This window comes from Apis mellifera, linkage group LG8, assembly GCF_003254395.2.
Source record: "Apis mellifera strain DH4 linkage group LG8, Amel_HAv3.1, whole genome shotgun sequence".
Taxonomy (NCBI): domain Eukaryota; kingdom Metazoa; phylum Arthropoda; class Insecta; order Hymenoptera; family Apidae; genus Apis; species Apis mellifera.
In genome coordinates, this window is record NC_037645.1 from 3540918 (window position 1) to 3949818 (window position 408901).

At 30.8% G+C, this 408901-nt stretch overlaps 25 protein-coding genes, 8 long non-coding RNA genes and 1 other non-coding gene across 73 annotated transcripts; 15 read left to right on the plus strand and 19 right to left on the minus strand.

The window, feature by feature from the left end:
* Positions 1 to 377: 377 nt before the first annotated feature.
* On the plus strand, positions 378 to 8016 carry LOC100576096 (myosin heavy chain, non-muscle). Of its 2 annotated transcripts, none has more exons than XM_026442179.1 (13): positions 378 to 777; positions 1264 to 1515; positions 2498 to 2619; positions 2812 to 3027; positions 3219 to 3719; positions 3997 to 4343; positions 4432 to 4551; positions 4686 to 4798; positions 4934 to 5073; positions 5224 to 5342; positions 5575 to 5923; positions 6302 to 6504; positions 6733 to 8016. In XM_026442179.1, exons 2-13 carry the CDS (start codon positions 1482 to 1484, stop codon positions 7142 to 7144), a joined length of 2676 nt encoding a protein of 891 aa, XP_026297964.1. In that variant the 5' UTR covers positions 378 to 777; positions 1264 to 1481; the 3' UTR covers positions 7145 to 8016. The 2 variants fall into 2 exon arrangements, with proteins under 2 accessions (XP_026297964.1, XP_026297965.1); XM_026442180.1 differs by having other exon boundaries at positions 380 to 777; positions 7652 to 7854.
* LOC413184 (YJU2 splicing factor homolog) lies at positions 7253 to 9444 on the minus strand. Its single transcript, XM_396635.6, has 3 exons — positions 9285 to 9444; positions 8455 to 9165; positions 7253 to 8352 (listed from the first exon to the last, which is right to left on the minus strand). The coding sequence occupies exons 1-3, from the start codon at positions 9306 to 9308 to the stop codon at positions 8038 to 8040; spliced, it is 1050 nt and encodes a 349-aa protein (XP_396635.2). The 5' UTR covers positions 9309 to 9444; the 3' UTR covers positions 7253 to 8037.
* A 21767-nt stretch (positions 9445 to 31211) lies between these two features.
* LOC102654896 lies at positions 31212 to 60585 on the minus strand. 2 transcript variants are annotated; one of them, XR_001704008.2, is made up of 5 exons: positions 60222 to 60585; positions 59872 to 60124; positions 59079 to 59484; positions 31457 to 33363; positions 31212 to 31241 (listed from the first exon to the last, which is right to left on the minus strand). It is a non-coding gene; the product is annotated as an uncharacterized LOC102654896 (long non-coding RNA). The 2 variants fall into 2 exon arrangements; XR_408453.3 differs by lacking the exons at positions 31212 to 31241; positions 31457 to 33363 and having other exon boundaries at positions 58428 to 59484; positions 60222 to 60439.
* A 180-nt stretch (positions 60586 to 60765) lies between these two features.
* On the plus strand, positions 60766 to 67884 carry LOC100576478. 6 transcript variants are annotated; one of them, XR_003305101.1, is made up of 5 exons: positions 60776 to 61056; positions 61160 to 61562; positions 62299 to 66551; positions 66637 to 66706; positions 66836 to 67884. It is a non-coding gene; the product is annotated as an uncharacterized LOC100576478 (long non-coding RNA). The 6 variants fall into 6 exon arrangements; XR_003305098.1 differs by having other exon boundaries at positions 60766 to 60882; positions 60962 to 61056; positions 62299 to 66919; XR_003305100.1 differs by having other exon boundaries at positions 60775 to 61056; positions 62299 to 66706.
* A 120-nt stretch (positions 67885 to 68004) lies between these two features.
* Positions 68005 to 102428, minus strand: LOC102654732. Its single transcript, XR_408448.3, has 3 exons — positions 102338 to 102428; positions 102124 to 102259; positions 68005 to 68414 (listed from the first exon to the last, which is right to left on the minus strand). It is a non-coding gene; the product is annotated as an uncharacterized LOC102654732 (long non-coding RNA).
* A 193-nt stretch (positions 102429 to 102621) lies between these two features.
* On the plus strand, positions 102622 to 103796 carry LOC107964864. Its single transcript, XM_026442120.1, has 2 exons — positions 102622 to 102869; positions 103000 to 103796. The coding sequence occupies exons 1-2, from the start codon at positions 102634 to 102636 to the stop codon at positions 103070 to 103072; spliced, it is 309 nt and encodes a 102-aa protein (XP_026297905.1). The 5' UTR covers positions 102622 to 102633; the 3' UTR covers positions 103073 to 103796.
* Positions 103512 to 106163, minus strand: LOC102655053. 2 transcript variants are annotated; one of them, XR_001704007.2, is made up of 5 exons: positions 105874 to 106159; positions 105677 to 105804; positions 105486 to 105591; positions 104368 to 104477; positions 103512 to 103801 (listed from the first exon to the last, which is right to left on the minus strand). It is a non-coding gene; the product is annotated as an uncharacterized LOC102655053 (long non-coding RNA). The 2 variants fall into 2 exon arrangements; XR_001704006.2 differs by having other exon boundaries at positions 105486 to 105804; positions 105874 to 106163.
* A 499-nt stretch (positions 106164 to 106662) lies between these two features.
* On the plus strand, positions 106663 to 153329 carry LOC413183 (G1/S-specific cyclin-D2). Its single transcript, XM_396634.6, has 5 exons — positions 106663 to 108362; positions 119292 to 119507; positions 145592 to 145754; positions 151130 to 151275; positions 152482 to 153329. The coding sequence occupies exons 1-5, from the start codon at positions 108165 to 108167 to the stop codon at positions 152686 to 152688; spliced, it is 930 nt and encodes a 309-aa protein (XP_396634.2). The 5' UTR covers positions 106663 to 108164; the 3' UTR covers positions 152689 to 153329.
* Positions 153330 to 154411: 1082 nt separating this feature from the next.
* LOC107964899 lies at positions 154412 to 159709 on the minus strand. Its single transcript, XR_001704061.2, has 2 exons — positions 159217 to 159709; positions 154412 to 155055 (listed from the first exon to the last, which is right to left on the minus strand). It is a non-coding gene; the product is annotated as an uncharacterized LOC107964899 (long non-coding RNA).
* Positions 159710 to 163014: 3305 nt separating this feature from the next.
* LOC412128 (DENN domain-containing protein 5B) lies at positions 163015 to 185474 on the minus strand. 7 transcript variants are annotated; one of them, XM_016913745.2, is made up of 22 exons: positions 185173 to 185474; positions 172005 to 172114; positions 171027 to 171247; positions 169946 to 170140; positions 169071 to 169542; positions 168664 to 168800; positions 168403 to 168590; positions 167977 to 168152; positions 167688 to 167899; positions 167416 to 167622; positions 167309 to 167317; positions 166982 to 167156; positions 166635 to 166905; positions 166497 to 166532; positions 165716 to 165823; positions 165015 to 165264; positions 164544 to 164811; positions 164163 to 164469; positions 163823 to 163999; positions 163487 to 163697; positions 163199 to 163414; positions 163015 to 163064 (listed from the first exon to the last, which is right to left on the minus strand). In XM_016913745.2, the coding sequence occupies exons 1-21, from the start codon at positions 185288 to 185290 to the stop codon at positions 163225 to 163227; spliced, it is 4038 nt and encodes a 1345-aa protein (XP_016769234.2). In that variant the 5' UTR covers positions 185291 to 185474; the 3' UTR covers positions 163015 to 163064; positions 163199 to 163224. The 7 variants fall into 7 exon arrangements, with proteins under 7 accessions (XP_016769234.2, XP_016769236.2, XP_016769235.2 ...); XM_016913747.2 differs by lacking the exon at positions 185173 to 185474 and adding an exon at positions 175435 to 175566; XM_016913746.2 differs by lacking the exon at positions 167309 to 167317 and having other exon boundaries at positions 185173 to 185473.
* A 526-nt stretch (positions 185475 to 186000) lies between these two features.
* Positions 186001 to 189438, plus strand: LOC412249 (coiled-coil domain-containing protein 22 homolog). Of its 2 annotated transcripts, XM_006559643.3 has the most exons (9): positions 186007 to 186186; positions 186340 to 186462; positions 186669 to 186840; positions 186924 to 187233; positions 187311 to 187555; positions 187677 to 188093; positions 188180 to 188620; positions 188745 to 188914; positions 189031 to 189438. In XM_006559643.3, exons 3-8 carry the CDS (start codon positions 186793 to 186795, stop codon positions 188862 to 188864), a joined length of 1581 nt encoding a protein of 526 aa, XP_006559706.2. In that variant the 5' UTR covers positions 186007 to 186186; positions 186340 to 186462; positions 186669 to 186792; the 3' UTR covers positions 188865 to 188914; positions 189031 to 189438. The 2 variants fall into 2 exon arrangements, with proteins under 2 accessions (XP_395711.5, XP_006559706.2); XM_395711.7 differs by lacking the exon at positions 186340 to 186462 and having other exon boundaries at positions 186001 to 186186.
* Positions 189439 to 189476: 38 nt separating this feature from the next.
* Positions 189477 to 191271, minus strand: LOC726673 (28S ribosomal protein S27, mitochondrial). The gene is made up of 2 exons (XM_006559675.3): positions 189958 to 191271; positions 189477 to 189829 (listed from the first exon to the last, which is right to left on the minus strand). The coding sequence occupies exons 1-2, from the start codon at positions 191038 to 191040 to the stop codon at positions 189545 to 189547; spliced, it is 1368 nt and encodes a 455-aa protein (XP_006559738.2). The 5' UTR covers positions 191041 to 191271; the 3' UTR covers positions 189477 to 189544.
* A 228-nt stretch (positions 191272 to 191499) lies between these two features.
* On the plus strand, positions 191500 to 193299 carry LOC551226 (WD repeat-containing protein 61). The gene is made up of 8 exons (XM_623621.6): positions 191500 to 191621; positions 191719 to 191828; positions 191896 to 192065; positions 192156 to 192394; positions 192468 to 192561; positions 192632 to 192725; positions 192816 to 192987; positions 193119 to 193299. Exons 1-8 carry the CDS (start codon positions 191619 to 191621, stop codon positions 193218 to 193220), a joined length of 984 nt encoding a protein of 327 aa, XP_623624.3. The 5' UTR covers positions 191500 to 191618; the 3' UTR covers positions 193221 to 193299.
* Positions 193300 to 194005: 706 nt separating this feature from the next.
* Positions 194006 to 238104, minus strand: LOC552177. Of its 9 annotated transcripts, XM_026442508.1 has the most exons (14): positions 237966 to 238104; positions 236292 to 236655; positions 231931 to 232111; positions 226595 to 226833; positions 222657 to 222741; positions 221544 to 221667; positions 206340 to 206759; positions 204469 to 204660; positions 200974 to 203570; positions 200702 to 200793; positions 200396 to 200524; positions 200242 to 200317; positions 199863 to 200130; positions 194006 to 199688 (listed from the first exon to the last, which is right to left on the minus strand). In XM_026442508.1, the coding sequence occupies exons 4-14, from the start codon at positions 226758 to 226760 to the stop codon at positions 195333 to 195335; spliced, it is 8505 nt and encodes a 2834-aa protein (XP_026298293.1). In that variant the 5' UTR covers positions 226761 to 226833; positions 231931 to 232111; positions 236292 to 236655; positions 237966 to 238104; the 3' UTR covers positions 194006 to 195332. The 9 variants fall into 9 exon arrangements, with proteins under 9 accessions (XP_026298293.1, XP_026298286.1, XP_026298287.1 ...); XM_026442501.1 differs by having other exon boundaries at positions 200242 to 200524; positions 204469 to 204663; XM_026442502.1 differs by lacking the exon at positions 237966 to 238104 and having other exon boundaries at positions 200242 to 200524; positions 204469 to 204663; positions 236292 to 236460; positions 236544 to 236660.
* LOC102655426 lies at positions 208832 to 211856 on the plus strand. Of its 3 annotated transcripts, none has more exons than XR_408459.3 (3): positions 208832 to 209681; positions 209739 to 210161; positions 211079 to 211856. It is a non-coding gene; the product is annotated as an uncharacterized LOC102655426 (long non-coding RNA). The 3 variants fall into 3 exon arrangements; XR_408461.3 differs by having other exon boundaries at positions 208833 to 209681; positions 211156 to 211856; XR_408460.3 differs by having other exon boundaries at positions 208835 to 209612.
* An 895-nt stretch (positions 238105 to 238999) lies between the features above and the next one.
* LOC102655603 (transmembrane emp24 domain-containing protein 7) lies at positions 239000 to 240565 on the plus strand. The gene is made up of 3 exons (XM_006559647.1): positions 239000 to 239380; positions 239559 to 239795; positions 239875 to 240565. The coding sequence occupies exons 1-3, from the start codon at positions 239225 to 239227 to the stop codon at positions 240088 to 240090; spliced, it is 609 nt and encodes a 202-aa protein (XP_006559710.1). The 5' UTR covers positions 239000 to 239224; the 3' UTR covers positions 240091 to 240565.
* A 684-nt stretch (positions 240566 to 241249) lies between these two features.
* LOC727480 (CDK5 regulatory subunit-associated protein 3) lies at positions 241250 to 243727 on the plus strand. The gene is made up of 9 exons (XM_006559646.3): positions 241250 to 241411; positions 241585 to 241759; positions 241852 to 242090; positions 242212 to 242482; positions 242552 to 242682; positions 242756 to 243022; positions 243100 to 243311; positions 243387 to 243558; positions 243652 to 243727. The coding sequence occupies exons 1-9, from the start codon at positions 241406 to 241408 to the stop codon at positions 243721 to 243723; spliced, it is 1545 nt and encodes a 514-aa protein (XP_006559709.1). The 5' UTR covers positions 241250 to 241405; the 3' UTR covers positions 243724 to 243727.
* A 105-nt stretch (positions 243728 to 243832) lies between these two features.
* Positions 243833 to 246399, minus strand: LOC552242. The gene is given in 6 exon segments (XM_006559645.3): positions 243833 to 244211; positions 244287 to 244396; positions 244522 to 244686; positions 244883 to 245114; positions 246000 to 246085; positions 246087 to 246399. Coding segments are annotated over 6 exon segments (807 nt in total). The 5' UTR covers positions 246134 to 246399; the 3' UTR covers positions 243833 to 244044.
* A 947-nt stretch (positions 246400 to 247346) lies between these two features.
* LOC102655682 lies at positions 247347 to 249512 on the minus strand. Of its 3 annotated transcripts, XR_408464.3 has the most exons (5): positions 249428 to 249512; positions 248957 to 249057; positions 248804 to 248890; positions 248553 to 248735; positions 247347 to 248117 (listed from the first exon to the last, which is right to left on the minus strand). It is a non-coding gene; the product is annotated as an uncharacterized LOC102655682 (long non-coding RNA). The 3 variants fall into 3 exon arrangements; XR_003305186.1 differs by lacking the exon at positions 249428 to 249512 and having other exon boundaries at positions 248957 to 249283; XR_408465.3 differs by lacking the exons at positions 248804 to 248890; positions 249428 to 249512 and having other exon boundaries at positions 248957 to 249277.
* Positions 249513 to 254115: 4603 nt separating this feature from the next.
* On the minus strand, positions 254116 to 302833 carry LOC413620. Of its 3 annotated transcripts, XM_006559648.3 has the most exons (4): positions 302697 to 302833; positions 302228 to 302354; positions 255717 to 257249; positions 254116 to 255013 (listed from the first exon to the last, which is right to left on the minus strand). In XM_006559648.3, exons 3-4 carry the CDS (start codon positions 257162 to 257164, stop codon positions 254680 to 254682), a joined length of 1782 nt encoding a protein of 593 aa, XP_006559711.2. In that variant the 5' UTR covers positions 257165 to 257249; positions 302228 to 302354; positions 302697 to 302833; the 3' UTR covers positions 254116 to 254679. The 3 variants fall into 3 exon arrangements, with proteins under 3 accessions (XP_006559711.2, XP_006559712.2, XP_397062.3); XM_006559649.3 differs by lacking the exons at positions 302228 to 302354; positions 302697 to 302833 and adding an exon at positions 294314 to 294610; XM_397062.7 differs by lacking the exons at positions 302228 to 302354; positions 302697 to 302833 and adding an exon at positions 270768 to 272155.
* Positions 302834 to 302846: 13 nt separating this feature from the next.
* LOC413619 (RNA polymerase II subunit A C-terminal domain phosphatase SSU72) lies at positions 302847 to 304499 on the plus strand. The gene is made up of 4 exons (XM_397061.7): positions 302847 to 303291; positions 303384 to 303527; positions 303733 to 303991; positions 304070 to 304499. The coding sequence occupies exons 1-4, from the start codon at positions 303209 to 303211 to the stop codon at positions 304169 to 304171; spliced, it is 588 nt and encodes a 195-aa protein (XP_397061.1). The 5' UTR covers positions 302847 to 303208; the 3' UTR covers positions 304172 to 304499.
* An 81-nt stretch (positions 304500 to 304580) lies between these two features.
* On the minus strand, positions 304581 to 307065 carry LOC551834 (large subunit GTPase 1 homolog). The gene is made up of 4 exons (XM_006559650.3): positions 306864 to 307065; positions 305387 to 306764; positions 304993 to 305314; positions 304581 to 304861 (listed from the first exon to the last, which is right to left on the minus strand). The coding sequence occupies exons 1-4, from the start codon at positions 306963 to 306965 to the stop codon at positions 304726 to 304728; spliced, it is 1938 nt and encodes a 645-aa protein (XP_006559713.1). The 5' UTR covers positions 306966 to 307065; the 3' UTR covers positions 304581 to 304725.
* A 221-nt stretch (positions 307066 to 307286) lies between these two features.
* Positions 307287 to 315059, minus strand: LOC413618. Its single transcript, XM_397060.5, has 9 exons — positions 314846 to 315059; positions 313797 to 314261; positions 313450 to 313719; positions 313053 to 313204; positions 310742 to 310839; positions 310223 to 310583; positions 309942 to 310153; positions 309517 to 309852; positions 307287 to 309430 (listed from the first exon to the last, which is right to left on the minus strand). The coding sequence occupies exons 2-9, from the start codon at positions 314118 to 314120 to the stop codon at positions 308016 to 308018; spliced, it is 3168 nt and encodes a 1055-aa protein (XP_397060.3). The 5' UTR covers positions 314121 to 314261; positions 314846 to 315059; the 3' UTR covers positions 307287 to 308015.
* A 1269-nt stretch (positions 315060 to 316328) lies between these two features.
* Positions 316329 to 318314, plus strand: LOC724176. 2 transcript variants are annotated; one of them, XM_001119929.5, is made up of 5 exons: positions 316329 to 316820; positions 317082 to 317272; positions 317393 to 317581; positions 317646 to 318131; positions 318193 to 318314. In XM_001119929.5, exons 1-5 carry the CDS (start codon positions 316716 to 316718, stop codon positions 318296 to 318298), a joined length of 1077 nt encoding a protein of 358 aa, XP_001119929.2. In that variant the 5' UTR covers positions 316329 to 316715; the 3' UTR covers positions 318299 to 318314. The 2 variants fall into 2 exon arrangements, with proteins under 2 accessions (XP_001119929.2, XP_006559715.1); XM_006559652.3 differs by having other exon boundaries at positions 316337 to 316836.
* Positions 318315 to 318410: 96 nt separating this feature from the next.
* Positions 318411 to 320361, minus strand: LOC100576863. Of its 2 annotated transcripts, none has more exons than XM_026442363.1 (5): positions 320091 to 320361; positions 319843 to 319998; positions 319293 to 319713; positions 318774 to 319180; positions 318411 to 318693 (listed from the first exon to the last, which is right to left on the minus strand). In XM_026442363.1, exons 1-5 carry the CDS (start codon positions 320289 to 320291, stop codon positions 318496 to 318498), a joined length of 1383 nt encoding a protein of 460 aa, XP_026298148.1. In that variant the 5' UTR covers positions 320292 to 320361; the 3' UTR covers positions 318411 to 318495. The 2 variants fall into 2 exon arrangements, with proteins under 2 accessions (XP_026298148.1, XP_003249525.1); XM_003249477.4 differs by having other exon boundaries at positions 318412 to 318693; positions 318774 to 319183.
* A 748-nt stretch (positions 320362 to 321109) lies between these two features.
* LOC100578559 (zinc finger protein 724-like) lies at positions 321110 to 324182 on the plus strand (the record flags this gene model as incomplete). Its single annotated transcript, XM_026442360.1, has 6 exons — positions 321110 to 321626; positions 321703 to 321872; positions 321940 to 322089; positions 322155 to 322283; positions 322360 to 323670; positions 323744 to 324182. Coding segments are annotated over 6 exons (2472 nt in total), but the record flags the coding sequence as incomplete, so codon positions are not given.
* A 75-nt stretch (positions 324183 to 324257) lies between these two features.
* On the plus strand, positions 324258 to 327866 carry LOC412200 (threonine--tRNA ligase, cytoplasmic). Of its 3 annotated transcripts, none has more exons than XM_006559657.3 (5): positions 324258 to 324392; positions 324856 to 324936; positions 325120 to 326675; positions 326751 to 327040; positions 327130 to 327866. In XM_006559657.3, the coding sequence occupies exons 1-5, from the start codon at positions 324330 to 324332 to the stop codon at positions 327276 to 327278; spliced, it is 2139 nt and encodes a 712-aa protein (XP_006559720.1). In that variant the 5' UTR covers positions 324258 to 324329; the 3' UTR covers positions 327279 to 327866. The 3 variants fall into 3 exon arrangements, with proteins under 3 accessions (XP_006559720.1, XP_006559719.1, XP_026298059.1); XM_006559656.3 differs by having other exon boundaries at positions 324309 to 324519; XM_026442274.1 differs by having other exon boundaries at positions 324324 to 324531.
* Positions 327867 to 329005: 1139 nt separating this feature from the next.
* On the plus strand, positions 329006 to 341974 carry LOC411629 (zinc finger protein ubi-d4 A). Of its 2 annotated transcripts, XM_395098.7 has the most exons (9): positions 329006 to 329162; positions 329247 to 329356; positions 329646 to 329882; positions 329972 to 330177; positions 330358 to 330427; positions 332105 to 332260; positions 334493 to 334972; positions 339865 to 339977; positions 340559 to 341974. In XM_395098.7, the coding sequence occupies exons 1-9, from the start codon at positions 329065 to 329067 to the stop codon at positions 340688 to 340690; spliced, it is 1602 nt and encodes a 533-aa protein (XP_395098.4). In that variant the 5' UTR covers positions 329006 to 329064; the 3' UTR covers positions 340691 to 341974. The 2 variants fall into 2 exon arrangements, with proteins under 2 accessions (XP_395098.4, XP_026298162.1); XM_026442377.1 differs by lacking the exon at positions 332105 to 332260.
* Positions 341975 to 342257: 283 nt separating this feature from the next.
* Positions 342258 to 344133, minus strand: LOC413740 (iodotyrosine deiodinase 1). 2 transcript variants are annotated; one of them, XM_397179.7, is made up of 4 exons: positions 343451 to 344120; positions 343051 to 343260; positions 342677 to 342993; positions 342258 to 342593 (listed from the first exon to the last, which is right to left on the minus strand). In XM_397179.7, the coding sequence occupies exons 1-4, from the start codon at positions 343620 to 343622 to the stop codon at positions 342408 to 342410; spliced, it is 885 nt and encodes a 294-aa protein (XP_397179.2). In that variant the 5' UTR covers positions 343623 to 344120; the 3' UTR covers positions 342258 to 342407. The 2 variants fall into 2 exon arrangements, with proteins under 2 accessions (XP_397179.2, XP_006559721.1); XM_006559658.3 differs by having other exon boundaries at positions 342677 to 343260; positions 343451 to 344133.
* Positions 344134 to 344258: 125 nt separating this feature from the next.
* On the plus strand, positions 344259 to 387031 carry LOC411630 (ribosomal protein S6 kinase alpha-5). Of its 5 annotated transcripts, XM_016913506.2 has the most exons (9): positions 347466 to 347632; positions 347700 to 348268; positions 354075 to 354816; positions 379383 to 379412; positions 380430 to 380504; positions 381173 to 381391; positions 382932 to 383047; positions 383908 to 384108; positions 384633 to 387031. In XM_016913506.2, exons 3-9 carry the CDS (start codon positions 354597 to 354599, stop codon positions 386607 to 386609), a joined length of 2838 nt encoding a protein of 945 aa, XP_016768995.1. In that variant the 5' UTR covers positions 347466 to 347632; positions 347700 to 348268; positions 354075 to 354596; the 3' UTR covers positions 386610 to 387031. The 5 variants fall into 5 exon arrangements, with proteins under 5 accessions (XP_006559723.1, XP_006559725.1, XP_016768995.1 ...); XM_006559660.3 differs by lacking the exons at positions 347466 to 347632; positions 347700 to 348268 and adding an exon at positions 344259 to 344882; XM_006559661.3 differs by lacking the exon at positions 379383 to 379412 and having other exon boundaries at positions 347468 to 348268; positions 384633 to 387030.
* LOC113218949 lies at positions 372573 to 376434 on the minus strand. The gene is made up of 2 exons (XR_003305205.1): positions 375917 to 376434; positions 372573 to 374852 (listed from the first exon to the last, which is right to left on the minus strand). It is a non-coding gene; the product is annotated as an uncharacterized LOC113218949 (long non-coding RNA).
* Positions 387032 to 390995: 3964 nt separating the features above from the next.
* TRNAR-ACG lies at positions 390996 to 391068 on the minus strand. Its single transcript has one exon. It is a non-coding gene; the product is annotated as a tRNA-Arg (tRNA).
* Positions 391069 to 391367: 299 nt separating this feature from the next.
* On the minus strand, positions 391368 to 392222 carry LOC102656579 (UPF0488 protein CG14286). The gene is made up of 2 exons (XM_006559664.3): positions 392056 to 392222; positions 391368 to 391913 (listed from the first exon to the last, which is right to left on the minus strand). The coding sequence occupies exons 1-2, from the start codon at positions 392074 to 392076 to the stop codon at positions 391395 to 391397; spliced, it is 540 nt and encodes a 179-aa protein (XP_006559727.1). The 5' UTR covers positions 392077 to 392222; the 3' UTR covers positions 391368 to 391394.
* Positions 392223 to 394284: 2062 nt separating this feature from the next.
* Positions 394285 to 408618, minus strand: LOC551571 (pyrokinin-like receptor 1). The gene is given in 3 exon segments (NM_001164008.1): positions 394285 to 395217; positions 395823 to 396049; positions 407566 to 408618. Coding segments are annotated over 3 exon segments (1566 nt in total). The 5' UTR covers positions 408383 to 408618; the 3' UTR covers positions 394285 to 394695.
* Between the last annotated feature and the right edge of the window lie 283 nt (positions 408619 to 408901).

The window sequence follows — 408901 nt, forward strand, 5'->3', positions numbered from 1 at the left end:
CAAAATGAACGAATCATTCATAAAATATCAAAGAATTAAAAAAATTTGAATTTGAATGATTGTAGTTATCGAAAATATATAAATCTAATATATTAATCTAAAATAAGAAATTTTTAGCTGATATGTGTAAATAATAAATGAATTCAACCATTAGTGAAGTATAAATTATCATTTATTATTCTCGTACATTTATAACAATTAAAATTAATCACCGATGTTTCTCATATAATAATAAAAAAAATTAAGTTTTCTATTTCGAAATATAATTCACAAATATTTTTAATATATAATATTTTAATATATTTTTTAAAATATGTGACATAAATACTTGTTCTTATATGTTTTATTTTTGAAGCAAATTGTATACCTCAAATTTTTTTATAGGTTATATTGTTTTACATTCAATTTATAATACTTTCATAAAATTTTTTTTCAGCTATTAAGTAACATCGAGATCAGAAAATCAACAAAAATGAACTTATCATGTTTTTCTCTTATGGTTGTCACTATAACAAAAAATAGGCCACGATAATTATCAAATAAAAAACTTATACGAACTTCTCACAACGAAACGAACGAAATAGATTAACTGGATGAAGGCTAATATACAATTCTTTAAAAAAGTTCTTTCAGAAATATTCTGAATCATCTCTTCAACTTTTTCTTTCCATTTTATCCAACATTATTTAATCGATTATAATAAATTTAGTAAATCGTACTAAAAAGGAGGAATATTTCAGATAATTCTACATGTTGATTTATTACGTATGGCTACAGGTAAATATAAATATTTTAATCTGTTGTTGTATTTTACGTAAATGCAATCCAGAACAACTAAATATTATTAAATTGACGGATTATCGATAATTTACGAAATTTGTAAAAGTTCACTTAACTGATCACTATTATATAGTCAAATATTATATATATCAATAATTTGCAAAATTTCATAAGAGCGTTATACATATATTCAATACTCCGCGAAACTAACAAAGTATCGAACGATTTTGCCGACAATTGCCTGCCACTAACTCGCTCGTCATTCCTCTCTCCACTTTTTGACGTTTCAAAATATCGGTTAAAATCATCGTGTTGCGTATCTCCAACGAAATTCTCAAGCTTTGTACATTATAACCCGAACCATCTACTAACGTACCCTATGTAATCACGTCGAACGATGGTCTAGAAGAAAAGAAATTCAAAATTCTTTTTTCCGCAAGTCTCGTTCAAAATCAATTATTTTTTTTTTCTTTTTTGCCAAAGGCGACAAAAACGGTGGCATCGTTCAATGTCGCGAAGTCGTCGACTGTCTTGAACGAGTGGACGGTCGTGCGAACTCGCTGCCTTTCGACCGGTAGGAACATGAAATCGAAACCCGACCACTTCTCCGGGAACGCCGCAAATTTCTCCACGTGTCGCAGACGTCGAAATCTGGATCCAGTTCACTGTATAACCGCGACGACGAGCCATCGACCACGATAATGAATCAATTAACGACATCGCACCAACCATCAGGTGCGATTCCTTTTACACAATTTTATTTTTATCCTAATTTTATTTATGGATTATGATTATTCTCTTGTAATATTTCTTGTAATTTTTATTCCTTTGGTCGAAAAAGAGAAAGGTTGACAAGAATTGGAAGAGGTTTGAGAAAGAGAGAAAGGGAGAAAGAGAGAAAGAAAAAGAGAAAGAGAGAGAGAGAAAGAGAGAGTTTTGAGGTTTGGAAATTATATTGAGAAATTTGGGCATGAAAAAAGAAATGGAAATTCGAGTTTTATGGGAATATGGAATGTTGATTTTAAAGTAATGAGCGGTAATTATATATATATATATTTAAGTGATTATTGAATCAAATTATTATTTTAATTGATATATGATAAGATTATATATTAATCAATTTAATTGTGTGTTTATAGAGTTTGGAAACGATTGAATTTACTAAGTTATAATTATTAGGATATGCAATTAAGATTGACTGGTTGTAATTATTAAACCAATTCTTGATTAATCATTAATGATTTCATTCAAATATTAATAGTTATATTTTAATATAATATATATAATATTTTGATAATGGAAATAATAATGTGTATAATTAAATAACAATAGAGAAACATAAACTTGTCCATTCACTCTGATCAACAGTGACATCTTTTAATTATTTCATTTGTGTATCTGGCTACATTTGGTATCACATTAAAATTAATGAATCGTTGCATTTTGGAAATATTTTAATTTTTTTAGACTTTTTAAATTATTTATTGAACATAAACGTACACACATTCGATACTTTTTTATAAGTATGAAATACCTTTATCGCTTTCCAATATCGTGGGCAAAATATGAAATAGAAACGCAAATATTTATATTATTGATGAAATTTAAAATCGTAAAGATATTTTTTTATAAAAAGAAAAAAAAAATCTATATTAATTTGTAACCAATGTATGTAATAGAACAAATAAAAATGTGAAATATTTGTTTGAAAATCTAGAAAACGAAGATACTATCAACGTTATAGAAAAAAGTGCGATGTCAGGTGCAGGGATCAAGGGTGCTTCCGCGAGTCAAAAACTTAAAAATCTGAACAGCCATTCAGGACGCAACTCAGTTCATGTTTGTATCATGTGTTACATATACTTTGCTGAAAAAGATTTCTCCATTAATTTGATAATCAAAGATTATTACAATTAATTTAATGTAAAATTTATTAATCAAAAAAAGAAATTATACAAAATTTCATTAATTTTAATACATAAAAAAAATCGAAACGATTAAAATTAATAAAAAGGAAGGTATCTATTTCAGGGAGAGACCACGAGCAATACCACGGAAGATGCTTCTATTAATAATAAATCGCAGACCAATACCGTTCGACGTCCAGGAAAATCATCAATTAGTCCAACTATGCACAAGAGGCCTACGACTAATCTGCCTGCCGGATCTACGCTTAGGCCTGAAAATCAATACGCGATGAAGAAGAAACGTTATTTATTGTTGAAGAAGGAATTGACGGATAAGCAGGTGATAACTCAATTTTTGAATAACTTCAAAAAAATAATATATATATCTACTATTAGATTCTTAATAATTTGAAAGATAATTAAAGTCAAGGATCTTCAAGAGTGTTCTTTTGCTATTTTATTACATTATGAAATAATTCATCGTTAATGTAATTAATCAAAAGATCACCAAACGAATGTAAATTCCATCAGAAAGCAGCGCAAGAACTCTACACCGAGTTGTCTCAACTACGCGAGAAGCTACTCACCACTGGAGCAAGAGATCCAGGAAAACCGGAAGTTCTAAAGCTCGAGATTGGACCTCCTAAGGCCGCCTTTCCGCCAGAACAGATTTGTAATGAATCAGTGGAAACCCACATAGAAAAACTTTCTGCTGGAAACGAGCTGTTAGAATGCTTGGAAGATCGGCTGCGTGAGATCCCGCAGAGATTGAGGAACATTTGTAAAGAGTTATTGGATAAACAGTCGAATTTCACCAGTTTCATCACCTCTCATCTGATCGAAGCCAGCGAGAATACAGAGGCGAATCCCGAAGAAGTGACAATACAATTGGAGGTACACCAGAGAGATTACGATAATATTAGGTCACGTTTAAACGAGATTCAAGAGTTGGAGGAGAAATCGATCGCAGAGCTCAGGAACAACGTGCAGAGTATGATCGACGAATATGAGCATTCCAGAACGAAGTTAAAGGTATAGGCGTACTATTGTGAAATCATTCAAATTTGTATAAAAAGAATATCTGTCAATATTTATTGTGATATTTGTATTTATTATAACATTTGCATTTTGAGTTCATATGATATAATTATAATATATATTTAAATATGTTATAAACGATTAACTAGAATTAAGATAATAATATGGAAATAATTGAAAAAAAATGTAAATTTAAAAAGTAGTTGCGCAATTTTACTTTAATTTCAAAAACAATCCAATTTAACTATTTTAATTTGTGTTTCTTTAAAAGGAATTAAACACGATAGAAGCTCAGAAAGAGTTGCAGATACATTTGAATGCGGCAATGGAGGAGCTTCAAGCGGAAAAAGACAAGAATAATCAAGGGAAGGATCGTCTTCGACAAACTGAGACACATTTGCAGAAGGCGCGTACGAAAATCAGAGATTTGGAAACAAGTATGGCTGCGGATAAGGATAAGATACAACAACTTCAATGCAATATAAAGAGTTTAGAAGGCCAGATGAAGCAGAAGGATATGGCAATAGATGCTAGATTAAAGGATATGCAAAAGACGATGAAAAACAGTGAAGATCTGGTTTCCAAGGTGGAAAAACAGAGGGACAGTTTTGAAGCAAGGTTTCTTTTCTTCAAACATTTGATAATTGTCTTTTTATACTTGAATAGAATATCATAGAATAAGATTTTTGTTTTTGACTTGATTTAGATTAGTGGAACTGAAAGAGAAAATGAACAGTAAGGAAAACGAGTCGATGAGTACCATCAAGGAGATGTCTGAGAGATTGAAAGCGATCACTGCTGATCTTGGCGTTGAAAAAGAGAAAAGGTATGAGAGAATTTTTAAATTCTTTGTTTTCATTAAATGAAGAATCCACAAATAATGGATATTATTTAAAATATTGCATAAATATTTACAATGTTACATATTTTAATATTAAAAATTTTTTTATGAAAATATAGGCAGCAAGTAGAAGATGCATTCGTTGAATTAGATGAAAGGTATAGAAATCTCGAAGAGAAGAGCAAACAACTATGTGAGCTTGCAGAGAAAAACAAAGATATTACTATCACAGGTATAAAAAATAAAAATTATAATATTAAGAAATAATTGAAAAAAAAGTTAATGATATCAACACTTAATAAGTTATTAATAGATATCTTTTTGCTAAAATAAAAATTTAATTAACGTTTCATTTTACTTATTATAGAAGGTAATCATACAGAGAACGAAGTACGCTTGTTCAACGAATTGCAGCAAACCAGGAACGAACTAGAAGCTGAGAGACAAACAAAATTGCAGCTGCAACAGGAGAAAGAGGAGATCATTGCAGTGATGCATCAAGCGGCCGTTAGTTTGCACTACTTTCGGGACATGTCCTCGTATAAGTCCTAAAAACTGCTCAATTTATTTCTTCGTTTGTTAGATACTCTTTTATCTTCAATTGATGGAGTGATAATAATTTATAATTATTATTTTTTTTTTGTTTTTGTGACCTAGTGTCGCGAGGAAGATGAAGACTCGAGGGAAAAGTTGGCTGCCGAATTGGTGTTCAAATCCAACGAATTACAAAAGCTGATGATGCAGTACACAGGACTGAAAAAGGTTGCAAAAAATGCGTAAGTTACTCTATTGTTAGTGTAACATGATATTGGATTGGTGAATTGCGCAATTTTTTTCAAAATAATACCTCTAAAAAAAAACAATTTTTGTTTAAATTTAAAATTATTATAACATTTTTCAATATAAACAAATTTTCTTTTCATATATTGGAATATTCTTGCATTTAAATGCAATATAAAAAAACATTTCAAATAACTTACTTTTTTTCTTTTTAATTCGATAATATAGCCAAGAAAAAAATGGGATGTTAGAAAGACAATTGATGGAAATTCAAGAGCGGCTGCATTCTCAGTCCATGGAGGGTGGAAAAGCTGGGTTGAGCGCTCACGCGATTGAGCTTCAACAACAGGTCTCTGATCTTCGCAATAATTTAGCAGAAATAATTCGACAAAAGGAAGAGTTAGAAACTGCGCTCACTCAAAAGCAATTAGAATTGGAACAACGCGATCGTGTGATGCGTGAACAGAGCAAGTTCCTTAAAGTCAGAGATGAGTTGCTTGATATTTTGAAAGGAAAAGTACAACAAGAAAACGGAGAGTTGTCGAATAGCGATGAAAACAATGAATATCTCGAACAGGTAATTCGGGATATTCCTTTATATTTTTTTATTTAAATTATTTAATTTTTATTAATAATTAAGAGTGAAATTGAAACTCAGATTAACAAAAAAAAAATTAAATATAATTAAATATTTATTTAAATATTTTTTTTTGTTGAATAATTAAAAAAAAAATATTAAGAAAAAGCTAGTATCAAATTATTTTTTACAATCAAAATTTTAATAATTAAATTCTAAAAAAATTGAAAAATTTAGATTTTTCTCTCCTTAGCTTTTAACAATTAATTCGACTAATTCACCGCTAGATAATAAATATATATATATATGAAAAAATATAATTATCATCTTAATTGATAGAACTTTTCAAAGTATTAGAAAATATTTCTAATCGTCCAGATCCACAAACAGATAGCTGCCAAGACTGAAGCAATCCAAGAGTTATATACAACTTTAGAGAATAAGCAATTGCAAATCATGCGTTTAGAGAAGATGGTGAAGTTAATGGAGGATCATCAAGATCGAGCCCAAGCTCAACGCACGCGTTTAGAAAATCGTATTGCTCAACTTGAGCTAGCCCTACAAAGGAATAAGGAACAGCGGTACGTTAGGGAACAATCATTATCTTCTTTAAAATTTCAGGAGGATAGTGAACCAGATAAATTATCGCAAAATTATCTTAGTGATTCTGATCAAATTTATTCACAAGATTCCTTCAAATTACAGTCTTTCCCACATGAAAATCAGCACGATTCAGGTGCTAACAGGGTAGAATTTTTATCTCATAAGAGCGTTCCACAAACTGATCATCGACACTTACATGATTACAGAGACTATATACAGCGACAGACATCCTCTGATGAGGAGCAACCTTATATTTGTGAACGTTGCCGCCAAGAAACATCTGTAGAGAAAGACAAAGATGAATGGTCAAATAAAAATGATTCCACTGACAATACTAACGAATCTTTGTCTAATTGGTTAACAAACATGTCTAGTGTGGAAATAACCCAGGATGCATTGAATAATCAGGATTCACAAAACAATAATTATTTTTACGACTTACCTGTGACAGATAGAAATAGAAGGTATACTTACGGGGTGCACAATCCATACAGAGAATTCAATATGGAAGATAGTAGCAGGGAGTCGCTAAATCCTTATCAGAGAGAATATCACCAACATTACCGTGTTCGATCGCCACTCGCACATAAGACCATGCCTTATAGTGTCGCTTTATAAACACTGTATATAGTTTCTTCTAGTGAAGTCATTGTTAATATACAACATACCTTATATCTTGTTATTATTTTTAAAGGATTTATATTATCTACATAGGAATGAATGATCATTATTAAATTTTAATTTTCTCAGTAATACAATAAACACGTGTCGCAAATAATACATGAGATATGATTCAATTAAATTTTCTAGAAATATTACCATAAGTCTGTTACTGATTATACACATTATTTACAATCATTATTAATATAATTGACCATAGATTAAAACTTCAATAATAAAAATTCATATATCATTTGTAAGAACAATTAGTGATATACATTGTAAATAAATTTAAATATTGTATTAATATGGTCTGATTTAATAGGCTAGGTACTCCCTGCTACCGAGTTTTCAATGTAATATCGTTGATACCAAGTTCCTTACAGAGTGCCTAGCCTTTGAAACAGACCGATTTTTAATTTATTCATTTCTTTTTGTTTTTCTGATTTGGTTTTTCTGTTTTAGGGGTAAGGGCTTCGGCATCCTGTAAGGAACTTTCTAATCACCGACGCGGTAAATGTCTCCATGAATTTCGATCACAAACAAAGAGATTATTTTGTGTTATTAAGCCTTTGGTAAGCGGTATTCTACGTCTTCGCAAGATATTGTTAATTCAATATTCAATACAATAATCGAATCGCAAATTGTTAGCAATGTTTTAAAAAAAAGTGTAAATTGAGTGGTAATTTTATATTTTGAATTTGTTAAAAAAGTTAAAAAATTATTGATATATTGATTTACACCATTATATCCGATGAGGCTTATTTATATCCTTGTATGTTTTGTATGCATACTTTATTTTATAATAAATGTTATAAAATTAAATTATATATACAATATTGAACACAATATTAATTACTATCATTATCACTGCTACCAGAATATGTTCCCAGTAAAGAAAGCCCATTGTTGCTATTGTTTGTTGAATTATGTGTGTTTTCAGATGTTTTGTGTTCTTCTATAGAAATACCTGTCTCTTTGCTTGTCACAGTTTGAATTTCTTTCTTATCTGTATTAGTAACTGAAGAATTCATATTTACTTTAACTAAGTTTGTTGTTGTTTTTCTCTTCACTATACCTAACAAGTTTTTTCTATTTGATGAAGATGATATACTTTCAGACCATAATGATGCTTCAGATGGTTTTATCCTTTGATTCTCCTTAGTCTTCAAGGAAAAAATAGGAAAATGTTTTATAATTTTCATAAATGCTCATAGTTTAATACTTCATTCTAAACGGAATTGAAAATAAAGAAATAAAATACTTACTTTTTCTTGTTCTATCGTAGATATATTGTTCTCATTTTTATTTTTATTTTTTTTCATTATTTTTTTTGGTGGTTCATTAGTTTCATTTTCATCTAATTCTACAATTTCTTCTTCTACAACAATTTTTTTACCAAATATTGCTTTAACACATTCTTCATCATATTCTTCTTGTTCTTTTTCGGTTCTTTGTTTAGCTGTTTCTGTATCAAATTGTTCTAACATTTGATCATAATCAATAGTTTGCTGTCTACGATTCAAATCTTTTAATTCTTCTAAAGATTCTAACAATTCTAATTCCTGTTTTGATTGTAATGTTCTTTTTTCTAAAAGTTTCATTGGATTAGTAGCCTCTTCTTCTTTTTCTTCATCTTCTTCTCTTTGTGCTTGTTCTTCAGCTAATTTGAGAGCCATAAAATTCCTAGTGGCACCTGCTTCAATCTCATAATCTGTATTCTTAGGATCTGTTTTGAAACTTATTTCTTGAAGGCACCGAGTACATTTTATATAAAATCTGTAAATTCGTATTCCTAAATAATCATCACCTTCAACATCTTCTTTACGGGCATTAAATTTTTTTCCTTTATAAATATATTCTCCACAAGTTTTGCATCTCATATTAAAAGGAGCCATTAAACGTACCGTATATTGTCTATTGCGGGCTAATTTCATACGAGGAATTTTTGACGGATCGAAATCCGGTGGATAATATTTCTGAAATATAAAAATATATATTATAATATATTAAATTAATATATGTTAATATATATAATCAATTTAAACATTTTTCTATTTAATGTAATTTATAATCAATTGTGTAAAATTTTACTTACATTTAAAACTTTACGTTCCGACATGTTTTTAACTTAATATAATAAAATTAATCACGAAAAGTGTTATTTATAAATAAATATAAGAAATGTACAGGTTAAGTACACTTTAGGTTAAGTATGTTGACAAGATAGCAACTGACATAGAGCGTAGAATACTCGATCAGTGTTGCCACCAACATTAAAGTTTCATCTATATATTTTTAATATTTTAATATTGGTATACATGATATTCAATTCTTTCCAAATATAAAATAAATAAAATTCACAATTATTCGTTAATTCCGCCATTGTGATTTTAGAAGTTTTTAGAAGTGTTATTAGTGTTTAAAGATATATTAGGAAAAAGTTAAATATAGATATTTAGGAAAAATATATATATAAAATATTAAAATATAATCGTTTATCGTAAGATCTTTATTAAATTGTGTTAAAATTAGTGAATTTTTAAAGAATCCTTATTCGTAATTTTTATTTATTTTAAAAATGAAAATATACATGTAATTCAAATTACAACAGCAGAATGATCCTGTTCGGTAAGTAAAATTAAAAAGTTCTTATTTTAAATAATTGATAATTATATATATTATTAGATAATAAAAAAAGGGAATTGTTATAATGAAAACTAGAAAATTAATAAAAGATTCAAGTTTTTCATTATAATTATCGTAATTTTTACATATTAATATTTATTATTTCATGTCTGAAATGAGAAAATGAGAAAATGGCGGGAATTCATATTTTTCGATATTTCAATATTCGAAATGATCAAATTACGAAATTACGATGCAAAATCTTTTTTTATTGTTCATCTTAAATATACATCTTTGTTATAAAATTAATTATGGTTCATTTTTTTTATAATTTTCAATCTATTCAGTAATTGTAAATTATTAAATTTATAATATTGAAAGATATAAAAAAATGAACCTTACAATATTAAAGTTTTATTAATTATTTGTTTTATTAATAAATTTAATGATATTTATTTATGTAGAAAGACAAAATGAATCCAATTAATAATAAAAAAATTGAAAAAATATAATTACATTACTATCTATTATATATAATAGTTAAATTTTTGTAATTATCAGTGTTCGTCATTATCGCAGTAACTAATCATTGTAAAATTTGCTAATGAAATTCGTTTCACATGAGACGAATTAAAATTGGCAACAAGACCTCCCCGGATGTTTCTCCGAGTTTCTTCTCTCTAACGTGAATTTAATATCCGTGAATATAATGCGGACATTTGACCAAACGATGAAAGCGAACGCACAGAAGAGACGAGAAGGTCCCGTCTTGCTTCGTGGAACTGGATTCAATTCGGCTTCGTACGTGTATAAAGGTTATTCAGCTAAACGCAAGGTCATGGGTACATGACTTGGGTCAGTCGAGCGCGTAAAACGGGCAAACAAGAATCTTTACGCAAAAGAAAAAGGAAAAAAGGAAAAAGAAAATGAAGAAATGGAAGAAGAGGAAGAATAACCTTAAAGACATACCACTATCCCACGTTCCTTTTGTGGAACGGCAGAGATGCCTTTATGAATACATTACTGGGACCGCGGTGTTTAAAATCTGTTACGTGTGTATATACATTTTTCCATTTCAATCCATTTCTGTTGGACTTGACTCTTCATGGCTTACCAAGATTTAAGCTACTGACATTTTGTGGTCTGTGCTCTTGAATATTGCTTTGGCTATATAATATTTTTTTAGTGTAATCCTTAAGGTATTATATACAGAAAGTTATATTTTATTAGTTCTTTTTTCTTATTTTCATTGTTTCTATTCTATTCTAAATACATAAGATGATCATAGATAATGTTTCTTGTATCATATTGATATTTTATTAATGGTTGAATTCCTAACCTGTTTAATCCCCGAGAGGTTATAATTATTTTCACTTGCAATTATTTTTATGGTAGATTTTATTCGGAGGATTTTTATAGTTATTTATTTGAATTTGATGATATATTGGTGATATTCTACTAGTAATATTTTTCATTTTTATTTTATTTCTTTATAAATATAAAAAAAATGTTCGCAGATTGATACTTTAAATTTAATAATTGTTACTTATAAGTATATTATATTTATAGTTGTGTTAAGTTAATTATAATTTAAATATACATACAGACATAAATTTTCAAACAAGTATGTGTAAATTAGAAAGGAACGTGAGGTCAAGCAACTTTTATTTTGTATAGTCACAATACAATGCAATCATTATAAATTGCATTCCAACCTTCATAGTAACGGCTTGAAATGAATAATCAAAGTTTGAATATCATTTTTTCTTTTAAAAAAGTATAGAAATAGTAAAAATTTCATTGATAATTTTAATCCACAATCATGTTAGGAAATTTGAAGATAACTATTACGACACAATATTTTTATTTTAATAATAAATAAGCGATAGTAAGCGGTAGAAAGAGTAGCAAGAAAAGTCTTAACGTGAAAGAAATCTTAATTAACGTTTTTCATATCTACGTCATGTTACTGCTTATTTCTGTATGTCGGCTACTCACATTTTTGAGTGGGCTGTACTATTCGTGGAAGCCGTTCCATTCATGGAGTGTAGATGCTGTTAGCAGTCAGCGGTGCTCATTTTATGCACGGTTTCGTACTTTCTCCTATAAAAAAACTTAAAACAAAAGTAAAAAAAAAAAAAACAAAAGAAAATGAGAGAAAAAATATGGAGAAAAATAACAACTTAAAAAATTGAGTTGAAATTGATTGAAATATTAAGAACATTTATAGATTCATTCCAAAAAAAAATATTATTAATTGTATCATTAATTATTTTTTAATACATTAATATGTTAATCTATTAAAAATATATAATGTATTAAAAAATATTTTTCAAAATTGATTGAATTAACTAAAAATTTAATGAATTAAATATTTAATTTTTAAATTATCCAATTTTTTGCTATTAAAAAATAGAATTTCATAAGAAAAAATAAATAATAATCAGATTGTACTGCCTGATAAATATGAGGGGATAATTAAAATGAATAGTTCCTTACTGACAATCCATCTAAATTCTTAATTAGTCAATTCATAATATATTCATTTTATATTCATTAATTTCAAAGATTTAATATTATAAAGATATTAATAGATAATGATTTTGTATGAAAATGATTATAAATGTTAAAAAAATTATAAAAAATTGGAATATTCAAAATAGCTTATAGATTTTGAAAGTTTAAAAATTAAAAACTAATTGAACTTGAAGACGCATAAATAACATGACTATCATCAAGGCCATCGTCTACTATTGTTACGGATTACCGCTACGCACGTTTACTACAACTCTGAATGACGTAATTCTACGTTCCTTGTTCATTGTCAGTAGAAGAAGCCAACGTATTTTTAATGTCTGATTTTATCGCAATGATGTCACGCCTGATGAAATTAAAAGTGAGAATAAGTCGCCATAAGGTTATCGCAAGACAGGAACTATATATCAATATATGACTGAGTACAATTGAGTATAATTTTTATATAAGCAAAATTATATTTTTTGAATGATATCGATTACATATTAATCACACTATTAAAATAATTAAATGAATATTTTATAACATTTTTTATAGACAATCATAAATGAATTATTTTTATTGAAAAAATATATTAAATTATAATTTTAATCTATAATTCATCACTAGTTATGTGAAATTTTATATAATTTCATATTTATTTTATCATGAGAATTTAAATTTATGAAACAAGTACGCTGTTTTATGGATTTTTAAAAAAATCTTCACACGTTTATATTAACATTCTAATTAAATTTTTATTTTCATTATAAAAAGAGTGATACATTGAATGAATTGAATAAATATGAATTTTACAAATTTTTTAAATTATTAAATTTAAATTTAAAAAATTGAATTTAAAATTTTATGTTTGGAAAATTTGAAAAAATAAAATTTTTTATTTATAATTATTTATGATTAATAAAAAAATATATTAAGTTTAAAATTAAATTTTCAAAAAAAGAAATATAATTAAATATATAATAAAATATAATTAAAATATCAAAATCTGATTAAAACGATCTGATTTAAATTTGAATTTCTTCGAATTGAATTCAATCACTATGAGCCAATCGCTTATTTTCCTTTCTCTTTATCTTTTTTTAGGTTAGGTTCTCAAGTTCAAACGCCTCACGTTCCGCGTTTCACAAAAACGTTCTCGATAAGAAAAGGAGTGGCGTTGTGCTCTCGGAGAAGCTTTGCCAGAATTTTTCTCAGAAGTATTTTGCACCACACTTTTATCCCCTCGCAACCGCAAATCGTGGTATGCCGCACATTGTTATGCGCGCCACGGAACAACGCAGCTTTCTTTCAACCGTCATTGGAAACTTTTCATCATTCAAATTTCTATTCGTTTTTCTTGCTTTCTTTTAAAATTTTATCCGATCGAAAAGAATCGATAACTATCCTTAGAATTAGTCATCGAATTGATTTAATATAATTTTTTTATAAAGAAATGTTTACAATCGTTTAGATTTTCTTCAATAAATTTTTGCATAAGAGATTGCAAAGATGCTTGCAATATTTCGTAATTATTTTGATTTGTTTAAAAATATGATTTGGATATTTTAAGGCATTTATTAAGAGAAATAAAAAATGTTTAATATAACGTATAACATTGTTTAACATACGATTTAAAATTAACTTTAAATAAAGGGTAATGTTGTATGAATTTTTGAGGTTAGATCGAATGATGGAAACTGTGGAAAAAAAAGTTTTCTTAGAGATTCGATAAATTTATCTCTTGAGAGATTCAATTAAGTAAAACATCTTATAGATTCAAACCAAATATATTTTATATAAGATTTAATATCACATTTCTTCGAAACTATATTTTAAAATATGTAGAAAAATTTTCTCGATCTTTTGAATGGTTTGTCTATCATCCCATTCGTTTCAGTAAACATTTCCCTAGGCTAGAATACAAGACACGTTTAAATAGAAATTCTATATCTATCGAGGTATTTTAAAAGACAGACGATACAATTTTTTAAAGAACATCGACAACAAATTCTTTGCGATCCTTGCAAGGCATGCACGCATCCTGCCTTTCTGCGAAAGGAACCGTCGACTACTGCCAAATTATAAAGGAACAAAAACAGTCGTCTGCGGGCGCCACCAGACGAGCTTCCCTTTCTTTCCTTCTTCTTTTTCTCTTTCCCATTCGAGACGTGATACCACGCTATCTTCAGACAGGAAAGAAACGTCCATCGTCTCACCATACTTTAAATTTTTTGTGTAATATATCGTTATTGTCCGTATTTTCTTAAATCATATCATGATTTTAAATTGTGTTACTTGTGTCGATTTACTTTAGTGATGTTAACGTATTTCATGAGATAAGATTAGGTTACTTTAACGTGATATTTATTTCTAAAGTAAATATACATTTTTCAATCAAAATTTTTTAATAAAAATCGAGAAATGTGTAAATATTGTATAAAAATAGAAGAGTTAGTGACAAATTCTTATTTAATTTCAATTATATTCACTATAATTTTTGGATTATTTTGTTTTATTAGATCGATTGTAACCATAACCTAAAATTTTTTGTGCACAAAAAATTCCAGTTTTTAACATTTCAAACACAAATCTCCTGTGTTCATTCGCAAGTTTTCTTCAACCAGAAAAATCCGCGTGTTAAATTTATTAAATTTTCACGTTGTTTTCATCAACAACTCTTAATTTATTTTTACATTTGCAATCCTCGATCCATCTAACCTTTCGTAAACCGCTAGTTTATTGTACCGTATAAAGACAATATTCACTAGACAGGTTATGAAAAGGAACAACTCGAAATACAGAAGGAGAAAAAGAGAAAGGGATGGCAAGTCTTGCGTACGTTTCTCGGAAAGCCGAAAACCGAAACACGAGCTGGCCCGGCCTCCAAGAGCGGCGGCATGTGTGACACCGGAGAATCACCGCCATTCCTCACTGGCCAATTCTCTCTTTCCTCCATCGGTTCTTTCCCTTCTTCGTGGCTGGTTTGTTCCATTGGTTCGATATATACGTTCGATATTTCGACTCGTCGTTTAGTGTACCATCTAGCTGATGGTGCGGCATCGTCTAAATGGCCATCGTGGACCATTCCTTGCTCCCTTATCGAGTTTCAGCCACGCAGGTAACGTCTTAATTGGTATTCTCTTGGATACATTGTAGCCCGGTGTCGTGAAATTTTAATCTCGCCGATGTATGCTCCGTCTCTTTCGTTACACGACCTACCGACCGTACAGAGTCTTGATTAAAGTCGAAACGAAGTAGCATGCACGAACTTCAGACTGAATCTGATATAGAATACGAGCATTTTTTTTCCTTATTTTCTACAGAATTTTTCGATTTTCTCAATAGTTGTCCATTATTTCTTTTTTTCTTCGTAGTTACACGATGTTTCCTAAGCGATCTTTCTGTTAAGAAGAAGAGAGGAAGTAAATTTTTGAAGTTTAACGCTCTTATTATAGTTAGTTAAGAATTGAGTGTATAGATGGTGTTGTAAGTAATTATTTTACGCAGAAATTGGTTTGATTGAGAAATATAGTGAGATTTTTAATAATTAAGAGTAATTAATGTTTATGTAATTGTGAATGAGAATATCTTAAGAATTTTTAAAAATTTTTTGAAAATAAAGGAGATTATAAATTTTATTTGAACGTGAGAAATATTGACTTTGAAGTATTAATTACATTCAGTTAAATTAATACCTGTATATCATTTATTATACTTATTTTAATCTTCTAATTCTAATTCTAAAAATTCTCTATTGTTAACAATTTTATATTATTGTGTTATTGACTTTTACAGTTTATATTATCGTAGACCTTATTATTGGCCATTAAATACCGTGACAAAAGTACCAGTTTCTACCGTCATAATAAGATATACGTTATCAGGTTTTTCCAGTCTACCTTACGATACCAATGTTGGCCAATGACAATTCTTTTCTTGCTATTTACTGTTCTACTACAAGTGTACTACGATCTCTCTGCTAGTACGCAGACTGATAACGCTATTTATATTAGCACAGAGAAAGACACGCGAAAATGGAGCGTGAGAAATCTTAGAATATACTAAAAGTTAGAATATTCAATTTTCAGATCATAATTTTCAATATTTTTCTTAATAATTACAACATTTCACAATATTTAACAATTATTTTACCGCACATTTCTAACTCAAATTAATATTTAAACAATTTAGCGAGAAAAAGATCCAGCATATTTAACTTTCGATTCAAGAATTTTTTAAATTCTGAATTTAAATTTGCTCCTTACTTATTTATTCCGTTCGTGTAGCATGTCGGAAGACATGTCAATTCCAAGAATATTTAATTCATAGCAGCATTTTAATATAACTTGTATAGAAATAAATATGACTAGTAAGAAAACAGGATAATATTATACCTTCCTGTTATATAAATTACTTTCTTCATGATTTTCATGACTTCTATATTCTATATCCTATATATATATATTATCCAATCAAAAATATTTCAGACAATTATTAGAATAAGTCCAGGAACGAGTAACCAAGAATAGGTTCGCAGTATCCAACGAACCGATTCCTCCACTTTACACGATGTTCGGTATAAAGTTTTGCTTAAGCTAAGCTTCGTTAAATGGATCGGTGGAATATAAGTACTTTCCACGATGGCGGCGATGGCCAATGCTCCTGCTTGGAGCAGGATCGGCCGTGTATTCGGTTACCGTAGCTTGTCGGAAATCCTGTTTGATCCCACGGTCCAGCCTCGAGGAAGGCCTCCCTGATTCGTACGTGATAAACGAAAAAACTTGCCGCGCAACTGCAGCACTTACGTGACACCCTAGTAAAGAGATTATCGAATTCCATTCGTTCGTTCTTTTAGACCCCGGCCACCGAAACCAACCGCGGGCAAAAACGGGCGGCCCCCCCTCGATTTCCCCGTACATTTTTTGGCAAAAAAACCCGAAATATACTTAGGAACGTTCTTCAACCGGAGCGCGTGCCTTTCTTAAGTTAACTGAGTTACTTCCACCTGGGCCTTGGGCCCCCAACCGATGTAATTGCCGTAAAAAGGGGAACCGATTCGAGGATATCGATTTTCAGGAATCTTTTACGCGTTCTTCGCGTTATTTTTCGTATACCATTTATTTAACCTATTTATTTAACCTATTTATTTAACCACTCGCTTGAATTAAGTGAAATTAAAAGTTAGGTTATAATATAATATTAGATTAGATTAATGAACTAAAGGGTGTCCCAAAATTAATGCAAGATTTGAATTAAATATAAAAGAGAATCTTTAGATATTTATTTTTTAAGTGAATCATAAAGTACACGTTAACTTCATTTTTACTAACCCTAAACTCTCAGCTATCAAACTGTTCTTTTTTCAGGGTTGCCAACTTAATGCAAAAATGGCGGCAAATTCAAATGCGTTAATTTTGGGATATCCTTTATATCGTGTATAATATAATTAAGAATATCAATTATTTCGCGAAAAATTAAGAAAATTTCGAAAAATCTCTCTCGTATCCTATATATACGTTTCACGAACATTCGTATCGAGATGTAGTCCATAAGAACTGGAACCGAATCGATGGAAACGCGGAAAGGTTTACCGAGCAGACGCAAGGTCGCCGAGTACCCCCACTATTAATTTAATTGCGCGATCACCGGTGAGGTGTGCTCCGAATACGACTGTGTTTTCGATTGTGGCCCCCACTCATCGCCCGTTGGAATTTAGCAATGCGGGAGGCGCAATTCTGGCCCACCCCTGCACGCCTCGGAATCCTGAATCGAACTTGAGCCGTAAAAAATGAAGAGGACCAACATCTGAGTCTGTACCAAATAAAAATTTGGTATCACGATTAACAATAACTTTGCCACGTGTGTGTTTGGAAAAATGAAAAACGGATAAAATTGAAACTTTCGAAACAAGTATTACAATCTTGAAAAATTTTCTCAAAATTTTAATACAATTAATGATAGAATATATGTATATGTATATTCATGTGAAAGTGAAAGAAGAATCCTTGCTTGTAAAATTTCTAAAACGATATGGTAGGTTTTCAAGAAAAGCGATTTTGTCACTGTTCGAAAAGAAAGTCTCTGACGCCTGGTTTATCCAGAATACGCGATAATACACCCCTTAATTTCGCGATTTTATTCATTATTTTTCCTCGACAATCGGCGAAGAACGGCCAGCCAACTGGTTTAACCAGTCTCCGATGATTTTTTCAAACGATTCTTTCGGTGGACATTCGATTTTTAGACTGGCCGAGTCCAGTTCCTATTCTAGGATCGAGCGAGATCCAATTACTATCGGAAATATCCTGCCACTTGCGCCGTGTTGGAAGCACGTACGCAGCTGGAACAGGTTGAAGGTCCATCAAAGTGTTTTTCACCTTGGTTGCTGCCGTTCTGACAGATTCTACTTAGATCCAATCCACCTGTGCGACTCTAACTCCCCTAATAATGCCTCAATATTTAATACCAACGATTATTTCCAATCTCGAAAATCATCATCGTAATTATTCCCATTAATTTTCCATACTATATGTAAAGGGACGATGGTTCGCAAAAAAAGAAAGGAAGGAAGAAAAAATCATGTATGTTTTCTTCCTCATCCTGGAAATTCTGCCGTACACGTGGGGATAACATGGAAGGCACGGATTGGAAAAATAAAGGAAATCTTTTCTAACGGTGTCGTAAACCTATCTAGGACGCTTTCCTGGACAACGGTTGAACAACAGTGTCCGGCTGAAGGGTAGCTGTTCCGCAGATCTTGAAAATTGTTGAAGATACGATTTGCTTTTCAACTTCCTTTCTGTGATTTTTGAAAGGAGTAGTTCTCAGAGATAAATAATATATTTTATTTTCTGCAACACAGAATCAGAGATCTATAATATAATAACAGTCAAGTATTCGAACATCAGTTGTAGAAAAATTATTAAACTTTCGTTAATGATACATTTAATCTTAATTTTATCTAATTTATTTCTAAACAAGTTTTTTCGCAATCGATCGATGAAACTGTGACGAAATTTGAAAACACGGAAAACGTAATACGGGTCGAGGATCAAAGGGCGATCCTCGATGAATAATACATGATACGTCGATTGTTTCGCATGTGGCACCGGATGACACGACGACGTCGACGAAGACGCGTAGCCTCGTCAGAATCTCTCGGAAGATCGTCGATGAGAGATTGGAGACGTGAATGGCAGTCGTCCCGGTATGCGATGCCTGTTGATAAAAGACCGTGGCTGCTAATCGAACAAGCGCCATTCTCTCCGCCCAGCCAGGATTCTGCTTTCGATTATGCACACCGCATCGAAGATTATACCGCGTGACACGCGTGCACACGCGTGAATTTCTGGCCGCGTTCCCGGTGATTTGCGCTCGACACGACGAGTAATTGTCCCTCTCGATCGCCATCCTCTTTGATTTCCTCCGATCTCCTCTTCCTCTTCCTCCTTTCTTCTTCCATTTTTTTTCTCTCGACTAAACGAATTGCAATCGATTTTGGAAAAGATCTGAGTTTTATTATTGATACTCGAATAACGAGGTTCACTCGACACGACAAGTAATTGTCCTTCTCGATCGCCATCCTCTTTGATTTCCTCCGTTCTCCTCTTCCTCTTCCTCCTTTCTTCTTCCATTTTTTTTCTCTCGACTAAACGAATTGCAATCGATTTTGGAAAAGATCTGAGTTTTATTGTTGATACTCGAATAACGAGGTTAAGGTTTAAGAAAAGGAATATTTGGAGCTGTGGTCGGATTTTTCTAAGAGAAGAGAAACCGATGTATGAGATTTTTCAAAATTGGCGAACAGGAGACGAGGTGGAGGGACTACCTGTCCAACAGGTAGTGGAACACACAGGTAATTAATTTTTCTAACACGTTTCAGAAAGGCGTTGTAACTACTCAAATGTACCATTTATACGAAGCTTCACGTATCGTGACATAGGACGTCATTCTATTTACTTTACGTTCTTCCTCATCGACTTACAGCGGATGCATTCTTGCAATCGGTATGCATTCTAACCTCGCTCAACACTCGTCTGCCTGTTGCTACCTACTTCGCCAGGAATAATCCCTTGCTTCCTTTCTTCCTTCTCTCGTCAACTAACTGCTTCCATTAACTAAACCAAACTAAACCAAATAATATCACTTTTTATCAATCTTTAAATCTCTCGTATTCACAATTAATTTTCCAAAATTCTTCTTCCCCGAAAAAAGAAATTCTTCTCCTCTCAAAAAGAAAGAAAGAGAGGGAAGAAAAATGATCCCACTAACTAAACTAAACCCAATAAATATCACTTTTTACCAATCTTTAAATCTCTCGTATTCACAATTAATTTTCCAAAATTCTTCTTCCCCGAAAAAAGAAATTCTTCTCCTCTCTCAAAAAGAAAGAAAGAGAGGGAAGAAAAATGATCCCACTAACTAAACTAAACCCAATAAATATCACTTTTTACCAATCTTTAAATCTCTCGTATTCACAATTTAATTTTCCAAAATTCTTCTTCCCCGAAAAAAGAAATTCTTCTTCTCTTCTCTCAAAAAGAAAGAAAGAGAGGGAAGGAAAATGATCCCACTAACTAAACTAAACCCAATAAATATTACTTTTTACCAATCTTTAAATCTCTCGTATTCACAATTAATTTTCCAAAATTCTTCTTCCTCGAAAAAAGAAATTCTTCTCCTCTCTCAAAAAGAAAGGGAAGAAAAATGATCCCACGATCCATCATCACACGACTCCGTCCCTCCGAATCCGTGCGCGCGCGCGGTCATTCAATTGGCAACGTCTTCTTCTCTCACCTGACCGTCCTCGCCGCGGTAGAAAACGGCCTCGTGTGTGGCGCACACGTGATTTACATGTGAGCTTGCGGCCTGCCAGTGGCGGCCGGCCATCCGCATAAAACCCCGCGTGTGTACACGCACGCATCATCGCGAGCCGTTGGTAGCTTTTGTACGTGGGGACGGCGAGCACGAGTGGCGTCACAGGCTTGTGCAGGATGTTTTGGCGAGGCTCGTGAAGGAATTGCGCGTTGGAAAAGACAAGAAGGAAGAGAGAGGAGAGTGGAGAAGAAGGAGAGGACGTCTTTCTTCTCTCTCTCTCTCTCCTCTTCTCCCTCCCCTCTTTTCCCTTTCCCTCCTCTCTGTTTATTCGTAGCGTCAGGCGAACAAGCTTTAGAAGTCGCGGCTTTACGTGTGACCCACGGCTATATGTTGATGCCCGGCCATGATGAATAGTTGCACGGTATTAAAAATAGCTTCGTGGAATATGCATTGGCGGCTAGTTTTTTGAGTAATCCTTCTTCTCTCTCTTCCTCTCTTTGTCTTCATACGCGTCCTCTCTAAGGTTCCTCCGACTCGAGGATTTTTCGTCTCGATTCCTCGAAGCTTCTTGTTGCTGTTTTCTTAGGTTCCTTCGTCCTGGATAGATATATTCTCTCTGTTGTTAGATAGATAGATAGATAGATTTCCTTCCCATTGTTTTCGTAGGTGGTTGAATTTTCACGAACGAGGAACATTTTCTTCTTCTCTTTTCGAACGATGGAAGGATTCGTTGGAAAACGGTCGAAATAAGCCGGAGTTGGACTTTCGCTTGGTCAAATTGAAGGAGGAGGGGGGACGTTCCTTCCTTTCCTTCTTCTCGTTTGTTGGGAAGAGCACGGGGGCCCCGGGTGGTCCTGCGCGATCACCACTGGTACCAGTTTATTATTACACACGTAGGCTGCGTGTGATACGCAAAACATGATAAACGGCGAGATAACGAAATACGCAAAGTTTATATTGTATCAGATATTTTGCGGTGTAACGTATCTCATTACCTCTCGAGGAGGTTTCGCCGGCCTTTCCTTCGAGATCCCCTGCGATTCTTCCCAATTTTTTGCCAACCGTTTATCTTCCCTAGAAATTTCACTCTATCTTGATTCGAGACGACCAGCGAATCTATTCCAGCGTTTTCTGGAAAGACATTCGTTTCCAGGAATGAAAGGGGAGGGTTAAATTGGAAAGAGCATTGTTGAATCGAATCGAATGGACTCAACTGGAAAGAGAAATTTCGTGGAATTAAAATTAATTTATTATTCGATTCTATTATTTTTTGAGAAAGGATTTGTTAGAAAAAATGTTAAAGGATTTATATCTTCAAATAATAATTTCTTGTTATTACGATGCCAACGAAACTTAACTGGAATAAAATAAATTTCTGGAAAGAAATCGAAGGGGAAAAATTGGGGGAAAAAATCGTTCGAATTACGTAACGAGTTCAACCCCAACGAATCGCTTCGTTGTTTCTTTTATTGCTTTCGGCGTTTTCCTGGAAGAAAAAAGAGGAGGAAAGAAAGAAAGAAAGAAAAAAGAAAAATCTCAGGTAAACAGGAAACTTTGAGAAAGAAATATGGCCGAGGATATTTGAGAGAGAGAAAAAAAAAAAGAAAAAGTGCCGTATTTGAGAGGCTGCACTTCGCTCTTTGTCTTTCTCTCCCTCCTCTCCCCTTTCCCTCTTTGTCCGGTGAATAGCCTTCAGGAAGTCGGCTGCAATCATTGACGTGCCAGGGTGTCCTGTACGTAGGTCGTGATGTGAAGTCACGATGAACAATCTTGTTGCTTGCGTATATATGCAAATGCCCCCGAGTTAAGGAATTCCTGAGGGTATTGAAGGCGAAAACTTGGTGGCGAGCTTGAAAAGTCACTTTTGTGTCGTCCGGCTCCTCCGTGGCGATGTTTAACGTGCCTTCGTCCGGCCGATGAAGTCGTTTCCCTCATGCAAATACGCCCTGTGTGTGTGCTGAAATAACTTGGTGAAGTTTTAATCCGTTTGCTCCCTTCCCTCTCTTTTATCTTGTACAATCAATCTATTTATCGATCTTCAGAATAATTTTTACCAATTAAAGAAATAATTGGAATAAAATAAATATTCGAAGAGAAAAGAAAGGAAATAAATTAGTATTTGGTTGCTAGTAGTTAATGTCACAGTGGCGCTAGTGTCGCGTCGACTGGTCGTCGCAATAATATGAAACTTTCTTGTAATGATAATCTAAAAATGGAAGGAAGTTTCATAGAAAAAAGAAAAAAGGAAACGGATATCCTTCAATAATTATCCGAATAACTTTCCACTATCGATTCCTTCTACACCCACCGAACTCGTCGTCGGCTAACTCACTAGCCAAGCCAATATTTAACAATCCTCTCCGTGAGTCGGATTTAAAATCCCGGGACTGGTTCCCCGGCACGGACCCACTGGCGGCCACCTGTCAGCCAATCATAAATTCGCGGTGTCTTTTCATCGGCGTCGTACTTCTCCGTGTATATACAGGCGAATCCCATACCAAGACTAAAATTTCTAGTTTTACAAGACTATAAATGTCTAACAGCGATAGAATAACTCGAAATAATACATCACATTTTACGTTCCCTTACCTTACGACACCTCGTTTCGATCGATCGATCCCGAAAAAAATGGCTTCCATCCCCGAGAAATATCACAAATATCCAATCGAATTTAATTCCAATTAACTTTCAAAATTATTAAATCCAATCTTCGAATAATCTTCAAGCTTGGATTCGAGTGATTCGAAAAGAGATTGACAATTTATATTTTTTTCCACCGGTTTCGAGAGTCGTGAATTGCTCCTTTTCCCCGCCAAACCTTGGCCACGCCAAGTTGAAGGCCATCGTCGCCCTCTCGCCGGCCCATTTCACGCTCATGAAGGTCCTTACGTGCCTCCTGCGATGCTCCCTGGCCCCCTGGCCATTAGGCTGCCAGCTTGATCCAGGGTAAAGGAGGCGTACAACGATGTACGATCCAGGCATACCGGACGTGTGCTGTGCTCAATGAACTGACCAGGAGTGGAGGATGGAGAGGAGCGCGATGGAGGAGCGGTGAAAGGAGACGGGCGGGATGATGGATCGAGGGTCCACGGGATGGCGCGAGGAAAACAAAAAGGGTAATTAGAAGGGAAATAGGGAAAAACCTTGGTTGTGCGGAGGGGAAATGGGAATTTTAGAACGATTGTATAATTTTTCTTTTCTCTCTTCTTGTGCAATTTTTTTTGAAACAGGATGTAAAATGATTTTTATCGTTGTAACGGGATCATTGAGTTAAACTTTTAAAGATTTTGGTTTTAAAACTCGAGTAATAATCTTTTTATTATTGTACATAATTTTTACTCTTAATTTAAAAATATATTACAATATTTTTAATTTACACGAGATTCAATCCCTTCGATATTTAAAGTTAACAGGCATTGAACGAAATCAAATTCGACATTTTTCCTCTCTCTCTCTCTCTTTACAACGATAAAATCTCGTGAAAGGATCATCGTGATCGAGGCGAGGGAAGGAAAGAAGAAGAAGAAGAAGGAGGGGGAATCGTCTAAAATCCCCTGTGAATGCAGATTTTGTTACAAAATGACGGCTCATTATCAGATTCTCCCGAGACCATTCCATTCTACCCTTCTGCCTTCGTACCCCATTTTGCATTCGCACTTTTTATTTACATTTTTCCCCGGAAAGAATGCTGCCCGGCCAGAGATTTCGGCCGCGATTCGATTAAAGTTCAAGGAACCTCTTGCAACGGCAACGGATGGCCACCTTTAAATCGCGTATAATTAAGCGATCGCGAAATTAATTAAAATCGTTTCGCGGCTCGGTCGCCTCGGCTCGAAAAAGCTCGAGGAGATTAAACGTGCCCGTTTCAAAAAGTTTACAATAATTACGAGGGACTGGTCCCCGAGGAGCGAAGAGGAGGAGGAGGAGGAGGAGGAGGCGTCGTTTCGAGAATAATTTGCTGTTCGTCGCTGTAAATGATGAGGATTCGTGTCGAGATAAATATTTCCCTTATTAAAAATCACCCATTGGAGACGGGTTGATCCTTTTGATTCGCGGAATTCTTTCAAACTGTATTCGAATAATCGACGAGAAATCGAAAAGCGGGGATATTTAAATTCAAAAGGATCTTCTTTTCGGATCTTTGCGACAGTTTTTCAGGTTTTTCAGGTTTATATATATAGGAAGAACTTCTTTCTTTCTTTTTTTTTTTTCTCTTAGGAATACGGGTGTTTTTTGTTTCATTCGTAATTACATTTCGATAATGCAAAATACGTTGAAACGAAACGACCTTTGAGACATTTCGATATAATAAAATAATGATAATGGAAATTTCGAATGGTAGACAAGAGTTGAAAGACAAGGAGAAAAAGGAGGAAATTTTAATTATGGGAAAAGATAAGTTTACCACGTTTAAATTTCTTTGAAAAAAAAAAAATAAATAAATAAATGTAGTTTTTAATTAATGCAGCCTGTGAGATGAATAAATTGTAATTACTTTTTGCCGTATCAAATGACGAGTTGTGTGAAAGAGTTCTTTCAATTAAATTACATTGAAAAGGAGAGATAACTTCAAAGTAACGTAAAGCATTTAGATTTCAAGGTATGAGTGCAAGCTACAAGTCACGGTATATTTGTTATCGAGGAAAAACCTGTATATTTTTTTATATATTTTCGAAATACAGTTTCAAAAATAAAAAAAGTACTCAGTTTTAACGATCACTTGATCCTACAAATTACGTTTATTCAATGGATACAAAGAGGATTACGTTTATTAAATTGATGAAATTTTAACTTACTTTTTTTTAACTGACAATTTTAATAATGATATTTAAAAAAAATATTAAAATAATAACGATAATATAAGATTAGAAAGAAGATACAATTCGAGTTGTACACGTGCCATGATTCACTCACTCGTGTTGACTCACAAAGTGGCTCGCATTCTTATTTCACAATATTATTCTCACGCAATAAAGTGTCGACCACCCTTTCAGTTCGCGGCCTCTGTCAATTACGCGGAATTCTGTCCGTTTTAACGTTCAACTGCCAGGATAAAAATAACCAACGCACGCTTTAATCCAATCTTAACAACTCGACAAACTCAGTCAGTTCTCATTTTGCATTGCGAAATTCAGCCTCGAAACGAAGACTCGAAAGAAAGATTTCAAATCTTTTCAACGTAACTTCGTGATCTTTTTGGGATAAAAATTCCTATATTTCCTATATGAAACTTTATCTAGCTTTATCAGCGACACTTTGGTCATTAACTATTAGTTAACGACCAATACACTTGTGTCTATTTATCTCTTTCTTCGCATTTGTTTAATCATTCAATATTTATTTATTTTATCGATCAATATTTCTTTCAAGAATCATAAGATGTATCGATCCGTATCTATTTCGAGGTTATGTTTATTGATCGATTCGAATATTTATCTCGATCAATTAGAGATTAATTAATAGATGCAATTTCTCGATTAAATTCAATCTTCTTCTTTCCTTTTATAATTCCTCTTCTTCGTGGAATCTCGTTTTAAAATGAACGCTTTTAATTGACTTAAAGTTGGATTAAAATTAAAATTAAAATTGTTAAGATTTATATTGAGAGGCTCGAACGAAGGGATGAAGAGAGGTGGAATGGCAAATATTTTCAACCGATTTATATTTTACAAATTACGACCCGACGTCGAACGAGCAGGGAGCACGAGTCACGTTGAAATTATGCTTAATGTGACGTGAAACCGACGAGCAGGGGAAATAATGCGGCGGCATAGGGGCCAATGGGGAATCGGGGTGGGTTTTAATTAATCGTAAGCGTTCCTTCCTAGGGAATTTCGTTCACGATCTCCCTCGAGGAGAGGCGAGTTTTTCGTTATTTGCGATCGCATGCGAGGAGAATGCAAGAATCTGGCTCTAGGGCTGCATGCATTTAATCCGACCGTTCGTGATGGGATCATAACAGCTCTCTATTCGTTTAATTTATTTATTTATCATTATTATTCTATACATCCGTGCATTTCTACGATTTTTCTAAATTCTACAATAAGAGGATGTTTAATAGTACTTTCATAAATCAAATAGTTTTGAATATCTCCTCTTTTTTTTTTTTTTTCATATTCCTTCTTTGCAACGTAAAAGGAGAACGCGTTATAGGGCACGTTATATTTGCGAAGATAGTAAAGATTATGTGCATCGAGGTGAGGAGGATAAGGTACGCTTTAACGAGCGGTAAATTTTTGTGGTACACCACATCCTCTTCTCTGGTAACTACCATGCTCCATACGTGGCGTAATTATTCGAAGGAAAATTTTTAATTATACCATCATTTCGAACGATTTAACTTGGAGACATTTTTTTTTTTAAAAATTCGTTTAAAAAAAGGAATAAATCGTACGAATATTCCGATTATTCGCGCGTTTTATTTCTTTCCACGTATTCGTTCACACATAGGCGTCGTTAAAATTCGAAGTTTCAAGGAAATTTAACTTAATTCAAAAAAATTTGGAAGAAAAGTTATAATCTAATCTCGTATAATTTATCGATAAATGAAAAAACGAACGTTCGAACGAAGGGATATTTGTTTAAAAAAAAATTTAAAGAGTAAGAAGGAGAGGAGTAGATTGGAAGCGCGCGTTTAAATTTCCGCGGGTGCAACATACACTCAAGAACGGGATTTTTACAAGGAGGAATGCTACAACTTCCTTCGCTGGCGTCATCACACTATAAGGAGAAGAATGAGAATGCCGAGCCTAAGATGTGCTTCTGCATGGCAAGCAGATGCATTCAGAGAAATCTTCACTTCCTTCGTAACTCAAATATACAGGGTGATTCTCTAACTGTGGTACGTTAGACAATAATTTTAACGTTTTTTTCTTTTCCCTTCCTCCTCAAATTTTCCGAAAACTCGATATAATTCATCAAAATTATCATTTATTTATAATTTTCAATTATTAATCCGATCAACGCGTATTTATTTTTATACGAAAAAAAAATACGACTTTAATTATATTCATTTAAATTTGGATTAGTACGTTGAATAACAAGGTTGTAAAATAACGAGGGAGTGAATTAAAGACGCAGTTTTGAATAATTAATTTAAAATGTGGTATATAATTATACCACAGTATATCGTAATTCTTTACGCTTATTGAATTAGGGATGTAGTCAAGGTTAATTCATACAACAGTCGAATGCTATATTTAAAAAATCCTCCAAGAAAGTATAGATTGAGATTTAACATACCAAATTTTCAAAAAAAAAGAATTATACATACGCGTCGAGAAAATAAAAAAAATAAATGGATTCTTTATACGAATAATTTGTGAAGACGTTGGCCTTTCTTCTGCTAAAGCGTGTCGCTTTATCGGTTAACAAAGAGGCTACCGATATCACCGGTAGAGTAATCATGAAATTAGCGGTGTATCGGGTCACGAATAAAAAGGTTGGGGTAAACCGCAAGGTGGTGAGGAAGTCGACAAAGATCAAATCCAACGCATAGGCAGTCTTGTGTGACGTTTCGTGTTTTCGACCGGCGCGACGTACATCCGTATCGTTAGATTGCTTTAAGGAAAATGGACAATCTACTCGTAGATCGTACTTCCTCCATCGTAGATTGCCACTCCACTACCGACTTCCGTCCCGTTTACGTATCCTTCCACTTTGAATACACTTGAAATATAACACGTGAGAGAACGAACAATTTTCTTTTTCTTTTTTTTTCTTATAAATTTTCATCAATTATATACGTGTATTTTATTAAGTCGGGATGTAATAAAATTAGTTTCTTATTTCTATGATTTTATATCTGGTTTATCTTTAATTTCTCTATGAAAGATAGCAATAAAAAATTATGAGATTCAAGTAATAAGAAAGATTGAAGAAATTTCGAGAAAAATTATTAATCGATAACGAATTGAGGTTATGTTCCCAGGTCCCAATCTAACCTAACCTAACCACTCTTTTTTCTTCTCCATCCAAATCGATCATTCTCAACCCTTCGAAATCTTCATCTCTAATATTAATAACCTTTAATATTCTCAAATTCTCCACCGGTCCAAAACCTTGGCAACAAAACGTTCAAAATCCATCTTCATCCCCTCGAAGACAAATTAAAGCGCATCACCGTTAACCACGTGGAAAACGACCCTCGTAACGACTCGCAATTTACCAAATGGCCGTCAAATTTCCTCCGTGAGATTCGCGTGCGATTAATTTCGCAACCGACTGTAAACAAATTCGTGAATTTGGCCGAAGACAAAGGACAACCCTTCCTCTTCGAACCTGCTTCCGCCCTTCCCCCGAAGACAATAGGTCTTCGGCGCAATAGCCCACACTTCCTTAGGTAAGAGTAGCAAGAGTAGTAACAAATAACCTTGCTTCCCTTCGTAGCTTCCTTCAGGAGGAACAAAAAAACCTGCCCATATGGTGTTCAACTACGCGAGCACGTGAAACGATAATCATCGAGGGGAGGGGAGACTCGCTTTCTTTCATCGTGCAACCTCGATCGAGGGACTTTCGCGTGATTCCAGTTGGCAATCTTGACCAAGTTGCGTCAATTAGTCACGTGATCATGTTTGCGCGCAATACGTTGATGTAGATGCTCGCCTAATTGCAGGGAATAGTATGGTTTTGCGGATGCGAAACAAGGAGCCAAGTGTAATGATGAATGTGGAGGAGGTGATGCGTTCTGTCTGTTGTCCGAGGTTAGGGGACGAACGAAGAGATTTCAGATAATTTTCTTCGTGTTTGAATCTTGTTTTATGAGATATTTATGTTTTCAATCAAATATAATATTAAATGTATTATTATATTTTCTCTTTTGATTCAAAATGATTTTGAAAAGTTATCGAGAAGAATTAAATATTCGAATATATCAAATTTTTGTTAAAATTCGTTTGCTTGTATCGAATATTTTTTTCTAAAAATCAACAAGTAGCAAGTATCTCTCCTCTTCTCTGAATACTGTCGCTATTTGCAACTAAATTCTCAAAAACGGATCGTCCATAACGATGATTCTGATGAATCTACAAGTGTTCCACATCTTTGGGACAAATAATGCCACCAAGGATCGTATTTTATGAGGCCACCTCCTCTGCATCTTTAGCCTCTGTTTGTACGGTATGAAAATAAACCGATTCCTAGAAGTTTCTTAATTTTATGCGCCTTTGCCGAGGCTCAAACCGCTACTTCAAAGTGCAACTTCTTGTATACACACTACTTTTCGCTGCCCGTATTACCGTGTAACATCTGCAGTCACGTAAAATAAAAAGAAAGAAAAAAAAAAAGACGGGCATTCGGAACATTTTTTCTTTTTTTTTTTGTTTTAATACACCCTCTATTAAAATTGTTCCTCGTACGCTTTCGGCTCATCTGGTGATATTTTTTTACGGCATGCAACGCGACCACGCTTGCAACGAGGTTTTACGAGATAATTTTGTTACAACTTTCCTTCCTTCGAAGTTTCATTGCTTACCCTCGTTTGTTTAATTTTATGCATTGCGTTATAACTTACCGTCATAAAACAAGCGTTTAGGAAATCTTTTTTCTTTTTCTTAAACAAAAAGAAGCAGATTTATATTTTCTGATCAGGATAAATTATATTAAATTAAATCTCTGTAACAACACGCGAAAATATTAAATATTATATATATTCGATTTTAAAATATAAATTTTAACTTGCAGAATATTGACAAGCGAATAAATATACATAAGATTCTATCTGCACACAAACAGATTGATAAACATATTAAGACGGTCTTTCAATACAAAAATGAAAAGAGGTATCCAGCTTCCGAAAATGAAATACGATGGAATGCGATACAGTTGTTCCTAATGGAAGTACGCCCACGCGCGACAGTGCAATGACCGTGGCACAAGTTTCGGGTACCCTAATATTCTGCCATAAATTACCGTCAAGAATGCGCGGGAAGACATTGTTTGGTTAAACCCTTAACCAATCAACCGCTCGTCGTCCTTTTAAAGTGCGGCCAACCATGGCCTTAGAATAATTCAAACGTTGATGATTATGCAATATAATTGTATTTCTACCCGATTCCTTTTCTCTCTCTCCTTCTTTTGTTCGCTGAAACTCGTTCTGTAATATTTATGCACGAGTTAAATATAAAATTTCGAGAATATATATATATAATTTATATATATATAATTTCGTGATAAGTAAAAGATAATTCTATAAGTAGGAAAATAAATCAATTTTCACAGAATTTTCAAAACTTCTCTCCCAAAAATCTCTCATCTCTTTCTTTTTAAAATTCTAAAATCAAACTGAAACAAAATGAAAAATAAGATTACCAATCAAAGCGTATTTCTTTCTCCATTTTTACACTTTGTGATCCATCAGATACGGCGCATCTTTGTGAAAATTTGAGAGGGTTGTGAGTATCGTTTCCCACGTGGTTTCTCGTGGCTTCCATGGCAAAACTTGCACGCTCGAAACTGGCGGAAAGTTGGCGGGGTCGTGTCAGGTAATAAAAATTGCCTTATACGAGTGCCATGACCTACTTACACAAAACGGCAATAGAAAAATCGTGGCCGAGTGGGGCGAGCAGATAGGAATTCCTTGGCGAACCGTGGGAGAGTCCTTCGGGGCGATCAGCCATTGAACTCTCCTCTCTCTCCTCTTCCGGCCTTTTATCTGTTTGAAGACACGGATTTTGTGATCGTGTCACGGGAACATCTCGCTTTTTCTTTTTTCTCTTTTCTCTCTTTATCAAGCCACTCGAAGAACAAAAGGGCCACGAACGGTTATCGTGTTGTTGAAAATTCGCTGGATGGATTTTTATACTTTTTCGATTTTATCGAAAATTTGGCAATCTTCGTTTCGCTTCAATTCGCGAAAAAGCGATAACGGAATTACGAGAAACGTTGTTCGGGATTATTGAAACGTTTTTGAACACGTTTTATTGCTTAGTTTCTCGGAAATCTAATGATTTATCTTAATGGAGTGGAAAGAAGTTTATCTTCTTTATGGTTCGTGCGTGTAAGAAAGAGCAAGTGTCTTCTTTCCTGAGATAAAAATTTATAATAATCCCGACGAAAAATCGGAATCTTCTTTGAAATGAATCGTTTCAAAATTTAATGGAATAAAGAAAAAAAACTCTCTCCATTCTCTTATTTTCCTTTTCTTTAACCAAATTTTCTTTATCTTTTTATCTTTCTCGAATCGAAAGACGGTTAAAATTCTTTCGAATTTTCTGCCGTTTGATTTGGCGAACAAAGGTATCCGCGTGAGTGGTATATGAATTTTTATGCTCAGCTACGATCTGCATATAATGACCAAGATGATTGGACCGGATGCGCCGCTCCCACAGCTTGCGAATCTTTATCTCAATATTCAATTAAAGGATCACTCGTTCACCTGAAACGCAAACGTTTCAAGTGATACAACTGATTCATATCTCTGACGTCACGCTTTCTTTTCCTTCGTACATGCAAAATATACGACACCCTTATCATTCTTCGATGTCAATTCGTTCAAAATAAAATATACATTTCTTTACTTTAATTTGAATTGCTTAAAATCTCTCGTGCTCTCCAACGATAATAACTTTTCACAAGTTTCGATTTTAATCCTCTATATATATATATATATATATATATATATATATATATATATATATATATATATTTATTTGTACTTGAAAAAAGACGGAATTGTGAGGTTTAAAAATTTCCTTCCTCTCCTCTCCCTTCCTCCCCGCACTCGGCGTCAAGCAATGGCGTTATAGAAAACAGAATGCGTAATTCTGAGAACGATTATCGGGTCCAATTGGTCGGCCTCCAAAAATTTTCTCCCACGGGAAATCTCTTTTTCCCTTCCCCTTCGACACTGTTCGAAAAAACAGTGTCCTCCGCCCCGGCGAAGGACACTCGAGAAAAGGGAGGGAGGGAAGAGGAAGGGGGAAGAGGGCAGGATTTATAGAATCCCCGGGGAAAACAGAGACACTTTTGCCTTTTTCGGCTCTTCCGAGAATCCCTGCGACAAGTCGAAATCTTTCCGCACTTGTTCCAGCTACTTGTAACCATTCTAATAATATTTAGGTTTTTCGAAACCTCGTGACGCCTGGGACCACCTACCGGTGCCAGACTCTTTTTCTTCCCTCCCCCTCTTCCTTGCCGAAATTCCTCTTCCTCTCCTTTCCACTGCTGCACCTCCGATTCTTCCTCCAATTCTCCATATATAACGAATTAATCCTTTGCTGAAAAATTAAAAAAAAAATATCCCTTTATCGATATATATTACATCAATTAAATTAATCGAAATTATTTTCATCAAAAAGGAAGAGAAGGAAAGAAAAGAGGATCGAATCCTGTTATTTGCCATATCTTTCTTTCTCCAATTCTCCATATATAATGAATTAATCCTTTGCTGAAAAATTAAAAAAAAAAATATCCCTTTATCGATTAATTAAATTAATTGAATCTATTTTCATGAAAAGGGGAGAGAAGGAAAGAAAAGAAGATCGAATCCTATTATTTGCCATATCTTTCTTTCTCCAATTCTCCATATATAACGAATTAATCCTTTGCTGAAAAATTAAAAAGAAAAATATCCCTTTATCGATATATATATTACACCAAATAATCGATCAATTAAATTAATCGAAATTATTTTCATCAAAAAGGAAGAGAAGGAAAGAAAAGAGGATCGAATCCTGCTATTTTCTCCATATATAACGAATTAATTCTTTGCTGAAAAATTAAAAAAAAAATATCCCTTTATCGATATATTACATCGATCCAAATAATCGATCAATTAAATTAATCGAATCTATTTTCATGAAAAAGGAGAAGGAAAGAAAAGAGGATCGAATCCTGCTATTTGCCATATCTTTCTTTCTCCAATTCTCTATATATAACGAATGGATTAATCCTTTGCTGAAAAATAATCGATCAATTAAATTAATCGAATCTATTTTCACGCATGAAAAAGGGGAAGAAGGAAAGAAAAGAAGATCAAATCCTGCCATATCTTTCTTTCTCCAATGCTCTATATATAATGAATTAATCCTTTACTGAAAAATTAAAAAAAAAAATATCTCTTTATCGATATATTACACCGATCAATTAAATTAATGGAATCTATTTTCACGCATGAAAAAGGAGGAAAGAAAAGGGGATCGAATCCTGTTATTTGCCATATGTTTGCAATCGAATATTATTAAAAAAAAAATCTCCCGTATATCGAGCCCGGATTTTCGACGTCAGAAAATTCCCACACAAGGAATATAGGCGGTGAATGGGCCCCCATCACGAAACAGAAGAATGTCCTCTTCTCCGTGGGCTTCTCCCGCTCGGGGAATCGGTGCATTGGGGTGCAATGCCAGTTTCCTCGGTAATTGCGCGTAGTGGATACGCAGCCAGATGCGTATCGGCCGTGTGTACCCTCATATTTTAATGGGATGTCCACGATACGGTGGACTTGGAAACTGCCACGAGAGAGAGAGAGAATAGCATTGACCCGAGCGATGCCAAGATAGCATGGGAATCCGAACGATCGATAACGCCGAACACGGGCCGAGTCGAAAGGAAGGGAGGGGATGTGGAGCAAACTTGTTGCTGCTTTGTGCCGCGAGTAATTGGAACGGTTCCAATCGCGTGTTATAAATCCAAGATTTATAGGGAGAGACACTTCAAATATCTTCGCTCTTCCTTCCATTTCCGTTATCCTATAGAAGAGAGAGAAATTCTCTGAAAAATCAGGCAAATTCGATCGATGAGAAATAGAAGATCCGCGCTTGAAAGAAGGAGAAAGAAGGAAAGAGATAGAGAGAGAGAGAGGCAGTCCTCATCCGCGCGACGTTTGATGAGTGCCGACCGTAACAGCTCCTCACGTACGATCTAAGTCGGGTCAAACCGGACTGACAACCGTTCTGCCTGTGAACGGAAGACGCCCTGGCATAGCCAATGAATTCGTCTGCGACCGAATGGTAATGTTACTGCGTGCGGTCCTTATGACGATGACGAGATGAGGCGAGCGCGCAAAAGAGGCCCCCGGTATACATATATATATATATACATATATACATATATATATATGTACGTACCGTGCCACGGCACAATGTTGCGCGCGCATTGTTGTAACGAACGGTACAAGGCGAACGGGGAGAAGGACTTGCGCGGTGCCCGTGTGTACACACGCACATGTGACCGTTTGCAATTTATTGTCTGGCCACCAATTTGCCAAGTGAGTGGCCGTGGGCGCTACCGCCGCTTCCGACGGATATTCGGCGTCGAAAATTGCCAATTGTCTCAATGGAACGAGATTCGTATTGTGCACCAACATAGACACGCGACCGAGTAGAGAGAGAGTAGCGTGTGTTAAGGGAGGAGGAGGGGGAGAGAAGCTTTCCTTTGAAGGGCAGGCCAAGAATTGCAGGCGTTTCGAGGAACGGATTTCTTCTCTCCAGGATTGCGAGGAATTTGTTTTTAGAATCTGGGGCGCGCGAATTTATAATCCAGAGATGAGTTTATTGTATATTGTGTTATAGGTATTCGTTTTGCCCGGTTTCTTTAAACCGAATCGTGATTTCCCTTGAGCCTCGTATTGTTTCGACTTTTCTTTTCTTCCCTTTCTTTTTTTTAAAGAGTAAAGGTGAAAGTGAGGAGTCGTAAAATCTGTGGGTGGTCGGACGTGATAAGTCTGATTTTCGTATTTGGAAGATGGAATGAATCCTTGTCCGCCACTTAGACCATTCCCACGATCAAAATACTCGACATATGGATTGAAATGAATTTTTGTTTCATCGAATCTCAATCTCTTCTATTCTTACTTTCCAAAATCATCGATCAGTCTTCATCGTCCAAATCGTCCAATTTCAATCCCAGCAAAAATCAATGAGTCGAGAGCAAATCCATCGTCGTTTCCCCGAAACCGAACGATGACATCGTTTTCCACGAGAAGAGCCTCTCGAGAGATCGACGAGATCCTTTTCGTGCTCCACGATAAATCGTATATCATTCAAAGAAACCCGAGACTCTCGCCAATGGGCCGAACAGAGAGAGGATTCTCTCTCCTCTTCCTTCCTCGGACGCCCGACCGAGGATTAAAGCCTGGAATTTTGTTTGCCGCGAACAGTGTATAATTCCCAGGGCACGATAGCGAGCCGCGGTATCGTTAATCTGTTGATGGTTAATTTAAGGACTTGGCGGGGCCAAGCGAGGTGTGCTTAAATCAGCCGGCGCAATAAAGGGAAAAGGTAAATTCCCGCCAGATTGAATCGCAGAAGGAAAATTGCGGTAACGCGATAATACGTGGTGTTCTCGAAAATGATCCCTCGATTGTCTAGGGGATTTCGTCTGGGGGAATTTTGTAGCAATAAATTCGACACAGAGTTTCTTCTATATAATCATCGTAACGAACAATCGACGATTCGATCGAATTAAAATTTCTTACAATTTTCAATGAACAATATTTATCAAATCGAGAAGAAAATTTAAATCGTTCTTTGAAATTCATCGAATCGAACGTGTGACTTGTTACAGGAATCGCAAAGAGAAGAAATAATGCTCGAAAAGATAGTGAAGTAAGAGTTCGGGTGTTACGAAACGGGCGATATTAGCGCGAGAAAAGGTTAATTTAAAGCACGGTCCATCAAGATGCTGGCCACTGGCTGCAAGGAGGGAGGAGGAGGAGACGGAGAGAGGGAGGGAGAGACACGGCGAGGGGGCAGACGGTGGGAAGGAAGCGCCGAGTAGGATGAAAGGCAAGAGAAAGAAACGAGTATTCCCGTCTGGTGGGTCTTTGTACTCTTCCTCGTCCCCGTTGGGCCGAGCGAGGCCGAGAGCCGGCGCAAGAAGAGGAACGGGCAACGCGCCGATCCTTGCCGCGCCGCGGATTGTCTTGGGGGCCCACCCTGCTTATGAAACGGTTAATCTGACGATAATGCCCGCCAGCGGGTTAGAGAGAGAGAGAACTGTCAATGGAATTCCGAACGAGAGCTCGAAAAAGGCCGCGAAGGGATATAATGATCGCATGCGAGATTCTCCCGGATCCGGCTCTCCCTGCGAAATCCTCGAAAGGGGAGGAGGAGGAGGAGGAGGAGGAGGATGGATCCTTTTTATCCGTTATCCGTCCACGAGTTTCGTCTTCTTACTTCTTCCTTCTGTTCGCTCTCCTTTTTTTCCCTCCCTTCTCGCCCTTTGTCTCCCCTTTGCTCTCTAGCCTCTTTCTCCGATTTTTATTCCTCTCTCTCTCTCTTCCTTTTCCTTTTTTCACCGATGCGCATAAGTTTGTAATAATAACGGTTGAAAGGGCGGTTTCGAAGGCCGGTTTTTTTAAGGAATTTTTCCTTCTTGTTGTTATTTAGGTATATAAGTTTGTTTCTTTTTCCTTTTCTCGTTTTATTATGATACGTACTTTATCATTAATCGGTTGATTGAGCTGTTGATTGAAAGGTTTGAGGAATTGCAAAAGTTTCTCTTAGATCATTGGTTTCGTTTCACCCTAAAAAAGAAGAGAATTTTATCTCCTATTTAGCTTCAAACAGATTTTTTTTTTCTTTTTTAAATAACTTAATAAACAGATAACTATTTCGTAGGAATGATTTCATTGATCATTTTTTTTCTAAAAATATCTGCTTCTATTAAAAAATCGAGATAACATTTTTTCTTTTTTAAACTTATCGTCCGAATAAACGCCCAACGATTTCGCTCTCAAATACGATTCCACGTGGTCCCCGCGTAACGAGCAGAAGCGCATCTCCTCCGAGGCGGCGTTGCTAATTAAAAAAAGGAAGTCTGATAAGCAGAGGAGAAAAAAAAGAGTCGATGCCCGTCATGGAAAGGAACCGAAACGCTTGGCAAAACAGCGCAATACGTACGTAATTGTAGTACTACAAAAAGTATTAGAAATTACTTCTGGTCGAGTTTTCTTCAACGAAAAAAAAAGAAAAAGGATTGAAATAAATTCGAAATTCGTTTGTTCGTCTAAATGAATTAATTCCAATTGTTGCATAAAGAAATTTCTTCAATTTGGGATAAGATTGGGAATCGATTTATGAGACGGAAAAAAATGACATAAACAAAAGAAAGGAGGAAGGAAAGTAATCTCGAAAGACGAAAGATGAAATTCCATCCTTCCTCCGATATTGCGTGTAAGAGAGTTTCATCGATCCTTCCAATTTGCACGGATCGGCTATATTTTTTATCGATGTATCCTCAACATTTCATCGCCCCTGAACCGACCACCGAAAAAAGAAAAGGGGGAAAAAATAGAGAGAAAGAAAGGAGAAGAAGAGAAGGAAAACAACCGGTCGAAACTCGCATTCCACGCTTTTGGAATTTCTTCTTCTTCTTTTCTTTTTCTTTCTTTCTTTCTTTCTTTTTTTTTTAAACAAAGAACAAAGAACAAGCCGTGATTCATATATAATAAAAATAAATCCCCCTGAACACGGCTCCCTTCATTCTCTCTTAATTTCACACTTTCGTTTTCGGTAGGTCAGGCGCCATGTGACAAGGGAGAGGAAGAGAGGAGGCCATCAATGGGAACCCCATGAACTTGCGGTTTATCGGCCGTGTTTCGTGAATCCTTGATTCCACACCGTCCATTCCGTCTTCTTCCCTTTTTATGTAAATATACAAGGATTTCGTCGAGCGTTTCTCACGCTCCGACAAATGTCGTAGGCACCGTGAAACGAATTCTTACGACGGTCGTTTGATGTTTCGCTTGTTTCGCCTCTTATATATATATATATATATATACACGTGTATATTTTTCTTATTTACGAAGATGCAACGTTTCTTTCCTTTTCTTCTTCTTCTTCTTCTTTCTCTCACTCGATGACTCTGTTCCCTTATTTTTAGGATACCAGTTCTTCTACTTTTTAATTAAACTCTCCAAGATATCCAAGTGAACCGTCTAATTTCTAAATTGTTCGAGGACACGCTTGATATATAAAATATACAAATATTTTGTCTCTTTTAATTCTTCCAATTAATGTATATATACGTTTACGAAAATGATAAATAAAACTCAAAGGATGAATTTTAGTTCGATCTAGCCGAGGATATATTTTTGAGAAAAGAAACTGTTAATTGAATATCTTTGAGAACACGAGAGGAAAGGTGGAGAGAAGAAGAAGAAGAAGAAGAAAAGAAGTCCTACGCCAGTACGAAGCTCAGTGCGGTGAGCGGGCGGCACTACATCCTGTGTGATATTTTTACGAGGACCTTCCGAGAATCGAGACACTGCGTGGGGTGGAACAGCTGAGACGGAATGATAAGACGGTCGGCGGACTATTTCGCCTTTATCGGTTGCCCTCTCCGGCCAAAACTCCGATTCCGTTGCAAACACGTCCCTGACCTTCCATTCACATCCCGTCCATCTGTATCGCGTGTTTGCATTTAAAATCGTTCGCAATCGTTTATAATCCAACGTAACGTCGGCGGAGAGAGCAGCCGTTCCTCTACGGAGGCGATAATTTTTTTTTTGTCGAACGAGATACTTTTATCGGATCGATAATATAGATTAGGGATGAACGAAAATGGTGATGTTTCGCGTACGATTCGCTTTCAGACGGTTTTGGAATTATTCAGAATTCGTTGGAAATTTAAGAAAAAGTTTGAATTTCGAAGCTCAAAAAATTTTAAATCTTTGCGAAAAAAGATCATAATTCGAAAGATTCAACAAGTTTCGAGGTTTTAATAATTCGAAAATTTAAATTTAAATAATAGCTAATTTTCATATTATAAATTCTATATTATATTTTTCCTATTTCGATTATTCACTAGCTACATCCTTCAACTTTCCCCGAAATTTAAAAAAATTCCAATGTTTATATATCTTATATTATTATTCGTATATTAAATTAATCAAAAACTAACTAAAACTTCTCTCTTTCGGCTCGCGAAAATAACCATGAAACCAGGATCGTTTCATTCAGCAACGAGGAGGCATCCGAGCTAAGTGGCCTTAATAAACGAAATTACCAATGAAATTCCGCGATAACCGTTGGGCCCGAAATTTCGTTATGGAGCCTGATTACGTGTCCAAAAGAGTATTTTGGAAGAGAATCGTCGTAACGTTTCGCCGATGCACACTAATAAGAACTAATAAGGGCACAGTCTGTGTAATAGTCGAGAAAAAAAAAAAGGAAAAAGGAAAAAGGAAAGAAGAAAAAAAGGAAGAAAAAGCGTACCATAATTATGCTGTTCGTGTCGATATGCTGCGTGACTTGTGGTTACCCGGTGGCACCACAAAACGTTCTTTGTAATGCACGTAACGTAACCCTCGAAATGCCGCCTTATCACGGAAAGGGAGAAGACCACCCTGTCGCGCGTCTCGCGTGCGAATGAATTATATTCGTGTGCCTCTTGTACTCGCGACATTTACTCGGTCGGTTTTGTTTGTGATTCCCCGCCGTACAAATTTGTATATATTTCGAATCGATCGTTCCCGTCCTATTAATCGTATACGTAATACGTGTTGATATTTGAATACAAATGTTTCGATACGATCACTCGCGTTCTATTGCTCGTACAAGTAAGACGTACGTTCCTTTAAGACGAAATTTTATAATTGTATAATTAAAATTGAAAGTTTGTTAATTTTGTAGAAGGGAGGGGAAGGTTTTTTAAGGGAAGGTTTTTTAAGGAGCGATATTGATTTCGATCGTTACTTCGAAAAATTTTTTAATTCGGTGTAATTGAATATTCTTTAAGGTTTAAGGTGAAATTAGAAATTTTGTAGTTGAATGAAATTAAGAGTTTTTTAATTTTGTGGAAGGGAAGATTTTTTAGGAAGGAGAAAATTTGAATAGCATTGATTCGATCGATATTTCGAAAAATTTTTTAATTTAGTATAATTGAATATTCCTTAAGGTTTAAGGTGAAATTAAAAATTTTGTAATTGAATGAAATTAAGAATTTTTTAATTTTGTGGAAGGGAAGATTTTTTAGGAAGGAGGAAAGTTGAATAGCATCGATTCGATCGATATTTCGAAAAAATTTTAAATTTTGTGTAATTAAATATTTTTTAAGGTTTAGGGTGAAATTAAAAATTTTGTAGTTGAATGAAATTAAGACTTTTTTAATTTTGAGGAAGGGAAGATTTTTTAGGAAAGAGGAAATTTGAATAGCATTGATTCGATCGATATTTCGAAAAAATTTTAAATTTTGTATGATTAAATATTTTTTAAGGTTTAAGGTGAAATAAAAAATTTTGTAGTTAAATGAAATTAAAAGTCTATTAATTTTGTGGAAAGAAAGATTTTTTAGGAAGGAGGAAATTTGAATAGCATCGATTCGATCGTTATTTCGAAAAATTTTTAAATTCTGTGTAATTGAATATTTTTTAAGGTTTAAGATGAAATTAAAAATTTTGTAGTTGAATGAAATTAAGAGTTTATTAAATTTTTGGAAGGGAAGATTTTTTAGGAAAGAGGAAATTTGAGTAGCATCGATTCGATCGTTATTTCGAAAAATTTTTAAATTCTGTGTAATTGAATATTTTTTAAGGTTTAAGGTGAAATTAAAAATTTTGTAATTGGATAAGATTAAAGTTTGTTAATTTTTTGGAAGGGAAGATTTTTTAGGAAGGAGGAAATTTGAGTAGCATCGATTCGATCGTTATTTCGAAAAATTTTTAAATTCTGTGTAATTGAATATTCTTTAAGGTTTAAGGTGAAATTAAAAATTTTGTAATTGGATAAGATTAAAGTTTGTTGATTTTTTGGAAGGGAAGATTTTTTAGGAAAGAGGAAATTTGAATAGCATTGATTCGATCGATATTTCGAAAAAATTTTAAATTTTGTGTAATTAAATATTCTTTAAGGTTTAAAGTGAAATAAAAAATTTTGTAGTTAAATGAAATTAAAAGTCTATTAATTTTGTGGAAGGGAAGATTTTTTAGAAAGGAGGAAATTTGAATAGCATTGATTCGATCGATATTTCGAAAAATTTTTTAATTTAGTATAATTGAATATTCTTTAAAGTTTAAGATGAAATTAAAAATTTTGTAGTTGAATGAAATTAAGAGTTTGTTAATTTTGTGGAAGGGAAGATTTTTTAAGAAGGAGGAAATTTGAATAGCATCGATTCGATCGATATTTCGAAAAATTTTTAAATTCTGTGTAATTGAATATTTTTTAAGGTGAAATTAAAAATTTTGTAATTGGATAAGATTAAAGTTTGTTAATTTTTTGGAAGGGAAGATTTTTTAGGAAGGAGGAAATTTGAATAGCATCGATTCGATCGTTATTTCGAAAAATTTTTAAATTCTGTGAAATTAAATATTCTTTAAGATTTAAGGTGAAATAAAAAATTTTGTAGTTAAATGAAATTAAAAATCTATTACTTTTGTGGAAGGGAAGATTTTTTAGGAAAGAGGAAATTTGAATAGCATCGATTCGATCGTTATTTCGAAAAAATTTTAAATTTTATGTAATTGAATATTTTTTAAGGTTTAAGGTGAAATTAAAAATTTTGTAGTTGAATGAAATTAAGAGTTTATTAAATTTTTGGAAGGGAAGATTTTTTAGGAAAGAGGAAATTTGAGTAGCATCGATTCGATCGTTATTTCGAAAAATTTTTAAATTCTGTGTAATTGAATATTCTTTAAGGTTTAAGGTAAAATTAAGAATTTTGTAATTGGATAAGATTAAAGTTTGTTAATTTTTTGGAAGGGAAGTTTTTTTAGGAAAGAGAAAATTTGAATAGCATTGATTCGATCGATATTTCGAAAAAATTTTAAATTTTGTGTAATTAAATATTCTTTAAGGTTTAAGGTGAAATAAAAAATTTTGTAATTAAATGAAATTAAAAGTCTATTAATTTTGTGGAAGGGAAGATTTTTTAGGAAGGAGGAAATTTGAATAGCATCGATTCGATCGATATTTCGAAAAATTTTTAAATTCTGTGTAATTAAATATTCTTTAAGGTTTAAGGTGAAATTAAAAATTTTGTAATTGGATAAGATTAAAAGTTTGTTAATTTTGTGGAAGGGAAGATTTTTTTAATAAAGAGGAAATTGGAATAGCATTGATTCGATCGATAGTTCGAAAAATTTTTAATTTTCGAAAACTTTCGCCTTGATCGTTGTTAATCGATATATTTCTCATTAATTTAATTTACAATTTTTAGAAAATTGGAATTCAAAGGAATTTTCAATTTCAATTGAAAATTTGAATTTTAAAATTTTACGTGCCTCCATCATTCCTTATTAGCATAAGATTAAACAAGTTGCTTAATATGAGCATGGCTTAATGAACATGTTTATTCTCTTCTTGTTTGCTTTCTTTGTTTCTATTTTCGAAGAAACAGGAATATTTCGTGTTATTTACCTTATTTCCAGACATTTCGTGATCTACGTGGCTTAAGTAGTAGATTATAGTGAAACATCGTACTAACATCAGTTGTTAGCTGATCTAGATAAAACGTAATCTACAACTGTACATCGTCAGTTAGTAAACTTCATGCATAACCTTATCAACTCCTCTAATCTCGTGGATAACGTTCCTCTCTCTCTTTCTCTCTCTCTCTCTCTCTCTTTGAAAAATAGTAGCTGCAGCATAAATTAGAAAAATTGGGAAATAGAGATACCAACAAATTTAAGAACAGTGGAATTCCGTTTTCATAATCACAGATAAAATGTAACATACGCAAAGAGAAGTGAAGTTTATCGAAATTTAATTTACGCGTATCAAGGGCTATCTCTTTAATAAATTTAAAGAGAGCTTACCAATTAAGAAAGAACAAGAAGAAGAAGAAGAAAAAAAAAGTTAAAGATAATTCCCAAGTTTGAATGAAATTTTGTATATATTATTACAAATCAACACGAAGCTTATCTAACTTTTATCTAATACATTCTATTTTTAATTAAAGTCAAATTCGAGCTACATCCTTGCGTAACAATCTTTCTTTAAAGATTTAACTAAGAATTTTATAGAATTATATCGCAAAATATATTTATACATTTTCAAAAATCCCACCAATTCACATAAATTCTCTATCTTCTCTTTCACAATTATAATTTTAAAATCCTCCATCGTTCTTCACACCTTCAAACTTAAACTCAATTTACCACCCTTGAAATATTTTCCTCTTCGTAAAAATCCTCTCCCTTCGAATATATTTCGAAATTAAAGCAAGCTTCGCGTCCAATTATTGCCCCGGTTAAAAAGGATCGAAACAGAGGGAAAATGACTGGCCAAAAGGGACGTTATTAAGGGGTGCGATAAAAATTGGGTGCCCCACCACCGTGACGGTTAATAACCGTCTCGAAAGGAGCTCGTTGGCGCAAGACAAAAGTCGGTCGGAGGAAATTTTTCGTCCGGTGATTACGATAATTCAATTAGAAGTCATCTGGATGAGGGTTGGCACGCGTGCAGCACGTGCGCCTTATGCCACCGACTTCATTGCGGCGGCATACTCAATAGGCGGGAGGCCCTAGGAAACGAGTGACCGCGTCGCCTTATGTTCAAGACGGTTGTTCCACGGAAGAAAAGCCGAATTGTTGAAGCAGCCACTCGTTACCCATTGTGACGGGGGCCCACGGCAAAATTGCAGGCGTCGCGAACCATCCCCCATGATTTTTCTTCCTCATCCCTCTCCTCTTGTTGCTCGCCTGCCTTCGAGTCGCGATTAAACGCATCGAAGCGTGAACACGTTTTTTTTTCTTCCACGTATCTTTTCCGATTTGGAAATTTTTGGATGACAATTATCGTTTCTTCATTCATTTTTCTATTCATTTATCAATTTAGAGTTTCAAGTTTCTTCTCGTTCGTGAATATAAAATTCGAGGTTAGGTTATGTGTATCTTTTCCATCGATTTTGTTATGATATTGTTACTGTCGACAGAATTTTGGACAATTGTCGTTTCTTCGTTCGTTTCTCTATTCATTTATCAATTTACGTTTCTTCTCGTTCGTGAATATAAAATTCGAGGTTAGGTTATATGTATCTTTTCCATCGATTTTGTTATCATATTGTTACTGTCGACAGAATTTTGGACAATTATCGTTTCTTCATTCGTTTCTCTATTCATTTATCAATTTACAGTTTCAAGTTTCTTCTCGTTCGTGAATATAAAATTTGAGGTTAGGTTATACGCATCTTTTCAATCGATTTTAGATTCAAGCTTCTTTCCGTCTTTTCGTTCGTGGATATAAAATTCGAGGTTAGGTTATGTGCATCTTTTCGATCTATTTTGTTATTGTTTGTCGATAAAATTTTGAATAATTATTGTTTCTCTATTCACTGATTCGTTTATTGATTCAGGTTCAAGCTTCTTTTTGTTTGTGAATATAAAATTTGAGGTTATATATATCTTTTCGATCGATTTTAGATTCAAGCTTCTTTCTGTCTTTTCGTTTGTGGATATAAAATTTGAATTAGTTATGTGCATCTTTTCGATCGATTTTGTTATTGTTTGTCGATAGAATTTTGAATAATTGTTGTTTTTTTATTCATTGATTTGTTTATCGATTCAGATTCAAATTTCTTTTCGTGGATATAAAATTCGAGGTTAGGTTATGTGTATCTTTTCGATCGATTTTAGATTCAAGCTTCTTTCTCTCTTTTTGTGGATATAAAATTTGAGGTTAGGTTATGTGTATCTTTTCGATTTAGATTCAAGCTTTCATTCGTGGATATAAAATTTGAGGTTAGATTAGAGACCTATCAAGTTACTTCGATTTCAAAATCTCTGAGATATAAAGATATATAAAGATATAATAATAGTTACGAATAAATTCAAGTATTCGAAGAAACGTATCATTCCAATCGTTCCAACGATTCAATAAACAAGTTTAAGAAAGACGAAAAAGTATCGTTCATCGAATAAATCCCATGGAAATGCACGAACGATCTTAGAGACAATGTTCGGAAAACAAATGGCGCCGATTGAAAAACATTTGGCACGTGCCTTTTGTATACGTTAATGGCACAAAAGCATATGCGCCTCGTATCAGTAGAACAATATATACAAAGGCCACCTTATGTTCAAGACGGGTGTTTAAGATGTAGTACATCGAGATCGAAAGGCTGTCATCTCGACAAAAGAATCGTTATTTCATAGCAACACTTGTGCCACCTTTTCTTCATTCAATTTTAAAACCGACCAATTATAAATAAGAAACATTCATCGATTCCCTCTTTCCAGATTTTCCTAACCGAAATCAAAAATCAACATCAATGAAATCTTTCCTCAAGTCGAAATCACATTGAGACAAAATTCCAGTTATTCCAACCACCAAAACCTCGTCAATTTCTCAACGTTCACTATATATATATATATATACCTCCTTCGAAAACCCTTCACCGTTTTCACCGATATCCTCGAACGTGAAGCACTTCTACGCTTCCAAGATGAGAGACACTCGGGAGGGAGGGAGGAGGGAAAGCACTCGATCCATCCACCCATTGCTCGTGCGTCGAGCAATCGAGCCCGTAAGTGACGTAAGTGCGTTGCACCGTTTAAGAAACATCGAAAGGCCACGCTCTCCTCCTCCTCCTCCCCCTTTCGTGCGCGCAATCGAAAAAAAGGAGGAGGGAGACGGAGAGAACGCGCGTGCCGGCACACCTGCACTGTTTCAGGGGGTAGCACGGGGTTACGTGGACACCTGGCGATCGGCCACCAGTCTATCGTCTAACGTAATACCATTTGATGAGTGAAGGAAGGTAAAAAGGAAAACGGCAGGGGTATCCCCGTGAACCGTTTCTGGGAGGGGAGCTTCTGGCGGAGTCTTCCAGAGGGGGGAGGGAGCAGACGACGATACGTTGGAATATCGGTTCCACGGAGGTGGTGACGGGCACCTGGCCTCCTTTCGCGAATAAATACCGTTAAATACGCGAAGATATATATATATATTTTATTTCGAACAATGGAAACGATGGATGGCGATTTGGGGTTTCGATTCTTTTCAGGGAATGTGTAAGATGATTGTATTGGAAAAGATAGAAGAATTTGAAGAGAATCGAAAATGTTGTTTAATTTTTTATTAAATATGCGAGTATTTTATTTCGAACAATGGATTTGGAGTTGTCGTCCAAGATTTCAATTCTTTTCAGGAGATGTGTAGGAGAATTGTATTAAGAAAGATAGAAGAATTTGAAGAGAATCGAAAATGTTGTTTAATTTTTGATTAAATATGCGAGTATTTTATTTCGAACAATGGATGGCGATTTGGAGTTATCCAAGATTTCAATTCTTTTCAGGGGATGTGTAGGAGAATTGTATTAAGAAAGATAGAAGAATTTGAAGAGAATCGAAAATGTTATTTAATTTTTGATTAAATATGCGAGTATTTTATTTCGAACAATGGATGGAAATGATGGATATTTGGGGTTTCGATTCTTTTCAGGAGATGTAAGAGGATTGTATTGGGAAAAATAGAAGAATTTGAAGAGAATCGAAAATGTTGTTTAATTTTGGATTAAATATGGGAGTAATAAGAAAGATGGAAGAGATCTTCTGAAGTTCTAAATAAATTAAATTTAAATTATATTTGATTTTAAGGAGAAGGATTAAGGTAACGGGATTCGCTTTGGCTTTTAATTAAATCGAAGGGGGTTTGAATAGAGTCATAATTTTCTAATTACAATTTTTCGAACGAGCCATCCTTAACGAAATTTAATGGAAACTAACGATCAATTATATGCATGGCTGGCTCTACGGGCTTAAGGGACTTGTTTAAAGCAAGGGAAGATTAAGCAAGAGAGTTCGTTTATAAGGAGATTATTATTATTATTATTATAATCCAGATTGTCGAAAGCTTACACGAATGACTTATGGCTTTGTTTACTGTCGTAAGCGAAAGCTGAGAGGATACGTTATGATAAAATGTATCGTGAACTTTCACTTTTTAATATATTCCTTTGCTTCGTTAAATTATAATAAGAATATAAACTATTAAGGTAATTTTATTAAAACAAGTGCACGCTTGAAATCATACCCTTCGCCTCTGGTGTTGTTGAGGAAACCTTATAATAAATTAATCTTTTCACGGAAAAATGTGGAGCACGTAATAGCAGGTGTCTCGAATATCGTGCTTCAATTTGCGTAAAAACAGCCACTAAAATGGGAAAAAATGTAGGATGGAGCACGTTTTAAAACTTAAGCGGTACCCACAATTTTGCCAAATTTCTTCCGTACAACTCTTAACACTTTCACAAAAAGCCATCAATTTTTTTTCCCCCCTTAAAATTGAAAAAACGAATCCCTCGAAACGGGTTTAACATACTTTCTGCAATCGACACCGAATATTAGATTATTCAATTATTCAAAAATATTTAGAAACACCTTAAACAAAAAATTTTCCCTTAATCCAGGATATTAAGAAACTGGACCACAACTTTCAAGAATTTTATAAATATATATTTAATTCTCAACTTTCGACGAAAAAACGAATCCCTCGAAACGGGTTTAACATACTTTCTGCAATCGACACCGAATATTAGATTATTCAATTATTCAAAAGTATTTAGAAACACCTTAAACAAAAAATTTTCCCTTAATCCAGGATATTAAGAAACTGGACCACAACTTTCAAGAATTTTATAAATATAAATATTTAATTCTCAACTTTCGACTTTTTAAAAATATCATTCCTACATAATATCATCGGCCAAGTTTGCATTATACTAAATTACGATCCCTCCCCTCGAAAATTCCTAATTTAGGGAGAAAAAGAAAACGGATAAGGGGGCTTATCTTTCCAACGATTATTTTTTCCAAACGGAGACCGGGGACCCTCGATCGAAATTGATAAGTCTCACCTCTAACTTCCGTATGCCCTGTGCCGTATCGCGGCCCACCCTGTACATCCTTTATCGATCGAAAGTCAGCGGGCCTCCTCCCGTTGGCTACGCTCACGACAAAAGGGAAAGGTAACGACAAAAGTCTAGCCCGTGCCGTGAAATACAAAGAGGAAGGCAGCTGGCAGGATTTTTATTCGAGGAGATCTTTGGATCGAGGAGGCAAGAAAGTGTTTTTCAAGTTCGAAGACCTGCAGGCGACTGCAGGACACGAGGAAGAGGGGGAGTTGAAATCAAAAGCCGAAAACCAATGCTGAATTTGCCCCGTATTCACGGCCAAAAATTTGCAGATGGAACCGTGCACACGTAACGGCTGCACAATTCTCTCTCCTCTTTTTTAAACCCATTGCGTCTAAGTTCGAGCCATCCATTTTTTTCCCCCCTTCCTTCCTTCAATCCTTTGATTCGAATTTAGATTTTCGATTTCCAAAGAAAGGATGATGTCGTTATATCAGGTGCAAATTATTAGCTCCATGATAAATTCTGCAATTGAATTTTGAATTAATCAATTGCAAGAAAAGAAAAAGATCAATGTTCGAATGGCAGGGAGGATCCTCGTACGTTATCCTCCCCCTGGCCCCTCTTTCTAGAAAAAAGAAATAATTTCGAACGAAGGAACGTGTAACGTTCCCTAAAGACACGTTACACGTTAAGGGTGATCCCTTAGCATGACAATGAGACATCTGTTTGGCACGAGCTTGCCAAGGGTGCGGAGTCGCCCAGCCAGCCACCCTTAACGAAATCGACCCCCCCCTTCTTTGATAATCTTCGACGAATGACGCAAATGAAGCAAAGGAAACGTTGGAGAGCACGGTGCCAACACCTGGTGCAACGATCCTTGCCTCGATCGGACGCGAGAGTGGAAAGAACCACGTGGAGGAGAAGATGAGGATGATGGCAGAATCGAGGGGTGAGATTTCGGATGTGGAAGAACGTACTTGTTGCTCTTCGAGAAATAAAAGTAATTTTAAGAATGGATATATATATATAAAGAGAGTTGCAAGGATTTAAAGGGATTAAGATGAATTTATTTAGATTTACGGAAATATTTTTCAAAAATTCAAAGATATATATAATAATATGATATGAACGAGCTCGTGCTCGTTTCTCAGAATGAAGGATCTGGAAACGGGAAACTTGTTTGAAGTTACGTAGTCGGATAAGGAAACTGGTCATCAGGTGTACAAAGGGGAGAATTTTTTCAACTCGAAGTTTTTCCATCTTTCGACCGATTTAAAAAAATGGGGAATCACCGACGGTTTTTCCGAGTAGAACGAAGGGCCCCCACGTCCCGGTTTATTTAAAAGTTTAAACGGCTTAAAAGGAGAAGAGGAAGGGGGCCGGAAAGAGGTGAAAAATTAGGATCGACATGCTCGAAATAAAATCGGGATGAATATGAAATAAGTTCTTCGGAAGAAGGGGCCCGTGGAATACATTTGATTTTAAACTATTCGACGGATTCGTTCGAAGTAAAGGAACTTTAAAAACCGTGGAATTTAAAACGAGTTTCCACGAACGAGAAGAAACCTTGGCCATCAGGCTTAGAACGAGTTCCACCGAGATAAGAAATCTGGAATGAGAGACACTCTCTCTCTCTCTCTCTCTCTTTCTATTCTCTCCGGTATGAAATGATACGTTTTTTAAAATTAACTCTTTTTTACTCGACCTTTCATCCTGAATCACAGTTGGATGATAAGAAAAGCGCGAAATTAAAATCCAATCTCTTAAAATTGATCGATAGAGTGAAGAATCCTGGATCACTCAGTTCCAGTGATTTAAAAGTTGAAATTAGAATTATAATGGCGAATAAATAGCAGAAAAAACAGATCAACTATTCAAGCATTTTAAGGAGCAATCGCCTTATACAGTAATTTTCCAATCAAAATTATTGTTATCGAATTAAAAAAATAATTCTTTTTCAGAAGAGACAAGAAGTTTTCAACTAACTTTTTTTTTAAATAAACAAGCAACAATATCCGAATGAACGATTAATCACCTTAACTTCGTCAATTAAAATTATCCATCCTTTAATTGGGCGAAGTGGCATTGGATCGTCTCACTCACGTTGCGAAAGGAACGTGTGTATCCCTCCTTCTCCTCCTTTTCCCTTCCTGTCTATAACGTTGCAAACGAAGAAGTTCCAACACGCAATTAATCAAATTCACGCCATATGGCTACCCCTATGAGCGCCTCCTCATTTCACCCGTTCCAACGAGACTTTCATTGTTTTCATTCCATTCCTTGTTTTTTTAACGCTCGATAATGAACGTCTTCGCGCGAAAGTGAAATCCGACGACCGAGTGGAAAAATCGACGAAGAAATTTGGTTTGGTTTCAAAGGGGAGAAAAAAAAATATATTGGCCAAGGAGGAAAGTGTATAGGCAATGTAATAACGATCGGCTGCGTGGAAACGTGTAATCTGCCCGAGTGCGAGAAATAAAGGAGAAATTTGGGGTTTCGGTAGACCGGAAGTGTTTGCCCTCCTTTTAATTTGAGCGAGCGATTAAGCGACTCCTCGTTTGTTAATAATATTTTTATTGGGATTCTTTCTTTTGTTAAATAAAATTAAAATGTTAGAGTTAAAATCGCTTAGTTATTTATAGTTATTTATTAAGTTAAAATTGCGATTCTCGAGATTTGAACGTTTCTTGTTTTTTTCTTTTTATTTATGAGAATTAAAATTGCGAGAAATGTGTCTTTTTTATTTGCAGATCGAATTGTTGATGCTCGAATTTCAATCGAATCCAAAAATTAACGTCCAATCTGGCTATTAAGAAAAAAAGGAAAAATTGGTAATGAAATGAGAATTAAAATGCTTGAAAATTACGAGAATTGCGAAAAATGTGTCTTTTTTATTTGCAAATGAAATTGTTGATGCTCGAATTTCAATCGAATCCAAAAATTGACGTTTAATCTGGCCATTGAGAAAAAAAGGAAAAATTGATAATGAAATGAGAATTAAAATACTTGAAAATTGCGAGAAATGTGTCTTTTTTATTTGCAAATCGAATTTCAATTGATACTTGTTTAAATAATGAAATACATCGATCGAAGGTTAAATTTAAAGAAAATGTTTCAATTTCAATCGAATCCAAAAATTTAATCTGGCCATTAAGGAAAAAAGGAAAAATTGATATCGTGCTACATGAAATTTTCACAATAACGAGCCCTTAAAACCATGAATGCATGAATTTTTCATGATACATATGTAATTGGAAAGTTATTCCGGCACAATACCAATTAAGGTGTTCACGCTTGGATCCCTTGCAAGCAAATCTGAAGATCGCGCGTATATATAATGGGTTGTATGAAAGGGAAAAAGAGAGAGAAAAAATCTCTCGTTGAATTTTAATTGAACGAAGTCTAAAATTTAAATCGAGGCCGGTGGTGGATTCCCTCGACCACGGTTGACCACCGTATCCGCGCTAATTACATTATCCATCTATTTATCCATCTCAACTTGACGCGGCTAAAAATAATCCCTTGAACGTTGAAGGGATCGAGAAAGGGATGTATCTTGAATTTTTAAAATTTTTTAAAATTCGCTTCACTTTTATTTTTCAAAAAAGGAATTAAAAGATGTATAATAAAATATTTGAACAACGATATCTCTCAAAGTAATGAAATCCAATATCTTTCATTGCACGATTTATTGAACAGAGAAATTCCACTCTTCAGCTTTTCACACGTCGTTCACACGGGATCGAAACGATTAAATTATCGGCGTGAAAAAAGGGAGAAAACGATACGAAACGGAACGCGAGGGAGGCGAGGAGGGAAGATGATTCTTCCCCCTCGTCGATTTCAACCAATGGAAACCGGCGGATTCCTCCCCCTCTTCGACCCCTTCTCGGCGACATTCGAACGGGACACTCGTTAATGAGATAAGCTATGGACAGACAAATCATTAGAGCTGGAAAGTCGGGCCACCCTGTCCCGCTCTGGTCATTCACTCGATCAACCGCTGATCGACGATTTATTATATTCAGAGGCGACCGCAGACGCCGCTTCGATAATTTAATCTTTCCAAGCTTAACGAGCTACGATAAGACGTCGTGAATCGTTTTTCTTTACCCGTGTGGCTATCGTTTCATCGGAACGGAAGTTGCCTGCCTCTATATCGCCTCCCACTCCCCGGATTTTCTTTAAAAATCCCTCCTCACCTACCAATAAAATATATATATATATATATATCAGAACGATACTTATATCCTTCTTTATCTATAATTCCATCCAAACGAATCACTTTCCTCTCCAGAATTCGAATATCAAACTATTTAATGAATATATATATATATATTAAAATTCTTTGTATATCGAGAATTATAGAGAAGGAAGAATCAATCGATGATGATTTCGACTTGGAGGTTGGAGGACGGGATTAAGACGGTGGGGCAGGACGCGTTAAGAATTTAAATGGGCGGAATATTATGCAACTTCACGTGTGCGCGCGAACCATCGCCACCGCTTCCGCGATTTTTCGTCTCCAGACGTGGACGTGACCGCGTGCAGAAAACGAGCCGTGGGGTATATACACGCGGCGGTGTTCAATTCACGTGACGCCGCCGTTGCACACACGCCTGTGCATATCGTCGGGGAATGCGCGATTCGTTACACATTCTTCCATCGTTCTCCTACCCGTCTCCTGTTTCTCCAGCCCGTTCCCTCGTTATGTCGTTTCGTTAATCGTTCGAGAAATAGCGCAACCGTTCGATGTGCCCGTTTCATTAAACGAAAACGATTTCTTTTCCCCCCTTTTTGTATCACTCGCTCCTCCCCCCCTCCTTCTTTCTGGATAATTAAATCGGAATGAAATTTAATTCGTCTCTTTTCTGTAGAGAAAAGGAAAGTAAAATTTACAACGTATCTTTCGAATTATTAATTAATCAATTTCTTCTTTTCTCGAAGGAATTCGTTCGAAGGAAGGAATTGGAAAATTATTTCGATTAAAGTTCATGATTTTAAATAATATGACGGCTTTTTGTAATTGATTAAAAATGCTTGTCGATTAATTTTGATGGTCCACGATTTGAGTTTCAATTTATGTATCGTTGTTTTGATTGAATTTAAGTTAGAGAAATTTTAGGAGAATAATAATTCAAATTAAAATATAGTGTATTCGAGATACAAGATGAGCTTCGATAAATTTTATTATAAGTAATTATGTGTAAATTCAAATAATAACCATGAAAATTCGGTGATTAATTTTCTTCTTTCGAAATCGATTAATCATCTTTCGTAACAGACGTAATAATTAATCACGTCTACGCGATTTTATTCGTTCACCGCGTTCCGCGGGAAATTTAAAATTCCCCTAGTTACCCGCCGAGAATCTCCAAGCGGTTTATACACGCCTGCCAACCTTCCAATTCCATCCTCGTGAATCCCTTCGTGAAAGTATGGGCTAAACGAGCTAACTTATCAATTTTTATTCATCTCTATATGATAAATCGTTAGAACTTTGTACAATAAATGTAAATCTGTTTAATAATTAGAAAACTTTAATTTTAGGAAACACGTTTTTTTATATCACGTTTTCTGCAAATCAGAAATGATTCATCGATCGTGTAACGCGTTTTGACAATTTTAACAAGTTTGATTGGAACGGAATACGATAATAGAAAATTTTAATCGATTCGAGGTTCTTCTTTGTCTCGTGGCTCGATAAAGACAAAAGAAATCGTCGTTGAAATGATTCGCAATATTTCGCCAGCATAATATATCTGTTCCCTCATCTTTATTCAATAGGATGTATACAAAGTGCAACTAACTTATAATTGAATGTAATTTTGTATCTACGATAATAATCTTTTTATGCGTGTACACACCATTATTCGTATAAAAACGTGACTCTTAACAAACAGTTTAAGAGAAATTGTAATCGTGACCGTTTATTTATTTATCAACTTTGATAATTTGGAGAGAGAGAGAGAGAGAGAGAAAAAGAAAGAAAGAAAGACAATCTCGCGAGGACGTTAACCGGGAAGGACGAGATATCGTGGCAAATGCTATTACGAAAAATAATAATCGGGAACGAAGTAACGAAGGTAGAAATCGGTAAATCGTTTTCATCGTTACTTTTCTCCTCCTATTGAATTCCATATCGAGCCGTAACAAGCCATGGCGCCGACCTCTAATCATCCGGAGGGATTTACTGCCTATGAACAGTCACGGAACCAACTAGCAGCCCCTTTTCAACGTTCCTTTCTTTCTCCTCTTTTTCTTCTTTTCCTTCCTGCTAAAGTCAAATTAAACAGAACCTATTTACTTGTACCTCATTAATGTTAGCGCCATAGGTAATAAACAAGTTTAAGTAACGGTTAAAAGACGTAGAGGAATTTATTCGACTCGATGTTTTAACTTGATGTTTGCGATAAAGAAAGTATAAGAACTTAATGTGTTGACAATTTTATTAAAAGAAAAGAAAAGAGAGAGAGAAAAAAAGCCTCGACTCCGTCGAACAATCGATCGCCGTTCGAATTTTTCAAAAAAGAAAGATTGAAAAATTCTTCGAATAATGCGATAAACTTTTAAAAATTATATCAAAGGAAATAACGCGTAGATCGAAGAGGAAATATTGAATTTTTTTCATGTGAAAATGTGAAAATGGGCGCGTTAAATATAAGGTGGATGAACCTCGAGGTGAGGTCGGTTAACCCGAACCTGAGTGAGATTTCTACCTGACTGGGTAGATCAAAGTCGATATAGAGCCCATGTTCTGCCTCATCTACCGTTTGCTGTTCGAGTGTGCGTAGAACTTGAGCGAAGTGAAGGACCTATTCTAGCCGTGCCTCCCATCTCTTTGCAGTACAGCCCAGGTCCTTAGGGAAACGTGAAAGAATGAGCGGTGTACCTGTGAAAGGTACCCAGAACTGGGTAGATGGTATTAGCTTATTTGGCGATAACGGTACCCACAACTCCCTTTGGGAGTTTAGGGAAAAAATTTTGCGCGGGTTTCAATCAACACAAAGGAAGAAATGATGGAGCGTAAAAAAGAGGTTGACGTCGTAATTTATCCCGTCCCGACGAAAGCTGTGAAATCGAGATGGATAATGTTAATTTCCAAGCTCGTGAAAAGCTTTACAATTTCGTCCTCTTTCCACAAATTGCACTCTGTATTATTAGTGCAAAAGATATTATTATTACTTTATTATCAAATTTGTTTCAAATTGTTAATCAAATTGTTTTTCAAATTTCCCGCCAAATCGTTCTTCTTCAAAAATATTAACATCACGGTTAATATCTATTTTTTCCAAATCATCTCACGTCTTCGAATCTGTTCCTTTTTTCGATACGCCTTCGAATTATATTTCCAGCTCCAGTTTATATCCAACCCCGGACGCTTAACGGTTCGAATTTCATTTAAATCTCCCGCGAAATTATCGAAGCTTTCCTTTCGATCAACCGGGATAGGAGGGAAGCGAGGTCGGCAATTTATTAAGCGAGGTTCCAAGGGCAGAATCGTGATGGGGTAATTGCCGGTTATTGATGGCGTGTAAAAGAAATGGCGGAATTCGAACGCCGAAGAAAGAGATAAAGGGAAGAGGAAGGGAGAGGAAGAGACAGACTCGTCGTTTGGGTAACAAAACAAAAGTGTAATGTAATTTTTCGTTCGTTTGTTGGCGTTTCTTTGAAAGGCTAGTAGATTTTTTCGAAATTGGCGCGAAGATGAGGTGCATGGGAGGAGGAATGGGCAAACCAATTTTGCTTGGTTGATGTATCGACGGTGTTGATGGGGCGAGTAAATGGTTAATGGTAATTTGGTTAATTCGCGGTAACTTAATACGGTTATTCGGTTTATGGTTAATTTTCGTTAACTTAATGACCGGCCTCGATTATTTATAACGGTTCGATTCGTATAATACAGATTAATTTATCAAGGAAATTGTTATAGTGTTGAAGCTTTCGATCAAATTCCCTTAAAAACATGTAATCTACATCACAAAAATATCTACAAATATGCTAGAGATCAATTTTATCATTGAATTAATTATTAAAAACCTGATGATACTCTTATTTATTATTCTAACACGTATGAATTAATTACTATTAGAATTCATATATATATAAAAATATATAAATATAAAAGAAATCACGATGGTTAAAGGAGGACGATCGAGCATGAAGAAAGGAAGAGAGAGAGAGATGGGGAAAGGAAGAGAGGTTGCACATCGGTTAACAAGAGAGGAATGAAAGGTCGAGGTTCATCCGTGTTCTCCTCTCTTATATCGCACGCACGTACGCAAGCGGCAAATCGCGGGTTACGAGCCGAAGGAATTCCACGACTACCCCCATTAAGGCCGATCCCCTTTGGCCGGCTGTGCAACAGTGAACGCCGTGCCGACAGAGAGACGAAATCGAAAGGTTGGGGTCAGAGCACAGGGCCCAGATCAGACGTGTACACCCACACGGACCCCGCGAGGAAACACGTTCCGCCCGATTGCCACGCTCTTCTGTGTGAACGTGAACAAGATTTTTCACTGTTGTGTGCATGTATGTACGATATATAGCGTACTTGCACTCCTTAAATCGGATTGTTAGTTTTCGTTTGTGTGGAAAAATGGGGTAAATCTTTTTCTGTGTTTAAAAAAGGAGGTTAAGAGTTTTGTCGTATAGGTTAAGTCAGATTGAATGAAGATTTGTTATTTTACGAACAATGAATCGATCGAGTGATTATTTAATAAATTTAATGATTTTTTGGTTAATACCAAATGCTATTGTTTATAGTTGTAGTCAAAAAATTGTCGAAATTTAAAAAATGAAAGAGTTTGAATTTGACGAACGATAAAATAAATCATATAGATAGAGATCTTTTTGCTGAAATGAACGTTATCTGAATTGGATCAATTAATAACATTGCTAGTAATTAATATCGATCTTTATCGGTAATAGTCATAACGATTTGAAGATAAAAGTGTTAAACGCATGAATCATTGATAATCGTGCACTTCGAATTATAATTATTCGTAACTATTATTCATCATCGAGGCCTTCCAATCTATAAAAGGGAATGGTGCAATTAATATTTTGATTCGCCAAGTAACGAGGCTTTAAGCTTATTAAAATTCTGTATTATGCAATAATGGAGAGCTGGAGAGATTAATCACTGTAATTGTAAATAATTAATGATCACAGCTTTGTAAAAAGAAGATACTTTTTTCGATAATTGTGTTTGATAAAGATGAATAATGTCTATACAAATAAATTATTATTTAAACTTCCCATTCTTATTCCTAAGTTTAAACGTTTTAAATTTTCTTTCTATAATTATTGTTTTCCTCCATATAATCCTCCATATAATTGGCCAATATAATTTTATTTTATTTTATTTTAATACTTTAGTACTTATTAATATTAATATAATATAGTATAGTATAGTATATTAATATAATGTAGTACTATATAATATAATTTAGTACTTATTAATACTAAAATTTCTCAATTTGATTCTCGACAAATTGTTTTTGTTATAAATGAAAGAATTTGTAAGGATAAAAATATGTACATATTATTTTAAAACTTTATTATTAATATCTAATTCAATTCCTTTCATTTCAATCATCAACCAAAAAGCTAACATCTAAAGATAGAAAAACTATCTTATTATAAACATATATAACATCCGTTAAATAATTCCAGGTAATTAACAATCTTGCGCTTGCATAATTCACCAAATCGAAAGCCAAGCTCGTTCCCACTCAAAAATCTCAACCCTTCCCATCCCAAATCTGCTCGGATCCGCGCGTGACGGTTGGACGCGCACGTTGATCCGAAAACGCGATTCCGACTTGTTTCATCATCGTCGTGGACGCAAGGTCGTCGGTACGGAGGAAAATACCAGGCCAACGACACGATTCGATTGGTAGCCGGGGCCAGGAGGGGCCGCCCGACTAGCGGAATGAATGCAACAAGAAGGCGACACCGAGAGCGAAACCGACATCGAAACGCGGCAACCGAACCCAACCGACCGATTCGAACGCCACCTCTTAGCAATAACGACAACGACAACGACGACAACAATAACAACAATAACAACAACAATAACAACAAGAGCGAGCAGCCAAGAATCTTTGGCGGCGGCAGGAGGACGGAACAACGAGCGATCACGAGGAGAGTGCGAAAGCACGAGCTGAGCTGAGCCGACAATGCGGCAGGTACCTACCCCGCAGGCATTCCATCAAGATGCTATCGAAAGTGGCCGACCGCGAGGGTCTGTCCGGCGGGAGGGGAGGCTCTGAACAGGAACACGAGCGACAAAGAGGAAACGCTGGACGAGAGGAGGCCACCGAGAGATATTAAAGGATGCTGAGCCGCCGACCGATGGAGAAGGAGGCATCCTATGGCGTGGTGGGTCCCAAGACACTGAGGATCGGGCCTGCGAACACCCGAACAGGCCCGGGCCTTTCTTTCATGCCTTCTTCTTCTTCTTCTTCTTCTTCTTCTTCTTCTTCTTCTTCTTCTTCTTCTTCTTCATCTTCCTCCTCTTCTTCTTCGTCGTCATCGTCGTCGTCGTCGTCTTTGGCTGCTCGTTTACTTCTTCCTTCATTGCAATTGCACGCATGAACATCCTTCAAAACGTAATTGGTATACATATATATTTTTTGGTTTAGTATGGAAGAGGATAGATTTGTAGAATTATTATTGCATAAATGTATATAGTTTGTTTTTTTCTAATTTTTTAATTTGTCGTTGAAGATTGGCTTGTTATTAGATTTATTATTAGAAAGAATCATTAATCAATGATTCAACCGTTTATATATTTAAATACAAGATATAAATTGTTGAGATTTTAGAATTCAAGATTGTGGATTTGTAGAATTGTAGATAAATACACATTTTCAAATTTTTATAGGCATTGTGTAGACATTGAATATAAAAAAGTTTTATTTCGTTTCTGTCTTGTTGGATTTATGCGGTTTGAGGTTATGAATTTGTAGAATTGTTACTCGGTTTACCTCTGTTTATGTAGAAGTGAGTATCTTAGTATGGAAGAGATTGCTTTTGAAAGTTTTTGTGTTTTTAGATTGTATTTGTAGATTTTCAAACATGTATATCTTTTCGTTTATTTTCGTTTATCTTAAGTGATCGTTTATCTTAAAAAGTTCGTTTGGCTTCCGTGAATTCCGTGAAAACAACTGTTTTGCGTTTTATCAGCTCGACATATGTTCTATATTTCTTCTATTTATGTAGATATTAAGCGTAGAAAATCTAAAAATTAAATTATTTTTAGGATTAGAGAGAAAATCAAAAATTATTCACACGTAGAATCATTTCCTGTAACACATTCCAAAGAAAAATTTTTCACCTGTCACGATTCTTCAAACTTCCAATATGGATACCTTTATCAATTATGACAAGTAATCTCATCTAAAAATTCTGCTCACCTAAACAACACTTCCCGCTGAAACCTATTCACCACACCTATAACCACTCCCCAAAAATTCCTCACTAACCGTGCACACCTCCAAATCCCAACCTTGCCTCACCACCATCTTCCACTTTTATTCTTACCCGAAAAGAATGCGACTAAAAAACTTCGCCAAATCCTCCCATTCGATACCCTATCGAATCGTTCGATTCTAAAACTTCGATCAATCGATAATAATCATCGTATCGAAATAATCTCGCAGAATCTTTCTTCTCGAAACTTTATAAAATTTTTTCATTATCGAAAATCTACATAATCGATTAACATTACATCGCATTGCCAACGTATTTCTTCTCAAAACTTTTTAAAATTTATTTACTATCGAAAATCTGTACAATCAAACATTGTATCATATTGCTAACGTGTTTCGTTTTTCACATACGACAGGTGGCGCTTCATGAGCGTGCCAGAGCGCATGTGTCATACCGCATCCATATTGCTTATTCGTGAATTGTTCGTGAAACATGATCGCCAGCCAGTGTGGACACTTCAGCAAATAAGTTACAACGAATTCGTCTGCGAACAACGAACAGCGTTGGTAATATATCAAACTAAATTCACATTACTGTTCGCGAATTATTCTTAACAATTCGTAAACTACGTTTCGAACACCGAAGGACACCATTTTCGAGCGAGTTCGTCAATTGTTTACGGATGAATACACACCTTCAAAGAATCTTATACGCAAATTCAGAACGTATTTGAACATCAAGTAAGTGTTTTAACGAATTTAATGCTACATTTATACTGATTAGAGCGTAATAAATATTCACGAGATACTATGAAGTTATTCATTCGACGAATAATTTTCACAGCATTATTTGCTGGCCAATCGTTGAACGCTATTGGCTGTTCGCAAGAATATCCACACTACGTAATTTACAAACTTGTGAGCAGCGATCGTACAGTCACATACACGTTCACGAACGACTCTCAAAACCAATGTAGACGTAGCATCAAAACGTGTTACATAGCAATATAGTCGGTTGCATTAAAATACACTACATTTCTACTTCGATGGAAGGAAATACGCGACCATACAACACGTATAAAACACGCTCGTGTATCCCTGGCCTAAGGGGTCGTCGCACACAGCGGGTTTCCGCGGTTTTTAAAGGGCAGCGCTTATTACACAGATTGGATTAAAGGTCTGGAGTCTCATGGACGGTGAGAGAGAGAGAAAGAAAGAAAAGCAGGATAGGAGAAAGGGAGAGAAAGGTGAGTGGTAGGCGGTGGTTGCGGGAGGCGGTTAAGCGAAAGGGGTGGGGAAGGTGGTTTAGCTTGAGACAAGAAGAAGGAGGGAAAGGTATGCGGCTGGTGGTTGTACGCTTGTGTTTGTAAATGTCTATATATGTATTGGAGTGCGTGTGCACCTGAATACACTGGCACAGAAGTAGCCGAGAGAACCGGCGGCCCACCTTCACAAGGTGATTCACTGCGATCCCAACGTGCTGTGCTCGACCATTACATATATACTCGCGATTCATCGCAGAAACGTTCGAGATGCTTCGACATTGTACACTACCGTAATCTTGTTGTTTATATACATCTTGTGCTTGTGCCTTAGTCTCCATTTGTGTATGTCTAGATGTATGTCTAGATAGACATTAGATTGATTATGAATGATGTTTCTATCTCCTTTTATATTCAATTATTTTGATATTTTTTAGTTCTTAGTGGATTTTTATCTTTGATATTTGATAAAAATTTTGATTTCTTATATTTTGAATCTTATAGAATATATATAGTAGCACTTCTTGATCATTTTTAACTGAAAATGTATATAAATTGTCGTTTAAAAGAAATTATCAATATTTCACATACATTCTATTACAAACAAACGTTATGTTTAGAATGAACTTATATAAGAATTTCAAGTCCAATAATGAAATTTAATTGCACAACAATATAAGAAGTCATCCTTCGTATTTAAATCGATAAATCAACTTTACAGGAGGTAAAATTGAAGGAGAACGTTACGTCGAGAAGAACTTGTTATTAGAGGAACGTTGGAGAGTCGAAAGAGGGAAGATGTGTGATCCTGGTTGCAAGTTTATGCTACGGAATGCATTCTATCGAATGGTTGGTAGAAAGATGATGATCGGAGATGGAATTAGAGATAATTATTACAGGTGAGGTTATGGTCAGTCATGGAAACAGGTGAATCGTTAATAGTTGAATATTACTTTTATAAGAATAGCCTTATAATCTAATAATAACAAAAATTCGTTCGTTACTTATTTATAATTCCATACACATCTTCATTTTTAGTTCCAATTTTTAAAAAGTGAATATTTGTCAAAATATTTAAGAGAAACACGAGTCATAAACAAGAATCTTTATCGATCGGAGAAGAGATACGACAAAAACAAAATGATAAAAGCTTGACACATTCAAAAAATTTACATGAAAAAATATTATCAGGAATAACTAATATTTAACCAAGATCTGTATGCATGCATCCGCGTTACGATTGAAATTTTCATTCACGATTCGATCCAGCAAAATATCCTTCTCTCCCGTCTCTGTTCCCCATTCACAAAAATCCCTTCGATCCATCCATTCCTCTCTTGGTCCCCGAATTTCATTAAATCCACCCAATTGGGCCATATTTATCGAACGATCGCGATAATTCTCATTTTCTACCTTGTTTGCCTCATCTTGCAAAACGAAAGAGGGAACTTTACCCGATATCCCTCTCGTGTCATCCTTCTCGGGTCCAGGGGAGGGGGGATCGAGAAACGGTTGGCCCGTGTTTACAGTTGACTCGTATAAGCCCTCGTTTGCCAATGTTGCACCGCGAAACGAATGAATGTGTCGGCGTCCGAAGCGACGACGCAATAGGAACCGCCCGAGGCGTGTCGGTGCACCCTTGCAAAAGGCTCTCAATCGCAAGAATGCAAAGGCCAACCGGTCCCCGCTCGATCAGAATTTTCGGCCGTGCCCGTGCCCGTGCAAACCTCGCCTTTAAAATAGTCTACTTTATTGTCGGACGCGTGAGAAAATCCGACTTTTACGAGTCGATGATGCGCCAGTCGATCTTGCCTCCTTTAATATCGCGTTGCGTGAAAATTGATCGGTGCTGCCACGTTTGCACGGGTTTTTGGGGAATGAAGTTGTTTAAGATACGTCGAGTAAAGAAGAGAGAGAGAGAGAAAGAGATTGAGCTTAATCTTCATTTGTAATTCCAGATAGAAATTGAGATTGGGGAGATCTTGATGGTTTCAAGTGGAATTATTTAGAATACATGGAATAATATAAATTGGGAATATTGGGATTTGGGAATTGATTTGATAATGCCAAGTTTGTACAGATTTGTTTGAAATGAAGTTATTTTTTTCTCTTAATAGATTTTCATGGATCAAAGAAACAATTGAACTTAATTTTCATTTGTCACTTGGGAGAATATTCTAAAAAGCTAATGACTTTCTCGAATATTCCCAATAAATATTTTATTTAAAGATTGAGCTTAATCTTCATTTGTAATTCCACGTTTCCAGATGGAAATTGAGATTTGGAAGGTTCTTGATGGTTTCAAGTGGAATTATTTAGAATACATGGAATAATATAAATTGGATTTGGGAATTGATTTGATAATGCCAAGTTTGTACAGATTTGTTTAAAATGAAGTTATTTCTTTTTAATAGATTTTCATGGATCAAAGAAACAATTGAACTTAATTTTCATTTGTCACTTAGGAGAATATTCTAAAAAGCTAACGACTTTCTTTTTTTTCTTAAATCAATAATTCTCGGCATCAATCTCGAATATTCCCCAATAAATATTTTATTTAAAGATTGAGCTTAATCTTCATTTGTAATTCCACGTTTTCAGATGGAAATTGAGATTTGGAAGGTTCTTGATGGTTTCAAGTGGAATTATTTAGAATACATGGAATAATATAAATTGGATTTGGGAATTGATTTGATAATGCCGAGTTTGTATGGATTTGTTTGAAATGAAGTTATTTCTTTTTAATAGATTTTCATGGATCAAAGAAACAATTGAACTTAATTTTCATTTGTCACTTAGGAGAATATTCTAAAAAGCTAACGACTTTCTTTTTTTTCTTAAATCAACAATTCTCAGCATCAATCTCGAATAAATCCCCAATAAATATTTTATTTCCACTCGAATAATAATCGACAGCTCTAAACAACATCGATCGGTCTTAAGCGTAATAAAGGAAACAAAAACGAGTGTACAAAAGCTTAAGAATAATCGAGGGTGGCGGAAGAGGAGATTCAAGAATTCGCATAAATTTGTCCGCATTCTGCGCGCGGTCCTCTGGGCAGCGCGAGGCAATATTTTTCCGGGGCGAAAGGTGGTGGAGGGAAAAAAAAAAAAAAATGAAGAAAAACGAAGGACTGAAACGACGACGAGTCGGAAACGTCGAGATATATATTTCGCCCCCGGATCTCAATAAAGCAACGGCCAATGCGATTCTTTCTCCTTTTTTTTTTTTCCTTTCCACCTTTTCCTCTCCCTTCCTCTTTCATCTTCCTTCTCTCTTTTTTTTCCTTCGCTCTCTCTCTCTCTCTCTCTCTCTCTCTCTCTCTCTCCTCTCGAAAAGTAATCGGTAATCCCTGCAAGAGGAGGGCACTAACGAGAATTAATACCGAGCGGAGTGTTTGTTTTGTGACTCGGCAGCCGGGCTTTTAAAGATCCGAGTCGCACATGGGAATCAGTTCGCGAAGCCACGTCTGAATAAATTAAATCCTTACCAGGAATTCACTAACGACCTGTACCTCTCTCTCTCTCCCCGGCTACACCACACATCTCTTAATGCATGTTCTATGGGCCTCCTCCTCCTCCCCCTCGGATTTTTATTTTACGCGTATTCTTTATTCATTTTTTTTTCTCTCTCTCTCTCTCTCTCCTTCTTTTTCTGTTTTTTTTTTCTTCTTTTCCAGATCGGAAGGACTGTTTTGTCTCGGCGCGTTACACACAATAAGGAGGGAACGGAGCGCACAGGAGTGAAATTGTTTTTTGCTAGTCATGACTTCTAATAAGGAACAAAAGCGGCCCTTTACCTTGCACGGCATTGATATTTGAATTTTTTGATCGATCGCCCTCCTCCCCCCTTCCCTTCCCCGCTGCCATGAATTAATCGTGAATCGATTGTTGATTCTTTTTCGCATTTCTGTTTTCCATCCGCGAAAATAGAAATATCTAACGAATTTTTTTAATAAAAATTACGATTATACGCCTTCCTCGTCCAATTTTTATCCCCTGATATGATATTCTTCTTGAATCGAGAAGAGAAATTATTTAAGAAAAGATAAATTTTAAATCCGTTTGTTCTCGAATATATCTCGAATCGTACAATTTTTCAATTAGAATTTATAAATTGGCGCGCAAGTCTCATTTTGTCATTGCACTCCACCTGGTATCGTCAATGACGAGTGTGCAAAGCGCGTTCACGCAACAATCCCTCTTTCCGTTAAAGAGTTAAATTGTAAATTTAAAAATTGAAAATTAAAATTTTTCTAATACTAATATACAATTAAAATTATTATAGTTTAAAATATAAAACATTAGATTGCAAATTTAAAGATTAATTTTTGATTATAATAATTTAGATGAAGTTTAATACAAGAAAAAATATAGATACATTAAATGATAGTAATATAAGTGCAAAATAGCTATGATATATATATATTTATTATCTTTGTCATTAAGAAAATTATTTTTATAAAAATTTATTTTTAAGAATACATATTTTAAAATTCCACTCCAAACCTGGAATGTTTGTTCGCGGCGAAAGTTCCCCCTTCCCCCCTTAATTTCGGCCCAGACTTCTTCCCTTCGATTCGATCTCCTAGCGAGAGGAGATTTTCTTGGCAAAGAAAATCTTTCCATTCCGTTCCTTGTTGAATTTATTTGCGTCAGAGGGAGAAGAAATTTTTTCAAGCTGCATGGACGATTCACTTCGACAAAGGATAACGTAAAAACGTTAGATAAGAAAGGAAGGATGCGTCGATAGAAATTTATTTGCGTCAGAGGGAGAAGAAATTTTTTCAAGTTGGAATTCGATAGACGATTCACTTTGACGGAGGATAACGTAAAAACGTATCACGTTAGATAAGAAAGGAAGGAGAGATTATGGAGGATAGAAATTTTAGGATGGATTAACGAGGGATACCGTTAATGCACGAAGGTATAACTGTGCGCCATTTTGGAGCGAGCCACTTATTTATATGACAGGTATATAATTGTACACATGTGCACGGTTTCCTCGTTTTTTGGACACGGGAATAATTAATCAGAACAAGGTGTATCATTTTTCAAGGTGATCAGCTCGGCGAGAAGCAACATTGGCGATGTTATGCCATGTGAACCGCGTTCCTTTCGAACGTACGGTATGAAAAAGCGTTCCTTTCGTTCGCGCGATTATATTCCCTCGATAATATATTTAAATCGAAAATCATCGCACCTTTCTTTGCTACAAATTTAACAACGATACAAAGTAATCATCGTTCCTTTTGCAGACGATAAAAGATAAACGTTATTAAATTATAAATCGAGCGAAGATCAATATACACAAGGGATATGAATATTTTTAATATCGATTCGAGAAAAAGAAATGTCACGAATCTCTCGACGCGCTTACGCGTAAACAAAAGAATGGATTATGAAACGTTAACGCTGAACAATAAACGGCGAATCAAAAGGAAAAGAAAAATATATTACCCGGGATAAAAATCATCCTTCCTTCTTATCGAATTAAGAGAAAGGGAAAAAAGGAAGAGAGAAATCGTCCGCCCACTCGCAATTCCCATTACAATTTCTTAATGACGCGTATTCATACGAAAGCAGACTCACTGTCTCTGGACCGGGCGCAGACGGTGATAATTATCACCGTGAGAAACGTCATGTATCACCTAAGGCGAGCCACCTTGCGAGAGATGGTGCCGATGCTGATGTTGGCCTGATGGCGGTGGTTGGTTGGGCTGTTTTCAAAAGGGCCTCCTCCATCCTCGCGAGGAACAAGGATAAAGAGAGAGAGAGAGAGAGGGAGAGAGGGAACGGTTGGATTTCGACGAAGGAAGGCACGAGGAGGAATTTGATTTACGCATCGGTTCGTTCGAGTGGATGTGTATTGTGCGAGAAAACATTGTGATGCATTGTGGGATGACTGTCGGGGGGGAGGATATATAAGGTCTTAATTACCGCGTGTGCCATATTGACGCGCCTTGTATCCTGGTATGACCGGCCGTTTTCAACGAATTGCGAAAAGTCACCGGCGGTGAATGGTCAAACAATGAGGTTGCGGAAAGTTTTTGAACCAACCACCCGTTGAAAAGATGATTGGTTAAAATTTCGTGTTAAAGTTGAAATGTGGCTTTATGTTACGATCGTTTAAAATTTTCTTTAAATTTTAGTATGATTCGGGATGAAGATGGTTTTTTATAAAATATTTCAATGATCGTTTCCTTTGTAATTGCAAAGTATTAATTGTGGAATTAGAATTGGATGCAAGGATGACATGGAAGGAATTGAAATGATTTTTAGAGAATATATTTTATGTGATTATATATTTTATGTGTATTGTATATATTTTAAATGATTTTAGAGAATTTATATCGTGATTTTATTAGTAAAATGGAACGTAGAAATGAGAAAATATACAATGTTAAGGTATTGTGAAATTAATTAATTTTTTTTTTTAAACAGGATCGAATTGGACCGGCCACTTCGCTCTCAATTCACCTTTAATTCATCGTTCGTATTTACAAGTAGGTTATAGATTTTCAATTTCAACAAGAGGTTAAACATATATAAATTGAATAAATTGAAGTTCGTTAGAATTAAATAGCTTAATATCTCGTTACAAACCTCGTGACCAATGTATATACCCACTGTTTTATTAGAATCAAATCAGTTAACGATCCTAAATTATTGTTCCTCCACTATTGACACTTATCTCGACAGGTTCATATATAACTCGAGGTTCATGGAATTCTATTATCTTAGAAATTATAGTCAGTGTAACAACTTTCCATTTAACATTTTAAAAATTTCATTCAACACATTCAACATCGTCCGTCGCATCGGTCCTTTAATTATCTGAAACAATGATTCAAACGAATAAATGAAACTTGATTATAAAATTTGAATGGAATATTCGAGATTTAATTTGTACAACTAAGAAAATATTAACACTTCAATCAAATCAAAAATCTTTCAAAAAGTATACACGATAAATTTCCTTTCTTAACTTTCTTCCAATTACAAATTCCTCCATTACATTATACTTAAACTACATTCTCCATTCTCGAAACGACTCGATTCCAGAAACGATATTAAGTTATTATATATAAATTAAATTTTTGAAACAAAATCCAAAAAACACCTCTACTTATAATAAACTTGTTCTAACATCTTACGTAATAACCTATAACCTATCCAAAAAAAGAAAGAAGAGAAAAAGAATTTCATTCTGAAATTCCACAAGGCCCCGAGAAGAAGAAAACCTGCGCTAATCTTTCCATCATTATCGATCGCAGGTAACCACCGCGCGCCCCACCAAAAATTCCCACGTGCCCGGTATTCGAATTCCATTGGACCAGGAAGACGGGCCCGGGCCCGGCCGTTCCGTTTCGGGGCCCTGGGGGAGGGGGGGTTATTTCGCGACGAAATAAGACCGCGGCGAGAGAGTCGTACACGAGAGGACCCACGGCGGAACTCATTTTAATTAGAAGGGGTCCCTTCGTTTTATCGAGTTATTCCCGGGGCCCGTGCCCCTCTCGCGCCCTTCCGCGCGGCCCGTTTCGTTCCTTCCTCCCCTCCCCTCCCCTCCCACCCAGCGCCGCGGCAACCGACTCTCTCCCCCCCTCCCTCCTTTGTAACGTTCGCGCGGGCCCCGTGCCCCGCCGATCGGGGCCCGGGCCCACGAAGCCGGCTTGGAATGCGGTCCTACGGGCCCACGGGGTTCGTAGTGGTCGTGGATACGGCGTCTACGGGGTGTCGGAGTGTGCGTACGCCGCGGTCACGTCAAATCGCAACCAGCCTCGTATTTTTTCCGATGCTTTTGCGACGGTCGCGGGTCGGCGGGGCCTTGGCGGGGCCCTTATTCTCGATTACGAAAAAGGAAAGGAGAATTTTCTTTGGATTGGGGGACGGGGAAGAGAAAGGTGGACATAGTAAATAGGATATTTTTTTTCGGGAGATTAGAAGGGGAGGGAGATTCGATATTTAAGATTCGAAGGATGGAGTAATACCTTTGGTATTCTTTTTTGAAATTTGCATTACGAAAAGTTGAGAAATTGTTGTTTCAAAGGAGATATTATTACCTCTATGGCAAATACTATTAATTTTAATTCTCTCTCCGATTTACCAACTTTTCAACTTTCGAGTTATAGCGAGGAAATTAAAATTGAGCGATTGAATCAATATTTTAACAAGTATCGATCGTCAAATTTGAAAAATTCAAACCGATTTAATTTCTCCCGAGTTTATCAGAATCTCCACGCTAAAATACGTATACATACATCGATTGCCATAAACGAATCACTTCGTTCCCCTCCTTCCTTCGATTCGCAATTATTAAAAAAATTCCAATTCGAGCCAACTCAAAAGGACGCCCCCCCACATCGAGTAGACGTTTTCTCCTCTGCGACAATCCCTCCCTCGCACCACCTCTCCTCCTCCTCTCTACAAGCTTCCCTCGGCCTTCCTCTCCACTCCGTGTCCGTTAGCCTCCTCCCGTTCACCTATGAGGGAGGGGACAGGAGCGGAGGAGGAGAGGAACGGGACCTCCAAAGCGGCGACCAAGTCCAGGGAGGTCCTTCCTTCCTTCCTTCCTTCCTTCCTTCCTTCCTTCCTTCCAGGGCCAAGCGGTGTATACACGCCAAGTATACTGCACGGCTGAAGAAGAAGAAGAAGAAGAAGAAGAAAAGAGAAGAAAGGAACGGCTCCTTGGCAGGATCAAAGGATATGGCCAGATCCTTTTTGCTCCGTGGGGATCGGCCACGAAAATGTTCGGCTCGGGTTTCGAAGGGCCGCGTTTAGAAGGGAACTCTGCTTCGAAGCAGAGAGAGAGAGAGAGAGAGAGATTGCGAGCAACGATCGCGTTCGCGGGCCTCGTCTCGGGCCTCGAGCCCCGGCTGATGGTTTCTGGAATATGGGCCGGCCCCTGATGGGTTCGTTTCGGCTCGCCGGAATTGAAAGCCCCGCTTTAATGGACCGCCGACACTTTGTACACGTCTACTGGACCCGGGCAGGGAGGGAGACGTGTACTACTCCTGACTTTTGACAAATTCGCTCGAGTATTATGTTGGATTTTCCTATGTGTATCTCCTATGTGTTTCTCCAACCAATTTGTATGCCGGGCAACACGCTTGTGTTTATCAATAACGGTATTGTGATTATCGCGCGGAGCTATTCCGGATCTCTCGCCGTATTTATCGTTCAGTTCCTCGTCGCTGTTTCTTCCGTGTTGGTCGACGGAACAGATATTATAACTGTTATTGTTTCGCAATAAAATTCGAGATTTGGATCTGAAGGAAAGATTGTTTAACGATCCAAGCATTAATTCGAGTATTCCTCTTCTAAGAGCTCAAATCTGGATATAATTCGAGACAAATTGAGATCATAGCATAACATTTTATATATATATATTAAAATTGTGGAGGATCGAAAGGAAGAATGGATGTTGGAATTCTTAAGGAATTCTCAAAGGACGATCTCGAATATTTTCGAACTGAAACCTGAAGGAAAACGTAATCTGAAGGAATCTGAAGGAAAGATTGTTTAACGATCCAAACGTTAATTCGAGTATTCCTCTTCCATTCCAATTCTAAGAGCGCAAATCTGGATATAATTCGAGACAAATTGAGACAGCATTTTCTATATATTATTCTATATATTAAAATATAAATATTTCTATATATTATTCTATATATTAAAATTGTGGAGGAAGGAAGAATGGATGTTGGAATTCTTAAGGAATTCTCAAAGGACGATCTCGAATATTTTCGAACTGAAACTTGAAGGAAAAAAACGTAATCTGAAGGAATCTGAAAGATTGTTTAACGATCCAAGCGTTAATTCGAGTATTCCTCTTCCATTTCAATTCTAAGAGCGCAAACTTGGATATAATTCGAGACAAATTGAGACAGCATTTTCTATATATATATATATATATTAAAATTGTGGAGGAAGGAAGAATGGATCTTGGAATTTTTAAGGAATTCTCAAAGGACGATCTCGAATATTTTCGAACTGAAACCTGAAGGAAAACGTAATCTGAAGGAATCTGAAGGAAAGATTGTTTAACGATCCAAGCGTTAATTCGAGTATTCCTCTTCCATTCCAATTCTAAGAGCGCAAACCTGGATATAATTCGAGACAAATTGAGACAGCATTTTCTATATATATATATTAAAATTGTGGAGGATCGAAAGGAAGAATGGATCTTGGAATTCTTAAGGAATTCTCAAAGGACGATCTCGAGAATATTTTCGAACTGAAACCTGAAGGAAAACGTAATCTGAAGGAATCTGAAGGAAAGATTGTTTAACGATCCAAGCATTAATTCGAGTATTCCTCTTCTAAGAGCGCAAACCTGGATATAATTCGAGATAAATTGAGACCATAGCATAACATTTTCTATATATATATATATATATATATATATATATATATTAAAATTGTGGAAAATCGAAAGGAAGAATGGATGTTGGAATTCTTAAGGAATTCTCAAAGGAGGATCTCGAGAATATTTTCGAACTGAAACCTGAAGGAAAACGTAATTTCCAAAATCTTTCTCGTACACTTGTTTGCAAAAATGCCTCGCCAAGAAAAGTGGAAACGAAATCCTGGAGAAATTCTCGCCTCCTAATTCACCGTGTACATAACCTCTCCTCGCGCTCCTCGGTTTAAACATCCTCCCGCTCGTCGACCTTGACCCCGAAATATTCCGACGTTTGTGCGATCGAGAGAGTGGCACAGGGTCCAAAACACAACGGCGGCGGCGGCGGCCAGACGCGCACAGTCTGCGTGCAGGTATCGGGGGGAGGAGGGGCAGGGAGGGATTTTGGCCGATAAATGAAAGGGCGGAGAGGAAACGAGGATGGGCAGGAGCACGCGATCTACGCTCGCGGAACTTCGAGGAATCCGGTGGAGGGAGATTTATCGGGATTTGCAAATAATGAGACTATGTTTCAAACCCTCCTCCTCGAACCTCCGGTTTCTTCTTTCTCTCCCCTCCTCTGGAACGACCTTGCGCTTCCAAGGAAGTAGTCGTTGGTGGGTCTCTCGGAGAAACTCCATTTTCTGGGACGGGAGGAAATTTTGGAAAAGAGGGATCCCTCCTCTTCGTCTTTTCTTTGGAAAATTGTGAAGGATCGAAAGAAAGAATGGTTCTTGGGATCTTGGAATTCGTGCGAGGTGTTTCTTAAGGAATTCTCAAAGGACGATCTCCCTAATATTTTCTTTCCTTTTTTACAGGGATCTAGAAGATGAGAATATCGAATATTGAATTAATTTCTGCAAAACGTTTGTCTAATCCTCGAACTTGAACCTGCCACTTGGAAATATATACTCTCCATAAACTTGCATCTCGAAACGAAGCGAGAATTCAACATACCTTTCTACCTTTTACTTCGGGGGAGTACAAAGGAGGCTCTCACACTCGTGGCTTGGCCACGCATACCGCGTGTACCAACCTCGAAAATCTCGAAAATCATCGTTCCGGGAATCGAAAAATTGGCTGTGTGAGAGACAAGAGGAGCGAGAAATCGGAGAAATCAGAAAAAAGGGAGAAAACCGAAGCAATAAACGAAGGTGGGTCGAGGTGGCCTTAGAAGAAAGAGAGACAGAAACAGACAGAGAGAGAGAGAGAAAGAAGGAATGTTCGCAACAAAGCGGCAGGCTGTTAATAAAGTAGCTAATTCGCCGGGAAGAAGAAGAAGAAGAAGAAGGATGAGGAGGAGGAGAGGGGGTCTTCGTCCGTTTATTTTCCTCCAGAATCTTTGCTCTTCCCATCTTCGCCATCCCCTCGTCCCTCCCAGCCCCTTCTGGGCTTCTCCCCGGTTAAAAAGACTGCCCCCTCCCCCTCTCCTCTCTTCCCTATCCTCTCCATCCTCCTCCTCCTCGCTGGATCCGGCGAGGGTGGCGTTAACGAGGCGGCGAGACTTTCACACGATCGTTTGCATCGAGACAAACAGGTCCCGTGAACCACGCGAGATCCGCACGATTCTCCTCTATATTTACACGACCGCCTTCTTCACAGATAGAGAGAGAGAGAGGGATAAGGATCTTTGTCTTTACACAGATCTATTCGCAGAGTGATTTTAATCGCAATTGGAATTGTTAATTTCCTTCGTCGCAGGGGGTGAGGCGAGTATTTTCTTTTCAATTTTATTATCAAATCTGGATCCTCAAATGCATAATCAGTTTCATTAGAAGTTAGAAAATTTAATAGATTCCTAATAATTCAATTTCCTCCGAGTAAGTAAAAGTATTTACCCAAGATGATTCACATTTGTATAATTGGAATTATTAATTTCCTACGTCGCAGGGGGTGAGGCGAGTATTTTCTTTATTACACAAATCTGGATCCTCTAATGCATACATAATCAGTTTCATTAGTTAGAAAAATTAATAGATTCCTAATAATTCGATTTCCTCCGAGTAAGTAAAAGTATTTACCTAAGATGATTCACATTTGTATAATTGGAATTGTTAATTTCCTACGTCGCAGGGGGTGAGGCGAGTATTTTCTTTTCAACTTTATTATCAAATCTGGATCCTCAAATGCATAATCAGTTTCATTAGAAGTTAGAAAATTTAATAGATTCTTAATAATTCGATTTCCTTCGAATAAGTAAAAGTATTTACCTAAGATAATTCACATTTGTATAATTGGAATTGTTAATTTTCTTTGTCGCAGGGGTGAGGCGAGTATTTTCTTTATTACACAAATCTGGATCCTCAAATGCATCCATAATCAGTTTCATTAGTTAGAAAATTTAATAGATTCCTAATAATTCAATTTCCTCCGAGTAAGTAAAAGTATTTACCTAAGATGATTCACATTTGTATAATTGGAATTGTTAATTTCCTTCGTCGCAGGGGATGAGGCGAGTATTTTCTTTATTACACAAATCTGGATCCTCTAATGCATCCATAATCAGTTTCATTAGTTAGAAAATTTAATAGATTCCTAATAATTCGATTTCCTCCAAATAAGTAAAAGAATTCATATTAATTTAATCTTCCAATAATCGTAGTGGTAAATCTGGATAAGGATTAAGATATCCATCTTCGAAGTAATAATCGTTTGAAAAGAAGTGTGGTAATTATTATCCAGATTATCCAGATTATTTGTTCCTCCACTGCAGTTGTCCAACAACGGAGACTAACAAATAATGCAATCCTCCGAGAATACACCGAAGAGCGTGGCGACAATTAGCGATTCCCTGCGCAAAAATAGCCGGTCGAATCTCCCGACGAATGAGAGGAAACGTCGCGTTTAATTGGCCAGAACGGGAGAGAGATATACGTCGGCCGTCCACGAGGAAACGAGGAAAAAGCCATGAGGAGGGGGAGGGCTACGTAAGACCACCGTGGCCCATGTGTCAGTTCCTCGATGGAGGAGAACTTAATGGAACAATGGGGGTGGTGGAGGAGGAGGAGAGCCTCCGGTGGCAACTCGAGGGCCTTGCAGTCAATGAATCTGCTGGCCTTTTCCCATGCCCGCGACACACCATGACTTCCCTCTCTCTGACCGACTCCGCTTCGGGTCCAGTCGATTTTATTAGCCTCTGACTCATTCCCCTCCTTCGCCTCGATGGATATCTTGTGTACTTTCTTCCCTTTCTCTTTTTTTCGTCCTTTGTCTTCCACCCGTGAGAGAGAGAAAGAGAGATCATACTCGAGTGTATATCTTTGTATTTGGATATAACGTATCCAATAATATTGTAAAAGGGTGAAGAAATAATCAGGCAGAGTTTTGGTTAGAGTAATTTCTTTTTTTGAGATTGGCAGATCAATTTTACTTTTCTTATCGTTTTATTCTTCGTTTGTTTCTTTCACATGGTTGGGAGAGAAAAGACAAGATACAAATAGAAATTTCAATTTCAAATTTGGTTTTTGGAACGATAAGTAAAAAGTGTGAATTGAAATTTATTTCCAAGAGAAAGAAAGCGTGGAACGTAACGTTCGATCGTTTTAGAAGGGAAGAAATTAAGTTAGCCGGCTCGTTCTAGACCTGAACGGTGTTAAACGGTACTTAAAATAAATTGTAGGGCAGTTCAAAGAACAATTGTTTCGCTAATTGGCATTATCCTAAGGGGTAACCTATAATTTTCGCAATAATGCACCTGCAGCCTGTTGCACATTTCGTCGAAGGGAGAAAAGAAATGAGCGAGCCGTTCTTTTTTTTCTTTTTTTTTTCGAGTCGTTCACGAAAAAATATTACTTTTCATTCATCCATCCCTATTCTAAACAACCGTGTAAAAAATAATACCATCGTCAAGAATTATAATCAATCCAATTATCTTAATTATTATTGTCATTCCATTCGACTCTTCATCGTTTAAAACAAAATTCTTGTAATAATAATAATAATAATAACATCGAATGTATTTCACTACGACGGACAAGAGAGGGAATGAACGTCCCTTTACGTTTTTTCCCTTCATCTCTCTCTCTCTCTCTCTCTCTCTCTCTCTCTCTCTCTCTCTCTCTCTCTCTCTCTCTCTCTCTCTCTCTCTCTCTCTCTCTCTCTCTCTCTCTCTCGAGACCACTTTATCGTCGGCCGACTTATTTCGAGCGGTTGCGTACAGCCGTGGATCGAGATGGAATCGCTTCCTCGATAACTCGAGCGCGAGGTTTTTTTGATGAAGAACGCCGCGACGAATTGGAAGTTCGCGGGAGAAAAAGGAGGGGTGGGGCGCATTCCATCCGACGAGCACACCGATCCAGGAAGGCAGCCAGATCCGGGGCCCTTTTATCTCTTTAACAAGCGGCGTATCTTTTTTTTACCAGCCTCCATCTCGCGGATACAAAATTGAGAACGAATATCGGGGGGTGAACACGCGCCCGAAATTGTGGATCCGATCGAAAATCTCCACAGATATCGTTAAACAGGGTTAATTAACTCTCGTTTATTCGCGCTTTCGTTTGGTTATTTTTAGGTTAGGTTTGAATCGTTTCGAATTTAATATGAAATATATATATATATATATATACATCGAACGTATCTTCTTCCTCCTCCCCTTCTTCGACTTATCTTGTAACGGAAGATGAGCAGCAGAGATGAGGAAGAAATTCGATTCCGTATAAAATTGCACCAAACATATTTATAATTTTAGGTTAGGTCGAACGGTAAGAATTAAACGTATAAGAAAGAGAGAGAGACAGAGAGAGAGATCTGTTCCTTCCCACGAAGTCGGTGGTCCACCGAAGGATTTTGCCAAGATAATGCGAAATGGCCGTGGAACGGAAGAGGATGGAAACGACAAGAGGAGGAAAGTGGCGCGCGTGCAAGAGGAAGAATGCTGCGAAACACGAGGGAGGTGGTGGGGAGGGCGGGCGAGAATTCGAAGAGCGGCGTATATACGAGAATCTTATTTCAATATTTTAAGCGCACTCCGGGGTATCACGCATACCCACGAGTGGACGGCCAATATTTGAAACGGACCACAAACGTGGCGTGGCTGGCTCCCCCCCTTTCCACTTCGAGAGAAAGGGAAACGAATAGTTCGAGGGCGAGCGAAAAAATTGCCGCTTAAAATTGCTAATACGCCATCGGCTTTTCCACCGATTTGCTCGGTTGGAAATGTACGCGAACGGGTTACCGACCGATATCTCGACACGTCTTCTCTCTTTGTTGTCGTCTCGCTCCATTTCTTCTCGAGTAAAAGTCGAAATGCTCATGGAGGATGGAATTCGCGATAATTCGTGTTAATTGCACACCTTTTCGTATTTCGCGTGTCAACAATTCGTGGAACGGGAAAAGTCGTCGAACTTTTACCAAAAATCTACGTAATTCTTTTCTTCGTTCGGGATGAGACGGATCTTTTTTTTCTTTTTTCAAGGCAAGTTTTCAATTATTGGTAAAATAATTTTGCGATCGACTCGATGATTCTAGAAAATTGATCGAGAAGATAAAAATTCTTTGCATTAAGAAAATTGCATTTACCTTGTCGGTGTTTTTTTTTTTTTTTTTTTTGAAAAGCGAAACGGCTTCTTCTCGAGGCTTCTTTCAATGAAACTTCTTTTCTTCGGTCTCATCCATTTCTTCAATGGAAATTCCTTTTCTTTCTCCTCTCCCTCCCTTCCCTTTTCTAGGAATCCCTCTCTCGAATTCTTGTCAAACCGAGCTTGCTCTCCTCTCCTCTTCTTCTCGTCCATCTTTCAAAAGAAAATTATTTTTCCTTTATTCCTCTATTAGATTCACATTTTAAAGATCGAACGCTTTATTCTTCTCCCTTCTCCTTCCTTCTCTCTCCTTCTCGAGAAATGTTTCTTTGCATACAACAAGGCTCCGTATAATTTCTCTGCTTAAATTCTATTTTTTCTCTCTTCTTTTTCTTTTCTTTACTCCTCGGAATATATTACTTTCTCGACTGCTTCAGAAACCTTATTCAATCTTCTTTTCTTTAACGAAATTCTTCGTTCGAATTTTTATTTACGCCATTCCTCCCTCCCTTTCAAATTATTCAAGAGACACGTCAAAACGAGGCGTCAATCTATCCAAAGATTAAAAGAAAAAAGAAACAATTTTTTATTCCAATAATAATAATACACTGTCTTCAAAAATGCTCGAATCTTCTCCAAAATTCCTTCGATTTCGCCTCTAACGTTCCTTTTTCTCTTCTTAACGCGCCTTTAAAATGAAAAAGAAACAAAAAAATAAAAAATTGTCAACGCCTCGATTATAATGCAAATAACATGGATAAATTGGATAAACGTATGATCATCGGTTCGAAACGGTTTAAAAGGAAACGTTGGCACGATCAACCCTCCACGTATCTTCATCTATTTCGCTTATCTTTCTTCCCCTTCCCCTTTCCTCTTTCTTAACACGGCCACGCCCGATTCATCACATCATTATGCAACAATTCGTGTTGTAATTATCACACTATCTGCCTGTTTTTCGGCCACAATTAACAAGGGTATATACACACGCACGTCATTTATCCTCGTGTTGACACTTTTTCACACCGTCGATCATCGTCGCTTTATTTCACGACACACGTTTTCATTCCGATTATATAACGAACGAGTATCGTAATTTGTCCGAGTAAATGGCAAATAGACACAAGTGTGTCGAATCAGTCACGATTTTCCCGATCCTATCCTATAAAATTTCGTAATCAATAAATTACGAAATGCTACGACAATGTTGTTTCATAGTTTTGTTCCTCGAATTGGATACATGTAATTAACACTCTTCAACTCCTCGCGATATTCCTGTTGAAAATTTCTCTAAACAGTCTCTAAAATTTTCTCCAATTTTATTCCAATCTTCGAAATATCTCGAAGAAAACGCTTCTTCGATTCAATTCTCGACATTATTTTCGATTTAAAGGATAGAAAAATCTTCCCAACTCGTCGCATTTCCCAATAAATATAATTCTCGTATAATCCCTCGAATTCAAATCGAATCTTCGAAATATCTCGAAGAAAACGCTTCTTCGATTCAATTCTCGACATTATTTTCGATTTAAAGGATAGAAAAATCTTCCCAACTCTTTCTCAATAAATATAATTCTCGTATAATCCCTCGAATTCAAATCGAATCTTCGAAATATCTCGAAGAAAACGCTTCTTCGATTCAATTCTCGACATTATTTTCGATTTAAAGGATAGAAAAATCTTCCCAACTCTTTCTCAATAAATATAATTCTCGTATAATCCCTCGAATTCAAATCGAATTTCCCGCCAAACCGCGGGGCGAGAAAAATGGCGGCTCCGTTTCGAAACTTACTTTGAAAATTCGGCGAGCGAGGGAAAAAAGAGAAGAAGAAAAAAAAAAGAGAAGAAAGGCGGTTGCAGTGCACGTGCCCCTTTTTCCAGACGCTGCGTTTTTTCTTTGGCGCGAGTTGCAGCGGAAACGCGGCCTCGGTTTGTTGCACGACGCTTTCGAGAGCGAAAGAGGGGGGAGGGAGGGGGGAAAAAACAGGCGGCCAAGCATTTTTGTCAGTCTGGACACGTGTTCCCCGACGACGAGGAATCGACCTTCTCTCCGCGTTGGTCCCCGTGGCCGTTTTCATGCCGCGCGAGCATGTGCTCGCTGCCTCCCCCCTCCCCCCTCCAGGGATGATCGCGCCTCATGTGCTCGATATTACACACGGGCAGCCATATTTTTCGATCCAGATATCAGATATCCCCTTTCGTTTCTTAAATTTCCTTGTTGAAATTTTCGTTCCTCTCGAAAATTGTCAGATCGATTTCATTGTTCGTTCCATTTTTTTTTTTAGGAATTATTTGAAAATTCGAATTTTAGCGAATTAGGAAAGGATTTGAAATTGTTAACGAGGTTTAATAAAAATAAAAGAAAAATTGCCATATTTTTCGATCCAGATATCAGATATCCCCTTTCGTTTCGTTTCGTTTCTTAAATTTCCTTGTTGAAATTTTCGTCCCTCTCGAAAATTGTCAGATCGATTTCATTGTTCGTTCCATTTTTTTTTAGGAATTATTTGAAAATTCGAATTTTAGCGAATTAGGAAAGGATTTGAAATTGTTAACGAGGTTTAATAAAAATAAAAGAAAAATTGTCTGCAATTTCTGCTACATGATAATAAAAAAGGTTAATCTTCAAAGTGAAATTTGTTTCTGCGAACCTTCTCGTTTGATTTTCTTTTTTATCGAAATAATCTTACGTAAATCCCATCATCTCCAACGCAAATTCGTTTACTTTCCATCGAAATTTCGATAATTTTCGCCGTCCCTTTCAATCCAATTCGCAAACCGCGATTTTACACGCAAGAACGAACTGCTCTCTGCTCGTAGAGGGTGTTCATTGCAGGATTTCGATTACATTTTTTACGAAGATTGAAAAGGGGGGAAAGCTTTCACCCGGTGTCGTAATAATCCGGTTAAAACGATTTGGATCGATTAGCCAGAAATGGAGCGTATCGTCAAATGGCGATAATAATGTTGGTCTTGCGAAACGTTACGTCACGATCAAAATTCAACATCTCACGATCACGGGATAATGATCGAATCGAGAATGTGGTAGAAAAACGGAAGCGAAAATGATTTATTGCGGTTGAAATTTCGGTAGAGCGGTTAATATCTCGTTGCTTTCTCGTGACGAAATTCATCCAAGAGTTTCAACTTTAAATTCATTCTCCGAATTACTCCAAATATTCTGTATTATTTTAATTCGTTCGACCTAACCTAAAAATATAAAACTTTCCATTTAACGTAATTATTCCGTTCGAGAACGATTATAATTTTAATTCGAAATAATCTATCATTTGGAAACTGCACACAAACCGCGTAACCGCGAATGAATATTCCATACTCCATATTCCGTGGATCGAACGGTTCATCGCCTAACCTAAAAATTCCCACTCGATCCGAAACACCGAGCGCGGTTTTAAAAAAAGAAGCAGCGAAGAAAACAACATGCGAAGAGAAACGAGAGAATCTTATTAAATTACATTAAATTATATTTCATTCGAAAGCACCGTGGACGAACCGTTCTATCCGTAATCACGAGCACTCCACTCGCACGGTGCATCGTTACACGAACGGTTCATCCCGGTATCTGCAACGAGAGCGCAACGTGTGCGCGCGCAGCTTAGGCGGCCCCGGTGGTGGGGGGAGGGACTTCATTCATAAATGCCCGGCCGAAGGCGTCAATGGATGGCCCTGTGAACGAGCGAGACAGCATCCCCCGTACACCTCCCCTCCCTCCCCTCGTTCTCGCTTGTTCCTTTTCCTTTCTTTCGTTCCCTCGTCGTCTCGCCGCCGCCATTTACTCCCACTCCGCGCCGCCACCCTCCCCACCACGGAGCGGTCTCATCATACGAGCCGACTGCATAGAGAACGCGCCAGACAGGAATTTCACGGCGCAGGTGCTTCGTTCGTACGACGTTTTTGGAAAAGAAATCTCTCTCTCTCTCTCTCTCTCTCGAGCGCGCGGGATTTCGGTTACCTCGACAGGTATCGACGCTTAAGGTGGTCGAAGGGTTGCCGAAAACGGATATTTGTCCGTTGTGAGCTTCTCTTTAGCAGCTTGAAATTCCTTGGAAGGTTTACAAGTGGTATGCAGGTTGCGTGAATGAGGGTTTTGGGTTCAAGTAGTAGAATTTCGGGTGTTGAATGGATTTGACCGTAAATCTTTTGAATTGACTCTTACCTATTATTACTGTTTCTCGTTGGAAGATTTTTTTAAAATATTAAAGAAAAATATAATTAATTAATACAATTAAACACTTCTAAAATTTCCACCTCTAAATAAATCATTTTCAAAAAATACCCGAAATCAAATAATCGAACGATCCTCGGATCAACTCCGTTAAAAAAAAAAAATCGACGTACCTTCGATAATAAAATGACGAATAGCGACCAGTTACACCTATCCATAACATTCTCCTCGCGGATCCAGCAAACACGCCTTTCCACAACATCCACATACATATATATATATCCACGAAGAGGAACGGTCAACCATTTATCTTGATCGCGCATAACTGACCATTCTGACTGTTTGGCCATAGGCGTCCATCCCTCGAACCATCCGTCGATCCTATCCTATCGTTCCACTCGATCGCGGGAGGAGGGGTCATTGCCGACGAAGGAGAGGAAGCAAGGGCATGCTCCGTGTCGCGGTAGGTGGTTTTAATCCGGTCGTGTGGCCGTATTAAACCGTAACATTTAAATAACCGATAAGGAACAGGAACGAAAGCAAAGATGGATCGGCGAGGAGAGGAACGAGTTCCCCTCTGTTGTATATTTATCGTGAAACGAAAACGGTGACGATTTTCCAAAAATCGAATGTAATAATTTTCTCATTAGAAAAATAAAAAAAAGTATCTCTGCGAGAACGATTGTTTGGATGAGAAAAAAGGAGAGAAAGTATTCTCATCGAGTATCGACGAGCTGGCCGCGTCCGATAAATTACGATGCATTCCACCGAGTCCGATGTTCCACGGTGATAAGTCGGCCGCGGCCTCCAAACGTTTCGTCCCCTTGGGGGCATTATTTCACCCGATTCCCGCCCGAAGATATCGAACACGAGGAGGGAAGAGGAGGAGGGGAGGGTTGTCGATGCATAACGAAGAGCGCGCGCCGGATATAAGGATCGACGCTGCTCTACATATATTTACGCAGACGCAACAACGCGCCCCGCCGCTTCATTCTCTCGCCAATTTGCCGCCAGATGTTATTACGCGCGCGATTACCGGACGGTAATGTGACGGTGTTTACGAGACGAATAACAACGATACGAATAGCGATTTGATAATGCGTGGATATTCGATTTTCGAATTTCTACCTTTCTCTTTCTTCTTCTTTTAGACGAGGATTTAGAGAGATGGAAAGTTTGACGATTTTTGTTTGGAATAATAAAAGTATGAAAAGGATTAATTTCGTTCCAAGTTTGTTGGAAATTTGTTGATTTATTCGAGCGGAGAAATTTTGAGTTGGTTGTTTTTTTTATATATACAAATGAAATTTGAAGAATAACTTGTCGAGGATATTTGGTATCGTGGAATTAATTTCTTGGCCGACCAGGGGTCGAGTTTCCATCTCCATTAATCAAAAAATCAAACGCTTGTTCAAATCCAATAAAGCGGGGATACCTCCAAGCCTCGTTTTCAACGAAACCTTGGTTGCAGAAACCATTATTCGGTCGTATCTTCATTAGTTATGCGTGCGATTTTTCACGTGGAACGATTACCGTGGGTCGGTATATATCATATCAATGTATAGCGCGTATACGTGTCGCCAACGCCATAACTCTCCTTGTCAAATTATTATGCGGCTCGAACGGATTGGCATTAAAGTTGCAAAGGTGCAAAGTTGCAAAGCAGCTTCTCTTTAACGCTTCTTTTTAACGCAAAGGAGCGATTCATTTTCAAGTTGCTTAACTTTAATGTTCAATGCTATTAATCGTCGGATATATGATTTAGACAAAGGATAATTAAACTTGAAATAAAATGCAACAATATCTTGGAAGTTTTTTGCTCACCGACCATGCATAATGTATTCTTCAACTTCCTTATGGGCTCCGTGCACGAAGTGTGAAAAATTATGATGTTATAGTTAAACGAAACGGTGATTGATAATATTAAAAATGTTTAACCGTGCAAAATTCGTATATTATTAATTTCAGATATATCGCATATAAATATATTTCATAATAACGGAATCCATAATATTTACATATTATATAAATATTCACGTAATTTATTTAACTCAAACATTTTTCTCTTTGGAATTTCAAATCCTAACGATCCGTGTAAAGAAAAAGAAAGACCTAACCTAAAACTGAATAACTCGAATAAAATTTCAATTCAGAATTATATATTCCATATATGTATAACAAAGAAGAAAAAGAATAATATAACGATGAAAAATTACAATTATAAAAAGCAAGAAAAGAATCAAAACCTGATATTTACATAATAAATCAAACTAACTTATTCCTAACCTCGCATAACCTCCAATTTCTCTCTCATATACATATATATAACGATTGCAAAGACGCTGATGTATAAATAACGTGGAGCAAATTCCAGGAAAGGTTCGAAAACGAGACGGCGTGGTGGGTCTCCGGTCGCAGCTAAGCTGCTGCTGGTCGGAAACCGAATTATTGCGGCGGAGTGCAATCGCGCGCGTCGCTGTGTGTACGCAAATATGCAGGGCCGCGGTGACGTCACATCCGGCGTCTCGTTTTTCGCGGTGCTCACTTATCACGCTGGCCTGGCGAGAGAGAAAGGCCGAGGGAGGAGAGAGGGAGAATCCGCGCGGGAATCGCCTTTATACGCCCACGCAACTGTATCGGCCCCGTAATACACGTACGTGTGAGTAAATATACGTACGTACGCGTCGCGCGTACGCACGTAACGTGAAATATATACGGACACGTGCCTCGATATTTTCCATCTTGTTCCTCCTTCTCCTTCCGATCGAATAAAATCGAATCTCTCGCGTTTGCACATGCGCGTATAATATTTTAATCGGAATTATATCGGATTCGTGATGAAAGTTGAAAATGTTTATCCATCGAGGGAATAAAAACTTTCTTTTTCCCTCTCTCTCTCTCGTAATATACGTTCGTGAAATTGGTAAAAAATGGCGCTCGGGATCTTTGAGGTTATGTTACGTATATAATTTAAAAGAATTATTTGAACGTGTTTTTGGATCGTTTTTTTTTTAAAACTACTATCTTTATATTTATTTAAAATTTTTTTCGTTTAATGGATAAGTATTCTATGGAGACTATAAATCAAATGGTGGAAAATAAATGATACGTGGAAAAATAGTAAAACGTATTTCGATAAATTAACAAATGTCAAAATTTCTCGTGTTATGTATATATATATATTACTTGGAAAAATCCTAATGAATTTCTTATCGTCCACGAGTGAAATAATGATTGATGTGTGAGTCGATTCAGCTATTATTGCTTTACGGCACGGCGCCATATTTGTATTGCAAATAAACTGTTGGTAGACGAAACGATTAATGGAAGTGTAATTTCGCTTCTACTTGGCTTTTGTAAGTAGATCCTTTACCCCGTTGTTGTGTAACTCTCTCAAAACAGATTTCCTTTTTTTTTTTTCTTTCTTTCTTTCTTTCTTTCTTTCTTTTGCAACAATCGTTGCAGCTCGACAGCTGCACCGTCTTAAAGCCAATATGTATGTATGTGGCAAAAATAACAAAAGGCAGCTGTCGAATCGACATACACTTTTTTAAAACGATTGTACAACTCGATCCAAATCATCGATTTTCAGATAATTCTTTCCAATTCCTCGCATAAATATATCGAGCAAAAACAGACATCAAAATTCTTCACATCTCTCCGTCAACTGCACCATAGATACCAAAAGATCTCTCAATTCTTCGAGAATATAACATCCCACATAAGATTGAATCCATTTTATAGATCGATAATTACACAATTTTTCTCGTGCAGATAGCAAAAGATCTCTCAATCCTTGGAGAACCTAACATCAGAGATACAAGATTGAATCCATTGCCATTTTATAGATCGATAATTATACAATTTTTCTTGTGCACCATAGATAGCAAAAGATCTCTCAATTCTTCGAGAATCTAACATTGTATCTAATAGATACAAGATTGAATTCACCGCCATTTTATAGATAATTACACAATTTTTCTCGTGTAGATAGCAAAAGATTTCTCAATCCTTCGAGAACCTAACATCCCACATAAGATTGAATCCACCATTTTATAGATCGATAATTACACAATTTTTCTCGTGCACCAAAAGCAAAAGATTTCTCAATTCTTCGAGAATCTAACATCTCACATAAGATTGAATCCATCGCTATTTTATAGATCGATAATTACACAATTTTTCTCGTGCAGATAGCAAAAGATTTCTCAATTCTTCGAGAACCTAACATCCCACAGATACAAGATTGAATCCATTTTATAGATCGATAATTATACAATTTTTCTCGTGCACCATAGATAGCAAAAGATTTCTCAATTCTTCGAGAATCTAACATCTCACATAAGATTGAATTCACTGCCATTTTATAGATCGATAATTACAAAATTTTTCTCGCATCAAGTGCACCATAGATAGCAAAAGATTTCTCAATTCTTCGAGAATCTAACATTGTATCTAACAGATACAAGATTGAATCCACCGCCATTTTATAGATAATTACACAATTTTTCTCATGCAGAGGAGCAAAAGGATTTTCTCAATTCTTCGAGAACCTAACATCCCACAGATACAAGATTGAATCCATTTTATAGATCGATAATTACACAATTTTTCTCGTACCATAGATAGCAAAAGATTTCGAGAACCTAACATCAGAGATACAAGATTGAATCCACCGTCATTTTATAGATAATTAATAAAACGCAATTTTAATTAATTAATAAACACAATTTTTCCCGATCAACGGTACATACACACGCGCGCATTCGCAAATATACGTGGTTCTTGGTGCGCGCACACATCCATCCATCCATCGTGGCCGCCTGGGAAGAGTAAAGAGCGCCGTGCTCGGGTTCAGGGACAGGTTTGTGCAATCGGACGACATCGTGGTTAAGGCAAATATTGTAGGTCAAATATCGCTGCCGCGGCAATTGTTGCCGCAGCCGGCGTGTTGCGGCGGGGCACGGTTGTTGTTTGAACGCACCGTTGGAATTCCGAATACAATATTTGCCCTATCCACTCGTCTTATCCTTCAGACAATTGTCAAATATTGAGCGGAATATCATCGTCCGGTGATGAATCGGGATCGAGGAATCATTGCGATGATTTCATTCATTTTCATTATCGAGATTTCTTTCTTTCTTTTTTTAAATTAGGAAATTAGCGAAGAAAAATCGAAATATGTTTTGAATTCTTTGATTATATAATTCGAAGAGTGATTTTCTGAATTTTCGAACTTGAAAGGAAAACGAGGGAAGACACGCTCTTAATTAACTTAATCAGATTATCTTTAAAAAAAGAAGTCATTTGATACAAATTTTTCCCTCAGGCCATTTCGTGTCCCACCCGTTGATTTCTCGACTTGTTCCCCCGCTCCCTTTCCGTGAGAACTTCACGATTCCTTAATGGCCGAAAAAAAGAGATAGGAAAGAATTCGAGACAAGTTGAAGGCCTCCTGGCTGGTTAAGGGCACGCCTACGTTACCTTCCCGAAGGTTCGTTCCTCCTTCTGGAAGAAAACCTGCGCAGGTTCCTCGCCAAACAACAAATATCCCTAGATCATGAAAACTTCCACCCTCGATTTCCATCCGCGAAATCGCGTTTAAGACCGATCAACGTTTCATCTAAGCTAAAAGAAAATTGCGTAAACGCCATTTTTTTCTTTTAATTATCTGTTTATTCCCGTTATCGTGCGTTGATATTAAATCGTTATCGAATATTTCCAAAGAAATATTGTTTCCTCCATTTGAAATCTACGAAATTGCATTGAAATAATTATTAATAATTACACCACTCTTCCTGTTTGAATGAATTGAAACATTCAATGATCATTCTCTCAAACATTCTCGACTATGGAAACACAATCTCCTATTATAAATTATTAAATTTCGAAAAGAAAATTTGATTAATTTTCTATTCAATGATCATTCTCTCAAACATTCTCGACCATGGAAACACAATCTCCTATTATAAATTATTAAATTTCGAAAAGAAAATTTGATTAATTTTCTATTCAATGATCATTCTCTCAAACATTCTCGACCATGAAAACACAATCTCCTATCATAAATTATTAAATTTCGAAAAGGAAATTAGATTAATTTTCCATCGACAAAAATAATTTTATTTTCTACTTCTAGTTTATTAGAACTAGAAGTAGAAAAATTTAGTATAACTCTTAGAGTTCTTTCCTAAACTAAAACTCCAAGAAGGATTAAAGTATACAAGTAAATCGACAATTGGCGGGAGAAGGGAAAAATAATTTTATCCTTTCCTAAAACTCCAAGAAGGATTAAAGTAAATCGACAATTGGGGAGAAGGGAAAAATAATTTTATCCTTTCCTAAAACTCCAAGAAGGATTAAAGTATATAACTAAATCGACAATTGGGGGGGAGAGAAGGGAAGGAGGGGGCGCGAAAAAGGAAGTTTCCTTGGTCGATGCACGAGGTGGGTGTGGGAGCGAGCGCGATATTGTGCACCCACGTGCAACCGCCTCCTAAGCCTGTAACTCACTCGCGGCGCGCGCATGCATGTACACTCGCGTACACGGGTCGCGACAAAGCGTGCACCTTGGACGAACCTTGAATTCGCACGTGTGTGCGTGCGTGCGCGACAAACGCGCCTTGCGCGCCCGGTTCTCACGCGATGCATCACCGATGCTACCGTCCCACTATTTTTCGTATTTTTACCTTTACGCAGTCGAGCAGTTCTTTTTCCTTTTTTACAGTCTCTAGATTATTAATTTATATATCTTTCTTTCCAATTCTTTCGGATAATCGAGCAGCGATGGATAATTAATTTTGGAAGGAGTTGTTCTCGAGAGTATTTGGAGAATTGGAAAGTATTTAATTATATTATTTTTAGCTTTGGAGAATGCGATCTTTGAGAGTTTGTAGTCTCTAGAAATGGATATTCTTCGAGAAGAAAATGAAAAATTTCGAAGGAAGTAGGATAAGTAAATACAGATATTTAAAAAAAAAAGGGAAAAAAAGACAGAGAGGAATGTAAGTTGAATTTATAAACATAGAGTTTGTTGAAAACCAGTTCATGAACGCACGTTCGAAACGATAAAAAAAAAGTGGTTTACATATGTAGATACCTGGTAGTAAACTAATTTGTAAATCTTTAGGAAAAAAAGGAGAAATGAAACGTGGACAAAAAAAAGCCTCGTGACAATTTTGATGATAAATTACACGCACACGATTATTATTTAAATTTAAAACAAACAACCCAAATATTTATTTTCTTTAAAATACTTCAAACTACAACAATTATCGAATCAATGGATACGCTTTGAATACGAAATATACACTTTTCCTTTTATTCCAAATATAATATCCAAGAAAGAATTCATCCTCCTTCCAAACATATTCACACCCCCTATTAAATTTTAAGATAGACAAAAGGTAGACCGAATATATATCCGATTAAACAGATCAATTAATCCAACGTATAAATTCGTAGTGGCTCCCCGTACCAGTCACATAAATTGCCCCAGTCATCATCCAATCAACTAATCGTGAGTAAAATCAATCGTTTTCCCGTTCAGCCGGGTAAATGGAGGTCTTATGAAACGTTCGTGGAATCCGTGGACGATACCAGGCCGAGAAAAATACACGCTTACGTACGTATATACGTATATACATATATATATCATACAATTGTGTGGATATATAATTTAATATAAACAAGGCGAACAGTGTGTGGAAGGTCTCGGTTGACCGCGAGCGGAGATGGATGGCTTTGTAATCGGTATAAATTCATTCGGATACTTTCCTTTCCACGGTGACCACTTCCTATAACGTTAATTACAAGTCTTATCGAGGCAGTATCGTTTACAGTATCAAAGCTATGCTTGCTACGCGGACAACCGCACAATCGTTCGTTCCACGATCCTCTCGAGAGGATTGTTGTTACGTTGTTTCCAAGAAGGGTATTTTTTATCATTTAGAGAAAAGGATGAAAATTTCGAATAAATTATCATTATTATTATACAATTTTTCTTTAGTTATTTCTTCAATTATTTCTAGGGATAACTTTCCTTTCGAAAGGAAAATTTCGATGAGAGAGATGGACGACGAGGTTTCTTTCTGGAATAAAATTCCTTCGTTATCGGGGCCGTTAAGGCGGACGCGATTGCGATTCATTCACAGGACACGGGTTTATCAGAGCGAAAAGATTAAGAGAGCGGCAAAAATACACGCTGATGCTCTAATTTATATCGGTTGGTGGCCACCGCGCATATGGCCACGAAACGGGCATGTGAATCCTGTTCAAGCGGTTTTCGAGAATCCGAGGAGGGAGGGAGAAGGGGAAGGTGGAGAACAGATGTTTTTGCCGGGAACGAGCATTTAAATATTTTGACACGGCTATCTCGAGATTCTCGAAAATCTTTACGATGCCCACCTGATGATTCTCTAACGTTTGAGAACAAGAGATTATTTTTCTCTTTAAATATCGCATTCAAATTACCATTTGAAAAATATCCAAATATATACACATACACAGTATAATATAACAATTATCTGTTTGGTTGCTTCGAGGATACATTTTCCAACTCGTTGAAAAATGTACGCTGGATATCATTTTTTTTTTCCACGAGAAACAAACATAGACGTGTCATCAACCGAGGCTAGAAAAATATATCTCGAGGAGATGATGCATCAACGACATTCCCGCGATCGAAATAAAACAAATTCTGAAAAAGGAAAAGTGACAAGTGTCTCTGCTTAAAGAAAACTGTTCCCTAAAAAAAATTTATAGAAACTTTGTCAAGGAAAGGGATAATAATCCACTTTCATTGGATTTGTGCAATTAAAACGACGAAGAAAAGAGAAGGCTCACCTTGGCAAGAATCCGTTGGAAAGAAGAGAAGCAAAGAGAAGGAGGAGGAGGAATAAGAGGAAGAAGTCCCGGTGGCCACCGTGGAACAACTGGATTCCTCTCCGGCTCTCCCCGTGTATCGGGGGTCCGAATTGTCGGCGGCCATCGAGAGAAAACACAAAAGGGGGAGTTGCCCAGACGACGAGGACGACGAGGACGACGAGGACGAAATCGAAAGGGATACGTGGCCGGCACACGGGCCAAGAAAGAGGGCCGGAGTGGCATTTAAAGTCATTTGTGCTACGTGACGTAATGCTGTTGGTCTGCTGGTACCCGCGGTTGGAAAGGGCCACGCGAGGCAACAGCGGCTGAATTCAGAAGGGAGAGCCCTGTGGAAAACATGGTGTGCTCGATGGTCGGCCCATCTAACTTGCTCACCTTGGAGTATGCTTCTAAATTGCAGGGAGGTTGCGTACGGGACGCGTGTTGTTGTTGCAAGAACGTAAGAATTTTATTATATCTGAATTTGTGAATCGATCGAGGAAAATTATTATTTCTTTGTCGAACGATTTTCTCGTGAATCGATACTCGTTCGAACAATTCCACGAATTGTAAAATGGAAAATATTTCCTTGAAACGTTTCCTCGTTAATTATCAACTCAATGACAAGTTAATTTTTCAATAATACGTTTCAATAATACGAAACTCTTATTCTTTTTTTAGAAGAAAATGTACCAATCAAAAGTACAACGATCTCGTGGAAAGTATCAAAATTGTAAATCTCCTTATTCCAATCTTTCAACATTTCTATATATCTTCCTGCAACGAGGATTTAATAAAAAAGAAATACAAATTGCACAGTCGCTTTTCGAAAAAATTTATTATCATTTTCGTTTGGAGGATTGTCTTTTTAATTAAAAAAAAAAAAGAGATGGCGGTTTCGTGATTTTTCGTTTTCTGGAGGCCCTTTCGAGGAACCCGATCGGAACATTAGACTAAGAAGGGTCATGTTGGGGTAGGCTAGAGCCGATTCCTAACCGTTCCACAGTCCTAAATCTAGTCAGATTAGGCCGGGCTAGCGCCTTTATTCTGGCCGCGTCCCAATGAAAGCCCCCGTTAGAGACAGTGCGGGCGAAATGAAAACGTATGACTTTGAAAAAGACGAGAGAGAGAGAGAAAGAGAGAGAGAGAGGGGAGGAGAGGTTTAGACATTCCAGGGATCACGTTGCGAGAAACGATTTTTCCTCTCTCGAGATTCGAATCGAACGAGATAATAATAGATTCCTCCTGGAAGTCGTGAGAGGAATACGAGATGAAGCACGAAATTTTGCGAAATTAATCGATTGATGAAACAGCAGTTCAATTGATTACGAGATTAAAGATTCGTTTATCGCGTATTTATCTGTCCGTTTAACATTTATCGCGTTGAATTAAAAAAAGATTGGAGCGGTTTTATAGAATAAAATTTTGCCGCGTACGTTATCCACACGCACACACGCACACACGCACACACGCATACATACGTAGTAAGTACATTCCGCCAGGAAGAACATCGATAGTTAGCAAAACGAGTTACAGCATCGTGGCGATGTTTCCTGAGAATCCATAAGCGGTTATTGTACAACCTGTGTTCAAAGTACTTTGGTCTACACCTCCTTCGATTTTTGCCCTATGCTAAGAAGCACATTCCATGCTGCCTAGTCACTCATCTCGAGTTAGCGCGGCACAATGCTCGGCCGCCATAGACCGGGCCCGGGGAATTGCATTCGACCGAAGTGGTGGCCGGTTATTTACAGTACGGACTCTTGAAACTGCAACTTTTGTCAAACAAACGAGGCTTTGAATCTTCTCGGGGAAACGAGAAACTCGACGGCCGGCACAGAGTGGCAAAACGAGAAACGTATATTTAGCGGCCGAGACTTCCGAGATTCTGGAAACGCTCTCGTTTTCTTAGATCTGTTATAATATTAACGTACGACGTAGCTTTGGAAAGATTTTAATTAATAAACAGGAAGGAAACAAATTTTATAATAATAATAATAATCTGTTATATTTTAAATTATAAATATAATTATTTTTACCATCTTCTTTCAATTTCAATACATTTCGATCGAATTAAGCTCGAATAAAATATCAATCAAGAAAGATATTAACAGAGGAAAATTAATTCCTAACCTCAAAATCGACGCGTGTACAATTTTCATTCAAATCGACACGTTATTAATAAACGTGAACAAGGAAGGAAACAAATTTTATAATAATAATAATAATCTGTTATATTTTAAATTATAAATACAATTTTTACCATCTTCTTTCAATTTCAATACATTTCGATCGAGCAAAATATCAATCAAGAAAGATATTAGCGAAGAAAAATTAATTCCTAATCTCAAAATCGACACGTGTACAATTTTCATTCAAACGTTATTCGTTATTAATAAACGTGAACAGGAAGGAAACAAATTTTATAATAATAATAATAATCTGTTATATTTTAAATTATAAATACAATTTTTCCCATTTTCTTTCAATTTCAATACATTTCGATCGAGCAAAATATCAATCGAGAAAGATATTAGCGAAGAAAAATTAATTCCTAACCTCAAATCGATACGTGTACAATTTTCATTCAAACGTTATTCGTTATTAATAAACGTGAACAGGAAGGAAACAAATTTTATAATAATAATAATAATCTGTTATATTTTAAATTATAAATACAATTTTTACCATCTTCTTTCAATTTCAATACATTTCGATCGAGCAAAATATCAATCGAGAAAGATATTAGCAGAGAAAAATTAATTCCTAACCTCAAAATCGACACATGTACAATTTTCATTCAAACGTTATTCGTTATTAATAAACGTGAACAAGGAAAGAAACAAATTTTATAATAATAATAATAATCTGTTATATTTTAAATTATAAATACAATTATTTTTATCATCTTCTTTCAATTTCAATACATTTCGATCGAGCAAAATATCAATCGAGAAAGATATTAGCGAAGAAAAATTAATTCCTAACCTCAAAATCGATACGCGTAAAAGTACAATTTTCATTCAAACGTTACTCGTTATTAATAAACGTGAACAAGGAAGGAAACAAATTTTATAATAATAATAATAATCTGTTATATTTTAAATTATAAATACAATTATTTTTATCATCTTCTTTCAATTTCAATACATTTCGATCGAGCAAAATATCAATCGAGAAAGATATTAGCGAAGAAAAATTAATTCCTAACCTCAAAATCAACGCGCGTAAAAGTACAATTTTCATTCAAACCGACACACGTTACTCGTTATCGGCTAACATATGGTCCTCTTCCAAAAAGGAAAAAAAAAAAGAAAAAAAGGGGGAAAAACGAGAAATCGTATTTCACCGCGCGAAAGGGTAACAACCCGTTAATAAATAAGTAAAGAGACGAAGGAAAGCGTGCAACGGGGGTTAACAAACGCTTCCCCACCACGTTACACCATTAGTACGCGTACCATCCGTGAACGGTTTCTTGGAAACGAGAGAGAGAGAAAGAGAGAGAAAGAGAGAGACAACGAGTGGCCCCAACCGAATAGAAACGGCCGAAGGAACAAGCGTCACTGACAATAAAAGAAGAATAGTCGGTTACGTTAGGATAGGTTGGACCACTCGACCCTTCGATCGACTGGCGCTAGTAGCAGCGTGCCAAGCTAACCTTTAAAGAGCCATACGTCTGTGCGTGTTTAAAGATAAATATATACGCCGAATTTGCGTGCCTTTTATGCCTGGAAAGTTTTGAATTTGAAAGATTGAAGGAGGGCCGTATTTCCTTTCTAACACGACTTCTTGTTTCTTTATATTCGACTGTATATACGGTTTCGTGATTTCTTTTATTATTATTCATTTCACGTATATTAAAAATATATAGCATAAATTTCGATCAATTAATTCGAATTTTTATTTTAAACACAGTGCTGATTGGAAATTAAGCATAAAAGTATACGATAACTTCTAAAAAAGGAAAATAAAGTAGAATTTAATTATCGATTTAATTTCGTCTTTAACCTAACCTCAAAATACGTCCAATTACATAACTGCTTGCCCGAGTAATCGCTACTCGTATCTTATAATCTTTATTGAAACAAACCAAAGAGCTGACGTTGAAATAACGTTGAAATAATAATAATCGATCTTGCAACGACTACTTCGACGTGGATTAACCTGCCCGCATCAGTGGGGCCGCAATTGTCAATTTCGGCGTCTCGATCGGAAAATAGGAAACACGACGACGGAAGAGGAGCGATGCGGGCGTGAAATCGAGCATTTAGCCGGCGACTTCCTTCTGGGTTCAGGGAGTATATCGCGGAGTATTGGGGCTTTAGGAAATTGTAATAGAGGGACGGACCCAATAAGACTTAAATAATACGATTAGATAGGGTGCATTATGATAAACCAACTTATCTTATTTAGTTATTAATACTCTGTTTCCTCTTGGAACGCATTAAGAACATTTTTGGACGACGATTGATTGTTGTTTTTAAAACATACATATACAAAAAAAAAAAAAGAAAGAATAGATTGTGATGAAAGATAAAATATTTTAAAAATATATCGTTATCCTTTTCGTATTTAAAATGTGTATATATGTATATTTCGCGTGAGATATTGATGGAAATGAGGAAATAGGTTAGGAAAAACCTAATGTGCATACACGTTGAAAGATATATTGAACAATTTCGACTTGAATAGATATTGCTATTTAAGCAGTGTTGAGGATTATGAGGCGTAACAGTTGGCCTGTGAAATAGACTTAAAAGTAGAGCATAGAATAGCTTCTAAAGGTGTTCGGTTACACGCTGTATTAAGTAGGTTTTATCGAAGAATATCGCAGAAATTGCGACGACACAACGATTTCTCATGCGTTTATATACGGAACAATAATAGAATAAATATTCGATTCGATCGATCATCGCGCCAAAATCATTCGATCATTTTCTCCAAGATATCACGAATAAGAAGTAGAAAATTTTTGTATACGTTGGAAAATTTTCTCGATCAAGAGAATTATATCGATATCTATCGCGTGTGTATCAGATATTAGATTTCTAGAACGGGATCTCTGTTTGACTTAGAAATTCGATTGAGAAAAATTATATATTACATCGATAAAATATTAATATCGTAGAGGATAAACAAGAGAATCTAATCTTCCAAATATGATGTTATATAAAAAATTGAATGTAAAGCAAGGAGCGGCCGAATCCAATCCAATTCAATATCGAATGTCCGGGAGTGAAGGTTTAAAAAAAAAGGCGTACAACTTAAAAACCACACGTCGATGATACCGGTTAAAAACCAAGATACGACGTACCGAGAGATACGTCGTGCACAAAGTTGACATTTAAAAAATATAACTTTAAATCCCAAGAAAATACTACAACTACTTCAAATACCAATATCTTCAACTTCTTCTTCCATATTTATCCATATACTTACACTCATATACTATACCTACACCCATATACTATATCCATATACCATATACCTAACACAAGAATATAATTTTCACTTCATTTCACTCAATCCTGGATTCTCAAATCATCATTTCTCCATTTAAACTTCACCTCAATTCTCTCAATTCCTTTCCAAATTTGCCAAATACCTCTCGAAACCGAAAACGTTTTCCACGTTTCCCTGTCTTTTTCCCGCCTCTTCTAAAAACGTTTCCTCGAATCTCGCCGGATTTCGTGGTCGTGCAACGCAACGCAACACAAACCGGAGGCCCCCGGGTCGTCTTTTTTATAATTTAAATGAGAGAAGAGAGAAAGGGGGGGGGGGGGGGCAGTCGCCGCATAGCGTCACGCGGCTTATTCCGGATCTCCCTCTTCTCCTTCTCCCTCCGTGCGAGGGAAAAGGGGCAGAGGAGAACCGTGAAAAAGGAGGAGGGCGGCGCGCCACGTAGGGAAAAAGATAAGGCGAGATTTTGGATTGTTTCGTTGAAACGAAACGGGAGGAAACGAGTGGATCCGCGGAGGAACAGGGACACGCCTTGCATGAAGAACACTTGTGCGTTACCGGGAAGAATGTGAAATCCAAACACAGTGAGGCACAGAGGCGGCGAGACGTTCGACGACCGGTGGCCGCCTCCGGATTTTCCATCCGTGGATCCCGTTCCATTACGTTCTTACGATTCTTACGCCACGAAAAATTTATCAATGTAACAAGGCGCTTACGAGTTTGTTTGATTACTATTTTTTTTTCTTTTTTTTGGAAATTTGAAAGTTACAGAATTCCTCTTGTTTGTGTTAATAATAAACTCGTAAGATGATGGATACGAGGGAATTAATAAAGGAAAGTGTAAGTATATTGGGTTTAAGAATCCTTGGAAATGGAAAAATAAAATGAATAATTAATGAATAATTAAAAATATTAGTATAATTTAACTTAATTTCTTAAAAATTAAATTTAATCTTAATTTTTTGTAATCTATTTATTGATATAATTATATATATTAGTATAAAAATTTAACGTAAATTTAATTGAATTATATTATTTACATTTATTTTTCAATATAAAATATTTATATATACAAATATCCAACGATTCTTGGACGATTTTTGATATTTTTTTCTTTTATGATTTCTTGGCAAAACTAACTAATTTGATTGCAAGATCGAATATCGAATACTTAACCTCCTCGAATTTTCATTTTTATCTTCCAACTTTTCAACTTTTTCCTTTCCCATCGTCAATCGTCATCTTAATCCGTTATCAATGAACGGTTCACGATCGATGGGTCGCGTCGGAAAAAAAAAAAAAAGAAGAATAAAATAAAAAAAGAAGAGAGAAGATATCGATAGAGCGGAAAAAGGAGAGAATAAACGGACAATTATTTGGCGCCGGCGCCTTCTCATTATCGTTGTTACGCGTGTTGTTACCGCGTGGCAAACACGTTGTCGATCGTGTGCAACGAAGATTGCACAAGATACACTGTCATTCGTTTCTAATTGTGCATCTGTTTAATTGTGAAACGTGCGCGCTTTATCGAACGTCGTGTCGATAAATTGCACACTTGTGTTCGCATCTTATCTCCGTGTGCAATTTATCGTACGATTACGATACGGGAGAGGAATCGATCCATCTTACGTGAATGAATTATTAAAAAAGAATTACGAGATAAATAATTTATGAATCGAAGAGGAAAATGATATATTATATATATATATATTTATTTAAAATGTTATATTGTAATTTCTTTCGATAATAAGATTTCAACAATTTAATTAATAATTAATGTAGATTAAAGTGAAAGTTGACAAATTTTTTTGTCGAGGAATCCTCGTCCAATCTTCCAGTTCATTGTTACTGATAAGGCTTGGTCATTCACTACTGTTTATCACGAAAATACCGTTGTAGATTCGATAAAACTAGAGTATATTGTGGCCGGGCCGTAATGAAAGCCCCTATTTTTTAACAAACTGCTGCTACACACCGTTGTTGTAACTCTCTCTCTGTATCGAGCGTTCCTTTATCGAAGAACAGCGGAAGCAGTTATCAACAGGGGTCACGATAAGCGGCAGTATTTGATAGATTTAGTTACGAGAGATCGTTAAAAGGGTGTGGTTATTTAATCTCGTATTATCGAACACCCTTTCGTCATCGAGTGTGAAACGTTTGTTATCCTTATTTCGATAATTTTAAATGCCTCGAAACCGAAAACAGAGGAATCGTAACACCTTACAATTACACCTTTCCCCTACGATCTGTGATTGCACGTCGTCCAACGAGAACGTTTCTTAACAATTTTCTCCTCTTTTTTGATACATCCCTCGTACATTTTTGCTTCAGATTTCATTTCTGGAACTATCCACCACAAAAAATCCTTCTTTTTTCCAAAAGACCTTCCGAGAAAAATTTCTCCAAACTTTCTCCAACAACCCCCAACCTCGAGCCAACCAAGTTTCCGTTAATTGTGAAACAAAAAATTCTGGAAAAACATCCGAAAAAGCAGGGAAACTTTTCGAAGATAAATGATCCCGAAATATCCTCCCAAGGTCCAGCCTCCCTCTCGGAGTTTCAGGTAAACCTCAGCAGGAGGATTGGCGCTAAATTCAACTGTTATACACCCGAGGTTACGTCAGACAGATAAATCGAAAGTTGGCCACCAATGTTGAATGACAGCCCGGTTTCCCCTCCCCTCCCCATTGTTCGATTCATCGTCGAGGCGCAACCCTTGTGGCTGCTCGAAGGGAGAAACAATATTGGAGCTTTTTTCGGGAACAGGTACGTGGAGGCTCATTAACGGTTCTCAGGAACGGTAACCATGGTTCCAAACCTTTGATCCTTTTATTCGTGCCGCCCTTTGTCGTGCGTATCCTCGATCCCTCGGAAGGTTCGAAAATTCGTTCAGACAATAATCGATGATTATGGTGGCGTTCGTCGAGGTGTTGGTCGTGTGGTCTCGGTTTTGGCGGATTTACGAGAGAGGATTCGTGGATTTGGTCGAGGGAACAACGAAGAGAATGGCGTTGTTGTTTGGAAGAAAGACAATTGGTGAAAATCTTATTTTGGAAACGAGTATTGTTGTTGTTATTAGATTATCATGGAAAGCTATATTTCAAAAAATAATAATTCGAAATGCAAACCCTTCCAAACAAAAATAAAACCGCAACGATTTCCAATTCCCTCCGTGATTCATTCCGCGCGAACATCCTCGCCAATCATCAATTATCCCTCAAATACCAACACGAAAAAAAGAAAGGAAAGAAAAATCCACAACGAATCGAAAACGAGCTCGAGCCAACCTGCCAATCGCTTCGAAAAATTTCGTGCCCGTCAACACAATCATCGCGACATTCAAAGCAATCAGACGCCACACCGCCAATCGTTCGTCTCTGCCCTGCCACGGTGTCGCAATCATCGCCTATCTGCGCATGCGAAAACGAGGCCGACCGAAAAAAAATCCGCGACCGAATCCGAATTAAGATAACCCTCCCCCTCCTCCTCGTCCGTCCAATTATCTCGGCTGTCAGCGTCGGTTCTTGATCACGTCCTGTTATTATCGAAGGGCCAAGGTGAGAACCACCGCGCCCCCCTCCTCCGCTCACGGTTGGTACACGTTGGTGCGCGTTTTCTATCGCGAAGCGAAGAAGCAAAGCAAACATCTTCCACCGGGTTTCGAGAGATTGGACGCGTGGAAACGCATACCGAGCCACGGTGAATGAACGCACACTCCGGAGAGGGAGCACGCGTGTGTACACGTATTACGTATACAATGGAAAGAGGCTGGCGCCACATCGAGGCTTTCAACAGTCGCGACGTTAACCCCGTAGTCACTTATGCAATCGGAAGGCTCATCGAAGGATGCGACACATTATGCGGCCGCGTATATAAATCATATAACGTGGCCGGGGCTTGCACGCTTGCTTGCTTGGGAATTATCGAGCACGCCCACTTGCGGACAGATAAGCCAAATATTGATAGTTGGGCTACTTTGGGGTGTTACGTTCAATTGAAATCGATTCGATGATTCGTTTGATAGATCCTTGGTAGATCGTGATTAGAATTATAGTTTTTCTATTTTAAAGGTATTTTTCAATGATCGGTGGAAAATGTTACTTTGGATTTGTAATTCTTTCTTGGAAAAAAGTTAATAATTATCTTGTGAATTTTGTAAAATAGCAAGGGTTATATGTTTTTTAGAAATATTGTTTTGTATCTAAACGAGTAATATTAATCTTAAAATTGAGGAAAGATCGATTCGATTCCTTGGATATAAAACGAGGAAACTCTCGAAGAAGATCGATCCCGTCAACGTTGGAACTTCCTTCCATCGATTACTGGCGGCAGACCGATCAACGAGCGAGATAAGTTTTTTGGGGAATTCTTTTTCGGAATTTTTATAAAGACCTCGATGGGATTTCGTTCTCGACTAATCGAAACAAGTTCGTGTACTGGCAGCACTCGGTGCTGGCTGAGGAATGGAATGCCACTTTTACCTTAACGGACATTTCCAACGATCCGTACGAGCAAACCAAAAGCGAGGAAACTCGCAAAGCACGATGCCTCGCCGATAAACACACTTGTGGTTCGTTCTGCACCTGTTTCCTGGACTCTTGTTTCGCTTGTAAGTGCGTAATCAGAATTCGATTGTCAATAAAGAATTCGAACGAATTTCATTAAAGATATATATGTTAAATATATACAATTTTATTTCAATCGTGTAATAATTGCGATTACTAGTAACTCTAGGAAAATCTGGTAACCCTAGAAAAATCTAGTAACCGTAGAAAAATCTAGTAACCGTAGAAAAATCTAGTAACCCTAGTAACTCTGGTTACAAAAAATTGATAAACATTTTCTAATTATATTTCAAAATAAATGAAACAAAAAGAATTAGTTTTGAAAAACTTATAAATTGTTTCCATTAAAACATTTATTTATTAATCTACAATAGAAAATTAATCTCTAAAAAAAAGTATCGTCTAATGAAATTACACTAGATTTATACTATATAATACTCTATGAATTTTTGTAAGATTTTTAGATGTTTAAAAAAATAATATTCTAAATAGTATTCTAAAATATCAAGCAATTTCGAAAAATCAAAAATTCTAAGTACATGTTTCAATCCCAATTATTAAATCTCAAAACCTAACCTAAAATTGTCACGTTAAAGAAGAATAACGATATGAAAAAAGACCTTTAAACATTCTCGAAATATTCGTCATCGTTGAAAAATTTCTCATAAAGATATATCTCGTACAAAGCACAGCTTCATCAACGATTCCAAGGAGACATTGGACTGTATCGAGGGGCGTGAACAGTTAGAAAAAAAGATTATTTCGCTAGTTAAACACTAATTAGCCCCAAGCGGCAATTCAGTCGGTCTGTGGACCCAACGTTGCCGAAATGCGGACGTTGGTCTGTCGAAGTTGCTTCTTTAAACGTAAGCAACTAATAATCGTTTAATGAGACTTGGGTTAAGCTACCGTCCTTATGTTTGTAAATAGCTTGTCCGCAAATCAATCAATTTATTATTTATTGAGGATAATGGGTCTATGGTAAAACGAAACGCCTTATATTATTATGAAAAAGTATTTTAAATATTAAAAATTAAATTATTTCGGAGAATATTTCGATGATAACCTTATTTTAGGTTATGTCAAAACGTATAGAATGTATATATGTATATATGTATATATATATGCTTTAATACGTTTAAATTTTAATAAATATATTTATACTATAAACTGTGTATGTAACGTTTTGTTTATGTAACATATTAACAATTTGAAATGAAAAGATATCCATAAGTGCATGAATGCAAATTTAACAATCGCATATCGCGGCCATTACATGGCGATAAAGGACGAACAAGTTTGGATAAAGACACCGACTCGAGTAGAAACCGGGTTCACGACTATAAATGGCTTATTTACTAGAATGGTAGAATGATTGGAAAATCTTTATTTCCAAGAAGAAACTTCTGGAAGTTTCTTCTTTGAAACAAGCCAAAGTGCAAAATAACGTATAATACGAAAAAAAAGTAAAATAATTAAAATTAAAAAAAAATATATTTCAATTCCATTCGTGTTTAATGTTAATATTATTGATAAATGAAAATTTACAAACCTCAAGTTGTAGATTATAAATTCCTGTTGCATGAATTTGTAAATTATAAAATTCGTTTCTAAAATTTAACTTTTATCAAACTTGTTACTGTTATGTGATACTTTCTTCGTATATCTTGATGATTTGTATAATTTCACTAAAAATATCAACTTAATTATGCACAGAATCTTGATTATTAATCACAAAAATTCTCAAATATACTTCAAATACATACTGTTTTGATTCTAACCTCTCAAATATATCTATATAAAGAAAACACCAAATCAAAAGGGAACATTTCTCAAATAAATTATAAACGTCACTCCAACAATAAAAGATGATAAATCCTTTTACTAATCCCCAAAAAAATATTCTCAAGAAAAAACTAAAACTTTAAAACACAAACTATCGAAAGAAGCTCCAGCAAAGTTCGAAAAGGAACCATGACTGTTTCCCACGTGATCGTAAGATTTCGCAAGCGTCGAAGATCCGATTGCACCTAAATTCATTTTCTTGACGCACATAGGATCCATGGTTAACTGGCATGAGTTTCGAGGCCAGGTTCGAAGGGGAAGACGTTGCGAGGCGTATCGTAAAAGATGGGTAAGCACAGACCGGAACATTCATGCTCTAGTGAAATTAAATACTAGCGCAGCGAGAGTGCGTATAGAGCCGCCTCGAAGCCATTTAAACCGGCTGGAGGCGAGGATATTCGCCTGGCTTTTCACTGGCATAAATCTTCGCCCGACATACCGACCACGTGTTGTGTAAGTACGATGGCCACTTTGTCGTACTTTGTCTAATAAAGGACTTGATGAGTACGCAATTCTCCAAGGAAAGTTTATAAGATTCGATAAATTGATTCCTTCGATTAATTTTAAATTATGATAATTACAGATTGACAATTGGATTGCGGGACACGGTCGTTATTTTCGATTCCAATAATACCGACCGAGACAAAAGAGTTTAGAACAAGAATTAACCCTTTAGGGGGAGCAGATGTAAAAATTTACACAACTATATTTATAAAAAATATGTTAGATCTTAAGAGGATTTTTGACATTAATTAGAAAATTATGAATGATAGAATATTAATTTTTTAGAAATTTATAATAAAAATCTTAACATATGAAAAGATAATGTATTTATTGTTTGTTAAAAATATGAATTACATCATTATTATTTTTTTGCCTTGATAATAAAAATTATCTGCAATTACTCTAATATTAGACTTAAGGCGCCGCCGCTATGATTCATAGTTATGTACATGTGTAATTAAAGAACCTATTATTGTTTATTAAATTGTTTTGTTCACATAAACATTAATTCTAACGGTTTGTGTTAGCTATCATAATTATCTATTTTATAATTTATTTTACCTATGTAAGTTTATTATGTAACAAAAACTGTTAATATTTAATTATTTATTATAATTGTTAACATTTAGTAGCAATAAATACATAGTACACTAGATAGAAACTAATAAAACACTAATTGTTAAATACAATATAAATAAAATATTTAATATTTAAATATTTAAATATATAAACTTAATATCTCATATTAAATGAAATATGCGTTGGTTCTATCAAAAAGAAGATAATGATAATATTCCATTCATTGTTAAAATTCCATTCTTCAAAGCATACAGGATACACTTCGTGTCTTGTGAAAACTGAGATTAATAAATATATGCATACTAGAAATAACATTAAACTTTAATTAATAAGTGAACAATAATGAAGAACACGGCGAAAAATTAATGAACACAAGTATCTAATTTGAATTTTAAATATCATTGATACGATCTAGGATTAAAAGTGAAGGAATAAATAGTTAATGCTTTTAATTAATTAATATAAGCAATTTTGTGTTTAATATAATTATCGTGACAGAAAACTTCAAATGTGATAAATTAATTAGGTATATACACATTTTTTTAATATAAAAATAATTTTTAGATAATTCTGATAATAAAATAATATATTATATTAACAACAACTAATAAAAAAGTGCAAATTGCTCATAACTTATACTCGCAATTTGATTACAAGTTTATTCTGACACAGTCATGAGTAATATAATACGATCGTGATTTCATCACTGTCACTATAGCTTGTCACTGTCATCGTGACCATGACCATGGCCATAAAAATGATTACTATATAATAAATATATTGCTTCTAATATTAGCACAATTTCTAATTTATCATCGTAATTATAATTAATATTTCCATTATTAATAATAATAATTACACTACGTACCAAATAATAATAAATAAATACTCGTTCATTTCTCATTTCCTTTCATTATATAACCTTTATTTAACGACTACTTATTTTTCTCTTTTCTCATATGTGAATTTTCTTAATTCCTGAAAATTAAATATTTTAAAAACAAAAACTCACATCATTTATATCAATAATAATCAATTAGATTAAAAATAATATAATTTCACATTAAAGCTACATATATAATCGTATCTGTATTATTTGCATCTAACCATCCGACCAATCGTCGAATCAACGATCAACCGAGTAACGAAACATCCGGTCATCCGGTTTTCGCCGGGCATCTAATACAAGACGAATCGTGATCGTTTCGATTTACTCGTAGTACTCCAGCGAAGCACTTATTGTTCAGTCGTTACGACGTCGTCTGGTACGCGGTGCAACATCCGGTCGCGTAAAGTTGCACGCGCGTACGACACCGTAGTAAACGCGTAGTACGCGCAGACGAATCGAGAACCCGCGAGTTTCGTGCACGAAGGACATTCCCACTCCTACACGGACCGTTTCTTTCTCCCGTTCAAATTATCCGGCGGAAGTGGCCCTTACTTTCCCTATATACGCTTCAGAAATTTCTCGACACGACCAGAGAAACCAACGAAAGAAGCCGGCCAGGCTTCGTTCGTTCGATCGCCAGACACGAAGAGAGGAGAGAAGAACCCATGGGTCTGCATGCACGTTCTCGAGTCGTTGGCGATAATGCGATTCTATGTTCTATAGCAACGATAGTAACGTAGCAACGATTTGCGAACAGTGCTCCTGCACGACGAGATCGGTGAACGAATTTTTATCGGGTTTTTAATGACGTGTCGGATCAGAAAGAACGTAGATAGAAGAGCTTGTTAAAATTTTAATTTTGTTTTCATATTTTATGAAAAAAAAATAATAATTTGTAATAAAATTGATTGTGAAGAATAAATAAATGATACTAGATGCTAAAATAATACTAGATATGCTATAATAAAATATATTTTATTACTTTTTTCTTACAGGAAAATTATTTCTTTAATCAAATTTATCAAAACTTACAAGAATAGATAATTTAAAATGCTTTAAAGATTTGTTATAATTTCAATAATTTAATGTTTTCATACCTGATTATGCCATGGACTATAGAAGTCAAATGATCTACTTTATTTGATATAGTTTCTATATTATTTGTATGTTCTAATTTACTGCAGAATTGAAGTTATTATCACACTACAAAGAAAATATGAAATGCTATTTAAAAACTTCAAGATGACTTTCATATTTCTTAATCCTTTGCAATTCCATGGTTTCTAACCTATTGTATACTTTTCCATCTTTTATTTCACGATGTTTTAACAATGATGTATTTATAATTCACTGCTTCAGTATATTCTCAACAAAAGAATGGAATTTCTCGTTTATTGTCACGTGTATAACAAATACCTGAAGAAAATTGTTCGTTATTCTCTTTGTTATAGCAGATTCATCAATATTTTCTATTAATAATTTTACCAATTTTTATGTGGTCGATAAAGTAAATGATTAACTTCAACACCAAAAAAAATATAGATGAAAAATAGAAAAATATATAAAAAGACCTGAAATTTCGATAACAAAGAATAATGCAAAGAATTTCAACGTTGTATATGAACGAATGAAAACGAATGAATCCGGACTTATCCGAATACTCTCGAGTCAATATCGGATTGTGATCACATGGAACCCTACTCCATGTTAGACGTAACGTGGCTACAACATAATCGTTTGATTTCGAAAATTTTATAATAATATATATAATAAAAAATCGTTAATATTTTAACATAAATTTTTATTATAATTAAATTAAAAATATATTTCAAAAACATTTTATTTTTATAATAACATTTACGATTATATTATTAAAATTAAATCAAAATTTAATAAAATAAAGTTAAAAAAAGTTAAAAATTAACACTTAGATAATAGTTTAAGTTGATAAACATATGTGATCTTTAAATTTTCAATAGGTTATGTTTTATTGATTTCCTTAGTGACTTGTATTATTCGTCAGAGAAGAACGTTTCTTACATAACGCCTTACATGGTATTGATAGGAAGGAAAATATAAGATTAATATAATGGCTAATTTATATCAATTACTAATTTTTTTAGAATTAAAATATTTTTCTCCTTCAAAGAATTATGGTTTATAAGGATCGCGAATTCTAGAACTTTCATCTACAGAAAATTATAAAAAAAAATCATAATCAGAAAAGAAAAAAATAAATTATATTCCATTTAAAACAAAGATATACGCTTTATTCTCAAAAATTTAAATCTCACAATAAAAATTTTAACTTGTACACAAATTCTAACGGAAATCGTGATATTATACAGTGAAATATTACACAGCACTAAAAGGATTAAATAAATCAATTAAATAAATTCACATTCAAAATCTTTTCAGGTCTGTGGACTTCGACAGCAGGTTAAAACACTACCACCTTGGTTCCGTAGATCTTATAGTCGTCCCTGAAATAACACGAGACGCCGAAGGTGGCGACCCTGTAGGTGGCAGTTGCGCTAGGTTCTTGTTACACGATGCGAATCCGGCACTGGCGCCCCAGTCATGTCAGCCAATAGTGGGGGAACAGTTACGTTTCACGTGACACGCTGGCGCTTTGGTGGTAGGGATCGATCCATGATCACGTGATCGTTTGGCGCCGAGATAGTGGGGACGCACCTACCACCCCTTCGGATAGAACGAACCGGAGGAGACCGAACCACGGTACGACGACAAGCGACATTCTGACCTGGTAAGTCGCCAGTGTCGGATCGTGAGGAAGTGAATAAGACTAAGCTTGCGTCGCAGGACATTTAAATCACCCGAAGCCAAGTTGTTTCAAAAGGGGAACAGTTTCTTCGTGCACCTATCCAACAACGTAAACCTAGGTGCAACGAACTATTCACAAGTAACTCTAACCGACGAAACACAACCAACAAGGCCGAATTACGCTTATTTATAATCCTACAACCTACGTCCTACGTCCCTTCGAACGATCTTTTTTATTCATTCGCTATTAGTGTGTGTTCGAGCTATTCATTTTATTTTTTCTCTTTTCTTGATCGAGAGGCAGCTTCGACGATACGAGGATATATATGTACATAAAGAAAATAGGAGAGCTCAATACAAGAAAAAGAGCTGTACAATTTGGTAACTACGCCAGACGAAAGAATATCAGAGACGAAAGGAGAGTGTGTTGTGCAAGGGATAATAAAACCCGGCTTTTTTTCACGTCGTCGAATTTCGACGTTGTGTTGTATATATTGTTTTCGCGTACATAGCCTCTAGGTGAGTGATATATTCGAAGTCATTGCCCGAAACCAAGGTCCTGTACGTGTATGTATACACGCGTATGACATGTGTATATATATGTTATATTTTGTGAAGTGTTGAGTGTCCTGGCAAGCGTCTTCTCGTGCGAATTCGTGTGAACTACCGTATCTTTACGATCGATTCGTGCATGCTCTGTCTGGTCGCGCCGGCGAAAAACGGTTTGGCAACGTGGCACGTGAATAAAGTGACACCGCGACGACGGCGACGGCGACGACGACGGCGGTGAGAAGGGACGGAAAAAACGAAGGAGGAGAGAAAAAAAGTCCGATCCCCGAGAATCTCTGTGCGTCGTCGAAAAGCTTGACACACCGGGATATCTTCGATCGCGAACAGTCACCGGAGAAAAAGGAGGAGGAGAGGCTGTGCCGCCGCCGCCGTTTCTCTGTTGTGCGTGTGCGTGTTCGAGAGGTTAGAAACGCCACGGGATCATGGATCTGCTTTGCTGCGAGACTACTGAGACTGAGTGCAGAGCCTACGCTGATCCAGCCCTTCTTGGTGATGACCGTGTGCTGCAAAATCTACTGAAAACCGAGGAAAGATACGCGCCCAGCAGTTCTTACTTCGAGTGCGTGCAGAGGGACATCTCGCCGCTCATGCGCAAGATTGTCGCGGAGTGGATGTTAGAGGTGAGCAACTGTTTCCGGTCCACGTGTCGCCCTTGAATTTCCCAAAATTTGCTCATTTATCATACTCTATCGCATCTTGCACTATGATATAAAAATTCCTTATATCGATTTTCAAATATTGCGATAAAATTAAAAAGATTATTTCGTTCAATTACAAGGAATAAATCGTGAAAAAGTTGAGTCTCGCGTGCATAGCTCCTTCGACTTTTTCGAGAGTCGTAAGGGTTACGTTGGTCGATACTGATATATATATATATATATATATATATATATATATATATATATATATATATATATTCTACTGTGATAATTTCACTCAGTTTTAATGAAATTGACTTCAAAATCAAATTGACAAGTATATAAACATAAGTTTTTGATAATATTAATTTTTAAATCGCTATTCACTGAAATATTTGAGAAATAATCATATATATATATATATAATTATTTATCGTTGTCATTTTTTGACGATACCAATAAATATTCACATTACGTAAGCATTCGCAATAATCTCTTTTACGCTTAAACTTTTTATCCAATTATTTATCGATATAAATTTTATTATAATATATCGATATAACATTGTATCACATTGAACAATGTCAGCAATATTCGGACAATTTCAGTTTGAACTTTCATCTGCGAATATTTAACAAGTGTCATTGTAAAGACAATGTAAGAATACATTTTGTCTGTCATCTAGAATATTAACATTCAGGGTAATCAAAGTTTCTCATTTGGAAGAGGTCACATAATGCAAAATTCATCGAATTTCGGGTATTACAGGCGAGAATTTGTCTCGGTGTATGTATTTACCGCGAATACAATTCAATTTAGGTAGCGCGTGGAAAGTCGCACAACAGAAACGTTAACTTATTTTCGGTCGCAGAGCGTGAGAGAGAAACGTCCGGTGACGTCGAACACGCGTCGGAGGTCCCTTTAAAATTTAAAAAACACGCTTGTTGCGTAGGTACGCAACGGTTTTGGTTGGCGGCATGCTTGCCGTATTTTCACCGTCATAGACGGAGGAGGCAAATCATGTCAGTGGAATCAATGTTACGTCACCGTGCATTGCCAAATGCGTAGCGATAGTACCGATGGGCAAATTCGCAATTAATTTTACATAAACGGAATTTTTCTTTCTTCTTATTAAAGTAAAAAGATAATCGTAAATATCTAGGAATTAATAGTTATTAATAGAGTCACTTTAATCTCGTGTTAATAGAAATTATATTTTATCTAGTCAAAATAAATGCTACAAAATATCTGAATAGAATATATATCCAATCAGAATAGAAAGTATAATAATATAATACGTTAAAATTTATATGTAATAAATATTTACAGATCTTTATCTTTATATTAATACAAAAAATGTTATATCGAATCGTGAGATTATTGCTTTTTTTTTTTTTTTTTTTTACAAAAACTAATTTTTCTTTTCTCTCTGCTTTCTTTCTTCATGAAAGAAACTACAAGTCTGAAAAAGTGTCGTTAAACACAGCGGGTCAAGCACTTTCACGTATTTTATTGTGCGTAGGTGCTTAAACATCGTCGTTACTTCGATATATCAAAGAAATCAAAAATTTTACTAGAATAGATACGTTCTTATTTAAGGACAAGTAAATAAAATAAAATTTTCGATGAAATTTTAAAAAAAAGATATCAGAAGAACGAAAGATTCTTGTCGTGTAATCGGCTTCGTCGCAGACTTCCTTCGACAGCTATATAGTAATGAATTCTCCGCTTCCGGATCGAATTGCACGATTCCACGATTCATTTTCCTTCCAACGTGACACCGACCCGCTGACAATGTAGTCTTCCGGACCCTTGGATACGTTTAAATGTCTGGTTTCCGAACGTGCTTCGAACAGAAATATCCGTATTCCTCGTGCGATCCTTTGTTCCATCCAGCGACAAAGTATCTTTCTTCTTTTTTTCTTCAGCTCATGACTAACGTTTGTAACGGTAATCGTTTCTTTTTTGGCATCTCGATTGATCATTTCGTTCGAATTTAAGTTGTATAAAATTAACTTAACGATTGACGATCGATGATGATTGTTCGCTTTTTTTCCCTCCTTTTTTCTTTCGATCGTCTTTACATCGTTTATCGTTTAAAAGAGAAACATTGTTACATTTTTTTTTATATATTGTTGCATTATAATTATAATGTATCAATTAATAATAATAATTAATCGACAAGTGATGGATTTTTAGGTTATAAATTTTTTGTTTAGAATTTTCGAATTTTACATGAAAATCATCGCGTGATTAAATCGTTTAATCATTATTTTTGAATCGTTCGATTTATATAATTTTGTTTATTTCATAATAAATTTATTAATATTATGCAAAAGAATTTATCGTAGAGAGTATCGATTTGTTAAATTTCGATTCGTTAAATTTCGATAGTAATATTAGTTCAATTGCGCAAGAGGGCGCTGATGCTGTTCCAGTGGCAGTTTGTCGTTTTAACGTTGCTGTGTGAAAATTTTAAATGTGCAGAAATTTTGTATATATAAGTACTTTAAGAGTTGGTTTTCTAAGAATTAACGTTTGATAAGATTAGAATGTTTCATGTGAAGTATGTGGTTGGTTGTAATATTCATGTTTAGTTATGATGTCAGTCATTGATTATTTTTGATAATCTGTATCGTAAAAAAGGTTAAGTTTTGTAAAACTGTAGAGAACACATATTTTTCATTGCTTTTTGTTTATTTTTACACAAATTCTTCCAATATTGTAAGTATAAAATAGAGTCTTTATTATATTACGGTGAAATTGAATAAATATTTTTAAAAATTTGCAATTTTTCAAATTTTCAATATGTATTTTTACATTCCTTTTATAATCTTAATTTTGATACTACAAAATGCAATTTCCTCCTTGGATAGGATAAAATTTTATTTCTCGTATGAAATTGAATCGAACTTCTAAAAATTTTTCTAAATCTATCAAGAAATTGATTTGTCGAAAGTTAGGAATTCGCATGGTCCACGCTTTCTAATGACGTAACAAAGTTAAATTAGAAATCGTTATGCGTTCAAAAATCAACGCACTTCGTTCGCAATTAACCTTTCATTATGATTATATTTTTCGCAAAATTCGAGTCGAGATATTTAAAATCAAAGTTGTATAATTCATTTTATAATATTTATAAATGTTGAGATAAGAATACTTTAGGGATTTATCTAATCTACCAGTATATAAATCTTAATTTCTTGTGCAATACGTATATTATTTTTTAGTATATTAATTTTTTATGACAAATTCATTTTAATATTTCAAAATATTTTATTTTATATATATAGAAATTAATTATTCAATTTAAGAATGTAGTTCGATAATTACAAAATTTATTTTATTTAATTTAAGAATATAAAAGATAGAAATAAGATTTAAAAAAAATATCATATTATTCTCATGATATTATAAAATAATCAAAATGGCTAGAATTCTTGATTTCGAGAATTTTTTTTTATCGAAACAGTTATATCTCCCAATTAATTTGGATACTGAATGTTCAATCGTATATCTAAAAGAATTAATTAATTTTCGTGCTCAAGGATTTGCGATTTATATTTAAAAATCAAGGTTGTCCAAAATCATTCGTTTCTGGTTTTATCTGAAGCCAATTTTTTTTAACTGTGTCAAGTACTTTTCGCGTTCTAATCTAATATTAAAACTTGCGATTTCACTTTTTATCAATTCACAAGTGCGCATATAGTAGCAACACTCACTCAAACTACTTACACTATACTTATAATCAGAACTATAAATGTCAAGTACGTATTAATTACAGAATCATTAAAGATTCTTATGTTGCTGTATAAATGTTGCAACAACATTTATTAAATTTTTTTCATTACTATCGCAAATATATAAAATAATAATATAATATTTATAAAATTATATCGCGTAATAAAATTGAAATACGTAAAATTCCTTCTAGGTTATTTTTCACGCGAACATTTTTCAAATACAAAACTTTTCAAAACATTATATTATTCGCATAACATCGAAACAATTTACAATAACTCACTCACAATATACGTATATTTGTTTCATTCACGCGAAGTATGCAAATTATATGTAATATTAAAAACAAACAATCTTCCGTACAATTATTCTTAGAATTAATATCTATTTAAGTACTTTTATGACTCATCACACGTAATATGTACAATTGTACATATTAGAACCCGCACTAATATCGTTTCATTTTCAGATTTCTATCCGTTCAAATTCCGTTTGCAAGAACAAAACGTTTTCGATCACGTTAAATAACCTCTCAAATTCTTCGAACGAGCATCTCGATCAATCCGATTTCCCGCGATTCGCGGGTTCAAGGCCTGATTTTAGTTGGGCTGTCGATTGATTTTTTTGCGTGATTAATTGCAACGATCAGAAGGTTTGTAAAGGTTTCGGCCTTGAATCACGAGAACGTGACCGGACTGGGTCGTGTATACACGCGTGTCGAAGTCCATTGCTTTGAATTCTTTGGCATTAGTGCGGCGTTCGCGAACGATTCACTTCGGTTCAAATTCATTCAACTCGATCGTTCGGTTATATTCTTATTGCTTTTTCGTTTTTTCCTATGAAAAATCACATCATTTTCGCGTATATTCGTTGAACACGTGATATCTTGTGCGTGTAATTTTGGTTACTTTATATTGCTAGGGATTTTCTAGATTTTAGGTTATTTAGTAAAAAGTTCGCAGCGTTTAGTTACTTTTTTTCCTTGACGTTTGTTCTTATTTTATTTTCATGTATATTTGTTGAAGGTCCGTTCACTTGGATTACTAGAAAAATTTACTAGAGATATTGGATTGTTTTCAAAAAAAAAAATTGGAAAGTTATTGCAAATATTTTATTTTGAATATATTATATATGAGAATATATTTAGAAAGATTAGTTTATCGTTACATTTGAAAATGAAATACATTTTAATATATATTAATAGAATTTTATATAAATTTTAAAACTTTGTTACAATGTATGGAAATTTTTTGAAAATTTTATCGATATTCTTTTCTTTTTCAATTTTTGTGTAAATCTGTTTCCGTTTATATTCTTAATATTCTTTACAATTTTAACGTGTTAATGAGGATATACTTGTTTGAATTAATTTGGGATTTCTTAGACGAAGAAACCTTCCTTTTAGAGCGAAAATGTTAATTGTTAGTAATTAAAATGAATTATCAATTTAAAAATTGCACGTTTGTTAATTTATTTTCAAATATATTGATTTTATTTTATCGATATTAATATTAATCGAAATAATTTTTAAATGCCACGCGTTAATGGAATTAGTGTTTATTAATATCGAGGTTAAATGTTGCAAATATATAAATTGCAAATGAAAAGAGAAGCTAGAAACCAGGTTCGATTTTATTTAAAAATTTCAATATATATTCCGAGATCATCCTCGACGAAAATACTTTTTTCGTGTCGACAATTCGTTACTGTTAAATCGGTAAAACATCGGTATAACCTCGAAATATTGAGATCATAGTCGAAGAATCTATCCATCAGTTAAAAATATTCCAACGTTAAATTAAAATTTGTTTCGAGTGCACGGACATCTAAGAAAATTATTGTCACAACTGGTGTTATATTTTCTTGTCAACAAAAATTAATAGAAATAACATTTTATAACGTTGTATATAAAAATAATATAAATATGAAAGTAGACAAAATAGGGTAAAGTTTAAAATTTATAGAAGAATTTATGGAAGTTTTAAAATGAAACAAGAAGCACAGTCTCATATCATCTAGGTTAGGTTTATTAGGATTTTTCAATTTTTAACTTCATCCAGTTAAAATATTTCTTAGAATATTAATAAAAATACAATAATTACGCAGTTTAATATTTTTAACATTTCATTTTTCTTTCGTGAAATAAAAAAATAAAAATCTATATTTAAATATAAATATAAATACGATAATTCAAAATTAAACATGATTCATTGGATTATTTTAAAATTGCAAAAATTATAAACAGAAATAATACAACAAATATGTATCTAACGATTATGAATAGACTCTGAATCGAACTCTGAATCAATCCATAATATGTCAAACATATTCATTTTTTTCCTTTCGTCGTTGAAGGACGGATTAAAGTTTATCGTGGCAAATAATCAATGTCGAAACTTCTATCTGGCCCTTGAAATCATAAAAATGTTTGAAAATTGGTCAACAATTAAATGCAATTACCTAAATATAATAAAGTGTTCGATCGTGAAATTTTGTTATGAAGGTTATGGCGGTAATTTTAAATAGAGAAACGAGGAATATATTAATAACTTTCTAAATAAGGATAGGATAAAAAGTTCGATTTTTGGAGTTATTTTTACTTTGAAATTTTATTTTCATTGTTAATTAGAGTTTTTTTTTTGCTAATTGTTAAATTGATTTTGAGGCCTAAAAATGAATCTATCGTGAGGATTGATGCTTCTAGAAATTCTAGGGAGAAAAGGCGAATCCTCTAATGGCAAAACATTCAATCAGAACTATTTTTATTCGATCAAAAATTCTCAAAAAAATTATTAATTCCTCCATACGTATTTTTGATATTTTATAAACATTCTAAAAACAATTTTTTCTCGTTTTGAAAAATTCTCTCAATTCGAATATCGTATCGAGGATTTCTAGGGAATTTAGGAAATGAAGGAATTCTAGGTATTAATAATAGAGAATAAAATTAAAATTCTTATTGGTCCAATTTATTCAAAACTTTTGAAGCGAAAATATATATATTCGAAGGATCAATGTGCATACAAAATTTATAAATATTTCAAAATTTAAAAGATTTGAATAAATATCGAAAATTCTATCAACGAAAGGAAAAAAAATCGAAGGATAACCTATAACGCTCTCTTGGCACGCAGCTGTTGACAGGGAGGGCGAGAGAGAAAAAAATATCAAAAGGGAGACCAATATAAGAATTTTTTTCTCGTTTCGAGGGAGGAGGGGGGGGGGGAATTTTCGCAAACGATTCGCAAAAATAATTATCCGGATGATGAAGGGTAACGGATGACCGTCTGGCAGATATATATACAGACGAGGAGTTTGTTGGCCCATGGAGTTTTTATCGGTTTTAACCTTCTCTCCCTCCCCTCCCCTCCCTCCCTCCCTCCCCCCTGTTTCTTTTTAATTCGAGCTTGAAACGTGTTCCTCATCCGAACGAGAGATATCGAGCTCCAATTCGAGCCAAACTTTCTTTAATATTTGAACAGATGCACGGATGTAATAGCTTGGGAGGATTACTCGTTTCCAACTTGTGAATTACGAAAGTGACTCGTTCTTTTTTTTTTTTTTTTTTTTTTTATTTATCTTTTCGGGGAAAAATTTGATCGGCAAATGTTTGTTGTTTTTAATTCATCCCCTCTGCGTTGCGACTTTTATTCGGCTGCGCTGATAAATCTCTCCTATATTCATACACAATTTTATTTGTGAATATAAGAAGAACGGAGAACAAACATTTCATAAGGATAAAACGAATATAAAGATACGTGTATTTGATGATGCGTATAAAAATTCTTCGTAATCTCGCGATAAAATAAATGAAGGAATAACAGGGAAGAGAAGAGGGAAAGGTACTTTTGAGGCGGGTTAAAGGAAAAAAAAATTCTCGAATTCAATTCGAATTCGTTTATTTGGATAATCGAGCCAAATATTTATTCGGTTTATTTGGAGAAGGGGGGAAAAAATCGTAACGGTAACACATAGTTGTCGAAAACGCATCTGTGCACCGCACGCTGCGCCTCAAAATGTACAAAAACGGTGCCGTAAATTGCCACTCGAGATATATATTGGCTGCCTAGGCCAATTCGTGGAAACGACCACCTTCGAAACAATGCGGCGCCTTTGAAAGAGATATCGTTCTCGTTCATTCAAAATTTACAGGAGTGGTATTTATTATTATTATTATTATTTTTTTTGTTCCTTACGAATAATTGGGGCATTGGCCGATAACGATCGATAGATTAAATTAGTTTGGAAATATATATATATCCATTGACGAAGAAGTTTAGTCGAAGGGAGGTTAAAGGGAGGTTAAATTTCTTTTTCTCCTTCCAGTTTCAACTCGATCTTTCATTCCTTAATTAATTAAGTCTAACTGTATATTTATTTATTTATTTACTTTTTTATTTTATTTTTTTTTTTTGAGAATTCGGAAGGAATGATGATAATAAAGAAATTTTGCGTTTAGATCGCAGCATAAGTTAGATCGCAGTTTGAACTCGATTTTTCATTCCTTGTCTAATTAAGTCTAACTGTATATTTATTTATTTAGTTACTTTTTTATTTTATTTTTTTTTTTTGAGAATTCGGAAGGAATGATGATAATAAAGAAATTTTGCGTTTAGATCGCAGCATAAGTTAGATCGCAGTTTGAACTCGATCTTTCATTCCTTGTCTAATTAAGTCTAACTGTATATTTATTTATTTATTTACTTTTTTATTTTTTTTTTTTTTGAGAATTCGGAAGGAATGATGATAATAAAGAAATTTTGCGTTTAGATCGCAGCATAAGTTTTGCCGGCTTTCTCGTCCCTCGATGTAAACCATTCACGAATGTTATCACTGTTGATGCAAACAGTAACATTAGAACCTAAACAGGAATAGAATGAGATGTAAAAGACGATGAATCATACGGAAAGATTATAAAAGTTTAGCGCCAATGGGTGATCTAATCGATTACCATAAATATATATAGCTCTATGTGCAATCGAATGCACGATTTTATAATACAGGATGTTTTTTTCGAAACGAGTGACGTAATTTATCAGCAAAAATAAAATTGAAGTTTCGTTTTTTCGAAAAAAATTGGAATCGTAAACTTTCCAATTCGATTTTTTCTCTTCTCTCGAAGCCTTCTCGATTCTACCACGAATGAAAATGAATGGAATATAATTTTTTTCGCTTCAAGAAAATTAAATGAAAATTTGAAGAATTTTTCAATCAAATTTTCAATTTTCTCGAAAAAAAAACAGGTTACTTTACATTTATTTTTTTTAAAATGTCATTTGCGCGCCTGGTTGGTGTATCGTCTTCGAGACTTTGCCTGTATAAACCTCGGTTTCCATTCAAGACGACGCCGATGGCCGATTTTAGACCTCGGTCTTTCAACGTGATTCAACGAGACTCTATCTCATTAAGTCGGGATAGAGAACAGTGGGGACTATAATGCGATTCATTTCTATTGAAGGGATAAGGATTCCAGGCCGCCCCACAAGGATTTCCCAGCCTGGATTATAAATTATTTGAAAAATGTCGAGAAATGATATAATTCAAACGTTGAATGGATATGCTTTAATGTATAATAATACACGTATTGAAATATAATTGAAACGTTGTAACAATATATTAACGTATCTCATCTTCAATCTCATTAATTTCTATAACGATCTTTTAACTAACTTGCCTCATTCAATAATTGAAAATTTAGATCAAAAAAAAAAAATACTCTTCGATAGGAAAAAAGTTTGTATTGATTTTCATAATTGAATATATTTAGTTATCTTGTTCCCTTTATATTTTATTATTTATTTATTTTTCCCTCAAACGCACGGATGTTTAATCGATGATAAGTCACAGATAATTATTTTTTTTAGCGTTAATTGGTCATTGTGCATGCATCGTGGAGCAGAGGGAGGGTTAGAAAAGGGTGGAATGGCAGCGACGATTCGTATGGCTGCACCCAACCCGTCGTGGAAAATTTTGGTTAATTATTATTCCACGATTCTCTTTACGTAGATTTTAATATAAGAAAAATAATTTTAATTTTCTACAAAGGAGAAAAGAAATTTCTAACGTAAGAATTCTCTTTATTTATTTATTTATTTTTTTCTTTCGTAGAAAGTAATTTTCCACTATTTAATTCACGAATCGTATCGGGATCGTATTTCTTTTTGAACGATATAATATCGAAAATTCGTTGTTTTGTAACATTTCTGTTGTTTTATAATTTTTACAATTTAAATTGGACGAGATTCGTTCGTTTATACCTATCGAATTATTATAGGCGGGTTGTTGTAGTCGTTTAACGAAAAATTATTACGACCTGTCGAACGTGCAGTTTCGTTCCACGTCAAAAGCTCGTTACACTCTTCTTCAGCATCGACTGTATCGATTGTATCTTCTCCTCGAGAATACTTTGAAAACAAAAACCCGAGGTCCCCGACCTGTGCCCCAGGGTGATCGATTAGCCAAAGCCACGATGTTAAAATACAAGGAGAGGAAATCCGGTCTCTGATTCTTGTCCTCGGCTTATTTTTATGTCGTTATTTTGTTCAATTATCATCGAGTTTCGATTAATTTACAACACGTCATCGTGCGTTTCGAAAACATTTCGACATTTTTACCTTCGAATATTTCATAAATTCTTCCGTTGCTTTTTTTACATCAAGTTAATTTTTTTTACAAAGAAAACCAATTGGAAGATCAGCTTCTATTCTGCTTTAATTTAAAATAAAATAATTATCAATTTATATCATTAATATAAAAAAATATTATTAACAAAATCATTTGCCAATAAGCAAACAAAAGTGTAGAGATACATTTGAAAGAGATAAAATCCAAAATTTCTTTTTTATTGTAAAAAAAGACTCTTCACTCTTAATCCATCCAAAAATAAAAATACTACATTAATATCTAATATACATTCTGTTTATTCATTAATCGAATAACGGGTAAAATACCCTCTCTTCCAAAGATTCCCCTCATCCCTCATCATCGTCCGCAAAACCTTTCAAAACCTTACCCACGTTCCACTTAATTCAACACCAGGTATCGACGCATCCCCGATTCCCAAGCGCCACCCTTCTCGACACCTCCTCCCGAGAGGGGGGGGACAAATTGTCGACAACAACCCCTTCACGCGTAGGCACAGATTTTAATCTGTTGGATGATGGTTGACAGGTATGCGAGGAGCAGAAGTGCCAGGACGAGGTCTTCCCCCTGTCGATGAACTATGTCGACAGGTTCCTCTCGATCTGCCCGATCAGGAAGTCGCAGCTGCAGCTGCTAGGAACTGCCTGCCTACTTCTCGCCTCGAAATTGCGAGAGCCGTCACCGCTCACCGCGGAGGTTCTCGTTTTCTACACAGACAATTCCATCACCATGGATGACTTATGGGTAAGTGAATATTTCGCCCATTTATTCCATATGAATATTTCTTCCGCTATCTCTATTATCCTCGCTCATTTCGGCGAGGAACGATTGTCTATTCTGGTCCTTGAAAAAAATTTGACTCGAATCACGTCTGGGATATTTAAAGTTCTATCACTTTCTTTCTGGCACGATATGGGTAGAGCGTAGAGAAACTGTACTCTGGGATAAAAAAACGCGACGTGTGCTCTCTTGGCTTGCTCGAGGAAAGTTTAAATATTGCACGTTGCCGTGGAAGGCAACCTGGAAAAAAAGAACGGACGCTTTAAGAGACAATGGTGGTGGTTGAATTGAATTTTATGCTTGGGCTTTGTTAAGTGGGTAATAATTGATAAACGATAGACGCTTCACCCGAACGAATTGTTATTAAAAAATTTTAAACGTAAAGTAAAGCGCCAAAGTAAAGCGTAATGCCATTTTATGAATATTATATGTATAGGTGACTTCGCGACTCTTTCAAGGTTAACGGGGTTAAAAGGTTGGAGAAAGAAGAAAAATACTGTTGGTAAACAATGTCGCAGTTGAAACATACATAGTTCGTTAACGAAACGCGACACCACAAGCTTATCGTTAATTGCACTTTTTTCCCTTACTTTGGACGATAATTCGAAAGCCAGGTATACCAGTAGCCTAGCTATAATACCAGTAGTTTTTCGGTGCAAAGTCACGCGACCGATATCTCTCTCTCTCTCTCTCACCTCCTTTCCCGTCCACGAAAGATCTCCAATAAAGATAAACTTGCCTCGGCTTTCTTTTCTCGCTTTTTCAAACGTAGTCTTCTTTCCTTCCTTTATAATATCCTTTATTTTATATTATACACGTATATTCGGTTAGAAAACAAAACAAAAATAAAATATTCCGTTAGAGTTTTCTATTTAATTATCATCGGGGAGAATAATAAAAAAATCGGGAATATCTTTTGATACAAATATAAAAGAGAAATAAAATCGACGAGAGATAATTCGACACGGGTTGTTGTCACGAAATGCACTTCCAAAACGGTACTTCCAAATTTCCCTTTCTCCCTTATATATATGTATCATAGACCACCATCGACTCGCGTGGCGGCTAACATGCTAATCGTCATGAAACTTTCATAGGAGAAATTTTACGTATTGTGCGCGTTTTTTGGTGAAAAAAAAGAAAAAAATGGGGCGCATCGTTATCTGTATCTTGTTCTATTCCACGTTGTTGTTTCCTCCTCGAGGACCGTTAAATCTCTCGAGCCTTCTGATAACCTGTCCCATGCCGATACCATGCCTCGCCTGATTATCATTCGATTCTGACGTTTTACGCGTGTTCAGCTTGTTTTTCGCCGTGCAACGTTACGACGTCTTTTAGATCGTTTGATATTCGTGGAATGTAAGGATTACAGCAGACGCAGGGGAATTTTCTTGCTTATTCCGTGTTCTCGGATTTAACGTTTATGTCGGTTTAAATCCACCGATGGTTATTCTTTTCTCTTTCCTTTTCTATCATATCGATTTTTCGTCCTTGCTTTTTCGATCTTCTGAATTCGTTGCATCGATATAATTTTTTTTTTAATAATGGAAATATGAATTTTTAAAAGAGAATGAATAATATATTTATATTTACAATTTTTATTTTTATAAAATAATTAGAATTAAAAGTTAGAAATTTGTTAATTAATAAGAGGCAGCTTTTTGGAATCTTATTATTCTTCGATTTGTTTAAAAAAAAAGAAGTCAATTAAACGTAACAAATACAAATTGAAGGAAATATGTAGGTCAGATATCGAGAAGTACGAAAAGATATTTAAAAAAAAAAAGTAATGTGAAAAAAAAGTTTCGTGAGATAAAAAAAAAATATTTAGCAAACAATCGCCAGACGGTTCTTTAATTTATTATCTAATCTGATCCCGTGGTGGTGTTGCTAATTTATTAAAAAAAAAAAAAAGGAAAAGGAATGAGAAACGTGTCGCGTGTTATCTGATAAAAATCGATGCTATCGAAAAGATTTTTGGCTTTATAATTGTTCGAGCGATAAAGACGAGCTTCTTCTAAAATTCTCAATGTCACGAGACACTTAAATTTTGCTTGTTAATAATTGTTTGAGAAAGTGGAGAACACGATGGTGAAGGAAATTAAATTATTTTTTTCATAAAAATTAACCAACCATGAATTCGTAACAATATACGTGGGATATCGATACATTGATGGAAACTTTTGTTATTTATCCATCCGTTTAATAATTTTCGATATCACAATTTTTGTCTTATCGAGTGCAATTAATTGTGATTATATTTTTTTCGATAAATTAACTAACAATTGAACATGGAACAAAACACTTTTCCAATTTAATTTAACCATCTAATCTAATATCATTAATTAATATTATCGGGAAGACTTTACGATAACATCGTTGCATGCATCAGAAAATCGAATTCCATGATTGAATAAACATATACACACACATATTGAATCGAGGAGATATAATAATTCATCGACGGTATAATTTGATCGATTCGAACGAATCAGAGATATATTGTCACGATGGTTGGAAACAGCGTTCGAGGTTGTATTCGAAAATAGTCGGCTGGAATCCGCCGTCACCTTCGATTAAAATGTCAGAACGTGTCTCCAAATCTCGAGAGATGGCAAATTTTGCGCGAAAAAAAAAAGAGAGAAAAAGAGAGAAAAAAAATTCTCGTGGGAGATCCGGAACCCGATTTACCCGGAGCTTTGTCGAAAATTTATTATCGTCGGGAAGAGATTTTGTTTAAGGTGAGAGATATACGCATCATATTACGCGCCTCCATTTTTCTTTTTCGTCGCATTATATCAATCACGTTTTATTAGTTTCTATTATTGCTCGAAGGTGGTCGATGAGTAACACTGGAAAATCTATTTTTACATTTCAAGAGAGAGGAAGATTTTTTTTTTCATTCTTGTCTCGTCCTCCTCCTTTGTTTTATCTTGTATCTCTTTTTTTTTTTTTTGCTTATTTAACAGAAAATAAATGAGATAGATTGGGAAAGTATAATAATAATCGGGTTTGCACGTTTGAATTATCCGAAATTAAAAATTATTCCTATCGGTTTCTCAAGTTTGTAGTGTTATTGGTGGTTTTTCAGTATATTGTACTTAATATTGAGATATCTTGACGCTCTTCAGCACGTCTATTAACGCCGACATTTCATTTTTAGAATGGCGGTATCGTTTATCATTTCGTTTCAGATATTACTCATTGTCAGAAAATAGCCCTGAGTACAATGGCACCAGATAAAGCGTAGAATTAATGTTGCATTCCCCCTCCCTCCTCTTTTTTTTTTACGTTTTACTTTGAACAAATCCATCTTCCTATCAAATTGACAATGTTTATATTTGTTTCGAAGCTTGAAAAATGAGCGTACATTCAACGTACATTTTTGCATATCAACCTCTTTCGAAGCCACTTTTTCAACACCCTGTATACACGAAAGATCATAAAAGAGAGATTCTTTTTTAAAAAATCAAAATATTTATGCAAAATATATAAAATAAAGATTTTTAATTTAATTCTCTGACAATAGTCACGGTTTAACCCTCGTTAAATAACTCTTGGGTTAAGTTGGCGAAATCTGATCTGACGTTTTCGGCCACTTTTCACCCCTCTCAGACGACGAAAGGCAAGGGATGCATAGGAAACGCCGCGAATTCCTCCTTCTTTTTTTTTTTTCGAGAACACGAAAGCGTAACTGCGCTTCCCGGGCAAACAAGCGATAGGCTGAGCAAGCCTAAATAGATAACGACTGATACCGGGGAGTCTTATTTAATTTTCAACCACGATCGACCGACTCGAGTGTCGAGTTGGAATGTGGAAACGATCTCGGTCGAATTTCATTTCGGTCTCTCCTCGAATTTGATTTCATCCGTTTCTTCTCCTAGGAGGAGGAAACTGGAGCGAACTGTAAAAGTATATATACTTTTTTATTTGTCTCTCTGACGATTGACACGACGTGCGTGTTTGTTTGGAAAATTTGACGGGAAAGGATTAAGATTTAGAAACTTTTGTAAACGCACGTTTCAATATTCGTCGAGAGAAATTCTTCCATTCCATTGTATTTATTCAAAAGTTTCATCAAGATTTTTACAGGTATATTTATGTATTCTGCAAATGTTTGCGCATTACATATCTTTTCTATCGTTACCGGCAACGTTGAAAGAAGCGTATTAACCAATCAATATATTGAAATATTTCATTGTGAAAACATGAACGTGCGTATCCATGTTTCTTGCGTTTATCTTGTACACGTTGTAAAATTGCATTCCTGGTCTAGAAACGACTCAGGATCATTAGAAGATTAGTAACCTAGTTCCAACTAAAATTGGTACACCATATCTCGCTATCACATTGTACACAATAAATATCTGCCTAATGGATTATTCAATTCCTCTTGGATGGAGGCGTAGACTATGGTATTTAATATTAAAATCCATTAATAAAATTAATCAGAAATATACATTATTGAAATTGATGCATCAATAAATTATGAAAGATATATAATTTATACCTTACAAGAAGTAAGAATAACAAATGCACAAGATAAATCCTCGAATCAAAACAACGATTAACTTGTGACAACTGGCAGGAAAAAACAATAAAGAACCACCCTTTATTTCCACACCTGGTTTCACGGGCGAACGACAATCGCGAGCAAAAGCAAACCAGGCGTAATAACCAAAAAGTCGAAAGCGAGGGAGGGAAGATGGCCAGATAATCGCCACATTCGAAAGGGTAATTGCCGATTTCTCCACCCTCCGTCGATAAACGTCCAGCCTGGGCTGTTGTCGTTCCTCCTCCGCTGAAACGGAACAAGAGAAAAGGCGAGGGTTGCAGGGGGAGGATTGCGGGCTAATCGTTGGAAAATAAACAAGAAAGGTGTTAGCCTTGTGGGGGCGTGTGCGTGCACCTGCAGCGCGCACACCACGCTGGAATGCACATGCACCGGCACGCGTGCAACAGGCACGGGAAAGTTTATCGATCGAGCAAACGCAACCGGGTGAAATTACGGAATCGAGTGGTGGGCCGGAAACGGGGAGGGGGTTGCCGCGAATTGCGCCACGACGTATGGAAATTAGTTCGCCGACCAACTTTCCTCTCCCGTTTCACTCCGTCGAGGGGTGTCGTTTGTCGGCCATTTTGCGACCAGTTTTACATGGAATATCTTTTTCTGATGGAAAAATTCGTGATAGGTAACAATTTTCTTTCTTTCTTTCTAGAAAAGTTTCATAGCTACAAATATCGTTTGAAAATTAATTTTTTCTCGTCTCGTTTCTCATTTTTGCCAAATTTTTAAAAATCCTTTCTCACGATCTCTCGAAGTTTTCTGAGAAAAGATTCAAGAAAAAAAAAGAAAAACAATCGCTTGACCCGGCGGAAGTTCCGGTGTCAAAGTGCCTCGCAGCCGGAAACGTTCGGAGAAGGCCTGGCAAAAAGGAAAGGAATACGACGATTCGCATTTCGGCGATGCGAAAATATACTATAGGAATACGTAGAGGAATGAATTCCGGCCGGCTGTCCTCACCACCGGCGGAGCGGAGGCACGGGAGGGAGAGAAAAAAAGGGAGGGGAGCAGGTGAGGGCCAGGTGCTTGCCGCGCCACCGCGGGTATATCCTGGGCCCCTTCGAGGGTTGCACCGGGCCCGTGCCTCTGCGCCCAAAGCCAGCTGCTTCTCTCAACGCGACGAGGATATATATATACCCCTTTCTTTTCGACCTCGACTCGGAGGAAACCCCCCCGTTTCCTATCTTCCTATCCTCTCTCTCTTTCTCTCTCTCTTCCTCTTTCGCTCGGTTGTACGGCGGATGAGGAAGAGGCGTTCGTTGGGAGGCTGCGAATGAGAGACACGGCGCACAGGATCTGGATATATTCGCGCGGATGTGGGCCAGGTGCTTGGGTAATTGTAGTGGAAAGCGTCACCTGTTGATCGGGATGTATCAGGTGCGAGCCGAGGTGATCGGATGTCGTGGTGAAAATTAAAATTGTGCTTTTTCCCCTTGATAGTGATTACGAGTTTTCTGGGTCTGGGTCTTATATTTGGGAATTTATTAGGAATTCATTTGTTGGTATAGGATGGGATGGATAGAAATTATTGGAAGAGTGTTTGTGTATGTTTCATAGAGTTAGTTTAGTAGGTTTGATTAATTCCTGATCGAATTAATCCTTATCTTTGTGGAAACTTTATGGGTTGGCAAGTGAAAATTAAAATTGTGCTTTTTCCCCTTGGTAGTGATTACGAGTTTTCTGGGTCTGGGTCTTATATTTGGGAATTTATCAGGAATTCATTTGTTGGTATAGGATGGGATAGAAATTATTGGAAGAGTGTTTGTGTGTGTTTCATAGAGTTAGTTTAGTAGGTTTGGTTAATTCTTGACCGAATTAATCCTTGTTATCTTTATGGAAACTTTATGGGTTGGCAAGTGAAAATTAAAATTGCTTTTTCCCCTTGGTAGTGATTACGAGTTTTCTGGGTCTGGATCTTATATTTGGGAATTTATCAGGAATTCATTTGTTGGTATAGGATGGGATGGATAGAAATTATTGGAAGAGTGTTTGTGTGTGTTTCATAGAGTTAGTTTAGTAGTGTGAGGTTAATTCTTGATCGAATTAATCCTTGTTATCTTTGTGGAAACTTTATGGGTTGGCAAGTGAAAATTAAAATTGTGCTTGGTAGTGATTACGAGTTTTCTGGGTCTTATATTTGGGAATTTATCAGGAATTCATTTATTGGTATAGGATGGGATGGATAGAAATTATTAGAAGAGTGTTTGTGTTTCATAGAGTTAGTTTAGTAGTGTGAGGTTAATTCTTGATCGAATTAATCCTTGTTATCTTTATGGAAACTTTATGGGTTGGCAAGTGAAAATTAAAATTGTGCTTTTTTCCCTTGGTAGTGATTACGAGTTTTCTGGGTCTTATATTTGGGAATTTATCAGGAATTCATTTGTTGGTATAGGATGGGATGGATAGAAATTATTGGAAGAGTGTTTGTGTATGTTTCATAGAGTTAGTTTAGTAGGTTTGGTTAATTCTTGATCGAATTAATTCTTATTATCTTTATGGGTTGGTAAGTGAAAATTAAAATTGTGCTTTTTCCCCTTGATTACGAGTTTTCTGGGTCTGGGTCTTATATTTGGGAATTTATCAGGAATTCATTTGTTGGTATAGAATGGGATGGATAGAAATTATTGGAAGAGTGTTTCATAGATTTAGTTTAGTAGTGTGAGGTTAATTCTTGATCTAATTAATCCTTGTTATCTTTGTGGAAACTTTATGGGTTGACAAGTGAAAATTAAAATTGTGCTTTTTTCCCTTGGTAATGATTACGAGTTTTCTGGGTCTTATATTTGAGAGTTCATTAGGAATTCATTTGTTAATATAGGATGGGATGGATAGAAATTATTGGAAGAGTGTTTGTGTGTTTCATAGAGTTAGTTTAGTAGTGTGAGGTTAATTCTTGATCGAATTAATCCTTGTTATCTTTATGGAAACTTTATGGGTTGGCAAGTTTAATATTATTTGGAAAATTGATCGACACGTTGTATTTGGCTGTAAAAAATTCGTGTGCACCGTATATATGGAGAATGAGCAGCTGTGAAGTTTTTTGACCCCTTCTTTTCGGCTTTTGTCGTATCAGGAAGACCCTTCAGACTTTTTTTCATTTAGCCTCCTGTCGATCGAAGTCCTTCAAGGCGACTCAATTTCTTGAAGCCTTAAAGTCGACTCCCCATTTGATTTGATTTATGATCCTTCTCTCTTTTTTTCTCTTGCTTCAATCTTCTCGTGTAATTGACATCGATCGATTGATTAAATTTACCAGATATGAACAAGAGAAAAATAAGAATCCTGAATTTAAGAATAAATTTTTAAAATTGAAAATTTCTGATAACAATAACGCCAAGTTTCTTGTTCGAATCCACTATCCACCTGTCCATTACGCATGCAGATCTTGTCGTATTTCCCGTATTAATAAGCAGGGATAACGAGCCAATTTTTCTCCCGCAAATTACCGCTTCGACTATTAATTATTCGATGTAATTTCCTTTCTAATTTCTGTCGATCGTTAGCCCATATCCCGCATAATTCTCGATCACGGTACCACCGACTAGCCATAACTTCGACATAGTTGGGTGCCGTTTGCGGATGTTCACCAGTCAGACGTTTCGCCTTTTCCTGATTATTCGTGCCGATAAAGGAGCCTTGAGAGCCACGGTCAGGCACGCGATAGTTCGGTTACACTTAATCATTCCGCTTAATTCCGTGTTTAATTCCGCGCAATTTCTTCTTCTTCTTTTTTTTATCTAATCGGTTCGATAATTTATATTTTCTTTCCCTTATTTTCTTTTTTGTTTTTTAATTTCTCTTCGACGTGTTCTCAGTCGGTAACGTAGTATTGAATGGGATGAAATCTGTATGCTCGTTAAAAGTGATTCGATATCATTTCGAAAATATCGAGTTAAAATAAATATGAATAAGAAAATTTTAATTTTCTTTTGCGAATAATATTTTTACCTAGCTTTGAAAACGGAAGAAATGAAAATTTCCAAATGATATCGATAATTCCCTAGAAAGATGATCGATCGGTATAGTGAGATAAAATATTTCTTCGAAATAATTTCGAAATTACAAAAAAAAAAAAAGAAGAAAACAAACGATCTTTAATCGTATTCCATATATCAAGGAAGATTCGTATGCAAATCGTGTGCCATCGGTGTAAATCCATGTACGCGCGAGTGTAAAATACGCAGTAGATGAACACGTTCGTCGTCAGACATCTGTCTTCTTCAAACTTCCCTCCCTGTCTCCCTCGAATATGATTTATGCCCGTTTCTTAATTTGTTATTCGATCGAAACGACGAAGAGAAGGCTTTTTCGAGAGAAAGGGATAAGATGTATTTCGTTTTTTCTTATTGTTAAAATTAACCTGGTAAGTAAGTAAGCTTTCGTTGCATGATCGATACTTCGTTCCATGGCCGAACATCTGTTGCTGTAATTAGAAGGAATTATCGAAAAATGAACAAGTTTTTATATATAAGGTATTGCTTTCCATCCTTTTTCATTTAAAGAGCAAGATGAAGAAGTATAAAGGAAATATATATTCTTTATCGAGGGATAGAAATATATAAAACAGAAAGATATCTCTTCGAATATTAAACTCTGCATTCAGATAAATTTGGATTCGAAAAATATGTGAAATTGGAAAACGATAGATGATATAAAAGATCGTATTATTCATACGATCAACTATAAATTGAATCTTAGAAATAACAATATCCGTGCAAAGAAATTATTATTATTTAATAACGAAGAAAGAAGAAAGAACACGTTCGTTTTTATCAACGGCTTCATATAAATATATGAAATTAATTAAGAAAAATCGTGCCGGTATCAAACGAGTAAATGAGAAGATATTATCGTTTATAAAATTTCAAACAAATGATCCCGCTGGGCTGAAATGAACCATACCAGCGTTAATTACTCCAAAGCGGAAGGAAGAACGTACGTAAAATTACACCGGAACGAAATATCGCTCGTAATGCATCGTGAGTTTTTTTTTCTTTTTTTTTTTTATTACAGGGACAACCTGTTGTATATAGGATATATGTAATACGCATATGCATTGCATCTTGACCAATCAAAGGCGTTCCTTCCTCTACGTGGCCTACCTTAAAGTGGCTGCACGACAGGTGTCCGTTCGGTGTCAGCAGGTTTCCATTTCGATGGAAGTGGGACGGAAGGATCCGTGGAAAAGGAAGCGAGGATTAAATCTTCCTTCAAATCGCTCGAAATTGACCTATCTATCGAAAGTGGCCACGGTTCCAGCTTTCTATTTTCTATTTCTCTCGTATCGTTTTGAGGTTAGGTTTCCTTTACACTACGAATGCTTTTATTCTCGCGATAATTTTTGTTTTTTTTTTTGAGGATAATTTAATATTTTCAATAACGTGTGTTTTATATATATATATACGCATTTCTATAATTCTTGAATCCTTTTTTTGTTACGTAAGTGTTATTCGTCCACAAGGTTATTACATAACCTTAAATTTTGATACTTTTTTTTTTCGCGTATACGCGCATCTTTTTACTACAAAAGTTTTCTAAAGCCAAGTTTAATCATAGGAAATAGATTTTTTTTCCTCCAATTTTATAGCTTTTAAACTTTTTAAATTTGATTTAATTGAATTGTTCTCGGATTATAGATAATCCCATTGACACTTTGGATGGATCAATTCATCTCGGTTGTTTTTTCTTTTACATCATAAAAGATCATCAATGGCGCGAGATACAGATTACAAATAAAAATTAAATTATCAAGTTACTTAATTCGGATCTAATTCAAAAACGTTACGGTCACCTATGACCCAGCTTTATCAATTTGGAGAGGGGGATTAAATTGTAGGATTTGTTTGGATAGTATTTATGATTATTTTGTGTGTTATATTGGGACTTTCTGAATGGAAAGTTTTTGCCTTTTTTATCGTTATTAGATACGGCTATATCATATTTACTGAATTGATGTGTTATAATCAGTATTATAATCTCTGTTGGCCTTTATTACTATCTTCCAGTGTTACACACGAGCTTTTCAATTACTTCTTTTTACAGATTGTTTCATTACTTGAATATATTCACGCAACTTTGCCCTATTTTGATTTATTTCCTCCAATTCGTTTAAATAATACAAGTGCTTGCTCTGCAAATCGGATTGTTTCGCATCTAGGGGAATATAGGGGAGGCGTGTAGGTAAGATAGATCACGTGGTCTATTCGATAGGTCGGTAAAGAGGGCGTTTGTTCCATCTATGTTACGTATACTCATAGGTTACCATCGTGAAATCATACGTAACATATATATAAGCTCGTAACTCTTCCTCTATTTTATTTCTCTTGCTTCTTTAAAATTCTTTACACAAAATTATACGATATTTCTCAACAAAATATTATGGAATGCAGTTAAAAAAACGATGCATCTGTTGTAACAAGCTGTTGTACATCTTGTAAATCGTCGATAAATTGGTGAAAGGAAAACCAGACAGACTTTTACACTCGAAAGGTTCTCGTTTCGAAAATCGCCGACCAATTTTTTTTTCTTTTTTTAATCTTTAATCTTTTCGTCAATCAAAATTTATTTATAAAGATTTACAAAGATTTGAATCGAAAAAATTTTCTCATTTCCCTTGTAAAATCTTCCTCGATATTATTCGAATGAATAAATGGACACACAAATCGTTTTCAAACCAACCAACCAACTTTCATTCGCCAGAAACCGTCAGAAATAGCACCGACTCGTGAAATACCACTCTCCTAGGCCTGGGTCCCTCAACTGGAACTTTCTCTAAGCCCCGTTCTAACGTTCTTCTTCAAGGTCCTCCTCTCCCTCCCTCCCTCCCGAAAAATCACACGGAGTTCCATCTTACTTTTACGTTACGTAAAAACCCCCCGGCGGGGAGAAGGAGAGAAAAGAGTGAATAGACGGGATCGGGGCACGAGTTTCGCGATATAATTTTTCACTCCTTCAAATTCAACCCGTTCGTCCGAGGCGTCGAGGAGCCGATTTCGTCGGCGCGTAGCCGGCTATTAGAAATAGTTTCGCTATGAACGAGTCGGCGGGGGCGGTGACCAGCCCGAGGCCGCGTAAACTCGCTTTTCTGCCTCGTATGTCGTCGCCGGCCATGCTTCCTCGCCGTTCCATCCTTCGATGAAGAAATTTAGGCGATCGAAACACTCTGAATGGACAGCTTTCTGGAACTGAAAATTTTTATCCCTTTCGAAAGATTAGATTTTTTTTAAGGAAGGAAGGAAGGAATTAATTTACTTGTTGATGGTTTTATTTATTCGGTTCTTTTTTTTTTTTGAATGGAATTTCTTCTTTGAATGGAAGTGAAAAGAAATGTGGGCATGGAGGGGGAGGGGGAAAGGTTACGTAAGAGAAATGTCGAAAACGGTTTTTTACCGGAAAGGAAGTGACAATATTTAAATTAGATACACATGCATTTTTTTTCCCCCCCCTTGGCGGTTGAACGCGTTACATAAAGATGAGGAAAACGGTAGATAGGCACGTTAATGTGCAATTTGAATTCATTTACTGTCACGATTGTGACAACTGTTTACAATCTTAACTTTGAATTTTAATGGGGAAATTAAATCGTTCCTCTTAAAAGAACAATCATCGTTCGCGTGTCATTATTTCAAAATGACATTTATGTTAATTTAACCTTGTCGACCTTAAATATCGTTTTAATACCAATCATTATTTTCTATGTGATTATCCTCGAGCGTAAACCGAATTCGAATTTTCTTTTTTTTTTCTTTTCTTTTCTTTTTTTTAAATCAAATACATCCTTCCCCCTTCAAAAATATCGAGCAGATATGAAGAAAAAGAATTTTTTTCCTTCTCATTTTTGCACAACAAATTTTAAATACTTTTTATACATTCCATTTTTAATTTGGTTAATTAAAATTCAATCCAATAAAAAAAATGATAATTTTAAATTTTATATATATATATATTTGATAAATATACGATGGAATATGTTAAAAATTCTTCTTCAACACCGACGAGTGTCAATGAACCAAGTTCGCCAGTTAACCAAAAGGTCAACGACTGCTCCTCCATATAAATTCACCAACTTCCTCCACCGATATCCTAAACTTCGTTCAATGGCTGACATTTAAACCAAAATCCTCCTCCTTTTCCATTTAAATCAGCGATTCCCAAACGATTCTTTTTTTTCTTTTTTTTCAAAACAAAATGATTTCCACCTCGCTTTTATCTATATAATAATTGCAATAATTTGCAACTTCCTTCCTTTCTTATAAAGAGATGCATCTTTACAATACAACAACAAAAGTGAATACATATATATATATATATTTTTTCCATCACAATAAACACACAAGTTTATCATATTCATTATTCCATATTACGTAAACTCGCCAACCTTCTTTTCTTCTCTCTTTTTTGATTTTAAAAAAATTTTCTTTCAAAAAAAAAATCTCGCGCTTCCGTTCGAATCTCGTTTGAATACGAATCTCTTTTGAATTCTCTTTCGTAAAATAAGTTGCAAAGAGAAACGCGTTTTTTTAACGATAAAAAGCAAAAGTTTAAAGAAACTTTTAAAACTTTCGATTCCTCTCGTTTGTTGAATGTTCGCAACAACATTCCATAATCCGTTCCAAGAAGCGATTCTGGAAATGACGAATGAAAAGAAAAGGAAAGAAAAAAAAAAGAAAGAAACGCGCGCGTTTTATTTCTTCAACAATGAAATAGAGAAATTTCAAGTGTGTCAACATAACTTCGTGTAACCTACCTTGGTGTAGGAGGACGAGGCGTGTGCACACAGTGTGTGTATCGGTTCAAAGCGAAAACCGATCACGTAGCTTGGGACCCAAAAACAAAATCGAGGATGAAGAAAGCGAGAGAGAGAGAGAGAGAGAGAAGCGAGAGAGAGAGAGAGGGAGAGAGAGAGGCAATTTTGCAACTCGAGGCGAGCCCGAACGTGTCCCTTAAGTTCGTTGAAACACCGTGGTTGTCGTATATACTTTGGAACAATGGGCTCGGCCGCGAAAATAATCGTTTTACGAACGAACAAAGATTGCTTCGTTAACATTTCGTAATGCATCGTAGCTTGCAGGAAGTATTTTATGCGTTTAGCTTCTTTCTTGTACGCGGGACTCTTCTTCTTTATCTTTCAAACGAGCGCGCATTGTGCTTACGATTTTTTCAAACTTTCAGAGAACAAAGGGGACGGCACGGGTCTTAAAGGTTATGCAGATGTTGTTGTAACCGCGAACGTTTCACAATTTACATTTTGGTTTTAGTGTGAAAAGGCGCGAAAGGGGGATGGGATATATTGTCCCCTCCCTCCTCCCATCCCCCATTTTGCGTCCTCGCTTTTTTTTTTTTTTAAATATCCTGATCCAAAGCATTAGAAAAAATTTATCGAAACATTTGCTGTAATTACATAGCAATTTTTATATTTATAGGAAGGAATATTATACGTACGTTCATTTTTTAACTCAAAAATCTTGCCTGACTCGATGAAAAAAAAAAAAAAGAATTCGTAAAACTTCTCGTAAATTTATCATTCATAATACAATGATAGTGAATTTCAAAAACGAAAGGAGAATATTGAATGCAAGAATTCTGGACACACTGTTCCCATTTCTTAATAAATGAATAAAAAATCTGCGTAATAAAAATCTTAAAATTGTACGATTCGTATTAATTTAAACGTGTTCGAGGAAATCGATCAATCCTCGAAAAAATCTCGAAAACAATCGTTCTTCTGGAGGGAAGGGTTCCAGAAGGAGGACACGTGGTTGTGATCCATCCAACGGGGACGAAGAAAGAAAGAAAGAAAGAAAGAATCGGGCGGCTGTCGCTTTTTAGAAGTTAGAAAGCCAATTCTCCCGGCATATCTGGCCTTGGCTCGATCAATATTTACGAACATCCGGTTTACGAAGATCAAATATCGGTTTTGATCGGGGGCTTGTATCGTATAAGGGGGGGGCCTCGTGACGTAACACGGTAGCCTGTGCAAACGGAAGTTTGCATTTTTCGAGGAACCATTCTCGAAATCGTTTCGATTTTTTTTTTTTCTTTTTCACTTACCAATTATCCATTCATCCGTGAATACTTTTACTTAAGATAGTTCTCGGGATACTCGAGGAATTTTCCGTTGACGTTTTGGAGCAATATAACGAGAGAAATATTTGGATTTTGGATTTTCAATTATTACGAACGTTGATTAAAAAAGACTATTTTTTTTTTTAGTTGAGAAAAGTATATGATGTAAATAATATTCTCAAAGCTTTTGAAAAATAGATCTTTCATTAAATTAACTAATATGTGGTTTACAATAATAATAATAATTATTATATACTTAAATCTTATACAAAGTATATTCTTCCAAATCTTCTTTGTTTATAGATATAATTTTTAATCGAATGATTAAGTTATTCGTTCACAATATTCTGTGACAAAATTTTCCTCCCAAATTGTTCTTCTCAGAAAAAAATATCTCAATAGATGCATCCGTTTACGACGGGTAGAATTCTCGTAAAAAGGGATTGCGTTAAATAATAATTGAAACGAAGGATTCGAGCACAACACCACTTCGATGAAGTCGAAGCAGGAAGCGATCGATCTTACGAAAATACGAAGAAAGTCTCGAGGAAACTCGACTCGAGGACACAAAGTGAATGTTAATTAACGTTTTCCCGGGTGTAACCCTTCGAAAAATGGGCAACCGATCGCGTATACCTTTTCAATTTCTTCGAATAATATAAAACATAATTTTGGACGACGATTGAATATGCGGGTACCCGTAGCCAGAAATATGTATATAATTTACGGTGCGTTGACACCTTTCTAGAAATTAAAAAGTTTTTTTTTCGAGCCATCATTTTCAAGCGCAATGAGAATGGGTAGATGTAAATAGTTTCAGAATTGTTTTTTTTTTTTTTTCAAATTTTGAATAATATATGTACTTTTTGAAAAATTTATAAATCTTCGAAGTCTTTCAACTTTATGAATATATTAAAAAAAATTCTTGAACGCTAAAATCATTTGAACAGTAAAGTAATAAGGAAAGAAAGAAATATTATCTCATACATCTTAGCTTCGTTTTTTTCAAAAGATTTCAAATTAAAAAAAAAAAAAAATTACGAAGATCTATATATATATATATATATTTTTTTTTACTTTTAGAAAAATAAAAATTAAAAAATCTTGGTCGAAACAGAAACGTTTCGTTTATTATAAATATCCAAAATCTACAGATTTTTGGTTTTTCCCAATTTTTGTATCAAAAGTAAAATAAAATAAAAGGACGAAAAATTTAATTGGAAGATTAGAATTAAATTATTTCCCAAACAAAGAAAAGAGGTTATGCAAAGAATAAATTGATAAAATCAATTTACAGTTTTTCATTCCTACTCGAACGAAAGACTTGTTTGGAAAGGAATAATATGGGAAATGATTAATATAGAGAAATGATGGCGAAACGAGGAAAATTCTGACAAAAAGCAGACCACGTGCGGCCGTCTCGAGGAATCAGTAGTCGTTGCCAGTACCACGTCAGACACGCACGATGAGGTCACCGCCGTTCTTCTCCAAAGTGAACGTAGAAACAAGTCGGACAAGGTTGCAACGAGTTCTTTAACAACTTCCACCATTCAATAATATCTTTCAAGATGGGTCACAAATTATTGAGACTTGCAAAAACAATCCATTTTTTTTATCTAATAATCGAGAAATCGAAATTTTGAAAATTAATTTAATCACGCGTTAAAAAAAATCACGTTTGAATATTATCTTCTTATAATTTTTTTTAATTATAATTAAAAGTATAAGAAAAATATGATTTGATTATATTTAAAAAAAAAAAAATCTGAAATTATTTGTATATGAAACATCTTTTTTCGTTTTTGTTTCTACAAATTAATATTTCATGCATTATAAATAATCAATTGATTAAATAGTTGATAGTTAAATAGTAACTGTATTCATGATAGCGAATCAATAATATTTTCTTTTGGATTTATTTAAAAGTGGAAAAATATATCTTCTACAATCATGCACAAGCACATACATAAATAAAAGTCGATATTCGAAGCAGATGTCCTACACGATTCCTGGAAAGGAATCGATAGGAGTCTTCGTAATATACACTACAGAGCCTCTTTTGACTATCCTAAATAAATATATAAATATGTGTATTGAATTTTTTTTATTCGAAATTTCAATTTTCTCGAGCAAACTCCAATATTAATTTTTTAAATAACAATCAACAGTATTGCCAAGTTTATCTTATCGCGATAAAATAAAATTTGTATGAAAAAAAAAAAATTATACACTCTAACCTATATATTCAACTATCTTATTCTCATTCGATAAATTAGGTCATCAAACTAACCGATCGATTTCTCCAAATTAAAACGAAAATAAATAATCGATTTAATCTATCTAATAATGTTATCACATGCAAATATCCATAAGTTGCATCCATAAGCTTTAATATCCACTCAAAATTACTTAAAATTAATCTTCAAAATCGAAACATGGCCAAAACTTTCCTGACACATATACGGTGTTCATATATCGCTCTGTTCGGTCGATAAAAAAGGGAGAGAGAGAGAGGCGAACGGTGGCTGACGGTGTGGATCGTGCCCGATACAAAAGGCGGGTCCCTTACGTGCGAAAAAGGACCCAAAGTATACACCGGTAATCGGAGCAGATGTCCTGGCGGAGGAGAGTAGTGGTGTGACGGTTCCTGGAAGTGGCGTTGGCCAACGTTAAGCCGGCGAAGGCCATAGATGGCTACTAGAAGGACCAGAAAACGACCCCTCGAGCACCGTTTCGTCTCCAACGAGGGTCCTTCCCCCCCCTCCACGGGGAATGCCTTTACGCCCATGGAGGGCTAAGGAATGCCGCGGAGCGGTGATTCTGCTTTTTGTTGCCAGTTACGCTTGGGGAAGAAGGAGCGCCTCTCCTATATACCCCTGGTCCCTTTTGTACTTTATTTTTGGCCGGAATGGTAAACACCTTGCTCAGAGGCGCCGCCCTTCGATCCTGCATCATTCTTTCACCCCACCTCTCCGCTCGCCCAATCGAGAAGAGGTGGTGGTGGTGGTGGTGGTGGTGGTCTTCCTCCTCTGGCTTCTACATTCCCGTCGGCTTGTTTTCTACCTTTTCTTCTCACTTTCTCTCTGGCTCTCTCTTCTCTCTGCCTTCCTTCTGCCTTCTTGCATCCACTCGGTGTCCTCACTGTTCCGCGCCATTTAAGTAGTCATTAGTGCCGCCACCTGTCGGCTTATTTTTGTTTCATTTATCAGAAGGAAAGGAAAGAAAAAAAGAAAGAAAGGAAGGAAGAGCGAGGAGGAGAAAATTTAGAATTTAGAATTTCTTTGGGATTGGATTAGATTTGAGGTTATGTTTGAAACAGATGATCATTAATAGTTTGTTATTAACATTAAAGATATATATATATAATGCGTTAATTGTAAGTCATTTGGGGGCATATTATGGGCAGAGAGGATGATTCATATATTTTCTCTGATATTTTTTTTTCCTCTTGTGTGCTTGAATTATGCGAGTCGAATAGCGAATAATAAGAGCAAGATATTTTTTGACAATCATGGTAATTTGTATGCCACAACATGGATACTAGTTTAGGTAATGGAATATACGTTATACAGAGTGTCCGATAAATCATAGAGCGGAATAAAAACAGCAAAAATAATTGGATAAAAAAAAATAAAAAAATAAAAAAAAAAGAAGAAAAGAAAAGACCGAAACATGTATAAATTTTTAATAAGAAATTCTTGCTCCGCGAGTTTATCGTTACACTCTACATAAAATTTACATTCCGTTATCTAATCTACTGTCCGTTCTACGATGTATCCACTTGCTACATTTACTGCCCATAAAATACGTGGTGTTTCGAGAAACTAGAACTACGTATCTATAACTATTTTCAAAACGTATTTTTAAATCTAGATTCTTCGAAACAACAATTCTATTTTCGTCTATTAAACTTAACACTTAAATTCGTTTTTAAAAATTATTGAAAATCCATTTAAAATTCCCCCCCTTTTTTCTTTTCAATCAATTCTTGAAAAAAAAATTATTTATCAAATTTTCCTAATTTATTAATCTTATAGACATTCTCAAAATAATTGTAATCTTAAATGTAAATTCACAGGTAAAAAGTGAAACTTTTCCATTCGGATAATTCGAAAGAGAAATTTCTCACGGGATAGTTGATTCGTGGACACCGTGTATGCAGACCGGCATCCACCTTTTCGTTGCAGGCCACCTTCTATCGATTCCTCATTGCGAACCAGATAAATCGGACCCCCGGTTTCTCGGAACCGGCCAGGTAATGGCAGGGACGTAACCCTCCGCGTTTCTCCTCTCTCAAGGAAACCTATTGTCCGTTAGTCTCGTTGCCAGTTTTCGTCCTGGTTCCTCGCGGTCTGTCTAGAATTCGACCCGCTCCTGTTGCCAAAAAATCGATTTCTCCTTCCTTCCAACCTTTCCTTTCTTTCTTTCTTCTCGATATACCGTTTGATCAAGCGATTAAGATAGTTTCGATCGATCGAAGAAAAATGAAAAATTATTCGATTCGGATTCGAAATTGGTTATAAATTTGCATAAACAAGGCACGCGAATGGAGAAATCGAAATGGAATGGTCGGTGAAGGGGAAGGAAAAAAATTGCAATCGAATTTTCAATGATAATCTCGAAGATGAATTGATGGTCACTTCCGTTACAAGACCATTCACCACCTGATCTTTCTCCACCCTCTCTTGTTCGTCATATGGACGTTTTGAAATTCGTCATTCCCGGACATGGAAACGCGATGTAACGCGTTGGATCCCGTGTAATTATGACAAATAACCGTAATTATTATGCGGCTTTATTATTATCCGATTTCACACGATGTCTTATCTGTGTGGTTGCAACATATGTCAGTAATTTATCCTGCGTTCCTTGATATATCAGTTGTTTAAATTGCATCGTGAAGCTACGGAATCTAATTTTCCCAAGTATTCTTGGAAATTAGATGTGAAAAAAAAAAAATCTTCAAATTTCTCTCGTATATTTCTCTAATTAAAATCAAAATAATTGTCTGGTTATATATATATATATATATTTTTAACACGATTGTTCACGTAAAATTAATTTAATAGAAAAATAGAAAAGAGAAAAGAATATCGTGCTTTAAAAAATTAATACAAATTAGATATTAGATTTTGACGTTGTATTATTACATAAAATAATTCGATGATAAGAAAGAGGATAAAATAAATTGTATTACATGTTACACGTTGTCAGTAAATCGGATATGCCTTCTTGGTTATGATCATATAATCGGTGACAAGCAATTTGTGATGAATGATCCAGATTGGAAGTGAAGTTGAAGTAATAAAAAACGACTGGATGGTCGTTAATACGAACAAGCGCACAGCATAACACGATGAAAGGATGATTTCTCAATAAGTATATACATACATCTAATAAATAATCTTCGTTATTTTCAAAATCCGTTATATTGATCAGCTTGAACTTAATTTTAGATCTTATCAATCTTATCAATTTTTCGAATCGGCTATTTAATGTAATCGAGTATAAATCTTAATACCTATTATTAGAAAGGAAATTATATTTTTAATTCTTATTATGAATTCCAGAAATTAGAACGTGCTAACGGTATCTTTATGATTGCTATTTCAAAAATCGCAGGATATATATTGTTAAAAAATTCTTTTTCGTTTCGAATTTTTATTAAAAATATATATAGAATGAATTTTCTATCCACAATTCGATTTAAAAGATTATAAATTAATAAAGGCAGATAAAATCTTTGTTCTACAAGACAATTAAATTTCTCTATAATTTTTCGCATATAATATTTTTGAGTACATATACCTTTTTATATCTTTTTTTCAGTAGTAGTAATAGTATATTACATTACTATTTAATCGTATTTTTTTCGTTCATTAAATTCGATCCAAAGATAATAACGAACTATGGTTTCGAATCCTGCCAGACGAGACCACAAAGGGTTAAATTGCACGTGGATCACGCATGTACACGCGTTGCGTCATTCGTGCGTGCGCATGCGTACACGTCTACGCAAAGCACGCGTACACACGATACGCACTACCGCAATACCATGAATACCCAGTAACGTATCAAGTTGTCCCCTTCGCCCCCACTCACTCACTCACTTCCTTCCTTCCTTCTTTTCCTTTTTTCCAAGTAACTTCTTTAGATCCTTGAACGTGACTTAGTTTACAATGTTTCTCACGTTACATTTACGTCGCATCGTGTTCAGTCAGAAATTAAATAACGTAACGTAAGGAGTAGATTATCGTTTCGATTATAAAAATAATTTGAATTTATCGATTTAATTATTCTATATAATGTTTTAAAAGTGTGTAACCGATTTCAATCATGTAATGTATGTATAGAAATAATTTTATAAATAATCTCTCTGAAAATGTGAATATTTGGGAAGGATTGAAATGTTAAGATTTATTCTTTTATCCGATGCCCCATTCTACCAGTTAACCATACGAAATACCGTATTATTAGAAAAACCAACTTGAAGATAAACCTCGACATACTGATTCGTATGTTAATACCATTAAGTCTTGTTCCAAGCAAATGACGATGAATATATGAATTTATATTGTTGAATAATTTATTATATACGAATTCTTGCATTTAAAAAACGTTTTATTCTATATGCTCAAGATTATTTCTTATAAATAATATATCTATGAATTCTCACATTTTTTTTTTATTCATTAAAATATATTTTAACATATGTTGTAATCATTGCATATTAAATGTTATTTTTTTAAAAAGGTTAATATCGATTGTACATATTTTGCATATTGATGACATTTTGTATCATTTTTTGATAAATTAGAATTTTTAGAACTTGGAATGCAAATAATTTTGAAAAAAGAATGAAAAAAAAAAGAATTCGCAACCAGCGATGCGATAATTTTTTTATATATCCTCTCTTATCTTCTTCATATGGAATGCGTCCATTCCGGATGTTGGCAATCAGCTTTTCTATTCTCACTTTGTCAACCGGTCCGAACCAGTCTCCGAGATTTTTGAAATGTTCATGTTCTTCTCTTCCTGGTCCCCTTTTTTTCTCATCGATCGTTGAATTATTATTCGTTGCAACTGGTATTTGATGCAAATATAGTATATGCACAAAACATATTATTTTAAATATATTTTGTACGTAACATATTATATTGTATATCAGAGTAAAAGAATATGCAGAAATATACGTGATAATCGAGATTCATAATGGATATCTTTAAAAAATAACAAATTTTATATTTTTTTTTACAAGATCTCTTTTTTATAAAAAAATATTAATATTATATATTATATATTATAAGTTATTTACAATTTAAATATCACAAAATAAGATATTTCAATCATTTTTAAAAATTATTTATATATGAGAAAGAAAAAATTAAATTGTTAATAAGTTTAGTTGATTTTTTAATTAAGTTCTTCCTTTATTCTTAAATGTTCCATCGAAGTTACGTTACGTCCCTGTTACCACTTTACACACTTATTACACATCCATAGATCTGCACCTGTGACATAGCATGTGTGTAGAACTCGAATATTCCACGTCTCGTGGTGTGTTCCTTGTTCTTTCTGTTTCAACCTCGGTATCGACTTTCTCTCTCGATTTCGTGCTCGATAACGTATATCGAGGTAAAAGCTAACAGGAAGTCCAGTTAAATGGTAATATAAAGCAATATTGACCTATTCAACAATGTTTGTCCAATGCTCCTTCTTTTTCTCCTTTCTTTTTTTTTTTTCTTTCAATATTATTTCCTGTTATTTAATTATTAGAAATTCTTTAAATAACGATATAGGTTAGGATTAGTGATAATAATAAAACTGATAATAATATAATAAATTTTAATAAATAATCCTGAAACGAATTTAACAATACATAATAAGATGTCTATTTATAAATAATAATCTCACTGACCAGTATTGTAATCGCATACTTTGATACGCAAAACATACATTCAAATTTTTGTTCTATCACTTTAAAATTCCCTATACAGTATGTGTACATATGCATAAAGATAGAAGAATGGAAAAAGAGGGTTTCTAACATTCCGACCGAGTAAACTCGTCTTTTCGTGAGAACGTTTCGTAAACCGTCACCAGATCCATCGTGGAAAAATGCAAATATACAAGTGCAATCGTTGCATCATCTAACCTAACACACTGGGGCTGATGCTCGCGCCATGACACCAGATATTCCAATAGGATATAATAAAAGTAACTAGATGCAGGCTCACCAGAGGGCAGACCGAGAGCACCGACTTGTTTTAACCTATGTGTACGAAGTTGTCTCGCCGGGTAGCCCCGATCATCGACTATCAAGACAACCGCAACAAACGAGTTACTTTATAAATAGTAAACGTCGTATCCCTGAAGTGGATCGTTGGCCTCCCGCGGAATCGTTACGTTTACGCTCGCGTACGCACCGTACCGTGGCGTGCGTAGCATTGCGTCGTTGCACCGTCACGCATTCCATGACACACAAGTATGATACGAGTATATGTGAGCATTGATGAGACATTACGTGTACATGTATAACATGTATAACTCTTTTTACCAAGCGACTTCTGATGACCACGAGTGGCTTGGGGATCGGCAAGTGACTAGGTATAGAAGGGCAATTTTTTTTTTTCTTTTTCTCCACGCCAGAAGCTACATTATAGAAACGTTGAGAAGTTACGAAGCGGTTGATTCTTAGCGATTTCAGTGACCTCGAGATGTTTTGTCGAGGTCGACAACCTGAGAATAATTTTGTCTATAGATATAAGATCATCTCTTGACTTCAGTTTTAGAGATACGTGTGTTAACTGTTATTAATATTTATTATGTTTCTAAGATTTAAGATATTCTTATTTAAAATTTAATAGCATTTAAAAAATGACAGAATTTAAAAAAATAATTTATTTAAGATTATAAATATTTATATGTAATTAATATTTAAATCTTAATTGTTATCACATTTCAGCATAATATTAATTATTTTTGTCATAAATAAATAAATTATTTTTTAAAAAATACTTGAAAAAAATTAAATGCTTGTTAAATACGAGTTATTTTTGTGTTTTCACGAATCACAGTTATCTATACGGTGCAACTTATAGAGTCTAAGACTACTTGACGATCAGTCGCGTAAAAATCACGCCTATATCACTGCGCGTCTTTGTTTCATTCACTTACAATGACGCATCATGTTACTGTATATGTTCGTATTATTTGCTCTTTATTATGAAGTTCTATCTCTTCGAAGATGAAAAATTAATGGGAGATGAATTAAGAAGAAAAATAAATGTAAATATATAAATCTTTGATATATTATTTATAAATAATTCGTCTTTTTATATCAATAATTTATGAAATGAAGAATTTGTAAATTAATTATAATTTCATTTATCTATTAATATATATTTTATAAAATATATAATTCAATAATTCCTATTCTATTTTTCAAGTAATTAAAAAAAAACGAATGATTTAAAAGATTCATGTTCATGATTTTTATTCTAACCTCTACATTATATCATAAACTCTTTGATTTTCAAGTATTTTTAAATTACTAGACAAAAAGTCCCTAGTAATCTTCGTTCTAACCTCCGCATCATTATTTCCTCGATACCGATCAAAAGAATTCAAGACTTATCCACGAAAAAAATTTCGATACTAATGGCAAATTCATTAAGAAGCGAGACTCGCGAGGCCATCGTGCTTTATTTGGCAAATGGTACGAAAGTCATGTCACGTCACGTCACGCCGTTTCGTAAGAGATACTTTACTTTCAGAGCCTTGAGTAGTAACGTGTATAGTATATCCCGCCAAATTCAATGGACTTTTAATCAAGCCGAAGGACGCGTAGTACTCCACGTAGTATAGCCGCCGTGTAATTTCACGGTCGAGAGAAAACGAGGGTACTACGACGTACTCGAGCGAGCAACGCATCCGCGGGAAGGAAAGGAAACAGTGAGCGTATGTGTACACACATTTACTACGATCGAGAACGGCGATACACAAACGGCTGAGGAAACGAGCGTAGTATGCGAACTTAAATGGGTCTTGCGTGGATAACGCAGGATATTTAATGCAGGTTGAGACCTATAACAGGAACAAATAATATACGTAATATGACGGAGGAAATATTCGATACCTGGTATTTAACCTTTGACTGGTTGTGATTGGGTCGTTTGCGACCTGAGCTGTGAATAAAAGGAAATAATGTACTTTTGGAATTTCTTGCAGTATATTTAAAAAAGTATTTTAATGATTAATATAAATAAAAATATATATATATATATAAATATAAGTGAAATTCCTTTTTAATTTTCCTCAAAATTTTATTAATAATAAATATATTTTCACCTTGAAGCAAAAACATCTTTCATTTTTATGATTCTATACATGAAAAGATTATATTTAAGGTTATATTAATATAAGTTCAGATTATTCTAATCCAAGCTTATACTTTTTAGTCACATTAATGAATATATAACAAACAATAATTTTTGTCATTTTAATAACAAATTATTAAAAACAAAAAGGAAGAAAAATAATAATACATAAGTTCTGATATAAGAACTTGATTTTAAGTTTGAAAAAAATTTCATATAATTGTATGTTTTTAATGTTTATCTTGATTACGTTTTAACGTAACGGATCCCACGGTAGCACATTTAATACTTGCGAAACACTCGATATCGTTCGTGATATGAAAAATATCCAATATGTAAATTACGCAGTGTAATAATATCAAGCTTATTAAATACGGAAAGTGAAGGATGTCCATATATTGAATGTGATATGAACAATATATATATATATAATATACATATTTACGATGTTTAACGTATATCGAACCATATAATGTGTACGATATTCACCACATTAAATACATAAGATGAAAAATTTCTTATATTCATATCACGTGTTGTGTGAAATATTTTAATATATGATTCGAATATATAATTTAAAAATAATTTTAAACGTAAAAATGCTTTTAAAATTTCAATTTTGCATTTTATAGTAATTTTAGGTTATGTCTATAACCTAAATTTTCGACATTATTCAACTTTTGATTTCAGTAATTTCTAATAAAGCTATAACGAGAAAAAACTCGGAATTAAAGTGATTTCTTAAATTAATAACTGTTCAAAAACTTATATAATAAATTTATAATGTATCCAATCTATTTATAAAAGATTAAAAATCACAAACAACGATGCAGTCTTAAAAATCACAAACAACGATGCGATAGTCTTTTATACAACAGAGAGTCATTGCCTTATCCGTTTCTATGCACTATTGGCACACCTACCCATCCACCTACGTCCAACCCCTTGAAATACATTCCCAATACGAAAATCCCGCCAACGTAACAAGATGGATAATGGCGATCGTCTAAACGGGTCCTGTTCTCTTCTGATTGTTGCAGAGGTGGGAACAGTTGGTCGTATCGAAGCTGAAATGGGAATTATCCGCCGTAACGCCTGGTGACTTTTTGATGCACATCCTGAGCAGACTGCCAGTACCACGTACTTGGGATCCAGTAATGGTCAGAAGGCACGCGCAAACTTTCATCGCTCTTAGTGCAAGAGGTGAGAAATGATCACGATTATACTGAACCGCCATATTTATTTATGTATGTGGGACGAATGTGCGTGACGCATGCGCATGCGCATGCGCTCCACCATAGAAAATTTAAGAGAACTAAGATAAATAATATGAACAGTTTCTTCTTTATTGTGGCAGCCATAGTGTGAAATAGATTTACGTTGAACAAGATTAGGTTAAATTTCAAAATTTCGGATAATTTATCTATATAAAAGATATATATCAATTTTCATTTTAAATTTTAATATATAGAATACTATCAATAAGTTATTAGTTTGAATTTTTATACATATTGTGTATTAATAAATTAATTGAGGTATGTATACAAAATAATAATTCTATTTTTTTTTTAAACGTAGATAAATTTGTATGTGTGTAAGTTATTAATGTTTTTTAAGTAAAAAAAGAATTATTCGAACGGATACTGTTTTGAATATAACAAGGTTGCTAGGCTTATTAGGTTAATAGATTTCACATCAAAAATTGCATGAGAAAATAATCACTTCTAATTTTATGTCAAGAGCATGATCTACGTTGGAAATCGGAATTTTAAGTATGAAATTATTATTAATACATTGTTATAACACAGGAAATATTTAACATTTGATTTAAATTTCTTTAATCCACATATACTTAATCTCTACTTATAATAGAATTTATTATGAAATTAATTTTAATTTAATTTTTCAATATGAGTTTATTATTATTATTTTATATATATTATATCTTATATATATTTATTACAATATATATTAATATATATTTTTAATGTACAAGTTACATAAATTTCATAATTTTCACATTTTCAAATTTTAAATTTTATCGATATTAGAAGAATTTGCCTATTAGAAATTATAAGAAATTATAATATCACGTGGAGCGTGATAAATACGATATGCTTTAAAATGCAATTTTTACACGAGTCTTCATTGTTAGTCTCATTAGAACCGTGCCACGGCATCGTAAACAATCGGGAACATGCATCGTTAATTCACGCGTTAATGAATATGCTGGTGCGTAGTATAATGCACCCGGTGGAAACCATCACGTAACTACTTTGAATCGATTGTTTCATTTTTTCTTTCTCTCTTCCTCTCTTTCTTTTTCTCTCTGTACTTCTGTATCTTCACTTCTTTTTACTTTATTTAACGGATCATACAATATGTAAAAATTGTCATAAAGATAATGTAATGAAACTATAAGAATATGATTCATATTTCGCGCGCTTTACTTGATAATTTGATAATTTGATAGATTCTTAATTTTTTAGTAAATACAGATAAATACAGATAAATACAGATAAATACAGATAAATAGTACAGATAATTTGATAATAAGATGCATAAAATAAATAATTTTACATAAATTAATAATTTAAATGGAATAACCCATCGAAGTGATGTATCATAACCTCAATCTTATAAATGTAAAAAATTTTATGACATTATTTACAATTATAAATTATATTTAATTGTTTTTAATGAGTACTTAAAGGATTAAAAAAAATAAAGAAATCAATTATATGTAGAGATACGTAAAATATGTAATATAGCATACTTAATTTTAATTAATTCTTCTGGTTAATTAAATTTTTCTTCGTTGATGATGAAATCATTGAAATTATGATATCTTTTTTTGTGGACATGATTACACATACAAATGTAGCAAAATAGATGAAAAAAAAAATAAATTTAATCTTTCTATATATCAATTTGCAAACATTTTTTAATTGAATTCTTGAAGATTGTGTTTTAACAAAGATATTAGCTCACTTATTTTGCAGCTATTTATTTTATAATGAAATTTTATATATCATAAGTCATATGATTATTCTGTTGCGACTCGTCTATGCACATTCTTTATTGTATTTAAAATGGAATTATAATTTTACTATTGTAATTCGATCATCAAAATGATTACCTAAACGATTAATATTTATGTAAAACAGAAATTACCAAATTGGAATCATCAGAATCTCGTCGGAAAATCGCAGAACCTAAAGAGAGAAGCTAAAAAAGAAAGGAAAAGAATTTGAGAAGGAAGAAAAGAAAAGGAATGAGAAGAAGAGAAAGAAGAAGGGGGCGTCGGACATGACGAGATCGCGAGACACGTTTAAATCCCCTTCTGGCCGCTTCCAGTCGGTTGTTATTACAAGCGGGGATGGCAAAAAGCAAGGACCATCGTCCTTCGCCGTCTGGCCGACTCGGTGGTCCCGTGTGGAGAAGGAGAAAAGACTAGGAGCGGGCCGGGAGACGATGATTGTTTCTCACGAGCCAAACTAGGTAGCTCGGCTGAGTCCAGTTCGAGTCGGTTGACCCTCTTTTTCAGCGACGAAAAGAGAAGCAAACGGCGCCACGAATTCCAGCCGCTTCCTTGAATCGCGGAAGGTCCGTGAACCTGCTGCCTCCCCGTCTCCTTTTTTGATTCCACGCCCTTGCGACACATGATTGACACGATTCAAAAAATTTTCGTGATCGAGATGTAACCGATTAATGCAATCGATTAATACTCTTTCTGAATTAAGTATTTTTCTTTTTTTCTTTTATTAATTTATATATATCAAATTGATAATCAAAATTTAAAATTCAACTTTATGATTTCTTGGAATTGAATTAATATGTTTGGAAGAGAATTTTAATTTCTTTATAATTTTGGAATTCATTTTTATAGTGGTAAACTTTAATTATATCAATTTTTAAAATTTAAATTTTTTATATTAAGTTATTTTCATTAAAATAAATCAATATATTTGCAGGAGTATATATTTATATTTGTATAGCAAAAAAATATAAAAATCTTTCAATTATTATATTGAAAAGAAAAATTTGATCTTATTTTCTATGCACTTCAAGAAACTGATATTTTTTTTAATGCATCAAACTTCTCACATGCTATAATCCATTATGAATTTTGAAGAGAATATAATAAAGATGTCAGATGAAAAAGTAAAGAAAAGATTTTAATTTAGTCGTCAGGAGCGAAGAAAAGAAAAGGAGAAAGACAGCAGAAATAAAAGAAATGTAGAGGCAAAAAGATATTAAAAAGGAAAGGAACTAAAAAAGCAGAATATAAGAATAGGGAACCCAAGAAAGAGGGGTATTGAGAAAGCATAACCAGAATGAAATGGTACGAGAATGAAAAGAAGCTTAAAGAAAGATGGAAAAGAGACATCCTAAAGAGAACAACAGTAAAGTACGAAGCAAAAGAGAAGGAAAGATAGAATATGCGAAATAGAACTTTAAGAAAGATTCATCAAGAAAAGAAGAGAACTAAAATCTTGAAAATAAAACAACAAAAGTTTCAACGAATATTGAATTATGTTTAAAAAAAAACTCAACTTCTGTGAGAATAATTATAAAAATATAAAAGAAAAGGAGAAAGGAAAATCAAAATGAAAGAAAATGAAAGAAAATACAAAATTTTTAGCAATGACATCAAACAAGTTGTCAAAATTGAAATTAAAATTGTAATAAGGAAAGCATAATAATCAAATATAATCAAGAAATAATTAAAAATAAAAAAAAGAAGTCGGAATCAATTGAGTAAGAATAAGAGTCTTCATATTCAGGAATGCCGTTTACCAATAATAATTCACGATCCATGAGGACAACAGAACGCACCTGCGCAGACTATAAGAATATATATATATATATAAATTTCTTTTTCTTTTTTTCGTGGTTCTGCAAATTTAAGAGCGGCTTCGTGGAATTCCATTCTTAATGTCTTTATTACGCTGTGCGCACGCGCGCACGCGCTCACATATACGTTGCCTGTTCAATTTCATCTCGTCCATCGGACATTTCGGTTGTCCAGGAACCTGTTCCCATCTTTCCATGAATGAATAGCGTTCGCGTTTGAGAAAAATCCGGACAAAACATGCGCCGGTATATTACTGATGTAAAAGGATGAATACGATCACGTCAATGATTATCACGTTTATTGTCGACCTCAAGGTGCGCTTTACGATAGTTTGCTCGTCAACCATGATGCTGAATTGCTTGTACCAAGCGTGTTTCATCAAACGGATCGATTTAATGACACATCCAATCGATCTTTCCTCGCTTATTCAAATTATATTTATTGAATATGCACGGCCATTTGTAAGTTTCCAAATACTTAATAAAATTTGTTTTTAAGTTTAAAAAAATTATTTTAATTAACAATTGATATTGGAAAAAATAATGCTATCATTTCAGGATTATTTTCATCAATATGATAAGAAATAACATTTGTTCTAACATTTGTTCATCTTCAATGCTAAAAGAAAAATAATATTCTTTTTATTCACAACATTTCTTATACTCAGTTCTTTTTTTGTCTTTTTTTTTCTCTCTCTCAGTTTGTAAATTATTCCTAAAAGAGGACATTAACCTTTTCTGACAACAAAGGCATTAGAAAGTTTCAGGTCACTGTTTTTTTGGCTAGAAGAAGATACCGTTAAGAGATGTGCCAACGATTATCATTTGGAATTCGTATCTCTAAAACATAGATACCATGACCAATCGGCTTAATTGTTCGTTAGTTTATGTCCGGTTTTCATTGGGCATTCATAGTGATGTTAAGGCTAGCACATCATGTCTAAGGTGGTAAAAGCTTTAAACTTATAGCTATGTAGTAAACTCGAAGCGGTAGAGAAACGAGTATGTGACAGAGGAGAGATTGTGCGATAGTGTTTGCTCTGTTGGAAATCTTTGGGCTTGGTCCTCCCGAAGGTCGCACTTTTCAACGTTATAAATCTCATTTCGAATGCCCTTTTCTTGGGATGGTCTACCTGCGGTTCTATTAGCAGATTTTAACCTTGAACAATTCAAAGAATCGTTAGGCGGAATTCTAGGATTTGTTTCATCATGATGTATTCTCGAAAATAATTTTTGAATTTAATAATTATGCTTCTTATTTTTTTTGGCTAAGTTTGTTTAATGTTTTCGATATTTCGGCAGGAGATGCCTCCCCCCCACCTGTTTCGGGAAATTGGATACTTCGTATGCCGTATGGGTGTTACTTGGAATGACTGAGACGTGTGTTTGGAATTTAAGGAACGATCTGAGGAATTTTGTGTGCACATGGTGAATGTTTTATATTAAACAAATGATTAGATTTTCTCACAGAAAGAATTATTTTAAAAGGTAAAAATATATATACATACAAATAAAAATGTATGTACATTATGATTAACTAATACAAAATTTGTTTTAGAAAGAATTTATTATAGATAATGAATATTTTTAAAGAAATGTTAAATTCTGTAAAGTCAACTTTATATTTTTTTTATTACCATCAAGTCAGAAGTATCATAATTTTTCACAAGAAAGGAATTGTTGAATATTATTACTAATGCAATTTATATTTCTTTTTGCAGAGTACAAATTCTCGATGTACACACCAAGCATGATAGCGGCAGCGAGCGTCGCGGCAGCCCTTCACGGACTCGATTGGACAGGGAAAAGCGGTTACGGACTGGCCGGCCTCCTCGACGAGCTAACTCGCATCACGGCTATCGAACAGGTTTGTCCTCGTGTTGATATTATTGTATGATACACGAGAATAACCTCATATAGCAGTGTCAAGGAATAGATTTAATCTCAACTTGGTTTGCACCCGGTTTACCCCAAGTGTCGGAAGTAAATGTCCTATGACAACCTTATCTTCTATATCCCCTGTCTCCTTCTGTATAAAACATGTAAGTTTATCAAACATTTTTTGTTTAATTATAAACAGATCAAATAAAATTGCAAAATTCTCTTGATTCTTTCTATTGAACTTCTAATCTTTTCTTCTTCTTTGAGGTTAAACTGATGACTTTTTTTACTGCAATTGCAAATCCTTTATTTTTATGAATATATAAAATATGAATTTATAAATGTGTGAATTTATAAATCTTAGAAAAATATATCACAGAAACAGCTACAGAAACTATAATATACTATGTGTCTAAACTAAAAAAATATACTATTGGAAATAATATAAAAATGAATTTTGAATATCTTTTAAGTTAACAGTAAGTGAATAGTCTTTTAATTTTCTAATGTAAATTTTAATTTTTCAATTGTTCATCGAAAAATCATAGTAGACACTATCATTTTACACTTTTCTTAAGAATCTGAACGATTCGAGATTATGAATGAACAGAGGGGGCAGGTGGTCAACATAGTTCTTAGTACGTTCTTCCTGTTTCTAAACACATGTGGTCGTCGAAAATATTGCGCTTACAGGGCGTAGACCCCATGCCGAGCCATTCACGCATGCACTTTATTTGCACTCGGCGCATTATGAATGTATAGTCTGCGCGTGTTTCGAATCGTCTTTTCCCTTTCTTGTCACGCTGTCGGTTTTTTCTCTGTAAACATGTGCCCGACACCTGCTACACTCCGTTCATCAGCACGTTTTTGCGCGACGTCTTCGCTGGATTCGCGAATGATCTCTCAAACTGTTTCTTGAAAATTCTTTCTATCGATCAAAGTTATATTATACAAATTTGATTAAATTAATTACATTGTCTACGTAGATTTTTGTTTCTTTTATTATATAAAAAAAAATTTGAAGAATATACATTAAATAATTGAATATAAATAAAATAGAATTAATTAAATATACATGATAAATGAACATCACATGATAAAAATAAAGTTTTAAATTTATATAAATAATAATTTCATGTATAATCTAATGTTTTTTTTATTCAATTTAAATTTATTATCCTTATTTTTACAGGATTATTTGCAAGGTTGCTTGGAACAGATCGAAGAGATGGTTTCTCAAGCAGTAGGTGCTGATGGTGCCGGCGGAAATGGTCATCAGATGACTGGATCATCGGGTGCGTCGCAAAGGCCTCTGGGGGACGAGATAACCAGCCAGGAGAAGATCCTGGAACACGAGAAGGCGGGAACACCGACCGACGTGAGGGACGTCCATTTTTGAGAGACGCCACTGAGGGAAACTCTGGCCAGGGTGACTCTCTGCTGAGCCTAGAAGCCGAGGAGGAAAGGATATTACCCAGCAGCGAAGAAGACGACGATGCTGGGAAATCCTCGGCCGAGAAGAGGATGAATGAATGAAGAATGAAGAGAAAAAATTCGAGTGAGGAAATACGCTGAAGAAGAAAATTCCTGAAGAAGATAGATATATATAAGGAAAAAGGACACACAGAATATGTTATGCTTGCTCGACCGAATCGTTTGATTTTATCTTCGTCATCACTGTGAACAAAATCGTCTTCGAAAAGAGAAAGAGAGAGAGAGATAAAGAGAGACATCTCAGAACGTGTTCGATATTATAGTGTTCTGTACGAATTTTGTACATTCGTCGATAATCGAATTAAGGAACATCGAGGGATTAGAGACAATATTTTTCTTTTTTTTTTGAATCAAATCCTCCTGTAGTGCGTTTTAATCGGAGGATTAATTCATCGCCATTTTAGCGGGCGATTGTTTGAACGATGGAAGATTATTTTTCACGTGCTCGATTCGCGAGAGCTCAATTGATGCAAACGAGTTTTAGCCGATCTGTATAGATAAAGCTAACCGATAGCTGTTATAGTTTTTACTCAAGGATCGAGCAACGATCCATACCGAGTATCGTCCCAATCGTAATTCCGCGTGCAGAATTTTATATATATATATATATATACACATACATACATATATATATGTATATGTATATGTAGAGAGTCGAATGACGAAACACGAGGGCCCAAGCTTTTAATGGACCCACTTTGTTATTTAATTATACGCGTTTTTATTTACGAAGATTTGTGCGCATTTGATCATTCGAGACATTGGGATCAGTTTTGTTCTCATTTCATTGACATAGATTATTTGTCCGTCTCGAATCATGATCTATAATTTCCTGAAACCTTTTTTTTTATTATTATTATTATTATTATTATTTCTTTTTATTCTACTTTTTTTTTTTCGTAGAAACAATACCTTATCGGCATTGTGAAAATTTATTAAGAATCGAAGATGCTAAATATCGAAAAAATCGAATTTGTTTATTTCTTTCTTCAAGTTGATGATTGGACAATTTTAATTGAACGAGTTATTACCTCTTTTAAGTTAGATCTGTAGAAGAAAAAAATATTTAAATATCAAATGATAAGCGAAATAACTAAAAAAAAAAAAAAGTAATAAAAAAATAAAAAATTGAAAAATTAAAAAAAAAAATTGAAGCATGTAACAATGTTTTTTTTCGAAACATTTATATAATTTCAACTTTTTTGATCAATTCAGTTTACATTTATACAGAGAAAATGAAAAGAAATTGATTTGCAAAGAATTAATAACTGATAACTAAATATTGTAAAAAAAATTTAAATTATATATGATTCAAAAATCAATGTTTAAATCTAAAAGAAGCAAAAGAGGAAGTAAAGTATACTTCTTAAAAAAAAAGCATTCGAATATAAGAAATGAAATAAATTATGGAAAAAAAAAAAAAAGAAGAAAAAACAAATTATTTTAAAAGCATCTTCGAAAAAACTTAAAAATAACAAAGATATATAAAAACTTGAAAAATTGATTTCGAGAAGGGTTAAGGGAAAACCTAAAAGAGATTAGAAATATAATAAAGAAAAATAAAAAAAATATAATAAAGAAAAGAAAGGAGAGATCGGTAGACATGCCGTTAAGGGAAGACAATGCAATACGCTTCATGCATCTATTTCGTAATAGAATTGTACACTTAATTTTTAGTAGCAGGACGACGAAGCTACTACGCCAATTTTATGTATCAAAAAAAAAAATAAATAAATAATTAAATAATTAAATAATTAAATAAATAATAAAAATAAAAAATAAAAAAAAATAAAAAACTAAAGAACGATGAAAAATAGGAGGAAAAGCGATTTTAATCCTCATCCGCCGGACTAAAAAAAAAAAAAAAAAGATAAGAGAAGAAAACCAGAAAATAAGGAGAAAAATGCACATAGTCATATCGAGTCACTTAGTGTTTTGTACATAGCTATACATACGAGGAAAATTATTATATATATATATGTACACATTATATATACACGAGATGTGTGCGTGCGTACGTATGTGTGGGCGATAATGAAAGAAAATGAAAAGAAAAAACACTGACTGCTTGTGCGAGTTATATTATAGAGAGATTTGAAAGGAACAGGGAAGCATTTTTACGAGATAGAAAAATAGTTCCCTTTTGTTCTTTTACATTTATGTTACGTTATATGTGTTTATATCCAAATGAATTTCCTTTCGGGGGTTATGGCGCAATCTGTCGCTTATTCCACTCGGTTCCTAAGATCGGTTGTGCCAGCCCACGATGCATCTGTGAACAACGTTTGATGCACAGTATGTGAATGTGTGAATTGTACGTCAATTGTATGTTGAATTTTTCATAGGCGAAAAAAAGTAAAAAAGCGAAGAAAAGTTTTAACAATGTACAGAGGTGGTTTTGAAATTTGAAGATTTATAGATAATTACCAAATGTTAAATTTATAAATTTGTAAATTTCACATATTTCATTTATAAGTGGCACTTTTTAAATCTGTTTTTTAATTTCTTAATGACAGAAGCATAAAATTACTTGATTCAATTGATTTAATTGATGATAATGGAATAATGTACAACTTGAATGATTTTGCATCTATAGCATTATTCAAATTTTTGTTGAACGTATTTATTAGGTTCTCAAAACTTCAGAAGTATGATTATTATTAAAACATATTTCATATTGTTTGCATTAAACTTATTAAAGTTTATAATATATATTTAGCAAACTACTAAAGATAATGAAATTCTTCATTTCAATATAATAATAATAACTATTATTATTAAATTAACATTCAGAGGATTAAATAGGATATTATTATTCATAATATCATTAAATTTAATCTTAATAAAAACTATCATCTATTAGATAAGTTTAAAATTTTTTGCAACAAGATTAATCATGAGTTTTTATTAAAGAATTTAATAAAAAGATAACTCTGATAGTCGAATTGAATCAGTTTTAATTTGTACCACTTTATGTGATCAAAACCACTGCTTTACATAGGTATTTTTCCTCTCGAACCGCGGCTGTATATATGTAGGTAAGCTATACGAGGCGTATGATTAAGAGGTAACACGTAGTCCGTGTAAGATAAAGCGGCAAGTAATGTGGCAGAATGATAGAATTGATAAAGAGAAGTTGGAGAGAAGTTTAATTATAAATAGACAGACAACAGGATATTTAGAAATTGTTTAATAATTAAACCATTTTGGTGCTGTGATTTTTATTCTGTGGGTTTGTTAGAAGTGCATGAAATCGCGAAATATGAGATTTTATAAAATTTCATTTGTATTATAATATTTCTTAAATTTTTTAAACAAGTATATTTGGATAAAACATTAAAAGTACAAAATCGGAAGATGCAACAAGTCTCAATTAATGATTAGGACAAGATAGATGAAAAAATAAAAGATAAAAATTCAATAAAATTTGATATTCATATCTGTGTATTTTATAAAATCATCAATTGTCACTTAAATACATAAAAATTCTTAAAATTAGACCAATTAAAACGAAATTTTCAAATTTAGATCTTTGTAAATAAATTATCCCTTACCATAACATAATATTTAAACCAAATTTTTAACTCCAAATCACGAAGAAAGAAAATATATATATATATATATATATATAAAATATATATAAATTATATATAAAATAAAGTATATATAAATTATATATATATTTATATATAAAACAATTTTAATCGCACAAATCCACAGCACCAGAAGAATAAAACCTCAACTACTATCGTTTATCCAACATATATAATTATTATTATCTTCCTTTATAAAACAAAACAAATATTTAAATTATCCCTATTAATCTACTATGCTATATGTACATATAGATTGCCAAGTAATTAAAGTAGAATTTTCCAATCCAACTAAAATAACAAAAATAGAAAAGTAATATAAATTCTAATCTCTGATTTCAAAAAATAATGTATGCGTTCAGACGACAGTAGTTGAGGCCAGCGTTCACTTTGAAAAAAAGTAAAAAAAATAAAAAAAATAAAAAAAGAACAAAATAAAAAATCAAAAAAATAAAAAATCCACGAATTCGTTAGTACTTAAAGTGCGTCTATTAGAGTAAAACAAGAAAGACGAAGAGTTTGAGGAATGCGAATTCTTCTTTAAATTGTTAAAATGAAACAAAGTCAAACGGAAAGAAACAAGAAAAGAGAAGAAGAATGGAAGAAGTTTTATATATATATATATATGCGATTTCGACTGCGCTCGAGAGAATAAATCCGCGCATTCCAACTAAGAAATAAGAAAAAAAAATAAATAAAAAAATAAAGAGAAAACACGATAAATGGGAGGAAAATCCCTGTGCCACGAAGCGAAACTTAGTTAGTAATATACTCTTCAAATAACCAAATCTTAGTACAACGTAGAGAGAGATCGAATAATATAAAAGTGAAAGAAAGAAGAAAACGAATGATCCAAGCTGATGTACGCATGGCTGATCTTTTTCATACTTGTACTACTAGCGTACGATAATGCGTTCTCTGTACACGCACCTATAGTATATATGTATGTATATATATATATATATATATATATATATATATATATATATATATACATATACATATATTTATATATTTGTATATATATTACAATTGTGTATCTTATATATATAAATATATGTATATATGTATATATGTGTGTGTGTTGTGTATATATGTATTTGTATATTTTAAACACGTATCATTGTGTACCTTGGAAGAATGGGAACATTGTCGAGAGACGGGGGAGGGACGCATCGGAGCTACGTCGAACAATTGTAAACCGGATATGACAGTTCCTTGATGCAGGGTCTCGAGTTTTCTTATAAGTTCGATCAAGATTAGAAAGTTGATGAAACTTTTATATTTAAAAAATATTTGCCTCTTTCTATGAGTCGTCCGTTGAAAATTTATTATTTCCATAAAAAGAAATGCTCAAAAAGTTTTTAGTAAAAGTTAATTTAATTAGTGTATTTAATGTGTAATGTGTTCATGTATATGAAACATATTATTTTAAAAATAATTTGAAATTTAAATTCAGATAGAGATAAATAATAATTATAATGATATCGTCTTTTCTCACATTATACATTAAAATTCAGTTTTATTGAAACTGAATATTATAGACCATAAGTTTACGATAAATAATTTATCTGCAATTTTTTGGTTTGCTTTATTTGTTAGAATCGTACTTAATCTTGAGATTTATGCTCTTTTAAGACCTTTAATTTTGTTAATAGATTTCAGATTTGGCTTTATGCATGGATACTGAATCTACATATATTGTTTTCTAATTCCTTTTTGTTTGTTTTAATTCAAGATTTGTAAAAATATTTATTTGCATTATAGACAGTGTTTTTTTTTTTTTTTTATAGAAAAGCTCTTTATTTAATTGTAAAGATCTCTATATATACTATTTTAATCATTTACTTTGCACTTATTTAGATTCATTTATTAAAGTTCTTATATTTTGGAATTTATATATGTTAATTTCTCAAAGTTTGCATTCCTTAATGTTTTGTATGAGTTTTTTTCAATATCCATTTTGGATTTATATTATTATTTTATTTACGTTAATTACATTCTTCATTATAATATATAATTTTTCATTTATAATAGATATGTGTATTAATTTTTAATTACTTTATACACTACTGTATACACTATTGTTATTACATGATATTATTAGAAAAATACTGCAAACAATGGACGAATCTTTTAAAAAGGCAAATCAATAATAAATAATTACAAATATGCAAAAATAATTTAACGGTATTATAAATAAAATAAAAAAAGATATATCGATGAGATAATCACAAGTTCGATGAAAGTAGAACTCGTTGGAAATTCGCGACCCTAGGTTGCGAACCTGTTCCTAAATCGCGTCTCGTTCCAATCGAACAACCCCGTTATTCCGCCTCTGTTTTAGCTTTGTAAGAACACGACGAGCTTGCGACACTCTTTTCCTTCTTTTAACACCACCGAACGAAAAAAGAATTTTATATAACTAGCATGTTACAGCAATTCTTTATTTTTTTTTTTTTTTTGTTTCTTTTTTTTTATATATATAATCCTGAAACATGCGAGGATCCGAATTTTTAACTTTTCGTTTTTTTTCGTTCGATGCGAGCATAGAGTGTTTAAATTTATTCGTGTCGTGTGATCATGCGCAGTTCATCTCAACATAACCTTAATCGTGCTCCGCGAACACTTTGTATCTTTGTATCTCAACCCGAAGGGATTGAAGCTCAATTTTTCTTTGCAATGAAGATTCACTGCCAGATTCGACGAACAAAAAAATAGTGTATGCGTTCGATGAGCTCGCATCGATTATTATCGAATATATTATTTCCCATTTTGTATATTTTATCAATTGTTTTCTTAATCTTTTCGTTCGAAGCAAAGCAACGCAATAGACATACCACTGATATACCTCAGGCACCGCATACACCGCTCGAAACAGCATGTGTAGCTTTTTTTTTTAAATCTCACTCGCAGCGAAAAAGTGTGCAGAAGAATGGAAAAAAAAAAAAAAAAGAAATGTGAAAACAGATAAATTCAGAAATCACACTTATGCGTTAATTTTTAAACCTAGCACGTAAAATATGATTTTTAATCGGTTAATTGCGCGATTAATTGTATCAGGCGAGATAAGAGCCGGTACAATAAACTTTGTACATATCTTATTGTGCGTAGTATAACGCACGGGCGATTGAAAAATAAAGTATTAGTATTTTATACAGTCGTAAGACATGTCTTCTTTATTTCTTATTTCTCTTTATCATTTTATTAAGATAGAAAAATATATGTATGTTACTTATAAAAAAAATTATTTCAGTCTATTTTTATATCAAATATTCAATATTAATCATTCTCGTTTTTAAGGATTTGCGCACAAAAAATAAGCAATAATGCAGACTCTGAAAACATTTATAATGTTAATAATAGAATTGAAATTAAATTTCAATATGAAATTATAATAATATAAAAAATAAAACCAATATTCTATATATTATATATTATTTTGTAGGTATACATTAAGTACTACATTTTACTGATATATTGTAAAACCGAGAATGTAATATCTATATTTTTTATATTAAAAATTTAAAACATATTATTATTAGAAAGAGAAATTATGAAAGTGTGTTCAAATAATATCCTATACTTCATTTGTATGATGCGCCAAAACAAATAAAGAGAGCAAATAATAAGAAAAGGACAGAAATAGAATAAAAATCCAACAATTAGCGCCATCTTCAGAGTGCCATAGATTAAACACAAATATAGATAAAGAGAGCAAATAATAAAAAAAGATAAAGATAGAATAGGAATTGATTATTATCGCCATCTCTTGAGTATCAAAAAGACTAAAAATGGTATTAATGATCAATTTTTACTTTGTCTTTGTCTTACTACATGCTCTTTATATTTGTATTTAATTTATATGTACAATTATAAAATATAAGTAAAATTCTTTCATTTTAATAATCCTTTATTCTACTGTACAATGTTATAGTATTTTGTTTACAGTTCATATATATACAATTATATTATACGATAGTTGTCTTGTAAAAGATTCTATACGTTACATCAAGCTTTGTAATCTTTCATTTATATACAAACTTGGTAAAGAACTTGATTTTTTCAATTACCCGAGAAACGATCAGGTATTATAAATCGAATAGATGGACATGACTTTTAATTTTAAATTAAGACTTATAAGCTATTTATTTGAGTATTATGAATAGATGCACACTGATGTCATGTTAAAGTGTTTATAATATTATTCCATAATTTATACTAAGCACTCTATCAACAAATTTATATAAATAAAAAATAATATATATTATAAATTTTTGTGACATGTTTAATTTTTCTAATATTTGGATAAAAGATTTATGGCATTATAATTAAAAACTTTTACTAATATAATATATAATAATATATATAAACATTATACATACAAAATAAAAATTATAAAAAGATTAAAATTATATAACTTTAACATGACAATACAGACATGCCCTAAAGCATAAAATAACATAAAATACAAAATTATTCTTCAGTCTAACAAACGATCACAATACACATTTTATGATTATTTAAAGTATAATTTTTTGTTTTATATAAAGACAAATCATTGTTAATATGACAAAATATATAATAAATCGTTTAAAAATGATATAAAACACAATTTCAATTAAAATAGAATTATAATCATTTAATTTTTTTTAAAAAATTCTAAAAAAAATAATCTAATCAGATCATTATACGAGTATTTCATTATTTTTATCAACAACATGTAATAATATATAATAATTAATTAACAAATGAATCTTAATAAATTTTCACCGATTGTGAAACAACTAATGATATATAATTAACAAATTATGTGTTTCATATGTATTTAGGTATTAATACATTGCTTTCCATTAGATATTTTTTATTAAAATATATTGCAATACAATATTCTAAGATAAATACATATAAAATTTTCGTGTAACATATATTAATAAATTTATATTTTATAATTAAAAAAATAGAAATTACAATATCTCATGTTTGAAAAAATTAAAATATAATAATAAATGAACATGAGTATAAAAATTTATCACGAGTTAAAAATAAATCAGAAGATAGTCTTATTTGATAAGCAATGTGTTAATACAAATTAGAAATCTATATCCATGAATCTATATTGTAAAGATGATATTATAAATTTTTAAATTTGGCCACAAATGCGAGAGATTCGCAGTAAGTTATTTATTAATATCATTGTCATGAATGTCATGAATGTCAAGAAAGACATGATGAACACGTGTGAATATTTTATGTCTTGAATTTGAAATGTTATATTCTTTATCATTTTAACAAAAAAATATTTAAAATTAAAGGATGTTTTTAAATCTAAAATATGAAAATAAAATTTAAAATTCTGAAATTAAAACTTATAATAAAAATATTTTTTATAAATCTAATTATTCACACGTGTCTTACAAAGAATGAACAGTCATACATTGATTAATAATATGAAAAAACGATTCTTATCTAAGATATATCATTTGACAAATTCTAGAAGTAAAATTATTTAAATTAGTACAGTAATTTGTCTATTTTGGTTATTATCTACATTAAAAATTCGAAGAACAATCAGCTGCAATGTATCTTATGCATTAAAAATTAATTGCATCACTTCGAAACTTGGAGTAAATGATTAAATCGTTTGGTCCATTTTTTTCAAATATGCTCATAAATGTTTCTCTTAGTACATTATATTTTTCATTTTCAATTTTAACTAGTTTAATTTTATAAGCAATGAAATATAAATTGTGCTAACACTAAAAATTAAATAGATAATTATTTTATTCTAAAAGAAATTTCAAAATTTTTGTTGTTTATTAATTTAAAATTTATATTGAATTAAAAATTATAAAAAATAAAAATTTTCGATGTTTTAATAATAAAATAGAATATTAAACAACTATAAAAGCGTGTCTGTCCACAAATATATATGAATAACATATTGAAAGTGGAAAAAAAATTTTAAACTGATCATTTTTCATAATATACTATTTTATGTTAAAAAGGCTATAAATAAAATAAAAGATTGTAAAAAATTTAAAACAAAAACATTCAACTATTTTTTATTCTAATATTTATTGATGAAATTATTTTTTATTAATCATTTCGATTAAAATAATAAATAACAAAATTGATAGTTATTCTATCAAATAAAATATTAGTTATTGTGATATACATTGTGTGCACGCTTTTAAATATTTTAAACATTTTGTTCACGACAAAAACTATAAAAAAAACTAAAAGAAATCTAGATCTTTAATGATGATAATACTAATAGTAATAACTAATAGGATCACATCTTTGGTACGAGATAAGTCAGTTTCAACAAACTTATTGTTATCTAGCTTCTCTACCAAGTAACTACGGCAAGATGGGCGAAATTATTAGATTATTTATCTTTGCACTGAACTCTTATTGTTATTAATATTATCAACTTTCAGAGCAGGACAAAATTTTTGTTTCCATTATCACTTATATATCAACTTTCTGTCAAACAATTTTATCATCTAAAAACGACTATTTTACATCAGCATAACAGTCTTCATTTGCATTATTAAATTTCTCTTACATTCTTAATAATAATGTTTTAGAAAGTTCCTCATTTCTTTAATATCATAACATTTATCTCTTTTTACCTCATATTATTTAGAATTTTGTAAATTGTGCCATTTCAAAGAAATATATCCTATAAAAATCATAATAATATGAATAAAAATCATAATGAATTTAAACTATTTTAATTATTTAAAAAAAGATTAATTTTTAATCTAGAATCCATAATTAAGCATAAGAATCATTAAATTAAGCATATAAACTTACCTAATTATTGGAATGTTTATGATAAATTAACATATACTAGAAATTCCATGAGTTAAACTCTTTTCAAGAACAATATGAAATTCACTTAAAGGTTCAAGAATATGAATGAGGAAATTTAATAATGTAGAATTTCTTAAAAAAGAAGTTTCTTCATACATATCCGCGGTAGAACGCGCTTCGCTCATTGGTCGAAGCATAGAATGAAGAAGCTGCTCTCTAAATAAAAAAAAGTAAAAATTAAATTCATAAAAATGTATCCGATATTAAGTTATTAAAATTATAATTTACCTCGCTGCTAAACATATAAATAATTGAAATTTTCCATCTTTACCAAGAGTTTGACTAAACATATTAATTTGATCGATTAGATGACAATAACATCTTAAAGTTGCAAATCTTTGATTATTTTCTGCATGAATTCGTCTATCTCTATTAAGCCTCTGAGAATATTCGTCCATTTGTTCCAATAAAGAAATTTCAAAATTTTCTTTTATACGTACTAAAATAGATGAAAAATTCATTTTATTCATTTTTATTTCATAATCTCATTTCATAATCAAAAGTTTTATAATACTTTTAATAAATTATTTTTAATACTTTAAGAATAAGAAAATAATAACGTACAGAGATAATCCCAAACATAAAAGTTTTTCCCAAATATCCTTTGATTTTTAAATCCAAATAAAAATATTTGTTCTAATGATGGTACAAGACCACCTTCTCCACAAAGTAGAGCAGTCAAAGAACCATCTTGACATTCCCTTCTATAATGAAATTTGACAATTGCATTTACAGATTCTCCTATAAAATTATATAAATTTTTAACATTTTCATTATAATTTATAATTTTATTATATTTATAAATTTATTGTAACATATTATGTATATATTATTAATTATATCTTAAATTGATATGAAGTAAATATTTCTATTTAAATTAGAATAGTATTTTATTGATATTTACCCAACATATGTTGTAATTCAACTTGAGATAATATGGGACGTCTAGGTATGCTAGGAGATCTACATCTTGGTGGTGTTGAACATGACTCAACCAATTCTTCAATATTACGTGGTATCAGGGCGCCTACTAATAATCTTTCGGTAGATCCATCATCAATACCTTTGCCAAGCCATCTACCACAAGGAAATTTAAATGTATGTCCTGTAACTTCATTTCTTATTACGACGTATTCTACCATCCATTTAGGCGAAAGACCGGTATTGTCATGTCCTATGCGTAATGTGGAAAGCACACCTAAATTTTTATGCTAAAATAAAAATTATAAAATTATTTATTTACAATATAGTGCTTAATAAATTATTAATGCATAAGAACACATACATGAAATACAAATTCTAATGCACCCTTTGGTATTGGAACTGGATTTGTTTCACAAAGTGTGCCAGAAATAGCAATCCAGCTATTTGCTGAAGTGGTAGCTGCGCTAGCTTTTCGACTAGGAAATATAACAACCCTGTATGGCAATTTTGTAGTCGGATAATTATTTGTAAAACAAAAATAATCAACTGCATTTAATGTTAAAAGATGATATAAGAATTGTTCCTTTTCTTCTTCACAACGTAAAAATGCCGAACGTTTATATTGACTTCTAAAAATAAAACAATAATATATATATATATTTTTTAAAAATAAGAAATATAAAATAAGTATTTAATTCCATTTATTTACAATATATTTACAATATTGCTAAAATTTTTATTTATATATAAATTAAATTAATCAATTTTAATATTATAATAAACAGATAGATTATACATATAAGTATAATATATTTTTAAGCTCACAACTTACCTTAACAATCTATTATCTGATAATAAGGTTCTCAAATGACGAGAAAGAAATTTTTTTTCAAGTGCTAATCGAACCCAAGCTCTGGCATATCCAATATGCGTTTTAATATCAGTCATTGCTTGTACATTTCGAATATCAAAAAGTAAAGAAAATTGTTCAGGACCGACTTTTTTATCTCCAGGAGACTTGTGCTTATCCGTGCCTCGTGTTGGTGAATCGATCTCCAATGCCAAATTCGGTAGATCTGTTACTGTTAACAAAATCCAATAAACAATAATTTTAGATAAATAATAAATTCATTATTATAAAAATATTTCAAACAGTACATGCATATAATTCCATGCTTTAGACGAAAACAAAACGACTGAACTTTAGGCATTTTAAATAAAAAAATTTATTTTAATCTTTGATTATTTATTATCAATTTGCAATTATAATTTCCATGCTAATTATATAAATTTTATTTTTCAATTGCATATCATTAATAAGTAAAAAAAAAAAATTACATTCATATCTATAACATTTGTATGTTATGAATATCTATTAAAAATTTTTTTATTTATATATCATTTAAAATATCAATGTCAAATCATGCGATTTATTGACATTTACAATGATTATTAAACATAAATATAAAAATAATATGTTAGAATAAAATCTAATTGGATATTATTATGGCAAGCCAACATTACGCGGCTTACCATTAAAATTCTCCTTGATATAAGAAGCAATTTCAAAAATATTTTTGCCCTTTAAGGATGAAATTAAACGCTCCGGTAATCCAAAAAATTTATTTGGTGATTTCTTGGCTATTTACAACACAGAAAAATAAAACAGAAATAAAAATTGAAGAAAAATAACTGAAAAAGAATTATTGCATATTTTAAATTGAGATTACAACTCAAAAGATAATATTTTATAATTAAATAGAATTATTTTCTATTTTATTATAATATTAAAGATAATATAATATAAAGATATGTTATTAATTTATATCAATATCAACAGTTTGGCACTTTATATTGATATTTTATATCATATTAAAATATTTTATTCATTTTTGAGTTGTATATAATATATTTAATAATTAATAAAAAAAATGTAATGAACAAGTTTTTTTGTATAAATAAAATTAAAATTGAATAAATTTAAATAAATAAACAAAAAAATAAATTAATAAATAATTTAATTTCATAATATAAAAAATTGTTTTTATAAAATGTTATATATTGTTTTAAATTATATTTTACAATAACAAAATAATATACTTCAAATGATTATTGATAGAATCAATAATTTAGAAAATAGCAGCCAACATACTCGCTGATATAATATGTGCAATATTAGCAAAAACATATAGAGTCAAATAAATAATTATTTATAAGTAATGTGTCACTTACAACTAATACAGTGCAGAGTATCTACGTATGAGAAACTATCTCTACTTTTAACACTTTATTTGAAATAAAATAAGACACGTACAATCGAATCGCTTCCGCTCCACGCACCACGATAATGCTGCATTTCCAAATGTTATGAAATTTAGTGAATATATTTTCCATAATAGAATAAGACTGTATAAAAAATCTTAATAAAATATAACAATTAATTTTAACTTACCAGGACAAAGAAAGTTAGAATCTAGAGGTTTATTCGGATCGTTACATTCTTCTACTTTTAATGCTTGATACATGGTAAGATGCGACCAAAGAGCACTTTTCCCCTGTTTGTTTTGCAATCCATGACTCCAAACTCGTTCTAAAAGATCACAGAGACTAGCGACTAATGTATTTTCTTCGACATCCGATAAAGATTCACCTCCATGACCTAATGCAACTGCTTCGGAACCCATTTTTTCAACCAACATTCTTTTTGTTTTTGATTTACAATCCTTTAAATAATAAAAAAATGTTGATATTATTTTTTAATAATAAATCTACTTTATTTTTATTTTTTCATAAATATACCTTGAGCAATTTTTCAACAAACGTCCAATTTGCTTGTGCTATTAATGCTGGACTCATATCCGCGGATAACTTAGTTTGAGGTCGAGGTGATTGAGTTTCTTGAGGTACCTGATTCTTTCCATTTGATTCTATGGATTTCATTTTATATTTCCATTGAGTTTGACCTCTTCGACTACTATTATAAATAAAAAATTAAAATCAATAATTGAAATATAAATTACAAAATATATATTTTTGAAATAAAAAATAAAATTTAATAATTAACAAAACTGGAATAACGATTTATTTTTAAAATGTAATGTTACAATTTGAGATATATATTCTTACCGAAGTATACTACGCGTGAAGCAGGAAATAAAACAATAAATGTTAATGTTTTTTTAATAACTTACAATTAAAATATTTAAAAATGTGTTTGTAAATCAAATATTTACCTTTGAGCTGGTTCTTTATTTAAAGCAACACTATCTAATAAAGGAAAACTTCGGAAATATGCTGCTCTATGAGGAAGAATTTCAGTAGGTGGATTTGTTTCAAAATCAACATTTGTTAATCTCTGTTCCAATATTTTTTGTGATTCTTCGATACTTGTACAAGATTCATAGCGTGTAGATCGTATAATACCCTCCCCAATTTTTTTTCTATAATTAAAGAAATTTAAATTGAATTATTTAGATATGAAATGATATAAAAAATATTTTTTTACCTTAAAAAAGAAATTCTTTGATCAAAAACTCGTATGTTAAAATCAAGTTCACTCCATGTTGACATAACTTTGCTATCAACAAGAGATGCAAACATTTGCGTTTCTAGAAATCTTGATAAAAATGGTAAATGCTGCGTGGGTTGATCGGATAAAAATGTAGCTTTATCAAAAACATGCATACTGTCCCTATTATTCAACCATTCATCTTTATCCTATAACAATCGATTTTCTTTTTTCAAATACAGACTTATTGCAAAAGACAAATCATATACAAAAAATTGTTTCATACTTGACTTGGCTGAATAACAAAATGCTCGTAACTAGAAAAAATCTGTACAAAACGGTTCAAAAAAATTTCCCTAATAGCATTATTAAACATAAGTGTCTCTTGATATTCTTCTTGAGGCGAAAGTACTCGTTCCTTCACGTTGTCTTCCACTGAATCAATATCTTCTACATTTACCCCTGAAAAAAATTAATAATAAATAAAAATAATAATACTATTGGTTTTCTGCGATTAAATATATTGTTTATATTATAAAAATTGTTAATTTATTATTGTTAATTTATTAATTGTTAATTTATTTAAGTCTTTTATTATTAATATATTTATTAAGAATTTTTACTTTTTTAAAAAAATATAAAATATAAATGAACATAAGAAATTTATATAAATTTAAATGAAATTTATAATTGAAAAATAAAAAATCTTTACCCGTTCTTTTAACAATATCTACTATCCTTTGTAAAGTGTCTGATTGTGCTGTTGGTTCCGGTCGATCCCAATCTAAAACATCGTGTAAAGAATGTTTTCTGCGAGGAAGATGAAATCCAGAACCAGGAAGTGTCAGACTACTAGTCATGATGTCACCATTATAATGATTTATGACCATATTATCAGTCCTGAAAAAATATTTCAATATTAAAACTTCAATGAAAACAAGTATTTAGAAAAAAAAAAACATTTTTTACTTACTTTCCCGTGAGTGGTACTTTGTACTTGTTTAAGAGAGTTCTAATCTCATCAATAAATTGCATTTTATGAGGAAATACAGGTAATTCTTCTGGAAATTGGCTACTTTGCTTATCTATATCTACATAACAAAGATTTGCCTGTAATCAAATTTAAATAAATTAAATGCTTCTTTTTTTTCTTAACTTGGATTAAAAAATGTCAAAAAGATCATATATATACAACAATTACATATAATAAAAAGAATAAAATTTTAAAAATTTCTATTTCAATTAAACATTAACAATTCCGATTTTTTTTAATGAAAGAAATTTGATTTTTTACTTAATTTTTAAAATTTTTAAAATTCATATATCAAAAAATGATGAAAATTTCGGAGTTATTAGGAAGTGTTTAAATAATATACTCACTTCGCTGGCAATTTTCAATACACCGCCCTCGCTTTGCGCGTGTAAACCCATTATAAACGGTACTGGTGCGTCCAAGAAATGATATAGACTGGCAGGCAATATCGGCACGTACACATGTTGCCAGGAAAATGGGAATAGAAGCGCCGTTATGCACTCAGATACCACCATCAGCTTGTGGAAATCCGAACTCCTGAGCAAAACTTGATTCTCTAATAGGACGCACGTGAATAATTGGATCACGCAGTCCGCGCCAAGCCATGTGAACATATCTTTCAGAGGATAATCTAACATCGGTAATTCTTGTGATGGCGTCGGTTGATGGATAACTAGCTCTAAAGGCGATTTTGCTGGTTCATCGTTGGGAACGAAGAACTTTAACGACTTTCCAGGCAATGGTACCGGCACATTGTACAACAGATTGTATACATAGGATTCTAAACTAAGACCAGGTCCTGGATGTCTAGGAACACATCTACAAAAATAAATATTTGATTAATTTTAAAGGAAAAAAAAAAAAAAGCTAAAATACTTAAAAATTTATAATTCCAAAATAGTTTAAATTTTCAATATTATGATATCTTAAAAAATATTTCAATTTAAATTTCATCTTAAAGTTATTTTAAAATAATTGACAAATGTTGATAATTGATGTTTAAAAATATTAATATATATAGAAGCAATAATATATAAATTTAAATTTTGAAAAAATTTACTAGAAAGTTAAAATTTTCAATTTAAAAATTAAAATTGAAAAGTAGATGATACTACTTTAAAATACTTCTTTCAAGAAAATCTTTTGTCAAGGATCTTTTATATTATTAAACCAGGTAAAAATGCTGGAACATTACAAGATGATAATCTAGATCTTTACTCACTTGTAGAGATTAGTGAGGAACGTTTTCGCGGCATGAAGGTAAGGTTGCTGGCATAGCAAGGATATCGATTTAGTCACTAGCAACTTGTCTTTGGTGGAGTCGTAGTAGCCTAACGCAGCACTTGGTGAATGTGCTGATAGCTTGAAATGCCGTGGCAACGATCGCGTGTTATGTCCGTCCTGGCCTTTCCTTGCCCTGCAAACGCATTTACATGTATTAAATCTTCACGCATATACTTCTTATTAATTTTCATATAATTTCAAATTAAATTTCTTTCGCTACTTTATGTTGAATTGATCATCTTGAAATAATACAAAGTACTCGAAGAAAGTTATATGGAAAAATTATAAAATTTATCTTTTAATCCTCAATTTCGATGAATATGGCGAATTTAAAATTCAAAATTTAAATTACTTTATCAAATTATACAAGTTTCCAAGATGATAAATTCTTTAGAGAATAGATAAATTCTCTGATAAATTCTCAATAGAATTATTGTTTTTCTTTTATCTGATTAATATCATTTGAATTTATCTTCTATGATAAGTTTCAGATAAATATATCATTTTATAAAGATATTATAAAGTAAAATTATTTATCGTTTGCAAAAAACTATTCAAATAGGTATTACAGAATAGAACAGAAAGGAAAAATTGAAATAGAACAACGATTATATGTATAAGAAAGATAATGCTATATAATCCAATAAATCAATAATAATAATGCCTGTTCGATTATTCGGATACAATTATTTCAATGTTTCCAATAAAAGAACTTGTAATTACATCTTATTATATGTTTAGCATTTAAAAGTTATACAAGGTATTATATATATCTGTCTAAACCTTTTATCTTAATTCCATACTAATTATAGATAAAATTTTCCAATTATCCTATCTGGCACAAAATTGCAAATTTTGTTTCAAATCTCTATCATTATTGTTATATCTGAAAATTATAATTGCTTTCATATTTTGTAAATATAAAATATGAAGAAAGAACGATTGCATGATTCTATAATTATTCTCAATCTTAATAGGATTAACTATATTCAGAAAAATAAGCAACGCAAAGAACTCACGTTGGTGGTGTACCATTTTGGCCGCTGCTAAGTTCCGTGATGTGCATCGCTTGAAGGGTTTGCATAGCTGCACATATCTTTCGATTTCTGCACTCCTCGTAGAAGACAAGGCTGAACCCGTAAGTTCTGTGTCCATCCTCTTTCGTGAGCACGAACGAATGGAACGTTGGCTCCACCGAATGTTTCTGTGTTCGAAATTTCAGGCCACTCGGTAGACAGAGCTACAAGATTGAATATCTTATGAACACCCGTTGCACACAACGCCTTTTCATTTCTGTTAGTCCGCTCTTTCCATCATTTTTTCTTTCTCTTTATTTCTCTCTCTCTCTTTTTTTTCTTTTTTTTTTTTTTTTTGCTATCCGCAACTGGGACATGCTAACCTATGTATACAACGTCGGTGATCGCGAACAGTGTGGACCCAGTTTACCGCATGTAAGTTATGTCGAGTATATTGCACTTTTAATTTTACGTCCCAGTAATTCTATTAAAACTTGTTGGAAAGTATCTCTTTCTTTTCCTGTATTCATTTGTGTGTGTTATTCAAAAGAAGCTATTTTAGGAAGCTCGATTTTAATATACGGTAAGTGCTTTTAAATTTGCCGCCTGCAAAATTTGAAATTGTCAAATAAGATGATCGAATAATAATATACAAATTTGATATATCGATAAATTGTGTTACAATATACTTTTGGCAAATTGTTTCGACAAATAATCTATATTTATAGTTATATAACAATAATAAAATTTATGCATAATGATTTATATATAGAATGTAGATTCAATATGTTAATTTCCCCCTTGTATTTATTGTTTTATTAATTTTGCTCAAATTTAAAAAGAGAAGAGAGAAAAAGAGAGAGTTAATGATAAGAAATTTAATTTGAAATTATTGTAAGATATTAAAAGGATGACAGATTAAAAAGATATATCATTAAAACAATCATAATTTATAAAAAAAAATAAAATTTGTTAGCATACCATGCAAACAGCATGTTCGTCAAAAGGATTCCATGGAACAGAATCTGGATAGTGTCCCAATACTTTACTTTTATATGCTCGGTCTAGAGGTGTACATTGTAAAGAATCACCTGAAACAGAAAAGTGAACATTTACAATTATTAACGTATAATATATGCAATTATAATTATAGTTTTTAACAAAAAAAATCTTAATTTTATCATTACTTTGATGAATATTAGAAAAAATTTTTTTATTAACTAGTATAAAAATTAAATGTCGAAAGTGTATTATCTTCGTGAACTTAGAAACGTGATATTTATAATCATAACACGCTTAGTAAATGATGTAGCTGTAATACTTGTTAACGTTAAGTGAGACCGTGACCTTTTAACCAAATACTTAAATGCGCTCTTTGTGTCATATACATATGTATAAAGGTCTTCTTAATCAATCTTCGAATCTTTTCTTAAAGCTAGATAAAAGAGGGATTTAAATTTATATTTGAATTTTTTGAACACTCTTTAAAATCTTTTCAAACAATTTTTTTCTTATTAAATTATACAATTTAGATCAATGTACGAATAATTTATGGAAAAAGGTATAAATATAAAATTAATTTTCAATCATTTTATAAAAAAAATTCCAACAATAAGTTATCATTACTTTTCTAGTCAATTGTATATTTTTAATTTATTTTTTGTTTCAATCAATATATCATCTTCTATATTTTCAATACAATATTCTTAAATTCTTTTAATATTTTTAATTCAACTACTTGAAAAAAAACCTCTTCAAGGAAATATCATTACAACGGGGTAATTAGTCCAAATTTCTTATTGTAAGAGAAACGTTCAAGTCGGTCAAAGCTTTCTTACTAGAAAAGTGACATGCATACACATTTCAAGAAAAAAAAACATACAAACATATATAGAATGAGAAAAAAAAAAAAAATTCCACGTTTAAAAAAGAGTTTTTACAGGAATTTAGTCCAGTTTGCTTGGTTTGTCTATTGTTCTTAGTTCAATATAGTCTAAGTATATCTTGAAACTTGCAACTTCTAAAACGAGAAATAGATGTAGAGGAAGAGAAAAAGAAAGAAAAGGGACAGAGCCTTTTTTCTTTCCTGAAAAAATTAAAATCTCACTACGGCAACGTCGACAAGTTGTTATTGAACGTGGTACATATTTCAGAGCAGCTCGACCTGAATGAGTCTGTTAAAAGTCTTGGCGATGTTCCAGTTGTTTCGTGTACCACGAATACAACGGCACCCTTGTGCAGGGTTAATCGTTCATGATCGAACAGTCGTCCAAAGAGATGGCAATGCGTGTGTATGTGTATATGTGTATTCGTGTATATGTGGATTCGTTAAGTAAAAATTTAATTATACAATTATACAATTCATGATCAACAGAAATATTTATATTAAATTAAATTAACAAATTAACATAAAATTTGAATATTTTTGTATCTTTATTATAATTGTATATACAATATACAATTTTTATAATTTATTAGATTGTAATATAATAAAATATCATATATCATCTATTGTTTTTAAGAATAAAATATTTGATAATTATTTACAAGATATAACATTATTAATAACAATTTAAATGATCTCTATATTTTTAAAATATTTTAATTCTGTCCACATATATATAATTGAAATAATTTTAATTTCAAAGATATATATATATATATATATATATATATATAAAATTCAAAATTTATTTTAAATTTTAAATATCTTGAATCTTGATTATAAATAACTTATTGGCAAGGAAAATTTATGTCAGTTAAACGTTCGATAAACATTGATCAAAATTATTTTAGGTTAGGAAAGAGCATTATGCATGATGATAACTTCTTTTAGTTACTGTTAATTGTTATACATATCTAAATTATTTGAAATAATCATTATTGAAAAACATTTTTTATTATTTTCAATCATTACAAATTTGGAAATTTAATATTGATAACAAAATTTAATATCCTTATATATAATTGAAGTTTATAATAGGAATTCATTAATTTTTCTCATTATTTTCTCATATAAATCTTTTTTCAAATAATAGAAATTCAAAGTTAGATGAATTATGTGAATTAAATAACAAAAGTTCAATTAATTAGGTATTAATGAAAATTAATAGTTTCGTGTTAATTACACAAGTTCTCAAAGATAAAATATGCCTCGTTTCAATTCAATTCAATGCAATAAGTAATATAGAATAGATTATTAAAAAATCACCGTTATTGGAATATATAAACATTATAAGTTTTCGACATATAATATGTGAGAGTAATTTATGACCAAATATTTATTATATATATATATACATATTGATTTCTATATTATAACTATAATAAAAGAATGGAAGATATAATTACTATTAATAATTACAGAATTTCTTAACAAGATCGTTCGATTCCAATTTATTTTTATCAAAACGATAATTTCAATTCTCTTTACAATGTAATAGAGTAATATTGCTTGGGGTAATCAGACGGTCACATTTACCGATTCGAGGAACCAGCCAAAGATTAAATCCACTCGGTGATTTTAATTGCCGTTATCAACTGTTCTACGGACTAATCTCCGCTTGGAAATTCCATGAACAAAATAACGACGATAATTCAATAGGCCGTGCAATTTGGCAATCACCATGTTCAAACTATATTTCGATGAATATTTCTTTCTTTCTTTTTTCCTTCTTTTTTGTTTCAATCGAAACATCGATGATTGATAGAATTTTTCCATTGTATTATTTTAAATATTAACATGGCATTCATGATAAATAATATGAAAGATATTCATGTATTTAAGATATATTAGATATATAAGATATATATTAATGTAAATTATTTTATTTTATTCATTTATTTTTTTATTAATTCAATAAAGTATGTATCTTTTATTGATAGAAAATTGTAATAATTATTGAAAATTTTTAATATTTTATATTTTTGTGCTTATATTATAAAATAATCTGATTTTTATGTCTTTCATTTTTGGCATATTTCGATTACGTTATAGGTTATGTATGTCACATTCTAGCAGTATGTCATATTCAAGTTGTAGCATATTTCTAATTATACTATTCTAAATTTTTTATATTATTCAGAAATATGGAAAAAGAATTTAGAAAAAAAATTTCGAAGAAAATATTAGAGAAATTGAGAAATACATGCATATCTAATAGTTATAATAATGATAACAATAAAGTTTTCTATAAGTGTATATTGTTAGGTTAAGAAAATCGTGCGAAATAAATTCGTGTTAATTATCGCGAAAATTATATTACCTAACAAATGGGAGAAAATAAAAGTAAAAAGTAAAAAGTGAAAAAAATAGGTCAGTGGTTGAACAATAGCAAAAGCGTTACACAATGCTTAGCCATCACCGATACCTTAAGAAACGTTGATGAATAAAAAGGAAATCAAATATTACCTTAAGTGGCGTTCCTTTTTTCCCAGGGCTACAGAGGGACTTTTGTCATCGTTCAAGAGGTGTTACATTACTGTGCTATCGCTTAGATTACAGTTAATACAGTTCCTGGCTGGAAGAGAAAGCACCTACGCGTTTTCTATGCGATATACACTGCACGTTATGCACTTCTGTCATCAGTGAGCTTAATTGACCGAAGAAAATTGTATAGCGATTGCTTAGTTAAACGATGGGTGCTGCCAGTGTCCTCGAACATGCACGAAATTTCTTTTGATTTTATCAGATGAACTGCTATTTTTGCATGAGAAAAATTTCTTCTTACTCATCATTCTTTTTCTGTTTTTTTTTTTTTTTTTTTTTTTTTTTACTATTATAAAAAATCCTGAAAATTTTTCCAAGATTATTTTTTAATTTTTTATATATGTGAAAATAAATAAAGAATCTTTAATTTTTATTAAATTACTAATCATTTAAAAATATAAATGAAATAAATATTTTCTTTTATTGTTCGAATGGCGAAATCCGATTTTGACTATTTATAAATATTATTTGCAAAATGTTCACAATCAAGTATGGAAAAGTGAAGAAATTTCGCTTGTGTTTCTGGCACAATCGTCATGGATGAAGTCGTATAACTTAATTATTGTCGAGAAAAAAAAGAAAATTACTTTGATTAATATTCTTGCTTTCATCTTCGACTTTAACCCCAATCAATATAATAGTTTATTATACATTTCAATAAAATTTATATAAAATTGTATATGTTTTTTTATTTTCCTTAAATTTAAGGTAGATTTAAAACTTTCTTAATAAAAATTTTTAAATAAATAATACAGAGGAATTTTATTACAACTTTTTTAAATATTCTGTTTTGATTGGGAAAAATTAATAAATATATGCTATTGATATTCAAAAATTTATATCATAAATAAATAATAGAAGTCTATTATTAAAATTAATTAAATTAATTAATTAAATACTATTATAAAATTTTATAAAAAAAAATTGTGTGATTAGCTTACATAAGGTTTTATATGTATAATAATTAAGAACGTAATATCTCATGATTGATATAATAATATTTGATATTAAACTTGTATAATACTTTATTTAAAAAAATAAATTAAATACGGATCATTAATTATTCATAATAATATGACGTAGATATCTAATTTCACTAATAAGTATAGAACCAAATGAGAAAACCAAAGATTCTGTTACAACCGTGTATAAAACCGCAATATTATTGTAAACAAGTTAAAAAATTATTATGAATTCAAAACATATTTTTATAATTATTGATTATATATATATGTATATTTTAAAATATTTAAAATTTAATTCTTTTATATTTATTCTTTTATACATGTTGATATATGATACATACTTTTTAAACAATTTAATACCAAGATTTATAATAATAGTAGAAAAAAAAACAATTAATTGAGCAGTGAAACAATTAATTAAATGGTTTGAGCAGTGAAATGTTAAGACAATTAATAATTTATTCATTTTTACTTAAAAAAATTGCAAAATGAAGAAAAAAACAAGAAGGAAAAAGGAACAAAATTCGTCTAAAAAGGGGAAAGTAAAACCACTTCACTTTGTTTAATTCTTCACTGGATGGTACATGTAACACTTTCTTAAAAAGTTTACTTATTTCACTCGTTATGCAAGTTCAAAAAGTGTTTTTCTAGTGATTGTTCAAAATCTTATTAAAACTTCTCTCGCAAATATTATGTTATTGAATAATAAAACAGCATTCTATCTTTTTTTGATTTTTTTAGATAAGTAATCTCTTTAGTATAGAATGCAAAAAAACTCATTATGCATAATGCATAATGAGCGATGCAATTAATTTTTTTTATAAATGATACATAATATTATTATAGAAATTTAATCAATCATAATAACTATTTTATATTATTAATCTTATAATAATACAAAATAATATAATATTTATTATCAATTATTGTAATATAACATATAATAATAAATTACAATAAACATGGTAACATATCATATACCATGGTGAGAAGATCAAGCTACAAAAGTATAGTTACAAATGCATGCACGATACGTCAGCAAAGATGAAAGGCAGGAAGAAAGAAAGATTATAGCCGAAGAGGGTAACGAAAAACGAGCATTAAACGTTAGATGTGCCCCTATAGTGAAGAAAGTATTGATTTGAGGGTACGTTACACGCGTGAGATCCTGTATAACAACTATTATCCATGAACACAAAGGGCACAATCTCGAATGACTTGAAATTTTGTCAAAGAAGTATTTCATCGAGTGATGGAATTTTTATGAAAATTTTTCACTTTTGTTATTCATATTTGTAAAAAAAAAAAAAACAATAATAATAATATTTGCAAAAAAATTTTTTAAAGCATTCGTACAACATTATAAAATTAAATAACGATTAAAATTCATTTCTTACAGTGTTAAAAAAATGATTATTGAAAAGTTGAATGTCATTTAGTCTTTCTTTGTTCTTTTTCACGCCATCCATTTTTTGTCACGCTCTTTTTGAACACAACAGCAATTCCATTTCCATTAACCCTGTTTCTGTTTCTTTCATCTTTTTCCTTTGAACAATTTTGCAAATATTTATATACTTCGGGCTAATGAACTTGTACAATTTATAAATATATATATATATATATATATGATTGTAATATGAAATGATAAATGATCTTTAATTTCATTTCTTATTAATTATATTAGATATCTAGTTAATTTTTTAAATATTCATTTTTAATGCAATAAAAATAATTCACTTTATTTTTATTTCTTTTTTCAATGAAGACCATGAATTAGAAGACAGCACATTTAAATATATTCATATGTTCTTGTCAATTTAATATAATAAAATCAATCATAATTGCATTGTTCTTTTTTTTTATCATTTCAGATGCTCAATATGAATGGTTGAATAGTTAAGCAACTACATGACAATCGATAAACCAATGAGTTAATCCGTTTCTCATCAATATTCTAGTTTTTTTCAAACTTTAATATTGCTAAAAATATTTTCTTTTAAGAAAAGTTACATTGCCACACAAATATAAAATATTATTTTGAGTATTACAGAATATAAAATAGGATTCCGATTTGGAATCATTTTATATGATAATTTCAATTTCAAAATAATATTTTTTAAATTTTCACTAATCTTATCTCTTAATTAAATTACTTTATTTCTTATTAAATTATTATTCTTATTACATTATTATAAAATGATTGAAGCAGAAACTTATTTTTTACATAAATAAAATAAAATAATATATTATAATTATAAATTATATAAATATGATTATTATGCAAACAAATAAATAAATAAAATTTATTTAAAAAATAAGTTTTTTGTTAAAATATTAAAATTATAATTTCATTTCATAAAGAGAAACATATGTTAAGCTATATGAGACATTTTCCCACATCATCAAAAAATAAACTATTTTAAACTTTATTATTGGATGATTCACTTTTCATAATAATGTAGTTAAAATAAAAATAAAATAACAATTTTAATCTTAATTTATCTCGAGAGATAAATCATATCTAATAACTTGATGCGTTTAATACTTCATAGACAAAATATCTTCTCTTATATCAATAAATTATAATTTGTATACATATCTTTAATCAAGAACAAATATTTTGAAACGTATAAAAATTATTGCTCGCGCAGCTCATATATAGACTACACTATTTCACTTTGCAACCATGCTTCCGCCCTTTAAATGCGTACTTAAATGATGTGGATCCCCTTTACGCACAAATGACCTCGTATATATGATGACGTCATCACTTACGCAAGTAAGAAAAGATAGGAAAATATTTGAAAAATACAAATGATTTATTTTCCGTGGTGTATTCAATATCTTAAAGACAGATATTAGATCATTAGTCATATAATTAATGTAATCCATTTTTATTGATGCTACTTATGATAATAATAATACTGTATTGTTATAAAAGTAAACATGATTGTAAAAGTTGAACAAATAACGATTGGAATGCTTTGTATATCAATAGAAAGATAATCAAATGATTACTATCATACAAATGTGTATATAAATTTCATTAATATACGTGATCTATATGTTGTATATGTGTTACAAATGTGTTTTTCCATAATTAATATCAATCATCGTTTATTTATTTGATAACTTATATCTTATACTTATATTTACCGGTAGTAAGATTTTTATAAACGAAATAATTCTTACTTTATTTCATCAAAAGTTCGAAAATAATATATTTTTATGTTTAATGTAAAGATATATATCTATATCTATAAAATAATACAACATAAAAAATGATAATAATACGATAATATATTAGAATTATTTATGATATCAATTTTAAAAGAAATAGAATAAGTAATACTTTTATTTAGTACAAAATTTCTATCTACTTTCTCTTACTTATTATCTTTTTTATTTCCAACGTTATCTTTATTTTAAATCATAGTAAATAATTTTCACTGTATCTAAATTTACCAGTGGTAATTACAATCGAAAAAAATCATAATAAAAATTTTTAAAATTGGTCCAATAACTTTCTAAATATTTGAAAAACATATGAAAATACTTGTATATAACATTATATATATATAACATATATAACATTCATTATGAATGTGTTCATTATAAAAATGTAACTAAAAATTATAATAAAATTTTTATTTATCAATAATAAAATTTATAATAACAAATTTTATAAACTATGATATATAATAAATTTTTTAAACGATTTCATTCATTTTTTATTATTTCTAAAGTGATAATTTTATTGAAAATTTTTTCTTTTTGAGCATTCATTTCTGTTTTCAATATTTATGTATTTTGTATATTTTTATCTTTCATAATAGTGCTTTATCTTCCAATATCTTCCATTATCTTCCAATAAATATTGATAATGCAAATGTTGCTAATGATTATCAATAAAATATCGCCAATTTATTATTTTAGATATTTATACGAATAATTTAATTATTATATCTTTAATAATTGTAGAATATGTAGATTTTTTTAAAAGATATAAATAATTGCAAATTAGAATTCAATTAAGAAAAGTTGTTTTTCTATCTTATCCCTTGGCAAGCATCGTTTGCTATAGTTAGTCAGACTTGTTCAATAGCTGAATTTTCCAAGGGACTGAATCGATCGAATCATCTCCCTATACCAACATATTAAATTGACGAATGGGTAAGTTCGAATATACTTGCTGCTTCTATTGAAAGATATGAGAATCTATTATAACGGAAGTCATCCAAAACCAAAAACGTAACAAACTCATAAATAATAATTGTTTTGTTCGATTCGATCCATTTTTTAAAACAAACCCAATCATTTATTATTTAAAATCATATAAAATTTTTTTATATATAAAAATATAAATGCTTTTTAATATTTATATCTTTAAAATATAATTTCAATAATATATATATATATATATATATATATATATATATATATTCTTTATATTATTATCTTCAAGCAAAAAAATAAAAATATCTTAATAAAAAATTAGAGATGTATTTGAATATATTTGATATATTTAAATTTTATCAATCAAATCGATTAACTAACTAGATAATATTCGATATCATATTGGACAAATGTCCTGATTAATTTCGTTACTTTTAAAGGTACTCATGATACATTCCAACATCTGTTGCAGCTGCTCTCAATGTGTAGTATCTTTAGAATTTCTCCCTATTTCTTTGTCGCATCGCACTTTATTCCTCATATCCTTCTTTAGAAAAATTCGAAGAAACTATTACATATATATCATACGAAAATCCGTTCTTCATATTCTCATTTTTTTAAATAAATGTGTAAAATTATTTACAAATCATTATAAATTTTTTTCTTTAAAAATTCACCAAGTTTCATAATTTGTTTTAATTAATATAATTAATTTCTCGTCATATCATTTTCAATAAAAAAAATTATTATTGTTAATAAAAAATTTACTCAATTTCGATAAGATAAGTTATCGAAAACCATTCGAAATCTGAAAATTAAATAGATATTATCAGCAATTTTTTCATAATTTATTTTACATGATTGACTAAATACATCGAATGGTCGAGATAGAAGGTTACAATTCAATGAAAGCAAGAATTATCTCCTTTTTGTTATTATTATTCACAATTATATTTTGTTCTTTGTGGAGAATGTTCTGAAATGCATCAGAATTATGTTTCAATTTATAGACTATATATATTTTGTAAGCAGACGTTAGTAAAATTGCAAATTGCTTTTCATTTTATATCATGTTTCTTTTAATTTCTTTTAATAAAACGTTGATAAAAAATTCAAACATCATTCTTTTATTTTTTTTTGGATAAAATTACAATATCTATTTCTTTTTTTATATAAAAATATTCAATGAATAAAAAAATTTGAAAAGTATATTTTAAAAAAATTAACTATTTATTAAAACAAAAGTAATTTATTTTTAATTCTTAAATTTTGAATTTTATGATATATATAATAATTAGTATAAAATTAATATTAGAAAATTTAGATTTATAAATTTTTGAATAAGAAATAAAAGTAAATTTAAGATTTTAATAAAAATCATTCTAATTAAATCTTTTTATTATTTTAATTATATATTATTAATAGCTAATTGCTCAACTATTTATTTTTAATTAAATTGTATTGAAATTATTATTTGATATTCATTAAAAAATTAAATAATAGAATACTATATAATGTTAAAAATGGTAATAAGTTACAATGTCGAGATTGCAACATTGATGCAGTAGCAATAATAATATCCTGTATTTATACAAAGTGGCAAAATATACACACGTGTTGCACTTAACAACCATAGAAATTCATAGCGAAATAAATGTGTTGTAACATAATATCAACCACTTTCATCGGCTAGTGCGTGAGTTTTCAGGATTGAGTTACGACTATCTGATCACCTTGAAAATCTAACAATATTACATAAATTCTTCGAAAAAGCTGATATAATTAAATAAGAATGATATTTGATTTTTTTTTTTGTAAAATGATTTCGAGTACGATAAAAAATTTAAAAATATTGCCATATAAATCTAAAAATAAAATAGTAAATTATTTGAGAATTATTTTATTGATTTTTAATGGAATATTTAATAAATATTTTTAAAAGAATTTAATAAACAATAAAAAATAATATAATTTAAGTTTTATTCCTGATAATTCAATGACTAAGATATAATAAATTATATAATAAATATTATTCTTATTTTCATGTTTTGTATTTTATTGATAATATATAATAACATATGTTTTTTTTTCTAATTTATTGGAATATTATATTATATTATCAGAAGCATAAAAAAAATTGTTTAAATAATTAAAAAAAAAAAATAAAAAGATTTTTAATTTTATTCTGATTTCTAATCAATTTAATCACCATTTTTCATTTGAAATATATTTTCACATACTTTATATTTATTACTATATACTGAAAACCAGTCTTTTATTTTTAAATAACCGAAATTGCACATGAAGAAAAATAAACATGGCCGTGAAACGTTAAATAAGCAAAATAAGCAGCGCACGAAGTTCGTGTAAGTTAGATAAATAAACAGAAGAAGTTGCAGCCAATTGCTAAAATCAGACAAGTGGTTGTTGTCACCATCATGTTCATCTTTTAACGTAAATTTTTTTCAATAATATGTTGCTATGTAATAAAACGATCTTTTGTATCATTTTTGGAAAAAATCGTTTGAACGAAAAAAACACCTTTCTTCTCAAGAAGATCCGTTGCTTGCTGTCCTCATTGTTCGCATTTCAAGCAGTTTTGCGCAGCCAAGTATTGCCAACTGTCAGTCGACGAATAGTCGAATAGTAATCAAATATTCAACAAAGTTTATTATACTAGTAATTGCATTTTCAATGATACTAATCCTCTTTTTATCATATTGCCACTAATAATCACTATATGTAAACAATACACAAAAGCATTCTATGGAAAATATTGAATGATACATAAATAAACAAAATTATTAATTTCAAAATTCAAATTTACGTATGATATATTGTATAGATTTAATGAAATAAGAATTTGGATAAAAATTTATTTGAAATAATATTAAAAATAAACTAATAATTTGAAATAACAAATTATTTTAATTACTTTATTATTATTATTAAAATATAATAGAAAAAAAATAGTTTGTCTCATATTTTGCGTTAAAAATTAAATAAATTATTTTGAAATAATTTTTTATATAAATTGATTAATTTAAATAAAATAATAAGTAATATTGTTGTGTAAACTTATAGTAAAACTTATAGTAAAACTATGAGAAAATCTGTATTTCTCAATTATAAGAGAATAAAATTATATTTAAAAAATTATTTCGAGAAACATTCATCTAAATAAAAAAATAAAATAAAAAATATAATTTATAGCAAAATAATAAAATAATTTTTAAAGAAATAATATTTAATCTATATTTTATGAAAATTTTTATTATTTATATTACTTGTAAAATATTTGAATTAAAAAATATTGAATTGAACATTTGAATTGGAAAATATATTTTGAACAAAATAAATTGTATGAATTAAAATATTATAAAATATTTCCATGCAAATTAGAAAAAATATTACTTCATTATTATTTTTTACAAACAAACGAGTTATTGATTATTCCATATATAATATTTATTCTAATATAAAAATATTATATTCTAATAGAATTATTTGATAAAAATTTTTATAAATAATCTGAAAAATATTTCTCTTTCTTCGTAAAGTATTTCATAAATAAATTAATAAGAAAAAAAATATTTGGCAAAAATATATAACAATTATATTATTTTAATAACAATAATTTTTGTTAATAATAATATAATAAATTATTGCATTTAATATTTTATGATTTTCATGTTCAATATATTTAATTATGAAAAGCACGACAAACATCCTTCATAGATTAAAAATAAATGATTGAAAATATCGATTTAAGTGATATTAAAAAATATAAAATTAAAAATATACACAATGAACTTAATTATTATCGAGTATTTGGAATTCTATTAAATGCGACTTCCATTTATGTTATTAACTTAATAAGATTATATGATTTATTTGACATTGATAGTTATTTATTTTTGAAAACATGTCAAGAATAAAATAATCATTCATAAAAATATTACTACAAAAAATATAATACATATAAATATTCAATGAATATCATTTTTTATATTTTATCGAGAAGAAACTCATGATATATTCGGATAATTTGTCGAGTACAAAGCGATATATTTATTTTGTAAGGGGTGCAATGGCACTTCGATTGAAATTCACGTGTCAATCACGTGCAAATAAAACAAATAACTATATAATTTATGCACTACATAAATCATTAACTATTATTATTAGAGAAATTAATCTTATAATCAGTTACAAAGAAAACTTATCTAATAAACTGATAACGAGAAAATAATAAAAAATAATATAACTTTTCAAATTTTTGAATACAACCATAAATAACTAGTACAATTTATTAGTTTGAGATATATTATCTAGCATTGCGCAACATAGTGATTTCGAAAATTGCAACAGTAGCAGTCTTCTTGTTAGAATGTGAAAACTATTTAATATATATAACAGTGATTTAATTTATTAAAAATTGAATAAATAATAAATGGTCATTTTAACGAATCTGCATATTTTATTTAAGATACACGAAAAAAAAAAAAGTAAAACTTACCGAAATACTTATCTGGCTCTAAGCCAGAATCTTTGTCCAGTCCACATATGACAAAATAATCCGCGAACCTCTGTGGATGTTGCTCTGGTCCGCGCATTATTCCCAGACTTCCGTTCATTTTATCCAGAAGAAAAGGCTCACCTCCGCGATACACGAAGCATCCTCACGAAAACGATTTCCACATTATGAACCTCCACGAAACTGTCATTTTACGCGAGAGCGAAACAACAGCTGATGTTGACGCGTACAGAACGTAACGCACAACTCCGCGGAGTGCGGACCTTTCGCCGCGAATAATTGATCTTTACTTTACAATATGAACTTGGTTACGAATCGTTATATTCGTATAGTTGGCGCTAAAAATTGGCGCGTATTTTTAAATTACAAAATTCTCTTAAACTTAAAAAAAGAATATTAAATGAATAATATTATTAATACTTAATTTATTCATAAAAATTAAGCAATAAAATAATTTAATTTTTATATAATATTTTATATTTATTATTTATCAAAACATATCGAAATTTATAAATACTGCCAAAAGAATTTATTTAACAATAGTTTTATTATATAATTATATTTATGCAATTTGAGATTACACATTTCTAATGTGTTGAAAAGTGAAATTTATATTTATTTTATATTTTTAATGCATATTCAATAATATATTATGTATAATTTATATTTTATTATATATAATTTCAATTATGATTATGAAATATTAACTTTGTTAAAGATTATAATATAAATGAAAACGAAAAAATAATAAAACGATCAATATATGAAGCATAAATATATTTTGTGTTGGTAAAACTGATAATTTTTGTTACGCCATCTATATATATTTGCATTGTGCAAATGTTTGTTCACTTATGGACAGGTTAGATTTGTGCAATTCAACTTAAATTTCTTTCAATATAACAATATAGTAGAAGAATTTAGAATTTTCACGTTTTTACGGATGATGGAGGAGGTTGACAATATAATAATTCACTCATTGCGTCAAATAGGCTGGTGAGTGTTCTTCTGAACGATTTTATACGCATCTAGAAAATTTTTGGTATCTGATGTCAACCGGTTTGTATAACTAAAAGTGGGCAGCGATATTTATCTGTTTTAAATTTTATATTTTTAAATACATAATTCATAATTTGTTTTATCAAGCAGAAACAATAAAAAAGTTACAATAAAATTTGAATAAAAAATAAATGATATTAATTATTTAAGATATTACAAGTCTTTACAATTGTTAAATAATTGCAAAAATATGTGATAATTTATAAACTAATTGTAAGTACATATGAGACATTAACGATCTCTTTTAATTATAAATATTGTTAAGTTAATTTTAATTATTAACTTATATAATATTAATTCAACATATGTATTATATATATAATATAATTATTTAAAATGTCTCTTTTAGCAATTTTAAAAACTAAATAAAATAGTATTTATCACAAAATTTGAAAGTTTTCTAATATTAATTTTTTTAGTGACATAGAAGAAAATATAACAAATCTTAGTGGTTTTAACACAGAATTAATTATAAAAGCAACAGTAAAATGTTTGGATATAATAAGACCAGGCCTTGGATTATCAACAGTTTTACCTATAAATATGGCAGCCAGATTTCGATTGGGTGCTACACTTGCTCAAGCATGTTTAGTAAGATTTTATAAATATAAAAATTTCAATTATTTATACAATTTTGGTTTTTTTTTATGCCTATTGTAACTTTATAAATTTAGGAATTAGGATACAAAGCTGATGTTGGTTATCAAACGTTTTTATATAGTTCAGAAACAGATCTACGAAAAGTTTTTATGTTTCTTATTGAAAAATTACCAAAAGAAAGTGATAAATCTTTAAGTGAACCTGTTAGTAATATTGTGTTATTAGAAAAATCTATATCAAGAGCAATAGCACAGAGTCTTTCTGCTCCGTGGTTACCACATTATTGTCATACAAAAGGATTTAGAAATAAAGGAAGAGCAAGAATTCCATATAAATCTGTAAATTTAGAAGTTTCAACAGTAAGGAAGGAAGAAAATAAAGAAGGTAATATTACTTCTATTTTTACAATGAGATTCATTATTATATTATTATTATAATATTTTTTATTTTTCTCGTTATAGAATATCAAGATTATTGTATACATTATTTGCAATCTGTGCCTGAACAAATGCAAAATGAAATGACACTTCTACCATCTTTGATATCCTACAATGCAAGAGCTCTCCATTCACATTCAATGAGTATTCTTGATCAAATAAATTGGTTAAATGAACAATATTGTGATAAAATTACTGAAGTTAATGAATCTAGTGACATTAATATTTTAAATAGAGTCTCAATACAAGACAAAACATTACCTTCTAATGTAAATTTAAGAAAAATGAATAATATTTATAATTTTATTTATATTTTTATATTTTACTTTACTTTATGTTATACTTTATTAATATATTATACTTTATTAATTTTTTATTTATTTATCATAGGAACTTCATATGGAAACTAATAGTGTTAAAGAAACTAAACTTATAAAACAAAAAATAATAGATAAAACGGAAAAACAAGACTTACAAATAGAAAAAATAAAAACAGAATGTGAAACTATTAGAAAAGATATAGAAGAATTACAAGTTGCAATCAAAAACTTAACAACCAGTGTAACACAAGCAACAATAAATTATCAAAATGAGGAAAAAAAATTAACAATCAATGAAGAACAAAAAAAGATTAAAGCAAGAATTTATGATCTCTTTCAAGATGGTGAAGAGAATATTAAAAAACTAGAAGCAGCTATTGAAATTACTACAAATAAATTAATTAATTTAGGTATTCAATGGGAAAAACATAGAATACCTCTAATTCAAAAATACAGACAAGAAAGAGAAAAGCATTCTACTAAAGCTGTAAGTATTATTCTATATATAAATATAAATAATATTAAATAGAATTTGTTAAATGAAAAATTCATGAATTTGATTATTATATATAGAATGCAAGTCAAAAGAAACTTGATGATATTAAGTTATTAAAAGAAAAGGAAAGGGAATTACAAGAAGAATGTCGCAATAAAGATCAACAATACTCACAATTGGTAACAGAAGTTCAGAAACTTTCAAAAGAAGTGAATAGGTCCGCATATACTCAACGAATTTTAGAAATAATTAACAATATTAGAAAACAAAGAGATGAAATTAGTAAAGTATTAGTTGATACACGAGAAATCCAAAAAGAAATAAATACACTTACAGGCAGATTAGAAAGATCCTTTACTGTTGCTGATGAATTAATATTTCGAGATGCAAGAACAAATGAAGCATCAAGAAAAGCTTATAAATTATTAGCTACACTTCATTCTGATTGTAGTGAACTTGTAAATTTAGTAGAAGAAACGGGTGCAACTATAAGAGAAATAAGAGATTTAGAAGAACAGGTAATTAAAATATATAAATAAAATATATAATAGTATAGTATACTAGTATAGTAATTGATTATTTACATTAATTATAAAACATTGAAACGTGATATAATAAAATTCTTTTTCTATTTCATTTTAGATTGATTCTGAAGCTACAAAAAATATTGGAGCAAATTTAGAAAGGATAACTGCTGATTTGAAACAAATGAAACAAGAAACAGCAGAATTAACAGCACAATTACAAAATAAAAATTCGTGATTTTGATATAATCTGTGATATTACAATATATTATTTATAACAACGACCAGGTAAAAATTTTATTAACATTGAAAGAAGAATCTGTAAAATCTTAATAAAAAAAATATTTTACAATACGAAACATATTGAAAAACTTACAAATTATATAAGATTATATTATTTACAGGACATTCCATATAAATATATGAATGAATATATTACAAAGACTAAATTTTATAGTTATGCAAAATTTAATATATTGCTGCTTATAAAACAGTCTTTGTAAATTTAAGAATAATTATTAAATGTGTGCCTTGGCCCAAAGTAATATAATGTTAATTTTATTTATAAAAGGGCCAAGTTTGTGACAAATTCAATATCAATATATGCTCAAATGGAACATTATTTGTTACAGAGCCTAATAATTTTTTAGTATATAAACTTTAATTGTACAGTTAACTTTCATATTTATACGAAGTAAGTAACTTAGAATTATCTATTATAAATTTATGTAATGAACATTTAAGGAAATACTTTTAAGTTATGATGTACAAAATACAAAAAATTGAGTAAAAATATATATTTTTGATTCTTATTATTATGATCCTTTTCAATATTAAATAATTTATCAAATAATATATTAATTATACATTTATTATTTATAACAATTATAGATATATCAAAAATTGCTTTCTTTAACTTTAAATCATGGGCGGTGTATATTCTTTTTCTTCTTCTAATTTCTTCAGTTTCTTCTTAGCATAAGGCATTTTAAGAACACGTTCCATATTTTTCTTTTCGCGTTCTTCTATTTTCTCTATTTTCAATTCTATATCTTCTTCATTTTCAAAGAAAGTCAAAAATCGTTCTTGTTTTTTCATTTCTTCTTTTAATTTCTCTATTTCTTCTTTTTTAGCTGTTCGATTTATTTCTTCTATTTGTTTATCTAATGCTAATTGTCTCTGTTTTTCCCATTCTACATATTTCTAAAAAATTAAATAAAAATAATTAATAAATAAAATCATAAATAATAGATTTAATTATTTAATAATATTATATATTATTAATTAATTAATATTCTTTCCTTTGTATCTTATAAAAAAATATTGATTACCTGCATTTGTTCATTTATATCAATATCATGCTGTTTTTCAATTGCAGATTTGATATTATTTTCTAATACATTAATTAAATTATCTGTACACAAATTTTTTTCTTTTATCAAATTAAGTTCTGACATTAAAATTTTAAATTCATCTGTTATTGGAAATTCATCTTGTTTTTGGAATATATTTTTGTTGTCTTTTTCAATCAAATCAAAAACTTCTTTGTAAACAATATTTCCTTTAATTTCATTTATCCATTGTTTTATTAATTTTAATGCATCTTGATATTTTTTATATAATATTAAACCTCTTAATTGACATGTTCTTCCTAACTCATTATTCATAAATTGTCCTTGAAAAGCTAATGTTTTTCCAACTAAATCATATGGATCAGTAAGATCAAAATGGTCATCAAAAAAAGGATTTCTAAGATAAGGTACACGTATTTTAATTTCTTCTTTAGTATCTTCTACAGGTTCTGGTGGTTTTTGCCATTTATTTGGATTTTCTAAATATTTGTGACAAGCATATATAGATAATGCATTGGTTATTAAATGTTCAGACTCTTCTTGTAACATAGGTAAAATAGCAACTTTTGCAGCATTGGCATAATCTTGATTTTTTATGTATGTATCCATGAGTATGTTATAAGTGACATAATCAGGAAAAATACCATAATTAAGTCTATTGTGTAATACATCCATAAGTTCTTCAGTATAATTATTATCTAATAAATATCTTATAACAGCATGATGTGTTGAATCTAATATATTCGATGTTTCTGCACTTCTCCTGAATTTTTGAAGTAGATTCAACAATTCTTCTACTTGATTTTCTTTATCTAGGCTATTTGCAAATATATCCATATCTACTGCATTAATTTTTTTATCAATATGGAATTTATTGTCCAAAATAACAAATAACTCGTTTGGTTTAAATTTTTGTAACAATGGAGATTGTAATCGATTTTTCCATGCTTCTTCACATTGATATGCTTCTGATAGAAAAAATCGCTTTTGTGTTACAATCTTTTGAAATCCATTGTACACTATTTTACCAGAGTTAAATATTTTTAATATTTTATGTTCCATTTTTTTTTGTTAATAGATCATATTCTTACAAGAATAATTTTTACATAAGTCAGAAAAGGTTATAATTATTTAAATAATTATAATGTATGAAAGAAACTTTTTTAGTTTTTAAATTCTATAAGTATAATAATAATGTTAAAATTATTAATAATTTTTTATGGTTTTCCCATTTATATTTTATATATTATTTTTTTTATTTTTAAAATTTTTAAGAGCATTCTTATCACAAACACATCTGATTCGACGAGTTTAATTGTTTACGCACGTTTTTTAAAATTGAATTAAATGATTTAAATTTTTTTAAAATATTAGAAATTTATTAAATACTGTATAAAAAAAATTTAAAAAATTAAAATTGCTAATAAAAAACGCGAATAAAACGGAAAAACTTACGATTTCTAATTTAACCTTTTTAAATCATATAGCTATTCAATCAACTTTTACTAAAGATATTATATACGAAATTACAGAAGTTATATTAATTGTTTATTCCATAACTTAAAGAAAAAATTATATATATATATATTAAGATAAAATTCTTAATAATATATTGTCTGGAAGATAATACATATTCTAGTATGGTGAGAAACATAAATAAATTTGGAAATTATTACGATATAAAGATTATATCGTTCATGATACACAACAGTTGCAAAGCCGAATTCGAAATTTTTTCAGTATTCCTTACTTAATAAAACAGAAAATGCTCACGAAGATAGTATTTGGACCTGTGCTTGGGGCTGTTTGAAGAAGAAAAAGGAATCACAGCCGGATAATGAAGATTCACGGTAATTACTTTTATATAATTTTTAATATTTTTATATTTTTTATAAAATTTTTGTTATTGTGGAATAGTGAATCAATACAATTTAATGAAGATGAAACAGTGGAATATTTAGTTACTGGTTCAGTTGATGATACTGTTAAAGTTTGGGAACAAAAAGATAAAAGTTTACAATTAAAACATAAATTAACTGGTCACTCACTTGGTGTGGTATCTGTTGCTGTAAGTTCAGATGGTTCAAGTAAGTATATTAATAATAAAAAAAAAAAAAAAAAAAAAAAAATAAAGCAAATGTTAATAAACTAAAAAAATAAAATATATTTATTTTTAGAATGTGCATCAAGTTCATTAGATTCTAGCTTAAAATTATGGGATTTGGAAACAGGAAATAAAATATCAAGTATCGAAGTAGGCCCTGTAGATATTTGGACAGTAGTATTTTCCCCAGATGATAAATTCATTGTATCTGGTAGTCATTCAGGAAAAATACATTTATATGGAACAGAAAGTGGTAAACAGGAACAAACTTTAGATACCAGAGGTGGCAAATTTACATTAAGTGTTGCCTATGTGTGTATTTTAAAAATATTATATAATTTTATTACGTAGAAATAATAACTTTTATATTATATAATTATTTTAGAGTCCTGATGGTAAATATATTGCTAGTGGTGCAATAGATGGAATTATAAATATTTTTGATGTTACATATGGAAAAGTATTACGTACATTGGAAGGTAATAAAAATTTACTTTCTTAAATATTTGTTAACAATTTATTAATAATATATAAATTTAAATATTTTAGGACATGCAATGCCTATTAGGTCTCTTTGTTTCTCACCAGATTCTCAATTACTTCTTACTGCATCAGATGATGGACATATGAAATTGTATGATGTGTAAGTTCAAAGTTCAAAGTTCAAAGTTTCAATCAAAATAAATTACACATATAATTAAAACATTTATTATATTTTTATTTTATTATATAGGAAAGATGCTAATTTAGCAGGAACTATGTCAGGTCATGCTTCATGGGTACTTGGTGTTGCCTTTGCTCCAAATGGTCAACAATTTGCATCTAGTAGTTCAGATCATACAGTTAAAGTATGGGAACTAGCCCAAAGACAATGTTTACATACATTTAATGAACATAATGATCAGGTGAGATATTGTATTATAAGCAGTATTATAGAATTTTTATTATGAATTTATAAGATGGAAAAAATAATTTGCAAAATTTTTATTATGGAATTATAAAAATTTAAATATTTTTTTTTTTTTTTTTTTTTTAGGTATGGGCTGTAAAATACAATCCACAAAGAAATAATATAATTGCATCAGTATCTGAAGATAAATCTATTAATCTTTATGAATGTCCATTATATGATAAATAAATTTTTCTTAAATAACTATGTATTTTATATATACAGGTATTTATAAAAATATGAGACATTGGCGAATGGATTCGCGAGATCAAAAGATGAATAAAATATATGCATAAAGTGCAATAAGGCTTAGTTATCAAATTATAAATATTTCAAGTTTACATTTAATAAAATAAGAGCACTAAGTTGAGTGTATGCCTGCATAATGAAACTCAAAAAAAAATATTATTTTTTTAAATATACAAATAACTATTTTTTAATTTTAATATAATATATATAAATATTATGTAATATAATTATATAACATATTTTGTTTCAAAAAAAAATTTTATCATTTTTAATTTGTTAACTAAATCTTATCGAATATATATATATATATATATATATATATACTTTTTATGAATTTTTTTTTATTATTTTAATATTTAAAATCCATTCTTAAAAAATGTCTTACATTTTTATAAAAATTAAAATTATCCTGTGTATACATATTACATGGTTTAATAAAATGTTATATTTTATTTAATAATCTAATAGTTTAATAGAACACATCTTTTTTATTATGATTGAAAATTATTTAATTTAATAATTGATTTGACATTAAACAAAATAGATATTAGTAGCTATAAATTTTATTGTACTGTAATTATTAATATACAAATTATTAAGATGTTCGCCGAATCTAAAATATAATATAACAAAAGATGAATTACACTTAAGATCTAAGTAAAAGATGAAAATTATAAAAGAATCTTGAAAAGGATTTCTGGTGTAGTACAGACCATATCTTGTATAAAAAAAAAAAATACAAGGATACCCTGATATGACTCCAAGTTGGAAGGGTTAAATCTAATTAACTCGAACTGGAACAGGGTAAAATGCGTATAATAAATATGTAATTAATGAACAATAAAATCTATTCTATATCGTGTCAAACAGTTTCCTTCTAATAAGATTTTAGATTGATTTGCATATGCGCATATAGAACGAAAGATGACACGATATAGAAAAAAACTTAAAATATTGTACGCATTATTGATCGCTTCAAATATTAGCAAATTTTCTAGTAAAACTAGAAAACTAATGAAGAAAATATGAAAATAAAATTATTAAACGCCATATCGATACCTTAAACTTTTCAATCTATAAATACATAATTGATCCGTACACACTCTTTAATTGTACCTACATATATTTTAGAAAGGGTACCAGTTAAATCAGTGGACACTTGTTACATGCAAATCGATTTTATGTAATACATATATGATCAAAATAGAAGCTATTTTAATTGTAGATTTTCAAATAGACTAGAAACTTAATATAAGGGTTTACAAAATTTTGTCTTTTCATGTAATGCCAGTTTAGCGTTATTTAGACCGCTAAACATTGATATAAACGTTATTACCATTTTTACCATAACATTTTGTTGTGTTGAAAATGTCTCAGTTTCATTCGAATCTTCATCATGTTTCTATCAGTCTTTAAAAAGTAATTAAACTTTATATTTGTTTAGAAGAATACAAATCAGTTTACGATGGAAACAAAATACAGATCTTCTTCCTTGCAAATTTATCTATTACGAAGATGTATAGCGACACACTTTTCTGCGATATACATCATGAGTCGTGATACATATTACTAAACTTTCTACATTCTTTATCGACGTTCAATATATACAAAATTGAATAAATAATCGAGCATAATTACTGCTACGTACTACCGATTTTTAATTTTCTTCATAATCATGAAATTTATCAATATATGTATATACAACACGCAAAGTGAATAGGAATGATCAGGATTTTCAGCTATGTCACATTCTAATTATATCTTTTTTAAAAAAAAAGATTGCATTGCAATGCACATGCATAATAAAAAAAAAATATTCAATTAATTATTTTCTTATATTCAGTGTGTAAAAATTATTGAGATACCATGAAGATTTTCAGTGCTCTTTAAATGATGAGGTAAAAAAAGAAAACTTTACTTATCAAGTACTCTTAATATGTACTGCATGTTGATTTATGATCAATACAGCAGTAAAGCAAATGTACAATGACTAGCCCGAAACAGAAAAGCGATACTACGAAAAAAAATTATTTATTTTATAACAAATTCCCACTATACTGTTGTTACTCTTGTAGAAGCTGTGATTATGTCACTATGACAATCTGTCACTTTGAATTTGCTTTCAATTTCATCAGGCGTTACTTTGGCTGTTTGTGAAATATCTTGCTTCGGATTATAATTAAAAGGCGGTACGATAGCGGATGCGGGTGTACGCATACCAGCCCCACTAACATATGTTTGTGCAGAACCTTCTCCATTTGCAGAATCTACTCGTATAAAGGAACCAAGACGTGATATCCGTTTCGTAGGATCTATCTCTATCGTGGAGGATTCAGTATGCTGTGATTTTCGTAAAACAACTGAAGCATCACCTATGTCTATGGTATCTTTCTTGTACGTAGAAGCATCGCTAGACTTTACAGGAATCTTGCAAGGAGCATCGTTCGCATTCATTCCGCTTAAATCACAAGAGTTTCTATACTTCACTTTACTAGGTTGCACACCCATTATCAATGGTCTTTTCAATTTAGATTTGTACAAAGCTGATTCAGGATTATCATTTTCTTGAGGTACTCCTTCAAATGTTGAGCTACGGAATAATCTAAAAGTTGGTGGATTGTTTACTAAAATTGGAGCATCTACATCATTGGCACAATTGCCAGGCTGTACCCATTGCCTAGTATCTGATTTCTCAAACCGTTGCTTATTCTTGTTCTCTTCTACTTTTTTCCATAAACTTGCAATTTTACTAGTTGCTTCTTTTGCCAATTTTCTAGTCTGCATTCCAGTCGATGAATTTGATACTATACTGGAATTACTGTTAGATCTCTGACCAAGAGGACCTACCTTTCGAAAAACTTTACCGTTTTCTGCTTGTGTAGCATTTTGATTATTAGCTGGTATTTTTGGAGTCATTTTTCCTGTAGGTAATCGTTTTGGAGTAACTAGTAACGCTTTCGAAGATTGAGTTTTTTCTGAAACATTTCCTTTTGATGATTTCGATTGGTGTGCTTGATGTGTCTTTGATGAAATTTTTGGTTTCCCTGTTGTTGGATGTATCTTGGATGTCGCACCTCTAATAGGTTTTGCGATCTTCGTTTTTATCGGAGAAGAAGATGTAGAAACTACGGTAGGAGCATTTTCTACTTCTGGTTCGTCTTTGGTAAACGTACCTTGTCGTTCTAAAGGTTTTACTGTTACATCTGATTTGGTCTCTTGTTGATAATTCGAGGAAGAACATGTTGGAGGTGTGCTATGCCTTTTTACGGATTTTGTGAAGGTTAACGACGATCCTTTTTGAGGAACCGATGCTCTTTTTGCAGCTATAGACAGAACTTTTGTTTTTTTATCATCTGTTGAATTAGAAGTTGCTTTAAGATTTATATTTGATTTTGCAGACTCTTTCATCATGACATTTGGACTATTATTATTTTGCCTGAGGGTGGTAGCTCTAGTAGCTCTTACAATAGGTGAAGTATTACTGCGTCCTATAGGTATTCCACTAACAGGATTCACTTGTTTTAATGGAGACGATTGTGGTGTTGGTTTTCGTGTAATTGGATTCGAATAGAGAGCTTTTCTTCTGCCTCGAATAGCCTTTGGACTTTCTGGATCTGATTTATCTGTAGCATTAGAATCATTGCTGGGATCTCTTACCATTCCTGGTTTAATTATTCGAGGTCTTTTTGTTTCTCTAGGTGGATCTTCAATATTATTTGATTCATCCTCGCTTTCCGTCTCCACATTGTCAGTATACCTGATGTCTTCATGTGATCTAGGTGCTTCAATTTCAATAGTTTCTTTATAAACATCTTTTGGTTCCTGTACGTTATCTATTTGTTGAGAATATGAACCTATTAATTTTTTAGAAATACCGTTGACAAATCGCATTCGAAGATTACGTTCGGATTCCGATTCATTTGATACTAAACTAATAGTTTCGCAATCTAATAATCCTTCCTCTGTAATTTCATTCGTTTTGTTTGATTCATTTAACGTATTCAATACGATGGTTGCATTTTGTTCTAGCATGGTTTGAATTTCTGATTCAATATTGTGCGTTGAATCTGGTATTCTATCTTCTGTCATATTTGTAGCATTACTTTCTATATCTTTGAATATACATTCTGAATCATTCAAAGTTCTTGTACGATATCTTTCCCTATTTTTCTTTTGTTCAGTACGTTTTTTAATCAATGTTTTACAAGCAGACAATTTTAATGTAGGAATAGCAGATTTTACAGGGGATATAGCTCTTGTTGGTTTTTCAGAATTTTCTTGCTCACAAATAGTATTAATTTCTTGTTGATTATTTTGATCTTGATTCATGTCGGGGAAAGGATTTTCTAATACCTGCGTTTGAAATCTTGCTCTATCTTCTTGTCTGCGTTGTTTAGGTGTCAGTTTCGAAAAAGGCGAACATTTTCCCCGTGAAACCTTTTCTTGTACTACATTTTCTGTCTCTTTTTTGTCAAGCTCTGCAGCTATTGTATAAGTTTTATATCTTTCTTTGGCCAAAGTCCTTTTCTGTTTCGGTGTTAAATTTTTATGCAATCGTTTCCTAGGCGTAGATTCCGCTGAACTAGTGAGACAATATTCGGAAGAGATTGGTGTAACTGCTTCATCAGTATCGCCTGCCTCATCGATTTTATCTATCATAACAGGATGCGAAGCTTCTTCAGTATGTAATTCCGCGTCAATACATAATGTATCACTACATATTGTCTCTGATGCCTGTTCCACAGTCGATTCATCCATTTCGCAGACTTCGTTGAATAATGAAGGTGGATTGATATTTTCCAAGCATTCGCTCAAACTATTATTTGCACTATTTTGCATAGCTTCAGCATATCGCATACACGTCATAGAAAGTACATTTGCGACAGGTCTTAATAAATCAAATGCAGCATCGCTTCCACTTAAGTGTTGCGAGTCCTGATCTTTAGAATCCGCCACTTCTGACGTAATACTTGCCACACTTAACATACTATTTTCCATGTCGCCAACATCTGGTAATTCATCTAACATTGATGGTGGTTTAACACTGTCTAAATGCGAACCAATACATTCATTTAACAAGTTTTCTAAACTGCCAGTATGATTTTGGTTTTGATTGAGAGCTCTTTTAGCTACTACACCTAGAGGAAGTGATTTTTTACGATTATTTCGGGAATCCGTCAAAGAAACGTTTTTCACTTGAATAGGAGGTAAAGATGCAGAATTACATCTATCTCGATTAATGAATGATTCGCTACAATCACCTGAACCTGCATAGCTAGCAGTTAGTGATAATAAGCTCCCCATAGAAGAAGGAGGTTTAATTGCATCTAAGTCCATAGATGTCATACTAGTTGTATCTAACTCATTTTGTCTGTTCATTTCTGCATCCACTGCTTCAGCCAATTTAATTGCTTCTCTTTGAATAATTTTTGAGTTCGACATAGGACCACTTTCACTGCTTATTGTTTCATAACATTCTGAAGTAATCGTACCTTGTTCTTCTGCTACATCGCTCTTAAACGAGGCAATTATGGGAGCACTAATGCTGATACTAGGAAAAGAGACATCATTAGGAGAATCCTCGTTCCACGTATCACTCAATACACTTTGTTTCATCGCGTTAGAATCTCGTTCTCGAATTGCTTCCGTTTGCTGCACTAAAGTTGCAGTCAATCGATCTAACGAAGCAATCATGGCATCAGGATCTCTCTGACGTCGATATACATCTTCTTTCTCTACATGTTTTGTCGAGTCTGTAGATTTTTGTATTAATTTGTGTTTTAAATCAATTTCTTCCTTATTAATACCATCTATCTCACATATATCGCTATATGTTTTATTAATTTCATCATCACTAATTTTTGTTTTAACTTGTTTTTCTTCAAATTCATCTTTATTTTTATTCACTGTAGTCTTATTTAGTTGAATATTGTCCATGGTTTTAGCTAATGCAGGTTGTATGCATAATTCTAGAAGTGCATGTTCGGATTGTTCTACAGAATCAATTGATTCGCTGCTGTCTGAATTTGTTACTTTTGAATAAGATTGTTCCATAGATGGATTCTCAATATTTTTATTTTCTATGGATTCTAATACTCTGTCATTTTCCCACTTAGTTGAATCATCATCTATATTTTGATCATTATCAATAAGATCATTATGAATCAAAGATGACATATCTTCATTTGAATGGGTATCAATACTAGATAAATATTGTTGTTGAGATGGTTCTGTATTGAATATTACAGTTTCATGTAATATTGGACTATTTCTTAAATTCGAAGACAATGAAAAGTTGCATAATCTATCATCACATAATAATGAATTATGTTCTGTCTTTCTTATTTTGCCTAATTCATTCTGTAAAACTTGATTTGATTGTTGTATTGAAATTTTAGATTCTGTTTCCTGAAATAAAAAAATTTTAATTTATAATATATATATTTACATATAGTAGATTGCTAAAATCTTAAATTTGTATATTTCTATTATATTAATATGTTATATAATATTTTAAATATATAAAGATTTGAAATTAGATTTATTGATTAATTAAAATATTATATAAAGTAATTTTTTTACCTCTTGCATAAATTTAGCTGTACTACTTTGAGTATAATTTGATACAACATTCATTTTTGATGAATTATCAATTACATTATCTATAGAAATTTCGGAATTTATTGTTTCTTCAGATTCCAATTGTTTTATATCAAGACTGTTCATGGTAGAATCAATTAATGAATTACATTCCATTTGATCTAATGCAATACTAGTTTGATATCGAGCTAAGTTACTTTCATTTCGTGGAACTTTTTCAAAATTGTTTCCAATAAAAGAATGCCTGTGCCTAAAAAAAAAAACTCATAAATCATTTTTTAACAAATATATAAAGAAAATGCAAATATATAAAATATCATTAATAATTATAATAAATTTGTGTCGAATAAATAATTTTTACCTATTATTTTGCATTCCAATATTAATGCAAGCTGTAAGTAGATCTTCATCGTCCTCATCACCATCACTGACTTGATCTAAACATTCGGAAGAGTTGTTTATATTTAATATATAAGGCATGTTACGGGTATCTCCTTTTAGTTCAAATTCCTTACATCCTGAATCATTAGAAGTTTTCAATGCACTGGTCACGTACGAATTAACTCCATTGTTGGGATAATTTTTATCGAATTTATCATTCTTTTCAAACATGCCACTCTGAGTATCATATTTCTTTTTCATATCTATAAAAAAGTAAATAAATTTTTTGAAGTTTTATTTTATATTTTCATTTTATATTCTTAATAATCTAATAAATATATGTGAATGATTATGATAATTGTACATAATAATATATAATAATATATAACTGTATATATAGAGAAAGTTTTTTTTAATAATCATCTTATAAATCATCTTACCAGGCTTACTTTTAGTCGAATTGGATGTTATATTATTACTTTCATCATATTGTAAATTATTTGAAGATATTTGTGTAAGAGTACTTCTCGAACTATTAAAAGAATAAATTAAACATTAAAAATTACATTAAAACATTAAAAAAGAGTTGAAATTGAAGAAATATGATTGTAATTTCTACTTAAAGAATTTTATTTTTTTTGTATATGTTTATATTATATTTATGTATATATATATATATATATATATAATATATATACATAAATATACAAACCTTAATGGATTTTGCACAGTATGATTATCCTCTTCAATATTATTGTGCTTGATATTTGTTTCTAAATTCATTTCTTCCTTATCCTGTAATTTACCCTGTTCTTGAATCTTTTTCAATAAATTTCTCTGCCGAGTATCCTCCTGTAAGTCAGATGCAGATGCTGCTCTAGAAGAATTTAAAGATGTTCCATGTGGTGTTCCTTCTGTGCAATAAGTCTTCACTGTATCTTCATGAATAAGTTCCTGATCATTGTTTGTAAAATAATGGGAATGTGGTTTTTCTTCGTCTTCTAAACTTCGTTCCGCATAACGCAAACTATAGTCAGTCGGTTGATCCAAATCGGTCACGGCATAATCACTAAACAAAGTTCCTTCTGTTCGATGGTTTACAGTTGGTGAAATAGTTTGTTGTATACTATTCAATGAATTATGCTGGTGTAATACATTTTTATCATAGACATTTTCAAAGCTAATAGTATCTTTCACAGGAGAGCTACTATTAACAAAAGATAACGAAGTTTCTATCCCAGTCTTTGTAGTCACATATTCTGTTTTTGTGCAAATATTTAACTCCGTTTCTTCTGAAATACTGGATTGACTGCCAGTCTTTAGAATAGACGAGATGCTTTGTGGCAAATTGTCTTCTACAGAAGAATGTAATAAATTTTGTGAACAAGTGGATTCTTGATCTGGAGCAGAAGACCAGGAAATAGTAGAGTTAGTACATCTAAGATCACCAAGAGCATTAAAATCTGATGATTTCAAACGATCTGGGATGGCATTTTTGTAGCGTAATGTATATTTTTTTTCTGAAGAGGTTTTCGAATGAACATCAGTGGATATTCCACTATCAAAACCGACTGCAGAATGCAACGATGAAGACTGCTGTTTTATTTGAATATCAGTGGGAGATAATCCGTTCAATACATGTCGATTTACTCTTTCGAACATAGTATCAGAGTGTGTACTTGTTATAGAACGCATAGAGTCTCTACTCTCACTTCTGGCGACTCCGTTACATTTGATATTAGATGTGCTGGGCTGGTTGTGCAGCTGATAAGAGCGTAGACTACGCGTATTGATCCCTAAGAAGCTGTGTTCAACCTTGAATGAAAACTTGTCATCTTTGTTAGTAGGTGACGTGCTAGGTTCAATATTGTCGCAAGTTTCTGCTAAGTTTTGATCTATTTCTTGCTCTAAAGCCCTTTGTCTGCGAGCAACTAGAGTTGGTAAAGTTGGAAGGCCTAATCCGCGTGCTGTTGAATCTAAGTGAACAAGGTTGTTGGAACCTGGTCTGGCACTTAGCAAATTCTTTAAGGCTGCACTCGAACCCATTGAAATCATTTTGTGCTTGGAGTGAATTAGACTACGAAGCATTGGAACGGCGCCTAAGTCCCATAATAAACGCTGATCTTGTGGACATCGAGCAGAAAGATTCCATAGAGCTCCACAGGCATTACTAACAACTGTTAGACTAGGTGATCGTAATTGTTGCAATAATACTTGCAAGCATCCTCTTTCTCTTACAATGGCTCGATAATCTTCCCTAACGGCAATATGGCTGGATACATTTCTCAATATACCACCAGCATTTTCTACAATAGCTAAAGTTTTAGACGGTGCTTTGTAACTCAACATATCCACGAGAAATGCTAGTGCACCATCCACGGCGCAAATATCTACTTTATTCGTACTACAATGTGCCGATAAGTTCCATAATGCAGACAATATCGATTTGAGCGTTGATTCTTTCCTACCTTCCATCGCAGCCTTCATTAAACCAGTCACAGCTCCTACTTCTCTCAATGTTTGTTTGCTACTGGTATCGGCTCGCCACGACAAATTTCTTAATACAGACGCTGTTACCTGTCTAAGATCATCGCTTGGACTTTTCAACTGCGAGACTAGTGCCTTCATGAACTCTCGGAAGGAGCATAACAATGCTTTATTATTTCCATCGCCGAAAGTCAGATTAGTCAGAGCCATTCCAGCATATCTACGCAAAGTGATACAATTTTGGTCATCGCATTCGCTTCCATGTGCCATGTGATCCATCTCGATTAGCTCTGCGACTGCGTGAAGTCCACCGAGTTGACACATGGCGTGACGATGAGCTTCGTCGAAGGAGAGTTTCATCAATGCTGCTATAGTCGGTCCAGGATGTCTTTCTAAATCATCAGGAATCTGTCCCGTTTGCAGAGACGTTCTCAATGCTTGACAATAATCTCGTAACTGTTCTAAAAATCGAAGAACCCTTGCTTCTCTACGTCCCGCCCTTTCGTCACTTTTAGCGTACACTATATTATGCAAAGCTCTTGATGCTTTTTCTCTGGTTTCTGGATCTTGTCCTGGAGCGTGAATCAATTGTACCAACAATGGCAGACATCCTGATTGCCTCATTATGAGACAATTATCTATCGAATTACTCATTGAGAGTAACGTTGCACTCATATCTTCCCGGCCCTCTGTACTGCCTAGCATTCCCAATAGATTGTACACCACGTCTACCTTTGCTCCTAATCTTCGATCTCCTTGTATTTCCGAACAGCCGAAAGCCCCACCCGAATTTGAAGAAAAGCTCATCACGCTAGCTATATCCTGTGAGAGAGAGAAAGAGTATGAATGTTAGTATTTTTAGTTGTAATCTGAAAATTTATTAAATAAATAGCAATTAAAAAAAATATATCTTTAATAATTAAGATTTTTTTTTACTAATTTTATAATACTAATTCAAAAATATTATTTTTTTGTAGTTTTTTATTTATAAAATGTATATATCATGATTAAAAAGATTTATTTTTTAATAAAATGCTATTTCTACGATATTTCCCTAACTAACTTTTTTATGAAGCTAATAAAATAGTTATCTTCTTGAAAGATATTTTAATTATTTTTATACAGGAAAAGCTTTAATTTTTTTGTTTTTCATATCTGAAATTTTAATAATAATTAATAATTGTCTGTTTTTTTCCAAATTTTTACATTACATAAAGTTTATTAGATATATTTTAAATCTTTTTTAATTAAATTATAAATTATTAATCGTATATTAATTAAATAACTATGAAATAAAATTAATCAATGAATCTTATCCAATTATTTATAATTTTTTTGCTGCCTATATAATATTTTATAATATTCTAAATATTTTATAATAATGCTAGTGCTTAACACAATGAGTCAAACTTCATTTTCACAGGTCATTGCTCCTATTTCACTGCTGTCTCTATGACAGGTTATGTATTTATTAATGTTACATTATTCATTCAACTTGCTATGCAGCATATTTGTGTTTTGTATTTATTCTTATTATATTTTTATAACATAATTTTTTTTAGAAATGATTTATTAATTATTTTTAATATTTATTATTATTACAGAAATATATATATATTTTTTTCATTTTAAGTTTATTTATTATTAAATTTTTAAAATGAGGAATGACTATTGTTCTTTCTTCCAATTATGACGTATAATTCACAAAAAAGTGATTTACGTTATGTACAGTGGTTGATGTGCCTTGTTGAGTGGAAAATCCCATTTGTTGATTGGCCCATATGTCTCTTCTGATGGGCCAGGTTCCCCGATAAGAAGACGGTATTCTATGACCTTGTAGGGATGTATCCGGTTTGCTATCTTCTTCGCTACTTCCACCCTCATTGTAACGTTTATTTCTTCTTATATATATCTGCTAAACATAAGTAAAATGCTTCTACTAAATATTTATTTTTATTTAACAATAAGAAATAATCTTAGAAAATCTTAAAATCATCAAGAAAAATAACATAAATTTTTTTAAACATACTGTGTTAAAAAAAGTTTTACTTACATTTTATTTTTTTTTTATTATTAAATTTATTTATAAATTCTATTAATTGTTTTATCACAAGTGAATTACATTTTGATCTTTCAATATTATAATTTTTTCTGACGTTTTGCAAAAATATAACTACATAAAATATAAATATTCATTAATTTAATCATTATAAGAAAAAAAAAAATTTCTTTTTTAAATCAGTTTGAATTTCCCGCTGAAAACAAAATGGAAACCATGAGATTAATTCCAATTTACATTTCTTGCACAACGGATGAAATAAATTCTTAGGGAAATGTTTGGGATGACAGGGTAAGTTAAAGAGCGACGAAAGAGAAAAGCAGAGAGATAAGAAGTGCAAGCAAGAGAGAAAATGCATATGTGCGAGTAACGTGTATAACTATGGTTAGAGAAAGATGGAATGAGTTCTCCGTAAAATCAATACGCGACTACGTTAGTAGAAGTGTATATAGGAAGGACTCGTATTCTACAAGGCAATACCAATAATTTCCAGCCATTTTTTTTTTTTAAATTACATCTTATTTAAAATTAAAAACATCATAACAAATCTTTTCAAATAAGAAAAAATATATCAATAGTATAATTTTAACATAACCTATCTTTAGTATATCCGATTTAGTTACGTAAGTATGCAGTATGTAATTTTCCGGTTATTAAAATTATTATAAAGATGTATAGATGCATAGTTCTTTTCGAAAGTTTCAACAGATTGTCAAGCACGAAACGACAATTATATAAATAGGCAAATTTTATTATTCGAAACGAAGAATCTCGTACATCACGCATTTCGTTTACATATTCTTCAACATCCCTATAGATACTAATTAATTTACACACTTATTATGATGCAGTACTAGACATTGTGCTTATGCTTTTAGAAATTGCATTAACTACCTTTGATGCAATTATCGTTATTGTTTGACAATAAAGGTTTACATCGTGCTAGACAATAGGGTGACATTCTGTTATTATAGAAGATAATGAAATATAACGGTATATGGTAATTTCGCTTTCATCATTGATACTTTATAAATATGTAGAAGCAACAAAATAAGATTGAATAATCAACAAATAAAAAAAAAAGCTTCATATTAAAATCATCGATAAACATTAATTGATATCATATGGCACATTAAAAATTATCAAATTATTTCCAAGTTAAAATGCAAAATGAAAGAAAAACGTAAGAAAGAAATTGATTTATTGCTATCAAAAACCGCATTCCTTTATAAGATACAAGTACACCTGTTCTATTTGCGCATTACAGGCTTCTCTTTGAGTTTGAAAAACAACAATTGTTCGACAAAAGAAAAAAATGTACACAATTTAACTCGATCAATTTCAGTGTCATCTCTTCGTTATCATATCACAAATCTATCAATCACACATCATATCATGCATGAACTGAGAATTAATCAAAATAGAAGAAATTGAATACGGGAAAAAGTAGATCATATAAACTAAAGATAATATTAATACATATAAATAAGACAAAAATAAAAGATTAAAAAAAAAGAAAATATAAATATTACCTCGGGGCTCGGCGTGGACGACCTTCGTTCGTCCTCCTCTTTCACTTCCGGCTCCATGGCATCCTCCTTGCTGGTTTCAGCAATCACGGAACCCAGGTACAATCTTGGCCTGATGTTGGCATTGACGGGTAGAAAAGTGGAAGAGGATAAAGGCGTTTTCAGAGTGTTTTTCACCAACGAGCATCTCGTGGATGTCGTCGCCGCTGCGGCGACAGGGTTGAACGTTGCGCCGTCCACGGACGACTCCAGCTCGTGCGCCGCGACGCCGGACAGGGGCGCAGATATCTCGATATTGTGAGGGCGCCGCTGAGCCCTCCACGAGCCGACACCTTCCACGCCGACGCCTACCGGTCCGTGAGACACGCGACACTCCTCAGACAAGGATCTTTCCGGTCTCTTTTGGCAATCATCCGCGTCCTCCTATAACAAAAATAATCAGAGATAAAAAGACAAGTTTATTGTTTTCATAGATGTTTATTTAAGATGATTTTTTTGAGCATTTTTCATTTAAGAATTTGCATAAAAATTAAAAGTAATGAAGATTTAAATATTAAATCTTTTAAAAGATTTGTAATTAACATTTATCGTGGAATAATATGTTTTATAATATTTTAACTCCATTTGATAATTTGCATAAAAATTTTAAATAATCTTGAGATTACTTAAAATGATTTTTATTTTTGTGCATTTATTTAAAATCTTTTTAAAAGAAATTTCATTTTTACTTCAATTTAATTAGAGTAAATATTGAAATAACTTAATACTATATTTAATTTTAAAATATGAATATCTACAAATAAAATGTATTGAAATTTTTGCTTTTAGAAAGATTTTCCAGATATATAAATTGTAAAGCTGCCAAGACATGATTTTAGATAAAATATTTAATAGAAGAATGAAAACTCAGATTGCAGAGAATTGGGTAACAATGCAAACGTTTGCAATTCTTAGAAAGATGTTCTTAATCTTTTGAATTTTTTCTTTTTTTTTTTTTTTGCAATAATATTGTGAAGTGATCTGAAATTATTAGACTGCATATAATCTATAAAATATAATATTTGTTTCGATGATAGGAGAATGATTTATTGTGTGAATAATGATACACTCAATCGATATTTTTTTGTATACAAAATGTGATTGTTTCCTTCGATTGGTACAAGTCTGTACAAGTTGTCACAATATTCTTCGATTCAATATTTAATAATTCATTATATAACAAGCCACATAATATACACATAATACATATAATATACATTTTAATAAAATTATAGAATTTTATATGTATAAATTTACTCTATTATTATTTTTTATTTCATTTTTGTTTGTATTAAATCATATTAAATAATTAAAATCACATATATTAAAAATGTGTATAATACAGAAATTTGTATATACATTTGTAGTACAAATATTACAATTGTAAAATTTAAAAAGAGAAAAAATAATATATAAACTATGAGTTTTAATATATCATGTGCAAAATGATAAGATCAATATAAAATTAAAATTTTTTAATAAAATTACTATAAATTATTCAATTATATAAGAAAATTGATTGTATTTTCATACTTATATGTATTAAGATGAAGCTTATATGTCTTCTTTTATATGGATGCATATAATTTTTTATTGCATTGTTAAGATATAATCATTTATATCTTAACTAATTTTAATGCATTCATTAAAATGATATGATTTTATTTAAGAAAAAAAATCGTATGTACCATTTTAACAATTATATTTCATAACATCCATTCATTAATATTTATAATCCTTTAAAAATACAAAAACTTTTTGTATTTATAATATATAAAATTTAGATAATATATTCATACATACCATATGCAATATATATGTACATACAAGTACAGGAACAAAAAAATATTTGATACTATCACATTATAATGACAATCAATATAGTGTTTAGATATAATTTATTATATAACGAAACGTGGGCAGTGCGTTCTTATCATGTAACATCCTCATGTAGAGAAATATAATGTCACGAATGTCACTCACAATTACTTGCGCTAAAAATAAATTCATATCTTGCGAAGATGAAAATTCTTCGAACAAATATCTCCGATATAAAACATTGATATTTAATGAATCATGTTTCAGTTATTGAAAATTCTTTCTATAAAAATTAATCAGATTATGAATAAATATTTTATTATAATTATATTCATGTATTTGAGTGTTAAAATACAAAAATACTTAATAATATAAAGATTAGAAAAATGTTTCTTTATTATATTTGAAGGAAAAAAAAATATATAGTTTATACTAGCAATTAAATTGATTAGCAACTATTATGTATTGCAAAAACTCATGAAAAAATATTTTATATTTCTTTTTTTTTTTTCTAAGAAAGTTGCACTTATATTAAATGAAATTTTTTTATTTCAAATATCATAATCATAATCAAAATGATGAATTTATTAAATTCTTAAAAGATTTTTAATTTTAAATTTCAAAATCATACTTGTCATATGAATCCTAAAGAGATTAATATTGAATCATAACCTATATTTTCATTTTCATTTTTCATAAATTATAATATTACCTTTTCATGTATCTTATACTCTTCGTAAAAAGAGAGAGAGAAAAAGAAAGAACAACATGATGAAAAATATGAATCTTTCAACCAACCAAACAGTTCATTTCGTCATGAAATGCTTGAAACTGATCCAAAAACTGAGAGCCGTCGCGCGATATTGTCAGGCTTAACACCATACGTCCAGGGATTATTGCTTTCACGTATTCCACGGAGTTCATTCATTTTTATCCCACTTAATTTAGACCTCGTAGCCGTGTCCATTCCCCCAGTTTCGTTCTCTTTGAGCAAAGCAAACAAACATAGCTGGGGAAAGCGGCGGATCGCTCGAATTCGCATTGAAATCCCGCCAATTTCGATGGGTTGCACTTTCTCCCAGGTTCACGGACGTTCCTCTTAAGCTTCTTTCTTTGCCCGTCAGTCGCGTCGCGATCGGCAAAGTTTAAAGTCGATTCAGACGACACGGAACGTTTACGCTTCGTGCAAGAAGCAATTAATCCTTTGCGTTCTGGGACAGAAAAAGGTTATCGATGCCACGACCTGAAACGTCTTGAAATGACGCCCGGAATATCCTGCGGAATTAAGGAAATTTATCCGTCCCCTGAATATTAATGGAAGTGGATTGAAAATTGTGCCTTAAATACTCCAAATATTAAAAATCATATATACTTAACGCTAGAATATATGATCTGTAGCATATATGTATACGTATTTATGTATGTATACATATAGGATATTCAAGTAAAAATAGAAAATTCGAGCAGTGATTCTAGAAATTGAAATAAGTATGAAAGTTATTTTTCAAATTATGAATAATCTAATTTTGAAATAATGAATTTTAGATAAAGCGAAATATAAATGTAATGGAACTGTCTCGCTTTGAAATGCAAGATCGGTGACCTAAAAATTTTACTAATTCCAAGGATCTCGTTTCATAGTATATAAAAAGTAATGAGAGCAGATCGACAAAGATCGGTTACAGATCGTGTATATAAAATCAAAGAACAAGCATTTGTCGAGGAATTTTACTACTTTCACTCGATTTTCTCCACTATTCTTCTTCAAAATTCGAAAACAATGCTGGTAACACGAATAACCATGCGTAACATTATTTCAAGAAGGATTTTAGAATCGCTTGAAATTGTAATGATCTAAGTACTACTTAGATAAGCATAGTATTGGAGGTTGTTAAAATACAACTGATCGCTAAAGCAGTTCGTGGAAGACTGATTAGATGAAATTATGTAAATTGCTATGAAACATTGGTAAGTTACAGTTCAAGGTAAAATTTAATATTAAGTGATTAGAATAATATTCACATCAAGCATATAAATAAAACAGTTGGTGAATGAAAATGATTTCTTTTATGCTTTATGACTATATTCTTTTATGCTTAATTTTTCTGAAGAAATTTCATATTTATTATAATGAAAAGTCGAGCAGTGTAACGATTTTTATCAACTGTTTTTTTATCTAATTTAAATCAAATCTAGAAATGATCATGAATAAAAAATACCTGAGAAAGTAGAATAATTTAATACTCAAATAATTGTCGAATAATTGTACTTAAAAATAATAACAAAATTAAATTATAATTAATTAAATATTTTTAAAAAATATTTGCATAATGCTTTTTTCATACATACACTGTTATAAAAAATAACGATTTTTCGTTAAATTCTAATTCTGTTATCATCACGAAGTAGCGGGATATTATTTAACTCACAAGTAGCATATTAAATAAGATATTAATATTGAATTGATGATGAATCATTCTTAATTGGCTCGTGATTCAAACATTAACCTCAATATTATATTTTGTTGTATAAAGTATTATTTAAATATCATCAATTTTTTATCATCAACATGATTTTAAAATTGTAATCTCTATCATTTATCTTATATTACTTTAGTTTATTTTATATAATGTACAAGGAAAATTTATACAATTAATAGTTTTAATAATATAACAAATAATATATATTTTTAGAATAAAAAGCAATATTAATTTTTTGATAATTTTGATTTTCTATATATATATCTTTATAAACTTTTCTCAATGTTGATTTGATATCAATCTTTTTTTCAATTTCTGTGAAAGAGTGAATAGAGAAGTGAATAGAAGAAATTCAAACAAATATTATGTTATTTATTACTTTTTAAAGCGATTAAATTTTTTTAGCGAATAAATGGTTAACTTAATCATTCCATCGTTACGCTTCATGACGGCTCCCTTTTCTCTCAATTTTATTTACATAGGAATCAGAGGCTTATCTTTCCAATGGTAGCATAAGATGGCCGGATAAGAAGCTGGCAAGAGAAAGGAAACGGAGGTTCTAAGGTGAAAGCTGGATAAATTCCATCCTTGCTCTTGTATTCTATTATTTTAATCTTTTTTATCCGGAAGATTTATCTGTGTGCTGTGAGTTAGTGGGAACTTTTGGTGAAACTATATATATATATACGATTTCAATTATGACACGCACCGGAAGTTGAAGAATCTTGCGCTCGAAAGCGCGTTAAATTTTCAGGAAACTGAAATAATTGCTTCGGCGAGTAAATTAATTTCGAGAATAATTTGTTAGTTTGCACGTGTATTTTATTAAGTTAATTTGCCTATCTTTTTTGTATCGAAATCAAAAAATTTAACACAAGACTGATTTATCTAATTGTTTTAAAAAATTAATTTCACTTTGACACGATACTTTGATAAGACGAAGAGATTGTTCTGAACCTGAAGAAACATACACGACGAGGAACGTGAAGTGTTCTGCTCGCATATACGCTGCACGTGACTAAAATACACTTCCTTGCTTGGCCGAGTCAAAAATAAAAATACAACTCGTTGACGATCGATTTCGATGTTCTGGAATCGTTCGAGACGAAAATTTCACTTTCGTAAAAATTCTTGTCTAAGAATTAAAAATTTTCTTTTCTAAAAGATAAAAATGTAAAAATAATTTAACAACAAATATTTATTAGATAATAATAATAATTATCGAATTACGAATTATAATTATTGATGAATTACTTCATATATTTATTTAATATATGATAAAATCACGAACGATTTTTTATTTGAAATTTTTTATGTATAACTTAATATAATGTAATAACGATATATATGTATATGTATATTCATTTCTATAAATTAAAATTAAAACAAAATCTCAAAAGACCAAACCTTTTCATTCACAAATAAAATTTATTCGTTAAATAAAAATATTTTTTAAATCAAATATCGAAAATATTCTGATTTTCATAAAACATAAAATATTTCGATTCTCAAAACGAAATCTTCTATTATAAACATTTTCCAAAGAATTTTTTGATCGCTCGTAATGATCACAATACGAATTCAAATCGGAGTTAAAGACTTTATACTTTCGAATGATCGCTTCAAGTATACTCCTACTATTTTAAACGCGACGCTAGCACGACAGAATTAAATCTCTCGAGTGCTCTTCTTTGCCCTATTTCGGTCCAATTGTAAGAAATAAAGCGACAAAGCGAATGAACGTGCCACGTATTGTGACGAAATAGTATGTACCATCGTGAGAAGTAATCAAGAAATCTACGCGATATACCGTAGAATCGAGAGAATTAAATTATTTAAACAGTCTACGAAACTTTCTTCTTAACGAGAAATTTCTATTTCAACGTCGAAACAGTGATACAGAATAAAACAGCCAATCAAACGAAAAACAATTTCTATGTATAAAAATAAAGAAAAAGAAGAAGAAAAGTTATTTTGAAGAAAATCAAGATTGAAATTTTCATTCGAATTTTTAAATTTAATTTTATTCTTATTAATATTATCTTTTATATCATTTAATATGCATTATTAGATAATTAAAGAAATAATGATCAAATGATAATGCAACAGAAAATAAATATTACTTTAAATGCAGCTTTCCTAGCATCAATTGCTTAATTGTACGATGTTCCCTTCAAATTGTAATACAATTAAAATTCTTTGTATGGAAGGATAGCCTGAGATAAGATAGGGAAATTATCATGTAATTTCCATTGTGCCCTTTCGCGGAAAGCTGTATAGAAATATGTCAATTTGTTGAACGATTTATCAGGAGTTATCGAATTATGCATTGAATGCCGCGGCGAATAATCATATTAAAAAAACATCTTTATGAATCATTTCTTGCATAATCTAATATAACGTTTAATCTTCGTTTTAATTATTGAAATTCAACGTCATCATATTTTATAAACATTAACATTATCATCGTCCATTTGTTTTTCTTTGTAGAATTGACATCATTCTTATCTTATTGTTGAGTAAGTATTCCGTATCATTCATCCATCATACATACATTCATCAGTATCTTCTCTAATCAAAGAGAAACTGAAAATGTACGTATATATTATATCGAAATATCGAAAAATGTTTTAATAGTTTAATTTGAAAATTTAGCACACATCAGATGCTGACAAAGGCATACAAAAAAAATATTAAATCGTAAATCTCAAATACTATCATCTTCAATTTATTTTTATCCTCTTAAAATTTCTTCCAATCTTCAATTGTTTCAAAGTAATATACAAAGCGTTCCACTTTATTTTCTTTTCGCTCAAACTGTGCCAATGTATCTTAAAATTGAATATAAAGATTAAATTGTTGCAACAAACTTTATAGATAATTTATTAAAAACTTTTTAACATATGAAACGTCAAAACGAGAACATAACTCGTCTATTTCTCGTTTCAATTCCAAATAAAATTTATTCAAATGTAATTTACACGTAATATTATTGGTTAATAAATTATTATGCGAGTGATCCTGACGTCATTTATGATAAAAAATTTTTTACAGAAAAGTTAAGTTACTTTTCGTCACTTTAAGGATTATAAATCGAATTCACAATTAAAAGGAAATCAGTGATGAGAAAAAGATCTTAATCAAATCAATCGTTTTGAAAGGTGTTACGATAAGCGTGATCTATTATTGAATAAAGTATTAAGAGGATTGTGCTTAAAGGTCCTTCACAAAAATGCAAAACGTTTTTCAGAGCGCAATTCGAATGTTAAAAGTGCCATGATTCATGGATGGACAGAAATGAATAGTTTCAAGAAAATTTTCAAGTGGATCATTGTCTTGATAAATCGAATTAGAATCGATGGATGAGGATTAAAGAAATCGTGATAAGAAAGGCGACCCGCATTTTTTCACGGAATTATGTCTAATTATTCTCCTTTGTGTCGGTTCAAGTGCAATTTTTCAATGTCAAAAGAAATAGAAAATGAACGAGTAATATTAATAAATTTCAAAAGAGTTTAAAAGATTCGATTAAAAAAAAGAAAACTGGAATAACATTGAAAAAAACATCCATTAAAAATATTACTGTGCCAATTTTCGAAAGGACAAATATTCAAAATTTTAATGATAATTATGAAATAACAGACTTCAATAACACAATACCAAGCTATTAATAAAGTATTGATCTCGACATGAAACAAGTGAAGTTACATAAAATAAAGTTACAATAATAAAATACAAAAACACTTCAACAAACATATTCATGTCGTGAAAATTTAGCATCAACGAGAATTAAAATCCAAATAAAAGAATTAATAATTGCGTCAGTATATATTTTAATATCGAAAGAAACTTCACAAAAGTTCACTGTCAACAAAAGAAAAAAAATAAAATTCAAATCAAAAATAATTAGATCTTAATTAGATCTAAAACAAGTCAATCTATTCGGCTTTACATCAATGTTAGAAAAAAATCGTGTCTTTTTTTTCCTTTCCACTACAATAAATTCACCAATTCAATATATTTCGCGCTTCTGATCCTTTGATAAATTTTATCAGATTTCTATATATCAATGATGGATGACAAGCAAAACAAGAAAAATAAAAAGTTTGAAACGAAGAAGGGAATCACCTTTCGCACAGGATATCGATACACGTTGCAGGAGAGATCACAGTATCGCGGTGCAGCCGGCTCCCTAGCGGAGGACACTCGATATCCATCCTCATCCACGTCCACGTCGATCCTCCTTTCCTTCTCCAACGCATCCACAAGACCTCTGTTGTTCTCCATGATCAATCTCAAACGATTCTTCTCCGTCTTCACGGTCTTTGGGTTATGTGGCATCGCACGGGGAAGAGGGATCATCGAGCCACCGCGTGTTCTTGCTTCAAGCTCGCTCGTTTTTGACGGAGAACCCTCTCTTATTCCTGACGTCGTTCGTCTCAAGCCTCTCTCCCTCCTTTCACCCGGCATAATTTTCTTTCTCCGAATCCTATACTTCCTTCCTCTCTTTCCCCTTTTTTTATTTTCTATTCCGTATTATTTTATTATACTCGTATCATTTTACGAGTCGTATTATATTTATCATTTCTATTTTCTATCGTTTTATATATATATATATATATATTTTTTCAAATATTTATCTGATTTTATTTTTTATTATATCGTAATATCCATGGGACCCAATTGACATGGGTCGAGTGTGACCCACGAGAGCGAGAGATTAAACCGCGAGGATCGGCGTCGCGACGTCTTCTTGCGTGTCCTGGTTGATCCGTCGTCGACGCACACCATGAGAAAAGCTTCTCTTCTCCGGGTCTCGACCCTTCTTCATCCACCGAGGGACAGCTTCATCGTGCTCCATCGGGCGCCGAGTGCGTCGGCACGCATGCGCCGAAGCAAAGATTTTCAAAATGTCCCTCTGGCATTTCAACACCCCATCATCCCGGCTGCGCGACGACGAAAGAGCTTTCTCTCATAGATGTATTTATCGTATTTTTCTTTATCGCGACACGATTAATTATTTTTTCACGTACCGTTCGTTTTTTTATACTTGTTGCTTTCTTCTCTCCGTTCTTTCGTTGCTTCGTGCGCGATGACAAGATCGTGCTCTAACGAGGCTTAATTGGTACGCTGACCTTTCGAGAATTTGCGGAATGTGTCGAGAGAGGAACTAATTCTTCTTTTTTCCTTTCCTTCGCGGTTTAATATAGCAAATCGATCGAACGATTTGCTGAAAGGATCGATCATCGATTGATTGATTGTTGATCACTATGTTGAAATCTTGAAATTAGCGAATCAGGAATGTAGATAATAGATACGTATACCCGTAATAGATATAGTCTTTTTATGTAATCAGATTGCGAGGAACTATTTTCTTCTTTTTCCTTCTTGTTTGTTATAAGTGAATATATATTACGATAATTTTTTTTTTATTATATTTAATATTTATCGTATATTATATAAATCTTTAATATTTTTAAAATTTATAGAATTTGCTTTGATGCTTATCTTATCTGAAAGGAACAATCTTTTATAATCACTTTAGATTTTATATTTTTAGGTATTATTATATCTATTTCACAATTCTTATTACACGTTATCGTAATATTTAGTTACGAAGCTGATTTAGAAAGAATTTCTCTTTTCAGAGAGATTCTTTGAAAATTTCGATTCCTTTCACGGTTTATTTTCCTTGTGACACGGTCGATGGTTTGGAATTACAGGTTCCATTTATAGTTGCACGTTGCCACTCGTTTGCGGCCCACGTTTTGCCATTTGTTTCGCAAATCAACCGGACGCGCCTTTTGCGGCAAGAGATAAAGAAGAAAAATCTGCTTTCTTCCTTCTTCGACCCGATTTCTTTCTCGAAGAATATTTCAAATCGATACCAAAACTTATTTAATCTTATCTTCGACTCGATATCATTACCTTATACGGCTTTTAATCCCCGATTTAATAAAATTTATCCAAAAATAGAAGAAATAGAGAGATTCATCTCTGACAAACCTCTCACATTTATTTTCTTCGATTCTTTCACTATGTAATTAAAAGAGTCTTTGTTCCATAAAAACTAATAATTCTTTCTTTTTTTTTTTTAATCTTTTAGAAAACTTATCTATAATCCAAAGAACACTTCTATTTTTTCCAAGTTGTTCCGCAAGGAAATCTTGGAAACCGACTTCTTTTTTACCGACCCGTGCTTGTTAAAAAATCTCCGGTTCCGTTTCAATTACGACAATCAACGAGAACTCCTTCATATCACGAACGCACACCACTTTGATCCGACTTGATTCCAATTCGATTTCGAAACGCGCGATGTATAATCGCGAATAATCGCAATTCACCCTAGCGATGGTGATCGATTCGTTATTTTTTCGCTCGAACGAGATCCGAAAAGTTGATGATTCGTGAGTCAAAGCGATTAATCCGTTTAAAAAAAAAAAAATCAAGATAATGAGATCTGACAAAGTCACATGCGTTATCATACGATTGCACTTTGCATTAATAAATTGTCGAGGAAAATTCGGTTTTTATGCGTCATCGAATCATTATCACTGTCACATCGCGAAGAGCCGTGAAACGTTACACAATCGATTCATTGTTTCGAGCAGGTAAAATGTTTTTTTTATCTCGCCTTGTTCGTACTTTATCTTTTCCTTTTTTTTCCCCCCTTGAGAAGAAAATCGTCAAGTCAAAAGAAATCACAGCGAAAAAAAAAATGTTAATAAGTGGATAACGTGATAAAACCGAAGATCGACAGATAACGAAACTTCGACGAACACAAGAGAGCACGAAGCGGTTTCAGGACCACATAGTGTTGGTAGCTGAAATAAACTGGCGTAGGTTAGGGGATCGAAGAACAGCTGGGCTCGGCCTGGCTGCTGTACGCCATCACTGACTCACTCAACGCCTTCCTTCTCTCTCCAACTTGTTCCTTTGTGCGATTGTACCTCTTGCTCTTCCAGCACACTCTCCTCTCTCTCTCTCTCTCTCTTTTCATCCTGTTTTCTCTCTATTCTCCCTCCCTCGCTCGTGCACACTCACTCTATCCGACTATCTTTCTCCTTCTCGCGCTTTTGGATAAATTACGTTTGCTCACTCCCTATGGCGCTGTTCAGGATGATTCGTCCTTTCTCCGTTGCATGAAATTGTTCTGCCTTTTTTTTTTTTTTTTCCACGTTTTGATCTATGCCTTTGATTGACTTATGACAGGTTTTTATTGTTTCGTAAAGTAAAAGATGAAGATTTCTCCAACTTTTTTGCGATACTTTATGTCCTCTTAGAATTGTTTTTTTTCTTTTTTTTTTTTATTTTTATTCTGTATTTTCTAGTCATTAAATTTTTACAAGTATTACATTTTCAATAAAACACTTTAAGATAATTATCAGTTTTGTTACGAGTTTTTAAGTGCGTCGTTTTGTTAAGGTCGTTCCATTTAAAATTTCTTATAGAAAATTAATGTTCTATCATTTCACATCATATACACAGCATTCATTGTTTTCTTTCCACACTTATACAAAATGTTATTTCCATTTTGTCCGTGAAACTACTCCGCTTTTTTCTTCACTTATACAGAGTAATTAAAGAATTACTCATTTCACAATGACTGCATTCCTCAATATTATTACTGTACAATCTAACACTAAATGAAATGCTATTGCTATAATAAAATTTCACGACTAGAAGATTTGGGTGGATTATTCAATTTTCTTTATAACTCTTTATTTTATATATTTATATATTTATTTTTCATTAAATTATTTCATATCATAATCATAATTTGCATTTCACATAAATTATGATCTATTCTAAATAAAATTTATCTTTTCAAGTTTATATACAAAATTATTCCTCTATTTCTATTTATAATATCTTTTTAAAATATCACCTTCGTTTTCTCTATACATTTTACAAAACATAATACCGTTTTTTTTTTATATCAAATTATCTCTCCATTCCATGTTATTCATCATTTTCCATTTTCTATTTTATTATATCTTTATTTCCTTTCACGGTGAATCTTTTATCTAGTATCTAATCAAAATCTCTTCTCTTTCGTTTAGAGACGAATAATTCAACATTATTGACTAGAAAATGGGTTGGCGCCTGAGCGTAACGATCAAAAGAAAAAGAGTGCAACGTCAAAACTGCTTTTTAATATTCTTCGTTATCAGTACACTTGTTTGTTTATCAAACTCTTCGGAATTACTATTCCGTTTCCTTTATAGATAAAATGAGGTTTGCTTTAATCATTAGTTTCGCGGCTTTCGCGCAAGTTTAATCCAATTGTTTTATTTTGTGCTATTTGATATATGTGAATGATGATATTAAAATACAAAACATTGAAAGTGATACTTCCTTCTAATAAAGATCAATTACATCACATTACTTACTAAGAGATTTAATATTTTAAATAAAAAAAAAAAGGTATAAATTTTACCACAATTGTTTACTTATTGAAGAAACATTATTGAAATATATTATTTATTATCAAATTTTATAATTGAAATGTTTCATTCAATTTATAATTTTTTATAAAACATATAGGTTTTTGAAAAATTCCATTTTTGGGAAATTTAATTAATAATAAATTAAAAATATTATTACTTGAATAATATTAATAATAATTTACAAACAAAAGGTTAACGTGACCTTTTGAAATTTATCGATCTTAATGGTGAAGATATAAAATATAAAAATATTCGTATATTAATATCAATTATAATAAATGTTAATTAATATTGAAAAGCAATTTTATATAAATATTAGCTATTTTTTAAAGAAACTTTCTATAATTTCTAGAGAATGTAAAAAAATAATTGTATGAAGCAAAATTAAATGGCTATAAATAATTTTTTAACATATAGTACTTCTACATGCACTTTTCCATACATGACACAATTTTTAATTTTCTACACAGAATATTATTTATACAAAAAAATTGAAATAAATAGACTACTTTATTTTTTAAGATCACAATTAAGGCATTTTTCAGAGATATGGCTCGAATGATTTTTTTCAAAATAATATTCTTCAGAAAAAAGAAAAGAAGAAAGAAGACCAACAAACACAAAAAATTACGACGATCTAATAATATTTTCCAACTATCCTACAAAAATTCGGAACTTTATATCAAACCCAATATCTACACCCTTACAAGCTGGAAACAAGGGAGGAAAAAATCGAAGTTCTCGATTCCCCATGGCGTGATACACTTGAGCCATTTTGTGAGACAGAAGAAACTCTGATCAATAACATCACCCCCAAAGAGAGGCGGCAACCCTCTGCAACGACTCCCCCATGATGGTGGGCGCATGCTCACGAATTAAACGGCACCCTTTCTCGCGATTTCATCGCGTTCCCTCTCTTCCACTTCCTACCAGGGAAAGGACGAAAAATAAATATGCAGAAGCGCGTAAGCAAAGGGACACCGCGTTTGTACGCGACATTCATTCAGGCTAATGAGCTGACCTTGATCGTGAAAATATTCTCGCTGGAGAAATTCCAACGACTTATCAAATGTGGAGCATTTTCCATTTTTTTTCCATCATCGTAAGATTATCAATTTGTAACCCATATAGTTATTTCTTTTTCTTTTTAAAATGTTGAAAATATTTTTGTCCTTAATTTTTCTTTTTCATTCTTTTTTTTTTTTTTTTGCTGATTAAATATTTGATCAAAAGTATGCCATTATAATTATTAAAATTGAAAATAGTCTTTCTTCTTTGAAAATTTTATAAAATTGAATGCTTCAATGGAGTTTTTAATATTAATTTTTACAATTAGAAGTATCTTACACTCTAAAAATGCAATATCTATATTTAATAATATGCCATAAAATGAATAAATGGTTATATATAATAAATGCTTGAAATAAGATGAATCTTGTATTTAAATGTCAGACAAGTTTTTTCTTCTATTTTTATTTCTATCTATTATCGCTAAGCAAGAGATCATCGTCATTAAGAATCATTAACCTAAAATTAGTCCACGATAAAAAAAAAATGATATGATAAAGAAGAACTTATCAATTAAAAAATTACATAAATAGATAATTATGAGTAGATAAATATTTCAAACTATCTACAAAAAAATTTGAGATTATATAAAAACATACTTTATGTCAACTTGTCAAATTTAAATGTTGAAAAAAGAAAATTTCATTATCACTAACGAAAATAATTATTAACTATATATCAATTACGTTAATTTAAAAAATAGATTAGATATAGATTATCAATAATGATAACGATTTTCAAATTGAGAGGGACAGTTTAGCGCGGATGCTGCGTATTACCTTGCCACTTCACCATATCATCGTTATTAATGCGCAGTATAGTATGTGTATCATTTAGGTTTGACTAATGTAAGTACGTATCTGCATTAGTGTGCTAGCGATGAGAAAAATTTTTAATGGAGTTTATAATATCATAAACAAGAAAAAGAAAGAGAGAGAGAGAGAAAAAAAGGAACAGCAAGATACTCGACGCGAGTACTTTAATTTAAAACTACGCCATCAAGAGGTAATTTAATACGAAATCATAAATTATATTTAATTTTTTTTAACGAGTATACGTTTCCCCCTCGATCCTTCTTTCTATAAAATGAAATATGAAAAACTACATTTGCTAAAATGTAGAACATGAAAAATAAAATTTAAATGATTTTAAAAAATTATAACATTGAAAGGATTATTTTTTCCTTTTTCGAAAAAAAAGATATATATATATATATATATATATTTATTTTTTTTAAACATACAGAGGCCAACGTTTCTAGTCAGTAATTCTCTATGTGAAATTTCTATTTGCTCTGTAAACTATTTTCCATGGGCTCGATCTGATCAAAAGGAAATATTGAACCAGCTTACCTGCAGTATTATTGGACGATGGCTTCGACTTCTCCAAGTCAAGAGACGACTGGTCAATTCTCCTGCTCGTATACCTTCGCTAGAATCTAAATTTTGACAGAACCGTGGTCGAAATCGGAGATTGCTGTAGAAAGGAGAAAGAAAAAAGTTAATCAAAATTATAATTCAAAATAATTGATATTCAATTTTATAATTACACTGAATTATTATTTAAAATCCTCGAATATTCCATTAAAATTGTGTATAATGATTGTGAACGTGCTAATATTATTATTACTTAATAGGCAAACACAAAGTTATAGGATGTGTAACATTCATTAATGCATTCACTGCGTACTAAAATTTTAATAGCACGTACTTCGAATAAAATACTCGATGATATTTGGACATGTAAATTATATCGGATAATAATTATTCCGTATTTTTAAATAACGATGAAATACTAAAATTGATGTAATAATCAATTTCGAACCGATCATCTTTCGGTTATTATTCGAAAACAATCGAAAGATGTTCGATTGTCAACGATTCTCTGCTGTCTCAATAGAAGATATTGTCTTTTAGTCTCATATGATAATCGACTATTCGAATAAAATTATTATCTACTTGAATACTTTTTTTTGATATAATATATTCGAATATAAAGTGATTAATTTTATTGAGTATATATCACATTCGAATCGATATATATGTAAACTTACTTTTATAATATATGAAATATAAATAATGTTCATCGTAAAATTAAATTCCGATTAAATAAAATAATAATTCAAGATTTCTATTTTACGATAATAATAAACACAACTATTGAAAATATTTATTTAGAAATTAATAATTTATATTATCAATTGAAATAATAATTCTTTAATTAGAAATTTGAAATTTTGAAAAACATTATTTCCTAAAAATTTCTAAATAAAGTATAAAATAATATAAATGAAAATCGGATCAACAAAATATTAAAATATATTAAAATGATTTGTAGAAATAGACAGAAATAGAACGATTGTAATAATCTCGGCGTTAAAAGACACGCTTCTGTTATATCAAGCTCAACTTTGAATTGCACGCGGAAGTTATATCTTCAAAGACATCATTTAATGCTGTACTCACTCGTATCCAACCAACGGATTCTGTCCTATCTCTTCTTTTCTACTTTTCTCACTCTGTCGTATCACGTTGTCTGTTAGATGTTTTCCTGAAACACGACATTTCATAGGTATGTTAGCGTTGAATTTCTAATATTACAAAAAATTTTTAAATTCCAACCAGCGTATAAAAATTTTTGAATAACTGTTCATCAAAAGTATTCATTTATAATATCATTAGATATAATATTTCAAAAGATAAAAATTTTTTATTTTTTTATATAAATATTGATAAATAGTTAAAATTAATAAAGAACTGGATCATTAATAATGATAAAATTTATTTCCCATTCTTTAGTAATGCATATAAATCTCGTCCGTTTATTTCTTCTTCTCGACAAGTTCCAAATAAATTGCATTGGAACATTTTCATACATAATAAATTTCTAAATTTTAACCTCATAAAAATTTTCCATATTTAAAACTTTCGGAGATCTCGTTATAAAATATTTTGTCTCTGAAGTAATATTTTCTACGCTATTTAAATACGCTATTGAAAAAATAAAATTGAATAAAATTGGAGAGGGGGAGAAAAAAAAGAATGTTTTTTCTTTCGTCACTCGATAATTTCAACGCATTTCAAATTTCAGCGAATGTTCGCGAATACTCGAAAACTTTGTCGAGTGCACTTGTTCCACAAGCAACATTGCTTGTTTTTTACCTATCAACATCTACCACCACTCTTCACCAAAATAACTATATTACTGAGTAGAGAGAGAGAGAGAGAGAGAGAGAAGAAAAAAAAAGAAAGTAAACCGTCGGAAGACGAAGAACAGAAAAACGTACTCGGTCGTGACGCAAGTGGTGAGATCTAAAAAATAGCGAGGGTGCAGTTTCTCGTGAATGTTTCATGATTCCACACGCTGGGAATTTTGGATTATACGCGTTCTACGCTCTCTTACGAACTTTTCTCCTCTATATAATTGCGAAGAAAAAATTATTTACATCTCGCTTATATTTTATTCATATTTCCTGCGTCCTATTGAATGCAATTTACGCGGGAAATTTATAAATCGAATGTATGAAGTAATTTCGAAAGCGATTTATGTTCTAAAAATAGAAAATAACATGATAATGTATATATGTAATATGTAAAATTATACAATGATAAAATTTTTCATTTATTCTCATCGTTAAAGTAAATAGGAATATGATACGAGATAAATTGAAATAAATATTCAGACTTTTTTTTTAATCAATTATGTTGTAACATTGTATCAATTATATCACATAAAATAAATTGTATAGATTATATATGATAATTTAATAATTAATAAATTTTGCTCTCAAGATTTACAATTTTAGCAAAAGAAATTAAATATTTTGAAAACTTTAGTGAATTTTTTTTAATATTATCTAGTATTTATTAGAATTATGAAAAATAAAGTATTGGAAATCTATTTTGTAAGTTGATGATTGATTTCCTGTATTAATATTCAATCATTTTGGTTTTTGAATAACCGAAATGTATTGTATGTTAAATATATTGGAAACTTTATATTCGGCATCATTGACAAAAGTACATAAATATGCAGTGCATTCACATATTCATGTAATTGAATAAAATTACAATATTAAGGATTTTTAAATAGAACAATTGAAATAGATGAATAGATTCTCTAGAATTCTTAATGTTTTCAAATTTTTATAACAAATATAAAGAATATTTGAACTTATACTCTCAAATATAAAATAATAATTAGGAGAAAAGACAAATATTTTATTATTAAAATTTCTTAAATATAATTCTCTATCCCTATTAATTCACATAATATTAATGTTTAATATATAATATTTTTTGAAAAATAATCCCACATATACCATAACATTATACCAATTATTCATAAATTAAAATAGAACTCCATTTATCTGACTTTTATTACATGTTACTTGTTATATAAAGATAAATGAATATACCATGAATAGAATTTGAATAGAAGTTTCTCTAATAATTCTCGGGTAATTTCTTTATCAAATTCATTCAATGAAAGATAAATTATAATGACATAATCATTATTGATTAATTTTCCATTCAATAATTTTGTTAATAACTTTTATGAAGTTTTTTTTATACAAATATAACCTTACAAATATAAAATTTTAATTGATCAATAATTCCTCTGATAAATCTGAATTGATTATATTTATTTATCAATAGGGATTATGTTACATAAAATTAATAAGTTTTCTTTTCTTACTCTAATTCCTCGTTCCAATAAATGTATTTCAAATACATGGAGTTCTGCTATACTATCAATCCTATAATCTCACTTAAATACTGCATCAGGAACGATACGCTCATTTCCAGGAGCGTGTCGCACGCGAATGGAATGTTCGATACGGATCTTCCTGTTTTCACATCTCTTTCAGTGTCAGTCTTAGTGTCGGTAACCTCGACAACCAAGTTCGCCAAAGCATGTAAAATATACGTGCTCTAAGCGATCATCGTAAACGTATCTCAATAGATTTACCGCGACACCGATCCGTACAGAACAATGCTGTATTTATTGCCGACTAAATATAATCCGGAGAACATTCGCAGAGACAAATTCGACCAACAGTATAAAACCAAATTCTCTTTCTAATTTTGAGACTTTGACGGTAGCATCATGTGAACCGCAACTGTTTCGCGCGTGCGCCGATTACACAATTGCTTGAAGATTGTTATATAAACTGGAAATTAGTTATAGAATATAGCGAAAACTAGTTCAGAGAGTGAATCTAGAGTTACAATTGTTTATGAAAATCTTTGTACACTCTGTGAAAAGATTAATTTTATCATTGTAAAATATTATTAAACTTTAATACAACAATAATACCTATTATAAGACAGAAGTAAGTTCACAAGAGAAATAGATTAATTTCAAAGATATTAGAGATTATTGTAATCATAATAATTGAAGTGATGATATTAATTTAAAAAACGATTTCAAATTTGAAAAAAATTGAAAATTATGATATTAATATTATAAAATTACATTAATTTTTTTAAAATATTATATTAAATGTGAAAAGCTTGAAATATCATTAGTAAAACTTCAGTGAAGTGATGAGACAGTTGAAATGAATTATTAATTAAAGCATATAACGTTTAAATCTCTAACATACTAAAATATCACATCTAGAATAGCAAATATGATCAGCAAATTAGATTCAGACAAGAAATGTTTATTTCTAGAAAATAAGCCAATATTATCTGACACCTGTTCATTCTATCTCATTTATGTCAATAGTGAATATCAATAGAAAACAGGAAATTCAAATGATATAAATAAAAGTACTTTTGATTTTAAGTTAATTTTAACAACTTAATAGCTATTAAACCATCGAGATGCAGATCATAATAATACTAAGATTTTAATCAAATAATATCAACCTTTATCTCATAATAATACCAGTTAACTAATAGGGATAATTCTGATAGTTATATATTCGGACAGTTTAACAAATAGCAATATCAAAAGAATAAATACTAAAGTGTCATTTCATACAATATCATTGTATTAAATTATAACAATGATTTATTGCACAATCCACATGGAAAAAAAATCGATTTGAAAGATAATTGTCGTATTATAATTTAACGCACTGAATGCTATTTTAATTTAAACACGACGCATTGACCGTAAAATGTGTAATTCATTGTGCATGAAATTGTCAACAGGAAATTTTATTATTTAATACGTGTGTTTTACAGTATTTTGACTTATATGAATTCTATCTAATTGATTATCTCATCAAATAGTAAATAAGAATACTTACTTTTGAATTCATAATTTCTAATTTAATAATCATTTAATTAACATATATGGAGTACAGTATTTAAAAATATCAAAAAAAAAAGGTAAATATTGAAAAATAGTTTTTTACAATTTTTTCTTTAAGAAATTAGATAAAACTTACCGTTTTCATAATTCTTTTGACTGAGAGAAAAATTGTGATTTACATCTGGAGGATCAGCATTATCGAACAGGTCAGAAGATAATTGTCTTTGCAAACGAATCGTTTCATGCGTCAACTCTCGAACCTGAATGAGTAGCTCCTGATAATTTGATACCGGAAGCGTCATTGCTATTGCACTCTGTTGTCTTCACTGCGCCTTTGCGCTCAAATTTTAAAAGAACAGCCATCCGATTTGAATTCTGTAACAAATGAATATTGTTTATTAATATAAAATATATATCTTAATCACATAATTACATTAATATTAGAAAATCATTTTAAAATCATTTGAAAATTTTCATTCATAACAATGATATCACATATAACATATAAAAATAAGTTTTTGCAAATAATTTATTTTTATATAAGTGCGTTTTGACAATAGATAACACTTTCAAAATTCATTTTAACCATAGCCATCTTACAATTATAAGTAGAGACATCAAAGCACGAAAAATCGTAAAGAGCGATGTCATACATTGACTGTGACTCTAAGCTACTCAAACTTGCCGTCCTATATACACGGGAAATATATGTGTATGCAGGGGAACCCCTTTTAGTTGAAAAGCTACGAATCACGACTCGTGCAATTGCAAGTCTGCGTATTTTACTATGCATATGTACGCTTAAGTGCAGCACTCGTTGGTGCTTAAAAGAGCTTTTGTCGATGGGGACGAAACACTGCAACCCTCTTCCTATTCGTGACAGCACTAGCATGTCACGTGAAAAGCGTGCACGCGTGCATGAGGGAATACCCTAAACTTACCACATTCGTTCAAGTCAACCTCCACCAAGTTTTGCCCTCCGAAACATAGTAACCGCGGTCAATAATTCTTAGTCGATTTCATTTTTACCGATATTTCACTTATCTTTTCAAATTTTGCGAAGATCCTTATTATTTTTATTAATCTTGATTAATAGGGAAAATTACAAAAGAAAAAAAAATTACCTTTACACAAATCGTTTTGAATTATTTATATTTTGAAAGTAAAACTTTTATAATAATTTTATAAATTCAAAAATATAATTTGCAATGAATTATATGTTTAAATCTTCGTAATAATTAGTTCAGTAATGAAATAAAGTAATAAATAATATACCATTTGATATATACATAAAAATATATAAAATGCATGAATCGGTTGATTCTCAACGCGAAAATCATGAATTCTAGGTGAACCCGTAGATGGTACACGCATAGAAAATAATGTCGTGGAATGAAGATATAGCGGGTCCGCCAGAGCGCGTCTGTCTCGCTTCGTGATCCATGACTGGAACCAGTCTAGATTGCAATAAGAAACTGGTAGAAACTTTGGTTGAATGCGACTTGCAAAAAGAGAGAATTTCGACCTGACTTCTCTCGAAGATCGAGAACCGGGTAAAAGAAATTGAATCGATAAAGGAATCTCGATATCTATCTCATCGAATTATCACTTATATTAATTACGTAAATATGATGTATAATTATATCAAATAAACTTAGAGAAAGAAACTATTTTTCGAAATTTATCGAAGAAGATTATATTATATATATATACATCAGCAATTTTATAGTATCTATGCTACAGCGAAACCTTTTCAATGCCATCGTAATGGAATCATGCAAACGTTCTTATAGTATAATCACATGCGATCATTAATGATTTAAATTTCGTATATTGACATAAATAACAAAATATTTAGTATAAATTTGATTTTAAATCAATTTCATTAATATAAAAGAGAATTTAAAAATAAATAAGAAAAAAAGATAAGTGCATGTTTATATCTATAAGATATAAAAGTTTAAAAATATTAAAAAATATAATGATATATGTAAAATATCATTAATTATAAAGAATAATATATAATGTATTTTATTGGCTCGACTATCAATGACTCAATCTTGCATATATTAAAGTTCGCCGAATGCTGAACACTTGACCAGGTCACGTATGCTAAATGTATGCGCAAGAAGATCTACATATAACTGAAGACTCCAATTTCGCAGGAGTTTAATGTCAAAATTGTACTCCAAAAATATAACACTCTCCGCCAATGTTTCTCTTTGCTATGTTGGAATTTATTAATGCGGTCAACGCTCATAATTATTTCATGTACCAAAAATACTTTTTTTTTTCAAATATGTAACATATAATACAAAATATAGTACAAAAGTTAACAAATTTCACGCATAAATACTCATTTTACACAATTAAAATTTTGATGTAATTTCTGATAAATGGAAATAACATAAATTTTATAATATAAATTCTGAAATAAAAACTTTTCTCAGAGATAATTTTGAACAAACTCATGAATTTTTTATCAATGATAAAAAAAATAGTAATGGAAATAAATTAATCAACCATTTATATGATATAAATAATAAAATAAGTAATTATTGTTTTAACATGTATCAAATCTATTTCATTTATATGTAGAATACATTAAAAAAGTTTGAAGATTATAATTTTTACATTGAAATTAAAAAATTATTCTATCTTATTATTCAAAAATTATTTAATTCAATTGCATTCCCATTTAGTAATTAACTGAAATTAGAAATCAAGAATTTTAGATATTGATAAAAACAATAAAAGTTATAAAGAAAATATTAAACCGTTGAAATCTTATTATCAGCTGATTAATATTTTAAGACGATATTATATTATATTTAATCTTACCCGTTATATTTCATATGAAATAAAAGTGCACTGACCGGCTTGTAAGTGTTGTTAAGCAGAAGTTGACCAGATGCATTTTGAATAAACTATTTTCCACGAAACCATTCTTGTTTACTAGTTTATTGCGTGATATTTTATGAGAACGCGGTCAAAATAATTTCTTGGCAGTCATAAAAAATAATTTCACACGCTTGCAATCGAATTTAGGATAACATAGAAATCTCAAAAACAATGATGTAATTACTTGTTAGAGCATAAAAATAAGATAAATATATTTTTTTGCATTTACATGTTATTTTGTATAATTAATTAATTTGTATAATTTTATTTCTATACTATTAAAAAAATAAAATATTGCAGTTTAAAAAGATTTAAACTAGCTAAAAGCTGAAAGCTATAATAAATCTTTTAAACAAAACAATACACAAACAATTATCGAATTTTATGATTTGAAATTGATTGAAATAAAATTTCAAGAAGAAACAAATTATCATGCATTAATCTAATACAATATCATCATTGCATAATTTTTTTATTCAACATTTATTTAACATTGATTTCTAAATATAAAATGAACTTACTAATTACGTACTATATTTATATCCTGTAGACATCTGTTATGAACTTCCAGAAATCACTAATTCAAAATTATCTTCTATCTTGAATTAGAAATAAAGAATCAATCTCTCATAAAAAAGAGTAAAAAATAACAGTTTGTGTTATCTTTTAAAAAAAGATGAAATGCAACAATAGAATTATTAAATAAAAAATACACAACACTGTGAAACAAAACACGAGAAGAACCTTCTCCTTTCGCTGTCCAACGAAAACTCATGGTGCACGCTCAACGCGACTACGGAGGCTCTTCCTTCCCCCACTCTTAGGAATGGAAGTTAATCGTGGTGGAGAAACCCCTCGTGTCGTTTCATGGCTCGTGTTTAGCAAGATTCTTCGAACATGTGACGAATGCCTTGGAATCGTTTCGAATGTTATTCAAAATTAAGAATCTTGAACGATCAAACCTTCTAATAAATCTCATAGTCCTGATGATGACTTAAAATTTCATTGTTTTATCGCTCCATATAACATTCTAATGACTTAAAACGTTCCTATGTATATTTCTAACTAATATTATAAATTTGCTAGACTGAAATGTAATTTAAAGAAGTGTAAAAAAAGAAAAAAAATACGATCTTATTATTGATGAAGAAATAAATATAATGATAATATGATGTATAAGCGACTTTATGTTATGAGAAAGTGTTGATTGTATGAATATTTTTAATTTTAATGAGAAATTCATCTATAAAATTATATTTTAGAAAAAAATTATCTTGAAGAATGCATCGTCAAATAAAAACTAGCTTCATTTCCTTAAAAAAGTTAACTTTACAGAAGAGATATTAATCTAAATGATTGATAGTACATCAAATAGAGAGTGACGATAGAAAAGTGAAAACTTCACTTTCATACTAAATCTTTTTTATTCCAATGAAGGTAAAATGTTTTCGATGATTCAATATGCCCTCACGTCTAGCATCCAATCACAATGAAATCAAGTATATACAGAAAGCTATCAAGACTGTAGTAAAACCACACAAGGAGAACCAGTAAGAATAAACTTGAGGTTAACAACAAATAAGATATATATTCAAGATGCATATTCATAAGATTCAAATATACTTATAAGAAGAAAATTCATACATATATAATAAACTATTTTAATATATTGTGACATAATACTTACATACATATATCATAATACATAGTTCTTTTATTATTATACTTTCTTCTTTATAATTATTTTTTCAACAAATTTATCAAATATTGTTATTTTACTAAATTTTATAACCCATAACTACGTGACTAGAAACAGTAAAATATCATAAAATATCAAACTTTAATGAATATCTACTTTATGATTATACAATTATTGCACATAAACTGCACTAAAAGAAAAGCAAAAAGAAAAAAAACATTATGAATGAATAATCGAATATACTGTGATTCTTATTAAGAAGATTAAATACATTTTTTATTTGAAAGAAAACGAACGCTATCGAATTCCTCGCCAGTTAATTATAGTTACAAGGTTTGTGACAAAAACAGAAGATGCCTTGATAGGAATGTATACCGGTTTTCGTGGAATACCATAAAAGTACAAAGCACCATATGCGACTGGTTGATCATGAAAAGCATCATACGTCCACGAGACCTCGTTGCATCGCATTTGTAAACCCATATCGAATGCTATTGCTTACTACGCATTTCTCGTATAATTCGAACAAGAAAACAGCAATAAAAATATGGAACTTGTAAATCTGATACTTGATACTCTGTTCTTGTGAAACGAATACTTGAACATTCATTAAGTGCTTATATTAATTGATCTTTAGTATCTGGGTCAAACAATACAGCTTTATTTTTAGATAAAAATAAAGAAATCAATAAAAATGTGTTGACTAAGCTATTTTTCTTAAATTTCCATCAGATACTTTTGATTCAAGAATCTTAAATTAATAATCTTAATATCTTCTCATCGAAATAATAATACTAAGATGCGTTTTAGATGTAGAAAATTTAAAAAAAAAAAGTTAAAAGCAATTCTATATATACTTATAGAAGACTTACCTTCGCTAAACTTGCGCATGTCCTCCTAGATCCCGTATCGTTCTCATAATTTCCCTCTTGATGGTGAAACAAGGGAGAGCACTCTTCATGTGCGTGCGTTCTCTTGCACTACAGGAAATAGAAATCCAATACGGTCACGGTAGTCTCGAATGAGAGAGCAACTTCAGTGTTTCACCTTATCCTGTGAATTAAAATACATATATCTGATTTAGAAATAAGAAGGAATAGTTTATCTTTTTAATATTGTGGGAAAAAGAATTTCTAAGATTATAGATAATTATAATTGATATTTAAAATAATTTAAAATAGATTTCCTAATTTAGTTTGAATACAAATTTTAATCTTTTTTATGGACTTTTTTTAGCCATAAAAAATATTATTAAATTACTAAACAATAAATAAAATATGTTTAGAAAGAATTAAATGTATTTAATAAAAAAATGTTTAACTGTAAATTTTCAATTTCATAATTGTATTATTGCTTTTTCAGTGATATCCATCTTTACAAACAGCAATTATTTATAGACGAATTTGAAGAGAATACGGATTTATCCGAATCTTTTCACGTCATATTGTCTGCTTATTGCGGGAACTTTAATTACAACTTCAAACAAGTGGAAAGAAGAGATGCGCTTATTTATACTGTTTCAGAAGCTATGAATTTATTACATATTGGTCGCCACGCTCATCAGACACAAAATCAATTCATGACCCAAATGATTGTGCGCCTCTTCTGTTATTATTTCATCAACAACTTGATTAAGGAATTCATTTGAACTAATGATTCCGTAGCTTGCCAACGTGCAATTTGAAAGAAATCAAAGACAGTTCCATCGAGTTTACAAATGCGATAATAATAATATAATAATAATAAAGTTGAGTACAAAGAGAATATTGTATAGAAAAAAATTTTATATATAAAATATAAAATATATCTAAAATAATACTTTCATATTGTATATCTATATATATTTTATATAAGAAATATAAAATTTTTTAACAAATATATAGTAGATATAAACATAACCTATATTATTCTTATTATATATGTAATATAGTAAGAAATAATCAAAACAGTAAAATCAATAGTTTCAATGGATTCTATTAACATTTTTACATTACAATAGATTTCATGATATGTACAGAGAAAGTTTTCCATGTATTGTAAGATATTGGATTTAATTGCAAATTCTGGTTATCCGGTTAATTGTACATGTCGCTTTCACATATTTTGCATTTGAAAATTTCTTTATTGAATTGAGCTAAGATGATTAATTTTATCAATTAATAAATTTATTTCATTATATTCGAAAGATTTATTTTCTATATCTTATATTATTCTATTATTACTTATTATTTTATATCAAAATAAATAATTTTTTAAAGGAAAAGTCAATTTAAAATCAAAAATAAATAAAACAATAAATAATATATTATTTAATAATAAAGATTTTCATAAGAAACAAAAAAAAACAAGAAAACTATCATATCATATTAATAATAAAAAAAATTTGCATTTATTTGAATTTTTAGTAATTCCAATCTATTAAATACTAAATTAAATATTTTCTTAATAAAATACTCTGTATTATTTAAGATTATAATCTGTTGTATTTTTTTTTTAAACTATACATTCAAATAATGAAAATTATACTAATGAAAGTCTCATTTTTTTTGTTCCTTATAATAATAAAATGACAATTATATATAATGGAAATTATTTTTACAAAACTATTCATAAACGTTCTAAAATGAGAAAACAAACAAACATCTTTAAATCATGATTTCTCAACAAAATTATAATAATTATTGTAAATCATTCCCACAATGAAATTATTTTATTGATTCCGTTATTCGTTTTCTATTTCTTGTATTGCATAATTTAATAATTAAACTGGATCATGTAAATTTTAAATTGTATTTAAATTCACAGAAAAAATATATTCGCAGAATAATAGCGAAAGATAATGCCGCGGAATGAAGATATAGCGGGTAGAGCACGTTTACATTGCTCCGTGGTCCATAACTGAAACCAGACTACGCAGCAAGAAACAGGTAGGTACGTTAACTGAATGTGTCTTTCTCGAAAGAGGATCTCCGCGTTTCTTCCGTGGTTGGATGAATAGAAGAAAAACTTTCTGAATCTCACCGTTTACATTGTCTAATAATAAATAGTATGCACATGTCTATTTCTATCTAACGAATGAACGTTTCGAGAATCGATACATTCTTTACGTGTGTGCAAAATTATATAACCTATATATATATATCAACATTAAAATTAAATTAAAAAAAAAAAAGAAAAATGTTAGGCAAGAAATAAATTTAACTTAACGAATAATTTAACTTAAGAATCAATCACTTTCAGTCATTTTCGATTAATTTACTAATGTTAGCTGAAAACATCGAAAAGACGATCAATTGTAAGGTTAAGTTTCTCAATTATATCGATTTAAATACTCAATAGAGATATATGAGTATTTAATTTCGAATATTTATATTTGAATAATTTTTACCTAACTAATTATCTTAGAAATACCTGAATATACTAGATCTCAAATATTTTGTTCGAAATAATAGTCTTAAGTTCTAGTGGTCGTCAATGATTCTATGCGCATTATATCGCGTTAAATTAATCTGGTTAGAATAAAAGCTGGTAGCGAAGCGTTACAAATAGAACATTTCTTCCAATCTACATTGTTTGCGAATTGTTAATTATTAACTAAGAGATTGTCTCAATTATGCGCCAGTACATTGACCTATTCGTTTGCAATGTCGTGACGGTGAAAACTATAGTTTATCGAACATGGACGGTAAGAAATCGATCGAACAACGTACTTAGTATATGTTGCGTTCACGTGCGAGCATAGTCTAGACAGTCAGTTGCTATGTTTTATGATCACCTTATGCCAAAATCCTATTTCAAGAATATAACAACTGCATGGACACCGTACATATATCCTTTTATGACTTACATAAAATTTATTCCATGATATTATTCCTCTTTCCATAGATAATGCTTTTGTTTTGAAAATATATCCTCATAATTTTGGGAAATTTGAAGAAACAATACTATTATAAAGTAAAGTTGCATATAAAATTTTGTATTGTAAAATAAAAAAATATTTTTCTATACTATTTTAATTTTATTAAAATACTAAAATTAAAATATTAAAATTTTTATTAATATTTATTTTTTTTAATAAAAAGATCGATATTAAAAAATATTTTCATTTTATTATTTTTACATTTAAATATATATAAATTAAATTAAAAGCAAATATATGAAATATATTAAAATATATTAATCTATTAAAATATAGTAATTTCTTAATGCAAGTGAGCATCGTGTCTATCAACCTTATTTCCTTTATTTGCTATATTTAGCTATTTTAACTTTCGTTACAGCATCCTCGACTCGTGCATAACTTATGACTGGTTTTCATTGGTTTGAAAATTAGTCGTGAAAATTAGTGAAAATCATAAATCGGAGAAAAATAGTAATAATAATAATAAGATAATAGTAAGAAATCGATATGATGAAATAAAATTGTTGAATAAGATAAAATAAAATAATTGTAATATTCTTAGAATAATATTAAATTGTAAAAGCTATCAATTTTTCAATTTCTAAAACATACTATCGTATAACACTGAAGGAATTTTATTTTTTTTACTTAACTATTGATTTTACTATTTTATATTGGTTTCTAAATTTTGTTCAAAAAAAATAATTTGATAATAAAAATAATATTAAAAATCAAGAAAAGACGAAAAAAAATAATTAAATAATAAAGTACATCAAATAATAAAATATTATAATATTTTCAATCAATATAAATATAGAAAATAGATATCTAATAAATATAAAATAAATATTTTCAATAATTTAAATAGTTATTTGTGAATATATATTTAGAAAAATTTTGTGCGTAGAATATTTTAAAATGTTATTATCAATTTATTATTATTAAATAATATAGAAATGTTTATTATTACGAAATATTATTACAAAATAAAATTTAATCCATTTTTCATGAAAGCATTCAAGATTTTTAGTTTATTATTTTATAGGAATATTCAAAGCAACATTTAATAGGTAAAGTATTTTTATATACAAATTCAATTATAGCTAAAGCAACACATAAAATCAAAAAGACACTACGTAATTCATGAAAGTAACCAACTTTTTCAATATTTTTTTATATAATTTTTATAAATAAAACAGCTATTTCTATTAATAAAAACTATAAATCATCGCAGTTTTCGAAAATAATACTTAATTTTCTTAATATTTCGATAGTTTAGAAGATAAAAATTTCTAATAAAAATTATATATATATTCATCTGAAAGTACTTACTTTATAGACAGCAGTCCAGAGATTTTTCAAGTCACCGACCTTTGTATATATGTACCTATGTTACATCAAATCATTTTCTGTTTTGAACACCGACAAAGAATGTTTTTCATTTTACACGTAGTTCTACACAGTAAAGATATTAAATTTTTCACATATAAATTTCTTCTTACTACGAAACAAAAAAGAAAAATTGTTGGATAAAAATAATATTAACAAGAAACGAGAAACGTATACAAGAGATCTGTCTCCTACCGTTGTCGTTCGAAAACTCATGGTGCGAGCTTGATGCGATCGTGTGCTCTTCCCCCACTCCAACGAAGTTAATCGTAGTAGAGAAACCCCTTGTGTTGTTCGTATTTCGAACCTGCTCTTCATATATAAACGAATACACGTGTACTTATATACACTAGCATTCAGAAGTTGAATATGTCTTATTACTAAAGAATTTTTAAATTTCTTTCTTAGGATTAATACTTTAATTTTTTATGCATTTTATAATCTTTTATTATTCTGTATTTTTTAAATTTCTTAAAATATTCTTTGATTTTATATCACGTTCAAAAATATATTTTTTTGTATGCTGAAACTTTTGATAGATAGTGTATGTAGGTACATGTGTACACAATTTCAAACGGAACATAGTCATTAGATATTCACGAATCGTATATACGACATAGAACAGGTACTCTAAGTTTTTGTATAAAAATTTTGCTTTTTCATTATTATAAATGAATAATATAAATTAAACTATTAAAAATGTATTATTGAGAAATTTAATGAAACACAATATAAATTATATCATAGTTATTTGTAAAATTATATTATAATATCACACATAATAAATATAGAAATATTATTATATTATAATAATAATAATTATTATATTATATCGATATATAATAATTATATATATCGATATAATTTAATCTATTATATTATATTGTATTATATCGATATATAATATATATCGATATATAATAATTATATATATCGATATAATTACATTATATCGATATATTATTATTATTAATTACTAATTTACTTTAATTAATTTTTAATAATTTTTAGAAATTTTTAAAAATAAATATTTATTTTAATAATGAATATCTTATTTAAAATTTATAATTAATTCAATGTTTATGTAATTTTTTCAAAATTTTATATTTATTATAATTTAAAACTTATATTGATTATTGATAATCAAATAATAATATATTAAATTTAAAACTATTACAAATATTGTCAAAGATCATATAATTACGTAATACAGAATTATCAAAAAATTCGTAATGATTATTGCTATGCCAGTAAGAAGTCTAGATTATACGAAAGAATATATGTATATATAGTATTGCATTACACGAATATGCACATATATAATAAATATACAGTAGGTAAATATTGCATTACACACATACATATACTACAACTGATTTTATCTAATAATGCAATCTTCGTAATCGCGATTTTATTTTTCTGAAAAATATCAAATCTGTATACTTTTACAATCACATTTAAAAAAACATTTAATATTTATAACTTATATAAAAATAATGTATAAATAAATATACAGTGATAATTCTTTTTTCATTTTTTTAATATGTAGATAATTTTTCTGTACAATTTTCTTATAGAAAATATATTTTAATGATGTAATTTTATGGTCTACTGTACTTGCTTGAAATGATTTTTCGGGTGACGTATAATTTTCCATGTCCTTTCATGCTTGGTTTCCTTTTACAATGAAAAGGATCTTTTATTGCTCTCCCTCTCTTTTGGTTACCCTCCTTCGATATGCGGGGTTTGTTCTGCAACACACTTTCATGAATAAAGTATATAACATGACAGACGAGAGGCAACTGTATTAGAATAGAAGGCGGGACCTTAGGGCGCCTCACGCAACAGCTTTACACGTAAGTATACATGTTTGTTTGCAATCTTTTCTATCTGATTATTTTAAAAAATTGTAAATCATTCTATATTATATGTGACTAAAACTAATTTATAAAAATAAAAATTATAATTTTTTAATACAAAAATTAAATATATTTTTTATAAAATTTTTATATTAAATTCTATTTATATATTTTATTAATTTTTTAATTTTATTTCATATTTTCAAATTTCTTGATTTTTAATAAATATGAAATAGTTTAATTATAATTGTTATATTTTAAGAAATTTATTTAATTCATCAATAAGATATTTATTTCTTATTCTATTCATTTATTTTAATAAAAAAGTATTGAAAAATTGAATTCTAAAATAATTTCTGATTTTTAGAATTATGTAATATACACAGTGGAAATTATTCCTTTAATTTATCCATATTCTTTAAATTCATGGATAATTAAAGTATAATTTATAAATATTATACTAATACATAAATTATATCACAAAGTTATATGTTAATTATATTATTTTTTTACATCTTTAAAATTATACCTTAATCATATCAATAATAAATATATCATCAATCAATAATCAATAATTAAAAAGTAACATTCTTGCTTTACACCATTTTTAAAAAAAAAATTATTATATTTATTATAGTCATATTTCTTCTATAATTTAATTTTTTATTCAATTTGTATTTTCAAATATTGATAATGATATTTAAAAAACGTTTTATCTATATTTATAAAGATTTTCGTATTTCTTGTATATCTCTTTTTTTATTTAATAAATTTATTTTGAATTTTTTAAAACATATTTAATGTGAAAACATTCTTTAAAATCTGACGTCGTCGCAGTCAATTCCGTTTTAGTGGCGCTTCTGTCGTATTAACATGAGTAGTATCCGGCCACGTTAAAATAGCTTGTTTGGTTATAATATTAGCGGCGACTTTGATCAATTAATTAAATATTGTGTTTTGCAATCTTTCTCAAACTTAAATGTGAATAAGCTGCAAGAAATAGGAATTTAACGAAGAATGGACTACTGGTCGATTTGCTTGCTATTTATTTCGCTATTTGGTACGATATTACGTACTGGTGGTGTCGAGCTATCCTTTGAACTACCTGACAATGCGAAACAATGTTTTTATCAGGATATTGAAAAAAATGCGACAGCATTATTTGAATTTCAGGTACATAAATATTAATATAATTTTATTAAATGAAAATTTTTTCAATAGTTACAAATATGTAAAAAATTAATTTACTGTAATATAATAACCATATTTATAATTATTATCAACTTAATATTGAAAATCAATATGTTTAAAAAAATTAAATATATTTTTTTAAAAATAAATGTTTTTTTAGGTTGTGACAGGTGGACAATATGATGTAGATGTAATTTTGGAAGCACCAAATAAAGAGATTATCTATAAACAAATAAAAACGCAATTTGATTCACATCAATTTACAGCATCTATGACAGGAGCATATAAAGCTTGTTTTAGCAATGAATTTTCAACTTTTTCACATAAACTTGTTTATATGGATTTCAGAGTAGGTGATCAATCATCACTTGGAGAACATGTAACTGTTATGACTCAGGTAATATAAATTATTTTTATATTTTTTAATAAAATTAAATAAATTTAAAATGTAATAAATATTATATTAATATTTCTAGATGGAATCTTCTGCTCAAACAGTACACAAGAATCTAAATAGCATTTTAGATTATCAAACACATCATCGATTGAGAGAAGCACAAGGTCGTAAACGTGCAGAAGATTTGAATACACGTGTACTCTTATGGTCCGTTATGGAAACTATTACAATCTTAGTTATATCTGTGGGTCAGGTGTATATCTTAAGGACCTTTTTCACAGAGAGAAAACGTTAATAATGTTTATTAGTGTATTTGCGAATAATAATACTTTTTTTATTCGCAAATTAAACAATTTATCCATCAAGTGAATGTGAAACATCATCATACTTAATATTTCACAAGTTCCACCAGTTATGGTGCCATGTTAAACTGGGCCAGTTGTGTATTATGTCCATATTTATTTTGGACTTGGAAATATAATTTCAAACAGATGGAATAATGTAGCAGCAGAAACTTGAAGTTTACTAAATTATGAGGATGTTGTGTATGCGCGTTTATGTGTGAATAATTTGAATATTAAGTTATAAAAGTTAGAACTTTTTAATAAGTACTTGCTCTAATATAAGCATTAATAAGAAATGTGGAAATAATTGAACTATCTTCTAATAGTAAATCTTTATGTTATAACTGTATTTTGGCATTGACAGTGTAACATTGCCATGAGAGACATTTTTCTTACTGTAATAATAAATTAGAATATTTGCGCGTATGTATGTGTTACTTTCTATAATTATTTTTCCCATCTTATTTTTGATTGATACTTAGATATTAATATAATTGTTACACATATATTTAATATATTGTATTTATGTACGTATATAAATATTTTACTTAATGTATATTGATTAAAAAATAAAAAATATTTGAAATTTGCATTTTCTATAATTAAAAAAATATGTATAATAAACATTTTTAGAAATGTAATAACAAATTTTATTTTATTATATAATATATATTATATTTTTTATAAAACCATAAAAATTTATATAATGCATTCTCTGTAAATATTTTAAAAATAAAATAATATATGAAATTTTTTATTCGATACTTTTTTTGGAGAAAATTAATCATTACGCATAAAATTAATAATAAATAAATATCTACATCATACATGTTATTAATTCTATTTATATTGGCTGCTATTTATAAATATTGACATATTGATATAATGGTGAAAAATATTTATCCGATAACGAAAACGATATTTTACGTCATAAAAAAATTAAAAAACAGAATTTACAACAATTTGTTTTATTATTTAAAATATTAACATTATTATTATTATTATTAATTGATTATTAAAATATATATAATATATTAAAAATATATATAATATATATATTTTTATACAATAATATAAGTGATTTAAATTTTATTTTTACGGAAATACGTAATGCAAGTATTCTTGAGATTGCCGGTAGAGCAATTTATCTATATATTTAATTTTATATGGTGATAGTAAAAACACAAATAAGAAACAACAGCTGTTATAACCTGTCAAGAAAAAGACGTAAATAAATTTTATCAAAATTGTATAAAATTTCATATCATGGAGGTAAATTTTTAAATTTTTGAATATCAAGTCTTATATTTATCTTTATAAATTATCAAAAATCTTTTATTTTATTGAATATTGTATTTATTTAATGCTAATAAAAATATTATATTTACTTACGTATATTTTTAATTTATACAATTTAAATTTCAATTAATGCTATATTTTTTTAGGAACAAGATATTCCTATTGATATTAATAGTGGGAAATTATTAGAATGGTTAATTAATAGAAGACATTGCACTAAAGATTGGCATGTAATGGTTTTACCAATTAGAGAAAAAATTAATAATGCAATACAAGATATGCCTATTCATGAAGGCATTGCAAAATTATTATCTGGTTCATGTATGTTTAATTATTATTTTATTATATTTATATATATAATTTATATATAATTTAACAATTTATAATTTAATTTATATTTATATTTTTTTCAGATATCAATTATTTTCATTGCTTGAAAATAGTAGAAATTTTAAAAGAAACTGAAGCTGATACAAAAAATGTATTTGGCAGATATGGTTCACAAAGAATGAAAGATTGGCAAGAAATATTACGTTTATATGAAAAAGATAACATATATCTTGCAGAAGTTGCACAAATACTTATAAGAAATGTTAATTATGAAATTCCAAGTACTAAAAAACAAATTCAAAAACTAGAACAAATACAAATTGTAGGTATTTATTATTATTTGTATTTTTATTAATTATTATTTATTATTACATTTATTATTACATTACATATTTATTTACATTTATTATTACATTTTTATAAGTAACAAATTTTTTTAATAGGAATTAGAAAAAAAAGAAGCCGACTATAAAAAATCAGAAAATATTGCTAGATCAGAATTTAATTTACTTTGTAAGCAGTTAGGTATTTCTGGAGAACAAATAAAACTGGAATTAACTGAGAAAGTAAAAGAACTTCCAGAAATTTATGAAAAAATTGCCAAAAAAATAAAATCATTAGAGAAAGTTGTAGAATTTTATTGTGCTTTTGTTAATTATACTCTTGGTAGACAGCATGATGGTGGTTGTGTTCCTATGATAAAATATATAATTGGTATGTTAAATTATTTAAAAAGAAATATATATATATATTGTTATACATCCTATATTATAAATTAATTAGATAAAGGAAATACTACAACATATGAATGGATTTATGGAGAAGCTCCACTATCAGTTAATGAACCACCTTTAAATATAAGTTTAAATAATGATGATTTAGAGAATAAGAAAATTGAAGATATTGATAACATTGTAAGTAACATTAATAATATTATAAAATATATGAATAATTATAAATCTTTTCTTAATATTTTCATAAATTCAGGGAATTGATTTTGGAAAAATTGATATAAACAGTGACATAAATTTTGAAGATATAATGTTAGAAGTTGGGGGTGAAATTGATTGGGGTGATGAAAATATAGATGAGGCTATAGAAGATGAAAATATAGATTATAATATTTCTTTAGAAGAATCTGGTATAGTTGTAGAAGCAGCTGGTCATGAAGGTGGAATTGCTACTGGTAGTAAAGCATATAGTATTCTTGACAATCCATCAACTAGAAATGATTTTATTAATCAATTATTTGAAGTATGTAAATTTTGTATTTTTCTTGATTAATGTATATTCTAAACTATTTTCTAAATTATTATTATTTTTTTTTACAGTTGGAAGCTTTTCTTAAAGTACGTTTATATGAATTTAAAGGGGATGATAGTGTAAATTTTTTAAGTTTCAGTCAACTACAAGATTCAACTTCTATTGTTCAGTATTCTACATTGGAAAATACTCAAAATATGTTAGATAATGTTCAAGTTGTTTTATCTGAAATTTTGGATACTAAAGTTCAACACTTACACAATATTAAACATTCTGTAAGGTAAATAAAATAAATAAATAAATATTATATTATGTTTATATAATATTTTTACAAAAATAAGAATTTGCTTCACAGATATGTAGACGTTTTAACTTCATCATTGAAACAAAAATTAAGTTTAGTTGAAAAAATGATAATTTTACAAAAAAATGTAAAAGAAAAACGAGAAAATTCTAGTGAAGATATTAATTCTATTCGACCTTATCTTCAACTTCTTATACAAAGAACAAAGGAACTTCAAACAGAGGTATATTTGAAATAATATTCATTGCATACGAATATCTTATTATTATATTATTATATTATTAATGTATTATTATCTTTTTTATTTTGTTTATAGATCGAACAAGATATTTCAAAAAAATATAAAAACAGAATTGTGCATTTAACTGGAAGTATAAATATGTTATAAATAATTAAAAAATAAAAATAAACGAAATATATCAATTGTAAATAAGATTTTATTACAAAATAAAAAAAATGAATAATATTATTTAATGATATGTGAAGAAATTATTATATTTTCTAATATCTTATTGATGTTTAATCCTTTGAAAAATGAAAACTAAAAAACTATTTTGATATATATTATTTTGTTGATTTTATAAAAATTTCATAAAAATATTTGTACGTTTTGTAATAATGTTACAGTACTTACTGAAATATGTTTCTTATCTTTGGTATGAACACAATATTAATAATTAAGTACCGTTTCACAATTTTATGCCAATAATTACATAATCATAAAAAGATTTTGTACAAGTCTCCAAGGTGAAGAAGTGCATACAGCTTTGGTTGTTGGACAAGGATAACGTTTTAAACATTCGGCGAATGAACGATCACATTCACACAATCGTTGAGCACATGATCCAGAGCCTCCCCAGTTTCCATGTTCAACAGCTTTAAAAGAAAAATATTTTTTTAAAATAAATATAATTATAAATCGATAAAATACTGATATTCAATGAAGCTAACCGCATACTGGTTTATGACCACGGTAACATCTCCAATAATATGGTATAAAGTATCCTGAAAATACTGGACATTCTGTAGCGTCATAACACCAATCATGCATTTTACAACATCTAAAAAGAAATTATTAAAAATGTTAATTATAATAAATTATGAGACTTATTTCTGAACTTCATTAAAAATAAAAAATATATATTTCGTAAATATATTTATGCATAAGGTATCTATCATCATTTACCTATCTATTCCATCTATTACATATCCTGAGCCCAAAAAACCGCAATAGCATCCATATCCTTTATAAGCTAAAGGATTACATCCAGTAGCGCATACTACCATGTTATATAAATGTATAACACCTCTCTTAAATCTTTTATGTGTTAAACTTTGTTCATTATACATTCTAAAATGATATAAATTTTCTGAACAATTAAAAATTATATATTTTTCTTATAAAATAAAAGATTTATAATTAAAAATAAAATATTTAAATTCAATAATATTATTAAAATAAATATTGCTAAGTAAAGTAAAAATAAATTGTTTAAATAATAAAATAGATAAAAAATATAAAAAGATATTAAAAAGCACAAACATACAATATTCGATTATTTTTTGTATTATTGTATGTAAAATTAACAGATGGAAATTCATGTATATAAGTATTTTCCTTTTGCATAGATATTGAATCCCATCTCTCATCATTTTGTTCAAATTGAAGAGTTTTTTTCCCCCAATTGTTTTCTATATAATTGGATGATGGTTTATTTTCATACAACTTATATATTTCTCTATTTCTAATTAATTTTTGAGTATTTGGAGTATTCCTGGCTATAATAAGAATATTTAATAATAAATTAAAAATTCTAATAAGATGAAAACAATAATATTAAAAATTATTAAATTATTTTTAAACAAATCATAATAATCGTAATGATAATAATTTAATTATATCAAATCATTTAAATAATTTGTTTTATATAAAAATATATTTGAAATTATTTCAAAATATATTTCAAAATAAACTCTTCATTGCACGAAACATGCATAATTTATGATCATTATAAACTTATTCTAGCACCAAATTAGTTTTCTCTCTAAAATTATTCTAATTTCTTCTAATATATTTTATTTTATACTTAATTTCATGCTTTGTTGTCAGTTTTATATGATTTCTATAAATTTTATATTTTGTATTTTTTTAAAAATTTACATAATAAAATATATATATAAATAAGTTAAAAAAATATTAACTTATTTTTAAAAAATCATTTATTTAATTATTGATAATAATAATTAGAATTTCTAATGAGTCAATTCTTTTTTTTTGATCTATTTCTTAATTTGAAATCAAACGAAAATGTATTTTTTCAATTGTTCTATTCTTTTTTTTCACGCTTACTGCATCCAGATCTCTAAGAATGAAACATACTGCTGTCTACAATGACTTCAATTATTGCAGTCATTGGAAAACTCACTTATCAATTATTCAGCAGAACTGTTAAGACAACCGTTATCTTATTTTACAATTTATTAATTATTGTATTTTTCATTTTTTCTATAGATAAATTTTTATTGCAAAAAATTGTCATTAAGTCATTCGTTACGATCTATTTAAATTATGATAATTTAACTCTCTTTTCACAAATATATCTTAAAATTTATTATTTCAAATAAAAATATATAGAATATTGTATGATATTAGTTCCAACATACCACGACTTTCGTAACAAGGGATACGTGTTACGAATATCACAAGGGATAGAAAGATGAGGAAAATTCTTCGATGATGTATCATCCTTATCGAAGCCATGAAAAATGAACACAAGGATAATTCTTTTACGATTCATCGAGTATATATTTTCACGAAAACGAACTGTCAGCTAAGAATTCTGAATTCATTCAACATATTATGATTTTTGAGTTTCGATGCCGAAGAATCGTAGCGTTTCATTCGTGAATGCATTATTTGTTACACATTGCCAATCCAATTGAAGGATACATTTTTAAAATTCATCAAACATGGGAAATCGCTTGATACAGATAATTTCTTGATTTTCTTTTATTATTACAAAATAAAATCTTTCTAAATTTTACTATAAAATTTCTTTTTCTTTTATAGAATTCAAGTATTCTTGAAATTTTTCAAAAGTTTTCAAATTTCATTTAAAATTCATTGATAACTTTTCAATTTTTATATTTCCATCATATAAATCCAATCCATTAATAATCAATCCAAATGAATCTTTTTCATAAATATTTAGAAATATTTATATTCCACAAAATATTTTAAAATATTTGAATTATATTTCATTATCTTTTGTGTCAAGCATTATTTTTCTTTAATATAGTTAAAACTTGATTCACACAAGTAACTTTTATCAACTGCACAATATACGTTTTTCTCCAAAAGATAGGAGCCGAAGTTCTTGTTGTTTCTTCGTCAGGAGAATCAAACGAATACTGATCCATCAATTCCCTCCACGAGGGACCTAAAAAGGAAACTTACTCCTTCTTACCATGGTATATACTACATTTGATGACCCGTGTTCACCGTTCTGCTGAAACTCAGTGACCCCGAGATTGTTTGTCGGAACTTGCAACGAAACACTCGAGGAATAGCACGCCAACTAATCTTCTTCATCCAGGTGGAGAGATGCTTAGACGCGGTCTGAGAAACCTACTGTTATACTTTCGACGATTTCCTTGAAGCGGGGAATGCTCGAGATGCCACATTCACCTTTTATTTCGCTATTTATTAAACATTTATTCATTTCTTCACTTTTTAATCAACTACATAATGAAATGTATGATGAAATTCTGTTGTAGATAAGATCTAATTTTGAAGTAGTCCAGATCTTTCCCAGAGTAAACTCAAAGATTAAAAGATAGATATAAATAACGATGTATATATTTTATTTAACTTCTCTCATTATTTCTTTAAATAAATTTTCTTTAAATTAATATCTATTTTTTTTAAAATACAAATTAAAGTTATTTAAGAAATTTCGTGAAAAACATATATATTTGTTCAATAAAATTGTAAATGAAAATATTTTCAAATTGTATAATAATTATGAAATATTTTTATTTTCATTTAAAATCCAAAATATCGGTCATGTTACAGTGATTAAGTGCATGGAAAACAATAAATTTATCAATTGACCGACTAGTCGATGTAGTTCATAATCGTAAAATAGTAACATCCAACTGGTTGGTATTTACTACTAGTAACTATAGATACACATATAGTAAATGTGCTACGATGAATCTAGCGGTACTTGCTGTGAACAATACATGTTTGATGAAATATTTAAAAAAATAATTATTTTATTACAAATACAATATTCTAATTCAACAAAATGAATTATGTCTATGAATGATTACTTTTGATATTTATATATAACTTATAATTTATTATGTATAAGTTCTTGCAAGTAATTATCATGAACAAATTTTATCAAAATTGCAAATGAAATATAAAATATTTTATATTTTTTGATCCATATTACAGTTTTAAAAATATCCAATATTAAATTTTCTTTACTTGTATTTAACTATTTGCGTGAAATTTAAACAAAATACTCGCCTCAACAATATTTTCAGGATTTTAAATTCGATTTCAAAACCAATCCTACTATATCATGTAGAAAAAGAATCATGAAACGAGATTTGCTCGCAGGAAATTGCAAGATCGTACTTGTATACCGATAAATAGAACAATGGCCTGTTGAAGAATGAATGCTTTGGATAGTTTCACCCGCTTTAAGTATCGTTTGTCAATATTGTTATATCGTTTTTCGAATTATAACAATCTCCTTGAATTTGATCAATCTGTGAAAAAATTATTTATAATCATTTGATGTGATACAACGATATAATAATAGATTCGAATATAGTTATTCAGTGTTTCTTAAGAGTGCTGAAAAACGTTATATAATAATGAGATCGAAATCAAATATTGAATCAAAGTAATTAAATTTCGTTTACTAAATTAATTAAATCATTAACTAAGAAAAATTATTATTTCTTATTTGTAGGATAAAAATTTCATCTGATAATTATTTTAACAAAGAAATAGAAAAATGTTCTAAAGAGATTCTCAAAATTTCTATTTTGACTTTAATATAAAATTGGAAAATTAACATCATAAATTTTCTTTCTACTAGAATATTTTCGCTAATAAAATGAAGTTAATTGCTGTTCGAAGTTTGACATTCTTTCTAAGAAATATATATATATATATATATATATAAGAAGTATACGTACCTGTTTACTTTTATCTTGTTTCGAATTTCTTCATACTAAGCAAACATCTATTTTCGTGCAATGAAATGAATGTTAAAGGTCCACGAAGCGAACATCATGAGAAATTATTCTTTGAAGAATGCGAATCAAAAGAAAGCACCAATTGTTAGTGGCACGCAATCCATCCATTAAACGTTGCACAACCTAAAAAGGTATGTTATTTGTCAGTGAACAAAGCCAAACAATTTACGAAAAATGCAATTTATTTTTACCTCAAAATTGTTAAAAAGTTATCTTTATTTAGAATATTAATAATCCTTTAAAGATTATTATCTTTTATTTTCTCTACACAAATAAATCTGTGAAAATTATTAACTGTGAAATAGTTAAAACATTATAACTGTAATTATATAAAATTAACTTACTCTTTTTAAACATTTTTCAGATCATGATCTTTTTTGAAAAGATTTTAGACAGCCTAAATATGTAAATTAGACACTAGTTACCGCTCTCAAAAGTAGACCATCTGTGAAACGAAGTGTATCGTAATATAATCTTGCCAAGCGCATCGAGACTTCGCTCATTTTATTTAGGATTCGAGGTAGGTAAGCATAATAGAACAACATAATTCTAACACCATGTTATCGTGAAACAAATTGTATACTTTCACCAACAATGTTATCAATCGAAATATAAAAAGGTGAAATATTGAGGACGAAACAAAAATTTGGCTTATTTATATAAAAATTGAACTAAATTTTTATGATTTCAACTTTCTAAAATAATTCTAAAATAATTCTTGTATATATTATAATTCAAATAATTTAATATTGTATATAAAAAAATGTAATATTGTATATAAATATAATATAACATGATAATCTAGTTTTACTTACAGGATTCAAACTCTCATTAACAAACCTATCAATCGTTCAGGACGCTCGACTGGTTACCGGAAGAAGTACGTCAGTTTGACAATCAATTGTAGCATAAAAATTATTCAATAATAATTTGAATTGAATTTAAAAAATCGAGAAAATATTTTATAACATTTATGATAATATATTTATAAAATTTAGATAATTACCTGAAAAAATAAAAAGTAAAAAAGTTTAATACGGTTATGTTTTTTTAAAAAAAAGAACGAAGTAGAAAAATTGAGATTTTTATCTTTAAATTAGGAAATCTATATTTTTATACATATATCATAATGTCCTGTGATATTCCATAATATTCCACAACGAATACAAATAAAATAATAAGATCTAAAGTCTAAATAATCAAGATAATAATGAATAGTTTCCAAAAAAAATTTATGAAAAATGATTATTAAATCTTAACACGAGGAAAACTATGGATCAATAGTCATCTGTAAAGATTTCAACAAAAATAAAATTTTAAAAAATGAAAAAAATCACTTTAAAGTTTATCACAGAAAGTTTAATAAATTAGAAGAGGCTAGATTATAGAAAAGAAATTTAATATAAAAGATATCTAAATAGGTAAAGATAAAAAAAATAGAAAAGAAATTTATTATAAATAAAATCTTACAGATATGGTAAAAATTGTAGAATTACTTAGTTATTTATATTTGGACATATATATAAACAAGAAGACTAAATAATAGAAAAAAGATAGAAATAGAAAATTAAACATGACTGCTAATGCCATCTTTTGAATGCTAAATGTATCTTTGAAAACTACTAAAAGATGGCGTTGGTATTCAATTCTCTCTCTATTTTATCCTATTTACAATTAATACCTTTTTTACTTCAGAGATGGCGCCAAAGATCAATTATATATCTATTTTTTATCCTTTTTTATTATTTACAGATATGGTAAAAATTACGGAATTACTTAATTATTTATATCTGGACATAGATATAAACAAAAAGAGCAAATAATAGAAAAAAGATAGAAATAAGCTAAAAATTTGGAAATCAGCGCCATCTCCAGAGTGCCGTAAATTAAACATGAAAATAGACAAAGAAAACAAATAAAAAGAGAAAATAAATATAGACATAAGAATTGACTGCTAATGCCATCTTTTGGCATTGCTAAATGTATCTTTTGAAAACTACTAAAAGATGGCGTTGGTATTCAATTCCCTCTCTACTTTATCCCATTTACAATTAATACCTTTTTTACTTCAGAGATGGCGCCAACGATCAATTATATATCTATTTTTTATCCTTTTTTATTACTTGTTGTCCTTTTCTATTAGTTCTTTATGAGTTTCATTTGCGGCACTCTGAAGATGGCGCTGATGCTAACATTTATTCTATCTCTATCCTTTTTCAAATATTTAATCTCCTTGTCTATAAATTAATACATTTAAAAAACATTTCCGATATCTGATATTTCTTTTTTTAATGAAATTTTTATCAATGTATTTGTGAAATAGATTATTAAATTTAATATTAAAATAATATTTAAATAAAATATTGAAATATTATAATTTTCAATATTTCATTAATAATTTATTATTTATATAATTCATTGATGTAATATACAATTTATAATTTAATATCTTATTAATTATTAACTTCTATTATTAAAATAAGTAAACTTTTTTGAATATAATTAGAAATATTTAAAAAAATCTTTTTATATAAATATTAGAGAATATTTAATTATTTTAATTTTTTTTCTAATCTTATATTATATCCATATCATTGAATTAAAATATTAATGATAATTATAAGGAAATAATATATAAGAAAATAAAATTAAATCAATCTAATCATTTACTTATGAAACTATTCATCTAACCTTGTCTTTCTTCTTTTATTAATTAAAAGTTCATTTAAAAGAGTACGAAAAATAAAAAATACATGTATATCTGATAATAGCTTATTATTATCCCAACCGACTCTTCTGTGTATTTACATAAAAAACGAGAGGTCGATCGTCAAAACTGAGCTGTAGATCACATAGATTACATTCGCGATCGATGATTTTAGGCACTTTGACACACGATTTCGCCATATTAAAAAGACAAAAATCACCAAAACGATCTAAATCACCAGACTAATCAGAAATAGCTACTAATTATAAAAAATACCACAAAGCCGAATGAAAATAATAGATTAAACGAAGGAATTGTCATTTGTCTGATCATTGTGATCGCATTGCGTGATAAAAATTAATTTGAATAGGTTAACGCCGATTTAGATAATTATATTCAAATGTTTGTATATATATGAATATAAATACATATTTCTTGGAAAATATTAAATGGATCTGTTTTTTATATATATATATATATATATATATATATATATGTATGTATGTATATATATATATATGTAAACATTAATATTAATAATAGGAATAAAAATAATAATATTTATGAGTTAATTTATGGTGTAACGTCAATCGCGCTCTCATTTAATAGCACAAAAGAAAAAGAAAGAAAACGATCGTATCGCATAGAAAGCGATCGAGGTTCACCATATAAAAAGAAGAGGAAATGAATCTATATAGCCTGTTTCGAGTTACAAAGCAAACACATGAGGGAAGAAAGCATTCGATCGTTCCATGGATATATATCATTTGTTCTTTTGTGAAACTCGTGAAGATCTTCGATGAAACATGATTTAGACAATTTTTAAATTGATTTTTAAATTTTTTACTTTCGACATCCATTACTCTTCCATTGCACAAAACAAATGACATTCGATTGTAACAAAGAATAAAGATGGTAAAACGCAATTTTTCGAAAATCCTTTAACCAGACAATTTATTTTACGTTGTCTTCTTTTTACGTGACTAAATTTAAAATCGACATATCATTTCACAATCCAGTATGTTCGTATATCCCTGGAACAAGGGGCTTTCGTTACATCCCATTAAAACGCGCAAGAAACACTATTCAACAAGAATTACGATCATTAGCTTACAGTAAATATATACTCGAATTACAGTATCAATCGTGAATTCGAGACCATCCTTTGTGTTGCGCATCAAAAATGAAGCTTTCTAGGGACAATTCGATATTGCGTACAAAATATTTCAAAACAAGTGTTATTTCTTATTTTTATTCATAAAATTTTAGAAATTATATCATAAAAAACTATTTTTTATAAACTTAGCAATTTTGTTTCAATTAATATTTTTATGATAAAATAAAGGGGACTATTTAGAAAAATTGTAATAAAAACATAATAAATAAGAAATATAAAAGACTTATTTTGAAACGCTCTATATAAAGAATCTTATAAAACTATTAAAAAATTCAAAATAATGATTTCGAATTAACAATTGATATCATTTTTCAAATACTTTTACTTTAATTTCCAATTTATGCCCATACTTAACTTTCTTCCCTTCATTGTTCGACAAAAATCACAATGAATCTCTCTTTACAGAGAATTTCCGCTTAATGCGAGGAAACGAAGAAAAAGGAAAAAAAAAGAGAAAGATAAAACGTACGCGACTACGGATACTGCAAGTCCTAGTCTTCAGATAGGATAATAACCTAATTAATACTAATGTCGTACGGTTGTGCAACTCGTTTAAATAGCGTCGACGCCTATCGATAAATGCATTTTCCTGTCATATGATCGATAGCAAGAAACGATATCCTGTATCATTCTATTGATCCATAATTTTTTCTTTCTTTTAGAATAAAATGTAACAACATCCTTCCTAACCTATTTCTATTCTTACGAGCATATATTTATATTCGATTAATCGATATAAAATACTCGAATTATTCGATACAGGACCAATAAATGGCTAAATTAAGGTACAATTAAAAACATAAAGAAGCTTCACACAAATCGTTTAGAAACAATAGAAATAATTACTTTTTCACTATCTTCTATCGAATTTCATTGAAAGTGATAAATAGAAAAAGCCAGATTATTAGATCTCGCTTTTGATTATATTCCATTTCTTTTGATCATTCTTTTTTTCTGAAATTCGAGATATACAATACAAAAGATTTTTTAAAATAATTGTTTGTTTTCGGTTTTTAAATTTTTTAAATAAATCAAACTTTCAAATTCCTATTATATTTTCGACTCACTCGAGATATTCGCTAATACAAATTCAATTGATACATTTGAAAAATTTTCATTTGTTAAAATAAATTTCCATTATTTAAAACTATTCGAATCAAAATCAACAATTATCGATAATCAAAAATGATTAATTTTTCTGATATTTAAATGTCGCTTTAATAATTTTAATTTTAATTTAATTTTTATCAAAAATATTCATACTTTTTGATCATGTTCTTTCAGTTTAAATTATTCGAATTAATTAAATTTAATATTCGAACATTTCCAAATATGTCAATAGTATAATTTAATGATATACAATACATTACAGATAAATATAATACAAATACTAATTTTTTGATAAAATTAAATTATTTGAATGAATAACATGATCACTCAAAATAAAATATTTTACTTTGTGCCTTTAATCTAGTTTGAAACGAATTTGTTTCGATTGCTCGAGTACAAGTATCTTCTATATGCGTTCGATAATTATCGATCTTATAAGAAATATATCGAATGCATTGAAAGAATAATTAACCCAAGAATCGATCGATATCGCGATTATCTCGAAGGGCGTTGAGCAAAGACAGCATTCAATTTACAATTCGCGAATACGTTTCTTCATCTAGTGGCACAAATTGAAAAATCGTTAACGCTATCCTTATTCTACGCTTTATTCTAATCGTTGTCGTATATTCCATCCGATTACACAGCCATTTCGTCCTCGAATGTGTTGGTCAACGAATGAATGCTTCGCGCTTTCCATTCAAGGATCGCCATTTATATTTAATTAATTGTAAAATCAAAATATATATTGTATAATTTTTAAGAAACTGCAAAATATCATTATTATAAAAAAAAAAATATATAATACCTTTATAGAAAGATTATTTTTATAATAAATTTTTGTAATAGATCCTTTTAAGGTTTTAGAAAATATAGTAGAAAGAAAAAAAAAATAAGATATTCAATTTTATAAAAATCCTTTATCCACGAAGCATACGCTTTCCAACAACTATTCAAGTAGCAATCTTGAAAAACTTCAATGAAAAGGGAAACGAGACGAACGAAGGAAATGATTCTAAACGATTTCAAGCTTCGTCGTCAATAGCACAAAGACTCGTTCTATCTTGTTTGCGCTAGCTTGGTCCAAAAAAACCAAGAGTTTCCAACGTCCTGGTGACCCTTTCGATTAATTGGTCTCTGTATCGCCATATCGTAGTGTCCAACACGCTGTTTTCTCGATACTCGACGCAAGTTTTTCTCAACGATTTCACGCAATCGGCCCGATAATGCTGAAGTTGAGCATCTTCGGTCTCTATAGGATAACTGGTGCATCCAGCGCCCAAACAAGCTAAAGGAAAGTGATTGTGCAAGGTTACCACCCTTTCCGGATTATGGAAGCACTTGATGTATTGATTAGGTTTGGTAAAGTTCTTCGAGCGATAAACATGCTGCAACATGTGCATATACCTGTGGAAATATAGGGAATTTTAAGTGAGAAGTTTAAAATTATATTTTTTCTGGAATTAAATTTTTTTTTGGAATTTTTCAATTGTAAATTTTTGAAATATTTGAATTTTAAAACTTTTGAATTTTCAAATATCAAATTATGATTCATTTAAATTTTTAAATTCTTTGTTCTTTAAATTTTTTAACTTTTAAGAATTTAAATTTATAAACCAATTTTCAAATATTACAAAATTTTTATTACAGAATTTTCTCAATTTTCAAATTTTCATATTTTCTATCTTTTTTAAATTTCAATATAAAATACTTTCAAATTATAGTATCTTTTAATAATTAATCATTTTATTTTAGAGATTAATTATTAAAAAATTTATGAAGTGTTATTAGATCGTTTACGATTTCGTTTCGTTTTGTTTCGCTTCGTTCCACTTCATTTCATTTTAGAAACAACATTTGACAAACAGCATTGCTAAATTACAATTTATTGCTAAATTACAATTTACTTGTTATTTTATTAGAGAAAAAGAGAGAGAGAGAGTTATTTAATTGCATTAAAATTTGCTAAAATGTTTAATGGTGGAAGAAATTGTAAAAATATTTAAATACAATTTGTTTCAAAAAACATTTCTTGTTAATTTAACTTTTATTTAATGTTTCTATCATAAATAATTTTCCAAGTATGAAAATATTTTATATTAATACTTACTTTGGTATATTTTTGAAATATCCATGAGAATGCAGCAAATCATCTAGGAAATATACGTTTCTCACATTATATGAGGCTCTTGTCTCATTTCTAATCTTAAATGCTTTTGTCAATACTCTTTTCATCAAATTCTGCCATGTACCATCTTTCACTGGCATTATTACTTCATCTACATCTAACAGAGCTATATATTCATACTCATACATATGTTTATATAAACAATCATTATAAGGAATCAGTTCATTCTGTCTCTTATGATTGGTCTTTTTAGTCAGATACATGTGTTGGAAGGCAGGCACATTAGGTTGTCCACCAGGAAGAGTTAATGGAGTAACATGAACTTTACCTAGCTTCTGATAATAATCCAGAATTTTGGTCACATTAGGATGAACCTGTAACTGGTAGAAGAAGATTTTGTCTGCACCTAATAGAGTAATTAACTCTATCCATTCAACCAATCTGACAGATAGATCTTCATGAAGAAAATCTAATCCTTTTACACAAACAGCAAAATCTTTTTTATATTCAGGCTTATTGTATATCACTCTAAGATTATTGCTGGGAGTTTCACATGACTTTTCTACCATAGAAACTGAGGCTGGGGGTCCCTTCAACCAATGAGTTTGTGGGATTTTGCAGGCAATTACATAAGGCTGATAAATTCCCTGTTTATAGTTGCCCCATTTAGGATACCAAATATATTTGTATTCTAAAGTTTCAACAATCTTGGGTTCCCTTTCCCCATCATACCATAACTGACAATGAGTTTTTACAATAGGTTCAATTCTGTCAATCATTCCAACAATTCTAATTGCTGGGCCTATTCTAGATAATTTTCTATGGTCATAAAAAGCACCAAATAATTGAAAGGTACCATTACTGGTCCTCATTGTTTGCCAGTAAACATTATTGAATTCTATATCATAGATAGAGGGATATTTTAAATTGGAACAACTATTATTGCCTTTAATCTTGCCCTGATTACCAGAATACTTGCTATTTTTATTCCAATAAGATAAAGGAAGACTAGGTAATCTCTGTTCTATTTCTTGAATTAATTCTTCCTCTGTTTTCGCAGGTCTTTTGTCTAATAGTGGCTCTAAATCTAAAGGATTTCTGGTCGAATTGTTGGATATAGTGGTCAAAGTGGTTAGAAGGCTTGAACCACCAGAATTCGAGAAACTGGAGTCTGCTGAGGATCTTTGCAACAGGTATCTGGATAGACCAAGACTCGAAGATCCATGATTATTCAGTGTTTCATGTCGACTGTAGATGTCGTCGATCAACAATTCGTTAGTGGAATCCTCAGCCGTTGGTGTCTCTCTAAGATTGTTCTCCACGTGACGGAATTGTACAGCTGCGATCATTACCAGACCCCAGGCAAACACAAATATCAGAGCGCGTCTGGCGCACCTGGATCCACCGCCGCTACAGTTCTGCAACATCATACTGATCGACTAGCTGCGTATCGATCGGGACACGCTGCTTTTGTAGATCCAACTCCACTCACGCGGATGTGCAACGATGCTGCGTCTGAAACAAAATTATTTATAATTGTTAGAAAAAAGTATTTTTCTATATTATTATATGAAAATTGAGTAAAATTATTATATATCTTATTAGAATGATTATTAAGTTCCTTTTTAATTGATAATTATATACGATTATATACAAAAACAAAGAAGTAAAAAAAAAAAATACAATAGTGAAGGAAAAGTGAGTTTGAGGGATTAATTAATTTCAAATAAGATGATAAACTTCAAGACACATTAAAGCTTAAAAAATTAAACTAAAAAACAAAAAAAATTAAATGATTAATAAATTTGAATTGTACAATTGAAAATCTGTAATATAAAAGAAGGTTCAGTCTTAAAGGAAATCGAGATTAAAATTATGGAATAATTCTTGGAATATCTTTCACGAGCAGTTGTAACTCTTCACGTGGAAGGAAGTCGATAATAACCGGAAGCGTTTTCCCGACGTTTGATGCAACCGGCGAAACTGGAGGATCGTAATCGACGATCTTCCTTCTGACAAGTCGTAAAACAAGAAAGAAACAAGAAGAACACGAACGAAAGTTCCTTTTATTATTGCTCCCATCTCATTGATGTCTATGATCTTCAACATAATTGCATCGTCCATCGAGGAAAATCTTTTCCTGTACGACCGCTAAGATTAAGCTTTATTACACGTGAAATCGTTCATCCAAAACGATATTACCATGAACTACATAAAGAATTAGAGGTCATACATTAGTCACGACAAGATTATATTTCCAACATATGAATTCCATTCGATTATGATCCTGGTTTTTATTTTTATTATCCTTGCTCTTTCCTACATGGAGTGGAAATAAGTTTTCCGTTTGATTATTTTATAATTTTTATACAAAAAGCGAAAAACAAATTGGTTTACGGATAAGGGGAGGATAAAGCGTGTTGATGGAAAGCTTATCTGAAACGAGTCGACTGTGTCAAGGTATCAAGAACTTGTTGCGGTAGCTTTCACATTTAATCGTGCTAGCTTTTATTCCCCTTTTTATTTATAAACTCTCGGTGTAAGCGATGAGGTATGATTGGAATGAATAAAAGGTGAATAATCAAGAAAAAATAAAGGGGGATATTTTTTTTTTTTTCTTATTCTTGTACCGTTTGTACTGTCAATTTTCCTTATGCATATTTATATTTCTTATGTGTATAATTTATTATTAATTGATTAAAATTTTATTTGAAACAGTTTATATGTATAAGAATAATTTGAACCAGTTAGAACAATTATAAATAAAACTTTATAATATTTGTTTAAACTATTCTATTTTTCTATAAATTACTAAGTAAAAAGCTGTAAATAATCAATCATCCATGACTTAAATATATAAAGAATATAAATTATTAAGATTAACAGATAAAAAGAGATATGATCGAATTTATAATCTCTATATATCATTATATGCTTCAACATCCGCAACATCTTTGTAAATACAAATAAAACTCAGTTAAGATAAAAAAAATCAGCAGTACAATATTGAATAATATCGACAATATTGGAAAATCCTTGAAAAAGTTGAAGAATCAAGTCTAACAATGGTTGACATCTATATATATCTTTTCACGTGTTTCTATTCAAACTGGCTTACCCTGATAAGAATTTCTTTCATATTCCTCAACATGTACATACTATGAATCTGCAACTAAAACTATACTTCATTTTTTTTTCCTTCACAGCTATTGTACCAAAAGAACTAAACATCTTAAGTTCTTTCCACCAACCATTCTCAATTGTTTCCGCTATAGATTATAAAACAGAGGTCGTTAATCTTAGGACAAGAACAAAATACCACACATGACAATTAAAAACAAATCTAAAAAAATCTACTCTGATCAAAAGGAAATCTTCTTTTTCCTCTCTTCATCTCTTGAAAATTCTCTTCTCGTCGTAAAAATATCAAGGGAAATTATCGAAATTACTATTCTTCTATTCAAGAGCCTTCCTTTTTTTTCCCCTTTTCACCATCATGGATCACGAATATCTCAAGTGAGGCAAGTAAAGTTTGGGATTCGATCGATTTTACGAGTAATGGCTACGAGTCGCAAAAGCTAGCGCATTAACGATATCGTAACCGGTAGCGGATGGATATCGATTATGATCGAGAAGAGGCCCCTCTGCCGGCCGAATCGTCGTCATCCAGCCTCTGCTGAGAAACAGTGAGACGCGCAGGCTCGGTATACGTGGAACCGGTTATGCTGATGGCAAACTGTTTTTCACCTTTTGCACCTCCCTCTACCTACCTGGCCATCGCCCAAGCACCAGCTCACCAGAACACGTCGATGCTCTTTCGTCTAGCCCCAACGTTGTCCAACTTAAGTTCCAGGGCTTGGAGAGGAACGCTTTGTCTGACGACGTGTTAACACGCACGCCACTAATGGACAAATTGATTAATTTTTCCCTTCCTACGGGAAGGAATACGTTTGTTTGGAAAAAATTTGAAAGAGAGAGAGAGAAAAATTGATCAGAGGAAAATATGTTTCCTTTGAGAAGTGGAAGTTATCCTTAACCGTTGATGGATGCAAGGAGAGGCATTCAAAGAAAATGGGAAACGTGAAAATACCTTTTAGGAGAAAGATAAAGGATTTTTTCTTAATTATTCTTCTTTATCTTCCGTTTTTCTTTTATCTTCTTTTTGTGAATGTGTTACTAAAGAATCGTTGAATATCTGCATTTGAAAACTTCCTGAAGCAGAAAAACTTGATGAATTTTTTTATGGATCTTTTATTCTTTTTTTTCTTTTTTTAAACAGTTGTTGAATACAACTTTGATGTATCTTCTAAATTGAAAATATGAAAAATTTGACAATTCACTTTCCAAAGTATAATCTATTTAAAATTATTTTAAATAACTAAAAATATCAATTTATCAATTGTTTTGTATTTTGTATATCTTCTTTGTATATCGTTTAATGAAATATTAATTTTGGTGAAAATACATTGTTTTAAATTTCAATTTTTTTTAGAAATCTTATCTTAAAAATTCACAAGTCATCCTTTCCTCGTTCGATCACAAATTTTATTAAACGGAAACAAAGAAGGATCGAAACCAAGTGTTCAAGTATAGCGATTTTATCGCGAATCTAATGGAAAATTTCAAGCAACGAAGCGTTTCTAAGGAAATCGAATTACCAGAGAAAAAGAAACTGTGTCCTTCTTGGCCGATTGGATTAAGAAAACGTCAATCGTCGAGGCGTTTCGATGAATGAGATATCGCGTGCAAGAGAAAGTGTCACGATCTTTCGCATGTACACCACGCAGATCTCTTAATAAGCTATCTGTCCTTGCGATCTGGATAAAAAAAAAAAAAAAAAAAATACTCAATCGGAAAGTGACGGAACTCGCCATTTAAAAATAGAAGAGGAAAGAAGAGGGGGAGAGAAAAAAAAATATCTATGAATAATCAATTTTCGATAGTCCCAGATCGAATTCTGAAATAGAGAGAAATCTTTTGGCGCGTGTTTGCCATTTGGGCATAAGTTGGAACCGATACGAGGAAATCGATCGAGCAAACTTGTCACGAAAGCTGATTACCTTAACTCATTGCTTCTTAAAGTGAATGTGTATTGCATGTGTATTGTCTATTTTTCTTTTCTTATTATAACTGTGAAAGATAGATATATCGACGACAATATATATATATATATATATATATTCTTTTTACTTTTATATCTTACTTTTAATCCTATCAATTTTACAATCTTTTTTCCTTCTTTTTTTTTTTTTCTTTTTAAAATTCAATTTCAAATAAAATATAATTTGTTATTTTAATTTTTATCCCATCCTACCTTTCTCCTATATAATTGTACAATATGTCTAGTCTTTACGACATTCTTTAACGTTAAATAACGTTAAATAAGTGAGATAAAGTTTTATCGTCTAATTAACGATCGAAGAATCGTTCATTTTCAGGGCCGTGAATCTTAAGAATAAGTAAGCTTCGATTATTTTTCTTATTTACTCGATAATTAGCGGGACCAAGGTTGAATTACAAAAGATCAAGTTCTGACTATATAATAAGTGGAAAAATATTCATGGATAGGGGAACAAAGAGTGTTATTGTTGCGAGGAAATTGTTAATTGTTTGAAAAATTAGAAGATGCAGAAATTGATAACGTTGATCGATTACTTTTTACAAAATGACATAAATCGTTATTTATTTATAATTTATATATATATATGAAATTTTATTCTTGAAGACAAACTTTAAATGAAAATGATTAAAGAATTAAAAAAAAAATAATAATCGAAAGGCTCTGAATATATATTCTTCGAAAGTGTCACCCTGTTGCATGTTGGCCACGCAGAAATGTTAGTCACCACGTATGTTCCTCGAGAGAAACTGGACCCAGAAGCTGTAAATTCGTCAAGGTCAGTGACTGGGCGTGTCGTGACACAACTTCACGATAAGTCAATCTTTATTGGGAACGAGAGATCAGGACCTTATATACTCTTGTGCAATCGTTGAGAGGTTGGAAGTCTCGATAACGAAAATACTTTGATCGCGAGACAAACAACTCGTTTATATTTTTTAAACAACGCACAATTCGAGCTTTTATTATTTTTCAAAATTTTTCAAAAAATATATATATATATAAAATAATATTTAATTCGATCTTTGAACGAACTAAAATTGATTAATCTACGAGAGATCGCGTGGAAAAGATTATTAAAATTACTTTTTCGTATAATTAATTTTACGATAATAAGTCAATTCTCCAGGAATATTGTAATTTTCCTCCGAGTATTTATTTCTAATTTATAATGGTAATAAAATGGTAAGGTTGTGGATGATAGTAGAAGTACTGTTATGGGATATCGATCAAATTACTCTGATGGAGAGGATAGGTATAGGTGTATAAGGAAAAAAAAAAAAAGAAAAAAAAATGAAGATAATAACGATAGAATAAACCGGTTAATAGATAATAGGATAGGAGCTATAATTTTTTTTTTTCTTTTTTTACGTTTAACGAAATGATCAAACGATATAATTAAAATAATTTCCAAGACTTATAAACACGATAATCCAAATTAAAATTACCACTTTATCTTTATTAATTCCTCGAGAATAAACCTATTTAACCTATTACCGATGTAATTTTACCTAACAAAAAAAAAAAAGTTATTACGCGAATAAAGAAAAATCGAAGGAAAGAGAATAATTAAAAAACGTTAATTAAAAAACGTTTCTCTGAAAGATTCTCTGAAAATTACATTTCGACAATTAATAATCGAAGATTAAACATAAAGAAAAAAAAAAAAAAAATTGCTTATATCGTTAATTCGACAAGTTTTCGTTCAAGTTAACCAAATTTCATTTCTTTTATCAACTATCTTAATAATAATAATAATCGTTATTAACATTTCATCCCCTGGAAAATTTCGAATAGAAAAATGATATATACCCGGAATTACCGCATCATCCTGCATCACGCAACAAATTACCAGATGCCCGTGCTCCATCAACAAGCGAAACAAACCAAGTTTGACATAACCGTAATTGTCGTATCCTGTACACAACGGTTTCCAAGCGCATATATATACATATATATATATATATATATATATATATATATATATATATACGCGCATGAAACGCGGAACTTTCGATGTTGAAAGAATTCAAGCATGCGTGACACGTGTACTTTATAATACACGTGTGCCCTCTTACGATCACGAACGATACATCGTACATGGTATCTCGGTCTCGAATCGGTCAGATTCGACAAAGAAAGAGAGAGAGAGAGAGAGAGAGAAAGGGGAGAGACCGATCCTCCACTTTACACAGGAGTGAAACTCGTCTTCATTCCTCCTCCTTCTCGCCTCTTCTTCTTCTTTTTCTTCTTCTTACTCCCGCCTGCCAGTTACAATTAGGGTTAATTAGCACGCGTAAGCGAGAAATCGCAATTGGAGCACAGACGTGTATAGCAACAGCATCAACGTCGCTCTCTCCTCTCCCAGTCGACTTTCCATACGGCTTCGCGACTGGATGTCGTATAGCAAAACGCTTTGTCTTCGAGCGATATACGCTTGTTTGGCGGAGCTGTAATGGAACTTTCGATCGAGGAGATACACGTGAAGGTGACACGACGCAGAGCGATTTTAATTTATTCGAATTGTGTTTGAAAGGTGATTTGGAGAATTTAAAAAAGAAAGAAAGAAAGAAAGAAAGGGGTCGTGTGACGATTGAATTTTTCTTTTAACGAAATTTTTCGCGAGTAGTTTCGTGAAATTTTCCTCACTTTTCTCTTTTTGATTAATTTTTTTACGCCATTTTTCGTTTAATTTTTCTCTCCTTTGTTGTTTTTATAGATATTGTATAGAGAAGTTTTTCTCAAAACTTCTTTTTTTTTTCTTATAGTTCAAAGTATGTTAAAACAGCTAATGGAACGGTTAAATGTTTTATACGTGAAACGATATGTTGCTCTTTCGACGGATGGAACTTTCAAAACTCTGAGAGAAATGGTAGTGTCTGGAGTGTGCGGAGAAAGATGGACGAGGTCGAGGACCGTGGTGATTTATTTGTTAGAATTTCTATTAGAATTTTTCGAAGAATTTTATATACACTCGATGTATTCAAATTTATTCATTTATTCAAAGCATTTCTTCGTTTCGAAAATCGTTTTAGAAAACAACGAACGATTAAAGATTATCGAGATTTGTTTTAGATTTAAAAGATTAAAGTAACGAATGATAAAATTGTGATATAAATTTAATCAACTGGAGGAGTCAAATTAAATCACGATTGATGAAGGATCAATATGTTTCTTTTATAAATAACTCCATGCAATCGATATTACAACGATAATTTAATAATTGTTTTAAAAACCTCGCAGTGGAATTGCAATTTTCTATGGAAACGTCCTTCGACCGTTTACTATATTTACCATCTTCAACGTCATTAACCTGCAGTCCTACTATGTTAATGAGACACACGATTATATTATCTTGATTCAAGATCATCCTCGTATCTGGTGAAAGGCTGCGAATCGTGCGAACAGTAACGAGTATATCATCGTTTAAAAAAAAAAAATTACGTTTCAAACACGATTTGAATCACGCAAATAATATATTCATCGTTAGATAGGATTATTCCTGGTTTGTCACATAATAAATCACGAGTATAAGTAATTTAATTTGAGGGGAGAATTAATTTGAAATTTTGCAAAATGTAAACAAAGATTTAATAACTTCATTCTCTATTTTTTTCCTATTTTTATTCTTACATCATTTAATTCTTAGAAAGAGAAATAAATAATCGAAAAACTTGAGAAAAAACTCAGCAAAATTCATCACAAAACTTTCCATCATCTAATCATTTTCAATATCGAGTCAAAGTGACACGAATATTCCATATTCTACGCCACCTTCTTCAATCAATTTTCTCTCTCCAAAGATAAAGAACAAAATCTCCTTGTTATCCTCTCTCTCGTGATATACCATAAAAATTAAACAATCTTTCCAAAATCATCGATCCTAGAAATATACTCTGCTACTAAATGAAATCATAATTTTTCACAAATTCTTCAACGGATGTATTAAAGTGAAACCGTGTTGCGCAAATGCCACGTTACCCGATGTTTATCTGTAATTAGATATAGCAGATGCTCGAATGAAATCTTCGCCCGTAAGAAAAAGCCGCGTCAAAATACCGGGATCCATCACGAGTGTTGGAAAGTAAAAGGGAATCAAAGGAGCGTGAAGAAGCCACGTAGAAGGCGCACCACCGTGCATAGAGGAGAGCACGTTCCACGCAGAGCACGTTTCGGTTAACGCGACCATTCAACGACACGTCCCCTGCCACGTATATCTTTAATAACCGGCCGATAAAACCCGCGCGAAATCGACGGGACGGGACGAGGAGGCGATCAGCTTGTAGCGCGACGCGGTAACACGCGTCGTCCATCGTGCAATTAGGACGGTCACACGCGAATACTTAAACGACGAGAGGCGGTCGAAACCAGGCCGTTGTTCCCTTCCACGCACAGGAAGCGAACGTTAAATTGATGCGCACGATAACTCGTCACCCGTCTGCGAGGGTGAGCTGCTCTCGAGCCTCTCGTTGAATATTCCATTTTTCTTTTTTTTTTTTTTTAATCGAGTTGTTTCGTGTGATCGATGTTTTCTTTTGATGTTAAAGAAAATTAAAGAAAATTCTCTTCTGCGAATTTTGCATTACGTTTATTGGGATTAAAATCTTCTTGATTCTTTGTGATCGAGGTTACAGATATTAACAAAATGAGAATTATGGGCAAAGTTTTCAAAAAATAAAGGAAGGATTTGAGAATACATGTGCAGCCATCGAGTATTACGAGTAATAAGATAATTAATCAATTATCTATATGAAATTTAAAATATGCGCAAAGTAACAAGGTTCGTTGCACGTTATTATATATAGTTTCGTCATAATTAACGAGATAATTGATCAAGTTGTATGAAATTTTTAAGTAGTATAACACTTTTCCCCGGAGGAAGAGCAACGCGATTGTTGAAAGTTGTTGAAAATTTTCCAATTAAACTCGCGAACTCGATCGAAACAGAAATCCGATTCGTTCGTAATTATATTAAAAATCGCCATTTTTTAATCTTATCTCCTAATTGATTTGAAGCGCTTTCGCCAAAATGTTAAAAAAAATAGCCGAGAGTGGAAAAGAAAAAAAACAGAGAGGGAGATATCACGATTCACGGCAATATTTATAGGGCGAAAAGGAGGTAAGCGACCGGGTTAAACCGATGAGACGCTTCGCTTTAAACGAATTCGCCTCCAGCGAGCCGATCGCTTCTTCTTCTTTGATCTCGCGATTTTAATTTCGTATAATTTCCGAGTAATAGTTCTATTACGATAAATTTCAGAAATTCCGGAACAAAGTTTCTAGCAACTAGGATAAGATAAGACGAGGATGAGCGAGTTATTCGAGAATAATTATAGAATACAACAAGATTTTTAATTTTTAATTTTAACGGAACAAGATAATTGGATAATTGATGAAAGAGAGAAAGAAAATTTTGTCTCTTGACTGGAAAAATTAAAGTTATATATTTTAATATAACCCTTAATGTGATTATAAAGTAAAGTTTCTGTAATTCGTGATACAGGAATTTCATCGTATAAAAGTTACTTCTCCTAGTTTCGAAACTATACGACTGTGTATTCGCGTTCTAAACAAACGAAATTTCGATGCACCATCCAAACTTTCCACGTTTTTCCCCCATTTCAAATTAATACCACGTACCAACTATGCAATATCCAATCCATCCATTTAATTATATCCACCCTCTTCTTCCACCCTCTTTTTTCCCTCCTCGAATACTCGAACTTGTATTTCTCTACAAACGAAAGAAACGTTATATAAAAGCTGCCAAACTCATATTCCTCCTCCCACGATTAAAGGAGCAACAACAACAACTTATACATGTTTTATCGATGCTAGACGACATTACGAAACGTACAGAGATTGCACGGTCTCGCTCACGCGTTATATTGTGATACCAAGATGATATCTGGCTTACGTCACCACCTTAAAAATCTTGTTTTTACAATATCTGTAACGTAACTCTGATCACTCAACACGAACGATGATCGTTATATCGAATATCCGGAATCTTCATCTCGATTTGAAATTTTCCACGCAAATTTCGCTCCTAATGCTCAATTCGTTAAATGGAAGGAGAAAATGAAGAAATAATGGAGAGAACAGTTGTTCCAATTCGTTTTCTTTTCGACTTGTTTCGAAATTCTGAATGAATATCCGAATTGTAATGGTTAGAGCGTACCAGCAGGGTGGCAGGTATAATCGTAAGTGGTTTCCTTCAGAGTATGTTAATCGCTCGAATCGAGGTTGAAAAAGGCATTGCTTGGTACAAAGGTAAACGAATTATGAGAGATCGTTGGATCTGTTTAAACGATTATTAATAGTCATGATGGAGAAGCTGCAATTTTTAAGATTATAGAGAATAGAAAATTATTCGAAAACAGGAATATACATATATATATATATATATATTTTAAGAAGGAAATGAAAACTAAGCACGAAACGAGGGAGATAAAATAAAAATTCTTCTTTCGCTAAAAAAACTTCCTCTTCACGATAAAAAGAAAAAAGAAAAACAAAACCCTCCTCTTCGACGTGTCATCGCTCGCTTTGTTTTCTTTCATCATCCTCCGTTTCCTCTCCTCGCAAAGAAGAAAGGAGTCGAGGAACACGCAAAAAAAAAAAAAGAAAAAGAAAAAGAAAAAAAAAATACAAAACAACGACCACGGCCGCGAATTAATCAGCATGGAATTTACGTGAGATGCCACCGCTAGATTGCAACGCACAATCTTCGTTTAATCATCGGGATTACACGCTCGTTTCTCATCCATTATAAAACGATAAAAAGCGATTATGATTCGCAGTGAAAAATTATAAACGCGGGAGGAAACGTGGAAGGAAGTGGATCGAGGAGGGGAGGGGAGAAAGAAAGAAGGATCCTCCTCGATCGAGAATGTAACGAAATTGATTATTAATCCGTGTGCGGTTTTGTAATTACGATGATGAAGCGAACGAATTCAGGAAAAGAAATAAGATGAGTTGAAATTCAAACGATTCGGTCGAATGATATCCCGTTATTGTAGAATGAATCTCAATTAAGTGTATTTCGTTATAATTTTCTATTGACTTTGTTTTTGAGAAGATTCCAAGTAAGGATCTTTAAGATGATGACTTAGGATTTTTAATGGTATTAAATTTTTGAAATAATTGTTTCGTGCAATCTTGTAATTCTTTCTATTAATTGTATTTGATAAGAAGAAGAATTTAGCAGAAGAAAATATTTTTCTTTTATTTGATAAAAAAGAAGAGATTGTGAAATTAAAAAAAATTCTAACTTCTATGAGAAAAGAAAATTAAATAGTGTTTTGTATTTATGTAGGTAATTCTATATATTTAAAATTTCTACAATATTCTTTTATATCTGTGCATATTTGTCTTCTCTTTTTGAAATTTAATAATAAATAATGTTTGAACTTTATCGAATAATTCAAAGATGACAATGATAAAGTTTACAACTTCATAAATATTCAGAGTTACAATCCATATTCATATTATATTTCCTATTCAGGTATGTAAAAAATTTTTTGCAATATCCAATTTTTTCACATCGAAAAAATATTCTTCGTACAAAATTCTTCGATTATTTAATCTTTCGCTTTAGCCAGAAAATTACCAGAAAAACTATATTTTTTAAATTATTGTTAATAATTGGAATAATAAAAACAATATTTCCCATTTTTCCTGGAAAATATTCGATTCTGTAATGTATATGGAAAAAAAAAAAAGAAAGAAAAAAATCAAAACATTCATCTTCCAATTACACAATCGAAAATCCATGATACAGATCAACGAAGAAAAAAATGGATAAAATCCAGATTCATACAGTTGCTTGCTAAATCGAGAGCGATTTATGAAGCGAAGAAATCGCGTTAAGAAAAAAAAAAAAAAAAAATAATTCGATCGAGAAAAAACGATAAAATAATTTTCTGAATCACGTTATGTCGACTGGTGCTTTCAGTGATTTCGTAAAAAGTTGTCGATCCGGTTGTTAAGTCGTATATAGACGATCCAGAAGCGGATCTATACAGAATCTATAGAGACTCGATCGAGGTCACGATCACTTTAACGGTAGTTTTCTGGGGACAATTGCTTTTAACCGTGAAACTGTATGTAATCGAAAAAAAAAAAAAAAAATCTTCCACATTTTGGATCGCGTTACAATTATTCCAAATTCGATGCGAGTTTTCGAAAAATGAGGGAATTCTCGATCTCGATTGAGATTTCGATCGAGCAATTTCTCTCTCTCTATTTCTTTCTCTCTCTCTCTTTCTTCGTTCACGCACACCTTTTGACATTTTCTCCACTGGAAATATTCAGCAGAGGCGAGGAGGCATGGAACATGGATGGAAAAGGGTGGATATAATCGAGAAAATTAGATAAGTCAGAACTATCAGATTTATTGTAAATGAATTGTAGAGAGAAAGTAATATAAGAAAGAAATTTTATTTAAATTATAAATTTTGCATTTACTTTTACTTTTAATTTTATTCATTTTATTCCATAGTAAAATTTAATAATTATTATTCCTTCTTAATTAATACCTTCCCCTTCTTAATCGTTAATTAATTCGATAAATTATTCGAACGACGTTAACATTGAAATAAAAATTACCTTATAGACGATTAAAACATTTCGTAAGAATGATTATTTAAGTTTTGAAAAATAGGAAGAATAGAATTGGCGGGATGGTGGTGGGGGAGAGGGAGAGAGAGAGAGGGGGGAGAAATCGAAAGTAACATTCTAATTTAGTAATTCTGGACCGTGTAATGAATCATTGTGACGTATGTATTCTTGATAATTTGCGTGAATACACGAATAGTGGTGTAATAGACGTGAAGAGATTCTTAAAGACTCGGACAAACCATTCTCCCCATTATATTTTATTCAACAACAAACCTGTTTGAGGCAATAATAATTGTAATCCTCACATTCCTCGAGTAGGCTGTAGAAAAACTTGCGATGCAATTAGTATGAATACATTAACATAGAACTAAATTAAGAAACAATTTTTAGATTTCTTGTTTGATTATCAATATTATATCTTTTGCTTAATAAACTGATCAAATGTCAACAGGTAGAAATATTATATAAATTTTTATCTTTGAAAAGTTGGTCGTAAACTAGGAAAATATATCTTCCTTCGTAATAATAATAATATCATATATTATCTTTCACTTATTATATGGTAAAATATTAATTATAATTAAAGAAAATTATTAATTTACTTTCTTACTTGTTTATTTTTTAATTGCACAGATATCGGTTTCCACCACGCGTTATCCTATCGATATATCATACTTTTCGAGCAATTTTATATTTTTTTTTTATATAATTATTTTTGATACTGATCGCGATAATTAAAAATCAATTGGCGATTGTAACTTTCTGCTTCTCCATAAACGAGAGAAAATAAAATGAATTTTATCTTATTTTTATCTTATTTGTTCAAGAAATAAATAAAGAGAGAAATATATTTATTCCGCTCACGGATATCTCTCTTAAAAAAAAAGTAAATTTTCTTTTTAACAAAAAAGCGATACATCTTAATCTCTAAAACCTATAATAAAAAATTATGCCTGACCCAAAAACTTATCATATGCATTTAAGATAATCATTTTAATGCTAATACATTATAACCATGATGAAATAAAATAAAATAAAATATAGTTGGAAAATAAAAAAGAAACAATTCCTCCGTTAAAATTGTTCACTTTCCCGAGAAAATTTTCTCGAATTTTAGAATGTTCTAACCAAAATACTTCTACAAAACTCGCTGCCAAATAATTTTCTCCATACTTTATAAAACATTTGTGAACACGATCACACGCAATAATCTCGAGAGAAAATGAAAAACGAATAATATAAATATAAACAACAAGAATAAATTATTCTACTGAATTAATTATTCTACTCACTTCTAGAGGGACGAGTCGGTCGGCACGAGAGACAGTCAAAACCTCTTCGAAGTAACTCCATTCAATCGGCACCAAGGAACTTCACCCGCGGCGCCTCTCATTCCTTCCGTTTCCACCGCGAAGAGGCGCGCGAAGATCATTAACGAGCCGGCATTCCGCTTCTTCTTACCTCTTCCACCCTCCCCCACGCTCTTCCAGCGTATATATGTTTTATCCGAAAAAAATTCCGCGAGAGAAAAATACGACGATACAGAAATTCTTCAAGGGCGATATATTTTCTTGTATATCAAGAAATGTAGGCAACTAAACGGTCTCGAAAACCGGATGTAGAAGAACCCAGACGAACTTTCTTCTCTCCCGATTATACCAGGTGCCAGGTAGCCCGGCCTTCGAGACAACCTCGAAGATTTTTATTTTTTTCCCCACTGTTCCTTCTCGATTCCTCCCACCCCTGATCTCTACTCCGAGTTCTTCCACTTTTTTCTCTCCTCGTTTCTTCCTCTTTTCCCCTATCTTTCTTCCTCGCCTCGAGTAATGCACGATACGCGAGATAAAAATAATCGGGATTATTTCGGGGGCAGCTTGTGTTTTAATTTACGACTCGAGGAGGAGAGAAGCAATATAATGTATCACGATTAATTTCGAATGTTCGAAATCTTCTATTTTCTATCTATCTCTGTCTATATAGATGGAATATTCTAGATCGAATCCTTATTATCCTTCTTCCTCGAATCGCACTGAACCGAATTCCCTCGAAGTCGAAAATCCCTTTTATAAACAATGTCCAACAGTGTTCCTCGCCGAGTGTAATGGCCATAAAAACTGCACAATCCGTCACAATTCACAGAAATGAATGTTCAAAGACCTCGCACGGAATTCTCGGAATTCTGAGACAGTCGATACGATAATACATCGACAAATACCGAAAATATTTATAATCTGTAACCTGTTGCACCTTCTATTATTACCTTAACCGTAGAAATACACGAGAAACACACGCGAGAACCACCTTATTTCGACAACAATAAGATGGAAGATGAGAAGAGGCGTCTTCCTCCTCGAATTTTCGTACTCGAAAATAATTCGTCGAAAATCTCTTTGTCTTTCGAAGGATGGGACGGGAAGGGGGATGCCCGTCTCCCGAAGACGACGGCTCGAAACGACGGCGCGAGTAACACGCGCTCCACGACGGATGCCCCGCGACTGACTGCCGACAGACGCCGGACGAAGACTTTGAATAGGGGCCGTTGGAGGGTCGTCGCGCTCGAATGGAGGGGATACGCAGGGGGAGGGAAGGATCGGTCGACTTACGTGGCGTCACGGGGTGGGAGATGCCCGTGGGACCCCATGGACACTGGGAACAGATGGGAATACACCCGGCGGGAATATATACAGGGTGAGTCGTTTCGACGCGCGAGCACAAGTTTGAACAACAACTCGTTCTTCAACAATCTTTTTTACAAGGGGACGGGTTGAGGATGGATCTCGTGCACGGGTGAGAATTTAATTTTGATCAAGTGGAGGAGAGAGGAGAGTGGAAATGAATGTTTTATGGATGTTTTTCTTGGAGGAGGAGGAGGAAAGATAAATGTTTCTTCTTTATTTTCACGAGACGAGAGGTTGAATTTGATTGAAATTGAATTTTATTAACGTGGAAGAGGGGAATGTTTTTCGAGATGCTTTTTCGAAATTTTGTGAAGATATATCCTTTGTAGCGTGGGTTATATTAGAGACGTGTATCAACTGTGAAAGGGGAAGAGTATAATGATCGCGATACGATGAGCTATTTTTATTTCACGATGATAACAATCAAATTAAGTGTGATCTTCGTCACGCTTCTAAATTTAATAAATTTAATGATTTGCAAATTTCACAAGTGTTATATATATTTACACTTGACGCTTTGACACGCGAGAAGACAAGATTTGTAGATTAAAAATCCGATTTGGTATTATTAAAATTTCAGAGAAGAAAACAATCTTACGGGACAAAGAAGTTTTTGATAACTATAATCTCCCACGTTGTTCCCCGCTATTAACTTGAACGTATAATAACCACGAACAAGGGTACACATTACACGTTGTTATAATAATTAGAGTCACTGACTGCCCAAACATTGTGCATGAAGAAAAAAAAAAGAAAAGCTCACTTAAGATAATCTCTCGACGTAAAAGGTTCAATTAACATCGTCGTTGGTAATACGTGTTAATTCCATTTAATTTAAACGGGAAATATTGTCAAAACATGTCGGTTATGTTTCCATAAAATGATTTAAATTTCACGTATAAAGAAATGTGATGTAACTATGGATATATTGTATTTAAATAAACGAATGATGTTTCAATTATTGGAGTTGAAATAAAAATGAGATAAAAATGAAATAAGAAAGGAAGATGTCCTCGTTGCAAGGAAAAGAAATAATAATAACAACAATGAAGTAAATTCTATTCTTCCATAAGATATTTAATCAAAAAAAAAAAAAAAAAAGAAGAATGTATATATATAAAGATTTTTTATACGACATGCAACGTCGCAATACCTTGATCAAGACTTCAAAGTTTTACACTGGAAGCTTTAAAAATTCTAATGAAGAAAATTACACAAAGTATGTATATGTGTAAAAAAATTTGCATCATAATAACGATATTTCCTCGTTGTTTAATAATCTCAATGCATACTAACTAAATAAACAATATATGGTAATATGTAATTGTAATCAATTACGTAACAATCAAAATCCATCCGAATAAAAATTTAAGAGATAAAGAGAGCCATCAATTTATACTTACTAAATCAAATAGTAGTCTCTTAATATTGTAAAAAAAAAAAAAATTCACATTATAATAAAAATAATAATCAATATTAAAAAAAAAAAAGAGAGAAAAAAAAGAATCCTCAATGGATTCTTAATGGATACATAAACATTGACTATGTAACAATTAATAAAATTGCAATTCCGACAAAAAAATTTCATACTTTCTTTCCATAAAAAGAATTTCATCATTTCAATCATATACATATACCATAAAATTAAATAAAATAAAGATAAAAATCTTCTCGATGAATAAATAAAACTGATCATATTCAAAAGAAAGACATATATAAGATAATATCGATCCTTCCTCGAAAACACGAAACTTATATTAAAAAAAAACAAAAAAAAAAATGAAGAAAGAAAAAAAGAAATGAATAATTCTGACATTCACTGGGATGTTTCGTAACATCTCCACGATATATTGATAAACATATTGAATGAAAAATAATCACTGCTCGTATATGATCGGCGTACGATTAATCGGCGTCAATAACACGATACCGTTCGATGGTTAAAACACGTGTAATTAATATTAATTAAACGCGGGATTTCTGTTCTGACGGTGACGGCGAAATAAGCGGTTCGACGAAAGAATACTCGTAGACGAGTTGAGATGAACAGTTAGGAGGATATAGTAACGGGTATTCGAAGATATCTATGAGATGAAATTTATCTCTTATCCACGTCACCACGTGGCTCCAAAGCCACGTGTTTCGCGATTAATAAGTCATTTTTTATTCCGTTTGATTGATATCCGTTATTTTTCGAAATTTTATTTCATTTCTTGGCGAAAGAATTTTATTAAAGGATGGAAGATATCAGTGATATTATATTTGGTATTTTTCATACGTCTTCGAAGAAAAACCGTCGAAGAAAAATTCTAACAACAAATTCCATTACTGCATATTTTTATCTTGCTTAAGGAGATAGAAGAAGAAGAAGAAGAAGAGTGATGTTTGTCCAATTTTTTTTTTAGGCGAAAAAAGAAGAAACGTGAAGAATTGCGAAAGGGAGAGACGAAAAGGATGATTTCATTTAATATTTTTTTTTTCTTAAATACAAAAGGATGTTTACAATCACGGAAATGATTGCATTGGTATTTTTATTACGGTATTTATTAGTTGGAAAATCGATTCATTCTGCGATATTATTTCTTAATAGTGCAGAGGAATAGTGACGGATTATGCAAGATCGTAAACTCTAAAATGAATAAATTTTACATAATTATACATTTAAAATAAATATTACATTGGCGATCATTCGATAATTAACAAGTGATTAACATTATAATTATACACTTCGTGTAATAAAAACAAGCTGAAATAAAAAAAATTAATTTGCCTGTCGGATGGCTTTAACTTCTTTATTCATAACATTATACGAGGAACAAAATATTATTATAAACTGCAAAAAACTTTATCATATAAAAAAGACTGGAATACGCGAGCAAAATATCTTTTTCTTTTTTTTAAATAAATTTAAAAAAGAAACGATATTAACACAAACGAAGATATCATCAATCTAAATCTGATCGATATTATTCTCTTTTAAAACAATTCACAATTAGATTTTAAATTTACTTTAACAAGTTCTCGCGAAGAATCGAATTCAATTTTTTCCCACCCATCTGAAAATTAAGTTTCAACGTTTCGATATTCGTTTAAAAGTTCGTTCATCATTCGACCATTTCGGAGAGATTTCGAAATTTAATTAAACATCAAGTTTATCCGAGGAAGATCGATGGACAATGTATACACGACTCAATGTACAACTCTGAAATAATATTGAAACTACGTATGAGCGTTCACGTGACGCGTAACGCTCCCTGTCCGCCATTTATTCCGAAATATCTATTTCGCGTCGCGTGCAAAACGAGAGCGAAAACTTAATGCCCGGATGTGTTCGCATTGAAACTACCTTGGGCCAGTATCGACGTTGCGCACGACAAATATTGACCAACGTGGCCGATATTTCCCTCCCCAGAAGCCATATTTCGCCTGTTCCTTCGCTTAACGGAACGATTCTGGGGAACACGCGACGTTGAAAGGCTTATGACACGGGTTGCGGTTATTCTAACCTTGTTCGGTCGACTTATAAATCGCGCTCCAAGCGATTTGCGCTACGATTTCCATTAATTTCGAGTGGAGTGAATCATTTAACCGATAAAGATTTGCGTGAATCTTGAGCAAATGGAGAGATCGTACGAAGGAATCCTTCCTTCCTTTAAAAAAGAAATTTTGTATAATTTATATTAACTCATTTTTATTTCTATCGTAATTTTATTGTTAATTATCTACCTGGTATTGTTAATATTTAAAAACAAAGGATTTGCTTAAAAGTTGATAAAATGAAAAGAATGAGCCTTTAAATGAAATTCTTCGAAAGAAATAGGGAAATTTGTTTAACTTTGTGTTAATAATTTAATGAAAGAAGGATGACCTTGAGTCATCTTCAAAATCATTAAAAACGTGGAGAAATTCACTTCAAATCTGTTGTCTCAATCGTCAAAAGATTACAGATACGAAGATCTGTTCGAGTTAATCAACCTCATTCCCCTGGTCGATCCCATCGTTTCTTTCAATGGATCATTATTCGAAGTATATCATATAGACAATTTTCTCCACGTTAATTGAATGCATTATTAACCGATTATCAATGACCATTGTACCACGAAACAATTTTTTACTTTTTTCTTTTGTCTCGAACAACGTTCATTAAATTTTTATAATTGATTAATTGAATGTACTCGTTTTGAAAACGGATGTTGTAACGTGGGACGTTGATTCCCTTTTCGTCATCGTTCTCATTTCTTCTCCCATTCGAATGGGAGAAATTATTATTACGTTTAATTTTTGTCAATATTTTTATATTCTCATCACTCGAATCCTTATAATTATTCGATAAAAATAACAAATATCTTTCAGTTTTCTAATTATCTCATTTGATGAGATGAATCATTACGTTTTAAAATATTCATTGACACATTTATTTTTACATACATCATGAAGAGATGCCAGCGAGTTTTACAGGGTGTGCAATTTTCCCTTCTTACATTTTAAATGAGAGAAAAAGTATCCAAGGTGATTCTCTTCTTTTGTAAGATGAGTAACTGGCACCATTCTTTAATTATGAAGCGGAATATCTAATCTTTTTTTTAAAATAATCTTTCCAATCTGAAATAATTACAAAATCTATCTGTACGATTTCCAAAGTTTCATGGATTAAAAAGTAATTTAATACAATTTATTTCACAAGTAGAATAATTTATATCATAAGATTATTGCTCAATTGTTTTAAGATACTTTTCCTTTCCCCAACTTATTAACTGCACTAACTATTTATACAAAGAGGGATTAATTAGGATTAATTAGAAAATATAGAATAATAATAATAATACAATAGCAAAATATCAACAAAATTAAATTACATAAAGTTTTTTTTAAATCGTTCATAAATTTCGTTTCATATTTCAAGGATATCTTTTTTTTTTTCCTTCTTTGAAATGTTAATTCCTTTTTCAATTCCATCAAGAATTCATATCGAGTATCCCATATAAAAACAATAAAAGTTCATTATTTAAAAACACATTCGCATCATCAGAAAATTCCTATTTTCATATATTCACCTAAAATATACACATTTAAATTATTACCTAAAATTATTACATTAAATTCTACTCAAGGCAAGAACATCAAATATCTTTTTCCTCTCTTCAAAATGCTAATTTTCCCCAAGTTTCATCAAGAATTCATATCTACCATCAAGAATATTCCAATATAAAAAGTAATAAAACTGCAGTATATTCGCGAATATTGCATCATCAATGAAAAATTCAATTCAATACACTTTAACTTACGTATACAATTCCGCCTAAATATTATCCAAACATTTTTTTTACACCTTTCACCTTCTCAAATTATCATCCAAAATATTATTCCGTCAAATAAATTTTACATCGAAAAATGAAAAAAAACAGTTCCTCAAAGTGTCAATTTCCTCGAGCAGCAGGAATTATATCGTGTCGTGAACCAATACCAACTTTATAAACCGCGTAAAATTTCGTTTCGAGAGATAAAAATGGAATGCATGCATGATGAATCCGCGAATCGTTTACCCGGCACAATTATTCGCCGTGCAGGAAACAGACCGAGTCAGGCTACTCTACACGAGATATGAATTTTTATATATCCACCGTTTAAAAAACATCTCGGTTTTCGAGAAACGGCTTCCTGCTTCTCCTCGAAAGTATCCTCCTCGTTCTATAAAAAGCGCATGGCGGAGATTCGAGTTTTATGGCGCGAGGCGCAATGGCGGAAGGCACGGACGGCTGGAAGGCGTCTCGGCTCGAAAGTGTTCCGAGAAAGGCCGATTCACGCGAAAACCGTGTACATAATGATCCATTGAACCGCGAAACAGGCACCTAGGATCGTTCGAAGATACGGACGTAATATGTGGGGTAACAGGATGGTTATCTTATGTGAAACGAACTGTTCTGCCAATTCTTGCTCCTCTCCTTGCTTGGGGAGGGGAGAGAAAGAGTTAGGTTAGGTTTTTTCGAGAAGAGTTTTTACGACGATAGAAATTTGTTTCTTTTTTTACTTTTCGTGTTACTCTCTCCGGAAAAACTGTTTCTTTTTAATTAACAGAGGATGCACACGTCGGTTTTAAATTAAATAGATGTGTCGAAATAGTTTTTATTCGAAATTTTTCGATAAGATAATCAATTGTTTTTCTAACTCTTCGCAAGAATATTTCAAATAATATTCGTTTTAATCGATTTATCATCCCTGATTATCTTATTGCGTCAATGGAACTATCTCTATTAAAGATTGTATCAACGAAATTACAACGGATAAACACAATAGGTTATATAACCTTTAATTCAAAATATACTTTAATCGATTCGTATCAATATTTAACGAATATCCAACGTGTCATTCTTTTATACTAAATATCTTGAACGATTAATCCCGAATATTATATTCAATGAAGAGAGAAAAAGAAAAAAGTGACTGATCAAAAAAAGAAGATATGACGAAGAAATACGATATGACGGTTCGTTGAAAGAGAGGAAGAGAGAGAATTGGTTCGTGGATCGAGCTCGTGATGGTGGTGGTGGAACGGAAGGGACCGCACGGATGAAAGATATATAAAAGGCTGGAGGAAATTTGGGTCGATGCCGATGGCAAGAGCGAGGAAAATTAAGGTCGCGAAAGGAGGCGCGACAGCTGTCGTGTAAAATGCGAGTAACACTTTTGGAACAGATGGTAGCACAGGTGGAACGGTACATCATATGATAGTTGCCCCGTACATGCTCGCACGATGCCTCATGCTTTGGCTGACCTAGGTCTGGGACCGTCTAACAGGTCTTGCAAGTGGACTGGCCAGGTCTAGGTCACGTCCAGTTCGAGACTGGATCGCTTTGGGTCAGTTGTCTGCCGCTCAGACGTGATGAGTTACGACTCAGTCCTCGGGCCTGAATTGGGTCTACCTGTCGAGGCTTCGCCCTTAGTCCGATCTAGATCTCATTTATTCGCGCCAAGTCGCTTTAAGCAAAGTCGTTATTTATTCCGAATTATAGAGATACATTGTTGAATTTTAATCAGACTAAAGTGATCTCTCGAAGAAGCTTGAATTAATATTAACTTTATCATTCAGAGAAAGGTTTAAGATAGATCGATAAAGATGATTGGATTGTCAAAATTCCACTTTCATTCGAGTTTGTTTGAATTTTTCATCAATCACTTTTCGTTCTGCGAAGTAAAAGATACCAGGCGGGAAATAAAATCGGAAAAGAAGAAAGAAGAAGCAAACCGATTTGCAAAGTCCATGGGAACAAGTAGAAAAAGAAGAAGAAGAAGAAGAAACGAGGTGGAAATTCATTTTCCTTGTACCGTTACCGCGGATCCATCCAGGAAGCGACATTTATCAAACGTATGTATCCATCATATGGGGAAATCGTTGAATAATATATTCGAGGCGTGCATTATCATCCGCATTTTCCAAAGCGTGTGTGGAAGATGGGGCCGGATGAGGGATAATTGACAGCGGTTACATGAATATCGTTATCGATGACATAATCCCAGGATGGCATTCGTTCCTCCTCCTCATTGCAACCTCGCGAAACACTCGGTAATTTCCGGTTTTTGCCAATCGCGACGCGCACCGCTGCGATCGTGTCTCCTCTCCTCCGTGTCGCCATGGAATCGCGACGCGGAACACGGATCTGAGTAAAGTGCGAGCAAAATACGAAACAATCGACGAACATGTTGGTGCATCGCAATCGAGATGACGACAGGCGTCCAAGATTTCGAATTTTGTTGTTGATACGATAGAAATATTTCGAAATGGAATTTTTTTTAGAGCTCTTTCCCTCTTTTTTAGTTGCTCGTTTAAAGAGAAGAAAATACTCGTGGATAAATTTGATGAAAATTTGAAAGGAAGCTGCATCCTTGATAAAATTATCTTTCATTTACAAAGTTCGTGAAGTGAAATAGAAAAAGAAATTTCAGGTCGACGGCGTTTTCTTTACATATCATCGAGTGCAGATACGCACCACTTCTTTCCATCATCACGGCTTTCTAGATCCGTGCTATCCACATGCATGGATCTCGATCGTTGAATTCACACAAAATTATTATTAATCCTTATTATAATTACTCGATGAAATATATATCCTTTACGAGGTTCGTCCTTCCATCTTTTCAAATCTTTAAACAAAAGAAAGGTTGGAAGATTAGTATTCGTTCTCCTTTTTGTAAATCGTCTCGATCCAGAATCTTCTCGATGCGTCAAAACGAAGAAGAACGTATCTACCGTTCTACCGTGCCCCTCTTTATAAATAATGACTCGAAAAGGGGTCGAGGGTGCACCAATCGAGCTCAACTGTTACCTAACGTCACAAAGAGAGAGAAAGAGGGAGAGGGGGGGACTCATTCCGCCAATCGAGGCGACCTGGAGCGATCGAGAGACAGACGTCGTCTTTCTCGTTTCAAATTCCTGCCCATCGTCGATTAGATCCCACGATCTTCCTCTGTCGCGAAAATATAAACGTGACAAGATGTCGTCGTTTCACGAATCGATCGATCTACCTCGTTCAAACCTCGTTCGATTACCTACCTTCCCTCTTTCGACATAATTATCGCAATTTCCCTCCCTCCCTCCCGATTCTTTCCTCGCGATCCTCGCTCGAAATCATTCTGTTGGGCCTGTTTTATAATCGATCTAGCCGATATGCACCTTGGAAGCGCTATTCCGTCCCAGTTCCCAGGCATCGAGCAGCAAAACAGTTTGTTTTCACGATGATTCCCGTGCACGTTTTCTTCAAGGATCGGGTTCCGCTCGTCCCCATATTACTTCCGTAAGCATTATGTCGCAATTACAGAGTAAACGGCCAATATTTTGCATTTATAACGTCGTGCATAATTTATACAACAATTTGAAAAGTAAAAAAAATAAGAATCCATTATATGTATATGTATACCATCTAGATTTTATTGATTATTTATCCCGCAATTAAGACACAGTCGCAAAATTGATTGGAGAAAATATATTTTGTAATTTTAATTCGATCAAAAGGACGATTAATAAATCTCTTGGTCAATTTATATTGATATAAAAAAAAAAAAGAAAAATGATATTCTCTATTCGATCTTCGAAGAAAGGATCATTGATGTATTCGATAAAGTGGCTCCTATCTCGAAGATCTATCCAGAATGAATCTTTTCTTCATGGTAGAGACGCGATTACGTAGCTGTATAACCGCGGAAGTTCAATTAATTCAAATCGCGCGATTCTGAAATGACTAAACAACGAGTAAAAAAAAAAAAAAAGAAAAAAGAGAAAAACGAGAGCGAACAACGTAATAAGCGAAAGTTTCGCTTTATTCGGGTGAAAATAACAAACCGTCTGAATTAACACCTCGCATCTTCGAATAATCGGGCCAGGATCCCTCATAACAGAGATAATAATCGTTAATTAATCCGTAGAAAAGAAGAAGGAGAAGAAAAAACGACAGAAAGATTGGACGAAAATTAAAAAAAAGAAGAAAAATATCGATGATTAATGATATTTGATCATATGTATAGATACGTCATAATCATTCATCGAGCGTTCTAAATCACCTTAAATTACGTTTTTCTCTCCTTTTTCAATCGCAAGAAGGAAAAAAGATAAGTAGAACGTGTCGATATACCTCGCAAATCTTCAAATCGATCGAAATATACGTTCGTATTGCTGATAGTTAAAAGATAAAAAAATAAAGAACGGTAATAATCGAAGTGTATATAATTTCTTCCGAAGAAAAACTCGAAATCATCGCGAATTCGCTTAGAAACAATGTCTCGCTCTTAATCTCCAACTTCTTAATTAACAGTTGGTATAACAGTTGATATAATACACGTGCCGTTATCTCGGATCTTCCTCCGCAATTCGAAGCGATTTGGAAATGTTGGTTGCGTGAAATTCGCGAGGAAATTCTTATCCAAAACTGTGATCGAGAGCTACGAATACCGGGGAACACGAATAAACCGCATTTTACGATCGAGATAATGAAATCACGAATAATCGGCAATAATCGGCGCATTTCCATGAAAAATAATCGTGAAAAAAAATTATAATAACTCGATAAAAATGAATAACGATATATAGATAAGTATCAGTGATAAAGGATAGAAGAGGAATATTTGAAAATTCGTCGTACAAAGTTCGAAATATTGGATCAAATACCTCGTTTCCGATAATATTTAGAATTTCCAAATTATTAAAAATTCTCAATATTTCCTGATAAAAAAGAAAAACAAATATGACTTTCTTTAAGTTCTTTAAATTTTATCCTCCACTTTATCTATATCTTAAAATTACTCCAAGAGTAATGAGTAACAAGCAAATTAGTTTTGATTAATAATTGTGAAGAAATGCGTGAAACTATTAATAAAACTCAAAGTAAACAAATTACGTAAAACTTAAAAAAAGTCGGACAAAGTTTTGCAAACGATAATCTAATTTGTCTTGTATGAGATACTTTGTAAGTAGCGATTATTATTATTATTATTCCAAATGGTTTATATATATTTATATAAGTTTGCATTTAAACGTAAATCCATAATTTAATTAATGGTTAAAAACGGAAAAAGTGGTCGAGTCCTTGATGCATAAATCATTTTCTTACTTCATTTCGAGCGTGTACGGAGCGCTCGATGATTCAAAATGGCGCAGGTAGCAAATGGAAAAGAATATCGCGCTTTCATTCGGTTCGAATAACAGTGGAGGAGCGCGCGTAATGAACAGAGAGCACTCGACTCGATGTTACATTGTCGCCCATTAACGTTCACGATGGCAAGGTAAGAGGCCCAATCGAGGTCTACCGGATCGACGCTCAATCGAGGCTTGCTTCAATCAAGTAGGTTAATGAAAACCGTGCACACGGTTTGCCTTCTGAACCGTGAATTTTTCACAACTTTCCATCGATCACGGCCTTTCTTCTTTCGAAAAAAATCGAGCGGACGAAAATATTTATTCTGACAAGAGGTGATTTCACGAACGATGGAGTACGAGGAATTCTCCCTTCTTGTGAGCAGAAAAAATAAAGATATTGAATTATCGGGTCAATATAAGGAAAGAAATCAAGAAGATCTATATCATAAACTATACATTACAAATAATTTGATATATATATATATATATATATTTATATTAGGAATAATTTATTAATAGCGTTAATTATGAGAAATAATGAGCTAATTTTACGGACTGTTAGCAAGAAAGAATACAGATGGTAAATCGAGACACGGTATGGGGCATATAAAAATAGCTCGTAATCACGCCATGGAAAAACAGATTCCACCCACATGTGAAGCTTGCAGAACTCGATTCATAATAAAACATAAATTGGATTTAAAAACAGGAAATACATTTTTTTTTTAAAAAAAGAAAAAACTTAAAATTGCTTCGAAACGTACGTATCGTAAAATGATACATATAAAAATTAAAGATTGTAGATCATTCCTATGATTTTATAATTTTATATTGTTTTATAGTTTCATCGATCTTCTTCTTATTGGAAAAAAAAAGAATTAAAAAAAGATAACGAAAAGAGTGGATATCAATTATATCGATTTAGAAGATTATCAATATCTTTTACGATCTACAATCTTATTATAGAAAAAAGATTAAAGAGACGTCACTTTTTTTTATATCATATCAGATTTAATATATAATAAAATAGAGCACTTCAAACAAAATCAATCAAACAAAAAATAATATCAACTTTATATTTGTCCCGATTATTTTCACAATCAATCAATTCTAATATTAAAAAAAAATGACTTTTAAAAATAATATGTAAAGCTTGCCGAGTATATTTGAAAGGAATATATATACTCATTGTGCTTCTTCCACTTCCTTCGCTCGCCTCTTTCTTCCTTTCGTCGTCCGCCACGAAATTCACGAACCGTGATGCGAGATGCATTTCAGCTTCTCGAGCGTGCACGCCGGAACGTGAGGCCGATCAGAAATTGGTTCACTTTCGTTCCATGTCGAGTAACCCTTTCTCGACTCGTTCGATTCGATTCAGAGCGCACTTTCTCGCGGCGTCTTCTCCGCCATTTTTGGTACGTCTTTTTTTGTAGTAACAATCGATCGAACTTACATAAAAGACTTATCGAAACTGTATACAATTTTATGTGTTCTTGCATATAATATCCAAATTTCACGTTAAGATACAAGAAAAAATAGTTGTGAGAATAAGTAAGAGAATAATATTTATATTTGATTGAAATTAAATAATTAAAATTAAGATTCCTTTGAAATTCTCTTACATCATATTCTGATTATAATCATTAAAAAGTGGAAAAAGAAAAAATATATTCAAGAAGAAAATAATTTGAAAAATTTGCTTCTAGTTGAAATATCATTAAAGATCGTTAGCTCCTCGAGAGATCATCGAATTAATGGTAACCAGTGATACGATAAATCACAAGATTCGAAGAGAAGTTCGGATGCTCGATCCATGCACGAACCGGGAACTCGAATGGCTTCGCGCCAGCTTCCGGTCGGGCTCGAGAACGGCCACGTATAAATCTTCGAAGCATGCGATCTGCACGGTGCGATCGGCCCGTTCACCACCGCGAAAACAGACGTCAACGTCGAATTTACATATTATCTCAACCTCGGGATTCGTATAAATAATAAACGAGTCACGAGCCGAAACATGGAACGGAATTAACCACGGATCTTTTTCAAATTCATGAAAAGATGAATTGAATTTAGTATAATATTGTAGAATAGTATTGGAGAGGAAAATTAATTATTCGAGAATCGAAATATCGAAAGTATGATGATTATTAAAATTAATGTATATTCTAAATTATATTTTTCGATATTCAAGAAATTTCAAGGATCAAATGTATATCATTTTTATAGATTGTTGTTATTCTATAATGTAAAAAATTCTTTATATTAAATCGAAATAATTGATTAATTGAATTCATAAAATCGATGGATTTGTTGAAGCTTTCCTATATAAGATTCGTTTCGAATCTTTCCTATATCAATAATAATTTAATAATCTTTAAATGATACTATATCAGCTCTTAGAGTGATACATTATTTCGATAATTTTCTTATCTTGGATGGAGCAAAAATTATAATCGTGAATTCTGAAAACTTTTATCTATTTTCTTATCTTATTTTTGAATATGAAATATAATTAAGTTTTTTTCCGAAATTCAAGAGAAGAAAAAAGAATTTTATCCTAGAAGAATAATTTACATCCGTTTAATAAATTTCTGATGAATCTAGAACAAGGGCAATTTGTATGATTATGAAACGAACTTGAATTAAAATTTATTTTGATTAAAAAATGCATAAATTCCTTTTCTATGTTTATCTATAATTTGTTTACAGATGTAATTCATCAGAAATTAAATTAATATTATAATATATTAATAAACACAGAAAAAATTGGAAGGAAAACAACTTTTTCTTTCACACACAAAAAAAAAAGAGAAAAAAGAAAAAGAAAAAACGGATATCTTTTTCACTCGCTAAATCCACTTTCATCGTGAAACATTTTTTTTTAAGAGACATCAGACGTCGGTTTCATTTAACAGATACGTGAATTCCTTCTGTGAGAGTTACGCGATCAATAATTATTCTCACATGCACGTTAACAAACGTTGACTCATCGTTTGAGATATATCCAAACCGTGGAATTGGCGAGTTTCGAAGGGAGATTACATTGTTTAACATTGGAGAATTCTCGTATTTGCAGTTAACTCTTCGAGAATGTTTGATTATTTAATGGAAATATCTACAAAACGTATTCGAATCTATTTTCGTATTATATAAAATATAATTTTTTCTCAAACTAAACTGTTCATCAACAAATTAGATAAATTGTATTTATTTACAAGAATCTTACAATTTCCATCTTGGAAATATATAATAAAATTGAAATCGAGAAGAAGAAAAGGTATAACGATTGAAATTACTTTGTTATATATATTGTTATTTTATGAAATTACACCTTGGAAATTAAATAAAAATTCAATATTCAATTTAGAGAAAGAAGTACGTCCGAAATACGTTCTCTTTCGTCATATTGATTAAATAAAAAGTTATCCCAGTAACTTTCTTATATTACGAAAGTTATTACACACAGTTTGTCTCGATTATTAGCTCCTTTACTCTAATAAGAAGGTAAGTAATGAGAAAGTAAGAGGATACAATATTCACGTTCCCTACGAAATAATAAATATACGTACGCACATATATATATATATACGAAGAGGTTAGAAATCATTGCGCGGGAAATTCAAAAGGAGCAAAGGTTAACCGTCGCTAATTTTAATTTCGTTCAGAGAAATCAATGCCTATGATTATATCATTATCACAGACATTGATTGACACCACCCAACTATATTCTCCGTCATTAATCTACCAATCGACTGTAACACGCTGTAATTCATTTGAACGTTGAACGTTGAACGTTCGTTCGCTCGCGTTCTACGCAAGAGATCTTGAAATAATCTTGAGGGGAAACAAGTAGCAACAGATTTTATCCCAGAAATGAAATTAATAATAATATACGATAAGTCGTGTTCGTTATTGTTTGCGTTAAAGAAATGTTTCTCAAAAAAAAAAAAGATTAAAATTTTTCCAATCCAATCCTCTCGAGATTTATTACTCGGGAGGAATGATTTATAAAATAAATATTAGAGAATAATTTCGTAAGAGTAACGTTTCTCGTCCACGATTTCGATCGAATACCTTCGTAGACGGTGATCGTCGTGCAATAAAGAGAAACGACCGAGGCTCGTGCGCGTATTTATGCGGTTTAAGTAATTCGAATTAAATTATAGTCGACGGAAATTGAGGAACAATTAAGAAGGTAATGGTAATACCTTTACGTCAGCGAGGAAATGATTATGCGTGTATATAATTTGTAAACGCGTAAACAGGCATCAAAACGGGTATTGGGAAATTCGTGAAATGATAAAGAATTGATAATTTTATATTATAAATGAATTTTTTTGATTTAATGAAATTAAATTTGTTTGAAGAAAAATTCCATCGTGGACATTCCATTATTGGAATGAGAGAGAGAAATCTTATCTATCGAAGAGAAGAATTTTCTGTAACTGTAATATAGAATAACAAGTAGGATAAAAATATGTAATTTCTATTAATGTATTTAAATCTCATTCATGGGATTATTACAAATTCATCGATAAATTATCCCTACTTATACTTTCCATCCCGGATGGAATACGAGAAATGGAACTGGTCTAAAAAAATTTTTCGATCGACTAAGCTGAATGGTCGAAAGTAAAGCCCCCTTCCTTCCCTGCTCGTCATCGAGGAAAATTGCATACCTATTGAAGCGCATCGATACACATCGGTGCACGTGCGGCCATTGATTGTCTTCTATTAACGTTTCACGTCCGCGATAACTATTGCGTGTGTTCCAATATCTCGTTTTACACGTCCACGCTTCGCGTTTAAAGTCGCGTAATAATAATAAGAACTGACGTGCAACTAAGATACGATCCATTTGATTCATTTTACTCTCGATATTACTCTCGATCCATCGAGAGATACGCAGGTTTTCCAAGCATAATATTAATTCCAAAAACGAAAAACACTAAAATTGGCAACTACTTCGATTCTCTTAAAGGGAAATAAATCTTAACGCAATTTAAATATCATTAACCCACGCTCAAAAGCCCCATTATCTTCTTCTTAAAACTAATTTTCTTTATTACACTCAATTTACTTAATGATTTACTTCTTTAACCAACCAACGAATATTCCAGCGTTAATATTTTTTTAAAATCGGATCATTTTTGCCGATTTTTCGGGAATTCGTTCGAAGGAATTATTATATTTTATTTTACCAAGCGAGCCGTAATATTTGCAGCAAAAGTCTGCCGAGCGAAAATCTATTGCTGGCCAGCGACGTAATCGAATGGTAACGCGAGGCTGGGCTGCGGGTGAAAGACCAACTTTCCACCGAGGAGGATCGTTTCCACCAAGAGGCCGTTTCGAAAAGCGGTTCTCGGACGTAGAACGACCTTGGCTCGCGTTACCTTCGAAGGCGAGCACGGGTTTCCTGCTCGGCCTGCACGTTTCACCCGGCTTCCGTCCTTATACAATCTACACAGGGCTGTTATTTCTGTGTGTTATTCGCCTTGAGAACGATCGCGATACCGCCTCGATTTCCGAGGTAATTCACCTCGATCCTGCAACTCGTTCCTTTCCTCGTGGAACGCGATAATTTACCGACAGTGTTCCTTGGAGGCTGGATAGTCGATAGAAACTCGTACAACGAGCATTCGAAAGTTTTATCGTTTTCGAATTTTTCAAAAATTTTCTCCAAGTTTCATTTTTTTCTAAAGAGGAAATTTTCGATCAAGGAAGATTGTTTAATTCCATTAAATTAAATTAAACATCGATTAGAAGAGGTTCTTTGAAAGGTTCTTCAATCAAAAAAATGTAATCCTCTAGAGTCATCAATCTCTGAACCTCTCAACGTGTTAACATCCTCGTGTCGATCCTCGTGATGAAAGAAGAGAAAAGAATTTATACCGTCAATTTGTTCCGTTAATAGTATCTTCATCTTCGTCAAATCTAAATCTCCGTCGCGTTAAAATTGTGTAAAAATCGGGGGGAGAAATCGATAGGCCGATTGATCGTAAGCCGAGCATGACAAATTCATGCTTCGAATCGTCTCGAATTGTTTAAACTTGGGATCGGGTAATCGGCCGCGTGTCCGACCGTTTTCTAGTAAATAGAAAATTCCGCTCGTTAGGACGGCGGAACGACGGGTTTTCCAGGCTGTTGATTGCTTTAAGCTGCCCATTGATTTCATGGGCCGATGAAGAGCACGCCGAGGCCGGGGTTTTCTGTAAACGGTACCTTTAAAACGCGTTTACACGGGCAAATACACGGGATCGGTAAATTGGAACGTGTTTACGATCAAAGTTGTACATCGACCATTGGCGCGTGTTTATTAAACTTTCGATGGATTATCCCGTTGGTATAAATTACCCGCGTTTTGAAACTTGTTTATTAAAATCTTGATACGATGATAAATCGTGTAATTGGCGGGTTTTTTCGAGACGTATCTCGTAGATGACATTTTTTTCCTTTTCGTCGATGATCTCTATAGAAGCGAAATCGTACGTGGGTTTAACTTTTACCGATATCACTCTTGATACAACGTTCTACGTATTCTTTCTATATATATGTATGTATAGTTATGGTAGAGATTATGATCATTCAAGGCCATCCTTCCCACTACCACTTCAATCGTCGCTACTTTCACAATTTTACCATAAATCTGAACGTTTATTAATATGGACACAGGGAAATGCATCTTCGATGTTTCAATCCGCTAATATTTCATTTATAATTTGATACGTGGCTACGATCAAATTTTGCAAATATAATGCCACGGGGAAATCGTTAATATTTATCGTTGAACAAATGGTACCGCGCAATCTATCGATCTGGAAGCAATAATTTCTGTTGCAAATGTTCGAACATGCTCGAGCGTAGAAAGTGACGCTTTCTCTATTCATCTTCCAATGATTTTTTTTAATTCTTGATCCGTAACTGTTAGTTTAGATGGACGAAAAAAGTTTTTTTTGAATGGACAAGCTGTGACAAGAGCTTGAAAAATGAATATTCAAAATGAATTACAATGTAACCAATGTTGCAAATATTGATTCGAAACTTGTTATCAGTCTCCAGAAAATTTCGAAATTCATTTTGAAATTATTAATTATTCTTTAAAAAAAAAAAAAACAAAAGATGTACACATTTTTTATTAATTAGAAGCTGTTAACGCAATTTTTGAGATTATTAATTATTCTTTAAAGAAAAAAAAAAAACAAAAGATATACACATTTTTTATTAATTAGAAGCTGTTAACGCGATTTTTATCGGATAAAAATTTATTTATGATTCGATATACCTAGAGATCGAACAAGAATGTCAAAAATTATGCGAATAATTATTATAACCGAATCCATTGACATTTTGTTAATTGTCAATGGTTTGCGCGGGCAGGAACAATTCGTATGTTAATAACGGTGTTTTGTTACTATAAATAAATTCGCACGTGACCAGGGAGAAGGTGAGGATAAAATACCTTCGTAAAATAATACGAATGTCGACCGTGCCGCGTTTGGGCCGGCTATGTGCGGAATACAAATTAACAGTCGAGGAAGAGAAGTTTTATAAGATGATTGTTTGTGGAAAAAAAAAAAAAAGAAAAAAAGAAAAAAATACCTTTTATGTAAGAAATTACTAAGTAGCGAATTGAATAAATCTTTTGATGCTAGGTAAATGCTTGAAATTGATGAATATATTATTACACGATTAAAAAAATTAATTTATTAGAATGCCTTTAAAGTTTAAAGTTTACAAAATAATAAAATACTTTTGAGCGTTTGTTAAAATTGTCTTCATATATATTAACTACTTATGCAATTTGCTTATAATGGATGGGCAGCATGGTGTAACATTCTAAAGATATTCATGTAAATTATAAATAAAATTTATTATTTGCAATGTGTTATTCGTAAGAGATCAAGAGTATTGTTGTGAGAAAACATTGAAAATGAAAGTTGAAATACGAAAATTTCACTCTGGAAAGCGTCTTAATCTCGATAAATCGAACGATTTCTATTCCAACATCTCAAATATAATTATTATAAACAATCCCTTTTCAAAGAAATTATTTATACAAAAGAATTCTAATTTTTATTCTCCAAAACTTACATATATATTGATCTAAATTTCTTAGAGAGAAATTATTCGAAAAGTTAAAGGGGAAATTTTTCAGAAAAATCGACCGGTTAATGATAAAAATTCACCGTCCATCCTCTTCCACCCTCGGTTCATTACAAAGTCGAGGTTCGTCTCGGAATTCCGTCCAAGTCTCGAGAGAGTCTCGATCGTCCGGAACGATCTCGTTTACGTAACGATCTAACGGGCCCCGCGTTGTGGTACACGCGAACAGCTGCGCCCCATCAAAATGGAAATTTACCCTTGGCTACAATCGACGAATAATGCTCGAACTTTCATCGGGGGGGGAGGGGGATCAAGATTTGCCGGCGAAATCGATCGAACGGTGTCTCTTGATTGGCGGGAATCATGATGATGATGATGAGGAGTTAGATTTTGAGGTCAATGTTCTTCAGAGAACGTGAAATTGCTTCGTGAAGATCGTGGAAACGTGATAGAAAAGATTGATGATAAAATAATATGGGATGATAATGATTATCCTTAACGGGTTTATCGAAAGTAATTTTCAAACGCGATAGAAGAAAATTGAAATACGAAAATGAGAAATTTCTTTTCTTTCTTTTTTCTTATATTGGACTAATACTTTTCCGAAAATTGTGTGACTATTGGATTACAGGATTATTAGGAAACGAAGTAATTGATGAAAAAAGAAAAATGTGTGTGAGGAAAAGGATCGAGGAAAAGAGGAGATAATAAACAATGAGAAATAGTTAAGAAATATGAGAGATTGACAGCAAGTGCTAAAAATAACATCATCGGGTTTTGTGGTTACGAACAGGTATTCGAGTACAGCCACTTCTTCGATAGTATTTAAATATTTTTTCTTTCGTGTGTGTATATCCGATTGGGATGGATGAAACATTTCTTTCGTGGAATTAATCTCTCTCTCCTCGCCAAATTCCTCACTGATCGTGAGACAGGTTTTTTTTCTTCGACTCCTCTAATCGATCATCATTCTGCCCTTGACCAATAATCAATTTTCAAGGTCGAATCAATCAAAGGAAACAAGTTTAAATTCAAAGAGTAAAAAAGCGTCTCGAATTTGAGATTTAAAAAAAGACAGGAAGGGAACACGTTTGATCCATTTTAATATGTTATTTTTAAACTTGAAATTCTCAAGATTTGGGAGCAAAAAGGAAAGAAAGTTAAAGAAGAGGAGAGAAGAGAAAGCGAACGTACATTCATAAGAGAGAGAGAGAAAAAAAGGGAAAATTTAAAAAATGTAAAAAGTTTACGAGAAAATTGAATGATATTTTCGTAGAAGAAGAACCTCTTTTTTCGTAGAAAATTAATTATTTATTAAAAGAGAAGGTGAGAGGAAAGAAAGGGAAAAAAGGTATGGAAAGATGGAATCGAGGGAAAAAATCAACGCAATATTTGTTAATTAACAAAAATGAAAATGTGAACAAAATTTACGAGCGTCGAGTACACGGTGGAGGACGACGGGAAAGTACGGGTAAGTAGGCAGTAGGGAGAATCCTCCGTGGTGAAAGAGAAAGGCTATGGGAAAGGATGTATAGCAGAACGAGTGGCAGTCGACGTCTCTCTTCACGGTACATCAGCATAGTGACCTTTCGTCGTTACGAAACGCTTAATACTCCGAGGTTAGACCTTAGACCGGCATCGATACCGATTCCGCTATGTCGGTCGTTTAACTTGCGAAACACGAAACCCTCTTTCGTGATAATTTGCTCCTCGTAATTACTTAAATTCAACGATTCCAACATCCATAATTTTTTCTTTTTTCGCTTAACACACGTCGAGGAATTCGAAACTCGATCGAAACCCTCTTAAACAAATAATGGAAGCACGATCATGATGTGAGCGTGACTAAGTTCCTTTCACGATAATCGCTTCTGTTTCATCGTCTCCATAGATAGATTTAATTAAATGTTTGCAACGTTATAATTATTCCATCTGTAATATGCATCTGTTCAATTTCAATTCGAAGAGTAAAGCGAATTAAAATAATGTTCAACATCGAGCAGAGATTGCAACGAATCTCTCTTATCCTCTTTACCATTAGCCATATTCATGGACGATCGCCAAGTAATATCAGGAAGATAGAATATTAGAAAACAACTTCCAACAGGTATTCCCAGCGAGGATCGAAAAAATTCTTACGAGTTCCTAACGGTTCCCCGTAATACTCGCCTCGGCTCGTTAACGCGTATCGCCGTCCGACGAATATTAGATAACAGAATTATGGTGTACCGCGTGACGTGAACTGGTCCATGGGTAATAACGGGTTAAATAAAGATTGAATGCCTCGGCACACGGGGATATAGACAAACGACCGGGACAAAAACGTCTCCGGATGTTCTACTTGTTTCTGGTAATCGTATACCGAAGACCGGCGTAATTCCGTTATGCAACTTCGATCGAGAGGATGCGTGGAGGAATCGTCGGTGACGTTTTTGATTTTAATGCTGTATACCGTACGAACGCGTGAAAAACCGCGGAAACATTGCTCGATCGAACGTGTAGAACGTGAAATCGTTGCGCGAGAGAGATGAACGATGGAGGGCACGCATGGATGGACTCGGCCCATCCCTCCACCAACAATCGAAGACGAGACGTAATAATCCTACGAATATTTATCCTTCTTTCTATTCCGTTTAATAACAATTGACAAAAGAGGCAAGTTGTAAAGTGTAAAATTTTGAGTCAGGAATTTCTGTGCACCGTGCATTTGAATGAGAGAAATTAGAAATTGAAATAGTGGAAATTTGTTTGGTTATTTTAAAGGAATCCCGGTAAAAACATTCCGTTTGGATTGTTTTCTCGAAGAGTTTGAACGAGGGGAAAAACAGATAAATCGAGAAATTTGCTAAAAAAAGAAACCTTGTGAATGGGATGAAGAATTTTCAGCGAAGAATTTTCTACTCGACTAATATCATTGCAATTTGATTGTATACTTAGAAGATCTTGCGTGTAATCTGAATAAAAATTATTCTTTTTTTTTTTTTGCATAGAGAAGGAAGATCGGTTAAGCGTGCGAACACGAAGATTACTTTAAAGTAGCAAGGTTATGCAATGTAATGCGATAATTGCATCCAATAACATGGTTCCGTTATATAATTCTGCATCCTTCGCGAGCCTCGTAACGACAGGAATTTCGCGTGCATTATCATCTGTTGATTTATCTCGTTACAATTGCCGGAAATTGATGATTGTTATTTAATTGAAAACTACCTTAAACTTTTTTGCACTCGTTAACGACGCAACTTTCCAGATTGTTGTGCTCATTGCGCACCCTGGTGAAATAAAACCGTACCAGTAATAATTTAATCTAATAAACAAACAATTCCGTAACTTGGTATATTCTTAAATTACGATAAAAAAAATACGTATACGCAAAATAATATAAAATAATGTTAAATATTCAAAGATTAATTCAACTTCGTTTTATAAATACCGCCATCATCGTGATCCCACCATCAGTCACGAACCATGTCTAGGACGAGTCTCTCCAAAACTCTTTTCCAATTCGAATCACGCGCGATTCGTGGACACGTCGAAGGCAATTGGCCAGACAGATTTCTCGTGTATATGCCAGGTCATTTCTAAATACTGCTTGGTATTACGCAACACGGCCCCTATATATTCGCGACAAACACGGTAAAAAGATGAGAGCGGGACTTCATCTTCGACTTTCGCAACTCGGTAACAATCAAACGCGAACGCGACGCGGCGTTTAAAGTGTCACTAAGACGAATGATCACCCCCACTGAGCGAATGTTACCGATCGTGCTCGAGTTTCAGTAACTCGACTCACTTCGGTAATCTTCGCCCTTGGGACAGGAATTACCGTACGGAATGAGCGTCACGTACAAACGAATGTATATTTCGTTTTCTAGATTGCGAACGAGGATGGGTTGGTTTCGTGTGACGAAAATCATAATAATCGGTGGATAATATTCGATCAAATTGTCCCACGTTGTTCTCGATCGTATATTCTTGGCGCGTAACGATTAAGAGCTGTGGGCAAGGTGTTGAATAGGTTAGGTTGGACGACTCTCGGACGACGAGGTTGAGTCACGCGATTGAATTGATTGGGAAGAAAAAAAAAAAAAGAAATAACCGTGAGAGAAGGTTAAACAAGTCCCGATGGACGGGAACGATTTGTCTTTCTAACACCTCTAGTTGGCGAAAAGAAACACCTGCGCGCGGCAATTGGACTTCCTTCTATGGAAGAATTTCTTTTTTTGGAGAGTGAATTCGTTCTTTGAAACGTACGCTCATAAAAAAGGAACGAGGTTAAATATTTGTTGAAAATTAATTATTATACGTAATTTCATTTGTCACCTTTTTATTTTCTTATGGAGAAAAATTGCAAACTTTTCTCGATAACGTTTAAAAAAATTTGTCAATTTTTTAGCAAGTTCGCAAGAAGTTTACAGAAAATTAATTATATTTCAAACTTATGTCATCGTGAAGAGATATTACGACAATATAACACATCTTAATATTAAAACTCAAGATTTGTCGATTTTCTCCTAAAAATTGACGAGTTTGACAGTTGACGATGATTGGTTGAGAAGATAATGGGAAAACATTAAACAAAGATGACAAAGCCACTGATGTTTTGTAAAAAATTATCGGAATAACGGCTGATCATTGAATAGCTCTTCTGGTGAATGGCAAAATCATTCGAACGAACGATCTTTTAACAGCTCTACGAAGAATACAGAGACGAAGAAGAGCATTAAAATGCACCGGTACGCTCCGTGTTCCCTATTCTCTTCGTAACCCATTATACAAGGTGGTCCGCCAAAAACAATGGATTCGTCATGTCCTTTGTCGTGAACAAGACACATAGGAAAAAAAATTTGTCGTGACAAAATATGAATATTTTTCAGAGACACGAAGATAATTAGTTAGAAAGGCTATTTTTCTACGTTATGTTCAAAATAATCGATGTTTTTTCATATGCGAAATCACGTATTTCTATGTTTCTATGTAACATTGCGAAAGTTTGTTTGTTCGTGTTCTTAAGAGGGTAAAATGCTCTCTACTCGAGAATTGTGAGAGATTCGCTTGAAAAATTTTTGAACATCAAAGGGAACTCGCTTCCTCAAACAATAATAAAATAACAGTAACGAGAAATAGATGAAAAATCATTTCTTCTTCAAACAACTTCTCTACCTTTCTTATTCTTAAAAAAAAAAATATTATTTCCTCCAATCTCTTTTATATGATTCATGTAAGAAAGATCCGATTCAAAAATGATTCCGTACATTAATTTTCATTTTTTTTTAAAATAATTCTTTTGTATCGATGATGAAAAATATGGCGTTTTTCGGTATCGCGTCGTCGTCAGATCTCAATGAACGAAATCGAGAGCGGCGAGAAAGGAATTCTAAGGGCAATCGTCGCTTTCACACGTCGAGGAAAGGTCTTTCGGAGAAAGCAACGCGGCGAGGCACTTCCTGTCTGTCCATCTGCGCGGCAGCCATCTTTCTTCTAATATTTTTAGACTATCTTTCTTTGTTTCCTTCGATATTTGCTCGTGGTTCACTAACGATAACGGCGAGATAACGGCGAATAAAAAAGATAATAATTGGAAGAAGAATCGAACGTGCTCTTATAAAAAAAATAAAATATTTTTTTTATTTTTATAAGAATAACGATCGATATTAAATTATTGTGATTACGCGAATAAATTTTTATTACAATGATAAAATTGATATCCGTACGATCTATATTACATCGCGTTTGAAAGAATAATGAAAATTATGCATATGTAGATTGAACGAGGAGAAAATTGAAATTCTTTTAGATACTATTTTATACGGTTTAATTGTTATCTGAAAAAAATTAAAATTTAAAAGTCCATCAATAGTTAAAATACATAGGATAATTATACGTTACTTTCATATTACTCAACATATTCTTTAAAAAATGGCCACCTTTTCAAAAATTACTTAACAGTAATCACAAATTTAATCAACACATCTTTCATCTTTTTATAACAAAAGATTCTTATATCCAATTAAATTAACAATTAAATTAACTATTCATCATCATCATCGTCATCATCATCATCATCATCATTTCGCTTTACACGTGAGATGAAGGAGAAGAAAAGATGAAAGAAAAGCTTCGCTTTCAATTAACAACGTAAGAGAGAATACTTTGTTACGTAATATCTTTTGCCGTGCTATCGTTTCACGGATCTTTCTTTTTTTATGCCGCGATCGAGAGAAACATGGTAAAAAGTTTGCTCGATCAACGATCAACAACCGCGCGAAATTTCGATAGAAAATTTCGATAGAAAGAGGGAGGACGTTTTACCATGGCGCGTGTATCGCCTTGTAAACGAATATTTTTCCACTTTCTAGACCGAGTTAAGCGATAATTCCCGTCGACTCCTGGAGATCCCAGCTGAGCACGTACATTACTACGTTCTCGTCTGTCTCTGCAAGATGTTGGGGCAATGCCCTATCAAGGTTGTGAATGTTCCGCGTACATCAAAGAACTTCCTCAACTCGCTAATGTTATTTTTTTCTTTCTTTCTCGCCGTTTTTCCTCTCATCAATAGCGTCACTCGATGAGTTTTTTCCTACTATTAACGGTAATAGTACGTAAATTTAACATGATTTTCTTTTAAAAAAAAACAAAGATCTACTTTACGATGTATCTCATTTTCTACGAATTCCACGAAATGTTCTTTGACCTATCTTGTGTATACTTTATATATGTATTTTCTGAAAAAATATTATTCAAAATTTCTTTTAAAATCGCAATTTTAAATTTCCAGAATAAATATAAGCGAGCACTTGGTCGAACGAGGCTCGCCAAACGGAATAAAATTCATCGTTCAAATGGATTTGCATAACTTATCGATGGCCGATGCGCGCCGATGAAAGTGGCGGAAGTCGTGAATGCGAAAAATTTTTTTCGAATTTTTCCTAACAGGAAAACGCGTCCCTCGATTCGATTCCATGAAATCGGCCGATAAATGTCATCAAAATTCGCCGATTCGCGTCACGATTTGTCCTCGATCGGTATGCAAGTTTTGAAGATCAGACTCGATTCTTCGAAACGAGTCACGATTTAATTTTCCCGGCGTTCATCCCATGATTTTTAATGTATTCGAAAAATTAACTCTTTAAATTAAGAAATATATTTTATTATTACTAGAAACAATATTTTTCTGTCTATAATATATGTCTAATAATACGAAACAGATCGTGCGAAATCGAATAAGTTCTTTAATCAATGATACACCAGAATCTTTTGTTAATTAATTTAAATTAATTTTCCGAGAAATAATTAAATATAAAAATATATTCTTGCACGGAAATTCCAACGAGTTCTGTGACTGGAATTATCAGAATCGCTTCACAACATTGCGTTCAAGGCAACCTCCAAAACGCTGGCAACTGGCCATTCGAAAAGTTGGCTTAATTGCCAACGGTCATTAATTCGAGTAGCAGCTCGAAATCGTGTGAAGGATTTTTTCTGCAACGTGGGTCGCGTGACAGTTGTTTCGTAAATGCTAGGTAATAATTTTCTATGCTTAACAAATCTATCGAAATGATAGATCACACAGACGTTTCCTTTCATAATTACCAAATACAATATCCCTTGACAAAATTACCAAATCCAAATTAACCTCACTTTAATTCTAATCGTCCACAGATTCAAGAATAATAATTTTTAATAAGAAATGTTTGAAAAGAAGAACACTAAGAGAAGGAAAAAAGAAGAGTATAAGAGACATGCAACGATTAATATTCGAGTGGTTGACCAGGCCATAACTTTGATTATAATTTAACAGGTGGCTGCATCGCGCGGATGACGTTCAAGCCGGCCATTTTATGCAGACGACATGCGTCAAACGTCAACAAGATGGCTCACGCTGGTGGAACGTCCCTCATCAATATCCATAAGTCAAAGGACATCCGTCTTCGCGTACACACGCGGAATAATTTACAAGGATCCGTGATAACCGAGCGGAGGGATCGTTGGTGGGGAACGTGCGTGAGATAATAATGGGAAGGGAACGAGGTGACGCCGTTTCCTTTCGACGATCCTGATGATAAGCGTGGCGACGAAACTTGTTTTATTAATGAATAATCGCTGTGTACCACGTTTCTCTGCGTGGAAACGGAAGAGAACGAGGCGAGAATTTCGAGAGATTCTTGGGAGAAACAGATCCGGGAAGAAAGAAGAAGAAACAGTTAGAGAGTCAGTTGGATTGCGAGCGATCACGCGATACGAAGATGGGTGGAAAATGAGCGACGAAGTGAAACGATTATTGGAGTGAGCGATCCGCTGCGAAAATGCAGCTCGAGTTGGAGAGATGATCGCGGAGAGAAATGTTGCAAATTGGAGACGATTAAAGCGGAAACATTACGAGCTGGAGATGATTAGAGCGAAACAATAATTGGAGAGGGATAATAACGGGGGATTGGAGCAGAAAAATAAGAATTAGAATCAGAGCGGTGAAGATTAGCGAATATTAAGATGAGATAGAGAACGCGGATTGGAAGAGAAAAAATTAGCGGGATGTAATGAATCCAATAAGGAGTGGAGGGGGATATTGGAATAAAACGAAAGAGGAGGTTGGAGAGACGAAATGGAACGAAAGAATTGTAGAATTAAAGAGGATTATGATGGAATAAAAATGCGAGCAGAAAAAATATCTGAAGCAATGAATTGGAGAATCAACGATTGAAACAAAATCGATGAAATTAAAAAGGAACGTGATTTATATCAAGATTGAAGAAGGTTGCAATTCCAATGATACAAGAATGAGGAAGAAAAAATGATAAAATGCTGATTTAAGTGATGATTTGGAATTAAATACAAATTGAAGAAAATTGAAATTGAACAACAAGAAAGATTATTTTAAAGAGTAAGAAGAATCGGTATTTGTATTTTTAAAGCAAATTTAATATTCCTCTTCTAAAGCATTTTTTTCTGATTACATCACTCTTATGTCACGCACAACCTTCAAATTTTTTACTCTTTTTTTTACTCTACGACAAGTTTGGATCAGAAAATAAATATCAGGAGGAAGAACAGTTAATCGAACCCTTTTAATTTAATTCTTATTCTCATTTGTGATTGTTACTTTTATAAAATATGATTGGATCGCAATGAGAAAGAATGAAATTAATAAATCTTACATTTCCATCGTGAAAATGAATCTTTATCAATTTAAATAATTAATTTCTTGTATAATTTTTCAAGAGATGAAAGATGATTGTATTTCTTCTTTATTATACTCTTAATAAGTAAAAAGTAAAAAGTAAAAAAACGTTTAACATACGTTCCTTTTTCCCGATACCGAGATTCTTTCAATTTAAATTCATGACTGGCGTCTTTGTAAAATTTCTAGTATAAGCAGACATCGTGTATCATCCTCATCCAACATCCATTAATGACGTTTTTACTTCCGTTGAAGGCAAAGAAACATTAGCATCCGTTTTAACAAAATATTTAAAGACTCAATAATCATTTACCAAGCAATAAAAAATTTATCATATGAGATATCAAAATTAAATTATGTAATTACATTACATTTAACACCGACTTTAGAATAATAAATTACTTTGAATAAAAATATTGGAAGAGGGAAAAAGTTCAATATTTAAATATACAAGATTCTTTTTTTACTTCAACACACATATATATATATAATCCTTGAATCTAATATCTTTTTCGAATCTCTATCTTTTCTAATGAAAAATTAATATAATTTATTGTTTCTATATAATAATCCCAATATAATAATATCTTTAAAATAATATCTTATTGATTTTTATTGAGATATTAATAATAAAAATCAATAAAAATCAATATATTATTTTTGTCTGATAGAAGATCCTGCATATTTTCACGTTAATTACGTTCTTTGTAATTTTATAAGAATGAAAAATTCATTTTAGTATAACTAAAACGTAAACCAATCCTTTTCGAAATCTGTTTTTATTCAAGTCACACCTTGAACGGTCTCGAATCACATTCCCTTTCATGGTAAAGACACAAAGTATGCGAGTAACAAGATCCATTGGGAACAATAGAAAAAGACGAGTCGCGGATCTAAATTGGTTTCGTCAATCGTCGATCAGTTTGCTTAACGAAACAAACGACGAAAAGAGTTGCAGTAATCAACTAGGATGGACAATCGGCTGGTAAAGAAACAAATTTAAAGACGGATGCAGATTGAAGATCGTTTCTGTGTCGCAACAATTGACGCTTTTCAAAGGACAATTTCTCAATTACGTTAATATTGGATAGGTTAAAAAGCGACAATTCGAATGTTCCAGATGTACAAGTAATATTTCGAGATGTGAAAGAATGAAATATTTGAATTTTTGAATTTATGCATTTCTAAATATTCAAATCTTTGAAATTTTTCAATCTTTTTTCTTGAATTTTTAAGTCTTTGAACTTTGAAATATTTAAATAAAAAATTTGTATATTAAAAAAAAAAATGTTTAATTCCTAAATGGAAAAACAATGAAATTTTTTTTCAAGACAATGTTCTCTTAATCATTCTCTTGCAAGCGAAATTTATAAATAATTGGTAGATAAAAAGAAATTCAAGTAGGAGAAGAATTTAGAAATTAAAAAAAAATCCAAAGATTCGTCGATCGCAAAATTAAAGTCTTGTCGAGATCAAGATACAAACTCCGCCTTAATTCTAGCCTCGAAACCACAATTTTCATTGCCTACATCCTCTGTTATTTGACGATTTTGCAACAAATCTACAATCATGCGACATTGTGTAATTTAATAACAACAAATCTATTCGATAATCTTTGTAAATTCTTTTTCTTTTTCTTGTTTGTATTAATAAAATATTTAAAATTTAAAGAATGAAATAAATAATAAATAAAATAATAAAATAATAAAATATTTGATTGAAATACATTGAAATAATAATTAGAATAAATATAATTTTAAATGATATATTACTATCTTATTCATATAAGTTAATTAGCAATTGACACAATTTAGCGTCTTTCTCTCTTTTTTAATATATTTTAATATATTTTTCCTTTAGTATATATCCTAATAATTTTTATATTTATAGAATTATTTAGATTCATTTTCTTTTTTTCAATAAAAAACTGTACAAATGTTTAAATTTCAAATTATATTATTTTCGAGAATAATATCGATAGGAATAATATCGATAAAAATAATATCGATAAAAATAATATCGATAAGTCGATATATAAAATACTGATGAAGATGCGTATTAAAACAAAATGGAGTTTCTATGCATTCGTACACGAATAAAAATATATTATGTCACACGATATATTTTTATGTGGTTAATTACTGTTTTATTTATTGATTTTTGACTCACCGCATCGCCGTCTTGAAACTGCTCTGACAGGTTCTGTAGTAAAAAATATGCAAAAAAGATTTATTTCTTTCTCACATACACACTTTCCTCTCTATAGATTGTTTACAAATGATGCCTCACGTTGTGCCTATTTAAAAGAAAATATATATTAATCTTATGATAACCTAATATCCTTAAAATTTATCCTTTTTAAAATATGCCTCTTAAAATATAATATAATATATCGCAACCTTGTACTTTGAATTTTTGTGTATTCTTTTTATGATATATGAATATGAATATGAATTAAATGGACATATTTATATATATAAAGCTTCGATCAACTAACTTGTATGTCACCATATTCTGAATACTTTATAATGTGTATTGATAAGTTAGGTTAGAAGTCCTAAGGAACTGCGTATAATACAAACGTAAACGATTGACAGAAAAAACTTTCAAAATTTTAATATTTTATAATTAATTTTACCTTTAATTCACACACAAACTTCCTCGCAGCACATTAAACTGGCGGGTTTGAAACTTATTTATGACGTCATCGAGCATTGGTCGATAAAAATTCAACATTTACCACAAACTACACCGACGCATCGTATGTTGCGTTACTGACTGTCGATTCTCTTAATGCTTGAGCTTCTCATATAAATGCAGATGTCACTGTCCAACGATGAACTGCCAAATGAGAGCGTAAGAATATATAAGTAAAGGATTTTCATTACGAATTTTACTATGAGTATACGATAAGTAGAGAACATACGATAATAATTTTAATCATACAGATTTTCAGAATTTCTCGCGGTCAGAACAATTCGAATTCCTTTTATACTTTAACATTCTGGGAAACGACTTATTCTATATTAAATTTTATATTTAACAAATGTATCGAATGTGACAGACAGCGTAACGATCCTTAAGGTTAAGTGATATTACGCTTTTTTATATTGTGATTTTTTTTTTTTAAACATTAAATTATTTAGAACAATGCCAGCATCAAATTCTATCAGCGTAGCTGTAATATGTTCTAGCAATATGAATAGAAGTATGGAAGCCCATGCCTTCTTAAGGTAATTGATTCAAATAATAATCAAATTATAAATTATTTAATTATTTCAAGTAAAAATATTGAATAAATTAAATTCTTATTTTTCTTTTTCAGTAAAAAAGGCTTTAATGTAAAATCTTTTGGAACTGGTGATAAAGTCAAGCTTCCTGGAAATGCACCTGATCGTCCTAACATATATGACTTTGGAACTTCTTATGATGAAATCTATAATGATCTTTTATCAAAAGACAAGCAATAGTATCCTTTCTTATTATTAAATAATTTTTTTTTTCTTTTTTCTAGAACATGAACAAGATTATTGATTTTAAAATTTATATTTTTTTAATTTTTATTCTTTTGCATTTTTTTTTTAAAGATTACATTTATTGTAATAATTAAAGTAATATTACAATAAAATTTATGAAATAATTGAAAGTAAAAATTTCCTTAACCATAATATTAGCTACACGCAAAATGGGTTGTTGCACATGTTAGATAGAAATCGTAGAATAAAACCAAAACCAGAACGATTTCAATTATCCAAAGATAAATTTGATATTTTAATTACATGTGAAGAACGTGTATATGATCAAGTAATTGAATGCATGGAATCTAGAACTCAAGAAGATAGTCAACCTGTACATTTGATTAATATTGACATTCAGGATAATCATGAAGAAGCTACAGTGGGATCATTCCTTATTTGTGAATTAGTCACTGTGGTAACTTCAAAATACATTTAAAATTTTATATTTTCATGCTTCTATAATTTTTTGGCTAACAAAAATTTATTTTTCTAGTTGGCAAATAGTGAGGATTTAGATAATGACATAGATGAACTACTTCATGAATTTGAATCAAAATTTGCAAGAACAATTTTACATACAGTACTTTTTTATTGAAAAGCCTGTTATATAACAAGAACTTGGTGTTCACAACTTAACTTATAAAAGCAGATTAAATTATAAACTATAAATGTACCACCACATTCTCTGAATCAGATAATGTGGAGCGAGTTCCGTTTTAGCAACAAGTAGGAATTCGATCCGCGCTTCCTATTTAATGAATTATTGCTTTTCACGGAAATCGTTTTAAGGATCTACCATTACATTTATATTATATCTGTACTCCATGGCAAGATATACAAAAGTGAGATTATTGAATTTATTCAATAATCCAAGATGCTGGTATCAGAGGAATTAGAAGAGATTAAAGAATAAAGAATATAAATTATGAAATATTTTAATTTTATAATATATACGCATATAAGTATAATAGTAAACTATTCTTATATACGTATATATTTTACTGTTAGAATGTATTTGTGGTATGTAGAACTGATATGAGTCTCTGATGTGCTTATGAATACAGAGACTTGTATATTACAAAATATGATCCGCTGTTATATAGCGAAAAGGCCTTCAATTCTCACAATATAATATAAATATTCATAAAATCAATGTTGATCAAGATGAGCGTATAATCTTCTTGTTTTCTCGCGTTTTTTTTTATTCGAATGTTTGTTAATCTTTTTCCATGGTTTTTCTTCAAGCAACAAACTCTGTGTAGAACCAGTTATTGATCCTATATCGCTGAAAAAATTACAATAATTATTAAAATATTCAAAATGACGCTCCATTACTTATTATTATACATGAATTATTGTCAATAATTATACAAGAATGACTTTATCAAATAATAAATATAAAATAATGTTACATACTTAGAACTAGATCGGCATAAACTATGCATTTTTCCAATCACTCCTTTTACATGAATATTAGAAATATTATTTTGAAAAAATACTTTATCTACATCTTCTGGCGTAATTTTACTTCCTTTATTCGCGCGCACCGTTCTAGGCGGTAAATGTTTATTTTCAGAAATTATTCTTTTTCGTGGAGGGAATGTATGGAATTTTTTTTGTTCTATTGTTGGTGGTGCAACACAATATAACAATCTACCATTTACAAAATCTTTCAAAAGATATCGTGCGGAGCGTGGATTATCTGGTTGTCCATTTTGTGTCATGAAACCTCTACTATCTAATAAATAATAAAGAAAAATATAAAGATAAATATAAATTATTATTATATAATTAAGTGATAAACACATACATCCATAAGCATTTAAAATTTCTTCTGCAGTTGGAGCACGATCAGAATCTTCTCCTTCTAATGGTAGAGGTATCATAATCCCATAAAGATCCTCTATAATATGCCTTGGTATTAAAGTACCCAATAATGTAATTGAAGGTACATGATCTTTCATTTGATCAATTGGCAGTATACCATGTATAATCATTTCAGCTTTTGTACAAACAAAAGAGGGCATTACTAATCCAGGACAATCACAAAGAAGTAGATCCTTATCCAAGAATAGTGTTTGAAAATGCTTTGTTTTACCTGGTGTTGCAGATACTGATACTTTTTTGTCCATTAACAAGGCATTTATTGTAGAACTCTTACCTACATTTGGATAACCAACTAAACCAATTGTTGTAATTCCTTTTGTATATGTTTCACCTTTATAAATTGTTTTAAAAAATAATACTAATTGATCTCTACTTAACAATTCTGATGAATTTTTTATCTCTGTATTGTCTTCTATATTTTTTTTATTTGTTTTCTTTTCTGAAATTTTTAAATCATTTATATTGTTTTTATTGTCTTTACAATTTATTTTTTTCTCATTTTCAATATTGGTATTATTACTACCATCATCTGCACTTTCATATTCACTTTCTGAAGCAAATTCTGAAGTATATAATGATTTATCACTGTCATCATTTTCTATGTCACTATTTTGTTCATTTTCAGAATAATCTTCTTCTATTATATCTTTTATCTTCTCTTTTTCAACTGCTAATATGGCAGAAAAAAATGCAACTTTTAACTTAATATTTGTGAAATATTCTGCCCATATTTGTCTCTGTTCTTCTGTTAAAAAATCTGCTTTATTAATCAATATTATATTCATCTTTTTAGAATCTACTTCTTTAACATATGATTCCAAATCTTCACAACGGAAGAGGAGTGGATTTCTCGCATCAACTATCTGTACAACAATATCACTGCGTTCTACTACTCTCCATAATTGTCTCCAAAATTCCAAATTCTTTTCATATGGAGTTAACATTAATCCCTCTGTTTCTTGTAACATAGAAAGAGAACGTCTCCATTCTAAAAATTCTTCTCTTTCTTTGCTTTGTAATTCATGAGCTGTAGTAGAACTATCCCATTTTGGCCTTCTTGGTATTTTCAGAAGTGTTTTATTTTTCTTTTGTGACTCCAACACTTTCTCTTTTTCATCTTTCGAAAGTAATCCGATTCCACTTTTTGGATTAACAAATTTGATGTTTAATTTCTCGGCATGAAATTCGGTTCCTGCTAACTCTGCAGTAGAAAGAAATTCTTGAAAAGAATTTTCTTCTGTGACAGATTGAAGATTGAGACGTCCCCAATCGTAACCATCATTTAATTCGGTGGTGTGAAGCTAATCGAAGATACAATTAAAATATTGGAAATTATTTATCATTTAATTCTTTTTCATATTCAAAAAACGAACAGGTTATGAATGAAGGCATTACCTTACCATAGATGAATCAACATTTCTTTTATTTCTAGACGAACTAAAACGATCTCTAATCAAAGATTTTCCTAAATTGCCACTTTTTATTTTTCCTTTTTTACCCATTTTTTTAAATATTATATTACTTCAAAAAAGCATGGCGTGAGAATGATTGTTACTAAAACACAACTATCGAATATCGGAAGTAACGTAACGGTATGAACAGAATGTTAAAAAAATAAATGTGATATGTACAAATAAATAATAATGAATCATGTATTAAAAAAGTATTTTTAAATGCAATTTAATGCATAAAATATTTTACGGATAGAATTAAAATATATATATTTATACATCATACATTTGAACTATTTTTATGTATATAGTTAAGATAATCTATATCTAATATCTATAAATTATTTCTGGGGCAGAGCTTTAATCGAATAATTCTGCATCGTACTTCATTTTTATTAATAATTGATAGGTAAACTGTTCTGGTTCACAATTTTTTGACGACCAGTAACAATTACGAAACGTTCAACATGCTCCACATGCTTCTCTACCCTATTCCCGCACGCTCAATCAATTCTCAAAATCGGAACAAGAAAATTTCTTTCGCAAGGCAGCTTGTGAACAGTTGTTTTTTTCTTTTTTTATCCTTTTTTTAATCGGAATAATATCGGTGAGTCATTGGTTATATCTTATATATTACAATTTCTGCGGCTTTATACGATTCACCACACTTGTACATTCGTGCAAGTATTACAAGTTGCGGGAAAGAGGTCGCACTTGCTTCCGGCACGAATTCATCTCTTGCATTATTTAGAAATCTAGTCATCTAGAATATGGATAATCAGTCGCTTTTTCTGGCAAAAGGACAATTCTCTTCAAATAAAGTCCTTTCGGAAAAAGAAAATATACTTTCATCCAAGCACGCTGTATTAACGCCCACTTCGAGTTTCTTTTTTAGCACAGAATATAAAATGGCTCGCAACGTGTCTGATATGGGTCGTTATTTTACACTGCAATGCTCTTACAGAATACTACCGTTCTACACATAAAATTCATTATCGACAACTGTACAACCTATTACGGAACAACCGGATCATTCGTGCAGGGTGAACGGCAGTATGTCAACATACATATAACATGCAGACACTTTCATTCTGAATAATTTCAATAATTATCTCTTCCTCGAATGCCTCGTGGTTGATCACCGTCGCGTCCTCTACCGCGATTATTATACCCACTCCTTCCCATTCTTCCCATGTTATTGTCATTAGGTCCCCTATTCATGGGACCCCGATTAGGTCCAAGTTTATTTCCAAAATTACCGAAATTTGAATTAAAATTATTTGCTGGATTTTGTCCAGGATTCTGACCTCGAAAACCAGGACCGAATCCAGGTCGATCAAAATTGGGCGGACCAGAATTTGGTCCACGAAAATTTGGCAAACCTTGAAAATTGTTACCAAATGGTCCTTGATTCGGTCCAAATGGAGGTAACGGACTCGGCCTAAAGTGTTGATTAGGTCCAAAATTACCATTTGGCGGTCTAAAATTAGGACCAAAATTTCCAGGTGGTGGTCCATTAGGACCAAAACCAGGATGCATATTAGGATGATGCATCATGTGCATGGGACCATCAATTCCTTGCATACCAGGATGTAGTGGTTTATTCTGCATAGGATGCTGGGACATATTTGGATGTGGCACTAAACTTGGAATGGGAGGAGTCATATTAGGATTAATATTCTGCATATTATGATGACTCGATATATGAGATATACTATTGCCTAAATGGGGCATATTGTTACTTATGCCTATACCTATGGGCATATTATCGCGTTTATCGAAATTGCTTGAGAAACTACCATCCCCTTTCCTGGGCCCATCATTCATCGACTTTTCATCATCCCATCGCGAACCACCGTCTCTATCTCTGTCATCATAAATATCGTTGTCCAAAGGCTTCTTCAAAGAAAATCCATGTGAACTCCTAAAATCCTTATCTGCAAAATTACTCCTTACATCATAATCAGAACGCGAACTAGGCCTTCCAGGTCCGCTGGATATATTAAACCGTAAGTCCTCGTCGCGATTTGTATTTCTAGTGCTTTCACCATGAGGAAGTTTCCTGAGATCTTCATCCTGTCCACTATGAAAAGAGTTGGTCTCGTTGGAGTGTTGATTTGACTTTGCTCCGGTATACCTTAAATCGGTATCACTAGATTGTGAGTCTTCTGTCATCACTCCGCCGAAAACTGGTTGATGAATCTTCGACGTTCGATCACTGGCTCCACCATCACTCCAACCGATTAGTTGATCAAACTTTCGTTTTCCACCACGATTCAAAGCTTTTAATAATTCGGGATTCTGTGCGAACTTGGAACTAGGTAAAGGTGGAGGAAGTTCAATATCGGGTACTTTAGAATAATCTATTTCGCCGTCGTCTTGCAAATATTCTTCGGAATCGTCCATGTTATCCGGTGGACCTACAACGTCCCGTAATTCTTCTATTTCTCCCGAAAATACTAATTTATTTATGGCATCGTTTCCTTTACTAATTGCTTCTGCTAACTTAGAACCGGCTATAAAATTAATAAATAATTAATAATCTTAAAACTCTATTTAAAATTATTGATTAATAATTGAATTTTTATACAATAAAACTTACGTTCAACGGGAATCATTTTTCCATATAATATAATACCATTTGGTGTCACTTCGTTTAGAGGCACTGCTCCTGGCGTGGTTTCAATTAATTGATTTACAAATGCATTTAAAGCTTCTACCTGCTCCATATCCTCTGCCTCCATTTCATTCCATTGAGCTTGAAAATTTCTTGGAATCGGTTTGCTATATGGAACTTTTTTATTAGCGAATTTCTTGCCTTCATCAACTGCATGATCCAAATCTAAACCAGGAATACCACCGCTTTTGTCTTCTGGTTCACCATCAGCATTGATTCTATCTTCTGGTCCCATACCAGGTATGACGGCTGCTTCATCGGCTATGAAATAATCAAAGCAATAACAAAATATCCAATTTCTTTAATTTTGTTTAAGAGATTTTTTTTTTGTTATTCTCATAATATAATACCAATTTCGTGATCATCAACACCAGCCGATCCTGCAGGTAAAGTATTAAGATTATATTTGTCTCTCATTAAATCTCCAGGTCTGTTTCGTGTCCAAAACTTTGAAGTATGATCGTTACTACCAGAACACAAAATGTGTCCTAATGGATGCCATGCTAATGTCCAGACTATACTATCATGAGCTTGTTCTATCGCACCTACTTCTTTATCAGCTCTAAAAATCAATCATGATATAAACAATATGTAAAAAAATTAAATTATAGAAGAAACGCTGAAAGCATACCCGACGTGCCAAAATAAAATAGCTCCATCACTACCGCCACTACAAAAGAGACCCTCGTGACTTGGATGCCACGCAACGCTAGAAGCTTCTTTTTTATGACCACGAAATGTTTGAACTTCTTGACTTAAATTTCGAAGATCAAACAATTTGAGCAAATGATCACGTGACGCAGTTACTAGCCAATTTCCATTTTCGTTCCATTTAACATCCATAACTGTCGATTTATGCGCATGTAAAGTTGCAAGAGACTGTCCAGTTTTTGGATCCCATAATTTAACTGGTTGCTGATTATCTTTGCTCCCAGAGATGACTAGACTTTTTTGTGGATGCCAGTGTACGCACTTCACATCAGCTCCATGACCTAAACAATATGTTATGTTAATATCAATATATAACTATCTAATATTATTTTTTACTTATCTACTTAAAATATAAGCAATAAATAAAATATAAACGAAAGTTTATATTTAATATTACATTAATGAGAGAAAGAACTTTAATAAAAAATGTAATGTATACCCCTGAGAATTCGTTCTTCATGACACCGAAGAAAATCCCAAATTCTGACAGTTCCATCATCACTGCATGTTGCCAGTTTGTGATCCGTTGGGCTGAAACTACCCACCCAAAAAACAAGAATTATATTCAAACAATACGCTGTTATGTATTTATAAAGCAATTCTTTATTTGCAAATGCTCACAATGAGAATTTTCTCAATGAAACAAGTATTATAGAATATATAATACATATTTTATTAGACACGCGTATAAACTCAGATAATAAAATAGTAATGTAACATAATGAAAAATTGATTACACATTGAGATTTATTAATTTTTATTGAAGTTCTATCCTTTTACAAGTGCAATATATTCAAAGCGGAAAAGAAACAGAACATGAGAAATTTATTTATATTTAATAAAACATTTCATAAAACATATAGTACACCTTACGGACATTATTATAATATGATATCAAAATATGATCATTAAGAATTGAAGTTAAAAACATACAAGCTTACATTTATTACTGATTTGTCATTTTGCTTGTTAGATATATATATTACACATGCAATATTTATTTATATGTATATGAAACAAGCAAAGAATATTATATCCTTCTTTGTTTTTTACAGTACCATTGGCTAAATAAATTATGTATTTAATTATGTATTACTTATCTACATGTGCATCCTTGATAAATCTATCCTAAATATATTATATTTAGCAAGTTAAATGAAATTAACTAACAAACTTATAATAAAGGATTATTTGTTAAATTATTTAAATTAAATGCATAGCAAGCTATTATTATCATTACTAATATTCTTTACTTCTTTACTATATTTTGCGAGTTAAGCATAAATTATATTTATATGAAAAATGTTTATGATAATGTATAAGAATATATGAAAAAAGTTCATTTTTAGGTCAATTAAAAAAATAATGTACTAATAATTTAATGTTTTAAAAACGCGCATAGTGATTTTTTACTGTAATTCATTTTGAGGAATAAACAGACATCAGTAATAAAAGGAAGATCTAAGTGTAAATATTGTAAATAAACAAAAAACCATCTTCGACAGTCATATCTGGCACTCAAACAAAATTTATTGCTGATTAAGCAAGAAACTGTTTCATTATCATGAAAATAGAAATCTTTTTGATGCCACATGACCACCGAATGATATACCAAGAGTGATATTTTTTCAAAAGTTCAACATTTATTGCACAAAAAAAATGTCCGAAGTGTACATGAAATTTATTATATCTCTCTGTTACTCTCTCTCTCTCTCTCATCTGCAAAAGGGTACAAGTGACACAGACCAAAGAGAAAATATTTTATTTTCAGAAACATATGATATTGCAAATATTTTTATTTAACTTTATTAAAAACTTGGATGTAAAGAAGGACACAGGATATTTATTTTTATTGTAATTCCATGGGAATCTCAACTAGGTATTGCTGTATATATATTTTTTGTTTGTTTATTCGTCATTCTAAATATATACATTTTACCCAATAATCTAACCATATAAATTCATAAACTATGAGCCATAAGGACCTAATCTTTTTTTTTAATTTATTTTATTTTTTCTTGGATCTTTCAGTATGAAGATAATATATTTTTACTATCATAATCTAGTGGACCATATAGATTCATTTAGGTCCCTAAGACTCTATGAATACAAATGATAAGTTTCATATTAATACACATACAATATATTTGACAGAACACTATCCTTGCTGATCAATTTTGAATATTATGATGTATGTGAATATGAAGATTTTAAAAATTTAGTAATCTCAAAAAACTATGGAATATTTAACTTTATTAAAAAATTTAATTAAATAAAAACAATTAGTTACTTGTATAATACCATTCAATACCATATTTGTAGCATTATTATAGTATATTATTTTTTTAGTATAGAAAGCCTCATGTTTAATATCATAAAATTACTTAAAAATTAAATGCAATGAAAATCTTAATAAGAAAAATGAGAAAATTGATTTATAATAATTAGATATCGCTGTATAGTATAGGAAGTAGATTTTCATCCTAGATTTTATATCACAGAAATTTTCTAAATCCTGAAAATTTATATTTCCCATACACCTAATATCAGGACAAATACAATCTATGAAAAATACTAAAAATCACCTGTGTACCCATACAAGAATCAATGTTTTCAAAACAAAAATGTTATAAAACCAGAAAAGGAAGAGAATGAGAGTCATGTCCAATATCTCAACTACAGCAAGGATGGACGGATCATCGATAACAGTGGCGCAAGAGACGTAAGGACTAGTGTGGTGGATGGTATACCTGAGTCCTCTAATCGCTTCTTTGTGCGCCTGAAACATCTTGACGTTGTTCATGTTGCTCTGCCAATACTTCACATAGCCTGCATGATCTCCTGTAACCATCCAGCTCTCATTGTGTGACCATACCATTGTTCTCACAGGACTATCATGTGCCTACACAGACAAAAGCAATTGTTCATTAATGTATCTGAAACTAGTATATATTTTGTAAGGCAAATAATATAAAACTTTAAATTTTTATAAGTATTTGAAGTTTCTACTTTACAGGAATAGTTTTTATTAAAATTATAAAAATTAATATTAGATAATAGAATAATAAATTATTCAATAAATTGTAGAAATTAATAAAGTTAAAAAATTTAATTAATATTAAGTTATAAATAATGCATATAAAATACCTGCAAAATAGTTTCAAAATTAAATGTAAGACCATTCCATAAAGTAAATTCCCCACTAGATGCACCAGTAACAAGACGTCTTCCTTCTGGTGTCCAAGCCATACAGAAGATAGGACATCGCATTTTATTCGTTGCAGTTTTTACAAATCTTGTAGTAACTGCATTTATGGGATTATCAACATAACTAGGTGGTGGAAGTAGATCAGGATAATACATCACATCTGGTTGAAGGGCACGTCTGTCCCTATAATCTCTCTGCCATACTCGATTCTATAAATAAAAAATATAATATTATTATTATTTATCAGAATTGCATTCAAAATATAGAATTCTATTAAGAACACTACCTCTAAGCTCTTTATAATAGCAGAATTGTAATCTACAGTTTTGCGCATAACAGATTTCCGAAGTCTTTTTCCATCAAACTCATCTTGTAATGTATCTTGACCAGCAGCAACAATTTTGGGTGCATGATAAGGTCTAAATGGTTTAAAAAATCCTCTTGCTCCATCCCTATGATTGGTATATCGATGCTGGTAACTTCCAGATGTGTTTATAGTAGTTAAATTAGGAGGTGGAGCTGATAAATTTGGAGTAGCAGGAGGTGGCACAGACATATTAGGTAAACTTATAGCTGGTGGAGGATTTGCAAATTGAGTATTTGCAGACATAATGAAATAATTTATAGGATAATATAATAACTTTAAATATATAAAAGAAAATGTAATCTAAATGGACAATAAGGGACAAACGATATTTGTTGTTTAATATTAGCTAATGTTGCTATGCTGAATCCATTGCAGTTATTAATTCTGTAAATAAACATAAATTTTCTATTATTATTTTATAAAGCAATTTTAATAGTATTTAATCTTCATTAATGTTACATTTAATAGATTTTTAAATTATATTTATTTAATTCACATATGGTATGTAATACACTGTTGGGTATTTAATAAATGAAAAACACCTACAATTTTGACTTAATTTATATTTGCATAATTTATTAAATTAAAAAAAGAAATTATGTAAATTTCAATAAAATGATATTAATTCTATAGTTTCTTTAACACAAAATATTGTAACGAATAGTAGATCTACGTCACGTTCAAATATAAATGAATAGAAAATTCACTTTCACAATATAAAATATAATATTGAGATTTCTCGATATTTATATTTATTACTACAAATTTTGCTTTGATTGATTTATCATGAAATAATTAAATATATAATAGGCGAAGATAAGACAAAACCTATTTCTATCGAAATTAAAACGTTAATAAAGGTTATATGAATTATTTTCGAAAAAAAGAAATAAATCCAATAAATTGTATTGAAATTTTAACTTTCTCTAATATAAAGTAAAATGTATTTACAAAAGCTGATAAACAACCTGTTTGTTAATTGTGAACAAATTTTCTTTGATGCTGTTACACTGTAAAACGCTTAATATGTTGTGGAGATACTTCTCACGCTTGCCACCAGAGGTCCATTAACTTACTATTTTTCCCACAAGAGGTCATCAAGTTATCCGTTTCTACAAATACAATTTAATTTTTCTATCCTTACAATAACGCCCTCATAACCATTTTACATTTACCTTTATATAAAAAAAGACTTTTAAATGATATTAATGAAATATATAGATTAAGACAATAATTATTTAGAAAAAATATAACTTTCATGTTCTATTTCTATCATATATAAATTTATTCAACGAGCAAACAGCAAAGGAATTTATGTATCTATTATATATGCCATTACTTTTTGGACAATGATATATTATTCATATTTATTTGTATTTCTGAAGAAATTTTAATAAAATTGTTCGAAATTATTGTTCGCGTATATTTAGAATAAAACTAAAAATAAATTATATGTAAAAAAGTAATGCCAAGTAGTTTAGGTATTATGATCAGAATACTAATATATGTTAAAAATTATCACATATTTTATGGATTTTTCTAAAAAACAACGGATATTATGTTAAAGCAACTTATGTTAAACAATACGTGAGTTATATTTTTTTGAAATATTCATTTATGACTGCCTATTTCTTTACAATCCAATAAAATTAATTGATAATTAATGTTATTAATATTAATATATTATTGACTTTATATAATGGTTATGTGTTTCTTCTTCTCTAGCTTATATACACTATATATTATATACTATATATTATTACTGTTTGCAAATTGCGTCAAAATAATTGCATCTGTGCATAAAGTTTCTATATTCTTGTAAGATATTACATAATTTATGTATAGCATATATGTCAATTATTGAAACATATGCAATACATATGCATAATAAAAAAAGATTTAATTTTTGTCTCGCATATAGTTTTAGACAAATAATAATAGTAAATATTTTTTATATGAAAGACAAAAATAATAAAAATTACACATGTTCGTCTTTCATATTTTTTACAAATTTCAATTAAACCATTTGTTAAATTAAAAATTTGCTAACATAAATAACTTAGAATTTTTTATAAGAAATAATGAATTGTATTGAGTAATAAAAATTACGTATAAAAATTATAATATTATTGAATTTTTTTATTTTTATATTTTTCAAAACAGACAATTTTTTAAAAAAATTATCTTGTCTATTTAATTCTACAGATATGTAGAAAAATGCATATGCAGAAACTCCTATATTATTATAAAAAGAAAATTTGTTTCAAATTATTATATTTGATACATTCAGAATTATACAAATTTCTATATTGGAAATAGTAAGAGAAATTAGAAAGTGAAAGAAAAAATACCGAATACTGCATTGTTAAAATTTAGAATTAGATTAGCTTGGAAATATAATGATGTTTAGCTTGATTTAAATTTGATTTTTCAAATATTTAAGATTCGAATTTGAAAATGATTATTTATAAATTGTTATTTTTTGATCCTATCTCTAAACTAATCTAATTCTAAAACAATACGACATAATAGGACACCCGTTATTTCTTTTCTCATTTTACTACAGTACAAGTCATGACGCCATGACATCATAAATTATACTAATTTTCAGCATTATTCGTAATGTGGAAATTCATTTGGCTATTGTACATTTAGTGTTTCTTGTGTATCAAAATATTAAAAGTATTGTGATAATTATTAACATATATAAATATTTATAATTCATTTTAAATTTATTGAAACAATGATATCTTTCAAAATATTAGCAAGTTGATATAAAATATTTATAAAATTACTATAAAATTACTATACTAAAAACTATAGTGAAAAATATAAATCATGGATAATAATTGTAGTATAACAAAACTTCCTCATCATATACAACAAAAATTGTGTAATACACGACCTCCTTATAGACAGGGAAAAAGATTAACATCTGTGAAGGTAGCATTGTGAACTTGTATCCTATTTTTCATAAAATAAGTTTAATAATAAATAATATTTTAAGTTATTTTTTCATATTATTTTTTTAATTAAATCATTAATTATTAAGTCATTTATATAAATTTCTTTAAAAATTATAACGAATTTAAATTTTCAAATTTATATAATCTTATTTTATAATAAATAATTAATTTTATAATTTGCTATCATTTTTATTTTTCTTCAATAATATTTCCTTGACACACTAGCTCTATGTAACAGGTTTATACAATAAATGATGAATCAAAACACTTAATGATATGTGGAGTACCAAAACTTCAATTAGGTGAAGAAATAAAAAAACTTGTTGAATCTTATGGTAATATAAAAAAAATTCATGTAGTTCATGATTATCCCACAGAAGAGTTTACAGAAGCATATTATATACAATATGTTCATATACAAAGTGCAAGGTAAACATATTTTTTTATATTATATATATGATAATAATATATAATAATGATATATGATGATATATAATTTAAAATTTTATAATTTATTACATTTATGTTTCATATTGTACATTTATGTAGAATAGCAAAACGATTCATTGATGATAAAAATTTTTATGGAGGTTCATTACATGTTTTTTATGTACCTGAACTTGAAAGTATCTCAGAAACTAAAGAAAAACTTCTTCAACGTCAAAAAGATGTAAATATACGTATAAAAAAAAATCAACAAGATCTAAAGAATCCAAATATCAATAAATTTACTCCCAAGTATGTAAAATATGAAAATAATAGTAAATAAAAAATTTGAATTATTATATTGAATAATTTTCAGAGAACAATATAATAGAAGAAAGAGAACACCTGCTTTACCACTTACAAAAGAGCGTCTTATTCAACAGTATCCTGGAAAAACTTTATCATCTATTTATGATGGTATACCACAAAATCTAGATCCAAGACTAGTATGTCAATCCAATCTACCATCTACTTCATTTGACTATCCAAGTAATGCATCTATATTAAAAGTTCCTTACCATTCAACTGAAGCTATTATTAAAACAAGTGTAACTAAAGAAACTACATTAAAATCAAATTATACTAAAAACAAAAGAAAAAATTATAAAGGACAATATATTAATAATAATGTAAAAGTTAGACTTGTTAAACCACAACTTGTAGATACAAATACTATAGTAAAATGGGATATTTCAAATAAAAATATATTTTCTAATCCAAAGAAAATTGATAGTAATATAACTATTAAATTAATACCAAAAAATGATGTTGAGAAAAAAAGGATTATAATAAAAGATCCAAGGTAGATTATATATTATATTTTATATTATATATATTTTTATAATATATTATAATTATTGTAGTGTATCCCAGTTGGTACAACCAAGTGAAAATCTACAATTATCAATTAAAGAAGCTAAATCGCAAATACGAGCGGCCATGCAAATGAATAACAAGGAAAATCCATGATTTTATATTAAAATATGTAGAGAAAAAAATTCTTTTTTAAGAAAATTATTTATTTTATATTAAATAAATATACTATTGCAATTAATTTTTTACATTTATGTTTACAATTAATTTTTACAATTATTTAATTTTCTATAAAAATAATTCTATAAAAGATATAAACTATGTCTAAACTTTTCTTATAAAAATTAATAATCTTAAATAATAACAGTTGAATCTGCATCCCATTGTACACCATTTAATTTAGATTTTACAAAATATTTTTTATGCGGTGGTGTATTTTCTTTTAATATTTTTGAGACAATACTTCTATTCTTAAACACTTGTTGTGGTGACTTTGTTAACAGTGTTTGTATTTGTTCATTATTTGAACGATTTCCAAGAGGAGTTCGAATCTAAAAATAAAAATATGCACATAATATCTTTATTTTCTTAAAAATAATTAACTTTATAAGTATTATTATTTATGAAATACCTTTATGGATTCATTTTCATTTTTATCAATAAAAGATTTTTTTTCATCTGTTGTAACTTTAATTTCTGATTTAACAATTTTTTTCTTTTTTTTAATTGTGTCTATTTTTGTCTTTTCATTTTCAGAATTAATTAATTTTGGAATTAAGTCTTTGGTATTATCATTGTCAAATGTTATAATTACTTCTTCCTTATTTATTTGTGACATTTTTTCTGTAGTTTCTACATTATCTGATTCATTTAATTCTGATTCCTCGAATGTATCCAATATTAATGAATCCCTCCATACTTTAATTATATCATTATTAATAATACATTTTTGTTCTACATTCTTTTTAATATTATTATCATCACAATTATCTTGTTCTAAAATGCTTTGAACTTCATTTTGATCTTCTAGTTCTTTTTCTACTAATATAAATATTTCTTGGTCAGATATAATAAATTTTTTAAAACTATATATGTATTTTCATATATTATAATATAAATTAATTTTAAATTATTAATACTAATTTCTTACCAATTTCTGAAATAAAATTAGTTTTAACTGAATTATTTGAATATGATGATTCAGGTTCATTTGATTTGTCATCAGAATCAGTAATAACTGAATGTAAAGAATTTACTGCAGATGTGTCTAAATCTGCTAAAACTTGTACTTCAGTAACATTAAATTGTGATGACATTTCACAATATGAAAATTTTGGATAAAAAATATCTGTATCATAACTGCCTTGTCTATGCAAACATTCTTGAGATCTTGCTCTTAAACGTTCAATAGATTTTGGCATTAAAATTGGAGTTCTATCAAAATCTGCTGCTGGAGATCTAGGATCAAGTCCTAGAATATTATAACGTTCCTTTTCTATATCAGTGATTATTTTTTTATTATTTAAATTATTACTTGTTGGTGTTAAAAAATTTTCTTCATTTTTATTTTGCTAAAATATTTAAAATAAATAAGTTTCATAAATTATTTAACAATAATTAATTAACAACAATTATTAACAATAAAACTACAAAAATAAAATATTTCATTTTATAAAAAAAGAGAAAATATTGAGATATACCTTTGGAACTTCTATTAATTTTGGCACTAAATGTTTTTTAGGAGTTAAACATAACATTATTTTATCTATATCTGTTTCCAAATATGATTTATTTTGTAAATGTTTTGGAATTGCTGATATTATTTTTTTATTTAATCCAACAGGTGTATTATTCACCTATTAATATTAATATTATTTATTATTTATATATATTAATAATATATAAATTAATAATTTATAAAATTTATAATAATTTATGTTATAATTACCTCAATTGGTGTTCTACTTATTCCACTCGTTACAGATCTAGGATCCGTAACTAATGTTTTACGAATTATTGGTGGAGTTTGCATATTTTTTTCAACAGTTACTTCATCTATCGCTGATGAATCTTTTATTTCTTCTTTTTCAATCTCATTGTTATAAGTTTCAGTTTTATGAGTAAAAAACTTATTAACATAATTTCCCATTATCGTGATTGTTTTTCTTATATTTTTTCACTTTGATTTTCAATGAATAAATTCAAAATAAAATTCGATTATATTTTCGATTACATTACCAACATCACTTCTTTGAATATATAACGGATCAGTAATATATTATAGTCAATATTTTACAAATATTTATTTAATGTTCAATGTATATATTTGTTATACTTAATATTATATGATATTTAAAAATTAAAAAATTTATTTTAAATTGAACTTTGAAATATTTTATATAAAATACAATAAAATTTTTAACATCAGCAAACAATAAATTCAAACTCAAACATTATAATTCACCTTTAAAAATTAACTAAATGATACAATCTTACCAACATAAAGCTTTAAATAAGTAATACCAATACAAAAATTTTGTTTCATATTTATATATATTTAACATGTATTTCAAAGTAAAGAGGAAAATAATATTTTGCATTCTTTTTTAAAAAATTTGAAATAACGTGAATATGAAGTTAATTAACAAAAAATGTTCTAAATATAAAATTTTCTATAATCACTAAAATGTAACTACATCCTATAAATATTAAATTGAAGTGTATGTATAATTTCATTCGTCTCATTTACTTAATTATAATTTAAATATTTTATTATATAAAATTATTAATTGAAAATATATAACGAAAAAATAAAAATAATAACTAGAAAAATAATAAACTAATGGTATTAAATTTTTTTAGGTTATCGTTTTAATAAGATAGATGTTTAAAAACTAAAATTTTAATATTATTTTGATTGTTATATTTAAAAAATAAAAACTTTTTCTATAAAAATATTTTCTATAAGAGTATAAAAGCATGTCATTTATTTTAAATTCAGAAGAAAATTGTAAAAATGATATTCAAATACAATCCATTAATCTTGTATGTCCAGTATGTAATGTTGGATATATAAACAAAAAAGAATTCTACAATCATTTACGTATCCATACTGGAGATGTACTATTAAAACATATGCAATATTTTAAAAAAGATACAAACAATAGATTAGAAACAGTGCCAAAATATTCGTTATTAAAAAAAAGAGATAATAATTTTTATGAAACTATATTAAGACCTTTTAAATGCCAACAATGCAGTTTAACTTTTGACAGAGCTTCTCAATATGATTATCATCATCGAAGTATACATTTAGGAGAAAAATCTCAGCTTTGTGAAATCTGTGGCAAAAGCTTTTTTCGTAAAGCAGATTTAAGAACCCATTTAAATATTCACTTAGGTACAAATATTTGCATTTGTGAAGTTTGTGGAAGAAAATTTAATCACATATCTAATTTAATTAGACATTGCAGAATGCATGCTGGTAATTGTACTTGAAATTTTTTATAAAATAAAAAATAAATAATGAACAAAATTTTAATTTGAAAATAAATTTCTAGGAATAAAATTATATCCATGTTCCATTTGTGGTAAACGTTTTACTCAGATTAGTTCCCTTGCAAGACACAAACGTATTCATGAAAGGGTAAAAGATGATGTTAAATTTCATTTACAAAATAATTTCAACAATAGTAATTTACAGAAAAAAGATGCAATATATAAGAATAAGGTGATGAACAAATGTGATATTACATAATATCCTTTGAATCTAAGTATATCTTACTGTCAATGTACAGTTTGTTGAAGGTAATGCACCTAGTCAGCAAAAGGTTGTCAAGAGACAACATTATTGTAAAATTTGTGGTGAAAGTTTCAATTTTATCTTTCTCTTAAGAGAGCATGAGAAATCCCATTCAGAAACTTTGGAATGTAAGAATAATAAGATGGTAAGAATTTTGAAAATAAAAAATATGTAAGAATTATGTGTTTTTGATTTATTTCTTTCATTTAGAGTTTTCAGAAAACTATAGAATTTAAAAAACAAACCGAGTATAATGATAATTTTGATTTCTTTGAAAATGAAATAAATATAAAAAAAGTTTTACCATTAGAAACAATTATTTATATCACATCAGAACAGGTAAATATTTTAATATTTATAATCAATATGATTTTAAAATATTTTTACATATATTTAATTTTTTATATGAAAAAAGTTGAAGAAAATTAATTTAGAAAATGTTGAAGACAATAGAAATCACATTTCACAAGAAAATTTATGTGAAACAAAGATTTTAGCAGATGAGGAATTAAATATCTCTCAGAAAGTAACATTTAAGAATGAACAAACTCAATTTGTTCAAGATACTCCACATTTGTCATGTAAATCTAATTGCATAGAAAAAGAAAATGTAACATATGTTTGTCAAGTAGACGAAAATATTCTAAAAAGTAAATTATGTATACAAACATGCGAATTAGACTTACAAAAATCCGAAACGAATTATAATACTTTAATAAATAATTCTGTAAATGTTACTGATATGTTTCAAAAGATAGACCTCTCAGAATCTAATAGCAATGAACATATTAATTCTGATTCAAATATAAATAAAAATCGGGAAATAAATTTAATACAAAGTGGAAAAATATCTGATGATTTAAATGATATAAATAATATTGTAAATCATGATGAATCAATGTTGCGATTAGTACAGACAGAAACAGGAGAACAATTTTACGAATTTTTAATTAACAATTTAGTTGAAAAATTACCGAATACACAATCTGCAAAAAATCATGAGAATAAAGATGATACAAATATAAATGAAGGAAATCATCAAGAGCAAAATATACGAGATGATTTACATAATGACTTAAATTATGTGCAATATGAATTACAAGAGGAAGAAAAAAATTTTGTTACAAATCAAATTTTATTAGACACACAATCTGATTTTGATAAATATGTTGAAACAAATTTCGAAGTATTTGAAAGATTAAATTACGATGACAGTTCCGAACGGTTTCTTGAATTTGTTGAAACAGGACTTGAGAATCAAAGCTCAAAAATTTCAGAATGTAATAAAGAAAGTGAAGAATTCTTACAGTTTCAAAATTTTAATCAAGTTAATGCTCTACAATCAAATGAAGAAAATATTATTAGTAATAATAACAGTAATAATGCAATTATTAAAACCAATGGAAAACAAGAAAAAAATGAAAATGACATTAGTATTAATGAAAAACCAAAGAATGAACAAGATTCAAAAAAAACAAAAACTTTTTTAATAAAATTTCAATGTACAGTATGTGAAAAATCTTTTTCAACTAGTTACAATTATAAACAACATATAGGTACTCATTTTGCAGATCAGCAAAAATTTCATTGTAAAGATTGCAAAATATCTTTTGCTTGGAAATCAACATTAAATAAACATATCGCAAATAATCATAGACCAGATGGTCCACAGAAATTTGCATGTGATATATGTAATAAAATTTATAACACTTCTTCGCAAGTAAATGTGAGTATATTTGAAAATATTTTTTTAAATATTAAGTAATATCATAATAATTGTTTTGGTTTTTGTTTGATAGGAACATGTAAAACGTGATCATTTAAAACAACGAAATCATGTTTGTTCTCAATGCGGTAAATCATTTTTTAAAAAATACGATTTAAAAATACATGGTAGAATTCATACTGATGAACGACCTTATGTCTGTCGCGCTTGTGGAAAAAGATTTCATCATCGAAGTCATATTATTCGACACGAACGGATACATTTTTAGGAAAATATAAGCTTGTCTTTATTTATTCAGGAAACAAAATGTAATAATAATTATAATTTTCTTAAATAAGAAATAATAATAATATATATATATATATATATATATATATATGTACATATCATGTTGTTCTGTTATACTGTTTACAATGTAATATGTATGAATTATTGTAAGCAGTTAATACATATTGTAAAGCATTTAAAATGTTTTATAAATGATTATTTTTTAATAAAAAAGAAAATATTAATTTTTTATTTCTATTTCTTTTTTCTATCCCGAAATAAAAAGATATAGATTGAATTCGTAAGAAAAAATCAATTTCTATTAATCATTATTTCATATAGGTATTTGTGAGAATACATGTTGGTATAATCAAAAGCATTAGTATTTCAATATGGTCGATATGTGTGACAACGTGGTGAATAACATGGAAAACCTGAATATAAAGGAAGAAAAGGCATGAATATAGTTTATTTGATAAAATTTTTAAAATATTTATTTTTAAGTTATAAAATATGTTGACGACTTTCTTTATTCGCAATAATAGAAACTTTTATAATGTTTCTAAAAGGACACATGCTTGGGTTGGTTATAAAGTATATCATCATTATGATTTTAATATCGCTAACATCATGAATTTTTTATTTTTATTTATGTTTTTGTAAAGTATTTGTTATTTTAAAAGGCGTGCCATATTAAGAATAACCACCCATATCTTTAAAATCAATATTCTGATGCAATCTTTTATAGCATTGATCATTGTTGTTTAATTCTATTCTAAATTTATTAATCTCTTGTATTTTTTAAATTTAAAAAATTATAACAAACTTTCCTGTAAAATTTATTGTGTTTTTTGAATTTATAAAAAATTATAACAAGCTTTTTTGGTGAAATTTAATATTTTTTTTCTTCAACTATAGACGAAAATGAAGAAAAAAAAGATTGCCGTTACAGATGAAAAATCTATTTCCGAATTAAATCCTTGGCCAAATTACATTCAGGTATCTACATACTTTTATTTCTATTTTAAATTTTAATTATTTATATTTTAAAATGTTAAAAATTTGAATAATTTATAAGAAATAAATTTAATTAATTCAAGTTAATTTTTATATGATATATATATATATCATATTATATATTATTATTCAATTATTGAATTATGTTCAATTATCTTTTACTAGGATCGTATTATATTGTGGGATAAGCTTAAAGCAGAATATGAAGAATCATTAGCTTCAAAATCAATGACTGATATAAAAGTGATTCTTCCTGATGGAAAGGAAATTATTGCTCAATCTTGGCATACAACACCATATGAAATTGCTAAGAATATTAGTCAAGGTTTAGCAGATAATACTATAATTGCTAAGGTTAATAATGAATTGTGGGATCTTGATAGACCTTTAGAATTTAATTGCAAACTTGAACTTCTTAAATTTGATCATCCAGATGCCCAACAAGTTTTTTGGCATTCCAGTGCTCATATTTTGGGAGAAACTATGGAAAGAGTTTATGGTGGTTGTTTATGTTATGGACCACCAATAGAAAATGGATTTTATTATGATATGTATTTAGATGATAAAGGAATTTCTAATTTAGATTTTCCATTTCTGGAAAGTCTTTATAAAAGTATAGTGAAAGACAAACAACCATTTGAGAGATTAGAAATGACTAAGGAAGACCTTTTAGAGATGTTTAAATATAATGAATTTAAAATTCGAATTATTAATGAAAAAATACATACTCCTACCACTACAGTATATAGATGTGGTCCACTAATTGATTTATGCAGAGGACCACACATTAGACATACTGGAAAAGTTAAAGCTATTAAAATCACCAAAAATTCTTCTACTTATTGGGAAGGAAATGCCAATGCAGAATCTTTACAAAGAGTTTATGGTATTAGTTTTCCAGATACTAAGCAATTAAAAGAATGGGAAAAGTTCCAGGAAGAAGCTGCTAAACGAGATCACAGAAAAATAGGAAAGGAACAAGAATTATTCTTCTTCCATGAACTTTCTCCAGGATCATGTTTCTTTCAACCACGTGGAGCTTATATTTATAATACTTTAGTTGAATTTATTCGTTCTGAATATAGAAAACGAGGTTTTCAAGAGGTAGTCACACCTAATATTTATAATAATAAATTATGGCAAACATCCGGTCATTGGTTGCATTATGCAGAAAATATGTTTTCCTTTGATGTTGAGAAGGAAACTTTTGCACTTAAACCAATGAATTGTCCTGGTCATTGTATGATCTTCGATGTTCGTAATAGATCTTGGCGTGAATTACCGTTAAGAATGGCAGATTTTGGAGTATTACATAGAAATGAAATGTCTGGAGCATTAACTGGATTAACTAGAGTTAGGCGTTTTCAACAAGATGATGCACATATATTCTGCTCGGTTGATCAAATTAAAGATGAAATGATTGGTGCACTTGAATTTTTAAAACACGTATATTCTGTGTTTGGTTTTACATTTAATTTATGTTTATCTACAAGGCCTGAAAAATATTTAGGAGATTTAGAAATGTGGAATCAAGCAGAAAAAGCATTAGCAGAAAGTTTAGATGCATTTGGAGAACAATGGAAAATTAATCCAGAAGATGGTGCATTTTATGGCCCAAAAATTGATATAACAATTATGGATGCACTTAAAAGAGCTCATCAGTGTGCCACTATTCAATTGGATTTCCAATTACCAATTAGATTTAATTTATCTTATGTTAAGTAAGAATACTTTTGAATTCATTTTGATTTTAATTAAAATCTTAAATTACATTATATTTTAATTTAAAATTTTAGCGAAGCTGGAGAAAAAACGAGACCAGTAATTATTCATAGAGCGATTTTGGGTTCTGTAGAAAGAATGATTGCAATTTTAACAGAATCTTATGCTGGAAAATGGCCATTTTGGTTATCTCCGCGGCAAGTAATGGTTATACCAGTAAGTTCTCAGTTTGATGATTATGCCATACAAGTAAAAGATAAACTTTGGAATGATGGATTTATGGCAGAACTTGACACAGATCCAAGTGATACTCTAAATAAAAAAATTAGAAACGCCCAACTTGCTCAGTTTAATTTCATTCTTGGTAAAGAAATATTCTCTATGCAATATTCTACATATTATATAACATATTAAATAACAAAATACTAATTTATTTAATTCTTATATTTTTAGTTGTTGGAGAAAAAGAACTTAATGCTGGTACAGTAAATGTACGAACTAGAGATAATGTGGTACATGGAGAAATTCTTGTTGATGATCTACTTAAAAAATTCCGAATATTCAAAGAAAGAAAAGATAAAAATTGTGAAGAAAATTTTTAGATAAGCTTTGTACGCATAATATTTATTTATTTCTAAATTATAATTTTAATGAAAATAGTTGTAACTTTTAATAGATCTAAAATTACATTTTTTAAATATGTAAAATAATATATAGCAAAAGAATATCATTATATAAAAGATCTATTTCTAAAAAAATTATATAAAAATATATAATTATTAAATTTGCATTCAAATTTCAGCTTAGATCATGTATTTATGCTTGTAAAAATAATTTATAATTTATTATAAAAATCTTCGGTTTTATTGAATAGATCTCTTTCTAAAAAAAAAATGTGAATTTTTTTATTAATATTAATTATAATTTATTCTCTTACTTTGTCAAGTCTTATTTTTTATTTAATTCTTAATCAATAAAAAAATTTTTTGTGGTAAATGATTTTATTCAAAAACTACAATTAATTTTTTATTTTTAATAACAAAAACTGAGCATACATTGTAACTCTAAATGTTCATCTCAACGGCTGTGCTTCATAATTTGCAGATACTGTCAATATATGCATGTTGCTGTAACTGTATTAGTATTTTTTGAGAATAAATTATTGTAAAAAGATTAGATCACATTAACAAAAATGAAAAATTTTTTATTACTAAAACTATTCATTTTCTCATAATAAAAAGATATGAATAAAATTATCTTTTTTTTTTAATAATGAAAATATTGTTTTAATAAAAAATGACTTGTAACTTATAATTTCTTATTAATATCTTTTAATATGGAAAAAAAATAAATAATAAGAAAAAAAATAGAAAGAGAGCCATGTCTTAATTATTTTTGTAAAATAATTTCTAGATTCAAAAAGTAAGAGGCTAATTTTTAACACTTCTTGTTCTATTTGTATTTTTTCTTATTATTTGTTTTTATTTAAAAGTACGTGATATCAATATTAAAGCTATTTCTTGAGCACATCAATTTTATAAAAAAAATAAAAATAAGGAGAATAATAGTAAAATAATAGCAAGAAGAATAGAGATAAAATAAAAATTTTATAAATAAATTTAAATAAGCATTATTTTCATTCGTTGTAAACAAGACACATGTAAATAAGAGTAAATAGCAAGGAATAAAAATTGACTGTTAGTATCATTTCTAAAGTAAAGATATCACTTCCAAGCAAAAAAAGAATAAAATATTAATCATCTTTTGACTAATTTTTGAGGATGCATTTAGCATTTAAAAGATAACACTGATATTCAATTCTTTTCATTATTTTTTTTAATATATTTGTGTTTAAACTACGTCTTTTAAAATGGCGATAATTTTTATACTATCTTTTTCTATTTTCTTTCTTATATATATTTGTTTTTGATGCAGATTATAGAAGAGATATATCAATTTTCTTTCAAAAATACAATATATATTAATCTTTAAAATAAAAAATTTAGATATTACATTTTCAATTTTATAATGTATCTCGCAAAATATAACATATTCTGATATATTGTGTATTGATGCAAACCACTGATATGACTGTTTTACAAATTTAAATAACAAACAAAAACTTGACTTAAAAATAGAATACGAAGGAAATTTTGAAATATTCTATTGAAAAACAACATTATCAAAGATTCATTTATCAAATCTATTTTTTTTAATAATTATATATTTTAATATTAATATTTATGTTTTAAATTGTTAAATCTATATTATATTTTGTCTATGGTACATTCTTAGTTAAAATCATGATTAAAACGAATGCGCATGCCTGAAAATATGGAGCTCTGCTTCCGGTAAGAACAGTAAGCTGCAAGTAGAATTTGCGAGCGTATGTTTGGTTGTTATAAGATGACAGCCATTACTATTTCACCGGCTGCACAGGGAATTATTCAAGTTGTAAATGAAAGTAATTTATGTAAAATTGAAAGGTATGTATTTTCTTGACAATAAAATGTAAATTTATTTTTAATACGATTCCAAAATCTATGTGATTACTATTGATTTCTTCATAGCTTCCTCAATGACACGGCATATAGAGAAGCCATTGAAAATTCCTCAAACTATAATAGCCGATTATGCAGAGAACGACGTTTACGTATGCCTTTCCTCGATTCTCAAACAGGTATTAGTATCATAATTTTTCTATGAAGTTTTTTATATTTATACGATCAATAAGTTTACTCTATAAATTTCCTTATTTAAATGTTTTGAAAGTAACTTAATCTTGTTTTATTGATTTCGCTATTTTTTGTATTTGAAAAAATTTCAATATAAACGAATAAAAATAATTAGAATTATAATTGAAATTGATTATTATAAATATTACGTTAATCTTGAAATTAAAATATATAATTATATCAATCGTATCAATCATAATTGTTGCTGTATAATTTAACTATATAAAATTACAGGTGTAGCACAAAATCATTCTGCATTATTTATGTCTTCAAGAGAAAGGTTACCTGGTTTATTACATGGTCAAATATACACATATCCTAGTAAAAGATGGAGGAAAAAACGGCGACAATATTTAATGCATTATTTGCATCCAAAAAGAGGACCAAGAGGAGATACTGAAGATGGCAATGAAGGTGTAGAGACTGTTACACATGTAAATGATGATAGTAAAGATTCAGTGGCTCTCAAAGGTAATTACATTTATTATTTTTTTATATTTATATTAATAAAATAAATATGTTATAATAAAATATAACAATTATATAATAATTTTATGCAGATGAACATAGTAAAGATGCATGGTACTATGATGAACAAGATATGTTAGATATGGATACATATGAAGAACCTGATGCTGAAAGTGATTATGATTATGAAGAAAGTTATAGCAGTAAAAGAAAAAGAAGAAAACCACGTGGAGGTGGTCATCATCCTGCACGAAATCATCCCTCTTCCACAGATAGCCCTGGGGGTAAACGTACTAAGGTAAATTAATATATTTTTATTATTATTATTATTGTATTATTATGTATATGAATATTTATTATTATATTATGAATATTTTATTTCAATAATGAAAGAAAAAAAAATTGATTCTTTCATACAAATTTCTATTTTTTTATACATGATAAATATTAAATTTATTGTGCATATTTTATTATATAGGGTGGGGGACGCGGGCGCAAAAAAACCAACTATGATGCTGTTGACACTGATAAGCCATTCGTTTGTGACCGTAAGTTTAATCACAGATACAACTACAAATGACCACTTCCTGTTATTAGTTTCATTACAAATATTATTATTAGTTTATCAGTTGTTAATTTTGAATAAGAGAAAAAATTGCATTAAGTTAGAAAATTTGTTACTTTTATTAAATAACTATATTTTTACAATGCCTACGTATTATTTTACAAAATACGCAGAGGTTACTATATGATATAAAATGATGATATAAAATAAATCATTAAAGACTTTAGTTTTGGTTGCCGCATAATTTTACATTTGGGGATGGTGATTGAACTAAATATAATTGAATTTATAACGTGGAAAGGTGCCCTATTAGATTTAAATTAATTTCATATTGATTTTTAATGCTCTTTTAATTAGAAGAATTGATCATTATTGTATTGACTGCTGTTTTCCTTCAAGTTTATAAATTGCAGTATATTACTTAGCATATTCCAGTCCTTATTATATAATTTCTGTATCAAAAACCTTATATTCCATTTCTCTTTTCCTATTTGTCGAAGTATGAAGAGACGTGGTATGATTCATGGATGAAAGGCAAAGATTGAATATACACATTAATAAAATATTTTAAATTTTTACATTTAAAAGAATTTATATTATATTATTTCAGGTTATATGAAATTTTAATGAAGTAATATTACTTTGTCATTCTGTATGTACAAAGATATTCCCCTAAAATCGTTATATTATAATTTATTATTTAATTCGCGTTTTATAAAATCATATTCGCAAATTATAAATCGCGATTAAATATTTAATGTATAGTATTTATATTTATTATGTACTAGTCAAACACATTTTTGTTATATCTATCACATTATGAGATAAAATTATAATAATAGGATTAACGAAGTATCAAAAGTATTTGAAGTATAATTTCACAGAATAAGTAATTTCATTTCGCGCTTGCCCAAACCTTGAAGGAGTATAATAGTCATTACTAATTTGATCGAACTTTTTCCAGACATGAAGTCTATAAATTAACTCGAATGTGCCTGCAATCTGTTTACTTCTTGAAACCACTCCTGTTAGATTAGCAGAAAATAAATCTAAAGACATTTGGTCTCGACTAGTAAGCTTCGATCATTGCGACGAAGAAAAGTCTCACGGTATTCTAAATTTCATATCTCGATCACAACGAGCTTACGAAATTGGCCAAATATCTTCGGACTTCTATACTACCTGCCAATAACAGAGCAAGAATGTACTGGCTCACACTGTAGCGAGCTCATTCTGTAGGAGTATACAAGCATCAAGCCTTGCATCGTATTAGTTTTGCTTCTTGGGCTGGAACTCCTTCACTGCTTGTCCACATATAGATTCGTAGGTGGATAGGGATATGTACTGGTGCGGAAGGTGTGCAAATGCTGTCCCTAATCCGTAAGCTTTTATTCCTAGAATACTTTAACCGCCTCGTTTCTTGAAATTCTTCAAGAACATCTTTTCTATTTTGCTATACGACTATCTCATTCTATCCTATCTTCTATACTTCCTGTGTGATATTTGTTACTGTAAAAGATTTAAGAATAGATTTTTGACGCGGCGGTTAAACAAATACATATCCTCCCATATCGTCCAACCAACTCGTCGACCAAGATTTCTCTTATCATGGACGTTGCATTGGATGGTTTGTGGGAAAACAGTATTTGCACTTTTGCAGTATGCAGCGCACGGTATAAAACCAGACCTGGTCTGGTCTACCATTACGGTCATTCCCACTCTACTTCCTCCGGTGATCCTGCTAAGGAACTAAGTCCCAGTCCTGCCGAAGTTGAACCTAGGAGCGTTGCAGACACCGCTGCTTCGAACCAGCCAGGTTGGAGCCAAAATCAGCTCAGTTTTCTCACTTTCCTTTAAAGAAAAGAAACCCAAAAGAAACAAAAAAAATGCCCTCCCGTTCCTTGTCCTATTAATATCTTTTTTACCTAATGCCTTATGATCTTTGATCTCTGAATCCTAATTCTTGCAACTATTTGTTCATACAACCCTCAACATTTTCCTAATTTGATGGAATTAAATATCTTAATCTTTTCTTCTTTTTCTTCTTCTTCTTTTTTCTCTCTTCTTAATTTACATGTATTGCAAATGCATGTATTGCAAATAATAGCCGTAATAAATTTTTATGTTTTCACTTTTTCCATAGCATTTTTCATGCATATGGAATTTCTTATGCACAATATTTTTTCTTCTACTTCTTTTTATTATTATTATTATTGTTATTATTATATTTTATCGCGTGTCGCGTAGAAATATCATACAGAAATAAATATAACTAAGCCAGTATGATATTTTCGATTATCTTATTTTTTTGAAATATGTATATCGTTTATATGTCATGATATTAGATCGAATATTATGTCTGTCTTTCATTGTGCTAAAAATTTTCAAATCTATTTCTTTGTTTCTTTCATATGTATATATTATTTACGATGTGCTGACTCGAAACAAGTGAGAATAAAGAGAAATACAGCAATCGTTGTGAATGTTTTGCAATAGCATGTTTTTGCAATTCGTATTTCTTTTCTTTCTTTCTTTCTTTTTTTCTTTTTTCTTTCTTTTTTCAAAAAATATTTTCGAACGTTGAAAGTATAAAGAGGCAACGCCATTTTGAAATCAGTAATGCTCCTCGATGCAGTGATTTTTGAATGTTTGATATGTGTGTGCGTTTTATTATTTATTATTTACACAACAAAATAATTGTTTCTTCCATATCTTTCTACAGCATGAAATGATATTTATTATTAATTTTTGATTGTGATATATGTATTATATATTTTTTTATAAATATGATCAATTGTCTGTATTTTTTTTCTTATTTTTTAATTTCTGTTTGCTTGTTTTTTGTTGTTATTGCTTCATTTTGATTCCTAGAGCGATTTTGGCTTCGATTTTTCCTATCGATGAGCGCCTGCAGAGCTTCAACTAAAGAGAAATGCACGGAGAGAAGTTTACTTATATCTTTCTTTCTCTCTCTATCTCTCTCTTTCTTTCTCTCTATCTCTCTTTCTCTCTGTGAATTGCCAAAGTAGTTTATCATGTTGTGTGCTGTATTGTCTGATCTTGGAATATATCCCGACTTCGTTGTATAATTTTGGAATTGCTCTTTTTGGTGATGGAATGCATCGGATTGATATAATATGTGCACCTTGTTACGATTATATATTTGTGTGTATATATGTATATATATATATATAAATATATATATATATATATATATATATAATTATATGTATCTTATAAGTATTATTTCATTTGTTTCCTTATTGTTGTGCCAGTTTCTTTTCATTAAAACATTTGTGATGCATCGAATAATCGATTCTTGTTACATTCAAGATAACAATTTCATGATTTATGGTAAGTGATTGCCTATTGTTGAAAATTTTTCAAATTTTATAAAAATCTAACATTCTCTTTTCATTAACACAAGCACAAAATCTATTCACTGTTCAAAATAATCTCGCATTATGTGGTCTAATTTTTTTTATCTTTATATCTTTTCAAAACTGTTAATAACATAACTTGATCACATTTTGTACAAAAAATTAAATTTAAATATATTTCCTCTTATACAATTGATCGTTATCGGTATTCTGATATTTATTTTCAACCAAAAAATATTGTTCATGATTCATAAAATTTTAATTCTCAAAAATTCAATTTTATTCAATCGAATCGAGCATCTATACAATAGCGCATTCTTCAAAATATTTCAGGAAATATATCTTTCAAAGATTTTGAACAGTCTTTGTTTCTTTGTTGAATCTCTTTATTGTATCTTACCTCTCCTCTCCTCTCTTCAAATCGCCTATTAAAAATCATTATACAAGAACCGGCAATCACTCGTTACAACCATAATCACAAAATTGAATATTATCAAATCGATCGCAATTTAATTTCCGACTAACGGAAGTAAAATCTCGCAACCGAATCGATTATCGTTGTTCGCTATCACAGAAATTGACTCTAAATCATTGTCTCTAAGCCAGTGTGCATGGTCATTAGCTTGTGACGCAAAGCGCAACTGGGTATGTGGTCGGTTTGTGATCAGGTGGTACACGTCGGGGTCGTCAGAATGCTACTTCGTCGAGTACGTCGAGTCCCTCTCCCGCAGCGCCCTCTGCGACCGCTGCGGGAGCATCGGTGCAGCCACAGCCGCAATCGCAACCTGCGCAGCCTCCGTCGCAGCAGTCGCAGCAGCAACAACAACAGCAACCGTCGCAACAGTCGCAGCAACCGTCGCAGCAGCAGCAATTGCCCGCGGTACCGCCGACGGTAGCACCGGCTTCACCTACGATACCGGTCGTGAAGGAAGAACATCTACCGGCTGTGCCTTCTCCAGGGACGGCAGTCCCCTCGCCTTCTTCCGTGAGAGCGGAGGGCCCACCGACGCCAGGGACGAATGAAAAAAAAGCTGGAAAGTCCGCGCAACCGTCCCCGTACTGCGACTTCTGTTTGGGCGATGCTAGGGAAAATAAAAAGACCGGCGGTTCCGAGGAGTTGGTCTCTTGCAGTGATTGCGGTCGCTCAGGTAAGCCAGAGGAAAAGATCAAGCGCAAATATACGCGGAGAATGAATCATAATTGAGGTTATCCCGGTCACCGAGGCCCGTTTCTTGCGTTTTGACGCAACGGGTGTTCCGGTGTTGATGATCGTGATGTATCGTGTTCGTTAGTCGAACGTTAGCAGCCGGAGATGTAGCTCTTCTCGTTTTTCGATGATCTACGCGCTAACGGTTGTGTATGTGGGGACGAATATTTTATCTGGATTGATTAATATCTGACGATATATCTTTTTTTAAAGTCGTTGAATTAGAAGTTGAGAATTCGTATTGGTTATGCGTTTAAGAAAATATTTTGTAAATATATTGTTTTAGCGTTTGATTACTTCTTCGTAGAAGAAATTTAAATGAACTTCCATCTCTTGTCTCTTCCTGAAGAAAATTTGTGGAAAATTATGGATGGATATTATTGTTATTGAGAAAGCCGTATCTTGGCATTCTACTGTTTTTCAGTATTTGCTCATTGTCTTCCTAAATATGAAATTTTATCTATTTATTTTCTTAACAGAGCAACGTATATTTTATATAGAAATATTTCTTATTTTTTTAATAAGCCATTTGTCTAATTATTCCTCTCTAATCTTTCTAGTCCATTTATGCAATTTTAAATACCTTCTTTTTGCAGTCTTCTTATTATCTTATCTCCTTTAAATGATTGAAATTAGCAATCAGTAGGTAAAAAAGTAATATTAATATATAAATTTTTCAAATTGAAATTTTCATCGTCCCCATAAAACACAGTCAGTGGCGTAAATTTTTTTCTGTGTCTTACGATCCGCGACTTGTGTTCATACGGTAAAAACCGAGGAATTATCGCGTTTCTTTGTTGTTTACTCGATCATTCGTTTATGATCGATTAATTATTGTTTATCGTTGAACTATTCAACCTGTTGAAGTATATTTTTTTAGATCCGTATCGTCAAGATCAAGTTTTTTCTTTTCTGTTCGTTTCTACACGAATAGTTGTTATTGTCCATCGTCAATTCGGCGGTTATTGTGCCGTATCGAATGCTATTTTTCATACCGTTAAAGATAGATCGAATTCGATTTATTCGTGAAAATCTAACGAGAAAAAAAAACGATAAAAAAAAATAATAATAATAATAAAATAATAATAATAAAAAAAAAAGAAAACAAAAATGAAAGAAAAATACTATTTTTCGGATTGAGGTTAGGTTGATAAAACTAATTGCTGTGTGACGCGTTCGGAATCATCGTATTTCATGTGTGCAATAATTAAAAAAAAAAGAAATATCGATTATCTACACGGTTTCTCTGATGGACAAAAATAAAAAAAGAGAGAGGGGGAGAGAAAGGGAGGAAAGAATATGAATGATTACGAGCTTTATGTACACTAGTCAAAGAAAAGCAAAAACATCACTTTGTCAATGGTGCAATTTGTCGCATCTGAGTAATAGGAATTTTCGGCGAAATTCCTTTACTGCATGGATCAACTGTGATTTATTGTGTAATTCAATGATTAGTTTTTAAGAGATAATAAAAATTTTTACGAAAGAAAGAGACAAAAAGAAAAAGAAAACAAGTGAAAAAATAAAAAAAAGATTAATTATGTACAAAAATTAATTCAAGATAAACGAATCTCACTCTGGATATTTAAGGAAAAAAAAAAAAAAAAAAGGAAGGGAAAATAAATAAAAAAATAAAAAAGAAGAAAAACAAAAATCGTCGATGAGAATAAATAGTCAGGTACAATTTACGAAGTTATATGTGAAAATTTCCAAAAAATGTTTTAAATGTTTGAATATTTAAGGAAAAAAAAAAAAAATAGAAAAAAGAGATAAAAGAGAAGAAAAATAAAAAAATTCCTGTTGCACAGTATCACTAAAGCACATATTGAAGAAGATGTATTTGTGTTCTCTGTTTGACTATAGTGTAATCGCGTGTTTTTTTTAAATATTATTTCGATTATAAAAATTAAAAATAAAAAAAAAAGACTCAATAAAAAACGAGGCTTGTCGCGAAAATTGTTCGTTCTACAAGATCGCGAAATTTTAAGAGAGCTTACACGAAAACGATACGATATACAATATATATTATATATATATATATATATACTTTATATTATTGATATTATCCAGCACAGTGAATCGTTTAACGAAAGCAACAATATTTATATATAGTGAAACGAAAAAAGAGGATCGACCACATTTTTTCGATACTTCTACACTTTTTCAAATCTGTAAATATTCTTTTTTATTTTGCGTTTTTCGAGTGTTTCTATTTATAGAATATATTATCATAGAATACCACACATAAGAGCGCAGCACATATAATGCTAGTAAACTAAAATTATTATTGTTCAAAATATTCGATTAAAGAAATCGATTAAAGAAACAAAAAAAAAATATTCATTTTTATGATATTATGATCATAATTCGTTATTATATAATTTTTTTCAACATTATCTTTGCTACCGATATCATGTATTTTTCTTGAAAAAGAAAATTGATTTTTTACATAAATGTAGCAATTTTTTTTTAAATTGCATCAATTAATTCAATTATCCATTACATTTCTAATGTAATAATATAAATAAGATATGTCTTTTTAATGATTAGAAAAAACTATAATTTTGATTTAAAAAAATAAGTTTTTCTTTCACTTATCGGTTCTTTTTTTTTTCTTTTTCAAATTTTTTTTCGTGTAGACATTCCATATAAAAATCTGCTGCTCTTAAAATCTTCCGTTTCGTTCTGGGCATTAATCGTTTCCGTCTCATGTTGCAAATGTAATACGTAATATAGTAATCGCCTTTTTACCATTTGTAATCGTTATCAAATGACGAGCATATTTATTGCATACGTAGAGGGAGAAGAAAACAAGTGACAACATATGCAAGTATGTATAGAAAGAAAAAGAGTGTAAAATTCTTTCTTTTTTTTTTTCCAAACGAGTTTCTCCAGTCTTTAGGCAGGATTTTTTGATGATATGTCGTGTTTTAACGATAAAAGAAAAAAAAAAACAAAAAAGGAATAAAGATATATCACGTAATCTTAGAGATTTGATAATAGCTTAGTTTTGTACAAGCTTTGATATTCATACAAGAAAATATTGTTCGAACGCTAGAAAATTAACAGGAGAGAGAGAAAAAAAAAAAAAAAAAGGGAAAAATAAGAAAAAATCGTCGTTTTATTACTTGTATAATATTTCACGATTTTTCGTTCTAGCGGAGGTCGTCGTTGTCGTCATTCGCGTATTAAGTCATCAAATTCAATCCCCACTTCTGAATGGTACTGCAATCCGCGTGTTCATTTTTCATAATAAGTAGCTGGTTTCTAACGCTAAAGTTATATTATTATCATAGATTTATGATAATCGATGCAAGCGAGTTGTAACGTATGCACGTGTACTCGATACTTTCCCTTGTTACCTTACGTCTGACATATAAACAAGCGCAGCGGGTAGATGGCTAATTTCACGATGCGTCTGATTTAACCGACCGAAAATGCACAGCGCAAAAATACATACATACATACAGGAATTCCCTAGGATTATCATCTGTGAATGTTATACACGCAGTTTTTTTCTATTCTGCTGCAGCATTGTTGATGGCAGTTTCTCGATTTTTACCAAAAAATTAGGAAAAAAAAAAAAAAAAAAACGGGAAAAAGATAGGAAAAATAGAGGAAAGAAAGATATATATAAAAAAAAGAAAAAAGAATGAAGAGGAGAAATAAGATATGTTATAATATGGCGAGAGGTCTTTTAGGTTAACTTTATATAATTTACAATTAGTAGCGCTCATATGACGAGAAAAATAAATCCGAAGATGAATCACTATCGTATCTTGATGAACCCTTCTATTTATTGTATTAAGAGAGATTCACACACATGGTATAAGAGAGGGAGAGAGAGAGAGAGAGAAAGAAAGAAGAAAAATGATGAAAGATTAAAAAAGTAATTACGAGTATGAAAGCATGCAGAAATAGTTCCTCCTTGTTATATAAAAAAAAAAAAAAAAAAATGATCGAAGACTTGTTATTAGGCAATTTTAATTAAGCAATACCCATGAGGCTTACAAATCTAGTATTTAAGTAACGCTAGTTATATATAAATATATATATTATATATATATTATATATATCAAATGTGATATGTTATATGAGTATATATGTTGTGTGCACGCGCGAGTGTGAGTATGTACATGTGAACAGAAATACTCGTACACTCGCATGTGCACGTGCGCGAAAGGAAAGAGAGCATAAATGAGAAAAAAAAAAAAGAAAAATAGTATGAAAGGGATGAAAGAGTGTGATAATATGAAAAAAAAAGTGTGTAGAAATTAATGAGAGAAGAGAGTGTGCTGGTTCGTGACGTTTATATTGTGCTGCGCAAGAAAGAACGTGAACTATTCCAAGGTACGCACCGCTATTACTTACCACCTTACTATTCCAAATAAAATAACAATATGTTCAAGAGGCGACATCAAAAAAAAAAAAAAAAAAAATACAATCGCAGATATCATGAAATAAAACATTCTGTGCGGAAATATAACAGAACGTATCATTATTCCGGACGTTTTTAGTGCTGAGGAAAGGTGAAAGTTATGATTCTTTGTGATAAATCATATAAAATATAATTGCACGCGTTTCTTGAGCAATCGAAAAAAAAAAAAAAAAAAAGAAGAAAATATTAGATTTGATTTGGAATTTTAACAAATACTTCTATTCGAAAATTTGAAAATGGTACGAAAAAAAAAAAAAATATTCGAAACGAAATGATAGCTTGGAGTTCACTGTTCTTCGGCACAAGATAAATGTCCTAGCACCTTTCTACTCGTCCAAAATATCCTATTCCGTCCCATATGCGTTTTCCATGACCTAGCTACGTTCTTGTTATAGGGCATCCGACTTGTTTGCAATTCACAGCGAACATGATCGTTTCTGTTCGCAAGTACAGGTGGCAGTGTATCGAATGCAAATGCTGTTCCATTTGTGGCACTTCTGACAACGATGTGAGTATTCATTACCATTTTTCCCTTTACGTGACGAAACAAAGAACAATTCACTTACTCTAACTATTTTGATTTCTTCTCTTTGACTATGAAAAATAATAATTCAATATCTTTTATTTTTGTATATTAATATTAATATTTCTTGTATCTTGTTTCATAATTTATTAATTTTAAATTAATTCTTTGTTACTAATCAAAATATTTTCAATATATTATATATATATGTTTTTTCAAAATATTATATATTATATATTATATTATTTTAAAAATTTGTTGATTAATTAATCATAATCAAAATAGTTTGAGAAAAATGATACAGAAATTATTAATAATTTAATATTTTTTTAAACTATTAAACTTTTAAATTTTTACAATGCATTGCTAATGTTTTCTATAAAAGAAAACAAAAAATCTTATTATTTATGATTATAAAAAATAAACAATGAATAATTTGAACAAATAAATCTTAGGATAATTGTTATCGTAAAGGAAAGATAGTAAATTAATGCAACGATTGCGAATAACTTCACTCAGTTAGGTATCGTTGCAATCTTAATTAATTATTTCGCGAACCAAACTAGGATCAGCTGCTGTTCTGTGACGACTGTGATCGTGGATACCACATGTATTGTCTGTCTCCACCTCTTGCATCTCCTCCCGAGGGCTCCTGGTCTTGCCGTCTGTGCATAGCAGAGTTTCATCGCCGTGATTGAGAATCTTTTATCTCGTAGATAAGTGATGAATTTTATCTATTTGCTGTGGTGCAGTGGCCATTTTTGAATTAGGAGAGTATTCATAAGTACATTTCCCCTTTTTATAGTATTATGATAAACGCAGATGTACTTTCAATATTTGAAGACTTCTGTTTTTCTTTTTTTGATTTTTATAAGAAAATCTATTAACAATGTTGGCAGCATTAATATTCCTTTTTTTCTTTATTTGATTTAAGCTCTATTAAATAAGATAAAATATTATGAAATATTTGTAGTATATACGCTATGTTAGATTATCTCAGGCACTGGTGATCTCAGAAAATTAAAAGTATGGTAATTATGTATTTATAATTTTAATGAGCTAGCGTTTATCAATAGATGTACGAAAATATAAGGGTTGGCTTAATGTTTTTATGAAAACGGACTAACAGTCACTTTAAGCTCATCATTAAAGTTAGTGGGATTAATGGAATAATCTTGGTCAAGGACTTTAATAAAGATTGTCGAACAATGTCATATTTTATAATTGAAACAAAAGAATTTTTATATTTTCGATTGATTTTAGAAAGACGTATTTATGAAGACTATTATTATTATAGAAATTAGTTTGACAATTGTGAAAATCGACAAATACTCTCCTAGTTCTCCGGGCCAATTTATTTTTAGCCATTGACATTCGAAGTTCGGTTGCTTTTAGGATTTCAAAACTGCTTACACATATTTCAAACGATTTTGGAGATCTCAAATTTTAATAATCTCTTTAGCTCCTTGCTATCAAACTTGGTCCAATCCAAGATTTATGAAAGATGCAAAAATAAGAAAAAAAAATTGATATTCTAGAAAAAACATGATATTGATAACATCTGTTTCATAAATAGTGATGAATAGGACTATCTGTTTATCTGTATGTATCATGATACTAAAGCTTTTACATTTAATGACACAGCCATTAGTAGCAGTATAATTATGACATACAAACTTGCAGTACAGCAGAAAATTATATTCTATATGCCCTTTATTGTTTTAGCTCAGTATTTTTATATTTTATATATTGAATGTACTTAATTTAAGATACCATGGTGATATTTGGTACTCATTGATGTAATTTTTTTTTTATTTAGTAATTTTAAGGTCGCTTAACGACATGGAATTGTGTATTAGATGTCATAAAAATTAATCTATAAAGATTTTTGAGTTTAAACCAATTACTGGTGAATTTACATTTTATATTGCTTATTTTTAACACTGTATGCAAATTTAAATAAATATTAGTATACAACTGAATCACTAATTTTAGACAGTCTTATTGTGTGCCATGAATATTTTCTGAGTGCAGGAACATAATATATAATGATAGAACTTCTTTGGGTGCTATATTTCAGGGATTAGTTCCCTTTTGAACATTTTAGGATAACTTTATAAGATTGAAAGTCATGTCTTTGACCAAGGAAAATTATATTCTATAATTATAATAAATAATATATATATATACACATACATACATACATATATATATATATATTTGCGAAAGTGTAATGTAAGGTATACATAAGTAAAATACAAACAATACTCAAAACAAATATAAGTTTTTTTACAAAAACAGGATTTATATAAATCTATAATTATGTGTACTCATTTTTGTATTGTCCTACAAGCAAGTATCTGATAAAATATTAAACAAAGGTACTTTAATTCCCATAATTTGTTATAATATATGTCAATCAATTTCTACTAAAATATCAGATAGAGATTTTCGCTGAAGATCAGGCACTGTAGCATCCTTTGCTGGATAACCAACTGGCAGTAGTACAACAAGCTTTTCATTAGAAGGACGTCCAAGAAGGTTGCGGATGGCAGGTCCACAATTTAAAGGAGTAGAAGTCAGAGTTACCAAACCTGCATACTAGTTTTAAAATTCATATATTATTCATCCATATTATTCATAGATATACATTATAAGAAATCATAGTATTATAACAATATTACCTGTATAGCGGTGATGAGAATACCACAAGCAATACATGTGCTCATTTCGTTATAATAATGAATTTTCTTTTTTCCATTTGGTAAAATTCCATAAATTTGTTTAAATACAAGCAACAAATAAGGAGCGGTAGTCAGGTATTCTTTAATCCAATTTGTTCTTAATGGAAGTAAGTCAGTTGTCCACTTTACTCCCATTCTTTTTTTATAATTTATTTCTTCTTCGCTTTCAACAATATAACGTATTTGTTCTTTTATCTTCTGATTTGACACCGCTACGAATGTCCATGGTTCTGTATGTGCACCACTAGGCGCAGTGCCTAAAACAGACTCAGATGTATAAAAAGTTTTGTGAACGTAATAACATGATATTGTACCTGCAGCTTTTATTATCTCATATATGACTTCTTTTGGTACAGGGTCAGAACTGAAAAATCTTATAGTTCTTCTAGCAGTTACTATTTTATAAAACTCAGAAGCTTGACAGAATAACTCCATTTCAGAAGGTCTTTTATATTCATAAGGAATATGTTTTAAATCTTTTGGTAATGCAGATTCTTCACTATCTTCTGTTTCTTGATTAGTTTCTAGAATTTGTAATTTTTAATTTTATTGAAAAAATATAATGTTTAATTAGTATCTATTAAAATTATATAGAATAAAAATTAATTTTATATAAAATTACATTAATTTTGTAATTTCAATAGATTGTAATATTTCTAACAATTATTATTTTAAAAATTTATATTTTGATAGATAATAATTAATATTATTTACCTTTTAATTGCTTTATGATATTTGAAATATCAAAATTTTGTTTATTTTTTTCAATAAATATAGCGTCCTTTTTCAATATTTTATAAAATAATTTTAAAAAAATATAGGCTACAATAGTAATTAACACGTGGTACCAGTATTTCGTCCAAAATGGAAAAAGTTCAGTAAGCATTCTTAATAAAAATTTAATATTTATTTCGAAAACGAAGATTGAGTATTATATTCAATTGTTTTGACGATTCAAGACAATGTAAGTAACGATATGTGTTACAACAAGAGTAGGATATATCTGACCTACAATATCTAAGTTATCGCGTTAAACAGATGATGTATCCCATTATTATTATATACTAATACATAGATTTACATATTCATGAATTTTTCATCAATCATTTACAGTACAACGAAGTATTTAAGTACTTGTATTTTAACATATACATGATATGCTTAATAAGTTTCTAATTTTTTAAATGTGAAAAGCACTAATTATAATTTTTATCATATATAATTAGCAAGTATTTGAAGTTGTCTTTTGTACCTTCTGTCTTAGAAAAAGAGAATATTATCTATCGAAACATATAGTAAATCTTTAAGCAATACATGAAAACGATTTAATTATTCAGCGTAAAAAAGACTCAGGCTATTAAAAAAAATTAATTCATCGACGCTGGCTTTAGACAATGACTTTTATTAACATCTTACTATTGTTAAAGACTTGTTATTACAAATAAAGTCACTGTTTACTTTTAATAATTTTTATTTATTACAATCAATATAATCTATTTTTTTCCTCTATATTTGATTATATATAAGGTAAGCATTCCTGTTTTTGCTTTTTTTAATTTTATGTAAGTATATTTAATAATAAAAAAAAAAATTATGATTTTTTTCTAAAAATATTTTAGCGAAAACACAAGATCATTTTTATCGTTACAGTCGGTAATCTGTTGACAATACTGACGCACCAACCGAAAGCAGTCGGTATTATACTTGCGCGTTGTGGATGCGCAGTATCGAAACGTGCGTGTCTTCGTTGTCCGTCAACGCGGACGCGAGAAAATCGGTGGCAATCATGTAAAAATCCGGTGTCAACATTATTTCTCGGGTCCTTCATGTATTTTTCGTGATCATCCAAACAATCGGTATTCTTATATATACGAGAAATACGCGATTCCATCTTGACGATTGTGAATACATACTATAGATAGACATACGTTTTGCGACGAACAAGAGGATCATCGACCCGCACATTTCGCGAGATGTGTTTTCGCTGAGTAAGAACGAGTGTTGCATTGTGACTGACATCAAAATTTAATGAGCAACAGGGACATGGAGAACACCATGCAACCGCCACTTCCACCGCCACCCCCACCCTCGGAAATCCTTGAGAATACCAGCACGGAACACACGGTCACCCACGTCTTGACATTTGGTACGTTACATTCTTATTTCTTTCATGTTTCGACACGGTTCTATAGAATGATAATTTCATTTATCTTTTGATAGTCTGATAACGTACAATTGATTATCGTTTCAAATTGTTGATAACATTTTTTACGACGTACTCGCTGTCATCAAGCAAATTTTGATTGCATACATGACGCAAATATATTTCGGAGAACGTGTATGAATGTTTTTGTAACATTAAGAATGATAATTTTCATTTTTCTTTAGAAATATATGTTGTGTTTAAAAAAGACTTGTTTTAAATTTCCATTTGTATTAAATGTCATTCAATTAATCTATAGAAAACATTAAATTAAACTTGTAGTATAAAGCTTGAAATTTAAAATTGCTTGTCATATTATGATATATTGTTAAATGTCAAAATATCTTTGATATGACATAAACTTTTAATATTGTTATATTTTATATATTAATATAATTAATTTTAATAAACAATAAAGTTATCAAAATATACTTAATAGAAGAAAAAATAAAAATATGTATTCAAATGAAACAATAATTTATTTTAAAAAATTAAATTATAAAAGTATTTGATATTAAGTATTTGAATATTATATAATTGATTTATAAACAAATATATAAATGGTATTTTCAAATTATTTCCATATTTCATAGTTAATTTGAATTTTAAATTATATATATTTTATGTCATAATTTATTTTTGTTTCCTTAAATAAAGTCAGTATAGTATATAGGATTAATAGCATTTGAAAGCTCTAAAAATAGAGCGTCGCTTCTGAAATTTCTGATATTAACACATTGGCCTTCATTCTCTCTTTTCTGAGAATAAAGGAAGAATTTGAATGCAAGGTTCCCAAAGAACAAAAATGACATGCATATGTGAACTTCTAAATTTAGTGGCTTACCAACCAGAAGATGGTAGCCTTTTAAGCGAGCAATATTGGATATTCTTTGTTGGTTGATGAAACAGAACAATGTAATCGTGGTAGTGAAATGTTTATTGGCCTTTGTTGACATATATGATAGATTTTAAAATAAACTTGTTGACCTTTCTTAATTAGTTTTCTGCAATATATATTATATATGTACCTATTATATAACTAATTAATAATTAATTAATAATTTTGATTAGTATGTAACTGCATTTTATTTTATTGATTTATTAAAAATACTTTCTAATTACTTACTATGCATGAAATAAATATTACATAATATGGTTGTTTTATAAAAGTTTTAAGAAAATTATTTTATTTGAATAAAATAAAATTTTATTATATTTATTATTTTTAAGACAATTTATTTATATTTTTATTAAAAAAATATAAATAAAAATATAACAATATAAAAAAATATTATATAAAATATTTTTTATTGTATAAAATAATAAATATTTCTTTAATTATGAAATGATATCTTAATTTTTTGTTTTGTTTAATACTTTTTAAATAAAAAAATGGATAAATTAGAAGCATTTAATATCATAATTATGAAAATAACAATAATACAAAGTTATTATATTTATATTTTCATTGGATATTTCATTCTAATAGTTTTAATTACAAAATTAAAATCGTGATTATGAAAGTTTAAACTTAAATAATTTATTCATGAAAATATATCCAATTATATCTAGATTCTTCGTATCTTGTAGTTTACAATATAAAAGCATTAATTATGTTTATGTTAACTGGATATAGAAAATTAAACTCATATTTAGATTTTGTTATGTACGTTACACGATGGTTTTATCGATGGAATAGATATTTTATTTATCGACAATCGATATTTATCTTATAATGTAGTTGAGTATTTAAACTGTAGAGCAATTTATATCAATTATATTTATATCTTTGTATAATAACGAATTATGTGTTATACACATATTTATTTATAATTATTATTAACAAATAGTTAGATAGTTGGACTTCAACATTATATTTTCTAATAATATAATATATATATGAATATATATCATGAATCATAAATGTGTTCTTTGAAAGCGCATGCCCCTATCGTGATATTTCGAGCTCTTTTCAATGTATTTCCTCCATGTTTTTTCCTTAACCTTACTACATGAAAATCAACATTATCTAGTTATTTAAATACTGCGTAATGAAGATAAATATGTTTGGTACAGATATGATATATTATAATAATATATTTTACAATTCGCGATTTATAATTTTTTTTCAATATATAGGATTTTGTTGAAATATAATCAAAATTTTTTTTTTGTTTCATATGCAAACTTTGATACAATTATAGATAAAATATTGATCGATTAAAATATTACAATAAACAATTTAATAAGTTATATTTATATTATGAGAATTTATAATATTTATAATAAATTGAATTCTAAATCTGTAAGAAATATTTATTAAAATATTTCATAAAAAAATAAAATATATTTTATAAAAATATAAAATAATCATAAGTATAATATTTTTAATAATATATTTATCAGATGTTTTCATGTTATAATCATCTATATCTATTGAAATTGTTAATTCGATTTTTGTGGAATTAAGAAATAAGATTAACACTATAATATTACGCAACGAGCTAGGCACTCTATCTACTTAATCCGTCACTGGGCGGATCTCGGTGTTTTCCAAATCAGCTGTTAGTCGCCGGTGAAGGGTGACTCGTGAGTCGCATAGTGGGGACCCGTCAGTCGGCTTCGAGTCTTGGGCCGGTGCGCATCGCGTTTTATAGGCAGCGCACCACGTATTTTATGTACGCGTAAACTACGTAAGTAGTCTCGTGTTCGCATATCGCCTTTCTTGTTTCGTTGCGTGCATAAATATTGTTTTCATAGTACATTCGTGGTCATCTGTGATGTATCAGTCAAGTGAAAGTGGAACGAGAGCCATTGTGTAAAACAACTTTTTAAACCATTCGTATTCCACGTTATTCGCTCGTGTTGAGTGCGTAGTGAAAAACACCAAGTAACATCGAGTTGTGATACAGATCCGGTAAAAATCTGCTAAATATAATATTCTTTTTTGTCGTCATCGTATAATCAAATCATTAGTTGAATACCAATCGCTCCGTGAAACCATATGCTCTTGATATTACGTACGGTACACTAGTGGAAACTTCCATGTATCGATGAAGGGGAACATTGTGGCGTACAGTGGAAGCGCAGCAAGTATTTAAAAATAAATACCAACGCAAAGTTGTGTCCTGCTTAACGGTGAGGCGGTGCTTGACGGCACAGTGTATCGAAAACATTAGATCATCGGAACACGTGGCAGCGGTCACGGTTAATCCATCCTGTTTTTCACGACTCTTCTTCCTAAATCAACATAACACCCATTGAGGGAGAAGCAGATCGCACAGATATTCACGAAGGTGGCCAAGGCCGAAGCTTGCTCTCCGTACAAGGTACGCGACTTAAAGTGTGTCAGTAGGATAACGACGGCCGATCCGTTTCGTTCGGCCCGACACTTTTGCCTGACTCGACTCTTAGGAATTGGAACACGACTGCATAACTAGAGAAAGGGATTGCGCCATGGTCGGTTGAAGCTTTATTAGATATAATATTTTTACATTTCGCTAAAGAAAAAATGCCGTTTTTAGTTATTTCAATCGCGATTTTGTATACCTCCTCTTTTCTTTTCCTTATCATCCGTTCGTAAATCGCGTTGTCTTATTGCGTCATGCGGGATAAGGGAAAGAGAGGAGAAGCACGATGACGATGATGATGATGATGACGAGGATAGTAAAACAAAAAAAAGAAAAGAGTTTGTACGAAGTGAAATTAAATCAGCGTACACCGGTTTTCAGCAGATACAGTCGAATATATCCGAGTATGTAAGCAGGTTAGTTACCGATTGTTCAACCGTGGTATCCGGCTACACGGATAATACGGTTACGGTTAACCTAATACCCGCGCGATACACTATTTAACTGAGCAATGGCAGTTATATTAATACGTTGGTACAGGGTGTCTGGTTTGAACGAGGAACATGTGATACGTATATCGGGGTCACTGATTCGGATTAGCTATAAACTTTGAGTGTAATTAGCACGCGCTGTAGATAGTGGTTTATATTATTGACTGGTTTTTAATACTCTTCAAGCTATCAAATAGTTCTTAAGATTTGATAAATGTTTATAAAAATATTGTTTATATATAAACAATATATTTATAATTTTCTCTTATCGCTTTACTCATTATTCTTTTCATCATTCTTTATATTTTTATTATTTACTATAAAAATTATTCATATTTGTATAATATTCAAAATTACATAGTATGATTTATATATAATACAAGATTTGTATTTATATACATATTAAATATAATGTATTCTATCTATCCATGCTGAAACTTCAATTTAAATCGTTGGAATAAAGGATTATTTATTTTATAATTTTTGTAAAAAGACATGAGGACTTGTTTGATTTAAGGAAAAAAAAAGTTAGAAAAATTAAATTTTGTGTAATCAGCATACCAAGATAGAGCAAGAGCAATATAGATTTGAGGAAATTTTCATGAAATTATGTAAGATATCTTGTAAGATACTTATCGATGATAAATGAAATATCATTCCTAGTATAGAATGAGTTTTTTATTAATTATTATTTCATTTAGTTGAAAATTACAGTTCCTCGAATGATGAATTTATCGATATGTGAATATTTTGTAATATTAATCAAATAAATTATAAAATTTGCTTTTAAAAATAAAGTGAAATATTTTTAAAAGAAAGTTCTAAAATTGAAGTTTTCACATTTAGTAATTTAATTCTGGTATTATGCTTTTTCAAGTCGAAGAACTTTCTTGAATCCATTAGTTTAGTAATTCAATGAAAGAGTAATGAGTAAAAATTATTAAATTATTATTTTCTCGATAGTAAATATGATTTTATATTGTTCAATGTATTTAGAAAAAAGTTATATATTGATCATAGCAATGTAATAACTGGTAAAACGGTAATTTAAGTTAATTATATGAAATCATTAATATGAAAGAGATGCTGTTTTATAACACATGCTGTTATTTCTGTTTATTTTATCAAATCTAAACATGAAAGTTGTTATATTGCATAATGATAATACTGTGAAGTGATATGATTATTATCTATCATTGAAATAACAAATTAAAATATTATTTTAATATACTTATCATATTTCCTTTTCTTTTATCATTATTATTGTTGTCATCATTATTAACATTATAAGAGGAATGTTTGCAATAATAATTTTATCATTTAATATTTAAATCATATTAAATATGATGTTATTTGTTATAATGAATTAACGTTATACTGAAAATCTAAAAAATTTGCAAATGTTTCTCAATAAATATATTTTTAATTATATATATATTATTTAAAAATATGGTATCGTGACAAAGAACTATTTCCTTAAAATTGTTCAGTGTTAACTAAAACAAACAGAAATACTTAGGATAATAAATTCAAATTAGATACCATGTTTAGCAAGTAAAAAAAAAAAGAACAATTGTACGATTTTGAATACAATTTTCAAGTAAGTTGATATATTTTATCTTATATGGGGATTATCTATGGAAAGTTAGCATAAAAGAAAAAAATTTAGAAATTTATTAGTCATTTTAGAGAATTTAGAAATTTTATTACAGTAGCCAGAAATCATTGTTACCTTTCGAAAGTTACCTTTCGAGGTAAAGGCACTTAAAACTATTTTTACGGTCATAAACATAATCTTCATTCAATAGTGTGCTAATGTACCTCTTTTAAAAGTCGAAGGTTGACCTTTCAGTGTTAAACTTTAATTTAAAATTTTCATAACCAGGCAATCATATTTATTATTTTAGAAATATAAAAGAAAAGGAAAGCATAAATTAAAGTAGATTTTAACAATAATAATAATAATAATAATAATAATCTAATGGTAAAAAGTGAATATATTTATATATTATAATTGCAATATATTAATTATATAATATATTATGACACTCTGTAGTGAGCAAATGCATTTATTTTAATTTATATAAAGAAAAAAAAATAATAATAAATTATCAATTATTATTTTATCAATAATTAAATATTCCAAGATATTTTTTTTCTTATACTTATACTTTTGATTTCAAAATCTCGTTTCAATTTCACTCTGAGACTTTCAATTCTCAAATAGCATAAAATAAATTTTATGATTTACGCATTATTCTTGACTCGACTTTTACATAAGAGGAAAAGAGTAAAGAGAGATTATTAAATCATGTTCAAACATTTAAACATTTAAAAATCATTTCTCTTATCTCTGATTCACTACCGTATTTTCGAATTCTGTCGAAAAGAAAGGTAAATTATATTCTCAAGATATACTTTTTTCTTTTTTCGAAATTTCACTTTCGATCTTTCAATTCTCAATGTAGCGCAAAACGTGTCACTCGATCAACATTTCCATCGATTAATCCTACGATTAGGGTAATAGGAGTCATATTACGCTCGTGCACGCGGATGTCGATTGTTCGATCGCCAAAGTATTCGCTCGTTTCTACGCTGTATTAGAGAATCTCGAAGAAAACGCTTATCGACGTCTTATCTGACGTTGAACAGACGATACGTGAAGAAACATGATGGGGGTTTTACGAGTCTTGATGTCGAGCGAACTTTGCTCCCGGAAAACAAAAACCATAAGAATGCTCGAGGGGACCAATCGAGCCGTTCTTCGATTTATCCCCACTCCGGTGATGTATGAAATATTCTGAATCATTTTATTTTATTTTTTTTTTTTTATTTTTTTGCCGTTTTCCTTTTTTATTAATTTCTTATGACGTATATTGTAAATTATTGTAGACATTGCTGAATTAATAATAATTATTTTAAATATGTATTGCAGCATGTCTTTAAACAATATTTCTTCTTCTTTTTTTCTTTTTTTTTTTTTAAACGATAAGTAATTTTTTAAACGATATATTAATTAGATTAAATTAAAGTAGATATTGGCTGAATAATATTACTTCGAATACATTACAGTATGTTGTTAGGTTTAAATAATGATATTTCTTTATTTTGTAATAGTTATATAGGATATAAGATAAATTCTATTGTATTTATATCTTTGATACAAAGGATAGAACTAGAATTGATATTTGAAGTACTAATAGATAGTTTTATGAAATGTTTTTATATTAAATTTAATAAAGGAAAATATGAGAAATTAGAAAGTTCATCGTGGGTTATCGATGGGTCACTTGATAGGGAATATGTTATTAATAGGTATTAAATAGAGAAAAATTAGCTAAAAAGGAAAATATTGAAGATAAATTGTTGACATTGCAAATTTAAAAGTAAAATTAAAAAAAGTAAGAAATTTATAAAATTAAATTAAATTAAATTATTAAAATAATAAATTTTCCTTTTATAAACAGTAAATAATTTGTTTTTTTTTTTTTTTTTTAAAGAATTTTAAAGAAAAAATAATCGAGATTAAGCTTATCATTTTATAATTATAAAAACAGGTTAACATGTGTAAGATTTGCATGTCTATATTAACGTACTAATGTCTTAGTTCATTTGTATCGATGTTAATTACTTTGTTTTCATAGTTAAGTAAGAAAATCTCATCCTTCAATACGAAGTAGTAATTAAATTAAAATAAATTCATCTTTGTATGCAAATAAAAAAAAAAATAATATAAATGTATAGCTAGAATTAAAAAAAAAAAAGAAAAAAAAAAACAAAAATCATTTTTATCTTCAACAATAGTACATTAAAATTTTTTTACGTTTTTGTATTATTTAAATTTATATTAATTATTCTTCACACAATGATATGATTACAACCTTCAATTTAATATTATCGATAATACTTTGAAATTTAAAAATATTTGTATTCGAGTATTCATCGAAATGTATTTTTTTTTTTTCTTTCAAATAAAATTAATCAATCAAACATCCAAGGATATATTTCTAAAAAATCTCGAAAACACGTCTCTTTTTTTATTGAACGCAAAATCGCATATGTATATTCATTACGAGGTTTTTGAAACAAATTGTATATCTTCCAACAAAGGTAGTTCTAAGAACTTTAAGAATAGTAAATAATGTTATGAACTATGAAATGTATGTATAAGTGTGTATATAATTATTTAAATAACTGGAGAGATATCTGCGTAAATAAAAATTACATTGAGCATTGATGTTTTATGACAAATGAGAAATTCGAAGCACAGGTAGTCAACAGCCTCGACACTTAATAGCCGATCGTCTTTCGGTCATTTTCGGTTAATTTTGCCGATGTTGGTCGAAAATAACCGAAAGACGCGGTCGGCTTCTGCCTCGTGATTATTGACTGTCTCATACGTTCGAGTTCGCTTCAGTTCATTTGGTTGGCTATCCAAGTATGCAGGATAATTAACCAAGGGGTGGGGAGGGGGGGAATTTTCTAAATACTTTGAATCCCTTGTTTACCGTTACTTCTACCGTCCCAAATAAATATATTATTATAATTTAACTTAATACTCTGTACAAGAATCTTGAAGTTGGAACAAACAGATTGAACATTTATTTTACGTTTAGATAGTTCCGGAAACCGGTGGTAGGATTAACGACGTGTAGTTAGCGAGGTAAAAATTTCCGCCGATGAATGAAGCTCTATTGTAGAAGATTCGAAGGTTCTATCTTTTATCTTCATACCCGTTTCCTCGTAAACATCATATATATATTCCTTTAAACAGCAATACGATTTTTAGAGTTTAACTATTTACAACCGGACATTTCAAACGTTACGACCCAATAAATTCGCTCGACGTTTGGAGAAAGTATTCGCGGTAGATTTGGAAAAAGGAAAAAAAAAAAAAGAAAAACATCTGGAATCGTGGCGGGGTATATAACGCGAAAAATTCAAAATAATTTTATCTCCGATAAAGTTTATTGTTCGCCGACCTGGTGCAATCTAACTAACGCTCCTATCCCCGATAATCGCTACATAAACTCGCTCACTAATACAATTGATCCGAAGATGGATTATTTCATTGGAATTCGATTGTTCTTCTCTTCTTCTATGAGACGAAAAAAAAAAGGAAAAGAAAAACGTTTCCATCAGATTTTAAAAATATATTGGAAATTATTATGGGAAAATTCTTACAACACGTACATAACGAAACAATCCATTTTCGGTTTCCCAAAATCGGTAATCCCAATCCTGAAAATTCGAACTGGACGTTTAGCTTTAATCGGTTGTTCTTTGAATCGCAGGTATACGCACGATCGTAGAATCATAAAAATCATCGATAAACCGAGCGCTTCGAAAACACACGTTGTATATATTCAGCTTCGCTCGAGGCGGAGCGACAGAGCCTCGTTGCACGCTCGTTCCAACAACCGACCGTGTTCCGTGTTTTTAAAAAAAGCGCGGGAAAAAAGCATCGGCGAAATTATCATCTGTCACCGAAGCTCTCGAGGTGTTTCGAGGAATCGGCTCGATCCAGCTTGCAAGAAAGTCGACGTTCCGACGACAGTTGGCGGTGGGAACTGATTGGTGAAGAAAAGAAAGGAGGGAGGGGAAAAAGGAAAGAAAGAAAGAAAGAAAGAAAGAAATCTGGGAGGAGAAGAGGAGGAGATCCTCGTTGAAGCGGATCATGCGGATGATCGTCCGGTTGACGATCGTCTCCTGATCGTTCATTCTCGTGTCTTGTTCATTCAAACAGTTGTGGCCGCGTTATGCAGTGATATATCCTCCCTTGAGAAAGCTCCCGCGATTGTGAAAGAGGAAGAATCATGTCGAAGAGTGGTGACTCGTCGGCAGGTACCACGAAGAACCCCGAGCACGAGAGCGGTTACTTCGAGGATGGAAGCGACGTGGAGACGATCGTTGAGGAGCCAATTGTCATTGAAGAAAGGAACTACGGATCGACTTGTTACACATTATCCAAGGACATTGACGATTTCGACATGAGGGATTTTAACGAGCCAGCTCCCGATTACGACGAGGACAGAGGTACGACTCGAGAATATTTTCCTCGAAAATATATAAACGGTTGTTGTTCGTGATTGGTGATATTAACTCGATAAAGGATGGATGTGTTTACATAAGAGTTTCGTTGGAAGTTTCACGAAGAATTTGAACTTGAGCTAATATAATTCTAAGACACATTTTTCTATCTTTTGATAGAATATTTGATGAGTAGAAAATTTGAAAATTAATTTATTAATTTATTAAGGAGTATTAATTTTTTTTCTTTTTCGAGATATAATATTTTTTTTTTTTTTTTATTATTTAACCATATAGATTCATCCTTTTTTCGAGTTATATAACATTATAGTGATTCGGTTAGTGATACTTTGTGTCAATGAGATGACGCGTGTAATGGTTTGTTGGGTGAATACCATTCACTGAATGGAACAGAGTAGCTAGAAGATTAACTTGTTTGGTTATATGGGTTTGGAAACGAAGGGGTTTGTGTTGACAGCCGATTTTGCCCCTTTGTATGATTTTGTTAAATAAATAATTTTGGTACATTGGGCGTGTGTGTTGGGTGTATGTTGAGTGCATGACGAATAAACGAAAGCATGATTTAAGTATGATAAACGTATTCGTTAGAATATATCAAGTACATTGAACGCTCTAATGGCGCGAACCGAGCCTGGTTAAATAGATTGAATAACAAACTACGTCAATTACTTTGAATATTTTTTCAAATTAATCAATATCAGATACGGATCGATCGATTACAAATATCAACTTCAATATTTTATCGGCCGGGAAATTTTTCTCTTCATTTAATTTCTTAAATTTCCATCTTTTCTTTTCGATCGAATTTTTTATCGAAATTGAATTAATATTCAATTCTTCTACCGTCTCAAACGCACGATCACGGAAGGAATAACACCTCTCAAGAACTTCTCGTCTATTCTTGTGCGGGAAACGGTAGCAAAACAATCATTCGTCTGTGCTATTCTTGTCATCACGAGCCCTATTAACAAACGATCTCCAAAATTATCCACGAACAAAATTATCCCCCAAAATTGTCCGATGAATCGTGCATGTAACTTGACTTGTAATTCGAAATGCACGGAAACAATTTCATTGAAAAGCTTGTTTGCAACCAAGCCTTCCCTTATTTTGGTAACGCGCGACGATTCTAGGGAATAAATCTAGGGAGTGACGTCTGGAATGGGACACAATTAGTTACTAGATCGATATGGTTGGTGAAATTGATATATAAAATTCGATCAAATACAACCGTTTTTTCTTTTCTTTAATATTATTACATTCATATTTCACGATTAAATCTTTTAAATTCATTTTCTTTTTTTTTTTCAATTATCTATATTAGAAATTTTTTAATTCATATGAAAAGTATTATTACATTTTTATTTTAGATTAGGTTAGATCTGTGGATTTATTTTGCACACATCATATAAATTTTATAAATACTTTTTTTTTTTTATATAAACATAAATATATTATACAGAAATTTTAACGTCAAGATTCATGTTTCTATAAGTCAATATTTCTGGTTATAAAAATTTACTAATCTTGTCTTTATATATATTTTTTTGCTAACTTCACAGTATCTTGTTGGACATTGGTTCGTTCCAAAGATTGCTTCGCATTTTCGTAGACATTGTAGTATCTCGTGAGTCACGCCATAAGAGTGTGTAACGTCACGTTTAACCCTCTTTCAGGGTATCGGGACCCAGAAAGTAAAACGTTCACGTGTGGGCTCGTAAACTTTTATGGCTTTAAGATGTTTCTCAAACTTAAAGAGGATTATCAATAATATTCGATGATTTGGAAATTATTTTCCTGTGATGTGAAATGAAATTTTTTTATCAGAGAATATTTGTCTCGATCATTGTTTCGTTCGTGGTTCCATTCAAAATGGAATGGTTGTAAAAATTTTCTATTTCTTGATTAAAAAGCAATTTTCAAGTATTTTCGATTCAATTTCGTAAATTCGAAAGTCACACTGTGATAATTCCACCATTCCAATTGTTGATTATTTCGTGCAATTTATTATCCTTCTTTATCTTTTTTCTTCCATTTTCAATAGAGATGAAAGAAATTGCACGATTTGATCGCACGCCAAACGCTTCTATTATTGCAAACGTTCAAAGACATACTGCACGTGGCAACCTTGTTGCGCAATCCTCGTCCAAAGTGCCATCACAGTTTTGATATCGGTTGCAACAAAGTATTCTTCAAGTCGTAGATGTTTGACAGGGCAACAAGAATCATTGCTTCCGTTGTTATTATTTATTCCCGCTCTCCCCTTCGTCGAATTCTTTAAATTTCTTTCGACTGGTTGAAATTTCATTTTATTTATTTATTTATTTTTTCCAATTGAAATAACAATTTACAGAGAAGCAGAAAACGTTTCTCTTCTCTCCAGTTAAGGTGAAGAGAAGCTTGATACACAAGCTTTTATTTTCCTTCTTCTTTAGCCTTTTCTTCCTCGCCATTTCACCGGTATTTTATCAGATACCAGTTTGTGTACAAAATTAGTAATTCCTTTTTTTTTTTTTCCTTTTTGTTATTATAACGTTTATATTTCAATCGTTGTTTTCCATTTCTTGTTTGAATATAACAACATTGAATCATTATATTTATATAAAAAAATGAATTTTTACGTTAATTATCTATCCAAGTGATTATATTTGATAATCAGATAAAATAAATATAATAATAGAATATTGTAGAGTAATGAATTATAATTACCTATATAATTATCTCTTCCTATTGTAAAAAGTAAAAAGTTATATCGACGAGACGTTTCGAAAAAAAGTCGATTTCGAAAGAAATCTTTTGCTACAATGTTTCAAACGTCTCTTTCTCCGTCCGAAAAATTCTTCGTCGCGATAGATACACCTCGGATTACCCCGAAAAAAGATATTCCCACCCATAACCGGATCTAAAAAAAAAATGCACACTGTATAAGTATATGTTTCTCGAAGCGAATTCAATACTTCTAACGAGTATTTCACGAGAGGCTCAACATACGTTTAACGTACGAAAATTTCGAAGTGTCGAGTATCCAAGTTGGAAAAAATAATACCACATTGTTATCTATCTTATCTGAACGACAAGCGTGTACATTTTTTATCATTTTTTGCTTTTTTCGAATTTGATTTATAATTCGGGATAGATTTGGGTTTCTTCAATATCCAAGTAGATTAATTTAAATAAAAATAATAATTCTCATCCCTCTTGCAAAGTATGGAATAGAGTCCCTTAAACAATCACGAGAATTTTTAAATATATATACACCAATAATTTTACTTTTTAAAAAATTCGCAGTTAAATTTACCAAAGAATTGATTTCAATTTTATTAAACAGACCCTCAATGTCCATCCATCATTCATCATCTTTTTCATTTCACCAAAACTTTATATACAATCGATATAATAATTATAATCCTATCTTAATTATAGTATATTATGATACACTATAAATTATATTATAATATAATTATAAAAAATAATTAACAAGCAATGAATTTCTATCGTAATAAGTTTGGGCCGATAAAGAGGGACAGATGGATCCTCTCTCTCTTTCTCTCTTCCTTTCTCCCCCCTCTCGAACGAAATCCGAGGACTGACAACTCTCTCAACCGCACGATGCGGTTTTTAGACACCTATCCGCGTGCATCATTCATTTTTCCTCTTTCCTTCCTACATTTCCTTTTCTTTTTGCGTTCGCTTTCACCCCCCCTTCTCTTTCCCTCCCTTCCTTCCTCCCCGCGGTTTGCACGCGTTTGCACTACGTGGACATCGATCCTTGCTAACGCGTGACCGTACACACCACGCCACTTTCTCATCCGCATTCCTCGCCGAATGGTCGATCTTTCGCGAAAGAGGCGGGAAGGAAGGAGACGGTGCATATAATTGGGTCCAGTTGGGCCCGGCCGGGGCCTGCTCTGCATCGAAGGACAGTTCCCTCCCTCCTTCTCCTCCCTCCCGTGCCTCGAGGAGAAGGAAATTCGAGCTTCGTAATAATGCAACTGTTACGAGAGACCCGTTATCAAAAGGAGTCTTTTGAACCAGTCCCTTTTCGAGGAGGATTTCTCCCGTTTACGAAGTTATTATGATGCTCAATGCAGGGAATAGAACAATTGTTGTAGATGATAGATGATGGAGCGTGGTAATACGTTCCTTTGAATACGTTCCTTTTGTTTTTCCCTATTTTTCTTTATTGTTTTTCTTTTTTTTCTCTATTTTTGAAAAAAGAAAAAAGGAAGAAGAGAAATCCCGAGATTTGCTTAAGTTTTGTGTTCAGTTTTATTCCGTTTTTAAATTTTGTTGACGGAAAAAGGGATTAAAGGGATTTGAATATATATATCCCGGATATATACCCGTGTATCCAATCTTGTTACCTGGGGAATTATCTTTTAAGTAATTTTGTACAATCGGTTTGTACAAAAGTTGAGGATTTCAGAGCAGTTGGACGGAGTGTATTTAAAGGAGAAAGTTGGAGGGACAATTAAGTTTGAAAAATTGAAGGAGCTTAAGGATTTTTAGAAAGCAAATATCGTGGAGATTTTATACCTGTTCAGAAATTATCTTTTCATAATATTTTGAAGTTCCTTTTCTGCCTCGATTATTTTATTTGGAATATTAAATATAATAATAATTATTTTAGAATTTAATATATACGCTTTATTAACCCGATTTAATAAGAGAAACTTTTAAATACGTGTTATAATTTAAAGCACAAAATTATTATTTATTTATCTCTCCCCCTCCTTTAAAGCTTAAGCTTTCGAAGAAACGAATGATTTTCGTTGTACGCGCGATCCACGTCGTGGATTTTTTTTTTTTTTTTTAGGGCGAGTAAAGTGAAACTTGGCTACACAATCTGCAAGCGTTGTTCGCGATCTTTTAAGGCTTCTGGCGTAACATGGAGGAGGGTGGCACGTTACAGTGAGGTTAGGTCATCGTAGGTAATTCGTTTTAAATCCGGATGGAAAATCGAACTTTTGACATTCCATCCCTCAATTTACACGAACAATTTTTCAATTTCTTTTAAATTATCCCCCTCCCGAAATATTGAATGGAATCGTGTATCGTTTCAAAAATTGTTCAAAGCTCGTTTCCAAGATTGGACTTCGTACCACGTGATTACGAATTCGAAAAGTCGGAGAATGACTCGGAGTTCGCTCGCCTCGAATATAACGTTCCTCTTCTCTCGTGCAATCTTCTTTATTACGCTTTTTGTTATGAATTATAAAGTTGCATCGCTGGAAATAATTAGGGGTTCTCGAGATCCGGTTTTTTTTTTTTTTTTTTAATCTTTCTCGTCCGTTTAATTTCGAGCAAGAGGGAAGAAATGTTTATTGTGAGTGTTAAGGATCGAAATTATTCCGTGTCGTTAGTGTCGAATTTTTTTTTTTACCTATTTAAATGTGACTGTTGATGAGAAATTTTTGAATTTTTACCTATTTAGAATTATTGTTCTGACAATTCTGTCCGTGGATATACGTATTCTTATGATCGAAGTAAATATTATCGAGGTAAATATTCTTTGAAATTTTCAGGATGACTTTTGTTTTTTCTTTTCCTTTTTTTCCCCTTCTTTTCGAATAGAATGTTTATTTTTCTTTTCTCTCTTTTTATCTCTGTTTTCCTTTTTTTTCTTTTTCTTTTTTTTTTTTTTCAAGAAGATATGTAAACTATTTCGAGTTCATTGACTTTGATATAATAAGTTTCTAAGGTCGGTTATAGTCTTATACAAACGTTCAAAGTCTATCAAGTTTAATGTGTATACATTACTCGAAGTAATAACATTTTATACTGTGGTATAAAATAATTTTTTCTTTTTAATAATGTAAAAAAAAAAAAAAAGAAAAGAAAAAAGAAGAGAGAAGAAAAGAAAGAAAAAGAAAAGAGAGAATACAAATAAGAAAAATATTTTAATTGATTATTTATGCCGAGATTTAAATGTTATTTTAATATTATTGAAATTTTTCAACCAGAGTCGCATATTTTTTTTTAATTGTACAGTAATTAATTTTAACAACTCTGCTCGACGTTCGATAAAGTGAACTTCGTACAATTACAAAACGTAGTTTATTAACGGCACAAATAAATTCTAGAAATAAAGAAATAACGTTTATAACCTCGAATTATTTTCTTTCTCTCTCTCTTCTTCGATTATTATTTTCTTGAATTTTACGATCATTAAAATCCCATTAAGAATTAAATCGATAATCATTCGTCCGCCTTGATATCATCGTATCGTACATGATATCATTTTAGATCCGATGATTTCTCCAATCTTCTTTTTTTTTTCTCGAATGAAATCAATGAAAAATCGTCCTTGTTACCTTCTAAATTTTTTTAAATTCAATATCTCTTAGTTTATGGAAAGTTTAAAAAGAAGTGGTTTCTGAAATGCTTGCAAAAACTTGCACTTGTAGGAAAAAGAAAAAAAAAAATATTGCATTCTTTTTAAAGCCGTCCTTGGACATCTATGACCTTGTGCCACGTAGATTACAGGTATAACACCGATATATTGTACAGTTATCATGGAAAAAAAAAAAAAAGAAATAACGAACAGTAGTTATAACCGATCGAACGAATTTCTGTAATACGAATTCATGTATTATAATTTTTTACATCGTGAGGAAAGGAGTATGGGCAAAAGAGTTTTTCTTTTTTTCTTCTTCTTCTCGAAATAACACACCTCCTCAAGTATCTTATTTGATACTTCATCGAATTTGAATATAACCTTCCGTTCTACCGTTTTTATTTGCATATCTTCCGTTTAATGTTTTTATGTTTTTGTTTTTAAATCGTCCATTAGGAAGAGGTAATTTCGACAGTTTCAACTTTTTTTTGTTTTCTTGTTTTTATTCAAACCACAACTTAACTTTTATTTATTCTTATCTAAATTTGAATATCGATATTGTTTAATATGTGGAATCTTTAAACAGATAGAAACGAACAGATTTTGCGACTTTTCGAATGATTTTTGTAATTTGTTATGGTTTTCCTTTTGCCATTATACACTCTTTAATCTGCAATTGCTATCGTTAGGTCATACATGATAAACCTTTTTTATTTCTCCACAGAAATAATCGTTCGCAATGATTTTATAACTTTCGATACCTCTCGGCTCATTATTGTTCGTTCAATGTGATCGGTACACGTAGGCTATTCGAGGGTTATCGTTACTACCTCAAGGCTTCCAGGTATTCTAAGCTATGCCCGAATCAGGAATTATTATCCATTTATTAATCAAAGCTTGAAACTGGAGGCGAACAACAATCGTAACCAACGCTGCAACACATTCGATCCGTACAGTAGCGTACTTGAATCTTTCAAATTCTTTCTATCATCATTTAATTGCCCGCCAATACGAACCTCAAAGCGACTGAAATTATAGTTTCTAGAAAGCATCCAAAGTATGAACATTTATTATCACAAGCAATATAATAATATTTTATAATTATTATACCAACTCTGTTACACGATTCGAGAACCTAACCTATAAATTTCTCGAATCTCTTCTCGAAAAAAATTGCCAATAATCGAGAGGCTCGATTTATTAACATTTCTATTTAATTACCCTCTCAAATTATAGAGAATAACAATCGAGATATTTAAAAGGCAATATCCAAGGGGTTATTAACAACGAATAATATTGCATTCTTATAAAATTATAGAAAAGACGTTCGCGAAGATAGCAAGTGAAGATCCAAGAATCGCGCGATTCTCTTGAATCGAGGGTGATAAATAACTCTCTGCTTTGTTCGGCAAAACGTAGCCCGCCGTTGTGGATGCATTTCCACGGGTCTCTCTCTAATAAATTTATAGATATTTCCGGGGTAATGGTGGCCGACAATGCTGCCGTTTGCGGTGGAAATATATTGGACTGGTACGTACGGCTGGAAACGTATAACGTATCGAATGGTCAAGTCTGGACAACTGGAAAAGATGAAATAACGATCGCGAATCTGTCGATTTTGTATCCTCTCTTTTTATACATCTCTTTCTTTCTTCCATTTTCATTCACTATATTGCAAAATGTGATTTCTTATTATCTCGATCGAAAACTCGTTGTTATTCCCAGAGAGAGAGAGAGAAGATAACACGTAATCAGTCTTTTAGAATTTTATTTCAGAATTATTTATTTCGTGATCATTAACCGATACGAGATGTATCAGTAGTTGAGAACGAGTTCACTTAACATTTCGCAATTTTTGAAGAAGAAACTTTATATATTTTTAATTTATACTCGAATATTCGATTCCAAAAAAGAAGAGGAGAGGAAATCCTGATTAATCCCAATTATTGTTTGTTCACTGATCATTGCAAGAATGGGATAATAGAAAACTAGAAGGGTGAAGGATTCGAGGAGGAACTCGAAATGAGGATCATCACACCGACCTCTACTTGACCTTGATACTTGATACTCGAGACTCTTTTCTCCGGAGACTCTGTTCTCACATTTTGTCCTTCCCTCTCCCCATCCTATATAATATCCATAAAATTCTTTTTAATCTTCATAAAATATATAATGTCCGTAATCGACCGGTGACCAGAGATGACAGTTATACACACCTGTTAGTCGCGTATGTAATACGCGCGAGCATTATATCACAGAATTAGCTTGCACACCCAGTTGCTGCAATTATACTTGGTAAATTATTCCGTTGACCGTTTCGTTATTGGATGTACACATTGAAGAAAAAAAGAAAGAAAGAAAGAAAGAAAAAAAGGAACAAGAGAAGAAGAAGAAGAAGAAGAAGTGTACCCGTGAGTACACGTGCACGTAGAGGAACGATTGATCGTGGAACGTTGTGTAACATTGACTAATCTTCGACGAAAACTTTCTGCCTTTTCGATAACACTTCCATCTCCTCTTCCTCGCGCCGAGATTCCTTGTTTTCACACAAGTCTCGTTTTAAAAATTGCAAATATTATCGAAGAGCGCGATTATAGCCTCTGCCAGTGGAAGGAGATCGTTTCGTTTCTTTTTTTTTTTGGGCAGATATTTAACTCTCTCGTTGTTATTGAAATGTAAATTTCGATTTGGAAAAAGAGGATAATAAAAATGATAAAGATCCTGTTTTTATTAATTAATCTGTTCTTTTCGGTGATGGATCGTTCGAGATCGAGGAAAATGTTAAGTTTTCGATCTCGAGATACGGATTATCAAGGCTGTCTAGGTCTTAGGTATATTTAATGAAGATCCCCCGTTCCTTGGTGAACGAGATCTGTTAGAACGCTTCCCAGCGACCCAGTTTCTTCGGAGTATGTTTCATGATTTCTGGTGAAACAGTTCCTCTCCCCCTTTGAACTTTTTTTGCACCAGTTTGTATCACTGGGATGACTTGGTTGGAACCAACTGCCGTTTCGAATCGTTTTTTGAATTTTAATACGAATTTATTTCTAACGGAAAGTTTATTTTTGTTTGATGAAGAGAGATAGAGAGAGAGTTGTGGAAAATATGATTATTATAGTTGCGGAGAGAATTTTTTTTTTTGACAGTATATTTACGAGTAATGGATTTTCTCCACCACGGTCGTTCGAACGCCGTAAAAATTGATACGATGTTAGTGGTATCGAGTAAAGTGTTCCAACATTTCACCAGCATTGCAGATGGATCGAGTATGCTTGTAAGAATACACCGAGTGTAGTGTTCGGTATCAATGCTTCCGTTAAATCCACGATGAACTTTAGCTGCAGTGCTGGCGCAACGTTGGAATACTTCCAAAAGGGCAAGACGGAAGTCTCGGCCAATATTAATCAGTTGGAGCCTCTACGCCTAACCCATTAATGGGTTAAAGATCCTAGACTTTCGTTTTTCTCCCATTCCATCCTCCTTCCGAGATTTTCCATGATATGCAAATTATCCTGGAAGAAAAATTATTTGTCAATCAAAATTTGTGATGGAAATAATTGGAATATAATCTGGAAATGTGATAGTTGCTTCAAAAGTGAAGTTTCTTGATCGATCGAGTAATTTGGTCACATAAGTCATTGGTCTGCGTTTTTTTTTTTTTGAAGATAGAACTCATTTATTCGAAAGATTCGTTGGATCATCTGTTTTTTAATTACTATTTTTCAGCCAAAATTCTTGCGTATTTGAATTCAAGGAACGTGAACTTACTTGCAGTGAAATCTTGATCAATGCTTGATTCATCTTGTTTCGTGGAAACTTGATTTATAATTTTTGTCGAGGATGGTTCTTTTTTTTTCAGTTTCTTTAGTACAAGCTTGTAAATTTTCGAGAAAGAAAAAAAAGAAAGAATGTCTATATTTTAATTCACTTATATCTTTCTTAATTTTCAATAATGAATCTTTCATGAAATCTACGTTGCTGCTCTTTCTTGAAAATTTATTATTCTTTTCAACTTTTTAATTTACGACGTATCTTTTTCAATCTTGGAATCTTTTTCAGAAATAAGAGAAATTAGTTTGTGATCAATATCGAATGAACACCGAGTCTTAAGATTCTTTTAATTTCGAAACGTATATGAAAATACATAAAATATAATTGATTGATTTTTCTTTCTAGAATTACGATTCTATCGATATAAATTTCATTAGATAAAAAAAAAGTATAGAGAATTTAATTTAAAAAACTTTTTCTTGTTGCTCTTTGCTAAAAAAAATACACGAAAACAATTCGAAACGCATAAACTAAGACAGGGATTATACTTTTAGAAGAAATAAATTTTCAGACATAGAAAATTCAGTATTGGAGATCCTTGTAAATAAACAAAATTTTTGAAAAGTTATATAGTTTTTGAAAACAATCGAATCAAATTGAGAGAGAGAGAGAGAGAGATATTGGCGAGTTTAAAACAAGGATAAGGAAAATATTCCCCTTTCGATCGATTGTTCTACGATTCGATTCGTCAAGTACAAAACGGCAACAATAAATTCTTTAATGCAAACGATCTTACGTAATCTGGTTTTTGCGCAAGCGAATCTGCATGAACATGTTTACGCGGCAATAGTAAATGGCCATCGAAGACGATTATTACGATAAATGTTTGCTCGATCGTTCTCTTTTTTTTTTCTTTTTCTTTTTCTTTTTTTTTTTTCCCCCCTCCTCTTTCACCCGCTTTTTACGCGCGCGCAAAACTTGATTAAAACGCCGACCTATCGACGAGTTACTTTATTTTTCGTTTGTTTAGCAACTTTTATGGTTTAACGTGACGTTCTCTTCTCCAATCTTCTGATCCTCGTATCAATTTTTAACGAGTCGCTTGAAAAAAAAAAGAAGAAGAAGAAGAAGAAAGAAAGAAAGAAAGAAAAAGAAGAAATCGCTTTGGTTGTACTTTCGTGTTTTTGCAAGTAGTGAAAATATTTATACAGCTGCACAAATATTTAAGATCAGTAGATACTTTCGTCGCCATTTTGTGAGACGAAAGATGGGAAAAATTTGAAAAGAGAGGGAATAATATTTTTTGCGAATTCTATAAAATGTACATGCAATATTGCTACTTGTGTTTCGTCTGAAAAGATCGAATTCATTAATATAAATGAAAAAAAAGTTTCTTGATCTTAATCAATTATATATATATATGATACTTAACAATATCTGATATTCAATTATTATAATATATACGTAGAAATTTATATATATATATACTTGCATTAACCTTTTCAAAAAATGCAAAAATTTTAAAAAATTCGTGTCTGGCATTTTTAATTCATCGATCTTATCTCATCTTAATCTTTCTCTTTAAGAAAGAATATTCTTATTCTCATAAAACAAGCTTATCTGTTGTCTTTATTATTTTTATAAGCTGCGACAAAAATATCGTAATCACATGTATATCCATATATTTTTTCATCGACATATTATATAAATCATTTTCACAACTTAAACCTACACACAGTTATTGTATATACATTCCAAATAAATTTTCTAGATATAAAGGAAAAAAGAGAGAAAGAAAGAAGAAGAAAATGGTAAAAAGGTACCACCAAACCCTTCGAGCAGAGTCAGATATCGCATTACATCCGTTTCCCCATCCATTTTAACCTCCTCCTCGTAATTATACCTTAAGCGATTCCACAAAAAAAAAAAAAAAAAAAAAAAAAGAACTCTCGTCGAGGAGAGATCCGTGCAACGGTTGCGGAAAAAGATTCTCCGCAATCACGTTCCCTGAACGTGTGCATTTGAGAATATGTCTGCATATCCGCTAAATGCCTGCCCATCGAATCCACACAGCGTGGCGTCCGCGTATGCGTTGATATTGATTTGTTGCGAATTTATATTTAGACTCGGCGGCGAACTTGCCTTGGAACGAGTTATTTATCCTTCGGTGTGTTTTCCCCGTTCGAGAGCGTGCTCGCTTACGGGGAATTACATGTCGAAAAGCTTCTTTGTCGTATCGTGTACCAGTTGCGCGCGTCCGTGTAGCCCGTCGACGCCATCCTCCCCCCCCCTCTCTTTCTCCCTCTCCTCCCCACTGGCCCCCTGTAAAATATCGGACCGAGTTTTATACACCGAGTCTATTACGTTTTTCCCGCCTTCTCTTCCTTCCTTTCTTTTTTCTCTCTCTCTCTTTAGACGTACGTGGAAGGATTTTTCCGATGGAAGATGAGAACACATTGATCGGTATTTCGAATTTGTTACCATATATTAATCGTTTTCGACGAAGGGGATGCGAAAAAGTGTTTGTTTTAGTTTTAATCGTTGGGATATCGCTTACGAGGAATAGAAGCATCATTATCGACTGAGTTAAGTTAGTGGCACGAACATGATGGTAATAGAATTGGTGTCAGGAGGAGGGGAGAATAATAAAATCTTCTATAGGTTAATATTGTTTGTTTTTCGAAAATTTTTACTATAATTATTTGAAAATGTTCATCTTGAAAGATCTTTTTTTTTTTTTCGTATTATTATTAAAAGATACTTTAGAAAAAATGGATATTTCTTCTATTAAAGTTATCGTAAAGTTAAGTTAGTGGCATGAACGATGGTAATAAGAATTGATGTCAGAAGGAGGGGAGAATAATAAAATCTTCTATCGGTTAATATTGTTTGTTTTTCGAAAATTTTTACTATTTATAATTATTTGTTAAATGTTCATCTTGAAAGATATTTTAGGAAAATTGGATATTTCTTCTATTAAAGTTATCGGTGACATCAATGATGGAATTATGATTGAAAAGAGAGATATTAAATTTGTTGTTTTTAACAGATAATGGAGAGGTTTCGTCCTAGATTTATTTTTTATACATTTTATTATTATCGAGTTGTTATAAATATTCCACTACTATAAGAATGGAAATATTTTTGCCGTGTAAATCATTGGTGACTCACGGTCGATTTCATTAATATTGGAGACTATTTCATAATGTTACCGGTACGTTTCGTGTCGCGTGGCCACCGTGGTGACCTACTTAGTTTTCATTTCCAACCAATCTCTCTCTCTCTCTCTCTCTCTGTCTTTTTTTTACTTTTTTAAATTTCTAAAGCATCCTTCAACGGATGAATAATAATTAAAAAATGATACGTATGCGTATACATCCTTTTATTCAAATATCGATCATAACCTATACTATTATATATCATTCCCTTTGTCGAAAGAAAGATTCGCAAAATAACCTCACTTCAGCGGTGTTCCCGACCAGTCATTACATTTTTCATTATCTTATTTTAATTAATCAAGGTAATAGTTGCGTGCGCGATGGCGAAACACGGACTGATGGAGGAGGCACGTGTGGAGTTACACGTGCACGATTTACCTGGCGACGACGAGGCAAACGGAGGAATGCGTGTAACGTAAGGCACAGTACCGTATCAAATAACGGTTGTGCCACTGCAAGCAGAGCGTACACGGCCATTTTATGTCCCCGGCCTCTTGAAAATTGTCGAAAAACCTTGGTTTGTCGTAAAGCCACGGCCAGCTGCGGGCTTTTCAAAACGATCGAACAATACGGTATCTCTGCAATAATTCTTTCTCGAAAGGATAATTACCCGTATATAAATAAGAAATTCTCCGTTCGTCTCCGTGTATACACGAACAAAAGATTAAAAGTGTATATCGTGAAAAATATCTATAAAGTTAATTGTCCCGATATTTTACAATCTACGTCCCTCAATTTTTCCTCAAAACGATGCGAATTAATAAGAAATAATTTATCCTTATTAATTATAATAATATTATAAAAATTCGTATTTTTTTTTTCCATAATGAATACACAGAAGAAAACATTAAAGATTGTTGTCGAGGATGAGGATAAGTTAAAAAATGTTCATGCGTCACTTGTTCTTCTCTTATCTCGATAATATTTCGTCAAAAAAAAAAACTTTCCTTTTTACAATTTATTTGATTCAATATCCAATTCACGTATTAAACGATATACAAGTTTATACGACTATATGGATCGCTTTGACCTAACCGAGACTTTTAATCGGGTTTTAAAAATGGAATTTCTTATCTTAATTTTTCCTTTAAAATACAGATACGATATAAGTGAAAATATTTAGGACGATGATACGATCAATTTTTACGCGATTCCCAGGTTAAACGATTCGACAGCCCTCGAGCATAGTCGCGGAAGTTCCGCTTTTGTCTGACCCAGATAGTCGGCATTCACTCGCTATTTCGTAACGGGATCGACTACTTTCTTTCGCCAGACGAAAGCCAACTACACGTGCACTTAATATCACGCGATATATTCCCTTCTCTGATTTATATGCGGCACAGTGGGACGACTATTGTCAAGGAACAACGGGACGATACGCTTATTTCTAAACAGATATTAAACGATCGATGATAATACACGACAGCAGTACGCTTGCAACTGTGTCTCGTTAAAGAAGGCTGATTTCAGGTTTTTTTCCATTAGCGTCGCTAATATAATCGAGCTTATTGAGATATTAGTTCTGGTATAAAATAGTTATTCATTTATTTATGACGTATTCGTATTCAACTTTGAATAATTTTTTTCTCCTTCTCGTATTTATTTTATTTTATTTTCCTGTATCGAAAATCTTAACAATTTTATTCCTCCGATTTTTGATTTCTTAATAGGATTTGAAAACTTATATATTGAAAAAATGAAAAAAAGTTTTTTATATATATATATATATATATTTTTAAAAATTAGAGTGGACTTTAAATGATTGATAAAAAAAATTAGGTTAATTATATTCTACGTGCGAGTGACTCATTTGAATAGTATAATTAATCTAGTTGTATTTTTAAAACTAATTTCTTAACTAATCTAATTATATTTTTATAGAACATAATATATTTTCTTTACAAAACAAATTGAATTTTTTTTTCAACTATATTTTTAAACAAGTATAATACGAGTTTTATTATTACGTTATACCATTATTATTTTTTCTGATCTTTGATTGAATATGAAAATGTAATTATGCTTTTACGTGTGGCTTGTATCGTTCTCATTTCAAATGACAACACTTTGAATATTTACGTCATTCGTATCGCGAGTCTTATTATCGTTTCTGAACAGAAAAAAAAAAAAAAAAAAAATACAGTGATTAAGAAAGAAAAGGAATGTTCCACATTTTTCCTCAATTCTTTTTAAATCAAAATCATCTTCGATCTTGATGATCTTTAAATGAAAATTAGCGTATTAAAAAATTTGGAATAAATTTTGAAAGAAAGGGAAAAAAAGAATGATTATCGTGTAAAATAAATACGAGCTATCGTTTTTTTTTTTTTTTTTTTGGTTTATCTTAAACTCTGCTATTTGTACATTCTGAATAAAAAAAAAAAAAAGAGAGATAGAAAGAAGAAGGTCATTCTCAACATTTATATCATCGATTTTGATTAACAAAACGACAAAATAATATATCATATACAATTCCTTTTCCTCCTTTTCTCCAAAAATGGATTTATATATTATTTAGTGAAAATTAAATTTCGAAAAACGTAAAAATATAAAGAAAAAAAAAAAAGAAAGTATTGTATCACTCCACCATTCACTTACGAGTTCGAGCGATAAAAACCTTTGGCGCGATTCAATTTATTTTCAATGATGCTTCACAAGTTTCACCATGAGAACTGAAAACGTGTGACGAACTTGTTATCGTCCCTATCGTGTATCTAAAATTTGATTCGGCTATTTGTAAATACACAACACAAATGGTTGATAAGTACCATTTCGCGTGAAATAGTTGTTAAACGATAAGCAACACACTGTTATCTGTTATTTACAACAAACTGATGTTTGCGAGGAGGAGGAGGAAGGGATAAAAGAGGGGAAAAAAAAGAAAAATTATCCAGACTATATTTTCGCGAATATTTTCTTCCAAATCTGAAAAAAAAAAAAAAATTTTACATAAAGCCTTGTACAATTGTACACTCGATTATAATATTGTTTTCTAAAAGTAGGGAAATAATATTATTCGTAAAAATAATTTTAATTTCAAATTAAAACCAAAGCGATCGATTCTATATTTTTACGGAAAAAAAAAGAAAAAAGATTAAAAAATTCGAATCGAATTAATTTTTATATTTTTTTTTTTGGAATATTTCGAACGATACAATAATTTTTTTTTTCAAAATCTAATCAATTCACGAATAATAATAACGAGTAATAAGGAATAAATTTATACATCCAAGTTGTATCGATAATATTTTACGTTTGAATTAATCAGCCACGGTACATTCACCAAGATATCCGATGACAGTGATATAGATTTCCTGCAGACTCTTCGATTCTTCGTTGTGGAAGAGGGAGAGGAGGAACCTCGTGGTCAAGGAACCTACTACCAACGATACGTATATGCATATTAAAACGGTGAACGCGCTATCCATTTTGTGTGTTGTTCACCGCACACAAGGGTGAACAGACTTCAACCGATGGGATCATAAATCACCTTTGTGAAAGTGTTTTAATGGCGTTGGGACTGCGTTTGGCCGACTACCCTTCACCTTCAACTTCGCATGCACCCTTTGAAGATGCATCGTGGTGTTGGTTTCCACGCGCTCTCCTAACTTTGTCCAACAGTGTCTTTCAATAGTAATAAGTAATTGTGTAGTGGTGGCAATAATAGTAGCGAAACAACAGTGGTAGTAGTTTTCTAGTATCCTCCTCTCGCGTGATAACGGGGCATTTATTTTTCTTTACGTGGATTACACGGATCAATATTCATTTTACTTATCGCTCCTTCTATTTTTTTTTTTTTTTACTATTCTCGTTCTCTTTAAAATTTATTTAAAATATTATTATTATTATTGTTTAAAATTCGAGTTGAAGTTATTTATATATTTCTAATTATTATCTCGATGCTTTATATTTTCTAGTTTTAGAAAATTGTGGCATGCATTTGCATTGTAGATACGAGCATTGTAGATAATAACAACTGAGTTGAGAATTAATAATCGTTGTGTTAGTGGCAATGCGGGGGAATATAATGTTATTTAATAATAAAAAAAAAAAGTCTCTTCTCAACTCGCGGGCAGTTGTTAATTTTAAAAATACAATTTTTTTTGTTTTTCGTTTAGAGAAGAAAGAAATGTCGATATTATTTGTTTATTTAATAACGGAGAGCCTCGTGTCGCGTTGAAAGTTAAAACTCGATAAAACTCGAAATACTCGTTTGCGCGTGAAAAGTAGTCTTTTCTTTTTTCTTCCTCTTCTTTTGTACTTCTGTGTTTCACCTTTTACTTTTCTATAAAGGTCTCTCTTCCCGTGCTCTGCATTTCTGCGTCTCTCTCTTTTTCCTTTTCTTTTTTTCGTCCCGTCAAAAACGAGGAAATGGTTACTTACAATAGAAGATTAATCTTTCAATCAATTTTTCCTTTTTTTTTTTTTGTTCTTCGATAAATGGTGCACGATTCAATCGCGAGAGGGAGTGATTGCGTTAAACATCTCGATTTAGGAGACGGCTGAATTCCTGACATCGAGACGATATTCCGAAATTAAAATCGGAGACGAGGAGGGTCTAAATATAGAAAGAGGCCGAGAAATCTTTCCTCCATCGTTTCCCCTCTGAAATTTATTTTTTTTTTTTCTCTCCCCCCAGATCTTAATCGGGTAAAGCTTTTTCCTTAATCATGCAATGTGTTACATCACGGTTTCAGAAAGTGGACTTTCCTGTCCTTTCTGAAACAAGAATTTTCTTAAAAATCATTCATCCATGGATAATGGATATTGTGTTATAATATAAGAAAGATGCAATACTTCATTTCTTCTTCTTCAATTTTTAAAAAAAAATTTTTTTAAAAAATCGTCACTTATCCTTTACATTTTTCTTTTCTCCCATTGAAAATTGATACGTGAATGCGTAAATTCGAGACATTTAAATTATATTTATCTGGAATATGATTTGAGATATCTTTAATTATCACGATGTATATTTGGTTTGACGAAATGTGCGAAAAGCGTGTTTAGCAAGTGGTCGAAGAATCCATGAACGGTAATCCAGATTGAGGGAGGCGCGTGGACGGTGCTCGTGGTTGTTTCTACTACCTTGACATGGATTCTCTCGGCCGGCAGTCAGGGCCGGGGACGCTCGCGAAGGACCCCCGCGTGTTAATTTCACGTGGAAACCCTTTTAACTCGAAAACTTCGATCGATTTATCGCGCCCTCGACACGCGCGACACACACGATTTTATCATTGACACGCGCATCGCGTGGAAACACAATTCGAGAGCAAAATACGTATTTTGTTATTTGAAATGTATGGGGATGATGACTTTTCATTGAAATGTCCTCGCTTCATAAATGCTGCTTCTTTCCCCTTATTCGATTATAATTTCGATTATAATTCCGAAAGGAAATTTTGTTTCATTTCCTTATTAAAAGTTTTATTTTATCACGCACGAAAATACGTTAAAAATAGAAATAATATTTGTACGTTTTATCGTGTAATCGTATATGAGACTTATTATTTAAACAGCCCTGGCAAACATCTGTTGCCACACGATGCCGTTATACGGTGAATAAAAATTCTCGAGTTATTCTATCATTTTTATATGCAGATTATTTATTGATTCGAATGTAATAATATTTACGTACAGATTCTTCTTAAACATTTACTTATCTGAAAAAGAGAAGGAAAAATTAATAAAAAATTTTCCAAATAAATTTCGTCGATTGATCGTCGAATATTTGTCAATTTATAATATATATATATGAAATATAATTTATACATATTTAATTCTCTCGTTGCGCCATCTGTATACAATATCGAAAATTACACGTACGTTTTTATTTCACATCGACCTCTTATTTTATATAACGTTTGTAACGTTTGAGAACATTTCTATTTTGAGAACGTATAATTAATTACTAAACATACTGTTTATAAGTCCTCTATAATAAAAATCATACATAAAATTATCTCTATTTATACCCATTGTAACGTATGTTCTTTTTTCTTTCTCTCTTTCAGTATTAGAGTTTCAATCTGAAAAAAAAAAAAAAGAAAAAAATTCAATTCTAAGAATACCGTAGCGTGAAAAGGTTACGAATAAAAATCGATATAATAACCCTGTTTTCAACCCTGTCGATATAACAACACGGGTATACACACACACACGAGTGAAGAAATACGAGAATAATTTTTTTCCTCTCTCCAACTTGGAACAAGGAAAATTTTCGCAAGGTGTTTCCCGCGAGTTTACGTACGGTAAACCGGATACGTAATACATTTTTAACACAATTAACAAAAATCCCTCGTTTCGCATTGAAATCGTCTCGTTTGTTTTTTTCCACGTGGACAGAAGAGAGAAAAAGGACAAAGAGGAACGTTGCGACTCTGTGGGACACGAAGGCCTCTTTCAGCGGTTGGTACACTTACACGTATGCTTGACAAAATTTCACCGTGTTCACGTAATCAAGTAAATGAGGGAAAAGAAAGAAAAAAAAGGAGGAAGGATCGTTACGCGAAAGTTGAGCAGAGAGAGGTGGAGAAGTGAAAGCACCGCTGGTAGCGTTCCATTCGTGAAGTTACGCAGATTTTTAACGTGCGATTTCCAAGCTTCCAAGGACGTTAAATTTCATTTTTTAATATTCTTTTAAACAGTCGTTTTGTAATTCCTCGTTTCCGTATGATACAATTTGTGAAATTGTTGGCCTGAAAAAAAAAAAGGATAGGATTATCATTTGTTCTCGAAATCTGTCGAAGATTGTTTTTGTTTCTTTAAGTTAAATCCTTTATTTAATTTTTTGATATCTATAAATTCTTTAATGATAGATAAGATAAGTTCTCTATTTTTCTCTTCTTTAATGTTTTTTCTTTTTCTTTCTTTTTCTTTTAGAATTCTTGGAATTCTAGTTTCTGGAATTGATAAAATTGACTCGCTCGTACAAGATTATCAAAGCATCAGTTTCATTTAAGTTTTTTTTTAAGGAATTTGTTGATATTTCAAACTTTTTTAATCTCTCTTTTCTGTTATTCTTCTATCGTAATCGAAGTTTCAAGAACGACGAAATAAAAACAATCGAAATTGTTTTCAATTATCTTTTAATCTTTTAATCTTTCTTGTATTTTACAATTTTTGAAAAATAATTCTTTTCTTTTTCTCTTTTTATTTCTTCTGTGTAAAATGTTTTAAAAGATGAATGAAATAGAATCAATCAACTTCATCGATTTTTGAATAACGAACTTGATAATTATTTTCATTCTCTTATGATTCTTTTTATGACCCTCAATCTTTTACAAAAGATGAAATAGGATATTGATCATCAAAAAATCATCATTATTCGAAAGTTAACTTTTTAATATTTTTTTAAATCCTTTTTAAACGTGTCCAACAAATCTTCAGTTCAACAAATCAATCTTTTGATCTTGTAAATTTCTGTTCAATTCTATTCTCTTTTGTAGTGGATGGAATTAACCTTTAACGGGATTTGTAAAGGTTATTCAAGAGTCATTGAAGGTCATTTTCCAAATAACTAGAGGAAGTATAAGGTAGGTGGATTATGTCAGGTCGGTCCAATCTCGCATAGGTCATCGGTGACCCATGAAAGTCATTAGCAAAACTCATTAAAACTAGTGCTCTAGAAATTAAAACAACATTGTTACCGCCTCCTTTTAAAGAAAAATTCCTTCAACGATTTCACTCTCTTCTTCGAATTATTAATTTCCACTTAACCATCGATTGTAAATAAAAAAAAGGTATAAGCAGAATACTTTACCCTACTTATTTCGTCCTCTTCTCCGACTTCTTGATTTGTTACTCTGCCCTACTATTCTAATTATAATTCAATTATGCAATTCCTCATCATGTAAGAATAATAATATAATCCTCTTCTGTAACTGGGTTACGAGATCTTGTCTCGAAATATTAGATTGAAGAAAGATTATAAAATGAAAAATTTATAAAAATATATAAAATAAAAATAATACGAATTCTTACACGATAAAGAAAAAAAAGAAAGAATGATCGTCCATGATGTATATACATTCCTCAACAATCACATTTGTACAGTCAATTCAATGTAAAAACTCGTTAATTTCGACGTGACATTTTTCTTTTATCTTTTTTCAACAATTACTCAAGTTTAACATTATATCAATCCAAACATTTCGAGTTAATAATTTTATCAAGTTCGAAACTAACATTAAATTTCTCGCCTAGATCAAACTATATACAATTAAATTAATCCATTTAATTAAATTACATAAAATAACGCCAGTTTTATTTTAAAAACACTTTATTTCGTCAATTTTTATTTTTACCAAAGAAAAAAAAAAGAACATTGAAATTAATTTCACACAGATATAAATATCCACTCACTATGGAGCACAAAAAAAAAAAATTATAAACGATATTAAAGTTCAATTTTCACTTATATGCACGATCTAAATCTAAAACTATCTAAACGAGTGTTAAAAAGAAAAAAAAAGAAGAGAGGAGGGGAGGGGAACAAAAACCGTTTCGAAAACACTTTACGTACACCCATTCAAAAAATTAAAAAAAAAAAAAAAAAAAAAAAAAATTCGCGGTTCCCAACCCAAGGGAACCGTTTCACATTTCACGGTTCGATTGGGGCCGAGTCACGGTCTGCTCGAGATCGGGCATGATTTAAACGGAACACCGATCTAACACTTCCGGGCTACGCTCGGTCCGCGTGTGTTCTCCTCTCCATTCGCGGTCTCGTTTTAAAAACACACAGCTGCATTCTAGCGGATCAGTATTTACGTACATTCGCGTGCATGCCCGCACACCTGCCGATATTAACTGCAGGTGCATCTACATTTGCGCACGCCACCTTGAGCGACTGCCGTGCCACGCGATATTTCACGATCCGGCCACACCGAGACGTATGACGAATCACTACCTCTGCTTTCCCTCCGCTTTGTCCCCGGAGAGCCATTTCCCCTATGAAATGATTTCATAGTACTCTCCGCGAATCACACTCCGCGTCGCGCTCCCAACGTTCTCAAGAGTTTCACGTTTTGTGGAATCGATTCGTGGAGGAGAAGGATTTTATTTATTTATTTCTTCTTTTTTTTTTTTTTTGGAATTTAAATCGCGACAATTTTTCTTCTTCTTTTTCGAGGAAGATAAAGCAGGAAAAAAAAAGAAATTGTTTATTAATTGATTAACCACGTGATAATCAATATTGATATTTATTTATTTATTTATTTATTTCTTTTTGGAATTTAAATCGCGACAATTTTTCTTCTTCTTTTTCGAGGAAGATAAAGCAGGAAAAAAAAAGAAATTGAAGGAAGAAATTGTTATTAATTGATTAACCACGTGATAATCAATATTGATATTTATTTATTTCTTTCTTTCTTTTTGGAATTTAAATCCCGACAATTTTTTCTTCTTCTTCTTCGAGGAAGATAAAGCAGGAAAAAAAAAGAAATTGAAGGAAGAAATTGTTATTAATTGATTAACCACGTGATAATATTGATATTTATTTATTTCTTTCTTTCTTTTTGGAATTTAAATCGCGACAATTTTTCTTCTTCTTTTTCGAGGAAGATAAAGCAGGAAAAAAAAAGAAATTGAAGGAAAAAATTGTTATTAATTTAAATTAATTAAAATCAATATTCCTTTGATTTTTGAACGATTTAATTTCGATTTCTCTTCGATTTTTCGATCGTAAAAATAATATACATGTAATGGTTGAAGAATGCGTGACTGAAAAAGAAATTAATTGAAAATAAAGACCGTGGATAAGATGGGGAGAGGGGGAAGATGGAGAAAGAAAAAGAGTAAAAACGGATAGAAGAAATTTTAAATATCGATCGTCCCTTCTTTTCCTCGTTTCGCATGCAAGGTCGAGATCGCGAGCGAGCTGATTCGATAATCGAACCCGGGCAACCGTGCAAGCGTCATTTTGCAATCATCACCTTCGCCGACCTTGCCTGTCTTTTTTTTTTTTTTTTGAAACGACAGATATCCAGATATCGATTCCAAAGTCATGAAATACCATCATTACTTCGCGCTATTTTTTTCCTCCTTTTATCCAAGTTTTTTTCTTTCTATAAATAATAATTATAATTTATTCTTCTCTCCATTTTTCCAGTAATTTTCTAATTTGCATTCGAAAAAACGCGTTCAATTCATTTTGAAAATGTGGAAAGTATCGATATCCCGTTAATTTGCGTATTGTATTTGTTTTAATCGTCATCGTGATTGATGGTATCTTTTTCTCGTCGTTTAAACTACTTTTTTTTTATTTCGTTTACCTCGTGCAATTACGTACGTGTAATTTTCATTCGAAATCTCGGCGCTGGAAAGCCTAGATTGAACATTTAAAATATCCAATAAATATTTATCCCGTTTTCAAGCCATCATTTCATTTGAAAATATTGTCGAATAATAATTTGGAAATTTCCCAGATTTGGAAAAATTTAGAAAACTGAAGTTTAAACTTCGATAAACAATCTCAACGTATTTAACAACAACATGAACAACACAAAAAATTATAATATTCTAAATTCAATATTCCAAACGTCTCGACGAGTTCCTAAGTAAATAATACTTAGAATGGCGATGAAGTTAAGTTTCGAAATTTAATTGAAATTTATTACTGAACAAAACGTATACAAATATTATATAATTTTATTTATATGAAAGATGATAATGATCATACATTACATAAATTTCTTAATTTCTTTAATCTCCATTTCCATTTAAAAAAAAAAGATTAGAAATAAAACGAATTCGAATTCACCAGATATTATATCGATGAATGATCTGAAATCTGTTCTGCGATTGCAATTTATCCCGAGTAAAATACATTTTGACAAAGCGATTACGAAAGAGAGCTTTGGCCTAAGATAAATTTCACGTAGTTTCAGACGAAAGGGAAGGTGTTGAACAAAGATGAACAATAACTAAAACTGATAAACCGGATAATACTATAATAATAGTATTGTTCGCAAAATCTTGTTTTATTAAATTGAATGGCGATCATGCTGAGAGAGAGAGAGAGAGAGAGAGAGAGAGAGAGAGAGAGAGAGAGAGAGAGAGATGGTGGCGGGAGTAGCAGTGTCCCGTAATAGAACTAACGCATTTCGTCGATACTAACACAATAAGAAAATGATGGATTAATTAGAGAGCAGAAAGTTGATCGTGGGAGTTGACGAAACTCGTGCTTTTTTTTTTTTTTCTCTAACCATTGCTTCTTTCGTTTCTTTCAGCGTCTTTGAAGATTGAGTCCATTGATGATGGTATGTGATATATATTTATTTGTAATTATTCAAGTATGTGACTGTACATGTAACAATTGATTTATTGTATTATTGTTAATTGGTAATAATAACAATAATAATAAATTTTTTCTAATCCTTTTTACGAATTGAACACGTATTTATCACGAAAAATCCCCCGTGACACGAATTTAACCTAGTTTCAGTCTAGTTTTGGTTGGGACGAATAAAGAATCTCGTTTTAAATTTCAGCCTGCCCGTATATACAAATTTACAAGTTTTCTTGCTTTGAAAGTAAAATTATATTCTATCTATGATAATACACGAATAAAAGCAAGTTTCCATTTATATATCTCTGTTATTGTTGCTCTGTAAATGATTAACGGATCTTATCTTTAATTTATACGAAACCAATTCTTATATTCTTTGAATGTATTTCCGGATAATTAATTAATCGAGATCGAGTCGATCGATTATTATTATTATTATTATTCGAAAGTATTGGTCGGAATAACGGAATATAAAGGATCAAAGCTAGAATAGAAAGTCCGTTTATTTTGTTAACCAAGCTTTGATGAAAGTTGCTGTACAATTTCTTGGAACGATTAGAAAACGATTAGAAAATTGTTGCTTATCCGTTAAATTTTTCAATTTGTTTGATTTTTTCGAAGAGAAGACAGAAGAAGACGATATATATATATATATACAAGCTTTGATCAGACACAAGCTCTCTCGAGATATGAAATATTTTCTTGATTTGGTGTATCACGTTTCTCCCAGATCACAATTACACTCGTAAAGTTTTTTTTATTTCGAGCCAATTTTCCAAATGGAACATTACACACACGTGTTATCCATTTGTATTCAAAACCCACGTGCCTTTTCTTACCTTACTTCCTTGTACCCACTTTTAACCTTCGTCATCGTTACATCATCATCATCATCATCATCTTGGCAAAGAATTCATCTTATCATTCATCGGACACGTGTTGTCATTGGACGGAGGGAAGTAAAATCGAGTGTTCCTGCTGATTACAGTAAACCTGGCAGACAGCGGAGGCCAGAGGGTTGACATGACGCACTTCGATCTTCTGAAAGTCCTTGGAACCGGAGGTACGTGAACGAAATACTTTAATCGATTAAATCCAATAATGGAAACGATTGATTTAAAACGATCCCTTCTCATTTCCAGCTCCTCAATATCGCAATCGAAATGCAATTGAAAATTATTAATTCATTCATTTGTTTATTCTAAAATATTATGTTTTCTTAATCTTTCCTCTCTCTTTTTTCCTTTCATTGCAATATTTTATATATATAGAAAAAAAAAAGAGAGTGTTAATTTATAATCGAAATTTATTTTAGTTAGAAATCTCTCTCTTTGTATACGAAATTTGTATACAAGATATTTTCGTTCGTTTTTTATTTTTCTTATATCTCTTTTATCCCCCCCACAGTTTATTCACATTCGAAAAATCTACAAGGATTACATATCTATGATCCTCACATCTACACTACAAGGCGTTGAATTTTCCCAACGGTGGAAGCCATTTTCCTGCTTAAAAAAAAAAAAAAAAAAAAAGACAGAGTTTTGGAGGAAATTCCCCATAACAACGCAATGGGGATAAAATATATTCGTTCGAGTTATAAATATATTTTTAAGCAAGTATGGACGAGTAATGAAAAACGATGATCCGCCCGATTCAATTCGATTAGATATAGACAATAACTGGAGAAACAAAGAAAAAGAAAAAGAGAAAAAAAAAAAATCTTTTGTGTAGCTTACGGAAAGGTGTTCCTGGTGCGCAAAAGAACTGGAACCGATGCAGGCAGGCTCTACGCCATGAAAGTCTTGAAGAAAGCGTCCATCGTCCAGAGAAAGAAGACGACCGAGCACACCAAGACGGAGAGACAAGTTCTGGAGGCCGTTCGGGACAGTCCTTTTTTAGTTACATTGCATTATGCCTTTCAAACGGACGCAAAGTTACATCTGATTTTAGGTAAAATTTAAGATAACGTTATTTGAAAATATATCAAAGAAATATATTATTTTATGTATCATCTCCCTTGATCCTTTTATCCTTTCTTAGGAAATAACTTTTATTTATTTTTTTTTTTAGAGAAGAATTATTTTCTTTTCCATAAATTATGTATTATAGAATGTAGAGAAATATTTTATATGATAGAACCTTTAAGGTTTAATAAGTATTTGAAATTTCTTCACTGATTGATTCATCAGATTGGTTAATCAGATTTCTTTCCAAAATTGAAATTAAACGGTAATCTTTTAATTTACATCGTGTTGAGATACATTTTCGATGCAAATAATGAGAAATTAGCGAGGTTAAAATATCGAAAAAATATTTACCACGAAGAAGAATAGATAGATATGGTTTATCGAAAAAATTAACGAATCTTTTTATGACTAATGGTAGAGTTTTTAAAAAATTCCACGAGATGTAGTGTATATTTATTTTGCATAAAGTTTTTTGCCTATGTGTAGATATAATAGGTATAAATAGGTATAAATCTTTCTTTATCTTCAATATTGCTATCTGTGTTTGCTACCTGATATTGGACAAAAAAAAAAAAAAAGAAAAGAAAAAAGAAAAATATCCAAGAAAGAGAGGGAATGTATATTTAAGGTAGTTTTTAAAATACGATGCAATCGTGACATCATCATCGAGTCTTCTGTAACGTTGTGTAACCTTCCTCCCTCGTAGAAAGGTATATAATCATTTCGTGATTTCGTTTCTTCCTCAATTATTTCTGTTTAGAAGAATATTGCGATATATGAATTATTTTATTTTCGCAACGTAGACAAGACAGAAGTAAGTTTCTATTTCAGAATTTATCTAATTGTAATTTTTTTTTATCGTCTTTATCCAAGTCCAAAAGTTTCTCTTATCTATGAAAATTCCTAAATGCTGTTTACATTGCTAATTGTTGAATGCAAATTATACTCTATACTCTGTATTAAAAATATTTACAAACGTTTAAATTAATTTTTATGCGTTAAAATATTTATGCATAATACATCGATTATCGCGTCAATGTTAATTTAATCGAGACCTTTTTTTTCGAACAATTTTTTTTTTTTTTTATTAAACAAGAGAAATAAGAAAATGCCACAAGAGTGGGGACGAAAGATCCCGGTGAAATATATTCAAAAAATACTTCAAATATATTTCATTCGCCAAAGAACATGATTGAATTCCAAATCCTGCACGCAGCCGTTTTATCAATGAATATTTCATAGCCCAATATCTCGTTGACGAGTACCGGTGATAAATAAAAAAAAAAAAATATATATATATCGTTGTATGTTACACCACTTTTGAAAAAACAATAATTCTTTTTCAATCTTCTTTGAATCTTCTTCTACTATTTTCGATCGGATATTTTTTTTTCTTTTTTTTATTTGAAGATCCAATGATGATGATTTCGCGAGAATAAATGCATTGCGCAGAATTTTCTCGAAACGCGTTTCGAAGGATATTGTCCAGACCGAGGTTAAACGAGAACTTTGCTTTCTTGCAGATTATGTCAGCGGCGGCGAGTTGTTTACGCATCTGTATCAACGGGAACATTTTACCGAGGACGAAGTACGAATCTATATCGGCGAAGTTATTTTGGCGCTGGAGCATCTACATAAAGTAAATTCGTTCTTTCATTCATCATCATTTACTTGAAACATTGCATTCTTGAACTAAAAATCTGTTCGATATAATCAGTATATTTAATGATTTTTATTTAAATTTTAAATGGATATACATATATATTATTGATGTAATGTAAGAAGTATTTTTTTTATATATCATATACTAGATTATATTTGATTTAAAAATTTTGAAGAGCTCTCTTTAATAATATTTATCATATTATAAAGTAAATATCTGATTTATAGACTTTAATATGGTATATTTTAATTTCTAATGAAAGGATTCTGATATACATAGTTATAATATGCGATTATAGATGAATCTTATGATTTAAGAACTCTGTATAGATTGGATCTAGTGGCATATGGCATATAACTTAGAGAGTCTATAATTGAAGAATAATTGAAGAATTTAGGGGAGGAGAAATTGATCTTAATACGCTGTACAAATTAGATCTATAATTAGGAAGTCTGATATGCTGTTATACAGAGATTGAACTTATAATTTTTTTGAACTTTATAATATTGTGTGCGCGTACAGATTAGAGAGCATTTTCAACAATGCCTCTAGTGTCACAGTTCAAAAATTTAAAGTAAAGAAAATTGTAAGAAAAATAATAAAAAAAAAAATAGATTATAAATTTTTAAATGCGTTCCTCTTACGCATACCGTTTACGCCAGATATTTTTCTATAAATTATATAGAAAGAAAAAGAATAACATAGTCTCGGGCTTATAATTTTGTATGCACTTTGTGTATATCAAGCATTTACTCGTGCGATAAATTATTAAAATATTCCATTTTTATCGCATGTACTGATCGGTGAAACCTACAATGTTGCTTTCTCTGTTGCAGCTGGGTATAATTTACAGAGACATTAAACTGGAGAACATTCTGTTAGACAAAGAGGGTCATATCGTGTTAACAGATTTTGGATTAAGCAAAGAGTTCCTGCCGCACGAAAGGGACAGCAACGCCCGTGCTTACTCCTTTTGCGGAACTATCGAGTACATGGCACCGGAAGTGGTACGAGGGGGCTCGGCGGGCCACGATATTGTGAGTCAGGATGAATTTACGTCACGATTTGTTCCCTTCATTCCTGGAACTTCGTTATCACGCCCGTGTTACCCGCTTGTCAGATACATTTTTATCGATTCATTTTTCCTTGAAGAAAATTTTTCTTCCTTTTCTGATTTTTCTTCTAACCGTAAATTTTCCTCCCTCTTCTTTCGTATAGGACATTTATTAATTTAAAATTTAAACTTCTTATAATATTTTTTATTAAAAGAATTTTTTATACGTTATATCATACACGAATAAATAAATATATATATATATTTTTGATTATGCTAAGAAGATTAAAAAAATAGTGTGTATAACATAATATATATATTTTTATTCTATCGTGAAATTCCTAAATCCTTAATCATAGATGTTCATGTTTATTCCTTCACAAAAAAAATATCCAAAATTCAAATCATGTTTAATTTATCAACCGTTTCATTCAATGATCTCAAAATTCCAGGAATAATCTGGCCACGAAATATTCTATTCTAATAATCTAACTATTCGATTTCCAGGCAGTGGATTGGTGGAGTGTAGGCGTACTCACTTATGAGCTGCTGACTGGCGCCTCGCCTTTTACGGTCGAAGGCGAGAAGAATACGCAACAGGACATCTCGCGTCGAATACTGAAAACAGATCCTCCTATTCCTAGCCACCTCAGTCCAATTGTTCGAGATTTTATTCTCCGTCTTCTCGTAAAAGATCCACGACAACGGCTCGGCGGAGGGCCAGGAGACGCCAAAGAATTGAAGGAGCATCCTTTCTTCAAAAAAGCACCATCATCGTTCAGCTGGGAAGCTCTCGAGAAACGTGAAATTCCTCCTCCGTTTGTTCCTCAAATCGCCCATGAACTGGACACCAGCAATTTCTCGGATGAATTTACAAAAATGATCGCAGCCGATAGCCCGGCCGTGGTTCCGCCCAATTATGACAAAATTTTTAGAGGTTATTCGTACGTGGCGCCATCTATATTGTTTGGAGAAAATGCGGTTAGTAAAGATATTTTCAAGGAAGCCACGAAAACTAATACAGAGTCTCAAAGACCGTCAACATCGGATGTATTGGCAGCCAGGTTCGAGGAATCTACATTTTTCCAGAGTTATGAGATAGACCTTCGAGAAGAAGCCTTAGGAGACGGTAGTTTTTCAGTTTGTCGCAAATGTAGACATAGGAAAACGATGGAAATATTCGCTGTAAAGATTGTTAGTCGCAGGATTGATTGTGGAAGAGAAGCGAGTTTGTTAAGAAGTTGTCAAGGTCATCCAAATATAGTCAAATTAATCGAAGTCCATCAGGACAGAGCGCACACGTACTTGATAATGGAACTGTTATATGGAGGAGAATTGTTGAGAAGGCCAAGACCCTTCAGTGATCAGCAAGCTAGCAGAATAATGCGACAATTAGCTTCCGCGGTTCGATTCATGCACTCCAGAGGAGTGGTTCATCGAGATTTGAAACCAGAGAACATAGTATTTGCCCATGAGGCAGAGGATTCGCCAGTGAAGATTGTAGATTTTGGTTTTGCCAGGATAAAACGTGGCTGCGAGCCCCTACACACACCCTGTTTCACTCTCCCATATGCAGCTCCAGAGGTAATTGCTAGGCAAGGCTACGATCAAAGCTGCGATCTCTGGAGTTTAGGAGCTATTTTATATTCAATTTTATCTGGAAAACCCCCATTTGGATCAGGCTCTCCAGATTTAGCAACTAGAATCAGAGCAGGTGAAATTGATTTCGATAGTGAATCCTGGAGTCACGTGTCTAACCTTGCTAGACAAGTTGCCAAAGGCTTGTTAACCGTGGATCCGAGCAAAAGACTGACAGCCAACGGACTGGCGAATCATCCCTGGTTACAGGAATCAAATTCATTCGACGTGGCTAGTTCATATGATGTAAATGTATTGGATAATTCTGGATCGAATGCTTTGCTGGAGAAACCAGAAGGTTTCCGATTGCGTGAAGTAGATGGCGCGAGGCTTGCACAGCGCAGGAAGCTACATAAACGTTCCACTTCTAGTTCTGTATCGTCGTCTGCTTCTACCACATCATCGAGTCCCTCTGTACAGCTCCTTCGACCACCTAGTAACGCTACTAACGTTGCAACATCCGTTTCACCAGCCCAACCAAACGCTTTTGATTTCGGTGAAGAAAAAGTAAATGAATACCTCAGTTCCTTATCCTCCTCTTCCGATTCAAATTCACCGAGGATTATACATCAAGAACCAGCTAAGAAACGACGTAAACGGGATGAAGATGAGGAAACAAAATCAAAAAAATGTAAAAAACAAAACGTCCAATGTACAGAAATTTATAAAAATAGGACTGGTCCAGTGACCAGATCTAGAAAAAGAAAATTAGAGGAACAGACTATAAATGAAGACGAGTTATCGGTGTTAGAGTCCTGTACAAGTCATGTAGATTTCAGAGAGATCCATCGAAAACAGAAGACAGGAAAGCGGCCCAAAAGGTTGGCTACTATTACCGTGGAATAGATAAAATTTGCATCATCTTCTTTTCATACTTCTCCTATATATATATATACATATATATGTATGCATTTCACGTAATGTTGCAACGTTGGCTGCCTTCGACGCTCGAATTGATTCGGGTAACATACATTGCGTCATTCCTATTTCCAGGACTTTGCTTGGGAACCGTTGGAATTTTGTATGAGTTCATAAAACCTATTCTATTTTTATTATTAATATTTATTTAAATATTTTATTAATACTTTATCATTGATATTAACGAAAAAGTGTTTAAATTTTTTTATTAATTAATTATCTAGCATCTTAGGTAATATCATTTAGGTATTGAGGTTATGTGAATAGCATAAAACTAGATAGAATTAAATATTTCTTTATACCCATGTAACTTTATTTTATAATATAAAATTTTATGATATAAACGTAGATTAGTATAACAAATTATAATAAATAATTTAAAATTAGGATAATAATTTAAAATTAAGATGATAATTTAAAATTAGTATAATAATTTAAAATTAGTATAATAATTATATAAAAATTAGTATAATAATTTAAAATTAATATAATAATTTAAAATTAGTATGATTAGATTAGATATTAATTAAATTAGATATTAAATAGGTTTAGATATTTTAATGAACCCGTACAAGATTCAATATAACGTGTTCCTAACTTTAATTAATTTTTCTTTTTTCGCATTATCTGTGATCAATTGTGTAAAAATGAAAAACTAACGAAACATAAAAAGTCGTCGAAATTCTTTCGACTTTTTTTAACCCTCGCTCTACCATTGATCTTTCTTGGATGAAGAAAATAAAGAAAAAGAAAGAAAACAAACAATGAGGGAAAATGTAAAGCAAATAAACGAGCGATTTTGTGAAAAAAATAAATAAATATAATAAAAATATATAATAAAAATTCAATTCGTAAAAATTACTCATACTAGAAAATGTGCCTCAGAAAGACGATTTATAAGATGATGAATGTGGTGTACGTGCGTTTTGAAGCGATAGATTTTGGAAAAATGAAACTTTATCTATTTCAAGTATAATAGAATAAAGATAAATAAAAAAAAAAAAATGGAAGAGATGCGTGTACCTTTTAATTATCATATTAAGAGAAGAATAAATGTATTGTGGTGTACACGATTATTATTATTAATTATACACATTATACATATATAAATAAAAATATACACAGACTCTGATCGAAATGGTTTTGTTCATGTGAGCATATATTATATCGAATACATGCTATTCTTATACATTGATTTTTAGTCCTGAATCTTTATAAAAAAAAATATTATATATATATATAATATATTATATGTATAATATATTATATATATATTATATATTATATACATAATTTTATTATTATATATATATAATATTATAATTATATAATTATATATTATATATATATAATAAAATAAACTATATATATACACACAATGAACATGCAAAACCATATACACATATACATTCTATGTATATAGGATGTTAAAAGATAGGATCGACCCAGGTTATCGAGTATTGTAATCATAATGTATCCGTGTTTCCTCGCGATATCTTTATTTTATACCAATAAGTTTAGATATTAATTTCTGTTTCTTTTTCCTTTTTGCTAATAAAATTATTGTAAGTATTGTATGTATTACAATTTATAAACGACTGGAGCATCGAAATGTTTGTAAAAAGATAAGCCAATTAAAAGTTGCACTTTGTTAAAGAGAAAAAGAGAGAATGAAAATAATCGAGCGAACGAACGGATAAGAAAGAGAAATGTATATATTTTGCAAGTGTGAGATCGAAGTAAAATTGCGTTGAAATTTATTTTCATAAAATTCTCGATGCAATTTTATATGCGATTCAACTTCTCTATTGTAGAAAACAATTTGAATAATTATTTAAAACACTTGTAATAATTATCGTGTTAAAAAAATTAATTTAATTTTAATAATAATTTTTTAATTTTATTAATAAGTTTTTAGATATAAAATATAAATTTTGGTCTTCTAAGTTTTGTTCTATCATAATGAGAAGTTGAAACGGATATCGTTGAAACACGAAAGTTAATTCTATAATGTGTGATGATAATTCATTAATTTTCAATGTTTTTATTAAACATTGATTTATTGTGCAGTGACTCTTGGATATATTCTCATCGATAATTTATCATAATTCAGATCATATAAAAATTTAATAAAAAATTCACTTAAATGATTTTAGGCATAAAAATAAATTGGAAAAAATGAAGTAAAATTTTTATGTATTATATACGAATTTTAATTTTAAAAATTTAAGTTTGGAAATATTTGGAAATTATGCGTTCGTAATCAATGTTTTAATTAAAAAAATTATATTTATGATTTTACAATATTTTTAAAAGTGAATATTTATAATATTTTAAAAACTAACTTCAATTATAAAAATAAAAAGAACGTACATAAAATTATGTTATATTTTTTTAATTAAATTTTTAAAAAATATAAAGTACATGCTATTTGTACTTCGACAATTAATTTTTTTAAAAAGAGATCTTTGTATGCAAAAATAGCAACCTATAATTTTTATTCATTTTATTACGTAGAATCATCCCATTTTTTAATATTATTTTTTATACTAAGATTTATACTCAGATTTATACTCTTCCAAAATTATTATATTCACATCTTCCAAATCAAAAATAATATATAATTTTTTAAATAACTTCTATTTAACTTAATGGTTGAGTTTGAGAATGAACATTAATTCGTAATTAATTCTTCAGATGCGAACAAATCTGCGAGTCACAATGTATCAATTTAGCGTTTAAGCAAAATAGATAGATAGAAGAAAAGGAAAAGAGGTGTGAGACTGCTGTAAAAAAAAAGTGCAACATTAAAGAAAAAGAAGAAAACAGTAAAAAATATAAGTGAAGGAGAAAGGATGGCGAAGACTGAATGGTTGTACACGGACTCAGGGAACAGAGAGACGCAACCGAGAAAAAAAATTCTCTAAAAAGCAAAACAAAAAAAAAAAACAAAAAAAACAAAAAAAAATTGATTAAGAAGAAGATGAAAGCGTTCCACATGATGGGAAACGTGCTTCTACCAAAGACGGCTGAGGCAAAATCACTTTGCAAAGACCAAAAAAGTAAAAAAAAAAAGTCAGAAAATCTTTAAAAATAAGAAAAAAGAAAAACTTATCTTATCGAGATATTGTGAAGAATGTAATTTCTAAATCATTGTGTGATTTTCAAGCGTAATGTTAATTATATAACGAAGAAAATAAAGAAAAAATAAATTGAAAGAAAGAGATATTTAAATGAGAAATGGGGTGGGGAGGGGGATCAGATATATATATATATATATGAACTATATATTATATATATTTAATATAAGACTATATATTAGAAAATCATATTTCTCTAATAAGAAGATATTTCTATTTAGAAATCATAAAAGTCATTATTGAGTCTAAGTTGCTATCAGTTGAACCGTAATAAGGAGGAACTGATTTTTTCTAGATACATATATTACTGTTATGTTATTAAAAATAATAAATAAAGAAAGAAAAAGTGAAATAAAGAAAAAAATAAAAGTGATTTTTTGGAAAATATGTATAAATATATAGGACGTCGTAAGAGTCTAATGCAATCTTTTGATAATTTATATTTAATCGTATCATTTATATCAATATAATCATGTTTTTTGAATTTGCATCGATACTTGTCCAAAGAGTAATACAATATTTCTATTTAATTCAAACGACAATTTGCTTCTGCTAAAGAGAGTTTACATTTTCTTTTCTGCTATAGATTTCCTTAAAAATAAAATCAAATAATATATATCTATATTATTCATTGTTTCCATTATTTCTTTATCGATAAGTTATGCGATAGACTTTTAAGACAACCTATATAACTACATATTATATATAATTATATACAGATTCAAGCTTGTATCATATGATAAAGAGTGCTCTTCTGTTGCTATAAGTATGTAAGAGAGATGAGATACCTTTGTTACTACTGGTTGTTAAATATATCATAACATAATATTTATTTATATAACGAATTTCTTTATTCACTTCATAACCTGTTTAGATTAAAATTAAAATTAAGATTAAGAAACGTATTTTTTAAATATCTTTCTTTTGCTTTTATTTTAATTTATTATTATTTATTTATATTATTTTTTTTTTCACTTTAATGTAAATTCGAAGTTTTTGTCTTTTTATAAATTTTTAATTATTTTTTTTTTTGTTTGAATCAATACTTTCATATTTAGATCTATAATTTTATAAAAATTGAATTCATTATCTTTTAAAATATTCAATATCTTCATATTTTTTTTCTAATCATTTGATTGATTAAAAATTATTTTAATAGAAAAAAAACTTTTATCGATCCTGCCAGGATTCGAACCTGGAATCTTCTGATCCGTAGTCAGACGCGTTATCCGTTGCGCCACAGGACCATATTGATAACAGGTAATACTTTATAAAATATAAATTAATATGTATATGTGTGTGTGTATATATATATATATATATATATATATGATACATATACTTCTATATTATATTATCAATTAAATTTTAATTATAATATAATAAGATAAAAATATAAAAATATAAAGATATATACATAAGCATAAAGTTATTATTAAATATTATTAAAATTATTTCAACTCTTATTTTTAATAAGATGTATTTAAAAAAAAATCTTATAAAAAATAAAAATAATAAAAATTTATAATAAAACCAATAATTGTCATTTTATATAAATATATATAAAATTCTTTTATTCAATTTGAAAATTAAATTTAAATGGATTTTGTACATCATTGGCATCAATATTTTCATTTGAGTTTGAATATAATGCGATAGTTTTCAAATATTGTTTTTCCTTTAAAGATGTAGAAGAAGATGTAGAAGCAGCTTTCCTTAAAAATATACTTTTCTTATTTTTATTGGTTGTAGGCATAAATTTAATAGAAAATGCAGTTTTGCCAAATTTTTGTTCGTCCAAAGCCATTTTTTCTCTATAATTTCCTAAAGTATTACGCATTATTTGTCTCTTTTTTATCAAAGAGGCATTATTGCTCTTTAAAATATTTATATTTCTTTTTAAGTCATGCATTTGTTTCTCAGGAAGCTTTCCAGTGAATAAACACATTTCTAACTGTTGAACACACCAACATAATTCTAATTCAAATTGATCTTCAACTTCCTGGCTCAAACCACTACTAGTTTCTACACAAGTTTGTGTCAATTTTGATTGATCTGAAATTTTTTTATTCATTCCTGTTTCCTTAGAATTCTGAAATTATTATTTATTATAAATTAAGAATTGTTGTTAATATGAGCTAATAATAATGTTTTTGTATAAATTAGAATTAATATAATATTATTCATTTTTTAAATTTATAATAAAAAGAAAGAAAAAAGGAGATTTTATATACCAATCTAGATTTTGGAGGCATTTTTTATTACATTAAAAATAAAGCAGTTTAATGTTAAATTCTTTTAATTAATTATATTTAATTATATAAAATATGCGTATCTATTGGCTATGTTTTTATCCTTGTACTCTTAGTCTTAAATAAAATAAATAAACAAGAAGAACAAGTGTTAAAGAAATGGAAATACCAAAAACTGAAGATTAGCGCCATCTTTCGAATGTAGAAATATTTTTCTAACAGATGGCAGTAGTTTCTAATTCTTATCTTATCATTTCTGTGAGATGTTTTTGATATTCAAAAGATGGCGCTAGTAAACAATTCTGATCCTATATTCTGTCTTTCTCTTATTATTTATTATCTTTGTCTGTATTTATGTTTAATCTACGGCACTCTGAAGATGGCGCTGATTCCTGAATTTTTATTATATCTCTATCCTTTTTCTATTATTTCCTCTCTTTGTCTTTACTTATTATTGGCTACTACATACCAGGTACGTATCAATTAAATACACTTTCATCATTTCTTTTTTAAAACTGTAATATTTTGATTTTTAATATAAAAGATAAACATATTTTTTATTTCTGTATGTGTGTGTGTACGTATATTTTATATATATTTTTATATGTATACATATATTACATATTGTTTTTTATATACTATATGTAAAAATAAAAATGTTATTATTACAAATATGAATGAATTATGATTATTTTCTATAAATATAAAAAATCTTAGTAATATACATTGATTTACTAAAATAAAATAAACAAGATATACATAGTGGAACTGAAATGCTAATTATTTTTGAGTTTATAACAATGTATATTTATTAATATAATTATAGAATATTCTAATAATTATAGAATAAATTTCACGTTCTCATTCAGACGGAAATAAATCTTATAACGTGACAATCTATGGTATTAATAATTTTCTATTATTATTTTTATCTTATTTACATATTTTCTATTGTAACTTATAAAGATATAGAATGTATTTTTATGATACATTTGCTTAATTTATTTTTGTGTTTTTTTATGTTAAATCTAAGATATTAAATTTAATGTATTAACATTTTAATTAGGCATATTTATTCATTATACAATTAAGTATCATTGCAGAATTAAATATAATTATGAGTTTTACAAACAAATATTTATAATAGAATTTATTAAATACAATATTACGTCTGTTATATATTAAAATCAACTTTAAAATTAATAAACTTTCAATTTGAATATAAAAAATAAATAATTCATATATGATTTAGTAAATGACTTTTTAATATTGGAATTTATAATTATTTTTTAAAATTTATTTTTAATATTTTTTTTTTTATAATATTTTTTTTTAATCTTTTCATAAACTTCGAATTTTTCGTCATATTATGTCATATTTCTTATTTCGAGTTTATACAATTCAGAAAAAAAAATGAATTTTTTATTACGTATGTATATTATTATATTATATTATATTACATATGCATGTATCAATACATTCACGATGAATCTCAAACATCACAAATTTGATAACCTTTTTTCGATAGAGAGTTGATTATAAAAATATTTGATCTCATTAATTACATAGTGTAATTCATATGAAATTATACTAATAAAAAAGAAAGTGATTCTCAACTCTCTTATATAATTTCTCTTAACATAATTTCTTCTTTATTTATACAAAAAAACAAGTATATAAACATGGAAATGAGAATCTAGTAATATAAATAAAAATTTCTATTTTATTTATATTTCTTGATTTTTAAAAAAATTATTATTTTAACTTTATAAAAAATAAATGTAATTTCATTTTGTTTGACAGTAATTATTAATCAATAAAGAATACGATTGAAATAACAATTTTGTATTTTTGAAAAATCTAGTTAATAAAGATCAGTCTTTTGGATATTCAAAACGTTTGAAACGTTCAAATTAAGCTCTAGAATTATTTAGATTTAGAAAAGTTGCAGTGATGTGTTAAATTTCTTGCGATTCATTCGAATTAACGAATTTAATCTTTTCTAACTTTTCCTAAATATACTACGAACTTTTTGATAATAAAAATAATTGCATGGTTTAGTCCAATTAATGATTAACTTAAATTTTTTTATTTAAACAATTTTTTTTATACAAAAATTTCTATCTTTTCGGATTAAATAATTCTTATAAAATACAAAAAAAAATGGAGGAACTAAGTTAAAGGTTAGTTTAGAAATAAATACATGTATGTAAAGATATAAAAATTTTAATTTTGTAGGAAATTAAACGAATTGATTTATAAAAATAATATAATTATTATATTGTTACATTATCTTGAAGAAAAATATCATATATATTGTTATTTTTATATAAAATTTATTTATATTATATTTTATGTAAAAATTTCTATTTCTATTTCGCAAAATATCATTTCACTCGAAAAATTTGTGAGATCAAATAATGAAACGAGAATATTTTCTATATTGCATAAAATTCAATTAATCTCATTTATCATACTTTAATCATTCATTCAAAACTCAACTCTTATAATTATTGATTGTAATTTAAAATTAATGATAAAAAAAGAGTCAAATTATTTCACTTTCAACTTATTATCATTCTTTATAACCTCAATTCTTTATCTTTCGAAAACTTTATTATATCAAACAGGCCGCTGTTGATTAGTTTCATTCCATAAAGTCATCGAGATCTCTTCTGGCCTCTTCAAGATTTGATTTTTCGGAATAGTATACGTATTTCTTCTTGAGAATTTCAAAGATTTCAAACCAGGAAACCACTTTAACAAATGCCACCATTTCTTTCCAGATTCATCTACATTCACAGTGGTATATTTTCTCGAATTTTTTAAACATACATCATTCTTTTGTCTAACTTCATTCGAAAGTATGTCTAACCTGCCAATGTCTTCGTTCTTTTTGTTGATATTGTTTTGGATCGTGTCTATTTTTAATTGATTAACAAGCGACGTAAATTGTTTTGAATTGTCCTCGTGGCCAGAATTTCCCGAACAATCAGTACTCTCATGAACAATTCCAGTTCCAGCTGTTCCTACGTTTCTCGATCCACCAATTACTCTTTGTTGCGATCGAGACAGGCTCGAATATGAACGTTGTTCATGTCGTATCGGTAGTCCGGGTATTCTGCAACTTCTCGATAGTGTTTCCTGTAAAAATAAAATAATGTCTCGTGATTGAAGCTATTTTTGATTGAGTGGTGAATAGTGGTACAATAGTGATACAATAGTGAAACATAGAAAAAATGAATATTAATAGATAATTGATTATTATCGATAATTGTTGTTGATAAGATTTTTGATAATTGTTCGAATAACGAAATTTTCTTGAGTGAGGTTATCTCGAGTGCATTGTATATTATATTAACTGATTAAAGAAAATAAATAACATAATTAATCTATATTAGGAATGATTATATTATATTGAAATTGAACAAGAATTATAGAATCGTTAATTCGAAATTGTTCAATTTCAATATATTATAACGATTATAGAATTAAATAGGGATTGAAATATATTTCTAATATATATTTCTTTTGTTGTAAAAGTAAAAGATATATAATTAGCAAATAAAATATATTTTTAGAAAAGAATAGGAAGTTTGCTTGTTCTTCAATTATAATCTATAGAGTTTCAATAATATTCTATTAGAATAAATAGCATAATTGAGTGTTAATCAAAAAGATTATTGCAGTTGATTAATTCGAACTTGTAATTATTTACGTACATTTATACTTAGGAAGATATTACTCACCATAAATGCAACACGAAATTTGTTCGACATGATATTGTACAGAATAGGGTTAATCGTCGTAGAGATATAATAGAATACACCAGATATGTAGGTCATGAGAAGATAGAGGAACTCGATCCATTCGCTGTTCGAGGATATGTGATCCTCGGAGTTTGTCCCATAAATGGCGATCAGTCGTTGAACGTGAAATGGTGCCCAACAAATAAAAAATGCTATCACCACTGCAACTGTAACAAATTCCATAATATTTCTGTTACATTTTTTCAAAATATCGTATTATTATTTATTTATTGTCTCTTATTTAAAAAAGAAAAATTGTTAAAAAATAAAAATATAAAATGTTCTTATGATGGACGTAATAATGGATCCAGTATCAGTGTTCCAATTAGTGTCAACGAAATCTATATAAAAAATTATACGTTCGTCTTTTTATTTTTATCGATAGTTTCTTTCAAAAAAAAAAAAATTATGTCTTTCTTTATTGTAATAATTAAAATTTTGTAATTTAAAATTTAATTAAAAATAAAGCAAAAGTAATTATTTCAACCTAACCTTAAAATTTTTTTTTATATAATTAATGATTGTAGTTGTATTTAATCTTAAATTTTATTCGAAAATATACTTTATGATATGTGAATTAGATTTGTGATTGTAGAAATTTTATAAAAATATATTTATTATAGTGCAATTAACGAATTTTTTTTCTCAATTATTTCAATCGAGGATTTGAGACAGATTATATACATTCTTGATGTTTTTCTTTAATAAAAGAGGATTTAGTTTGATTTTATAAAAATAAATTTAGAAATAAATTTAGAAATAGAAAAACATTATTATTTACAACGATCATGATAAATGAAATATCCTCATAGCAAATAAAAATAAAATAGATTCTAAATCGTTAAGTTTCAAATATATGTAAAGTCTCAATATATTAAAAATATGTCAAATTGAATAAATTTAAATTATATAAATTTGAAATAAAAATAAAATTGAAAGAAGAATGGGAAAACTTTATTTTTACTAACAATTATTTTTCAAGTATGCGTTGCAAAAATACGTCAATGGAATAATATTAATAGTAAAAAAAATCTTGTGGGAAAAATTTAATAAACGAATTACGCACAAGCATTTTGAAGATCGATTTGAAAGCTAGTAAACGATTGCTTTTTGTGAGATAATTTAAATTAAATATAATTAAGATTAGAAAATAATTTTTAAAATAAAAAATCGGTATTAATTTAAGATTAATGATAAATTACTTTTTAGCAATTTTTTTTAATCTCTAAAAATTATAAAGTTTACAGTATGATAAGATAGCAAATGAATTTGAAAAATATCACATAATTTGTTAAAAAATATTCCCAGAAATATTTCAATTGATATTTGTGAAATTAAAAAAATTTATAAATAAATAGATTATTATTTATTTTATAAAATCAAATTTATTAAAATATTTATTATTTTTTTCATGTAAAAAATTATTTTACTTTATTATTGAAAATTTTTTTATGATTTTTTTAAATCTAACAACTAGGGATATTTTTTTTATTAAAAATTACATTCTTTAATTTTTCAAATTCCAATTATACTAAGTTTATTTTTTACACACTTTTATGTTTTTTTCTTTACAAATTTTATATATTTTATTAATAATTAAAATAAAAATACTCTTTTTGATAACTAAGCTAAATGTAAAACTCTCTAGGATTTATTCATAGGACTTTATGTCGTAATAATTTTCATACCACTATTCATATACTAAATTTCGTACAGTTCGTGAAATAGAAACTTGTCTAATTTGTAAAATAAAGAGTGATTGCTTAAAAGAAAATTTGTAAATTCTAATTATCTTGATAGAAAAAATATTTTTAAATATAAAATTTGAGTGCAATCTGAAAGAAGAAAAAATTTTACATAAAAAGGATTATGGAAGATTAATGGTGATTAAAAAAACTAATACAATTAATTTTTAATTCATTAATTATTATTTTTAATTTAATATATAATTATTTAAAAATTATTTATTTTATTTATTTTATAGTTTATAGTTATATAGTTTATAGTTTATAAAAATTCAAAGAATAGTCAACTTCAAAATAAATTTACGAATAATTTATGTGAATAAATCTGACATAATGAAAAATAATATTATAAATATAACTTTATTTTTTAAAAAAAATAAAATTCTATTAATCAATTCAATTAATATATCATCATTTGGAATCATATTTTAAGATATTCCATGATATATTTTAGAAATCTAGAAATATGAATTTTTTATATTCATATTTATAATAGGAAAAGCTTCTCGGAGAAAATTTTATACATTTTTTTCCGTGACTTCAATTTTCAAACTTTTTTTATAGATAATTTGAATTATAATACAATAATGAAATACTATTTGTTTTCACGTTTTCAAAAGGAATTAGTTTATATAATTGACATAAATGTACGATGATATATTATTATATGATTCTTTTTCACGTAATATTTAACTTTTTATTTAAAAAAAATATATAAATAGAAAATAAAAAAAATGAAAAAGAAATCGAAAACACAAAAAGTTGAAATAAAAAAATGAAAGGTTATGTTTCGGTCCAAGTGCATTATTCTGTTCAAATTCATATGATTATATTTAAGGCGATATTGCGTTGCTTTTGAAACAATATGCAAAAATTAGAATTGATATGCGACTGAGGTCAAGATCAGTCAGGTTGTAACATATCATAGCAACCTGCCGCATATGTTTCTTTTGAATAATTCATTCATTGGAGGTATATTACTTTGTTGATTTTAAATTTCTTTCGAGAAACTATCTTTTTCGGAGTTTTCTTTTTGAGACTATTCATAAACGTTTTTCCATTATTTGATTATTCTGAAGCCATATTATCTTTTATATGTATTCGTATATGTGCATTTTTACTTGTCGAGTTGATGTCAAGTTGGAAAATGATGGATTAAGATTAGGTGAAATTTTAGAAGACAAATATTGATTGAATAAATACAGATTGATTCGAATAAGTGCTTAGTATTAGTTTGAAAACTCTTAGCATGGAGGTAAATACTTAAGTTAGTGTCTAATACTTACCTTAACCTAATTATCTATACAAAATTTATAATATAACATATCGAAGTTTCTAAAGTGTCGATATAGAAATATATCGATATTGATTACATAAGTTCCTACTGTTTTAAGTAAAATAATATTATAAGAATTTTAATTTTTGTATATTTCTATTTATTTTAATTCAATTTATTATATGATTCTATTTTTTTATTAATTATATAAATATATCTGGGTATATTATTTATACATTCTATTTGTTTAAAATGAATCTATAAAATATTTTGCAATTATTAAAATTTCGATTACCAAAACTTTAATGCAAATGAAATGATTAAACGCTTTCAGGAAAAAAATATCAAATGCGGAAATATCAAATATTATTAATATTTCGCAGAATTCACCATAAGAAGTCAAAGAAAACACATTTATGTTCGCGAGATTTTAATCTCATTAACTCTTAGAAGTTTTTCTAAGTTGATACGTCATAAGATCAAAACAAAATCGATATCGAAACAAAAGTCAAATACTATCAACGAAGTTATTGATGTGAAAATTATTATAATAGCTCAAAAAAACGTCAAAATGAGTATCATCTTGTTTGGGAAACGTGACTCGTGTAAATTTTGTCTAAAGATTGTTGAATTATGCTACGCTAAAAAATTCATCGATCCTTGAAGGTAATCTCTTCTATGATATTAAGATAAATAGTTTTCGTTTAGATTAATAGAACTTCTAATTTTCATCCTATAGCGATATTTTGTTTGTAACAATTAAAACAGTTTTTAAGAAAGATTGAAATGCTCAAAATAAATTAATAAAAATTAGATTAGGTTAGGTTAAAAATAATAATTGCAAAGATACAAATATAGTTAATTTCTTCCAGGAATGAATTTATTAAGATTATTAAGAATGATTATTTCTTATTTACCATTGAATTATTTGAAACATTTTTCTTTCTGAAATTATACTTAAATCAAAGAAAATTAAATGTATATATATATATATATATATCAGTATTTTAGAGGTTAAGCATATATATTGAAAATATATATATTAATTAACAAAATTAGGATTATTTATTTTTCTTTCAATAATCATTTTTTGCAGTTATTAATTAAACAAAATTTTTACACGAAGAAGATAAACGATTTATGCAATTATATAAGTCTAACAATTGATCATTGACGATTTAGCGATGAATGTGAGACAAGGAATAAAAAACAATGGCATAAAAAAGAAGACACTCAAGAATTTTCTGATGTATAATATAATCAAATGAAATAATTAATATATGGATTAAGTTAGATAACCTAATTAATGAATTATGGAAAAATACAAATGAGAAAAAAATCGAGATCATCAAGGATTAAAATTATGAAAGCAAAACAAGGTGGAAAAAAGAAATTTATATAATATATATAATAGAAAATAAAAGAAAATTAATTGTATTGTATTAATTAAATAATCAATGATTCAATAATTCTTTCGAAAAAAGAGATAAAAGAATGAAAAAAAAAAGTAAATAAAAAGGAAAATACGTATAAAATATACTCTCGCTGAGTTTGCCATTATTACAATATTGATAACGAGTTGTTAGAAAATTGAAATAAATCACTTTTTTAAACATTTTTGAATTTTCCGCTAAGAATTACTGAAATTGGCTTTCATTGAGATAAAAGAAGAAATCAATGCATTATAGGGAGGAAAAAGAGAGATAATAAAAAGAAAAAATAGTTTCTAGGACAAGTTGATTTTCAACTTGTCTACTTTATCTATTTTCAATTAAATTCGTAAAAGAAGTTCTTTTATATATCCGTTTCCGGATATTTTTTTATGTAATTTGTTTAAAAAATGCATTTCGAAATGCACAAAATAATGAAATCCATTTTATTATCATTGATGAATTGATCATCTTTCACTTGATTAAAATGATCTGATGATTATTTGTTCAATGGTTGTTGATTGTTGTATCATAATTAAATAAATAAGATTTAATGATAAACATGTTTTTAGTTATATTTGTCGTCAAGAAGTCTTTTACGAAGATTTTGTTTTCAAATACTAATTAATTAATTATAAATCTTAATGGTAATGCAGTAATAATAGTAATGATATAATTATCTTAATGATATTTTTTATCAATATATTGCAAAATTGAATAACTATATCTCGATTATTAATGCAGATTTCTCTTCCATTTTCATAAAAATAAAATGCATCAAAGTTTATTTTTAATAAATAATTGAATCAATGAAAAATTAATTATCTTCTTAAATATTAGTAACACACTTATCACAGTTGTTGATTGAAAGATTTGATTGAAAGAGAAGATTGAAATGAACAGAATAGATATAAGATTAATAAAAAAATATGGAACATTACAAAGAAGGAGTGCAGTAAAAATATTAGAGTAACAAAGAAAGAAAAATTTTATATTAAAAGTATAGATAGAAAATCAAGATAGGGTTTATTGTAACATTTATATTCTTTTTATATTCAATCTTTAATTATGAAAATATAATCATTTAAATAATTCGAATATGTTTGACGTCCTAGCTATCAACCTTGATATAGTATTGAATACGTTAATTTCATTTACATGAATCTTTTTTTCATTTATTCATTGACGTGATTAGAATTGAATAATTCTTAACGATCCTCAGAGAAAGCAACTATTTCTATTATCGCATAAATATATCCAATTGAAATTGTATATGTACGCTTGTGTAAATTCTTTTTTGTGGAATTTATGTCAGTTGCAATGATCGTTTGTAATTACAGTAATTAACGAAGATTTTCAAATTAATAATTTTGTGCTTGATCGAGAATGTAAAGTCATGCTCGGGTTAGATCAATTATCATTAAAATATTATTTCATGTAACGATATAATAATGCATGATACATGAAGAAACATAAAGATTAATGACAATTGATTATGATAATTATTATCGATATCAATTTACATTTTAAAATTTCCGCATATTAATGTATCGATAATTATTTTCACGTTTAATTTAAATTACTTTCTTTCATGTTTTCTTACAATTTTGAATGTTATGATTTTTACAAAAAGATACCAATTATTACATTAATTATAAATCATGTAAACTTAGTAGGGTATAATTCTTAAATTTATAACGTTTTGAAAATATATTTATAAAGATAAAAAAATCTTATTGATTATTTTTTGGCATATTCTGAAATCAAATCAATCAAAACTTTATTAACTTTATCAAATTTCTGAAAAATTAATCCTTAAGATCTAAACTTACAGAAAAAAAATTGAGTTCTTGAACTTAACTTTTAACTTTTAAAGTTATTTTAAGATAAATTTACATAAATTTATTATAATTATTTGCCTAATTAAATTACCTCCTATTAAAATTCTAAAATTAAAAAAAAAAATATACATCTTCAGTCTCTGATTGAGTTTTCTTAAATCTATTATTATTTCTGAAAGATAAACCGTAACTTTATCATTATTCGCTGGAAAATAGCTTTATTATACTTCTTATTAAAATTTTATTTTAACTTTAGATGAATTTTTCATCGAGCTTTCTTAGAGTTGCCATTATTGCCATTATTGTTTATCAGATATCATTTACATAATTTTATTATTATTAATATCAGAAAAAATGAAGAAAACAAATAATTCATAGATCATATTACAATACTATTTTCACAGTTCATCAATAATAAATCATATTTTTAATTTTTTCAGATATCAATTTGTTAGAACCCATATGATCATCCCGTTGCTCCTAATTTCAAATGCATCTTGAATTCCATTCCAATCGATTTCATGAACTTTATAGAAAGATTAATAGAAAATTCAGAAGAGATGTTTTATTTATAAATTAAGATTTTGATCGAAAAATGGAAATAATCATCGATATATTTTTGACAATTATTTTGAATAAACTTATTGATCTATCAACGAATAATCATTGATAAATCAATAATCAATTCAATTTAATTTAATTGTCAGTCAGTGATAAATCAAACTAAATCTGTCAGAGATCAATGAGTAATGATTATATCAAATCACCAATTATATCATCATAATAGACAACAGTCAATGACCAGTTAATTTAGTCAGTGATTAGTCATTGTTAATCGATCGTCAGTCAAGATACTTCTTTTCTTTCCTGATTCGAATAATAAATATAAAATATTTTTATAATAGGATTTTCTACTTGTTATCCATTCATCCTTTAATTCTTCAAATAAGAAGCTTTCCAAAATGCTTTTCCTTTATTCAAGATCCATTCAGGAACAATGAGCCTTTCAAAGTTACATCATTTATCGCATTACAATGAAACAGTAACTGCAATTATATTTATCCACCACAAAATTTTTGCTTGTATCCACAATACAATTATCATTTTGAAACGAATTTCGTTGTTTCTCCTTATTAATCTCTGATTTAATTGCAATCTCATATTAATTAATTATTATCAAGGACGGTGAGAATTTTGTTCTTAATATCATAAAAAATTTTATGCTTATATTTAATCCCTTTTTTTCTTTATTCTCTTCATATTTTTTTTTCAAAAGAATGGAATCCATCACGAATTTTTTCGTGAAAATAGTCGAATAATTAATTTTGTTATTGTTTCTTTTATTAATTTCGAGAAAGTTATACCGCGAGATGAAAGTACTTTTTCATTAAAACTATAATTTCCTTGCAAAGCTCCTTAAAAACTCGTTTCCTCGATACAATTGCACTTTGATTCCTCTATTGTTTGAGTGATTGCAGGATAGTTGATATCGAATACTCTTCCGATGAAGAAATCGCTATTGGTTCGATGAAAGGAAAAACTTCGATCGAACTATTTTTTATACATTTCTTGTTGTTTGAATATTCTCGAAGTTCCTTCTAAGTTTGTTCATAAAAGAATGTTGTATCTTACAATAAGATTTACGATGGAAAGAAAAATTCTTTTTGAAAGTTTCGATGAAATTAATCGAATAAGTCTTCTATCTATTAAATTATCCTTATAAGAAAATTCCTTTTATCTTATATAAACGAAAATTAATAAAAATCCTCGTATTTATTATAAATTCAACCAATAAAAGTTCCAGTACATTGTCTAATCGATGATAACAAAACAAGAATGAAATAATAACAAACTTCTGACATTTTCCGGCCACTATGTCCTCCTAACCTCAAAACCTTCTGTCAAATAGATTATCATCTAATTATAGACTATAAAGGAAAGAAAATTATTTGTATTATTTTTACTCATTGTTTATCAGTTTCCGGGATAGAAGCCATTTCGATGGTATCAGCCAGAATTATATTGAAAGATAAGATCGATGCAACGTGCAAAAGCATTGTTGTTTCTGAGCTATTTATATGAAACTTCCATGTTCAAATATATGCGTGTACATATGTATAATTGCGAAGTTTAATGAAGTTTGATGATGTGACCTGCTCGTGCAGTTGCATGACAGATGAATTAGATTCATACGTAGTGTTGATGCACACGCATTCTCAAATAACATTTCAACCATGTACAAAGTGTTAATATATTCGTGGAATATCTCTAAATCGATTCTAAAATAAAATATAAAAATGAGAAATTTACGTATTAATTTATAAACAGGTTTGAAGTTTGTTTTAGAGAAAGAGATGAAATGAAAAAGATGGGGAAAAAAGAAAGAAGAGACGAAACGAAACTCTCTGTTGTATTGTCACATTCCATTCTCGTCTTTATCTAACACAAATTTGTAAATTATGCTTATAATTATATTAAATAAGTTATAATTTTTGCATAACAATTTTTGTGTTTATTTTGAATCGATTCTCCAAAAATGTTTCACGAATATTCTAATAAATTTAATTAAAATAATTTTCCATTCAACTTTATCTGGCGATTATTGATTTTGATCTTCTCAAATTTTTAAAAATTTTACTTCAATTTAAAATTGATTTTATTGTTATTTTAACTAATGGTAATTAATTTAGAGTTTTATTTTAAAAGCTTCTTCTAAAAGTTTCTTCATATTGAAATTCCAATTGTCAAATATGAGAAGTTATATTCTATAGTATGACTCAATTAAAATAATCAAAAAAAAAAAAATAACAACAGAGGCATATTATGAATTATGAACTTGGTTTTGGAAATTTATGGAAATGGAATAAATCTTGAATTCTTAACGAGTTGTCGGTGTTACACGTGATTTTATTGTAAATTCACGATTTCGTTACCAATTTTTCCATCGATAATTATTAATAATAAACGAGTTCGATCAAAGAATACCGATGACAAGAAAATCCTTTGTAAAATTATTCGTGATTTGATTCGTCGTTCGAATTTTTTCCTTGATTTTATTGTATCTTGCTCCTAAAAAATTGAATTATTATGATCTTTTTCCTTTATTTATTAGAATTATTTTAATATCAATAAGATTCTTTCGATTTGTTCGAATTTTTTAAATTACAAAAAACAAATTTTTATCACTTAACTAAGTTTTATTTTACCATATATACGATCTTATTACCAACACGTCGATATTAATATAATCCATTTGATAAATAGTTCAAATCCTTGAACGGTATAATTAAATTTATAAATAAATATTCCATATGTTGCAAGTAATATCGGAATTTTTATTAGATGTACATATAATTTATTACGACGCAAATCGAAAATGATCGTTAAACGATAATTGGCATAATTAAAGCAAATATATATATATAAATATATATATTTCTCTCCTCTTGTATTATTTTTTTTTTCTACTTTTCAACGAGAAAATATTAAAAATAAATTCTCTCTGTACGAAGAGATCGATTTGAGGAATCTCAAAGTTTTGCAAAAAAACAACATCCATTGATATTTTTACCAATCTCATTTCCATATACCATATATTTATTTCAAAATCTTTTTTTTTTTATGCACATATGTATATGTACATAAAACATTCTTCCTTACCTAGGAATCGATATATTATTGATTTTATCTTCGATAACAAGTGTGATAAAATAAAAAAAAAAATTTACAAAAAATGCATATACATATTTACATAGTTGTGTTCCATGTGTCGAATTCTCCTTCGAAAATTTATCGCACGATTGGAATGAATTTTTTAGTTATATGATCGATGAAATTTATTGAAAATTTAATTGTTAATTCGATTAATTTTTATCGTTTAATTTTTTCTTTTAATTTTTTTACAGAAACGGAATATTTCTCGATTATACACTGTTTACGTGGAATTTTGGACTGAGAAGAACAATGTTTTTAATCTTTCTTTTTTAAATATGATAACATTCTTTATTTATATTATACGCATTAATAAAAAATTATTTACTTTACAATTTTCAAGTTTTCATCTTTTCATTTTCATTACATTTGTTACAAAATAAAGAAAATTTATCATTATAAAAAATATTCTGTTGATATCTGAAATATTATATTGGCTCAGACGATCTTCTTGTCATCGTGATATGATCGATTAAAATGTATGGTTTGTACGGTTGTGCATCCGGATTCTTTTCACAAAGAAGGACAAAAATTTCAAAATTATCAACGGTTGACGGTTGATGATAGCGTATTTAGAAATTTATTATTCCGTCTTTGTTCCTTAAAAATTGTCCCAAAAGCTCGTACCGAATGAATAACAAACAGAATTCCTCGAGGATCGTGTAATTTGTAAAATTCTCTTCTTCTGGTGATATTCCATGAAATTTATTATTAAATGGCTCGATTGTTAAATTTCAAGGCAAGATTTCAATATTTATGCATTTCTTCTTTTTTTTTTTTCTTTTTGAAATTTGTTTGCTAGCTCGGATATCTTGATAATTTTAATAATTTTTTGCCATTCGAAAATAATCGATGATTCCGAAGAAATCATGTTTTATTAAATATTCCAAGATTTTTTGATCATACAAATTTTCAATTGTTCTGCAATTTGAAAAATTGAAAAGTTTTCTTAAAACCATTCTCGAATAAATAATTATTATATCATTCTGTAATTTCGTTTTAAACAAACAATTTCTTCCCGTTTGTTGCCTTTCACAGATTTTCTTTATTTCCGGAAAAGGGTGACTCGAAGTTAAGTGGTGGTCGTCTTAACTTCCGCAACCCTTCAAAGATACTTTCTTCCCTTTCTTCGCACTGAAAAATTCTTGGAAAAAGGATCGAATTCTATCCCTTAGTTTCGCTTCTTAAACAACTCACTGACACTCGATAGTTGTCTCGAATCGATAATCTTGACTTTTTTTAGAAAATATATCGAGTTTTTGTTTTTGTCTGATACTTTTCCCATTCGAAGAAAATAAAATTATTTGACATGGAATAAATTCTTTTGCAAATTTTAAACGTAATATAAGGTAATGCCTCTATCCTTCAAGTATCACTACATTTTATTTTAAGGGCTGACCAACAAGTTATAAATTATAAATTTCCCTTTCATAAATAAGATTATAATTAACTTGGTTACCAAATTCATTAGTACCAATTTATAAAACAATCAAAAATTCTAATTTGATCCCAGTGTCATTTAATTTAACCTAAAAACAGACTGATATTCATCATATGAATAGACATTTCATAGAAGATACCATAAAAAAATCATCAAGTATCCAATAATCTATCAAATAGCAATAACATAAATTGTTCACTGTTATATTCTTCAAACATTCTAAAACAATTCAAACTCACCAAGCATCTTCAGCACTCTCCTCGACGACCTCCCAGTCTGATGCCTGCAACTTCCTCCCATCTCTCTCCCTCTGCTCCTCTTCATCATGTTCGACTTCCTCAGCTTCAAACCGATCAAAGCGTAGAGCACGGTGATGAGGCTCATCGGGACGACGAAGAACAGGAAGGTGGACAGTTCGAAGGAGTGTTGGAGCAAGATCCTCTTCACCGTGCACATCACCACCTCCGGATGCGCCTTGTGTTGCACGAGGCCGAACTGCAACGCTTGGGGCAAAGCGAACGACAGAGCCACCAGCCACACGACGAGGATCAGTTTCACCGCCCTGGTCAGTTTGGACATGGTTTGCGACAAAAACGGGTGACATATGGCCAGGTATCTCTCGACAGTGAACGCCGTGATTGTGAGGACAGAGGCGTTGGTCGATGTCTCGGCGGCTAACCCGCGAAGAATGCAGAAACCCTCGCCGAACACGTAGGGATACTTGCACCAAACCATGTAGATCTCTGCTGGGAGGCCCGAGGCGAGCAGCAACAGGTCTGACACGGCCAGGCTGAACAGATAATAGTTGGTGGCCGTGTGCATTGACTTGTTGCGCGCGATCACTATGCACGTGCTTATGTTCCCGATTATCCCCGTCACGAAGATGGACACGTAGATGATTGTCACCGGGATCACGATGTGCAACGAGTCTCTGTGAGGGACTGAACTGGGGACCGAGTTTATTTCGTTCGTGTGATTCGTGTACAGAGAGAAGTTTTGTGAGTGAAGGAAGGAGAGATTGGACACGTTTGGGAGGATGGTTGTTAGGTGATCCATTATTGATCATTCCATGCGATTCCTGTCGTGGAGGAGGCTCGTGGATGTGGACATACTTTGATTGGTGGCGGTTTGATCACGTTTGGAGGGCGAGCTTTAAGTAGATGCTTGGGTTGGATTCATTTTAGTTGTATGGATTCTGATCATTCATTCCTTGTGATACTCTGGTGGAAGTTGGATGGACATACTTTTGTGATGTTGTTTGGATTGATTTAAAAGTATGATTGCATTGTGTAGAGATTTTGATGGTTGATTGAGAATATCTTGTTAGGATTCTTCTTAGGAATCTTCTTTTTAAGTATAGTTTTCACTTTCTTGATGTACATGTAGATTTCAATGTGAAATTCATCTTCTTCTTCTTATACATTGCATAAGAGTCTCTAATTTTGTTCCTAACTTTAATCCTTTTTCCTTTTTGATTTTTAAATTCTTCTCGAAATTTGTTTCTCTGTTCTTCTCCAAAATTTCAGCTTTATAATCTCTTCTTTGGGAAACAGAATAGAATATCCTTCAATCTCT

Coding starts and splice junctions, on each gene's coding strand:
- LOC413184 (XM_396635.6), bottom strand. CDS start 9,308: ATGTCGGAACGTAAAGTTTTAAAT. Junction 9,166..9,284: donor CGGAACGTAAAGTTTTAAAT/GTAAGTAAAATT, acceptor TTTATATTTCAG/AAATATTATCCACCGGATTT. Junction 8,353..8,454: donor CTACGATAGAACAAGAAAAA/GTAAGTATTTTA, acceptor TTTTCCTTGAAG/ACTAAGGAGAATCAAAGGAT.
- LOC412249 (XM_395711.7), top strand. CDS start 186,134: ATGATGGAGGAGGTTGACAATATAATAATTCACTCATTGCGTCAAATA. Junction 186,187..186,668: donor TCATTGCGTCAAATAGGCTG/GTGAGTGTTCTT, acceptor TAATTTTTTTAG/TGACATAGAAGAAAATATAA. Junction 187,556..187,676: donor ACAAAACATTACCTTCTAAT/GTAAATTTAAGA, acceptor TATTTATCATAG/GAACTTCATATGGAAACTAA.
- LOC726673 (XM_006559675.3), bottom strand. CDS start 191,040: ATGGAACATAAAATATTAAAAATATTTAACTCTGGTAAAATAGTGTAC. Junction 189,830..189,957: donor ATATAAATGAACAAATGCAG/GTAATCAATATT, acceptor TTAATTTTTTAG/AAATATGTAGAATGGGAAAA.
- LOC413183 (XM_396634.6), top strand. CDS start 108,165: ATGGATCTGCTTTGCTGCGAGACTACTGAGACTGAGTGCAGAGCCTAC. Junction 108,363..119,291: donor TCGCGGAGTGGATGTTAGAG/GTGAGCAACTGT, acceptor GATGGTTGACAG/GTATGCGAGGAGCAGAAGTG. Junction 151,276..152,481: donor GCATCACGGCTATCGAACAG/GTTTGTCCTCGT, acceptor TTATTTTTACAG/GATTATTTGCAAGGTTGCTT.
- LOC107964864 (XM_026442120.1), top strand. CDS start 102,634: ATGGTTAACTGGCATGAGTTTCGAGGCCAGGTTCGAAGGGGAAGACGT. Junction 102,870..102,999: donor ACATACCGACCACGTGTTGT/GTAAGTACGATG, acceptor TGATAATTACAG/ATTGACAATTGGATTGCGGG.
- LOC102655603 (XM_006559647.1), top strand. CDS start 239,225: ATGGACTACTGGTCGATTTGCTTGCTATTTATTTCGCTATTTGGTACG. Junction 239,381..239,558: donor CAGCATTATTTGAATTTCAG/GTACATAAATAT, acceptor ATGTTTTTTTAG/GTTGTGACAGGTGGACAATA. Junction 239,796..239,874: donor ATGTAACTGTTATGACTCAG/GTAATATAAATT, acceptor TAATATTTCTAG/ATGGAATCTTCTGCTCAAAC.
- LOC724176 (XM_001119929.5), top strand. CDS start 316,716: ATGGATAATAATTGTAGTATAACAAAACTTCCTCATCATATACAACAA. Junction 317,273..317,392: donor GTTCATATACAAAGTGCAAG/GTAAACATATTT, acceptor ACATTTATGTAG/AATAGCAAAACGATTCATTG. Junction 317,582..317,645: donor ATCAATAAATTTACTCCCAA/GTATGTAAAATA, acceptor AATAATTTTCAG/AGAACAATATAATAGAAGAA.
- LOC551226 (XM_623621.6), top strand. Junction 192,066..192,155: donor TGTAAGTTCAGATGGTTCAA/GTAAGTATATTA, acceptor ATTTATTTTTAG/AATGTGCATCAAGTTCATTA. Junction 192,395..192,467: donor TTACATTAAGTGTTGCCTAT/GTGTGTATTTTA, acceptor TAATTATTTTAG/AGTCCTGATGGTAAATATAT.
- LOC727480 (XM_006559646.3), top strand. Junction 241,760..241,851: donor AAAATTATTATCTGGTTCAT/GTATGTTTAATT, acceptor TATTTTTTTCAG/ATATCAATTATTTTCATTGC. Junction 242,483..242,551: donor TATGATAAAATATATAATTG/GTATGTTAAATT, acceptor TAAATTAATTAG/ATAAAGGAAATACTACAACA.
- LOC412128 (XM_016913745.2), bottom strand. CDS start 185,290: ATGAACGGAAGTCTGGGAATAATGCGCGGACCAGAGCAACATCCACAG. Junction 168,153..168,402: donor AGATATTGTTAAAAGAACGG/GTAAAGATTTTT, acceptor AATTTTTTTCAG/GGGTAAATGTAGAAGATATT. Junction 167,623..167,687: donor CAAAGAATTTCTTTTTTAAG/GTAAAAAAATAT, acceptor CTTTAATTATAG/AAAAAAAATTGGGGAGGGTA.
- LOC551834 (XM_006559650.3), bottom strand. CDS start 306,965: ATGGGTAAAAAAGGAAAAATAAAAAGTGGCAATTTAGGAAAATCTTTG. Junction 306,765..306,863: donor GAAATGTTGATTCATCTATG/GTAAGGTAATGC, acceptor ATCTTCGATTAG/CTTCACACCACCGAATTAAA. Junction 304,862..304,992: donor TTATGCCGATCTAGTTCTAA/GTATGTAACATT, acceptor TAATTTTTTCAG/CGATATAGGATCAATAACTG.
- LOC413619 (XM_397061.7), top strand. CDS start 303,209: ATGCCAGCATCAAATTCTATCAGCGTAGCTGTAATATGTTCTAGCAAT. Junction 303,292..303,383: donor GAAGCCCATGCCTTCTTAAG/GTAATTGATTCA, acceptor TTTCTTTTTCAG/TAAAAAAGGCTTTAATGTAA. Junction 303,992..304,069: donor TTTGTGAATTAGTCACTGTG/GTAACTTCAAAA, acceptor TTATTTTTCTAG/TTGGCAAATAGTGAGGATTT.
- LOC413620 (XM_006559648.3), bottom strand. CDS start 257,164: ATGATGTTGCAGAACTGTAGCGGCGGTGGATCCAGGTGCGCCAGACGC. Junction 255,014..255,716: donor TATTTCAAAAATATACCAAA/GTAAGTATTAAT, acceptor ATATTTCCACAG/GTATATGCACATGTTGCAGC.
- LOC552177 (XM_026442501.1), bottom strand. CDS start 226,760: ATGACGCTTCCGGTATCAAATTATCAGGAGCTACTCATTCAGGTTCGA. Junction 204,664..206,339: donor CGTCCACGCCGAGCCCCGAG/GTAATATTTATA, acceptor ACTTATGTTTAG/CAGATATATATAAGAAGAAA. Junction 203,571..204,468: donor CATCAACCACTGTACATAAC/GTAAATCACTTT, acceptor TCTCTCTCACAG/GATATAGCTAGCGTGATGAG.
- LOC102656579 (XM_006559664.3), bottom strand. CDS start 392,076: ATGCCTCCAAAATCTAGATTG. Junction 391,914..392,055: donor TGCCTCCAAAATCTAGATTG/GTATATAAAATC, acceptor TAATAATTTCAG/AATTCTAAGGAAACAGGAAT.
- LOC411630 (XM_006559660.3), top strand. CDS start 354,597: ATGTCGAAGAGTGGTGACTCGTCGGCAGGTACCACGAAGAACCCCGAG. Junction 354,817..379,382: donor CGATTACGACGAGGACAGAG/GTACGACTCGAG, acceptor CGTTTCTTTCAG/CGTCTTTGAAGATTGAGTCC. Junction 380,505..381,172: donor GAAAGTCCTTGGAACCGGAG/GTACGTGAACGA, acceptor TCTTTTGTGTAG/CTTACGGAAAGGTGTTCCTG.
- LOC413618 (XM_397060.5), bottom strand. CDS start 314,120: ATGTCTGCAAATACTCAATTTGCAAATCCTCCACCAGCTATAAGTTTA. Junction 313,720..313,796: donor CTATTATAAAGAGCTTAGAG/GTAGTGTTCTTA, acceptor TTTTATTTATAG/AATCGAGTATGGCAGAGAGA. Junction 309,431..309,516: donor AAAAATGATTCCCGTTGAAC/GTAAGTTTTATT, acceptor TTAATTTTATAG/CCGGTTCTAAGTTAGCAGAA.
- LOC412200 (XM_026442274.1), top strand. CDS start 324,451: ATGTTGACGACTTTCTTTATTCGCAATAATAGAAACTTTTATAATGTT. Junction 324,532..324,855: donor ATGCTTGGGTTGGTTATAAA/GTATATCATCAT, acceptor CTTCAACTATAG/ACGAAAATGAAGAAAAAAAA. Junction 324,937..325,119: donor CTTGGCCAAATTACATTCAG/GTATCTACATAC, acceptor ATCTTTTACTAG/GATCGTATTATATTGTGGGA.
- LOC100576863 (XM_003249477.4), bottom strand. CDS start 320,291: ATGGGAAATTATGTTAATAAGTTTTTTACTCATAAAACTGAAACTTAT. Junction 319,714..319,842: donor AATTAATAGAAGTTCCAAAG/GTATATCTCAAT, acceptor TAAATATTTTAG/CAAAATAAAAATGAAGAAAA. Junction 318,694..318,773: donor ATGAAAATGAATCCATAAAG/GTATTTCATAAA, acceptor TTTTATTTTTAG/ATTCGAACTCCTCTTGGAAA.
- LOC413740 (XM_006559658.3), bottom strand. CDS start 343,622: ATGCTTACTGAACTTTTTCCATTTTGGACGAAATACTGGTACCACGTG. Junction 343,261..343,450: donor TATCATAAAGCAATTAAAAG/GTAAATAATATT, acceptor TACAAATTCTAG/AAACTAATCAAGAAACAGAA. Junction 342,594..342,676: donor TTCTCATCACCGCTATACAG/GTAATATTGTTA, acceptor TTTTAAAACTAG/TATGCAGGTTTGGTAACTCT.
- LOC100576096 (XM_026442179.1), top strand. CDS start 1,482: ATGAATCAATTAACGACATCGCACCAACCATCAG. Junction 5,924..6,301: donor ACAATGAATATCTCGAACAG/GTAATTCGGGAT, acceptor CTAATCGTCCAG/ATCCACAAACAGATAGCTGC. Junction 6,505..6,732: donor CAAAGGAATAAGGAACAGCG/GTACGTTAGGGA, acceptor ACATGATTACAG/AGACTATATACAGCGACAGA.
- LOC411629 (XM_395098.7), top strand. CDS start 329,065: ATGTTTGGTTGTTATAAGATGACAGCCATTACTATTTCACCGGCTGCA. Junction 329,163..329,246: donor AATTTATGTAAAATTGAAAG/GTATGTATTTTC, acceptor ATTTCTTCATAG/CTTCCTCAATGACACGGCAT. Junction 339,978..340,558: donor GTGGCACTTCTGACAACGAT/GTGAGTATTCAT, acceptor GAACCAAACTAG/GATCAGCTGCTGTTCTGTGA.